Source organism: Anomaloglossus baeobatrachus, chromosome 5 (genome assembly GCF_048569485.1).
Source record: "Anomaloglossus baeobatrachus isolate aAnoBae1 chromosome 5, aAnoBae1.hap1, whole genome shotgun sequence".
NCBI classification, from domain to species: Eukaryota; Metazoa; Chordata; class Amphibia; order Anura; family Aromobatidae; genus Anomaloglossus; species Anomaloglossus baeobatrachus.
The window spans coordinates 120,127,934-120,704,649 of NC_134357.1; the positions used below are offsets into that span (position 1 = coordinate 120,127,934).

Below are 576,716 nucleotides of genomic sequence, written 5' to 3' on the forward strand. Positions count from 1 at the left end.
TCCCTGTCTGTGTCTGCCTCTTTCCCTGGCTGCATTGTGACACGCCAACATTCCATATAAGGGTGTGGCTGCGCATTCTTCTGAAGTTCTGGCTGCACTGTGGCTCCCAGCTCCATTTGCTTTAATGGAGGCAGGTTTTTTGGCGAATAACTGTAAAAAATTAATAATAAATAAATAACTATTAAAATTTCCCCTCGAAACATAGCCTATGACGCTCTCGGGGTCCAGAAGTGTGAGTGTGCAAAAGTTTGTGGCTGTAGCTGCGACGGTGCGGATGCCAATCCCGGACATACACACACACACACACATTCAGCTTTATATATTAGATTTGATAAGGACAGAAAACTAGTATGGGATGAAAGACTAATGACTCGCCCACCCCAGGGCTATGGGACACCCGGTGCCGGGCCGGACTAGTCCGGTGGTAGTCAGTGGTGGCTGGGCCCGGCTCCGTGGCCCTGGTGGGTGTCAGTTGAATATGTGGCTTGCTTGTTAATGGTTGTGTTCGTGACGCCACCTGTGGCATGCGGCTATTAAGCCACCGCTGCTGTGTGAGGCCTCCGGGATGATGATATAGCAGCTATGGTAGTACTGCTCCCCACAGGTGGAGCAATGCCCGGGGCACAGTTGGTGCTTGTGAAAGTCTATGGTGCTGTGTGACTAACACGGTGCAGGGCCGACAGGCGAGGAAAGAACCAGGCACAAACAACAGTCTCTTTACCTTTTCCTCTTTTACTCTGGGAACAGTCCAGTCCTGGGAGACCGTTACAGGTGGTGATGGGGATCCGGTCGGCCTGGAAGTACTTGGGGTGATCTTTCTGGCCAGCTGAGTATGAGGCCTACTCCTGTACCTTTCTTGGTGATGATAGGACCCTGCTTCTCTGAATCCAGCAATGGCCCTCTTCGCTGCTGGGACCAATGGCACGTCCCTTCCCTCTGTAGGTGGCTGCGCAGGCCCACTCTCTGGTGCTTCTCCGCTGGGGTCCACACCGGGCCCTGATGCTGCAGCTGTACCTTGGATGTGTCTGGGCCAGGGGCTTGCAGCTCCCCTGCCCTTCGGATTCGGCTACCAGGGACGGATTTTATACCCTGGCAACCACAGACTCCGATGTCCGAGTCTCTCTGCTGCCTCTCAGCTACTCCTGCTTCTCTGGGCCAAACTGCTCCAGCTCTAGGCCCCAGATTCACAGGACAGCTCACTCTGCGTCTGTTCACTTCTGCTGCTCCCTACAGACTAACTAACTCCTCCCCCAGGTCAGGCTTAAGGAAGCTCCCTGAAACTTCAGGTTCAGAGCTCCCCCTACTGGCCTGAGAGAGAAACTGCGGTGGATGTTAACTTACTGGCCAGTAGATTTCCCCATTACCTCCAGGCTCAGCATTAACCCTCAGGAGGGCAATGCCGTTGTGGCGACCAGGTCCTAGGGCGCCACACTCCCCCTTAGTTAAATTCAGTACTCCCGGACTGTAGAAACAAAACATAACATGTCATACATTTCATCCCAATATGGGAGGCACATTCTCTTTAACGTTACAATCTTAAACATTTCTATAAGAGTCCAGTGTGGCTCCCTGCCGGGTGTCCATTACACTGCTCCATGGGGGACCCGCCGCGATCAAACCCCCAACGTAGGCTCTGGGCGTGCGTCAGAGCATTGATGACCCCACTCTATGCACGCCGGACGGGTTTTTCTTCAGGGGTGTTTGAGCACACTGGTGCTAACTATGAACAATTTAGGTGTTGGCCACCCATAGTCCAGTGGCCCAATTGTCCATTTTCGCAATCAAAGAAAAAGAAAACATTTTGTACACAACATGACAGACATTTTGCATAACTATTTACACTCTAATAAGTACTCTTTACTTTATACAGTAGACTCCCTATACCTTAGAGGGGGTTGTCCCCGAGTGCTGCGCTGGGACCTACGTAGCTCTGGTGTTTGCCCCTGACTACGTGGTGCGTCTTCTATCTCAGCACTACAGGTGGGCCTAACCCCAATAGGTAAGCGTGATGGTTGCCTTTGTGGTCTAGGAGTCGCCAAGGGTATGACAGGTTCACCACTGACAGGGGGTTGATCCTCCTGTTCCACTGCTGGCGTGTCATCTCGTGCTGGAGCGGACGATTCTTTAGGTGGATCCGGAACCTTTTCTGTTTCTGGCTCGACCAACTGCGGAAACGCCAAAACTGGTACCACTATGGCATTGTTGATTCGGGTCCAAGTTTTGGGGAACTTCCCAAGGATGGTTTGAATCATCTCCCCTTCTTTCTCTTGACTTTGGGGACTTCCTTGTACTCCTTCCATTTCTCTTTGGATTCGGCACCGTTCAGGGCACGCTTTCAGGCGGTCTCGGGAAATTGCTTGACAGGTCTTGCCTTCATCTTTGCTTATGAGGCATACCTTACTATTGTCAAAGTTGGAGGGGATAATGGTGTAGGGCTCGTTTTCCCACTGATCATCCAACTTATGCGTCTTCCGCTTCTTCTTGAGGACTTGTTCTCCAGGTGCTAAGGGAGTTGCTGGGGCTGTTTGATTGTAATGCTGTTCTTGTCTCGTTCTTGCTTGAGACAGGCTCCTTTCCACGCACTCCTGGACCTTACGGTACCGCTGCTGCCGTTCTGCATCCCAATCCTCTATTTCTTGAACCGCCTCAGGCGACACAGTCCCCATCTCAAAGTCTACAGGCAACTTGCCTGGTCTGGCTCGCATCAGGTAAGCGGGGCTGCAGTTGGTCGAATTCACTGGGATGTGGTTGTACAAGTCTACCAGATCTGGCAACTTTTCTGGCCATTGGTTCCTCTCTTCCAGCGGTAGGGTCTTCAGCATATCAATAACCACATGGTTCATTTTCTCGCACAGTCCATTGGTCTGGGGGTGGTACGGTGTGGTTCGAATTTTCTTACAACCGTACATGTTACAGAACTCTTGGAACACTTCAGCCTCGAATGCAGGACCCTGATCCGTCAGTACCCTTTCCGGATAGCCGTGCGGTCGACAAAAGGATGCCTGGAACGCTCTAGCTGCCTTCCTGGCTGTCTGGTCCTTCACAGGCACTACTACCAGGAAACGAGAGTAATGGTCCACAATGGTGAGGGCGTACACATAGCCTGACCGGCTTGGTGTTAACTTCACGTGGTCCAGGGCCACCAACTCCAGGGGCTGCTTCGTGACAATTGGCTGTAGGGGAGACCTTTGGCTGGCATCATCCTTCCGCCTCAAGTTACACGGGCCACAGTCTCGGCACCATTTCTCGATCATCTTTCTCATGTGCACCCAGTAGAACCGATCACGGAGTAAGGCCTCCAACTTCTTCCACCCGAAGTGCCCTGCGTTATCATGATACGCTGCTAGGACCATTGGAGCATCCCTCTGCGGAACCACTATCTGCCAGACAAGTTCATTTGTTCGATAGTTGACATATCTCTTGCAGAGCTTGCCCTGGTAGGTGAACAGTCGTCCCCTCTCCTTCCACAGCTGCTGGGCTTCCTCTGGAGCGTCTGGGCCAAGATGGGTCTCAGCTTGCGCTAGCTTCTCTTTGACCAATCGCACGGCCGGGTCACCATTCTGTGTTTCTTCCCAATTATGGTGGAGTAATGGATTGACCGAGACCTCGTGCTGGTTTAAGCGCTTCACTCCCACAGCATGCTCAAACTGTGAAACACCCTGGTGATGGAAAGCCGGTAACTCTATCTCTTCGAGTTCATCCAGGTCTTCTCCAGACTCGGGTAAGTGAGGCATTCTGGACAGCGCATCAGCATTGTTATTCTTCTTGCAAGCCCGATACTTGATGGTAAAGTCAAAGTTAGACAGCCGGGCCATCCATCGCTGTTCCATCGCACCTAACTTGGCTGTTGCCAGGTGTGTCAACGGATTGTTGTCCGTGAAGATGGTAAACTTGGCCGATGCCAGATAGTGCTTGAAGCGTTCAGTCACTGCCCACACAATAGCGAGGAACTCCAGCTTGAAGGAACTGTAGTTTTCTGGATTCCTTTCCGTGGGCCGAAGCTTCCTACTGGCGTACGCTATTACCCTCTCTCTGCCTCCCTGTACCTGGGACAGAACTGCTCCCAGTCCCACGTTGCTGGCGTCTGTGTACAGTATAAACGGTTGGCTGTAGTCAGGGTAGGCCAGAATTTCTTCTCCCGTGAGAGCCCCTTTCAGCCGGACAAAGGATGTTTCCAGTTGGCTGCTCCATTCAAATGGAGGGCTCTGCTTCTTAGCCTGCTTCGGCTGGCCCACCAGGAGATCTTGAAGGGGCGCTGCTATCTTGGTGAACCCATCAATGAACCTTCGGTAGTAGCCCACCAGTCCAAGGAACTGCCGCACCTCCTTCACCGTGGTGGGTCTTGGCCAGTCCTTGATTACCGTGACTTTCTCCGGATCAGGTGCCACGCCTTCTGCGCTGACCACATGACCCAGGTACTGTACCTTTGGCTTCAAGAGGTGACATTTGGACGGCTTGATCTTCAGGCCATATTTCGACAAGGACTCAAACACTTCTGCTAAGTGCTTCAGGTGGTCCTCATAAGTCTTGGAGTAGACTATTACGTCATCCAGGTACAGCAGCACGGTTTCGAAGTTGTGGTGGCCCAAGCAGCACTCCATCAACCTTTGGAATGTCCCTGGGGCGTTGCAGAGCCCGAATGGCATACAATTGAACTCACAGAGACCCATTGGTGTCGTGAATGCAGTCTTCTCCTTGTCCGCCTCTGCCACGGGAACCTGCCAATACCCACTGGTGAGATCCAAGGTGGAGAAATAGTTAGCTGACTTTAAGGCTGTTAGTGACTCCTCTATTCTGGGTAGTGGATAGGCATCTTTATGTGTAATGCGGTTAATTTGCCTGTAATCTACACACATTCTCATTGTACCGTCTTTTTTCTTTACGAGCACTAGTGGAGCTGCCCAGGGGCTACAACTATCTCTGATAACCCCAGCCTCCTTCATTTCCCGTAACATTTCCTTGGCACACTGATACTGTGCGGGGGGTACAGGGCGGTATCTTTCTTTAATGGGATGATGATCACCCGTGGGGATTTGATGTTGAACCCCTTTCACCTGCCCAAAATCTAGGGGGTGTTTGCTGAAGACCCGCTCGTACTCCTGTACCACCCGGTAAACCCCATGCTTTTGGTGTGAGGGGGTGGAGTCGGTGCCCACATGTAATTTTTGGCACCAGTCTTCCGGCTGCCCCTTGGAGCCATTGTCTTCCGCCTGGTCGGACGGGATCAAGGGTTCCACTGCTTTAATGGTATTGTTGCTGACAGTGTACAATTTTGCCACAGTGGCATACCGGGGCAATTTGGCCTCCTCCTCCCCACAATTCAGGACACGGACGGGCACTCTCCCCTTGCGGACGTCCGCTACCCCTCTGGCTATCAGGACTCCAGGCCTACTGTCTGAATACATTGGTTCTACCAAGGCATGGTAATCCTGACCCTTGAGGCCTATTGCTGCCCGACACCATATCAACATTTCACTTCTTGGGGGTATTACAATGGGGAGGGGGTCACTTACCCTCACACTGCCAATTTCTCCTCCGGCCAGCTCTACCTGCTGCCTCCTCATCAGGGCTCTGATCTCCCTCTGTAGGACACGCTGCTGCCCGGAGCTGGCAGTTTCAGACGCCTGTTGTAACAAAATTATCACTTCGGCAATACAATTTTCTATCACATTTGTACCAAGAGTTAGCAGTGGGTCAGATTCTTTGCGATCAATATCTACAATTATCATCCCCTGACATGGCAATTCCACCCGCCCCACTTTAATGGTTACTTCTTTGTACCCAATCTGAGGTAAGGGCTGACCATTACTGGCCACAATTGTTAAATCATCATCTGGGCCATGGTCAATGTCTGAATCGGCCCAATATCTTTTGTACAGTTTGTGGGGGATGGTTGTTACCTGGGACCCCGTATCCAGGAGGGCATTCAAAGGGATCCCATCCAGCACAATAGGAAGGACCGGTCGTCCTCCCACATACTTGCTGCGGCTGGGGGTTGAGCCGGGCTTCCTTACACCTGGGGGTCGGCTCCTGGCCCCAGGCTCGGCCCATTTAAAGGACAGCGTCGTGCAATGTGGCCCGCCTGGTTGCAGTTGCGGCAGATCGGTTGTCCTGTTGAATCGTACCGGTCTGTGTCTCTGCCTCGGGTCGGCGGAATCCTTCTCTGTCGCATCCATGGGACGTCCTCTGGGCTGGAGGCCAACTCGATTTTCGCAGGCGAGGGGGTCATTTGTAGAGACTGCACGGTCTTGGCAAGGGCAGCCACAGTCTTGGTCAGCTCCTGGACCTGTTGTCTGAGCTCCGCAGTGGGATCCTTATCCAGGGACTGCGCCTCAGCCCCTGCAGTGGCTCGTGTTGCAGGCACCACCCCGGGGTACGTGATAGCAGGAGGCCGGAGGGGTACTGGGTCATTCGGCGTAGATTCTCTCAGTACCCTGATGGCCTGGTCCTTAAACTTGGCAAAGTCCAGAGCAGGGTTCTGCAGGACCAGGATACGCAGCTGGGTCCTGTGGGCATCTGACAGGAGCCCCTCTATGAACTGCTCAGTTAGGAGTTTGTCTTCTTCACGTACACCCTCTGGGTCCACCTGTTTAACTGCTTTCAGGGCCTCTTGCAGGTTTAGGGCATAGTCCCTTATGCTGTCTGTGGCCCACTGCTTGCACCCAAAGAATCTCATCTTTATCTCTGCTGCGGTGCGGGTGTCAAACGTACTCTTTAGCTTGGCCAGTATCTGGGCTGCTGTCCCTTTATCTGTATCAGGCCATGACTTCGCTTCACGCTGGGCTGCGCCGGCTAGCTGTCCCATTAATATGCCCACCTTCTGGCTCTCAGTCAGCGGATACACCCGGAATAAGCTGTGCAGGCTTTCTCTGAAGTCACTCAAGGTATGGGACTCCCCGGAGTATTGCGGCAGCCATTCTGCTCCCGGTATGTATGGCATGGTGATCGGCATTACCGGCGCTACAGTGGGGGCCGGGGCGACGGCGACTGGGATTGCTTCTGCTGGTGCTGCGGCGTCTCGGGCTATGGCAGCCACCTGCCCTCCCTCTGAGTCGGACATCTTCCTCCCCCTTAGTGAACCTTACCAGGCTCCGTTCACTTTTCAAATTTTCTTCCGGGTCGCGCGGGGTTAACAGCGCTCTGCTCTGATGGCGCGCTCCCTTCGCGCTCTTTGTCAGGCACGCCCCCCTTCTTCCTGCGCTCGGCGAGGCTAATGGCGGCGGTGGTCTGCAGCCAGTACACAGTCTTTTAAGCACAATTCCGGCAGGCGCACAGTACCCGGTGGGACCGGGCACGAAATCCTGTTCGTGACGCCAAAATTGACTCGCCCACCCCAGGGCTATGGGACACCCGGTGCCGGGCCGGACTAGTCCGGTGGTAGTCAGTGGTGGCTGGGCCCGGCTCCGTGGCCCTGGTGGGTGTCAGTTGAATATGTGGCTTGCTTGTTAATGGTTGTGTTCGTGACGCCACCTGTGGCATGCGGCTATTAAGCCACCGCTGCTGTGTGAGGCCTCCGGGATGATGATATAGCAGCTATGGTAGTACTGCTCCCCACAGGTGGAGCAATGCCCGGGGCACAGTTGGTGCTTGTGAAAGTCTATGGTGCTGTGTGACTAACACGGTGCAGGGCCGACAGGCGAGGAAAGAACCAGGCACAAACAACAGTCTCTTTACCTTTTCCTCTTTTACTCTGGGAACAGTCCAGTCCTGGGAGACCGTTACAGGTGGTGATGGGGATCCGGTCGGCCTGGAAGTACTTGGGGTGATCTTTCTGGCCAGCTGAGTATGAGGCCTACTCCTGTACCTTTCTTGGTGATGATAGGACCCTGCTTCTCTGAATCCAGCAATGGCCCTCTTCGCTGCTGGGACCAATGGCACGTCCCTTCCCTCTGTAGGTGGCTGCGCAGGCCCACTCTCTGGTGCTTCTCCGCTGGGGTCCACACCGGGCCCTGATGCTGCAGCTGTACCTTGGATGTGTCTGGGCCAGGGGCTTGCAGCTCCCCTGCCCTTCGGATTCGGCTACCAGGGACGGATTTTATACCCTGGCAACCACAGACTCCGATGTCCGAGTCTCTCTGCTGCCTCTCAGCTACTCCTGCTTCTCTGGGCCAAACTGCTCCAGCTCTAGGCCCCAGATTCACAGGACAGCTCACTCTGCGTCTGTTCACTTCTGCTGCTCCCTACAGACTAACTAACTCCTCCCCCAGGTCAGGCTTAAGGAAGCTCCCTGAAACTTCAGGTTCAGAGCTCCCCCTACTGGCCTGAGAGAGAAACTGCGGTGGATGTTAACTTACTGGCCAGTAGATTTCCCCATTACCTCCAGGCTCAGCATTAACCCTCAGGAGGGCAATGCCGTTGTGGCGACCAGGTCCTAGGGCGCCACACTAACACACTGTTCCAAAGAAACTCACCACAAGAAAGTCTTCTTATAGCGAAGGGGTGCTAAGAGTGGGTAAACAACTATTGGAAGAGAGAATAAAGTGCCACTGTGCAACTATCCTCAGTATTATCAACATTACATGACCAGTGTCAACCAAAGTTCTCATAAAAATTAAATAAATGCATCAAAAAGTGGCAATCACATCTAAAAATAATAAATCCAATAATCCCAGGAGGTGGGGAGAAGCCTAAAAAATAAACTACCCTAAACCTCCTGGCTAAGTAAGCACTACACAAACGCTTATACAGTACAAGAAATACAAAAAATGCTGGGGTAAGGTTATAAAATGCCATGTGCATATGTTATAATCAAATCTAAAGAAATGAGATGACAATTATCAAATGAAAATATTTGGAATAGAAGGGAGAACACGGGTCATCCCAGAAAAGCATATGGGCACTTACCCTTGCAATTTGTTGGTACAGGCTAACAGCAGAACCTGGTGGCGTGACCTCCGACGTCCATTTCACAAGACAACTGCCTGCTTCTTCAGGGAGGAGTGTATGTAGTACTCCTATCTAACAGGACCTATTTAAGGACCTTACACTGGGTCACATGATCGGGCCATGTGACTGGGAAGCATGCGCACCAGATACTATACAGGTTAGTTCACATGTCCGGAGGTGGCGAAGTGAGGCGCCTGTGTCCCAGCGCCATGGTACTGTTATTTTGTATTTGCTGTTTGTCATACTCAATTTGGGATCACTTTCTACTTCAGCACACCTTCCCTTCTGTGGGTAATTTGACCTCTGCTCTGCCCTCCAGTTTCTTAGGAAGAACATCAAGTGCTCGATGGCCGATCAGGTAGCGTAGGCCCGAGATGCCAATGTTTAGTCTGTGGTCAGGGTTATTCCAACTCCAGCAGGAACCCCTAGCAACTGCAGGGTTGGGATCTCTAATCTGTGCAGAACCCGGCAGAGTCAGTTGCAGTTTTTAGTGTGTTACTTTTACCCCTTTCTTAGTTGTTGTAAAAACATAACACTTCCTCTGGTTACCCCACTGCCTCTTCCTGCCAGTTGCAGTGCTGCTGATACTGCCACACTTCTGTAGACCACATGGTTATCCAGACCAAGTCTTCACAGATCAAGGTCCAGCTTTTGAAGCTGAAATCTTCAAGGAATTTTGTAGCCTGTACGGATGAAAGAAGATACGCACTACACCCTACCATGCGCAAACAAATGGGATGTGTGAGAAGATGAACCATTTAAGGCCGCTTTACACGCTGCGATATCGTGACCGATATCGCTAGTGTGCGTACCCGCCCCCATTGGTTGTGCGTCACGGGCAAATCGCTGCCTGTGGCGCACAACATCACGCGGACCCGTCACACTACTTACCTGCCTAGCAACGTCGCTGTGACCGGTGAACCGCCTTCTTTCTAAGGGGGCGGTTCGTTTAGCGTCACAGCGACGTCACAGCAGCGTCACTGAACCCAATAGAAGCGGAGGGGCGGAGATGAGCGGGATGTAACATCCCGCCCACCTCTTTCCTTCCGCATTGCCGGTGGGCGCAGGTAAGGAGAGGTTCCTCGCTCCTGCGGTGTCACACATAGAGATGTGTGCTGCCACAGGAACGAGGAACTACATCACTAGCTGCAGCAGCGATAATCGAGAATAGGGGGGCATGTCACCGATGAGCAATTTTGAACGTTTTTGCGACAATTCAAATTCGCTCATAGGTGTCACACACAACGACATCGCTAAAGCGGCCGAATATGTGTCACAGATTCCGTGACCCCAACGAGATCGCTTGAGCGATGTCGCAGCGTGTAAAGTGGCCTTTAGTCATCAATCTGTTGAAAAGTCTACCACTCGAAGAGCGGAACCTGTGGGCTGAAAAATTGCCAGATATATATATGTACAATAATATTCCCGTGAGCTCCACCAAATTAATCTGCTTATCTCATGCGAGCCAGACCTGGGAGGTTGCCAGTGGACTTGGAGATGGAAGTCGAAACACCCGAAATGAGCTCACCAGCTACAGATTGGGACTGAAAACACCAAATTCAATACAAGTAAATCCAAGAGTATGTTGCACAGAATCTGAACCAAAGTAGAGAGAAACAAGAAAAGAATTTCAACAGACAAGCGAAAGCTTATACCCCCTTTTCACCAGGTGAAGTAGTATTGAAGAGAAAGAGGAAATTACACAAGTTGGATGACCAATGGGAAAAAGAACCCTATGTAGTACAACTCTCAAACTCAGAAGACTTGTCTTATCAGCAAGGATCAAGGAAAGACTACTACATCTGCAATTCCAGAGATCAATTGAAGAAGTGTCCAAAACTCCTAAGAGTCCAAGATGAAGTTCAACCTCAACCTCAAGTTGTGGAGAGGAAAAAGAAAACCATCCATACCGTCCTAGGTGATTTCCCAGAAGATTGGCCTATGCACAATGGAGCAGTGATTATCCCTGTAATAACATCCCCACAACCTGTGGAGGAACCAGAACAGGAAAGGCTTTCTGACACTGCACCCATTCCCACACCTAGAGTAGCACCCATACCTTTGCCACGAACACGTAGGATCTTGATCTTAGCAGCAACACTCGCCACCAGTAGTGAGGAACTTGTAGCAGACACTGCCACACCGCAGGGGCTAGAAGGGAATCCAGAGTTGAGGAGATCAACCCGTATCAATTTTGGTCAGCCCCCACTTAGATACAGAGAGTGATGGTAGCGGAGCCCGGCTGCCTTAGTAGTTACTGTTGTTTGATATTGTGTTTGTTATTTTTCTTGAAAATCTGCATAGTTGAAAATGTTTGAACAAATGCTAACAATCCGAATAAGTAACCTGATTTGGAAATGCTTTACAATTTTTGCATTCGGTGCATGGACCCTGTTTTACCCCCCCCCCCAAGTATTAAAAATGCACCATGGCTGCAGAACTGGCAGCAGCCAGCACGAACTTGTGCTTATTCTAAATAGTTGCACCTGGTGTGCCTACCAGAGTGGTCCTCTGAACCACCAGGACTTCCATTCCGTCACCATGGACCCATGGACCATGCGACACCATGATTAGCGATGGCAGCAGGAGTTCAGGTGTTTTGGGTGACAAATTGAAGGGAAAGGGACAATGGGAATGGACTGTCGTAGGAAGGGGCTGCAGCAGAGTAGCCTGAGTCCCCGGCTACCGCTACAACCGGTAGCGTTCTCAGGTGTTCCAACATTGGACTCTCATGGTTGTAACGTTTAAGTGTATTGCCTCCCCTGTGTGGGAAGAGTATTTAATATTTTATGTTATTTTTTATTCCAGTTCAATAAAAACTCTGTGTGTCCTGTAGCTCGGGGACGAGCTACATTTAACCAAGGGAGAATGTAGCGCCCCTGGATACATCAGGGGCTACAGGGAACTGCATCCTGTTCCCTCAGGGTGCAGGACCTACATCCCATGGTTCCAACTTCCAAGAAACTGGTGTCACCTCCATCAGCACAACAAATCCCAATCAACACCTCACATCATGACCTGTCAGACACAACAGTAGGTTGGTCCAGCTGGAAAAGGGACACCCAAATATGGGTCAGGCAGACTGGTGGGAGGCAAGTAGAGAGAGTCTAGTGAGAGCCCTCAAAGAGAGAGGATCTGGGGAGTGGGAGCTCCCTGGGAGCTAGAAGGAATGAGGTTGGGTCGCAGACAGTGGTCCGGGACCAGAGGAGTCGGGGAGCGGTGGCAGTGACATTGGAGATGGGTGTGATGGACATAGTCTTGGAGAACTGTCGGCATCAGAAAGCCCAAAAAACCTGTCCGGTACCGAGCACGGCGGGGTACAGGATCCTAGGTCAGTAGCCAATTCAACGTCCTGACAATTGACCTGCAGAGGAAAGGGACCTTCAGGAACCTTCCCAGAGAGCTCAGAGACTTAGACATTAGCACATCGCAGGGGACAGGGTTTTCCACAGAAAGCAACCCATTAAAGTCCCAAGTGCCAGACCTTGGGAGCAAGTTTTCACTTAAAAACTGAAGAACGGGACCTGATAGTTTCAAGCTAGAGGGACCCACATGGACATGAAACTGTGCACAGAGGCAGGCTCCGGATTACTATGTGACACTGGAGAGACCGGGTACTTGGACATGCTTCCCGCAGCGGCACACAGAGAATTTGGTTTACTTGCAGCATGTGTGTCTCCATTATAATCCTAATTCAGCACCACAACTACCCACAGTGAGTACCTTGGTCCCCTGCACCCTGCTCTCTCAAACAACCACCAACACCCTGAGCCTGGGGCCATCCCTACCTGTGGCGGGAGTAACATCAGGCTGCTTAACGCCATCTGCCCTGGTACTCCTTACAGCAGCGGCGGTACCCCATTACCGCAACCCACAGGTGGCGTCACAAACTTATCTCCTGTAAATACCCCCTTTGTACAGAACAAAGTGTCCGCCAAGCCAGGTCCGGATCCCCTCGAGCCACGATCCCGGATCCGAGCAGCCCAACTAACACCGGGGCGGTACAATTGCGCAGGTTATTGTGACGCCCTGGCAAAACCAGGTTGTCACAGAGCCTGCATAAATCCACCAAAGTGCAGGCCATTCTCCTCCTTGGCATCAATTCAGTCCCCACACAGATATACACCAGCCAATCAGGCCATACTCACCCCCTTCCCAGGAAAATGGGAGGGGTCGAGGAGAGCTTGAGAAGTGACAAAGCAGAGTTTAGTTTCAGTTCAGCTGTAGTCAGTGAAGAGCTGACAAGAGGGAGTTGGAGCTCCCTGGAGAGGTTGGTAGTCGGTGTTGGATCCCTAGACTACCGGACTAGGTGGCAGTGAAGGCCACAGGCACGGAGATCCGGTCGCGGGGATCCTGAGGCCCACCGGGACAGGGTTGTAGCCCTCCAGTGCCGAGAGAGGGGATCCGGTCCGGAGGCTGTTCAAGCGGACTAGTCCAGACAAGAAAGAGACAAAGAGTGTGGAAGAAAGGGCCCCTGGCTGTATATCTGGGTGTGGGACCCAAAGACACCCCCCCAAAGGTGACCAGCCATTGGCAATTTGGTTTACAATACAGACTGTGTGTGGTTACTGACCATCCAAATCATCAGCAGCTCATCCAGCACCACGACCACCAAACTGAGTTTCCTGCTCCCTGCAATCCCTCACCATTCTCTGGGCCCCGGGACTACACCTCCCCTATCCATGGAGGGGATCTTGCTGCCCTGCTCCATCAGCCCTGGGCACCCCATCACCAGGCAGCGGCAGTGTCACCATCCCTCACCGCAACCCACAGGTGGCGTCACTGACAAAGACTCTGTCCCCTGTAAATAACCCCTTTTCACTCGTGGGCAACAAACAGCTACACAAGCCCCAGATCCAGCTGCCACTCGGGCCACAGCCACCGCCCGGATCCGAGTAGCCCCCCAGTTGTGATCTGTCCCCTGCCCGCAACAATTATTGTTTGTTTTATTGTTTTTTTCTAGTTCATTGGCTCTATATTCAGTTAGAGTCATGTGTGCCTAGTGCTATTCTGTCTTACACATTATGCATTTGTCATCTATGGTTTGAACCTTACTATAGCACAGTTTGGGTTTTATTTGAGACCTCACTGCTAATTGGGGAGTATGGCATGGTTTACCTGATCCAGCGTAGCGATTTCCAGGGTTTGGTGTGTTCTCATATTATATTTACTGTCACTGTTCTGCATTGTTGGTGTTTTCTATTTTCTATTGTGCATCATGCTGGAAATTTATTAATTTTTCCAACTGTTATTTTGGTGATTTCATTGTCGCATAGATGGATGGATAGATAGATAGATACATAGATGGATCGACAGATACAGATAGATACATGGATAGATAGATGATAGATACATGGATAGATAGAGTCGAACCAGCAACTTTCAAACATGTGTCCAGCACCTTCCTAGCTTTGCTAGCTGCTCTAGCTGTTGAGCCACTAGGAATTGATGATGTAAGACAGAGGATTTTATATGAATAAACCTACAATGAAGCCTCTGATTACACATGACATAGAGCTCCATTGTACAGAGCAGCGTCTCTGTGTCCTGTATTCTAGAGGGAGAGGAAAAGAGGTTTTTTTTTCTTCTAATAAAATTAAAAATAATATTAATGTAGAATCATGTAATTTTATTACATTTTTGTATAAAATAATAAACAACACAAATCCGCAAATAACATGGACATATTTGGTGTCCCTGTAATCATAACGACCCGAACAAGACAGCGATCAGATTAATTATGGGGATCGGTAAATGGCTGAAACAAATGGCGCAATTTATTATTTTTCTTTATTAAAACCCATAAAAAATGTAATAAAAATGTATTGTTGAGACCGTGTTCACATGTAGCGTAAATGCTGCATTTTTTTCTGCAGGTGTCCGCACCACGAGCGCAATAACAATCTCCTCTGATTATTGCGTGTTTGCGGTGTTTTTTATGCATTGTCCCCTTATTTGATGTGAATCCTGAAGCTTATAAAGAAAAAAACACCAAATCTGCACAGTTCAGCGGCATCTTTACACGCACCAGGGCCGTAGATATCATGACGTCTCCTCCACTTTGCTTGGACAATTAGTCCGTGTTCACATGTGGTGTATATGCTGTATTTTTTTCTGCTGTTTTTTTGCACATTTATTCCTCTGTGTTTAATTGTCCAAGCAAAGTGGATGTGATTCCATGACAAGACGTCACTGAATTCTGCGGTTTTGTTTTTTTTTCTCTAGAGGTTTCTATGAGGAGCTTAAAAAAATACAGGAAAAAGCCTCTCTCTACAATAAAAACACTTAAAAACGCAGATTCACATCTGAACCAAAAACACATTAAATAATGGAAAACAGGCAGAAAATGGAACAATCAGAGAAGATTGTTATTGTGTAGTTTGGTGCAGACACCGGCAGAAACAAAAAGAAACAGAATTTATGCAACGTGTGAACACGGCCTTATAGGCACAAATAAGCAACATGTCATATAGTGACACAGAGAAATATAAGAAAATTCTGGCTGCTATGACTATTAACGAACAGTCCAGTGCATCTGCTGAATGACCCTTACTGACAAATGGGTGTGGCTAGGGACGTGGTCAAAATTTGCAGCAGCGCACTTAGCGCGCCGCTTACTTTGTCCCTCTTTCCTTTCTTCAAAAGTTAAAAAGCTGTGGAAGATAAAGCGCAATAGGGTCTTACCCTAATATATATATTGTAGGGGAGGGGGGAGCAATATTACTCACCAAATGTAGTTGTGACAGTCACAACCACTATTATCGCATGTAGAATGGATCAAGGCAGCAGCAACCCAAAATGGCAGATAACAGAGAAAAGTAGAAGACGGGTTTGTAATGCCACGCCAATGATCACCAATCAGAGGATCAGATTCATGTATCTTTATTGTTGCATAGGTCTACGCGTTTCAGGAGCCTGCTCCCTTCCTCAGGACCGTCAGAAATAAGACATCAAAACGATTTGATGTTGTCTTATTTTTGACGGTCCTGAGGAAGGGAGCAGGCTCCTGAAACGCGTAGACCTATGCAACAATAAAGATACATGAATCTGATCCTCTGATTGGTGATCATTGGCGCGGCATTACAAACCCATCTTCTACTTTTCTCTGCTTTCTTCAAAAGTTGGGAGGTATGCATAAACCACAACACGTTTCGATAAAGTCCAATATCTTCAACAGGTGGATAACAAATGAAGATTAGGGAGTGTTATTTAAAGAGGCAGGTATAACATCATTAGCCAACGCCAGTTTCTGTGAGACGTTAACCCTTGATGCGTCCCACCCCTCTATTATATCTATTGCGATGTAGAAACATTTAAAAACTTTATAAAATATTATTTTATAATAAAAAATATACAGTATTGATCTGAACATGCAGTCACCTCTAAAATATGAGCATACCATGAATTATAAAAACAGGGGAAAATAAATAAAAAACCGAAGTGAGAGATAATTCATATAAATATGTGGTTATAAAACCCATGTATAAAATATATATATTATTTAAATAGGGATCAGTCCGGGGTAAAATTAATAAAAGTAAAATTTAAAAAGTAAAATTTAAAATGTATTTGTTCTCTGGTGATGGATTTCGCTATTCACCAATCTGACTGAAGCAACCAGATTCACCGCCCAGCACGATAGGTTCTGTTGCTCTCTTAGTGAAAAATCAGTTCCTAATTATGTTTATTTAGCTACGTTTTCAATTGTTAAATTAAGACTCTAAGGATTTCAAACCGGGGGCCCTACATCCTGAGGGTCTTACTTTAACAATTTTTAGGTGCCCTAGGGGCCCTGCAAATGCGACATGATGCTTAAAATTTATTTCAACTTTTACAAAATTCAAATCATGCTCCTTCTGTTCCGAGCCCTACTGTTTGTCCAAACAGAGGGTTTTTTTTACACATATGGGGTATCACTGCGCTCATAAGAAATTGGATCATAAAATGTGTGGTCCATTTTTTGGCATTTCCTCTTGAAAAAATGAGGAATTTGATGCTAAAGGAACTTTTTCTGAAAAAAATTAAAATTTTCAATAAGACTACCTAAGGTTATCAAATTCTATGACGTACCTGTGGGTTCAAAATGCACACTGTACCTCTAGATAAAATCCTTGAGGGGTCTAGTTTCCAGAATGGGGTCACTTGTGGGGGAGCTCCACTGTTTAGGAACTGCAGGGGGTCTCCAAACGCAACATGGCGTTCGCTAATGATTCCTGCCAATTTTGCAGTCAAATGGCGCTCCTTTCCTTCCGAGCCCTGCCATGCACCCAAACAGTTGATTTGCACCACATATGAGATATGGGCAAACTCAGGAGAAATTGCACAATAAATGTTATGGTGCATTTTTTCCTGTTACCTTTGTGAAAACAAAAGCTATCTGGTTAAAGTAACAATTTTGTGGTAAAAATTTTTTTTATTTTTTTTTATTTTCACTGCTCAACGTTATAAAATTCTGTGAAGCACCTGGGGGTTCAGTGTACTCGCCAAACATCTAGAAAAATTCCTTGAGGGGTCTATTTTCCAAAATGTGGCCACATGTTGGGAGCTTCACTGTATAGGCACCTCAGAGGCTCTCCAAACGCAACATGGCATCCGCTATTGATTCCAGCCAATTTTGCAGTCAAATGGCACTTCTTCCCTTACGAGCCCTGCCGTGTGCCCAAACTGTTGATTTCCACCACATATAAGGTATTGCCAAACTCAGGAGAAATTACACAATAAATTTTATGGTGACTTTTTCCTGTTACCTTTGTGAAAAAAAAGCTACCTGTTTGAAGTAACAATTTTGTGGTAAAATTTTATTTTTTATTTTCATGGCTCAACGTTATAAAATTCTGTGAAGCACCTGGGGGTTCAGGGTACTCACCAAACATCTAGATAAAATTCCTTGAGGGGACTAGTGTCCAAAACGGTCTAACTTGTGGGGGGTTTCTGCTGTTTACATTCCTTAGGGGCCTTATAAATGCGACATGGTGCCCGCATCCAGCCAAATTTCCTTTCCAAAATTCAAATATTGCCCCTTCCATTCCAAGGCCTCCCATTTGTCCAAAGAAAGGTTTCTGGCCACATCTGAGGTATCACCGCGCTCATAAGAAAGTGGGTAACAAATGTTTTGGTCCAATTTTTGGAATTACCTCTTGAAAAAGTGAGAAAATTGATGCTAAATCACCTTTTTGAGAAAAAAATGAAAATTTTCAATATCACAACGTAACGTTATCAAAATCTGTGAAATACCTGTGGGTCCAAAATGCTCACTCTCGATAGAAGCCTTGAGAGGTCTAGTTTCCAAAATGGCATCACTTGTCAGGGGTTTCCGCTGTTTAGGTAACTTAGCGGACATGTAAATGGTGCCTGCAATCTATTTCAGCCAAATTTGAATAAATTTGGTGTAGAGTAACATTTTTAGGTAAAATTTTATGTTTTGCTTTTTTTCCTTCCACATTGCTTTAGTTCCTGTGAAGCACCAGAAGGGTTAATAAACTTCTTGGATGTGGTTTTGAGTACTTTCGGGGGTGCAGTTTTTTAGAATGGTGTCACTTTTGGGTATTTTCTGTCACCTACATCTCTCAAAGTCACTTCAAATGTGAAGTGACCCCTAAAAAAATGGTTTTGTAAATTTTGATGTAAAAATGAGAAATCGCTGATAAACTTTGAACTCCTCTAACTTCCTAACAAAAAAAAAATTGTTTCCAAAATTGTGCTTATGTAAAGTAGACATGTGGGAAATGTTTTTTTTTAACTATTTTGTGTCACAGAACTCTCTGGTTTAACGGTATAAAAATTAAAAAGATGAAAATTGCAAAATTTTCAAAATTTTTGCTAAAATTCATTTTTTTTCATATATAAATGCAAAACATATTGTCCAAAATTTGGTACTAACATGAAGTCCAATATGTGATGAAAAAACAGTCTCAGAATCACCGGGATCCGTTGAAGCGTTCCAGAGTTATAACCTCATAAAGTGCCACTGGTCAGAATTGCAAAATTTGGTCTGGTCATTAAGGTGAAAATTAGCTCCGTCACTAAGGGGATAAATAATATAAATGTTTCAGAGCAGCACCGAGAGATTATAAACGGGTGCAAAAATCCTTCACAAACAGCATACTACCGTCCTTCAATATATTAAAAAAAACAGAAGGTAGCACTCCATTTTTCTTCTGTGTTATTGGCCATTAAAGAAAGACAAGCCCGAAGAAAAATGGAGTGCTGCTCTCTGATTTTTTGAATGTATATATATATATATATATATATATATATATATATATATAGTGTTCAGACCATTAGCAGTCTACACATGTTTTTTTTTAATGTTTTTAAATTGATTCTGGTACAGTTTTTGTATTTTTTGACTGATGTAGTAAAATGCATTATACGCACTACTTATATGGTGAGCCCTCATTTTGGGCACAACCTTTTCCCTGTTCCTGTCTGCCAGCCTATCTACTTTCCCCCTCACCGGCTATAGTTCCTCTTCATCTCCGGTGTCTTCAGCTCACACTGCCTTTAGCACTCACCACCACTGTTGTTTGCCGCCTAGGTGGGCTATGGCGCCGATGAATTACGTCAGCAGTGTGATCAGCTGACCTAATCACATGGTTGATGTTGCTCTGACCCAGAAGTGCGGTTACCGTTTCAATTCTACTGGCGTCTGACAGACATCAGTACAATTAATCACTTTCTCTGAGTGCTGCAGGGCGGGCTGCAGGTCAGGCGGACCCAGCGTCTGTTAAATCTTTTAAATGTTTCATACGGATTATAATGGGGGATATTTACTTTTCGGAGCATGGGCCCCCTGGAGGCTTGGGCCCCGTGCGGTAACCCAGACTGCCCTCACTATAATCCACCTCTGGGTGCGGTGACGTCCTGTAAACCCACCGCTGTAGTGACCCCCTACTGTGATCCGACCCTGGACCAGTCCGCATTGGGGAGGGTAACCCAGTGTTACTGCATGTATGTGTAAGTGGAAACCGGTACTGACCTTCCTTGGACCTAGGATAAGTACTACACCCTAATGGAGGTGCTTGAAGCCTCAGGGACGCCACAATTGCAATCCCTCCTTTCAATTGTTGATAAGTCTTGCATAGGCTTCACCAGTCTAGGGGTCCCACTCAGGGCTGTATTTTGCCTTCGTGCTGCCCTAGGCACTTTAAGTGGTCGCGCCCCTTATTGACAACGTAAAACTGAGTTTTCGCACACGACATCTGTTTAAGGCAGATCTACTCTGTAAAACACTTTAAGGCTATGTGCGCACGTTGCGTACAGTTCACTGCAGAAATTTCTGTAGCGATCTGAAGAGCACATGTGCGCTTTTAATCGCTGCAGAAAATGTCCGTAGTGAGCGCCGATTCCATGCGCTCTGCCTGCAGCTCCTGCCATAGACAGAGCAGGAGCTGCCGGCAAAGCGCAGGAAAGAAGTGACATGTCACTTCTTTTTACGCAGCGCTTCGGCAGTAGCTGAAGCGCTGCGCTCTAAAGCGCCATGTGCGCACGGCCCCTGCACAATCTCCATAGACTGTGCAGGGGACGCAGGACGCATGCAGTTACGCTGCGCTACAAAGCGCAGCGTAACTGCATGTATTTGCGCAACGTGCGCACATAGCCTAAAAAGTATCAATGAGAAACGAAGGGCACTAACCCCCCCCCCCAATGGGGATCACCACGGGCACATCAAAACATAGCATGGGTATAAAATATTTCCACCACACCGTCCCCACTTATATACTGTGACTGTCACACTGCCCCTAATAAACTACACACTGCCCTCCCTTATAAATTATACCCACCACACCTTCCTCAATTATGAAATATGATCTGCACATTGTCCTCACATCATGCTGCCCCCTCCTCACAATGTCCCATGCATGCTGCCCCCTCCTCACAATGTCCCATGCATGCTGCCCCCTCCTCACAATGTCCCATGCATGCTGCCCCCTCCTCACAGTGTCCCATGCATGCTGCCCCCTCCTCCCAGTGTCCCATGCATGCTGCCCCCTCCTCACAATGTCCCATGCATGCTGCCCCCTCCTCACAATGTCCCATGCATGCTGCCCCCTCCTCACAATATCCCATGCATGCTGCCCCCTCCTCACAATGTCCCATGCATGCTGCCCCCTCCTCCCAGTGTCCCATGCATGCTGCCCCCTCCTCACAATGTCCCATGCATGCTGCCCCCTCCTCACAATGTCCCATGCATGCTGCCCCCTCCTCACAGTGTCCCATGCATGCTGCCCCCTCCTCACAGTGTCCCATGCATGCTGCCCCCTCCTCACAGTGTCCCATGCATGCTGCCCCCTCCTCACAGTGTCCCATGCATGCTGCCCCCTCCTCACAGTGTCCCATGCATGCTGCCCCCTCCTCACAGTGTCCCATGCATGCTGCCCCCTCCTCACAGTGTCCCATGCATGCTGCCCCCTCCTCACAGTGTCCCATGCATGCTGCCCTCTCCTCACAGTGTCCCATGCATGCTGCCCCCTCCTCACAGTGTCCCATGCATGCTGCCCCCTCCTCACAATGTCCCATGCATGCTGCCCCCTCCTCACAGTGTCCCATGCATGCTGCCCCCTCCTCACAGTGTCCCATGCATGCTGCCCCCTCCTCACAGTGTCCCGTGCATGCTGCCCCCTCCTCACAGTGTCCCGTGCATGCTGCCCCCTCCTCACAGTGTCCCGTGCATGCTGCCCCCTCCTCACAGTGTCCCGTGCATGCTGCCCCCTCCTCACAGTGTCCCATGCATGCTGCCCCCTCCTCACAATGTCCCGTGCATGCTGCCCCCTCCTCACAGTGTCCCATGCATGCTGCCCCCTCCTCACAGTGTCCCATGCATGCTGCCCCCTCCTAACAGTGTCCCGTGCATGCTGCCCCCTCCTCACAGTGTCCCATGCATGCTGCCCCTCTCCATGAGCTCCTAATGCTGCCTTCCTTTTTTCCATAATGACACCTCCATGCTGCCCCACTCATCATACTAAGACCACCACACTAGCGCTTATGCTGAGACACACACACACACACACACACACACACACACTACCCCACTCTTGATATTGACTCCCCCTACATTGTTCCACTCCATACTGAGCCCACACATGCTGCCCCTTATCCATAATGAGCTCCCAATGCTGCCCCCCTCTTATTCTGAGTCCTTACACTTCCCCCCCGTCGATATTGTCATTGCTCTATCCCTCAACCCTTGTCCTCTGTCTCTAGCATTGGCCCCTCTCTCCCATTCCCCCAGCAGCAGCCTCACTCCCCCCGCCTCCAGCAGCAGCCTCTCCCCCAGCATCAGCCTCTCTCCCCCCAGCCTCCCCCAGCATCAGCCTCTCTCCCCCCAGCCTCCCTCAGCATCAGCCTCCCTGCTCCCAGCTTACCCCAGCATCAGCCTCTCTCCTCCCAGCCTCCCCCAGCATGAGCCTCCTCCAGCATGAGCCTCTCTCCTCCCAGCCTCCCCCAGCATGAGCCTCCTCCAGCATCAGCCTCTCTCCTCCCAGCCTCCCCCAGCATGAGCCTCCTCCAGCATCAGCCTCTCTCCTCCCAGCCTCCCCCAGCATCAGCCTCCCTGCTCCCAGCATCAGCCTCCCTCCTCCCAGCCTCCCCCAGCATCAGCCTCCCTCCTCCCAGCCCCCCTCCTCCAAGCCTCCCCCAGCATCAGCCTCCCAGCCTCCCTGAGCATCAGCCTCCCTCCTCCAAGCCTCCCCCTCCCAGCCTCCCCCAGCATCAGCCTCTCTCCCCCAGCCTCCCACAGCATCAGCCTCCCTTCTCCCAGCCTCCCCCAGCATCAGCCTCCCTCCTCCCAGCCTCCCCCAGCATCAGCCTCCCTCCTCCCAGCCTCCCCCAGCATCAGCCTCCCTCCTCCCAGCCTCCCCCAGCATCAGCCTCCCTTCTCCCAGCCTCCCCCAGCATCAGCCTCCCTTTTCCCAGCCTCCCCCAGCATCAGCCTCCCTCAGCATCAGCCTCCCCCAGCATCAGCCTCCCGCCTCCCAGCCTCCCCCAGCATCAGCCTCCCGCCTCCCCCAGCATCAGCCTCTCTCCTCCCAGCCTCCCCCAGCATCAGCCTCTCGCCTCCCCCAGCATCAGCCTCTCTCCTCCCAGCCTCCCCCAGCATCAGCCTCTCTCCTCCCAGCCTCCCACAGCATCAGCCTTCCTCCTCCCAGCCTCCCCCAGCATCAGCCTCCCTCCTCCCAGCCTCCCCCAGCATCAGCCTCCCTCCTCCCCCAGCATCAGCCTCTCTCCTCCCAGCCTCCCCCAGCATCAGCCTCTCGCCTCCCCCAGCATCAGCCTCTCTCCTCCCAGCCTCCCCCAGCATCAGCCTCTCTCCTCCCAGCCTCCCACAGCATCAGCCTCCCTCCTCCCACAGCATCAGCCTCCCTCCTCCCAGCCTCCCCCAGCATCAGCCTCCCTCCTCCCAGCCTCCCCCAGCATCAGCCTCCCTCCTCCCAGCCTCCCCCAGCATCAGCCTCCCTCCTCCCAGCCTCCCCCAGCATCAGCCTCCCTCCTCCCAGCCTCCCCCAGCATCAGCCTCCCTCCTCTCAGCCTCCCCCAGCATCAGCCTCCCTTCTCCCAGCCTCCCCCAGCATCAGCCTCCCTTCTCCCAGCCTCCCCCAGCATCAGCCTCCCTCAGCATCAGCCTCCCTCAGCATCAGCCTCCCTCAGCATCAGCCTCCCTCAGCATCAGCCTCCCTCCTCATCAGCTTCCATCCTCATCAGCCTCCCTCCTCATCAGCCTCCCCCTCCCAGCCTCCCCAAGCATCAGCCTCCCTCCTCCCAGCCTCCCTCAGCATCAGCCTCCCTCCTCCAAGCCTCACCTTCCCCCTCCCAGCCTCCCCCAGCATCAGCCTCTCTCCTCCCAGCCTCAGCCTCCCTCCTCCCAGCATCCCCCAGCCTCAGCCTCCCTCCTCCCAGCCTCCCCCAGCATCAGCCTCCCTCCTCCCAGCCTCCCCCAGCATCAGCCTTCCTCCTCCCAGCCTCCCCCAGCATCAGCCTTCCTCCTCCCAGCCTCCCCCAGCATCAGCCTCCCTCCTCCCTCAGCATCAGCCTCCCTCCTCCAAGCCTCCCTCAGCATCAGCTTCCCTCCTCCAAGCCTCACCCTCCCAGCTTCCCCCAGCATCAGCCTCTCTCCTCCCAGCCTCCCGCAGCATCAGCCTCCCTCCTCCCTCAGCATTAGCCTCCCTCCTCCAAGCCTCCCTCAGCATCAGCTTCCCTCCTCCAAGCCTCACCCTCCCAGCCTCCCCCAGCATCAGCCTCTCTCCTCCCAGCCTCCCCCAGCATCAGCCTCTCTCCTCCCAGCCTCCCCCAGCATCAGCCTCCCCCCAGCCTCAGCCTCCCTCCTCCCCCAGCCTCAGCCTCCCTCCTCCCCCAGCCTCAGCCTCCCTCCTCCCTCAGCCTCCCTCCTCCAAGTCTCCCTCAGCATCAGCTTCCCTCCTCCAAGCCTCCCCCTCCCAGTCTCCCTCAGCATCAGCCTCCCTCAGCATCAGCCTCCCCCTCCCAGCCTCCCCCAGAATCAGCCTCTCTTCTCCCAGCCTCCCCCCCAGCTTCAGCCTCTCTCTCCCCCCAGCCTTAGCCTCTCTCTCCCCCCAGCCTCCCCCCAGCCTCAGCCTCTCTCCCCCCAGCCTCAGCCTCTCTCTCTTCCCAGACTCCCCCCAGCCTCAGCCTCTTTCTCTTCCCAGCCTCTCTCTCTTCCCAGCCTCCCCCCAGCCTCAGCCTCTCTCTCTTCCCAGCCTCCCCCCAGCCTCTCTTCCCAGCCTCCCCCCAGTCTCAGTCTCTCTCTCTTCCCAGCCTCAGCCTCTCTCTCTTCCCAGCCTCCCCTCAGCCTCTCTCTTCCCAGCCTCTCTTCCCAGTCTCAGCCTCTCTTCCCAGCCTCCCCCCAGCCTCTCTCTCTTCCCAGCCTCCCTCTCTTCCCAGCCTCCCCCCCAGCCTCAGCCTCTCTCCCCCCAGCCTCCCCTTGCATGATTACAGTGGACAAAAAGAGGCATCGCAATTTGCAACGATCATCAACTAACCTGTAAGGAGCCCATACATTCTAGGCTCTGCCTCTGCCTTACCTGCTCCTGTGCTCGCCGCCCTGCTCTGGCTGGCTCCTCTTCTGGCTTGCTCCAGCTGCAGACGCGTCCTCCTCCGCGGCGTGTGTCATCTGCAGGATTGGACGCTGCAGCATGGGGCAGTGAGCTGACTGTCGCGCCCGCGCGCCTCTGACCCCGGAAGTGCAGGCCATGGAACTTCCGGGGTTAGTCAGCTCACTATGCCTGGCGCCCGCCATGTATTTAAATAGACAGCAGAAGTGCGCCTGTCCTCCCTCCCAACCCCCCCGGAACACAGCCGAGTGTAACGGAGGGAGGGACGGGGGGCGGGGATGTAAAAAAAAAAAAAAAAAAAAAATTATATATTTTTTTTTTTTTTTTTTTTTTTTTTGCTGCCAGAAAGTGCCGACCCCCGCAACGTGCCGCCCTAGGCACGGGACCACGGGTGCCTAGTGGCAAATACGGCCCTGGACTCCCACTCCTAAATCTCATGCACGCAATTCCTTTTTTTTCCTGATTGAAATGGAAAACTACTGCATTTTTTGAAAGAAAGAGCATGTCAATGTTTTTCACGTTTTTGCAGTGTTTTTTTTACCATTGAAAGCAATGAGAGTGCAAAAATGTAGCAAAAATGCTTTGTATGAATAACATAGCCTAAGGAGTGGAGGAGGCGGTTTTTCTCTCTTGTTAAATTTGCCTTATGTACAAATCATTATACAGTAAAGAATGTTCCTAAAATTTTTTCCTCTAAAATCCATGTTATCTTTGGTTTGGTATGTTTTATTGTCACTCCAGAAAAGTGGCTTAACATTCTGACAACATTGTTCCCAGCAGTGACCTGGGAGTGTACCAACATTTTCCACATGCTGCTCCCATTCCATTTGAGCACATTTTCCATCCAATTCAATGATTTCACTGCCCCCCAGACCTCCTGGGAGGGTCTTCTCGAAAAATGCTTGAGTGTACCATTGACTTCCAATATACTTGTTATTTGAGACTAGCACCCGAGTATTCCACTAAAGCACTGAGCACCCGAGTGTAGTAGGTAAATAATAACTATGTTTTATATTCTATGTTTATTTTGTAAGGTAATGTTAATTAATATGTAAGTTGTATGTAATAGCTAACCAGGTTTCATTTAAGAGACAGATTGTAAGATATAGCAGAGTTTAGAATGTATTTTATGATAAGAAATGTTGCCATCTAGTGGTTAGATAAGGTACAATGAAGAATACGTTTATATGCAGTTTTAGATATGGTAAGGGTTATTCGTAGTTAGAGGGAGAAGTAAAGGAAGGTAGTGCAGCCATTTTAGGTAGAAAAAGGGAGAAAGCCTCAGGCAAATTACTAGGAGGAAAAAACAAAAAGCCAACACCAAATGTGCACTTCAGCACTAAACCTTCCAAACTGTACTTATTATAAAAATTTTGAGATTTTTGGCAAAAAATTGCAATTTCTTGAGCTGCCTCGCCACGTCACGGCAAATCTCATTTGAGGCAGTCCTACACTAAAATATTTTTATAAAATGTGCCATACGGCCTCACATATGAATAGTAGAACTGCTCTTAGCAGCACTCACCTGGTCTATTTCAATCTCGTACCCATGACTGAGTCATGGCTGTGGGCGGGACAGGTCCAAGCAAATGCTGCATGAAGTAAATAGCCTGGAAGTCTTTGTAAGGCCCCCTTCACACGTCCGTGATACACGTGCGTGTTTGGTCCGTTTCCGTATATACCGGAGACACGGCCAAACGTGCACCAATGTTAATCTATGATTGTGGTCACACGTCCGTTATTTCATTATGTCCGTGTGTGCGTGTCCGTGGTCCGTATGTGTTTGCGTTTGGCACGGATGCATGTCCGTTATCTGCACGGAGCACGCACACGTGGACACAATGAAAGTCTATGGGTATGTGCACACACGTTAGTAAACACGTATGCATCTACCTATAGTCCGTGTCCGTTTGGTGTTTTTATTTCTAGTGATGTCGGCCATTCTTTCTATTTCTGTGTATGTCCGTCAATCTCCCTCAGTCCGTCGGTCAGTCTCTCTGTCGGTCTCTCTGTCTGTCTGTCCCTCTCTCACAGTCTGTCGGTCAGTTTCCCCCCCTCTCTCATACTTACCGTTCCCCGATCTCCGGCGCAGCGCTGCACGGCATTCACACTGCTGCGGCGGCTTTTACTATTTTGAAAAAGCCGGCCGCCCATTAAACAATCTCCTATTCCCTGCTTTCCCCGCCCACCGGTGCCTATGATTGGTTACAGTGAGACACGCCCCCACGCTGAGTGACAGGTGTCACACTGCACCCAATCACAGCAGCCGGTGGGCGTGTCTATACTGTGCAGTAAAATAAATAAATAAATAATTAAAAAAAAACGGCGTGCGGTTCCCCCCAATTTTAATGCCAGCCAGATAAAGCCATACGGCTGAAGGCTGGTATTCTCAGGATGGGGAGCTCCACGTTATGGGGAGCCCCCCACCCTAACAATATCAGTCAGCAGCCGCCCAGAATTGCCGCATACATTATATGCGACAGTTCTGGGGCTGTACCCGGCTCTTCCCGATTTGCCCTGGTGCTTTGGCAAATCGGGGTAATAAGGAGTTATTGGCAGCCCATAGCTGCCAATAAATCCTAGATTAATCATGTCAGGCGTCTATGAGACACCCTCCATGATTAATCTGTAAGTTACAGTAAATAAACACACACACACCAGAAAAAATCCTTTATTAGAAATAAAAACACACACACATTCCCTGGTTCACCACTTTAATCATCCCCGAAAAAGCCCTCCATGTCCGGCGTCATCCAGGATGCTCCAGCGTCGCATCCAGCGCTGCTGCATGGAGGTGACAGGAGCTGCAGAAGACACCGCCGCTCCGGTCACCTCCACGCAGCTAATGAAGACAGCCGTGCGATCAGCTGAGCTGTCACTGAGGTTACCCGCTGTTACTGGATCCAGTGACAGCGGGTAACCTTTGTGACAGCTCAGCTGATCGCACGGCTGCCGTCGCTGTTTCCTGGTAGCAATTTCTTGACTGTGTCGCTCCCAGTAGGGGGCGTCGGTGTCCGGCCTCAGCTCCCTAGCTGGTTCTGGCTTGAATTGGACCAGTGCGGCCCCAACAGCTGTCGGGATGCCGCACGGTAATGGAACCGGAGAACTGGAAGGTTCCACTCCCGCTGCTGGAAGTAGTGGGCCTGACTGCTCCGCAGCCGGAGTTGCAGGGTCCGGGTGCTCTGCCTCTAAGGACGGGCCCGGTGTAGCGGCCGGGTCTGATCTGGCCGGTGTCTGGACGACCGCTGTCATGACTGGGATGATGATGGACCTTGGGGCTGTTGCTGAGCTTCATAAAAACAGACTGCAGGTTCCGCTGCCGGGATGGACAATGGCAGTTCGGCGTCCACCAAGGACAGGGTAGGTGACAGTGGAGTGGTTGCCGCAAGCGGGGGCGGGCCGGATCCCTCAGCTGCCATGGCTGGATTAGGTTAATTAATAGGGACTGGGTAACCGCTTACCCTTTCTTCACGTGGGATTTCAATCTCACGGGCTCGCACCGCCACCGCCAGACTCCTCATCTCTTCCCTCCAGTGGTTTAGTATGAACAGGAACTACGTCTGCATTCTCCTGCACAGCTGCTCGGTTTCTTCTTCAATCCAGGTCGCAGTCCTGGGAACAACACGTTCCGGTGACCAGCTCCACTCCACCATCTTGCCTCTGCATTGTCCAGGAACAGTATGCAGAGTCCTGGCGTCCCTGCTTCTTTTCCGCTTTCACTACATTCGAGCACGCCCCCTCGGTTTTCTCCTAGCACTCTTTCACGCGCTGTGGCCCTCTGGGAACTTCTGGTTCCTGTTTCAGGCTGAAGACAAAGGGTGGGGCTTCAGCTTGGTTCCCTTTTCCAAGAAGATGGCATTTTTGGCGCGAAAACAGCGGAAAAATGGCGGACGTCGCAGAAAACGGGATTTTGGATTGCGATTTTCACTTTTCAAGGCGCATGTCACCCAGGTTAGTGGGTCCTGCTCGCATCCTGTTCGTGATGCCAAGTTTTCCTAAGGTGTGCCACCCTCGTGACAGCCGACGGGCTGCTCGGACCCGCATCCACAGTGGCTCGAGGGGTCACCGAATCCGAGGCGAGGTCGCGCGGCTACCCGGAATAAAAAAAAAGGGGGAATGTTTTGGGTGGTGGATGGGATAATGTTTGTGATGCCACCCATGGTGTGTGGTAACGTGAGGGACCACCGCTGCCATATGGGGGAGAGGAGCCCGGGAACGATGGAGTGAACTGTCCTGTCACCGCTGTCTCACTGCTCTACTACTACTCAACTGACATCTCTGCCCTCCCTCTTCCATCCCTCCATCTGGGTGGCCCTATTCCCCTCAGGTTACCCATTGGGTGTTTGGTGGGTGTGGTGCAGAGTGTTCCTCAGGATTTTGGTATACCTGTTGCTAGCAACACCAAATTGACAGGACTCGTAACCAAGGAGGAGCAGGTACCATGCAGAAGGGCAGATTGCACGGCACCTTTGTGACGACCTGATAGGCCAGGGCGTCACACACTCATAATGGGAGCTCAAAGGAACAAAAGGAAGGCTGTGGCTGCACCCATAGTGGGAGTCTTCAAGGGCAGAGAGTACGCTAGTGAGGAAGAGAGGATGCCATGAAACTGTTGACTACGAGTAAACCATTTTTGGTTAAGAAAACCCTGGTGTTGCGTGATTCCTACACAGTAACGCCTGCCACATGGATGGGAAGATGGACGCCGACTCGGGGGAGCAAGAAAGTGCCTTGCACCCCACTCAGGTTCCCATACACACACAGGGATCCTTTGACGAAGGAGAACGGCACCCATGTGTCTTCGCCCATCACTAGTCATACAGCAGCTGTGAAAATATCTCCCCTCCCCAGGTTGACTTACTTTGAGACTCTCCCTGTAAAGGCTTCCTTAGGTGAACTTAAATCACTACATGCAAGTATGAGATTCATATGGAATGATAAATGCCATGGGATTACGAAGCAAATTCTTACAACTCATAAATCAAAAGGAGGGCTCTTGTTTTCCAGACATCATTAAATATTACTGTGCCCCCCATCTAAAAAGGATCCCATCCTGGAATTCGATGTGGGCCTATAACCAGTGGACTGAGAAGATGTGGTTGGCCAACATCCATCCAAATTCACTTTTGTGGTCTAGTTGTCACATTAAGATTCCATTATCTTTATTAGGCCCCATTGAGTTCACCAGAGATATCTGATGCTCACGTGCAAGTAAGGTTGGTTTGAAGTGTCCAAACTCGCCAATTACATCATTCATTTATCAACCCATGATTCCAAATAGCTTGTAATCTTCAATGTTCTATCCAAGCATTTCTGCGGGGCTGTTTAGGTATGCTCATTTGGTTAATGGGAACTCTTTGATAATTCACACTTCTGATTACCGTATTTTTCGCTTTATAAGACGCACCTGATTATAAGACGCACCCCCAAATTTGGTGAAGGAAAAGAGAATTTTTTTTTTAATGTTAAATGGGGTCCATCTTATAATGCCAGTGTCCGTCTAACAAATCATATAGGGTATATGTCCCTCATAGCCCCCCATCCTAAAATTAGCCCCCTTAATCTGGATATGACCCCCTTATATTGAATATAGCCCCCTTGTGCTGGCACACGTCCCCCAGTGATGCCACATGTCCCCCATTGATGGCACACATCCCCTATTGCTGGCACACATCCCCTATTTATGGCACATGTCCCCCTGTGCTGGCACGCGTCCCCTATTGCTGGTAGCCTAGCACAAGTCTCCTATTGCTGGCACACGCCTTCTATAGCTGGAACATGTCCCCTACAGCTGGCACATGTCCCCTACAGCTGGCACAGGTCTCTTACAGCTGGCACAAGTCTCCTATGGATGGCACACATCTCCTACAGCTGGCACAGGTCTCCTATGGATGGCACGCATCCCCCTGTGCTGCCTATGGCCCTCTATGGATGGCACATGTCCCCTGTGCTGCCCATAGCCCCCTATGGATTGCACACGTTCCTCTGTGCTGCCTATGGCCCCCTATTAATTGCACACGTTCCCCTGTGCTGCCTATGGCCCCCTATGGATTGCACACATTCTCCTGTGCTGCCTATGGCCCCCTATGGATTACACACGTTCCCCTGTGCTGCCCATGGCCCCCAATGGATTGCACACGTTCTCCTGTGCTGCCTATGGCCCCCTATGGATTGCACACGTCCCCCTAAGCTGCCCATGGCCCCTATAGATCGCACAAGTCCCCCTGTGTTAGATTTCGCCCCCATGCTGCTGCCCATACAAAAATAAAACACTCTTTCCTTACCTTCTCAGTGCTGTCCTCCCTCCTGTCTCCCTCCGTGCTTCTGCTCCTCCTCCACTTCCTGGTTCTCGGTGCCGGTCATGTGATCGGCACAGCAGAGTGATATCATCTCTGCGTGCCTGATCACAGTGGAACCAGGGACACCGGGGAGAAACACTGGAGGGGATAAGTAAAGCTTTTTTATTTTAGGATGAGCAGCAGCATGGGGGCCATATCTAACACAGGGGGGAATGTGCCATCACAGGGGGGCGCAGGCACATATAATATGTGTCGCTGCCCCAGCCCATCACTGCGGTGCGGTTTCAGCACCACGGGGGGATGGACAGCGGCTGTGCATATTGGGAGCAGGAAATCTAACGCTGCCGCCCGCAGCTTTCACCTGCCCCCAGCAGCGCTCCAGAGCTGCCCCCACCTCCCCTGGACCCTGCAGTGTATATATATATATATATATATATATATACCCCTTCCATATATTCGGATTATAAGACACACCCCCTACTTTCCCCCAAAATTTGAGGGAACAAAAGTGCGTCTTATAAAGTGAAAAATGCGGTATATTAAATCCAAATTTTCCATTACTAACCGTGAAGTTTTCCAATATATCAGGAGCTGCTGATAAGTCTTTGGCTTTGTGATCTTTTTTGTTTCTATGGTAACGAATGTTACATCACATGAAGGCCTTATGTGTCTAATATATGTTTTCAAAATGTTGTGTTTGTTGCTTGTGGCTACAGTGTTCTACGCACGAGGCAAAACAAAATGGCGGAGTCTAATGGCATATTCCAAGCAAATCAGAGCAGAGGAGTATTACAATTCTTGTTTCTGCAAGGAAAGTCTGCAAAGGATATTCATGGGGATATGTTGCAGACATTGGGGAATCAATGGCTTCATATTCCAAAGTTAAGAACTGGGTTGCCAAATTTAAAATCGGCCACTTCAGCACCACTGATGAGAAACGTCCTGGACGACAAAGAGTGGTTGTTGTTCCAGAGATCGTCGATGCTGTGCACAACCTCATACTGGAGAATCGACGAATTTCAGCTAAAGCAATAGCAGACATGGGGATTTCCCGTGAACATGTTTGTGTCATTATCCATGAACATTTGGACATGGGGAAGCGATCTGCAAAGTGGGTCCCCAAACATTTGACAACAGATCAGAGAAGCATGCGAGTGAAAACTTCCCAGTCCATTTGTCAGCATTTCCGGACTGATAAGAACTTTCTGGATCGACTGGTCACTATGGATGAGACCTGGATTTATTTGTATGACCCTGAAAACAAGGAGCAGTCAAAAGAGTGGAGGTGTGACGCCCTGGACTAGCCAGGTAGTCACAGACAGTCCCTTGCACAAACACCCGTCCCCTAACAAGGTAACAGCAGCCAACCTAAAAACCCTGAGTCACCCCTCTCAGGTCTTGACGTACACACTAGGGGGCGGAGCCAGGTGGTTGGCCACACCCACCGAGGAGTTCGGAGAGCCTGAGGTGGGAAAACACAAGCAGATGCAGTTAGGGAGGTGAAAGAGAGTGGTAGTAAGGAGAAATGTCTGTCAGGGATCTAGGTCATAGCCCGGATACCCTGTGGCCAGGAGGCAGACGGTGGTTGCCGCCTACAGAAGCCGGGAAGATAGCTGGTGGAACTGTAAGGGACCGGGACAGGGTAGTGGCCCGCCGGTACCGAACCGGGGAACCGACTGGAAACCGGAGCACCAGGAGGGGTACTCAGACCCAGAATGAGGCCCAGAAACCACTGGACTGAGTCGAATTCACTGATTGGGGTCTGGACCTTAGGTTCTTTCCCACCCAAGTCCCGACTGAAGACAACAGCCCAATGAGGGGGATAGAAAGCCACCGCTCAGGCAGAGAGATCCCACGGGCCAGCGTCACGGGCAAACGGGCTCTCCCGGCACACACCAAGCCGGGGAGCGGACTACCGTCGCTGAAGCATAGGCAGTCAAAATCTACGAAACGAGGTGCAGGAGAAAGGCGGGAACCACTGAACCGGTTGGGGGACCAGACGCAGCCGGTTGCAGGCACCGACCACCATCCTTTTGGTTTACCAGAGACTCCAGTGTATCTGTCATTGTGAGTACAACAGTGCCCTAGGGCCACGCACCGCACCGCACTAACACGCCCGCACCTCGCAACCACCGGGCCCCGGGACCATCACCCCCTGCCCACGGAGGGGTCAACACCAGGCTGCACAACACCGTCCCCGGGAGCCACACTCACCACAACCCGTGGGTGGCGTCACGAACTTAAATCCCCAAACACCACGGCCCCGGCCATGAACCTCCCCACCGAAACCCCTCACGTAGTGCCAGCCTCCCTTCAGAGCGACGTGACCCCCGTGTCCGGAGGCGCTCGAGCCACCCACCAAACAGACCTAGATCCGAGCGTCTCGGCTGCGGCCGAGCGCAGGGCGGTACAGAGGCACAGTGGTTCTCCTTGATCAAAGACGTTCAGTGTGCAAAAATCAGACAGTAAGGTGATGGCGTCTGTGTTCTGGGATAAAGAGGGTGTGTCATTTAGTGGACTATATTCAAAAGGGTTCCACCATCAATGCAAGATATTACATTGAACTTTTGGACCAATTGAAGGCAGCTCTGAAAGCCAAAAGGCGCGGCAAGCTGTCCAAAAGAATCTTGTTCCTGCAAGACAACGCCTCCGCTCACGGAGAGTATGTGGAAGAAATGTAAAGTTTCATCATCCTATCTCGTTTCTTTCTGGGTAAAGCCAAAGAATTATCAGCAGCCCCTCGTATACAGATTAAACATCTATTGTTCAACAGAAATCTCCCAACCAATGGAGTTTGAGAGACTATGTCGGAGGGATCCTTCTACTAAAGTATTGAGCTCTGATATTAGATTTTGACTGCCTTCCTGGGGACTTCTCAAGCTAAACATTCTTATAAGGTCAAGTGGGAGTCTTTTTTGGGGAGAGAATTGCCTCTGCAGACCTGGTAGATAATCAGGAACAGGGCTGTGAAAACTTCAGTTTGCACATTGTATAAGGAGAACCAGATATTTTACACAATCTCAATCCCCTGTTTCCTGATGTTTGCTGGAGCTGTGGGACCTCATTGGATACGTTAATTCACATCTTATGCTCCTATCCTAGATTCCACGGGTTCTAGGGTGCTATATACTGACGTTTGTCTAGATCCTTTGATTTATATTCTCAATGTCTCTCCCAGAGGGACAGGTAAAAACTGTTCTATATTGTTACTCCATATGTTAACAGCAGCTAGATGCTTGACTGCTCGCCTTTGGAAGAAGAATGGTCTTCCTTCTTTTCAGGGTCTGCTAAGTAGAATTTTTGATGTGGGAAGGATGGTATATTTGACAGCTGTGCTAAATGCAGGGGTTGATTCATTGGAGACAATATGTTCACCGTGGGACTATTTTTGGCCCAAACATAATGGCTAATCCTTCCAAATCCCTAATGAACCCTCACATTCTTTATGTGTCTATATCTAGTGTCTATAGTGTGACTTTAGTTAAGTCATAGACTGAATATGCTGGTGTTAAGTAACTAAACATTAAATAATGCTTCTTAGAGTACATTTCTTGCGTTATTCTCCTATGGAGGTTGTTATGCTAGCAGGTGTGGATCCACTGTACCCTGGACCAGGCTTACTCTGAAGGGGCGTGACTAAGTGCCTACTGGGTTTTCACCAGAGCCTCTGATGGTGAGGGTGGACTGGGCTGCCAGTAGACACCAGGTACCACTCCAGGGCAGTCCCCGATACTGCAGCAGCTTACCCCAAAGGTCAGAAATGCAGGTCCGGAGAACAGGAAGGATGGAGTGGGTAGTAAAGGCTGAGAGGATGAAGTATATACAGAAACAGACTAGTCAGGTTTGGGTACAAAGACAGGCAGGACAGGTTCAGGTTCTAGCTCAGGACGGGTTCAGGTTGGGGAACTGGTTCAGGATGGTTCAGGTTCAGGTACAGGTTCAGACAGGGTGGGTTTAGGTTCAGGCTGGGTGGCCTGGCATAGGATAGAGGCAGGTCTGGTTCAGATACTAACAACTGGCAGGAAACATACTGTGTTCTGACAAGATCAGGCAAACTAGGAATCATATTATCCAGGCACCTTTGAGTTGTCTTAAATACCCAGTGCCGCAAGCCATAGGCTGATGAACATTTTCAAAGTCAACACGCTGGTCCTTCAAGAAGCGGGGAGCACTTGTACTTGTACCTAAGGGCATTGCAAGGATACCTGCAAGACGTGGTCAGACACTGGAGCGTGGAGAGCAGAGCAGGGGAATGAGCGGTGGCGAGTACGTTAGCGTCTCTGCTGGGTAGAGGAAGTGGGACAATGCAGGGCCGCTGACATTACAGAGGTTTTGAATACAGTGCCTAGTTCATTGTTGAATCTTCATTTCACCTGATATACAGTGGGTATGGAAAGTATTCAGACCCCTTTACATTTTTCACTCTTTGTTTCATTGCAGCCATTTGGTAAATTCAAAAAAGTTAAAAAAAATTCTCATTAATGTACACTATGCACCCCATGTTGACAGAAAAAAACGGAAATGTAGAAACTTTTGCAAATTTATTAAACAAGAAAAACTAAAATATCACATGGTCATAAGTATTAAGACCCTTTGCTCAGACACTTTATTTTAGTCCCATGCTGTCCATTTCCTTGTGATCCTTCTTGAGATGGTTCTACTCCTTCATTGGAGTCCAGCTGTGTTTAATTAAACTGATAGGACTTGATTTAGAAAGGCACACACCTGTCTATATAAGACCTCACAGCTCACAGTGCATGTCACACCAAATGAGAATGATGAGGTCAAAGGAACTGCCCAAGGAGCTCAGAGACAGTATTGTGGCAAGGCACAGATCTGGCTAAGGATACAAAAGAATTTCTGCAGTACTCAAGGTTCTTAAGAGCAAAGCACACCATAATCCTTAAATGGAAGATGTTTGGGACCACCAGGACTCTTCCTAGACTCCTAGACCTGGCCATCCAGCCAAACTGAGCAATCGTGGGAGATGAGCCTTGGTGAGAGAGGTTAAGAGGAACATCAAGATCACTGTGACTGAGCTCCAGAGATGCAGTAGGGAGATGGGAGAAAGTTCCATAAAGTCAACTATCACTGCAGCCCTCCACCAGTCGGATCTTTATGGCAGAGTGGCGCAACGGAAGCCTCTCCTCAGTGTAAGACATATGAAAGTCAGCATAGATTTTGCAAAAAAACACATGAAGGACTCCCAGACCATGAGAAATATGATTCTCTGGTCTGATGATACGAAGATAGAACGTTTTGGTGATAATTCTAAGCGGTATGTGTGGAGAAAACCAGGCACTGCTCATCACCTGCTCAATACAATCCCAACAGTGAAACATGGTGGTTGTAGCATCATGCTATGGGGGTGTTTTTCAGCTCCAAGGACAGGATGACTGGTTGCAATTGAAAGAAAGATGAATGCGACCAAGTACAGACATATCTTGGAAGAAAACCTCTTCCAGAGTGCTCTGGACCTCAGACTTGGCTGAAGATTTCCCTTCCAACAAGACAATGACCCTAAGCACACAGCTAAAATAAAAAAGGGTGGCTTCATAACAACTCTGTGACCATTCTTGACTGGCCCAGCCAGAGCCCTGACCTAAACTCAATTGAGCATCTCTGGAGAGACCTGAAAATGGCTACCCACCAACATTCACCATCCAACTTGACGGAAATGGAGAAGATCTGCCAGGAAGAGTGGCAGAGGAAACCCAAATCCAGATGTGAAAAACTTGTTGCATCGTTGCCAAGAAGACTCCTGGCTGTACCAGCTCAAAAGGGTGCTTTTACTCAATACTAAGCAAAGGGTCTGAATACTTATGACCATGTGATATTTCAGTTTTTCTTCTTTAATAAATTTGCAAAAAAATTCTACATTTCTGTTTTTTTATCAAGATGGGGTGCAGAGTGTACAGTAAATGCCACTTTACACTCAGCGACATCACTAAAGCGATGTCGTTGGGGTCACGGAATTCATGACGCACATCCGGCCTCGTTAGCGATGTTGTTGCGTGTGAAACGTATGAGCGTCCGCTAACGAGCAAAAATACTCACCTTATCGTTGCTCGTTGACACGCTCCTCCATTCCCAAATATCGTTGCTGCTGCAGGTACGATGTTGTTTGTCGTTCCTGCGGCAGCACACATCGCTATCTTTTGACATCACAGGAACGAGGAACCTCACCTTACCTGCGGCCGCCCGCAGTGAGGAATGAAGGAGGTGGGCGGGATGTTCGTCCCGCTCATCTCCGCCCCTCCGCTTCTATTAGGCGCTTGCTTAGGGACATCGCTGTGACACCGAATGAACCGCCCCCTTAGAAAGGAGGCGGTTCGCCGGCAACAGCGACGTCGCTAGGCAGGTAAGTACATGTGACGGGTTCAAGCAATGTTGTTCGGCTGTCCGCCACGGGCAGCGATTTGCCCGTGATGCACAACCGATGGGGGCGGGTACGCACGCTAGCAATCTCGCTAGCGAGATCGCAGCATGTAAAGCGGCCTTAATAAGAAAAAATGAACTTTTTAGAATTTACCAAATGGCTTCAATGAAGTAAAGAGTGAAAAATGTAAAGGGGTCTGAATACTTTCCGTACCGACTGTAAATATTAATGTGTATTACCCTGCTTTATAAACGTGGACTACGATGGAAGAGCTTTCTGGCAACATTTTTGATAATAAATTGGTAAAAAAAAGGGATATCTTTATTCACATAAACAATTTTTTCCTGTGTGTGTGTAGTTTTTTTTCATTTTTTGGGTTAGTAATGGGGGTGTCTGATAGGAGACACCTCCATTACTAACCCCTGGGCTTGATGTCATCTGACATTACACAGCTGACATTAACCCCCCAAAATATTACCCCAATTGCCACCAAACAAGTACAATCAGAAATAGCCAGGCAAAGCACCAGAATTGGCTCATCTAATTTGATGTGACAATTCTGGGGCGGGTGCGGGCTCTTATTTTTTAGGCTGCGAAGGGGCCAATATTCAAGGACCTTCCCAGCCTGATAATATCAGCCCCCAGCTGACGGCTTTGTCTTGGCTAGTTATCTAAATATGTTTCAATAGTTTTTATTGAAAGATAGGCCACACAATTTTTAAATTATTTATTACATTAAACAAGGCTAAAAACACCCTTTACTGCCACATGAAAGGCACTAAAAGATACAGTATAAGTATACAATATACAGTGTACTGCAGTAGCAATTAAGCACTGCCTATATGCCTGCCCTAATCTAAGCTCTCCTTCCTAGATCAACTCTCCCTGAACTGCTTTCAGAGGAGAGTGTGCTGAGCATCGTGACGTCTGGTCTCATATAAGACCCAGTGACACGAAGCGGTTTGCCAAACCCTGTAATGGCAGTAGCCAACATGGCTATGGCATTGCCGTTTATGACAGGCAATCCCCGCATGTGTATTGACTGTCTAACAGTTGCAAAATATTTGGGGTGGGGTATCCATTATTGAGCAGTGGCAAGGTATACCCACAGATAAAGACAAACGGGGAAACCAAAAACTCTATCACACAGCTAGCACACACGGAGATATACGACAATATGTGAGAAGGAGGAAATGAAAAGCAGGAAGGAAATAACCAGACGAGGAGAGGATTTTCACAACTCACCAAGCAGCATGCAATAAATCACCAGTAACTGAAACACACTAGCACACGGACCGGTTTAGCAAAAGCTGTAGTTGACATGGGAAGACAGGTTCCACCATCGTAAAAAAGCAGGGAGTAACTGTGATAGGTCTCCCACAACATGTTATCAAAGAGGTAACCAGCAGACTATCAGAGATTAACTCCTGCAAGCCCGATCACTACTGAGCACACAGCTGGTCGACGCCCGGGCTTGTCTGTGCAACTCAGAAGTCCCAGAGAAGGCATAGTGTGGAGTGTCATTTTGGAGTGGGAACAGTGTCAGATGCCACCATGTCACTCAGTGAGTTTTGAGCAAAATACCATATGACAGTACCCCTCCCTCTACGAGGGGCCTCTGGACCCTCAGGACCAGGTCTCTTCAAATGACGGCGATGTAATGCCCTAACCAAACGCTCCACATGGATATCAGAGGCTGGTATCCAAGTCCTCTCCTAAGGACCATAATCCTGCCAGTGAACCAGGTACTGTAAAGAACGACGAATGACCTGACAATCTATAATTCTCGATACCTGAAACTCCAACGATTCATCAACAAGAGTGGTGGTGGAGGGGTGGGAAGAGGGGTTTCCAAACTTACAAATTTCTAGAGATTTTTGGAAAACATTATGGATGTTATATGATGCTGGTAAGGCCAGATGGAAAGCCAATGGGTTGATGACACCAGTAATATTGAACAAACTGACAAAGTGAGGTCCTAACTTGAGTGACGGTACTTTAATCTTAATGTTTTTAGTGAATAACCACACCAGATCACCCACACACAGGTCTGGATCTGGCACACATCTACAATCAGCCACAGGCTTATACCTAGAGCTCATATTATGCAAGTGCTGCTGAGACTTTTTCCATGTAGACAATAGTGCTGAACCCAATTGGTCCTCCTCAGCTACCACGGATGAGTGCCCTTTAAGAAAGGTACAGAACTGGCAATGTTGACCATAGACACAAAAGAAAGGAGATCTAAAAGAGGACTTATGGCAGCAATTATTGATAGCAATCTCTGCAAAAGGAAGGAACGAGGACCACTCATGATTATCTGAGACAAAACAGCTCAAATACTGCTCCGTTCTGATTCATGCACTCTGTTTGCCCTTTATACTGTGGATGGAAGACCGACGAGGGAGACAGTTGAATCCCAAAGCAAGAGCAGAAAGCCCTCCAAAAATTGGCAATAAATTGAGTACCTCTATTGGAAACAATATCTGACAGGACTCGATGGAGTCTGACGATTTCACATAGAAATACCTGTGCTAAAGTTTTCATTGGATAAAGAGATGGTAAATAAAGGCAAATAAAATGTGTCATTTGGAAAACCTATCCACCACAACCAAAATGACTGTATTACCAGCAGGGTAAGGAAGATCCGTAATAAAATCCATGGAAATGTCGCTCCAAGGTTTGCTAAGGACACTCAATGGCCACAGGCAACCTAATGGAGTGCCCAATACCTCTGCATAATAAAGTTCTGCATTTTACTCATGGAGCTGAATTTCTTTTTCTTTTAGGATGTTTCTACACGTCATGCAGGGCCTTATCCAAGCTCCATTTGCAGGACCCTGATTCAGGTGAGCTGGCTATACTTTTTTCACTATTCAGGGGAACAAATGACTTGTTAGCTTGTACCTCATCCTGAGGTGGTACCTCATCCAGAGCCTTCGCAATCTCAAATCAACCTCCGTACTGAGCGCCGACATCACCACTTCCTATTGCAGACTGGACACAGGTTCCTTACAAGGTTCCCCCCTCACCCAGGAAATTCCCGCACAATGCATCAACCTTTGTGTTTTTAGACACTGGACAATAAGTTCTGAAAAAGTTAAACGTATAAAAAATAAAGACCACCAAGCTTATCTCAGTGAAAGATGTTTTGCCGACTCGAGGTAAAAGAGATTTTTCTGTCCATAATTACAGTAACAGGATGAATATTTTCCTCCCTAAAGTGTCGGCACTCCTCAAACGCTAATTTGATAGTGAGTAGTTCCCAATTACCAATATCGTAATTACGTTTGGCCGGAGATAGCTTGGAAAAATAGGCACATGGATGACGTTTACCAACAGATGGACCTTGAGACAATACAGCTTCCGCCAGTGCCTCTGAGGCGTCAACTTCCACTGTGAAGGGAAGAGGCACATCAGGCTGTACTAAAAGAGGTGCAGATGACAAGCATTTTTTAAGACAGTCAAACGCATATAAAGCGTGAGAAGAAAAATTACGGCGCTAGCGCTGAGAGCCAGGGAGCAAGTGGATAGCTTTTGAATTAGAGTGAATGGAGTAAGACATGTAGCAAAACAACAATAAATGTGCACTAATCAGACCTGAATAGACTAGATCATGTATAATAGCCGGAGGAAATAAATGTATATATATAGAGAGGACACCTAAAGAAAGAGCAAGGAAGCTCCTGCAGAGCGTCAGATCAAATAATGTATATTAAAATATAGGATTAGTGTGGATAGAAAAGCGGAGACTAGGAACCAGAAAAACCATATGTCCCAAGTGCAAGACTGCAAACCATCTCCGTTGTTTTCTCTCCTACAATTTTTTGTAGTAGAGGTACATCTCTTTGATCCCCGGCATCACTGGTAGCTCACCACGATGGTTTGCAGTCTTGCACTTGGGACATATGGTTTTTCTGGTTCCTAGTCTCCGCTTTTCTATCCACACTAATCCTATATTTTAATATACATTATTTGATCTGACGCTCTGCAGGAGCTTCCTTGCTCTTTCTTTAGGTGTCCTTTCTATATACGCTATATACATTTATTTCCTCCGGCTATTATACATGATCTAGTCTATTCAGGTCTGATTACTGCACATTTATTGTTGTTTTGCTACATGTCTTACTCCATTCACTTTATTTCAAATGCTATCCACTTGCTCCCTGGCTCTCAGCGCTAGCGCCGTAATTTTTCTTCTCACGGTCCTGAACACATTTCACCTTCTGGTTCTGGCACTTGCTTTTTGCGCATGTGGAAGGTTTTTTTTTTTTTTTTTTCCCCCCACGCTCCTGAACTTTCTTGAACTCACTCACTACATCATGTTCCTAAGCGGTTCCTTGATCCTTGGACTTTTTTCCATCTGGAACCTAGGCTATGGATTTTTTTCTCTTATATATTTTTTTCACGGATTCAGGGCATTTTGACTGTTTCTTTTCTTCCATCAGCTGGAAACAGTAATTGCCTTGTTGGATGCGTGGTCTCATGCTCTCACTGATCTTTCCTACATTCCCAGGTTTTCCAGCACTGACATGTCTAAGTGAGTTCTAGGTTCATTTCATATGTCCTCCCTGCACATACATACATATGTATATTTTTTGAGAGATAATCATGATCACACATAGATCTGTTATTTTTGGTGTTTTTATGTTTTGAGTAATTTATTATTTCACGATCTGAGATATGTGTTATCGCCACTATAATTGATTTTATTTTTCACATCCTTCATGAAGTTACTTGTATTGCATCATGCTTCACTGCAATGCACCCTTTCCCGCCTTTTTTTTTTTTTTTTTGTCAGGGGCAGTCTTGTGATGTCATCAAATGTATTTATACTGTGTTAGTCTCCATTATGGTAGATTTGATGTGTTCTTATGCCTGATGGTCCTGAGGTAGGGAGCTGAGACTCCAGAAACGCGTAGACCTGTGCAAAATAAAGATCCATTAATCTGAATACCTGAGAAGTGATCATTGGCGCGGCTCAAAAAACTCCTATTTTCCTCTATTGTTCTCTGTTATCTGCAGTCTGGGTTGCTGCTGCCTTGATCAAAACTTTCCATGTCTCCATAGTAGTTGTGACTTTCACAACTTCACTTGGTGAGTATTACTGCTCCCTGTCTCTACCCCGTGTGTTATTGGGGTAGAACCCTATTGCGCTTCTTCTCCACAGCTTTTTACTCATCGTCTTGGACACAGAGTGGCAGACACCAGAAAGTGCCTCCCCTGAGGAAAAGCCTATAATCCCATGGGACATCCCTCAAAGCTGCAAAGGCTCAAGTGAATCCTCCAGAGGCAAAGACGATACCGATACTCCCTCCCTGAGTGTCCTGGTATTATGAGATCTTTGCCTGAAACGGCGATCAATCCAGATCAATAGCAACATTGCACACTCAAGGGACAGAGGACTTTCATACATGACCAACGCCTCTTTGATCCTCTCAGATACACCCTGAAAAATTGGCTTTTAAGTGCAGGGTTGTTCCACTGAGTGTCCATGAAACAGTGCCGGAATTCCGCGTAATAATCCTCTACAGGCCGATTCCGCTGTTGCAGTGAACAAATCTTTCACTCGGCTAAAGATATTGTAACCGGCTCATCATAAATGAGACTGAGTGCTGAGAAAAATTCATCCACCCTAAGAAACATACAAACTCCTTGCAGATGTTGTCCTTGGAGGGATTTAATTCCAGGACATAAGTCCTGAAATGATAGAGGAGCCACCATGATACAAGTATTCCAAAGAGAGATGGATGTGAATCTAATGATAATCAACATGGAAGGTTATAACTAATACAGCAATAGGCAAAGTATAATTAATATGAACTTGATAAACTTTTCATTTCCAACCTAAGTAACCTAAGTAACTATACAGCTACATTTGTGCATTACTTAATAGGGACAAAGACCTCCAAACTTCAGCTCAGCTCTAGGTTCCTGCAACACATAACTGAATATATCTAAAAGAATAGATGTGCGCCTCTTGAACACTCAAGTCAACTATTCATACGCATAAGCAGTTGCCATAGTAATCACTATGTAATAATGGCAGCCATAGTTAAACTAAAGAATGCCTCCTTTGGTTGGAACAGCAAGTGTCCTTGACTCCAGGCTCTTTGTCTGTGGGGGCTTATGTTCACACCAACGTGCTAAGTGATGAGTGTCCTCATAAACACTGCACTGAAACGCATGACAGAACTTATTATATGTTGCTGCAGATGGTCAAATTATAGGAAAAATTCCACAGCTTCATAGATCATTTCTCTTAACATATATTATATACATTTTTCTATATCTTGGTAAATATCTTACAAAAAGAGACAGTATCCAGCATATCGTCAAGTGGAATAAACAGAAACAAACAAAACATAAACAGAAAAATATAATTTAATACTTTTAAAAATGGGTAAAACTTTACATCGCAGGAGGCGGCTTATGTATTTCACACCTTTAGTCATAGCATAGTCATTTTTACTGTTTTTAATCCTTTTGATCTCAACACGAAGTCTGTCCTCGTTGTCAACATGGAGTTCACCTGAGCCTTAAAAAATATGATAATGTGCCATGATATTTATTATTACACTTAAAGTGAACCAACCAGCAGGATTTTCATATATAAAGTATAGCCAGTGCTATACTGGCCCTAGGATGCTGAATCTAAGCATTCATTTAGTTCTGAGATTGGATGTTTTATTTCAGAAATATGTGCAAGTAAAATTCCAGCAATGCATTGCTATTTGATTGACAGGTGCAACAGGAAGAGAATATGTGGGTCAGGTTTTGCTATCTATTCCCACCCCTGTCTGCCTGCCTGGTCTTCCTCTATCTGTCGCCATAATAGACGTTAATTCCGGCGCAGACAGCAGGGGCGGAAATAGATAGCAAGACCCGACCCACATATTCTCTTCCTGTTACACCTATCAATTAAATAGCAGTGCATTGCTGGAACTTTACTTGCACATATTTCTGAAATAAAACATCCAATCTCTGAACAAAAGCTATGCTTACATTCAGCATCCTAGCCCTAAATTAGAGAGAGAGGGGAGCCAGCACGATCTGAAATTGGCATGCATCATATAAAAAGTGAAAATTCACAGATTTATTCCAACTGTACTACAATAAAAAAATGAGATTTTTAGCAAATAATTGATCAATTTTTTGAGCCACCCCTGCCAACGTCACGGCAAATCTCAATAGGGGGGTCCTACTCTACATTCTGTATTTCATGTGCCATGCGGCCTCCTAGATAAAGTTAAAAGCAGAACCATAATAGAGCACACATACCTGTAACCTGTATATAACCGCTTCTATGTTGCAAAAATAGTTGTTCAGACTCAGTTACCTCACCCCTTTCCACAGGCAATGCTAATTAAGCACCATTCTTGGATCTGGTCCGCCTTTATCAATGGTTGCTGTTTGACACTGGGAGGATCAGTTCTGATATAGTCCTGGGATGTGTAGGGCTTGCTCCACATGCTGGGACCTGGGCTGGTCTCTATCCACAAGTGCCTTTTTTGCACCATGGAAGCGGCTATATACAGGTTGCAGGTATGTGTGCTCCATTATGGTTCTGCTTTTAACTTTATCTAGGAGGCCGCATGGCACATGAAATACAGAATGTCGAGTAGGACCCCCCTATTGAGATTTGCCGTGACGTTGGCAGGGGTGGCTCAAAAAATTGATCAATTATTTGCTAAAAATCTCATTTTTTTATTATAGTACAGTTGGAATAAATTTGTGAATTTTCACTTTTTATATGATGCATGCCAATTTCAGATCGTGCTGGTTCCCTTTTTTTCTCTGTTTTGACCGTAGTTATGCTACAAATCTGGTGTCTGACCAACACCATACCATGCACGCCTGATTTTGGTTTGCAATATATTCCTCCTGTTGGTAGCTGTTCAGACTCAGTTACCTCACCCCTTTCCACAGGCAATGCTAATTAAGCACCATTCTTGGATCTGGTCCGCCTTTATCAATGGTTGCTGTTTGACACTGGGAGGATCAGTTCTGATATAGTCCTGGGATGTGTAGGGCTTGCTCCACATGCTGGGACCTGGGCTGGTCTCTATCCACAAGTGCCTTTTTTGCAACATGGAAGCGGCTATATACAGGTTGCAGGTATGTGTGCTCCATTATGGTTCTGCTTTTAACTTTATCTAGGAGGCCGCATGGCACATGAAATACAGAATGTAGAGTAGGACCCCCCTATTGAGATTTGCCGTGACGTTGGCAGGGGTGGCTCAAAAAATTGATCAATTATTTGCTAAAAATCTCATTTTTTTATTATAGTACAGTTGGAATAAATTTGTGAATTTTCACTTTTTATATGATGCATGCCAATTTCAGATCGTGCTGGTTCCCTTTTTTTCTCTGTTTTGACCGTAGTTATGCTACAAATCTGGTGTCTGACCAACACCATACCATGCACGCCTGATTTTGGTTTGCAATATATTCCTCCTGTTGGTAGCTGTTCAGACTCAGTTACCTCACCCCTTTCCACAGGCAATGCTAATTAAGCACCATTCTTGGATCTGGTCCGCCTTTATCAATGGTTGCTGTTTGACACTGGGAGGATCAGTTCTGATATAGTCCTGGGATGTGTAGGGCTTGCTCCACATGCTGGGACCTGGGCTGGTCTCTATCCACAAGTGCCTTTTTTGCAACATGGAAGCGGCTATATACAGGTTGCAGGTATGTGTGCTCCATTATGGTTCTGCTTTTAACTTTATCTAGGAGGCCGCATGGCACATGAAATACAGAATGTAGAGTAGGACCCCCCTATTGAGATTTGCCGTGACGTTGGCAGGGGTGGCTCAAAAAATTGATCAATTATTTGCTAAAAATCTCATTTTTTTATTATAGTACAGTTGGAATAAATTTGTGAATTTTCACTTTTTATATGATGCATGCCAATTTCAGATCGTGCTGGTTCCCTTTTTTTCTCTGTTTTGACCGTAGTTATGCTACAAATCTGGTGTCTGACCAACACCATACCATGCACGCCTGATTTTGGTTTGCAATATATTCCTCCTGTTGGTAGCTGTTCAGACTCAGTTACCTCACCCCTTTCCACAGGCAATGCTAATTAAGCACCATTCTTGGACCTGGTCCGCCTTTATCAATGGTTGCTGTTTGACACTGGGAGGATCAGTTCTGATATAGTCCTGGGATGTGTAGGGCTTGCTCCACATGCTGGGACCTGGGCTGGTCTCTATCCACAAGTGCCTTTTTTGCAACATGGAAGCGGCTATATACAGGTTGCAGGTATGTGTGCTCCATTATGGTTCTGCTTTTAACTTTATCTAGGAGGCCGCATGGCACATGAAATACAAAATGTAGAGTAGGACCCCCCTATTGAGATTTGCCGTGACGTTGGCAGGGGTGGCTCAAAAAATTGATCAATTATTTGCTAAAAATCTCATTTTTTTATTATAGTACAGTTGGAATAAATTTGTGAATTTTCACTTTTTATATGATGCATGCCAATTTCAGATCGTGCTGGTTCCCTTTTTTTCTCTGTTTTGACCGTAGTTATGCTACAAATCTGGTGTCTGACCAACACCATACCATGCACGCCTGATTTTGGTTTGCAATATATTCCTCCTGTTGGTAGCTGTTCAGACTCAGTTACCTCACCCCTTTCCACAGGCAATGCTAATTAAGCACCATTCTTGGATCTGGTCCGCCTTTATCAATGGTTGCTGTTTGACACTGGGAGGATCAGTTCTGATATAGTCCTGGGATGTGTAGGGCTTGCTCCACATGCTGGGACCTGGGCTGGTCTCTATCCACAAGTGCCTTTTTTGCAACATGGAAGCGGCTATATACAGGTTGCAGGTATGTGTGCTCCATTATGGTTCTGCTTTTAACTTTATCTAGGAGGCCGCATGGCACATGAAATACAGAATGTAGAGTAGGACCCCCCTATTGAGATTTGCCGTGACGTTGGCAGGGGTGGCTCAAAAAATTGATCAATTATTTGCTAAAAATCTCATTTTTTTATTATAGTACAGTTGGAATAAATTTGTGAATTTTCACTTTTTATATGATGCATGCCAATTTCAGATCGTGCTGGTTCCCTTTTTTTCTAGCCCTAAATTAGCACTGGCTTTACATTATATATGAAAATCTTGCTGGTTGGTTCCTTTTAAAGGAAATTTTTTGTCTAGTCATTAAGGTAAAAATTGGCTTGATCACTAAGGAGTTAAAACATTTAAATCTCTGATCCACTGTTATAACAAAATAATTAGTGCTCTAATTATTTTATTATACCAGTAAAACACATAATTTAATGTTTTAACCCCTTACTGACCGAGCCAATTTTGACCTTAATGACCAGGGAAAAATTGTATGTGGTAATAATTCGGGAACACTTAAACAAATCTCAGTGATTCCAAGACTTTTTTTCTGAAATATTATACTTTATGTTAGTGGTAAGTGCAGTTTTTTTTCCGTTTATTTGTAAAAATGACATATTGGCAAAAATTTGGCAATTTTCAAACTTTCATTTTTTGTATCCTTAAACCAGTTAGTCATGCTGTACAATATAATTAACAAATAATATTTCCCATATGTTTACTTTATACCTGCATCATGTTTGAAATGTCATTTTATTTTGTTAGAATGTTAGAAGGGTTAAAAGTTTAATAGCAATTTGCCATTTTTTTCAAGAAATTTTCAAATCCTGTTTCTGTTCAAATTTAAATTGACCTTGAGGGGCCTATATATTGGAAACGCCCCATAAGTGATACCATTTTAAAAACCCTTCAAATACTTCAAAACTGGATGTTTTTTGACTCTTCAAGTGCTACACAGGAATTTATGCAAAATGGAATGAAAGAAAACAAAAATTATCCTCTAAAATGTTGCTTCATCCCCAATTTTTTCACTTTTACAAGGGATAGAACAAAAAGATGGACCCCGAGCTGTTTTACCCAGTTTGTTCTGAGCACGCTGATACACCACATGTAGTCAGAACTCTCTTTGGACGAACGGCCGGGCTCAGAAGGGAAGGAGCACCATTGGAATTATAAAACGCAAATTTGACTGAAATAAGTTGCAGGCCCCATGTTGCATTTGCAGAGCCTCTAAGGTAGCTAAGTAGCAGAAACCCCCAGAGGCGACCTCATTTTGGAAACTAAACTAAATCAAGAGATTTATCTAAGCCTGTGTTGAACATTTTGAACCACATATGTGCTTAACAGAACTTTTTAAAATGTGGATGTGAAAACGAAAATTGTTTATTTCCCTAAATATTTTTTTAGCCCTAAATTTGTAACATTCACAATGGATAATAGGAGAAAACAGACCCCATAGTTTGTTAGACAATTTCTCCCGAACACAATGATATTACATATGTGGTCAAAAACAGCTGTTTGGCACATGGCAGGGTTCGAAAAGGAAAGAGCGCTATTTGATTTTTGGAGGGTAAATTTCTCTGCAATAGATTGCTGACGCTGTGTCACATTTGCAGAATCCATGACATGGCAAATCAGCCGAAACACTCCACAAGTGACCCCATTTGGGAAACTAGACCCCTCAAAGATTTCCTTTAGGAGTGTACTGAGCATGTTTAACCTGCAGGTGATTCACAAAATATTCTAGCATCAAGATGTGAAAACAAAAAATTACAATTTTCTCTAAAATACTGTTTTAGCACCAAATTTATAATTTACACAAGGGGTAATAGGATAAAATTGACCCCATAATTTGTTATACATTTTCTCCTGAACAGAATGATATCCCATATGTGATTGGGCACATGCAAAACTTGGAAAGCAAAAAACATTATTTAATTTTTGGAATGCAAATTTGGACATTATCTTGCATTTGCAGAGCACCTAAGGTGCCAAAAAGCAGAAAAACCTCAAAAGTGACCTCACTGTACAAATTGCGCTTGTTAGTGAATTCATCTATGGCTGCAATGACTATTTTGGAACATCCATGCCATGCATTTTTTGCTAGACAATATGCCAGTTTAGTGCTCATATACTGTACCGCCATATATTGTAATGTCCCCATACATTGTGCCGAGCTTGTGCTTCTGGGGCTCTGCCCACTACAATAGAGACATGCACATGGTCGCTTTCTGCTTATAGGCACTGTGGGGCTCAGAAACAAGGGGGCATTTGGATTTTTGAGCACAGATTTTACTAGATTTAATTTGAGTGAGTGGGAGACGTCTCTTTTCCAAAGTCTTTGTTCTACGAGTTACGTGTGAACCCCCTATATTTCCATTGACAGATGACAGATCTGAGTAGGGACTGTTTATTTGTGGGATAAATTAAAGTTTTATTGGTAACATTTTGTGGTACATAACTGTCATGAGTTTGATCTTGGGGGATCTGGGATCAGAAGATCACAGCTTATAGTTAATTGCAAACCTCCTTTAGTGCCCACTTGTGACTTACCGTTAGTTGGAGCTTATTTAATTCCATCCATTACTGAAGGGGTTAAGGTTCCTTTCTATCCTGCTGTGATCTAACAGGTAGTTGTAAACTCAGCTGCAACCATTCCCTTTTGCTATAAATATCCACTCGTCACTCCTCCCTATGTCAGCTAGAGTTAATTCTATATTGTCCACTTTGAAAACGCCTGTCACTGGAGAAGCTTAGGTGTTTGCTCCTTTTGCAGCTGAGAAGTTTCCTACTGGACAAGCCGTAGAGTGTTATTTATTGTGTTTTCCCCCAACTGTTTGTCTTACCTTCCTTGTGTTGTCATATTGCAGTATTGAGACTAGCATTTCTAGTGAGGGTGAATTCAGGTCCAGGGAGGGTCTAGGCATGTGACAGCACACGGGGGGAATGACATGTATAGGGACATTAGAGATTGCAGGTATTAGACTCACGTGAGTGTTAGGCGGAGACCCCCCTCTCCCCTTCCTGGTGCCAGTGCCTTTTCCGTTGTATGACTTCCCTGGTTTTCCCTTTTGTCTTGTGCCACTCGCCTGGAGTCCTCTCTCTCCTGGCGTAACAATTAATTTTTTTTAATCGCTCTCAGTATAAGGCTGGGATCATATTCCTGCATTCCACGTTGGGAGGTAAAGAGAAAGCGGTGTATAACTGTGAAGACCTAGGCTATGAATCGTTTGTCCAGTGTAATAAGATAATCTGTCCATTAAATGCTTTATGTATTGCTTCTCCATATATACCTAATTAAAATATTACCGGAATGTATAACCAAAACAAATTATGCTTAGGGCTAAGTAGAATAAGTTTTAGTTCATGAATAAGTTACTGACATTCATGAATAGAAGAGTTACTTATCGGTAGTTTCAAATAGGTAACTAACATTCTTCTATTCATAGAAGAGATACTTATCTATATTTTCAAATAAATAACTGACATTCATGAATAGAAGAGATACTCATCTGAAGTTTCAAATAAGTAACTGACATTATTCCATTCATAGACTCTCATCTATGCCTAGACACACTTGTAATGCTTTACTAAAGAATGTTGTTCAAACAAGGAATCAACTATGCCCAGGCTAGCTGGTTGGTTGATAGATAACGTGGATATACTGAGTAAGCTGTATATATATGCTATGTTTTGAATACAAGGGTCAGAAGAGCACTGTGCTTCTCCCGTATAGAGAGATACATCTTTGTGTGGTAATTTCTCCTGATTCATCTGCACAGTTATGATTTGGATTCCTTCTCTGAGACCGTGAGAGAGACCCCCTGGAGGTCTCCCCCAACATAACAGGGTGCTGCAGACCATAAATGAAGGAATAATAATTTATTTTATTGCACTACGCATTTCAAGGATGGTGCTGTCCTCTTCCTCAGGTGCTCTTACATTGTGGTGAACAAACATAATATATATATATATATATATATATATATATATATATATATATATATATATATACAGTTAGGTCCAGAAATATTTGGACAGTGACACAATTTTCGCGAGTTGGGCTCTGCATGCCACCACATTGGATTTGAAATGAAACCTCTACAACAGAATTCAAGTGCAGATTGTAACGTTTAATTTGAAGGTTTGAACAAAAATATCTGATAGAAATTGTAGGAATTGTACACATTTCTTTACAAACACTCCACATTTTAGGAGGTCAAAAGTAATTGGACAAATAAACCAAACCCAAACAAAATATTTTTATTTTCAATATTTTGTTGCGAATCCTTTGGAGGCAATCACTGCCTTAAGTCTGGAACCCATGGACATCACCAAACGCTGGGTTTCCTCCTTCTTAATGCTTTGCCAGGCCTTTACAGCCGCAGCCTTCAGGTCTTGCTTGTTTGTGGGTCTTTCCGTCTTAAGTCTGGATTTGAGCAAGTGAAATGCATGCTCAATTGGGTTAAGATCTGGTGATTGACTTGGCCATTGCAGAATGTTCCACTTTTTTGCACTCATGAACTCCTGGGTAGCTTTGGCTGTATGCTTGGGGTCATTGTCCATCTGTACTATGAAGCACCGTCCGATCAACTTTGAGGCATTTGGCTGAATCTGGGCTGAAAGTATATCCCGGTACACTTCAGAATTCATCCGGCTACTCTTGTCTGCTGTTATGTCATCAATAAACACAAGTGACCCAGTGCCATTGAAAGCCATGCATGCCCATGCCATCACATTGCCTCCACCATGTTTTACAGAGTATGTGGTGTGCCTTGGATCATGTGCCGTTCCCTTTCTTCTCCAAACTTTTTTCTTCCCATCATTCTGGTACAGGTTGATCTTTGTCTCATCTGTCCATAGAATACTTTTCCAGAACTGAGCTGGCTTCATGAGGTGTTTTTCAGCAAATTGAACTCTGGCCTGTCTATTTTTGGAATTGATGAATGGTTTGCATCTAGATGTGAACCCTTTGTATTTACTTTCATGGAGTCTTCTCTTTACTGTTGACTTAGAGACAGATACACCTACTTCACAGAGAGTGTTCTGGACTTCAGTTGATGTTGTGAACGGGTTCTTCTTCACCAAAGAAAGTATGCGGCGATCATCCACCACTGTTGTCATCCGTGGACGCCCAGGCCTTTTTGAGTTCCCAAGCTCACCAGTCAATTCCTTTTTTCTCAGAATGTACCCGACTGTTGATTTTGCTACTCCAAGCATGTCTGCTATCTCTCTGATGGATTTTTTCTTTTTTTTCAGCCTCAGGATGTTCTGCTTCACCTCAATTGAGAGTTCCTTAGACCGCATGTTGTCTGGTCACAGCAACAGCTTCCAAATGCAAAACCACACACCTGTAATCAACCCCAGACCTTTTAACTACTTCATTGACTACAGGTTAACGAGGGAGACGCCTTCAGAGTTAATTGCAGCCCTTAGAGTCCCTTGTCCAATTACTTTTGGTCCCTTTAAAAAGAGGAGGCTATGCATTACAGAGCTATGATTCCTAAACCCTTTCTCCAATTTGGATGTGAAAACTCTCATATTGTAGCTGGGAGTGTGCACTTTCAGCCCATATTATATATATAATTGTATTTCTGAACATGTTTTTGTAAACAGCTAAAATAACAAAACTTGTGTCACTGTCCAAATATTTCTGGACCTAACTGTATACTGTATATATACAGTATGAAAAAATCAGGACATTCAATCAATTAATCAATTAGTATATATATAAAAAAACAAACATAACCTGATCAACAGTTAGTCCATTTCTTAGATGTAACACACATATAGCAGAATATATAGAGTGGAACTAGATAGCACAATTGTATATTAAAATACTGTAATTAATACTGGATATATATTATATTTAATATATATATATATATATGTATATATATATATATATATATATATATATATATAGTATACATATATATACACAATATACAATTGTGCTATCTAGTTCCACTCTATATATTCTGCTACATGTATACGTTACTGGCAATGTGTAAAAACAGGCATTCTATAGAATACCTAGGCAATGTATACAATGCCGGAAATGGGTTGGTTGTCAAAGTATGAAATACATCGGATGTTCATACATTTACAAGTCATTCTATAGAATACCTCAATGACAAACAGGCGGAGTGTAGAATGCTACAGGAGTGGTCCGTCCAAAAGTAGGTGGACAGAGCAGGCAGCAGCAGATCTGTGAAACTGGCTTAGTTGCCCTTAGCATTAAAATGCCATTCTGGCCTCCCGTGCTGCAACAAATAGTCAGGAATGACACTTCTGATTCCTTTTTTGTTTTTTTTTTCCCAGCAAAGATATCCTGTTGTTCATTTTACATTTCTTCTTTCATGTTTTTGACTGTTTGTTACTAAATACTAATAGTCAGGAATAACACTTCTGTTTCTTTGTGTTTTTCCCAGTAAAGATATCCTGTTGTTCATTTAGGATTTCTTCTTTCATTAGTTTTTTGACTGTTTGTTTTCCAATCTGGGCATTATATCAGACTTTGCCCTGAGCAGTTCTTGTCATTCTTTATAATACCTAGACATTTTATATAATGGCTAACTTTTCCAATCTGGGAACCTAGACATTTAATGTAATGGCTAACTTTTTCCAATCTGGGCACCTAGACATTTTATATAATGGCTAACTTTTCCAATCTGTGCACCTAGACATTTAATGTAATGGCTAACTTTTCCAATCTGGGCATTATATTAGACTTTGCCCTGAGCAGTTCTTGTCATTCTTTATAATACCTAGACATTTTATGTAATGCCTAGGAAAAGTATAGAACAACGTAGATATTTCATACCTTGCCTGAAAACAACAGGGATTGTATACATTGCCTAGGTATTCTATAGAATGCCGGGTTTTCATGCATTGCCTGTAACATATATACTATATGTATATATACATATATATATATATATATATATACATCAGGAGGTAAAAGCGAAAGCGGTGTATAACAGGGCACTGCACATCATAAATGAAGGAATATTAATTTATTTTATTGCACTACGTGTTTCAAGAACTGTGCTGTCTTCTTCCTCAGATGCTCTTACATTGTGGTGAACAGAGATAATAAATATATATATAATAATAATAATTGTATTCATTTATATAGCGCTATTAATTCCACAGCGCTTTACATACATTGGCAACACTGTCCCCATTGGGGCTCACAATCTAGAGTCCCTATCTGTATGTCTTTGAAGTGTGGGAGGAAACCCACGCAAACACGGGGAGAACATACAAACTCCTTGCAGATGGTGTCCTTGGTTGTATTTGAACCCAGGACCCCAGTGCTGCAAGACTGCAGTGTTAACCACTGAGCCACTGCGCCGCCCATATATATATATATACATGTTTCAAGGACTGTGCTGTCCTCTTCGGTACTCTTATATTGTGGTGAACAGAGATAATATATATATATATATATATATATATATATATATATATATATATATATATTATCTCTGTTCACCACAATATAAGAGTACCGAAGAGGACAGCACAGTCCTTGAAACATGTATTGCAATAAAATAAATTATTATTCCTTCATTTATGGTGTGCAGTGCCCTGTTATACACTGCTTTCGCTTTTACCTCCTGATGTTATCTTATTGCATTTTTGCAATTGAGAAGGTGTATGGTAAAGCAGACCAGGAAGGATCTATCCACCTCCATCATAGGAGGGTATTGATTGCAAGTACACCAGCTTCACTGCCCAGCCAGTCTCCTGACCACACCTATTGTTACTCACCCAACTACAGCAGCCTGAGGAGGAACTGATGAACACCTTCCCTGTCACACATAGAGGACTATGCCCCACCAGCAACTGCAGATCTCTCTCCGTGCCAGTGTCTGAGTCCAGGCGATCACTGTAGTTGTGCAGGGGTGCACAACCTTCGCGGTGAGTAGTACCTTATATTTAATTTATGCTCACTATTTTTAGCAGGTTCACACAGGAGCGCACCCTGTTTTTTCTATATTTACATGTATTCCACGTTGAGCATTTACGTCGGGGTTTCCGTGTAAATCTCCCAAAAAATGTGATTCAGATGAAACCCTGAAGGGAAGCACTCACTATAATGAGACTGAGAGGGGAAAGAAATGTGGTTTCTCCCCACTGCTATACATTTCATTTGAAAGAACCAGGACACATGGACCAGAATTTGATGAGGTTTAATCAACGCGATTCTAAGTATTCCAACTTCTTCATCAGGATACAACCAAGTTTGGTAATTCGATTGTATCCTGATGAAGAAGTTGGTATCCTAGTTAGAATCATATTGATTAAACTGCATCAAATTCTAGTGTATGTGTCTGGTGAGCCTTATAAAGGCCCAGGCAGACAATCCCATGGGAGCATACCAAGCTGCCTGCAAAGCCCAACGTTGAGCATAACAAGGTCTAGCAGACTGGGATGAGGGGTGAAAGCCCAGATCCGGGACAGGTGTGTAAAAGTATCCCCCTCTTAGGGCTCCTCTCAGACGAATCCATCAAAGAAAAAAGCAAACAATTAACGTGAAATCTTTTGAGCAAAATTGGAGCATTTAAGTCTTATTTTGGTACCCAAAATCTATCCTCAGGACTGTATTCCTTCCAGTCTATCAAGTATAAGAGATTACTGAGAGACTTCTTACAGTCCAGAATTTGGTTGATCTTATATGCCTTATCGGGATCAGAAACAGGAACAGGGAAAGTTTTAACAATAAGAGATAATCTATTGAAGACCAGAGGACATAGTAAAGAAACATAAAAGGCATTAGGGATTTTCAGAGTAGGAGGTAGTTCAAGATGGAAGGTAACCAGGTTTATTTGCTCAATAATTTGGGCCAATGAACTTGGGTGTCCGTTTTTGCAACGAGTCTTTAAACAAATGTTTTAGTGGAGCGCCATATCCAATCTTCAGGAGCGATGTTGGGAACAGATCGGCGGTGTCTATCAGTACTTCTCTTAGCTCTTGCTGCAGCTGCAGTCAAATTTGTTGTATCACAGTACAGATGTTATGATTGTCCTGATAGACAAAGTTCACAGTAAGAAGTAGGCTCTAATCTATAAGTGGAGAGAGACGAGGTTCTCGACTAAACACTGTAACAAATGGAGATTTCTAGATGCCTCTAAAACAAAATTGCTAAGGGCAAATTTGGCCCAAGGAAGCAGTTATCTTAGTGGGAATTGGAGAATATGCATAAATACTGTTCCATGGACTCATTTATCTTTCAGTCCGTCCATTACTTTGGGGGTGATAGGCTGAGGAAAAGTCTTGGGAATTTTTTAAGTTCTTGCGAGCACCCTCCAGAACTTGGAAACAAATTGCACAGCATGGTCAGAGACTAAACAAGCTTGAAGACCATGGAGTTGGGAAATATCTTTAAAAAAAACACTTGACCTAACTATGGAGTAGATGGGAGATATAGGAGCACAAAACAAGTAATTTTAGAGAATTTGTCCACTACGACCCAGTTGGTAGTGAACCTTTCTACTTCCGGAAGATCAGTAACAAAGTCCATAGAGATCAGAGCCCAATGCCCTTGTGGAATAGGAGGCTGAAGAAGACCAAGAAGTGCTAGACGAGAGGGTTTTATTTGCGCACACTGAGGGTAGGATGCTATGAACTCCTTGATGTCTTGTCTCAATTTGGATCACCAGTAGAAATGGGAGTGAAGCTGGTGATGATTCAGCTTATGAGCAGACTGAAAAAACTCCAGGTGTTTGTGGTCAGTATAGATACTCACTGGGAATGTAGGTTCTTCAAGAAGATGTCACCAGTCCTCTAGAATCAAGGGTAACATCAGCTCAGCAACTCCGGGGATACCATAATTAAAGGCAGTGCACGTAAGTCCAGTCCGACTTAGACCCGTTTCACACATCCAGCATTTCGTCAGATGCCGGATCCGGCACGCATGCAATACAGTGCATTCATTTAGAGTGGAAGCGCAACACCATGCGGTTGTGTGCTTCATGCACAACCGCATTTGTCCGCATGGTGTCACGCTTCCACTGTAAATGAATATACTGTACTACATGTGTGCTGGATCCGGTATCCAGCGAAATGCCAGATGTGTGAAACGGGCCTTACTAGATAATGTCGATAAAGTACAAAAAATTGTAAATATCCAGAACCTGCAATTAGGAAGGTGCTGAGCTGCAAATAACATAAAAGTGACTCTGCTGACTGCATAACTGCAGTTATAAACACCTCTGATACTAAAGAAAATCTATTACCAGGTTTTTGCTACCTTACCTGCGAGCAGCAAAATTTAGGAAAAGAGTCCCTGGGATTTATCACTAAGGCGGGCTTTGCACACTACGACATCGCAGGTGCGATGTCGGTGGGGTCAAATTGAAAATGACTTACTTCCGGCATCACATTCGACATCGTAGTGTGTAAAGGTTCGATGATATGATTAACGAGCGCAAAAGCGTCGTAATCGTATCATCGGTGCAGCGTCGGCGTAATCCATAATTACGCTGACGCGACGGTCCGATGTTGTTCCTCGCTACTGCGGCAGCACACATCGCTGTGTGTGAAGTCGCAGGAGCGAGGAACATCTCCTACCGGCGTCACCGCGGCTTCCGTAGGATATGCGGAAGGAAGGAGGTGGGCGGGATGTTTACATCCCGCTCATCTCCGCCCCTCCGCTCCTATTGGCCGCCTGCCGTGTGACGTCGCTGTGACGCCGCACGACCCGCCCCCTTAATAAGGAGGCGGGTCGCCGGCCAGAGCGACGTCCCAGGACAGGCGAGTCCATGTGAAGCTGCCGTAGCGATAATGTTCGCTATGGCAGCTATCACAAGGATATCGCAGCTGCGACGGGGGCGGACTATCGCGCTCGGCATCGCAGCATCGGCTTGCGATGTCGCAGCGTGCAAAGTACTCCTTAGTTTACTGGGTTCAGTAGTTGTGACACAATCAGAGTTCTTAGATGTAGCTTTTAGCAGAGCTCAGAAAGCTATCTCCGTCCACACCACAGCTCTCTGTGTACATTGTCTAATGACAGTGAGGTGCTTAACAGGGGAGGATGCGTTGTCGGACAACTGCTCACTAAAACTGTATTCCAGGCAGTGATAATCTCCTGGTGACAAAAACATTCCATATGTGGAATCAATAGCAGCCTAATAAGTGATACATCTCTAAATTCTGTGTTTTATGCTATCCTCAGATTACTTAACAAAAAAATCAGTTTACTGATTCTCTTTAAAATCAGTACAAAATCTGAGCCTTGGGAGCTCCATGGCATTAAAAGGGTCAGATTGAAGGGGGTAAAACACAAGCCAATGGATTATGGAGCTGTGAAAATGTTTTCTGTGCAGTAGGAAGAGGGTGCCCTACTGCCCCCTGAAGAATGTTGTGACCGATTATATATGTTGTAGAGTGATGTATTTATGTGTGAACATCTTTTCCTGTGTATTCTGGCTGGCCGCCACTAGGTGTCACTGGGTCCCTGGTCCCTTAGTGTAAGGGGGTATAGGGGGAGTGACAGGCTGGCAGGGTTTAAAAGAGGGATGACAGTCCACAGCACAGGAGGAGATATAGGGAGCCAGGTTCCTGGTACAAGGGAGATAGAGAAAGAGTGAGACAAGTGAAAGGATCAAGAAGGGAAAGGACCTCCAGGGTCAGATGAAGTAGAGTGGAGTTGGGTGGTGTGGAGGTGTCAGGCACAGAAAGGAGGCGGAAGGAAGAAAGAAGCAGAAAAGGAGGATGCAGTGGAGTGTGAGCCCCTCAGCAGTGAAACGTAATCCCTGTATGGAGGTAGTGGAGAAGGCTGGCATCCCTTGTTCTTGAAATGAGAGGATAAATTGCCCCTTGGTGGCCGTAGCTGCAGAGCTGAGTTCAATACGGAAAAGAATGTATGCAAATGATAACGATGAAAAGTATGCCTTTGAGAAATGGAAACTGTCTGCAAAGCAATGGTTCAGTAAAGTTATTGCGGTTTTAACTGGTGGTGGACTTGTTTCTGACATTGCAGTATGCGAGGCCGATTGTATTGAACAGGATCCTGAGAAGCCGGCTGCAGACCCAGACATGCAGCTGCAGAAAGGTACCACCTCCATACTCACTCCATACACCACTCTGCCCAGCATGTCTGTACTGTGCCAGGGTTCATTGAGGACTACAACCCTCACCCATGACTGCCCCTCCCTGTCACTTTACATAGAGAATTATCCCATTTCTCTACCTGGCTGTCTCATGAATGAGTCTGGGTTTGGCGAATGCGAAGAGAACATTACCTGCCTGACTGAATTGTGCCAACTGTAAAGTTTAGTAGAAGGGACAATGATTTGGGGTTGTCTCTGAAGGGATGGCTTTGGCCTCCTACTGTGGGAGAAGACCCTTTTAAGTATCAGCAAAACTATGCCCTAGTGTACAAAGCATGACACATGGTAGTGATGTAATGTGCTGCCTGCCTCATGCCGAACTTAGCTGGCAGCTTCTGTGCTGGCTATGGAAGAGAACGCCGCACCTTGTGGGAGCCGTGGAAGGTGACAAGAATAGTTTATTTTTTAAATTTGTTAGAGAAGAAGGCAGGATGGGGCAGATTTATTACTGGAACGGTCCCAAGATGAAAGACATTATATCAAAACGGGTCCCAGGATGGAGTACATTATACCAGGAAAGGTAGACATTATACCAGAAAGGGGCCCAAGATGGAGGACATTATACCAGGAAAGGTAGACATCATACCAGGAAGGGGCCCACGATGAAGGACATTATACCAGGAAGAGAACCAGGATAGAGACATTATACCAGGATTGGGAAATTATTACTGGAAGGGGCTCAGATTGGGGGATATTATACCAGGAAAACGCCCAGAATAGAGGATATTATACCTGGAAAGGGCACATGATGGTGGACATTACTACACATAGGGGTCAGGATGAAGGACATTATTACAGGAAGGGGCCACAACAGGGTACATTAGTACAGAGATCGGCCAGGATGGAGAACATTATTACAGGAAGGGGCCAGAATGTTGGACATTATTGCAGGAGAGGTACATAGGATGGGGAACATTATTACAGGAAGGATCCAGGATCTACAACATTATTACAGGATGGGGGATATTGTTACTTATGAGAAGGTGAACACATGTATTCACAGGATGTAGAACACTACAAAGGCCCATAAGTCTAAAAAATATGCAGATGGAGGCCCTGGTCCAAATTTTGCACCAGAGTCCATTGGACTAGTTATGCCACAGAAAAAGCTGCTTGAGATTTATTATATGGGGAAAAACAAACAGTATCAGTGTACTAATACTATATGCATAAATAGTATTGCAATGAAGATATCACTAGATCATGTATACTGATTTGGATCTATATAGCATGTACTGATGAAGACATTTCTTTTAGGGAAAATCAGGAATATAATTGACCAGTAATGAACCAGAAAATATTTGCATGGTGCTATAAATAGTAGTTGCAATTAATGGATATTTAGGAGATATAAATCTCCAAAGAGCAGTCTCTTTGATCTATGTGCTGGTGGTGCAGTAATTCATTACTAATCTGACTTGAACATTGAGAAGCCTGCAATTTACAATTCACTACCACGGTCAGAAGAGTAATTGCTGAATATTACGCTCATTCACATTTCTGTGTTTTTCATAGATAGAAGACGTACATATATGATCTATGGGCATGTTCACATTTGGGTGTTTTTGCAACTGATTGCCTACAAAACCAAGCAAAAATGTGCGATTTTGATCCAATGTAAAGCTCTAATTTGCCCATTCAAGTGAATGAGTCAATGAAAAAAATGGATAGCACTAGGATTCTGTGTGTCATCTGAGTGCTAAATATTTTTCACTATGTGATGGGTAAGAGAAAGTTTGATTTTTTTTATATTTCCTATTTTAAAAAAAAGATGCCACACTGATGGTAAAAACTAACTCACTAACCAAATATACAGGGTGGGCCATAAGTATGGATACACCCTGATAAAATGGAAGTGGTTGCTGATATCACCTTACCGTTTGTGGCATATTAGTACATGGGAGGGGCCAAACATTTGAGGGCAGGTGACGCCCATGGCGGCCATCTGCAAAGCCACTATTTTGAATTCAACTTTATTTTTTTCAATGGGAAGCGGGTCATGTGACACCTCAAACACATAGAGATTTGCACAAGAAAAACAATGTTGTGCTCATTTTTAACGTAGCTTTATTCATTATCGAGTTATTGACATGTTTTTGAATTGTCAACATGATTCTCTTCTCCCACTCTTGACACACCAAGAGCAATACCTTAGATCCAGGATGTGGTGCACTTGAAACAACGGATACAGGAGGCCTGTGGTAGCATTTCTTCTGTGGTATTGCTCTCAGTGTGTCAAGAGTGGGAGAAGAGAATCGCGTTGACAATCCAACACAATGGGCAGCACTTTGAGCACATCACAAGGTGATATCAGCAACTACTTCCATTTTATCAGGGTGTAGCCATACTTATGGCCCACCCTGTAGAATAAAATTGGACATCTGCTGGGACATCTGGAGGCTGTGAAATAGTTCTCAGCAATCAGGTGTCCCAACAGCTAAGAATGCCAGGTATCTTAAAGTCTACTTTAAAGTCTCCTTTAAGGTTTCTAGACCTCAAAGCTACCTGACTGTCTTACTGTGCTGCTGCCATGACACACAATCTGACAGTCCAGCACTGAGTTCATCTGAGGTCACTTCTGGTGGTTCTCATGGTACCTCTGTGTGAGCCGCCAGCTGTGATCTCAAGTGAGCTCAGTGCCGGACTGCAATGCCAATGTTACACGAAGTCTGACAGTCCGGCACGGAGTTCATCTAAGGTCATTTCTGCCAACTCTCATGCTACTCTTAGTGTGTCCAGGAGGCCGTGCTGAGCGGTCACGTGTTCTAATGTCACTGCCCATCATGGCTTCCGTATCTAGCAGAGCCGGGATCATCACGAGACATTGTAGGGATTACATCGGACCTGTGGAGGTGTTTTGGGGCTTAATAAATTGGTGTAAAGGGTGTTTTTTTACTATTTAAAATAAAGGATTTTTGTGTGTTTGTGATTTTTTTTTTTTTACCCAGGGCTTGATGGCAGCTGTGATTTTTGACAAATCACAGCTGACATCAACCCCATTTATTACCCCGATTGCCACTGCACCAGGGCAATCGATATGAGGCGGGTAAAGTGCCACAAATGAGCTGTGGAGGGCCGAATAACCATTGACCTTCCCAGCCTGAGAATACCAGTCCCTAGCTGTTTGCTGTATCTGTGCTAGTTATCAAAAATGGGCAGGAGCCCCTATGTCAATTTTTTTATTATTTATTTAAATAATTAACAAAAAAAAAAAGAAAACGTTGCCAGGGAGCCTCTATTTTTACTAAGCAGCCAAGATAAAGCACACAGCTGGAGACTGTAGCCCACAGCTGTCTACTTTACCTGCGCTCGTTATTACAAATAGGCGGGAGACCTCACATCAAAGCGGTGTAATACTCTGACAATAGTGTTCCCAGAAGCGACCTGTGTCTCCGAGATGCATCCAGGCATCTTTCCCATGCTGTTCCCATTCAATTTCAGCATTTTTCCATCCATATCAGCATTTTTACAGCCCCATCACACATTCTGGGAGGGTCCACCGGAAAATTATTCAAGTTTCCCATTGACTTGCATTAGATTTGTTATTTGTGATGAATACACAAATAGTACGAAACATTCAAGACAAATAATCTGAATCCAAACACAAATATTTCACTGTTCGCCCATCACAAGTCCTAGTTCGAATTTAGTAAGCACCTGAGCGCCCCCTAGTGGTTTCTGCAAGTGACAATAAATATCTCACTGATCTCTATTGCTATATGACAGTCAGAAAAGTAATTTCAAGAAGAAATATCAGAATGGAGTTAAAATAACACTGTATTAAATGGTGCCTTTTCACATAAAGCTAAACACCCTATCCCTGTTTATCTGCACATAACTCATAGTTGATCTAATATAGTCATGACCTTTGGACTGAGACATCTTCAAAACAACTTCACTGATAGATGGGAAACCTAGGAGAACTGGAAGCCTTTCTTCTATGCATAACAATATTGAGTTAATAACTTTTTTAGGTTCCATAGTTACTTCATTAAATATAGTTATTAGTAATATGATGAAATCAGGCACAAGTTGGTACATTTGATAAACATTACTCTGTAAGGGCACCCATGGGCATGACTCTGTGAGTCAGCCAGGTTTAAATATAGTAGTAGGGCACACCCCATGTGGAACTAAGTACTTTTTCCCAAGGGCAAACAAACATTACAATTGTGTAGAAATACAGAAATCTGGAATCATCATAAAAGCATCAATTATGAGGTTTTCATACAGTGCCTTGAATAAGTATTCATACCTCGTGAGCTTTTCCACATTTTTTCACGGTACATCCACCAAGTTAAATGTATTTTATTGGGTTTTTATGTGCTATAACAACACAAAGTAGCAAGTATTTCTAAAGTGTAAAGTAAATGATACATAGTTTTTAAAATATTTAAAGTCTTTTAAGGTATGTCTCTACCAACGTTGCACATCTAGAGATTGAAATATTTACCCATCCTTCTTTGCAAAATAGCTCTAGCTCAGTGAGATTGGATAGAGAACAGCAATTTTTCAGCCATTCCATAAATTCTCAATGGGATTTAGATCCGGACTGTGGCCATTCAAACACATGAATATGCTGTGATCTAAATGTAGTGCCCCTGAGTATATCACGGTGCCACAGAGTACTGCAATCCTTACTTAGGGTGCAAGGCCTACCACCCTGGTTCCAGGTTCCTAAGAAATCGGTGCCACTAACATCAGCACAAATCCCAATCACACCTCACATCATGACCTGTCAGACACACCAGTGGGATGGATAAGCGGAATAAGGCCACCCACCTAGGGGTCAGGTAGACTGGTGGGAGGGAAGTAGAGAGAATGGAGTGAGAGTCCTCAGAGAGTGAGAAGCTGGAGTAGTAGCTCCCGGGGAGCTAGACCAAGGTTGGGTCGCAGACGGTGGGCCGGGACCAGAGGAGTCAGGGACCGGTGGCAGAGACATTGGAAAGGGTGTGACGGACATAGTCTAGGAGGACTGTCGGCATCAGAAACCCAAAAGAACTGACCGGTACTGAGCACAATGGGGTACAGGACCCTAGGTCAGGAGCAGGTTCATCCATCCTGATAATTAACCTGAGAGGGAGAGTCTCTTTATGAACTTCCCGAGGAGCTCAGAGATTGAAGGTGACAGCTCACCACGGGGGATAGGGCTGTCCAGTAACGCGGCCTACTAAAATCCCAAGTGCCAGCCATCAAGAGACACAGCTACACTACAAATATAGTGAGTGGGGCCCCAACAGCTTCACACCAAGGGGCCACAACAGAGAACTAACTTGTGCATGGAGGCGGCTCCGGATTACCAAATGACACCGGTGGGAGCGGACACCTAGACGGGCTCCCCATAGTTACTGTGATGCACAGAGACTTTGGTTTCTCTTCCGTGTGAGTGTCTGCTTTATAATCCTCATCCTGCACCACGACAACCCACAGTGAGTACCCTGGTTCCCCTGCACCCTACGCTCCCAAATATCCCATCCAAAAACCCCAGAGGCCGGGGCCTTCACCAACCTGTGGAGGGACTGACACCTTGCTGCTCCACACCATCTTCCCCGGTACTCCTTTCAGCAGTGATGGTACTCCCATTACCGAAATCCGCAGGTGGTGTCACGAACTTCTCCCTTGTAAATAATTCTCTTTCAAGGATCGGAGCGAGTGCCGAGCCTGGGTCCGGAACCTTTGAGCCACGACCACCCCGGATCCGAGCACCCCGGTCTGTGCCAGAGAGGCACTTAAACCATTCCATTGTAGCTCTGGCAGTATGCTCAGGGTTGTTGTCCTGCTGGAAGGTGAACCTACGACCCAGTCTCATGTCTTTTGCAATTGCAAGCTCTAACAGGTTTTCCTCCAGTATTGCCCTGTGTATAGCTCTATCCATCTTCCCATCAACTGACGAGCTTCCCTGTCCCTGCTGAAGAATAGCATCTCCACAGCATGATACTGCAATCACCATGTTTGACGGTGGGGATGGTGTTTTCAGGGTGATGAGCAGTGTTAGTTTTCCACCACACATAGCATTTTGCATTTAGCCCAAAAAGTTCTACTTTGAGCAAAGCACCTTCTTCCACATGCTAACTGTGTTCCCTACATGGCTATTTACAAACTGCAAATGGATCTCCTTATGGCTTGCTTTCAAAAATATCTTTCTTCTTGTCATTGTTCCATGAAAGTCAGATTTAAGTATATGGCTAATAGTTACCTTGTAGACAGATTCTCCCATCCAAGTTGTGAATCTCTGTAGCTCCTCCAGAGTGACCATGGACCTCGATTCTCTAATTAGTGCCCTCCCTGCTTGGGATGTCAGTTTAGGTGGACAGCCATGTCTTGGTAGGTTTGCAGCTGTGCCATACTCCTTCTGTTTTTGGATGATGGATTGAACAGTGCTTCATCAGATGTCTAGAGCTTGAGCAGTTTTTTGGTGTTTTTTATAACTTAACTCTGCTTTACTCTTCTCGACAACTTTATCCCTGACCTGACTGGTGTGTTCGTTGGTTTTCATGATGCTGTTTGATCCCTAGTGTTCTTAAACAAACGTCTGAGGCCTTCAGAGTAGTTATACTGAGAATAAATTACACACAGAAGGACTCAATTTACTAATTAGGTGACTTCTCGAGGCAATTGGTCACTCAGGATTTTATTTAGGAGTATCAAACTATAGGTGTCTGAAAATAAATACAAGTCACAATTGTTAAATTTACATTTTGAAAATATTTTTCATACCATGCATCATTCCCTTTACACGTCACACATACTTGCCACTTTGTGTTGGTATATCATATAAAATTCATATAAAATGCATTTACGTTTGTGGCTGTTACATGTTACATAGTTACATAGTTACTAAGGTTGAAAAAGACCTAGGTCCATCTAGTTCAACCTTCCTCCACCAGTTATACATTTGGTCACAAAGTCATTTATAACCAACAATGTTGTGTGTACTGAGGAAATCATCCATCCCTTTTTTGAAAGCTGTTATAGTATCTGCCATTACTACCTCTTGTGGTAGGGCATTCCACAGTCTGACTGCTCTAACTGTAAAGAACCCTTTCCTATTTAGCTGTCGGAATCGCTTTTCTTCCACTCGCAGTGAGTGCCCCCTGGTCCTTAGTATTGTCTTCGGAAGAAATAAGTCATGTGCCAGTCCTTTATATTGACCACACATGTATTTATACATATAAATGAGATCTCCTCTGAGACGTCTTTTTTCTAAGCTAAACATATCTAACTTTTTCAACCTGTCATCATATGGGAGGCCTTCCATTCCTTGTAATAGTCTAGTTGCCTGCCTTTGAACTGACTCTAACTTCTGAATGTCCTTTTTAAAATGTGGAGCCCAAAACTGAATCCCATATTCCAGATGTGGCCTTATGAAAAACTTCATAAGGTATAAAAAAAATTTCAGGGCACTTTATATCAATATATGTGTTATATAGGTTAAATGGCTGTTGGCTCCACTCATCCCTTGCTGCAAAGGTGATTTGGTAAAGTTTGTTCTCATGTGCCAAGTTTTCACACATAGAAAAGGAAGAGAGAACAGAGAATAGAAGAGGTCAGTGTAAGCACCTGTCTTATTTTGGGGTCACATTGTACAGTAGCTGTTCCTTTCTGATGCTTGCACTTTTTGAACATACTATTTGGAGGCATAGAATCTGCATGGGGACATTTTAGAGGTGGCATTGGCTTAACCCTTTTGTGCCAGAGCCTGTTTTTGCCTTTCTGACTGGGACACTTTTTCCCATTGTGACTAGTGTTGTTTTATGTGGTAATAACTTTAGAACGCTTCAATGGATCCCAGTGATTCCGAGACTTTTTTTCATGACACGTTGTACTTCACGTTAGTGGTAAATTTTGGTCAATATTATTTGGGTTTACTTATGAAAAAATAAAAAATTTGATAAAAAAAATTGAAAATGTTGTAATTTTCAAACTTTGAATTTTTATGCCCTTAAGCCACATAGTTATATCACACAAATTCATTAATAAATAACGTTTGGCACATGTCTACTATACATGAGAATCAATTTTTAAACTTTTTTGTTTGTTTTAAAGTTAGAAGGGTTAAAGTTTGTCAGCCATTTCTCCTTTTCCACAGATCTTTTCCACAGACCTTTTCCACACCACAGGATACGAGGAGACGTGGAGAGGATCTGAGCGACGTACACAGTAAAAAAAACATGTAAAATCAAACAAAGACACACATTGTATTCTGAAAAGTGAAAAGCACTAAACGTTTTGGGGTTTTTTTTTTGTAACCTATGCTGTGCTGCTCCGCTCCTCCCACCTATTTCCTGTTGCAGGGCAGGATGGGAAGGAGGTGACGTCGGGTCATCTTTCCGCGCTTGCGCAGAACGCTGGAGGCAGAAGGGAGATCGCGGTCACGAGAGTATGGGCGGGCACTTGCGATGCAATCACAGCGCCGCCCATAGTCTCGTGGATGCGACCACGTCACCAGCGGTCCTCGTGTGCACGGGACCTCGGGCGCAGTGGGCGGCATCCTGAGATATGAAATGGAGCAATGGGGGACGGCGTCAATCTGCAGGAGGGACAGCAACGGACGCCAGAGAGCCCGCCCCCATGGATAATTTACAAGAATGGCAGACAAAAAGGTACAACTTTATAAAGTGTTTAATTTGGTTTCAAAGGGGGCACAAAAAGTACAGGAACCTTGCTAGAATGCAGCCCAGGAGCTGCAGAGGGGGAAACTTTTAGGTTTAAAGCTAAATTTCTGATTACAGGTTCCCTTTAAATCCAAATCAAAATTGCTGAAAAACCTCTTTTTTCCCCCTAAAAATGGGGACCTTCCTTTTAGTTGCTGAGAGACAGTCATAAAATTATCCTTCTTGTTAAAAAAGTTGTTTAAAGGAAAGGTGATATGATTTTTTAGTTTTGCATTCATAATAATTGTATATATAATCAATTATTTTAATACAAGATTAAATGTGTTGTATAAAGGTTATTTTAATTCATTTTTTCTGCTGCCAATGGGCGCTGCCATTTTATCTTGCTCTGAGTACGACACTTAGGCGGGGTTTGCACGCTGCAACATCGGTAACAATGTATTACCGACGCTGCAGCGATAGTCCCCGCCCCCGTCGCAGGTACGATATCTTGTGATTGCTGCCGTAGCAAAAATTATCGCTACGCCAGCTTCACATGCACTTACCTGCCCTGCGACGTCGCTCTGGCCGGCGAACCGCCTCCTTACTAAGGGGGCGGGTCGTGCGGCGTCATAGCGACGTCACACGGCAGGCAGCTAATAGAAGCGGAGGGGCGGAGATGAGCGGGATGTAAACATCCCGCCCACCTCCTTCCTTCCGCATAGCCGGCCGGGACGCAGGTAGGAGATGTTCCTCGCTCCAGCGGCTTCACACACAGCGATGTGTGCTGCCGCAGGAACGAGGAACAACATCATACCGTCGCAGCAGCGGCATTATGGAAATGTCGGACCCTAAACCGATCATACAATAACGACGCTTTTGCGCTCGTTAATCGTATGTAAAGGGCTTTACACACTACGATGTCGACAGCGACGCTGGATGTGGGTCACTTTCGATTTGACCCCACCAACATCGCACCTGCGATATCGTAGTGTGCAAAGCCCGCCTTAGGGGTACTTTGCACATTGCGGCATCGCTACCATCGGCTAGGGATGCCGAGTGCGATAGCACCCGCCCCCATCGCACATGCGATATCTTGTGATAGCTGCCGTAGCGAACATTATCACTACGGCAGCTTCACACGCACTTACCTGCCCTGCGACGTCGCTCTGGCCGGCGACCTGCCTCCTTCCTAAGGGGGCGGGTCATGCGGCGTCACAGCGATGTCACACGACAGGCGGCCAATAGAAGCGGAGGGGCGGAGATGAGCGGGATGTAAACATCCCGCCCACCTCCTTCCTTCCGCATAGCCGGTAAACGCAGGTAAGGAGATGTTCCTCGTTCCTGCGGCATCACACACAGCGATGAGTGCTGCCGCAGGAACGAGCAACAACATCGTATCTCCTATTGGTGCGACATTATGAAACTGACCGAAGCTACACAGATCACCGTTTTTCGACGCTTTTGCGATCGTTTATAGGCGCATCTAGGCTTTACACGTTGCAATATCGTTACCGGCGCCGGATGTGCGTCACTTTCGATTTGACCCCGACGATATCGCAGTAGCGATGTCGCAACTTGCAAAGTACCCCTTTGGGCGGGGCCACACGGGGACTACTGCGATTCTCGCATGAAACTCGGCTCACACTGGCAGTATAGCAGGAGCCGAGTGTCATGCGAGTGTCATTGCGACTGAGGTCCGATCGTGTGATCAGACCACAGCTGCGGGGGGTGGACCGGCACTGAGGAGGGGTGGGCCAGCGCTGAGGGGAGGACCGGCTATTGCCATTCTCGCTCTGCACTTACGGTACACCGGTGTAATGCGAGTGTAGTGCAATGTTTCTCTCGCCCCATAGACTTGAATGGGTGCGAGAGAAAGAGGATCGCACTGCACCCGCAGCATGCTGCGACTGTTTTATCGGTCCGAGTAGGGCTGAGAAAATAATCGCTCAGTGTAGTGTAATGTGTATCTAATGCTTTTCATGTGATAGCACCAGGAACCATGTAGGTAATGCTGATCATGTGATACCCCCCAGTCTCACATTACACTACTGCTCACATAGAAGTAGATAGATCAGGGGGTCACACATTACAGTACTGCCCCCATAGAAGTAGATGGAGAGGAGTTACATATTACAGTTCTCCCATAGAAGTCGACGGAGCGGGGGGGGGTCACATATTACACTACTGCTCCCATAGAAGTGGACAGAGCAAGGTCACACATTATACTAGTGCTCCTATAAAAATGGATGGAGTGGTGCGACACACTACACTAAAGCTCCCATAGAAGTGGAAGCGGTGGTGTAACACATTACCCTATTGCTCCAATAGAGGCATATAGAGCGTTATCACACTACTTCTCCCATATAAGTGGATGGAGGGGGTTATACATTACACCCATACTCCCATAGAAGTGGATGGAGCAAGGTCACACATTACACTACTGTTCCCAAAGAAGTGTACAAAGTGGTGTCACACATTTCACTACTGCAGTGTGAACTACCAGACACAAGAGGTCACTGTGTATTCCTCTATAAACTCTCTTGAACTTGTTATAAGAGAGAAATACAGAATCTGGACAGAAGCCTGAATCCTGGTACCTGGACTCAGTTCTATTAATTTAGATTGTATTTTCTTAGCACTCAACAGAGCCTGGAAAAGTGGAATTGCGAGTATCAGGAGGAAGTGGCTGACAGGAAGTGAGGGGTTGGCCATCTTTTGTGTGGAGGGAGTGAGGTGCAGAGGAAAGGATGTGAGAGGACTTCATCTGGTGCCATCCGTAGAGGCCGTGTGACTTGGTGCCACAGAAACCGCTTGAGTTACTTGAGGATTTCATCTTGGTCCAGTCCTTCTAGGCAGAGATAGAGTATGGTTAAAAGTAGAGTCATAATCCCTGGGATCCTTCTTCTGTGACGCACCTGAAGGGCCCCGTTGGTCAGCAGTGATTCCACTTATTGTTTAGCAAGAACTCTACCTCTTCCTTATCCACTCAGCTGTCGGCCGCACAAACAGCTCATCTCTCCAGGTAACAGGACTCTGTAGGTAAGTCCTGATCTTAGGCCCTACTAATCAAAGGGATTAAGGTGGGAGCGTGCACATGAGTATAGTGAGTGTGGTGCCAAACATAGGCTTGCAGGTATAGGCATCGTATTACAATAGTGCCGCACAGACTAATTTTGTTGCGCTTACAGGATAAGAAAGTGACTATAGCTGTAAAAAAGTTTGTAAACCTCATATCCTTCTGTTTGGGGTAAGGGAAGGTTAGCGTCATTGTTAAATTTCTAAGCTGCTGTGCTGCGCCACCGATAGGCAATCCTCTACACCCATTTGATTGTTTTTTGCTTTGTTAGATAACATCCTGACTACCGCACAAGGTAAAAATATCATTTCATTACGCAAAGCATAGTAACTTAGTAATTACATTTTGATCTGTTGTGTTGCGCACCACAGTGGTCCATGCCATCTTAAAATGGGGGTATGTAAAATTGTTGGAGTTTCTTCTCTTGCCATTGGAGAATCAGCATATCCAGGCAATTAGTAAAAAGTATCCTTTGCAAGTATCTGGCCATTTTTCTCATTCACGATTTGATTGAATCCTTGGGCACCCACCCCAATACACAGTCTACATCCTCAGGATGCAGGTACTGGTAAAAGTGACACAGCAGTTATTGGGAAGGGGATGGCCACGTAGTGCAGGACGTCACTGCATCCAACCATTTGGCTGTTCCAGTCCATGGAAAGCATCGCAACCGCCAAAGGGCTGCATGTGGCCTGTGGGCTGCATTGTGCCCAGTTCTGGTCCAATGTACAGTATATGGAGGCCTTAAGTTATGCTGTTAAGTGCTGGTGCTATTAGTCCGATTACTGGGAATGTCACCAATATCTAGAATGAAGAGACTGAGGCACTATGAGGATGAGTAATATAAAATTTATAATTGGAAGTCAGACCCTAAAGGATCAAGAAATTATGGTACATCCTAGCCATATACTGTCAATTTCTAAAAGTGAAATACCTCTAACAACCACACAAATAAAAAATATATTGCTTATTTGGTATTTTAGGTATTATAGGTTCCATTTTTTCCATTAATTACTACATTTTCCATATTACTTTTTTAGCAGTAAGAACATATTAGAAACAAAACTACTTTTCACAATAGAATTAGTAAATTTAGCAATAAAACGTCAATAAGATCTTCATATTCTATGTGCATGCATAGTGTAGAAATTCCACATACAAGATATACTTTATGTCCAGCTCTGAAAGGTAAATACCTCGCACTGACCTGTAAAGACGAGCCAATGAAAATTCCTGTAAAAGGGCTGCTTCTCACTTGCGAGTTTCTCGCAGTAGAGCAATGCGAGAAAATCTCGCATTGGAATCGGACACATGTTAGTGAATGATTCAGCTCTCATCTGCGATTTTTTTCTCAGTCCAAATCGGACTGAGAAAAAAATCGCAGCATGCTGCTTTTTTGCGAGTTTCTACTGCGAGTTTCTCCAATGCAAGTCTATGGGAGCGTGTAAATAATCGGATGTCACGGGACGGCACTCACCATCCTAGTGACATCCGATTTTCTAAATACATTTCTCGCATGTTTCCTAAAACACTGGAAACAAGCGATGTCTCCCAATGTCTGTCAATCACTATTCTTTGTCAGTCGGTCTCTCCCTCTCGGTCTCTATTCTCTCTCTGTCGGTCCGTCACTATCTCTGTCCCTCTCTCACAGTCTGTCGGTCAGTTTCCCCCCCTCTCTCATACTTACCGTTCCCCGATCTCCGGCGCGGCGCTGCACGGCTGTCACACTGCTGCAGCGGCTTTTCCTCTTTTGAAAAAGCCGGCCGCTCATTAAACAATCTCGTATTCTCTGCTTTCCCCGCCCACAGGCGCCTATGATTGGTTGCAGTGAGACACGCCCCCACGCTGAGTGACAGCTGTCTCACTGTACCCAATCACAGCAGCCGGTGGGCGTGTCTATACTGTGCAGTGAAATAAATAAATAAATAATTAAAAAAAATGGCGTGCGGTCCCCCCCAATTTTAATACCAGCCAGATAAAGCCATACGGCTGAAGGCTGGTATTCTCAGGATGGGGAGCCCCACGTTATGGGGAGCCCCCCAGCCTAACAATATCAGCCAACAGCCGCCCAGAATTGCCGCATACATTATATGCGACAGTTCTGGGACTGTACCCGGCTCTTCCCGATTTGCCCTGGTGCGTTGGCAAATCGGGGTAATAAGGAGTTAATGGCAGCCCATAGCTGCCAATAAGTCCTAGATTAATCATGTCAGGCGTCTATGAGACACCCTCCATGATTAATCTGTAAGTTACAGTAAATAAACACACACACACATGAAAAAATCCTTTATTAGAAATAAAAAACACAAACACATTCCCTCATTACCAATTTAATAAGCCCCAAAAAGCCCTCCATGTCCGGCGTACTCCACGGACCTCCAGCGTCGCTTCCAGCATGAAGGTGACAGGAGCTGCAGAAGACACCGCCGCTCCGGTCACCTCCAAGCAGCAACTGAGGTGAGTAGCGCGATCTGCTGAGGTGTCACTGAGGTTAATCGCTGTCACCGCTGTATCCAGTGACAGCGGGTAACCTCAGTGACAGCTCAGCTGATCGCGCTACTCACCTCAGTTGCTGCTTGGAGGTGACCGGAGCGGCGGTGTCTTCTGCAGCTCCTGTTACCTTCATGCTGGAAGCGACGCTGGAGGTCCGTGGATTACGCCGGACATGGAGGGCTTTTTGGGGCTTATTAAATTGGTAATGAGGGAATGTGTTTGTGTTTTTTATTTCTAATAAAGGATTTTTTCATGTGTGTGTGTGTTTATTTACTGTAACTTACAGATTAATCATGGAGAGTGTCTCATAGACGCCTGACATGATTAATCTAGGACTTATTGGCAGCTATGGGCTGCCAATAACTCCTTATTACCCCGATTTGCCAACGCACCAGGGCAAATCGGGAAGAGCCGGGTACAGTCCCAGAACTGTCGCATATAATGTATGCGGCAATTCTGGGCGGCTGTTGGCTGATATTGTTAGGCTGGGGGGCTCCCCATAACGTGGAGCTCCCCATCCTGAGAATACCAGCCTTCAGCCGTATGGATTTATCTGGCTGGTATTAAAATTGGGGGGGACCGCACGCCATTTTTTTTAATTATTTATTTATTTATTTCACTGCACAGTATAGACACGCCCACCGGCTGCTGTGATTGGGTGCAGTGTGACACCTGTCACTCAGCGTGGGGGCGTGTCTCACTGCAACCAATCATAGGCGCCTGTGGGCGGGGAAAGCAGGGAGTACGAGATTGTTTAATGAGCGGCCGGCTTTTTCAAAATAGTAAAAGCCGCCGGAGCAGTGTGAATGCCGTGCAGCGCGGCGCCGGGGATCGGTGAGTATGAGAGAGGGCTGCTAACTTCAGTCACTCAGGGGATTAGCGGTCACCGGTGAGTCCTTCACTGGTGACCGCTAATCAGGACGCGGCACAGACAGAGCCGCAGCATGACAATGAAATCGGGTTAAGTTCACCCGAGTTCATTCTGACAGTGCGGCTCTGTCTGTGTCTGCTGTCATCTGCCATTCAGCTCTGCTACATGGTTGTCTGTGTCTGCTGTCAGCGGCCATGTAGCAGCGCTGAATGGCAGATGACATAGTAAAAAATACGCATTACACACGCATTACACACGCATTACACACGCTAGTAAAATCTCAGAAATAGCATCGCACTTGCGTTGCACTCGCACCTAACGTGAACTAAAATCAGCCGAGTTTTTTTCAGCCCAGTCGGACCGATTTTACTCGCATAGATGTGTTTCCACCCAAACACAGAACCTCTTCATTTTTTCACTCACATTCTTGCATTCTCGTTATTTTCATTCGTCTTTCCAATGAATTTTAAAGTTACAGAAAACAGATGACTCATTTGCATTGTCATTGACTCAGTTACATTAAAAATGTACATTTTTTTTATTTGAATCCAATAAATGCAATTTAGCATTTATTATCCAGCAGTTTTGATGTCATAAGACATTATATGAACATAGTCAGTCATATGTTGAATTTTTTTATACAAGGCGTTTTTTTCTCTCTATTTTTTATTAAAAAAGGTAAAGAAGTTAGAAAGGTGAAGGTCTAAAGGCCGCTTTACACGCAACGACATCGCTAACGAGATATCGTTGGGCTCACGGAATTTGTGACGCAAATCCGGCCTCGTTAGCGACGTCGTTGCATGTGACACCTACGAGTGACCGCTAACGATCAAAAATACTAAAATACTCACCTAATCATTGATCGTTGACACGTCATTCATTTCCCCAATATCGTTGCTGGTGCTAGACGCAGGTTGTTCATCGTTCCTGAGGCAACACACATCGCTACGTGTGACACCCCAGGAACGACTAACAACAGCGTTCCTGCGTCCTCCGGCAACAAGGTGGGCGTGTCGTTAATGTGGCTGGTCTCCGCCCCTCCGCTTCTATTGGCGGGCCGCTGTGTGACTTAAAAAAGAGGTTGTTCGTCGGCCACAGCGACGTAGTTAGGCAGGTAAGTACGTGTGATGCACACTGCCGATTTTGTCCGTCACGGGCAGCGATTTACCCGTGACGCACAAACGACGGGGGCGATCGCTAGCGATGTCGCAGTGTGTAAAGTGCCCTTAAATGTTGGGATGATCTCCAGCATGGGGGACTTGACACTTTCTTCTTCCCTTTCAGCAAGACTGAAGACAAGAAGAGCTGAATAGTGTAGCAGGCTGCACATGTCCTGACAAAGTTCATCACAGTAAGGCCCTGTGCGTACTAGAAAAAGGATTTTTCTCAAGAAATTTCTTGAGAGTCTGAGAGATTAGCCCACTTGCGTTCAAAAACCGCACCAAAAACTCACCAAAAACCGCATGCGGTTTCACCACGTTTTTGTGCATTTTTTATGCGTTTTTGATGCGTTTTTGCCGCAGGTTGGTCCCTGCGTTTTTTTACCATTATCTATGGCAAAAAACGCAGGTACCTGCAGAAAAGAAGTGACATGCACATTCTTTTTCTCAAGAAATTCTGCAGAAAGAATGTTCTTGAGAAAAAAACGCAGTGTGCGCACAGCTATTTTTTTTCCATAGGTTTTGCTGGGGAATGTTTGCAGAAAGGATACAACCATTTTCTCAAGAAATTTCTGCAGCAAAAAAGCAGTGTGAGCACAGGGCCTAAAGATACCCAAAGGAAATTAAGTTTATACAAGGTATGAATTGGGACAGCTGCTACATCTACTTTACTATGAGGAACTATGAAAGTGGCTGGTGTTAGTCTGGCAAGTGTGGAAACCCCTCTCATGTCAGGGCTCACCCACTTGTGAGCACGATTCCCACAAACCAAAAACACTCCCTCTGGGAAAATACAAAAGTGAGTTTGAGTTTGAACACAATAAAGCAAATTCAGAAGCCCCTTCATGACTTTATGAGCACACAACGTATTGTTAATTTGTTTTCCGGTCATACCAGAGATACATTTACCCTGCTCCCCCCTTAATGTCCTTCTAGTAAATGTTGATGTACATCCCTCAATACCCTTCTGATATACTGTCTCATTGTCCTTGGTTAAGTCATGTGTATGTATATAGAAACAGTTATTGTCTTTTCCACAATTTCCAACACCATTGTATTGAAGACTGAACCATAATCCATCATAGGGAATGGGGCCCGAATGAGGAATCTTAGTCTTTATTTTGGCAATTATGCCCTTGTCTGGATCGTATTCCATCCACCACGAGTATCCATCGGGTCGTGTGATATTTAGCTGGAACCAGGGTTTAGTGACCCATCCAGCTATTGTCAATGTAGCAGATACATCACGAGGTACATCTTCTCCCATAGTGACCAGTCGATCCAGGAAGTTCTTATCAGTCCGGAAACGCTAACAAATGAACCGGGAAGTTTTCACTCGCATATTTCTCTGATCTGTTGTCAAACATTTGGGGACCCACTTTGCAGATAGCTTCCTCATGTCCAAATGTTCATGGATAATGACACAAACATGTTCACGGGAAACCCCCATGATGTCTGCTATTACTTTAGCTGAAATGCGTCGATTTTCCAGTATGAGATTGTGCACAGCATCGACGATCTCCGGATCAACCACCACTCTCGGTCGACCAGGACATTCCTCATCATTGGTGCTGCAGTGACCGGTTTTAAATTTGGCAACCCAGTTCTTAACTGTGGAGTATGAAGGGCAATGATTCCCCAATGTCTGCGACATATCACCATGAATATACTTCATGGACTTTTCTTGCAGAAACAAGAATTGTATCACTCCTCTGCTCTCAGTTTCTGTAAATATTGCATTAGACTCCGCCATTTTGTTTTCCCGCGTGCATAGAACACTTTTGCCATAAGCAATAAACACAAAATATTGAAAACATATATTAAACACATAAGGCTTTCATGTGATGTAACATTCGTTACCATAGAAACAAAAAAGATCACAAAGCCAAAGACTTATCAGCAGCCCCTTGTATTTGATTAAATCTACTTTCTTTTAGTGCTGCAGGGGTTTAGAACTCTTTCCTATCTGACTGGCCTTGGTAGTCTTAATCTCAGGTGCAGCTGTGACGCCCTGGCAAAACCAGGTAGTCACAAATAGGCCCCCGCATTACACCTTCCCTCACTAGGAAACACACAGCCAACCATTAAACCCTAATCACCCCCCTTAGGGACAGTTAGACACACAAGTGGGTGTGGCCAGGTGGTTGGTGCACGCCCACCCAGGGGTTTAGACAGCCCGGGGGCGGGAAAGTAGTCAGATCTGTCTTAGAGTTCAGTGGTGGAGGTCAGGCCTGAAGCAAACTGACAGGTACCAGGGTAGGAGACCTGGTGCCAATGGCTAGGTGGTCTCCATCGACAGGAGACGGGAAGAAGGCTCGGCGGATCCGAGGTGGACCGGGCCAGGGTTGGAGCCCGCCGGTACCGACACGGGGAACCGACCCGGAAACCGTAGTACAAAGGGGGGTACTCGGACCCTAAAGCCAGGAACCAGAACCTACTGGAACTGGTTAATTAACCGATTGAGGCCAGGACTAGAGGTCCTGTCCCACCCAAAGTCCCTCATAGAAGACAACAGCCCACCGATTAGGCATAAGAGGTCACCTCCAAGGCCCATAGATCCCACGGACCAGCGTCTGCGGGCACAGCTCCTTAGCCACATCCAGCCGGGAGCGGACTCCTACGTTTCACACTAGGAAGTCTTTTCTACTAAAATAGTGCAGGAAAAGGATAGAGACCACCAGCCGGGTGGGGGACCAGAATGCAACCGGCCGCGGCACTTTTATGTGTCAGCAAAAATGTTTCAGCTTTGCTTTAGTTACAAAGTTGATGATTATGCAAAACATAATAAACAATCTATACACACATGGTGAATAAAATAAAGATTAATTATCTGTAAATAGAAAATTATTAGTTTTGGCTGAATAGACTTATTTGTATACCTTCCCCCATATAATCGCTGTTCCCAGCAGACCTCATAAATTGGAGGGTTCTCCTAGAGGGCAATATTTATTAGAATTGAATCTATTGAATCTAATACCATTACCATTTGTCTATGGTAGTTGGTATATAAGTTATGTGCTAAATTGTTTATTGTCTATTAATTTGATGTTTTAAATAAAAAAGACGGATTTAGGAAACAAAATAACTAAAATTTGAGAGAAATAAAATGTCAATGAGAGAAGTGGAGCGTCGGGCTATCACCTTATTTGAACCAAGTCTTGGCTGTGAGAATTGCAGCTATTGAGGTTTTTCCACTGTTCAAACAAATAGCCCTTTGTACTTTTATGGTCCATTACTTGAGCCCGACTGGAAGAAACACAAAATCAAATGCATGTCCTGGATCCCAGCCAGGAGTAGGGTGGGGTATGATGCTTTGCCTATGGGAAGGGGATTATCCTACCTTACATTTGAGTATACCTAATAGGGGAGCTGTAAATCAGTTCAGTACCAAAATGTGACTAAAAAAATAAACTAAAAATGAAAATAAAGTTTTAAAAAAATATATAAAAATCTATAAAAGTTTAAATCACCCCCTTGCCTCCATCAAAAATAAATAAATAAAAATAAACATATTTGGTATCATCATGTCCCAAAAAAAATCCAATTAATCAAAATATTAAATTATTTTGACTGTATTTTAAATGTTAAAAAGAAAAAAAAATTGCAATGTCAGAATTGCCATTTTTAGGCTGAGTTCACATGTCCTGTAACCATCCGTAAGGTCTCAGCTCCACTTACTTGCGTTTTACACGGGTGAGTGCAATCCAATAAAACATCAGACTGCACTTGCTCCTGTGTAAACTGTAAACTGTGTCTCCTTCTTCTTCTCCGCAGCTGTGATCTGATTGCAAGATCGGATCACAGTTGCATGACACTTGACTCATGGTTGCATCAGAGCATGAGCCAAGGGTCATTAGCATATCGCATCTGATGCTTTCGCATCGGAAGTGATATGCAAGTGGAACCGTGGCCTTAGAATGGATTCTGTAGAGATCTGTTCAGAAAAAAGTTCTGCAAACAGAACTTTTTGTTCTTTTTTAAATAACTGATGTCTGCCGGGTCCGTTTTTTAACATTGGAGTCTATGGAGAATGGATGCATTAATAGATTGCTCTTTAGTCAACTATTATTCTAGCATTTATAAAGGATCCCTTTATTTCTGATAAAGGGAAAAATAATTGAGCACAGCAAAAATATTCTTAGAAACATGGAGCATACATATGCACATTTCTTTGCTTGCTGAAGATAATAGGTAAAAAACCAAACCCTTAAAGAGAATCTGTCACCAGATTTTTAAAACCTAATCTGAGATTATCATAAAGTAGGGGCAGAGATTCTGATTCCATCAGTATGTCACTTACTGGACTACTTAGTGTAGTTTTGCTAAAATCACTGATTAATCAGCCGTAGATTATCATTAGATAATAGTCCAGCATATTCATGAGCTCTGTATAACTGCTAGATCTGCAGCAGAGAAAACATTGATTTTATCAAAATGACAGCAAACAACTCAGTGAGTAACACATCGCTGGAATCAGGGTCTCTGTCTCTACATTATGCTGCTCTCAGATGAGATAGCAAAAAGCTAGTGATTGATTCCCTTTAAAGGGAATCTGTCAAAAGGATCAGCCCTCCTAAGATGTCTTTATGGGCAGTTAGGATTTAGAAAGCTGAATAAAATGATACCTTCATTTCTGTGATCTGATGTCTTATTCCAGAGAAATTTACCTTTTTCTTATATGTAAATGACTAGTGATGGACGATTAGTGAAATATTCGGGTTCAGCTTATTCATCTCTAATATTTCGTACTATTCATGTTTTCATCATTAATAATGAATCTAATGCAAGTCAATGGGAAACTCAAATAATTTAGCGCCAGAGCCTACCAGGATATTTGGCGGGTGTGTCAAAATGCTTAAATGGGTGGAAACGTACTGAAATTGAATGAAAACAGTGTATAGTAGATGCCTGCATATATCTCTAAAACACAAGTCACTTCTGCGAACAATGTAGTCAGAGTATTACGCCACTTTGACATGCAGTCCCCCCGCCTATTTGTGGTAACCAGCGCAGGTAAAGTAGACAGCTGTGGGCTTCAGCCCCCAGCTGTGTGCTTTACTTTGCCTGGATCTCAAAAATAGAGACTCCCCAAGATTTTTTTTTAATTATTTAAATAAATAATTTTAAAAAAATGATGTGGGCTCCTGCCCATTTTTGCTGACTAGCACAGGTAAAGAGATAGTTGGGTTCTGGTATTCTCAGGCTAGGAAGGTCCATGGTTATTGGGCCCTTACCAGCCTTAAAATAGCAGCGCGCAGCTGACCCACAATTATGCTTTACCTGACTCATCCCAATTGCCCTGGTGCAGTGGCAGTTGGGGTAATATATGGGGTTGATGTCATCTGTGGGATATCGACGTACTCAGGAGAAATTGTACAACAAATTGTACAGTGCATTTATTCCTGTAACCCTTGTGAAAATGAAAGATTTGGGGGTTAAAGTAACATTTTTGTGGTAAAAATGTATTTTTTTTTTTCATTTTTACGGCTCAACATTATAAAATTCTGTGAACCATCTGGGAGTTCAAAGTGCTCACCAAATATCTAAATAAATTCTTTGAGGGGGTCTAATTTCCAAAATGGGGACATTTTTGGGGGCGCTCCACTGTAACGCGACATGGCATCCGCTTTTCTATTTAAGCCAATTTTGCACGCTACAATTCAAATGGCACTCCTTGCCTTCAGAGCCCTGCCATGCGCCCAAACAGTAGATTTCCACTATAGAAGAGGTATTAGAATACGCAGGAGAAATTGCACAAGACGTTTTACAGGGCATTTTCTCTTGTTAACCTTGTGAAAATGAAAAATTTGGAGCTAAAGTAACATTGTTGTGGGAAAATGTAAAATACAATTTTTTTTCCTTCCACATTTGTTTAGTTCATGTGAAGCACCTAAAGGGTTAATAAACTTCTTGTATGTGGTTTTGAGCACTTTTAGGGGTGCAGTTTTTAGAATGGTGTCACTTTTGGGTATTTTCCGTCACCTAGGTCTCTCAAAGTCACTTCAAATGTGATTTGGTCCCTAAAAAATGGTTTTGTAAATTTTATTGGAAAAATGAGAAATTGCTGCTAAACTTTGAACCCTTTCCTAACAAAAAAATTATGTTTCCAAAAGTGAGCTGATGTAAAGTAGAGATGTGCGAAATGTTATTTCTAAACTATTTTGTGTGACATAGCTCTGGTTCAAGGACATCAAAATCCAAAGTTAGAAAATTGCAAAATTTTCAAAATTGTCTCCACATTTCTGACATTTTCACAAATAAACACAAAAAATATTGCCCTAAATTTACCACTATCATGAAGTTCAATATGTCACAAAAAAACATTCTCAGAATCACCGGGATCCGTTGAAGTTTTCCAAAGTTATTATATCATAAAGTGATATTGATCAGAATTGAAAAAAATTGTCTGGGTCATGAATGTGAAAACAGGCTGGGGGCTGAAGGGGTTAAAATTTGAGAATCCTGTGGTTTAAAAAAAAAAACAAACAATGCTACATTTTTTCAAATTGCTTGTAAATTACTTTTTATTCTTGCCTAGAAAAAAACCCAAATCAAATTTGTAAACAAATGGTTTTCCTAGAAATCATGGGAACCTTAATGGTAATAATTTTTTTTCTATTTTCTCTGATACATTATTATGGGTGATGTAATTTTCACGTGCATGTTACCCAAGATCCCCTGCAAGAAATGTATTGCATTATTAATGTTATGCATCTGTCTCTATTACATAATAATCCCACTGAAATTCACATTTATTAGAAAACATTTGTGTATAAAGTCAGATTTATCTATGAAGCCATCTGACCTTAATGTCTTAGACAATCAATTTTTACAACTGCAGAAATAGGCTGCCTTGGGACAACACATCATCCTGTATCCTGTTGCACCTTCTGGCTATTTCCGAGGAGAGTTGGAATATAAGTAGTATTATTAACATTAATTTGCGTTTTATGATATATAAACCTCAATAAATTAGAGAACCTCATAGCCCCTGTAATTTTGTTGAATCTTTAAAGGGGTATTCCCATCTCCAAGATCCTATCCCAATATGTAGTGGGTGTAGTAGTAATAATAATATTATCAAATACCTCCAATTAAAAATGTAGTACAGTGGTACCTTGCTTAACGAGAACAATCCGTTCTGGGACTGTGCTTGTTAATCAAGGTACTCGTTCAGCAGAGCAAGATTTCCCATAGGAAATCATTGCAATGCTGACGATCCGTTCCACAACTTCTAAAATGTCCCATCCTGGTCCCCTGTTCTATCATTCCACACATGCACAAACACACACAAACACACACAAACACACACAAACTCACACAAACACACACAAACTCACACAAACACACACAAACTCACACAAACACACATGCACGCATGCACACACCCATATTATATGCTCACCTTACCTTCCGTTCCATCGCCGGTCTGCTGGGACTTGCTGTTCTCTGGTACGGGGCCGGGCTGTGTAACGCGTTACCATAACGACGAGGCAGGAAGTTCCCGGCCAGAGCGCTGACGTCAAAGGCAGAGCCGCTTGCCTCTGATTGGCCAGCGCTCTGCCTTTCATTAGCGGTGACAAGAAGTTCCTCCCTCGTCGCTATGGATGCAGAGACACAGCGTGGACTGGAGCGTAGCGGCGCACTACAGCACCCAGGAGGCCGGCGATGAAACGAAAGGTAAACATATTATGTTATATTATATGCTCACCTTACCTTCCGTTCCATCGCAAGCCTCCTGGGTCTTGTAGTTCGCCGCGAGGATGTCGCGATGTACCCGGGAACTACAAAAACCATGAGACCGGCGGTGGAACGGAAGGTAAGGTGAGCATAATACTGTATGTGCATGCGTGCGTGTGTGTTTGTGAGTACATGTGTGTGTTTGTGTGTGTTTGTGTGGACTGCAAGAGCGGGTCAGAGTGTGGTGGATGGACGAAACCGGAAGTGTGTGCAGTGAGAATTTCGCTCGTCCAGCAAAGCTTTCTCGTAAAGCGGGTTACAAATTTCCAGAAAGCTTTGCTTGTTAAGCGAAATTCTCGTTAAGAGGGTTACTCGTTAAGCAAGGTACCACTGTATAGTTCTTCTGATTCACTATGTCACTTATCTCATATTCAGGGCATTGCGGGCCTTAATATCCGTGGTTATGATCAACAGCATGTAACTACAGTTGTGCTCAAAAGTTTACATACCCTGACAGATTTTTTTGCTTTCTTGGCCTTTTTTTTTTTTTAGAGAATATGAATGATAACACAAAATCTTCTTTTCCACTCATAGTTAGTGGTTGGGTGACGCCATTTATTGTCAAACTGCTGTGTTTTTATCTTTTTAAATCATAATGACAACCAACAACATCCAAATGACCGTGATCAAAAGTTCACATACCCCAGTTCTTAATGCCATGTATTGCCCCCTCTAACATCAATGACAGCTTCAAGTCTTTTGTGATAGTTGTGGATGAGGCTCTTTATTTTCTCAGATGGTAAAGCTGCCCCTTCTTCTTGGCAAAAAGCCTCTAGTTCCTGTAAATGCTTGGGCTTTTTTCTATGAACTGCGCGCTTGAGTTCTTCCCAGAGTGACTCAATGATATTGAGGTCAGGAGACTGAGATGGCCACTCCAGAAACTTCACTTTGTTCTGCAGTAGCCAATGACAGGTTGACTTGGCCTTGTGTTTTGGATCATTGTCATGTTGGAATGTCCAAGTAAGTCCCATGCGCAGCTCCGGGCTGATGAGTACAAATTTACCTCCAGTATTTCCTGATAACGTGCTGCATTTATCTTTCCTTCAACTTTGACCAAGTTTTCTGTGCCTCTGTAGCTAACACATGCCCACATCATCAGCGATCTAACTCCATGCTTTACAGTAGCAATGGTGTTCCTTTCATCATAGGCCTTGTTGACACCTCTCCAAATGTAACGTTTATGGTTGTGGCCAAAAAGTTTGATTTTGGTCTCATCACTCCAAATTACCTTGTTCCAGAATTTGGAGGCTTGTCTCTTTGCTGTTTGTATTGAAGGCGAGATACTTTGGGGCATTTGCGCATTAATGGCTTTCTTCTGGTGGCTCGACTATGCAGCCTGATTTTCTTCAAGTGCCTCCTTATTGTGCATCTTGAAACAGCCACACCACTAGTATTCAGTGAGTCAAGTATTTCAGCACTTGTGGGCTTTTCTTTGCATCCCAAACAATTTTCCTGGTAGTTGTGGCCAAAATTTTTGTTGGTCTACCTAATAGTGGTTTAGTTTTTACAGAGCCCCCCGATTTTCCATTTGTTAATCACAGTTTGAACACTGCTGACCGGCATTATCAATTCCTTTGATATCTTTTGTATCTCCTTTCCTATATAGTTCAACTATCTTTTCCCGTAGATCCATTGACAATTCTTTTGCTTTCCCCATGACTAACAATCCAGAAACATCAGTGGCTGGATGAAAGATGCAAGAGTCTGTCTGGATCCCAGAAACTCACTTAGCTTTTATGCACACACTGATTACAAGCAAAGAGGTCACAGGTGAGGATGTTATCTTTATTAGCCATTTAAACCCATTTGTGTCAACGTCTGTGAATGATATCAGGCTGAAAATTAGGTGAAGAAAATTAAACAACCATCTTTGCAAAGGACATATGAATCAAGCCGCATACAAGGTTATCCTAAAAACAGTTGCTTCCTTCTGCTCAGGCAATGTTCCCCAACTCTGAGGACTTTTTTTCCAGCAGGACAATGCACCATGCCACACAGCTAGGTCAATCAATGTGTGGATGAAGGACCACCACATCAAAACCCTGTCATGGCCAGCCCACTCTCCAGACCTGAACCTCATTAAAAACCTCTGGAATGTAATCAAGAGGAAGATGGCTAGTCACAAGCCATCAAACAAAGAAGAACTGCTTACATTTTTGAGCCAGGAGTGGCATAAGGTCACCCAAAAGCAGTGTGAAAGACTGTTGGAAAGCATGCCAAGATGCATAAAAGCTGTGATATAAAATCATGGTTATTCCATAAAATATTGATTTCTGAACTCTTCCTGAGTTAGTATTGTTGTTTTTAAATGATTATGAACTTGTTTTCTATGCATTATTTGAAGTCTGAAAGTAATGCATTTTTTTGATATTTTGACCATTTCTCATTTTCAGAAAATAAATACAATTTTTTTTGCTTGGAAACATGTTGTCAGTTCTTTACAGAATAAAAGAACAAATTACCCTTTACTCAAAAATATACCTATAAAGGGAAAAATCAGAAAAACTGAAAATTTGGAACTGGACCCTTAATTTTTGCCAGAGCTGTATATGTATATATATGTTTGTGTGTGTGTGTGTGTGTGTGTGTGTGTGTGTGTGTGTGTGTGTGTGTGTGTGTGTGTGTGTGTGTGTGTATATATATATATATATATATATATATATATATATATATATATTACAGTACAGACCAAAAGTTTGGACACACCTTCTCATTCAAAGAGTTTTCTTTATTTTCATGATTCGGAAAATTGTAGATTCTCATTGAAGGCATCAAAACTACGAATTAACACATGTGGAATGAAATACTTAACAAAAAGTGTGAAACAACTGAAAATATGTCTTATATTCTAGGTTCTTCGAAGTAGCCACCTTTTGCTTTGATTACTGCTTTGCACACTCTTGGCATTCTCTTGATGAGCTTCAAGAGGTACTCACCAGAAATGGTCTTCGAACAGTCTTGAGGGAGTTCCCAGAGATGCTTAGCACTTGTTGGCCCTTTTGCCTTCACTCTGCGATCCAGCTCACCCCAAACCATCTCGATTGGGTTCAGGTCTGGTGACTGTGGCGGCCAGGTAATCTGGTGTAGCACCCCATCACTCTCCTTCTTAGTCAAATAGCCCTTACACAGCCTGGAGGTGTGTTTGGGGTCATTGTCCTGTTGACAAATAAATGATGGTCCAACTAAACGCAAACCGAATGAAATAGCATGCCGCTGCAAGATGCTGTGGTAGCCATGCTGGTTCAGTATGCCTTCAATTTTGAATGAATCCCCAACAGTGTCACCAGCAAAGCACCCCCACACCATCACACCTCCTCCTCCATGCTTCACGGTGAAAAACAGGCATGTAGAGTCCATTCGTTCACCTTTTCTGCACTGCACAAAGACACGGTGGTTGGATCCAAAGATCTCAAATTTGGACTCATCAGACCACAGCACAGATTTCCACTGGTCTAATGTCCATTCCTTGTGTTCTTTAGCCCAAACAAGTCTCTTCTCCTTGTTGCCTGTCCTTAGCAGTGGTATCCTAGCAGCTATTTTACCATGAAGGCCTGCTGCACAAAGTCTCCTCTTAACAGTTGTTCTAGAGATGTGTCTGTTGCTAGAACTCTGTGTGGCGTTGACCTGGTCTCTAATCTGAGTTGCTGTTAACCTGAGATTTCTGAGGCTGGTGACTCAGATAAACTTATCCTCTGCAGCAGGGGTGACTCTTGGTCTTCCTTTTCTGGGGCGGTCCTCATGCGAGCCAGTTTCTTTGTAGCATTTGATCGTTTTTGCCACTGCACTTGGGGACACTTTCAAAGTTTTCCCAATTTTTCTGACTGACTGACCTTCATTTCTTAAAGTAATGATGGCAACTCATTTTTCTTTACTTAGCTGCTTTTTTCTTGCTATAATACAAATTCTAGCAGTCTATTTAGTAAGACTATCAGCTGTGTATCCACCAGACTTCTGCACAACACAACTCATGGTCCCAACCCCATTTATAAGGCAAGAAATCCCACTTATTAAACCTGACAGGGCACACTTGTGAAGTGAAAACCATTTCCGGCGACTACCTCTTGAAGCTCATCAAGAGAATGCCAAGAGTGTGCAAAGCAGTGATCAAAGCAAAAGGTGGCTACTTTGCAGAACCTATATATAAGACATATTTTCAGTTGTTTCACACTTTTTTGTTAAGTATTTCATTCCACATGTGTTAATTCATAGTTTTGATGCCTTCAATGTGAATCTACAATTTTCAGAGTAATGAAAATAAAGAAAACTCTTTGAATGAGAAGGTGTGTCCAAACTTTTGGTCTGTACTGTATATGTGATGGTGGGATATTGTGGGTCATGTACCATTTTGTGTGGGTTCATGTTTTGGGCATGGTGGTCTGTCTAGTCGATGTATTGTATATCCTGTCTGTATATATGCCGTTCTACAGGTATTTCTTATAGAACAATTTCTTTATAAGTGTCCCTCAGAAATATTGGAATGGGTTAGAGAGCGTACACCATGCACGTTGGATGGAGCTGCAGCCCTGGCTGATGAGGCCCTTACTATCCGACAGCAATAGAGGAGGCTTCTGGACAGTAAGCCATAGCCTGCTCCTCCGCCCCGGCCCTCTCCAGTTATATCTGCCCCTCCAACCAGCCGCAGACCGATGAGAACCACTGCTCACAATCCTGGGCCCCAACAGTTCCGACCACGCCCTGTGGGAATAACAGGGAGGAGATGTTATGGGTGTGGGCAACCTGGGCACCTGCAATCCAGTTGTCCCGCAAGGACTTGGAGGGAGCCCCATGCACCTCCACCTTGTCCAGTGCATTTTGTGCATTCCATCCTGCCTGAGGAAGAGCTACCACCACCTCCACTGGAGTGGACCGCTAATCCCTGAACCATAGATGCCCCTGTTGGAGTGTATGGCCTCTGGTCTTTGTCACCAGATTTTCCTACTGCCTTCTCCAGAATACACATTGGAAGGAGTATGACGCAAAGGAGATGTTATCGATGTGGGCAGCCTGGGCAGCAACACTTGATTTGTTGGTCGATTGATGAATGACCTTGTACCAAATCGACCTGTTCATTCTCTATAGCAATATACAATGGGGGAAAAGTTCTCATCCCTTCAAGTTCACTTGCCTAATGGCTCAGACACTCATGGTCGACCACTAGTGGTTTATGCGGTGCGAGCTACAGCCCCGAGTTCCTCTTACTATCAAAGTAATCACTTACAGGAGGTCATGCTGGATGGACAGAGAGTCATTGGATTTTGTGACCCCGGCGTATTTCTTACAATAGCTGATCCCCGGGTGGTTCGGCCAGAGGCGATACCTCATGGACCAGGGATTGTTATTGCATTGGCTGGAGGACAAAGGAGGAATATCCCAAAGGCGACTGTAGATCTGGACTTTGGTTTTGGGGTCAAGCAATGCATGATTGGGGTGATGAGCAGCCTGCCTGCAGATATTCTCCTAGGAAATGATGTGGGAGATCTACACTGCCAATTTGTGGGTGCAGGAAACACAGTTTGAGTGAAGAAGGACACAAAGGGAAGCTTATCCTTCCAACCCTACCGCTGTACAAGGGACTATCCACAGCTGAGCAACATGGACTTAAGTGAGGTGGCCAGGTTTGTGTAGATCTCATGGTGTACTCACTTATTAAAAAGGAGGGAGAGGTTGTGATTGTGGGATATTGTAAGTCATGTACCATTTTGTGTGGGTTCATGTTTTGGGCATGGTGGTCTGTCTTTTCAATGTATTGTATATCCTATCTGCAGAGTTAAAACTCCTTGAAGTGCTTCTGTCCCTAGGTGTGGGGGAGGGGGCCTGGAATCTACCCAAACTCTCTGTTTACCTGAGAGATTAGTCATTTTGGGTGAGACAAGAGAGAAGAAGCAAAATTGAACCTCTGAGGGAGATGCTGGGGATGAGGCCAGCACCCCAGAGAGACTGGGAGAAACCCCGATTTTCCTGGAGAAGGACTGCTGGAGGAGTGTGTCTGATCCCCAGTACATTTATGCCATGTCTGGACTATTTTTATCCTCCATAAGGTGGATTATTTGATGGTCATTCTGTATTGCATGGAATAAATATGCTTTGGATTGTTCACTCTTCTTTCGCTCTGTTGATTGTGTGATATGGGAGAAGGACGCCGTCACAATATATATACACAGACACAGACACTCAGTCGTGGCCAAAAGCATTAGCACCCTTGAAGTTGTTCCCGGAAATGAAGTATTATATATGATGTAATATATATACCTTTTACACCACCCTTCTCCATAACATCTCTCCCGCACTGCCCCTATGTATAATATTTACTCACACACTGCCCCTAAGTATAATATACACCCACATAATGCCCCTGTGTATAATATCCACACACACTGCCCCGCTATATAATATCTCTCCCACACACACTGCTCCTCTGTATAATATCCTCCCACACACACTGCTCCTCTGTGTAATATCCCTCACACACTGCCCCAAGTATAATATCCCCCCACCCTGTCCTTCTATATAATATCTCTCCCACACACTGCCCAATGTATAATATCCCCCACACACTGCCCCTCGGTATAATATACCCGCACACAATGCCCCTGTGTATTATATGCCCACAAACACTGCTCCTCTGTATAATATCTCTCCAATACATAGTGCCTCTCTGTATAATATCCCCACACACACACTGCTCCTCTGTATAATATCCCCCACACACTGCTCCTCTGTACAATATTCTCCCTCCCCACACACTGCTCCTTTGTATAATATTCCACCACCCACACTGCTCCTCTGTATAATATCCCCAGATGTATACTGCTCCTCTGTATATACCCCAAACACACACATTGCCCCTGTGTACAATATTCCCCCCCACACATTCTGCTCCTTTATAATATCCCCACCACACACTGCCACTCTGTATAATATCCCCACACACTTACTGCCCATCTGTAAAATATCCCTTAAGTATGCTGCCCCTTTGTATACTATCCCCCACATAATGTATCCCTCTTTATATATATATATATATATATATATATATATATATATATATATATATATATATATATACAGTCCCTGACAGAAGTTCTGTCGCTTATCCATGTTATATAAATTAAAGCTAATAACCTGACTTTAAATTTATACACTGGTTTCATAAATTAGTCCTTTGAAAGCTGAAACCCTTCCAAATTTGGTTTAGGTTATGAAAATAAAGTTGCTGCAAAGCTGAAATATTGATCATTTAATGAACACAGAAAGGTCAGATTTTGGAAAGACAAAAGTTTTGTCGCCTTGTCATATAATGCACCCAATCCTAGTTTACATCCTCACCTCTGCTCACTAAATGATCGGTTAATTAGTGGGTGTGTAAAAAAGAAACCCAGCACCCCAGACCTTCAGTTGAACTGCAACTTCCCCTCTGACAACATGCCAAAAATCCACCCTGTGACCAAAGCCTTGGTTATCAAGAGGCTGAAGAACAGATCCACTGCAGAGGTGGCTGACACCTTTAATGTGTCTCAGTGTCAATTACAAAGAATTAAAAAAAGATTTGAAGAGACTGAAAATGTTTTTGACAAGCCAAGGCTCGGCAGACCCCGCAAGACAACTGCTCAGGAGGAACGTTTATTGGTTAGAAAATCCAAAGCCAGCCCCTCTTCCACTGCAGCAGAGCTCCAAAAGGTCTGGTCACCTCAAGTCCCTGTGTCAACTAGAACAGTTTGTAGGATTCTGTCTCGAAATTTCCTCCATGGTCTAATCAGTGCCCAGAAGCCAGCGCTAAACAAAAGGCAATTAAAAAAACGTGTGGCATTTGCCAAGTCCACAGCCTGCTAAACAGATGGACTCTGGAAAAGTGGCAAAAGGTGGATTTCTCTGATGAATCTTCAGTTGAATTACACCACAGTCACCGCAAATACTGCAGGAGACCTACTGGAGCCCGTATGGATCCAAAATACACACAGAAAACAGTTAAGTTTGGTGGTGGAAAGATCATGGTCTAGGGTTACATTCAGTATGGGGGTGTAGGAAACATTTGCAAGGTGGAAGGCAATATCAATAGCCTAAAATATCAAGAAGTATTAGCTACCTCTTACATTCCCAATCATAAAAGGGGTCAAATTCTTCAGCAGCATGGTGCTCCATCTCATACATCCATCTCTACAGCAAAGTTCGTCCTGGCAAAGAAAATCAAGGTGCTCAAGGACTGGCCAGCCCAGTCACCAGACATGAACATCATTGAGCATGGTTGGGGTAGGATGAAAGAGGAAGCTTGGAAAACAAAACCAAAGACTCTAGATGACTTCATCAATAAATTGTATGAATCATTGTTGAACCGCATGGATGCAGTCCTTCAAGCTCATGGAAGTCTCACAAAATATTATATATAGCTCTAATAGCACCACAACTTCATTCACCAATGTTATGCAACACATCTTTGTATTAGAAGTTAATTATTTGTTTGAATGTCGTATTACTTTCTGTGGGCGACAAAACTTTTGTCTTGCCAAAATCTGACCTTTCTGGGTTCATTAAATGACCAATATCTCAGCTTTGCAGCAACTTTATTTTCATAACCTAAACCAAATTTGGGAGGGTTTCAGCTTTCAAAAGAGTAATTTATGACACTAGTGGATGAATTTAAAGTCAGGTTATAAGCTTTTATTTACATAACATGGATAAGCCACAGAACCTCTGTCAGGGACTGCGTGTGTTTGTATATATATATATATATATATATATATATATATATATATATATATATATATATATATAAAATCACACACACACACTGCTCCTCTACAGTGCCTTGTGAAAGTATTCGGCCCCCTTGAATTTGTCAACCTTTACCCACATTTGAGGATTCAAGCATAAAGATAAAAAAAATTTAAATTAATGATGAAGAATCAACAAGTGGGACACAATTGTGAAGTTGAATGAAATTTATTGTTTATTTTAAACCTTTTTAAAAAATAAAAAACTGAAAAGTGGGGCATGCAATATTATTCGTCCCCTTTAAGTTAATACTTTGTAGCACCACCTTTTGCTGCGATTACAGCTGCAAGTCGCTTGGGGTATGTCTCTATCAGTTTTGTACATCAAGAGACTGAAATTCTTGATCATTCTTCCTTTGAAAACAGCTCAAGCTGAGTGAGGTTGGATGGAGAGCGTTTGTGAACAGTAGTTTTAACACCTGGATACGCTTATTTGTGAACCATTCCATTGTAGATTATGCTTTATGTTTGGGATCATTGTCTTGTTGGAAGACAAATCTCCATCCCAGTCTCAGGTCTTTTGCAGACTCCAACAGGTTTTCTTCAATAATGGTCCTGTATTTGGCTCCATCCATCTTCTCATCAATTTTAAACATCTTCACTGTCCCTGCTGAAGAAAAGCAGGCCCAAACCATGATGCTGCCACCACCATGTTTGACAGTGGGGATGGTGTGTTTAGGGTGATGAGCTGTGTTGCTTTTACGTGAAACATATCGTTTGGCATTGTGCCCAAAAAGTTTGATTTTGATTTTATCTGACCAGAGCACCTTCTTCCACATGTTTGGTGTGTCTCCCAGGTGGCTTGTGGCAAACTGTAAACAAAACTTTTTATGGATATCTTTGAGAAATGGCTTTCTTCTTGCCACTCTTCCATAAAGGCCAGTTTTGTGCCATGTATGATTGATTGTTGTCCTATGGACAGACTCTCCCACCTCAGCTGTAGATCTCTGCAGTTCATCCAGAGTGATCATGGGCCTCTTGGCTGTATCTCTGATCAGTCTTCTCCTTGTTTGAGATGAAAGTTTTGAGGGACGGCTGGGTCTTGGCAGATTTGCAGTGGTATGATACTCCTTCCATTTCAATATAATCGCTTGCACAGTGCTCCTTGGGATGTTTAAAGTTTTGGAAATCTTTTTGTAACCAAATCCAGCTTTAAAATCTCCACACCAGTATCACGGACCTGCCCGTTGTGTTCCTTGGTCTTCATGATGCTCTCTGCGCTTTAAACAGAACACTGAGACTATCACAGAGCAGGTGCATTTATACAGAGACTTGATTACACACAGGTGGCTTATATTTATCATCATTAGTCGTTTAGGACAACATTGGATCATTCAGAGATCCTCAATGAACTTCTGGAGTGAGTTTGCTGCACTGAAAGTAAAGGGGCCGGATAATATTGCATGCCCCACTTTTCAGTTTTTTATTTTTAAAAAAAGGTTTAAAATAAGCAAAAAATTGACAATTCAAGGGGGCCGAATACTTTTGCAAGGCACTGTATACAATGCCCCCCACACACTACCCCTCTGTATACTATCCCCCTCCACACACACACACACACACACACACACATTGCCCCTCTGCATAATATCCTCTTAATATACATGTCCACTTCCTGGTATATATTTCCCCATCCTGGTATATACGTGCCTTTCAGGGCCCTTCCTGGTATGTATGTCTCCATCCTGGTTTATTGTCTGTTTTCTAGAATATATGTCCTCCTCCTGGTATATATGTCCCCATCCTGGGAACCGGTATATATGTACCCATCCTGGTTTATTTGTCCCCATCCTGGTATATATATCCCAATCTGGGCACCTTCTGGTATGTATATGCCCCTCCTGGGCACATTCTGGTATATATCCCTCCATCCTGGTTTCTGTCCCCTTCCTGGTATATATGTCATCCTCCTGTATATATTTTCCCATCCTGGTTTATTTGTCCTCTTCCCAGCATATATGTCCCCCTCCTAGGCACATTCTGGTATATATGTCCCCATCCTGGTTTTTCTCCCCTTCCTGGTATATATGCCCTCCTTCTTGTATATATGTCCCCGTCCTAGGCTCGTCTTGGTGTATATATATCCCACTCCTTGGAACATTCTGGTATATATGTCCCCATCCTGGTTTTTGTCCCCTTCCTGGTATATATGTGCTCCTTCTTGTATATATGGCCCCTTTCTGGGCCTCTCCTAGTATATTTGTCTACTACAAAAAGAAAAAAATGAACATTTTACTCACCCTTCCCAGCTCACATCATGCGGCATCCTCTCTGAGCCACAATGCATTTCAGCTGGATGTTTACTTTTCCCTGCCAGATACCATGTCCTCACCACCTCTGCATTGCAATAATAATATAATATATAATAATAATTAATTACACCCCACAGCAGTGCAATAAGGTTGCAGAGTGATGACCTCATCACGCTGGGCCGTGGGATGATGCGCCGCCTCCCAGCTCTGTTCCTCACCTTGCCTCCCACCACATGACTTATTTGCATGCGATGCGCTAGAAGGGCTTTGCATTCACCTTAATCATATGCCCCAGCCCAGGACTTGATAAAACTAAGTAATTACCCCGGATCCGGCAACCCTCTTCACCGGGCCCCATACACCAGTAATGGTTGTAATGCCGTGACGGCGTCCCTGATGGTATGTGAGGTACAATAGGTGTACTGTATACTGATGCCAGTGTAAATCCTATATAAATGAATTGTAATACTGAAAAAAACACGTGTATAAAAAACACATGTATAATACTATGAGGTCTCCGAGGAATGTATTTAATCCATTTTGAGCGCTTTAATTCAAAAACAGCCTTATCAATGTCTAAAGCCTGCTTTACACGTTGCAATTTCGCATACGATATCATATGCGATTTGCAACGCCCCCATCGTATGTGTGGCATGTTCAATTTGTTGAACGTGCCGCACAAACAATTAACCCCCATCACACGTACTTACCCGTCCATACAACCTCGATGTGGGCGGCGAACTTCCACTTCCTGGAGTGGGAGGGACATTCGGCGTCACATCGACGTCACATCAACGTCACGCGGCAGCCGGCCAATAGAAGCGGAGGGGCGGAGATGAGCGGGACGTAAACATCCCGCCCACCTCCTTCCTTCCGCATTGTCAGCGGGAGCCGTGGACGGAGGTAAGCTGTCATTCAATGTTCCCGGGGTGTCGCACACTGCGATGTGTGCTGCCTCGGGAACATTGCACAACCGCACGTTCAATCTTTGAGGAATGAACGACGTGTATGCGATGAACTGATTTTCGTTCAATCGCAATTGCACAGAGGTTTTACACGCTACAATCATACTTACTATGACGGATGTGCGTCACTTACGACGTGACCCCGCCGACACATCGTAAGATTTATTGTAGCATGTAAAGCGGCCTTAAGTGATCTCCACCTGTCTGGTCAGGAGAAAACAGATGGTAACCAAGAGGAACCAGCAGTAGTATTCAGGTGGCATGTACAGGTCTAATTTTGGACTACTACAACAAAGTAGACACGCACACTTTATGAAGTTGACATTTTTCTGGGTAATCGATTTTTATCTTTTGATATGTAAAAAAATATATATCCTTGTCTCATAATGCAGGAAACGCATTTTTTGTGACACACAAGCCTTGGTTTCAGGATTTTTTTTTAGGCTATATGCACACAAAATCTTTTTATTGAGTTCTAGGAGCAGAAACTGAATGGAAACCTAAGATATTTCAGAGGTTTTGATATATGGAGGAGGATTTCTGCTCAGTTACTTCTTTAAAACCTCCTCAAAAAACGCCATGGGTACATAGCCTTAAGCGGGCTTTACATGCTACAATATATCTAACGATGTGTCGGCGGGGTCACGTCGTAAGTGACGCACATCCGGCATCGTTAGTGATATTGTAGTGTGTGAAACCTACGTGCGATTCCGATTGAACGAATAAACGTTGATCACATACACGTCGTTCAAAACCTAAAAATTGAACGTTGGGTTGTTCAATGTTCCCGAAGCAGCACACATCGCAGTGTGTGACACCCCGGGAACGATGAACTGCAGCTTACCTGCGTCCCTCGGCTCCCGCCGGCTATGCGGAAGGAAGGAAGTGGGCGGGATGTTTACGTTCCGCTCATCTCCGCCCCTCCGCTTCTATTGGCCAGCTGCCGTGTGACGTCGCTGTGACGCCGAACGTCCCTCCCACTCCAGGAAGTGGATGTTCGCCGCCCACATCGAGGTCGTATGGTAGGTAAGTACGTGTGACGGCAATTAATCGTTTGTGCGACATGGTCAACAAATTGAACGTGCCGCACATACGATGGGGGTGTGTCACATCGCATACGATATCGTACGCTTAATTGTAAGGTGTAAAGCAGGCTTTAGTAGCAGAATTATTTCTGAGGTTTAATACCTCCTTTATTGGAGTGGGTGAAGAATAAAATATGGTCACTTTTTAGTATATTTCAGACTAATCAATTCACAGTCAAATTGAGTGACTGTACACCTACAGCACTCCCCTCTATATCACTTGAACCTTTGGTTTATTGTTTACAGACTGAGACAATCACTCCCTTTTTAATCTACTTCAGCACTGCAGTGAAAAATGCATAATCACATTAGTCCTTTATCATCGGGTATTCCTTAAACTAACATGTCTTTCTTCTTCAACATGGATTGTGGGAGGAGATTTTAACACTATATTTTCTGACTCCTTAGACAGGTTATTCATCAACAATCAACTGTTGGGTCCGTCTCAGCGTAAATTGACTGCCGCCTTTCGAAGACTAATCCGCAGGTTCGCCTTATTTGACTTGTGGCGTATTAAGCATCCCTCAGAAAAAACCTTTACCTTCTACTCTCCCCCTCATGGTACACACACCAGGATCGATTTTTTCTTTGGCAACATTCCAGCCCTTAGACTGACGAGTAATGTGGATATTGGTGCAATAACGTGGTCAGACCACGCGCCAATGACTCTCACCCTAGATCAGACAACCTCACGTACAAGAGTCTGCCACTGGAGGCTCAATGAGTCCCTCCTCAAGAGAGCACCCTACAGAGATAAATTGGAAGCGGGGTTGATAGAATACTTCGAGAATAACGAGGGGTCAGTGCCTAATTTTTCTACAGTTTGGGAAGCCCATAAGGCCGTCTTTAGAGGGCAATGTATAGCATTAAGCTCCCGCATTAAAAAAGATAGACTTTATCAGAGAGACCAGCTCCTCCGAAGTCTCCGAGAATTAGAAAATAGGATGACCCTTAACCCATCAATACATACCCTCAGAGATATAGTAAAGACGCGTGCCCAACTGAAGGACCTAGCGGTCAATACAACAGAAAAATTACTGCTCTATAGCAAGCATAAATACTATGACAAAGGAAATAAATCTCATTCCCTTTTAGCTCGCCAACTTAGAGAGGATAGAGGGAACTCATCCGTTTATGCCTTAAGAGATGTGTGGGGGGGAATATCCTCTATGACCCTACTAAAGTTGCAAAGATCTTCCAGGATTATCTGTCTAAACTGTATTCCTTGCCTAGCTCTCTTCCTGCAGACGCAGGAAAACAGAGGGAATTGATTCAGTCTTTTCTCGAGCAGTCTAAGCTACCTACTCTTACTAGGAGTGCTATAGTTACACTGAACAAAGAAATCATGGGTGAAGAGGTAGGAGAGGTGCTTAAATTACTTCCTAATGGGAGGTCGCCAGGTCCAGACGGTCTGACGTACTTCTATTACAAGGCTTTTGCGGATCGACTCACCCCCTATTTAGTTAAACTATTTAATGGTTTTCTCACGGGTTCCCCTATACCCACAAGTATGTTGCATTCATATATTAGACTTATACCCAAACCAGGGAAGGATGCTAAGGACTGTGCCAATTACAGGCCTATAGCACTCCTTAATGCTAATTTAAAAAATTTTACTAAATTATTGGCCCTACGCCTTTCGGTTCTACTCCCTCACCTAATACATAAAGACCAGGTGGGTTTTGTCCCATGTAGACAGAGAGGGGACTATACCAGGAAGATTATTGACTTAGTGGAGGTTGTTAATAAGACGGAGAATGAGGCACTCCTCCTCAGTTTGGATGCGGAGAAGGCGTTTGACCGTCTGGGGTGGCCATTCATGTTTGAGACGTTGCGTCATTTTGGAATTTCGGGTGCATTTATTACTGCTCTGAAAAATCTATATTCATGCCCCTCAGCTTCGGTCAAGCTTCCTTATGCCACATCCCAACCGTTTCAGATACACAACGGCACTCGTCAGGGATGTCCGTTGTCCCCCCTTCTCTTTGTTATGTGCATTGAGCCATTGGCTGCTGCTATTCGCATGGACCCTAATATCTGTGGGGTATTGGTGCGAAACAAAGAGTTTAAGTTATCTTTATATGCAGATGATGTTTTATTGATATTGTCTCATCCACATATCACCCTTCCGAATTTGCATACTCTATTATTACAATTTGGATGGTTGTCAGGGTATAAGGTTAACCAGAGCAAAACGGAGGCTCTACCCCTTAATATTCCACAGGCATGGGTGTCCTCCTTGCGAGAAAATTACAACTATAAATGGAAAGATACATCATTGACTTACTTGGGGATACAACTAACATCTAAGTATAAGCTCTTATATTAACATAACTATCCTAGATTATTTACTGAACTAAAAAGACTCCTACTCAATTTGAACAAGCTCCCACTGTCTTTATTTGGAAGAATCTCCGCTGTCAAAATGTCTGTTGTGCCAAAGCTGCTTTATTTATTTGAGACCCTTCCGGTGTGTGTACCATACAAAGAGTTACGCAATATACAGTCCATTATACTTCAATTCATTTGGTCCCATAAAAGACATAGAATTAAAAAAATGACTTTGCTTGACAGTAGACTGAGGGGAGGACTGGGGGTCCCTGATATAACTAAATATTACTGGGCAGTACACTTACGTCACATCCCTGCATGGTCTAATCGCTGTGCCTTCTCTAGATGGATGGAAATAGAGAAGCTATGGCTAGCCCCAACGCATCCCAACTCTTACCTCTGGGGTACCTCATCTAATAAGCCTGACCCACATACCCTGGGCCCTATAGCCTTCACTAAGAAGATCTGGGATTGCTGTGTTAAAAATTTTCCACTTAAATCTGAATGCTCTCCTTTGACTTCTTTTCTTTTTAACCCCAAGATGCCAGATGGTATGCAAGGTGCTGTGACTAAGACATGGTTCGACAGGAAGCTCTTTTGTTTTGCTGACATAGTAGACGCACACTCCAGGGTCCTTCTCCCTTACGCCACCATATCAACTAATTTTAATATCCCTGGCAACTCCCAATATCGGTACCTACAAGTTAGACACCTGATGCGCTCCCTAGAAGTCTCTACCCCTACACTCTTTGAAAGATTATGCAGAGCTGGGGTCTCCACCAAGGGCCTTATTTCGGACATATATCCCATTTTAACTACTCCCTACCCAGAAGACAAGCCAAATCATACATATATGAGTAAGTGGGAGGATTTTCTTGGTAAGACCATCCCTTTACAGTCATATGAAAAAGTTTGGGCACCCCTATTAATGTTAACCTTTTTTCTTTATAACAATTTGGGTTTTTGCAACAGCTATTTCAGTGTCATATATCTAATAACTGATGGACTGAGTAATATTTCTGGATTTAAATGAGGTTTATTGTACTAACAGAAAATGTGCAATCCGCATTTAAACAAAATTTGACCGGTGCAAAAGTTTGGGCACCTCAACATAAAAGTGACATTAATATTTTGTAGTTCCTCCTTTTGCAAAAATCACAGCCTCTAGTCGCTTCCTGTAGCTTTTAATGAGTTCCTGGATCCTGGATGAAGGTATATTTGACCATTCCTGTTTACAAAACAATTCCAGTTCAGTTAAGTTTGATGGTCGCCGAGTTTGATGGTCCTGATTTATAGTTTAAAATTACTGCTCACATGTTTGCGGGCCATATCCAAGTATTTTCTCTTTGTTTGTTTTGAAAAATTCAATAAAATATTCAGTTATAAAAAAAAAAGATTAGTCCTTTATCTCTCCCTAGGTTGGACCCACGGCCGCCTGGCAGATCAGCAACCAGCTCCTTCCTGTGAGAGGAGCTGCGCTGTTCTGCCGCAGACCGCGCGGCGGCCTCTATATGACCCAGTCACCGCTCCTGACATCGGGCCCCCCTGCCTGGTGTCAGCGGTGGCATCACTGCGCTCCCGTCACTCACCGCGCTCCCGTCACTGCGCTCCCGTCACTCACCGCGCTCCCGTAATTCACTGCGCTTCCATCACCGCGCTCCCGTCACCGCGCTCCCCTTTGATTTTGCATAGAGTGGCCGGCGCCGTTCTATGCATCATCAGTCTTCCCCCGTGCCTGCGCGGTGACATCACTCCTGTGCGACTGCTGTGTGGTGAGAGCACAGAGCACAGGAGGACGCCAACCGGAGCCACGGGGGAACGAGGACAGAAGTGAGGACGGGCAAGAAGAGGTGAGGAGGACAGAACTGCGGTGGAAGGAGAAGAGAGGTGAGTACTTGTTTTTTTGTTTTTTTTTTATAAATCAGTGAGTATACGGGGAGGCTGGCTGCAGGACACATGGAGGCCCTGGGGGGGCTGGCTGCAGGACACATGGAGGCCCTGGGGGGGTGGCTGTAGGACACATCGTGTCCTTGGGGGGGCCCTGGCTTCAGGACACATGGAGGCCCTGGGGGGGCTGGCTGCAGGACACATGGAGGCCCTGGGGGGGCTGGCTGCAGGACACATGGAGGCCTTGGGGAGGGGCTGGCTGCAGGACACATGGAGTGCTTAGGGGGGCCTGGCTGCAGGACACATGGTGTCCTTGGGGGGGCCCTGGCTGCAGGACACATGGAGGCCCTGGGGGGGCTGGCTGCAGGACACATGGAGGCCCTGGGGGGGCTGGCTGCAGGACACATGGAGCCCATGGGGGGACCCTGCAGCCCAAGGACTCCATGTGTTCTGCAGCCAGCCCCCCCAGGGCCTCCATGTGTCCTGCAGCCAGAGCCCCCCAAGAACTCCATGTGTCCTGCAGCCAGGCCCCATGGAGGCCCTGGGTGGGGGGCTGGCTGCATGACACATGGAGGCCCTGGAGGGGGCTGGCTGCAGGACACATGGAGTCCTTGGGGGGGAGGCTGGCTGCATGATTCACGGAGGCCTGGAAAGGGGTTGGCTGCATGACACATAGAGACCCTGGGGGGCTTGCTGCATGACACATGGAGGTTCTGGGGGGGCTGGCTGCATGACAAATAGAGGCCCTGGGGGTCTGGCTGCATGAAACATGGAGGTCTATGGGGCTGCATTATACATGGAGGTCTATGGGGCTCCATAATAAACATGAAGGACACCTTATACATGGACTATATGGGTGCATTATACATGGAGGAGTATGGGGCTGCATAATACAATATGAAGGTTTATGGGGCTGCATTGTAATACATATAGGACTATGGGGGCTACATTATAATATATGGAGGACTATGCAGGCTACTTTATACATGGAGGACTATGGGGGTGCGTTATAAAACATGGAGGACTGTGGTGCAGTATAATATGGAGTACCATGGGTGAATTATAATACATGGAGGACTATGGAGGTGCATTCTAATATATGAAAGGTTATGTGGGACCCTTTATACTATTTGGAAGGCTATGTGGGGGCCATTATAGTATTTGGAGAACTATATACGAGGGGGGACAAAGATACAAGCAGAGGATGGGAATGTTTTGTGCTAAGGGAAAAAGGCTCTTTCCCTCAGCACCCGGCTTTCCCATGCTCTGTTGTACATCTCTCAGCACCCAGCTTTCCCATGCTCTGCTATACATCTTCTCTCAGCACCCAGCTTTCCCATGCTCTGATATGGGAAAGCTGGGTGCTGAGGGAATGATGTTTAGCAGAGCATGGGAAAGCTGGGTGCCGAGGACAAGATGGATATCAGAACATGGGAAAGCTGTGTTCTGATAGAGGGATTTCAGATCATGGGAAATCTGGGTGCTGAGGGTAAGAGCCAAGTGTCAGCGTCATTATCCTGTACCCTGAGTGTCAGTGTCATTATCCCGTACCCTAAGTATCGGTGTACGTGGAGGGGGTCCCCGGTCCAAATTTTGCACCAGGGCCCATCAAACTCTAGTTACGCCACTGCTCCTATCCTTACACTGTAAAATGGCACTGCTTGTATTTTTATACTGCCTGGGATAGACCCCCTTATTGGCTGGGCTAGACCATGTGATAGCTGTAGCTCATTGGGAAAGCCCATGCAGCAACTCTTGATGTCATTAGCCTTCAGCAGTATGTGAAATGGAGCCAGGTATTTTCTTATAGTGATTCTTGTGAGTCAAATCGCAGAGAATGCAAACTCGGAATTTGGGAAAAAATGAGTTACTTTGCAAATAAAAATGGCCAAATTTACTTGAGCCCAGTTACCACGCTAAGGTGTAACTCTCAACTGTGTCCTAATCTAATTTATGCCTCTCTTCGTTTCCAAAACTGACCTCTTATGTGGGCTAGAAAAAAATCTGCAAAAGAAAAATTAAATCACCCGAAGTAACTGGGAGGAGTGCACAGACAAAGGACATGACTCCATAATACAAAATAGAAGAATTACTGGCACTTCCTAAACTTAGGCGGGCTTTGCACGTTGCGACATTGCAAGCCAATGCTGCGATGTCGCATGCGATAGTCCCCGCCCCTGTCGCACGTACGATATCTTGTGATAGCTGGCGTAGCAATAATTATCGCTACGCCAGCTTCACATGCACTCACCTGCCCTGCGACCGTCGCTCTGGCCGGCGACCTGCCTCCTTCCTACGGGGGCGGGTCGTGTGGCGTCACAGCGACGTCACACGACAGGCGGCCAATTTCGGCGGAGGGGCGGAGATGAGCAGGATGTAAACATCCCGCCCACCTCCTTCCTTCCGTATAGCCGCCGGCGGCAGGTAAGGAGATGTTCCTCGTTCCTGCGGCTTCACACACTGTGATGTGTGCTGCCGCAGGAACGAGGAACTACATCGTACCTGTTACGGCACCGGCATTATGGAAATGTCGGAGCCTGCACCGATGATATGATAACGACGCTTTTGCGCTCGTTCATCGTGTCATCTATGAATTACACTCTACGACATCACAAGTGACGCCGGATGTGCGTCACTTTCGATTTGACCCCACCGACATCGCACCTGCGATGTCGTAGTGTTCAAAGCCGCCCTTAGAGTCTGAACTGGTGCAAACCTGAACATAACATATATTATCCAAAAACTGGTAACTGGAACTTTAAATTTGGACATTTTTATTTGCAAAGTAACACATTTTTTCCCCCAAAAAGTTCATCTTTTCTGGGCAGTAATGCATATTCACATTTCAATGTTCACTATTCACAGCCTTCGTTTTTTCCCCCTTCCCTTTACTTGAATGCAACTGTTACTTTGGATAATATATGTTATGTTCAGTTTGCAGCAGTTCAGACTATAAGTTTAGGGAGTGCCAGCAATTCTTTTTCTATTTTGTAGCCACTGTTGAACACATGACGCGCCCATGGGGTCTGAGGGGTTACTCGTCATTGGGTCGGTGTAGGAGAGGGATGTCACAGCGGCCAGGCCCAGTTCCGTGACCCCGACGATGTCAATAAAGGGGTTAATTACAGGGGAGAGAGTTTGTATTTGTGATGCCACCTGTGGTTTGTGGCTAACATAGGATGCGCCGCTGTGGGAGGTGTCCCCTGGGGCAGATGGTAACGCAGCTTGGTTGGTGCAGCTCTCCACAGGCAGAGCTCAGGCCCCGGGGAGGTTGGGAGTAGTTGTCCACTTCATTAACCCCTTCACGACCTTGGACGGATCTATCCGTCCAGGATCGTGTCCCGTTAAGCCCCGCCCCCTGCCGCGGGCAGGCGGCGTGGATCGGCACACATATCAGCTGTTTTCAACAGCTGACATGTGTGCCTCCTAGCCGCGGGTGGAATCGCTTCCACCCGCGGCCATTAACCCCTTAAATCTTGCTGCCAAAGTCTGGCAGCAAGATTTAAATGCGCGCGGCCATGTTTGTTACTTACCGCCGCCCCCACCGGAAGTCACGTGTGTTATCACGTGACTATCGGTGGTTGCCATCGTAGCACAGGGTCATGTGATGACGCCTGCTGCTACGATGTTTCACTTTCGTTTTCCCTCGGCCGAGAGCAGAGGGAAAACCAAAGTGACCGAATCTGCTGATTACAGCTGGATTGCTGTGATCAGCAGATAGCGATCAGCGATCGGATTGCTGATTGCTATAGCCCCCTAGGGGGACTAGTAAAATAAAAAAAAAAAGTAAAAAAAAAAGTTTTCAAAAAATAAAAAAAAACAAAAAACCTAAAAGTTCAAATCACCCCCCTTTCCCCCCATTGAAAATGAAAGGGTTAAAAAATAAATAAATATACACATATTTGGTATCGCCGCGTTCAGAAATGCCCGATCTATCAAAATATAAAATCAATTAATCTGATTGGTAAACGGCATAGTGTCAAAAAAATTCCAAACGCCAAAATTACGTTTTTTGGTCGCCGCAAGTTTTACGCAAAATGCAATAACAGGCGATCAAAACGTAGCATCTGCGCAAAAATGGTACCATTATAAACGTCAGCTCGAGACACAAAAAATAAGCCATCACTGAGCCATAGATCCTTAAAAATAAGAACGCTACGTGTTTCGGAAAATGGCGCAAAACGTGCGCCACTTTTATTGGACAAACTTGTGAATTTTTTTAACCCCTTAGATACAAGTAAACCTATACATGTTTGGTGTCTACAAACTCGCACCAACCTGAGGCATCACATAGATACATCAGTTTGATCATATAGTGAACACGGTGAATAAAACATCCCAAAAACTATTGTGCGATGACACTTTTTTTGCAGTTTTTCCACACTTGGAATTTTTTTGCTGTTTTCCAGTACAATATATGGTAAAACATATGGTTTCATTTAAAAGTACAACTCGTCCCGCAAAAAACAAGCCCTCATATGGCAAGATTGACAGAATAATAAAAAAGTTACAGCTCTCGGAAGAATAGGAGCAAAAAACAAAAACGCAAAAACGGAAAGTGCCCGGGGGCTGAAGGGGTTAAAGGAGCGCAGGACGCGGGAAGAATTGGACGACACAGAGGTTGCAGTTAAAGTTATTTACTCACTGAGATGTCACCGCCTCTGGAGTGCTGGACTCCGCTGTCATGGGCTCCAGCCGATCCCGGATAGTTTGGAGGTCAGAACTGGTGTTTCTTTCTGTTCGAGTCCTTCCAGCTTGCGCTGTGTTGTGTGAGTCCCTGCGACTTGAAGCTACGCTGGGACCCGAGACTTTGTGTGGGATCAGTTCCTGTCGCGTAAGTCAGGCAGCGCGAGTCCGTTACTGTTACTAATTTTTTTGTCTCGACTCCTGGCTCTATATGCTGCTGTGCCCCGGCCACTTTGTGTGGGCCAGAAGCCTTGAAATCCTCTGCCCATTGGATTCTGCTGGTGGGACGTGAAATACCTACCAGCCTAGGGCTCTGCACCCTGTTCTGTGTGCTCGGTCCTGAGGGAGCTATGGGGCAGCTCTCCCCTGAGCGACCGTGTTCTCCCCACGTCTCACTTGTTCCCTTGTTGCTGACTAACCGTCACTGACTGAATGTCTGTGTGTGCGTGTCGTCTTACTCCCCGTTGTGTAGCTCCACCCACCGGGTTGCTGAACTAGTGGCCAGTAGGTCCACTACATTAGTGATGGCGACCCCCCAGGTCCCTACCCTTGCACAGTCCCAGTGAGAGGGCAACTAATTGTGTGTTGTGGATTGTGGTGGTTTACCGGCAAAGACCTCCTCTGTACCCGGGATGAATACTGCACCTCTGGTGCGGTGCAGTACCCTGTGGCAACTGAAGCCTCAGGGGTGCCACACTCCCCCACAGTGAATCCCAACACGTCCGCGGGCTGGAAAGAAAACAATACAATGGTTATGACTGCAAAAATTTTGTGATGCTGTAAAACATTAACTTTTCTTCCCTTTATGAAAAGCATGGTTTCTTGAATGTTACAAACTCTTACATTTTCTACATTTAGACATATAAAACTTTTAGTACAATAAAAGACAATAAAACTTTGGCTTTTTGCACCTTGCATTCCTCCAATCAAGTGCCACTAAAGTAGACAACAATATGGGGGACCTGCCTCAAACTCCTAATGTAGGCTCTGGGCGTGCTTCAGAATGTTCCAGACCACTCTTTGTTACTTCTGCACGCGCCGGTTTTTACGGGTCCTGTGGTCATATTAATTCTGGTAGGGAGCACACAAGTGATAATTATTTACAGGGTAGTCCTGGCCACACCTAGTCCAGTGGCCCAGATGTCCATTTCAACACACTTATCATTACTAATATTCGAATCAACTATGTACATTGCTCTGCTATTCTTTTTACTGTGGGTAGGGATACTCCGGGCAGATGGGCTTCCCAAAGTTCTCTCCATAGGTCTGAGTACATTTGTCAACAGCTGGGTCATTACGGACTGGAGGGGGTCCTTGGTGGGGCACTGGGACGGGTCTCCGCATTGGAGCAGCCGCCTCTGGACGACACAGACCCACACCCAGAGCGTACCAACCCTGCTTACCTTTGTGCCGGGTGTAGACGACGCGTCTCCAGGATAGAGGTCGCGGCCCAGATGTCCCTGGTCCAGATGGACCTCAACATCCCACCAAGAGACAAATATTTCCTTGGACCGTCCCGGCTGAGAGATGAAACTCCATCCCTTCTGTAGGTCAAACTGGACGACCACTCCCCGCCTCAGCGGTCCCCGGGCAGATTGAGGGGCCTTCCAGAGCTGCTGTTTTGCAGCCATGTTCCGGGCCTCCATCGCCTCCCAGCGGACCCTGAGCTGTTCTTCCTGTTCAAAAATATTCTTCACAAATTCAAACTCTCTCTCCCCAGTAATTAACCCCTTTATTGACACTACCGGGGTCACGGAACTGGGCCTGGCCGCTGTGAAATCCCTCTCCTATACTGGCCCGGTGACGAGTAACCATCAAGGTCCCCTAGGCGCGTCAACTTGGCGTCATGAATAGGATTTCGTGCCCGCAACTGCGGGCACTGTGCTCCTACAGACTGTGTTGTAACTATAGCACACTGGCGGACATTAAAGAAAAATAGTTGCCATGTGTCATCCACTGGTCTGGGTGTATCCGCCCTTCGTTGGCTCGGTGGCAGTTTGGCGGCAAGTGCTGCACCCGCCTCCTACAGTAAGTGACCAAAAACGAAACTTACCCAATAGCCCGGAGGCCCCGCCTCCTGAACAAACGGAAGAGGATGGGATAATTAGGCAGTTGGCAGGAGGTCACTGGAGAGCGAGTAGCAACCAGAGCTACCTGTGGCGCAGGGTGAAGAAAATGGCGTCCCCTGGCTGTCCTCGAGGCGAAACGCTGCTGCCGACGGTGATGGATGCAGACTACCTACAAAAGGACGTGGAGTGGTTGAGCCAGAGGCTGACGGAGATGCAGACGTCCATGATGGGAGCTGTTGCGGAAATGCGTACCCAACAGCAGAAGGTGACGCCGACCCCGGGGGGAGGCAGAGACTGGTACCGAAGTAACGACAGATCCCGTTACCCCAGCAGCTGGCGACACCTTCGGGGAGACTCCTGCTCGTCCCCCTGCTCCCAACCCTGTCCCAGCAGCTGACGACACTTAACTGCCTTTTGCAGTGGCCCCGACCAGTGAACCGGATCATCCCTTGGCCACAAGTGAAACCCCAGTGGGACCGCTGGTTGAACCTCCAGCCCTGGCCTGTGGTCGAGCTCCGGCATATGTGGCTTTGGGGGACTACTGCCCACCCTTGTTGTCCACTACCATACCCCGGAGTGCGGAGGACATCACCAGCACAGCATCGAGCAGCGACTACGAGCCATGCCAGGAGATGATCACCAAGCTGGCAGCCGAGGAAGAACAGGCAACTGAAGCCTCAGGGGTGCCAAACACATCTCTCGAGCATAAGCAAACAATGGCCTCAGATGTAATGTGTACCTAACCAGTATTTCTAGATCAAACTTTCTGGCAGTGTAAAATAGTAGCCAGGGCATAGTGCTGGATTTTGGAATTTTGGGTACATTTAACATATTTCTTTTGGTTTGGAAGGAACTGATTGAGGATCCAACATAGATTTTTTAACCCTAATGCTTTTTTTTTTTTTTATTGACTTTTGTATCATGGAGAGTGCTGACTTTAATCTTCTCCCAATCCCACCAACTGATAGTAATCTACACCTATTTCTGATTCTGTCATCTTTTCCTACCTCACACCGAGAATCTGATAAGGTTAAGGTGAGATGATATGGGCTGATAATTGGATTTGTTCCTTGTACCCCTGTTTGTAGTAACCTAATATAAGACAGATAATGTAATATATAATTGGATATACCAGATTGTGACTACAGGAGATGAGGTAATGGGCAATGGTCTAGCACAGATTACCACATGTCAGCGCCCAAGGCGAAGCAACTATTTTATCCCTATTTACCAGTAGACCACAAGCACTCTAAAATCCTTATCCCCAAGCACATGCATTGTATGTTAAGAAAATATTGCTGTATTCATACAATGTGATCACAATTATTAGACAATTTGTGTTTTGATTGGTAATTTTATTATTGAACAACGAAGTGCTGTCGGTCAGTCCAAAAGGATAATAAACCTGAATACTTAAAAAAATAAATGTGAAGATTTCTCTTTCTTAAGGCCGCTTTACACGCTACAACATATCTAACGATGTGTCGGTGGGGTCACGTCGTAAGTGACGCACATCCAGCATCATTAGTGGTGGTGTAGCGTGTCACAGCAACGTGCGACTGCGACTGAATGTAAAACCGTTCATCGCATACACATCGTTCATTTCCTAAAAATTGCACGTCGGGTTGTTCAATGTTCCTGAGGCAGCACACATCGCAGTGTGTGACGCCCCGGGAACGATAAACAGATCTTACCTGCATCCTGCAGCTCCCGCCGGCAATGCGGAAGGAAGGTGGTGGGCGGGATGTTTACATCCCGCTCATCTCCGCCCCTCCGCTTCTAGAGGCCGGCTGCAGCGTGACGTTGCTATGACGCTGAACGTACTGGATGTTCGACTCCCACATCGAGGTCGTATGGAAGGGTAAGTACGTGTGACAGCTTTTAATCGATTGTGCGACACAGTCAACAAATTGAACGTGCCGCACATACGATGGGGGCTTGTCACATGGCATATGATATCGTATGCTTAATTGAAAGGTGTAAAGCAGGCTTAAGGCCACGTGCACACATTGAGTATTTCACCTCAGTATTTGTAGCCAAAACCAGGAGAGGAACAACCAGAGGAAAAGTATAATAGAAACACGGGCACCACTTCTCTATTTTAACCCACTCTTGGTTTTGGCTTAAAAATACTGAGGTGAAAAAAACTCACCAAACACTCAATGTGTGCACATGACCTTAGGAGAAAATCTGTGAGTACAGAAAACTGATGAGCGAGTGTGCTCTTTACTGCTCGTTACTCAATTGAGCATTATGGTGCTCAATCGAGTAATGAGCAAGGCCGAGCATGGCGTGGTGCTCGAGTGCTCAGGTTACAGTGAAGTGTGCCGCCACTGCAGCAGTCGAACTGCTCGGGGCCGGGGTTACCATGGCTCGAGGGTCTCCGGACCCGGGGGCTTGCGGCCACTCGAAAAGAAAGGGGAAGTATTTACAGGGGATAAGTGTTCGTGACGCCACCCGTGTCTCGCGGTAAGGGGAGTACTACCGCTGCCGATGGGAGTACCCGGGGGAGATGGAGTGGGGCAGCCAGATGATGATCCCTCCATGGGTAGGGGAGACCCAGAGACTCTAGAGAAATAGGTGGAGGGTAGCGTTGTGCAGGCTGTGCAGGCTGGCAGGACACAGTGGGACCAGTGTACTCACTCAGGCTGTGTGGATGTTGTGCAACCATTAAGCAGACTCTGACATAGAAGTAAACCAAGTCTCTGGGTGCCGCTGCCACTCTGGGGAGCTCGTCCGGGAATCCGTCCCCGCTGGTATTGCTTAGTGGTCCGGAGCCTGCCTCCATGGACATGTAGATAGATATTTCTGAGTGACCCCTCGGCCTGAAGCGGTCAGGCTCCTGCTCCCTATATTTAAATAGGGGAGCTGTGCTCTCGATGGTGCCTTCGATCTCTGAGCTCTTGGGGAAAGTTTATAAAGAGACTATCCTCCACAGGAAAATTACCAGGTTGCTTGAAGCTACTCCCTGATCTAAGGTCCTGTACCCCGCCGTTCTGGATACCGGTCCAGTTACTGGACTTTCTGGTGCCGACCATTCTCCAAAACTAAGTCTGGGCACCCTTCTCCAATATTCTGCGACCGGGTCTCCGACTCCTCCGGTCCCAGACCACCGTCTGCGACCCAACCAAAGTCACCCAGGTAGCTATAACTCCCTCAGCTCCTCACTCTTAGAGTAGCCCTCAAAGACTGACTATGTCCCTCCCACCAGTCTGCCTGACCCCTAGGTGGGTGGCCCTTTTCCAGCTAGACCACCCACTGGTGTGCCTGACAGGGCGTGGTGTGAGGTGTGGTTAGGATTTGAGTGCTGATGGAAGCAATACCAGTAGTTAGGATCCCAGAACCATGGAGATTGAGTTCTGCACTAAGAGAGAGGAAAGTGCAGTTCCCTGTGATACCCTGATAGTCAGGGGCGTCACATTCCCCCTTGGTTAAATGTAGCTCGTCAGGTATCACCCTCACACACCATCGTTCTTGTGCTCCAGGAAGGTTCCGACATTGACGATTTACCTCCTGGCCTGTCCCCTGATATCTTTGGGAGGAAACACGTCGGGACCTTTTTCGTCTGACTTCTTTCAGATACGTTTCTGATGCCTCTATCTTATTTTGATGGGGCTGTGTTTTTTGTTAACTGTATGGTGTTAGTTTTGACCTGTGCAGGGCTTATTAGGGTCAATCAGGGTCTCCCGTCGGTGAATGGGGGCGCCACAACCCTAGGGAGTCATACCCTCCATTGCTAGGTAGGGAGAACCTGATTAGGGCAATTTAGGGATAGTTTATCTTTTCTCCCTCCTAGCATTTATTATAACATACCCTGCATTGTCATGTTTTGTATTTGTTATTGTGGTTTTTGACCCTTTAATGATATTAGATTAAAAGTTATTTTTTAATGGGGATTTATTTCCATTGTTTTTCTGACACCCTGATAGAGTCAGGGCCGTCACAGAAGCATCTTCTTTCAATGATTGGAACCACTGCACTGAAGTTGGGGATTTTCCCAGCTGAGTACAGGGACTCCTCGCTCAGTTGCATTCTTTTAGACCTGAAGAACTCCAAGGGTTAGTTTTCTCTCTACTGTATATATCTCTTTCTCTCTGTTACATCTGATTATCTCTGCTCTGCTACATCTCAGCTGTGATACATCTGAGTGAGATGGTCAGATGTAGCAGATCCAAGACAGATGTAACAGCTCTGACCATCTCTGCTCCATCTGGCAATCTTTGCTACATTACAGCTGACCATCTCAGCACTGCTACATCTGACCATCTCAGCTCTGCTTCATCTGAGTGAGATGGTCAGCTGTTAGAGAACAAAGGTTGATGAAGCATCTACAGTTAGGTCCAGAAATATTTGGACAGTGACACAAGTTTTGTTATTTTAGCTGTTTACAAAAACATGTTCAGAAATACAATTATATATAATATGGGCTGAAAGTGCACACTCCCAGCTGCAATATGAGAGTTTTCACATCCAAATCGGAGAAAGGGTTTAGGAATCATAGCTCTGTAATGCATAGCCTCCTCTTTTTCAAGGGACCAAAAGTAATTGGACAAGGGACTCTAAGGGCTGCAATTAACTCTGAAGGCGTCTCCCTCGTTAACCTGTAATCAATGAAGTAGTTAAAAGGTCTGGGGTTGATTACAGGTGTGTGGTTTTGCATTTGGAAGCTGTTGCTGTGACCAGACAACATGCGGTCTAAGGAACTCTCAATTGAGGTGAAGCAGAACATCCCGAGGCTGAAAAAAAAGAAAAAATCCATCAGAGAGATAGCAGACATGCTTGGAGTAGCAAAATCAACAGTCGGGTACATTCTGAGAAAAAAGGAATTGACTGGTGAGCTTGGGAACTCAAAAAGGCCTGGGCGTCCACGGATGACAACAGTGGTGGATGATCGCCGCATACTTTCTTTGGTGAAGAAGAACCCGTTCACAACATCAACTGAAGTCCAGAACACTCTCAGTGAAGTAGGTGTATCTGTCTCTAAGTCAACAGTAAAGAGAAGACTCCATGAAAGTAAATACAAAGGGTTCACATCTAGATGCAAACCATTCATCAATTCCAAAAATAGACAGGCCAGAGTTAAATTTGCTGAAAAACACCTCATGAAGCCAGCTCAGTTCTGGAAAAGTATTCTATGGACAGATGAGACAAAGATCAACCTGTACCAGAATGATGGGAAGAAAAACGTTTGGAGAAGAAAGGGAACGGCACATGATCCAAGGCACACCACATCCTCTGTAAAACATGGTGGAGGCAACGTGATGGCATGGGCATGCATGGCTTTCAATGGCACTGGGTCACTTGTGTTTATTGATGACATAACAGCAGACAAGAGTAGCCGGATGAATTCTGAAGTGTACCAGGATATACTTTCAGCCCAGATTCAGCCAAATGCCGCAAAGTTGATCGGACGGCGCTTCATAGTACAGATGGACAATGACCCCAAGCATACAGCCAAAGCTACCCAGGAGTTCATGAGTGCAAAAAAGTGGAACATTCTGCAATGGCCAAGTCAATCACCAGATATTAACCCAATTGAGCATGCATTTCACTTGCTCAAATCCAGACTTAAGACGGAAAGACCCACAAACAAGCAAGACCTGAAGGCTGCGGCTGTAAAGGCCTGGCAAAGCATTAAGAAGGAGGAAACCCAGCGTTTGGTGATGTCCATGGGTTCCAGACTTAAGGCAGTGATTGCCTCCAAAGGATTCGCAACAAAATATTGAAAATAAAAATATTTTGTTTGGGTTTGGTTTATTTGTCCAATTACTTTTGACCTCCTAAAATGTGGAGTGTTTGTAAAAAAATGTGTACAATTCCTACAATTTCTATCAGATAGTTTGTTCAAACCTTCAAATTAAACGTTACAATCTGCACTTGAATTCTGTTGTAGAGGTTTCATTTCAAATCCAATGTGGTGGCATGCAGAGCCCAACTCGCGAAAATTGTGTCACTGTCCAAATATTTCTGGACCTAACTGTATGCTTTGCTTCATATTACTGTCTCACTTAGATGTAGCAGAGTTGAGACGGTCAGATGTAGCAGAGCAGAGATGGTCAGAAACCATACATCTCTCTGCTCTGCTACATCTTCCCATCTCATTCAGATGTAGTAGAGCTGAGACAGTCCAATATAGCAGAGCAGAGACAGACGAAGTATCTCTGATCTGCTACATCAGACTATTTTTGCTTTACTACATCTGACTATCTCAGCTCTGCTAGAGCTGAGTGTGATGGTGACTCAGGGTTAGGGTTAGAAGGGTTCAAAGAGTATCAGTAATTTCTCATTTTTCTAATGAAATTTACAAAGCCTCTTTTTTCTTTTTGTGACCACATCTTTCTTTTTGACCACATCATATTTGAAGTGACTTTCTGAGGCCTAGGTGACAGAAAATACCCAAAAGTGACACCATTCTAAACACTGCACCCCTCAAATTGCTTACAACCACATCCAAGAAGTTTATTAACTCTTTTGCTGCTTCACAGTAACTAAAGCAATGTGGAAGGAAAAAAATAAAAATTTTTTTTTTTTCTTCAAAAATGTTAATTTAACCCCAAATTTTGCATTTTCACAAGGGTAACAGGAAAAACTGGCCCCCAAAATTCGTTGCGTAATTTCTCTTGAGTACACAGATACCCCATTTGTCGTGGAAAACTATTGATTGGGCACATGGAAGGGCTGGGAAGGGAAGGAGCGCCATTTGACTTTTCAAGCGCAAAAATGTCTGCAATCGCTAGCGGATGCGATGTTGTGTTTTAAGAACCCCTGATGTGCCTAAACAATGGAAACCTTCATAAGTGACCCCATTTTGCAAACTAGGCCCCTCAAGGAACTTATCTAGATTTGTGATGAGCACCTTTATCACCCATGTGCTTCACAGATTTTTAGAACATTGAGATGAAAAAATAAAAACATTTTCTTCACAAAAATGTTCTTGGAGCTGAAATTTTTCATTTTCACAAGAGTAACATAAAAAATTGCACTATACAATTTGATGTGCAATTTCTGCTGAGTACACCAATATCCCATATGTGGTGGGAAACCACTGTTTAGACACAAAGCAGGGCTTGGAAGGCAAGGCCATTTGACTTTTCAAACACAAAATTGTCTGTAATCGTTAGCAGACATCATGTTGCATATGTAGAGCTTCTGATATTCCTAAACAGTGGCGCTCCTCCACAAATGACCCCATGTTTAAAACTAGACCCCTCAAAGAAATGATCCAGATGTCTAGATATCTAGATGTTCTTCACAGAATTTTATAACGTTGAGCCGTGAAAATAAAAAAATAATTTTGACCACAAAATTGTTACTTCAACCAGATAGCTTTCTTTCACAAGGGTAAAAAGAGAAGATACACCATACAATTTATAGTGCAATTTCTCTTGAGGACGCTGATACCATATTCAGTCATGGCCAAAAGTTTTGCGAATGCTACAAATATTAATTTTTACAAAGTCTACTGCTTAAGTTTTTATAATGGCAATTTGCATATACTCCAGAATGTCATAAAGAGTGATCAGCTTAACACCAATTAGTTGCAAAGTCAATATTGGCTAAGAAAATGAACTTTAACCCCCAAAACACATTTCAATATCATTGCATTCCTGCCTTAAAAGGAGCAGCTAACATTGTTTTAGTGATTGTTCCATTAACACAGGTGTGGGTGTTGATGAGGGCAGGGCTGGCGATCAATCAGTCATGATTAAGTAAGAATGACACCACTGGACACTTTAAAAGGAGGCTGGTGCTTGGTTTCATTGTTTCTCTTCAGTTAACCATGGTTGTCTCTAAAGAAACACGTGCAGCCATCATTGCTCTGCACAAAAATGGCCTAACAGGGAAGAGTATCGCAGCTACAATGATTGCACCTCAGTCAACAATCTATCGCATCATCAAGAACTTCAAGGAAAGAGGTTCCATTGTTGCCAAAAAGGCTCCAGGGCGCCCAAGAAGGACCAGCAAACACCAGGACCGTATCTTAAAACTGTTTCAGCTGCGGGATCGGACTACCAGCAGTGTCGAGCTAGCTCAGCAATGGCAGCAGGCTGGTGTGATTGCTTCTGCACGCACTGTGAGGCGGAGACTGCTTGAGCAAGGCCTTGTTTCAAGGAGGGCAGCAAAGAAGCCACCTCTCTCGAGAAAAATCATCAGGGACCGACTGATATTCTGCAAAAGGTACAGGGAGTGGACTGCTGAGGACTGGGGTAAAGTCATTTTCTCAGATGAATCCCCTTTTCGATTGTTTGGGACATCTGGAAAACAGCTTATTAGGAGAAGAAGAGGTGAGCGCTACCAACAGTCTTGTCTCATGCCAACTGTTAAGCATCCTGAAACGATTCATGTGTGGGGTTGCTTCTCAGCCAAGGGAATCGGCTCACTCACAGTTTTGCCTAAAAACACAGCCATGAATAAAGAATGGTACCAGAATATCCTCCAAGAGCAACTTCTCCCAACTGTCCAAGAGCAGTTTGGCGCCCAACAATGCCTTTTCCAGCATGATGGAGCACCTTGCCATAAATCAAAGGCAATCACTAAATGGCTCATGGAACAAAACATAGAGATTTTGGGTCCATGGCCTGGAAACTCCCCAGATCTTAATCCCATTGAGAACTTGTGGGCAATCATCAAGAAACGGGTGGACAAATAAAAACCAGCAAATTCTGGCAAAATGCAAGCATTGCTTATGCAAGAATGGACAGCTATCAGTCAGGATTTGATCCAGAAGTTGATTGAGAGCATGCCAGGGAGAATTGCAGAGGTCCTGAAGAAGAAGGGTCAACACTGCAAATATTGACTTGCTGCATTAACTCATTCTAACTGTCAATATACCCTTTTGGTACTCATAATATGATTGCAATTATATTTCTGTATGTGATGTAAAATCAGACAAACACAATTAAAAACCAGAGGGCAACAGATCATGTGAAAATATAATTTTGGTGTCATTCTCTAAACATTTGGCCATGACTGTATATAGTGGAAATCAACTGTTTTGTGCATGGCAGACCTCGGAAGGGAAAGAGTGTCATTTGCAGGCTGTGCATTCACTTCCTGTGCCAAACATTAGGTTTATCGCATATGTGGCGCCCTGGACAAGCCAGGGGCCACAGAGAACAACACCAACACACCCCACACTCCCAGCAGGCACACTGAAGTCAAACACAAAACCCTTGTTGCCTTCCTCCAGGGGCTGATGTCCACACCAGGGGGTGGGCCAGGCGGTTGGTCCCGCCCACCGAGGAGTTCACAGTCCTGGAGGCAGGAAACTGTAGTCAGTTTAGCTCAGGCAGAGCTTGAGTGCAGAGCAGTTAGAGTTGGAAGTGAAAGTGAGCAGAAGGAAGTAGTAGTTGAGCAGCCTGAAGTTGGTCCGGGTGTGTGACCCGGACAGATCAGCAAGGTTGGCAGACGGTGGTGACCGTCTGCAGGAGTGGCCGATTGGAGTCTACCGTAAGGATCGTGGACGGGCGGTGGCCCGGCGGTACCGGACCGGTACACAAAGAGAAGCCAGCACCATCTGGCAGGGGCTTTTCGGACCCCGGCAAGGCTAGGAGTCGCCGTGAATTTGCCGAATCCGTTAGTGAAGGGGACCTCCTGGGTTTCCAAACAGTCAAGTCCCGACAGAAGGCAACAGTCCAACCAATAGAGGGAGACAAGGCCACCGCCAAGGCAACCGTTTCCCAGGGCCAGCGCCTGCGGGCAAAAGGGGCTCCTCCGGCCCATACCCAAGCCGGGGAGCGGGTTACCGGTGGGAACCCATTGGAACCGTACAGACATCTTAGGTGCAGGGAAAGGCAGTTGCCACCAACCTGCCGGGAGCAACAACACCGCAGCTGTCTGTGGGACCCGTCCATCCAGCCGTGTGTTTTACCGAGAACTGTGTCTTCATCATTGGGCTGAGTGAGTACCACCGTGCCGTGCGGCACAGCGCTGCCCCCACGACCCTGCACCTCCCCAGGCCCCGTAACCTGCCTGCCATCCATCCCTACCCCATCAACGGGCCCCGGGACAACCAAACCCCCTACCCATGGAGGGGAGAACTAACAACAAAGCTGCTCCCAGTCACCGCTCCCGGGATCCCCGTCTAGAGCAGCGGTGGTGTCACCAAAATCACCACAACCGTGGGTGGCGTCACGGACAATATCCATAATCAAAACCCCCACAACCAATCACCCCCACCTTTTCACTCACGGGCGAGGAGCGCCGCTCGAGTCCCCGGGATCCGGCCCACCGCTCGAGCCACCACCGAGCAGCAGCCGCAGCAGCAGCGTCAGCCGGACCCGAGCAGTGGGAGAGCGCAGCGTCCCCTCCTCCGCCCGCGACAACTTGGTGTCACGAACAGGATCCTACCGTTCTACCGATTGGTGGAAGTGCGCCTTGTGTGACCGCCGGAGGTGTCCGGACGGAAAATTTGAAAAGCCGCCATCTTGGGCGCGAAGAGTTCCCGCTCGAGCGTCTCCTCGAGTAGTGGAGGCGCGAAGGCCTAAACCCCGCCCCGATAGAGGAGCCGGAAAAAGGCTAAGGGGGACGAAATGGCGGCTGGTCGCATGTGAGCGCGGCTATAAAAGCAGGGACGCCAGGACCCTGCGGCCATCTTGTTCCTGGGAGAGGCCGCCAGCAAGATGTACATGCCGTCCCGAAGCACCGTAGCCCCCGCGCCTGGAACAGCGGCGTGGGTGGAGGTCCGGACCGCGCAGCTCTATCAGAGGCTGCAGGTCAAGATGCAGCTCCTCTTGGAGGAGTGGGAGACCGACATGACGGAGGTCATAGCGACCGTGCGGAGACGCGAGGAGGAAGTTGCGGAAGGGAGGGTGAGTGACCCACGCCCCGGTACCCCTAGTGGGTCGGTCATCGTGGCTGCGGGACCCGGTCTGAACCCTCTCGCCCTACTGCCTCCCTCGCCATCCGTCCCAGCTGCCGTGACCCCGCCACTAGGCCTGCTACCACCGCAACCGGTAGCGATACCCAGCATGTCCGCCCCGGCGGACCGACCTGTAGCCGGAGCCCGTAGCCGACCGGAGGTGCTACCTTGGAAAGCCCCGAAACCCGAAACGGAGGCATCCCCCGAGTGATTCCCCGAGCCGGAGCCGACAGACCGCTCCGTGCCGAAGGCCCAGCGGAAGAAAGCCCCTGTGCCCATCCCCTACACCTCGGCTGAGGTTGCGCCGGGTTGCCGCTGCAAGGCGGCGCCCAAGGCCAAGTCACTGCGGGACCTTCCGCCCAGATCACCAGCAGTGGGCAATTTTCAACAGGTCTCGCGGGGCCCGACCCGTGCGCCGGAGCTCGCAGCAGCACCGTACTGGGATAGGGAGCCGGTACCGTTGGGCCCAGAAATCGAGGAGAGGGAAAGGAAAAAGGCGGCGTTGGTGGCCCGTGCAATCCGGGAGAAAGAGAGTCTGAGACAAGCGACCTTCCGTGTCCGGGGCCCGCTGTATGAAGGGCAGGTTAGGTGGTTTGATGTCCGCCGGGGCTATGGTTTCATCTATGAACCGGGCCTGGAGGCCGAAGTCTTTATAGCCCGGCGGGATGTTAATGCCCACCTGCTAGAAGAGCACCCAGGCCGTAACCTGATGCCGGGCGACCTGGTGCAGTACACCCGGCACTGTGGGGAGAGGGGGTGGTTTGCGCTGGATGCCAAGCTGAGGGGCAGTCAGGAAGCCCGGGTGTCTGCCGCACCCTCTCCCCCAGCAGACACCGAAGACTCGGAGTAAGGGCAGCGGAATGCCGTTGTCACCGTCCCCGTAGGGACCACAGTGTGTGTTTTAAAGTGTGAAAGTTTGAAAATGATAAGTGAATGAAACAGAAGAAAGTTACCTGATTGTCAACTGTGATTTAGAACCAGTCGTAGCCGGCAGCTGGTCCCTGTTGGGACCCCCTTCACCACTTTACATAAGAAACTACATATGAACAGGCCTGAGAACTTGCAGGGCAACCACAAACTAGTGGCATGTAAATAAAAATGTTTGTTACAGCTTCTACCGTTACCGCCTCCGGAAAGGCAGATTGGAGGAAGGGCCCGCAGTGGAGCAGGCTGGGGCCCAGCCACCACCGGAACCGGTGGCAATCCTCTGGGGGTTTCAGGGGTTCCCCATGGACGTGGGTCCCCTGAAAAGGACAGAACCCGCTCGGGCAACTTGTGCAGGACTGGGGTCAAGGGGTGCTGCCTGTTTGCTTAGGGGCAGCATCAGGGCCAGGTTGCTTGGGTGGGAGAGAGCGGAAGCCATAACCGTTTGCAACGTTAAGTAAGAGTACCTTCGATGTAGGAAGATGTTATTATAATTGTATGTCTGTTACCGTTTTTTTTTATATTTTTCAGTTGGTGAAAATAAAACCGGTGATGGACGGGTAGCCCGCGGACGGTCTGCATTTAACTAAGGGGGAATGTGACGCCCTGGACAAGCCAGGGGCCACAGAGAACAACACCAACACACCCCACACTCCCAGCAGGCACACCGAAGTCAAACACAAAACCCTTGTTGCCTTCCTCCAGGGGCTGATGTCCACACCAGGGGGTGGGCCAGGCGGTTGGTCCCACCCACCGAGGAGTTCACAGTCCTGGAGGCAGGAAACTGTAGTCAGTTTAGCTCAGGCAGAGCTTGAGTGCAGAGCAGTTAGAGTTACATAGTTACATAGTTACTTAGGTTGAAAAAAGACCTAGGTCCATCTAGTTCAACCTTCCTCCACCAGTTCTACATTTAGTCACTAAGTCATTTATAACCAACAATGTTTTGTGTACTGAGGAAATCATCCAGCCCTTTTTTAAAAGCTGTTATAGTATCAGCCATTACTACCTCTTGTGGTAGGGCATTCCACAGTCTGACTGCTCTAACTGTAAAGAATCCTTTCCTATTTAGCTGTTGGAATCGCTTTTCTTCCACTCGCAGTGAGTGCCCCCTGGTCCTTAGTACTGTCTTTGGAAGAAATAAGTCATGTGCCAGTCCTTTATATTGACCACACATGTATTTATACATATAAATGAGATCTCCTCTGAGACGTCTTTTTTCTAAGCTAAACATATCTAACTTTTTCAACCTGTCATCATATGTGAGGCCTTCCATTCCTTGTAATAGTCTAGTTGCCCGCCTTTGAACTGACTCTAACTTCTGAATGTCCTTTTTAAAATGTGGAGCCCAAAACTGAATCCCATATTCCAGATGTGGCCTTACAAGTGATTTATAGAGGGGTAACAATACGTTGGGATCACGGGATCTAATCTCTCTTTTTATACACCCTAAAATCTTGTTTGCTTTAGCAGCTGCTGCTTGACATTGAGTGCTGCTGCTCAGCTTATTTGTAATGAGAATACCCAAGTCCTTCTCCTGTTCTGTAGTCCCGAGTTTACTTCCATTTAATGTATACGCAGCTATAGGATTACTCCGTCCTAGGTGCATTACTTTACATTTATCAACATTAAATCTCATTTGCCAAGTATCTGCCCATTCTGACATCTTATCCAGATCTTTTTGTAATATTGTACTATCCAGGTCAGTTTTTAATATCCTACATAGTTTGGTGTCTTCGGCAAAGACTGACACTGTACTATCAATCCCATCCACAAGGTCATTAATAAAGAGAGTAAAAAGAATCGGTCCAAGTACAGATCCCTGCGGCACCCCACTGCTGACTATAGCCCATTTAGAGAATGTACCCTTTATGACTACTCTTTGTTTCCTATCTTTTAGCCAATTCCTTACCCAGTTGCATATTGTATCCCCTAGTCCTTGCTTCTGGAGCTTTAGTATAAGGCTATTATGTGGGACAGTATCAAATGCCTTTGCAAAGTCCAAATAAATCACATCAGCTGCATTACCAATATCCAGGTTTGAACTTACCCCCTCATAGAAACCCAACAGGTTGGTTAGACACGACTTATCTTTCATGAATCCATGCTGTTTGTCAGTTATCATATTTTTTTCTGCAATATACTTTTCCATGTCCTCCCTTAAGTTGGAAGTGAAAGTGAGCAGAAGGAAGTAGTAGTTGAGCAGCCTGAAGTTGGTCCGGGTGTGTGGCCCGGACAGATCAGCAAGGTTGGCAGACGGTGGTGACCGTCTGCAGGAGTAGCCGATTGGAGTCTACCGTAAGGACCGTGGACGGGCGGTGGCCCGGCGGTACCGGACCGGTACACAAAGAGAAGCCAGCACCATCTTGCAGGGGCTTTTCGGACCCCGGCAAGGCTAGGAGTCGCCGTGAATTTGCCGAATCCGTTAGTGAAGGGGACCTTCTGGGTTTCCAAACAGTCAAGTCCCGACAGAAGGCAACAGTCCAACCAACAGAGGGAGACACCGCCACCGCCAAGGCAACCGTTTCTCAGGGCCAGCGCCTGCGGGCAAAAGGGGCTCCTCCGGCCCATACCCAAGCCGGGGAGCGGGTTACCGGTGGGAACCCATTGGAACCGTACAGACATCTTAGGTGCAGGGAAAGGCAGTTGCCACCAACCTGCCGGGAGCAACAACACCGCAGCCGTCTGTGGGACCCGTCCATCCAGCCGTGTGTTTTACCGAGAACTGTGTCTTCATCATTGGGCTGAGTGAGTACCACCGTGCCATGCGGCACAGCGCTGCCCCCGCGACCCTGCACCTCCCCAGGCCCCGTAACCTGCCTGCCATCCATCCCTACCCCATCACCGGGCCCCGGGACAACCAAACCCCCTACCCACAGAGGGGAGAACTAACAACAAAGCTGCTCCCAGTCACCGCTCCCGGGATCCCCGTCTAGAGCAGTGGTGGTGTCACCAAAATCACCACAACCGTGGGTGGCGTCACGGACAATATCCATAATCAAAACCCCCACAACCAATCACCCCCCCCTTTTCACTCACGGGCGAGGAGCGCCGCTCGAGTCCCCGGGATCCGGCCCACCGCTCGAGCCACCACCGAGCAGCAGCAGCCGCAGCAGCAGCGTCAGCCGGACCCGAGCAGTGGGAGAGCGCAGCGTCCCCACCTCCGCCCGCGACACATACACATGGCTTTCCCCACCCACCTGTCGTCCTGTCGTCTGTGATTGGTTGCAGTCAGACGCACCCTCAGCCTGTGCAGGCACTGCCACTGCTCTAGAACCATTTTAATTGCCAGCATCCCCAATCGAATAGTTGCGTTCTGGGGCAGAAAAGGTTTTGGAGAAAAAGCCACAAATTACAATTGAATCATAGGAAGACTTTTGCTTGAGAACCGCCCTAGCGCTGAAATATGAAACATCCATCTCCAGAAGAATTGTTTATTGACCATGGTCTATGAAGCATTTGAGCAGAGGAGAAAACTTTTTTTAAGGAGAAAAATGCAGCCTCGTCCTCCATAGTCCAAATATTCGGTTTTGCGCCCATGTAAATCATTATGGAGATCACAGTGGTCAGAGATCAGAAATGAGGAATGAACTGGCGGTAATAGTTTGCGAATCTTAAAAACCATTGAAAAGCTTTAATGCCAGAAGTACGAGGTCATTTGAGAATTGCAGACAATTTTTCTGGATGTATCTTTAGTCTAGTGCAGAGGTCCCCAACCTGTAGCTCAGGAGCCACATATGGCTTGCAGGCCTATAATGGCCTGTGGCTGTCTGCCAGCTTGGTGTATTAGCCCCATGTCTCGCATATGTGTGACGCCCTGGCCGGGCCAGGTAGTCACAGATAGGGCCCCGCATTACACCCTTCCCTCACAAGTGACATGCAGCCAACCTCAAAACCCTAGTCACCCCCCTATGGGCTTGATAGACTCACCAGGGGGCGGAACCAGGCGGTTGGAAGACGCCCACCTAGGAGTTTTAGATAGCCCGGAGCGGGAAAAAGTCAGTTTGTGTTTAGAGTTCAAGTTGGAGAGGAGTGTGGGCTAGAGCTGTGTCCAGCTCCAGCAGAGGCGAATACCCCATATTGGACAGGTACCAGGGTAGGAGCCCTGGTGCCTTTGGCTAGGAGGCAGACGGTGGTCTCCGTCTGCAGGAGCCGGGAAGGCGGCTCGGTGGAACCGAGGTGGACCGGGACAGGGTAGTAGCCCGCCGGTACCAACCCGGGGAACCAACTCGGAAACCGAAGCACACAGGGGGGTACTCAGACCCAGAAATGAATGGAACTAGTTAATTAACTGATTGCGGCCAGGACTAGAGGTCCTGTCCCACCCAAAGTCCCGATTGAAGGCAACAGCCCACCGAGGGGGATAATAGGCCACCGCCAAGGATCAGAGATCCCACGGGCCAGCGTCTGCTGGCAAGGGCTCCTTAGGCTACAACCAGCTGGGGGCGGACTCCTGAAGTTGCAAGAGCAGGCAGTCCACCATTCCAAAACAGGTGCAGGAGAAAGACAGAGACCACCAGCCGGGTGGGTGAACCCGAACGCAGCCGGCTGCGGGCACTGACCACCATCACCTTGGTTTACCAGAGACTCGTGTGCTTTTCTAATAGTGAGTACATCAGCACCCTGCGGTCGCCCATCTCCCTACACCACCAAACCCCAACGGATCCGGAGGGCAACATCCCTGCCCACGGAGGGGTTAACAACTTGCTGCGCAACATCTCCCCCCGGTGCCCCGTAACTGCAGCGGTGGTGACTAATATCACCACATACCGTGGGTGGCGTCATGAACTTCGTACGGCTCAGCCCATATATATACGTCCTACACACACCATCCCATCACTCCCCTTTTCATTTGAAGTGACCGCGAGACCCCCGGATCCCGAGACCCTCGAGCCACCCACAGAAGGACCAGATCCGAGCAGCTCGGCTGCTGAGAGCGGGGCGGTACATATGAGTATGAAGAGCAGGTCTCTATGACGAGCAGGTCTCCAGATGGTGACTTTTGCGAGTAGCTTCACACAGAAGATCAGATCTGGATGTGCATCTCTGCTCCTTGGATGTGGAGCAATAATCAAACTGTAGATAGGATGACCAGCCAGTTAGAGGTGCTTGGAGCTGGATGTGATAGTTTGGTAGGAATCCATGATGTGAGAATACTAAATCTAGGTGAGGTGGGAGCCCCTGGCTGTAAGGGGTACTTTGCACGTTGCGACATCGCTACTGAAATATCGTCGGGGTCACGGTTGTTGTGACGCACATCCGGCGCCGGTAGCGACATTGCAATGTGTAAATCCTAGGAGCGACGATGAATGAGCGTGAAACAGTCAAGAATCACTAATCTGTGTCACGTCGTTCATTTTCATAATGTCGCTCCTGCTGCAGGTACGATGTTGTTTGTCGCTCCAGCGGCGTCACACATCACTGTGTATGAAGCCGTTGGAACGACAAACATCTCCTTACCTGCGTCCCGACGGCAATGCGGAAGGAAAAAGGTGGGCAGGATGTTACGTCCCGCTCATCTCCACCCCTCTGCTTCTATTGGCCGGCCGCTTAGTGGCGTCGCGGTGACGCCGAACGCACCTCCCCCTTGAAGAAGGGATTGTTCGGCGGTCACCGTGACGTCGCCGACCAGGTATGTACGTGTGACGCTGCCGTAGCGATTATGTTTGCTACGGCAGCAATCACAAGATATCTCATGTGCGACGGGGGCGGGTGTTATTGCGCTGGACATCGCTAGCCGATGCTTGCGATATCACAACGTGCAAAGTACCCCTAAGTATCCTGACTCTATTATATATTATATTATCAATAGCTATTGGATTTTTCATGTCAGTATTCACATACAAATAGCCACTGGGAAAATTTAATATAGGATAGAGCGAGAAGCACGGCCGCTCCTGCCACGTGCATGTCATTTAGGTGGTAGGTCCATATCTTGTGGGACCTGAACTGGCTATGCCGCATTTATGACTCTGTGATGAGTCTTTGCCAATTGCATGTTATGCAGTCAATAAGGTTCATGTTTAATGAGACCTGAGAAGGATTTGCCGCATTTATGACTCCCCTGAAGAGTTTTCCTGAACGAAACGCATTGGGAGGTACACCTGGTTCTCTAAGGGGCTCCATTATGAGAATGTTTGGACCCCAATGACTGAAATGTGGCACCTATAAAATTTGGTGAGACAAATCCGATTATTAGCAGTGGACTTCAATGAAAGTGGCACCTATAAATTTGGTGAGATAAGTCCTAATTACTATAGCGGTAGAAGTCCAACTATAGTTTGGTTTGCACATATCCTTGAATAGAAAGGAGGGGCCAAACCTTTTATGTGTTGGTTGTTTTTCATTTGTGAGCATTGACCACAATTTTAGAGGATCCATTAAAAGTTAAATTTTAAATTTTTTCCGCAATAAGAGAATTGTTGCTTTAAAGTTTTGCTATTTTATAAATGTCAGTATTCACACAGCAGTTTCTGCTTTTCATATATTTCCCTTACATAGTTACTGGTGTGCAAACCTTCTCTCCATATAGTGTAGATTTTGTAGGTTATTGCACCCAGTTCAGACTCAGAATTGGTGTTCCAGACGTTATTTCTTAATTGATTTGTAGTCTTTCGTTTGTGAACCCGGCCCCACCACACCTACTGCAGTCCACATTATACGCATATATAGCCTGGGTCTCAGCTTCCCAACACGGTAAGTTTTTTAACTGCATGAGAGGACACACACTAGCTAGGGACCCCAACGTAGAGAAATACTTTGGCGTAGTGTTGGGGCTCTGTTGCATTGATCAATTCAATAGCTAAATTTCTCTTTATTCATATGTTCATGGCAGTAATGCAGGTTCCATTTTCATATTTTCATTCTTACATATAGCTATTGGATTTTTCATGTCAGTATTCACACAGCAGTTTCTGCTTTTCATATATTCCTCTTACATAGTCACTGGTGTGCATACCTTCTCTCCATATACTTAAGAAGGACAGGCAGGCACTCCCAATACTGCGGTGCACATATCGCTGGATGGTCTCCACAATTCAAATAAATAAGGATCGGCACTCGTAAATTTTTCTTTTCATTCTTCTTTTCTTTATTTTAAATCATAGTGCACAAAACACCAATAGTGTGATACGTTTCGGTCAAAGGGACAACATGACCTTTCTCAAACTCAGCGGAGTTTGAGAAAGGTCATGTTGTCCCTTTGACCGAAACCCGTCACACTATTGGTGTCTTGTGCACTATGATTTAAAATAAAGAAAAGAAGTATGATAAGAAAAATCTACGAGTGCCGATCCTTATCATTTATTTTACTTTGAGGGGGCAAGAGCAGGGTGTCACCACTTTGGGCAAAGTTTGGATGTGGCTCAAGACACTCTCAGGGCTGAGTTTAGCTTTCCAAGTAAAAAAAGGTTGGGGACAATTGTTCTAGTGTATGAGATGATATAACCTAGGAAGGGAAGAGAAGGCTTTGAAGACATATTTCTCAATTTTGGCCTATAGTCTCTGCAAGACTAAACGAACATTCTTCCTATGATTGGTCAGGTCTGGAGAGAAAACCAAGATATCATCATCAAGATACACAGCCACGCAAGAGTAGAGGAGATCTCTGAAGGTATCGTTCACAAATTTTGTAAGTGCCGCTAAGATCAAGTTTGGTGAAAATCCCCCTTAGATGGTTAAACAATTTCGGAATTAGTGGCAAAGGATATTTGTTCTTTACCATGATCTGATTGACACCCCTATAATCAATGGAAGGGCGAAGAGTACCATCTTTTTTCTTCACAAAGAAGAAGCCAGCCCCGGCCCCGATTTAATCAGATTTGGCTTTGGACTCTACCAGTGATAGGGGATAGATATGGCTTCAGGAAGGCCAGGATCCCAGAAGTAAGTCAATGGGACAATCTTATGACCTGTGTGGAAGCTACATCTCCTTCTTGTCAAAGACATCAGCGTATGACCAGTAGGCAGGAGGCAAGCCTGGTAGTCTAGATGGTGTCACTGGAAGCGGAACTGACTGTACACAGTTGACAACCCCTGCATGATAAGCTTAATCTCAACGAAGCACCTCCCTGGATCTCCAGTTCAGAATGGGTTTGTGCGTATGGAGCCAAGGCAGTCCCAGGAGGAGAGGGTAATATAGGTTTGGAAACACCAGAAAGGAGATCATCTTTGTATGCAAAATTCCTCACCGTAATTCCACCTGCTCAGTAACAAAAAATACAGATTCGCATAGGGCCCTTCCATTGATGGACAACACCATCAAAGGACTTTGGAGATGTCGGATAGGGATCCAATATCAATGTACCACTGTAACACCTGCCTGGATCCACAGACTCAGACGGGCTGTAATGGACAGGATCGAGGGAAGCCACTCACCAAGCAGGACCACCAGAACCCTGAAACCCTTTAACCCCTATACAGGGATTTGGAATTACACAGGGCCCTGGAGTTCACTACCTGTGGAAGGCAGCAGTCCAAGAGAGTAGTCGACAGGCAGGGTCAAAACAGGAATTGCAGAACAGGGACAGAATCGCTAGGCAAGGACGTAATCAGAAACAAGCAGAGGTCAAAACCGGATTGGGCAGTGATGTACAAAAACAGCAGGCAGGAGAGGTAGTCAGAACACAAACAAAAGTCAGAACACCAGAATCACAAAACAGAACAGGAGCCAGAATATCAGAACTATCTCTGGCAGAGGTCAGCAGACAGGAGGGGAATTAAGTAGGGTGTAGTGTCTTCCCATTGGCTGTAGCTGAATGATGGTAACTTCAGCTGGAAGACACATGCCACCTATAGTCAGCCAGTGGTACTGCAGATCTCAAGATAACCCAGCCCAGTGGATGATCGGAGCCTGCACCCACCGGTGCCGCTGGCATCGACTCCTCTCCCATCAGCAGCACTATCCACGGCAGGAACACGGCGTCGCCTGGCGATCGGAGTAGAAGTCGCTGGAGCGGACTCCGGTGGTGACGTAACAACCACGTCTTGCTGCAGGAAACTTCCTGCCGATCCAAAGTCCAAGAGGGTCATCTCAGAGAATCCACACAACATGGACACAGGCAAAGTCAATGGAGGAGAGGTGTTTTCCTCGTCCAGGGCAGCTTCTCCAACAGACCCTAGGCTTGTTTCTTGGCTTCAAGGGACATGAACAGATGAGATGTTCTGCGCTTCCGCAGTAAAAGCACAGTCCCTTGGCACAATGGTGTTCCTGTTGTTGCTCGGTCAGCTTGACATGGTCGACCTGCATTGTTTCAGGAGCAGAAATGGGCAAGTAAGACTGGGAAGTAAGCGGTCTTAGGAAGGATGGATCGAGGTGCAATGGTCTCTTCTCGCGGATCACCTCTCTTATCCATTTCTGGAACCTGAGATCGATCAGGGTAGCCAAGTAAATGGTATCATATAGGGTAGCGGGGATATCACGACCAGCTAGTTCATCCTTGATCCTTCTGGAAAAACCCTCCCAAAACATGGCTACCAGTGCCTCATTAATCTACCCTAACTCAGAGGAAAGCTTATGGAATTGAACCGCACATTAGCCCACAGTCAGGCTACCCTGACGCAGCCTGAGAAGGGAGGAAACTGCAGACGAGACATGGATTAGCTGATCGAAAACCTTGCGGATGGCCCCCAAGAAGATTTGAATGACTGTCTGAGGTGACAGGGTCTTTTCTCTACCATAAGGAGATGATCCAAGCAAGAGCCTCCCCCCAGGTGGGACATTAAAAAACCCACTTTGGCCCAATTGGAAGTGAACTGTTGAGCCAGTTGTTCATAATGCAGCGTACACTAAATGATGAACTTTCGGCAATGATTGGGGTCGCTGTCAAACTGTGGCAGTTCAGATAGACATGGACAGGATCCAGGAGCGAAGGTTGCAAGATGTGCTGTAGAAGCTGGGGATGCCATGGCGAAGGCTGGTGTCAGTGCATTCTAAAGGACCTTCAATGACTGCAGGAAGGAAAGGATTTGATCATGCTGTTCACATCATCCCTCAAATTAGTTCAGAGACTGGTAGAGGATTGGAATTAGTGGAGTATATAGCTTGAGCAAACTGTCATGTTGGCAGGTGTGGACCTACTGTGCTAAGATCTGATTTACCCTGAAGAGGTGTGACTAAGTGCCTACACTAAAGCCTCTGATGTTGAAGATGCCTGGGTTGCCGGTAGACACCAGGTACCGGTATTACACATAGTGCTCTATTTTGTCAGGTACTCGTATTATATCCACAGCACTGTTGTGTCAGGTACTGGTATTATACACGTTGCTGTGTAGTATCAAGTACTGGTATTACACATGACACAATGATGTGTCAGGTATTGGCATTATACATGGTGCTGTGTTGTGTCAGGTACTGGTATTATACACTGTGTTGTGCTGGATCAGGTACTGGTATTATACATGTTCCTGTTCACTGGCGGGCGCAGAGAAGGGCCCCTGTTAAAGAACAGTATGTGGGACATTTCAAGTCCAATAACTGCTTTGGAGCTAGAAATGGGCCCCCTAACCTTTCGAGCCCCTGCACAGGTTGCATAAATAGTATGTCCACGCCTACTTGTGGTAGTTTCAGGTACTGGTATTACACCTGGTACTGTGTCGTCAGGTACTGGTATTATAAACTGTGTTGTGTCAGGTACTGGTATTATACCTGGTACTGTTACCAATATTTTACAGATCTGTCAGGTTATTGGTGTTGTACATAGTGCTGTGTTTTGTTAGATATTGGCTTCATACACGGTGCTGTGCTGTTTTCGGTACTGTAATCTGGTGCTATAGACAGCGCTGTGCTGTGGTACTACACCTGGCTCTGTGAAGTGTTACTAGCGTTATACAAGGTACTACTGTACGTTATTCGTACTATACAGGGCTCTGCACGTACCCGGCAGTATACACGGTGCTTTGTCCTGGTACTATAGACACGGCTGTGTACAGTAGGACACATGGCTCAGCCCGGCACTACACACGGCGCTGTACAGAGCCGCACTCAGCAGCACGCACGCCCGGCGCTGAGCGGAGAAGTGGAGGGCAGCTCCGGGGGTTAGCGCTGCTTTATAATGAGCTGTGTGCAGGGAGCGGCTGATTGGACGAAGCAGCCAATGAGGAACACCCCGGCCTGGGACTACTAGTGAGCAGGGCGCAGACCACGCCCCCGGCCGAGCAGACCCCGCCCCCTGCCCCCGCCCCCTGCACCCCTTATACGCCGCCTGCAGCCACGATCCCCCACAAGTATCATCTGCCGCTCGGCGCTGTACCGCTGCTGCCCCCCAACACATCAGCCCACCTGCAGCCCCTGCCTCACTCCCCGCACACACAGCAGCCCGGTGTCCTCCCTCCAAACTTGTACTGTGTCTCCAGCAATGACTGGCTGCGGGTCCCATGTGGGGCGGCTGTGCACACTGACATCTGTAGCCCTGACCTTACTGTGGGGCATCCGCCTGGCCATGGGGCAGGATTATCAATTTGGGTTGGAATACTTAATGGAAGATACCACAGAGGAAGCGGAGTACAAGGATCCGTGCAAGGCTGGTAGGTGCATGCCTTTCTTCTTTCCATTCATCTCCACTACATGCCACTGGAGCAGATCTGCATTAAGTTGGCCTCTAATGTAACCATATTCCACAATTCTAAAAATATAAATATTATCTCTAATTGTAGCAATGTAACCAAAATATCCAACATACCCAACTCCCAGATAAATGGGAAAAAACAAAGTTCTCCATAATTTTCCTATCTCAGTCAGTGTGGGGTATGTGATGGTGTGACATCTGTAGGTACAAGGATCATCATGGGTCGTATCCATTGAAAAGTCGCTGTGCCAGTCACATACACAACACTGATGACAGCAGAGGCATCTTTATTAATCTTCGTCCCTGGATATGTCGCTCCGGCAGCGCTTTATGGAGCAGGATAATGGGCTACGTTCACCAATCTGTTCACCTTTTGTGTCTCTGCGGATTGAAGAAAAGCAACTATTCCTGTCGCTCAAATTTTGGGGCAAAATTTTATATGATTTCTATTGTTTCTCTCATTTTTAGGTTAAACATTCCCTTTAAATATTACATTTAGTAATGGGTGAATAGTAACTATTCGTGTTCGGATGATGCTTACCGAATACCGAGTACTTTTCCAGTATTTGTCACATCAAGAGAAATGTTCGGGTTCCCCATTGACTTAACTTGCATTAGGTTCATTATTGATGACGAATACCAGAATAGGACTTTGGGATTTGTTAAGGATAATCCAAACACGAATAGTTACTATTCACGCATCACTAATTATATTACAAGCTAATCTTTTATGTCTTCTATTTTATTAACCTTTTTGTTGTTATAGATTTTAGAGAAACTTAAGTGGTGAATGATATGGGGTTATTACACCCCCATCCAGTGGTCGCCACCCAGCTTTCTAAAAGCACTGAATGGAAAATTGGCTAAGTCAGATTTATTAAGCAGGAGCTTTGGAAAGCGGAAAATATAAGGGCTCATTCAGACATCTGTTTTCTTCACATATGAGAAAAATGATCCATGTCGTTTTGTTGAGAGTTTCATCAGCATCGTTCTAGTTTGATCAGAGTCATTCCAGTTTGATGAGTCTTTCTAGTTTGATCAGAGACATTTTAGTTTGATCAGAGTCTTTCTAGTTTGATCAGAGTCTTTCTAGTTTGATCAGAGTCTTTCTAGTTTGATCAAAATATAATGGTGGACAAAAGAAAAACGGGTATATGCCGCGCTTAAAAACCACTGAGTTGGAAGTGATATAATATTTCTCTTTTATTTACAGCATTCCTACGCGTTTCAGAGACAACAGACCGTCTCCTTCTTCAGGGAAAAAAGAAATCCCTGAAGAAGGAGACGGTCTGTTGTCTCTGAAACGCGTAGGAATGCTGTAAATAAAAGAGAAATATTATATCACTTCCAACTCAGTGGTTTTTAAGCGCGGCATATACCCGTTTTTCTTTTGTCCACCATTATATTTATATCGTGCCCACAGGGCCGCTGCTTGAACCACGCGGACACTCACATGTCTTTGAAGGAGTTGTGACTGGCACAACCCCACCAGGTGAGTGTTACTGTACCTTCTCTAACATCATATGTTATATCGGGTAAGACCCTATTGCGCCCTTTTGTCTCCCCATTTTAGTTCATAGTTTGATCAAAGACATTTTAATTTGATCACAGTCTTTCTAGTTTGATCAGAGACATTTTAGTTTGATCAGAGACATTTTAGTTTGATCAGAGTCATTCTAGTTTGATCAGAGACTTTCTAGTTTGATCAGAGTCTTTCTAGTTTGATCAGAGTCTTTCTAGTTTGATCAGAGTCTTTCTAGTTTGATCAGAGTCTTTCTAGCTTGATCAGAGATATTTTAGTTTGATCAGAGTCTTTCTAGTTTGATCAGAGTCTTTCTAGTTTGATCAGAGTTTTTCTAGTTTGATCAGAGTCTTTCTAGTTTGATCAGAGACTTTCTAGTCTGATCAGAGTCTTTCTAGTTTGATCAGAGTCTTTCTAGTTTGATCAAAGACATTTTAGTTTGATCACAGTCTTTCTAGTTTGATCAGAGACATTTTAGTTTGATCAGAGACATTTTAGTTTGATCAGAGTCATTCTAGTTTGATCAGAGACTTTCTAGTTTGATCAGAGTCTTTCTAGTTTGATCAGAGTCTTTCTAGTTTGATCAGAGTCTTTCTAGTTTGATCAGAGTCTTTCTAGCTTGATCAGAGATATTTTAGTTTGATCAGAGTCTTTCTAGTTTGATCAGAGTCTTTCTAGTTTGATCAGAGTCTTTCTAGTTTGATTAGAGACTTTCTAGTTTGATCAGAGACTTTCTAGTTTGATGAGTCTTTCTAGTTTGATGAGTCCTTCTAGTTTGATCAGAGTCTTTATAGCTTGATGAGTCTTTCTAGTTTGATCAGAGTCTTTCTAGTTTGATCACAGACTTTCTAGTTTGATCAGAGTCTTTCTAGTTTGATCAGAGTCTTTCTAGTTTAATCAGAGTCTTTCTAGTTTGATCAGAGTCTTTCTAGTTTGATCAGAGTCTTTCTAGTTTAATCAGAGTCTTTCTAGTTTGATCAGAGACTTTCTAGTTTGATCAGAGACTTTCTAGTTTGATCAGTCTTTCCAGTTTGATCAGAGTCTTTCTAGTTTGATCAGAGACTTTCTAGTTTGATCAGAGTCTTTCTAGTTTGATCAGAGTCTTTCTAGTTTGATCAGAGTCTTTCTAATTTTATCAGAGACTTTCTAGTTTGATCAGAGACTTTCTAGTTGATCAGAGTCTTTCTAGTTTGATTAGAGTCTTTCTAGTTTAATCAGAGTTTTTCTAGTTTGAGCAGAGACATTTTAGTGTGATCAGAGTCTTTTGTAGTTTGATCAGAGTTTTTCTAGTTTGATCAGAGTCTTTCTAGTTTGATCGGAGTCTTTCTAGTTTGATCAGAGACTTTCTAGTTTGATGAGTCTTTCTAGTTTGATGAGTCCTTCTAGTTTGATCAGAGTCTTTCTAGCTTGATGAGTCTTTCTAGTTTGATCAGAGTCTTTCTAGTTTGATCACAGACTTTCTAGTTTGATCAGAGTCTTTCTAGTTTGATCAGAGTCTTTCTAGTTTGATCAGAGTCTTTCTAGTTTGATCAGAGTCTTTCTAGTTTGATTAGAGAATTTCTAGTTTGATCAGAGACTTTCTAGTTTGATCAGTCTTTCTAGTTTGATCAGAGTCTTTCTAGTTTGATCAGAGTCTTTCTAGTTTGATCAGAGACTTTCTAGTTTGATCAGAGTCTTTCTAGTTTGATCAGAGTCTTTCTAGTTTGATCAGAGTCTTTCTAATTTTATCAGAGACTTTCTAGTTTGATCAGAGACTTTCTAGTTGATCAGAGTCTTTCTAGTTTGATTAGAGTCTTTCTAGTTTAATCAGAGTTTTTCTAGTTGGAGCAGAGACATTTTAGTGTGATCAGAGTCTTTTGTAGTTTGATCAGAGTTTTTCTAGTTTGATCAGAGTCTTTCTAGTTTGATCGGAGTCTTTCTAGTTTGATCAGAGACTTTCTAGTTTGATGAGTCTTTCTAGTTTGATGAGTCCTTCTAGTTTGATCAGAGTCTTTCTAGCTTGATGAGTCTTTCTAATTTGATCAGAGTCTTTCTAGTTTGATCACAGACTTTCTAGTTTGATCAGAGTCTTTCTAGTTTGATCAGAGTCTTTCTAGTTTGATCAGAGTCTTTCTAGTTTGATCAGAGACTTTCTAGTTTGATCAGAGTCTTTCTAGTTTGATCAGAGTCTTTCTAGTTTGATCAGAGTCTTTCTAGTTTGATTAGAGAATTTCTAGTTTGATCAGTTTGATCAGAGACTTTCTAGTTTGATCAGTCTTTCTAGTTTGATCAGAGTCTTTCTAGTTTGATCAGAGTCTTTCTAGTTTGATCAGAGACTTTCTAGTTTGATCAGAGTCTTTCTAGTTTGATCAGAGTCTTTCTAGTTTGATCAGAGTCTTTCTAGTTTTATCAGAGACTTTCTAGTTTGATCAGAGACTTTTTAGTGTGATCAGAGTCTTTTGTAGTTTGATCAGAGTTTTTCTAGTTTGATCAGAGTCTTTCTAGTTTGATCGGAGTCTTTCTAGTTTGATCAGAGACTTTCTAGTTTGATGAGTCTTTCTAGTTTGATGAGTCCTTCTAGTTTGATCAGAGTCTTTCTAGCTTGATGAGTCTTTCTAGTGTGATCAGAGTCTTTCTAGTTTGATCACAGACTTTCTAGTTTGATCAGAGTCTTTCTAGTTTGATCAGAGTCTTTCTAGTTTGATCAGAGTCTTTCTAGTTTGATCAGAGACTTTCTAGTTTGATCAGAGTCTTTCTAGTTTGATCAGAGTCTTTCTAGTTTGATCAGAGTCTTTCTAGTTTGATTAGAGAATTTCTAGTTTGATCAGAGACTTTCTAGTTTGATCAGTCTTTCTAGTTTGATCAGAGTCTTTCTAGTTTGATCAGAGTCTTTCTAGTTTGATCAGAGACTTTCTAGTTTGATCAGAGTCTTTCTAGTTTGATCAGAGTCTTTCTAGTTTAATCAGTTTTTCTAGTTTGATCAGAGACATTTTAGTGTGATCAGAGTCTTTTGTAGTTTGATCAGAGTTTTTCTAGTTTGATCAGAGTCTTTCTAGTTTGATGAGTCTTTCTAGTTTGAAGAGTCTTTCTAGTTTGATCAGAGTCTTTCTAGTTTGATTAGAGTCTTTCTATTGTGATTAGAGTCTTTCTAGTTTGATTAGAGTCTTTCTAGTTTGATCAGAGTCTTTCTAGTTTGATCAGAGTCTTTCTAGTTTGATCAGAGACATTTTAGTGTGATCAGAGTCTTTCTAGTTTGATCAGAGTCTTTCTAGTTTGATCAGAGTCTTTCTAGTTTGATCAGAGTCTTTCTAGTTTGATCAGAGTCTTTCTAGTTTGATCAGAGGCTTTCTAGTTTGATCAGAGTCTTTCTAGTTTGATCAGAGTCTTTCTAGTTTGATCAGAGACATTTTAGTTTGATCAGAGTCTTTCTAGTTTGAACAGAGTCTTTCTAGTTTGATCAGAGTCTTTCTAGTTTGATTAGAGTCTTTCTAGTTTGATCAGAGAGATTTTAGTTTGATTAGAGTCTTTCTAGTTTGAACAGAGTCATTCTAGTTTGATTAGAGTCTTTCTAGTTTGATCAGAGTCTTTCTAGTTTGATCAGAGTCTTTCTAGTTTGATCAGAGACATTTTAGTTTGATCAGAGTCTTTCTAGTTTGATCAGAGTCTTTCTAGTTTGATCAGGATCTTTCTAGTTTGATCAAAGACATTTTAGTTTGATCAGAGTCTTTCTAGTTTGATCAGAGTCTTTCTGTTTTGATCAGAGACATTTTAGTTTGATCAGAGTCTTTCTAGTTTGATCAGAGTCTTTCTAGTTTGAACAGAGTCATTCTAGTTTGATCAGAGTCATTCTAGTTTGATCAGAGTCATTCTAGTTTCATCAGAGTCTTTGTAGTTTGATCAGAGTCTTTCTAGTTTGAAAAAAGTCTTTCTAGTTTGATCAGGATCTTTCTAGTTTGATCAGAGACATTTTAGTTTGATCAGAGTCTTTCTAGTTTGATCAGAGTCTTTCTAGTTTGATCAGAGACTTTCTAGTTTGATCAGAGACTTTCTAGTTTGATCAGAGTCTTTCTAGTTTGATCAGAGTCTTTCTAGTTTGATCAGAGTCTTTCTAGTTTGATTAGAGAATTTCTAGTTTGATCAGAGACTTTCTAGTTTGATCAGTCTTTCTAGTTTGATCAGAGTCTTTCTAGTTTGATCAGAGACTTTCTAGTTTGATCAGAGTCTTTCTAGTTTGATCAGAGTCTTTCTAGTTTAATCAGTTTTTCTAGTTTGATCAGAGACATTTTAGTGTGATCAGAGTCTTTTGTAGTTTGATCAGAGTTTTTCTAGTTTGATCAGAGTCTTTCTAGTTTGATGAGTCTTTCTAGTTTGAAGAGTCTTTCTAGTTTGATCAGAGTCTTTCTAGTTTGATTAGAGTCTTTCTATTGTGATTAGAGTCTTTCTAGTTTGATTAGAGTCTTTCTAGTTTGATCAGAGTCTTTCTAGTTTGATCAGAGTCTTTCTAGTTTGATCAGAGACATTTTAGTGTGATCAGAGTCTTTCTAGTTTGATCAGAGTCTTTCTAGTTTGATCAGAGTCTTTCTAGTTTGATCAGAGTCTTTCTAGTTTGATCAGAGTCTTTCTAGTTTGATCAGAGTCTTTCTAGTTTGATCAGAGTCTTTCTAGTTTGATCAGAGTCTTTCTAGTTTGATCAGAGACATTTTAGTTTGATCAGAGTCTTTCTAGTTTGAACAGAGTCTTTCTAGTTTGATCAGAGTCTTTCTAGTTTGATTAGAGTCTTTCTAGTTTGATCAGAGAGATTTTAGTTTGATTAGAGTCTTTCTAGTTTGAACAGAGTCATTCTAGTTTGATTAGAGTCTTTCTAGTTTGATCAGAGTCTTTCTAGTTTGATCAGAGTCTTTCTAGTTTGATCAGAGACATTTTAGTTTGATCAGAGTCTTTCTAGTTTGATCAGAGTCTTTCTAGTTTGATCAGGATCTTTCTAGTTTGATCAAAGACATTTTAGTTTGATCAGAGTCTTTCTAGTTTGATCAGAGTCTTTCTGTTTTGATCAGAGACATTTTAGTTTGATCAGAGTCTTTCTAGTTTGATCAGAGTCTTTCTAGTTTGAACAGAGTCATTCTAGTTTGATCAGAGTCATTCTAGTTTGATCAGAGTCATTCTAGTTTCATCAGAGTCTTTGTAGTTTGATCAGAGTCTTTCTAGTTTGAAAAAAGTCTTTCTAGTTTGATCAGGATCTTTCTAGTTTGATCAGAGACATTTTAGTTTGATCAGAGTCTTTCTAGTTTGATCAGAGTCTTTCTAGTTTGATCAGAGACTTTCTAGTTTGATCAGAGACTTTCTAGTTGATCAGAGTCTTTCTAGTTTGATCAGTCTTTCTAGTTTGATCAGAGTTTTTCTAGTTTGATCAGAGTCTTTGTAGTTTTACCAGAGTCTTTCTAGTTTGATCAGAGTCATTCTAGTTTGATCAGAGTCATTCTAGTTTGATCAGAGTCTTTCTAGTTTGATCAGAGTTTTTCTAGTTTTATCAGAGTCTTTCTAGTTTGATCAGAGACTTTCTAGTTTGATCAAAGTCTTTCTAGTTTGATCAGAGTCTTTCTAGTTTGATCAGAGTCTTTCTAGTTTGATCAGAGACATTTTAGTTTGATCAGAGTCTTTCTAGTTTGATCAGAGTCTTTCTAGTTTGAACAAAGTCATTCTAGTTTGATTAGAGTCTTTCTAGTTTGATTAGAGCCTTTCTAGTTTGATCAGAGACATTTTAGTTTGATCAGAGTCTTTCTAGTTTGATCAGAGTCTTTCTAGTTTGATCAGCATCTTTCTAGTTTGATCAGAGACATTTTAGTTTGATCAGAGTCTTTCTAGTTTGATCAGAGACTTTCTAGTTTGAGCAGAGACTTTCTAGTTTGATCAGAGACTTTCAAGTTGATCAGAGTCTTTCTAGTTTGATCAGAGTCTTTCTAGTTTGAGCAGAGACATTTTAGTGTGATCAGAGTCTTTGTAGTTTTACCAGAGTCTTTCTAGTTTGATCAGAGTCATTCTAGTTTGATCAGAGTCATTCTAGTTTGATCAGAGTCTTTCTAGTTTGATCGGAGACTTTCCAGTTTGATCAGAGTCTTTCCAGTTTGATCAGAGACTTTCCAGTTTGATCAGAGTCTTTCCAGTTTGATCAGAGTCTTTCTAGTTTGATCAGAGTCTTTCTAGCTTAATCAGAGTCATTTTAGTTTCATCAGAGTCATTTCAGTTTGGTCCTAGTTTCTCTTATCTAGGAGTCTGTGAAAAGCAGACAGCATAAAGTTCTGTCCGTTTTTATTTCATGGACCCATAGAATTGCATTACCGATTTTGATCTCACACTCCACGATTTTACACGGACCGTTTAGTGCACAAAAATAAAAATGGAATTGTGAACTATCCCACAGACTATACTAGGTACGAGCGCTATCCATCGAATACACTGATAGATTTCATATGTGAAAAATCGCCTTCTAAGTGAGCCCTAGAATATTTATCTATGGGACAAAAGAAACCAGCTCAGGAACTAAAGGGTTTGTTTGCCACAATAAAACATTTGAGAATATGGATGCATCTAAAATTAAAAAAAAAAAATATCAGACCCCAAAGATCTAATGCTAGATCTTTGCTTCACATGTTTGTGAGGGGTTTTTGCACAAAAGTGAAAAAAAAATTGTTTTTGATCTGAGACAAACTCACCAAATGCAAGTCTATGGGTCCATGAAAACCTGACAGCAGATGGATGGCGTCCTATAGTGGTTTCCTAGAGCTGTCAGGTTTTCATTGCAAGGACAAGCTTGGGAAACCTCTCACTATGCATTTATTTATTTTTTTGCATATGAGAAAACTGATAAAAATCTCATCCAGCGAGGTCTGAACAGACGTTTGATTAAAACTGATGGGTATGTGCACCGGACGTCTTATTTAGGACAGAGTCGTCAATGTTTTCTTAGGTGAAGTCGCTTCAGGGACAAGTCGGTGGTCTTTTTCCTGAAAAGGCTTCACAGGCGGTGTTGCATTTGCTTTTTGTGGCTGCTCCTCCCTTGTGTCTTTTCCTTATACTTTCAACTACCGTATAAATTATTTTGGAAGCCGCCTGAAGAATGAACGTTACTTCTTTGAATCACTTCATGGTTTCAGCACCCCGAGGTTGTCCACTACTTTTACATTGATGGCCTATCCTTAAACGGGCTTTACACGCTGTGACATCGCTAGCCGATGCCAGCGATGCCGAGCGCGATAGCACCCGTCATACGGCCGATATGTGGTGATCGCTGCCGTAGCGAACATTATCGCTACGGCAGCGTCACACGCACATACCTGCCCAGCGACGTTGCTGTGACTGGCGATCCGCCTCCTTTCTAAGGGGGCGGTTCGTTCAGCGTCACAGCGACGTCACAGCAGCCGCCCACCTCCTTCCTTCCTCCTTTTCCGGTGGAGGCAGGTGAGATGTTTGTCGCTCCTGCGGTGTCACACACAGTGATGTGTTCTGCCTCAGGAACGACAAACAACATCGTACCTGTCGCTGCAGCGATATTAAGGAAATGAGCGACGTGACAACGAGCAACGATTTTTGACGTTTTTGTGCTTGTTGATCGTCGCTTATTTGCGTTACATGCTGCAATGTCGGTAACGGCGCCGGATGTGTGTTACTAACGACGTGACCCCGACGATATCACGTTGCCGATGTCGCAACGTGTAAAGCCTGCTTTAGGCTATGTAATCAATGTCTGATCGGCTGGGGTTCGACACCCAGACCCCACTGATCAGCTGTTCTAGGTGCCGGAGGCAGCAGTAGGAGGTGGAAATGCCCAGTTCTGGAGCTGCTCAGTTTTCTGATAGCGGCTGCAACCTTGTACTGCACATCTGCCTTCTATTGATTTGAATGGAAGGCAGATGTGCAGTACCCGGCTACAGTCGCTACTGGTCGACGGAGCAGCTCCAGAACTTAGCATTTCCAGTCTCCACCGCCGCTGGCACTAAGACTAGCTGATTGGTGGGTCGTGGGTTGTCAGACCCTGGCCGATCAGTCATTGAAAACCTAACCTAATAATAGGCCATCATTTTTATAGTGGCCAACATCCTTAAAAGATGTAGCATGCACACAACAATGTCGTTTTTACATTGATCTATAATACGTTCATTTTTTGTGCGTTTTGTTGTGCTTTATCAGCTGGTTTTCAGGTTGGATCTACCTGAAAATGATGACATACTCCAAAAACACAAAGCTCCTAACCGTCTCAAATTACAAAAGCCATGAACTTTTCATATTCTTTTAATTTCTGCTTTATTTGTTCCCCACCGCTGTAGGAGTTTTAATTTTCTGTGAAATTATGCCTCTTACAAAAACAGTGATACATGATGTGGCCAACAACCACTCCTCAATATAGCCCGCTTTACATGTTGCAATTTCGCATACGATATCATATGCGATTTGCAACGCCCCCATCGTATGTGTGGCACATTCAATTTGTTGAACGTGCCGCACAAACGATTAACCCCCGTCACACATACTTACCTTCCATACGACCTCGATGTGGGCGGCAAACGTCCACTTGCTGGAGTGGGAGGGACGTCACGCGGCAGCCGGCCAATAGAAGCGGAGGAGAGGAGCTGAGCGGGACGTAAAACTCCCGCCCACCTCCTTCCTTCCGCATTACCGGCCGTTTGCCGCAGGACGCAGGTAAGATCTGTTCATCGTTCCCAGGGTGTCACACACTGCGATGTGTGCTACCCCGGGTACGATGAACAATCTGACTTTCAATTCATGAGGAATGAACGATGTGCATGCGATGAACGTTTTACCGTTCAATTGCAATTGCACGTAGCTGTGACACACTACAATGTACCTTACGATGCCGGATGTGCGTCACTTACTACGTGACCCCGCCGACACATTGTAAGATACATTGCAGCGTGTAAAGCGGGCTTTTGACACCACAGAAATCGCTGGTAATTACACAGATAAACCAATGGTGGCAGCCAGACAGTGGTGGCAAGAAAATGGCTTCTGGACAATCTGATCTATAAAGAAGGAGCTACTGCTGCTCAGTTGCCTTAATAGAGCAAAGTCAGTAATTGCTGTGTTATGTTGGGCATTCAACCTTCTTGTAGTTGAAGGTTTCATACACATAAAAGTTATCCAGACCCTGACAATTTTAGCATGACACATATACTGTAATTTATGTGTATGGGGTTCTCCAGGCTCCCCTCCAAGAGATGATGTCTGGAGAGAGAAGGATGGGATATGTTGAATTGTAATACCCAATTCGTTTTGTTCTCCAGGTAAAGCAGCCGCCACTGTTGCCTGACAGCACCTTTCACTCTAGAAAACACAACAGTGAACCGATGACACATCAGATCAGTATTGCACTGGTATTTATTTAGAGTGTATGGTCAATTCTGCTCATTTGTTAAAGCTGAAATCTATTGAGGCTATCAGGTCCAAATACAAACCGTAATGCACTGACCTGCTGTAGGTTTCTTGACCCCGATCCGATAGCCTCATATGAGGGACTGTTTAGTTTGGATCAGGAGATCTATGGCTGGTCCATGCTGCAAGGACCATGTCACACGGATGTATGAATGCAGCCTTAGGCTTGGTTCGTACTTAAACTTGGGCCAGTCTTGTCTGCAATTTGCTGTGTATAGACAGCAAACTAAAGGCCGCTTTACACACTGCGATATCGGTCCCGATATCGCTAGCGTGGGTACCCGCCCCCATCTGTTGTGCGACACGGCCAAATCGCTGTCCGTGGCGCACAACATCGCCCAGACCCGTCACACTACTTACCTGCCCGGCGACGTCGCTGTGACCGGCCAACCGCCTCCTTTCTAAGGGGGCGGTCTGTGCGGCGTCACAGCGACGTCACTGAGCGGCCGCCCAATAGCAGAGGAGGGGCGGAGATGAGCGGGACGTAACATCCCGCCCACCTCCTTCCTTCCGCATAGCGGCCGGGAGGCAGGTAAGGAGAGCTTCCTTGTTCCTGCGGCGTTACACATAGCGATGTGTGCTGCCGCAGCAACGAGGAACAGCATCGTTACTGCAGCAGTAACGATAATTGAGAATGCACCCCCATGTCACCGATGAGCGATTTTGCACGTTTTTGCGACGATGCAAAATCGCTCATCGGTGTCACACGCAACAACATCGCTAATGCGGCCGGATGTGCGTCACAAATTCCGTGACCCCAATGACTCCACATTAGCGATATCATAGCGTGTAAAGCCCCCTTTACTGAAAGCACAGCCTCGTTCAGATGAGCGTATTGTGCCGCCCCCGGTAGGCCTCAGATGTCACGGAGCTGGGTCACGCGATCCGTGTGGTGATGTGGCCTTACTGGGCGTGTACGCCAGGCTTTGTGATGGGGGTTAAAAATAACATAAAAAGGGAAAAGAAAAAATAAATAAACAGTTTGTGAATCCAGTTGGGTTGTTTGGCTTTGGTATGGCCGGGCACTGCTGGAGGTCCCTAGGAGTTAAGTGGTGATGCACAGTCAGAGGGTTGTCCTCGCACCTCCCAACTAGGGCTGGTTCCTGGGGAACTTGAGGTAAGGATGGCGCAGCAGAGAATAATTCAGCCAGACACAGGATAGGGAGCTTTTACTAGAGCTCTGCAGAACAGCCCAGAACAATACTTACACCATTCACTAGGATGTCGGTGTGACCTGCCCGAATGAGAGTTCAGTCTCTCTGATGTGTTGTAGTGTAATCCTCCTGCTGCTACCTCCCTACCTGGGAAACAGTATCTTGAAATCCTGGGATTTTCAAGAGAGACAAATTTTGGATCTGTGATTCCTTCTAGCGAGCAAGCAACTCAAATCCTATAGGAACACTTATTGTTGGTTGTAGAGGTTTCCGGATTCAATGATGTTGCTGAGCTCCTAGGTAATTTATTGCTCCTTATAAAAAGTCTCTAAGTACAGTCTCACAGTTTGCCACTGACCCTGAAAGTCTAGGTGGCCTAAGGACTTATGCCCCACCTTAGCAGCTAGCACCTTCAGAGTACTCAAAAGCCACTTCAGTCCAGGACCGTCTCCATTTTATGCTCTACACACACACACACACACACACACACACACACACACACACTCACACACTTCAATATACATGCAGCCCTTCTTTGTAGTGATTCAGGCATAGGGCACCACATTATTGTAAAGGTGTATGCTACCTGTGTGAAAATTGTACAGCACACTGACCGATGTTATTGAATAGTGTAGGTCACAGGCATTGGCGGACATATCATTGGTGCAGCCTATGCAGCTTCACAGGGGTCCAAGAAGGCAGGGGGCCACAACCTCCTCCAAAGCAGGTGGACTGCATACGGCCTATGTAATCTTCATGCACAGGGACTCCTGTCTGTCTGTGTGCGCTGTGTGTGCTGCAAAAATGGATGCCACACAGATGTAAAAAACAGACACATGGAGGACACCCAGATAACGTGCATATGTAATATGGAAGAGAATCATCTAAACCTTGCCTTAGTCTGTAGCAGTTCCAGAATCTTTTCCATAGACTATGATTAATTGTATGATCACTATATCACTATATGAGAAATATCCATAGTTTGAATCATATGGAGAAGAACTTCTTTATATCAGTATATTGAATATAAAACATATACTGGCCTTGTATGCTATGGGAAAAAAACCAATAGACACTCAGCCCGTTGTGTATACAAGTTTATAATAGATGGTAAACACCACTCCGCACTAATTGACAGATAAATAGCTGTAATCTGTGAATAATTAACCAACTTGCCCTTGTTAGATGTGTCTTGTCCTCCTATGCATAGTTCATAAGCAAAGCTTGGTCATACGTGGGAGACTTGGCTCCCACATCTAGAGCTGTATGCTAAGTGTACCGCCCCATGGGCTCGGCTGTGACCGCCGAGCCGCTCGGATCCGTACTCGTACTGCGGGTGGTGGCTCGAGCCTCTCACGGACCCGGGGGTCACGTCGCTCTGCAAGGGAGTTGGCGCTACGAGCGGGGATTTGGGGTGTTTGGATTTGAAGTGATAGTTCGTGACGCCACCCACGGGTTGTGGTGATTGTAGACACCACCGCTGCGGTGAAGGTGTGGGGGCCGCCGGGATCGATGTAGTAGCGCAGCTAGGTGTTGACCCCTCCGTGGGTAGGGGATGTTGGTCCTGGGGTCCGGCGGGCCTGGGCCCGGGTGCAGGGTGTAGGGTTGTGGTGCAGCGCGGCGCGGTGCCTGATGGCACTGGTGTACTCACTCTGACACAAGACACTGGAGTCACTGGTAAACCAAACGGCGTGATGAACGGGGCCCGCAGCCGGCTGCAGCTTCTCCCAGATTAGGTTGGTAATGTCCGCCTTTCTCCTGCACCTCTGTATGTGAATCTTGACTCCTGTGCCTAGGCACTGGTAGTCCGCTCTCCGGCGTGTATCTGTCGTAGGAGCCCGTTTGCCCACAGACGCTGGCCCTTTGGATCTCTGGCCCTTGGCTGTGGGACTTATCCAGAATGGTTGGGCTGTTGCCTTCAATCGGGACTTAGGTGGGAATGAACCCCTGAGATCCAGACCGCAATCAGTTAATTTGACTATGGTGGTGGCTTCTAGCCTAGTTCGGGGTCTGAGTACCCTGCCTGGTGCTCAGGTATCCAGTTGGCTCCCCGGTTCGGTTCCGGCGGGCCACTATCCTGTCCCTTTCCCTTACGGTTCCACTGGTCGTATTCCCGGTCTCCTGCAGGCGGCCACAACCGTCTGCCTCCTTGCCAATGGTGACTGGGCTCCGACCCAGCCACCAGAGTAGTCTTTGGCAGGCCTGAGCACAGGTCTGCTTCTGGACACAACCTCCCTCCTTCACTGTCACAACCACTCTCTCGACTAACTTGAACTTGACTACTTGGTTCCCGCCTCCAGGCCTGTGAACTCCTCGGTGGGTGGAGCCAACTGCCTGGCTCCACCCCCCCTGGTGTGGCCATCAAACCTGGAGGGTGGTGACAAGGCTTTTAGTTTGACTGCTGTTACCTAACTGGGAAGGGGTGTGTAGTGTTGTTGTGTCTACCTGGGACGACCTGGATAGTCCAGGGCGTCACACTAAGCACCACATAGGGGTTTAAAGGAAAACTTGACACAGCCCCAACGAAACCATTCAGCATTATGAGGCCGACTATTGGGAGTCGCTTTGGTCTCCGCCCTGGTGATGTTCATCTTTTACACACATGCACTAAAGTGTGGTAGATTAAGATTTTCTGCACATCTATAAAAGACAGACTACAATGACTGACACCAGACAAAGTTCAAAAGTGACTCATAATACACTGTTTGCATAACTATTTTTAGCCAAATGAGTATTTTGATCACATGATACTTTTTATACATGTTGTCGTACTCCAATCTGTATAGGCTTGAGAGCCAACTACCAATTAAATAAATCAGGTGATGTGCATCTCTGTAATGAGGAGGGGTGTGGTGTAATGACATCAACACCCTATATAAGGTGTGCTTAATTAGTAGGCAACTTCCTTTCCTTTGGCAAAATGGGTCAGAAGAGAGATTTGACAGGCTCTGAAAAGTCCAAAAGTTTGGCAATTTCAAGACTGCTGCATCCCTCTGCAAGACATCTCACAATTTTGAAGCATGATCACCGAACAATCAAGTGTTTCATGGCAAATAGCCAACAGGGTCGCGTTGGGCAATAAAGGCGCAAAATAACTGCCCATGAATTGAGGAAAATCAAGCAAAGCGCGTTGGGCAATAAAGGTGCAAAATAACTGCCCATGAATTGAGGAAAATCAAGCATGAAGCTGCCAAGATGCCATTTGCCACCAGTTTGGCCATATTTCAGAGCTGCAATGTTACTGGAGTATCAAAAAACAGGGTGTGCCATACTCGGGGACATGGCCAAGGTAAGGAAGGCTGAAAAACGACCAGCTTTGAACAAGAAACATAAGATAAAACGTCAAGACTGGGCCAAGAAATATCTTAAGACTGATTTTTCAAAGGTTTTATGGACTGATGAAATGAGAGTGACTCTTGATTGGGAAGATGGATGGGCCAGAGGCTGGATCAGTAAAGGGCAGAGAGCTCCACTCCGACTCAGACACCAGCAAGGTGGAGGTGGGGTACTGGTATGGGCTGGTATTAGCAAAGATGAACTTGTAGGACCTTTACGGGTTGAGGATGGAGTGAAGCTCAACTCCCAGACCTACTGCCAATTTCTGGAAGCAGTGGTACAGGAAGAAGTCGGTATCATTCAAGAAAAACATTATTTTCATGCAGGACAATGCTCCATCACATGCATCCAACTACTCCACAGCGTGGCTGGCTAGTAAAGGTCTAAAAGATGAAAAAATAATGACATGGCCCCCTTGTTTACCTGATCTGAACCCCATAGAGAACCTGTGGTCCCTCATAAAATGTGAGATCTACAGGGAGGGAAAAAAGTTCACCTCTTGGAACATTGTCTGGGGGCTGTGGTGGCTGCTGCATGCAATGTTGATCGTAAACAGATCAAGCAACTGACAGAATCTATGGATGGTAGGCTGTTGAGTGTCATCAGAAAGAAAGGTGGCTATATTGGTCACAAATTTTTTGGGGTTTTGTTTTTTCATGTCAGAAATGTTTATTTCTAAATTTTGTGCAGTTATATTGGTTTACCTGGTGAAAATAAACAAGTGAGATGGGAATATATTTGGTTTTTATTAAGTTGCCTAATAATTCTGCACAGTAATAGTTACCTGCACAAACAGATATCCTCCTAAGGCCCGTTTCACACGTCAGTGAAAAACACAGACGTTCTTCACTGACGTGTAAAACACGCACATGTCCCTCCGTGTTCCGTGATTCACGGCACACGTGGGTTGTCCATGTGCAATCCATGATCCGTGATCCGTGATTGCATATGGACATTACTCACCTGCCTTCACTGCTGCTGTCCATGGTGCTGATCTCCTCGGGTCTCCAGCGTCCTCCCACCGCTCTCAGCACCTACTTCCTGGTCGGGTTTTCCTGCTCTCATGAATATTCATGAGCCAGGCAGAAGCTGCCGAGAGCGGAGGCTCCAGAGCGAATCGCAGACAAGGTAAGTTGAAAATATTTAATATTTAATATGTCCGTGATTTTCTGGTACGTGTTTCACTGATCACACACGGATCACACCATAGTGTGGTCCGTAGGTCATCAGTGATGCCAGAAAAAAACTGACTTGTCTCTGTGCAGAATCACGGCCATGCTTGCATGCTGCACAGAGACACGTTCAGTGAAAAATCACTGATGTGTGAGCAGACCAATTGATTATAATGGGTCTGCCTATGTCAGTGATTCTGGTACGTTTTAAAAAAAGCACAAACGTACCAGAATCACTGACGTGTGAAACAGGCCTAAGATAGCCAAATCTAAAAAAAAACAAACACTCCAGCCACTCCCTGGAATCGTGTGAGCCTAGCCTTAGCTAACTGTGGGCTGAACATGTGAACCTAGCCTTAGCTATGTCTCCTGACTCCCCCCATGCTCCAGAACGCTCGGCCAAGCATTCCTGTTTTCTGTATGAAAGAGCCACTGCCAGAATTATGTGTGTGGCGGAAGGGGGGGTTGGATTTGCAGAAGTGATAATTTACTGTGAAATCACTAACTAATGTGTTTTGATGATTTCACCCCCAATAATGGTAACAATGACCCACTCCATGGCAATGTTCATACTGCGTTTTGTAGAGAACTTTTTAGAGCGTAGTTTCTCAAAACTGCTTCACAAACTCTTTCAATTCATTTTTATGGCAAATCCACTTTTCGGTTCATATGGGGAATTTTTGGAGCTTTTTCTTTGTCCTAAAGAGAATTTGAAAAACTCTTAGGGAGTGGGAGGAACTCTTCATGGAAAATAAAAACTTTTCCAAAAAACTTCAAAATAGCGTCACGAAACGTTTCTGGAAAATAAATACTCCTTCAAGACCTTCCCAAGAGAGGAAAAAGAAGTTTCTTGAAGCTGTTTCTGCTTGAAAATTCATGGTCTTCAAACTCCTGAAAAAACTCCAAATGATCCCACAGCATTTTATGCTAAAGATTCGTCTTATTGACATATTTTGTATATTTAAGAACTATTTTCAGCATTAAAAACAAGGGCCCAGGAAGTGATGATATGACTCCACAGAGCCCCGATGTCAACATTGACTCTGTGTCGGGATTACATGAAGAGACAGGAGGATTTGCACAAGCTACATCCACAGACCTGTGGTCGGTTCTCCAAGTGGATTAACCTGCCTGTTGAGTTCCTCCAAAATCCATGTGAAAGTGTACCTAGAAGAATCGATGAAGGCACTACCATGCTCGGGTTCTCAGTACTCGTATGGAGCCATTAGATTCCTGGGACAGGCTTGACTCGTGTACTACTGCTGACCATTGGCTGTGGAACCTTGTATTTTTTCCATTCAAAGACTAAAAAAGCATTTCAAATTGCATTTTTAGGTGCGGAATTGTGTCATCTCAGTCTATTCTTCACAAAAAATGCAAGAAAAATAAATCACTAACAGAGCCGATTGCTATTGCTTATTTTATTGCAGATTCTTAATAAAAGCATGCAAAATACAGCATTTTTCGTTATGCGGAACAAACTATTAGAAGGAAAAAGTTGCAGACAGTTAAGAAATTTGCATTTGATCCATGCTGAAATTCTTGCAGTTGTATACATTTTCTCTGAGAAAGATTGAGGTTGTAGGTAGTAATGGCAAAATATAACCATAACTCGTTAGTGACCCAGTCTCTCCATGTATTAGCCTAAATAACCCTTTCCTATCTTTTTACTTTAGTTACACTAGTTTAGGAAAAAATGGGTCAATATGGTAACATAAAGAGTGCCTTGAAAAAGTTTTCATGCTCCATGAACGCTTCCAGATTTTTTTCACATTACACCCACAAACGTATATAGGATTTTTTGTGATATCCCAACACAAAGTAGCAAGTATTAGTGAAGTGTAAAGGAAATGATACATGGTTTTCTAAATATTTAAAAAATATAAATCTGAAAATTGTGGCGTGTGTTGTATTGAGCCCCCTGTAGTCTGACACCCCTAAATAAAATGCTTTGTGACTAATTGCCACCAGAAGTCACATAATTAGTAAAGTAAGTCCACCTGTGTATGATGTGAAGGCCTAAGAGGTATGTTTGAGAATAATAGGGATCAACCAACATAATTAAAACTAAGGAACTTACCAGACCAGTCAGGGATAAAGTTGTGGAGAAAAGTAAAGTATGGTCAGGTTATAAAAAAATAGCTCTGAACATTTCACTGGGCACTGTTCAATTCATCATCCAAAAATGAAAGGAGTATGGCACAACTGTAAACCTACTAAGCCTTGGCCGTCTACCTAAACTGACATCCTAAGCAAGAAGAGTTCCAATAGAAAACAGGCAACAGGCATGGCCATTCTGGAGGAGCTGCGGAGATCTCAGCACAGGTGGGAGAATCTGTCCACACGACCATTATTAGCCATATACTCCATAAATCTGGTCTTTATGGAAGAGTGGCAAGAAGAAAGACATTTTTTAAAGCAACCCATAAGAAGTCCCGTTTTAAGTTTGTAAAAATCCAAGTAGGGGACGCAGCTAGAATGTGGAAGAAGGGACTCTGGTCAGATATGACCAAAGTAAAATGTACCGCTCCCGTGTCAGCGGCCGAGCCGCTCGGATCTGGAACCGCGGTGGCTCGAGGGGTCTCCGGACCCGGGGGTTCGTGCGGACACTCGAGTTTGAAAAAGGGAGTATGTACAGGGGAGTTAGAAGTTCGTGACACCACCTACGGTGCGTGGTAAGATGGAGTACCACTGCTGCTGTTGGGGAGCCCAGTGGCGGTGGTATGGCAGCAAGGTGTTTAACCCCTCCGTGGGTAGGGAGTTTTGTGCCCCGGGTCCCGGTGATGGCAGTGAAGAGGTGCTGTTGGGAAGGGAAAGGGTTTTTGCGTACTCACTCAGTCCAAGAATACTGATACCAACAGCTTGCAAACCAGAATTCTGAGCACCACTGCAGCCAGGAGGGAGCACGCTTGGATCCGTGCCCTTGGTGTTGCTTGTTAGCCTGTGACCTTCTCCATGGCACCTTCTCACTGTTGGACCCTATAGTATGGAACTAATCGGGTCCCGCTCACCCGTATGGCGAACGGAGTGAGCTTGCTCTCAGGGTTCACGCTTGGGATTTGATAGACTGTGTGTTTGGGAAAAGTCCTATCCCATCGGTGTGCTAGTACCCCGATTTTGGAGCGGGTGAGGGATGAATCTTGAAGACTTCACCCCTGTTGGGTAAATTACCAGGATGCTTGAAGCTACTTCCCAGCCTAGGGTCCGCGTACCTCGTCGTGCCCTGGCCCCTGTCCGGAGATGGCTCAAGGCCGCCGGCTGCCCTCCTTGGCAATTCGTGCCCCTTGACACGATCCCCTGCGACCGCGGTTCCAGCTCCTTCCAGGCCCAGACCAACGTCTGCCACCTAGGAGACTTCAGGAGCCCTGTTCCTCACCAGTGACCTCTCCCTCTCAGAGAGTCATGCTCTCCCTCCTACTCCTTCCACTCCTTTCCCACTTCTCTCTTACTTCTTTCACTTTTTCACTCCACCTACCAAGCCCCCAAATGGGCGGCCCTATTCCTTTCAGGCCCCCCAATGGTGTGTCTGGTGGGTATGGTGTAAAGTGTTCCTAGGTTTTGACTGGCTCTGATCTTAGCAACACCAAAGAACAGGGATCCGTAACCAAGGAGGATTGGATACTGTGCTGAAGGGCAGGTTGCACAATACCTTGTGATGACCTGATAGGCCAGGGCGTCACAAAAACTTTTTAGACTAAATATAAAACATTATGTATAGCAGAAAAATAACACTGCACATCACAGCACCCTGAAAACACCATCCCCACTGTCAAACATGGTGGATGCAGCATCATGCTGTGAGGATGCTTTTCTTCAGCAGGGACAGGGAAGTTGGTCAGAGTTAATGGGAAGATAGATTGAGCTAAATACAAGGTAATCCTGGAAAAAAAACTTTTAGAGGCTGTAAAACACTTGAGACTGAGGTGAAGGTTCACCTTCCAGCAGGACAACTCTCAACATACTGCCAGAGCTATAATGGATGGTTTATATTAAAGCATATTTATGTGTGTGAATGACCTAATCACTGTCCAAAACCTAAATCCCATTGAGAATCTGTAGCAAGACTTGAAAATTGCATTTCACAGACGCCTCCTTTCAATCTCACTGAGCTACACCTATTTTGCGAAGAAGAGTGAGCAAATATTTCAGCCTCTAGATGTGCAACACTGGTAGAGACTTATCCCAAAAGGTTCTGCAAATTAATGACTCGGAGGCTGATTACAAATGCAAATCACAACTTTCAGATTTATGTTTTTAAAATATTTAGAAAACCATGTATCATTTCCTTTACACTTCACAAATACTTCATACTTAGTGTTGGTATCTCACAAAAAATCCCCCCCAAAACATTTAAATTTGTGGGTCTAACGTGAACAAATGTGGAAGTGTTCACGGGGTATGATACTTTTTTCAAGACACCGTATATAGTGGCTGTATGTTCTTGCCTACGCTATGACCACAATTCTTGGTCCAGCCACAAGACTCATGACGTTAACTAAAAACATCATAGGTGTATATGGTGCTGTTAGTTTAGGTCATAAGACTTGTAGACACGTCAGGACTTGTGCCAGTAATACGGCCACTATATGATTTTGTGAATTGGCCCGAAGGTCGATTAGCCATATTGTGATATATTCTCCTGGAAGACAACTGTATAGATCTGCAAGGGACTTATACGGTTGTTTTTATTTTTTATATCTTTACAATGCTTATTGGCAAGTTTACCTAGACTCCAGTGTGGCTGCTGTATTATTGCATCAATCTACATATTGGCCCTGGTAGCTAGTCCTCTTTATTTGGATAGTCACCCAAGCAGCATGGTCCCTGGTCGGCTTTTAAATGTGTGTTCTGTGACATTTTGCAGCATTTCTGCGTAAGACCTCCTTCATACATCCATTTCTCCAGTTCTTGTGACGTCCGATTTCACATGTACTGGAGACACAGACACATGTAGACCCATTAAATTCAATGGGTTAGTGCGCATGTTCGTGTTTTCACATTGACCGTGTGTCCGTGTGATTCACACAGTGACATGTCCATTTTCTGATGGCACCACCGATGTCACATGGACCGCACACTGATGTGATCCGTGTGACATGTACCAGAGAAATCACCTGTCCTTTAAAAAAAAAAAAAGTTATACTTACCTGTCTCCACCACTGCTATTACTTCCGGGTCCTGCTTATTAAGCTCATGTATATTCACTACTCTGACCGCAGACCCGGAAGTAACAGCAGCGCTGGAGACAGGTAAGTATACAAGTTCATGTTGTCAAAACCAAATATCAGTAAGCATCAAAAACATCGGTTTTATTTAAAACATGAAATCCACCAAGAGGCAATAACGGCATCAAATACACCATAAAAACAAATGTAAAAAAAATAATGGTACTCAAAGATGCAAAGAAAAAACAAAAAATTTCCTAATAGGTAAAAAGATTATACGCAACATCAAAAACTGTCCAAATGCTCGTTGTGGGAACGTAGCCTTAGAAACCTGAAGGAGAAAATGTACTAAAAAAAATTTCAACATTGGCTCTAAATGAACAATGGACATGAGTTTTCATGAAATCTCATCTACTTTTCTTGAACTGTATAAAAAAAAAAACACCAAAAGACACTGAAGAACTGATGCATACACGTGTATTGGAACATGGCCTCGGGGACTAGAAAACCTGAGTGACAACCCATGTGGTGACTTTCCAGAGATTAGTTTTTCCATAAACTAATGAAATGCAGGACTAATTTAGAAATAACAAATATCTCAACCGCTGTGACAGAAGAGGATAAGTAACAAAATGTACTGCTATTTTTATATTTTGTGTAATTCTGCAAATCTAAATGTAGTTATCCGTTAAGTTCTAAAGATTTTTGTGGGAATATTGGAACAACTCTATATAGATCCCACAGTGCCAGCAAAGTTCTGCACCTTCGTGAGGTTTTTGAGAACATACAGGACGAGCGGCTGCAGCGTTCTCCGCACACGTGAAACCATCCAACATTTTAGCACTTTACAAGTCATCGGAGGACACCTATTATACATAGCTTGTCCTGGTTAACTTCCAGCTGTTATATAGGGGACGGTGAATTTCCTGCATTTAGCTTTCATTGAAGCCTCTGGCAAAGTACTCCCTGTAGAGATAACTTTGCTTTGAAACCTTGCACCATAGAGATCTGTGAAATGTAGAGGATGATTTTTAAAGGAAATCCTTGTGTTTGGTCAAATTAATTTCTAATGCTCAATGACCACTCAATCATTTTCTTGGTTGCAATCTTGTTGGATCACACAGAGATCCTGATTAACTTATTTTTGGAGGATCAACTATACGTGGGTCATCGGAGCGGTTCACTGACTTATTTATTGATGCAATGCATTACTTAGTGCATGATCTATATTTTCTTAAATGAGGTTGCCGGTAAGTGGCTACTGAGCAGGTATAGAAATGGCCATTTTTATATGCAAAACACCTAAAAAATGTTTTTAGAACTTTTTTAGTAGTTTAAAGTTTTGGCATTTCAGTGTGCAGCTGTTCCTTTCTTTTATGTCCTTAAAGCTATATAGAAAAATAGAAAAAAGAAGGTTCCTTGTGCAAAACATGGTCAATTTATGTTTGCCCATCAACCGCGCCAAGGTGACTTTTCTTTGATGGGGCCCTATCCTAGTGTCATGTCTCTCCTGCACTAAAAGTCTACAAATATGTGAGTAGATAAGATCTGGCACTAATTAAAACCACATTGTGGCTGATGGGCGGAGAACACAAATAGAACAGGAGGGTGTCTATACCTCCAATATATATTGCTACAACCAAAAAACTGCATCTCCAAATAAATATAGCAAGTGTAAACAGGTGCCAACTGCTATAACTACACAAAACACAAAGAAAAGAATACAGCAGTACTCTGTAAGCACTGGGACTTAAAGGGATTTTCCACATCTTTTATTTTAGGTATGGCATCAGTGTGGTATCAAAATAACAAATAGCACCTACTCACCTGCCAATTCCCTGCCAATTTTTTCTCTATTTTGCCGGATTGGTACCCCACCAGCTTCCTTTCCTCCTCTCTCGGCATCTTCTGCTGTGGCTAATCAGTGGCCCTCACTAATGGTCCATTATTGGTTGCAGATAAGTGGCGGGGATCGACAGGTGGGGTGCTGTTTATTATTTTGATGCACTTCTCTTTTTTAAAGATGTATAAGGCTGGAACTAAACATGCTATTTTGCATGAAGTTTTTTGAGACAAAGCCAGACGTGTATCCAGCAGTACAGAGAAGTCTATACCTTCTTACGTTATTCTTATTCCCCATTTCTTTTGTAATGACTTCTGGAATTGGTTTAATAAAAAGGAAATCAAAATTTAATTTGCGATTTCAGCATTTGAACTGGAGCACAATATACAATACTACATAAATCCAGAGTAACGACCCACATTGCTGCTCTTCGGGGCATGTTTACACATGGCATTCATGCTATGGATTTTTTCTCCGGATTTGCATGTGGAAAATAGTCTGCATATTTCTGTCTCCTTATGGTAGATTAGATTTGACAATACATTTTTTCTCATTGTCTACATCTCTCACTCCAGAAAATACTATGCAAATTTTAATTATTTTTTTTTTCAATTTTCTATGGATTTTTTTTCAGTGGATCCTTCTCTTTGCAAGGCATGTCTGCAAACGAAATAATATGGTATACTACATAATTGAAGATTTTGTTGTGAATCTGTGACAAAGTTCTCAACTGATTTTTTAGACTTTTTTTTTTGTCTGTAGACGTACCATGACCGTCCCACTCATTTCCAAAAGTCCTGAATAGTTGTCGGTAATTTTTCACTACACAATTAGGCAGATTTATGTTTAGGGGTGTTGGATCCAGTGTTTTGACAGACAATATTTCTAGATCCCTGAATGGCTAATGTTTATAAAGAAAATGTATTCTGTGAAGATTTGGCACAACTGGATGACAATACCTCAAACAAGTGTTATATCAGGTGGTCTGGTCGCCAAGACACTCCTCTTCCTCCTAAAGCTGCTCCTATAGGGCTCAAAAACCAATGGGGCAGATTTGCTAATGCCGTGCTATAGCTAGATTGTTAACATTTAGACTAAACATTGTTAAAATGCTCTATATTTATCACATTTTTGTTTACATTTTTTAACGACCTTGCCTAAATTTTGCCACAATTTCAGTTGACCCTTTTTCATTTTTGCCCAGTATGTGTTGTATCCACATGGTTTTAGATCTAAAACTGTATGTGCTAATTTACGCCAAAATGCACCAAAGTTGAGGATCATTGAAAATAGTGAAACTAGACTGAGAGCCAGAAACACGCCAAAAATCAGTCAGATCTGTATTCTCCATCCTAAAGCTCGGCCTATTTTCTGTTCTCTGTAGCTATAACATCAGAGGAATTTTTTATTTACAACTTCATTACGTTTTTTCACAGATGCTTTCTTTTACAGAGTGTCATTAGTGATCTCATGTCCATGGGAGGACAGATCAAAATGGTGCTGGCAGGTGGAGCACATGGGATAACAGGTGTAATAAGGTGTGGTACAAGGCACTGGAAGAACAGAATGGATAAGGCCATGTACTGGTACAATCAATATCCTCAGGGAAGCAATATAATAATCAAACTAATGTTAGGGGGGCTTTGTGGCAGACTTTAAAAGATGAAAACGCTTTTAGAATTGAAAATGGTGCCTGAAAACCCCCTTTTTAATATATCACTGTTGATATAGTATGATCATATTCCACAGTAATATGTAGTGATTGTCATCAAATGTTAAAACCCTCATGCTACAAAGCCAATTGATGACCAACATTTCTAGAAATTGCCTTTTAAGTGACCCCCAACCCTTGATTCCCGACACATTCTGATATGTTCCTTTGATGGCTGATGGGTCAAAAAATGCAGAGACATCAACTATTGATGTCGACACCCCAGTTGTCCATTTTATTTACAGGATTTACAGAAAGGGTAATCGTGAAACATCAGTTTGTAGACTGTTGTGTTCAGATGATGTACAATTCTATATCCTGAAATTGAGATTTGGCCTTATGCACAAACACATAGAGGTGCATGAGGTCTGCCTTTCACTTCCATACGGCTTTTTGGATCTTTTTTCTACTAGAAGTCTTGTTTTTAGTGGAGAATGAGCATACTTATGGCACCACCGAGAGCCTACGTGGTAGTTTATGGAGGCTTGGGCCATGATTAGCTTAGAAATTAAAAAAATATATCTTTACATTGATTCTTTTGTAATAGATGACTTACTTGATGTAGTGCAATATTATGGTGGGTTGGGCTATGAATGGCGTTCGGGACCCATTTACCCTAGTTGATTGGGGTCGTTAAATGACTAGTGATTGGCTTCGTGCAAGGAAGTAGGCCACAAAATGACTAGCAGACTTCAGAACGTTGGTGTAACGCTAGTTACTACGGGGTCGAAAGGTCAGAAGGGTAGTCAGGAAACAGGAGGTCACGTATAGTAATAAGGGGCAAACAGACGTAGTCAGGGCACAATCTCAGGGTCACAATACCAGGAGAGCACGTAATAGATAAAGGGAGCAAGCAGAAATATGGTCAAAGGCAGAAGAACATGACAGGAACAGGGAGAGGGCAGATAGAAGTCCAACAACAGTCTGGGTCAGAATGCCAAAATCAGAATACCAACAGACACACAAGCAGCAAAACAGAGCCAGAGAATACACCTGGCCGAGTTCTGGAGGAGCATGCTCTGTAAAGAAGCCTGAGCAATTACCGAGAAGATGGAACATCTGAGAAACCAGCACCTCCCAGAACCAACCTGGACTCCTATGTAGTAACCAAGTTGCCAGTTCAGTATCAAGGACAGCATCACAGAGCATCTCAATGGCAAGATGCTCTGCACAAAGGAATAGACACACTGCCAGATCTGAAAGCGCTGCAGAGCATCTCCAAGTCTCTGAGATGCTCCGCATACAGAATCGTGACAGTTGGTTAATATGATCGTTCAGAATACATATAATATCATTGTTCTCGGCAGCACATACCCTGTTTACAAGGGGCGATGTGCTGTCGAGAGCGATTATATTTAAGTAACCTGGAAAATCATTTTATCCAAAAAAGAATCATTTGTGTGATTATCGCCTCTGTCTAAACAGGCCCTTACTCTGCTTTTAAGTGAATAGAATAGAAACTTTAAGGGCACTTTGGAGCAGGAAGGGGACGGTATGTCAGAATATCAAATCTTTTGTCCTTGAGCTGTCACTAATGATGGTATTTTATCACCTGTCCAGCTGTGAAAGGAATTGAGAAGGACAGACTATTCTGTCCTGTTTACAGACGGCTTCTCGAATGCTTGCTACCTTTATGACCACAATGCAGGAATGATGAATTCACCATGACATCACGTGCTTAGGTTGAAAGGAGCTACAAAGACTGTGTATTGATGATGATGGAGGCTGTTAATCAATTATCCTTTAATGGTGCCTTTATGAACATTAGAGTTTTCCTCTCGCTAGTATTTGCTGCAAATTGCAAATAGCAAGTAATTCTATAGGAACGTAAACTGCAAATAATAGAGGGGGATGGGAACTTAGAAAATGATACGTTCTCCTATTAGCAACAATTTGCATATAGCCGTCATTGGAATCAAAAGTTTAGTAAACTTGTAAAATACATTACTTATATTAAATGGGTGTCAATTTGCCGTCTATTTTCTAGTCCAGATCTGCATGCACAATTCACTAGGCTTTAGTCAGCTTTATTAAAGATGGTAAATGTATACAAAAATACACAATATAAAACATTGGCTGTGTTCACATCACATTTTTACCACTTGTCAGTGGCTTTTGTCAAGGGTTACACTCTCAAGCCCTGTAAGCCAGGATTAAGGTGTATCCGCTAATTAGGCCATTGACTAGACATCTCTATTACGAGTTTCCAATGATTCACAGTGCCTACCTACTATTCAATTTTTCCTGGACAAATGGACCAAAATTCACGGACAGTCCAAATTTTTTATGGACATTTGCTATGCCTCTTAAGACTACGCCCCTTAACAATCCACAATCACTGATAAAACTGAAACCCCTGCCCCCCTGAGATGTCCAAAATAATACAGACTAAGAGCACATAGATATATACGTCCACACAGAATAATACAAGCATTGAGAATTGCACCCAGTATACAGGACAGAAGTGTTACTGTGCAGTGCATATATACAGAATAATACAGATACTGAGAATTACACTCATTATACAGGGCAGGAGAAGAGGTACTGTGCAGTGTATATGACACGCCCACCAGGGCCTTGGGGCACTCGGAACTGGGCCGGTTCTGTTGGGAGATCACGGCGATAAGACTCAGCTCCGTGACCCCGGCGGTGTCATTATAGGATGATGGGGGAATATTTACATGGGATATGTCGTGATGCCACCTGTGGTATGCAGCCAGATATGTGCCGCTGCTATTCAGTTCCCTTAGGGTCGGTGGTGGTGCAGCTGAGTTGGTATAGCTCTCCACAGGTAGAGCTGGGCCCCATGGCTGTTGGGACTAGTAGTCTTTACAAATGATGGAGGGACTTAACGTTGGGGTGCAAGAACGAGGATGCCGGTAATAACTGGACAACACGGGGGCCGTAGTTTCCTTTACCTTTTACTTGGCAGAAGATGATATGGGCCCGAGAGACTGGTCCAATTGGTAACGGAGGTCTGACCGGCCTGGAAGCAATTGAGGGGATCCACTTAGCTGGGTGGGTTCAGAGGCCTTACTTCTTGCGCTGTAATATGTGGGTTCCTGCGGCTTGAAGCTATGCTGCAGCCCTCTTTCTTGTGTCGGTACTGGTTCTCACCGGTAAGGCAGGCAGCGCGAGCCTTTTACTGGTGCCGCTCCTTGGTCACGGCTCCTGGCTCTACTATGCTGCTGTGCCCTGGGCACTCTGTTGGCCAGAAGACCTGCAGTCTCCTGCCCTCCGGATTCAGCTGCAGGGACTACAGTACCCATGCAGCTTCGTACTCCGGTGTCCGGTCCTCGGCGCTCGGCCCTGAGGAAGATATGTCGCAGCTCTCTTCTCAGCGACCGTCTTCGGGTACTTTCACACTTGCGTTGAACGGCATCTGTTGCTATCCGTCGCCTTGAGGAATTACGGTAACCGTTGCAGGAAACCGTTTTATTCCTGATAGACTTCTATTAGCTACGGATAGCAACGAATGGCCTTGCGTTGCATCCGGCAGCCGACACTGCGTTGCATCTGCCTGGTGGATGGAACTCTGCATGTAGTGTTTTTCTACGCTTGGCAGAGTGTCAAAAAAACGCAACCTGCAGGATTCCGTCGGCATCCGTTGTTTTTATAATGGACGCCTATGATGGCGGATTCCGTTAGAATTCGTCATTTGACGGATTCCGTTATTGCAACAGTCTTTACACAACTGCACATGCCCAGATGTGTAAAGTCAAGAAAAAAAACTATAACGGATTGCGTTATTTTGTACGATCCATTGCATCCATTGTGCCACTATATGCAACGCATCCATTGCATCCGTCACACAACGCAATGCAAAGAATGCCGTTCAGCGCAAGTGTGAAAGTAGCCTTCTCTCTCCTGCTCCTGCTTGTTCTGCTTTGCTTAGTTTCACTTTTGTGTGTGTGTTACTAACCCCTCCCTCAGGTCAGAATGCACAGGGAAACTCCCCATGAACTGGGTGTTTGAGCTCCCCCTTCTGGTCTGGAGTTAGGAAAGTGTTGACTGCAGATGCTACCTAGCATGGGGACCCCCTCTTGCTTTCAGGCATAGTATCACCCCCTATGAGGAGGGCTATGCTTCTGTGGCAACTGGACCACTAGGGTGCCACGTACTGTATTTTTCGGACTATAAGACACACTTATTTCCCCCAAATTTTGTGGGAAAGTGGGGGGTGCATCTTATAGTCCGATGACTGCGGTGCGATGGTAGTGGAGCGGGTCATCAGAGGCAGGAGCAGGCTGTAGCAGCGCTACCCTGATCACGTGGGCCCGCTCATTTGATATGCACGCACATCATCCCGCCCATCATCTCCCAGCCCTGAAGCCGGCGCTGACAGGTGGGCAAGATGATGGGCGGGGGATGCGCGCATACTAAAGAGCCGGCCCGCGTGATCATGTGCGGTTGTATTCACTGCCCCCCATGCACCATCATCAGTGTGGGGGGCAGTGAATAAGTACAGTATACTCACTGTTCCCCTGCAGCAACGCGGTGTCCTCCTGTCTGCTGGCCAGCTGATCTGTGTGGAGAGCGCTGAGCACAGCGATGACATCATCGCTGTACACACGGCTCCACACAGTTCAGCTGGCACAGACAGGAAGCAAGCGATGCTGCATGGAGTGAGGAGAGGTGAGTATACCACGGGAATCCTCCACCTGTTACCGCAAATCCGGGAGCGGCTAAAGTGACCGCGAGATCCGCGGTGACTTCAGTCAGGTGATGTGTGGTGACAGCTGAAGTCCCCGCTGATCCCGGCGGCTCACTTCACTTGCGGCCTGACCCTCATAGAGAGTGGTCGTGTTCTATGGCCACTCTCTGTGATTGTCAGATGTAGCAGAGCTGGATGTGTGGGACATCGTGTTTATTACATCGGACCTGGGTGTTTTAGGGGTTAATAAATTGGTGAAAGACGGTGTTTTTTTGTCTTTTATTTCAAATAAAGGATTTTTATGTGTTTGTGTTTATTTACTTTCACTTACAGCTTAGTGATGAGGAGGTGTCTCATAGTTGCCTGCTATCACTAAGCTAGGACTTAGTGGCAGCTATGGGTTGCTAACATTAACTCCTTAATACCCCAATTGCCACCGCATCAGGGCAATCGGGATGAGCTGGGAAAAGTCCCAGGACTGTCGAATCTAATGGATGCGGCAATTCTGGGCGGCTGCTGGCTGATATTTTTAGGCTTGGGGGGCTCCCAAGAACGTGAGTCTCCCCAGCCTGAGAATACCAACCCCCAGCTGTGAGACTTTATCTTGGCTGGTTATCAAAATTGGGGGAACCGCACGCAGTTTTTTTTTTTGTTTATTTTTTTTAAATTACCCCCATACAGTGTCCGCAGCAGATCCTCGTCCCATAACAGTGTGTGATGACCACATTTTTTGCTTAACAATTTCATTTTCTTATTTTCCTCCTCTAAAACCGGGGTGCGACTTATAGTCCGGTGCGTCTTATAGTCCGAAAAATACGGTATATGTATAATATATATATATATATATATATATATATATATGTACAGTACAGACCCAAAGTTTGGACACACCTTCTCATCTCTAGAACAACTATTAAGAGGAGACTTTGTGCAGCAGGCCTTCATGGTAAAGGAGCTGCTAGGAAACCACTGCTAAGGACAGGCAACAAGCAGAAGAGACGTTTTTGGGCTAAAGAACACAAGGAGTGGACATTAGACCAGTGGAAATCTGTGCTTTGGTCTGATGAGTCCAAATTTGAGATCTTTGGATCCAACCACTGTGTCTTTGTAGAAAAGGTGAACTGATGGACTCTACATGCCTGGTACCCACCGTGAAGCATGGAGGATGAGGTGTGATGGTGTGGGGGTGCTTTGCTGGTGACACTGTTGGGGATTTATTCAAAATTGAAGGCATACAGAACCAGCATGCCTACCACAGCATCTTGCAGCGGCATGCTATTCCATCCAGTTTCCGTTTAGTTGGACCATCATTTATTTTTCAACAGGACAATGACCCCAAACACACCTCCAGGCTGTGTAAGGGCTATTTGACAAAGAAGGAGAGTGATGGGGTGCTACGCCAGATGACCTGGCCTCCACAGTCACCAGACCTGAACCCAGTCGAGATGGTTTGTGGTGAGCTGGACTGCAGAGTGAAGGCAAAAGGGCCAGCAAGTGCTAAGCATCTCTGGGAACTCCTTCAAGACTGTTGGAAGACCATTTCCGGTGACTACCTCTTGAAGCTCATCAGGAGAATGCCAAGAGTGAGCAAAGTAGTAATCAAAGCAAAAGGTGGCTACTTTGGCTACTTTGAAGAACCTAGAATATAAGACATATTTTCAGTTGTTTCACACTTTTTTAAGTATTTCATTCCACATGTTTTAATTCATAGTTTTGATGCCTTCGATGTGAATCTACAATTTTTAGAGTCATGAAAATTAAAAAAAAAATTCTTTAACCCCTTCACGACCATGGACGGATATATCCGTCATGGAGCGTGTCCCGTTAAGCCCCGCCCCCTGCCGCGGGCAGGCGGCGGTCGGCACACATCAGCTCTTTTCAACAGCTGACATGTGTGCCTGCTAGCAGCGGGTGGAATCGCTTCCACCCGCGGCCATTAACCCCTTAAATCTTGCTGCCAAAGTCTGGCAGCAAGATCTAAATGCGCGCGGCCATAGTTTTTACTTACCGCCGCCCTCACCGGAAGTCACGTGCGTGATCACGTGACTATCGGGGGTTGCCATCGTAGCACAGGGTCATGTGATGATGCCTGCAGCTATGTTGTTTCACTTTCGTTTTCCCTCGGCCGAGAGCAGAGGGAAAAAGAAAGTGACTGTATCTGCTGTTTACAGCTGTATAGCTGTGATCAGCAGATAGATAATAGCGATCGGATTGCTAATCGCTATAGCCCCCTAGGGGGACTAGTAAAATAAAAAAAAGTAAAAAAAAAGTTTTAAAAAATAAAAAAAAACCAAAAACCTAAAAGTTCAAATCACCCCTCTTTCCCCCCATTGAAAATTAAAGGGTTAAAAAATAAATAAATATACACATATTTGGTATCGCCGCGTTCAGAAAAGCACGATCTATCAAAATATAAAATCAATTAATCTGATTGGTAAACGGCGTAGTGGCAAAAAAATTCCAAACGCCAAAATTACGTTTTTTGGTCGCCGCAAGTTTTACACAAAATGCAATAACAGGCGATCAAAATGTAGCATCTGCGCAAAGATGGTACCATTAGAAACGTCAGCTCGAGACGCAAAAAATAAGCTGTCACTGAGCCATAGATCCCAAAAAATAAGAACGCTACGTGTTTCGGAAAATGGCACAAAACGTGCGCCACTTTTATTGGACAAACTTGTGAATTTTTTAACCCCTTAGATACAAGTAAACCTATACATGTTTGGTGTCTACACCGACCTCATGCATCATACGCACACATCAGTTTTACCATATAGTGAACACCGTGAATAAAACATCCCAAAAACTATTGTGCCATCACACTTTTTTTGCAATTTTTCTGCATTTGGAATTTTTTTGCTGTTTTCCAGTACACCATATGGTAAAACTTATGCTTTCATTTAAAAGTACATTTTGTCCCGCAAAAAACAAGCCCTCATATGGCAAGATTGACGGAAAAATAAAAAAGTTACGGCTCTCGGAAGAAGGGGAGCAAAAAACAAAAACGGAAGTGCCCCGGGGCTGAAGGGGTTAAATGGGAAGGTGTGTCCAAACTTTTGGTCTGTACTGTATTTATACAGAAAAATACAAAAAACTAGAAATTACACCCAGTATACAGGAAAGGAGAAGTGGTAATATGCAGTGTAATGTAAATATATAGAGAGTAATACAAATAATGTAAATTAAGCCCAGTGTATAGGACAGGAGAAATCATACTGTGCAGTGTATAATTACACTCACTGTATACAGCTCTCCACTCTATATTGTAATATAGCCAGCACTCTATATACTGCATACATAGCATCATACTATATACTATACTATATAGTGTAGAGCTCTGTATATATTATACAGTATGAAGCTGTACCTATGTATAATTTATGGTGTGGCAACCACACCATGCACTGTATATACAGCTCTACACTTTACTACATTCCAGACCATTGAAACGGCAACACCAAGATTGAAAACTTGTGGATTTATATACATCACAGGATAGAGACATTATTGATCTGCAAAGATGACAATATGGAAACTGAATTTTTTAAACAATTCAATGAAATAAGTATGGAGTCTGAGCCACCTGCAGAAATCCCAGCACTTCCAGCCTCGGATGCCATCATTGAAGTTATTAATGGTAGTCTGGTTCTGCCGCAATTAATGCACTTGGGCAAATCATCAAGATTCACTGCTGGCAGCTCCTGTGTAAGCACTGACCCATGACTTCTTAAATGTGCTTGATGGAGACAAGTCCAGTGACACTGCAGCCACGGGAGCTCATTTAGTTCAAACAGGCTGCTCACAGTAGCTCCTGCAACATGTAGTCTGGCGTTGTCATTTTCAATAATGTTCCCAGTAGGTGCAGTCAGGATTCTCCAGTGCAGGGAGCAGGTGGTTATGTGACCACAAGTATGCAATTTGCATACTTATGCCCATAGTCCGACTAAACATGTCTGGTCTCACTCAATTCTCTTGAATTGAATGACACTGGGCATGTCTAACCGGCATGTAACCTCATACAGTGCCTACAAGTAGTAGTCAACCCCCTGCAGATTTAGCAGGTTTACACATTCGGAATTAACTTGGCATTGTGACATTTGGACTGTAGATCAGCCTGGAAGTGTGAAATGCACTGTAGCAAAAAAGAATGTTATTTCTTTTTTTATTTTTTTTTTAAATTGTGAAAAGTTTATTCAGAGGGTCATTTATTATTCAACCCCTCAAACCACAAGAATTCTGTTTGGTTCCCCTAAAGTATTAAGAAGTATTTCAGGCACAAAGAACAATGAGCTTCACATGTTTGGATTAATTATCTCTTTTTCCAGCCTTTTCTGACTAATTAAGACCCTCCCCAAACTTGTGAACAGCACTCATACTTGGTCAACATGGGAAAGACAAAGGAGCATTCCAAGGCCATCAGAGACAAGATCGTGGAGGGTCACAAGGCTGGCAAGGGGTACAAAATCCTTTCCAAGGAGTTGGGCCTACCTGTCTCCACTGTTGGGAGCATCATCCGGAAGTGGAAGGCTTATGGAACTACTGTTAGCCTTCCACGGCCTGGACAGGCTTTGAAAGTTTCCACCCGTGCCGAGGCCAGGCTTGTCCGAAGAGTCAAGGCTAACCCAAGGACAACAAGGAAGGAGCTCCGGGAAGATCTCATGGCAGTGGGGACATTGGTTTCAGTCAATACCATAAGTAACGTACTCCACCGCAATGGTCTCCGTTCAAGACGAGCCCGTAAGGTACCTTTACTTTCAAAGTGTCATGTCAAGGCTCGTCTACAGTTTGCTCATGATCACTTGGAGGACTCTGAGACAGACTGGTTCAAGGTTCTCTGGTCTGATGAGACCAAGATCGAGATCTTTGGTGCCAACCACACACGTGACGTTTGGAGACTGGATGGCACTGCATACGACCCCAAGAATCCCATCCCTACAGTCAAGCATGGTGGTGGCAGCATCATGCTGTGGGGCTGTTTCTCAGCCAAGGGGCATGGCCATCTGGTCCGCATCCATGGGAAGATGGATAGCACGGCCTACCTAGAGATTTTGGCCAAGAACCTCCGCTCCTCCATCAAGGATCTTAAGATGGGTCGTCATTTCATCTTCCAACAAGACAACGACCCAAAGCACTCAGCCAAGAAAACCAAGGCCTGGTTCAAGAGGGAAAAAATCAAGGTGTTGCAGTGGCCTAGTCAGTCTCCTGACCTTAACCCAATTGAAAACTTGTGGAAGGAGCTCAAGATTAAAGTCCACATGAGACACCCAAAGAACCTAGATAACTTGGAGAAGATCTGCATGGAGGAGTGGGCCAAGATAACTCCAGAGACCTGTGCCGGCCTGATCAGGTCTTATAAAAGACGATTATTAGCTGTAATTGCAAACAAGGGTTATTCCACAAAATATTAAACCTAGGGGTTGAATAATAATTGACCCACACTTTTATGTTGAAAATTTATTAAAATTGAACTGAGCAACATAACTTGTTGGTTTGTAAGATTTATGCATCTGTTAATAAATCCTGCTCTTGTTTGAAGTTTGCAGGCTCTAACTTATTTGCATCTTATCAAACTTGCTAAATCTGCAGGGGGTTGAATACTACTTGTAGGCACTGTATATGCAAATCACATCTTTGCGGTTACAAGCCCGCCTACTTCTGGAGCTTTAAATGAGAATGCTGACAACTCACACACTGTGAGGATTCACAAAGTCTGCAGTCACATAGAGTGATGCCCCCACCACACTGCCCGTCTCCATAATATCCATCCCCCACTGCCCTTCTCAATAATGTCCCTCATGCTGTTCCATAATGTCACCCACACACTTGCCCTCTCTGTAATGTCACCCCCACCACACACGCTGCCCATTTTCATAATATCCCCTACACCCTGTATCATTCCATAATGCCCCCTAAGGTGCCTCTCTTCATAATATCCCCCATGCACTGCTCTGCTCCGCTCCATAATGTCCCCCACACTCTGTGTTGCTCCATAATGATCCATGACATCCTGCACCTCACCAAATTATGTCACACATTGACCCTCGGTATACTGTGCCCCCTTCACAATTCCCTTCCCTCCATTCCACATAATGTGTCCTCTATATATAATCTCCAGCTCCTTCTGGAGTGCTTACTATTTCTGGCTGTATACTCTGCACTGCTGCAGCATCGCAAATAGCAGCAATGTGATCAGGTCACAGTGTGATGACATCATCATACTGCTGCACAACTCTACTCTTCCCCAGTCCTGGCGCTCAAGTATTTAACTATATTTGCGTCTGAAACACACAAAAACAGCAGAATGTAGGAAAATGAGAACCAAAGTCTCCCAGTTCTTCATGGACTGCACAACAACCTCGTATATACAGTCATATGAAAAGGTTTGGGCCCCCCTATTATTGTTAACCTTTTTTCTTTATAAAAATTTGAGTTTTTGTAACAGCTATTTCAGTTTCATATATCTAATATCTGATGGACTTAGTAATATTTCTGGATTGAAATGAGGTTTATTGTACTAACAGAAAATGCGCAATCCGTATTTAAACAAAATTTGATAGGTGCAAAAGTATGGGCATCTCAACATAAAAGTGACTTTTTTTTTTAGATCCTCCTTTTGCAAAAATCACAGCCTCTAGTCGCTTCCTGTAGCTTTTAATGAGTTCCTGGATCCTGATGAAGGTATATTTGACCATTCCTGTTTACAAAACAATTCCAGTTCAGTTAAGTTTGATGGTCGCCGAGCATGGACAGCACACTTCAAATCATCCCACAGATTTTCAATGATATTCAGGTCTGGGGACTGGGATGGCCATTGGCTGTGGAGTCGGTAAACCAAACCTCCGAGTCTGACTCCTCAATTTCCCTTGCACCGACTCTGACTCCACGACTCCGACTCCCACATATATTGCTGATAGTTAAGTGAAAAATGTATTGTAGTGCAATGTGAACATCAGACATTTAATCATTTTTATGATACAATAATCAAGATATTTAGATAGAACATAAAATATATTTATTGGAATACAACTTTAGAACACAAAAAACTAAAATTGTAAATATGTTATACAATATGTAATATACAGTAGATTACATATATATCTTGTGTGTGCATGTATAATATATATATATATATATATATATATATATATACCGTATATATATATATATATATATATATATATATATATATATATATAAAAATTGCATATTGTATTACATATTTACAATTTATTACAGTTTTTTGTGTTCTAAAGTTGTATTCCAATACATTTTTTTTTATGTTCTGTCTAAATATCTTGATTATTGTATGATAAAAATGATTAAATCTCTGATGTTCACATTGTACTACAATAAATTTTTCTCTTAAATATAAGCAATATACTAAATGTTATTATTTAGTATGTTTTTGTTGAAAACTGTTTTTTGCCACTTAGTGTATTACATAGTGTTATATATAACACTATGTAATACACTATGTAAGTAGCAAAAAACAGTTTTCAACAAAAACATACTAAATAACATTTGTGCAGTCTATGAATTTGTTGTAAGAAATAGAATTGCTTCCATCAGATCCGGCTTCATAGATGACCTCAAATCTGACTTAATAATTTTAAGGCTAGAGAACAACCTCTCTACAATAACTTGGGTTGGAGGCAAAGCCGTAACCACATGGGCAACATCTCTAACAATTTCCGGGTATAAAGGAATTGCCTCATTGTCAGTTTTGATGAACGGTTGAATTTTTCTATTTCTTTGAGAGCAAGTGAAAAATGTTACTGAAATCTGGTCAATCTGCTGTTATAGGAGACGGAGTGAAATATTTTTCCTTGCGGCAACACTTTGCTGCTCTATGTCATCCAAATACTTGTCAAAGTTAAACTTCTCATCTGATGAGGATGAAGATATGGCAGCAGTAGCACTGTCAGGCCCCAAGTCCTCTTGCGCCTGGCAGTCTTGTAGCTGCTCATCCTAGCTGCTACCTCACTCAAAGCTTCTTTTCCTTTAAATTGTCTCTCCAGGAAAGGAGACAAACTCTAGCGCAGCGCCACCTATTGGAAGTAGCGATCCTAAAAGTCAAAAGTGGATTTTTAACAATCCTTTGCATATGACTTAGGATTTATGCCAGATCAGAATCCCAATTTGAATCCTTTAGTAAGCTGTTGATCATCAAGCAGTATATGATGACTTGGGTCCACATAAACAGCTGCCAGAAGAATTTTATTTTCCAATAGCTGTGTCTCTCTCCGTTTTATTGAAGCAGAAATGCCATCTGCGATTAAACCTCCTCTTTGGGACAGGCAAAATAGCAAGTTCTTCCACTCCATTATGAAAATGCCAGGAGTTAAATCCTCAGCTTGTAATTTTTCAGTCACGGTAAATGGGTGATTAAGCAATTCCTTCAATTCAGCCGCCTGTGTTCATTGACCTTAATTTAAGGTACTTGAGGGTACACCATATCTATAAGAAACGATTTTAGTTCAAGCAATCGCTCACTCATTAAATAAGTGCTGCCTCACCGAGTGGCTTGATCAACAATTGCCCCCCCAGCACGTATCTTCAAGATGGAATCAATTTTAGGGGTTCTGGCAGCAATAACCAACTTCCTCACTTTTCCAATCAGATTTCCAGCATGTCCGCCCAGTTTCACACATCTGGCTTTTCACCGTTTGGCGGATGTGGCGCATGCCAGTACAGTACGATACAGTACAGTGGCAGCGCCACAACTTACGGGTCAGATGCTCCGGTCACATGAAAGCATGTAACCGTCGTTTTTCGCACTGCCACTGTACTGTATACACTGTACTGGAGTGCGCCGCATCCACAAAACTGGCGAAAAGACGGATGTGTGAAACCGGGGTCCCTCTTGCAGACTATTTCTTATTGCCAGCTGCAGCGTGTGCACAACACAGCGCATGTGATGAATATAAAAGTGTTTTGAAGTAGCTTCAACAAGATAATCTAATCCTAAAGTATCATTTTGCTGTTCTTCTGTTGTAATATCTGTTTGTTCCTCAGTTACATGAACAGCGCTGTGGCTCCATCTCACACATACTAAATCCTACATTTTCTTCTAGCTGTTGTTCATTACTCTCATTCATCAGTTTAATTGTACTTATGTTTGAAGCATTGTTCGTTACAATGGCAAGAACCTGTTCTTTTTTGCGTTTCTAATCTTGCAGAACTTTTTCCACTAAGGCCTGGAGAAACTGGCTGGTGTGATGAGCTTTAGTATCTTTTACTGCCAGTGTCTTACTAATAATTTCTAGCTTGTCACAAACATATCGAACATTGATGGCAAAATAGTTCAGTGAAATGCAGCGACTCTGGCATCCAGCAAAGGTAATGGGTGAAAAGATAGGACATTCAGACAAATCGTTTTGTGAGGATTCTCACAAAGAATGAGCAGTCAGTTTGTGGCATTTTTCTAATCTGCTTTTGCTATTGAAAGCATTATTTATGAGCTCCAAAACCTTTCAGATGATGCGGTTTTATAAAAAGCTGATCTGCTTTTGCAGCTGAAAAACGTATCCTCAAAAAACGCAGCAAAAACGCTGTGTGGTAATGCAGCCTTAGATCAGGAATAGAACAGACATTTATAGGACATTTCATAAGTTTCCGAAATTCCTATGTAAAAATTTTCATCACACTCTGCATTGCACTACTGTCCTAATTTATTATATATTTTAGGAGTCGGTGCATTTTATACCGACTCCGACTCCACCAAAATGAGCTCCGACTCCGACTCCACGACTCCGACTCCACAGCCCTGGTAATTGTTCCTCTGCAGAAATGCCTTAGTAGATTTGGAGCGGTGTTTTGGATCATTGTCTTGCTGAAATATCCATCCCCTGCGTAACTTCAACTTCGTCACTGATTCTTGCACATTATTGTCAAGAATCTGCTGATACTGAGTTGAATCCATGCGACCCTCAACTTTAACAAGATTTCCGGTGCCGGCATTGGCCACACAGCCCCAAAGCATAATGGAACCTCCACCAAATTTTACTGTGGGTAGCAAGTGCTTTTCTTGGCCTGCCACTTCTGGGCTTAACAAGAACTGTACCTGTGTTCTTCCATTTCCTTACTATGTTTCTCACAGTGGAAACTGACAGTTTAAATCTCTGAGACAACTTTTTGTATCCTTCACCTGAACAACTATGTTGAATAATCTTTTTTTTCAGATCATTTTAGAGTTGTTTTGAGGAGCCCATGATGCCACTCTTCATAGGAGATTCAAATAGGAGAACAACTTGCAAGTGGCCACCTTAAATACCTTTTCTCATGATTGGATACACCTGCCTATGAAGTTCAAAGCTCAATGAGGTTGCAAAACCAATTTAGTGCTTTAGTAAGTCAGTAAAAAGTAGTTAGGAGTGTTCAAATCAAGAAATTGATAAGGGTGCCCATACTTTTGCACCAGTCAAATTTTGTTTAAATGCGGATTGCACATTTTCTGTTAGTACCATAAACCTCATTTCAATCCAGAAATATTACTCAGTCCATCATTTATTAGATATATGAAATTGAAGTAGCTGTTGCAAAAACCCAAATTGTTATAAAGAAAAAAGGTTAACATTAATAGGGGGACGCACACTTTTTCATATGACTGTATGATACAGGCTGCTGGCTGCACTGTGTATATACAATATAGAGGATACAGGCTGCTGTCTGTGTATAAATAATATAGAGGAGATGGGCTTTTTGTAAGGCTGGGGTCGCACGACCATATGACTCGTCTGAGAATCACATCGCAATCCTTGAACTGGCCATTGGCTCTTCCAACCCGACTGTCAGTATGTATTTCTATATAGTTGTCACGCTCAGGTCAGGAGAGTGAACGGCCAGTCCAAGCATTACAATATGATCCTCGACGAGTCGTACGGCCGTGTGAACCAGGCATAATATGGAAGATACAAGCTGCTGGCTGCAAATACAGTCATGGCTGAAAGTGTTGGCACCCTTGAAATTGTTCCAGAAAATGAAGTATTTCTCCCAGAAAATTATTGCAATTACACATGTTTTGTTATACACACTTTTTTTACTTTGTGTGTATTGGAACAACACAGTATTGGAACAACACAAAAAAAAACACGGAAAAAATGCTAATTGCCATCATTTCACACAAACCTCCAAAAATGGTCCAGTCAAAATTATTGGCACCCTCAACTTAATATTTGATTGCACACCCTTTGGAATAAATAACTGCAGTCAATTGCTTCCTATAACCATCAACAAGCTTCTTACACCTCTCAACTGGAATTTTGGACTGCTCTTCTTTTGCTATCTGCCCCAGGTATCTCTTATTTGTAGGGTACCTTCTCCCAACAGCAATTTTAAGATCTAAGAACACATAAGGGAGCACGTGACAATACCATTTTTCAGGTGTCCTAAATTCTCATCAATGCTCAATGTTATTGTAGCCTCCAAAGATATACAAATCTTTTGGGGGATTTGTTTTTTCTTTTTTTTTTTTTTTAAATAGTATTTATTTAAATGTTTAGGGCTAAAAATCATTTTAGCAAATGTGTTATATTAAAAATGTTGAGCCATTTGGTTTTTACACTCTGTGTTATACTGTGTATAGCAGACTGTAGAATAAGGTCTTCTGAACTCTAGGTGTGTGCTATGTCCACAAGCCAGAGGCTGATATGGTGGAGGTAGATGCCTAAAATCATGGGTATTAGAAGGAACCAAAATGTTTATGGGAAGTGTCAAGGGAATAATGGCAAGGTATGCAAATGCATTTTTGAGGTGGGTGTCATGTTAGCATATCAAATATTAGTTAATATACCAAAGTTATTTCATTGTTTCCATATCATATGTGTAGATATTGTAAGATGGTCAATGATAAAATCATGGAGGGGAGATATTATTCACTGGGGTTTATTAGCTTCGGTGATGTGAAACCCAGAAAGTAAGCTCCAGCATACTAGGTAATGAGAGGGTTAATCATCCATGAGCAAGGGTCTGATTTTTTTGTGTGAACAGTCAAAGAATTAGGTGGGATGGCTGTTAACATATCACCATGCTGGGGTATGGTCCAGCAGGTAAAAGTAAGCCTCTGGAATCACTTGTTGTTCTGTGTATGGAGGTAACAGATCTCCATAGCTGTGGTCATGGGTAAGGAGTGGAACCATGTATTTGAGCGGGTGAACCCTGCAACTTTATTGACTGTTTGATTGTTTTATTGTGTTTATGTCAGAAAGGCTGGTTTTATTTTCTTTTGTTGCACTGGTGTAACGCCTACCACAGATTCAGACGGGCTGTATTGGACAGGCTGGAGGGAAGTCACTCGCCAAGCAGGACTCCCAGAACCCTGAAACCCTTTAACCCCTATACAGGGATTTGGAATTACACAGGGCCCTGGAGATCACTACCTGTGGAAGGCTGCAGTCTGAGAGAGTAGTCGTCAGGCAGGGTCAAACCAGGAATTGCAGAACAGGGACAGAATCGGCAGTCAAAGACTTAATCAGAAACAAGTAGAGGTCAAAAACGGATTGGGCAGCGAGGTACAAAAACAGCAGGCAGAAGGGTAGTCAGGAAACAAGCGGTAATCAGCACACGAAATCACAGGACGAAACAGGAACCAGAACTATCTCTGGCAGAGGTCAGCAGACAGGAGGGGAATTAAAAAGGGTGTATTGTCTTCCCATAGGCTGTAGCTGAATGATGGTACCTCAGCTGGGAGACAACTGCCACCTACAGTCAGCCAGTGGCACTGCAGATCCCCAGGAAACCCAGACCAGTGGATGAACGGAGCCTGTGCCCACTGGCGCATAAACAGATGCTACTAGTCATAGATGGGGGGAAGTTGGACCTGAGCTCATGTGCTGTTGGGTCCAACTTATGATAAAGCTAGAAAGCTTAAGCTAACATTGCAGGTAAACAAAAACACTCTTTGTAGGAAGAGACGCAGGGCTGAATTGTCTGTTTTAACCCTTACAGCATTTGGTCTTCAGATTACATAGCAAAACCCTGCTAACAAAGTCCTTTTAATGTTCTCACCTCTAAATTTCACTGTTGGTATAGTGTTTTGGGGGGTAATATACAGTGCCTTTTGGCCTCCAGACTTGTCATCCAAAGAGTTAAAGTTTAGTCTCATCTGACCAGACTATATTATCTCAGTATTTCACAGGCTTGTCTAAATGTTGGTGAGCAAACTTTAAATGTGCTTGAACATGCTTTTTGTTCACCAATGGAGTATTGCGTGTGGAGCGTGCATACAGGCCAGGGAGTTGAGTACATACTGATTGTTTTCTTTTAAACAATTGTTTCTGCTGATTCCAGATCTTTCTTTAGCTCTCCAGAGGTGGTCTATGGCCCTTGGACAACTTTGCTGATAATTCTTTTCACTCCTCTCTCTGAAATCTTGCTGAGAGCACCTGGTTGTAGCTGGTTTATGGTTAAATTATGCTCTTTCCACTTTGGAATTATGACCCCAACAGTGCTCACTTACCCTTCAGTAGTTTTGAAATCCTTCTGTAATCAATCCCATCAGTATGTTTTGCAACAATAAGGTTTCAAAAGTCTTGAGACAGCTCACTGGTTTTACCCATCATGATATGTTGCTTGTGTGGCACTTTGCTAAAGTAACATCTTTTTATAGGCCATCAGTTGAATCAGCTGCTATTATTTTTCACTAAGTGGGGGGATTGCATTTAAATTACTGATAGATTTCAGCTGGTGTCATGACTTTCCATTGCTTTTTGCACCTCTCTTTTCATGTGTTCAAAACTTTTTCCCTGTGTCATTTCTTATTGATCCACATAATTTTTGGACATTTATGGTTTGATTTCTTTATCTGTGTTGATTGGACAATTCCTGTCAATAGCACCTGTATAAATACTGTATATTTAATTAGAAAATTGTTGACATGTTAAATACTTATTTCACCTGCTGTATATGAGGATGTTGAGTTTGGTTGAAGAGACTTGCTAATGGTCCAAAAATTGCAGTCCGTAAACATAGACATATGAAAGCAGAAGTTTCTATACCATCTGCACATTAGCTTACAAGTAGATTTTTGGAGCTTGACACACCTGGAAAATCCCAAAAACTTACAGTGCACAATGTTTTAGGTTTTACTTTAAGAACTGAATATAAGGGAGGTAGGGGAACATTAATTTTACCATTGTTAATAATAATAATAATAATAATAATAATAATAATACTTATTTGTTTTAGTGATTAAGGGGTTCTCCCTTTCAACAAACTTTTGCCTGTAGGTTCAGTTATATGTGAAAAAACCCCTGAGCTTTACTTACCTTCCCCGTCTGCTGCAACAGTGATCTTGCATCTGTAGCAATGAAGCCAATCAGTGAGCTCAGTAGTTCATGCCATCGGAAGCGGTGGTTGAGCTCAGTGATTGGCTGCAATGTTGTCAATATGAGGTCACCTTTGCAGCCAATTAATAGACCCTGGGGCATTAGTTGGGGGTCAGCGCTAGGGAGGGAAAGTAAAGTTCAGTTTGTTTGTGGCAGCAAGTAATGACAAATTGTGTTCTATATAGCGAACGTTCTGCATATGTGGACTTTGTTTTTGTTTATTGTGACTTTGTATAGTTTGTAACAATTTCCACATGTGGCTGGTTCTCCATGATGACTCTGGGCCCGACACCGGTCTTGCAGCCAAGGATTGAAGTATGCCACTGAGCCGCCCCCACGTCAGCAGCAGCCGGGCTGCTCGGATCCAGATCCGTATCCGCAGTGGCTCGAGGGGTTTCCGGACACTCGAATAAAAGAGGGCGTATATGTACAGGGATTGCTGGGGATACTTCGTGACGCCACCCATGGTGTACGGTAATATGGAGTACCACCGCTGCTGTTGGAAAGCACCCGGGGGCGATGGAGTGGCAGCTGGTTGTTTAACCCCTCTGTGGGTAGGGGTGGATGCCCAGGGCTCAGTGTCCAGGACACGGGGAGTGATGTAGGCCGGAGGTGGCGCGCTTGGCCGGACTGGGGAATGTTGGTGTACTCACTGTGGAATAATTGCACACGTCTGTTGGTAAACCAAGGTGTCAGTGGCCGGCTGCTGCGTCCGGGTGTATTCGGGTCCCACACCCAGCTGGTGTACCGATGTCCCTTCCTCCGGCACTCTGTAGTTTTCTTCAATTCTGGACAACTCCATATGGAATGGGGAAGTCCGCTCCCGGTATATTCTGTTTGGGAGCCGTGTCCACGAAAACTGACCCTTGGGATCTCAGTGGGTGTTTGCGGATACCCTATCCCCCGCGGTGGGCTGCCGTTTCGCTCTATCTGGGCTAACACTTCTGGAGCAATGCCTGGAACCTTGCTCCCGGCCTGGTTAATTAGAGAAGGGGCTTGCAACCGTCTTCTAACTAGAGTCCAGGTACCCGGCCTGTGCACGTTTTCCGGAACGGATCTCCGCTGTCGGCACCGGCGGGCTCCAACCCTGTCACAGTCCACTTTGGATTTCCCGCAACTGGACTCCCGTCGCCTTTGGACACGGTCCGCTGCTTGCCACATAGCCAGTAGACCAGGGCCACTACCCTGGCTACCCTCCACTAGGCACAGCCTTGACCTCTGTACTGCCCCGCGGGCTCGGCTGCGACCGCCGAGCCGCTCAGATCTGTGCTCGTATGGTGGGTGGTGGTTCGAGCCTCTCACGGACCTGGGGGTCACGTCGCTCTGCAAGGGGGTTGGCGCTACACGGAGGGACTTGACAGGGAGTTCCCTGGCCGGGGCCGCGGTGGTTTGGTTTGGGATGTAAGTTCGAGACGCCACTCACGGGTTGTGGTGAATAGATAGACACCAACGCTGCCGTTAACTAGGCCTCCCGGGGACAGTGTTGCGCAGCTTGGTGTTGACCCCTTCGTGGGTAGGGGGATGATGGTCCCGGGGGAGGTGCTGAAGTGTGGGAGCGGTTGCGGGCATATGCTGGTGCGGTGCAGCGCGGTGCGCAGCATGAAGGCACTGGTGTACTCACTATGACACAATACACTGGAGTCTTTGGTAAACCAAACGGGGTGATGAACGGGGCCCGCAGCCGGCTGCAGCTTCTCCCAGAATAGGTTGGTGGTTTCCGCCTTTCTCCTGCACCTCTTTGTATGAATGTTTGACTCCTATGCCTAAGCAACGGTAGTCTTCTCCCCGACTGGTATATGCCATAGGAGCCCGTTTGCCCGCAGACGCTGGCCCTTTGGGTCTCTATGCCTTGGCGGTGGCTTTACCCTGTATGGTTGGGCTGGTGTCTTCTAACAGGTCTTGTGTGGGATAGGTCCTTAAGTCCAGTCCTCAATTAGTTGATTTGACTTGGCCCTGTCGGTTCAGGGCTTTGTACTGGGTCTGAGTACCCCTCCTGGTGCTCCGGTTTCCAATCGGTTCCCCGGTTCGGTACCGGTGGGCCACCGCCCGACCCTGGTCCCTACGGTTCCACCGGCTGTAATCCCAGCTCCTGCAGGCGGCCACCACCATCTGCCTCCTTGCCAAAGGTGACTGGGCTCCGACCCAGCCACCGGAGTAGTCTGTTGGCAGGCCTGGGCACAGGTCTGCCCTTGAACTTGACTTCTCTCTACCCTGCACTACAACTAGACTCCGTGTGTTTTCCCGCCTCCAGGCCTGTGAACTCCTCGGTGGTTGGAGCCAACCGCCTGGCTCTGCCCCCCTGGTGTAGACATCAAACCTGGAGGTTGGTGACAAGGGTTTCTAGGTTGGCTGCTGTCACCTAGTCGGGAAGGGAGGGCATGTGTGTGTGTGACTACCTGGGACGACCTGACTAGTCCAGGGCGTCACACCTCCACAGTCTGTCACTGTCACTGACTCCTCTCCACTTGACCTCCAACTTCGACTCCAAACTTAAACTAACTTGTTCCCGCCCCCGGATCCTCAAGACCCCTAGGTGGGTGCTCCCAATCTGCCTGGTCCTGCCCACTGGTGTGTCCTTCTTACCCTGAGGGGGGTGGCTAGGATTTTGTGGCAGATTGTACCTGATGTGGGATGGTGTTATGTCGGGTGAATGTCTTTCTGTGACCACCTGGCGGCGCCAGGGCATCACACCACTGCTACAACACTGCACAGTGCAAGTGATTAGTATGGCATTACAACCTGCAAGGTTCCACAACAAGCAAGTCACAAATAGTTGAAACCACTTCCTCTTCGCTCTTCTTCTTCTTCGTCACTCACTCCCTGATGAAGAAGAGCGAAACGTCCGTTAAGGCGAGGGGGACAGATAGAGTACAAGAACTTTGAGAGTGGATGATTTGATATTTACATTCTTAACCTGCTTATATATAGACTGTGGACACTATGTGCCCCCCCCATGTTTTTATATACCACTGGCTATTTTAAGAAAAATGTATTTGAATATCTATATTAATCTCAGATGGTTGTTTTAAACTTTGAATAATAAATAATACTTTTATTGGGCATAATACTCTTATTTGGTTTCTTTATTTGCACAACCAGGTTTCTTGGTTTGTTGTAAATAGTTGTAACCAGTAGGAAATTTTTGCAGCTTGTGGTACCTTTATGGGTTGTAATATAAATCCCATTCACCTGAACTAGGTTGTGATGTAGCAGCGGCATTCAACTTCCTTAGGCCACACGTCTTTTTTCACAGTGAAGGCGCAGTGTAGCCCCAGCCTAACACAATTCTTCCATGGTCCATGCCTTCTTGAATGTTTCTGGGGGCAAACAGAGATATCAACCTATCCATTGAGTTTTTGTATGTTTTACTTTTATTTTCATGGGTTTTCAACACCTCTAAAATATAAGAATGGGTTACTATGAATGTGGCTGAACCTTGTCCTGTTTAAAGATTACATGAAATTGAATGTCTAAATATGGCCACCATACTGTACATAATTTCTTACATAATGATTAAAGGGAGTCTGTCACCAGGTTTTTACCAAAAAATCTAAGAGCAGCATAACATAGAGACAGAGACACTGATTCTAGTGATGTGTCACTAAGTGGGTTGCTTGCTGTAGTTTTGACAAAATCACTTATTATTATAATTATTTATTTATTGAGCACCATTGATTCCATGGTGCTGTACATGAGAAACTTATCAGCAGTAGATTTTTATTAGAGGACTATTAAACCTGCTTCCAGGAAATCAAGCGCATTAATGAGCTCTTTATAATCACGCCTCCCCACTAAGTGACATATTTTTGTGTACCCCCTACAACATGGGCAAAAAAGCTGCCAAAAAGTAGTGTGGGTACAGTTATGCAGAACTCCACATTTAGCTACCTGCTAGATCTGCAGCAAAATAACCAGGAATTTTATAAAGTGACAGCATGAATCTCAGTGAGACATTGCTAGATTCAGTGTCTCTACATTATGCTGCTCTCACATGGGGTATAAAAAACCTGGTGACAAATTCCCTTAAGGCCCGTTTCACACGTCAGTGAAAAACACTGACGTTCTTCACTGACGTGTAAAACACACACATGTCCCTCCGTGTTCCGTGATTCACGGCACACGTGGGTTGTCCATGTGCAATCCGTGATCCGTGATCCCGTGATTGCATATGGACATTACTCACCTGCCTTCACTGCTGCTGTCCATGGTGCTGAAGTTCTCGGCTCTGCAGCGTCCGCCCACCGCTCTCAGCACTTACTTCCTACTTCCTGGTTGGCAATTCCTGCTCTCATGAATATTCATGAGCCAGGCAGGAGCTGCCGAGAGCGGAGCAGGCACAGCGAATCGCAGGCAAGGTAACTTGAAAATTTTGAATATTTAATATGTCCATGATTTTCTTGTACGTGTTTCACTGATCTCACACGGATCACACCATAGTGTGGTCCGTGGGTCATCAGTGATGCCAGACAAAAACTGACATGTCTCCGTGCAGAATCACGGCCACGCGTGCACGCTGCACGGAGAGACGTTCAGTGAAAAATCACTGATGTGTGAGCAGACCCATTGATTAGAATGGGTCTGTGTATGTCAGTGATTCTGGTACGTAGAAAAAAAAGCACAAACCTACCAGAATCACTGACGTGTGAAAGGGGCCTAAGGATGTGTTTTGATAATTCTCATTGACTTCAATATTAGCAAAACGCTGCCAAAATGGCAAAAACAATTGACATGTTGCTTCTTCAAACGCAGAGATTTTGCCAATTTTTTTTACACCAAAAACGCTGCGTTTTTAAAAGCATCGTGCGTACAAGAAAGTCCTATTTCCATAGACTTTGCTTGGAAACAAAACGCATGCAATTTTGCATTAAAACGCTGCAGTTCAAAATGCTGCGGAAACGCATGAAAAAACTCAAAACTCAACGTGCGCACATGGCCTAAATGACACATCACTTGATTCAGGGTCTCTTTTCCTATATTAGGCTGTTCTTAGATTAGGTGGCAAAAACCTGGTGACATATTGCCTTTAAATGACAGCTAGGCTTACAGTATTCTTCAGTTACTGGAGAAGTTATTTTTCTGTTCACAACTGCTCACCTGTGTTGAGTTGAACTCTCACCTGTCCTACTTCTAATATTTACCAGTTCTTTTTTCCCATTTACTTTTCAGCAATTATTAATAGAACATTACTATAGGAGCCAGAGTATGATTGCAAGATTTCGTCTTTATTACACACTTGGCTACTTTTATATAAATGTTTACTTTATTGTAGTGAAGTGTTATTTTAGGCTTAGTATTTGTGGTCAGTGTATGCTGTACAATGCCGTTAGTTAGGGCAGACGTCACACAACCGAAGATGATCTCATCCGAGAGAATCGGGTCGATTATGCTAATGACACTCTCATCAAACTCTGATCACAATTTGATCTGGTGGGATCCTGGTTTCTCAGATAAGGAACATAGGAGCACACTGTGAGGAGAAGATGGAGAACAAAATCTCTCCATCCTCTCCAGTATGTGAATCCACAGAAATTGGACTGCAGTTTTTCCCATGTGCAGTCTGATGTTTCCCACGTAGCTGTAGACTTGAATAGGTGAGCATCCAATTTCAGAGTGAAATCACAGCGTGTTACAATATTTTTCACCGACATTCTGTCAGTGAAAAAAAATATTGTACTATCAAGGTTCGTTTTTAATATATTACATAGTTTGTTGTCATCAGCAAAGACTATAGGGGGCTTTACACGCTACGATATCGTTAATGATTTATCATCGGGGTCACGTCATTAGTGACGCACATCCGGCGTCATTAACGATATCGCAGCGTGTGACACTTTTGTGCGACCTAAAACGATCACAAAAGCGGCCAAAATCGTTTGCCGCGGAGAGGTCGTCCTAAAACAAAAAATCGATCTCTTCTAATTAACAATGTTGTTCCTCGTTCCAGTGGCAGCACACATCGCTGTGTGTGACACCGCAGGAGCGAGGAACATCTCCTTACCTGCCTCCACCGGCAATGCGGAAGGAAGAGGTGGGCGGATGTTTACGTCTCGCTCATCTCCGCCCCTCCGCTTCCATTGGACGCCTGCCGTGTGACGTCGCTGTGACGCCGCACGACCATCCCCCTTAGAAAGGAGGCGGATGGCCGGCCAGAGCGACGTCGCAAAACAGATAAGTCAGTGGTCCCCACTGCTGACTATAGCCCATTTAGAGAATGTACCATTTACAACAACTCTTTATTTTCTTTCTTTTAGCCAATTCCTTACCCAGTTGCATATAGTTTCCCCTAGTATTTGCTTCTGGAGCTTTAGTATGAGGCTATTATGTTGCACAGTATCAAATACCTTTGCAAAGGCGAAATAAATCACATCAGCTGCATTACCAATTTCCAGATTTGCACTTACCTCTTCATAGAACCCCAACATGTTGGTTAGATATGACTTATGTTTTGTGAATCCATGCTGGTTGGCAGTTATTATAATATTCTCATCAATATATTTTTGCATATAATCGCTAAAAAGCCCTCAAAAACGTTGCACACTATGGATGTCAGACGGTCGTTGTCTGGATCCACCTTCTTATCTTTTCCAAATATCGATACTACATCAGCAATCCTCCAATCCTAAGGTACCAACCCTGTTACTAGAGAGTCTAAGAAGATAAGATACAGCGGTCTGTCAATCACTGAGCTCAATTCCCTCAATATCCGTGGATGAATGACTTCTGTCCTGGGGATTTGTCAATATTTAATTGCTCAGACGCAGGCGTACGTCTTGTATTAAATTAGTTATACTTTGATTTTTACCTTGTTGAATGATACCTGGAACAGTCAGTTCCTTGGTGAACATGGATTAAAAGTGCATGTTTAATATATCAGCCTTTTCTTTGTCCTCTATAATTATCCTGTTATTATCTTTTAAAGGAACCATACCATCCTTTGTTTTCTTTTTAACATTGATGTATTTATAAAAATGTTTGGGAGTTATTTTAATACTAGCTGTAGAACCTGGCATTGCCCGGGATAGAACTGAGTGTCTTTGTCTCTCTTCTCACTCCCTCTCTGTCTATCTGTCTCCGTGTCTGACTGTCTCCCTCTCTGTCTGTCTGTCTCCCTCTCTGTCTGTCTTCCTCTCTGTCTGTCTTGCTCCCTCTCTGTATGTGTCCTCTGTGCGTGTCTGTGTGTCCCTGTCTCTGTGTGTCTCCGTGTGTGTCTCTGTGTGTCTCCGTGTGTGTCTCTGTCTGTGTGTGTGTCTCTGTCTGTATCTGTGTGTGTTTCTCTGTCTATGCGTGTCTGTCTCTGTGTGTCTCTCTGTGTGTGTCTGTGTCTCTGTGTGTGTGTGTCTGTCTGTGTGTATCTGTGTCTCTGTGTCTGTGTGTCTCTCTGTATGTCTCTTGTCTCTGTGTCCCTGTGTGTGTCTCTTTTTCTGTGTGTCTGTGTCTCTGTGTGTATCTGTTTGTATGTGTGTCTTTGTCTGTGTCTCTGTGTCTGTCTCTGTGTGTCTCTGTTTCTGTGTCTCTGTTTCTGTGTCAGTCTCTGTTTCTGTGTGTCTATGTGAGTGTGTTTCTGTCTGTGTGTCTCTGTGTCTGTGTGTGTGTCTCTGTCTCTGTTTCTGTGTGTCTCTGTCTCTGTGTGTAATCCAAAAGTAGAAATAGTACCAGCACCAATCCGTAATTATTTTTTTTTCAATTTTATTCAATGCAAAAGGCTTAAAAACAAGAAGGTAGGTGGATTAAAAATAAAAAACTGATACAAGACAGATACAAGTAATGCATTTCTGGCCCAGAGTGGCTCTTCGTCTCAACCAAATTCTTCCAATAATCCAGGAGCAATTTGGTAATGAATAGTGATGAGCAAGCGTGACACTGCTCGATGCTCGAGTACTAGGGTGGTCGAGATGCTCGATACTCGATCGAGTATTGTGTGGGTGCTTGATATGCTCGATTTCCCTGCCAGCTTATTCTTATTTTTCCTGAAGTCGCTAACCGGAGGGCCGAATTGGGGGGACAGAGAGCGAGATCTCGTCCCCAGTAGTGGTGGGCGAACCCCGGTAAAGTTCGGGGTCCGTACTGCACACATAGTGTTCGTGCACACAGTCCGGAACACGAGTTTTCCTATGAAGCTCGTGTCACAGTTTGGGTCCAGTACGGGTCCAGGGGCTGTAAAAAAAAGCACATTAGTAAAAAACATTATGATTATACTTATCGGTTTCGCGACGCGTCCTGCAGATTTGCTCAGCCGCTGTCTCCTGGCCGCTTCTGCTTCTGGGTTCGATCATTAACTTCAAGTGATATTCACTGCACTGCTTGTCACTCAGCAGTTTTCGGCTTTTTTTGGCCTTGTTTGCGGTGACATCAGGGTTTACCAGAGTACTCGATTGAACTTTGACTGTCACTTTGCGAGTCGGATGCATGTATTTCCTTGCAGCTGAGGCGCTCCTGTCAGGAGAGTTTGCGCCGTGCTGGGTGATACCGATGCGAGACTCGCAGGAGTCATGGTCAAGCCTCAGCTGTGCACTTGGGTGAAGGCTCTGACAGCTCTCAGCGGAGTCTGTGTGAGCAGACCTGTGTTTGTCTTCTTGCACATATGTAGCACAGCTGAAGATGCTTGCCCGTCTTTGGACTACGTCGGAGGGTTTTTTGGGGGTGATAAAGATGGAGTCCTAAATGTCTTCTGTTTTATTTCTAATAAAATATTTTTTTCTCTGTGTTGTTGTTTTATTTTATGTTAAAATAACAGACAATCACAGACGCTGCCACAGAGTGGGCATCTGTGATTGGATGCTGGGGTAACCTGAAACCAGCCCATACATTCTAGCAACTAGAATATATGGGCAGATTCCAGTTTATTCCCTCACACATATAGTAGTGTAAAAATAAATAAATAAATTTCTAGTAAACAGTAACAAGAAAAACAACACATATAAAAAATTTTTTTATTAGAAATAAAACAAAAAGAACATTTAGAGACTCCATCTTTATTATAAAAAAATCCTTTGTCCGATGTAGTCCACAGGGAGAGCAATGTCAACTCTGCTTCATCGCTCTGTATAGACAAACGTCTCTACAGAGCGAGAAGCAGGCTGACCCTGAGGGTATGATTCCACTTGCTTATGACTCCTGCGAGTCTCGCATCGCGATCACCCAGCACTGCGCACATTCTCCTGACAGGAGTGCCTCAGCTGCATGGAAATACATGCAGCTAACCCACTCCTGTAAGGAGAGTGTGCGCCTTGCCGGGTGATACCGATGCGAGACTTGCACAGTGACAGTCAAAGTTCAATTGAGTCCATGGCTCATGGACTCAGGTGAAACCTGACGTCACCGCGAACACGGCTGAAAACAGCCAAAGACTGCCGAGTGATGAGCAGTGCAGTGAATACCCACGGAAGTTATTGATTGGACCCAGAAGCAGAAGCGGCCGGGAAACAGCGGCTGAGTGGGTCTGCAGGACGCGTGATGGGAGCGGTAAATATAATGACAATTTTTATTATTAACTATATCCTTTATTTTACAGACCCCCCGGCCCCAGCGCATATCTGTAAAGTCCACGTTCGGGGTTTGGACGCAAGTTCGCGTTATCTCAGAACCCAAACTCGAACTTTACAAAAAGTTCGGGCAAGTCTCCCGAACACAAACATCGGGGGGTTCACCCATCACTAGTCCCCGGCTCTCTTGTTAGGGGGTTCTGGAAAAATGCTTGAGTTTCCCATTGACTTCCATTATGCTCGTTATTCTAATTGATACCATCTAAGCAATCAACCTGCTTGATTGGAGTACTGAGCACTTGAAAATTTTAGTACTCACTCATACCTAGTGACGAACGTTTTTCTAGCATGATGGAGACCATGTTACAAGGATGAAATGATCACTAAGTGCTTTGGTTAACAAAACATTGATATTTTGGGTCCTTTGTCAAGAAACGCCCCGTATTCCAATCCCATTGAAAACCTGTGGTCACTCCTCAAAAAGCGATAAACTCCAAGCACAGATTAGACAAGAATGAGTCATCAGTGAGCATTTGGCCCAAAAGCTAATATCCAGCATACCCAGGTAAATTGCAGAAGTCTTGTTGCATAGACATCATGTTGATGAAACACAGCATTTGTCGATAAAAGTATAAAAACCTATGAAAAGCTTTTAATTGTACTTTAATAACCATAAAAACATGTGACGAAAAGATGTAAAAATAATGAAGCAGAATATTTGGTGAGAACCAAAATTTGTGACCATCTCAAAACTTTTCACCATAACTGTATAACTTGTAGTAGTTGTGTTAGTTACAGCTAGTAAAATAAATATTGAACATTTCACCAGTTTTCTAAGTGAATACATTTCTAAAGGTACTATTGACATGAATTTCTGACCAGATGTCAGTAGCAACCCATCCAATCCATATAGGCAAAGACATCAATCCATATGTGTCCATAAATCTAATTATGTATAATATTGATAAATGGCACAGGGAAAAAATATTGATCACATGTAAAAAGAGGTGCAAAAAGCCAAGGAATGTCATGACACCAGCTGAAATCTAACAATAATTAAAAAGCCATTCTGCCACTTTGTGAAAAATAACTGGTTCAACTGATGGCCTATAAAAAGTGTCTGATTACCAAGGTGCCACACAGAAAACATCTAATGAATGGTAAAACCAGTGAGCTGTTTCAAGACCTTCATAACCTTGTAGTAAAACATACTGATGGCATTGGTTACAGAAGAGTTTCTAAACTACTGAAGGTTCCAGTGAGCACTGTTAGGGTCATATTTTGGAAGTGAAAAGAACATCATTCACCATAAAGAAGCCAAAACCAGGTGCTAGATTTCAGACGGAGGAGTGAAAAGAATTATCAGAAGAGTTGTCCAAGAGCCAAGAACCACCTATGGAGAGTTACAGAAAGATTTTGAATCAGCAGATACAATTGGTTTAACCCCTTAATGTCCACAGGCTGTAAAATTACGTCCTAGCAATCTTAGTGTTAATCCCTCCCGGCTGCCGCGGGCAGTTGGAGGGGATCTGCGCACATGTCAGCTGATTTGTACAGCTGACATGTGTGCCTACCAGTTATGAGCAGACCCGTGATCTGCCCATACCTGTTAACCCCTTAAATGCCACTGTGAAACTGTGACAGCAGCATTATAATAGCGGTGGCAGTTTACGTTTACTCACAACCCGACACCGGAAGTCATGTGATGTGATCAGGTGGATCCGATGGTTGTCATGGTAGCACAGGGTCATGTGATGACTTCTGTAGCTCACATGACTCACTTCCTGTCTCACCCGGCCGAAAGCTGTGTGAGATAGATGAGCATATCTGGTGTTCACAGCTGTGTAGCTGTGATCAGCAGATATGGAAGAGTGATCAGACTGCTGATTTTTACAGTCCTCTAGAGGACCTGGTAAAATAAAAAAAAGTAAAAAAAAGGTTTTGAAAAATAAAAAAAATAAAAAAAAATAAAAGTTCAAATCACCCCCCTTTCGCCCCCATTGAAAACTAAAGGGTTAAAAAAAATGAAAATCACCGCGTTCATAAATGCTGGATTTATCAAAATATAAAATCAATTAATCTTACCGGTAAACTGCGTAGCGGCAAAAAAATTCCATACGACAAAATAGTTTTTTTGGTGCCACAAATTTTGCGCAAAATGCAATAACAGGCAATTAAAACATAGCAGCTACACAAAAATGGTACTGTTAAAAATGTCAGCTCGAGACACAAAAAATAAGTCACGACTGAGCCATAGATCTTGAAAAATTAGAACGCTACGGTTCGCGTAAAATGGCGCAAAACATGCGCCATTTTTTTGGACAAACTTCTGATCTTTTTTTAACCCCGGAGATAAAAGTAAACTTATATATGTTTAGTGTCTACAAACTCACACCGACCTGAGGCATCATACCCACACATCAGTTTTACCATATAGTGAACACAGTGAATAAAATATCTCAAAAACAATTGTGCAATCGCACTTTTTTTGCTATTTTTCCGCATTTGGAATTTTTTGCCCTTTTCCAGTACACCAGTACACTATATGGTAAAACTCATGATTTCATTTAAAAGTACAACTCGTTCCACAAAAAACGAGCCCTCACATGGTTATATTGATGGAAAAAAAACGTTATGGCTCTCGGAAGAAGGGTAGCAAAAAAAAACAAAAACGTAAAGCGCAAAATTGGCCGGTCGTGAAGGGGTTAAAGAAAACATTAAGTAGTGCTCTCAACTTCCAGGGTCTGTGTGCACAATCACCACACAAGACTTCATTGCTGAACAAAGAGCATTGTCAAGCATTTTTAAAGTTTGCTCAACAACATTCAGACAAGCCCATGAAATACTAGGAGAATGTAGTCTGGTCACAGGAGACCAAAATTTAAGTCTTTTTCATTGGCATAAAACATACCATGTTTGGAGGCCAAAAGGCACTGTATATCACCACAAAAACACCATACCAACAGTGAAGTTTGGAGGTGGCATCATCATGGTGTGGAGCTGTTTTTCTTCATATGTCACCGACAACCTTCATGATATTGAAGGAAGGGTGAATGGACAAATGTACTGAGAATTTCTTGATAAAAATCTGCTGCCATCTATCAGGATGATGAAGAGGGTGGACATTTCAGCAAGACAATAACTCCAAACACGCAGCCAAGGAAACTCTCAATTGGCTTCAGAGAAATAAAATAAAGCTGCTAGAATGGCCCAACCAATCATCTGCCCTAAATCCAATATAACATATATGGAAGGAACTAAAGCTAAGAGTTTATAGAAGGAACCCACAGAATCTTCAGGATTAGTGATGGGTGAACCGGAACTGTACAGTTCGGGGTCCGTACCGGATACCTAGTGTCCGTGCATGGACCCTGAACATGGAATTCTCAGGGAACGCTGTGTAACATGTACAGATTTTTTTAAATAAAGGAAAAAGAAAGAAAATAGGGAATAAAGCAGGAGCATTATACTTACCGAGTCTCCCACGTGGCTGTAACATTACTTCCTGAATCCACTCATTAGCCCTCGTACATATTCACTGCTTCCCCCACCCACCGGTTGTTCTGGCATCTGTAATTGGTTGGAATCACACACTGTGTTTGCGTACCTATGGTGTAAAAATAAATAAATTGATGTAGGGTTCCTCAAATTCCTGCACCAATTTGGCATATTTTGGCAAAAAAACACACATCAATATTGCATCGCCTTTAGATGCATTTTTTCCCCAGAAGATGAAGATTTGGTAAAGGAATTTGGTGTATATGCTGTATTTCAGCACCATATTTGCATCTCTTGCAAAAAAAAGTGGTTTTCTGCCAGGAGATGCAGGTTTCATTGAACTGAATGCTGAGGTGAGGTCACTGAGTTCACTGACCTGAGGTCAGTTTACCTGAGGTCACAGGTGGGGTACCACGGGAACCTTTAGCTGTGACCACAGATAAACTGAGTGATGTCATCACTCAGAGCTGCGGCTCAGTCAGTCTCTCCCTGAAGCCACAGCATGCAGTTATGTTTTCTAATGTGCTTGGCACTGTGACTTCAGTATGTAGCAGAGCCGGGATCGTCGTGAGACTTTGTGTGGATTACATCTGAACTTGGTGTTTGGGGTTAATAAATTGGAGACAGAGGATTTTTTGTTTGTATTTTATTTCAAATAAAGGATATCTCCGGGTTCGCCCATCTCTATTCGGGATTTGAAGAGTGTGCGGAAGACGCAAATCCACAGGAACAACCAGATCTTCAATCTGTCAATGATGAAAGATGTCTAGATATCAGCCGTGGACAAAATGATACTGTATGCTGCAATTATAATGCAATATTGTTAGTTATAAAGGAATAAAGTTTTATGTTACTATGTACTTTTTAGAAAATACTTCAATAAAAAATAAGCAAAAGCCTTTTCTTTAATTTTCTAACTTCCTATTCTCTCAACACTTGAATTACACTTGATGTCAGTTCTATTAGGCTTTTTTATGCACATGCTGTTTTTGAACTAATGGATGCTTAATGTGATTTCCAAATCATTGTTACAACATGTTTTACCGGCCTGTAAAATGGAGAATTTTTACTGTTAATCTCCACAGCAGGAGGAGCAGTTGCTGACTCCTACTCTAGGCGATATTTGCTTGTGCTAGGTGCTTAAAATTCTATCCAGTGTAGGACTCGGATTACAATATATAGATTTAGTTTATACCCCTTTTGTACAGAACCAGCAGCTGTGAACAATCTAGTAGCAGCTGCTAACATTCTACTCGGTCGCTTAAAAAGCCTGGAGACCAGAAAACCCTGATTTTCAACCGTGCTGAATACATTCCAGGGGTTTCAATATATAACTCTAGACAACACTGGAAAAAATATTATACCTTTCCTGGACAAGAGGGTCATTTTGTTTCTATAGTGGTTGGTATCTCGGCTGCAATTCAATGGAGATTTGGTGTTACCTTTTTATTAATTTGCTTGTGTTATTATTTTTATTGCAATTATGACTAACAAACATGGGTAATGTGACCAATTGTGAGCAAAAAAAACCAAAGTACATATATAACTGAGAATAAGAGGGCACTACGAAAATGTAAACGGGATCAATCCAAAATTCACACATAAGATATAGACAGCAAAAAAGGAAAAGGTGGTGTGTAACAATGGGATCACCGACAAGATATTATCCAAAACCAATATGTACTATTTTATTGATACAAAAAAACCCCACCAAAGACATATTAATAACATTTAAAAAACACTCAGATTGAACACAAAACATTCAAAAATGCTCAATTTTCCCTGAAGAAGCCTCCACCAGGGTGGCGACTAGAGATGAGCGAACCGGTCGCGGTTCGGCTCGAGGTCGGTTCGCCGAACGGGGGTCCCGTTCGAGTTCGGTTCGTCGAACGTTCGACGAACCGAACTAGAACCAATAGGCTATAATGGGAGGCAATCACAAACACATAAAAATGCATGATAAATGTACACAAACAGTTAATAAACATTGCCATAACACTTACCGGTCCTCGCGATCCCTTCTGCACTCTGTCTCCTGCCGCTATTCCATCCGATGATCGCTGAATCCTCCCGGTGACCAGCACTGCCAGCAGAGAAGCAGGACCTATCGTGACGTCAAAATAGCCATGTGACCAGTCACGTGGCTATTATCTCATTGGCTACAGACTGGTCACATGACTATGACACGTCATGTAGGACCTGCGAGTGCATCTCTCCGGTACACGGTGCACATATGTGTATCGCCGTGTACCGGCGACATGCTCTAGCACACGGTCGACTCCCCGTTCCGTTAGGGACCGGCTGACACAGCCGGTCATTAACGGAGATCACCGTTGCCATAGCAACGCAGTTAGCGGTGACGTCACCGCTAACCGCGGCTCCGGGAGCACCGTTGCTATGGTAACGCGTCTGTCAGCGTTACCGCTAGCAGCCAGCAGTGATCACTCACGGAGTGAAGGCTGCACGCTGCTTCCCGATTGTAGTGAGCATTGTAGTTAGGATGGAGGTTCCCCAGCCCCAAGTGATGCCCCTCACTACAATCGTCACTACTACTACACTAGAAAGAAAGAAGACAGAAGAGCAGGATCGTGGAGGGCTGACAGGGGGTAATAAAGATGGAGTCTCTAATGTGTCTGTGTATTTATTTCTATTAAAGTATTTTTTCTCTGTGTGGTGTCTTTTTTTAACCCTTTATTGGAGATTCTTAATGGCCGGGTCAAACGTGCCTGACATTAAGAATCTCTGGCTTAATACTGGCTAGTAAAACAAAGCCAGTATTAACTCATGATTACCCAACAAGCCACCCGGCTCCAGGGCTGTTGGAAGAGTTGGATACAGCGCCAGATGATGGCGCTTCTATGAGAGCGCCATTTTCTGGGACGGCTGCGGACTGAAATCCGCAGCAGAGGCGCCCACAAACCTCGGGCTAACCTGTGCTGCGGATTCCAATCCCCAGCTGCCTAGTTGTACCCGGCTGGACACAAAAATAGGGCGAAGCCCACGTCATTTGTTTTTTAATTATTTCATGAAATAAGTGAAATAATTAAAAAAAATGGGCTTCCCTATATTTTTGGTTCCCAGCCGGGTACAAATAGGCAACTGGGGGTTGGAGGCAGCCCGTGGCTGCCAGCTGTACCTGGCTAGCATACAAAAATATGGCGAAGCCCACGTCATTTTTTTGGTGGGCAAAAAACTTCTGCATACAGTCCTGGATGGAGTATGCTGAGCCTTGTAGTTCTGCAGCTGCTGTCTGCTCTTCTCCATACAGACAGACAGCAGCTGCAGAACTACAAGGCTCAGCATACTCCATCCAGGACTGTATGCAGAAGTTTTTTGCCCCCTGAAAAAATGATGTGGCTTCGCCATATTTTTGTATGCTAGCCAGGTACAGCAGGCAGGTACGGCTGCCACCAACCCCCAGTTGCCTATTTGTACCCGGCTGGGAACCAAAAATAAAGGGAAGCCCTTTTTTTATTATTTCATGAATTTCATGAAATAATTAGAAAACAAATGACGTAGGCTTTGCCCCATTTTTGTGTCCAGCCAGGTACAACTAGGCAGCTGGGATTGGAATCCGCACCACCGGTTGGCCTGAGCTTTCTGGGCCCCACTGCTGCGAATTGCAGTCTGCAGCCACCTCAGAAAATGGCATTTTCATAGAAGCGCCATCTTCTGGCGCTGTATCCAACTCTTCCAGCACCTGCCTGCTATACCTGGCTAGCATACAAAAATATGGCGAAGCTCACGTCCTTTTTTTGTAGCTTTTTGGCAAAAAAAAAAAAAATGCTTCCCTGGATTTTCCATTGCCAGTGAAGGTAACACCAAGCAGTGGGGGTTAGCAGCCAGTAGCTGCTTGGATTACCCTTAGCTAGCAATACAAAAAATGCAGTGGGAGCTAACATATATTTTTTTTAATTATTTATTTAAATAACTAAAAATAAAATGGGCTTCCCTGTATTTTGATTGCTGGACATCACAGTGCTGTAAAAATAAATCTTTAAAAAAATGACGTAGCGCTCCGCGGTATTTTTGATTCTCAGCGCAGATAAAGCAGACAGCTATGGGTTGCCACCCCCATCTGCCTGCCGTTACCTTGGTTGGCAATCAAAATACAGGGAAGCCCATTAATTTTTTCTATTTAAAAAATAGTTAAAAAAAAAAAATTACGTTGGGTCCCCCCATTTTTGATAGCCAGCTAGGGTAAAGCAGACGGCTGTAGCCTGAAAACCACAGCTGGCAGCTTTACCGTGGTTGGGGATCCAATGTGGAGGTCCCCTCAGGCTCTTTTTTATAATTATTTTATAAATATTAATAATTACACAATAAAAGTAGGGGACCCCCCAAATTGGATCACCAGCCAAGGTAAAGCGGACAGCTGTGGTCTGGTATTCTCAGGGTGGGAAGGTCCATAGTTATTGGGCCTTCACAGCCTAAAAATAGCAGGCCGCAGGCACCCCAGACGTGGCGCATCCACTAGATGCGCCAATCCTGGCGCTTCACCCCAGCTCATCCCGTGCCCTGGTGCAGTGGCAAACGGGGTAATAAATCGGGTTGATACTAGCTGTAAAGTCACTTGAGATCAAGCCCAGCAGTTTGTGATGTCATGGCGTCTATTAGATACCCAACATCATAAACTGTCAGTACTAACAAAAACAAAAAATCGACAAAAGAAATTTATTTGAAAAAACAGTCCCCAAAACATTTCCTCTTTCACCAATTTATTGTAAGAAAAAAAGGGGTCCCACGACGACTCTGGACCGTCTAGAATATGGGGGGGAGACACTCAGGGAACGTATCCCCCATTTTCTAGGAGTGCGGACCCTTCATGTGAGGAGTGTGGGTGCAATGAATCTGCACTCACTCTCCCCGGGTCCACAGCAGCAGAGTCCATGTCGTAATGGTTGCTACCAAAGCTGCAATGCCCTGCTCATGAGGTAAGGGCATGCCTAATCAGGAGAACTACTGTAGAGGAAGCTCTGCTCACTGGTATATAGGTGCTCAGAGGTAATAATAGATAAAATTAGTGAGTAACCTCGGCATTCTAAATCTCCCAGACTAAGTCAGTAAGTCACAACGGATAGTAATGCAAAATCACTCTTTATTGGTCCGTATTAAGAAATTTTTTTTTTCATAAGCATATATGTTTTTGTCCAAAACAAGTTACAAATGACGTTTCGGCCTGAGCCTTCGTCAGATTGGACTTATCTGCATGTAATCATGAAAAATGACAATAATCAGTATCACATAAGAGTGAGAGAACAATAACATAAACTCGAACAATGTAGAGGTACAATTGGGATGCAGCAAAAAAATTGCAACACAGCAAGAAATGAAACACATGATACAAATTTCATAATACAGTACAAGGACAATATAGTAATGACAAATATGGGGTCAGAGTAGACTTAGACAGCTCTGGTACGAAAGAGATGTCAATCATAAAGTAACATGTGCAGTAGGTGTAGAGCTACACTATGCATGGCAGAGCTAATGGGTAGACCGACCATAGAAAAAGTAGAGAAAAAGTGGAGAAAAAGTGGAGAATAAGTGGAACATAAGAGGAGAAAAAGTGGAGAAAAAGTGGAGAAAAAAGTGGAGAAAAAGTGGAGAAAAAGTGGAGAAAAAGTGGAGATTAAGAGGAGAAAAAGTGGAGAAAAAAGTGGAGAAAAAGTGGAGAAAAAGTGGAGCATAAGTGGAGAAAAAGTGGAGAAAAAGTGGAGCATAAGAGGAGAAAAAGTGGAGAAAAAAGTGGAGAAAAAGTGGAGAAAAAGTGGAGCATAAGAGGAGAAAAAGTGGAGAAAAAGTGGAGCATAAGAGGAGAAAAAGTGGAGAAAAAGTGGAGAAAAAGTGGAGCATAAGAGGAGAAAAAGTGGAGATTAAGAGGAGAAAAAGTGGAGAAAAAGTGGAGCATAAGAGGAGAAAAAGTGGAGAAAAAGTGGAGAAAAAGTGGAGAAAAAGTGGAGCATAAGAGGAGAAAAAGTGGAGATTAAGAGGAGAAAAAGTGGAGAAAAAGTGGAGAAAAAGTGGAGCATAAGAGGATAAAAAGTGGAGATTAAGAGGAGAAAAAGTGGAGAAAAAGTGGAGCATAAGAGGAGAAAAAGTGGAGAAAAAGTGGAGAAAAAGTGGAGAAAAAGTGGAGCATAAGAGGAGAAAAAGTGGAGAAAAAAGTGGAGAAAACGTGGAGAAAACGTGGAGAAAAAGTGGAGAAAAAGTGGAGAAAAAGTGGAGAAAAAGTGGAGCATAAGAGGAGAAAAAGTGGAGAAAAAAGTGGAGAAAAAGTGGAGAAAAAGTGGAGAAAAAGTGGAGATTAAGAGGAGAAAAAGTGGAGCATAAGAGGAGAAAAAGTGGAGAAAAAAGTGGAGAAAAAGTGGAGAAAGTGGAGAAAAAAATGGAGAAAAAGTGGAGAAAAAGTGGAGAATAAGAGGAGAAAAAGTGGAGAAAAAGTGGAGAATAAGAGGAGAAAAAGTGGAGAATAAGTGGAGAAAAAAATGGAGAAAAAGTGGAGAAAAAGTGGAGAAAAAGTGGAGCATAAGAGGAGAAAAAGTGGAGAAAAAGTGGAGAAAAAGTGGAGCATAAGAGGAGAAAAAGTGGAGAAAAAGTGGAGAAAAAAGTGGAGAAAAAGTGGAGAAAAAGTGGAGAAAAAGTGGAGATTAAGAGGAGAAAAAGTGGAGAAAAAGTGGAGAAAAAGTGGAGCATAAGAGGAGAAAAAGTGGAGAAAAAAGTGGAGAAAACGTGGAGAAAAAGTGGAGAAAAAGTGGAGAAAAAGTGGAGAAAAAGTGGAGCATAAGAGGAGAAAAAGTGGAGAAAAAAGTGGAGAAAAAGTGGAGAAAAAGTGGAGATTAAGAGGAGAAAAAGTGGAGCATAAGAGGAGAAAAAGTGGAGAAAAAAGTGGAGAAAAAGTGGAGAAAGTGGAGAAAAAAATGGAGAAAAAGTGGAGAAAAAGTGGAGAAAAAGTGGAGAATAAGAGGAGAAAAAGTGGAGAAAAAGTGGAGAAAAAGTGGAGAATAAGAGGAGAAAAAGTGGAGAATAAGTGGAGAAAAAAATGGAGAATAAGTGGAGAAAAAAATGGAGAAAAAGTGGAGAAAAAGTGGAGAAAAAGTGGAGCATAAGAGGAGAAAAAGTGGAGAAAAAGTGGAGAAAAAGTGGAGAAAAAGTGGAGCATAAGAGGAGAAAAAGTGGAGAAAAAAGTGGAGAAAAAGTGGAGAAAAAGTGGAGAAAAAGTGGAGATTAAGAGGAGAAAAAGTGGAGCATAAGAGGAGAAAAAGTGGAGAAAAAAGTGGAGAAAAAGTGGAGAAAGTGGAGAAAAAAATGGAGAAAAAGTGGAGAAAAAGTGGAGAATAAGAGGAGAAAAAGTGGAGAAAAAGTGGAGAATAAGAGGAGAAAAAGTGGAGAATAAGTGGAGAAAAAAATGGAGAAAAAGTGGAGAAAAAGTGGAGAAAAAGTGGAGCATAAGAGGAGAAAAAGTGGAGAAAAAGTGGAGAAAAAGTGGAGCATAAGAGGAGAAAAAGTGGAGAAAAAGTGGAGAAAAAAGTGGAGAAAAAGTGGAGAAAAAGTGGAGAAAAAGTGGAGATTAAGAGGAGAAAAAGTGGAGAAAAAGTGGAGAAAAAGTGGAGCATAAGAGGAGAAAAAGTGGAGAAAAAAGTGGAGAAAACGTGGAGAAAAAGTGGAGAAAAAGTGGAGAAAAAGTGGAGAAAAAGTGGAGCATAAGAGGAGAAAAAGTGGAGAAAAAAGTGGAGAAAAAGTGGAGAAAAAGTGGAGATTAAGAGGAGAAAAAGTGGAGCATAAGAGGAGAAAAAGTGGAGAAAAAAGTGGAGAAAAAGTGGAGAAAGTGGAGAAAAAAATGGAGAAAAAGTGGAGAAAAAGTGGAGAAAAAGTGGAGAATAAGAGGAGAAAAAGTGGAGAAAAAGTGGAGAAAAAGTGGAGAATAAGAGGAGAAAAAGTGGAGAATAAGTGGAGAAAAAAATGGAGAATAAGTGGAGAAAAAAATGGAGAAAAAGTGGAGAAAAAGTGGAGAAAAAGTGGAGCATAAGAGGAGAAAAAGTGGAGAAAAAGTGGAGAAAAAGTGGAGAAAAAGTGGAGCATAAGAGGAGAAAAAGTGGAGAAATAAGTGGAGAAAAAGTGGAGAAAAAGTGGAGCATAAGAGGAGAAAAAGTGGAGAAAAAGTGGAGAAAAAGTGGAGCATAAGAGGAGAAAAAGTGGAGAAAAAGTGGAGAAAAAGTGGAGAAAAAGTGGAGCATAAGAGGAGAAAAAGTGGAGAAAAAAGTGGAGAAAAAGTGGAGAAAAAGTGGAGAAAAAGTGGAGAAAAAGTGGAGAAAAAGTGGAGATTAAGAGGAGAAAAAGTGGAGAAAAAGTGGAGAAAAAGTGGAGCATAAGAGGAGAAAAAGTGGAGAAAAAAGTGGAGAAAACGTGGAGAAAACGTGGAGAAAAAGTGGAGAAAACGTGGAGAAAAAGTGGAGAAAAAGTGGAGAAAAAGTGGAGCATAAGAGGAGAAAAAGTGGAGATTAAGAGGAGAAAAAGTGGAGAAAAAGTGGAGAAAAAGTGGAGAAAAAGTGGAGCATAAGAGGAGAAAAAGTGGAGAAAAAAGTGGAGAAAAAGTGGAGAAAAAGTGGAGATTAAGAGGAGAAAAAGTGGAGCATAAGAGGAGAAAAAGTGGAGAAAAAAGTGGAGAAAAAGTGGAGAAAGTGGAGAAAAAAATGGAGAAAAAGTGGAGAAAAAGTGGAGCATAAGAGGAGAAAAAGTGGAGAAAAAAGTGGAGAAAAAGTGGAGAAAAAGTGGAGATTAAGAGGAGAAAAAGTGGAGCATAAGAGGAGAAAAAGTGGAGAAAAAAGTGGAGAAAAAGTGGAGAAAGTGGAGAAAAAAATGGAGAAAAAGTGGAGAAAAAGTGGAGAAAAAGTGGAGAATAAGAGGAGAAAAAGTGGAGAAAAAGTGGAGAAAAAGTGGAGAATAAGAGGAGAAAAAGTGGAGAATAAGTGGAGAAAAAAATGGAGAAAAAGTGGAGAAAAAGTGGAGAAAAAGTGGAGCATAAGAGGAGAAAAAGTGGAGAAAAAGTGGAGAAAAAGTGGAGAAAAAGTGGAGAAAAAGTGGAGCATAAGAGGAGAAAAAAGTGGAGAAAAAGTGGAGAAAAAGTGGAGCATAAGAGGAGAAAAAGTGGAGAAAAAGTGGAGAAAAAGTGGAGCATAAGAGGAGAAAAAGTGGAGAAAAAGTGGAGAAAAAGTGGAGAAAAAGTGGAGCATAAGAGGAGAAAAAGTGGAGAAAAAGTGGAGAAAAAAGTGGAGAAAAAGTGGAGAAAAAGTGGAGAAAAAGTGGAGAAAAAGTGGAGATTAAGAGGAGAAAAAGTGGAGAAAAAGTGGAGAAAAAGTGGAGAAAAAGTGGAGCATAAGAGGAGAAAAAGTGGAGAAAAAGTGGAGAAAAAGTGGAGAAAAAGTGGAGAAAAAGTGGAGATTAAGAGGAGAAAAAGTGGAGAAAAAGTGGAGAAAAAGTGGAGCATAAGAGGAGAAAAAGTGGAGAAAAAAGTGGAGAAAACGTGGAGAAAACGTGGAGAAAAAGTGGAGAAAAAGTGGAGAAAAAGTGGAGCATAAGAGGAGAAAAAGTGGAGAAAAAAGTGGAGAAAACGTGGAGAAAAAGTGGAGAAAAAGTGGAGCATAAGAGGAGAAAAAGTGGAGATTAAGAGGAGAAAAAGTGGAGAAAAAGTGGAGAAAAAGTGGAGAAAAAGTGGAGAAAAAGTGGAGAAAAAGTGGAGCATAAGAGGAGAAAAAGTGGAGAAAAAAGTGGAGAAAAAGTGGAGAAAAAGTGGAGAAAAAGTGGAGATTAAGAGGAGAAAAAGTGGAGCATAAGAGGAGAAAAAGTGGAGAAAAAAGTGGAGAAAAAGTGGAGAAAGTGGAGAAAAAAATGGAGAAAAAGTGGAGAAAAAGTGGAGAAAAAGTGGAGAATAAGAGGAGAAAAAGTGGAGAAAAAGTGGAGAAAAAGTGGAGAATAAGAGGAGAAAAAGTGGAGAATAAGTGGAGAAAAAAATGGAGAAAAAGTGGAGAAAAAGTGGAGAGAAAGTGGAGAAAAAAATGGAGAAAAAGTGGAACACCCTTTGGTACCTTTCATGTGGCACTAAGGGGTGCTTAGCTTTGTATTTAGCCAAAAAAATGAAAAAAAAATGACATAGGGTTCCCCCTAGTTTTGTAGCCAGCTAGGGTAAAGCAGACGGCTGCAGCCTGCAGACCACAGCTGGCAACCTCACCTTGGCTGGTAATCCAAAACTGAGGGCACCCCACGCTGTTATTTTAAATTAAATAAATAATTAAAAAAAAAAACACGTAGGGGTCCCCCAAAATTGGATCACCAGCCAAGGTAAAGCAGACAGCTGGGGCCTGATATTCTCAGACTAGGGAGGTCCATGGTTATTGGAATCTCCCCAGCCTAAAAATAGCAGGCCGCAGCCGCCCCAGAAGTGGCGCATCCATTAGATGCGCCAATCCTGGTGCTTCGCCCCAGCTCATCCCGCGCCCTGGTGCGGTGGCAAACGGGGTAATATTTGGGGTTAATACCAGATGTGTAATGTCACCTGGCATCAAGCCCTGGGGTTGGTGAGGTCAGGCGTCTATCAGATACCCGACATCACCAACCCAGTCAGTAATAAAAAAAAAATAGACGACAAACACATTTTTATTTGAAAAAACACTCCCCAAAACATTCCCTCTTTAACCAATTTATTAGATTGAAAAACAAATCCAGGTCTGGTGTAATCCAAGGGGTTGCCATGACGATGCACACTGTCCCAGTCAATGAAGAGCAGGATGTTCCCCATTGGCTGGGAGAGCAATGCAGTGACCTGAGCTAACATCAATGGGTCAGCCCAGGTCACTGCAGGGGGGTGACAAGTGCTGCTGTCAGTGAGGTACATTACCTGCGCTGATCTCCAGCACACTGACAGCCCCTGTCACTGAGGTCAATGACCGGCGCCTTCACATCAAGTATCGCGAGAGGTCCGTGACGTCACCGCCAGTGTCAGTCTCGGGTCGGAAGCGAGAGGTGATGTGACAAGCGGCGGCCATGGAGGACAGTGACAGCGCTGAGGTCGGGATGGCGGGACTTCATCACCGCAGGTAAGCCGAGCGAGCGAGCGAGCGGGCGGGCGGGCGGGGGTGGATGTGTGTGTGTGTGTGTTTGTGTATGTGTATGTATGTGTACATGCCGCGGGCAGGAGGGGGTGGAGCGAGCTGAGCGGGAAAGTGTGGGCTTCCTGCACGTAACTAAGATAAACATCGGGTTACTAACCAAAGCGCTTTGCTTGGATACCCGATGTTTATCTTGGTTACCAGCTTGTGGCAGGCTGCCAGCGATGGCTCCTGCACACTGTAGCTGTAAAAAGCCCTGCTTTTTGCTGCTAGAACCGTTCTCGAACGTATCTAGAACTATCGAGCTTTTAGCAAAAAGCTCGAGTTCTAGTTCGATCTCGAACAGCCCCCAAAATCACTCGAGCCGCGAACTGGAGAACCACGAACCACGAACCGCGCTCAAATCTAGTGGCGACACACGTTGGGGGGGGAGTCTTTTCTCCTTCCTCCATTATGATTGTTTGATTTTCATCTTGTGAATCTTGCCTTTGGTTATTATCACTTTATGCAATGCTGATGTGGATGGTATTTATTTAATGCATTTTTTCCATTGTATTATATTTATGCCTTTCTGCATTTGACTTGCTATTCATGGTCTCACTATGCATTTCCTTGTATTACCATTTAGCATTTTTTGCATGTTTTGGTTTACGTTTCATCACAAATATTACATATAATTGGAGGAGGTATGGGGGTATCTTGTCTTATTATATACAACCCCAGCTATTGTGTTCATTCTTGTGAGAGTTTTTAAATGTTTTTCATGTCTTTGGTGTTTTTTTCTATCAATAAGGCCCCCTTCACACGTTCGTGATACACGTGCGTGTTTGGTCCGTTTCCGTATATACCGGAGACACGGCCAAACGTGCACCAATGTTAATCTATGATTGTGGTCACACGTGCGTTATTTCATTATGTCCGTGTGTGCGTGTCCATGATCCGTATGTGTTTGCGTTTGGCACGGATGCATGTCCGTTATCTGCACGGAGCACGCACACGTGGACACAATGAAAGTCTATGGGTATGTGCACACACGTTAGTAAACACGTATGCATCTACCTATAGTCCGTGTCCGTTTGGTGTTTTTATTTCTAGTGATGTCGGCTATTCTTTCTATTTCTGTGTATGTCCGTCAATCTCCCTCAGTCCGTCGGTCAGTCTCTCTGTCGGTCTCTCTGTCTGTCTGTCCCTCTCTCACAGTCTGTCGGTCAGATTCCCCCCCTCTCTCATACTTACCGTTCCCCGATCTCCGGCGCAGCGCTGCACGGCATTCACACTGCTGCGGCGGCTTTTACTATTTTGAAAAAGCCGGCCGCCCATTAAACAATCTCCTATTCCCTGCTTTCCCCGCCCACCGGTGCCTATGATTGGTTACAGTGAGACACGCCCCCACGCTGAGTGACAGGTGTCACACTGCACCCAATCACAGCAGCCGGTGGGCGTGTCTATACTGTGCAGTAAAATAAATAAATAAATAATTAAAAAAAAACGGCGTGCGGTTCCCCCCAATTTTAATGCCAGCCAGATAAAGCCATACGGCTGAAGGCTGGTATTCTCAGGATGGGGAGCTCCACGTTATGGGGAGCCCCCCACCCTAACAATATCAGTCAGCAGCCGCCCAGAATTGCCGCATACATTATATGCGACAGTTCTGGGGCTGTACCCGGCTCTTCCCGATTTGCCCTGGTGCTTTGGCAAATCGGGGTAATAAGGAGTTATTGGCAGCCCATAGCTGCCAATAAGTCCTAGATTAATCATGTCAGGCGTCTATGAGACACCCTCCATGATTAATCTGTAAGTTACAGTAAATAAACACACACACACCCGAAAAATCCTTTATTAGAAATAAAAACACACACATATACCCTGGTTCACCACTTTAATCATCCCCGAAAAAGCCCTCCATGTCCGGCGTCATCCAGGATGCTCCAGCGTCGCATCCAGCGCTGCTGCATGGAGGTGACAGGAGCTGCAGAAGACACCGCCGCTCCGGTCACCTCCACGCAGCTAATGAAGACAGCCGTGCGATCAGCTGAGCTGTCACAGAGGTTACCCGCTGTCACTGGATCCAGCGATTGCTAGCGATGTCGAGCGCGATAGCACCCGCCCCCGTCGTATGTGCGACATTTGGTGATCGCTGCCGTAGCGAACATTATCGCAACGGCAGCTTCACACGCACATACCTTGTCAGCGACGTCGCTGTGACCGCCGAACAATCCCTCCTTCAAGGGGGTGGTGCGTTCAGCATCACAGCGACATCACCGCGATGTTACTAAGCGGCCGTCCAATAGAAGCGGAAGGGCGGAGATGAGCGGGACGTAACATCCCGCCCACCTTCTTCCTTCTGCATTCCCGGTGGACGCAGGTAAGGAGATGTTTGTCGTTCCTGCGGTGTCACACACAACTAACGATGTGTGCTGCTGCAGGAAAGACAAACAACATCGTACCTGCAGCAGCAACGATATTAAGAAAAGGAGCAACGTGTCAACGAACACCGTTTTTGGACGATTTTGCGATCGTTGATTGTCGCTCTTTGGTGTCACATGCTGCAATGTCGCTACCGGCGCCGGATGTGTGTCACTAACAACATGACCCCGACGATATATCGGTAGCGATGTCGCAGCGTGTAAAGCACCCTTTAGGCCCATTTACACACAGCGACATCGCTAGTGATGTCGCTGCCGATCGCACCCACCCCCGTCGTTTGTGCACCACGGGCAAATTGCTGCCCGTGGCGCACAATATCGTTAGTCCCCGTCACACATACTTACCTGCCTTGCGACGTCGCTGTTGCCGGTGAACTGCCTCTTTTCTAAGGGGGCGGTTCGTAAAGCGTCACAGCGACGTCACATGGCAGGCGGCCAATAGAAGCGGAGGGGCGGAGAGCAGCCGAAGGAAAGACACGCTCACGCCGGAGGACGCAGGTAAGGTGTTGTTCGTCGTTCCTGGGGTGTCACACGTAGCGATGTGTGCTGCCTCAGGAACGACGAACAACCTGCGTCCAATGATGCACACAGACCTTCTGTAAATGACATGTACTGTAACATAGGCAACATACATGCAATATTAATATTATTGATCCCCACACAGGGAGCTTAAAAATTAGGATCAAGTTTGTAATATTTCTAGAGTCAATATCTATCAAGCTATGGAAATATAAGAGAGAGAAAAGAAATAGGGGGAAAACAGAAAAACATTAAAACAGCATAGGTGAGGGGATATATAAAGACCATCTGATATCACATTACTATAATAAGTTTTATATACATTCTTGTAAAGATAATTATCCAGAGAGACACATGAGTCGTCGCTTTGACACAAGGACCAAAGCCTCACAATTTTGAGAGGGATACCACTCTAGAGAAATCTGGGTTAGTATTATTTTGGATCCAAGAATCCCAGGTTATTAGAAATTGCTCTAGTTGATCACTTCTAGTAGCTTCTATTTTCTCATATATCATAATAAGATTAATGCAATTTTTAACAAGAACAAAAGATAGGGAGGAGGATCTCCACTGACTCGTGATATGAATTCTTGCAGCCTTTGTAATAAAGCTGATGAGATAGTATGTTTTATTACTGATCCCAGGTGGTTTATCTCCGTGTAGCAATACCGTGGGTGTCTGCGAGAGCCCATGGCCCACTGCCTTCGTTATTAATTTAACCACTTCCTTCCGTAGCGCTTTAACTATTGGGCAGGTTCACCAGATGTGTACTAAACTGCCCAAGGATTCACATCCTCTAAAGCATTTATTAGAGACCCCCTCGTTGATGTTATGTAGAAACGTTGGAACATGGTAAGTTCTGTGAAACAGCTTAAAGTAGGTCTCCATCTCGAAGACTTGGTTGCTTCCTTTCGAAATTTTATCATGACGGTGATGCCAGCGACTCACAGTCCGGGTAATCCCAAGATCAGCTTCTCATTGCTCCATGGTTTTTAGTTTCTGATTATGCAATAGTTGGTTTATTATGGAGAAGATAAGGGAGATCATTCATTTTCCAAGGGGATCATATAGACACCTCAGTACAAATCCTGTGGGCTTTGAGGAGACCATGCTAATTTTAAGGGTTTGTATAAAGTAAAATATTTGTTCTATTCTAAAGAATTCTGAGGACGATGGGTTATAGTGCTTAATAAATTTATGTTTAGTGAAAAGACCCGATATTGAGGATAGCTGTTGAATTCTGTATATGTTTTTCTGTTTTCACCAATCGTGGATTATTGAGCTAACCCCTGGAGGGAACATTGGATTATTAAAAAGATTTAGTAATGGTGATGCGTGCGATTGTAGTATATATTGAAATCTGATCGATCTCCAGATGTGTAAAGAGTGAAAGGAGGAGGGTGAAAATGTGATGGTAGAGGACCGGTGGCCCACATTAAGCCATTCACGGTATAGGGGGAATGGAGTGAATCCTTCAGGTTTACCCTATTCTTGTATTTTTAAAAAACTCAACACTTAACTCCAAAACCAGACCTTTGCCCCCCTCTGTTTTTCTGACATAAGCAACGTCACATGACTGCTGCAGTTAATGAATGGCTGTTGATCATCTGTAGCCTTTGAATTTTTGTGCAGGCATAACAAGCACTGTTCAGCTACAATTTTTGTCCAAGCGGAAGAACAGTGCTTTTTATGCTTAGACAAACATAAAGAGGTTGCAAACAATCCGCATCTAGTGATTGACTGCAGCTGTCACTTAATATTCTTGATGTCAGGAGACCGTGGTGTACACGTGGCTGAGTGCAGAGCTGCAGAGATGTAGGGTTTTTTAACTTGACATAGCACCCTTTGACAATTGATAAGAAGTTGTCCAGTAGTGGACAACTTCTTTAAACGGAACCTATCAGCAGATTTGGGGCCTATAAGCTGTGGCCACCACCACTGGGCTCTTATATACAGCATTCTAGTGTATCGCCCCCGCGTCAGCAGCCGGGCTGCTTGGATCTGGATCCACGGTGGCTCGAGAGGGCTCCGGACCCAGGGGCGTACGGCTCCTCAAACCAAGGGGGGTTATGTAAAAGGGATGGTGTGGAAAGTTTGTGACGCCATCCATGGTGCGTGGTAAGATGGAGTACCACCGCTGCGATTGGGAGTACCCAGTGGCGATGGTGTGGGCAGCTAGGTAATTAATCCCTCCACGGGTAGGGGGATGCCCCGGGACTTGGTGAAGGTGACGGGGATGTGCCGTTGGGACGGTAAGGGTCACTTGCAGACACACTCAGTCCAATAACGCTGACACTGACAACTGTAGTAAACCAAAGTTCTGCACACCGCTGCCGCTGAGAGGGAGCGCGCCTGGGTCCCGTGCCCATTGGTGTTGCCTGTTGGCCTGTGACCTTTATCTGTGGCACCTTGTCTTCTAGTCGGTCCCTTTAGTCTGAAACTAATCGGATCCCGCTCCCCAGTGTGGCTAACTGGGTGAGCTTGCTCTCAGGGTTCACGCTTGGGATTTTCTGGACCGTGTAGTGGAAAGTCCTATCCCCCTCGTTGCACTAGTACCCCGATTTTGGAGCAGATGGAGAACGGATCTTGAAGGCTCCGTCCTCGTCGGGTAAATTGTCAGGACGCTTGAAGCTACTCCCTGACCTAGGGTCCACGTACCCCGTCGTGCCCTGGCCCCTGCCCGGTGATGGCACAAGGCTGCCGGCTGTCCTCCTCCACAGTCCGTGGACCTTGTCACAATCCCTTGCGACCGGGGTCCAGCTCCTACCAGACCCAGACCAACGTCTGCCACCTAGTAGTTCACGGAGCCCAGCTCCTGACCTCTCCTCTTGAGAGTCACTCCTCAACTGAACTGTCTCCTAACACTCCTGACCCCCCTTACCAATCCGCCAAGAGGGCGACCCTATTCCACTCAAGCTGTCCACTGGTGGGTGTGGTGCAGAGAGTTCCTAGTATTTTGATTAGCTTGTTCTTGGCAACACCAAAGGTGAGGGACCCGTAACCGAGGAGGAGGTGGATATTGCACAGAAGGGCAGATTGCCCAATACCCTGTGACGACCTGATAAGCCAGGGCGCCACACTAACATGCTGTATATAAGAGCCCAGGCCGCTGTGTAGAACGTAAAAATCACTTTATAATACTTACATAAACGGTCGCTGCGGTGGAGTTGGGTAATATGGGTGTCTCCGTTCTCCGGTGCCGGCACATCCTCTTTCAGCCATCTTTATCGTCCTTCTTCTGAAGCCGGGGTGCATGACGCATCCTACGTCATGCACGCTCGCCGGCATTGAGGTCCTGCGCAGGCGGACTTTGATCTTCCTTGAGGGTCTGCTCTCCGCCCCTCCGCTTCTATTGGTGGCCCGCTGTGTGACGTTGCTGTGATGCCGCACGAACCTCCCCCTTAAAAAAGAGTTTGTTCGCTGACCACAGTGACGTTGTTAAGAAGGTATGTGCGTGTGACACGTACTAGCGATATTGTTCGCCACGGGCAGCGATTTGCCAGTGACGCACGCACGACGGTGGTGGTTGCGATTGCTAGCGACATTGCTAGCGATGTCGCAGCGTGTAAAGTGGCCTTAAGGCTATGTGCCCACGGGAAATTAAACCTGCGGATTTATCTGCGGAAAATTTTCCAGATAAATCCGCATGTTTCAGCATGTACTGACACTCCCCATGTTATCCTATGGGACATGGAGAGTGCTGTGTCCATGCTACGGATACGTGCGGTTGCGGAACATGCTGCAGATGTCCAGCAGCCGCACGAAATTGCATGTCAATCATTTCTGCGGAATTACCTGAGGAAATCTCGTCCCTCCACTATGGAGATAGAGGCCGAGACTTCCACGGGTAAGTCTCACGAATCCCGCAGGTTTACGGCAGCTATTTCGCTATCCGCAGGTACAAACTCCCGTGGGCACATAGACTTAGTAGTAAGTATTTGTGATGTGAAAAGTATGACATGAATTTGTATTCAGCTCCCGTAACTGAAAACTTTGTAGGACCACCTTTCACTGCAATTACTGCTGCAAGCTATTGGGGTATGTCTTTACACATCTAGAGGCTGAAATTCTTCTCTCTAGCTCAAACATTTTCCAGTCTTGCCACAGATTCTCGATGGGATTTAGGTCTGGACATTGACTGGGCCATTCATATATGAATATGCTTTGTTATAAACCATTCCATGTAGCTCTGACAGTATGCTTAGGGTTGTTGCCTTGCTGGAAGGTGAACCTACACCACTATCGCAAGTATTTTGCAGCCTCTAACAGGTTTTCCTCCAGGATTTCCCTGTATTTAGCTAAATCCATCTTCCTATCAACTCTGACCAGCTTCCCTGTCCCTGCTGAAGAAAAGCCTCCCCACAGCATGATGCTGCCACCACCAAGTATGATGGTGGGGATGGTGTTTTCAGAGTGTTGTTAAGTGTTAGTTTTCCACCACACATAGTGTTTTGCATTTAGCTCAAAAAGTTCTACTTCGGTCTCATCTATCAGGATACCTTCTTCCACCTGCTATGGAGGGGACAAAGCTACCTGTAGTGTCTGGCAATAGAAGGTCACAGCGTTTAGCTGTGCAAAATTCTCCCTGACTCTCTATTATTCCTGCTGTCAGTATTCAGTGTACTAGGTATCTCCTCTGCTGGGTTTTCATCCTTTCCCCTTTAGGACCCAGGGGAGCTCCTCTTCCCTTCATCTGCTAATCATCGGTATTTTCCCTTTGGGTTTAAATACTTTCATTTTCCCTGGACTTGTGCTGGTGATATTCAGTTCCTTCACAAGCTCTGGATGCAAAAAGGCGCTTGCACTCATCTGTAGGGTTGGTGCTGTTTTTTGCTGAACTTCTTACTGAGTCATCTAGAGATAAGTTGTTTGTGGTTTCCCTTGTTTATTATCCCTGTGTGTCCTTTAGTGCCTAGTGGGGTTGATGAAGAGCTCATCACATCCACTCTCTACCTAGGGCCCAGATCAGGGTCATGCTAAGGCCAGGTATCCCGAAAAAAGGGGATGGCACCTCCTGTCCGTGTGACAACAAGATATTGGGGTGCACTTTAGGTTCCAAAGCCATAAAGTGAAAGATAGACAAGGCACTGCCAAAATGCTTTGCATGAAAATTTATTTATGTGCTTTAGAACGTTTTCGGTCCTATTTGGACCTTCATCAGTAGCACATATGTAGTGAACAAGGTGCACATGGGCTGTCAGGCGCGGAATCCACCCCCATGCAGCGGTGGATTCCGCGCCTGACAGCCCATGTGCACCTTGTTCACTACATATGTGCTACTGATGAAGGTCCAAATAGGACCGAAAACGTTCTAAAGCACATAAATAAATTTTCATGCAAAGCATTTTGGGAGTGCCTTGTCTATCTTTCACTTTAAGGCCAGGTATCCGGCTCGATGCATAGGTGCGGAACCTATCTAGGGCAGTGAGGGAACCCAAGGACCAGTGGTAGGTTTGTTCAAGGGTCACCATCTCCCCCTTCCCTAGACACAGGGTTTCCCTTCCCTTTGGCTTGGTACTTCCCCATACCCAGCGTGACATTGGTAATTTAATACAATAGAATATATAAATAACGTAACACTGTTCAGTTGTAAAATCCTTATCTCTCTTTTAGCTTGTTGGTACCAAGCTTAATTACTAATGTAGACATTAGACCTCAGATGAGGAGAAATTCGTCATCCACATTTAAGGGAACCTGTCATGGTTTACATGGCATCTGATTTGTGGACAACCCCATACAGGAGAAGCTGAACAGAATGATATATAAAATTATTGATTGATTGATTTCAGTATTTTACTTATTGACATTGATTGTATTGCATAGGAGTCCAGTTCGCCAGCTATTGCTGCATGCACAGTCACAAAGAAAAAATGGGGATTTACATACTAGGACCACCCTCTGGACTTGTCCATATTAACACTAGAGATTTTAATTAATAAAATATGTTATTTGTTTAATGCATACAAAAATATTGCGATGTAATAATCTTGTTTAGTTGGAGCCCGGGAGTTTTGCCATTTCCTGTGGGGGAATGTGGCGCCCCTGAGGCCTCAGTCACCACAGAGTATTGCACTTTATTTTCGGTGTGATATATTCACCTCGGGTAAGGAGGGGGTTAATCACCGGTGTTCCACATTCACACTTTCCATAAAGCTCAGGAACCTTCTCAGGCTCAGTCAGTCTACCCGGCTCACCAGTTCTGAGATACCATCCTTTCCTTCTTCTCTCTTCTCAGGACCTGGGGCTGGGAGTGTAACGCTCAGCCCAGGTGCCTCCCAGCTAAGAGGGGCAACTCTGAAAAAGGACTTTTTTCTTCTTTCAAACACCGGTGTCTTCTCCTAACTTATCCCGAGGTCGACGGGGCACATCACAGCAGATGACTGGTACTACCCGGGCTAATGTCACCGCACAAAGAGTGAGTAAAGACACCTGGAACTGTAGCCACTGACTCGGACTCTTGATTACCGACACCGCCTCCCCGCGCCTCGGCGCTCGAACACCATCACTACTGCTCTCATCATCCTCCACGGGGCCCGCTCCACCTGTGGGAGCGATACCATCTCTGGCTGCTGCTACCATCCGCCCTGGAGGACAGCGACAGCAGTGGCGGCTAAATCCCTGGCCGCATACCACAGGTGGCGTCACAACATTTCTACTACTACTACTCCCATCATCATCCCTCTTTATTGGTGTACACCTCGGGGCACGCAGTAACGCAGGTACGAGACACCCCGTGCCTGACAACCCCTGCCCCCTGGGTGCTACATATACAAATCTAATCAGCTCTATAGCATCCTGCAAGCAGATCAGATAACATTTCCAACATGACAGGTTCCCTTTAACAAGCTAAGATTTTTTTTTTCAGCTGAAATATTTGCTGAGTGCACAATTCTCGATTATTGAAGAAAATACACAATCTAATGACTTTACACCTATTTTTTTTACACAACACAATGTCATGTCTGAGCATGTGTGGTATTCATGATTTTTAGCACCTGCTGCTGTCAGTTTTACTATTGTCTATTCTGGTTTTAAACCTGTATTTTGCCCAACTTTTATCAATTATATAGACATCATCAATAAGGTCTAATAGGTTATATGTGAATTAACCTATCAGAAATAAATCTTGGTGACAACTCATGACCAGAAATGTCAAGTTTCGAATTCGACAGTTAAGGGAATTTTTATTCATAGCAAAGTTATTCAATGTAAATAGAATGTTATTTATTATAATCTCCAGAACAAAAGAAATGGAGGATGTAAAAAAAATAAATTAATACATCACTACTTTCCTGTCCTGCCACCCCATCAGCTCTCCATCCTTATTTCCCCTTTCCCCATCATGTACATCCAATATGGCTTCTTCACTCCAGGCTGTGGCTTCCTGTTCGGCTACACCTCTGACGTTCCTGTGCGCTGTCCCGTCACTTGGGTAATGCGTACTATGACGTCATGTCATATGCTGCAATGGCACAGCACGCAGTGATGTCAAATGATGTGTGTGACAGAAAAAGGTGGAAAAGAAGAATAGAGGATTGGACAGTGGGTGGCGGGGACTACGAGACAGGTGAGTGGGCTTTTCTTTTTTTTATCCATTTGTCTGGCCTACTATGGTTGCTGAATTCGTGCTTACCAAATTGCAAAGGATTCTGGAGGATACAAATTTTTGTAAAATTTGAGAATAATTAAATTCTACTCTAAGATATACCGTATACTCATCTCTAATCAATTTGGTTCCAAATAGGTATGTCTTCTGCTGGGGTTCCTTGCCATGTCAGAATATAGGCGCACTGGTTGAGGCTTTAGGTGGGATTTGTCTATGTCTGATCTACATATCTGAAACAGCTGTTGGCTTAAAAAAAAAGACTTGTGTTTGACTTTCTATTAGGCCGAAGTCACACTTGTGAGTGCCTTGCGTGTAAGGCCCCTTTCACATTGTGCTTTTACTTACGTTCAGTGGTCCCGTCGGGGCATCCATTTGAACTGCCCCTCCCCCACCCCGCAAAACGTGTTTCGGACGCATGCGTCCACAGGGCAATTGACTATAATGGAGTCGACTATGTTCGGGTGTCCGCCTGCAGAAAACGTATATGTGCAAAAAGGGTGCAAGACAGAGCACACGCTAATGGAGTCTGTTCCATTATAGTCAATGGGCCTGTCGGTGCATGCGTCTGAAACACGTTTTGTGGGGTGGGGGAGGGGTGGTTTGGACAGATGCCCCGACGAGACCACTGAACCTAAGTAAAAGCGCAATGTGAAAGTAGCCTAACTCGCACGAGTTTCTCATTGAATCACCCAGCATGACCGCACACTCTCTGGACAGGAATGTCCGAGCTGTATAGAGATACATGCAACCAAAACACTCCTGTCAGGAGAGTGTGCAGCCGTGTCGGGTGATTCAATGAGAGATTTGCACGAGTTACACGCAAGGCACTCGCAAGTGTGACTCCAGCCTTAAAGAGGTTGGCCACTACTTTAACATTGATGGCCTATCCTTAGCATAAGTCATCAATGTCTAATCGGCTTGGATCAGATACCTCGCACCCCCTACAATTAGCAGCCAGAAATGCTCATTTCTGGAGCCGCCCCATCTTCTGATAGCGGCCGGGTACTCCACATATTCATTTGAATGAGAGACAGATGTGCAGTACCCAGCTGTGGCCGCTGTCAATTGATGGGGCAGTTCTAGAATGGATCATTTCTGGCTGCCTGATGCCGCCACCGGGACCAAGAACAGCAGATCGGCAGGGGTTTTGAGTGTCGGACCCGGCTGATCAGACATTGATGACCTATCCTAAGGGGTACTTTGCACACTACGACATCGCAGGTGCGATGTCGGTGGAGTCAAATCGAAAGTGACGCACCTCCGGCGTCGCTGTTGACATCGGAGTATGTGAATCCTTTTTACTACGATTAACGAGCGCAAAAGCATCGAAATCGTATGATCGGTGTAGAGTTGGTCATTTCCATAATTTCGGAAGGACCAATGTTACGATGTTGTTCCTCGTTCCTGCGGCAGCACACATCGCTGTGTGTGAAGCCGCAGGAGCGAGGAACATCTCATACCTGCATCCCGCCTGCAATGAGGAAGGAAGGAGGTGGGCGGGATGTTTAGGTCCCGCTCATCTCCGCCCCCCTGCTTCTATTGGCCGCCTGCTGTGTGACGTCGCTGTGACGCCACACGACCCGCCCCCTTAGGAAGAAGGCGATTCGCCGGCCAGAGCGACGTCGCAGGGCAGGTAAGTGCATGTGAAGCTGCCGTAGCGATAATTTTTCGCTACGGCAGTTATCACAAGATATTGCAGCTGCGACGGGGGCGGGGACTATCGCGCTCGGCATCGCTACCATCGGCTTGCGATGTCGTAGTGTGCAAAGTACCCCTAAGGATAGGCCATAAATATTAAAGTATTGGACAACCTCTTTAAGGAGATTGTCACACCATGCCAACCTCTACTGATATGCCAATTTGTGCCTCCATCCCATCCCTCCCTGTGCCAGTACAGACACCATTCTGTATGAGCAGCTCCCCGTTCTGGCAAAGCTGACATGATTCTGAAATATAATGCTCGTTTTCTTCTACAATGGCCGCTACAAGGGCTTTCGATGGTGCTAGCAACTGCTTGCTGGGAATGAAAGATGCCAATTTCTTTTTATTAAGAGTTCATGGAAAGTGTACCAACACTTTTTTATATTTGGCAATGATGAAAGATATTGATGGCTATGGTCCATTTGAATGTTAATAATCATCAGCTCATCCTCCTAATCATCTGTCTTAGCTGGAGAAAGAGCTTGATGTAGGGAATTATTTCATCATATGGCCATGGATTTACTATTGCACAAACCTTACCTCTTTTCATCCTGTTTCTATAACACCCATGTGTATGTGATTTTTCTCTTTTATTTGGTGCACAAATGACCAGCTTTGCAAATCTCTGCCTGGCTAAAACCACTGAGCTTTCCTTGACAAACTGCGTGATATGGATTTGCATAGGACTTTGGAAAGGGCTGGCCCTCGGGGTGAATGAGCTTGGCAATGAACTCAATGGATTAGAGTGGAGACAGGAAAATAAAAGAATCCAGCAGGATGGTCGCTAAAGTAATCAAAACAAAGCAGCGTATAGAAGAAAATTAGTAAAACTAGAACATGTTCAACGCAGCAAACAGACCTGGTAGAGGACATATTCATTGCAGCTCTAATCAGTCGCCCTCCTCCACTGTTGTTTGGTTAAGTAATATATTGGCTCTAGATATATCTCATATTATAATTTTTTTTTTTATTACAATCTTTGAACTTTTTGTTCTGAAAATTACATTTGGCAGATGTATAAAAACTAATAAGGAAAAGTTAAATGTTGCCCATAAAAAAATGAAAGCAGCAATTTGATTGATTGCTGTAATATATTCAGTCTCTATGGACATGGTAAATATTTCCAGTAGTTTTTAATATTGAAAATCCATCGCTTTATAAAGTTTCATCAACTCATTCGTTTTATGGACCCATCTGATTCATCTATTGCCACCTGCAGTATCGCACATTGCTACATCATTATATAAAGCTGCCTTATATTGCATCTAATCTTAAAGGGACTGTAGTGCTCATTCAAGACCACTCCACCAATCAAAATAGGGGTAATGTTACCCCTCATACATGATCATGGTTTTATGGGTGGGATACTCTGCCTGTACTGTTGGCGGACACAGATAGAAAAGGGTCTGTCGCGGGCGGAGGAGGGGACGCCGCGCTCTCCCTACCGCTCGGGTCCGGCTGCCGCGGCTGCTGCGGCCTGTTGCTGCTCGGTGGCTCGAGCGATGGGCCGGATCCCGGGGACTCTAGCGGCGCTCCTCGCCCGTGAGTGAAAGGGGATTGGGTTTTGGGATATAGTTTATTGTCCGTGACGCCACCCACGGTTGTGATGATTTGTTGGCACCACCGCTGCTCTGTATGAGGATCCCGGGAATGATGATATGAAGCAGCTAGTTGTTGTGTTGCCCCTCCGTGGGTAGGGGTTGGTGATCCCGGGGCCCAGTGATGAGGTGGGAGATGCAGGGCTTGGTGGGCGCAGGGACTGTGGTACTCACTCAGCCTGAGACGATGACACAGTTCTCGGTAAAACACACGGCTGGAAAGACGGTTCCCACGGACGGCTGCACTTGCTTTCCCCAGTAGGTGACGGTGACGGTCCCTCTGTCCTGCACCTAAAGCCAGCTTTACACCTTACAATTAGGTATGCGATCTCGTATGCGATGTGACACGCCCAGGTCGCATATGCGATCTAATGAGATTGCACGTAGGTCGTTCATTTGCTGTCACACGTGCGTTAGTAGTCTATGTTAAATTGATCAATATTGTGTGCGATCCTTTAGATCATGTGTTCTGTGACGTATGCATTGAGCACCTTTTTTTTTTTTTTTATTTATTGACTTGCCAAGCGTGTGTAATGTGTAGGGATGCGTTTTTACTATGGCATCTGCCATTCAGCTCTGCTACATGGCCGCTGACAGCAGACGCAGACAGCCATGTAGCAGAGCTGAATGGCAGATGACAGCAGACACAGACAGAGCCGCACTGTCAGAATGAACTCGGGTGAACCTCACCCGACTTCATGGTCATGCTGCGGCTCTGTCTGTGTCGTGTCCTGATTAGCTGTCACCAGTGAAGACTCACCGGTGACCGCTAAATTCCTGAGTAAGTGAATTGAGCAGCCCTCTCTCATATACTCACCGATCCCCGATCTCCGGCGCTGCACGGCATTCACACTGCTGCGGCGGCTTTTACTGTTTTGAAAAAGCCGGCCGCCCATTAAACAATCTCCTATTCCCTGCTTTCCCCGCCCACCGGCGCCTATGATTGGTTACAGTGAGACACGCCCCCACGCTGAGTGACAGGTGTCACACTTCACCCAATCACAGCAGCCGGTGGGCGTGTCTATACTGTGCAGTGAAATAAATAATTAAATAATTAAAAAAAACGGCGTGCAGTCCCCCCCAATTTTAAAACCAGCCAGATAAAGCCATACGGCTGAAGGCTGGTATTCTCAGGATGGGGAGCTCCACGTTATGGGGAGCCCCCCACCCTAACAATATCAGCCAACAGCCGCCCAGAATTGCCGCATACATTAGATGCGACAGTTCTGGGACAGTACCCGGCTCTTCCCGATTTGCCCTGGTGCGTTGGCAAATCGGGGTAATAAGGAGTTATTGGCAGCCCATAGCTGCCAATAAGTCCTAGATTAATCATGTCAGGCGTCTATGAGACACCCTCCATGATTAATCTGTAAATTACAGTAAATAAACACACACACATGAAAAAATCATTTATTAGAAATAAAACACACAAACACATTCCCTGGTTCATCACTTTAATCTGCCCCAAAAAGCCCTCCATGTCCGGCGTACTCCACAGTCCTCCAGCGTCGCGTCCAGCGCTGCTGCATGGAGGTGACCGGAGCTGCAGAAGACACCGCCGCTCCGGTCACCTCCACGCAGCTAATGAAGACAGCCGCGCTATCGGCTGAGCTGTCAGTGAGGTTACCCGCTGTCACTGGATCGCAGCGGTGGCCGCGGGTAACCTCAGTGACAGATCAGCTGATCGCGCTACTCACCGCCGCTCCGGTCAGCAACTGAGGTGAGTAGCGCGATCAGCTGAGCTGTCACTGAGGTTACCCGCGGCCACCGCTGCATCCACCGCTGGATCCAGTGACAGCGGGTAACCTCAGTGACAGCAGCTGATCGCGCGGCTGTCTTCATTACCTGCGTGGAGGTGACCTGAGCGGCTGTGTCTGCTGCAGCTCCGGTCACCTCCATGCAGCAGCGCTGGATGCGACGCTGGAGGACTGTGGAGTACGCCGGACATGGAGGGCTTTTTGGGGCAGATTAAAGTGGTGAACCAGGGAATGTGTTTGTGTGTTTTATTTCTAATAAAGGATTTTTTCGGGTGTGTGTGTTTATTTACTGTAATTTACAGATTAATCATGGAAGGTGTCTCATAGACGCCTGACATGATTAATCTAGGACTTATTGGCAGCTATGGGCTGCCAATAACTCCTTATTACCCCAATTTGCCAACGCACCAGGGTAAATCGGGAAGAGCCGGGTACAGTCCCAGCACTGTCGCATATAATGTATGCGGCAATTCTGGGCGGCTGTTGGCTGATATTGTTAGGGTGGGGGGCTCCCCATAACGTGGAGCTCCCCATCCTGAGAATACCAGCCTTCAGCCGTATGGCTTTATCTGGCTGGTTTTAAAATTGGGGGGGACTGCACGCTGTTTTTTTTAATTATTTAATTATTTATTTCACTGCACAGTATAGACACGCCCACCGGCTGCTGTGATTGGGTGCAGTGTGACACCTGTCACTCAGCGTGGGGGCGTGTCTCACTGTAACCAATCATAGGCGCCGGTGGGCGGGGAAAGCAGGGAATAGGAGATTGTTTAATGGGCGGCCGGCTTTTTCAAAACAGTAAAAGCCGCCGGAGCAGTGTGAATGCCGTGCAGCGCCGGGGATCGGTGAGTATATGAGAGAGGGGGATAGACTGACATGGACAGAGAGTGAGGGACAGAGATAGTGACGGACTGACAGAGATTAGTGCATGACAGACATTGTGAGGCGCTTCAGAACGCAGCTTTTCAGCTGCGCTCTGAAGCAGACCTTTGTTAAGCTGCGGTGCAGAGCGCACACCTACGCACATAGCCTCAGACATCACAATCGTATGAGGGATGTCACACGTTACAATTCACTAGTTTCGTACTACCAAACGTCCAATGTATGAGGAATAAACGACGTGTATGCGATCACCGTATTTTCGTTCAATATCGATCGCATGTAGGTTTCACACGCAAATACATCACGAACGATGCCGGATGTGCGTCACTTACAACTTGACCCCGACGACGGATTGAAAGATCTATTGAAGTGTGTAAAGCAGGCTTAAGTTGATACTGGTTGCGATGGGTTCCCACCGATAACCCGCTCCCCGGCTTGGATATGGGCCGGAGGAGCACTACTTTGCCCGCAGGCGCTGGCCCTGAGAAACTGGTGCCCTGGCGGTGGCGGTGTCTCTCCGTTACGGTTGGACTGTTGCCTTCTATCGGGACTTGGTTGTTGGGAGACAGTCGTCCCCTTCACTGACGGATTTGGCAAATTATGGCGACTCCTAGCCTTGCCGGGATCCGAAAGGCCCCTGCCCTGGTGCTGACTGTTCTTCGTATACTGCTCCAGACCGCCGGGCCACTACCCGTCCACGTCCTTCCAGCAACCTCCGAGCAGTCACCCCTGTGGACAATCACCGCCGTCTGCTGACCTTGCTGTCTCTCAGCCCGGGGCATACACCCGGCCTAACTTCAGGCTTTACTACTGTCACTTTTCACCTTAGCTCCACTACTACTTCACTTCTTTCTACTTTCACTTCCTTAACTCGACTCCTTGTTTACTCCTCTCACTTCCTCCTCCAAACTCTATCTGCCTGGTTCTTCCCGCCTTCAGGGCTGTGTACTCCTCGGTGGGCGGAGCCAACCGCCTGGCCCACCCCCTGGTGTGCACACCAGCTCCTGGAGGAAGGCAACAAGGATTTCTGGTTAGCTTTGGTGTTCCTAACTGGGGTGTAGGGTGTGGTGGTGTGATGACCTGTGACCCCTGGCTTGCCCAGGGCGTCACAGGTCCATGTGCGAGAACAAAATATGAGCCCTTTGTAGTTCACTAGCTCATAAAAATGTACAATCCAACCTGCTTTGGAGGTATAAATACATACCTCCCAACCGTCCACGATTCAGTGGGAATGTCCCAATTTGAGGGTTCCCAACCGCACTCCTGCTATTCACAGCTCTTGTCCCAGCTCCTCCCCTCAGTGCAGTGAATAAATTAACTCAGTTGCATAAATTAAATTCTCTTCTGCTCTGGTTTACCCACACAGACAGGACTAGAACTCACTTTCTCATAGGCAGCAGCTCTACCATTGAGCCATTGCCTCTATTGAAAGACATAGGAAGATTTGGTAATCTTGACCTGTATTGCAGACAGAAAAACCTGAAGCAGATTATCAGCTAGATAAATAAATAGATACATGATTGAGAGATAGATAGATAGATACACCATAGATAGACAGATACATGATATACACCTATAGGTAATAGATAGATAATAGATACATGATAGATAGAAATAGATAATAGATAGAGATAGATAAATAATAGATAGATACTAGATAGATAGATAGATAGATAGATACTGCATCTCTATGTAGGTGAAGGAAAGAGTCAGATTCATTTGTTCCCATAAAACTACTATAAAGAAATGAGAAAAAAACCAAAAATATATAAAATTTTCTTCTTTATTTTCACCCCCTTTGATTCAAGTCAGCAACTTTCAAACATGTATCCAGCAGCCCTTAGATGTTGAGCCACAAGGAATTATGATGTCAGAGGGAGAATTTTAAAGTGCTGGCCAAAAGTATTGGCACCCCTGCAATTCTGTCAGATAATATTCAGTTTCTTCTTGAAAATGATTGCAATCACAAATTCTTTGGTATTATCTTCATTTAATTTGTCTTCAATGAAAAAAAGAAAAAAAAATTGTCATAAAGCCAAATTGGATGTAATTCCACACCAAACATAAAAAAGGGGGTGGGGAAAAGTATTGGCACTGTTTGAAAAATCATGTGATGCTTCTCTAATTTGTGTAATTAAATGCACCTGTAACTTACCTGTGGCACCTAACAGGTGTTGGCAATAACTAAATCACACTTGCAGCCAGTTAACATGGATTAAAGTTGACTCAACCTCTGTCCTGTGTCCTTGTGTGTACCACATTGAGCATGGAGAAAAGAAAGAAGACCAAAGAACTGTCTGAGGACTTGAGAATCCAAATTGTGAGGACGCATGAGGAATCTCAAGGCTACAAGTCCATCTCCAAAGATCTGAAAGCTCCTGTGTCTACGGTGCGCAGTGTCATCAAGAAGTTTAATGCCCATGGCACTGTGGCTAACCTCCCTAGATGTGGAAGGAAAAGAAAAATTGACGAGAGATTTCAACGCAAGATTGTGCGGACGGTGGATAAATAAAGAACCTCAACTAACATCCAAACAAGTTCAAGCTGCCCTGCAGTCCGAGGGTACAACAGTGTCAACCCGTACTATCAGTCGGCGTCTGAATGAAAAGGGGCTGTATGGTAGGATACCCAGGAAGACCCCACTTCTTACCCCGAGACATAAAAAAGCCAGGCTGGAGTTTGCCAATACTTACCTGAGAAAGCTTAAACTGTTTTGGAAAAATGTTCTCTGGTCAGATGAGACAAAAGTAGAGCTTTTTGGGAAAAGCCATCAATATAGAGTTTACAGGAAAAAAAAGAGGCATTCAAAGAAAATAACACGGTCCCTACAGTCAAACATGGCGGAGGTTCCTTAATTTTTTGGGGTTGCTTTGCTGCCTCTGGCACTGGACTGCTTGACTGTGTGCATGGCATTATGAAGTCTGAAGACTACCAAGAAATTTTGCAGCATAATGTAGGGCCCAGTGTGAGAAAGCTGGGTCTCCCTCAGAGGTCATGGGTCTTCCAGCAGGACAATGACCCAAAACACACTTCAAAAAGCACTAGAAAATGGTTTGATGGAAAGCACTGGAGACTACTAAAGTGGCCAGCAATGAGTTCAGACCTGAATCCCATAGAACACCTGTGGAGAGATCTCAAAATGGCAGTTTGGAGAAGGCACCCTTCAAATCTCAGGGACCTGGAGCAGTTTGCCAAAGAAGCATTGTAAGAAACTCATTGATGGTTACTGGAAGCGGTTGTTCGCAGTTATTTTGGTTAAAGGTTGTGCAACCAAGTATTAGGCTAAGGGTGCCAATACTTTTGTCTGGCCCATTTTTGGAGTTTTGTGTGAAATGATCAATGATTTGATTTTTGTTTCATTCTCTTTTGTGTTTTTTCATTGCAAGCAAAATAAATGAAGATAATAATACCAAAGAATTTGTAATTGTAATAATTTTCAAGAAGAAACTGAGTATTATCTGACAGAATTGCAGGGGTGCTAATTTTGGCCAGCACTGTATATAGATGTGAGCCGCCCCCACGTCAGTAGCAGCCGGGCTGCTCGGATCCGGATCCGCAGTGTGGCCCAAAGGATTCTCCGGACCCGGGGGTCACGCAGACACTCCAAATAAAAGGGGACGTATTTGTACGGGATTTGCCGTAATCAGCCTGTGACACCACCCACTGTGTGTGGTGAGGTGTAGTGCCACCGCTGCTGCTGTGGGGCACCCGGGGGCGATGGAATGGCAGCTGGTTGTTAACCCCTCCGTAGGTAGGGATGGTTGCCCCAGGGCCGGTGACTTGGTGCAGGGGATGGTGATGGCAGGGGCCGGCGCGCCTGGTCAGACCAGGGAGTTTCAGCCTACTCACGGTTAAAGAAATCAGACAAGTCCAGTGATTAACCAAGGTGCTGGTGGCCAGCCGCCGTGGCCGAGTGTACTCTGGTCCCCCACCCGGGCTGGTGGTCTGTGTCACTTTCCTCTGCACTGTTGTGATGTAGTGGACTTCCCGGTGTGGAATGCGGGAGTCCGCTCCCGGTACTTCTGTTGGGAGCCGTGCCTGCTGACGCTGACCCGTGGGTTCTACAGGGCCCTGGCGGATGCCCTATCCCTCTCTGTGGGTGGTTGTCTGCTTTTGGGACTTTAGTTAGGACAGGACCTATAATCATGCCCTCAATTGGTTAATTAGCCAGGCCGTTGGTTCCGGTCCTGGCTTCAGGGTCCAAGTACTCCCTCTGTGCACGGTTTCCATGTCGGTTCTCCGGTGTCGGTACTGGCAGGCTCCAACCCTGCCCCGATCCACCTTGGATCTCCGGCTGCCGTCTTCCCATCTCCTGTTAGACACGGACCACCATCTGCCACCTAGCCAATGCACCAGGGCTCCAACCCCGGTGCCTCTGCTCTCTGTACTTGAGCTTCACCTACACACTCCTCCTCCACTACTACTCCACTTGAACTACCAACTAGACTGACTATTTTCCCGCCCCAGGCTCTCCAGACCCCTAGGTGGGCGTTCTCCATCCACCTTGTCCTGCCCACTGGTGTGCCTGTCTTACCCTGAGGGGGGTGACTAGGGCTTCAGGTCGGCTATATGTAACCCTGTGAGGGATGGTGTTGTGTGGGGCCTCTACTGTGTGACCACCTGGCGGCGCCAGGGCGTCACAGATGAACCTGCAATGCAGCCTCTTACACAGCAAATTACACAAGACATAGAGCTCCATTGTACAGAACAGTGTCTCTGTGTCCTATATTCTAGAGGGAGAGTAAAATAGATTTTATTTTCTTCTAATAAAATTACTAAAAATAATTAAAAAATTAGAATAATGTCATTTTGATTGCGCTTTTTTTTTTTTTTATATAAATTAATAAATATCACAAATCAGCAAATAACATGGACATATTTGGTGTCCCTGTAATCATAACGACCCGAACAACACAGCGATCAGATTATTTATGGGGATTGTTGAATGGCGTAAAAAAAAATAAATAATATTTTTCTTTATTAAAACCCATGAAAAATGTAATAAAAATGTATCTCTTAAGCCTGCTTTACACACTTCAATAAATCTTTCAATCCGTCGTCGGGGTCAAGTTGTAAGTGACGCACATCCGGCATCGTTCGTGATGTATTTGCGTGTGAAACCTACATGCGATCGATATTGAACGAAAATACGGTGATCGCATACACGTCGTTTATTCCTCATACATTGGACGTTTGGTAGTACGAAACTAGTGAATTGTAACGTGTGACATCCCTCATACGATTGTGGTATCTGAGGCTATGTGCGCAGGTGTGCGCTCTGCACCGCAGCTTAACAAAGGTCTGCTTCAGAGCGCAGCTGAAAAGCTGCGTTCTGAAGCGCCTCACAATGTCTGTCATGCACTAATCTCTGTCAGTCCGTCACTATCTCTGTCCCTCTCTCTCTGTCCATGTCAGTCTATCCCCCTCTCTCATATACTCACCGATCCCCGATCCCCGGCGCTGCACGGCATTCACACTGCTGAGGCGGCTTTTACTGTTTTGAAAAAGCCGGCCGCCCATTAAACAATCTCGTATTCCCTGCTTTCCCCGCCCACCGGCGCCTATGATTGGTTACAGTGAGACACGCCCCCACGCTGAGTGACAGGTGTCACACTGCACCCAATCACAGCAGCCGGTGGGCGTGTCTATACTGTGTAGTGAAATAAATAATTAAATAATTAAAAAAAACGGCGTGCGGTTCCCCCCAATTTTAATACCAGCCAGATAAAGCCATACGGCTGAAGGCTGGTATTCTCAGGATGGGGAGCTCCACGTTATGGGGAGCCCCCCACCCTAACAATATCAGCCAACAGCCGCCCAGAATTGCCGCATACATTATATGCGACAGTTCTGGGACTGTACCCGGCTCTTCCCGATTTGCCCTGGTGCCGTTGGCAAATCGGGGTAATAAGGAGTTAATGGCAGCCCATAGCTGCCAATAAGTCCTAGATTAATCATGTCAGGCGTCTATGAGACACCCTCCATGATTAATCTGTAAATTACAGTAAATAAACACACGCCCGAAAAAATCCTTTATTGGAAATAAAAAACACACACACATTCCCTGGTTCACCACTTTAATCTGCCCCAAAAAGCCCTCCTTGTCCGGCGTAATCCAGGATGCTCCAGCATCGCGTCCAGCGCTGCTGCATGGAGGTGACCGGAGCTGCAGCAGACACAGCCGCTCCGGTCACCTCCACGCAGGTAATGAAGACAGCCGCGCGATCAGCTGCTGTCACTGAGGTTACCCGCTGTCACTGGATCCAGCGGTGGCCGCGGGTAACCTCAGTGACAGCTCAGCTGATCGCGCTACTCACCTCAGTTGCTGACCGGAGCGGCGGTGAGTAGCGCGATCAGCTGATCTGTCACTGAGGTTACCCGCGGCCACCGCTGGATCCAGTGACAGCGGGTAACCTCACTGACAGCTCAGCCGATAGCGCGGCTGTCTTCATTACCTGCGTGGAGGTGACCGGAGCGGCTGTGTGTGCTGCAGCTCCGGTCACCTCCATGCAGCAGCGCTGGATGCGACGCTGGACCATCCTGGATTACGCCGGACATGGAGGGCTTTTTGGGGCTGATTAAAGTGGTGAACCAGGGAATGTGTGTGTGTTTTTTATTTCCAATAAAGGATTTTTTCGGCCGTGTGTGTTTATTTACTGTAATTTACAGATTAATCATGGAGGGTGTCTCATAGACGCCTGACATGATTAATCTAGGATTTAGTGGCAGCTATGTGCTGCCAATAACTCCTTATTACCCCGATTTGCCAACGGCACCAGGGCAAATCGGGAAGAGCCGGGTACAGTCCCAGAACTGCCGCATATAATGTATGCGGCAATTCTGGGCGGCTGTTGGCTGATATTGTTAGGGTGGGGGGCTCCCCATAACGTGGAGCTCCCCATCCTGAGAATACCAGCCTTCAGCCGTATGGCTTTATCTGGCTGGTATTAAAATTGGGGGGGACCGCACGCCGTTTTTTTTAATTATTTAATTATTTATTTCACTACACAGTATAGACACGCCCACTGGCTGCTGTGATTGGGTGCAGTGTGACACCTGTCACTCAGCGTGGGGGGCGTGTCTCACTGTAACCAATCATAGGCGCCGGTGGGCGGGGAAAGCAGGGAATACGAGATTGTTTAATGGGCGGCCGGCTTTTTCAAAACAGTAAAAGCCGCCTCAGCAGTGTGAATGCCGTGCAGCGCCGGGGATCGGTGAGTATGAGAGAGGGCTGCTCAATTCACTTACTCAGGAGATTAGCGGTCACCGGTGAGTCTTCACTGGTGACCGCTAATCGGGACGCGACACAGACAGAGCCGCAGCATGACAATGAAGTCGGGTGAGGTTCACCCGAGTTCATTCTGACAGTGCGGCTCTGTCTGTGTCTGCTGTCAGCGGCCATTCACCGCTGCTACATGGCTGTCTGTGTCTGCTGTCAGCGGCCATGTAGCAGAGCTGAACGGCAGATGACATAGTAAAAACGCATCCCCTACACATTACACACGCTTGGCAAGTCAATAAATTAAAAAAAAAAGGGTGCCCAATGCATACGTCACAGAAGACATGATCTAAAGGATCGCACACAAAATTGATCAATTTAACATAGACTACTAACGCACGTGTGACAGCAAATGAACGACCTACGTGCAATCTCATTAGATCGCATATGCGACCTGGGCGTGTCACATCGCATACAAGATCGCATACCTAATTGTAAGGTGTAAAGCTGGCTTTAGGCTTCTGCCACACTCACGTGAAAATCACGCACGTGCCGAGAGACACGTATTTTCCCTGCGTGTTGCGTGCAGGTAAGTACGTGTCTCTGGTACGTGCGTGACACGTGTGTTCTACGTGTGCTATCCGCGATAGCACACGTAGAATCGGTAATTATTATACTCACCTTGTCCTTCCTGATGTCCGCGCTGCTGTCCGTGGTGCTGATCCTCGGGCTCCAGCCCTCCCGTCTCCCCGCTGCTGCTGCTGCCAGGCAGTGAAGTGAATATTCAATGGGAATAATGAGCGGCGGTCGGCAGCAAGAGGCAGCAGCGGCAGAGACAGGAGGGCTGGAGAAGGTGAGTTAATGTTTTGTTTTTTTTTCACTGACATGTGTGTTTTCTCCGGCGCGTGTCACATGGGACCGCATCCACACTACACCCGTGTGGCACGGGTGCGGGCCGTGTGACACCCGTGCTGCCGGAGAAAATACTGACATGTCAGCGCTTTGAAAATCGCACACACGTACAAACGCACACGGACACACGTTCCGTGTGGTTTTACGTGTGTGTGCCTGCTACCATAGGGTAGCATTGCTGTACATGTCTCCGTGCCGCCGGTACGTGTAAAAAATGCCAAACACGTACCGGAGGCACGGATGTGTGGCGCTAGCCTTAGGCTGTGTTCACACGTAGCGTAAGTGCTGCATTTTTTTTTCTGCAGATGTCTGCAGCACGCAACGCATTAACAATCTTCTCTGATTATTGTGTTTGCAGTATTTTTTATACATTGCCCCCCTTATTTGATACATGTTTGTTGCAGATATGAATCCTGAAGCTTAGGCTACTTTCACACATCCGGTTTTTGCTCTGCGGCACAATACGGCGCTCTGCAGAAAAACCGCAACCGTTTTTTTTGCCGCCGGTTGCGTTTTTTTTTGCATAGACTTACATTAGTGCCGTCTTGTGCCGCAGGGGCTTGCGTTCGGTCCGGTTTTTGCCGCATGCGGCAGATTTAGCCAATGCCGCGGCCGGATGGAACGTTGCCTGCAACATTTTTTGCTCTGGCAAAAAAAACGCATCGCGCCGCATCCGGCCGCTGCGGCGCATTTTTCAATGCACGCCTATGGACGCCGGATGTGGTGCGATGCGGAAAACACCGCATCCGGCCGCCGCATGCGGTTTCTTCCACTGCGCATGCTCAGTAGCATGCCGCAACCGGAAAAAAAACGGACCGGCCGCATGTAAAAACTTATGCAAAGGATGCGGTGTTTTCGCCGCATCCATTGCATAGGTTTCACAGCCGGATTGAGCCACACTGCTCAAACCGGATGTGTGAAAGTAGCCTTAGAAAGAAATAAAAACACCAAAACTGCACAGTTCAGCGGCGTCTTTAGACGCACCAGGGGCGGAGATTTCATGATGGAACATCCACTTTTTGCTTGTACATTTAGTCCATGTTCACATGTAGTGTAAATGCTTCATTTTTTTTCTGCTGTTTTTTTGCACAGAAATTCTGCTGTGTTTAATTGTTCAAGCAAAGTGGAAGTGATTTCATGAAAAGACATCGCTGAACTCTGCGGCTTTGGAGCTTTTTTTCTCTAGAGGTTTCTATGTGGAGCTTAAAAAAATGCATGGAAATTTTTTTTTGTACTATAACCACTCTTAGAAACGCAGATTCACATCTGAACCAAAAACGCATTAAATAATGGAGAAAATACATAAAAAATGCAGCAAAAATGGAATAACCAGAGAAGAATGTTATTGTGTAGTTTGGTGCAGATCCTGCAGAAACAAAAAACACACCAACGTGTGAACATGGCCTTATAGGCACAAATAAGCAACATGTCATATAGTGACACATATAAATATAAGAAAATTGTGGCTGCTATGACTATGAGTGAACCGTCCAGGGTATCTGCTGATGAATGACCCTTACTGCCAAATGGGTGTGGCTAGGGGTGTGGTCAAAATTTGCCATGGTGCGCGCCACAGAGTTTATCCGTCTTTCCTTTCTTCCAAAGTTGGGAGGTATGATAAATGGGCCCCCTTACCTCTTGGGCCTCTGTGCGGCCGCACAGGTTGCACCAGTAATATGTCCGTTCTTGGCCTGCAGTGTGACATCAATGATCTGTTCACCCGTTCTTTCCTTTTTCTCTCTTGACAGAGAACGCAAACCAGGTTTGGGAATTATGAGAGGCTGTCCATTAGTGGTCATTGCCTTATTAATGGGCTCTGGAAAGTGGGGAAAAAATTGAATTTCATGAAATAATTAAAAAAAAAAAAAATGATGTGTGCTTCACCCAATTTTTGTGTCTAGCCAGGTACAACTGGGTAGCTGGGGATTGGAATCTGCAGCGCAGAGTAGCCCAAGATTTCCGGTCTCCCCCTGCTGTGAATTGCAGTCCGCAGCCACCCCAGAAAATGGCGCTTTCATAGAAGCGTCATCTTCTGGCGCTGTATCCAACTCTTCCATCGGCCCTGGTGCCGGGTGACACGCTGGGTAATAAGGAGTTAATACCAGTTTTGTTTTACCAGCTGATATAAAGCCCGAGATTCTTAATGTCAGGCCAAGTTTCACCCAGCCATTAAGAATCTCCAATAAAGGGTTAAAAAAAGACATCACACAGAGAAAAAATATTTTTATTAAAAATAAATACACGGATACTTTATTAGAAATAAATACACAGACTCATTTAGAGAATCCATTTTTATTACTCCCCCTCACCCCTCCACGATCCTGGTCTTCTGTCTTCTTTCTTCTGTCTTCTTTCTTCAACTGATGCAGCTGCACTAGAAAGCACAGGGGAGGAACTGCTTTCTGGGCATGCTCAGTACTGAAAACAGGATCCTGCTTACCAGAATGCGATGATGTCCGGTAGAGCAGGATCCAGCTCATTGAAAAGCATTGCAGGTACCACCGCAATATGAAGGATCCAGTGACATGCAGTATTTTTTCGGAGGTCAAAAACGCTACAAGTAGTGTTTTTGAATAAAGATAAAATACTGCATCTTACTGAATCCAGTGTATGATGCACGCAAACGCAAGTGAACGCATATTGCCGCGATTCCATTGCAAATGCATGGAAATGGCAACGCATTTGTAAAGGATCCGGTCATATGCTTTTGCGTTTTTTTGCCGTCCGGCAAAAAAACGATGATGTTTTTTCATTCACTTTCCTATAGATTATCACTATTATCATTATTAGGAGCGATATTATTGGATATAGCACCACTATCTACTTTAACAGCAAAGTTTGAGGATAGCCATGAATTTCTAACCTTACATATCTGATCCAATAAACATCTGGCCTGTAAAAGACAGCAAGTCTGAACACATTAGGCTTTAGGGCTCATGCGCACGTTGCGTACTTACATGCATTTATGCTGCGTATAGCACTGCAGTGTAAATGAATGCGTCCTGCATCCCCTGCACAATCTATGAAGATTGTGCATGAGACGTGCGCAAGTGGCTTTTATGAACGCAGCGATTTGGGTGCTAAAATTTTGACCCAAATCTGTGCGTTCATAAGATGAGCATGTCAATTATGCCGTGCGCTATGGATGCAGGTCCCACTCTGTCTATGGTGGGGGCAGCATCCCGAGCGCATGAAATCATCGGCTTTTTTTGTACAGAAAAACTGCATCCATTATGCAGTGTTTCTGCACTGATTTGACGTGCACATGTGCTGTCAAATTGCTGCAGAGTATTCAGCAGTTTCGTGCGCATGAGCCCTTAAACATACAGTTGTGTGCATTTCATTATGCAATAGCAAACAGTATTTGGTGGATGCTGTATATGGCTCTATTTCCCCCTAGAAGCACTCAATCACTGCTTTTAGGGTATTATCTAATCTGCTGTACACTTCTTTAGCATATACCATGCTGTGACCGTCATTCTTGGGATGAGATATCAGAGTCCCACCAATTTTATTGTAAGATATTGACTCGCCCACCCAGGGCTATGGGACACCCGGTGCCGGGCCGGACTAGTCCGGGGGTCATCAGTGGTGGCGGGGCCCGACTCCGTGGCCCTGGTGGGTGTCAATTAAATATGACTGGTGAATAAAGTTTATGGTTGTCGTGACGCCACCTGTGGTTTGCGGCTATTAAGCCACCGCTGCTGTAAGAGGCCTCCGGGGCTGATGGACTGGCAGCTATGGTGGTACTGCTCCCCACAGGTGAAGCAGTGCCCCAGGGCAACAGTTGGTGCTCGTGAGAGTCTATGGTGTGATGTTGTGTGAATAATACGGTGCAGGGCCGACAGGCAGTGAAAGAAACAGGCACAAACAGTAGTCTCTTTACCTTCTCCTCTTTTACTTGGCAACAGTTTAGTCCTGGGAGACCGTCACAGGTGGTAGAGGGCTCCGGCCGGCCTGGAAGTAACTGAGGTATCTTTTTGGCCAGATGAGTATGAGGCCTTCTCCTGTTCTTTCTTTACTGTTATAGGACCCTGCTCTCTGGCTTAGCAATGGCCCTCTTGCTGCTGGGACCGGTGGTACGTCCCTCTCCCTGTGTGGTAGGCTGCGCAGGCCCTCTCTAGTGCTTCTCTGCTGGAGTCCACACCGGGCCCTGGTGATGCAGCTGTACCTCCGGGCTGTTTATGGGCCAGGTGCTTGCAGCTCTCCTGCCCTTCGGATTCGGCTACCAGGGATTATTTTAGGCCCTGGTGGCCACAGACTCCGATGTCCGAGTCTCTTCTGTGCCTCTCTGCTCTTCCTGCTTCACTGGGCCAAGCTATTCCAGCTCCAGGCCCCAGTCCGCAGGACAGCACTACTCTGCGTCTGCTTTCTCTGCTTTCTCTCTACAGACTGACCACTAACTCCTCCCTCAGGTCAGACTTAAGGAATGCTCCCTGGAACTCCAGGTTCAGAGCTCCCCCTGCTGGCCTGAGAGAGGATGGTGTTGGATGTTGGTACCTACTGGCCAATAGACCTCCCAATTACCTCCAGGCTCAGCATCACCCTTGGAGGGGCAATGCTGTTGTGGCGACCAGGTCCTGGGGCGCCACAATATCTTAGTGATTTATTAAAATCAAAGTATTAAACAAGGACACTAGGATTTAATTTATTTTTCATTTTGGTGTTTTGTATGAATTTCGGGTAGGTGTCCATCATATTATAGGGAACCTGTCATGTTAAAAATGGTATCTTATCTGCAGTCAGGATGTTACTGAGCAGGAGGAGTTGATCAGATTGATTTATTTTTTTGTGTGAAATGTTTCAGTAAATTTGTATTTTATTCATTGAATTCTCAAGGGTCTGTATGCTGGAGTCCAGTGGGCGGTGCTACTAGTGACTGATTGACTGACTATCTTCTCTGTATGATTGTGCAAACAATCACTGAATTAGACCGCTGAGTTCCCAGAATGCAGATTTTACTCATTAATTGATAGCAAATGATTAGTCTGTCTAGAGCAGGGGTGGACAATTGATTTGCCCTAGAGGCTGCATGAGAAATCGGGATTGTTGTGGATTGCTGAAGTTGACATTAATTTTGTTCAATATTAATATTGACATATTAATTATATTATTATTTAAAGCGCTATGGAATTAATAGCGCTATATAAATAAATACGGTAAATAAATATTATTATTAATATATTATTTTGTATGAATATTTAGTGTAACTTTTAATATTTTTCAGATGTATGCTGACACCCCTCTATATACCATATGAGCCCAAACACAATCCCTATGTACAGCATGAGTCCACACACAGCCTCCTATATACAGCATGAGCCTCCACACAGCCATCCTATATTTAGTATGAACCCACACTCAGCCTTCCTATATACTGCATCAGTCCCCACACAGCCTCCCTATATACAGAATGATCACCCCTATATAGAATATGAGCCCCCACACAGCCCTCTATATACAGTATGAGCCTATACACAGCCCCCTATATACGGTATGAGCCATCACATAGCTCCAATATAAAGCATGAGCCCTCACACAGTTCCATATACACAGTATAGCCCCTGTATTTATAGTATGAGCCTCCACACAGCTTCCCTATGCACAATGCGAGCCCCCACACAATCCTATATACAGTAAGGCGGGCTTTGCACACTACGACATCGCAGCCCGATGCTGCGATGCCGAGTGCGATAGTGCCCGCCCCCATCGCAGCAGCGATATGTGGTGATAGCTGGCGTAGCGAAAGTTATCGCTACGCCAGCTTCACACACACACTCACCTGCCGTGCGACGTCCCTGTGGCCGGCGACCCGCCTCCTTGTTAAGGGGGCGGGTCGTGCGGCGTCACTGCGACGTCACACGGCAGGCAGCCAATCAGAGCGGAGGGGCGGAGATGAGCAGGATGTAAACCTCCTGCCCACCTCCTTCCTTCCGCATATCCTACGGAAGCCGCAGTGAGGCCGGTAGGAGACGTTCCTCGCTCCTGCGACTTCACACACAGCGATGTGTGATGCCGCAGGAGCGAGGAACAACATCGGACCGTCGCGTCAGCGTAATCATGGATTACGCCGACGCTGCACCGATGATACGATTACGACGATTTTGCGCTCATTAATCGTATCATCCAGCCTTTACACACTGCGATGTTGCATGCGATGCCGGAAGTGCGTCATTTTCAATTTGACCCCACCGACATCGCACCTGCGATGTCGCAGTGTGCAAAGTGCCCCTAAGACTCCACACAATCCCCCTATATACAGTATGAGACCACACGATCCCCCTATATTCAGTATGAACCCTTAAATAGTCTGACAACTGACACAGGAAAAAAACAACGCAACACATACTCACTTTGCTTTGGTTCCCCCGAAACTCTGCTCCGGTCTCCAGTACAGTGACTCTCCGCACAGCAGATGCAATGAAGTGAAGTCATCGCATCTGCTGTCTCATTTGCACATGGTCCTTCGTAGAAGAAGGAGCCGGCGGCTCCATCCTCCACCAATGTATTAATCGCTATCTGCATCCCGAGGATGCAGATAGCGGTAACTTTGGGACGTGAGGGCATGGTGCTGCCCACAGACTATTGTTTTCAGCGCTTTGGCAGTCTCGGGGCCGCAATTTGCCCAGGTCTGACCTAGAAGGAAGAACAAAGCATATTTCTTTGATAATATAGGAAACTTTGTATTCTGTCTTCTTTTATACTAATGATTTTTGAAAAAAAAACAACTAAATCAGCTGTTAATCTTTTAGTTTCTTTTTGTGACTGAACCATTACATTTCCTGAAAGTTTTTCTTCTCGACCCATGCAGATAACCAGTAAAGTACTGTCCAAACATTCTGCTTTTATTTCTAGCAGCTAAAGTGTTACACTCTTGTTCCTCTTTATAATAGACAATAGTGGTTAAGGCAGGATGACATCATAGTCCTCACGACAAACTGAGCATCGCTGCTTCCAAATTCCGTACTGCGGCTATTCAGACCCTATGGAGCAGATTATTTATTTTCTCCATTGTTCGGTTACAGCCACAGTAAACCATTACCCCAATTAATTCCACTCTTAAAGAGAGTTTTATGGAAAAGGGGTATGTAAAAAATGTGGTTGCTGAAATCAACAAGTATATATTATTTAACTCTGGCTTAATATATACAATATATGCTACAAATTGCAAAAACGTTGCCTTTCTTTAGTCCTCTAGACTGCTAGCTGTATAAAATGAAATGGAACTTACTTTTTAGGTGTCTCAATTTTCTTCTCTCTCGGCCAGATCCTATAGTTCTTCCCACATATTATATTTGGATTAGTTAGTGTCACCTATTATACGCCCTATATACTGTAATTGACCCATTGACCTTGCTGTGCAGTGCTGACCATGCTAAGGTCTAATCTCACAGGCTGTTATTGTACCCACGCTGATCTCTGTGCTTTAGCTGCCGTTAGTTAATGTTTTTAATTACCATTTTTTCTTACACATTTTTGTTTCTTTACTTTGCATTAAACTGTAACTTTGCAGCTTTGTAACTTATTAGGCCTCCGGTGCAATGTTTCTTTTTCTCCACAAAACCTGATTCAGATGCATCAATTGTGTTCCCCCCTCGGAATTAATGTCTTTTCTGGTACACTGGTGTTCCCATGACTACTAAGTATTAGTCTGTATGCCTCTATACAGAACTGAACCTAATTTTACTATTAGTGGGATTACTGACCTAATACGTCATAAGGAAGTATACAGTACATCTGCACAGGACAACTTGTGCAACGCCATGGCAATAATATATTATACACGGCAGGTGGCGCAGAGTGATTTATCAAAATGGAAAGAATTTTTTTTGCTCCCTTTAAGGGACACCGAACGTAACATGAATGGGTTTTAAAACATAAAGTGCTGGCTTATTGGTCTACAAACCTTGATCTTGTAAGATCTGAATGATCAGTCGTGTACAAGTCAGCCATAGGCCTTCACATCTTTGTCCCTTTAGGCCAGGGGTCCCAAACTTGGCTGGGTAAATGGACCGCACATAGAAAAAAAAAATATTTGGAGGACAAAGTAATATTTTTAGTAATACCATATATTTTTTTCTATACAGCCTTAGATCACTTTTTTTAAATTTTTCACTCTTTTTTTTCTTAAATGACATTCATCGTATGGGTTCTGCTACGAATTTATAGCTTGAATCGTTACGGCTCTTGCGATAATCTGCACTTTTTTTGTTTATTTTAGTTGTTATATAAAAAAGCATTTTTGGTAAAAAAGAAAAAAAAAGTTTTAGATTTATTTATTTTTTACATTTTATCCCCTCCTTATAAGAAATCTTGTTTTACAATTAATACCATAATAATAGTAATTTTGGCCAACATCTTGTAGTAAACTTTCCATGGGTTCCTCATCTTGTAGTAATATCCTCATCCTGTAATAATGTGCACCATCATTGACCCCATCCTGTAGTAATGTTTACATCCATGCCCCCATCCTGCAGTAATAGGCACATCCTGGTCCCCTTCTGTGTAGTAATGTGTCCCATCCTAGTCCCTTTCTTGTAGTCCTGGTCCCCTTCTTGTAGTAATGTGTTCATCCTGGTCCTCTTCTTCTAGTAATGTGTCCAACCTTGTCCCCATTCTGTAGTATTTTTCCCTGATCCCCTTGTAGTAATGTGCCCATCTTTGTCCCCATCTTGTAGTAATGTGCCCATCCTGGTCCCCATCATATAATAATGTGCCGGTTTTGGTCTTCTTGTAGTAATGTGCCCATCCTTGTCCCCATCCTGTAGTAATGTGTCTCATCCTTGTCCCCATCCTGTAGTAACATGCCCCATCCTTGTCCACTTCTTATAGTAATGTGTCCCATCCTGGTCCCTTTCTTCTAGTAATGTGTCCATCCTGGTCTTCTTCTTGTAGTAATTTGCACATCCTTGTCCCCATCCTGTATTAATGTGCCCAATCTGATCTCCTTTTAGTAATGTGCCCATCTTTGTCCCAATGTAGTCTTGTGTCCATCCTTGTCCCCAGACTGAAGTAATGTGCTCATCCTTGTCCCCATCCTGTAGTAATGCGTCCATCCTTGTCCCCATCCTGTAGTAATATGCCCATCCTTGTCCCCATTCTGTAATAATGTGCCCAGCCTGATCTCCTTGTAGTAATGTGCCCATCCTTGTCCCCTGACTGTAGTAATGTACCTATCCTGTAGTAATGTTCCCATCCTTGTCCCCATCCTGTAGTAATGTGCCCATCCTTGTCTCCATCCTGTAGTAATGTGCCCATCCTTGCCCCATCCTGTAGTAATGTGCCCACCTTTTCCCCATCCTATAGTAATGTCCCCATCCTTGTCTCCATCCTACAGTAATGTGCCCTTCCTTGCCCCATCCTGTAGTAATATGCCTTTCTTCATCCCCATCCTGCAGTGATGTCCCTATCCTATAGTAATGTGCCCATCCTTGTTCCCATATAGTAATGTCCCATCTTGTAGTAATTTCCCCTTATATGCCATTCTTCATATACACATAAAAAAAACAAAAGATTCTTCTCACCTGTCCTCCGTTCGATGTCCTCTTTTCTGCTTCTGGAAATAAAAATGTGGATTTGCACAGCAAATGATGGGAAGTAATAATCACAACTGAAACAGGGCTGCTAAATACTGGTCAATCATAATTAACAAGAAAAAGAAAAAGAGATCAGCATACAGAAGCGCTCCACTCATTAATAAAATACAAATAATCCTTATTGGATGTAAAAAGTTATTAAAAACAATTAAAATCAATGTTTGGGACAAGAGCCCATAATAAATTCAAACACCACAACAACCAAATTATATAATCAATAAGCAGGTAGCAAAATGTGCATAGAAATACATGTACAATAGAAAAATCCCCTGAAACAAAAAGATCCAGATGTACAAAAAAACAAAAAACAAAACACATACAAATACTGGAATAGCCAAAACATAAAGCTGTAAAGACAATGGTAACCCTGGTCAGGGATAGCAAGCCTTTGGAAAAAGATGTAAAACAACAATGATCCCTAAGTAAACCGAGTATAGGAGCCAGTGTCGGACTGGCTACCGGAGGAACCTCCAGTAATACCAGACCTGGCTGCGGTTACCTGGATTGAACTCCATAGCTTTCACCTGAGGTCCGGGGTGCAGCCTGGACTGAACTCGGGGTTTGCAGGACTGAACTGCAAGCGCCGACTGATTCCCCGGCGATTGCGGTTCGGTTCATGGCAGCTGCGGACAGACCGAGCTGAACTCCGAAGCTCTCACCTGAGCTCCGGAGTTCAGCCCTGCCTGTCCGCAGCTGCCATAAACTGAACGGCAATCGCCGTCGAATCATTTGGCGCTTGCGGTTCAGTCCTTAAGACCCCAAGTTCAAAACAGGCTGCACTCCAGAGTTCAGGTGAGAGCTCCGGAGTTCAACCCAGGTAACTGGATCCAGGCCTGGTATTGCTGGAGGTTCCTCCGGTAGCCAGTTTGATTCTGATAGCAGCTCTGTAAAGAGAAAGCAGTAACAACCATGGCTGTAGCTAGGGTAACCAGCTAGTTAGAGCTAAATATAATGTCAGCCTAATGGAGGCTAAGGGGATCCTGGTAGATCAACAATAATCCCCAGGCAAACAAAGTGTAACAGCTCAATAATGAAAGGCAGTAACACCCAGGGGTGTCACAAAGGTAGGCAGCTTGTTGGAATAAATACAATACCAGCCTGGTGGAGGCTAGAGAGATCCTGGTGACAGGGGAGCTGTGGTGGGAATGAACCCAGACTCTTCTGCTTCTTGCGGCATGCAGGACCATGGACAATGTGATGATCGCGGCCGGTCATGGGTCACCCAGTAGTCAGCGCTTTATTTCATTTGAATGAACTGCTGTCGCCATGTAGAGCTCTCTTGGCCGCCAGCTGCCTTAGGTATAGTTCTGCAGAGAGCTTCTCAGCAAGCGCCAGCAATTCATTCATATGAAATAAACCGCTGACTACTTTGGGCCCCAATCGTCACAATGGCCACAGGCCTGCGGGCCGAAAGAAGAAGCCTGAGGGGCCGCATGCGGCCTGCTGGCTACGTGTTTGAGACCCTTGCTTTGGGCTATGTGCGCACATTGAGTATTTGGTGCAGAAATTTTCTGCATCTTCTGGGAGAAAAATGCAGTGCATTTTTGCTACGTTTTTGGTGCGTTTTTGTCATACAGTTTTCATAATAGGACATCAACATAACTACAGTGATTGCAGAGATGCATCTGGGGAGTTGTATATAGCCCTTCTGACATGCAAACAGTGCTATACATATATTACATACGTGTGATCGCTGTAGATCTCTACCCTTAGGTTTTCTCATAAGGGCTCATTCCAATGAGTGTACTTTCACCCCACCCCTTCTGGTCACATGGGTATGACCTCACCACAGGTCCTGCTAGTGAAAAAGTAAATTGATTGTATAATACTTATGCTAATTGTAACAAGGGGAGGGGATAACTATGCATACCCCCACCGCTATTATCCAAGCTGACCACTACAGGTATGTGAAGCCCTGGACTAGTCAGGTCGTCACAGGGTTCTGCACAATCTTTCTCTTCCCATGCAGGGCTCAACCCCCCCATGGTTCTGGGTCCCCATCTTGCGGGACTGCCTCCACCAGTATTCACAAATCCTAGTTACACCTCGCACCACACCCTGTCAGGCACAACAATGGGCAGCTAAGCTGGAATAAGGCCGCCCACCTAGGGGTCAGGCAGGGAGGTGACAAGGCAGTTAGCTCCAGGGGAACGAAGAGAGCAGTTGGCTCCAGGGGAGCGAAGTGTGTGGAAGCTGGGAGTTTGAGCTCCCAGGGGAAAAACAGACAAGGTCGCAGACGGTGGTCTGGACCAGGAGGAGTCGGAGACCCAGTCGCGGGAGATTGGGAGTGGGTGCTTGGCTAGTCTTGGAGGATAGCCAGCAGCCGAAGTTCAATAGCCGGGCTGGGACTGAAGGCACGTCGGGGTACATGGACCCTAGGTCGGGGAGAAGCTTCAAGCAACCTGGCAATTAACCTGTGGAGGACAGGGCCTATATGGACTGTTCCCACGAAGCTCAGAGATCTGGGGCACTAGCGCAACGAGGGGGATAGGGCTTTCCAAGCAAGGCAGCTTACTGAAATCCCAAGCGTGAGCTCCTGAGAGCAAGCTCCTCTGCTACTCCGAGCAGGGAGCGGGGCCCGGAAAGCTCCAAGCTGACGGGCCAACTGAACACTCTAAAATACAGTGCCAGGAGGCAGGCCACGGACCACCAACCAGTACAGCAGGTGACGGGACCCGGACGAGCTCCCCAGGAGGGCAGCGGCACCCAGAGACTTGGTTTGCTACGTTGTCAGTATCTGCTTTCTTGCTGATTGAGTGCCTTGTTAACCCCTGCTCCCAACCAGCCCTGCGCTCCCCCTGCACAGTCGCCAACCATCCAGAGTCCCGGGGCCTTTCCCTACCCGTGGAGGGTAACGTCGTCTGGCTGCCCCACTCCATCACCCTGGGTACTCCCAACGGCAGCGGCGGTACTCCCTATTGCCGCACACCATGGGTGGCGTCACAAACAATATCTCTCCTGTAAATACCCCCCTTCTTCATTCGGGTATGAACCTTTAGCCGCCGGGTCCGGAGACCCTCGAGCCACGAGTAGCGACGTCCGGATCCGAGCAGTTCGACCGCTGCTGGGGCATTACAGGTATGTATAGAATCAGCCTGATAGTGCCAGCATAGCACTGGTTTTAGCTTATATACGAAAATCCAGGTGATTGGTTCCCTTTAAATTGTCCAGATCTCGAACCATCCTTTTGCCATCAAACTAGAACTACTTATTTCACCATTAACAACATGCTTTTGTCCTGGAATTCCATAGCTTATGGAACCCATTCACCGTTACAACACTTGAGCAATGTAATGTCTTGATTATATATAATAGTCTTATGAACTCACCATTTCCACTGATTTGCAGCCTTGCCACAAAACGACCTGCTGACAAAATTTCAGTGTTCTTTTCATTACCTCAAGTATATGTATTAAAGGGTATCCCCAAAATCACAATGTAGTCTTTTAATAATGTACACATATTTTTATTAATTTTTGCCACTATAAACCATTTTTAAAAATCTGCCCCATTTGCACATATCACCCGACTAATGATGCCATCCCAGGCTCTATTTGCCCTCCAGTTGTTGTCATTGAGACTGTCTATTTAGCAGTTCCAGCTCATGGCTCATGTCATGTGCAGTTCAGTCTCTCTCAGCTGGCTTTTAGCCAGCAAAGCACTGCTCTGGGTCATGTCTAGAAAGCTTCTTGTATTGTGAGGGTTATTGTCTCAGAAACATTATTGTGCAGTGAGCTCGGGGCCTGTGTTTTGGTAACTAAGAGAAATGATGTACTGCGGGATGGACTGTACTGTATCAATGTGGCTGAGAGGAGGGATACACACTGACGATCAAAAGTGGAAGTGTTTTGAACTTTTGACTTTCAGGCTCCATATCTGACCATCTACTACAACTTCAAATGTGAGATTACCGTACCTTCATTTTATAGGTAATTTTCTTGGCTATCTCATACATAAATTTGACTATTTCAAGTTTCATATTTAGTACTTGATTAGTTATACAGATTTTTGTCACGTCACTGCATTATTACTTTTTTGCTCTTGGTGGTGGAAAAATCTTTTTCTTCCTGTATACTACACATCACAACCTGTTCTCACATTCCCTAGTAGCTCAGTGTGTTATTAGGTTGATTCCCAAGCGAAAGGTCACTGGTTTGAATTGAGGAGCAGACAAGAAGATTTCCCAAGAAAAGATAATCTGCATCATCCAGCTAATCACTAGGGGGCTCTTGGCAAGAAAACATCCAAACTGCATCATGTGAGTGTCATGATAGTTGGAAGAATATGAAATTAAGTCCGTCCATCCATTCAAAGGCTAAGAGGTAGACATCCATACAAAAATATCAGAGTCATCAAGTCCACTCATCACAAGGTCTATCAGTTCTGGAAAGACAAACACTGGTGATTTGGAGCAATGAGACAAAAGTCAATAGGCGCTAGGCTCTGATGCATGCTAATGCGTCTGGAAGAAAAATGGAAAAAAGGGGTTAATGGATGAAGAAATTGACGGAACTGTCAAGTCTGGTGGAGAAAGACTGATGTATGGGGTTATTTCATAGCTAGAGGAGTTAGTACTTGACCAGGATCGATGGTGGACGCCATGCTGAGCTATATGTGAGTATCCTACAAACCCAGTTACTTCATACACTTGAGTACTATAGGGAAAAAAATCCAGCATCCATGTCTGTATGAAGTATAACGTCGTCTTTATTTCATAGATTTGTTCTCAAGAAAAGACACGTTTCGAACGTTTAAGAACACTCCAGCGTTCGAAACGCGTCTTTTCTTGAGCATTGATTTTATGAAATTTTAAAACAAATCTATGAAATAAAGACAAAGTTTTACTTCACACAGACATGAATGCTGGATTTTTTTCCCTATGCTCACCGTCATCCTTATTTCTCCATGTGGTGAGCTGGAATTCTTCCTCATTTTTCACTTGAGTACTATTTATGAAAAGAACGACTTAAGGGTGCTTTACACCAGGCAATCTATCGTGCGATAGATCGTCGGGGTCACGGTTTTTGTGACGCACATCCGGCATCGCTGGCGATGCCGGCCTGTGTGACACCTCCTAGCGACGCAGTATCGCTCACAAATCGTGAGTCGGGTACTGCTCGTTAGGTTCCATAATATCGTTTACTTTAGTTGACCATCGTTTCCGTGGTAGCACACGTCGCTCCGTGTGACACCACGGGAACGATGAGCAGCTCACCTGCCTCCCGCGGCCGCCGCCGTCTCTATGTGGAAGGAAGGAGGTGGGCGGGATGTTTACGTCCCACTCATCTCCGCCCCTCCGCTTCTATTGGCCGGCGGCCGTGTGACGTCGCTGTGACGCCGAACGTCCCTCCCACTCCAGGAAGTGGACGTTCGCCGCCCACAGCGAGGTCGCACGAGAGGTAAGTATGTGTGACGGGGGTTACTAACTTTGTGCGACACGGGCAGCGATTTGCCCGTGACGCAAAAAGGACGGGGGCGGGTACGATCGATTGTGAAATCGCACAATCGGTCGTACCGTGTAAAGCAGGCTTTAGTGTTCCAGCAAGACAATGACCCGAAGTATACGTCGAAATTGGTGAAGAAGTGATTCAATGGCAATGAAGTAGAGGTACTGGATTGCCCCCCCCCCCCAGTTCCAACACCTCAACTCAATTGAACACTTGTGGGTAGAGTTGAAGAAAAAAGTGTATATATACCCAAGTGAGTCAACTAATATGCACCAACTATGAGAATGTGTAAAAGAGATCTGGGATCATTAGTAGGAGTCACATATAGATGATCACAGCTTTGGATGTCCTCCATGTGCTAGGCATTGTCTTTGAGGTAAACATCAATCTGACCCATGTAATTTCAAGAATCCCGCCCTAACAAGGACAGTCCACAGCTGACCCCTTAGTATCTACGACCCTATACATCCCTATCAGCCTCCTTAGTGATTACAGGGCTGTCAATAGAACATTGAAACCTATATTGAGAACCAGTTATTCACTCCTAGAGAAATTAATTAAAAAATCTGCTTTATCTTGGCTGGTTATCAAAACTAGGGTACCGTTATTTTTAAATTACTATTATTTTTTTACTTGCTAGCAGTGACCTAGGAGTCAGAAATGCATCCAGGCATCTTCCCCATGCTACTTTCATTATATAGCGCCCAGGAAAGGGGGTACTCGGTCCCGGGCGGTAACAAATGGGAATGTCACTCTAGTGGCCGTTGCCCGGTCCCATGCCCTGGGCCCCTTTTTGTAAAGGATATTTACAGTGGTAAATACTATGAGTTAATATCATGTGACACCACCAGCAGGTTGTAGTTAAAGATAGAGAACTACCGCTGCTAAATGTGGGTACTCCCAGAGCTCATGGTGATTGCAGCAATGGTGTTAGGCCCTTCGCAGGTAGGGCAGTGCCTAAGAGATGATGAGGGATAATAACGGAGATCACACCAGGCTGTCTTTAACAGTCTCAACTCACTTTGACCCAGGAGTTGCTGGTTCAGGTACCTTGGAGTATCAGTGCCAATCTAGTGACCCAGGTTGCTCTGTCCCCGGCACTCTCTGTTGGTTGGGTCCCCATAGCGTGGAGCGTTTGGGGCCCGACTGTCCCTTTTAGGGTACAGTCTCCTCCGTACGGTGGGCAGTGCGGACCCTGTGGGTAGGTAAGTGTTTGAACCCCGATCCTAGTTTACTGCCGATGCCCCCGGATTATTTGGTTCGGGGAAGTCCGTGAAGGTGTCCTCACCGGGCAGGTATTTATCAAGCCATGTAGAACTGGCACCTGATCTAGGGCCCTGTGCGTGCTCCGGTCCTAGCGGTAGCTCCGTTACCTGACCTGGCGACCTCTCTCCTGTGCCCCCGGGTCACCACTGCACGGACCCAGCTCAGGCACTTCCGCACACCTCTCCTGTGTGCCACACTCTCTAGACTCTCTCCTGACTGCTGACCCCTCCCACTAGGCTGGCTAATCCCAGGGACTTGTTCCTTTCCATGGCGACCATCCCCTTACATGGTTAACCCTCTATGCCCAGTGTGTAGTGAAGAACTAGGATTTTGGTTGTGCTTTGGTAGTATCGGCACTGGTACTTCAGATCCTATGGGGTAGGTCCTGCATCCCCAAGAGGATTCAGTTCCTTGTAGTGCCCTGAGTGGCTACACACAGTGAAAAGCAAAGCCCAAAGTCAACTCTACTTCATCACTGCGCACAGACAGTGTCTATACACAGTGAGAAGAAAAGCGCAAAGTCAAGTCTGCTTCATCACTGTGCACAGACAGTCTATGCATAGTGAGAAGCAAAGAGCAATGCCAAGTCTGCTTCATCACTGTGCACAGACAGTGTCTATACATAGTGAGAAGCACAGAGAGCCATGTCAGGTCTGCTACATCGCTCTGGACAGAGCGATGAAGCAAAGGCTGACAGTGAGGGGATGATTGCACTTGCGTCTCGCATTGCATCACCCCACTCTCAGGACAGGAGCGCCTCAGCTGAATGGAAATACATGCAGCTGATCCGCTGCCGTTGGGAGATTGTGTGCCGTGATGCGATGACACTCGCATCACGGCGCACCAGGACCTTTGATGACATCATACTCACGTGACAAGTCTGTAGCCAATGAGGTAATACAACGTTCACATGTGACTGGTCACATGTGTATGACGTCACAGTCACGGCAGGTCCTTTTATCCAGAGGTGCTTACCGGGGGGAACAGCAATGATCGTACGGACACGGAAGCAGAAGCGCTGGGAGACAGAGTCTGCAGGACGCGTCGTGTTACCTGTAAGTATGATCATAATTTTTTTTAATAACGTGCTTTTTTAACAGCCCCTGGACCCGAACTGTAACACAAACTGTAACACAAATGTCCCAGAAAGCTCGTGTTCGGGGTCGCGTGCAAAAACACCATGTGTTTGGTACGGACCCCGAACTTTACAGTTCGGGTTCGCCTATCCCTAGTTGCAAGTCAAATTTATGTATGAGATAGCTAGGATGATTGTCTATAAAATGAAGGTAGTCTCATATTTGAAGCTCTAGTGGATGGTGAGATATAGAGCCTTAAAGTCAAAAGTTCATAATATTGCTATCCTTTTGCTAGACAGTGTACGATCAAAATAATAAAAATTAAAATTTAGATTTTTAGGAACAAAACAGTAATAATGCAGTGACATGACAAGAATCTGCATAACTAATCATATGCTAAATAGTTGCGAGTCAAGTTTATGTATGAGATTATTATATAATTATGCAAAATATCGTTGTTAAATCATGCAAACAAACCAGTGATCATACAAGACCTTAAAGGGGTTGTCCACTATGTGGACAACCCCTTCTCATTGCCCTTGTTTGCTCCAGAAAAATAAATAAGCCTATACTTATCTCCGGTGTAGCCGCAGTTCCAATGATATCTGAAGTCGCATTCCCGGGGCCCACGTGACATTGTTATGACACACCACTTCAGACATCGCTGGAACCGCGGTTGTAGGCGAACATGGGGAATGAGAAGGGGTTGTCCAAGTAGTGGACATCCCGTTGAAATCAATAGTAAATTAGTGTTGCAATATAGAATATGTCAATATATTTCCACAAAACCCAGAGACAAGTCACACAATCATCCCAACGTGTTTCCATGCAACACCAAAAAAAGATGGGAGCTGAAGAGGGAATCCCCTCAAGTAAGAAAGAGAAAAAATGAAAAACAAAAGGGGTGTGGAGGAAGAAGAAAGGGGAAAGAGGGCGGACAGGGGTAAAATAACCAGAATTTTATATATTCCATCACAACCACATCAGCACCAATCCTGGTCTACCACAACAAGACTCTGGAGTCTCTCAAAATATTCCATGAAAATCCATGGCTTCCTAAACTTGTCTTAGGTACCAGTACTTTCCACAGAGAGTTCCTCTTTCCTGCAAATATTAAGCATCTCAGTGTATCAATCCACTATAGTGGGAGTCTGAGGCGATTTCCAGTATCGAGGAATCTCTGTATGAGCAGCTGTTAAGCAAAAGTGGAAAACGTGTTTCTTTTGATACCCTATTAATGAAAGTAAAATAGAGAGAACAACGATGTGAGGATTCCTCATAATCCTATTTCCAGTAGGAAAGTGATAACTTGTGAATACTTTATAATAGAAGGGCTTGATTCCTAATAACTGATTCCTATAATACTTTTCCTAGAAGGGCCACATTCCCAGCAAATATGAAACATGGAGCCCGTTTTAGTCTCACATCTAATGCGGCTGCAGGCTTGCTATTTTTAGACTGGGGGGAGTGTTGTGAATGTCATCTGAGTGGGTGCTGGTGTGGAGCTCCCTCTGGTGGCCAGGAATGGTAATGAAGCTGAGTCTGAATCTGTGACCCAGACGAGTGTTGGAGTTAGTTGTGAATCCAGGAAATCCTATTGCAAATCAGCCTAGTGTATTTAGGAGAGCATTTTCTGCCTGGCGGCGGACGGTGATAAATGTTTTCTTGCTGCTTGTGAAGATGACTGGGAGTTTTCCCTTCAGTTTCTCCCATTTATTTTGTGCCTGAATCTACTCCAGATAAGTTTGCCAGTTTCTGTGCTTAATTGCTGAAATTGCACTTAAGGTTGTTTCTGCTTATTCCATTTGGTTCTGTGTTTGATTTCTTGTATGTGAGACTCTGTCTTTCTGCTTTTGTGACACTGTGGTGGGGAAAAAAGCGCAAATAGGGTCTTACCCGGTATGGGGGTTGAAATGATATAAAGGAATACAGTCACCTGGTGAGGTTGTGCCAGACACAACCCCTTTCACAAGCTTGCGAGTGTTTAGTGGTTAGCAGCGGCCCCGAGATAACGTTATAAAATATATAAGGAGAAAAGAAACGGGTTTTGCGCCACGCTAAAAACCACAGATGCAGTAGATTAAAAATATTTCCTTTTCATTTGTACAAGTCTACGCGTTTCAGAGACATCTCCGTCTCCTTCATCAAAAATAAATCTTTTTTCCTGATGAAGGAGACGGAGATGTCTCTGAAACGCGTAAACTTGTAAAAATAAAAAGGAAGTCTTTTTAATCTCCTGCATCTGTGGTTTTTAGTGCAGCGCAAAACCCGTTTCCTTTCTCCTTATATATTTCTGCTTTTTGTGAGCAGGGCAGTTCCTCCAGCAAGAAAAGAAGCTTTCTTCCTGTTCATGATTGGATTATTTGCACTTTAGAATATTGTTTGTTCTGTGATTTTGTTTCTTCCCATTATATCTGTAGTTCACTTTAAAGTGTCTGGGCAAAGAGTACCTGATATAGCAGAGGAAGACCCTGTGGTCTTAGTGTTTTTTTGCTATTAGGAGTTTGGTATTTTTTGTAGGGTTTTTTTGCTGGCCGCAATCAGTTATCTGTCCTGTCCTGTCGTGTCTAGTAAGTCGGGCCTCACCTTTGCTAATCTACAATAGAGACCAAAAGTTTGGACACACCTTCTCATCTCTAGAACAACTATTAAAAGGAGACTTTGTACAGCAGGCCTTCATGGTAAAATAGCTGCTAGGAAACCACTGCTAAGGACAGACAACAAGCAGAAGAGACTTATTTGGGCTAAACAACACAAGGAATGTACATAAGACCAGTGGAAATCTGTGCTTTGGTCTGATGAGTTCAAATTTGAGATCTTTGGATCCAACCACCGTGTCTTTGTAGAAAAGGTGAACGAATGGACTCTACATGCCTGGTATCCACAGTGAAGAATGGAGGAGGAGGTGTGATGGTGTGGGGGTGCTTTGCTAGTGACACTGTTCGGGATTTATTCAAAAATTGAAAGCATACTAAACCAGCATGGCTACCACAGCATCTTGCAGCGGCATACTATTCCATCCGGTTTGCGTTTAGTTGGACCATCATTTATTTTTCAACAGGACAATGACCCCAAACACACCTCCAGGCTAAGGGCTATTTGACAAAGAAGGAGAGTGATGGGATGCTACACCAGATGACCTGGCCTCTACAGTCACCAGACCTGAACCCAATCGAGATGGTTTGGGGTGATCTGGACCGCAGAGTGAAGGCAAAAAGGCCAACAAGTGCTAAGCATCTCTGGGAACTCCTTCAAGACTGTTGGAAAACCATTTCCGATGTCTACCTTTTGAAGCTCATCAAGAGAATGCCAAGAGTGTGCAAAGCAGTAATCAAAGCGAAAGGTGGCTACTTTGAACAACCAAGAATATAAGACATATTTTCAGTTGTTTCACAATTTTTTAAGTATTTCATTCCACATGTTTTCATTCATAGTTTTGCTGTCTTCAATGTGAATCTACAATTTTTAGAGTCTTGAAAATAAAGAAAACTCTTTGAATGAGAAGGTGTGTCCAAACTTTTGGTCTGTACTGTATATTTTCTATCTGTGTATTGTGTTTTCTTACATCACCGTTGTTGCATGTTGGGGGCTTAATATTTCTTTGGGGACTGCTCCGCGGCAAGATCGGATTCCTCATTTCCATCTTTGAGGTGTAGCAAGTTTCTCCGGCAGTAAAGAGGTGTCTAGGTGTGTTAGGAACATCCAACTGCTACTTCTAGTGTTGTCTGATAGATAGGGGATTGTGGTCAGCTTAGTTTCCAACTACTCTTGTTGTTTTGTTTTTCCCTGATTAATGGGATTTTTTGTGATCATCCACGGTTACCAGATCATAACAAGGGGAGCCAAAAAGCCTATGTTTCCCTTGCCCGAGAATACCAGCCCCCAGTTGTTGGGCTTTATCATGGCTGGGTTTCAAAATTGGAGAGGACTGCATGCCGGTTTTTAAAATTATTTATTTAAATAGTTAACACAAAACAAAAAGCTGCATGTGGTTACTTATTTTGATACATAGCCAAGATAAGTGCACGGCTGAGGGATGCAGCCTGTAGCCGTATGCTTTATCTGTGCTGGGTATGATAATCTGGGGGGACCCTACGCCAATTTATTTATTTTTACAATACGATAGACAGCGTCTGTGCTTGGATGCAGTCAGACGCTACCACACAGGCTGGGGGCGCATCCGACTGCAACCAATCACAGACGCCAGGACTACCGATGGGCAGGAAAAACAGTGTATATGCATGAGCCTAATGAGTGGCCCTGGAAGTGAATGAGAGGCCACAGGAGCAGTTACAGCCGCATCGGCGCCTCGGTAAGTATGAAGTGCTTGCCTCATTCTTACTTTCTTTATTTTTCCTTTATTTTCTTTTTATTTCCTGAGTTGCTAGATCAGGATCAATAACTGGAATTCCGGGCCCAGGTCTGGTACTCGGGTATCTTTGAAACCACGCGGATTCGGATCCTTTGATAGTCTGGGTCCTTCCATCACTAGTCAAAACTGCAAATATTGAGATGGTCTGTGCTCGTCGGTGGGTGGCTCGAGCTCCTCCCGGATCCGGGGGTCACGTCGCTCTTAAAGGGAGTTGGCACTACGTGTAGGGATTTCGGTGGGGAAGGTTCACAGTCGAGGCCGTGGAGTTTAAGGGTGTAAGTTTGTGACGCCACCCACGGGTTGTGGTGAATGTGGACACCACCGCTGCCTTTAACTAGGCTCCCGGGGACGGTGTTATGCAGCCTGGTGTTGACCCCTCCGTGGGCAGGGTGTGATGGTCCCGGGGCACGGTAGTTGTGAGATGCGGGCAAGATGGTGTGGTGCGGTTCGCGGCCCGAGGGCACTGTTGTACTCACTATGACAGATACACAGGAGTCTCTGGTAAACCAAAAATGATGGTGGTCGGTGCCCGCAGCTGGCTGCGCTTTGCCCCTTTCTCAGGTTGGTGGCTCCCGCCTTTCTCCTGCACCTCTGTGGTAGAACTTGACTGCCTATGCTTCAGCAACGGTAGTCCACTCCCCTGCTTCATGTGTGTCAGGAAACCCGTTTGCCCGCAGGTGCTGGCCCGTAGGATCTCTCTGCCTGTGCGGTGGCTTTCTATCCCCCTCGGTGGGCTGTTGCCGTCTTTCGGGTCTTGGGACGGGAAAGGACCTAAGGTCCAGACCTCAATCAGTGAATTTGACTTGGTCCAGTGGCTTCTGGACCTCGTTCTGGGTCTGAGTACCCCTCCTGGTGCTCTTGCTTCCAGTTGGCTCCCCGGTTCGGTACCGGCGGACCACTACCCTGTCCCGGTCCCTTCCGGGTCCACCAGCCATCTTCCCGGCTCCTGCAGGCGGCAACCACCGTCTGCCTTCTTGCCACGATACCAGGGCTACGACCCCGGCACCGGTCAGTGTTGTTGCTGCAGACCTGACGCCACAGGCCTGCTGCACTTGAACTCCACACCACAGTACTGACTGACAGCACTGACTACTCAACTTGAACTGACTATTTGTTTCCTGTCTCAGGCCCTTCGGACTCCTCGGTGGGCGTGGTCAACTGCCTGCCTCTGCCCCCTGGTGTGACCATTGAACACTGAGAGAGGTGACAAGGGTTTGTAGGTTAGCTGCTGTCACCTTATTAGGGGCTGGTGTTTGTGCAAGGAGTCTACCTGTGACTACCTGGCTAGTCCAGGGCGTCACATATTCGTCAATTAAGGCTTAAAATGTTATAAAATGCTAATTGTTCTTCAGAAACATCTAATAAAAGATCTAACAACACTGATAAAGGAGGTTTTATGAGAGCGAAAAGTTATGGCAGTTACAAAACTTTTGGTCATAACTGTAGAACATTAAATTTAGGGTTGTTAATGTTATTGGTTTTATTTTATTTATAGTTTTTTATTTATTTTAATGTGAAAGGGAGATTACTGAAATGGCTGTTGAATAAAAGCGATTTTTGAATTTTTGTATCTCATTAAATTTATTATTGAAAAGTGTGAAACTGGGCTAAAAATGATGCATGGTCCTTTATTTTGTTCATTTGAAAATCCTGCATCATTTAGCAGCATGTAAAAGAAAAAAAGTGTACCTGTCCACTGGACTGAAAAACGTACTGTGAATATGGCTACCTATTATGATACTAAATTGATTATGTCAGCAGGATTTTGCCATTTAATCTGAGAGCAGCATAGTATAGGACGGTAGAGCCTGATTCCAGGGATGTGTCATTTATTAGTCTGTGTGATAAGCAAGAGATTATCACTTGCTGACTACATCTCACATGCCGTTCAGTCAGGCTAATCTATGTAACCCCACCCTCACTACTGATTAGCAGCTTGCTGGCAATTCACAGGGTACATCGGAAGCTGCCAGTCAGGGGTGTGGATGAGGTTATATACAGGCCAAGTGACACCTCTGCTATATCTACACCAGATAAAACATATTCTATGAAAACTGCACCAAACAAGTGATCTGAGGATCAGGATTTCTTACCCTATATTATGCAGCACTCATATTACATAGCAGAAATTTGCTGACTGATTCCCTTTAATACACAAAGTGATATATTGATTGTCGTTGAACATTGATCATCTATACATAAGTATTATATATTTCAACTCTTGAATATTTATTCTCCAACTTTTCCTCTTTTGCTAGATATGTGTCATAGCATATATATCATTAATATAAAAATATGGTGTGATCCCTATAACACAGGGCTCAGTGCTCCATCAATTTGCACTGACAGTACAGTAATATAGAAATCTACTCCCAGTGAAGTGTTAGTTCTGCTTCTAAAGTCACTAAATTGAATTCATCTCTGCAATGTTTAGTTTGCCAGTGGTTTTTCCATTCACGTTCTTGCCACTAATATATTTGGCCTTGATATGCATCCATTGAGTGTATGTAGTTTAGGTTGTTGGCAGAATTTCAGTTCTTACAGTTCTAGTTTTTTTTTGTTATAAATAGAAATGGTTCCAAAAATGCATGTGTGTTAAAAATCACACCTAATAAATGAAAAATGTGCCCTTGCTATGCCTGTTAGTGTACTGGCATTATACCGAACGTGCACAGATTTTGTAACATGGCAATATCCTTAGACCTCAGTTATAAATCTGTTAATAGGTTGATGAACTGACTGGGACACTTACGGGACCCATCTACGGTAGTGATTTGTTACATGTACACAGTGGAGTGTGAAAAAGAAGTGTTGGAAAAAGTAAACAATATTTCAGAAATTAACCCTTAATGACGGAGCCAATTTTGACCTTAATGACCAGGCCAAATTTTAGAAATCTGACCAGTGTCACTTTGAGGTTATAGCTCCGGAACGCTTCAACAGATTTTGGTGATTCTGATTTAGTTTTGTTTTATGTGAAATATTGTATTTCATGATAGTGGTAAATATAGGACGACATTTTTTGCGTTTATTTGAAAAAAATTGAAAATATGGTGAAGTTTTTAAAATTAATAATTTTAAAATTTTGAATTTTTATAACTTTAAACCAGAGAGTTATTTCACACAAAATGGTTGATAAATAATATTTATCACATATCTATTTTATATTGGCACTATTTCTGAAATATATTTTTTGGGGGGTTAGGAAGTTAGAAGGGTTAAAAGTTTATCAGCACTTTCTCATTTTTTCCGACAAAAAATACAAAACTGTCTTTTAAGGACCACTTCCAATTTGAAGTGACTTTGAGAGGCCTACATGACAGAAAATATCCCAAAGGGACACCATTATAAAAACGTCACCCCTCAAAGTGCTCAAAAACACATTCAAGAAGATTATTATCCCTTCAGGCGCTTCACAGGAATTAATGGAAATTGGAAAGAAAAAAAATGTACATTTTACCTAAAAATATTGCTTTAACCCCAATTTATTTACTTTTACAAGAAATAGTATGACAAAATAGACCTCGAAATTTGTTACCCAGTTTCTTCTAAGTGCGTTGATATGCCTCATGTGGTAGGAAACCTCTTTTTGAACAAATGGGAGGGCTTGAAAAGGAAGGAGCAATATCTGAATTTTGGAACACAAATTTGGCTGAACTAGATTGCGAGCACCATGTTGCATTTGCAGGGCCCCTAAGGTACCAAACAGCAGAAACCCCCCACAAGTAACCACATTTTGGAAACTAGACATCTCCAAAGATTTTATTCTGGTGTGTAGTGAGCATTTTGAAACCACTGGTACTTCACTGAATTTATATTTCATAAGGTCATCATATTGAAAATTTTCATTTTTTTCAAATAAATGTTGCTTTAGCCCCAAATTATTCACTTTTGCAAGCGGTAACATCAAAAAGTGGACACCACAATTTGTTACACACTTTTTTATGAACGCGTTAATACCCCACATGTGGTCAAGAAGTTCTGTTTGGACAAATGGCAGGCCTTGGAAAGCAAGGAGGAAAATATGAATTTTGGAACAAAAATTTGGCTCTATTTACAATAGATTGTCATAGTTGCAGAACTTCTGTGGTTCAAGAAGAACAAAAAGACCCCATAAATGTCTTTTTTTTTGTAAACTGTACTCTCTAATGTATTTATCTAGGAAGGTAGTGAGTACCGTAGTTTGATACCACCATTATATGATGCTGTTGATACAGCACATGCATGTGCCTATAATAGATGGTGCACCATTTGGTCTTCAGGGTAAAATTGCTGGAATTCCAGGAACCATTCAAAGCTTATAGAGACATTGCGCTACAAAACAAGAAAATCCTTCCAGGAATTATTACTCACAAAGGGAGCCATGCCCCTAAAAACACATTTGCTGATTATAAAACTTGGTGTCGCTAACAAAACAGTTGTCCCACAATTGCGTATATTGTACCAGGAAGAATAAACTTTACGGGAGGGAAGGACAAAATGTTCAAAAATATGGAGTAAAATGCAGCCAACTATGTGGCAAACCTGAGTTTATTCCAAAGATGAGAGAGCATCAGCAGGGCTAGAAGGACAGGTTTATTTTTCAGAGACTTGTCGTACAATGTATGCTTAGCCCCATCAATCCCTATATGAGGGATCAATGTGTCAAGTGACGTGGTACACCATAAGAGGTTCCTGCACGCCAAGGTAGCAACCACTATGTGCAGAAATCAACCAATCCTTACAGAATTCTGAAAGTATTGTCCTGTACAGAAGGTTTTGCAAGAACCATGCAGTAAAGTCCATAATGTATGAATACGGAAAAGCCTCATTGTTGGAGATCCTCCAATAAAATTATTGTTCCCATATCACCAGTATAAATATATACAGTGGGTACGGAAAGTATTCAGACCCCTTTAAATTTTTCACTCTTTGTTTCATTGAAGCCTTTTGGTAAATTCAAAGAAGTTAATTTTTTTTTCTCAATAATGTACACTGCCTACCATCTTGACAAAAAAACCCAGAAATGTCAAATTTTTGGCAAATTTATTAAATAAGAAAAACTGAAATATCACATGGTCATAAGTATTCAGACCCTTTGCTTAGTATTGAGTAGAAGCACCCTTTTGAGCTAGTACAACCATGAGTCTTCTTGAGAATGATGCAACAAGTTTTTCCACACCTGGGTTTGGGGATCCTCTGCCATTCTTCCTTGCAGATCCTCTCCAGTTCCATCAGGTTGGATGGTGAATGTTGGTGGACAGCCATTTTCAGGCCTCTCCAGAGATGCTCAATTGGGTTTAGGTCAGGGCTCTGGCTAAGCCAGTCAAGAATTGCCACAGAGTTGTTCTGAAGCCACTCCTTTGTTATTTTAGTTGTGTGTTTAGGATCATTGTCTTGTTGGAAGGTGAACCTTCGGCCAAGTCTGAGGTCCAGAGTACTCTGGAAGAGGTTTTCTTCCAGATATCTGTGTACTTGGCCGCATTCATCTTTCATTCAATTGCAACCAGTTGTCCTGAGAAGAAAAATGAACTGTTTTGAATTTACCAAGTGGCTGCAATAAAACAAAGAGTGAAAAATTTAAAGAGGTCTGAATACTTTCTGTACCCACTGTAAGTAATATAAATGCAAAGAAAAGTTTTGTTTAACAAGACATAGTTGTAATAACAGTCAAACTCAGATAAATGGTGAAAAAACCTTTATGTGACTGATCAAGTCCTGGAAAGTTGTCAAGTGATCAGACTTTTCAAGAATATTTGTGGGGTCCAGTTTCTGGAGTATGCAAACATGGGCATATAGATGAGAATTTGTCTGAATAATTGTCACAAGGACGTTTTTACAAACATCGCAGACTGTCATGGTGGCATCAGGATCTGTGGAGACTACAGATTTGGGCACTTAGCTTGCTAACTTCTCTGAATGTCTGTGATCAGCGCAGGCAAACTCGGTCATTGACTCAGACCTGCAGTTCATAGGCAGGCTAGCAAGAGATAATAGTCAACAAAAAATACCCTTTTGTACCGCCCCGCTCTCAGCAGCCGAGCTGCTCGGATCCGGCCCTTCTGTGGGTAGCTGGATGGTCTCCAGACCCTGGGGCCTCACGGTCACTTCAAATGAAAAGGGGTAGTGATGGGATGGTGGATGTGGAACGTAAATGTACGGGCTGAGCCGTATGGAGTTCGTGACGCCACCCACGGTGTGTGGTGATATTGGATACCACCGCTGCAGTTACGGGGCACCCGGGGGAGATGTTGTGCAGCAAGTTGTTAACCCCTCCGTGGGCAGGGATGGTGGCCCCGGGACCCGTTGGGGGTTTGGCGATGCAGGGAGATGGGCGACCGCAGGGTGTTGGTGTACTCACTATTAGAAAACACATGAGTCTCTGGTAAACCAAGGTGATGGTGGTCGGTGCCCGCAGCCGGCTGCGTTCTGGTTCCCCCACCCGGCTGGTGGTCTCTGTCTTTCTCATGCACCTGTTTAGAATGGTGGACTGCCTGCGCTTGCAACTTCAGGAGTCCGCTCCCGGCTTGTGGTTGCCTAAGGAGCCCTTTGCCCGCAGACGCTGGCCCGTGGGATCTCTGAGCCGTGGCGGTGGCCTTTTATGCCCCTCGGTGGGCTGTTGCCTCCAGTCGGGACTTTGGGTGGGACAGGACCTCTAGTCCTGGCCACAATCAGTTAGTTAGCTAGCCCCCAGTCGCTTCTGGACCTAGCTTCAGGGTCTGAGTAACCCCCCTTGTGCTCCGGTTTCCGAGTCTGTTCCCCGGGTCGGTACCAGCGGGTCACTACCCTGTCCCAGGTCCACCTCGGTTCCACCGAGCCATCTTCCCGGCTCCTGCAGACGGAGACCGCCATCTGCCTCCTAGCCAAAGGCACCAGGGCTCCTACCCCGGCACCGGTTCAATTTGGGTTCTCGGCTCTGCTGGAGCTGCACACAGCTCCAGCCCACACACCTCTCCAACTTGAACTCTAAACCTTATCTTGCTGCTTTCCCGGCCCAGGCTGTCTGAACTCCTTGGTGGGCGTCTTCCAACCGCCTGGTTCCGCCCCCTGGTGTGTCCATCAAGCCCTGAGGGGGGTGACTAGGGTTTTGTGGTTGGCTGTGTGTTACCTGTGGGGGAAGGTGTAATGCGGGGCCCTATTTGTGACTACCTGGCCCGGCCAGGGCATCACACTTTCATATCAATATAAGGGGCCATAAAATAGAATCATATCAAAACAACAGGACAAACAACAGTATAAGGCTTAAAATAATTAATTTTTATTTACACACAATTTAAAAAACAAAAAAAACTAAATAAAATCACATAAAAATTGCTTATGGTGATACAGGTAAAGAGACTGGACAGAATAGATCAATAAATCATTCAGAAAAACACTGCACTGATAGATATAAATAGCAAGCTGAATCGCTGAATAAATAAATACATAGAAATATAAACCAGACAAAATAGTCAAAAAATGTGCAAAAGTTTTCTAAAGTGCCAGTGAATAAATGTTGGGTGAGTGTTTTACTGAGATAGCCCCCGCGTATTCCCCCATTGAAAACATCAATCCCACGGACACGTAAGAGTCTGGGCTCACAGTCATGGTGCAACCGGAAATGTCACGGCAACGTTTTCAAAAGGGGGGTATCATCCACCTTCCTGGCTGCATCAATGTCCCTGACGTGCTCCCTGACGTGAAGCTCACAGGAAGTGAGACACACATAGATCAGGGGGCACAGACAGGTGGCAAAATATACCACGCACAAAGTGCCACAAGACATATGATGTTTAATTTGGTAGGTGTTGTTACCATTAAATGACTGAAAGGTGGCACATCGTAGGATATTGGCACAAGTCAGGCAATGACCGTACAGAAAGCACCCATGACTGGGACCCCTTGATCTAAACGGATTAGGAACCGTAGCAACATAATGGCTTGCGAACAAGGTGGTCACTGAGGTTTTTAAACCTCCTAGCGGTCATGAGGGATGCATTTGGCAGGACCCATGCCAAAACCGGATCCGTAAACAAGATAGGCCTGCTTGGTGAAAATGTCCCTCATCTTGTCCCATGAGTGATAGAATGTCCCAATAAACCAAAAATGGGGATGCTGTTCTGTATGACGCAGGGCATACTTTAATAACTGGTTCCTTGGGGTATTTTATGTTCTGAAATAATCTCTTTTGATAGCTCTGTTACTAAAGCCCTGCACCCTAAACCTGCATCAGAGATCAATAGATTGTTGCTCAACTTTGGCGTCGGATGAGCATATCTGCCTCACCCCCAGAAATTGGCCCGTTGGGATGGCGCAAATGGTAGAAGAATTGTGTGCTGACGACGCGTGCAACAACAAATTGACAGACGTCTCCTTACGGACTACGTCTGTTTCCAAGAAGCCACACGCATCAATGACAATTTTGATGTCCAAAAATTCCATACATGTTTTACTTGGTTTGTATGCAAGTTTGTATGTAAGCTGTGTCCTGCCAGACTATAAAGATGTCATCAAAATAGCAGATCCAGCACTGCACATGGGTTCCAACCCTAACCCTAACTTAAAAAATAAAAAAATAATATATATATATATAAAAATAAAAGATTATTCTAACTAGGGGGATAACACAGAGGGGATGATCAGGGGTTGCTCAGGATATTGGGAAAGGATTTAGGGTTATTGATAATAAATTTGAGTTTTCTTTTCACTACCAGCACTTGTAGTGTCACTCTCTTCTCATTCAGATGAGGACAACGCCGTGGTAACATATAATTCTATTTATTATTAACTAACCTAGTATATGGCTTAATACTAAGAAATCAGTAAGTAATATGCTGGTTAACAAAATAATCAGCTTGCATGTAAAATATACATAAACACTTATTTAAACATTTCTAATACAGCTAACCCAACGTTCCTAATGCACAATTAGTAACCCCTAGCTCCTATGTTTGTCAGTGTCACTATCTAACAAAGTCAGTTACGGATAATCTCATTGAACGATACCCTTATACTTCAAAAATAACAGCAGACGATTTGTAGACAAGCCCACTAGCAATACATTCGAATTTAGTAACTACTTCACATTACTTAGTTCCACACAACTAAGCAGGAAGCAATGGTCAGACCCACTCAGATTGAACACAGAAGTTGGTCTTCTCAGTTTGACCACGCAGTCTGGAGCTGGGGGGTCTTGAAAAGCGTTGTCTGGTCTTCTCTGCACATCTATGCAGTCTGGAACTGGGGGTCATGACAGGCAATGTCTGCAGGGTGTCAGTAGGCACAGTTGCTTTGAGTAGGCTGGGGAGCATTTCGCACTTTTCTTCTGTTTGACGCCAAATACAACCCCTACTTAACATCACAAGCTTTTAGATTTTGCTGCTACGCTACTGTTATCACCTGACTCTGTGTTTCTTTGAATCTTTTCACTAGAGGAAACAGTTATGCTGCTCCAGGTGGTTTCTTTGACCAGCAGAGGGCAAAATTCTCCTATCAGCAGTGTTATTGTAGATCCGATTGAATCAGCAGGCTGTTGTATCCTCTTCCTCACATATTCGGCCCAAAAGTGGTGCATCACATTAGATGCACGAATTCTGGCGCGTCACCTTGGCTCTTCCTGATTGCCCTGGTGCAAATCCGGATAATGGTTTTTGGGGTTGATGTCAGCTGTGCAGTGTCAGCTGGCATAAAGCCCTGGTGTTAGTAATGGAGAGCTGTCTCTCAGACACCCCCATTACTAACCCAGGAAGGAAAAACAAAACAAAACAAACACAAAACTATTTTATTTGAAAAAACACTCCCCAACTTTTTCGCAGGTCCACCAATTAGGCTGGAAACACACTTATGCATGTAAAATCGGTCCGAGTAGCAGGAAAAAAAACTTGGCCGATTTTAGTTCACGTTAGGTCAGTGTGCAATGCAAGTGCGATGCTTTTTTAAAATTATTTAATGACTAGCAGAGCGTGTACAATGTGTTTGATGCGTATGAAATCCTTTTTACTATGTCATCTACCATTCAGCAGAGCTGAATAGTCGCTGACAGATAGAGCCGCACGATCAGAATGAAGTCGGATGAACTTCACCCGACTTCATTGTCATCCTGCGGCTCTGTCTGTGTGTGCAGATTAGCGGTCACCTGTGAAGGACTCACCGGTGACCGCTAATCCCTTGAGTGACTGAAGTGAGCAGCGCGATTAGCGCTGCCGTCACTCAGGCTACCCACGGCTAGCTAGATCCTCCACCCGAGACCGTACCTCACCTGTGACTTCATCGCTGTCATTCGGGCGACTTGCTGTCACAGTTGGAGGATCCAACAGTGGCTGCGAGTTACCTGAGTGACGTCATCGCTGATCGCGCTACTCACCTCAGTTGCTGCGTGGAGCTGTCAGGAGTGGCGGTGTTCTTCTGCAGCTCCTGTCACCTTCATGTAGCAGAGCTGAAAGCGACGCGGGACTTCCGTGGATTACGCCGGACATGGATGGGTTTTTGGGGCTTAATAAAGTGGTGAACGAGGGTATTTATTACTGTTTATTATTGCAAATAATGGATTTTTTCACTGTGTGTGTTTATTAACTTTAAATTACAGGTTAATCATTGGGGATGTCTCATAGACGCCTGCAATGATTAATCTAGGACTTAGTGGCAGCTATCGGCTGCCATTAACTCCTTATTACCCCGATTGCCAACGCACCAGGGCAAATCGGGAGGAGCCGGGTAGAGTCCCAGAACTGTTGCATCTAATGGATGCGGCAATTCTGGACGGCTGCTGGCTGATATTGTTAGGCTGGGGGGCTCCCCATAACGTGAAGCTCCCCATCCTGAGAAAACCAGCCTTCAGCCGTGTGGCTTTAACCTGGCTGGTATTAAAATTGGGGGGAACCGCACGCCGTTTTTTTAAATTATTTATTTATTTATTTTACTGCATGATATAGACCCGCCCACCGGCAGCTGTGATTGGTTGCAGTGAGACAGCTGTCACTCATCGTGGGGGCGGGTCTGAGTGCAACCAATCATAGGCACCGGTGGGCGGGTAAAGCAGGGAATCCGAGATTGAATAATGAGCGGCCGGCATTGTCAAAAGAGGAGAAGCCGCCGGAGCAGTGTGAACGCCGTGCAGTGCAGCGCTGGTGATCGGGGATCGGTGAGTATGAGAGAGGGGGGGGAAGGAATAGACTGACATGGGCAGAGAGAGAGAGAGAGACAGAGAGACAGACCGACTGACAGAGAGAGAATAGAGACCGAGAGGGAGAGACCGACTGACAGAGGTAGAGATTGACCGACATTGTGAGACCTCACTCATTTCCAGTGTTTTGTGAAACATGCGATAAATGTATTTAGAAAATCGAATGTCACTAGGATGGTGTGAGTGCCGTCCATGTGACATCCGATTATTTACCCGCTCCCATAGAGAATCATTGAACAGACTCATGCGAGAAGCTCTCCAAATCGCAGCATGCAGTCCGATTTGGAGTGAGAAAAAAATTGCAGATGAGAGCTGAATCATTGAATAACATGTGTCCAAGTGCAATGCGAGAATTTCTCGCATTGCACTATTGCGAGAAAATCGTAAGTGAGAAGCCGCCCTTAATGAAAAAAACCTCATGCAGGTCCGCTTTAGTCCAGGGATTCCAACGTAGTCCAAGGAAGACATAAAAAAAGGAACAAAAACAAAAGACTGTCCCTCAATCACCAATTTATTAGAAAACAAAATTCCCAGCTACTACTTAGTCCAGCAGTTCCAACGACGTTCCTCGATTACATTGATCAAAGGCTATGGAGCCTCAGAACGAGACTCTATAGAATTTGAGCACCAGCCACTTGTTATGTCCCGGTGGTGGATATTCTGGGCCGTGCACCGGTCTCCTCCAGTGAGGCAACCCGGAGCTACCCCCTTTACAGGCACTGTCCGATCACCCCACCAGAGGGCCTAGATGCACGGCAGCTGGAGCACTAATGGTACAGGAACAGAGTCCTTCAGGAGACTGGAATGACGATGTCTCCGAGTCCACGGAGCTCCTGGAGATAGTCCAGATGACGAGGCTCAGGTCCAGGTGCCGGGTAGAGACGTCAGGCGGGATCCAGGTCCAGCTGAACAAGTGGGCAGGTCCACAGGTGAAGCCGAGGATCGGAGACGGATTCAGGCTGGAGAAGATGGTGGGGTCACAGCCGACAGTCACCGAAGGACTTCCAGGGCGAACCGTGGTCAGGACCGGGTTAGAGTGGCAGGACTGGTTCTGTGAAATACACAAGGTTAATAGGAGACTAGGCAAGAGGGGACCTGAACACAGCCTAATGAAACACGTTGAACAGGCACCGCCCACTTGGAAGGAAGGTCTTAATATAGCCTGTACCTTTGGCAATATCCTGTTTCTGGAACGCTGGCCCTTTAAAAGGAGGTCAGTGACCACGCTCGCGCACTAATGCGCATGCGCGAAGCCAGAGTGCCGGAGGCCAGAGCAGGAAGCGGTGCAGAGGATGCAGGAGAGCCCGACAGTGTGTCCTGGGTGGCACAGGAACGCCTGGAGTGGGGGACAGGGAGCATGGAGGACGCAGAGGAGGAAGAGTGAGCTGTGTGGCCGGGGGCAGGAGGATCGGGTACCGGAGCGGTGAGTGAGGGACGGTGTTGGGACCCGGGGAGCGTGACACTACTGCGCTCCAAAAGACCCAGCAACTCTGATGAGCGCCGGTGACGTTACAGATGTCAAGGCACATCACAATCGTCTTCACTCACGGAGTGCAAAGTGAGGCACTAGTGGCTGCTACTTCTGTGCACTGGGCCTAACGAGTTTTTTACATCACATCAGAGCTTGATTCACATACATACAGCTCAGTACTGTAGTATGAAGTCCTTCATGCTGCTGCTTCTCTCAGTTTGATAAAAAAAATTAAGGGGTAGGAGTCTCTCTCTGTATCGAGCTGTATATTGGAGACATCATAGCAGTTAGGGTCTGTGCACACGATGCATATTTGCCGCAGATTTCTCAGAGGGTTTTTCTGCTCAGATTTGTCACAAATTTCTGATGCTAGTGTGGCGCCCCTGAGGCTCAGGTCACCACAAGGTACTGCACTCCACTAAAAGCCGCTTTACACGCTGCGACATCACTAGCGATGTCGCTAGCGATCGCACCCACCCCCGTCGTGCGTGCGTCAAGGAAAAATCGCTGCCCGTGGCGAACAATATCGCTAGTACGCGTCACACACACATACCTTCATAACGACGTCGCTGTGGCCGGTGAACAAACTCTTTTTTAAGGGTGAGGTTTGTGTGTTGTCACAGCGACGTTACACAGCGGGCCACCAATAGAAGCGGAGGGGCGGAGAGCAGCCACATTAACGTCACTCCCACCTCATTGCCGGAGGACGCAGGAACGCTGTTGTTTGTCGTTCCCTGGGTGTCACATGTAGTGATGTGTGCTGCCTCAGGTACGACAAACAACTTGCCTCCTAAATGAGCAACGATATTTGGGAAAGGAATTTTTGCCGCTTTTAGGATCGTTAGCGGTTGCTCGTAGGTGTCACACGCAATGACGTCGCTAACGACGCCGGATGTGCGTCACGAACTTCGTGACCCCAGCGATATCTCGTTAGTGATGTCGTTGCGTGTAATGGGGCCTTTACGGTGTGGTTCTGATCATGGATCCAAGGGAGGTCGGTGGCGGTTTCACCATACACAACCACATACACACATGGGTTGCCCCTTCCTCACTGGGGACTGGGCTAGGGTCGGGTACCAAAAGGGTTTCCAACAGTGTGGCATTTACAGGATGCCTCACAACTGGGGCCCCAATCCACTAGCATAGGACCTGGGTAGGGGGAGGAGCGGCCACCAGGGGGAGTTAGGAGTCACACACGCAGTTCATTTAGTGTGTTCTGCAGCAGGAGTGACAGTGAGCGGACGTGTTTCCCGGTAGCTCCTGTGGGACATAGGAGTTTAACAGTCGTTGTGGAAGATACCGAGTCAGTTCCCCCAGCACCAGTGCTGTTCAGGGTGCAGCACCATAGGGTGGTGTAATTCCACGTTGTATCACCAGATTCTGCCGGATGGAGAGGTTCTATGCTTCTTCAACCACCCAAGTTTCCAGAGCCAAGTGGCACCTAGGACTCCCGGGGCCTAGATTACAGTCAGACTCAAAGGGATCCACGCTACTGGCATAGGGAACAGTACTCTACCTAGTACGGAAAGGACTCTAAGTGTTTCAAGCCACAGGGACCTGCACTACAAAGCGCAGTGAGGAAGGGCCCACAGAATACCGGACCAGTTCTGACCTCCTGCAGATCAGGGATCTGATCCCATCATGGCAGTGACCAGTGTGGCCGGGCTGGCAGCTGAAGTTGTGAGTAAACTACACCCTGAAGCCACAGAGACTGTGTTGGCTTGAAAGCCTCATCATCCACCCGGGGCCCACTCTGCCTGTGGGGAGCGACACCATCCCAGCTGCCATAACACCTGCCCTGGCGAGGAACCCAGCAGCGGCGGCTACTCCTGGCCGCATACCACAGGTGGCGTCACGACAAACTTTCCCAATACCCTATTTCCCCCACCATTTCCCTCGGGGCAATGGAACCGGGCAAGGCCACCTGTGACATCGCCTGACCTGACCCGAAATGGCCCGGCGATGAGTAGTTTAACCACCTGCCCCCTGGGGCGCTACACTAGCAAAGTGAGTAAAAATCCTGAAGTCTCATGCACACGTTGCTTATCTTCACCCTGCAGTTTTGGTGCAGATTTAAATCTGCACTCTGTCAATTCTTTCAACATTTTTGCTGCAGATTTCACTCATACTAATGAAAGGGAAAAATCTGCACCAAAAACGCATGTAAAAAATGCACCGAAAACGTGTGAGTGGGGAGCCAGCGTGTTTTTGTTGCTGCGGTTTTCTTGCCAAGAGATGCATAAATGGTGCAGAAATTTCTACACTAAATACTTAAAGTGTGCACATACCTTTAGGGGTGCTTTGCACACTACGACATCGCAGGTGCGATGTCGGTGGGGTCAAATCGAAAGTGACGCACTTCCGGCGTCGCTCTCGACATCGTAGTGTGTAAATCGTTTTAACTACGATTACTGAGCGCAAAAGCGTCGGTATCATATGATCGGTGTAGTGTCGGTCATTTTCATTATTTTGGCTGCTGCGACGGTACGATGTTGTTCCTCGTTCCTGCAGCAGCACACATCGCTGTCTATGAAGTCACAGGAGCGAGGAACATCTCCTACCTGCATCCCGTCTGCAATGCGGAAGGAAAGAGGTGGGCGGGATGTTTACGTCCTGCTCATCTCCGCCCCTCCGCTTCTATTGGCCGCCTGCTGTGTGACGTCGCTGTGACGCCACACGACCACCCCCTTAGGAAGGAGGCGGGTCGCCGGCCAGAGCGACGTTGCAGGTCAGGTGAGTGCATGTGAAGCTGCCGTAGCGATAATGTTCGCTACGGCAGCTATCACCATAATATCGCAGCTGCAACGGGGGCGGGGACTATCGCGCTCGGCATCGCAGCATCGGCTTGCGATGTCGTAGTGTGCAAAGGGCCCCTAAGTCTTTTTCTACCATCTGAGTTAATTGCAAATTAAGAAATAGAGCCGGTAGAGAGGAAAACTGGTTAGAATGCAGTATACAAGAGAATTAATGGCCAAAATAGTTATTCCTCGGGTTTACACATAAAGATGCTTTATCCTGAAAAGATACTTGAAAGTATGGTTACCCTTTAATATTTACATATGTACAGAGGTGTCTAAAAGTTTTAACCTGTCATTAAAAAAAATGCCACAAAGTAAGAATGCAGTAAAAAAAAAAAAGGTGTGACTAGTTTATATTTTATCAATGCAATGTAAAGTGAGTGAGCAAAAAAGAAATCAATTTAATATTTGGTGTGACTGTCCATTGCATTAAAAACAGCTTTTAAGCATGGATTTTTGTAGATACACTTGCACAAAGTTTTTGAGGTAGGGAGGTTGTTCCAAAAGTCTTGGAGAACTGATCTTAGATCTTCTGTGGATGTAGGTTTGTGCAGATTTTTCTCTCTTCATGTAATCCCAGATAGACCCAATGATGAGTTCAGGGCTCTGTTCAGTCCATATTGTCACTTCCAGGACTCCTTGTTCTTCTTTGACTAGTCTCCAGCGTGGCTCGATCCCCAGTGGATTCTCTCCGTTTGCTGCACTGGATTCACAGGTCTCTTCATATGTACACATATAAGGAGAGATCAGTCATTGCAACGGGCATTAAGAAGCCGCCGGGGACCCGCCTGTCCAACTAGTCACAGCGCGGCTCAGACCCAGTAGCTATTAAGTATGTTTTTCTGGGCTGAGATCATACAGCCATTACCTGATACATGCTAACCATGGATTGAGCAGCATGTATCACTTGTCAAGTTCACTTTAATGGATATTTAATGGAACTTTGTCATTTATTTTTGCCTACATGATGGTAACTGAAAATTGTATCCAAAATACTGAAGAAATTCGGACATTTTTGCATGCATGAAAAATCACGGCCGTCTAAATGAGGCCTAAAGGGGTATTTCCCTTCTGAAACATCCATGGTATACTGACAGACTTGTAGCAGTTTATTAGCAGACTTCAGTTTATAATTTTACCTACTAGACTACGTTCCCACAATGAGTATCTGTTGAGTTTTTGATGCTGCCAAATTTCTGTACCATCTCCGCGCCTTAGTTTCTTGCATTTTTATTACATTTTTTGTCTTTGGTGTGTCATCCTTTAAAGGGAACCTGTCACTAGATTTGGTAACTGTAAGCTGTGGCCACCACCAATGAGCTCTTATACACTCCCTGACAGAAGTTCTGTCGCTTATCCAGGTTATGTAAATAAAAGCTTATAACCTGACTTTAAATTCATCCATTGGCTTTATAAATTACTAATTTAAACGCTGAAACCCTCTCAAATTTGGTTTAGGTTATGAAAATAAAGTTGCTGCAAAACTGAAATATTGATCAATTAATGAACACAGAAAAGTCAGATTTTGGCAAGACAAAAGTTTTGTCGCCCACAGAAAGTAATGTGAAATTCAAACAAATAATTAACTTCTAATACAAAGATATGTTGCATAACATTGGTGAATGAAATTGTGTTGCTGTTGGAGCCATATTTAAAATTTTGTGTGACTTCCATGAGCTTGAAGGACTGCATCCATGCGGTTCAACAATGATTCATACAATTTATTGATGAAGTCATCAGGAATAGCAAAGAATGCAGTCTTACATGCCTCCCAGAGTTAGTAGATTCTTTGGTTTTGTCTTCCAAGCTTCCTCTTTCATCCTACCCCAACCATGCTCAATGATGTTCATGTCTGGTGACTGGGTTGTCCAGTCCTTGAACACCTTGATCTTCTTTGCCAGGAGGAACTTTGTTGTAGAGATGGATGTATGAGATGGAGCACCATCCTGCTGCAGAATTTGACCCCTTTTATGATTGGGAATGTAAGGGGTAGTTAACACTTCTTGATATTTTAGGCTATTGATATTGCCTTCCACCTTGCAAATGTTTCGCACACCCCCATACTGAATGTAACCCCAGACCATGATCTTTCCACCACCAAACTTAACTGTTTTCTGGGTGTATTTTGGATCCATACGGGCTCCAGTAGGTCTCCTGCAGAATTTGCGGCATCTGTGGTGTAATTCAACTGAATATTCATCAGAGAAATCCACCTACTGCCACTTTTTCAGCATCCATCTATTTAGCAGGCTGTGGGACTTGGCAAATGCCACACGTTTTTTAATTGCCTTTTGTTTAGTGCTGGCTTCTGGGCACTGATTCGACCATGGAGGCCATTTCGAGACAGAATCCTACAAACTGTTCTAGTTGACACAGGGACTTGAGGTGACCAGGCCTGTTGGAGCTCTGCTGCAGTGGAAGAGGGGTTGGCTTTGGATTTTCAACCAACAAACATTCCTCCCGAGGAATTGTCTTGCTGGACCTGGGCTTGTCAAAAACATCTCCAGTCTCTTCAAACCTTTTTTTAATTCTTTGTACTTGACGCTGAGACACATTAAAGGTGCCAGCCGCCTCTGCAGTGGATCTGGTCTTCAGCCTCTTGATAATCAAGGCTTTGGTCGCAGGGTGGATTTTTGGCATGTTGTCAGAGGTCAAGTTGCAGTTCAAGTGAAGGTCTGGGGTGCTTGGTTTATTTTATACACACCCACTAATTAACTGATCATTTAGTGAGCACAAGTGAGGATGGAAACTAGGATTGGGTGTATTATATGACAAGGCGACAAAACTTTTGTCTTGCCAAAATCTGACCTTTCTGTTTTCATGAAATGATCAATATTTCAGCTTTGCAGCAACTTTATTTTCATAACCTAAACTAAATTTGGCAGGGTTTCAGATTTCAAAAGAGTAATTTATAAAACCAATGGATGAATTTAAAGTCGGTTATAAGCTTTTATTTACATAACATGGATAAGTGACAGAACGTCTGTCAGGGAATGTATACAGCATTCCAGAAAACGGTATAGAAGAGCCCAGCCACTCTGTATAATGTAAAAATCACTTTTATAATACTCAGTTAGGGGTCCGGTCCCATGGGTATCGCTGCTTTCTGGTCCGGCACCTCCTCTCTGCAGCGATCTTGGTCCTTTTTCTTCTGAGGACCTTGTGCATGACACGTCCAACCTCATGCACACTAGCCAGCATTGAGGTCCTGCGCAGGTGCATTTTGATCTGCCCTGCTCAATCCAGTTCAAAGTATTCTAGTGTGCATCCATGAGCGGTCTTTAACCTTTGCTCGTGGCTGCACATTACAGTAATTTGACCTGCATTCAGCAGTGCAGATCAAAGTGCGTCTGCACAGAACCATAATGCTGGCTTGTATGGATGACATGACACGTCATGCACACGGACCTCAGAAGAAAGAGGATGGCGATCGCAGCAGAGAGGAGGTGCTGGACCAGAAAGCAGTGATACCAGTCAGACTGGACCTCCCCCTAGATGAGTATTATAAAAATTATTTTTACGTTATACAGCGCAGTCTGGGCTCCTATATACAGTATTCTGGAATGCTGTATATAAGGCTGCGTGCCCACGGTCAGTGTTTGCAGCGTTTTGGATGGCTTCAGCTGTGTCCAAAATGCTGTGTTGTACAGTGCAAGCATAGTGGACGGGATTTCTAAAAATCCCGTGCCCACTGTGCTTGTTTTTTCAAAAGCAAACACTGACCTGCGGTGCATCTTTTAAAGCTGCAGCATGTCAATTGTTTGCTGCGGATTCACATGCGACCTCCGTAGGGAGAACACAAGCGAGAGACTGCAGCGCACTGAACCTCTTGCGTTCTGCGGAGGAGGAGACTTGCGGCCCCGCAGGTCAGGGCCCGCTGCATTCAGGATGCAGTAAGTCCTGATCGTGGGTACTTACCCTAAGAGTTCATTGGTGGTGGCCGCAGCTCATAGACGCCAAATCTGGTGACAGTTTCCCTTTAAATAAAGCTGTTTTTTTTTAAAAAAAAAACCAACTTCCTGGTCTTGACATTGATAGGTGCAGATTACATACATTTTTGCATCAACACCTGGTAAACACACCAAAAATGCATGTGTGTCTAATGCTTGTCTAAATACCACACAGAAAACTCTGTGTTCCCGCAAGAGAAATTGGCATGTTGTGGTTGATAAAGAAGTACCACGTGAGTTTACGCAGTGTAAAAAAGAACCACAATGGCCAGGAGATTTATATTAATCCTATCTACTTTGCTTGAACTTACAGTTCATGCTGCGTTTTTGACAGTGAAAATACGCAGAATCATAAATTTGCATAACTCTCATTGTGGGCACATACCCTTAGAGATTATGAAACATTAAAGTGAATGGAAAGAGCAGTAAAAGTCTTACATGAGAAAAGGTACAAATGAAGATTTGTCTGAAAGTCAAAAAAAGGACACACTGAATTAATTACACACAATTCTATGGTATATGCCTAGTTGGTTGAAGGGGAAAATGTACATCTCTGTTACCAGAGTATAATTTTGCAATGGAGGGGCTGAGAAAAAAAATCAGCCGAGGAAACCTGAGGTTCTGTAGGACAAAGCAAGAAACCACATTTGTTCGTCCCTCCAAAATGTTTTGTTCATAAGCATGTTAGACTCATAGGTACACTGGCCACGGTATCTGTGCTTTTGCAGTTCTCGGCTCCTCTTCACGTCTCCTTGATGGTGGCGCCCCCTGTTGATTGACAGTGAAGATAGAGGATATGCTGCATGACATCACCGCTGCTCTCCACTGTCAGTCACAAAGGGCCCACCCATGTGAAGGGAAGAGGAGTTGAGAACTTCAAGTCTACAGATTTCCACCCAGTGCATCTGCGAGCCTAATTTCCTGATGAATAGTTATGAGCAAGCACTACCATGCTCGGGTTCTTGTCATGAGCAGTTGGATGATGGGAAACTCGAGCATTTTTCCCGAAGATCTTCCAGAAAATGCTCGGGTTTCCTATTGACTTCCGCTATGCTTAGTACTGGAGGCTGGCTGTCCGAGCTTCCGACCTGCTTATTTCAAGTATTGAGCATCCAAGCATGGTAGTGCTCGCTCATCACTACTTATGAACAGAACATTAATTTTGGAGCTCTGGATTTCCCTGCCTCATCTTGCTGTACCTCAGATCTTCTAGGCACATTTTTGACCCCGCCTGCTTTGAAGAGGACCATTCACTGGACTTTTTACTTTAACCTGAGTATCGCTGCTGTTACACTGACTTAGAGATTTTTTTTCTATATTTTTCTTCATATATTACCTTTCCAAAGTTATTTCCCTTGGTAATAAAGATATACATTTTCCCTTCAACCAACTGGGCGTATACCACAGAACTTTTCTGTGGCCGTTTGATTTTTCTCTTCTGTGATAGAATTTTTTTTGGTATAACACAAGATCAGAGGGGCACAAAAAAACTCTAAAAACTTCCTGAATCAGTTGAACATCAGCTATTGGTGGAGGAACACATATTAACTTCCAAAACGTCCAAAGGAGCCCTTAAGAGTGCTTTACACGCTGCGACATTGCTAGCGTTTGCTAGCGATGTCGTGCGCAATAGTACCCGCCCCCATCGCTCGTGCGACATTTGGTGATCGCTGCCGTAGCGACCATTATCGCTTTGGCAGCGTCACACGCACATACCTTGTCAGCGACGTCGCTATGACCGCCGAACGATCCCTCCTTCAAGGGGGAGGTGCGTTCGGCATCATAGCGACGTCACTGCAGCGTCACTAAGCGGCCGGCCAATAGAAGCGGAGGGGCGGAACATAACATGCCACCCACCTCCTTCCTTCTGCATTGCCGGTGGACGCAGGTAAGGAGATGTTCGTCGTTTCTGCGGTGTCACACATAGCGATGTGAGCTACCACAGGAATGACGAACAACATCGTACCGGTGGCAGCAGTGATATTAAGGAAAGTAGCGACGTGTCAACGATCACCGTTTTGGAACGATTTTGCGATTGTTGATCGTAGCTCATTAGTGTTACACGCTACAATGTCACTACCGGCGCCGGATGTGCATCACTAACGATGTGACCTTGACAATATATCGGTAGCGATGTTGCAGCATGTAAAGTACCCCTAAGGCCTCTTTCACATGTCCGTGTTTTCAGGAAACGTATGAGGTCCGTTTTTCCACGTACCGGAGACTCTGGCACACGTAGACCCATTAAAATCAATGGGTTTATGCACATGTGCTTGTTTTCACATGGAAGTATGTCCATGTGGAGCATACATGTATCCATGTGCTCCACATGTAGACATGTCTGTTTTTCTCCGGTAGCACGGATGTCACACGGCCCGCACACTAATTTGCTCTGTGTGACATTTACCGGAGAAAACACGTGTCTGTGAAATAAAACGCTTTTCTATACTCACCTGTCTCCAGTCCTGATGTCACCAGCTCTGCTGTCACTTGCTTCCAACCCCCACTCATTATGCTCATTGCATATTCACTGCACCTCGGACTGGAAGCAGCAGCAGCATCGGACGCTGCAGCACCATGAACAGGTAAGTATAGAAGTTCATGCTGTCAGTGTGCTATGCGGATGTCACACGGATAGCACACTGACAGCACACGCTGAATATACACGGACAACAACAAAGGAGAAGCTCTGCGTCACTGAATAGATAGGTGCTCTGAGGTAAAAACATACAAAAAGAAAGATAACCCCGGCACACTACCACTCCCAAAAAGGCAATAATGCAGTAATTAGTATGCAAATATCTTTTTATTGATCAGGTTTGTTCAGTATTCATTACGTGCATGTGCTTGGTCCAAAAAACAATTGACGTTTCGGCCGGAGGCCTTCGTCAGCATGGACTTTTATCACGTAATTATGTGTCAAAGTGAAAACATTCGGCTCTTAAGCCGCAATAAGACACTGTGGAGAGTCTCTCAAAGGACTTACTCTGTAATTTAATAGGTACTATCAGGTGATAAATGTACACTGCAGCAGGAGAAATGTTGCAAGTACTAGGACTTCATGCAGTAGTGAAAAGCGGAGAGGGGGAGGGGTTCCAAGACCTATGTGTCTAACGTCTTCAATGAGACAGCGTATATTGGATCATATTACTATACATGGCATACCACTTGACTCTGCTGTTGATAGATCAAGATTCTTTAGGAAGGCAGAAAAGACTGTGGACTGTGTCAGCTGTTAATCCCACCAGCATATGTGGGATGGTTGTGGATAATTCTATCTTATCTTTGACATATAATTACGTGATAAAAGTCCATGCTGACGAAGGCCTCCGGCCGAAACGTCAATTGTTTTTTGGACCAAGCACATGCACGTAATGAATACTGAACAAACCTGGTCAATAAAAAGATATTTGCATACTAATTACTGCATTATTGCCTTTTTGAGAGTGGTAGTGTGCCGGGGTTATCTTTCTTTTTGAATATACACGGACACACTTACGCACCAACACTATTGACCATGCAAAACGTATGCAATACGTGTGTGTTTAGCACGGACGTGTGAAAGAGGCCTTAAGGTGTATTCCTGCTTGGCTGTAGAGGTCCATACGTAATCTTAAAGTCTTTCCCACAAGTTGATTGAGAGTCCATCTATCAAGTCAGACTATTAATCATTACTTTTTCCTTGTATGAATCTTTCTTCACTTATGTAATAAATCAAATCAATTTCTTTGTGGTCATATTTACTAACATACTGAATAATAAACTCTTCATTGAAATGTTTTTAACTCCATTTGCTGGAAAAGGGATTTGTTGGCCCATTGCTGGTTAAAATGCAAATGCCAGCTGCAATTCATTTTGATACAGATAATTTGTAATAATCCATTGTGATCTAATGTATGCGGAAACGGACTCAACATGGGTATACAGGAATGCATTCCATCATGAGCCAAATTTGGAGCAATATGGAAGTAACACATTACTGGATTTTTCCCAGCTGACAGTTCAGTTCATGAATGAGTTGGTCATCGGCATTGCAGTGTGCCAAAAAGTAGTCAAAATTAAGATAAAAATAAAAAGGTTGACTGCTGTAATAAGGACAAGTATAATTCTCCATCAATGGCTCCCCCCGTTCCTATTTCATATTCCAGTATGCTCTTAAATTGTTGGATAGTTTTGTAATGTTTTTTTCTTTCAAAGAATAGTGTCCTAGTGTAACAAGGATGCAAGGAATGTGTTATAAGAGATAAAATTAGATGATATTGCACATCTGTCACTGTAATGGCGAAAACAAGAACCCGATCTTGCCAAAGGATATTTGTTTCGCGACCTAGCTTGGCCTGTAGTAACCACAGATGTAACCTTGGAAATATGGAATGGTAGATTTGTTACAAAGTCCTGTCGAGGATAGCAGCCCCAATGAGAGCTGCAATTATCCTCTAATCTCTAAGCGCTAATGGCCATAAGATTGGCCATGATAAATTCCCATTGAAACGTGGAACACGTGCCAATAAGAAATCATTCCAGATATAAAGCAGCTGTGTCTTATATAAGCAGCAATGGAGGAACAAACAGGAAACCGTCATGCCGGGCAATAGAAAGCATTCCGGAAATTTCTACTCGTTATTACAGGGAATATAACACGATAAGTAAACTTTCACACTTAAAACACTATTCTTTTCTTACTTGAGAAGGATTTTTTGTTTTTGGATCTAAGCTATAACAAATTAAATTACTAAAGGACAGTAGGCATGCTCAGGGTTGGGATGAGTAGTCGACAAAAAGGTTTTGGTCACCTTTGTTTCCTGCCTTCAAGGTTCTCGCATGGTTTCCCAGTATAAATAAGAATATTTAGAATTGATGGGAAGAAACAAAGGATATTTATATACAACTTGCCCATTCAACCTTGGACTAAGCCCCCAGTGTTCTCCAACTCCAGTCCTCAAGGCCCACCAACAGTGCATGTTTTCAGGATTTTCTTAGTATTGCACAGATGATAATTTAATCACCTGAACAGATAATGATTCCAGCAACTGTGCAATGCTAAGGAAATGCTGAAAACATGCCCTGTTGGTGGCTTTTGAAGACTGTTTCCCTGTCCAATCACTTAAAGAGTATAACTGGAACTTTTTTTAAAACCAACAAAGTGCCTAAGAACTAACAGGCAATAAGTCACTACCTGCCTGTTGTGCCTGGCACCATTCTTCGCCAGCACAGAGCTGTCACAGACCGCTGCTGCCGGCGGTTCAGCAGCTTCTGCTGATGTTGGACAACAGAGCGGTAGCTTCTCATCCGCTCTGCTTTGTAGACAGAACGGATCCGCTGATGTCATGCTGATTGACAGCCATCTCCTCAGTTAGGCAGCGGGTAGACAGCTGTCAATCAGCATAACGTCAGCAGTCCCGCCCTGTCTACAGAGCCGAGCGGAAAAAAAGCCTCTGTTCTATTGAAGAAGCCACGGTATCGCCAGTAGGAGAGGCCTGTGACTGATCTGTGCTGGTGAAGAATGGCGCCGGGCACAACAGGCAGGTAGGTAGCAACTACCTTTCTGTTAGAACTTAGGCACATTTTTTGTCCTTCCCCTTTAATCTTTCACAGAAAAGTTATCACCTATAAAGCTGCTGGGCTATCAGGTGTGAGTTTTTGATGTTGCAGCATTTCCTATGAATTTATATATATTTAATTTAAGGTTACTTGCGTTTTTTTACATGCGTTTTATCACGTTTTTGACTATGTTTTTTGTCTCTCTTTGGTATGTCATGTTCTAAACAAAATTGCTTTGTTTTTTATACTTCCTGGTGTTTGGCTTTAACAAAGCTTTATTGATATACTTTTGTGTGAATTACCTGCATTTTTGATTCTACAGCGAAAACATAATAAAAACGCAGACCTTTTTTTGACCTGCGTTTTTTCTGCATCTAATGCCAGTCAATGGGGAAAATCTTCAAATAAAACTCAGTGCTCCTGTAAAAGACATTGACATGTTGCAGATCTGAAGCATGCACCGCGGGTCAGATTACACAGCATAAGAAACAAGCACTTTCTTTAAATCCCATCCACTTTGTTGCAACTGTAAGCCTATGTTCAAATGTTTAGCTTTTGCGGCTTTTTTTCTTTTTTTTGCAGTGCTTTGGACACAGCATGCTTCAGCTGCGTTCAAAACGCTGCGTTGTACAGTACAAGCACAGTGGATGGATTTCTAGAAATCCTGTGCCCACTGTACTTGTTTTTTCTCAGCAAACACTGACCTGTGGTGCGGCTTTCCAGACGGCACCATGTCAATTGTTTGCTGCTGAATCGCATGTGACCTCCGTAGGGAGAACACAAGCGAGAGACCGCAGACCACTGAACCCTGATCGTGGGCGCGAGCAGCTGCAGTCTCCCATGTTCTCCTGCAGAGGAGACTCGTGGGCCCCCCTGTCAGGACCCGCTGCGTCCAGGACACAGTGAGTCCTGATCATGGGCACATACCCTTAAAGGGAACCTGTCAGGTCCCATATGCATTCTGAGCTATAAGCAGGGTGTTGTGTGGCCTATTAACCGCTTCCTACACATCCCTGTGTTGTAATATTGTGGAATATGAAAGTAATAAAAATCATTTTATTACTTACATATTCCCTATGTAATTGATCAGGGGCTGTAGCCCCATGGGCGTCATATCTCCCTGTGGGCGTTTGCATGTATTTCGTAGTATCACGCTCCTGTGGGCGTGATACCATGGATTTACAGTACATGTGCGACGTCACCATCAGCGTCTACAGATCCCGTGCGTGCACCCTTACCATTCCTACAGCCGTCATCAAGGTGCTCACCTCTCTGCTTCAGATGCACCCTGCGCATGCTCAGAAGCGCATCTGAAGCAGAGAAGCGAGGACCCTGATGACGGCTGCAGGAATAGTAAGTGCACACGCGTGGGATCTGTAGACGCTGATGGTGACGTCGCACATGTAATTCCATGGTATCACGCCCACAAGGGAGTGATACCACGGAATATATGCAAATGCCCACAGGGAGATGTGACACCCATGGGGCTACAGCCCCTGCTGATTTACATAGGGAATATGTAAGTAATAAAACAATTTTTATTACTTTAATATTCCACAATATTACAACACAGGGATGGGTAGGAAGCAGTTAATAGGCCACACAACACCCTGCTTATAGCATACCTCCCAACCGTCCCGGATACAGCGGGACAGCCCCGATTTTATAGTCTAGTCCCATTCTCACGCCCGGGAGCTCCGTAATCCCGCATTGTAGTGAGAGGCAGCTGCCACGCCCCCACACTCTGCCGACCACGCCCCCTCCGGATGCAGGCCACACTCTCTGGATGCCTTCCATGGCATCTATGCTGCTGGGCACGCAGCTTGCTGTTGTCCACACCCCCTCTGAATGCTGGACACATACACTCCTCGGGATGTCTTCCTTGTCCCCTCCTGCTGCTCGCTCTATGCTGGCCACGCCCCCTTTGCCTGCCTCTTCTGCCCAGGATCCTCACATGTGACCGGCTCTCCACAGCGGCTGCTTCGTTTGTTCTGCAACTGAGGTAAGAGCAGCAGCAGAGAGAGAGCAGAGTCAGTGCAGGAGGACAGAGCAGAGTGAGTGCAGGAGGACAGTGCAGAGTGAGTGCAGGAGGACAGAGCAGAGTGAGTGCAGGAGGACAGAGCAGAGTCAGTGCAGGAGGACAGAGCAGAGTCAGTGCAGGAGGACAGAGCAGAGTGAGTGCAGGAGGACAGTGCAGAGTGAGTGCAGGAGGACAGAGCAGAGTGAGTGCAGGAGGACAGAGCAGAGTGAGTGCAGGAGGACAGAGCAGAGTGAGTGCAGGAGGACAGAGCAGAGTGTGCAGGAGGACAGAGCAGAGTGAGTGCAGGAGGACAGTGCAGAGTGAGTGCAGGAGGACAGAGCAGAGTGAGTGCAGGAGGACAGAGCAGAGTGAGTGCAGGAGGACAGAGCAGAGTGAGTGCAGGAGGACAGAGCAGAGTGAGTGCAGGAGGACAGAGCAGAGTGAGTGCAGGAGGACAGAGCAGAGTGAGTGCAGGAGGACAGTGCAGAGTGAGTGCAGAAGGACAGAGCAGAGTGAGTGCAGGAGGACAGAGCAGAGTGAGTGCAGGAGGACAGAGCAGAGTGAGTGCAGGAGGACAGAGCAGAGTGTGCAGGAGGACAGAGCAGAGTGAGTGCAGGAGGACAGTGCAGAGTGAGTGCAGGAGGACAGAGCAGAGTGAGTGCAGGAGGACAGAGCAGAGTGAGTGCAGGAGGACAGAGCAGAGTGAGTGCAGGAGGACAGAGCAGAGTGAGTGCAGGAGGACAGAGCAGAGTGAGTGCAGGAGGACAGAGCAGAGTGAGTGCAGGAGGACAGAGCAGAGTGAGTGCATACCTCCCAACCGTCCCGGATACAGCGGGACTATCACGCTTTGCATTGTTTGTCCCGTTGCCACAGGCGGGACGGCCGTCTCTCGGGCTCCGCCCACCCACTCTCTCCCCGCCTCCCTGCTTTTCCCTCCTACCATCCTAACAGGTGACGTGGCATAACAGAGAGGAGCGCGCTGCCCGAAACTAGTCTCTGTCTGCTCTGTGCTGCTGCTAAGGTATGTAGAATCTCCCCAGCGCTGATTCCCCTCCCCTCCCCTCCCGGCCGGAGCCTCTCTGTGCGGGCGGCCCGCCGCCTCATTGTGCGGGCGGCCGGCCGCCTCTCTGTGCGGGTGGACGGCCGCCTGTCTCTGCGGTGGACGGCCGCCTCTCTGTGCGGGCGGCCCGCCGCCTCTCTGTGCGGCGGTCCGCCGCCTGTCTGTGCAGGCGCCCCCCGCCGCCTGTCTGTGCGGGCGGCCCGCCGCCTCATTGTGCGGGCGGCCCGCCGCCTCTCTGTGCGGCGGCCCGCCGCCTATCTGTGCGGTGGACGGCCGCCTCTCTGTGCGGGTGGCCCGCCGCCTCTCTGTGCGGGCTGCCCGCCGCCTCTCTGTGCGGGCGGCTGGCCGCCTCTCTGTGTGGCGGCCCGCCACCTGTCTGTGCGGGCGGCCCGCCGCCTCACTGTGGCTGCCTGCGTCTCCGTGCTGGAGGCCCGCCGGCTGCCTGCGTGTCCATGCTGGAGGCCCGCCGGCTGCCTGCGTGTCCATGCTGGAGGCCCGCCGGCTGCCTGCGTGTCCATGCTGGAGGCCCGCCGGCTGCCTGCGTGTCCATGCTGGAGGCCCGCCGGCTGCCTGCGTGTCCATGCTGGAGGCCCGCCGGCTGCCTGCGTGTCCATGCTGAATGGGTGTGGATGGGGAGTGGATATGGGCGTGACTGTGAAATGGGTGTGGTTAGGGGGCGTGGCCTAAAAATTTGCCGCGGCGCGCTTTGTCCCTCTTTTCCTTCTTTAAAAGTTGGGAGGTATGCTTATAGCTCAGATTACATATGGGACCTCACAGGTTCCCTTTAAGGAGCTGCTTAGAAGAAGCAGGTTTTGCTGTGCTTTACTGCTTTTTTTGTTGTATGATTATATATATCATTTGTCTATAGTATATGTTTATAAAGTTAGTTTTATTCACCAAAAAAGCAGCCAAAGCACAACAAAACACCGCAAAAACACGTTTGCTGAGTTTCTGCACTTCCTCATTGGTTTCTGTGGTGAAAAAATGCTGCAAAAACAATGAATGAATTGACATGTTGCAGTTTTCAAAAACGCAGCAGTTTTCTATCATAACAAAAAAGCAAATAATCTGCATGAGATTTCTGAAATCTCATAGCTTTTCTGGGTACTGAAAAAAATAGCTTCTAATTTGCAGAAAAAATGCAGAAAGAAACTCTGCAGAATGCAATGTGTGAACATATCCTATGACTATTTTTGACACTGTGACAATATGCAGCATGGAAAACTCACCAAAAACCCATTGTGGGTACACAGCCTTAGGCCTCCGCCACACATCCGTGATACACGTGCGTGTTTGGTCCGTTTCCGTATATACCAGAGACACAGCCAAACGTGCACCAATGTTAATCTATGATTGTGGTCACACGTGTGTTATTTCATTATGTCCGTGTGTGCGTGTCCGTGATCCGTATGTGTTTGCGTTTTGCACGGATGCATGTCCGTTATCTGCACGGAGCACGCACACGTGGACACAATGAAAGTCTATGGGTATGTGCACACACGTTAGTAAACACGTATGCATCTACCTATAGTCCGTGTCCGTTTGGTGTTTTTATTTCTAGTGATGTCGGCTATTCTTTTTATTTCTGTGTATGTCGGTCAATCTCCCTGAGTCCGTCGGTCGGTCTCTCTGTCGGTCTCTCTGTCCCTCTCTCACAGTCTGTCGGTCAGTTTCCCCCCCTCTCTCATACTTACCGTTCCCCGATCACCGGCGCGGTGCTGCACGGCATTCACACTGCTGCGGCGGCTTTTACTATTTTGAAAAAGCCGGCCGCTCATTAAACAATCTCCTATTCCCTGCTTTCCCCGCCCACCGGCGCCTATGATTGGTTGCAGTGAGACACGCCCCCACACTGAGTGACAGGTGCCTCACTGCACCCAATCACAGCAGCCAGTGGGCGTGTCTATACTGTGCAGTAAAATAAATAAATAAATAATTAAAAAAAAACGGCGTGCGGTCCCCCCCAATTTTAATGCCAGCCAGATAAAGCCATACGGCTGAAGGCTGGTATTCTCAGGATGGGGAGCTCCACGTTATGGGGAGCCCCCCACCCTAACAATATCAGTCAGCAGCCGCCCAGAATTGCCGCATACATTATATGCGACAGTTCTGGGGCTGTACCCGGCTCTTCCCGATTTGCCCTGGTGCTTTGGCAAATCGGGGTAATAAGGAGTTAATGGCAGCCCATAGCTGCCACTAAATCCTAGATTAATCATGTCAGGCGTCTCCCCGAGATTCCTTTCATGATTAATCTGTAAATTACAGTAAATAAACACACACACCAGAAAAAATCCTTTATTAGAAATAAAAAACACACACATATACCCTGGTTCAACAATTTAATCAGCCCGAAAAAGCCCTCCATGTCCGGCGTCATCCAGGATGGTCCAGCGTCGCATCCAGCTCTGCTGCATGGAGGTGACAGGAGCTGCAGAAGACACCGCCGCTCCGGTCACCTCCACGCAGCAACTGAGGTGAGAAGCGCGATCAGCTGAGCTGTCACTGAGGTTACCCGCTGTCACTGGATCCAGTAACAGCGGGTAACCTCAGTGACAGCTCAGCTGATCGCGCGGCTGTCTTCATTTGCCGCGTGGAGCTGTCGGGAGCGGCGGTGTCTTCTGCAGCTCCTGTCACCTCCATGCAGCAGAGCTGGATGCGACGCTGGACCATCCTGGATGACGCCGGACATGGAGGGCTTTTTCGGGCTGATTAAATTGTTGAACCAGGGTATATGTGTGTGTTTTTTATTTCTAATAAAGGATTTTTTCTGGTGTGTGTGTTTATTTACTGTAATTTACAGATTAATCATGAAAGGAATCTCGGGGAGACGCCTGACATGATTAATCTAGGACTTATTGGCAGCTATGGGCTGCCATTAACTCCTTATTACTCCGATTTGCCAAAGCACCAGGGCAAATCGGGAAGAGCCGGGTACAGCCCCAGAACTGTCGCATATAATGTATGCGGCAATTCTGGGCGGCTGCTGACTGATATTGTTAGGGTGGGGGGCTCCCCATAACGTGGAGCTCCCCATCCTGAGAATACCAGCCTTCAGCCGTATGGCTTTATCTGGCTGGCATTAAAATTGGGGGGGACCGCACGCCCTTTTTTTTTAATTATTTATTTATTTATTTTACTGCACAGTATAGACACGCCCACTGGCTGCTGTGATTGGGTGCAGTGAGGCACCTGTCACTCAGTGTGGGGGCGTGTCTCACTGCAACCAATCATAGGCGCCGGTGGGCGGGGAAAGCAGGGAATAGGAGATTGTTTAATGAGCGGCCGGCTTTTTCAAAATAGTAAAAGCCGCTGCAGCAGTGTGAATGCCGTGCAGCGCCGCGCCGGGGATCGAGGAACGGTGAGTATGAGAGAATGGGGGAAACTTCAGTCACTCGGGGGATTAGCGGTCACCGGTGAATCCTTCACAGGTGACCGCTAATCAGTACTCGACACAGACACAGCCGTGGTATGAGGATGAAGTCGGGTGAAGTTCACCCGAGTTCATTCTCATCGCGCAACTCTGTCTGCTGTCAGCCGATATTTATAAACGACATTGTGCATCACACACGGATATTCCACACGGACATTCCACACGGACATTCCACACGGACATTCCACACAGACATTCCACGTACACATACACGTTAATTCCACACGCACACACGGACGTTCTACACACAAACACGGCTAGCATACGCAATTCACACAGGTGCCACACGGACCATAAAAACGGACACAAAAACGGGACACGGACCCGAAAAATGGCCCGTAACACACGTGCGTGTTTTTCACGGACGTGTGAAGGGGGCCTTAGAGGAGGAAATTTGTTTTGCCGATGTAACAGCTTTTCATGCAAGATTAAAGGAAACCTGCCATGTTGATTTTTTTATATTAAACCACCCTCATTGTGTTTTAAATGATGCAAGGTGCATCACTAACATGATGAATACCTTAGGTTTCAGTCATAGGGGCGGCACTTTTGCTGGGATCAGTCACTCACTCAAGTTCAGGCATGATTCTTAGGCTGCTTTCACACATCCGGTTTTTGCTGTGCGGCACAATCCGGCTCTTTGCAGAAAAAACGCAATCGTTTTTTTTTGCCGCCGGTTACATTTTTCCCGCATAGACTTTCATTAGTGCCGGATTGTACCGCATGGCCTTGCGTTCGGTCCGTTTTTGCCGGATGCGGCATATTTATCCCATGCGGTGGCCGGATGGAACGTTGCCTGGCACGTTTTTTGGCCGGCGAAAATAACCGCATTGCGCCGCATCCAGCCGATGCGGCGCTCTTTCCATTGCATGCCTATAGACGCCAGATGCAGCGCATTGCGGCAAAAAACGCATCCGGCCGACGCATGCGTTTTTTTGCACTGCGCATGCTCAGTAGCATGCCGCAACCGGCAAAAAACGGACGGGCCGCATGTAAAAACTTATGCAAAGGATGCTTTTTTTTCGCCGCATCCGTTGCATAGGTTTTAGAGCCGGATTTAGCCGCACTGCTAAAACCGGATGTGTGAAAGCAGCCTAATTTAACTTAGTCACGCCCCCCTGCATTGTAATTGGTTACACCACAGGTCCTTCAACATCACTTTTCTGCTGAGCTCCTCCCATTATGGTCACATGATCATGTGACATCAGCACAGGTCCTGCACAACCACTTTGCAGTCTGCTGAGCTCCCTACATAAAATGTAACTTTTAATCGTATCAGATAAAACTAGAAGTGCAATACATCAAATAAAAACACTGATCAGAGTTGGGATACAGTCCACACAAATCCAGTAGTTTACAGACACCTTTTTGGGCCAAGTGGGCTATTGAAATAAAGAATGTCAAATCAAAACAAGATTAAATACAGGTATTACAGACAGTGGTCAGATTTGTAAGCGATTCTGTCTTATAGATCGACCTACTTACTGAAGAACTGCTTCAAAACTAGCAGAACTCCTTGTCTATCTCATAAATGAATTAAACAAGATAAGAATGGTTTGATCTCACTTAAGTCTGTCTTTCAAGATCCCCATTCCTCCATGGTACACTTTTACATGTTGCCATGGAGGGCCTTTTGCCCTATCCTTGCCCTATCAGGCTATATTGACCATGGTACTTAGAAGTTTCTTCCCTTGCAAGGGCAGTCTACAGCTATCCCTCATGTATGGTCCCTATTAATACCCTAGGTGCCTCTCAAAAATTTATGTGGATGAAATTTGTTTCCTTTAATCTGAATAGGGGTTTTCAAAAAAACATTACGATGTTAATCATGGACAGCTCATGGAATTTTGATACGTGACCACGATCAAAAATGTTCATATCAATATGGTTTTCTTCAATGGACATGTGGGCCTCAATTCATTGACTTGCATGCAGGAATGAGATACAACAAATTCATTAAGAGGTGCATACCACTTAATGAATTCAGCTTATCTTATCAGTGGCATGCACTTCCAAGGGCCTCACTAGAAATGTTACTCAATTCTGCGACTAGTAATATTTCTGGCATAAGAAATGCCACCACTTTGCATGAAATTGATGGGCAGGCATTCACTGTCCTGCCGCCATATCACTATAGCTCCACCCATTTTGGCTTAGGCAGTACTTTTATATATAGAAATTTCAGGGCCCCATAAAGTCCATTCTACATACTGAATTATACAGATAGGCAGGTTAGGTCTCAATTAGAAATACCAAAATGAAAGTCTGCCTACTATGTCTAGTTTGCATTTTCCTATAGGTCAATTTAATAGGGCAGTTCAGGGCCAGCTGTCGAAGAACAGGGGGTGACATTATTGTTTATTAATTACGGTACCAACCTCCACGACTAGACAGTATCAGTGTTTGGGTTCGGTTCCACTCGATAAAACATCGGATTGCTCTCACTCTAGTGCAAAACTATGGGGCAGTGTCCATCTGTGATTGATTTCACATGCCATAGCGCCATGTGGAATGAAGCACAGCATGCTGTGTTTGGCAGCGGGTCTCGGCTCACGCACCCCCATACAAGTCTATGGATGCGTGTGAAACATCGCAATGCACTCGCATGTCATCCAACCTCAGTGCGATGTGCGCAGAGACAAGCAGCGGAGGAGATGGGGAGAAAGTGCTCCTGCCCTCTTCTCCACAGCTGTGATACGATCTCAAGATCAAATCACAATCGCATGACCCTCGGCTGACGTTCGCAGCAAAAGGTCATTAGCATATCGCTTCCCATGCTCTTGAATCGGAAGCTATGAGCAAGTAGAACTGTCTCCTTTGGGCAATATTGCAGGGTGATTTAGTTCCCCCTGGTGTTGCCTGGCATCGAATTAGGGATTGTATTTGTTTTAGGTGCCCTTCTCCTTAACCCTGAATTATTGGGTTCTTTATGGGTGCTTTATTTGTTTTTTTTTAGTTTATTCAGTTTTGGGGTAATTTAATGTATATCTAATAAATACATGGCTCTAAGGGTTTTTTTTAACGTTAGTTGGGTATTTAAAAGAAATCTGTCAGTGAAATCAACCCTCTTAAGCCATCTAAATGGGCATGCAGGTCATAGGAATAAAATGTGCAGGAACAGGAATAAACGCAGGAATAAACGCAGGAATATAACCTTGCTATCCAATATCTGATTCCAGAGAAATCCACATTTTTCTTATAATTAAATCAGCTGTTCCAGGCTGTGAACAGGACACAAATCTTCCTGAGAATCTGAATCCAGAATTTATTTTTAATAAAAGGAGGCGTTACCAGGGTGAGACAAGTAACTAACACTTCACAGTAGAACTGAACTTTGTCTTTTTGCAAATACATTTGCTCCAGAATTTCAACAATATTGCAACCCTGTCTGTCTGTGAGATGGAGAGTGAAGCTGAGAGGAGCCTGCAGATGTCAGTGATAATCACAAACAGCTCTGCAGTGAGATCCAGAGAGCAGAGAGCGTCCATCACACAGGTAAGGAATATGGAAAGGAGTAAATGGCACTTCCTCTGTGCAGATATTAGTGGGCTTCGGGGTGCACTTCAGGTTCCAAAGCTATATGTTACAATAAGTAAACAAGGCACTCTCGAAATTGACTGCAACGTGTATTTTATTCCATGTGCAATAAGAACGTTTTCGGTCCTACCTGGACCTTCCTCAGTAGAACAATAGTGAAGTGAATGTTAGCGTAGGATGACAGGCACGGTATCCACCGCCGTATGGGAGCCGCCATGCGGTGGTGGATACCGCACTTGTCATCCCACACTGACATTCACTTCACTAATGTGCTACTGAGGAAGGTCCAGGTAGGTCCAAAAACGTTCTTTTTGCACATGGAATAAAATACACATTGCAATCAATTTTCGGAGTGCCTTGTTTACTTATTATCACAAAGGTAACAATCCTTTTATTTACTAATAGCCCCTGAAGGCAGATTCTCATGCACATCAATGTCCAGTCCATAGCCTGGAACAGCTCATTTACATATAAGAAAAACTTGGATTTCTGTGTAATAAGATATCGGATCGCAGATATCAAGGTAACATTTTATTCAGCTTCCTATGACCTATAGACTCATGTAGAAATCTTAGAAGGGTTGCCCCACTGACAGGTTCCCTTTAAGGTTTTATGCAAAGTGAATGTGACTTCATGAAAACTCACCCCCATTGTACGTTTACTAATGCTGTGTAGCTGTGCTTTGGTATATACTGGGAGTCTGCGAAAACACATGTAAAATCATAGTGCCATATTTAATAGTTGAATCTTTACATTTTTACATTAAAATAACATCAAATTTTCACCATCAAAACATCAAGAACAGAAAAACATAAAAAAAAACAAGAACAGGTATAAATTGCAATTTGGTGTAATGGTAAGGAAAATTCTGAAGTAAAATGTGTTTAATTTTTTATTTTATTTTTTTTGCATCTCATCCTCTTTGTCCTTAGTATGGGTCGTCAATATCATATCAGTAAGGTTGGGACAATCAGTAACCACGCCAAACAGCTTTTCTAAGTGCTCAGTTGGCGAACAAAACTACCCAGCTTCATCAATTGCATTGTGGTCGCTGCAGGGTACTGTGCACCAATGCCTATTTAGTTGACTGGGTGGATCTTGAGTACCCCGCTGTGACCACTATACAGTTGATAGAGTTGTGCGGCTCCATTCTCTGTCCGGCACTGGGAACAGATAGGTCTGATGTTGATGACCTCTGCTAATTATAGGCCATCCATATAAAGTTCTGGACATCACCTATAACTGATAACTTGCATTTTGACCAACTTAGGCTGCTTTCACACATCCGTTTTTTGCCGTCCGGCACAATCCGACAAAAAAACTAATGCAACGGATCCGGCGAAAAAACAGATCTGTTGCATCAGTTTTTCCCATGCGTTCCTTCCGTTTTTTGATGGATCCATTGTGCTACTGAGCTAGCACGGTTCAAAATACCAGAACCGTTGTTGGATTCCGTCATATGCCGGATGATGATGGATCCGGCGCCCATAGGCTTTCATTGTAACTCACTGCGCCGGATCCGACGCAATACGGTTTTTCACCGGAGACAAAAAACGCTGCAAGCAGTGTTCCATCCTGCCACCGGGTCAGCTATTTACGCCTGATCCATCAAAAGCCGGATGCAACGCTAAGCCATGCGGTACAATCCGGCGCTAATACAAGTCTATGGGGGAAAGAACGGATCCGGCGGCAATAAATGCCGGATCCGTTCTTTCCGTTTTTTACCGGATTGTACCGCATGGTGAAAAACGGATGTGTGAAAGCAGCCTAAGTCTTCTTGAATCCCGGTGCCTGGAATTTCATCATAATTACAGGTGATTTATCTATTAGGTGCTGTGCACTTTGCATCCATCTTTCGGCTGCTGTATCTGAACCATAAGTAGTAATTAAGTAATGTTTCAATGAAACTTTTTACCACTTGTTTACAAGTCTGTTACAATTCAATGCCATTTGTTACATGTTGGATAACTGCTGCCTGTGTAATTCAGCATGAAGGATTCCTCAATCACTGTTATCCATATGCAGCAAGCCGGATATAATGTTGTACTGTTGAAAATTGAACATTTTGCACGGAGATTACAGTGGATGGCAGCGTGACAGCTTTGTGTTTTCCATGAAATCAGTATGAATGTGAAAAATACCACTCTAATTTTAAACGTACGGCATTTCTGGACTTATTTGTGTTTTTTTCCTTCTCTTCTTCCGAGTTGGCAAGCAAACCTGCACATGATAACATCTCATTTTATGCTACTCCAGCAATTAATAAACTGTTTTTAGAATGAGTTCTATGACATTTATATCTGTAAATGCAATATACATGCTAATTTTAAAGGGGTATTCGATTTTGCAACATATATCACTTAGACCCCCACTGTTGACTACAACAGTGGGCTAATGTGCCATGTTCTCCATTGGCTTTAAAGCAGTGACCAAGAGGAGTTCATGTTCCTCGCACTCCATTGAAGCATCGTGGCAATGATGAAGATTTGCAACTAATATCATCCCTCCCATAGACAATCAATTTGGTCCTAAAGGGGTTGTCCAGGTTTGGCATGAAAGTCTGTAGTCACTCTGTGTGACTGTTGACTAGTGAATCCTCGTATCATGCATAATGTTCACTGTCAGGATTCTATGTTGCCGGCTGCGAGACTGGGGGGTCATGTGACCACAAAAATACAATGTGCGTATTTCCGTCGACATTGAGACTAGAGGTGGCATTGTTCAATACAAGTGAATTGAATAAGGCCGCACACATATAGTTAGAATGTGACTGAAAGTATGCATATTGAGTCCTTGCAGTCACATGAATGCCCAGTCTTGAAGCCGACACCAGAGAAACCTTACAGGCTCAATGTACACAATGTGAGGATTCACAAGTCTACAGTTACATAGAGTGACTGCAGACTTTCATGCCAAAGTTGGACAACCCCTTTCATGAAAATGGAGAATGGAGAACACAAGTCTCCCATTCTGCTGATCGGTGATAAAAGCAGTGTGACCCATGCCAATCTACCAAACATCATCTATACAGTAAATAGGTGATGGTAAGTCTTGTAGACTGGATTAATGCTTTAAACATAAGGTATAATTAGAAAAGGGCCTATTGTTTAAATCAGGTTTTTGTGTTACATGTATTTTTAATACATTTTTAGCAATTTTTTTAACAACATTACTATCTTTATTAAAAAAATAACTAAATTAGTAATCTTGTAACTTTCACACTGGTCAATTGAAAAAGTTAAGACTTATTTTTCCTGTCCTTTCAAGGACAGTTTACAGCAGTCTATCAATGGAGGCAGGATTACAAGGATAGGTAAACCCACAGTTTATAACACAGGATCCAGCAGTCACAAAACGTGATGCTACAGCTGACCTCTGATACCCCTTCCTTCACAATGACTTTTGCCCAAGCTCATTAAATGCTTCAGTACAAAGATAGGGTCGGGATCTGACCATTGTGACTATGTGCATGTGTTGTTTCCTGATACAACATGAAGTTAGAGTCTAAAAAAAGCGCAAAATAAAAAAAATATATATTTTTATTTTTCATACAAATGGTTGTAAACCGGGGTGGGGAACATTTTTTTGTGCCTAGGGCAGAAATAAATACCAAAGAGAAGGAGCCAGCACGATTTCTATACTGTATTAGTTGATAAATTAGAGATTTTTGGCAAAACATTGCAATATTTTGAGCCACCCCGCCAAAATATTGCAATGTTTTGCTAAAAATCTCCATTAATCAATACAGTATAGAAATTGTGCTGGCTCCTTCTTTTAGAAATAAATACCATGTGACAAGTGAGCCAAATCATTCTTATACATTTTAGCTGTTTCAGTAGATGAAGTTGAACGCATTTCTGTGATAGACTGTGGATTCTATAAAACTGGAGACGCTTCGATTAAATTCTGTTTAATAATTATTAAATGACAATGAAACATGGTACTTTATTCAGATGGCTAATACACTTGACTTTGGAAGTTAAGACTAAGGCCGGCGTCACACGGTATGATCTATCGTGCGATCACACGAGTGATCGTACCTGCCCCCCGTCGTTTATGCGTCACGGGCAATTAGTTGCCCGTGGCGCACAAAGTCGTTTACCCCGTCACACGCACTTACCTCCCGGACGACGTCGCTGTGGGCGGCGAACATCCTCTTCCTGAAGGGGGAGGGACGTTCGGCGTCACAGCGATGTCACACAGCGGCCGGCCAATAGAAGCGGAGGAGCGGAGATGAGCGGGACCTAACATCAAGCCCACCTCCCTCCTTCCGCATTGCCGGCGGGACGCAGATAAGCTGCAGCTCATCGTTCCCGGGGTGTCACACGGAGCGATGTGTGCTGCCTCGGGAACGATGAACAACCGGAGCACAGGAGGAGGACCGACATTTTGAAAATAAACGACGTGTCAACGAGCAACGATAAGGTGAGTATTTTTGCTCGTTCACAGTCGTTCGTAGCTGTCACATGCTACGATATGTCTAACGATGCCGGATGTGCGTCACGGAATCTGTGACCCCGACGACATATCGCCCGATATATCGTAGCGTGTGACGCCGCCCTTAAAGTAGTGGCGGAGATGCAGTTATTCCAAATATTTGCATGATTTTGAATGAATAAATTGAATTAGGTTTTATGTGAATTTTTTTTTCCAGATACTATTTGGGTCCAGCTGTAGTCTCACCTGAAAAAACCCTGCTCCAATATATTTCATTCAAAATAAAATTTAACATTTGGAATAATTTGTTTTTGTTCCAATGTAAACAAATGTGGAATTAAAGGGTGAAAATGTTAACAAAATTGGTCAAAGTTTTGACATTGTATTATAAAAAATATCAACAAATATACGGTAATTTAAGCAACATTTTTAAAGGCAAATGCTGTACCAGGGAAAATAGAGCAACTTAGTATAAACCATGTCTTTTACTTGCTGCTCTTTTAAAAAATATATAATTAGAATAAAAACAATTCCTAAATAAACAAACTATAATTTCTTATATTTCGAGGAAGCTTTATAAATACTTGCGGATTTATTTATAGTCTAAAAGTAATGTTTCAAGGGCCTGTACAAGCGCCAAAATGAAGAATTTGTTAACATTCACCTTACTGCAACTTTTTATACATAAATTTTATGTATTTATATTTTGCTTTTGTGGCCCAGATTTCCTAAGTGACTAATCCATTAGATCTTCTTATAGTTGTGTTGCGATTGATTGGCTCTATATGCTTCCATGCATTCTGGGAGAGCTCTTCTGTACTATTTCGAGTGTAAAGACTAGCTTCTCAAAATATAAGTCGACCTTTATTAACTTTCTGTAATTAATAATCAAACAGGGGATGCTAGGTAGCCTTATTATTAGGGATTATGAATACAGCTGTAGAAGACTTTGATATAGCACAAACACATGTATTTGCCAAGGTAATCAAGTTTTTATGTCAGAGTTCTCGCAAAAATTACTTTGAAAAGTCATAACATTTTTGCGTTAGAAAATATTGACTTTTAGACTTTTCTGTTTTATTCAGATGTGTAAAAATGGTTGGAGCCGGGGCAGAATGGGGGCTCGATGGGGAGCGTGATGCTGTAGCTCGTCTGAGGCTAGAGTCACACTGCAAGAAAATCATGTAAGGCAATGCTGCTGCTCAGATCTGCAAGTTTTTCCTCAGCCCTAATCGGACTGAGAAAAAAAATTGTAGCATGCTGTGATTGTCTGCGAGTCTCGGATCGTCCGCACCCATATAAGTCTATGGGTGTGAGTAAAACATCGGACTGCATTTGCGATATACACATCAGCTGACAATGGAGGAGATGGAGAGATCATTCTCTCCTTCTCCTCCACAGCTGTGATCCGATCAATCACAGAGTCTGAGTCGGGGGTCATTAGCATATTGCATCTGATGCTCTTGTATCGGATGCCATACGCTTATGTGACTTCAGCGTACTGCATTACAAGCTGTGGTGTTCCTCACACCAAAAATCTTATTTGAATCCTTGACTGGGGTAAAATTTGTTCAGAGGTGCGCGCCACTTCTCAGATGCCCCAGACTCATTAACAGGAAAGTCTGACCTCAACATGCTCCCTCATCAAGACTGGGATTCTTCATGTTGGTCTTGATGAGTGGGCAAGATGGAGTGTGAGGTTGTTTATTCATTAAGAGGCGCATCAAGTGGCGTCTAGTGTCTGACCACTCTATATGCAACTCGACACAAACCTTACTACAATCTAGGACTGGAGTTAGGTTTGTAGTGAAAGAAACGCCTCAGCTTATCATGAATTTAATTAGTGGGTGTCACCACGCCCCGTGCCACCCCAGCTTTGCCCACTTTGTTGGAGCTGGGTCAAAATGGTGTGAAAATGATGAAAGTTGCAACATTTTTGTACACAAAAATGTTGCAACTTTTCAGAACTTTTTAAACGGAACCAATCACCAGGATTTTCAGATATAACCTAAAGCCAGTGCTATACTGGCACTATCAGGCTGATTCTATACATACCTGTAGTGGGCAGCTCGGATGTTTGGGTTTTGAAAAACAAGAAAGTGAAGTTTATAAAATGAGCAACGTCTTGAGTGACAGCAGCAAAGGAGCAGATCATATATGCATAGTTATCTCCTCCCCCTGTTATAATTAGCATAAGTATTATACAAATGACTCACTTTGTCTGTGGAAGGACCTGTGGTGAGGTCATACCCATGTGATCAGAAGGGGATGGGCCTCAGCCACCAAAGCTGGATACCAGGTCACATGGGCCACCTCACCACAGGTCCTGCTACCTCAGTGAGTTATTTGTATAATACTTATGCTAATTCTAACAGAGGGAGGGGACAACTATAAATATATGATCTGCTCCAGTGCAACTGTCACTCAACAAGCTGCTCATTTTACAAACTTCACTTTCTTGGATTTCAAAACCTAAACATCCGATCTGACCACTACAGGTATGTATAGGATCAGCCTGATAGTGCCAGTATAGCCCTGGCTTTAGCTTATATACGAAAATCCTGGTGATTGGTTCCCTTTAAACCAGATACAAAAGCTTTGATTAATTGGGATTAGAATTCAGAAGTACAGTATCTTAACAAATACATATTTTAACTGCTAAAAAGATGGACATTGCTGGAACGGAGGCCAATAGAAAACCAAAATGGCATAACTTGGACTCAACTTTTCTTGGGGCAGGAAAAAAATCTTGTAGGTAAAAATCTATTCTACCTGTGAAGATTGAGAAAGCGATATGATTGACATTGTGGCCCTTCATCTATCTCTATATTTTTCCGGGTAGAGAAACCACACTGATAATGCAAAACCAAAACCAAAAAAACCATATGGATGAACACTTCCTACTGTAAGTATTTGTACAAGTTATTGACTCGCCCACCCCAGGGCTATGGGACACCCGGTGCCGGGCCGGACTAGTCCGGTGGTAGTCAGTGGTGGCTGGGCCCGGCTCCGTGGCCCTGGTGGGTGTCAGTAGAATATGTGGCTGATGACTTTAATGTTTGTGTTCGTGACGCCACCTGTGGTATGCGGCTACTAAGCCGCCGCTGCTGTGTGAGGCCACCGGGATGATGTTATGGCAGCAATGTTGGTACTGCTCCCCACAGGTGGAGCAATGCCCGGGGCACAGTTGGTGCTTGTGGAAGTCTATGGTGCTGCGTGACTAACACGGTGCAGGGCCGACAAGCAATGAAAGAAACAGGCACAAACAGTAGTCTCTTTACCTTCTCCTCTTTTACTCGGCAGAAACTTAGTCCAGGGAGACCGTCACAGATGGTATAGATGATCCGGCCGGCCTGGAAGTGCCTGGGGTGATCTTTGGCCAGTTGAGTATGAGGCCTACTCCTTAATCTTTCTCTGCTGTTTTAGGACACTGCACTTTGGGTTCGCAATTGCCCTCTTGCTGCTGGGACTTGTTGTTCGTCCCCTCTTCTGTGTGGTAGACTGCGCAGGCCCTCTCTGGTGCTTCTCTGCTGGAGCCCACACCAGGCCCTTGGGATGCAGTTGTACCTTCAGATTGCTTCTGGGGCAGGGGGCTTACAGCTCTCCTGCCCTCCGGATTCAGCTACCAGGGATGGATTTTATGCCCTGGCAACTACAGACTCCGATGTCCGAGTCTCTGCTGCGCCTCTCTGCTCCCCTTGCTTCACTGGGCCAAGCTATCCCAGCTCTAGGCCCCAGTTTACAAGGCAGCACTACTCTGCGTCTGCACTCTTTCACTCCTGTCTCCAGACTAACTAACACTTCCTCCTTCCAGCCAGACTTAAGGAATGCTCCCTGAAGTTCCAGGTTCAGAGCTCCCCCTGCTGGCCGGAGGGAGAACTGTGTTGAGTGTTAACTTACTGGCCAATAGATCTCCCAATTACCTCCAGGCTCAGCATTAACCCTTTTGGGAGGGCAATGCTGTTGTGGCGACCAGGTCCTGGGGCGCCACACTCCCCCTTAGTTAAATTCAGTACTCCCGGACTGTAGAGACAAACATGACATGTTAGAACATTTCATCCCATTATGGGAGGCGCAATTACTTTAACGTTACAACCTTAAACATTACTACAAGAGTCCAGTGTGGCTCCCTGCCGGGTGTCCATTACACTGCTCCATGGGAGACCCGCCGCGTTCAAACCCCCAACGTAGGCTCTGGGCGTGCGTCAGAGCATTGATGACCCCACTCTATGCACGCCGGACGGGTTTTTCTTCAGGGGTATTGAGCACACTGGTGCTAACTATGAACAATTTAGGTGTTGGCCACCCATAGTCCAGTGGCCCAATTGTCCATTTTCGCAATCAAAGAAAAAGAAAACATTTTGTACACAACATGACAGACATTTTGCATAACTATTTACATCCTAATAAGTACTCTTTCCCTTATACAGTTGACTCCCTATACCTTAGAGGGGGTTGTCCCCGAGTGCTGCGCTGGGACCTACGTAGCTCTGGTGTTTGCCCCTGACTACGTGGTGCGTCTTCTATCTCAGCACTACAGGTGGGCCTAACCCCCATAGGTAAGCGTGATGGTTGCCTTTGTGATCTAGGAGTCGCCAAGGGTATGACAGGTTCACCACTGACAGGGGGTTGATCCTCCTGCTCCACAGCTGGCGTGTCATCTCGTGCTGGAGCGGACGATTCTTTAGGTGGATCCGGAACCTTTTCTGTTTCTGGCTCGACCAACTGCGGAAACGTCAAAACTGGTACCACTATGGCATTGTTTATTCGGGTCCAAGTTTTGGGGAACTTTCCAAGGATGGTTTGAATCATCTCCCCTTCTTTCTCTTGACTTTGGGGACTTCCTTGTACTCCTTCCATTTCTCTTTGGATTCTGCACCGTTCAGGGCACGCTTTCAGGTGGTCTCGGGAAATTGCTTGATAGGTCTTGCCTTCATCTTTGCTTATGAGGCATACCTTACTATTGTCAAAGTTGGAGGGGATAATGGTGTAGGGCTCGTTTTCCCACTGATCATCCAATTTATGCGTCTTCCGCTTCTTCTTGAGGACTTGTTCTCCAGGTGCTAAGGGAGTTGCTGGGGCTGTTTGATTGTAATGCTGTTCTTGTCTCGTTCTTGCTTGAGACAGGCTCCTCTCTACGCACTCCTGGACCTTACGGTACCGCTGCTGCCGTTCTGTATCCCAATCCTCTATTTCTTGAACCGCCTCAGGCGACACAGTCCCCATCTCAAAGTCTACAGGCAACTTGCCTGGTCTGGCTCGCATCAGGTAAGCGGGGCTGCAGTTGGTCGAATTCACTGGGATGTGGTTGTACAGGTCTACCAGATCTGGCAACTTTTCTGGCCATTGGTTCCTTTCCTCCAGCGGTAGGGTCTTCAGCATATCAATAACCACATGGTTCATTTTCTCGCACAGTCCATTGGTTTGGGGGTGGTACGGTGTGGTTCGGATTTTCTTACAACCGTACATGTTACAGAACTCTTGGAACACTTCAGCCTCGAATGCAGGACCCTGATCAGTCAGTACCCTTTCCGGATAGCCGTGAGGTCGACAAAAGGATGCCTGGAACGCTCTAGCTGCTGTCCTGGCTGTCTGGTCCTTCACAGGCACTACTACCAGGAAACGAGAGTAATGGTCCACAATGGTGAGGGCGTACACATAGCCTGACCGGCTTGGTGTTAACTTCACGTGGTCCAGGGCCACCAACTCCAGGGGCTGCTTTGTGACAATTGGCTGTAGGGGAGACCTTTGGCTGGCATCGTCTTTCCGCCTCAGGTTACACGGGCCACAGTCTCGGCACCACTTCTCGATCATCTTTCTCATGTGCACCCAATAGAACCGATCACGGAGTAGGGCTTCCAACTTCTTCCACCCGAAGTGTCCTGCGTTATCATGATACGCTGCTAGGACCATTGGAGCATCTCTCTGCGGAACCACTATCTGCCAGACAAGTTCATTTGTTCGATAGTTGACATATCTCTTGCAGAGCTTGCCTTGGTAGGTGAACAGTCGTCCCCTCTCCTTCCACAGCTGCTGGGCTTCCTCTGGAGCGTCTGGGCCAAGATGGGTCTCAGCTTGCGCTAGCTTCTCTTTGACCAATCGCACGGCCGGGTCACCGTTCTGTGTTTCTTCCCAATTATGGTGGAGTAAGGGGTTGACCGAGACCCCGTGCTGGCTTGAGCGCTTCACTCCTACAGCATGCTCACACTGGGACACACCTTGGTGATGGAAAGCCGGTAACTCTATCTCTTCGAGTTCATCCATGTCTTCTCCAGACTCAGGCAAGTGAGGCATTCTGGACAGCGCATCAGCATTGTTATTCTTCTTGCCAGCCCGATACTTGATGGTAAAGTCAAAGTTAGACAGCCGGGCCATCCATCGCTGTTCCATCGCACCTAACTTGGCTGTTGCCAGGTGTGTCAGCGGATTGTTGTCCGTGAAGATGGTGAACTTGGCCGATGCCAGATAGTGCTTGAAGCGTTCAGTCACTGCCCAAACAATAGCGAGGAACTCCAGCTTGAAGGAACTGTAGTTTTCTGGATTCCTTTCTGTGGGCCGAAGCTTCCTACTGGCGTACGCTATCACCCTCTCTCTGCCTCCCTGTACCTGGGACAGAACTGCTCCCAGCCCCACGTTGCTGGCGTCTGTATACAGTACAAACGGTTGGCTGTAGTCAGGGTAGGCCAGAATTTCTTCTCCCGTGAGAGCCCCTTTCAGCCGGACAAAGGATGTTTCCAGTTGGCTGCTCCATTCAAATGGAGGGCTCTGCTTCTTAGCCTGCTTTGGCTGGCCCACCAGGAGATCTTGAAGGGGCGCTGCTATCTTGGTGAAACCATCAATGAACCTTCGGTAGTAGCCCACCAGTCCAAGGAACTGCCGCACCTCCTTCACTGTGGTGGGTCTTGGCCAGTCCTTGATTACAGTGACTTTCTCCGGATCAGGTGCCACACCTTCTGCGCTGACCACATGACCCAGGTACTGTACCTTTGGCTTCAAGAGGTGACATTTGGACGGCTTGATCTTCAGGCCATATTTCGACAAGGATTCAAACACTTCTGCTAAGTGCTTCAGGTGGTCCTCATAAGTCTTGGAGTAGACTATTACGTCATCCAGGTACAACAGCACGGTTTCAAAGTTGTGATGGCCCAAGCAGCACTCCATCAACCTTTGGAATGTCCCTGGGGCGTTGCAGAGCCCGAATGGCATACAGTTGAACTCACAGAGACCCATTGGTGTCGTGAATGCAGTCTTCTCTTTGTCCGCCTCTGCCACGGGAACCTGCCAATACCCACTGGTGAGATCCAAGGTGGAGAAATAGTTAGCTGACTTTAAGGCTGTTAGTGACTCCTCTATTCTGGGCAGTGGATAAGCATCTTTATGTGTAATGCGGTTAATTTGCCTGTAATCTACACACATTCTCATTGTACCATCTTTTTTCTTTACGAGCACTAGTGGAGCTGCCCAGGGGCTACAACTATCTCTGATAACCCCAGCCTCCTTCATTTCCCGTAACATTTCCTTGGCACACTGATACTGTGCGGGGGGTACAGGGCGGTATCTCTCTTTAATGGGATGATGATCACCCGTGGGGATTTGATGTTTAACCCCTTTCACCTGCCCAAAATCTAGGGGGTGTTTGCTGAAGACCCGCTCGTACTCCTGTACCACCCGGTAAACCCCATGCTTTTGGTGCGAGGGGGTGGAGTCAGTGCCTACATGTAATTTTTGGCACCAGTCTTCCGGCTGCCCCTTGGAGCCATTGTCTTCCGCCTGGTCGGACGGGATCAAGGGTTCCACTGCTTTAATGGTATTGTTACTGACAGTGTACAGTTTTGCTACAGTGGCGTACCGGGGCAATTTGGCCTCCTCCTCCCCACAATTCAGGACACGGACGGGCACTCTCCCCTTGCGGACGTCCGCTACCCCTCTGGCTATCAGGACTCCAGGCCTACTGTCTGAATACACTGGTTCTACCAAGGCATGGTAATCCTGACCCTTGAGGCCTATTGCTGCCCGACACCATATCAACATTTCACTTCTTGGGGGTATTACAATGGGGAGGGGGTCACTTACCCTCACACTGCCAATTTCTCCTCCGGCTAGCTCTACTTGCTGCCTCCTCATCAGGGCTCTGATCTCCCTCTGTAGGACACGCTGCTGCCCGGAGCTGGCAGTTTCAGACGCCTGTTGCAACAAAATTATCACTTCGGCAAGACAATTTTCTATCACATTTGTACCAAGGGTTAGCAGTGGGTCAGATTCTTTGCGATCAATATCTACAATTATCATCCCCTGACATGGCAATTCCACCCGCCCCACTTTAATGGTTACTTCTTTGTACCCAATTTGAGGTAAGGGCTGACCATTACTGGCCACAATCGTTAAATCATCATCTGGGCCATGGTCAATGTCTGAATCAGCCCAATATCTTTTGTACAGTTTGTGGGGGATGGTTGTTACCTGGGACCCCGTATCCAGGAGGGCATTCAAAGGGATCCCATCCAGCACAATGGGAAGGACCGGTCGTCCTCCCACATACTTGCTGCGGCTGGGGTTTGAGCCGGGCTTCCTCACACCTGGGGGTTGGCTCCTGGCCCCAGGCTCAGCCCGTTTAAAGGACAGCGTCGTGCAATGTGGCCCGCCTGGTTGCAGTGGCGGCAGATCGGTTGTCCTGTTGAATCATACCGGTCTGTGTCTCTGCCTCGGGTCGGCGGAATCCTCCTCTGTCGCATCCATGGGACGTCTTCTGGGCTGGAGGCCAACTCGATTTTTGCAGGCGAGGGGGTCATTTGTAGAGACTGCACGGTCTTGGCAAGGGCAGCCACAGTCTTGGTCAGCTCCTGGAACTGCTGTCTGAGCTCTGCCGTGGGATCCTTATCCAGGGACTGCGCCTCAGCCCCTGCAGTGGCTCGTGTTGCAGGCACCACCCCGGGGTACGTGATAGCAAGAGGCCGGAGGGGTACTGGGTCATTCGGTGTAGATTCTCTCAGTACCCTGATGGCCTGGTCCTTAAACTTTGCAAAGTCCAGAGCAGGGTTCTGCAGGACCATGATACGCAGCTGTGTCCTGTGGGCGTCTGACAGGAGCCCTTCTATGAACTGCTCAGTTAGGAGTTTGTCTTCTTCACGTACACTCTCTGGGTCCACCTGTTTAACTGCTTTCAGGGCCTCCTGCAAGTTTAAGGCATAGTCCCTTATGCTGTCTGTGGCCCGTTGCTTGCACCCAAAGAATCTCATCTTTATCTCTGCTGCGGTGCGGGTGTCAAAAGTGCTCTTTAGTTTGGCCAGTATCTGGGCTGCTGTCCCTTTATCTGTATCAGGCCAGGACTTCGCTTCACGCTGGGCTGCGCCGGCTAGCTGTCCCATTAATATGCCCACCTTCTGGCTCTCAGTCAGAGGATACACCCGGAACAAGCTGTGCAGGCTTTCTCTGAAGTCACTCAAGGTATGGGACTCCCCGGAGTACTGCGGCAGCCATTCTGCTCCTGGTATGTACGGCATGGTGATCGGCATTACCGGCGCTATAGTGGGGGCTGGGGCGACGGCGACTGGGACTACTTCGGCCGGTGCTGCGGCGCCCTGGGCGATGGCAGCCACCTGCTCTCCCTCGGAGTCGGACATCTTCCTCCCCCTTAGTGAACCTTACCAGGCTCCGTTCACTTTTCAAATTTTCTTCCGGGTCGCGCGGGGTTAACAGCGCTCTGCTCTGATGGCGCGCTCCCTTCGCGCTCTTTGTCAGGCACGCCCCCCTTCTTCCTGCGCTCGGCGCGGCTAATGGCGGCGGCAATTTACAACCAGTACACAGTCTTTTACACAGTTCTTCAGGCGCACAGTACCCGGTGTGACCGGGCACGAAATCCTGTTCGTGACGCCAAAAGTTGACTCGCCCACCCCAGGGCTATGGGACACCCGGTGCCGGGCCGGACTAGTCCGGTGGTAGTCAGTGGTGGCTGGGCCCGGCTCCGTGGCCCTGGTGGGTGTCAGTAGAATATGTGGCTGATGACTTTAATGTTTGTGTTCGTGACGCCACCTGTGGTATGCGGCTACTAAGCCGCCGCTGCTGTGTGAGGCCACCGGGATGATGTTATGGCAGCAATGTTGGTACTGCTCCCCACAGGTGGAGCAATGCCCGGGGCACAGTTGGTGCTTGTGGAAGTCTATGGTGCTGCGTGACTAACACGGTGCAGGGCCGACAAGCAATGAAAGAAACAGGCACAAACAGTAGTCTCTTTACCTTCTCCTCTTTTACTCGGCAGAAACTTAGTCCAGGGAGACCGTCACAGATGGTATAGATGATCCGGCCGGCCTGGAAGTGCCTGGGGTGATCTTTGGCCAGTTGAGTATGAGGCCTACTCCTTAATCTTTCTCTGCTGTTTTAGGACACTGCACTTTGGGTTCGCAATTGCCCTCTTGCTGCTGGGACTTGTTGTTCGTCCCCTCTTCTGTGTGGTAGACTGCGCAGGCCCTCTCTGGTGCTTCTCTGCTGGAGCCCACACCAGGCCCTTGGGATGCAGTTGTACCTTCAGATTGCTTCTGGGGCAGGGGGCTTACAGCTCTCCTGCCCTCCGGATTCAGCTACCAGGGATGGATTTTATGCCCTGGCAACTACAGACTCCGATGTCCGAGTCTCTGCTGCGCCTCTCTGCTCCCCTTGCTTCACTGGGCCAAGCTATCCCAGCTCTAGGCCCCAGTTTACAAGGCAGCACTACTCTGCGTCTGCACTCTTTCACTCCTGTCTCCAGACTAACTAACACTTCCTCCTTCCAGCCAGACTTAAGGAATGCTCCCTGAAGTTCCAGGTTCAGAGCTCCCCCTGCTGGCCGGAGGGAGAACTGTGTTGAGTGTTAACTTACTGGCCAATAGATCTCCCAATTACCTCCAGGCTCAGCATTAACCCTTTTGGGAGGGCAATGCTGTTGTGGCGACCAGGTCCTGGGGCGCCACATTATTATCAGAGTGTACATGAACCACTGATGTATATAGAAAACATATCAGCAGGCTATAATGGGCCATGTACTGATGAAAAACGTCACTATTTGTTTTGTTTTTTCTCTTCTGAATTAATGCTTTTGAAAACCAAGCTATCCTGCAGTAGTTTGCTATGAGAAGAAAAAAGTAGAAGACAATCCTTTCACTGTTACAAAAATGATAATTTTATAATACTATGGTTACAATCAATGCAGACATTCACAGTTGCTTACGTGGACGGTACAATTTTGCTGCATTCTGATTCATGTGCCGTTGTAAGATCCATTTTTCGCTCCAGACAAGAAAAGTGCATTAGATGTTTGCCATATGCGCCACTTTTTTGGCCTACTTTTTATGTAGAATTCAGGCACATTGAAATTAGTACGCCTTTATATTCAATATTACTAAGGTAAGGCTGCTTTCACTCATCCGTTTTTTGCTGAGCGGCACAATACGGCGCTTTGCAGAAAAAAAAGCAACCTTTTTTTGCCGCTGGTTGCGTTTTTCCGCATAGACTTGTATTAGCGCCGTATTGTGCCGTATTGCCTTGCGTTGCGTCCGTTTTTTGCCGGATGTGGCATATTTAGCCCATGCGGCGGCCGGATGGAACGTTGCTTGGCACGTTTTTTTGTGCGGCGAAAAAACGCATCGCGCCGGATCCGGCACGATGCGGCGCAATTTACAATGCAAGCCTATGGACGCCGGATGCATTTTTTTGCACTGCGCATGCTCAGTATCAAGCCGCATCCGTCAAAAAACGGACGGGCCGCATGGAAAAACTTATGCAACGTATCCGTTTTTTTCGCCGAATCCGTTGCATAGGTTTTTGAGCCGGATTGACCCACACTGCAAAAAACGGATGTGTGAAAGCAGCCTTATAGGGACGTGAACATGGCACAGTTTCTACTGTGGATTTGTAGACAAAAAAAAATCTACTGTTTCTGACAGGCTGGGTTCACACAATCGTATTTTCTCCATCCGAGAAAAATGATCTGACTATTCAACCTATGATCTGATTATGATCATGGTGGGATCTGTTTTTCTCAAGAAAAAAAAGTGTTCTCCATTCTGTCAGTCTGTGAAAATCAGACAGCACTTGGATTTTATCTGAGTGCGGTCCGATTTTTTCACAGCCTCACAGACTTGAATGGCTGATGGCCATCCGATTCTCAGATGCAATTCGTGCATTTTGCAATTTTTTTTTATTTAATTTTTTTCCCATGGACCACTTGATTTGAGGAAAAGATTTGATGTCTACACTGCCTCATTGAATAACATTGGTCCAGGTGCGATCTGATTTTTTGATGGGTAGCGTATGGATCAAACATACAGTTGTCTGCACAAGTCCTAACTGTGATAAGAATGAGATTTAACGTGAACCTGTCAGGTGTAATATGCACCCAGAACCACGAGCAGTTCTGAGTGTATATTGCTAATCCCTGCCTAACTGTCCCTGTATACACTAGCATAGATAAAGAGATCTTTAGAAAAATTATTTCTAAAGATATTTTATCATATGCTAATGAGCGAGGGGACTAGTCCAATGGGCGTTAGTTGCTGCGCTCATTCAGCCCTCTTAGCATGGTAGCACACCCACAGGGGCATGCTAGCATGCTATTCTATGCCCAATGTCATCAGCATGGACCCGCGTACCTGGGTGTGTTGTCACTGCCTCATATGCCAGGTTTAGGGTCAGTACACATGATCAGAAGTCCCGGCATTTTCAGTCATGTGCACTATGAAGCCAGGTGTATGTGCCCCAGCTTCAGAGAGGTCTAGTGCGCTTGACTGGATGTGCCAGGACTTCTAATAATGCACACTGAGCCTAAACCAAGCATCTGACGCGGTGACAAAGGACACAGTTACACGCTTCTATGCAGTGGGCATTAAATAGCATGCTAGCAAGCCCACAGAGGCGTGCTAACATGCTAAGACGGCCGAATAGTCGGGGGAAAATACCGCACTTACGACTAGTCCCTGTACTCATTAGCATATCTTAAAAGACCTTTAGAAATACTTTTTCTAAAGATTTCTTTATGTGCACTACTAGATGCTGGGACAGTCAAGCAGGGATTCAAAATATACATCCAGAATTACATGTTGGACCTGACAGGTTCATTTTAAAGGAATCTCAATCTTGTGCTGCAGAAAAAACTTGACCAGCAGTACAGATTTGATATCCACAGCATATCAATTTATTCTGCCAACATCACCTATTGAGTGAAATATGTGGGAAACCTGTACATTTGTCTGCAGTGTTTGTGCTGTGGAAAATCTGCAGTTTATGGCTTTTACAGGATACCCTTACTCCTCATTCACTCATCAGTATTTTTGATCACTATATCTATGCTAAAACCATGTGTCTCCAAAACACAGAACAGGGGTCAGTCTTTCAATGATAGTTTTTCTCTGTAGGTTCCACTCCTGACTTTTACATACAAACATTGCTGCACAAATACTGATGTGTGAATGAGGCCGGGTTATCCAGGAATCTAAAAATATTGCTGGTGGGTTTCCCCCCCCCCCCTACCTCTTTCCATGGGTTGTATTTGATTTTGTAGCTCAGCTCTATGACAGCACAATTGATCAACCTGGAATTAATATTTACCATGGTAAATAAATAAAACAGAACGATTTTCTGGCCAAATTACCCTAGATCCACCCTCGAAATCTGAGCTGGTATTTGCATAGTAAACTACTGCTATCATTACACATATAGACCAAAGTGTAGTAACGTAAAAGTGGAAAACCTTATGTCCCATCGCAGCTTGATGTACAGAACTGCAACTGCATGACTTCTTCTTACACCATTAGGTCCTGCAGATCAGGTCCCATTCAATTCAATAGGCGCTAAGTTGCAGCACCCAAGAAAGGCCACTACAGACTATACAGCTGACTACTGGATTTAGTAGTCAGGTTATCCACAGATGCTACCTAAACACCCCCCCCCCCCCCAATTTTTTTTTAAAGAAGCCCAGTAAAGGGATCTGTGGCATGAATGATCCATTTTACTGAAACAGCTCAATCATACCGACATATGACAACACTTTCCCTTTATTATTGTTTACCCATAAATGTTTCTTGATAGATCTCCACTGTTATAAAATGAGCCCATCTTGCGGGTATATTTATGTGTGCGCCTGTTTTATTAAATATTGCTTTGTATTGAACTTATTTAATTTACATATACCATGTGTAAGCTGTGCAGAGAGGGATACGGCATGTGGTTTAGTGGGAAATGTCAGCTTTATTATGTTAATGGAATGTTCTCCAACATGTAACTAAGATAATTATCATTATTTTGTCATTGTCTCCACAGCTGCTTTCTGGGGTGATATTGCCTTGGATGAAGAAGACTTGAAATGGTTTCAAGTAAACAAATCTATTAATTCAGGAGAACCAAGAAATAACTATACGGGAGTTACTGCAGGTTAGTGTTCAGAAAAATGTTTTTTTTTCCAGACCATCAACTTTAATGCCTTTGTATAATAATGTTCATCTGCTTAGTGCAACAGAGTGGCTTATGAGATCTGAAAGGGGGGTTGGCGGTTTATGGGACGTAGGTGTACGGCCGGAGCCGTGGTTAAGTTTGTGACGCCACCCACGGGATGTGGTGAAGGTGTAGACACCACCGCTGCAGTTACGGGGCACCCGGGGGAGATGTTTATGCAGCAAGATGTTAACCCCTCCGTGGGCAGGGATGGTGGCCCCGGGACCTGTTGGGTGTTGTGTGGTTGGGTGGTGCAGGGAGGTGTGCAGCCGGAGGGCACTGTTGTACTCACGATTAGTAACACACACAAGTCTCTGGTAAAACAAGTTGATGGTGGTCGGTGCCCGCAGCCGGCTGAGTCGGGTCCCCCACCAGGTTGGTGGTCTCTGCCTTTTTCCTGCACCGTCTTGTGTATCTGTAGACTGCCTGCGCTTCAGCGACAGGAGTCAGCTCCCTGGCTGTGTGTATGTCGGGAGAGCCCGTTTGCCCGCAGACGCTGGCCCGTGGGATCTCTCTGCCTGTGCGGTGGCTTTCTATCCCCCTCATTGGGCTGTTGTCTTCAGTCGGGACTTTGGGTGGGAAAGGACCTATAGTCCAGACCGCCATCAGTTAATTAACTCGGTCCAGTGGCTTCTGGACCTCGTTTCAGGGTCTGAGTACCCCCCTTTGTGCTCCAGTTTCCGAGTCGGTTCCCCGAGTCGGTACCGGCGGGCCACTACCCTGTCCCGATCCACCACGGTTCCACCGAGCCGTCTTCCCGGCTCCTGCAGGCTGAGGCCACCGCTTGCCTCCTACCCAAAGGTGCCCGGACTCCAACCCCGGCACCTGTCAGTTCTCTGCAGACCTGCCACACAGGCCTGCCTCCTCCACAAACTCCTACTAACAACTCCACTAACAACTGAACTCTCAACTGACTTGTGTTTTCCTGCCTCAGGCCCTCTGAACTCCTCGGTGGGCGTGGCCAACCACCTGGCTCCACCCCCTGGTGTGTCCATCAAGCACTGAGAGAGGTGACTAGGTTTTAATGGTTGGCTGATGACACATTTTTAGGGGACAGGTGTTGTGCAGGGCGCTATCTGTGACTACCTGGCTAGTCCAGGGCGTCACACATTGCTTTCAGACCTCAAATAATGTAAAGAAAACAGGTTCATAATCATTTAGAAGCAACAATACTAATAATTTTTTAACTCAGGAAGAGTTCAGAATCAATATTTTGTGGAATAACCATGATTTTTAATCCCAGCTTTCATGCTTCTTGGCATGCTTTCCACCAGTCTCTCACACTACTTTTAGGTGACCTTATGCCACTCCTGGTGCAAAAATGTAAGCAGTTCTTCTTTGTTTTATGGTTTGTGACTATCCATCTTCCTTTTGATTACATTCCAGAGGTCAATGAGCTTCAGGTCTGGAGATTGGGCTGGCCATGACAGGGTTTTGATGTGGTGGTCCTTCATCCACACATTGATTGACCTAGCTGTGTGGCATGGCACATTGTACTGCTGGAAAAAACAGTCCCCAGAGTTCAGGAACATTACCTGAGCAGAAGGAAGTAACTGTTTGTCCAGGATAACCTTGTATGCGGCTTGTTTCATACGTTCTTCGGAAAGTTTAATGCACCCAATTCCAACCTTGCTAAAGCATCCCCAGATTATCACCGATCGTCCACCAAATTTCAAATTGGGTGCAAGACACTGTGGCTTGTATGCCTCTGCTGGTCTCAGTTTAACCATTAGACAACCAGGTGTTGGGCAAAGCTGAAAATTAGACTCATCAGAGAATATTACCCTACTCTAGAAATTGGGCAGGAAATGGGCAGATTAAAGTTTGTGAAGGATGTATGAATCAAGCCGCATACAAGGTTATCCTGGAAAAACAGTTGCTTCCTTCTGCTCAGGCAATGTTCCCCAACTCTGAGGATTTTTTTCCAGCAGGACAATGCACCATGCCACACAGCTAGGTCAATCAATGTGTGGATGAAGGACCATCACATCAAAACTCTGCAGCTGTATAGGCCCATATATTCCAGGTTAGGGACCAGGATGAGGACATACATAACAGGATGGGACCAGGACAGGCCCAGAATGGGGACATATCCACCAGGATAGGCCCAGAATGGGGACATATATGCCAGGATAGGGACATATATACCAGGATTGGGGACATACATACTAGGATAGTGCCCAAGGTTAGTACTTATATATTATATACATGTATACGATGAGGACATGTATACCAGGATGGGCCCAGGATGAGGATACCAGGATGGGGCCATATATATGCCAGGATGGGGACATGTTTACCAGGAAGTGGCCCAGAATGGGGAATATTAGTACAGTATGGTTGACATTACTACATAAGGCTAGGTTCACACACTGCGTTTTTTTGACGCTGCGTTTTTGTGCAGTTTTTGCGGCAAAAACTGCACAAAAACGCACCCGCGGCAAAAAACGCACGCGTTTTGCCGCGATTTGGTGCGGTTTTTTTTCTGCGTTTTGCTGCGTTTTTGCTCACTGCGTCTTTATGCATTTTTTATCAGTGAACAAAAAAAAAAGGTCTGATGTCATTTCCTTCTTCAATGTGTTCTTCATTCTCCACTAGTGTATGCAGAAGAGCAGACCACTGCAGAACTACAAGGCTCAGCATACTCCATCCAATAGTGTATGCAGGAGAGCAGACAGCAGCTGCAGAACTACAAGGCTCAGCATGCTCCATCCAGAACTGTATGCTTGAGGGAGAGTCAGGGGGAGCAGACCTACAAGGCTCAGCATCCTCCATCAATAGTGTATGCAGGAGAGCAGACAGCAGCTGTCGAACTACAAGGCTCAGCATCCTCCTTCCAGGACTGTATGCAGGATTTCTTTGCCCCCCCCCAATCAAAAAAAATGACGTGGGCTTCGCCATATTTTTGTATGCTAGCCGGGTACAGCAGGCAGGTACGGGCTGCCCCCAACCCCCAGCTGCCTATTTGTACCTGGCTGGGAACCAAAAATATAGGGAAGCCCTTTTTTTTTAAATTATTTCATGAATTTCATGAAATAATTTAAAAAAAAAATGACGTGAGCTTCGCCCAATTTTTGAGTCCAGCCGGGTACAACTAGGCAGCTGGGGATTGGAATCCACAGTGCAGAGTGCCCATGCTTTCTGGGCACCCCCGCTGTGAATTGCAGTCCCGCAGCCACCCCAGAAAATGGCGCTTTCATAGAAGCGCCATCTTCTGGCGCTGTAGCCAACTCTTCCAGCTGCCCTGATGCCAGGTGGCTCGCTGGGTAATAATGGGGTTAGGGCTAGCTGTATAGCTGGCCCTAAGCCCGAAATTCATGGTGTCACGCCAATATTAGACATGGCCACCATGAATTTCTAGTAAAGATAAAAAAAAACACAACACACAGAAAAATATTTTTATTAGAAATAAAACACAACACAATTAGTGACTCCATCTTTATTGAAATAAAGAACCCCCCTCCGCAGTAATCCTGGGTCAGGGTCCCGCGCCGTCCAATCCGGATCCAATATCATCTGATCGGTTTGCTGGAAGGCAAAGCGATCAGATGATGTGTCAGGATCAAGTGCCTGAATCACATCACACATCAGCTGATTGTATAAAAGCCGTTTATACAATCAGCTGATGCATCTGTGCAAAAAAAAAAAAAAAAAAAATAATACTCACTTATGTGCTGATTACCGGCAGCTCCTGGAGCGATGGGGCGGGAGTCTGATCCTGTCCGATCGCTGCAGCAGCTGCCGGTAATCAGGGATGAAGTCTCCTGACGCATCCGCTGATACTGGCCGGGCGCCCGCGTCACCGCGATACTTACGATCACCTGATGCGTCAGGTGACTGCATCAGGTGATCCATCGCCAGGTCCTGCATCCATCGGAGGTTTCCCGGCCGTCTGCACACAGCCGGAGCGGCGATACCGTGAGAGGAGATGGGAGCGGGCATGGCACCGGGAGGCTGCAGACAGGTGAGTATAACTTTTTTTTTTTTCTACTGTTCACTTTTGTTTTCGCAGCCACTTCCACCTCCTGCCCAGACATGGCGCCACACGGCAGCATAGATGCACAGGACGGGAGGTGGAAGCGGCGGTGACGGTACCGGGAGGATTCACGCTTCTGTATGTACTGACAGAAGAAATCCTCTTCTTGTACACGTCACTTTACTACCCACCTCCTGCGTTTATAGCTGCGTTTTTGGTCTTAGAAACGCACCAAAATGCACCAAAACGCAGCTATTTGCGTTTCTCATTGCGTCTTTCAACATCCCATTGAACTCAATGGATGAAAAGCGCAGTTTTTGCCATTTGGGTTTTGCACTGCAAAGCTGAATTTTTGACCAAAGTTCTGCAACAAAAAGGCTGCAGTTTGAACTGCATAGTGTGGACAAGAAACCCAAATTCCCATAGACTTTGCTTGAAAAGCAGAACACAACCATTTTGGCATTAAACGCTGCAGTTGAAAAAGCAGCAAAAAAGCAGGTAAAAAGCAGGTAAAAAGCAACGTGCGGACATAGCCTAATACTGCACTGTAAACTGAGCAAAAATAAAAATAAGAACTGTTCTTAAGGGTGCTGCAACATCGCTTACGATATATCGTCGGGGTCACGGTGTTTGTGACGCACATCCGACGTCATTAGCGACGTCATAGCATGTAACACCTATGAGTGACCTTAAACGATCGCAAAAGAGTTAAAAATCATTGGTCTGTGACACGTCGTTCATTTACCAAAAATCGTTGTCTGGTCAGTAGCGAGGTTGTTCGTCGTTCCTGCGGCACCACACCGCTACGTGTGACGCCGCAGGAATGACGAACATCTCCTTACCTGCCGTCCACCGGCAATGAGGAAGGAAGGAGGTGGGCGGGATGTTCCGGCCACTCATCTCCTCCCCTCCTCTGCTATTGGGCGGCCGCTTGGTGACGCCACAGTAACGTCGCTATGACGCCGAACGCACCTCCCCCTTGAAGGAGGGATTGTTCAGCGGTCATAGCGACGTCGCTGAAAAGATATGTGCGTGTGACGCTGCCGTATCGATAATGTTCGCTACGGCAGCGATCACCAAGTGTCGCACGAACGACGGGGGCGATGTCGCAGCGTGTAAAGCATCCTTTATACTGGTGTGATTGTGCTCCTAAATCCAAATGTTCTCCTCCTTCTGAGGCCCTGTGCCTTACACCATAGTCAGCGGCCACATTTGGCATTATTATAGCAGACAGAGTGCACTTAGGCCATGTGCACACGTTGCATTTTTTCCTGTGTTTCCGCAGCGTTTTGAACTGCAGCATTTTCATGCCAAATTGCATGCTTTTTGATTTCCAGGCATAGTCTATGGAAAATAGGGCTTTCTTGTGCGCACAATGCTTTTAAACACGCAGAGTTTTAGGTGCGTAAAATTTTTCAAAATCTCTGCGTTTGAAGAAGCAACATGTCAATTGTTTTTGCCATTTTGGCAGCGTTCTACACCCATTGAAATCAATGAGTTGTAGAAAAACACTGCCAAAATGTTAAGCAGTGCGTTTGCATTGCATTATTGTTGCGATCCGCATGTTTTTTTAACATAACAAAGGCAGGTCTTTCGTCTTTCTCTCTCTGTCGGTCAGTCTGTTGGTCGGTCTCTCTCTCTATGTCTCTCTCTCTCTGTCCATGTCGGTCTCTCCCTCCCACCCCCTCTCTCATACTCACCGATCCACAATCTCCGGCGTGGCGCTGCACGGTGTTCACACTGTGGCGGCTTCTCTTTTGAAAATGCCAGACGCTCATTAATCCATCACGTATTCCCTGCTTCCCTCGCCCACCGGCGCCTATGATTGGTTGCAGTCAGACACGAACCCACGCTGAATGACAGCTGTCTCACTGCAACCAATTACAGCCGCCGGTGGGCGTGTCTATATAGAGCATTAAAAAAAAAAAATAATTAAAAAAAAGCAGTGCCCCCCAATTTGGATACCAGCCAGGGTAAAACCACATGGCTGAAGGCTGGTATTCTGAAGATGGGGAGCTCCACGTTATGGGGAGCCCCCCAGCCAAACAATATCAGCCAGCAGCCGTCCGGAATTGCCGCATCCATTAGATGCGACAGTCCCGCGACTTTACCCGGCTCATCCCGAATTGCCCTGCTGTGGTGGAAAACGGGGTAATAAGGAGTTAATGGCAGCAGCCCATAGTCCTAGGTTAATCATGGCAGGCATCTCTCCGAGATAACGTCCATGATTAACCTGTAAGTTAAATAAAATAAACACACACATCCAAAAAATTCTTTATTTGTAATGAAAGACAAAAAAAACACCCTCTTTCACCAATTTATTAACCCCTCAAAAACACCTCCAGATCCAACGTAATCCATGCAAGGTCCCACGACGCTTTCAGCTCTGCTACATCAGAAGCTGACAGCAGCGGCAGTAGAACACCGCCGCTCCTGTCAGCTCCATGCAGCAACTCAAGTGAGTCGCGCAATCAGCTGTGCTGTCACAGAGGTTACTCGCGGCCACCGCTCTCAGGTGGAGGACTGCAGCTGTGACCACAAGTAACCTGAGTGAAAGCACAGCTGATCGCGCGAGTCACTGCAGGGGATTTGCAATCACAGGTGAGTCCTTCACGTGTGACAGCAAATCAATCTGCGGCACACGCACAGAGCCGCGCGATCACAATGAAGTCGGGTGAAGTTCATCCGAGTTCATTCTGATCACGCGGCACTATCTCGCAGCCAGCCATGCTCTTTTTGACAGTGCAGTCCCACCCGGCTCTGCTGCAAGTCTATGGGGATCCTGCAGAGCCGAGTGGGACTGCACTGTGAAAAATGTGCATTCTGGATGCTTTTTTTGTCTATGGTAGAGAAAGCATCCAGAACGCATGAATTCTCCAGGAATGTGTGCACGTTGAGTCCTGCCGAATGCGTCTCAGTACGCAGCTTTTTTGGCTGCGTTCTGAGATGCACAGGCAGTGACTTACACGCTGCGGAATAGAATGCAACGTGCGCACACAGCCTTAAAGCACCACTACAGCATTTTCGGGTTTTTTCACCTATGTGTACTGATGCTTTAAATGTAAGCCCTCCACCCCATGTCTTATACTCGACTTCACGCGTTTTCATACATTACCGATGCTGCTCCAATAATGCGGTGCCATCTTTTGCCCAAAGATGTGAGTGGCCAGAAGTCAGAAGCTACTTCACAAGTGCCTAATGCGTCTTTATGAGAGCCATAATGAAGTTGCCTTGGATATGCATTGAAGAGTGACCTCCGGTATACTCCATGAAACACTGGAGCTGCCGGCTAATCACTTTTCATTGCAGACTGACAGGATCGACACTGGAAAAGAATGAAGGTGACGGAAGGTGAGACACAGCTCAGGGGACTTAGATTTTGAGAACCACTGCAGTGGTGCAATAAAAACTAAAGCTGTTAGTGGTGCTTTAACAATTTACAAGGTGCATGTCACCAGAAGCTGAAGCTTGGCACAATGTATGGGCATTAGACTGGCATGTTTGCAATTGTCCAGGAAAAAAAATCACAACGTGGATGTTACAGAATAGTCACTGCAGCTGTAGATGAATTCAGTGAGAGGAGCAATTTCTACAACGGGGTCATTTTGTTTTATTTCTGCTGTTCTGGCACCTTAGGGGCTCCACAAATGTCACCCTCAAACTATTCTAGCAAAATCTGTGCTCCAAAAACCAAATTCCTTTCTGAGCTCTGCCATGTGCCCAAACAGCAATTTTCCACCAGATATGGGGTATATCGTGTTTGGGAGAAATGGCATTGTAACGGGGTGCCAGGGGCGCCTCTGGGCTTGTAGTCGTGGCCCCTTCTGTCAGGCTTACCCCTGGCTCCGCCGTCACTATCGGGACGGGAGATGTCTTGGTGGGGCAGAGTGTGGTGGTGCAGATGTCGTCCGACGTATAAACACTCTCCAGGCATGGTTCAATGCAAATAAAAGACATTCTTTATTTCACAACTCTTTCCAAAAACCGGCAGTTACAGATGACTTCACGTTCTTTTCTTAGCTGGGGAAAGCCTGCCCTGACGTCTCCTCCAGTGGGGATGTGCCCGGCTACTCTACTTCACCTGGCTCCCACTTATGGCTACCCACAGACCGGACCCACACCGGGACTGCTTCGCACTATGAGGTTCCGCCCGCTCCTTTTCACTCCGGCTTCCCTGTTCTTCCAGCTCCCTTCTTTCTTTCTTTCTTTCTGCCCACTCAGCTCCACACTCTGCCCCTGGCTGTTTCTTCTCTCCCGTCCCGGACACAACTGCCTTCAGCACACACTTCCTTTCCCCCTAAGCTGCCGGCTCCTCCTCCCTCCTGTACAGTTTCTATGGGGACAGCATTTACCACTTCAGAGAAAACCTGTGCTTCCTTGTAAGGGGTCTGCCCACCCCTTACATACCTCCCCTCTTTAAGCCTAAGCCTCCCGGCAAGGCACAAATCTAAAATCACATTTTAAAACTAAACAAAGTCATTTTAATGAAACTGCGAACATGTTCACCTGAGGGCACCCGCAAGGGCACACCAGTCCAGCGCCCGGAGTTCCTCCTGGAAGCTCCCGGTCTTAGTCGTGCCCGGAGGCCGTCGGCAGGCACTCCCGGTCTTAGTGGAGTTTCTGCCCGGAGGCTTTTGCAGCACTCCCGGTCTTAGACGTTAGCTGGCAGGAACACAACTCGGCAAAAATCTTCTTAACGACGCGGAGGGAGCCCCTGGCTCAGTCCAGCATCAGGCTCTCTTCCGGGCTCAGCAACTTGAACGGTTACAAACAACACACCTTCTTCCGGCTCAAAACAACGCCGGTGTTGAACAAAAACAGGCCCGCCATCTTCCGGTCTTGAAAAGTCACTCCGGATGATATGCACGTTGCCATTCGGCTCGTTGGGCCTGCACGTACTCCGACAGGGACTGTCCGGGCAACCGGCGCAGCCTCCGGAAGGGCTCGTAGTTGGCGGGTTGCTCCAACGTCTCGGGTGGGAGAGTTCAGCTAGCACCGGTCTTTGCTGCGACCGCCGCCGGTATTGGCATTCCTCCCACTCGATTTCCTGTTGCCACTGTGCGGCCTCTTGTGTAGTGGGCCGCTCCGGTCCTCCTGGCACAGCCGGTAGGTTAAGGGTGGGTCCTTCCACAGCCGCAGTCTGCTTCGGGCGTCCTCTGCCCAGGCTAGTCGCTACTAGTGCGGCTACCGCAGCTTGCTGTCTTCCTGGAGTCTCCATCTTGCTCGGAGTCAGCGTTTCTGGTAATGGCGTCGGGGTCAGTGGAGATGCTGGAGGAAGTGGAGGCAGGCTTACTTTTCCCGCTCTTGGGTATACTCCACCACCAGTCTCACACATCAGGTCGACCCCTACGCGGCGGTTCTTCTTTTTCTCTGGAACACCGCCCACTTCACATATCTTCCTTCGTGCCCTGGGACCGGCACCTCCCCTCTTTGGACGGAGTACTCCGAACTTCTTTTTCGGCACCAGCCAGCCCCAGGCTCTTCTTTTGGCGCCAATTCTGCGCGCGCTTTCTGTGTCTTCACAGACAACGGCCATCTTGCCGCCATCTTGTGCCCGGTCCAACGCCTTAGGCACTTCTTCCTCTTCCCACCATGGGATCGGGACTCTTTTCCAATAATCTGGATCCAGTGTCCTCGGCATCACTTGATCTCCTTCTTCTTGGAGCGGGACCCCTTGCATATGATCCGGATCCTGCCGACTACGCCACATGTAACGGGGTGCCAGGGGCGCCTCTGGGCTTGTAGTCGTGGCCCCTTCTGTCAGGCTTACCCCTGGCTCCGCCGTCACTATCGGGACGGGAGATGTCTTGGTGGGGCAGAGTGTGGTGGTGCAGATGTCGTCCGACGTATAAACACTCTCCAGGCATGGTTCGATGCAAATAAAAGACATTCTTTATTTCACAACTCTTTCCAAAAACCGGCAGTTACAGATGACTTCACGTTCTTTTCTTAGCTGGGGAAAGCCTGCCCTGACGTCTCCTCCAGTGGGGATGTGCCCGGCTACTCTACTTCACCTGGCTCCCACTTATGGCTACCCACAGCCCGGACCCACACCGGACTGCTTCACTATGAGGTTCCGCCCGCTCCTTTTCTCTCCGGCTTCCCTGTTCTTCCAGCTCCCTTCTTTCTTTCTTTCTTTCTGCCCACTCAGCTCCACACTCTGCCCCTGGCTGTTTCTTCTCTCCCGTCCCGGACACAACTGCCTTCAGCACACACTTCCTTTCCCCCTAAGCTGCCGGCTCCTCCTCCCTCCTGTACAGTTTCTATGAGGACAGCATTTACCACTTCAGAGAAAACCTGTGCTTCCTTGTAAGGGGTCTGCCCACCCCTTACAGCATCACAAATTATGGGGTCTGTTTTCTCCTATTATCTATTGTGAAAATTACAAATTTGAGGCTAAACCAACATTTTAGCGAAACAACCCCCCCCTTCCCCGTAATTTTTGTGTTCTAATCTATGGATTCAACATGATCAACACACCTCTAAATGAATTCCTTGATGGGTTTTGTTTGCAAAATGGGGTCATTTGTGGGGGTTTCTGATGTTTTGGCATCTAAGGGGCAAATGAGACCTACTATCTGCAAATAACACTTTTTCCGTTCCAAGCCCTCTTATTTATCCAAACAAAGCTTTTTATATACATGTGGGGTATCGTCACACTGATAAAAAATGTGGGAAATAAACTGTGGGGTCCAGTTTTTGGTGTTACTGTACATCTTGCTAAAGTGAGAAATTTGAACTAAAGCAACATTTGTGAAAAAGATTTAAATTTTCAATATGATGACCCAATAATATCAAGTTCTATGCAGTACGGTGGGTTCAAAATGGTCAGTACATCCCTGGAAAAAAATACTTCAGGGGTGTAGTTCCAAAATTAGGTCACTTGTGGGGTTTCTGCTGTTTAGATACCTTAGGGGCCCTGCAAATGTGACATGATTCCCGCATTCTATGTCAAGAAAATTTGTGTTCCAAAATTAAATATTACTCCTTCCTTTCCGAGACTGACAGTTTGTCCAAACAGAGGTTTCCGACCATGTGGGGTATCCGTGTGCTCAGAAGAAACTGGGTAACAAATATTCGTGTCCATATTGTCATGCTTTTTTTTTTTTAAAAGTGAATAAATTGGGGCTAAAGCAACATTTTATTGGAAATATTTTTTCTTTTTTCATTCCACTTTACATTAACTCCTGTGTAGAACCTGAAGGGTTAAAAATTTCCTGACAGCAGTCTTTAGTATTTGAGGGGTGTGGTTTTTAAAAGGGTATCACTTTTGGGGAGATTCCCATATATAGGTCCCTCAAAGTCCATTTAAATCTGAGTAGATGCCTAAAGAAACTAGATTGTGTAAATGTCTTTTTAAAAATGAAATATTGCTGCTTAACTTTTAACCTAACATTCTAACAAAAAAAAATATGTTTCAAAAATGGTTCTGATGTAAAGTTGACATATGGGAAATGTCACTTATTAACTATTTTGTATGACATAACTCTCTGGTTTAAAAGCATAAACATTCAAAGTTTAAAAATTGCAAAATTTTCCAAATGTTCTCCAAATTTTAAATTTTTTCACAAATAAATGGAAAAAAATATTGTCATAAATATAACACTATCATGAAGTACAATATGTCACCAAAAATTCAGTCTCAGAATCACTGTGATTCGTTGAAGCGTTCCAGAGTTATAATCTCATAAATAGAGGTGGGCAAACCTACAGGAGTTAGGGTTCACTGGGTTTGGCAGGACATGACATAAAAAAAAAAGTGAACGGTTTGAGACCGGACTTCACCTGTACTTGAGCTCATATATGGGGACGCAAACTTATGTGCTATAAAATGATGGTAGTAAGGGCTTCGGGGCTGCAAAAGGAAGCAAAATGGGGATTATACTTATCGAGTTTATCCGCAGATGTAACACTGCTTCCGGGTCCGCTCATTAAAGCTTATGAATATTCACTGCTTCCCCCGCCCACCTTCTGTGGCAGCGTCTGTGATTAGTTGCTGTCAGACTGCGCCCCCATCCTCTGTGCTTGCATCTGTGATTGGTTGTCCTCACACTAGGTGTCTGGGTGTCGTGCAGTGACAACCAGGGTACCGCCAGGTACACAGGAACCCCCAGCGAGTGTCGCAACACACAGAGTACACGTTACAACACGTTTCAACAATGGGCTCTTGTGCTAGGGAAAGGTGAGCAGGGGCACCTCCTAAATTCACCTGAGATTGATCCCTGCACTCCCTAATATCCCCCATCGCCAATCACGTTCCTATCCCTGTCTTTCCTGGACTCAGCCATGTATAGTGCATAGGGCAGCAGAAAAGCTAGTCCTGCTTTAGATTAAAGACACAGAGAGGATTCAGACAGGGGTAAAATAAACAGCAATCATACAAAGCAGTCCAAACAACAAATAGGTAATAATGAATGGACCAGAGGGGAAAAACCAAAGAGAACTAAGGAAGGGAAAACAACACAAATTTCTCACAGCAAATATTTTCTGAATGGCTTCCTGGTTCTCAGCTCACAGGTTCCCTCTAAGGTTAAGTAAAGATGAAACTATCACCAGTGGTTACCTGGACTAGGAGGGAAGTCTTTATAGCAGAGATAATTAACAATAGATAATAGCTGACTATTGCTTACACTCAGAGTTTCAGGAGACCAGAGGATCTACTTAACACTAGCAGGGCTGGATAAAGGAGAATCTGCACAGCCAGCAGTATTAACCTGAGCAAGTGTGTTTGAAGCCCTGCGCGGTGATCTCCTGACACCAAAAATAGGAGGGACCCTGCTGATACTGGTTCCCCGAAGGGGAGTGTAAAAATAAATACATTGGAAAAAATGGCGTAGGGTCCTCTACATTTTGATACACAGCAACGATAAAATAGACAGCTGGAGGCTGCAACCCCCAGCTGTGGACTTTATCTTGGCTGTTTCTGAAAAACCAAGGGACACCACTTGTTTTTGTTTGTTTTTTTTAATTATTTTAATAAATTATTTAAAAAAAGTCATGGGGTCCTCCCCAATGTTCATACCCAGCCATGATAAAGCAGACAGCTGGGAGCTGGTATATTCACAGGCTGGTTATTGGACTCTCCTAGCCTAAAAATAGCAGCCCACAGCTGCCCATAATTGGTGCATCCATTAGATGCGCTAATCCTGGCGCTTACCCAGCTCATCCCAATTGCCCTGGAGTGGTGGCATTCGGGGTAATATAAGGGGTTAATGACAGTTGTGATTTGTCAAAAAATCACAGCTGTCATGAATCCCTGGATTAATAATGAATAGGGGGTCTATGAGAGCCCCCATTACTGATCGTGAAAGTAAAAAGAAATAAACACACAAAATACTTTCTTTCTGCACGCTACGATGTTCCACGACGCTCCCACCTCTGCTGCATCCTGAGGATGTAGTGTGCTGTCACATTAGAAAAACATGACTGATCACTGCAACTGTCCAGCACACACTGACGGAACCACAGCTGTGAGAGTGGTGATGTAAGGAAGTTCACTTTAGGTCACATCTGCCAGTTCCCACGGTACCCCAGGTGTGATCTGAGGTGAACACATCGAACTCAATGACTGATTTCCAGATTAGGCTATGTGCACACGTTGAGTATTTAGTTGAAGTTATTTCTGCATAAAATCTGTATCTTCTGGTAGAAAAATGCATCAAAACCGCAGCAAAAACGCATCACGTTTTTGGTGTGTTTTTGTTCCAGGAGATGCATATTTGGTGCAGAAATGTCTGCAAACAAATTCTCTATTTGCGCACATAGCCTAATTCAATAATACATAATTGAGTTTAGTGACTTCTCCTGAGGTCACAGCTGGGGTACCAAGGGAGCCGCCAGCTGTGACCTCAGGTGAACTCACCTGAGGTCAACTCATTGAATTCCCCTCTGGTGAACTAATTGAACTCAATGCCGAATTATTGGGATAGGCTATGTGCACACGTTGAGTATTTGGTTGCAGACATTTCTGCACCAAATCTGCATCTCTTGGCATAAAGTGTCAAAACCGCATCAAAAATGCATTGCATTTTTGGTGTGTTTTGCTGCAAGAGATGCAGATTTGGTGCAGAAATGTCTGCAACCAAATACTCAATGTGCACACATAGCGTAATTCGGCAATCCGGCATTGAGTCTAATGAGTTTACTTCATTGAGCACCTCAGTGCACATGTTGATTACTTGGTTTCATACATTTCTTCAAGAAATCTCCATATTCTGGCAAAAAAAAAGTCAAAACCATGAACGCATCTTGTTTTAGGTGAGTTTTCTGCCAGGAGATGCAGATTTGGTGCAGAAATGTCTGCAACCAAATACTCAATGTGCACACATAGCGTAATTCGGCAATCCGGCATTGAGTCTAATGAGTTTACTTCATTGAGCACCTCAGTGCACATGTTGATTACTTGGTTTCATACATTTCTTCAAGAAATCTCCATATTCTGGCAAAAAAAAAGTCAAAACCATGTCAAAAACGCATCTTGTTTTAGGTGAGTTTTCTGCCAGGAGATGCAGATTTGGTGCAGAAATGTCTGCAACCAAATACTCAAGGAGCGCACAGAACCTAATCCGGTAATCTTGCATTGTGTTCAATGAGTTCACCTGAGGTGAGTGCACTGAATTCAATGAGTTCCACTGAGGTGAATTCACTGAGTTCATTGAGTTCAACTGAGGTGAGTTCACATGAGTTCACAGCTGGGGTACCATGGGAATCGCCAGCTGTGACCTCAGGCGAACTCACTGATGTCACCACTCTCACAGCTGCGGCTCCATCAGTGTGTCCCACAGGCAGCAGTGATTGGTCACATTTTCTAATGTGACCGCATACTGCGACCTCAGGATGTAACAGAGCTAGGATAGTTGTGGGATGACATATGGATTACATCGGATCTGCAGGGGTGTTTTGGTGGTTAATAAAAGTTAAAAAATAAAAGGTTGAAAATTGCGAAATTTTCACAATTTTTAATCAAATTCCAATATTTTCAAAAATAAAATATTTAGAAAATATTGACCTAAATTTTACCACTATCATAAAGTACAATGTGTTGTGAATGTCATCCAAATGGGTACTGGTTTGGAGCTCCCTCTGGTGGCCAGGAATGGTAATTAAGCTGAGTTTGAATCTGTGATTCAGACCAGTGAATGAATTAATTGGCAATCCAGGAAATCCTATTGCAGATCAGCCTAGTTTATTTAGGAGAGCATTGTGTGCCTGGCGGTCGCTGGTGATAGATGTTCCTGCCTGCTTCTGAAGATGGCTGGGAGTTTTTCCTTCTGTTATTCCCATTTATTTGGTGCATGAATCTACTCCAGATAAGTTTACTGTTTCTGTGCTTAATTGCTGGATTTGCACTTAAGATTGTTTCTGCATACTCCATTTGGTTCTGTGTTTGGTTTCTTGTATGTGAGGATCTGTCTTTCTGCTTTTGTGATCAGGGCAGTCCCTTCAGCAAGAAAGGGAGCTTGTTCCCTGGTCTGTTTTGGATTATTTGCACTTTAGAATATTACTTGTTCTGTGAGTTTGTTTCTTCCCATTATACCTGCAGTTCTGTTTAAAATGTCAAGCACAAGAATATTATATAGTAGTATATAGTATATGGTAGTATATAGTAGATATAGTGGGGGAGAGTCCATGTGGTCTCAGTATTTTTTATTATCAAGAGATTGTTATTTTTTGCAGGTTTTTTTGCTGACTGTCCTGTCCTGTTCTATCTAGTAAGTCGGGCTTCACCTTTGCTGATCTATATTTTCTATCTATCTGTGTATTGTGATTCTTACATCACCGTTTACATGTTGGGGGCTTGCTATTCCTTTGGGGACTGCTCCGAGGCAAGTTAGGATTCCTCATTTCTATCTTTGAGGTGTAGCTAGTTTCTCAGGCAGTGACGAGGTGTCTAGGTGTGTTAGGAACATCCCACTGCTACGTCTAGTGTTGTCTGATAGACAGGGGGTGGCGGTCAGCTCAGTTTCCAACTACTCTTGTGGTTTTGTTTTTTCTTATTAATGGGATTTTTTGTGATCGTCCATGGTTACCAGATCATAACAACAATGTGTCATGAAAAAACAATCTCAGGATCATTGGGAATGGTTTAAGCGTTCTAGTGTTATTACCTCATAAAGTGACACTTGTCAGAATTGTCAAATTTGGCCTGGTCAGGAAGGTGAAAACAGGGTGGGGAGTGTGGGGGCTAATCAACAGGAAGTGAGCGGCCAGCTCTGAACTATTAAATCCAATGCAAAATATCCAGGAGTTTGACAATCATAGATTCCTGACACCAGAGTGTGATCTATCCTTATAATCTGTATGCAGTTAGTGAATTTTGGGCGCTTGCGTGTAAAATCCTGGTTGCTATGTTGATAGCAATGCAGGACTTGGAAAATGTCAAGAGTTTTATGAAATAGTGGTGCTATAGCTAATATAGTGTTACGGGGAGACTGGCAGATTAGGACCAGGGGGTATATATCCCAATCGCCAGTCGGGGCCCACCGTGCCCCAGATGGCAATGGAGCTGCTGGCACCCTGTGGGTTAGGCGGAGACTATAGAGCTGATGGCTCAGAGATAACCCAGGAGACCTGGGAATCGGACACGTGTGTAGGGACACGTCAGACCGGACGACAACCCAGTTAGCGTTTCGGTGCAACGAGCGCTACTCTGACCACATGTGCAAGGAACACGTCAGGCCGGATGGTGACCAGGTAGCGTTGACCGAGAAGACCGCCGCGACAGCGCCCTGTTGGCCACGTGTGTAAGACATGACAGGCCGAGCGGTCCTCCGATTAGCGTTTCTGGCCACCACTCGACTGGCCATGTCACACCAGTAGCATTTGACTGGGAAGCCGAGGAGGGAAATAGGGTACACATACCCAATCCAGGAACACCCTGTTAACTCCACAGGGGTTCTGGGATACGCTGTCCGTGCGCGTAGAGGGCACAACCGGACAGGTGACGCAGCAGGTATGCTGTCCGTGTGCGTAGAGGACACAACTGGACAAGTAACGCAGCAGCCGCAGTCCAGTTAACGCCAATGGACTGCTATAGCACAACTGGAAAGGCAGCAAGGAAGCACGGCGCCTGACCCTAATGTGCTGAGCAACGAATCTTGGCGTGACAGGCACCGTTCGCCTAGCCCTACCTACCGCTTCCAACAAAGCTTATGCCACTATGAACTCTAAGTGAAGACTGCGCCCCTTCATGTTGTATCCAGCCCCTTTTATAGCCTGGGTCCGCCCCAAACCCAAGGTGGAACCACCAACGTCCAATGGTGACCTCATGGCAGCCACGCCCCAAACACTTCACCAGTCATCGTCTGACGACCAATGGTGAGGTGCCAGATCATAGGGGCGGGCCTCTGCGAGCCAGTCCTGAGTGGCCACGTCATCAGGACACCTGACACCCTCAGCCCTATCAGGGCCTGCCACCTCACGGACATGCTCAGTGAGGTCCTTACCGGACCTAGCCTCTGATGCACTAAGTGCCTGAGCATGCTCAAGCCTGAACAGCAGACTCAAAAATCAGACTATCTGCCTGAGCATGCTCAGTAGGCACATCCCAGAACTTAGGCGGGCTTTACACGTTGCAACATCGGTAACGATATATCGTCGGGGTCACGTCGTTAGTGACGCACATCTCGCGCCGTTACTGACATCGCAGCATGTAAACCCTAGGAGCGACGATCACCGATCGCAAAAACATAAATCGTTGATCGGTGACACATCCCTCCTTTTCATAATATCACTGCTGCTGCCGGTACGATGTTGTTTGTCGTTCCTGCAGCAGCACACATCGCTGTGTGTGACACCGCAGGAACGACAAACATCTCCTTACCTTCCTCCACCAACAATGCGGAAGGAAGGAGGTGGGTGGGGTGTTATCTCCCGCTCATCTTCGCCCCTCCGCTTCTATTGGTCGGCCGCTTAGTGACGTCGCGGTGACGTCGCTGTGACGCCAAACGCACCTCCCCCTTGAAGGAGATATTGTTCGGCGGTCACAGCGACGTCGCCGACCAGGTATGTGCGTGTGGCGCTGCCGTAGCGATAATGTTCGCTACGGCAGCAATCACCACATATCGCATGTGTGACGGGGGGCGGGTGCTATCGCGCTCGACATCGCTAGCAATTGCTAGCGATGTTGCAGCGTGTAAAGCCCGCCTTAGACACAGCACGAAGTCCAAGTACCTCTGCAAAGAGGCTGTTAGGATTAATTGTGGGAGCATGCTCAGTAGCCTGAACTGTGGACTTAAGGGGGCTTTACACGCTACGATATCGTTAATGGGGTCACGTTTTTAGTGACGCACATCCGGTGTCATTAACGCTATCGCAGCGTGTGACACGTACCTGCGACCTTAAGCGACCTCAAAAATGGTGAAAATCGTTCACCATGGAGAGGTCGTCCCAAACTCAAAAATCGGTAAGGGTTGTTTTTCGTTGTGGTTCGTCGCTCCTGCGGCAGCACACATCGCTGTGTGTGACACCGCAGGAGCAAGGAACGTCTCCTTACCTGCCGCCGGCCACAATGCGGAAGGAAGAGGTGGGCGGGATGTTTACATCACGCTCAGCTCCGCCCCTCCACTTTGATTGGCCAGCCGCTTAGTGCGGTCGCGGTGATGTCGCTGTAATGCCAAACGTCCCTCCCCCTTGACGACGACCAGGTAAGTGCGTGTGATGCTGCCGTAGCGATAATGTTTGCTGCGGCAGCGATCACACGATTTCGCTTGCACGATGGGGGCGGGTACTTACATGCTCAATATCGCTAGAAATTGCTAGCAATATCGTAGCGTGTAAAGCCACCTTTAGTCTCAGAAATGACACAATCAGGCTGAGCATGCTCACTAGGCAAAACACCAGATTAAAGGCCCTGTCACACGTAGAGATAAATCTTTGGCAGATCTGTGGTTGCAGTGAAATCATGGACGTATTGTTCCATTTGTACACAGCCACAAACCTGGCACTGATTGTCCACAATTTCACTGCAACCACAGATCTACCGCAGATTTATCTCTACGCGTGACAGGGCCTTTAGACTAGAGTCGTCATCAGTTATATTTATTCCAGCATTCAGTAGTGAAAACGGAATCTGCTCAAACCCATTGGCAGAAGACGACAGTAAAATGCGTATGAAATATTGATGTCCCCTACCAGGGGACAAAGAAGCTTAACGGATTATTTTAAATTTATCCCCCGGGGGGACTCAGGATAGGAAAAGGTTAAACCTGCACTAACATCGCATTTAACATGAGGAGGTCTAATTTAGTCTACCCCATCTACCTATCAAACAGCTGTAATCCAAATATCTTAGGTTCCCATTAAATTAAAAATCTATCACCAGGTTCCCCCCATATAAAGTTTGGCCAGCACTTTTAAGCCCTCTTTTACAGTATTCCAGGAACCTCTATGTACGGGGGGCGGCTGATAAGTCTTTGGCTTTGTGATCATTTTTTGCTTCTATGGTAGCAAGTGTTACATGACATGAAAGCCTTGTGTCTAATATATGTTTTCAAAATTTTGTGTTTGTTGCTTATAGCAACAGTGCTCTACGCACGTGAGAAAACAAAATGGTGGAGTCTAATGCGATATTCACAGCAACTGAAAGCAGAGGAGTGATAAAAAAAAATTTCTGCAAGGAAAGTCCGCAAAGGATATTCATGGTGATATGTCGCAGACATTGGGGGATCAATGCCCTTTAAATTCCACTTAAGAACTGGGATGCCAAATTTAAAATGGGCCACTTTAGAACCAATGATGAAGAACGTCCTGGACGACCGAGAGTGGTTGTTGTTCGGGAGATCGTCGATGCTGTACACAACCTCATACTGGAGAATCGACAAATTTCAGCTAAAGCAATAGCAGACATCATGGGGGTTTCCCTTCAACATGTTTGTGTCATTATCCATGAACATTTGGACATGAGGAAGCTATCTGCAAAGTGGGTCCCCAAATGTTTGACAACAGATCAGTGAAGCAGGCGAGTGAAAACTTCTCGGTCCATTTGTCAGCGTTTCCGGACAGATAAGAACTTCCTGGATGGTCACTATGGATGAGACCTGGATTTATTTGTATAACCCTGAAAACAAGGAGACGTCAAAAGAGTGGAGGCACGGTGGTTCTCCTCATCCAAAGAAGTACAGGGTGCAAAAATCAGCCACTAAGGTGATGGTGTCTGTGTTCTGGGATAAGCAAGGCTTGTTGCTAGTGGACTACCTTCAAAAGGGTTCCACCATCAATGCAAGGTATTACATTGAACTTTTGGACCAATTAAAGGCAGCTCTGAAGGCCAAAAGGTGCGGCAAACTGTCCAAAGGAATCTTGTTCCTGCAAGACAACACTTCTGCTCATATTGCACAAGCGACCATGGCAAAACTGGCAGAGCTGGGCTTCCAGCTGGTTGACCACCCACATTATTCACCAGATCTAGTTCCCTCTGACTATCATCTGTTCAAACCTGAAGAAACACCTTGAGGGTACCAAATTTCACTCCATTTCTGACGCCATGGCTGCTATGGATGCGTGGATTGAGGCACAACCGAAATCCTTCTTTTTGCTAGGCTTACAGAACTTGGAATACCGATATAAGAAGTGTGTTGACATCAGTGGAGGGTATGTGGAATAGATGTAAAGTTTCATCATCCTATCTCGTTTCTTTCTGGGTAAAGCCAAAGACTTATTAGCAGCCTCTCGTATGTCCCCATTTCCTTATGCAAAACACAAGAATGACCTTTTACGGTATTATTCTCAAAGATGGTGTGGTCAAGTCGATGGGCGTCTCTGGTCATGATCTAACTTCTCCTCTCTTAGACGTCATTCATACATTCTCCCCCACCGCGTGCCAGATTCTGTCATGACGAAGTCAAGCTATGCACTGTAGTGCGCATACACCGGAAATGGCCAAAGAGCACCGATGGCTCATAGGTAAAGCCGGCGCATATGCATTACGGTGCTTTGCTTTTACCATAGCATGGCAGAGAGAAGTGCACCTGTGCAGGAGTGCGATGTGTAGATGATGTAGGATGCATCATCTACACGAAGCAAGAAAGGAAGACAGAGATAACAAGAAGAGAGGCAGGTCCGGATCAAGACCAGATATGTCTATTGGACCGGAACGCGTTGTGTATGAGTATAATATAATGTCTTTTTTTTGTGGGAAATGGGGACATGTATAGAGCATAATAGAATATTGTGAACAGGAGCGTAAAAGATGCTGTCGTACTTTAACCCCATAGCGACGGCCTAACGTCTCAAGACGTCGGAAAAACAGGGTACTTATTCTGTTCCGACGCTTTGAGACGTCAGGCCGGAAAAACCTTGTAGCGCCCCCCAGTGATGGAAAATCTCGGGGGTTTCAGCTACCAGAGGTAGCTGAGACCCCCAAGATTATGAATCGGGGTGTTTTTTTTGGACCCCGATAATGTGATCGCCGGTATACACCGTATACCGACGTACACATAAAAAAAAAATGGCAAATAATACTGATTTCTTTCTCATCTGACATGATCAAACATGTCAGATGAGAAAGAAATATAAGCCCCTAGTGCCCCAAAGCCCCCGGTACCGGAGAAATCAACCCCCACCACCCCCTCCGGAACATCCAAAATGGCGCTGACGCGCGCCGAAAACTGCCGCCGTCGGCTCTGCATTCATTTCCCTCCGATCTGAAATGATCAAACATTTCAGATCGGAGGGAAATGTCTTACCCCTGAGCCCTCCACCGGGACACCGGAGCTCTCTTGGTCCCCCGGAGCCCTCTCCGGTTCTCCAGAGCATTCAGGATAGCGCCGAAAACTGCCGCCGCCACCGGCTCTGCATTCATTTCCCTCCGATCTGAAATGATCAAACATTTCAGATCGCAGGGAAATGTCCTACCCCTGACCCCTCCTCCGGTACACTGGAGCTGTCTGGTCCCCCAGAGCCCCCTTCGGTTCTCCAGACCCGCCCCCCTTCACCCCTCCGGAGCATGCAAGATGGCGGCGCGCAGCGCACAGTAGCGCGCGGCCGCATTCATCCTGCTCTTTCATGCGACAGAAAAGTTGTCCCCAGGTCCCGCCAGGTCTCCCGCCGTCAGCCCCAGCCCCTGGTCTTACCCGTTACCTGGCTGCTGCTCCGTCCCCGCGATCACTCCGCCTCCTTCTGGAAAGCTGGCGGCGCATGTGCATTGTGCAGACAGCGGCTGTCAGCTGGATCCTTGCAAGCAGGGACGCTGACTTCGCTGCTGCACATGCTGCTGTACTGTGGACCGGGGGAGAGTGAGTGCAGTAATCTGCAGCCACACTCCTCACATGGAGAGCCTACTGTATTAGAAAATGGGGGGTACGTTCTGTGAGCGTGCCCCTCATATTCTCGAATGAGGTTACTGCAGGTCACTCTGCCCTAGGTTGGACCGGGGCAGTGTGAGTGCAGTATTCTCAGATTACTGCACCCACACTGCTCATGGAGAGCTTGCTCTTCCAGAAAATGGGGGATACATTCCCTGAACGTGCCCCCCATATTCTAGAAGGTCCAGAATCGTCGTGGGACCTCCAAAATGGATTACAGCAACCGGAATTTGTTTATTTTCAATAAATTGGTGAAAGAGGGAATGATTCGGGGAGTGTTTTTTCAAATAATTTTTTTTTGTCTTTATTTTTTTCTATTACTGACTGGGTTAGTGATGTCGGGTATCTGTTTAGATGCCGTGACATCACTAACCCCAGGGCTTGATGCCAGGTGACATTACAGCTGGTATCAACCCCATATATTACCCCGTTTGCCACCGCACCAGGGCGCGGGATGAGCTGGAGCGAAGCGCCAGGATTGGCGCATCTAATGGATGCGCCATTTCTGGGGCGGCTGCTGTGACGACATGGACTCTCATGGGTTAAAGTTTCTTAAAATCCAGCCAGACAGCATGATAGATTGTCTATAGATGGGGGAGAAGTCCCTCATTGTTTTTACAAGACTCTTGTTGACTCAATGTAATTGTGTTGGCCACTGAAAGCTAGACGTATTGTTCTCCAGACTTTTCCAGTAATCATTGTATTGTAGTTGTGTATTGCTAATGTGATTACCTTAGTAGCCATTGTTGAGTCGGTGACTTGCGGACTCCATGTAGATATACTGAGTCTTTCTATGCACATCATTTAAATGAACATTATCCATGCAGCTTGAAATTCATCCAATGGGAGAAGCAATCTTGTCCAACCAATCGATGAGGACGCAGTGTATCCTAAGGGAAAGTTATGGCTATAAAAGGGACTTCTTTAAGCCACCAGGGTTGATGAAGGTTGATGGATCCAGTCTAAGCTCTTTGGAGCTGACTAGAGGATCAGGATATCTTATGGCTTCAATCTAGGGACTCCGGACCCGGTTGGAGACCATATCCACAGCCTAGGGATTTCGACTCCGGCTGCCAGGATTGTAACATCAAACCAGGACTACCTAAGGAGGACACGCAGGTTGGGACAGTTCAGTCACCTGTTACAGACTTTGCAGACCTCAGACAGCTTGGAACCTGTGAGGCATGGACATTCTAAATCCCTGGTGAGCCAGCGGAAGGGTGAGACTCTGTTGCCTGTTACATTTTGTGTGTTTTGCTGGTTATGTGTTATGTGCCGTTAATTGTTTGGGGATCCAATAAAGTCTAATTATTGTGGTTCCCTCACCCTGTGTTGTCTGAGTAGTGTTACGCCCACGGTTAGGGAGGCCGGCGTTCAGTTGGGATGAGCCCTGAGCCACGCTGTCTTTCTAAAGGCGGCGGGTTTTAGTGGACGAGAGCGCCCACTGAGCCCCGTGTCTCCACAGCTGCGGCCTGCTATTTTTAGGCTGGGAAGAGTCCAATAACCATGGCTCTTCCAACCCTGAGAATACCAGACCCCAGCTGTCCGCTTCACCTTGGCTGGTGATCTAATTTGGGGGGGAACCCACGTTTGTTTTTGTTTTTTTTAAAAAAACGCCTGGGGGGGACCCCACGTCGTTTATTTTAATTAATAATTTTTTGGGGGGCTAAATACAAGGCTAGGCACCCTTTAGTGCCACCTGAAAGGCACTAAAGGGCGCCAGCTTAGAATATGCAGGGGGTGGGACGTTATATTTGTTTGACATCTATCCATTCATCCATTGTAGCATTTTAGGCTATGTGCCCACAATCGGAGTTTGCAGCATTTTGGGCGCAGTGTTTTCCCTGCGTCCATAAAGCTGTGTTTTGCAGCAGAAGCACAGTGAAAGGATTTTTAGAAATCCCGTGCCCACTGTGCTTCTTTTCTCCGCAGCATAAACCGACCTGTGGTGCAGCTTCCTGAGCCTCAGCATGTCAATTTATGCTGCGGAGACAAGAGTGTTCTCTGCAGGTAGCATAGAGCTCCACAGCAGCCTGAACCCAAATCGTGGGCATGGGCAGCTTCGTTCTCCCGTGGAGAACACTCACATCTCTGCAGGAGGCTGACACTGTGTACTAGACGCCGTGTCGCTGGATCATGGCCACATAGCCTAAAAGTGAGAAATTTGTTGCTACAGCAACATTTTTGTGAAGTACCTGTGGATTCAAAATGCTTACTAAACTCCTGAATAAAATCCAGTTTCCAAAATGGGGTCACTTGTGGGGGGTTTCTGCTGTATAGGTATCCAAGGGACCCTGCAAATGTGACATGGTGCCCGCAATTTATTTCAACTTTTCCAGAATTCAAATGGTGCTCCTTCCATTCCAAGCCCTTCCATTTATCCAAACAGAGGTTTTTGGCCACATGTGGGGTATCCCTGTGCTCATAAGACATTGGATAACAACCTGTTGGGTCCACGGTTTGTTGTTGCCTCTTGAAAAAGTAAGAAATGTGATGCTAAAGCAACATTTTTGTGAAAAAAATGAAAACTTTCAATATGGCAACCTAAGCTTATAAGCTTATCAAATTCTGTGAAGTACTCTTGGATTCAAACTGCTCACTATACACCTAGATAAAAGCCTTGAGGTGTCTTGTTTCCAGAATGGGGTCATTTGTGGGGGACCTCCACTGTTTAGGCACCTTAGGGGCTTTCCAAATGCAACATAGCGTCCGCTAATGATTCCAGCCAATTGTGCAGTCAAATGGCGCTCCTTCCCTTCCGAGCCCTGCTGTGCACCCAAACAGTTGATTTACACCACACATAAGGTATCAACATACTCAGGAGAAATTGCACAATAAATCTTATGCTGAATTTTTTCCTTTTACACTTGAAAAAAAAAAAGCTTCCTGGTTGAAGTAACAATTATGTGGTAAAAATGTATTTTTTTATTTTCACAGCTCAACATTATAAACTTCTGTGAAGCACCTGGGGGTTCAGGGTACTCACCAAACATCTAGATAAATTCCTTGTGGCGTCTATTTTCCAAAATGGGGCCACATGTTGGGGAGCTTCACTGTTTAGGCACCTCAGGGGCTCTCCTAATGCAACATGACGTCCACTATTGATTCCAGACAATTTTGCAGTCAAATGGCACTCCTTCCCTTCCGAGCCCTGTCATGCGCCCAAACAGTTGATTTCCACCACATATAAGGTATCGCCAAACTCCGGAGAAATTGCACAATAAATTTCATGGTGATTTTTTTCCTGTTACCCTTGTGAAAAAAAAGCTACCTGGTTGAAATAACAATCTTGTGGTAAAATTTAATTTTTTTATTTTCATGGCTCAACGTTATAAAATTCTGTGAAGCACCTGGAGGTTCAGGGTACTCACCAAACATCTAGATAAATTCCTTGAGGGGCCTAGTTTCCAATATGGGGTCACTTGTGCGGGGTTTCTGCTGTTTAGGTATCTTAGGGGACCTCCAAATGTGACATGGTGCCCACAATCTTTTTCAGCCAAATTTCCTTTCCAAAATTAAAATATTGTTCCTTCCGTTCCAAGCCCTCCCATTTGTCCAAACACAGGTTTCAGACCACATGTGAGGTATCACCGCGCTCATAAAAAAGTGGGTAACAAACCTTGAGGTCAAATTTTTGGAATTACATCTTGAAAAAGTGAGAAAATTGATGCTAAAGCAACATTTTTGAGAAAATTATTAAAATTTTCAATATGACAACGTAACGTTAACAAAATCTGTGAAGTACCTGTGGGTCCAAAATGCTCACTATACCTCTAGATAGAAGCCTTGAGGGGTCTAGTTTCCAAAATGGTGTCACTTGTGAGGGGTTTCTTCTGTTTAGGTACCTTAGCGGACTTATAAATGCAACATGGTGCCCGCAATCTATTTCACCCAAATTTGCTTTCCAAAATTCAAATATTGCTCCTTCTGTTCCGAGCCCTCCCATTTGTCCAAACAGAGTTTTCTGACCACATTTGGGGTATCGGTGCGTTCATAAGAAAGTGGGGAACAAGTTTTGGGGTCCATTTTGTTGTGTTATTTCTTCTAAAAGTGAATAAATTTGGGTTAGAGCAACATTTTTAGGTAAAATTTAATTTTTGCTTTTTTTCATTCCACATTGCTTTTGTTCATGTGAAGCACCTGAAGGGTTAATAAACTTCTTGAATGTGGTTTTGAGTACTTTGCGTGGTGCAGTTTTTAGAATGGTGTCACTTTTAGGTATTTTCTACAGACAAACGAGAACAAGTCTTGCACTGCCTGCCCTCAAATTACCTTTAGGTTCAGTGGCTCACGTGCTGATGGTTATCATGTAGCGCTGGTTTCAGGCGCAGCGTGCTGGTCGGTAGCAGACAGCTAGGAGATCCAACAGCAGGGAGATGAAAAATCGACCGCAAACAGCTGCTATGCCAAACAATTTCTTTTATTTAGACGATTTTCTCCATAAGTGCAGGTAAAAATGCGGGAGGTGGCTTGGATGCGAGTCCCTCCAAAGGACGACGGCCGTTTCGTCTGTAAGTCAGACTTCTACGGGTCCACCCGTAGAAGTCTGACTTACAGACGAAACGGCCGTCGTCCTTTGGAGGGACTCGCATCCAAGCCACCTCCCGCATTTTTACCTGCACTTATGGAGAAAATCGTCTAAATAAAAGAAATTGTTTGGCATAGCAGCTGTTTGCGGTCGATTTTTCATCTCCCTGCTGTTGGATCTTTTAGGTATTTTCTGTTATCTAGGCCTATCAAAGTCACTTCAAATGTGATGTGGTCCCTAAAAAAATGGTTTTGTAAATTTTGATGTAAAAATGAGAAATCGCTGATAAACTTTAAACTCTTCTAACTTCCTAACAAAAAAAAAAATTTGTTTCCAAAATTGTGCTTATGTAAAGTAGACATGTGGGAAATGTTATTTATTAACTATTTTGTGTCACAGAAATCTCTGATTTAACGGTATAAAAATTCAAAAGTTGAAAATTGCTAAATTTTCTAAATTTTTGCCAAAATTCAATTTTTTTCATAAATAAACGCAAACAATATTGTCCTAAATTTGGTACTAACATGAAGTCCAATATGTGACAAAAAAACAGTCTCATAATCACCGGGATCCGTTGAAGCGTTCCAGAGTTATAACCTCATGAAGTGACACTGGTCAGAATTGCAAAATTTGGTCTGGTCATTAAGGTGAAAATTAGCTCCGTCACTAAGGGGTTAAAAGGGACAAACCTGGTGACTGGTTCCCTTTAAATAAAATAACTACTTTTATCACAGTTCAAATGAGAGGAAAAATATGCCTACGTAATGAATAGCTGCTATTTAAATTATTTGCTCTGTGGGTGTTAGAAGAATGTGTTTGCTTGGACCTAATCCAGCAATAGTAGGCATTCTGTTAGCCAGGAATGTGACCAACTGCCAATATTAGCAAACATGCACTTACACAATGCAAAGATTTTAGGATGTTTTTATTACAATGAATAATTTATTTGAAAGTTTTCTAAAAAAAAAAAAAAAAAAAGCAGTGATAACATCCTTTACACTTAGAGGTTGAGGACGCTAAATAATTAGGACCTGGATTCCTCACTTTAAAAGGAATGTCTGGTGTTAAATATTTATTTCATTATCAGATATTTTCCTCGTAGAATAGAAATAATGTTTTGAAATGTTTAAATGTTCCTTTTTTTATTTTTGAAAACTTCCATCGGGACAGTGCAATGTGGTTCAGAGCAGTAGCCAGGAGCAAGTGCCGCGGAATGATACAGAAAATTGGGGTTGCTGGGTGTGTAATGTTGTTGTAGCCAAGGTCACCTTCACTTTCGGGCCTGAAACACTCTGTCCAGCAGACGACCTTTTTGTCTCCAGGTTGAAGAAATCGGTCAAATTGTTAAAAACAGAGTTTACTTTCCTTGACAATAAACTCCGGTACACAGGGCAGCAGGCACTGTACTTCAAAGACACTTCTGTTTGACACAGAGGCATGTTCATGATGGTCACAGGCGAAGATACTTTATTTGTAAACAGTATATAGTGGAAACAGATAAGGTGAACCTCCATCTTCCCAGTACAGAGCCACATAGGTCAATGTGTTACTCTGTTAACCCTGCACCCAGACTACTGGCTCTAATCCCTGACAAGGGCCACTCCTAGAGCCGATACTCTCTTCACCATCATTTTCCTCTGTAAGGTTTCCCCATGTTTAGCCAACACTGCACTCACTACTCTTCCAAGTCTCTCTTTAGCAGGTTTACCCCATTTTCCTGTGTGCTGGATCTCTGTTTACTCTTGTGGTTTCTTTTTGCTTATCTTGCGCCCTTGTACTTGTCTGCTCTCTAAAGGTCGCCACAGCACACTAACTGGAGAAACAGTCTCTTTCTGTGCACTCTAGCCCCTCCCACTGTGTAATCCCAGCTGTTAACTGGCTCTGACCCTGCAGTCTGTTGCTGGGCAGACTTAACTTTTCACCCAGTCCTATGCAAACATTATGATACCTTACTAACACTTCTATTTTTACACCTTGGCCTAACACACATATATTAGATTTTCAACACTGCTGCATTGTTTACATTACTATACCTTACATTATGCATTCCTATAACACTGCTATACATACAGCATACATTTTACAGAAACACTATATTTCACATGCCAATGCACAACATTATGCAGGCAAACATTAACTCTATCTTAAACTATGTCTAGCAAACTCATTTAAGCTTCATTACACATCACAATTAATATTACATCAATATGATTGGTGTCTTCAGGGGAGAACGTGACAAATAAAAGTCTACATTGTCAATAGAACACAATATGATGCAGTGTGGCTATATCTTCTATAAACTAGGGATGACATGGATCAATAGGTACTATCCAGCTCTCAACTATTGCAGATTGTTTAAATAGAAATGTCTTAGTACAGCTGTAGTATTGTATGATTGATTGGGATTAGTGAGGCTTAACAATTTGTGATGATAATTTTATTTACCATATGCATAGTGTAATTTCCTGATACATTTTTAAACACATCCAAAATCCCCCATTCATCATGCAGTAAGATCCTAATGTTTGCATTTAATGTAAGGATCTGACAGATGCCATAACGTGGTATTCATCATCCATAGGGCTTTGCAGTAAATGAAGATTTAATACTCCTCAACATTAAAATTACAACATCAAGTCATCTCAGATTTGCTCAATGGAAGACCAGTCCAGAGATACCGCAGATCATGGCAGCACTTTTAGGCTATGTAGGCTTCTTACAGTAGCATGAGAAACATGTTGTCTGGTGTCATCATGTTGATTCCATTACGATTCCTTTTTTGGTGTTGCAATTGAAATGTTGATGACTGTATATATACTGTGTATATGGACAGTGGCCTTGAAAAAGTATTCATACCCTGTGAACCTTTCTACATTTTTTAAAGTTACCCTGACAGGAACTAGACCAGCGTTTGAAACAAGCATCACTGATGACCGGAAGGAGCCAAAGCCTGTGGCAGTGACTGCAGCAAGTGCCCCCTGTTGCTGCTTTTTTTGAATATCCCAGAATGCACTGGTATTGCCAAACAAAGAGTCATCAGGAAGGAAGAAGGGAGAAAAAAATAGGCTAGCCATTAATGTAGCTATTGAAGTGTAGGAGTCCAGAGTTTTGAGTCCAGAGTTTTTGTGTGGAGAGAGGGAAGCTGACTGCTTATTGCAGTAGCTAATGGCACAACCTTTTCTGTCACAGAAAATGCATAAACAAAGAATAGGGATGGCTTTTAAAAGGAGTAGGCCCATTCACATAAAACCATTAGTTTTGTGCCAATACAGGACTACACAGTGTCAATGTTACGTTGTCTCCCTGTTTTTACAGACTAGTGACAGCTTTAAGACTGGAGCCTCTCATCTCCATCTGGGACTCTGCATTTAAATGCTGTTTCGTTTCTCTTGGTGCTGAAACAGTTAATGTCAGTTTTGCTGCTAGCAGCTTCTCTGCAGTGCAAGTCAGCTGCAGCTGCTCTGTAGCCACACTTCATTGTAGAGACCTTCTAAGACCCTGTCCCCAGGAAAAGTTCCCACTGTGCAAGCCGACGAACCCATGCAGTTGTGGGGAGCCTCCCTTCAGACTGAATCGCTTGCGGTTCGTCTTGGGTCTGGGTCTTGGGGCCTGTCCTTAAGGCTATGTGCGCACGTTGCGCACTGGCCCTGCAGAAATTTCTGCAGCGATTTAAAGAGCACACGTGCACTTCAAATCGCTGCAGAAACAAAAGCCGATTTCATGCGCTCTGCATGTAGCCCCTCCCAGCCCCTCCCATAGACAGAGCAGGGACTTCATGCAGAGCGCACGAAAGAAGTGACATGTCACTTCTTAGAACAGGCGCTTCTGGCAGCATCCGAATCGCTGCGCTCTAGTACGCCACGTGCGCATGGCTCCTGCACAATCTCCATAGATTGTACAGGGGACGCAGGACGCATGCAGTTACGCTGGGATGCAGATCGCAGCGTAACTGCATGCAATTACGCAACGTGCGCACATAGCCTAAGACCTAAGCAGAGTCTCTCTGGAAATATGCTGCGTTCTCCTTGTTGCATAGAGGGAAGTAACGAGGTAGTATATATATTTCTTCCATCTACACATCCCAGTTCACCATTTCAGCAGAAGTGGTTATTGGTTGCAAGACTGAGACAATTTCTATCATTGTGGACAGCGAAGCGGGTGCTGATCTAGTGAATTCTTGTTTTGCTCAGACTCGGGGTCTGACTGTCTGACTTGCAGTTCATTAACAAGATCCATCTCCATTCAGGCTATTGACTCTGCTCTCCTCTGCCACAGGGAGTTCACCCATACCGTACCTAATATACACCTGCGGGTAGGCCCTTATCATAGTGAACATCTGTCCTATTATGTCTTGGAAGGTCTGCCCACTCCCATCGTGTTGGGCCTTCCCTGGTTGAAGAGCCATAACCCTAGGATTAAGTGACAGTCAGGGGAAGTACTGAAAAAATAGAGCAGCGCATATGAGAAGTACCCGTGGGTTTATGAATAGGTTTAAAAAGTTATGGTTTTGCTCACCTGGTGAGGTTGTGCGCCCTCGCACAACCCCGGTGATGATTAGAAGAATCCTCCGAGTTGGGGGGTTCCTAGTGTCACCGCTGATGATTCGTTGCTGTGTTGGAGGTGTCCGGGTTTGGTACCGCTGCTTGCTCCTAGGATTCACCGGCACTTTGGATCCTGGAGTGTCCGGTGCGATCCACCGTCCTCCAACTGGGGATTTCACGTTAGGATTGAAGATTCCTGTGCCACTCAGCAGCTCTGACCGAGTTCCCTTAGAGGGAGTAGACGTATAATAAAATGAAATTCGGTCTTGATGAGCGCTAGTGATGGATTGACAGGCTCCGTCAGTGAATTAATTTTATTATTAAAAATTTTTTATAATAGAGAGCTCCTGTTGGTTACATACAAAGCGGTTCAGCAAATAGTCCGTTGCTTTCCTCAAGTATACTTGAGGAAAGCAACGGACTATTTGCTGAAACGCGTTGTATGTAACCAACAGGAGCTCTCTATTATAAATTTTTTAATAATAGAATTAATTCACTGACGGAGCCTGTCAATCCATCACTAGCGCTCATCAAGACCGAATTTCATTTTATTATAAGTAAGGGGAAGTAGTCAGTTGGGGCAGTTTTTGCGAAAGCAAGTGCCTGAGTGCTACCATTTCTGCGGTACTTATTAAAAACCCACCACCCAGTCCACTAGTTGTAACTACCGAGGTATCTAAGAAAAGAGATGGTACACTACCCCTACCTGAGGGAAAGGCTAAACCTCAGTGCGACCCCGGTAGAAGTGAGTGTGACGCCCTGGCAAAACCAGGTAGCACAAATAGGCCCCCGCACAACACCGTTCCCTCATTAGGAAACATAGAGCCAACCATTAAACCCTAGTCACCCCCTTAGGGACAGATAGACACACCAGTGGGCGTGGTTAGGGGGTTGGTGCACGCCGACCCAGGGGTTTAGACAGCCCATAGTGGGAGAAACAGGCAGTTGAGTTGTAGAGTTCAAGGAGAGTGGAGGTCAGGCCTGTGTGTCAGGCCTGAAGTAAACTGACAGGTACCAGGGTAGGAGCCCTGGTGCCACTGGCTAGGTGGCAGACGGTGGTCTCCGTCAGCAGGAGACGGGAAGACGGCTCGGTGGAACTGAGGTGGACTGGGACAGGGTTGTAGCCCGCCGGTACCGACACAGGGCACCGACCCGGAAACCATAGCACAAAGGGGGTACTCGGACCCTGAAGCCAGAAACCAGAACCGACTGGAGCTGGTTAATTAACCGATTGAGGCCAGGACTAGAGATTCTGTCCCACCCAAAGTCCCTCATAGAAGACAACAGCCCACCGATTAGGGATAAGAGGTCACCGCCAAGGCCCATAGATCCCAGAGCCCAGCGTCTGCGGGCACGGCTCCTTAGGCCACATCCAGCCGGGAGCGGACTCCTACGTTTCATACTAGGAAGTCATTTCTACTTAATGCAGTGCAGGAAAAGGATAGAGACCACCAGCCGGGTGGGGGACCAGAACGCAACCGGCCGCGCCACCGGCCACCACCACCTTGGTTTACCAGAGACTTGTATGTGTTTCTAACTGAGAGTACACCAGCACCCCTGCGGTCGCCATCCCCTGCACGCACCAACCGGGTCCCGGGGCCACCATCCCTGCCCACGGAGGGGTTAAAAACTCGCTGCACAACATCTCCCCCGGGTGCCTCGTCACAGCAGTGGTGGTGTCCTACTCACCACACACCGTGGGTGGCGTCACAAACTCAATACGGCCGAGTCTGTACATATATGACCCCCCCCATTTATTCGGCGTGTCCGCGAGACCCCTGGGTCTGGAGACCCTCGAGCCACCTCCCCTGAAGGCTCGGACCCGAGCAGCGCCGGCTGCTGGCATGGGGTGGCACATGAGCATGGGAAGGTAGTCGCTCCCTCTAAGTGTGTGGTAGCAGTGTTGAAAGGACAGAGAGACACCTCTGTTGTCGGTTCTGTCAGACGTTTCTCCCCTGCTACAAAGTGCATGCATGGTAATAAATGTTTAGGTCCGGACATAAGTATGAATGATGTTTGTCCACGAAAACATTAGGTGAAAGAGTATAGTTGGGACTCTAGGTTCAAGGTTTGTCCGTCCCTTTAGAGTTACAGAGATTTTTAACCCTATGGCCGTACGGCTGAAGCTACCCTCAGTACTTCATACCCATGACGTTGTCCACATGTCCAAGCTCCGGAGATGTGTTGTGTCTCCAGAGCCTACATCATTACTACCAGCAATACAGGACTACACAGTGTCAATGTCACAGTCGTCTCCTTGTTTTTAGAGACTAGTGACAGCTTTTTTGACTGGAGCCTCTCATCTCCATCTGTGACTCTACATTTAAATGTTGTTTCATTTCTCTTGGGGCTTAAACAGTTAACCTTTTAACGACCGCGGGCAGTAAAATGACGTCCTAACACTTATAGTTGTATTGACCGACGACTGCTGTGGGCAGCTGCCGGTGACCCACGCACATGTCAGCTGATTTGCACAGCTGACATGTGTGCCTCGCAGGCACGAGTGGATCCGCTATACACCCATGCCTGTTAACACCTTAAATTGCTATGGTAAAATCTGACATTGCGATTTAAATCCCCAATGCGGTAAATCATCACTTACCTGGCCCCATAGGCGGCGCTGTGACATGATCACTGTGAGACGATTGTTGTCATAGCACAGGGTGATATGATTATTCCTTTAGCTATCATGAGTCACTTCCTGTTTTACCTGGCCAAGTGCTGCCAGTGACAAGAGTTGAGTATTTCAGATGATCACCGCTGTACAGCGGTGATCAGCAGAAATTTATCAGTGCTCAGACTGCTGATCCTTATAGTCCCCTAGGGGGACTAGTAAAATAAAAAAAAGTAAAAAGAAAAGTTTTAAAAAAAAAATAAACCTAAGAATTTAAATCACCCCCCCATTCGCACCATTGAAAATTGAAGGGTTAAAAAAATAAAAATATACACACATTTGGTATTGTTGCTTTCAGAAATGCCCAATCTATCAAAATATAAAATTAAGTAATCTGATTGGTAAATGCCGTAGCGACAAAATATTTAAAAACGCCAAAATTAATTTTTTTGGTTTGCCCAAATTTTGCGCAAAATGCATTAACAGGCGATCAAAATGTAGCATCTGCGCAAAAATGGTACCCTTAAAAACGTCAGCTTGAGACACAAAAAATAAGCCATCACTGAGCCATAGATCCCAAAAAAGTGAAAACACTACGGGTCGCGGAAAATGGCGCATAAAGTGCACAACTTTTTTTGAACTTTTTTTTAAGCCCTTAGATAAAAGTAAGCCTATACATGTTTGCTATCTACAAACTCATACCGACCTAAGGAATCATATACCAGCACATCAGTTTTACCATATAGTGGTATGGTGAATAAAATATCCCAAAAAACAATAATGCAATCAACTTTTTTTTGCAGTTTTCCAGTAAACTATATGGTAAAACTTATAGTTTCATTTAAAAGTACAACTTGTCCCGCAAAAAAAAAGCCCTTATATGGCAAGATTGACAGAAAAATAAAAAGTTATGGCTCTTGGAAGAAGGGGAGAAAAAAAAAAAAAATCAGAAAATCGGCTGGGGGTGAAGGGGTTAATGTCAGTTTTGCTGCTAGCAGTTTCCCAGCAGTGCAGGTCAGCTGTAGCTGCTCAGTAGTGACACCCCTTTGTGTTTAAGTAGCAGGGATTCCCAGCAATCTTTATTGATTAAACAAAATCATTGTATTCTGGCCTCCTTAAGGGTGCTTTACACGGGACGACGGATCGTGGAATGCATCGTCGGGGTCACGGTTTTCGTGACGCACATCCGGCATCATACATAATGTCGTCTTGTGTGAAACCTCTGAGCGACGCAGTATCGCTCACAAATCGTGAGTCGTGTACTCGTCGCTCTGTTTCATAATATCGTTTATTTTTACTTGTGCCAGTTGTTCATCGTTCCCGTGGCAGCACACGTCGCTCTGTGTGACACCACGGGAGCGATGAACTCTGCTTACCTGCGTCCCACGGCTCCCGCCGGCTATGCGGAAGTAAGGAGGTGGGCGGGATGTTTACATCCCGCTCATCTCCGCCCCTCCGCTTCTATTGGCCGGCGGCTATGTGACGTCGCTTTGACGCCGAACGTCCCTCCCCATTCAGGAAGTGGACGTTCGCCGCCCACAGCGAGGTCGCTCAGCAGGTAAGTACGTGTGACGGGGGTTTCACGACTTTGTGCGACACAGACATCGATTTGCCCGTGACGCACAAACGACGGGGGCGGGTACGATCGATTGTGAAATCGCACAATCGGTCGTCCCATGTAAAGCAGGCTTTAGTAGAAGGAGCTGCTGTGGATTTGTCCTGAAGTCATATATTTTCCATTTTGGTTGTTATTCCCCTGTTTGTCTCACCTAACCTTTTGTTGTATTAGTGCATCGTTTGGCCTAGTGAGCCTTACCTTCCCACTCACTAGCCAGAACTATTGAAAGGTCTTTTCAGGGCTTCAGGTTCCTGTTTGGCGACAGATGCGAAGCCTGTATAGGGTCTGGCTAGGAGTACAGGGTACAGTGGCAGGTAAATGCAGGAGGTGTCCCATCTACCCTCTCCCTAGTGCTAGGGCCCTCTGTTGTTATTGTAGTCCTGATGTCCCTCTTGTTGTGGTGTTGTTATGGGGTGTTTTTGTTGTGCATTCAGACATCTGTTGGTCAGAATGCACCCGTCATGTTTAAAAACATGAAAGTTAAGCACACAAATGAATGATGACCCAGGCACTGATGAAGATACTTGATAATGGGACACCTGGTATAATTGAAGGATATTGTAAATCAATATAACGTTTTGAAGCACATTTATGTAAAGTATGTATTTACAAAGTATGAGCTGTTTGTAGAAACAAACACAAAATATAAAGACTGGCAGGTGACCCAGGAAGTGTGTTTTGGGATTAGTAAGCCTAATACTACGTTTAGTTTAATTATTATTCTAATATTCTGTTAGTAATAATTTTAATAATATTCTTATTTATAAGTGTCCGGATAATCCCTTTAAGGAACCACCCGATTGTATTAAACTATTTGTCCACTACTTGGACAACCCATACTGATTCCCCTTGTTTGCCCCCATAAAAATAAAAAAACTTATGCTTACCTTCAGTGCCGGTGCGGTTCTAGCAATGTCGGAACTCTCGTTCCGGGGGCCCCTGTGACATTGTTGGGACACCTGAGCTCCATGACCAATCACCGTCTGCTTCCTTCTCTCCGCCTTTGGACATATAACTAATTAAGGCTGCTTTCACACATCCGGTTTTAGCAGTGCGGCTAAATCTGGCTCTAAACGCAACGGATGCCGCTAAAATAAGTTTTTACATGCGGCCCGTCCGGTTTTTGCCGGTTGCGGCACGCTACTGAGCATGCGCAGTGCAAAAAAATGCATGCGGCGGCCGGATGCGGTTTTTGCCGCATCGCGCCGCATCCAGCATCCATAGTCATGCATTGGAAAAAGCGGCACATCGGCAGGATGCGGCGCGATGCGGTTTTTTTTGCAGGACAAAAAAACGTGCCAGGCAACGTTCCATCCGGCCGCCGCATGGGCTAAATATGCCGCATCCGGAAAAAAACGGACCGAACACAAGGCCATAAAACGTTTGCGTTTTTTCTGCAAAGAGCCGGATTGTGCCGCACAGCAAAAACCGGATGTGTGAAAGCAGCCTAACAGGAAGTGAGCTCTGCGGCTGGCCCTCACTTACTGTGAATTACTTAACCATGCGAAGTAGGGGAGAAGGAAGCCGCCGCTGATTGGTGGTGGGACTCGTGTGTAATAACAATGCTATGTGGGCCCCAGAAATGCGAGTTCCAGTATTGCTGTAACCTCATCGACAGCGTTGGTGAGTATAAGCTTCTTTTGTTGTATGGGGTGCACGTGGGAAAAAGGATTGTCCAAGTAGTGGAGAACTTTTAAACAGTGACTTTGGATAGTCTCATTCCTTTAATATCCAGTTGGTATTCTGTGATTAAGACTGCAAACACTATTTGAATTCTGCTCAGTTGCTATCAACTGTGACTATAAACAGTCCATTTGATATTGCTATATGGTGAAGTACTTACTTTTTCTTCCCAAACTTTTGCATAATGTCTGCGTTGTATGGCAGCTGTGCTTTACACTTCTTCAATATGCAAATACACAGACTACAGCATGTGATTCTAGTTGCAGATAAATCCATTATACTTACGGTTTGCGCTCCATTATATTTATGGGTTGTGCTCCGAGAGCCAAACTTTTAAAAGTTTTATATCTCTACTTTAAATTGTTCCTGACACAGCGTTAACTGCATCACCATATGATGAATGCCTTTTTGTTTCCAAGTAGTCATTCAATGTTCTTAAGTAGCGGATGGGTATAGCAGGCAGGGCTCATATTGGGGCAGGAATGTTGTCCTAATTAGAGTTTTCCTCTTTTCTTTTCAGCATGGTATAGTTCTTATTTAAGCTGTTTCTGACCTTGAGATTAAACACATCATTGGTATTTTTGGGGCTATTATGAGCCTTCAATGTGCCTCTTGCTACATAACTTGTTTGTGAAGTGCTAAAGTGTGACATGCCCTTCGAACTGTCAAGTTTCTGCACTTTGGCCTTTATGGAAAGTGTACAAAATCTTCCTGTTTAACGTTTTGTGTTTTGAAGAGTTTTTCTTCTTTTTCTCTCTTCTATACCCCCTCTAGATCCTAATGTTTTGTGATCCTAAGGACTTTGTTTGTTTCCCTACTGGGGGTCTTTGCACCTTTGTATCCTTTTATGCTGGAAATGAAGGAAAGCTCTTGTGATTTAGCCCAAAAAAAGAGAAGTTTTGATTCTGAACACATCTCGCTGTTATTAGTAAAGAAAAAAAAACCCTCTTCATCAAATCTGTCAGGAAATGTTTTATATAAAATAAGAATTGGAAATTTCTGACCTGTCTTGTCAAAGCAGGTTTTTATTCTATTTCTGTTCAATTGATGATGTGATTGAAGATACATCAAAGGCAGCAAAGCAGTCAGCAATACTGCAAGGGACATCTAGTATATAAAGCTGAGTGTATGTATGTATGTATGTATGTGTGTATGTGTGTGTTTGTGTGTGTGTGTGTGTATGTCCGTTAAAGAAATCCGCACCGTCGCATGTACAAGCACGAAATTTTGCACAGACACCCCATGTGACTCAGGGAATGTCATAGACTATGTTTTCATGGGAAAATGTAACCCCGCGCTTTACAGTTACTCTCCAAAAAAACTGCCTCCATTAGAGTCATGGGAGCGCCGAGCTATTAGGTTATTAATAGGAGCTGTAATTGGTTGCTATAGGAACAAAATAAGTTGTTAGTATAAGAAGCTTATGTGTGAGATAATAAGATCTCGGTGGGGAGACGAATAGAGAGAGACAGACAGTCTAAGGCCCCTTTCACACGTTAGTGATTCTGGTACGTTTGTGCTTTTTTTTAAACGTACCAGAATCACTGACATACGCAGACCCATTCTAATGAATGGGTCTGCTCACACGTCAGTGATTTGTCACTGCACGTGTCTCCGTGCAGCGTACCCGCGTGTGCGTGATTGCTGCACGGAGACATGTCCATTTTTTTTCTGGCATCACTGATGTTCCACGGACCACGCAGTGGTGTGGTCCGTGAAACACGTGCCAGAAAAAAATGTGCTTTTAAAATAATAAACATTTTAACTCACCCAGCATCCAGCGATGTCCTCTGCAGCCCGTTCTCCCTGCTCCTTCTGTGCCGGCTGATTACTGTCGCGCATATTCATTATGCGCGACACAGCCGACCCGGAAGCAGCTCCTGCAGGGGTCACCGCCGGCCGGATGCTGCGTCGCGGGGAGATTCAGCACCACGGACAGCGGGAGCGGGCGCAGGTGAGTGAATCTCTAAGTGCAATCACGGGCCACGGAGAACGGAGCCCGGATTGCACTTAGACAACCCACGTGTGCCGTGAATTTCGGCACACGCAGGGACATGTGCGTGTTTTACACGCCAGTGAAAAACGTCTGTGTTTTTCACTGACGTGTGAAACGGGCCAAAGAGGCAGACAGACAGAGACAGGGAAAGAGACAGAGACAGACAGGGAAAGAGACAGAGACAAGTAAAGAGACAGAAAAAAGTAAAGAGAGAGGGAAAGAGACAGAGACAAGTAAAGAGACAGAAACAGACGGGAAAAGAGACAGACGGGGAAATAGACAGAGACAAGGGAAGAGACAAGGAAAGAGACAGAGACAAATAAACAAACAAGTAAAGAGACAGGGAAAGAGACAGGGAAAGAGACAGAGACAAGTAAAGAGACGGAAAGAGACAGAGACAAGTAAAGAGACAGACGGGGAAAGAGACAGATGGGGAAAGAGACAGAAACAAGGAAAGAGACAAAGAAAGAGACAGGGAAAGAGACAGAGACACGTAAAGAGACAGGGAAAGAGACAAACAAGTAAAGAGATAGAGAAAGAGACAGACGGGGAACGAGACAGACGGGGAACGAGACAGACGGGGAACGAGACAGACGGGGAAAGAGACAGACGGGGAAAGAGACAGACGGGGAAAGAGACAGACGGGGAAAGAGACAGACGGGATAAAAGACAGAGACAAGAGACAGGGAAAGAGACAGAGACAAATGGGGAAAGAGACAGACGGGGAAAGAGACAGACGGGGAAAGAGACAGAGACAAGTAAAGAGACGGAAAGAGACAGAGACAAGTAAAGAGACAGACGGGGAAAGAGACAGATGGGGAAAGAGACAGAAAAAGGAAAGAGACAAAGAAAGAGACAGGGAAAGAGACAGAGACACGTAAAGAGACAAACAAGTAAAGAGATAGGGAAAGAGACAGAGACAAAACAGAGACGGGGAACGAGACAGACGGGGAACGAGACAGACGGGGAACGAGACAGACGGGGAATGAGACAGATGGGGAAAGAGACAGACGGGGAAAGAGACAGACAGGGAAAGAGATGGGAAAAAAGACAGAGACAAGTAAAGAGACAGGGAAAGAGACAAACAAGTAAAGAGATTGGGAAAGAGACAGACGGGGAACGAGACAGACGGGGAACGAGACAGACGGGGAACGAGACAGACGGGGAACGAGACAGACGGGGAACGAGACAGACGGGGAACGAGACAGACGGGGAAAGAGACAGACGGGGAAAGGGACAGACGGGGAAAGGGACAGACGGGGAAAGGGACAGACGGGGAAAGGGGCAAACGTGGAAAGGGACAGACGGGGAAAGGGACAGACGGGGAAAGGGACAGACGGGGAAAGGGACAGACGGGGAAAGAGGGAAATGGGAAAAAAGACAGACAAGTAAAGAGACAGGGAAAGAGACAGAGACAAATAAAGAGACAAAGACAAATGGGGAAAGAGACAAATGGGGAAAGAGACAGATGGGGAAAGAGACAGACGGGGAAAGAGACAGACGGGGAAAGAGACAGAAGCAAAGAATGAGACAAAGAAAGAGACAGGGAAAGAGACAGAGACATGTAAAGAAACAGGGAAAGAGACAGAGACAAGTAAAGAGACAGGGAAAGAGACAGGGACAGATGGGGAAAGAGATAGGCGTGGAAAGAAACAGACGTGGAAAGAGACAGATGTGGAAAAAGACAGACGTGGAAACAGACAGACATGCAAAGGGACAGACGGGGAACGAGACAGACCTGGAACGAGACAGACGGGGAACAAGACAAACGGGGAACAAGACAGACGGGGAACGAGACAGACGGGGAACGAGACAGACGGGGAACGAGACAGACGGGGAACAAGACAGACGGGGAACGAGACAGACGGGGAACGAGACAGACGGGGAACGAGACAGACGGGGAAAGAGACAGACGGGGAAAGAGACAGACGGGGAAAGAGACAGACGCGGAAAGAGACAGACGGGAAAAGAGGCAGACGGGGAAAGAGGCAGACAGGGAAAGAGACAGACGGGGAAAGAGACAGACGCGGAAAGAGACAGACGGGAAAAAAGACAGAGACAAGTAAAGAGACAGGGAAAGAGACAGAGACAAATAAAGAGAAAGAGACAAATGGGGAAAGAGACAGACGGGGAAAGAGACAGACGAGGAAAGAGACAGACGGGGAAGGGGACAGACGGGGAAGGGGACAGACGGGGAAAGAGACAGACGGGGAAAGGGACAGACGGGGAAAGGGACAGACGGGGAAAGGGACAGACGGGGAAAGGGACAGACGGGGAAAGGGACAGACGGGGAAAGGGACAGAAGGGGAAAGGGACAGACGGGGAAAGAGACAGAGGGGAAAAGAGACAGAGGGGAAAAGAGGCAGACGGGGAAAGAGGCAGACGGGGAAAGAGACAGACGGGAAAAAAGACAGAGACAAGAGACAGGGAAAGAGACAGAGACAAATAAAGAGACAGAGACAAATGGGGAAAGAGACAAATGGGGAAAGAGACAGACGGGGAAAGGGACAGACGGGGAAAGGGACAGACGGGGAAAGGGACAGACGGGGAAAGAGACAGACGGGGAAAGAGACAGACGGGGAAAGAGACAGACGGGGAAAGAGACAGACGTGGAAAGAGGCAGACGGGGAAAGAGGCAGACGGGGAAAGAGGCAGACGGGGAAAGAGGCAGACGGGGAAAGAGGGAGACGGGAAAAAAGACAGAGACAAGTAAAGAGACAGGGAAAGAGACAGAGACAAATAAAGAGAAAGAGACAAATGGGGAAAGAGACAGACGGGGAAAGAGACAGACGAGGAAAGAGACAGACGGGGAAAGAGACAGACGGGGAAGGGGACAGACGGGGAAAGAGACAGACGGGGAAAGAGACAGACGGGGAAAGGGACAGACGGGGAAAGGGACAGACGGGGAAAGGGACAGACGGGGAAAGGGACAAACGGGGAAAGGGACAGACGGGGAAAGGGACAGAAGGGGAAAGGGACAGACGGGGAAAGAGACAGAGGGGAAAAGAGACAGAGGGGAAAAGAGGCAGACGGGGAAAGAGGCAGACGGGGAAAGAGACAGACGGGAAAAAAGACAGAGACAAGAGACAGGGAAAGAGACAGAGACAAATAAAGAGACAGAGACAAATGGGGAAAGAGACAAATGGGGAAAGAGACAGACGGGGAAAGGGACAGACGGGGAAAGGGACAGACGGGGAAAGAGACAGACGGGGAAAGGGACAGACGGGGAAAGAGACAGACGGGGAAAGAGACAGACGGGGAAAGAGACAGACGGGGAAAGAGACAGACGTGGAAAGAGGCAGACGGGGAAAGAGGCAGACGGGGAAAGAGGGAGACGGGAAAAAAGACAGACAAGTAAAGAGACAGGGAAAGAGACAGAGACAAATAAAGAGACAAAGACAAATGGGGAAAGAGACAAATGGGGAAAAAGACAGACGAGGAAAGGGACAGACAAGGAAAGGGACAGACAAGGAAAGGGACAGACGGGGAAAGGGACAGACGGGGAAAAGGACAGACGGGGAAAGGGACAGACGGTTAAAGGGACAGACGGGGAAAGGGACAGACGGGGAAAGGGACAGACGTGGAAAGGGACAGACGGGGAAAGAGACAGACGGGGAAAGAGACAGACGTGGAAAGAGACAGACGTGGAAAGAGACAGACCTGGAACGAGACAGACCTGGAACGAGACAGACCTGGAATGAGACAGACGAGGAAAGAGACTGACAGACAGAGAGAGACAGACAGGCACAGTGATAGAGAGAGACAGACAGACACAGAGATAGAGAGAGACAGATACAGAGATAGAGACAGACAAACTAATACAGAGACAGACAGAGAGACTGATAGAGAAACAGACAGAGTGACTGATACAGACAGAGACAGATAGACAGAGACAGACAGACAGAGACAGATAGATAGAGACTGGGAGAGAGACAAAGAGACAGTTACTATCCCGGGCAGCGCCCGGGTACTACAGCTATTTGAATATATAAAGTGCACATAACGAACAATATCATTAGATGTACCGTACCATATAAAGGCCACATTATAGCCACATGTGTGATCTGTAAATACCATATTAAGGGTATGTATCATCTGGAAATTACTCATTGTATAAATTAGTTTTTTTTGTTTTTTTTTAAGTCTGATAACATTTTTATTTCAGTTTCAATTTTTCCATATCTAAATTAGTAAGAAAAAAAACCAATTCTTGCTATTTTTACACTGGCTACTAAAAGACATCAGTGCACCCAAACAATAAAGTTTGGTGGTAGTTTATTTTTGCAAAAAAAATAAATAAAAAAATAGTAGTTGAGTTTGGAATTCGGGTGCTTTACCTATGCTAACCACTCGAGCGAGCATCACTGTTCTCATGTACGCTTGGTACTTGACCCAGTGCGAGCCACTTGAAATGACTGAATGGCTTGCACTGGGAGTTACAAGAGCGTTATCGGATGTGTATAAAAAAGAAAAAGAAAAAACTCCGTCCTACCTTCCTCGGAAGTACTCTATCGCTGGTTGTATATGAGGGGAGGAGACAAACTGTCCAATCAGTGACTTCCAGTGAGGTTCAGGTCAAGTCTGAGTCCCGAACAGAACTTTATCTAAAGTCCACCTGAACCCGAAGAACCCAAAATTAAACAGCACCGGTCATCTGTAGCTACTAAGCCTAGTACTAGACTAATATAAATGGGTTATGTTCAGAAGAAAACTATATTTAATATGGTAATCTTCACCACAACACCATGCTGACACCTCCGTAGGACTCATCTGTTGTCACACAAGGTACAGGGAAGTACTAAGCAAAACGCGAAAGGGAAGGGAAAACCTGTGTCTAGGGAAAGGGAGGATAGTGACCCCTGACCAAATCTACTGCTGGTCCCTGGAGTCCCTTACCACCCTAGATAGGTTCTGCACCTATGTGCCAAGCCGGATACCCTAGGTTTCCCTAGTGCTGGGCTCTAAATAGGGAACGAATGGGATGAGTTCTTCGTCAACCCTGTAAACACTATAGACGACACTAGGAAGACATGCAGGAGAAAAATTCTTGAATTTCTTATCTACAGATGACACAGGTAGGTGTTCAGCAAAGTTTTCAGCAATGATACCATAGAGGAGTACAAGCCACCTGTTTGCAACCAAGGCTTAAATGAACTGAAAAATATTACCAGCACCAGTCCAAGAAAGGGGTATTAAAGCACCAACAGAATATTGATGATCAGCAGCTGGGTGGTACGCAAGCTCCTACTCTGTCCAAAAGGGGAGAGATGAATGCAGCAGGAAAGCTACCTATACCAATGAATACTGACAGCAGGAACAATGGAAAGTCAGGGAGCAGTTTGAGCAACCAAACTCACTACTCACTTGACCATCTACCGCCAGAAACCACATTCTGTTACCCATGACACGCTCGTGACATACGTGCCCCTACTGCATATCCAGCTACCACAAACCTTTGTATTCTGTAGATCAGCACTCTCCTATATTGAGCCACAGGCTCAGTTATACATATTTGACCTGCTCAGCTACACTGTTATTGTAATACTCATACTAGCAGATGACATGTGAGATTGGCCTCAATAGGTTGAAATGTTGTGCGTGAAATTTTCTGCAAATAATAATAATGCATTTACAGCAAACAATACTTTGTCTCCTATGTAACGTTCTGTCATTTGAGTGCTGAAGATCACCTTATTAAATAGTACATACATCCTGTCCTGTAGAGAGCACTCCAGAAGCTCAACTCCCCATCCCCATCCTCTTCATATTGCTTGATCAAAGCGTGCCTAGAGAGCTCTCCTATATAAGTCAGTGAGTCAGAGCTAACCTATACAGTACAGGAAGTGTAAGTCTAGTATTTGGCCTAGTGGCTCGAGTGAAAAAAAAAAATTATATACAGTATTTATTTTTTCCAAAATATAGACCTTGATATTGGAAATAAATAAAGTAAAAATGTTTAATATAAAATGTTGATTTAAAGTGATAATTATTATTACAGGCTTGTATGCGCTCTTTATTGTATGGTTTATTGCAGCCTTGTATGTTTTAAGCCTGCTTTACACGTTACGATTAAGCATACGATATCGTATGCGATCGTAACCGCCCCCATCGTATGTGCGGCACGTTCAATTTGTTGAACGTGTTGCACAAACAATTATTTGCCGTCACACATACTTACCCTTCCATACTACCTCGATGTGGGCAGCGAACATCCACTTCCTGGAGTGGGAGGGACGTTCGGCGTCACATCGACGTCACGCGGCAGCCGGCCAATAGAAGCGGAGGGGCGGAGATGAGCGAGACGTAAACATCCTGCCCACCTTCTTGCTTCCACATTGGCGGTGGGAGCAGCGGGAAGCAGGTAAGATGTATTCATCGTTCCCGGGGTGTCACACACTGCGATGTGTGCTACCTCGGGAACATTGAACAACCTCACGTTCAGTTTTTAGCAATTGAACGACGTGCAGGCGATGAACGTTTTAACGTTCAATCGCAATCGCACGTAGCTGTCACACGCTACAATCTAACTTACGATGCCGGATGTGCGTCACTTACGACGTGACCCCGCCGACACATCGTAAGTTATATTGTAGCGTGTAAAGCAGGCTTTACTCTAAAACATTTCATATTGAGATGTTGGATGGAAACCATGCTTTTCAGGTGTCTAGTCCAAGAGGCTGGTCTCTGAGGGCTTTGCATCACTCCCCTAAATTGACCTGGAAAATAAGTAGATGGGAAGGTACACTGAATTGTTAGGTCAAGCCAAGGGTACAATGAGCGCCTTTTTATGCCTTTCTCAGGTATTTTATGCTAGTTGTCACCTTTTAAAAACCTGTTATTTTTCAATGATAGATTTCTTCAAAAATGTTGTTTGTTGTGTCCAACCCAATCGCAACAGTCAACTAATTATTCCCCAAAGAGTTAATCTTGACTTGTTTTTTTAAAGGAATGTTCCTTGAAACCAGGAGATTTATAAATGATTCAGCGAATTGAAAGTAATAACATTACTTTTTTAGAAAAAGCAAATTAAAAGTTGATGAAAAGTTTCATTACTTTAATTATGCTGACAACAGTATCTTTTAATCATAACCACTGGGGCTTAACATGGCCTCATATAGAATTTAATTGGGTTGGTTTATTAGAGTGCACAGTAAAACCCCTATAAATCCATGTCATCACCAGCTTTACAAGTTTGGATAACCAGTCTTTATTTGAAGTTAATATGGTGCAGTTAAGGTTACATTGCTGTTCGTAAGATAGTTTAGAATAATTTTATGCCGCACCAAAAATAAAGCTAAATAATGAAGTATTGAAAATGTTTATATTTTTATTGCATGAAGGTAGAACAAAAGTGTTCCTACGTGTGTGTGTGTGTGTGTATACACACACACACACACACACACACATATATTATATATATATATATATATATATATATACATAAACTGTATATAGGAGCACTGTGCAAGCGATCATATTGAAATAGGAGGAATATCATACCACTGCCAATCTACCAAGACCCGTTCATCAATCCAAACTTTCATCTCAAACAAGAAGACTGATCAGAGATGAAGCCAAGAGGCCCATGATCACTCTGGATGAACTGTAGATATCTAAAGCTGAGGTGGGAGAGTCGGTTCATAGGACAACAATCAGTCGTACACTGCACAAATCTGGCCTTTATGGAAGAGTTGCCAGGAGAAAGCCATTTCTCAAAGATATCCATAAAAAGTGTCGTTTAAAGTTTGCCACGAGCCACCTGGGAGACACACCAATCATGTGGAAGAAGGTGCTCTGGTTAGATGAAACCAAAATCGAACTTTTTGGGCACAATGCCAAACGATATGTTTGGCGTAAAAGCAACACAGCTCATCACCCTGAACACACCATCCCCACTGTCAAACATGGTGGTGGCAGCAACATGGTTTGGGCCTGCTTTTCTTCAGCAGGGACAGGGAAGATGGTTAAAATTGATGGGAAGATGGATGGAGCCAAATACAGAACCATTCTTGAAGAAAACCTGTTGGAGTCTGCAAAAGACCTGAGACTGGGAAGGAGATTTGTCTTCCATCAAGACAATGATCATAAAGCAAACTCTACAATGGAATGGTTCACAAATAAACGTATCCAGGTGTTAGAATGGCCAAGTCACAGTCCAGACCTGAATCCAATTGAGAATCTGTGGAAAGAGCTGAAAACTGCTGTTCACAAACGCTCTCCATCCAACCTCACTCAGCTCCAGCTGTTTGCAAAGGAAGAATCAGCAAGAATTTCAGTCTCTCAATGTGCAAAACTGATAGACACATAACCCAAGCAACTTGCAGCTGTAATCTCAGCAATAGCCAAGGAGGGTAACCCCGGCACACTACAACCCCCAAAAAAAGACGTATGATGGTATTATGCTGTATTCTTTATTTAGAAGCAAAAAATGGAAAATATGTACACGCAATTCGTCCACAATAGGTCGACGTTTCGGCAGTAAGCCTTCGTCAGACTGGACTTTTTTTTATCAGGATTGATATGTTAGATACAAAAATCTCCACAATAGGTAGGTAATACCGTTTGGGAAGCCTTCAACTAGGAGTGATGAAGTAAAGGCGAGCGTTGTGTACTGTATCACTTAAGGGTCGTTCTTGTAATAGGGTCACGCCACAGTGGCCTCAGCTATGGGCTGTATGGCAATAATATGCGGCTGAGTTAAATCTCTAAGACACTGGCCAGCAGTGTCCTGCAAGCAGCTTTGGTAGAGGGTGATTGTGTGGTCACATTGGTGTGATTATGCACAGTCTTGTGCCTGCATAACAAGGTAAACGGTCTGTATGTACGATATAACCGGTAGAACCGGAAAAGGAAAAGACCAGAGTCCTGTGCTGCCGCTGGACGTGTGGGCTTGTGTGAGGGTCCTGCAGGCACACTACAAGCCCACACGTCCAGCGGCAGCACAGGACTCTGGTCTTTTCCTTTTCCGGTTCTACCGGTTATATCGTACATACAGACCGTTTACCTTGTTATGCAGGCACAAGACTGTGCATAATCACACCAATGTGACCACACAATCACCCTCTACCAAAGCTGCTTGAAGGACACTGCTGGCCAGTGTCTTAGAGATTTAACTCAGCCGCATATTATTGCCATACAGCCCATAGCTGAGGCCACTGTGGCGTGACCCTATTAAAAGAACGACCCTTAAGTGATACAGTACACAACGCTCGCCTTTACTTCATCACTCCTAGTTGAAGGCTTCCCAAACGGTATTACCTACCTATTGTGGAGATTTTTGTATCTAACATATCAATCCTGATAAAAAAAAGTCCAGTCTGACGAAGGCTTACTGCCGAAACGTCGACCTATTGTGGACGAATTGCGTGTACATATTTTCCATTTTTTGCTTCTAAATAAAGAATACAGCATAATACCATCATACGTCTTTTTTTGGGGGTTGTAGTGTGCCGGGGTTACCCTCCTTGGCTATTGTTTTTTACTTCCGTGCACCTACTCACCGGTGACGCAGGGCTTCCTCTCTATTTGGTAATCTCAGCAATAGGTGGCGCTACAAAGTATTAACTTAAAGGGGACGTATAATATTGCACGCCCCACGTTTCAGTTATTTATTTTTTTATAAAGTTTAAAATAAGCAATACATTTTGTTCAACTTTACAATTGTGTCCCACTTGTTGTTGATTCTTCACCACAACATTAACATTTTTATCTTTATGTTTGAAGCCTGAAATGTGGGAAAAGGTTGAAAAATTCAAGGGGTCCGAACAAATTCTAGAATTGTAATTGTACTTTTTACCCTATAACCATATGCATCTTTTAGCAGTAATAACAGTAGATCCCTGATTGTAAGAGAAGGCCAACCCATGATGGTCATAAGGTGATGATCTGGCCAGCTTCTGTTTGCCATGGGGTTTTCTTCAAATGAGTTGACCATTTTAATGATAACTTTAACAATTGTGTTTGGGACATGATTTTGTGTCACTTAGTAATAATTAAAGGGTCAGCAGGTTTTTGCTATGTAAGCTGAAGACAACATGCTGCAAGGGTTAAAACATAGAATTCAGGGTTGCCTGTCTTGTCAAGGTCCGATGTTGTTTATTTGCTATGTTTGTTTAAACAGCAGGACTTAGACATATCTGTCAGCCCCCTTCAGTTAATAAAAAAAACCCAGAACACTGCACATAAAAAAAATGTTTCAGTGGAGGTGTCCAGGAGTAGATCTGGTCATAAGACCATTTATGAACTGCCATTCATGGAGGGGACATGTAAACTCCTCAATATAAATATAATGGCTTACCCCTTAAAGGGCTTTGGGCAATGTACACACGCACACACACACACACACACACACACACACACACACACACACACTTTCTCAGCTTTTTAAATGCTTTTTTAAAAAAAATGTCATTGATTTTAACAGTTTTTATTCTTCCTGCAGCTCCCCTGGTGTCATCCTCTGGCACTGGCATGCTTGCACCTGACCAGCGTGTATGCGGAGCAGTGCATTATGTCACTGGTATGCGTGCCCACTTGTCAGCTGTGTCAGAATATTCTCTGCTGTCCATACCCAAGATTATGGGCTCGGGGAGCAATGAATATATCATAGCCTTAATTTGCGGCCGGCACATCTCAGTGCAGGGACCCGACAGATCTCTGTTCTGCAATGTATTTCAGCTGGATACACGCCCTCGGATGCACATCCAGCTGAAACAGGTGCTGGAGTCGGCGGGCCCCCTGCACCCCCAGGCCCTGTCGCAATCCCTGCGACCGCAATTGTTTCGCTGATAGAGCTAACAGCAACAAGCACGTTTTAAAAGTTAATACACATACACAGTAATACTCCATCATTAGGTAGAAGGGGAAATCTGCTATGACTTGGTACCAACCCTTTCCCCAAAATACCACTTTTCCATTTTGGGGGTTGGATGATTAGACATCGAAGAATTAAAGGACAGATGAAAGTCAGTGAAAATCCTTGATAAGACTACTTTGTTTTTGTCGTCTGTTGCTGTAGAGACACATAAGCCCACATAGGACCTGCATATCCAAATTGGTAGATTTTTCAATTACAAAGTTATACCAGTGCAGGTGAAAAATAATTGGCTGCAAATGTGTAAATACCATTTAATTTCTAAGAATTTTTCATATCTGTGTATTTAAAAAAGTGGATAAATGGTTAATAAAGGTTTCTGGTAGGATTATTAATCCAGAGAGGTAGGACTAATGTCGTACTACTGTTTAGGCATACAGATTATATTGCCAATAGGCACACCATTTTTTTAAATCTGTTCCCCTCTGCAAAGCACAGCAAACAATGCTTTCCTCTGCAGTTGGATATTCTTGCCAGTGCATACTTGGGACCTTGTTTTTGCATATCAGGTTAATAAACACAAGAAATACCTTTTCTAGAATACAAAAAAAAAATATTAACAAAATGAGTATGTGGGGCACCATATAGGTCTACAGTATTCCATAGTTAAACGTCACATTCAAACTTATTCTGGATGCCCTTGAGCTGGAGTTCTATGGCTGAGGGTAAAAAATATATCTATCTAGACTATTTTGATTGTCTCTCCAGTAAAGGAGACAAACTCTAGCACAGCGCCACCTATTGGAAGTAGCGATCCTAAGGGTCACAAGTGGATTTTCAACAATCCTTTGAAATATGACTCAGGATATATAAGCCAGATCAGAATCCCAATTTGCAGACACGGTGTTTCGGGGTGCTTGCCCCTCGTCAGTGCAAAGTATGGGGGTGTCTGATCTGGCTCATGAGAAAGCTATGTGGGGACCACGGGGGAACACTATTCTCCTTAAGGAGACTTTGCAAGCCAGTCTGGCTGCCAGGTAAGGGGACTTATAGCTGCAATGCCCCTCTGGGAAATATTCAAATTGTCTCTCCAGTAAAGGAGACAAACTCTAGCACAGCGCCACCTATTGGAAGTAGCGATCCTAAAGGTCACAAGTGGATTTTCAACAATCCTTTGAAATATGACTCAGGATATATAAGCCAGATCAGAATCCCAATTTGCAGACACGGTGTTTCGGGGTGCTTGCCCCTCGTCAGTGCAAAGTATGGGGGTGTCTGATCTGGCTCATGAGAAAGCTATGTGGGGACCACGGGGGAACACTATTCTCCTTAAGGAGACTTTGCAAGCCAGTCTGGCTGCCAGGTAAGGGGACTTATAGCTGCAATGCCCCTCTGGGAAATATTCAAATTGTCTCTCCAGTAAAGGAGACAAACTCTAGCACAGCGCCACCTATTGGAAGTAGCGATCCTAAAGGTCACAAGTGGATTTTCAACAATCCTTTGAAATATGACTCAGGATATATAAGCCAGATCAGAATCCCAATTTGCAGACACGGTGTTTCGGGGTGCTTGCCCCTCGTCAGTGCAAAGTATGGGGGTGTCTGATCTGGCTCATGAGAAAGCTATGTGGGGACCACGGGGGAACACTATTCTCCTTAAGGAGACTTTGCAAGCCAGTCTGGCTGCCAGGTAAGGGGACTTATAGCTGCAATGCCCCTCTGGGAAATATTCAAATTGTCTCTCCAGTAAAGGAGACAAACTCTAGCACAGCGCCACCTATTGGAAGTAGCGATCCTAAAGGTCACAAGTGGATTTTCAACAATCCTTTGAAATATGACTCAGGATATATAAGCCAGATCAGAATCCCAATTTGCAGACACGGTGTTTCGGGGTGCTTGCCCCTCGTCAGTGCAAAGTATGGGGGTGTCTGATCTGGCTCATGAGAAAGCTATGTGGGGACCACGGGGGAACACTATTCTCCTTAAGGAGACTTTGCAAGCCAGTCTGGCTGCCAGGTAAGGGGACTTATAGCTGCAATGCCCCTCTGGGAAATATTCAAATTGTCTCTCCAGTAAAGGAGACAAACTCTAGCACAGCGCCACCTATTGGAAGTAGCGATCCTAAAGGTCACAAGTGGATTTTCAACAATCCTTTGAAATATGACTCAGGATATATAAGCCAGATCAGAATCCCAATTTGCAGACACGGTGTTTCGGGGTGCTTGCCCCTCGTCAGTGCAAAGTAAGGGGGTGTCTGATCTGGCTCATGAGAAAGCTATGTGGGGACCACGGGGGAACACTATTCTCCTTAAGGAGACTTTGCAAGCCAGTCTGGCTGCCAGGTAAGGGGACTTATAGCTGCAATGCCCCTCTGGGAAATATTCAAATTGTCTCTCCAGTAAAGGAGACAAACTCTAGCACAGCGCCACCTATTGGAAGTAGCGATCCTAAAGGTCACAAGTGGATTTTCAACAATCCTTTGAAATATGACTCAGGATATATAAGCCAGATCAGAATCCCAATTTGCAGACACGGTGTTTCGGGGTGCTTGCCCCTCGTCAGTGCAAAGTATGGGGGTGTCTGATCTGGCTCATGAGAAAGCTATGTGGGGACCACGGGGGAACACTATTCTCCTTAAGGAGACTTTGCAAGCCAGTCTGGCTGCCAGGTAAGGGGACTTATAGCTGCAATGCCCCTCTGGGAAATATTCAAATTGTCTCTCCAGTAAAGGAGACAAACTCTAGCACAGCGCCACCTATTGGAAGTAGCGATCCTAAAGGTCACAAGTGGATTTTCAACAATCCTTTGAAATATGACTCAGGATATATAAGCCAGATCAGAATCCCAATTTGCAGACACGGTGTTTCGGGGTGCTTGCCCCTCGTCAGTGCAAAGTATGGGGGTGTCTGATCTGGCTCATGAGAAAGCTATGTGGGGACCACGGGGGAACACTATTCTCCTTAAGGAGACTTTGCAAGCCAGTCTGGCTGCCAGGTAAGGGGACTTATAGCTGCAATGCCCCTCTGGGAAATATTCAAATTGTCTCTCCAGTAAAGGAGACAAACTCTAGCACAGCGCCACCTATTGGAAGTAGCGATCCTAAAGGTCACAAGTGGATTTTCAACAATCCTTTGAAATATGACTCAGGATATATAAGCCAGATCAGAATCCCAATTTGCAGACACGGTGTTTCGGGGTGCTTGCCCCTCGTCAGTGCAAAGTATGGGGGTGTCTGATCTGGCTCATGAGAAAGCTATGTGGGGACCACGGGGGAACACTATTCTCCTTAAGGAGACTTTGCAAGCCAGTCTGGCTGCCAGGTAAGGGGACTTATAGCTGCAATGCCCCTCTGGGAAATATTCAAATTGTCTCTCCAGTAAAGGAGACAAACTCTAGCACAGCGCCACCTATTGGAAGTAGCGATCCTAAAGGTCACAAGTGGATTTTCAACAATCCTTTGAAATATGACTCAGGATATATAAGCCAGATCAGAATCCCAATTTGCAGACACGGTGTTTCGGGGTGCTTGCCCCTCGTCAGTGCAAAGTATGGGGGTGTCTGATCTGGCTCATGAGAAAGCTATGTGGGGACCACGGGGGAACACTATTCTCCTTAAGGAGACTTTGCAAGCCAGTCTGGCTGCCAGGTAAGGGGACTTATAGCTGCAATGCCCCTCTGGGAAATATTCAAATTGTCTCTCCAGTAAAGGAGACAAACTCTAGCACAGCGCCACCTATTGGAAGTAGCAATCCTATTTTGGTAACATATGCCAGATCTGGTAGCTTCAAGGACCTTCCCCCAAACTTTGGTTATTTATATTGTTTTGTGAATAAAAATCGATGCAATGTATCCAAAAGTAAGACTAACGTGTTTATTTATATAGTAATGCTATGTGCCCACACTGCAGAAATGTTCTCCAGTGAAAAACGCACCTACCTGCGGAAAAAAATGCACCAAAAACACATGCGGTTTTACCGTGTTTTGGTGAGGTTTTGGTGCAGATTTACCGCGTTTTTGCCTGCAGTATTGTCCCTGCGGGTTTTTAGGGGAAGAAGGCAGAAAAGAAGTGACATGCTACTTCTTTTTGCTGCAGAAATTCTGAAGCAAAACTTGTAAGAAAAAGAACGCATTTTGGATTTCTCATAGACTTTGCTGGGGAAGGAGTGCATGAAGCTTATGAACAAAAACTGTAAAGTCTAGTAACAGGGAATAGTACTTTGCAAATCCACACTCAACAGTGGCTCCAGTTCTGCGCTGCAAATCTGAATACAGGAATCTGCAATCTTCCCTCAACGTTTGAGAATATTCTGAGCTGCGGTTTTTAATTCACACTTTGTAGTTTGAAATGAGAAACATTAGAAAACAAGATTTGGTTACTGTGAACAAGGGGGTGGCCGCAGGCTGTACGAGCGCCCTACACCTTTGCCATGGAGACTTTGTGCGCAGTTTTCACTTCATGTGGGGTGCATGACACTAACTGGTTCCTTCAGGCTGGTGTCCACTATATCGCTGTCATTGACAGTTAGTAATACACGCAACACTGCGGTTCACTTAGCCAACCAGAATCGTTTGTTTTTATTCTACACACAGTTATGAGAGTCATGACCTTCTTTTCCTTTCTTTCTCTTAGTGTGGGGCACTGCTCCTCGACCTGCCCCCCTCCCCCCCACTATCTTGGACCTTGTTCTCAAGCTTCAAGGTTTGGGCCATTCCTTCTTCTCCCTTTACCTCACATCTACCTCTGATGTTAGGCACCGATAGTTCTCTAGCCGGACGACTCTCTAAGCTCGCCGGGGTGAGCCGTAGGTTCTGGACATCCCAAGGTTACATCAGGGTTCCCTCACCGGCCCTAACAACAGACCATGTCTCCTCGCACTTGCACCCTGTTCTTTACTTGTTAACTCTCGAGCCGTCCCTCCTGTCCTCCTTCCCGCATCTGTCACTCCCCCTTAACCCTATTCTTTCCCACTCTGCTTCTATCTCAACCCAACCACTATGTGGCGCGCACTGGTAACAATCTCAGCTCTGCTGCATCTGGAACCTGCACCTAGCTTGCATCATTCACATATTAACATATACAATACACTTGGTATAACACATAGGATACATAGCATAACCAGTACAGGGGCAAGTCCACCTCCTAAAACTGCCTGTACACATGACACAAAATATTAAATAGGAATTGTTCCCCTGCAGCTTGCTGATGGGTGTTTGCCTGATCTTTTGGGGTTGGATCCTGATTAAAAGACACTGGTGTCTGTAGCATTCAGAAACTTTGTCCATCAAAATTAGTGCATTGCCAACCATAAGTGAGAAAAGAAGCTTCTACCCATGTTAATCGAGGTGTGATTCATCAGTATTTGAGTGAAGGGAAATTTTTTAGAAGAAAAAAAAAATGCTGAAAAAGTACACACAGAAATAAATACTGTAAAGATGCAGTGTTAATTAAAAACCCCAAACATTTAATCATTGCATAGTATCTGTCCCTAGCTGTTTGCCAGCCAGAGAGTTTATTCTGGTCCCTGGGAAAGAATGTATCTGCAGGCCTGAAAAGATCTTTTCTGCTTGTTAAGACAATAGCACAAAGGTCAGGCTTGCAATGTGCACTACGGGGTAATTTGCAATTCAATCTCCCGGTTCATTTTATGTCACAATTTGATACATGCAAAACATTTTTAATTGACTGTGTAATTCATCTTACAACAAGTTCAACCTGTTTGATTTATAACGAGAAAAACTAAATAGATTTATCTGCACATGAAGGGATTCAGTGTGATCTTCCTTTATTTGTATTTGTTTGCGCGATATATGCATGTCCAGTTTCCACGTATCCCCCCCAAAAAAACATAAATATCAACCAGAATTAATTTTAAGAGTTCAATAATGTACATGTTTCAGTCCTATCAGGCTCATGACTTCCTTTATATCAGGATCAAGTGACGAGCATCATTATGTCATTCTTGTTTTGATGCAATAGAACTGGCCATACACTTGAGAAAAAGCATTCAAACCAGTCATTTTAGAAATGGACAGAGGTTCTAATGTCAGAAGGGACTTCTAGCCAGCACTACTTTTCCTCCATTGAAGGTACTGGGGGAGAGTAGGATTTTGGATGTTTCATTTAGTAAAACATATTTGTGCTTGGCCATGGTGAAGTTGTAAGAAAGGGTTTATGGTGAACTACATCAAAATACGTTTTGGCAAAATGAGCATTTACTCATCGGCTATTTTGCATGTATAGGCAGCTTTAAAGAGGATATCCACTACTCTTTTTATAGTTACATAGTTACATAGGTTGAAAAAGACTTTGGTCCATCTAGTTCAACCTTCCTCCACCAATTATATATTTTGTCATTTATAACCAACAAAGTTGTGTACATTAATGGCCTATCTGTAGGATAGGTCATCACTGATTGGTTGGGGTCTGACACCTCGCACTCCTGCCGATTAGCTATTCTCAGTGCTGGTGGCGGCAACATGCAGCTGGATATATTCAGCTCCGAAGCTGCACTGTCAACAGATAGCGTCCTTGATCGGTTACTGCAAATCCACCTCCCATTCAAATCAATAGAAGGATGGGCACTACCCAGCTGCCATCTTGTTGAAAAGGCAGGACTGGAACTGAGCATTTCCAGCTGCCTGCTACTGGCACAGACAACAGCTGATCTGCAGGGGTGCCAGATGTTGGACCCCGGCAAATCAGACCTTTATGACCTATTTTAAGGATATGCAATACATGTAAAAGTAGTTGAGTTCTTTGATTTACAATATCAATTGTATATATGATGACAATCCCAAAAAGTTACTTTGCACATGCATTCCGATTTGTGATTTATAGCAGAGGGAGCTAAGTATTTAATTTCTGAAATAAGATTATTGTAATTTGTATTTTATTTACCAAAATCCTAAGTTTAAGCTAGTTTCACACTTGCATTTTTTTCCTTCAGTCGCAATCCGCCGTTTTGGAAAACAGCGGAATCCGTTAACGGATTCCGCTGCTTCCCATAGATTTGTATGGACGACGCATTGCGACTGATGTACCTGCGTTGCATCCGCCGGCCGACGCTGCATTGCATCCGCCGGGCGGAAACAACGCAGCATGTAGCGTTTTTCTGCGCTTCCCTAAGCGTCAAAAAAACACAATATGTTGGATTCTGTCAGCGTCCGTCATTTTTGTAATGGAAGCCTATGGTGGCGGAATCCGTCGGAATCCGTCATTTGACGGATTTCTGTGACGCATCCGTTATTACACAACTGCGCATGCTCAGTTGAGTAATTGTTGAAAAAAATGTATAACGGATTCCGTTGTTTTGCAGCATCCGTCGCATCAGTTGTGCCACTATATGCAACGCATCCGTTACATGCGTCACACAACGCAATGTGACAGATGCCGCACAACGCAAGTGTGAAACTAACCTAAGCCAGCTTTTCGGTTGTAGTCCAGTGGGCGGTCCTAATCAGTGCAATAATTATTAAACATGGACAACCACCCAACCAGTAGAGAATAGTGATGTCATGGAGCCTGCATACATAAAATCCCTAAAACAGTCTTAGGATGGATTCACATGGCTGGACTAAAACTCATCTGTCACTTCGGCAAATTGTGGACCATTATTCAGATGAATTTATTTTTCAAGCATGTGAAAAAAAAATCACCTATTTTCATAAGGCTAGTTTCACACTTGCGTTGTTTTCCTTCAGTTGCAATCCGCCGTTTTGGAAAACAACGGAATTTGTTAACGGATTCCGCTGCTTCCCATAGACTTGTATGGACAACGGATTGCGAGTGATGGACCTGCGTTTCTTCCGCTGGCCGACGCTGCATTGCTTCCGTCAAGCAGAAGGAACGCAGCATGTAACGTTTTTTGAGCAGCGGAATCCTTAGGATTTTGCTGCGCATGCTCTCTCTGGCTCCCTGCACACGTAACCAGGGTACACATCGGGTTACTAAGCAATGCGCTTTGCCTAGTTACCCGATATTTACCCTGGCTACGTGTGCAAGGAGCCAGCGCTAAGCGGTGTACCCTGGTAACCAAGGTAAATATCGGGTAACCAAGCAAAGTGCTTTGTTTAGTTACCCGATATTTACCCTGGCTACGTGTGCAGGGAGCCCGATACTTCCCCGCTCGGCACCACCTCCTCCCGCAGTCCACATGTACACACACACACACACACTCACCTGTCTCCAGCCATGCATCCCCGCGACACTGACGTGCTCAGCGCCACTGTGAGTGATCAGCTGATCACCCGGCGACCGGCTGCTGTGAGCGATCAGCTGATCACCCGCCAACCGGCTACTGTGAGCGATCAGCTGATCACCCGGCAGCCAGGTGATCAGCTGATCGTTCACAATAGTCTGCGGCCGGTAAAACTGTAAAGAAGAAAAAAAAAAAAAGCTGATTCCGTTGTTTTGTACGATCCGTTGCATCCATTGTGCCACTAAATGCAACACATCCATTGCATCCGTCACACAATGCAATGCAACGGATGCCGTTCAACGCAAGTGTGAAACTAGCCTTAGCGTACTGGATCACATTTTCATCCGTGTTTGGTTCATGTCAGTTGTCAGTTGTTAGCATCAGACTTTTATTATTTTTTCGGCTATGCAAACATGCTGCACTTGCATGCAGTGAGAAATAGGCGGCACTAGGATGTTACTAGAATGCCTTCACTGTGCTGAGTTTTTCACTGACCCATAGACTTGCATTGGTGAGATTGATTTGTGACTCATATAAAAAATGGATGTTACATTTTTTTAAAGATGTAATACAAATTTTTCAAAAAAACAGTATACATCTGATGAATTCCTCAACAGATACCACTTGTGAGGTACCTGGCACTCATAAACTCTCTCTCCCCAAAAAATACATGTATAAAGCGGTTTCCATGATTAAAAATTACTCAAAACCTATTGATAAGATTGAAATTGTCTTTATTGCATGGCAGTGATGGATGCTATCTGTCCACCATAGGTTTTATTTTAAAGCATACAAACTGCAGCTATTGATCAGATGCAGCCTTTACATCCTGTCCAAGTCAGCCTTAAGGCCAATGGAGGACGACCGGTACCAGCTTAGGAGGGGAGTATAGGAGATATATACGGTGTGTATATATATATATATATATATATATATATATATATATATATATATATATATATATATATATACATAATGTATGTATGTGTGTGTGTGTGTGTGTGTGTGTGTGTATATATATATATATATATATATATATATATATGTATATAAAATTTATTTTAATTACACTACCCTGGACCCTTTCACAATCATTTTTTAGAGTTGGGGAAAATACAGTTAACGCAACATCTTTGTACTGTTTATTGAGGTACTTGGAACGATAACGTATGCAGAACATCTGTGGTTAGAAATCTATATCCTATGGGTCAGATAATTCAAACATAATGAAATTATGATGCCTCACCTACTGTATAAATTTGAATAATTGTGAAAATGTTTTCTGTACGTTTACTAATGAGAGGTTTGTATACATATAAATCATTGAATTGTTACTAATGAAGCGTTATTTTCTCTTTCAGATGACCCACTTGCCAATTTTTCTTCAAGTTTGAATGCTACAACATCAAATCTAACATCCCAAACAGTTAAAAAGGGTAATGTGGTACCCTGCCCAGACCTTTGGGTATCTTTTTGCTTATTTTTTTTATCAACTGTTTAATTGTATGCTTCATTTTGTTAAAGATATAATTTAGGTATTTAGTAGCAATGTGTCCACTCGCAGATAACCGGGATTGGTGGGTCTAACCGGGGTAAAAAAGTAAGCCCCGGTTCGAGGCCGGAATTGATCCTGGATATTTGACTGGACGTCAGTCCCCATATAAATCTGTGGGGACCAGAATCCGGTCCTTTAAAGTGGTGGTAGAACTTAGGGATTTGGGGATTGTTATACTTAACGAGTCTCCGCACGACTCCAACGCTGCTTTCGGGGCCACTCATTATCTTACATACATATTCACTGCTTCCCCCACCCATCAGCAGTCACTGTGTCTCTGATTGGTTCCAGTCAGGTGAGCCCCCCCCTTTGTGACAACGTCACCCTTTGTGACAGTGTCTGATTGCAAATTAGAGGAGCTGTGTGTGTATCTCTGTTGCTGTAACAATAAATAAATAATTTAAAAAAGTACAGTCCCCCCCATATTATGATACCCAGTTCAGATAAAGCATATGGCTACAGGCTGCAGTCCCAAGCCGTGTACTTATCTTGGCTGTGCATCAAAATAAGAGGAACCGCATGGGGCTTTTTTTTTTTTTAATTATTTAAATAAATAATTTTAAAAAACAGTGTGCAGTCCCACCCAGTTTTGATAACCAGCCATGATAAAGCCGACAGCTGGGAGCTGGTATTCTCAAGCTGGAGAGGCCCATACTTATTGGGCTACCCCCAAGCTAAAAATAGCAGCCTGCAGCCACCAAGGTTTGTCGCATCCATTAGATGCGACAATCCCGGAATTTTACCCGGCTCATCCCGATTGCCCTGGTGCGGTGGCAATTGGGGTATTTTTTTTTTATTGGCCGGACCCGTATCGTTACTCGAATTTCTCTGAGATCTCCGGGGTTCGTTCTCAGGTTCTTTTGAACCCGCACGAACCCAGACTTTTACAATCCGGTCCGCCCATCATTATTATCCAGGCATATCTTCATTTCTGTTAATCTGTTAATAATGTTACAGTATTCATGGTATGACTAGTTTGTTAGTTTATGAAAATGTCTTACTTTATTAAAGGGAATCTGTCTCCAGATTTGGTGACTATAAGCTGCAACCATCACCAGTGGGCTCTTATATATAGCATTCTAACATGCTGTATCTAAGAACCCAGGCCGCTATGTAGAACGTAAAAATCACTTTATTATACTCACCTGAGGGTGATGGGTGTCTCCGTTCTCCGGGTCCGGCGCCTCCTCTTTTGGCCATCTTTGTCCTCCTTCTGAAGCCTGGGTGCATGAGACACCCTACGTCATGCACACAGGCTGGCATTGAAGTCCTGCGCAAGCGGACAAATATGGCTGAAAGAGGAGGCACCGGACCCGGAGAAATGGAGACACCCATCCGACCAGTCTGCACCGCACCACCCCTCAGGTGAGTATTATAAAGTGATTTTTACATTCTACACAGCGGCCTGGGCTCTTATATACAACATGTTAGAATGCTGTATACAAGAGCCCCCTGGTGGTGGCCGCAGCTTATTATCACCAAATCTGGTGGCAGGTTCCCTTTAAGAATGTATTAAAAAAGAGTCCTTTAAAGTATAAATCTACTGTAGTGAAAAGTGTTGCAATTTTTTACTGATCAAAATTTTTTTAGACAATGTAAATAGATCTCCTTATGGTTTATATGACTAATGGTTACAGTTGTGTATCAGGATTGATTGGTTTGTACAGTCCGGTTGGCTAGTTTAGACACTCTTTATCAATAAGTATAAACAGTATACATGCTAATTGTCACGTGGTTTGTCATAGTTTTTCAATTGTTATTGGGGCTTATACGCACCAGCTTGGCACAACCGCTCCTAGTTTACCAGATTCCAGGAGTTGCCCAGGCTTTTACCAGTTAACTCTTGTAGAGTGATCTGGACTTACATAGGGACCCCTGAGTTAGGGCCATAGAGATGGCTGCTGACCGATTTAGCAAGCTGGAAGCAAAAAGGGTTGTCATGCAAGATCGATACCAAGAGGTCACACTGGGGACAAAAACAGAAAGCAAGCAGATGATCAAAACATAGGTCAAGGTCCCAAATAGAATATACAAAGTAGCACAATGGCTCAGAGTGCAGGTTAATAGCGTCTTGGTATACAACAGGTTACTTTTAAACCAGTGTTTGTCAAACCTTTCTTGCTTTTTGTTCACGAAATGGCTACAAACAGCTGTTATATAATTGTCATGATTCCTCTGTGCAGAGCATCTTGCACTAGGAGATGCTCTGCTGTGTTTTCCTGGATTACTGAGATGCCAGGTTGATTGATTGCTCAGGTGTTTTCATTATCCTGGTGGTTGCTCTTCTTCTTTACTGAGCATACTCTTTCTGAACCTTGCCAGTTGTACATTCTGTTTCAGTTGTTGAGCTGTTGGCTTGTCTTTCTGCTAGAATTCTGATCTTTGTTTTCTGAACTTGGACTGTTATTTGACTCCTATCTGGTCGCTCCCTGTTCCTGTCGTGACCTCCTGGCTTTTACATTGGACCATTACCTGACCACGTCTCAGTTTACTCCCTGTATCTTATACGAGCCTTCCTGGAATTTTGACTCTCCAATTGTTACCTGACTATGCCTCTGTTTTCTCCCTGTATCCATATGTGCCCTCCTGTTACCAGACCCCAGCTTTCCTCACTACTCTTCCATCTGTACTACCCCTGGTAGTGACTTGCATTACAATAATACTTTTAAATCACCTTAATAAAAACACATACATTTTATTTGAAAATGGATGTTGGTGGTGGAAGATGAGAAAGAGGAACATATTTGTGGTGTTAAACTGCCTTTGCTCCTTGTTGCTTGAAACTGAAAACTGCTGCAAATTTTCAAATATATGTTCCCCTCTGAATACTAGCATGAGCTACATGTACCCCTAAATACAATTATGCCCCACATTATGGCCCCTGACTTGCTTGGCGCATATACATCACTGTGGAGGCTAGGGGCATACACATCGCAGAAGACACTAAGGGCACATACACCACTGTAGACACTGGAGCATATACATCACTGGGGATGCTGGGACATATACATCACTGTGTAGGCTGGGGCTGCCACTCCTGTCTTTATCTGTTTTCAAGTATATCACATGGTAAAATGGATTTTATCATTTAAAACTGCAATTTTCCCAGCAAAAAAACAAGACTTCATATGCCTATATAGCTGGAGAAATAAAAAGTGTTATGACACTCAGAAAAGGAATAAAAAAAATAGTAAAAAAAAAAATGGTCCTTGGGTGATTCATATCATAATTCCTGGCCTTGCTTAATTATATTTGGTGCTAATAGTTGTGTTTTATTACTATATGGAGTGCATTTACTAGAATGCTTAAACTTTGTTCCGAATTTCTCCACAAGGTAGCTTGGATGCTGTGACTGCAAATCAATCCACAATCGATAGTTCAGACCCGCATGGCGAACGAGTAAGGAGAGCTGCAACTTCAAGGACAGAAAGAATCTGGCCTGGTGGAGTCATCCCTTATATTATTCAAGGCAACTTTACTGGTTTGTGTATTTTGCAACCTTGAAAATCACATGCTATTAGCCCAGTTATGATAATTATTGTATTTCATATTTATTTGGGCATGTACATAAATTGGTATAATTATACTCCAGGAATAGACTTAAAGGGTTATTCGGGACTTCCTTTTTTTTTTGCTTTGGGACTAACCACTTACTGGTAAGTAGTTGCTAACTGCTTACCAGTACTGCCATTCACCAATCTCTCCTAGCTCAGAACGGTAACAGAACTGCCCCTGGCAGTGATCATCTCACTTCCTATGATGTTACGTCGACAGAACACTTCCTTCTCTTCTCTACTACTCTGTCAATGGGGCGTCACAGCCGACATCATGTTTATTGCCGGCCCACTCGCCACTGCCTATCTCAACACAGGCGCTGAGTTAGTGTGATTTTACATTATGACCCTTGTAGCGAGATAAGTTTGCTAGTGACACTGATACTCAATGTAGAGGCTGGAAATCAGAGTCACTTGCAGATTTTGCACTGTTGATGTGCCACCTAGTGTAACATAAATTGCAGTAACTGAGTGCTACTGCACGGAGCTAGGAAGCGGGAAGCCAACTGTCAATCAATATGACATCGACAGTGACCCCCGTCACCAAAGCAGAGCAGAAGAGAAGGAATTGTTCTGTTGACATGACGTCACAGGAAGTGGGAGAATCGCCACCAGGAGTGGTCCATGACTCCTCTAAGCTGGGAGAAATCGGCACATAATACAGGCAGGTAGGTAACAGCTGCCTACAGATAAGTGCTGAGCTCCATAAGAAAAAATAAAGTCCTGGATATCCCATTTAACAAATGAATATTGAGTAATATTATGGTTTTACATTTCCCTTCTTTAATGGTTTTGTGTTACAGGCCATCAGAGAGCAATATTTAAGCAAGCTATGAGACACTGGGAAAGATACACCTGTGTTACATTTATAGAAAGAACAGATGAGGAAAGTTATATTGTCTTCACTTACAGAACATGTGGGTAAGTATAAGGGCTGAAACACACCAAAGATTCTGAAACCTTCTCATTTCCACCTCCCACATTTTTAGATTTTTTTTTTTCACCTATGAAACAAAGGCTGCAAGAATATGCTCATTATTAGTGTGCTACTAAGTCCTAAGGAAACATACAGCTTTATGATAACTGTACAATGTTTTTGACAGCCCCATCAAAAAATGGTATTTTATTTATCTCCAGTGCATACAGTTGGTGTGTGTGCATGTGTAGACTTTCCATTTTCATTCATTTTTATTTTAGAAATCAATATTACACATGAAAATAAGAAACTTTGGACTTTATCTTAGAGAAATATGCTCTTTCTCTTCATGGATTGATCTTTCATTCCCAAGTTATGGGTAAAAACTGTAAATCTGTATTCTGTGACCTCCGATGTTCACAATACGGAGATAGAAGATGGTAGTTGGTGCTCACACACAGAGAGGGGAGGTGGGAGGAGGAGATAGGCGCTAGAGGCAGACACAGACATTCTACTGCAAGTTCTCCTGAAACGACAGGTACACTTCTCTATAGAAATTTATGACCACCAACTTCCAGCATCTTCTAGCTTAATAATGGGAAATTTTGAGAATGAGTGATCAGGTAAGGAGGGGAATGAAGCTGATTTCACAAATAAGATATAGACTGGAACCTCGGTTTACGAGTAACTTGGTGTGAGAATTTCACTATATATGAACAAAGCTTGCTGTAAATTTGTAACTCAGTTTACGAGCAAGCTTTGCTGTATGAGCAAATATTCACCGCACACACTTCCGGTTCCGTACTTTCACCGTGCTCTGACCCGCTCTTGCAGTCCGCACAAACACGCACAAACACACACAAACAAGCACGCACACATACATATTATGCTCACCTTACCTTCCGTTCCATCGCTGGCCTCCCAGTTCTTGTAGTTCGCCGGTACAGGATGTGTATCGGGTAACCATCGCAGCGATGGAGGAACTTCCGCTGTCAGCCACTTCTCAAAGGCAGCAGAAGCTCCGACGATCGTTACCTGATACACATCCTGTACTGGCGAACTACAAGAACCGGGAGGCCGGCGATGGAACGGAAGGGAAGGTGAGCATAATACGTGTCTGCTTGTACATGTTTGTATGTGTTTGTGTTTGTTTGTGTGTGTTTGTGTGTGTTTGTGCGTGTTTGTGCATGTGTGGAATGGCACAATAGGGGATCAGGATGGGACATTGAACAAGTTGTGGAATGAATTGTCTGAGCTTGCATTATTTCCTATGGGAAATTTTGCTTTGCTAGACGAGTAACTTGGTTTACGAGCACACTCCCAGAACGGATTGTTCTCGTAAACCAAGGTTCCACTGTATTACAAAGTTTGTTATTTTCACGTGTAATATTGATTTTTTTTTTAAATTAATAAATAAAACAACGGTTTCAGTGTGCTGCCAACTGAAGTAAAAAAAAAATAAAAAATTCAAAATTAGTTAAAGGGAACCTGTCAGGTGCAATTTACCACGAGCAGTTCTGGGTGCATTTGCTAATCCCTGCCTATGTCCCTGCATCTAGTAACATACTAGACATAGCATATATAGCATAGAGGTCTTTAGAAAAAGTATTTCTAAAGATCCTTTATGATGATATGCTAATAAGCGCAGGGACTAGTCGTAAGGGCGTTAGTTCCTGCGCTTATTCTGCTCTCTTAGCATGTTAGCACGGCCACAGGGGTGTGTTAACATGCTATTCAATGGCCATTGCCCAGCGTCACCTGTGTCCATTGTCACAGCTTCAGAACGCTGGTCTTAAGGGGGCTTAACACGGTAGCGATATCGCTAGCAATTTCTAGCGATATCGAGCGTGTAAGTACCCGCCCCTGTCGCACATGCTATATCATGTGATCGCTGCCGCAGCGTCACACGCACTTACCTGGTCGTCGTCGTCGCTGTGACTGCCGAACAATCCCTCCCTCAAGGGGGAGGGACGTTCGGCGTCACTGCAACGTCACTAAGTGGCCGGCCAATCAAAGCGGAGGGGCGGAGATGAGCGGGACGTAACATCCCGCCCACCTCCTTCCTTCCGCATTGTGGCCGGCGGCAGGTAAGGAGACGTTCCTCGCTCCTGCGGTGTCACACACAGCGATGTGTGCTGCCGCATGAGCGATGAACAACATGGATAAACAACCCTTACCGATTTTTGAGTTTGGGACGACCTCTCCATGGTGAACGATTTTCACCATTTTTGAGGTCGCTTAAGGTCGCTGGTAAGTATCACACGCGGCGATATTGTTAATGACGCCGGATGTGCGTCACTAACAACGTGACCCCGACAATAAAACATTAACGATATCGTAGCGTGTAAAGCCCCCTTTAGGGCCAGTGCACATGATCATAATTCCCAGCACATCCGGTCATGCACACTATGAAGCCGGGTATATGCTTCCTGACTTCAGAGAGGTCTAGTGTACATCACCGGAAGTGCGGGCCATTTTGATCATGCACACTGCACATAAGCCTGGCATTCTGAAGTGGTGACAGCGGACACAGGTACACGCGTCACCGCTGATAATGCTGGGCATTGAATAGCATGTCAGCACGCCCCTATGGGCGTACTACCATACTAAGAGGGCAGAATGACTGCAGGAATTAATGCCCTTGCGACTAGTCCCTGCTCTCATTAGCATATCATAAAGGATCTTTAGAAATACTTTTTCTAAAGATCTCTTTATGTGTGCTACAGGGACAGTTAGGCAGGGATTAAACATATGCACCCAGATCTGTTCATGGTTCTGAGTGCATATTGCACCTGACAAGTTCACTTTAAAATTGAAAGTTAAAGCAATAACTAAGGATTGGTAATTATATTTATGTTTATGGAGATATTTGTTCTTTTGCTATTTCAAAAATGCAATGAAAGGAAATGCAGACATTTTGATTTCCACTGTTGATTTTGCTTCATAGAGGTTAGAGGCTGACTGTGATTGTCTCAACATACTCTTTCAATAATTAAGAAATCATTTTAGTTGCCGAGAAGCTAATGTCAAAAAGATATCAGATATGGCTGCAATTCCTTTTGGTACTTTTTAAAAAATTGCTTAAACAGCAAACAAGTAAATATCTTCATAAGTAAAAGAATATTTGATGCCATAACTTCTTATATACTCTACTTATTTTTTGTTATATAGCAACCACTAAGTTACCGTATAAACACAGCTGGACATAATTGGTGGTACGTTTCTGTTAAATTAAGAAAAATCCACAATGGTCACTGAAAAAACTGACAAAAGTATTTTTCAGTTTAATTTTACTGAATGAAAATCAGACATTGCTTTTGAATTTAATTAAACTACCCCTAGAAAAGACTGAAAATAATTTGACCACAAGGACATGTTAAACAACGGTTTGTCCTGTAGTTAGCATCACAGGTGCCTACAAACTTGTATTGTCATCAGTCTGTTTATCTATAGGGTGAAAAGTAGTCACTGTGCTGTTTGGTATCATGATGTGCAGCACACTGAAAGTGAAGCAAAGAAAGCTAAGGAGAGAGCTGTCTCAGGAGTTTAGAAAAGTAAAATTGTAGATGAACCTGTTAAAGATAAAGGCTATAAGACCATCTCCAAATAGCTTAATGTTTCTCTTGATACAGTTGTGCATATTTGAAGTTTAAGATCTATAGGACTGTAGCTGACCTACATTATTTCTTATGTAAAAAAGGTAGCTCTAGTGCACCAAGGGCTCATTACACTATTCTGCCTTCTTAAATACCATGCTACACACCTCACCTAATACTGACATGGCCGCAAGAGGAAAATTGATGACTAACTGAAGAGACGGATAATACGATTTCTGAACTTTATCAAGGTAGTTCTTTTTCTACTTCGTAAGAGAAACAATTTTTGCGTCAACATCTTTTAGATAAAATATATTTTTTAAATGGTGGGATTTAATCAAATTATGCATTGAGAATATCTTCATAGTGAACATGATTCATTTATTCATTTACCATCATGGGATGAGGTATAGTTTTTTAGGAAAAAAGCCATAGAACTTGCAATTGATGCATTCAAATTTCTGTTCATTCTGACTTTAGAAGTCTTGTAGAAGGTGTTATCAGTGATTCACAGCTTTCAGTGCATATCAAAGGGTTTCTCACTCACTAGATCCATAAGCACACAGTTCTGTTGAATGTTATCCAACAAAATGTCAAGGAAGTCTTTCCCCCGAAATACTCAGTTTAAACAACTTATATAGTCATACAGGTGTTTTAACAGTAGAAAAATCATCCCTGTAGTGTAGTTTTCACTTGCTTAATTTTTTCAGAATATGTTTTATTGCTTATCTAAATTAGAAAGCAGCAAAGGTTCAGTGCACTATTCTGCCTTCGCAATCACCATGCTACGCACCTCCCACTATATTGCCGCAAGAGGAAAATCAATGACAAATTGAAGAGACTAGAAGTTGTTTTGTGCTCTTTGGTTTCCATTCATATTACTAAAGAGATTAAATGTGAACTCTAAGGTCAAGATACATCAGTGTAAGGGGTACTTCTCACATAGCGAGATCGCTGCCGAGTCACGGTTTTTGTGACGCAGCAATGACCTCATTAGCGATCTCGCTGTGTGTGACACTGAGCAGCGATCTGGCCCCTGCTGTGAGATCGCTGCTCGATGCACACACTGCTGGTTCATTTTTTTTATTGTTGCTCTCCCGCTGTTAAGCACACATCGCTGTGTGTGACAGCGAGAGAGCAACAATCTGAATGTGCAGGGAGCAGGGAGCCGGCGTCTGGCAGCCTGCGGTAAGCTGTAACCAAGGTAAACATCGGGTAACCAAGGTGGTTACCCGATATTTACCTTAGTTACTAGCGTCCACCGCTCTCACGCTGCCAGTGCCGGCTCCCTGCTCCCTGCACACGTAGCCGGATTACACATCGAGTAAATAAGCAAAGGTTTGCTTATTAACCCGATGTGTACTGTGGCTACGAGTGCAGGGAGCCAGCACTAAGCGGTGTGCGCTGGTAACCAAGGTAAATATCGGGTAACTATACCCGATGTTTACCGTGGTTACCAGTGTCCGCAGCTTCCAGACGCCGACTTCCTGCACGCGCGGCATCGCTTCCACGTCGCTGCTGGCTGGGGGCTGGTCACTGGTTGCTGGTGAGATCTGCCTGTTTGACAGCTCACCAGCGACCATGTAGCGACGCACCAGCGATCCTGACCAGGTCAGATCGCTGGTGGGATTGCTGGTGCGTCGCTAAAGTGTGACGGTACCCTAAGTTTGCACTATCCGCCTCTATCTTGGACAAAGTAGACTTCATGGAAGATGATTGAAAAGGAAGCTTCTGTTGAAAGCAAATCATGCAAAAACAAGACTGGAATTTGCCAAAATGCATATTGATAAGCCACAAAGCTTCTGGGAGAATGTCTTTTAGATAGATGAGACCAAGCTGGAGCTTCTTGGCAAGTCACATCAGCTTTTATGTTCATAGATGCAAAAATGAAGCAATGAAAAGAACATTGTACCTACTGTGAAACATGGAGGAAGCTCGGTTATGTTTTGGGGCTGCTTTGCTGTATCGGACATAGGGTTTCTAAAATGAGATCTTCAGGCTCAAGTAATTCTGGAGGCAAATGTGCTGTGTCAGAAGAATGGTTTGAGTCTCAGGTCATAGGTCCTCCAGCAAGATAATGATCCAAAACATAGCTAAACACATTTTAAAATGGCTAACCGCAAACCACTGAACTCTTTTGAAGTGGCTTCTATGAGCCCTGATTTAAATGCTATTGAACATCTGTAAAAGTAGCTGAATCTTGAGAAGGCACCTTCACACCTGATACAGCTGGAGCAGTTTGCTCATGAGTGGGCCAAATTACCTGTGGAACGGAGCAGAAGTCTCATTGAGAGTTACAGAAATCATTTATTTGCGGTGATTGCCTCAACAGGTTGTGCAAAAAAATATTAAGTTAAGGGAATCATTATTTTTGTCCACATAATTTTCATTAGTTTTTTTCACGTTTCACCACAATTAAAAAAGCAATGTCTGGTTGATATAAGATGATATTAAGTAAATTTAAATTGAAAATTACTTTTGTCAGTTTCAAGTCATTTTACTGACCATTGTGGATTTTTCTATCTTTAACAGAAAGGTGACAGCAATTTTGTCTATGTGTATATTTTGTACTGGAATGATATGTAAAGATAACATTTCTTTTTTTCAATAGACCCATTATTAGTAATTTCAATAAATTCCAGTGACCAGAAATATTGTATTACTTAAAAAAATATGTTTAATAGTGTAGACAATTTATCAGAAATCTGACGTGTATTAAGGTATTTTTGTTACTGTTTTGTAAGAGAACCAAATTTTGTAGTCAAAATCCTTTATGCAATTTTTTTTATTTTTTAATTGAGGGAGTTAGCCATTTATATATTGGGGATATTGTCATAGGGAACATGATTCATGAATTTACCATCATAGGTTGAATCTAGAAAGTAGTCCATAGAACTTGTAATTGATTTTGTAAAATCTCTGCTCATTCTCGAGTCTTGTAAGAGGTCTTATCATTGATTGCCAGCCTGCCCTGTATATCAGAGGGTTTTCTGCCAAATAGATCCATTAGGTAAGAATTAAAGCGGGCTTTACACGCTGCGACATCGCTAGCCGATGCTAGTGATGGCGAGCGTGATAGCACCCGCCCCTATCGTTATGCCGATATTTGGTGATCGCTGCCGCAGTGAACATTATCGCTACGGCAGCGCCACACGTACTTACCTAGTCGGCGGCGTCGCTGTGACTGCCGAACAATCCCTTTCTCAAGGGGGTGGGACGTTTGGCATCACAGCGACGTCACCGCGACGTCACTAAGTGGCCGGCCAATCAAAGCGGAAGGGCGGAGATGAGCGGGACGAACATCCCGCCCACCTCCATCCTTCCTCATTGCTGGCGTGTGGCAGGTAAGGAGAGGTTCCTCGTTCCTACGGCGTCACACGTAGCGATGTGTGCTGCCGCAGGGACGAGGATCAACTTCGCCCACGCGACAGCAGCGATATTTGAGAATGGCTCATCATGTCAACGAGGAGCGATTTTGGACGTTTTTGCAACGATCCAAAATTGCTCCTAGGAGTCACACACAACGAGATCGCTACAACAGCCGGATGTGCATCACTAAATCCGTGACCCAAACGAGATCGCTGTAGCAATCTCGAAGCGTGTAAAGCCCGCTTTACAGTTCTGCTAAATGTTACCTCACAAAAGTTAAAGAGTTTTTCATCCCCCAAATTTAATTTAAACTACTTATACAGTCATACAGGGAACTTATCCAGTTTAAAAATCATCCACTCCGATGCTTCAATCTGTCTCACTCCGATACTCTGGCGTCTACATTGCAGTTGCCATGAGTTACCCACTACATGCTGCCTTCTTGACCTGTCTGACTTGTATGGCTGTACGAGCCACTAGTAGGGCCCTAGTTCATGTTCTAGAAGGACATCGTAACTCACCCTGGAGTCTAACTCCTCCCATTGTGGGCTAGTCTTAACACTTAACTATTACTTGATCCAAAAAGAAGACAGCCTGGCACTAAAACCACATTCACTGCTCCTCATCCTTTTTTAAGTAACGCAGTGCAACAAACAGGTCACGACAGGGAGTGAAAAAACAATTGTGGTGCAGCACTCTCCATTAAAACAGATGTAATAACTCCGGAATAGAAGAAGAAAGGAGGTGGCACTCACCGAATAAAAATCTTAATTTATTCTTTAAAAATAGATAAAAAAAACATGGAGGGATGAAGGGGGCGTCCGAGACGACGGCAGCCGTTTCGCGCTCACGGGTGATTCGTCGGGTCCTGTTCTCTGATTATACATTATATTACCTTATACCTATAGAAGTGCCATACATTATATCTATCAACATGTTTTACATTATATTATTTCTAGCAACATTACCTTTTTACTAATACTGCTCCACACTATACATGAAACATCACATTCCAGTTTACACAATACAGTATATACAATGCCGCATGTTACGTTACACACTACATTACAACAGAGCAGTTGGTGTCTTCAAGGAGGATCGCAGCTTTCAGTCAACTTCCTTACATGCTCTTGACTAGGGATGGGCGAACCCCCCGATGTTCGTGTTCGGGAGACTCGCCCGAAGGTTTTGTAAAGTTCGAGTTCGGGATCTGAGATAACGCAAACTTCCGAACACTGAACTTGTACTTTACAGTTATGGGATGGGGTGGGGGGAGCTTTAAAATAAAGAATATCGTTAATAATAAACATTGTCATTATACTTACAGGTCCTGCAATGCGTCCTGCAGACTCTGTCTCCTGTCCACTTCTGCTTCCGATCATCGCTGTGCCCTCCTGGTAACCATCGCTGATGATAGCCATGTGACCAGTCATGTGTGAATGTTGTATTACATTGTTGGTTACAGACCGGCCACATGGCTATCAAAATGGGCTTCCCTGGATTTTGATCGCCGGTCATGTAAAGCCAGACAGCCGGGGGCTGGGATTCTCGGGAGCCCACAGCTGCCCCTGGAAATGGAGCATATTCCAGGTGCGTTACCCGACTCATTCAGTGGCACTAGTGCCAGGTGGCACGCTGGGTAATAAAGGGGTTAATACCAGCTTTATATTCTCAGATGGTACTAAGCCCGAAATTCATTGTGTCACGCCAAATTAGACATGGCCACCATAAATTTCTAGGAAACAGTAAAAAAAACAACACATAGAAACATTTTTTTATTAGAAATAAAATAAAAAAACATTTAGAGACTCAATCTTTATTATAAAAAGATCCTTAGTCCAACATAATCCACAGGGAGAGCAATGTCAACTCTGCTTCAGCACTGTGCACAGACAGTGTCTATACACAGTGAGAAGCAAAGAGACCAATGTCAGCTCTGCTACATCGCTCTGTACAGAGCAAGATATAGGCTGACAGTGAGAGGATGATTGCACTTCCGTCTTGCATTGCATCACCCCACTCTCAGGACAGGAGCGACTCAGCTGCATGGAAATAAACGCAGATGACCCGCTGCTGTCGGGAAATTGTGAGCCATGATGCGATGGTTGAGCCTAGAATGTACGAACTGCAGTCATATCATGGGCGTGACCGGCTTGGCTGATGGGCATGACCGTTTGGGTTGGGAGCGTTGTGATGTTTTTTCCTGTCCACTATAATAATGCAAGGGGGGCTTAGCCCCAGACTTCCGCTTCTATTATAATCAACTCTATGCCCACGTGGACTTAGAATAAACATTCTTTTTCTGTCTGGAAAGGTCGGGCTGGAAACATCAGGCTGCACTTTGAACACGCCCCATCACATGACAAGTTACGTCATACCTGTTAGCAGTCCGTACAGCTTAGCATCTACCATGATTTGCGATGCGACACTAGCATTAGGGCGCACCAGGACCTTTGATGACGTCCTACTCACATGACCAGTTTGTAGCCAATTAGGTAATACAACATTCACACGTGACTGGTCGCATGGGTATGACGTTACAGAAGGTCCTTTTAGCCAGAGGTGCTTACCGGGTGGCACAGCAATGATCGGATGGCCACGGAAGCAGAAGCGGTAGGAGACAGAGTCTGCAGGATGCGTCGCGGGACCTGTAAGTATGATCATAATGTTTTTTAATAATGTGGGGTTTTTTTTACAGCTCCTGGACCCGAACTGAACCCGAACTGTTTGGGGTCGTGTGCACGAACACCATGTATTCGGTACGGACCCCGAACTTTATAGTTCGGGTTCGCCCATCCCTACTCTTGACTCCTGCAGCACCAGTGCACATGTGCAGGACTGACAATTTATTTCAGGCAGCTCTTGCACTGGGCAAGCGAGTGTTGTATGTCAGTCAATATAAGAGGAGGTTGGCGGTGGCGTAATTAAGAGGCCAGAAAGGTGCACTGTACTCATGACTAGAATAAAGGCTGCATTGGCGCTCCCTCATTTGCATAACAAATAAAACACTTTATGTAAAAGCTAAACAAGCTAAAACTATACTACATGGTTGATATAGGCGCTAAGTCACCTATGTTGTATAAGTAGTTGAAATCAAGTTTTGGGGGTGACAGATGACTTCCTTTAATTAGCATGTTCAGCTCCTTCCACTCCATAACATGCTGCCTGCCGTACAATATGGCATGTTGCCTTCATCCAGATGCATTAACCATTCATTCTTGATGATGTCATACGGGCACAGTAGTTCTTTATTTGTCATCACCTGCATTCATAAGGCGTTAAATCTCATAGTTTTTTTTTCCTTTTTCAGAAAATCATGAATAACAATATTGTAGTCACTAGTCAATCTTGTGTGAAATTAACATCATATTCAATCAGCAAGGAAAGGAAAAAATACACAATTATAGTTAATAGTAATTGTTGACTTCCTTGAAACCACATGGAACAATTTTATCAATTGTATTTTGATCACTATTTTGTGCAGCTACTGGTTTTCTGTAATATATTGTCATTATAGAGGACAAGACAAATATTTTTCTTCATTTTGTGCTTTAGCTTCATTGTATAATTGTTTTTAAAATTTTTTAAGCTGCTGTTCATATGTAGGTCGTCGAGGAGGAGGTCCTCAGGCTATATCCATAGGAAAGAACTGTGATAAGTTTGGCATTGTGGTCCATGAACTGGGACACGTGATTGGATTTTGGCATGAACATACTCGTCCAGATAGAGATGAACACGTGACTATTGTAAGGGAAAATATACAGCAAGGTGAGAAACATGATTTTTTTGAGCAACATGGTCTGTGTACATATCCTCGCTGCAGAAAATACAAGTTTTGGATTTGAAGTAGAAGCATGAAGGCGCGACAGCAGCCCAGCTGTTAAGTGTTAGGCTGGGCAGTAATGCAAAATTGGATCACCAAGTGCTTGAAGGATGTAAAATTGCCTGTTCTTATTTACAAAGTCATCACCAAAATTGTTCTTTGTATAACTTTATAGGTTCAGTTTTCATGCCTGGGGCAGGCAGCCAGATATAAGCCTGAGACTGTTGAGCAATGTCTTTAGAGGTGGACATTAGTATATAGTGGGGAAAAAAGTATTTAGTCAGCCACCAATTGTATAATTTCTCCCACCTAAAAAGATGATATTTGCTTGTAATTGACATCATAGGTAGATCACAACTATGAGAGACAAAATGAGAAAACAAATCCAGAAAAATCACCTTCTCTCATTTGGCAAGATTTTTATTTTTTTTTAAATTATGGTGGAAAATAAGTATTTAGTCACCTAAAAACATGCAAGATTTCTGACTCTCACAGACCTGTAACTTCTTCTTTAAGAGGCTCCTCTGTCCTCCACTCATTACCTGTAGTAATGGCACCTGTTTGAACATGTTATCATTATAAAAGACACCTGTCCACAACCTGAAACAGTCACAAAGAAACAACAAAGAGCCAGCACCAATGTGCACTAAGGCATCAAATATTCCAAACTGCATTATAAAAATTTTTTTGAGATTTTTGGCAAAAAATTGCAATTTCTTGAGCTGCAGTCACACTCCAAACTCCACTATGGTAAGACCAAAGAGCTGTTGAATGACACCAGAAACAAAATTGTAGCCCTGCACCAGGCTGGGAACACCGAATCTTCAATAGGCAAGCAGCTTTCATTGTAATACTAGTGATAGGAGAAAAAAATATCTTTCAGCTCACCTGATTCAGTGTACTCCAGGGCTTGCAGGGTGCACGCGGTCCACCGGGCAGGCCAGTCCGGGCCAGAAGCAGCAAAAAGGAGGGGGGGAAGTGGATCCAGCATCAATTCCAAAACCATAAAATCAAACAGTAGGACTCTGTTTTTAATATGTAAGGTCCGCATTGCGTCGTTTTTTTCATGCTCATCGTTGTGCGTTATGGAACTTTCCTAATTTTGTAAAGATATGTTTGAATAAACTTTTTTGATTTTATGGTTTTGGAATTGGTGCTGGGTCCACTTCCCCCCCTCATTTTTGCTACATTGTAATACTGCCTGTGATTAAATAAGATGACAACTGACAAATTATTTCTCCAGAGCAAAAAGTGACATCCAAATGTTAATCTCTGTGGCCAGAGTGCATTTTTTTTGTTTGAAATACACTGCACATACAGTCATGGCCATTTCCAGAAAGTTATTGCAATTATTTTCTTTGTATATTGAAACAACACAAAAAAAACAACAAATTAGACATAATTTTACACAAAACCTCCAAAGTGGCTAGACTAAATTGTTGAAAACCTTTTCAAAATTGTGTGTAAACAACTTTGTTTTAAGCAATGCTATGTTTGTTCAAAGTCACCTGTAGCAAGAAACAGGTGTGTGCAATATGAAAATCACACCTGAAACCAGATAATAAGGGGAAAAGTTGTGTGTCTTTGTGTGCCACACTAAGCATGGAGAATAGAAAGAAAGAAGAGAATTGTCCTAGGCCTTGATAATCAAAACAGTTGAAAAATATCAACAATCTTAAGGTTACAAATGCATCTCCATCGATCATGATGTTCCTTTGTCCATGGTGTGCAACATAATCAAAATGTTTACAACCCATGGCTCTGTAGCTAATCTCCCTGGACGTGGCTGGCAGAGAAAAATTGATAAAAGGTTGCAATGCAGGATAGACAGGATGGTGGATAAGCAGCCCCAATCAAAGAAATTCAAGCTGTTCTGCAGGCTCAGGGTACTTTTGTGACAGCGCAAACTATCTGCCGACATTTTAATGAAACTAAATGCTATGCCAATAGACCCAGGAAGACCCCACCGCTGACACAGATACATAAAAATGTTCAGTTTACTGAAATTTGAAATGTGAGTAGTCCAAAATCCTTCTGGGAAAGCGAGTTGTGGACAGATGAGACCAAGATAGAGCTTTTTGGTAAAGCACATAATTTTACTGTTTCCTGAATACAGAATGAGGCCTACAAAGAAAAGAACACATTACCTACAGTCAAATATGGTGGAAGTTGATAGATGTTTTTGATTTTGTTTTGCTGCCTCTTGCACTGGGAGATTTGACTGTGTGTATGGCATCATTTAAATCTGAAGATTATCACAGGATTTTGGGTCTCAATGTAGTGCCCAGGGTAGAAAGCTGGAATTGTGTCCTAGGTCATGGGTCATCCAGCAGGACAATGACCCCAAACATACTTCAATAAGCACCTAGAAATGGATGGAAACAAAGCACTGAAGAGTTTTGAAGTGGCCAGCAATGAGTCCAGATCTAAATCCCATTGATACCTGTGGAGAGATCTTAAAATTGCTCTTGGGAAAAGGTATGCTTCAAATATAAGAGACCTGGAGCAGTTTGCAAAAGAATAGTGGTCCAAAATTCCAGTTGAGAGGTGCAAGAAGCTTGTTGATGGTTATCGGAAGCAATTTGATTGCAGTTATTTATTCCAAAGGGTGTGCAATCAAATATTAAAGTGGTTTTCCACTACTAGGACAACCCCTTCTGATTCCATACGTTTCCCCCAAGTAAAATTATTGCAATTATTTGTTATACACATGTTTATTTCCTTTGTCTGTATTGTAACAACACACCCAAAAAAATAGACAAAAAAGGACAAATTAGACAAAATTTCACAGAAAACTCTAAAAATGAGCTAGACAAAATTGCTGGCACCCTCGTCTTCAAAGAGTTGTCCACTATCTATCTACTTCAGTCCCTCAGCATGCAACAACTCATTATGTATATGTAACAGCCCTCAGAAAAGTGTCTCCTAGTACCATCATTCTGGTTGCCTATAGCAACCAGAGTGCAGCTTTCAGCATTGAAGCTGATGAGGTGAAGTCAAACCTGAGCTCTAATTGGTTGCTATGAACAATTAGACCCTTATCAAACATAACCAATAATCTACTCTTTATATGTCTATTCACTATATAACACTGAATGTGTCCTTCTGTCCAAAGCCAAGCCAGTGCGTGCTCAGTGCTATGTTCACTCAACATAGCACTGCGCATGCGCCAGCTGTCATCTTTGCCCACACTATCATCATGGTGAGGAAGTGGGGAGGCAATGAACTGCCTGCCCACATTACACACATCATAGTGAGAATGGTCAGCAGCGTGTGGACATCACATGACCTGAAGATGGCTACTACTGTACACAGGCCACTGACCAGCGTGCTGTGGTGCAGGGCACAAGCTGTATACTGGGGTTGCGGAATGTAGGGGTTTGGCTTCTGCATCGGGGAGCACGGGGTCTCCATAAAGGCTGCATGGGTCTGTGTGTTTAAAGAGGCCGGCAGTGGTGTCACGGAGCAGGATGTCCGTGCAGCAGGAGGTGGAGATTATGTTGGCTGGGGGGAACCCAATAACCATCGGCCTCTCCAGCCTGAAAAAAACAGACCTCAGCTGTCCGCTTTATTTTGGCTAGGTATCAAAATTGGGGGGGACCGCATGCTGATTTTTAAAATTATTTACTTAAATAAATTAAAAAAAGAGCTGGATGGGGTCCCTTGTATTTTGATACACAGCCAAGATAATTTGAAGAAAGCAAGGGCCAATCACAGATCGCATAATCAATGAAAAGCAACAACTCCTTATAATGAATACATAAGGCAAGAATTGGAGTCTTTGATTTTGCAGGATAACAAAAGCATACCCAAACGAGCAGAAATATCGTGAAATATTTATTGAGGTAAAGTGCTCAAGGATAAATTGTCCATAATATTAATAATATTAAGCAGAAGCTTAAGTGGTTGAAAAATATTCAAAAGCCTGAACATATGGACAGCCAGTCGTTTTTTTGCATACAATTCATATGTTCATTCTTTTGAGTGTGTTCTGATAGATTTTCAGGTAGTTTCCATGGTGGAATCAGCCTGAAAAAGACAACGTGTGAAAATTGCTATAGATTGTATGCAAATTTTTAAGGCGCCAATGGTCCCTCTGAGGTTTCCCTAGGCAAAGCCACTCCAGGAAAGTGCCGGATTCGCTTTTGATTTGCTGTCTTTATGGTGGCGGCTCCACCGCTGACTTTTTTTAGCTTATTAAAGCTAAAACTAGTGAGCGGCTTCTTAGCGTAAGCTACCTAGAGTCTGAACATGCTGCTTCCTTTAACCGCTCCACAGTTAAAAGAAGTGACAAAAGAAGGATTATGTGTGCAACAATGTCTCTTTTACGTTGCTTGCTGTGTAGTATCACAACTTTTTGCTGTGCCTGTGCGGCATTGTGTGCACTTACCCTTAGATCCTTATTATGTTAATTCATATAGTTTCAGAGTTTCACATACCTAAATTGTCATACTATCCCTTGATTTTGTCACAGATTTTAAAAATATTACTGTTTATGAAAATCTTCTGTATCCATTAGACCCAAAGACAGTGGTCTCCAACCTGTGGTTCTCCAAATGTTGAAAACTATAAATCCCAGCATGTCCTTATCACCACAGCCAGTTTGGAGACCACTACATGATGCCGTCGTAATATCTGCTCATCAGGTCACTGAAATCTTGTAGAGAATTAACAAAAAGGGCTGTTTCTCTGTAAAAGAGGTTTATTCTAGAATCTTTACACATGGCTGAGGTCAGGTTCAGTCTCAACCTTTTTTTTCTTTCATTTTTTTAAGGTCAGGAATACAACTTTCTGAAGATGGAGCCAGGAGAAGTAAATTCTCTAGGAGAAACTTATGACTTTGACAGTATCATGCATTATGCCCGGAACACATTCTCAAGGTTGGAATCTAAGGTTATGTCTCTTAAGTTCTTCATAGAATTTGTTATTTTTCTATTTGCCTTATTACTTGTCCAAGATGTTTATTTTTATGCATTGTTTGTGAAAATAATCAAATATTACTTTGGTTATGTCTTATTGGTAGAACTTTTGTAATTTATTACTTTGAGCTTCACATGGTGTCCTTTCCCATAGATGATATTACAAATCAGATATCACTGCAGTAAGTATCACTCTTTTAGGGTTCGCTCACATCTGCATACTTAAAATCGCTCCGATTCTCAGCCAGAAAAGTTGGCGAGTGTCATGCAAGTATTATGCAAGTGCATGTGAGTGTGCGATTTGACATCCATATGACCATATGACGTGCTTATGCAAAGCGATTTTAACATCAACTTTAAAGTGAACCAACAACCTATGCCCTATAAACTAAAGGTAGTGCCATAATGGTGTTAGGAAGCTGATTAAAATGATACCTTTAGCTGATAAATCTGAGTCGGGATTGTAGGTAATTAGTGATGATCGACTATCACAAATATTCGGCAATATTCGGCTTTGCGAATATTCGACAAATAGGTTGCCGCTATGCGAATATTCGATGCGCAATGTAAATCTATGGGAAGCCCAAATAGTTGCTATTCGGCAACTATTCGGGTTTCCCATAGACTTACATTGCGCGTCGAATATTCGCAAATAGTCTAATAGCGGCAAATATTTGTGGAATATGGGCATAGCTGAATATTTGAGGTATTCGATCATCCCTACAGGTAATCTTTGTCCAAACATCAGAAAATGACATCATTGATGCAATGGCTGGAGTATCGGGGCTGGATTTTGTGGGTCGAATCTTCTGTAATTCCTTCCCTGGCTGTCTCCCCTCTGTTTAAATGTATCCCCTCTGCCACCATGGTTAGCGCTATGGCTGGCGCATGCGCAGTATTATATTCAAGTTTTTCTCCAACTCTTCAATAAAATGGTGCTGGAATCAGCACATGTGCGTACCACAATCTCTGGCACCATTTTAATGAGGACACTGTGGAGATGGCTATAAACAGGGGCAGTGCATGCGCGGATAAAAAAAAAAAATTGTGCATGCTCCACCGCTGCTCATATTCATCTTCACAGTGTATCCAGTAAAATACCACCAGAGATCACAGTGTTCACATGCGCTGATTCTGACACCATTTTATTGAAGAGTTGGCGAAAAACTTGAAAATAATCATTGTGGCGGCAGAAGTGAGAAGTTTGAACAGAGGGGAGGCAGCCAGGGGAGGAATCATTACTGACCTCACTCACAAAATCCTGCCCTGACGATGAACCAACTGCACCATTGACGTCATTTTTGGATCTATATACTGTAGTGACGATGCTGTTGGAGGCAGATACTTGTATTTTTAGGCCTAAGCCACACGGCATGAAAATCGGTGCGAGTGGAGTGCGATAAAAAAATTGCATTCCACTCAGACCAATAGTAGCCTGTGTGTCAGCACACATGAGCGATTATTTTCTCAGCCCTAATTGGACCGAGAAAACAATCGCAGCATTGTAATGCGAGACTCTTTCTCTCGCACCCATTCAAGTATATGAGGCGAGAGAAAAATCGCACTGCACTCGCGGTACAACGGTGTACCGCGGGTGCAGTGCGAGAATGGCAATAGCCGGCTACGGAGGAGAGAGGGAGATAAATCCCTCCCTCCCCTCCTCAGTGCCGGCCTGCATCTCGCAGCTAAGGTCCACTTGCACGGTCGGACATCAGTCGCAGTGACACTCGCATGACACTCGGCTCTGTTGTACTGCCAGCGTGAGACGAGTGTCATGCGAGGGGATCGCAGTAATCCCCGTGTGGCCCCAGCCTTAGGTTTTGGGTAGGGATTTCAATTATACTTCAATTGTGTACTGTTAGGTAATATAAATGTCACAATATACTGTACTCTGTTCTCATTACATTTACAAAAATATATTTAGCATCAAGCAGACCCATGTTTTGATATTTGTGTATAGGAGAGGCTTGTACATCTCTAAGCATTCTCTGGTCTGCTAAACAACTTCGGACAAATACATAAGGGCTGTTATAAAATGCAAGGGATATTTGTTCCTCGAAATATAGAAATCTTTTTTCAATTGTCAGGACTAAGGTCAAGTTTACCCAAATTAATGGAATACAAGACAACTGGTCCAGCTCTCCCCTCTTTGCCTTGTTAAAATTTAGCGGATATACTTACAAGGCTTTGGAAACACAGCTGTGTAATTTTCGGTGAGTGTAAACTAACCAGGGCTGGCCTCATACTGGAGTCAATTGTTAAATGGCCACAAATATAGAAGCGGAAACTGTAAACTGATCCCAGGGGGCAGCTGTAGTCAGGCTGAACGTAATTCCGAAAATGAATGCAAGAGCACAAATCTGCCTGGTTAAAAGCCATATTCTTTGTGTCTATCAATTGCAACCAACCAACTTAAGTTGACATAAGGCTGCTATCTGGTAACTGTTTTTACGAAGAATTCCACCCAAAGCTGCATAAGAAATTCTTAATCTCGGATGTTCATATGACCTTTAAAAGATGTTGGTTCATTACTGTTGTTGGCATTGAGTTATTCTGTTTCACACAAGTAAACACAAGACGTCTTGGTACCCATGTTAAATGTGATATGTAACCACCTGGTAGTGTACTTAAGAAATATTTACAAGCCGTATGGTGTAAGAAAAAAGTAACATAACACATAATTCATCCTACTCATTTTCCTGGAGTAATGGCCTGTTAACTACCCGACATACAAAGGGCGCTTGTTAGATATAGAAGCTAACTGCACAGTTGCTTCTTTACAGTCATTTCCGTCTGTTTTATTTCATGCTGGTGCTGGACCACAACCATTTCTGTTCATTCAAACATTGTGGCGGTCGATTACCTAACAACTACCTAAGGTGTGTGACCAACCTAAAGGTGTTTTCCCACAAACTAAGTTAATTTTAAAGTTCATTTTAATAAATAGATCTTGCAATAATAAAGTAATGGCCGTATCTGATCGTACAGCGACATGGTCTGATCATATCACAGCTCTTCGGCAGTAAAATACACAAGACTAGGTGGACACGTATCAGCTGTGGTGCACGAAATCCAGGATGGGCTCCAAATAACAATATTACCAGAAGATTCGGCACTCACAAAAAAAATCTTTATAGTTGCAGAATTTTATTCCATATCTTTCAATCCCTTTTCTTTCAAAAGATAAATGCAAGATGATGTACATTTCGGTCTACAGATGCAGATTTTTCAAATCATATATATTTGTAGTCCGAAACGTGCGTCATCTTGCATTTAATTTTTGAAAGAAAATGGATTGAAAGATATGAAATAAATTCTGCAACTATAGAGAATTTTTTGTGAGTGTCAATACTTCTACTTATATAGCTCTTGGGCAGGGGGGATGCAAAAGAGTATACAGACTTTACAGCACAGGAGCATAGATGATTCTTTTTGTGAGGTAAAACATGTAACTTCCTGTTTTTAAAAAAGTTTTACCTCAGAGAAAGAATTAGTTGCATTCCCATGTTGTAATGCCTGTATACTCTCTTTTGCATTCCCCCTGCCCAGGAGATGTGGTATGATCAGACCCTGTCCCTGTACGATCAGACACCGCCATTACGCAGTACATTGCAGGGATACATAAATAAGATGATCTCAGCACAGGCATTTTTTTTTTTTTAAAGACATCCAGTTGTGGAACTTATTACTATTCCAAGATCTATTGATTAAAATTAACTTTGTTCAGGGGACAACCTTTTTAGTTGACAATGGGAAGGGAGATGTTGCCACTGTTTGTCTTAGTATTCATACAATATTATTTAAAGTGGCTTTCCAAGAATGATCTTATTTTATCACCTAAGGCTTTGTGCCCACCCTGGGTATTTGCTGTGTTTTTCATGCATTTTTTTCTTGCAGATTTTAATTAACACTGCAAGGAAAAATGCATCCCAGCAAAGTCTATGAGAATCCTGGCTTGCTGGGCACATCTTGCAGATTTTTTTCCTTGAAGATTTTGGTGCAGAAAAAATCTGCAACATGTCAATTCTTTCTGTGTTTTTTCCTGCAGACATAATCCACTGCAGTGCTTGTGCTCAATCACTGCAATGGATTATATCTGTCAGTGCTGCACTTGCAGCACTGACACTTCACCTCAGACACCATGCATTCAGCATGGTGTGTGAGGCTCTCCGTAGCTCAGTAACCTGGGTTATCATGGTGAGGACCCAAGGTTGCCATGGCAGTGATCGGGTCCTTGTGATTGCATTACAGGGACCCGATCACAAGGGAGCGGTACCTCTCCCTGTCTTCTGAAATCTGTGGTTGCATTGATCGCAGCATTCAAGGGGTGAAACTGCCAGTCACCACTCCTGGCAGTGAGAGCGCAGTCCCGGCTGTAACATCAGCTGGAGACCCGGTGGCAATCGCAAGGGCACAGCGCTGAAACTAAAAACTCAGGAAAAAATGCATAAAAACCCCCACAAAAATACAATAAAAAAAGTCACAAAACTTCAGCGTGTGCATAGGCCCTTACTGTAACTTATTTTCTCCATAGACAAACCTGTCCATACAATATAAAGTGATTCTGATGGTCAACCTGACAAACTTTATCTGCCCTAGAATATCTTTTATTAGTGACATCTGACAGTCACATCTGACAGGGTGTGATCGGTGTAGCCATTTCATTTTAAGGCCCCTCTCATGTATCTTCATTGCTTGCTAAATGTTTAGATGAGAGTTCACTGCACTGTCAGTAGTCGTCAACATAAGTCAACATTTTTTATGAAGATTCCTTGAGACAATTATTACTTGACACATGCTTTTTTTTTAGCCCAAATACGTCCTATTGGGGCATTTACACAACATATCTTCAAACACTTTCTGAATTCTGGTTATAATGATATACTTGTCTTTTCCTTCACAGAACTTATTTGAGCAAATTTTATAATTTGATTAAGGTTGCGCTTTTTTGGAAAAAGACATGAATTTAATATCCTTTACCACTAAAACCCTCGTCAACAAATCAAATATTGGAAGTTTAGGATTGCAACCACTTAAAAAAATGCATAAACACCATATCGGTGCCTTTGTAGTGCTAATAAGTATTACGATGGAAGATGAGGTCATACTTGTATAAACAGCTTCTAAGTTTTGCTTAGAACGTCCATGATAATCCTATTCCAACCGAGAAGCGATGTGTTCCACATACTGAGAAGAAAGGCACTTTCAAGATAATGGAAATAATTTTCATATCTAACTAGTGTAGAGTTAGCTGGAAATTAATTAGAATTAGGAATCTCTTTTTTCTCTAATAAGAGAGTGCATAATTCGTATTAATCTAATCTTTCTTCAAACAGAAACATTTTTTAAAAAAGTTTTCCTCTTTCGAAAACCCCCATCTACTTGTAGATTAAGAAGAGTTTACCTAGTATTGCAAGTCCTGTGTTGTCTATGTCTTTAGGAATTAGCAATTCATCACCCATCAACTTCTGAGAATTAAAGATATTAATCTTCCTATAACTTGAAAAGAGCCATTGGAGATAAAAGAATCATCTCCCGGAATGACAAGTATGTCAGGGTTGACCATGAATAAGCCATTGTATACAAATCAAGAAGGCCTGCGGAGACACCATCACATGTTTCTCAACGCTGGCAGGAAACTAGCCAGGTCTTTCACCGGGAAGGAACAACCACGGGAAGGGCAGTCTCCAGTCAAGAAGACCACCTATGCCAAACATGGTATCCATCCACAGACAGCCGTTTCGGGGTATTTGCCCCTCATCAGTGTGGAGTAGGAATCTGGCTAGTGGGACATTACCTAGTAAAAGACTATGTGAGCAAGGATGGTTGACCTTAGGGAGATCAACATCCACCACTGCGGAGACACCATCACGTGTTTCTCAACGCCAATCCCAGGGGGCATTGCTCTAGAATCACTGCGTTGAGAAACACGTGATGGTGTCTCCGCAGTGGTGGATGTTGATCTCCCTAAGGTCAACTATCCTTGCTCACATAGTCTTTTACTAGGCAATGTCCCACTAGCCAGATTCCTACTCCACACTGATGAGGGGCAAATACCCCGAAACGGCTGTCTGTGGATGGATACCATGTTTGGCATAGGTGGTCTTCTTGACTGGAGACTGCCCTTCCCGTGGTTGTTCCTTCCCGGTGAAAGACCTGGCTAGTTTCCTGCCAGCGTTGAGAAACATGTGATGGTGTCTCCGCAGGCCTTCTTGATTTGAATATTTCCCAGGGGGCATTGCTCTAGAATCACTGCGTTGAGAAACACGTGATGGTGTCTCCGCAGTGGTGGATGTTGATCTCCCTAAGGTCAACCATCCTTGCTCACATAAGCCATTGTATAGGGGTAGACATGATGTGAAGGAATTAAAGAGCTAAAGGAATGAGGCAAAATTGCAGTCACTTTTGTAGGTGCTGAATGTGGTATTTGTGTGAAAATTATACTAGTTTGTCATTTTGATTATTATTGAGTTTGCAAGAATCAAATAAACTGCACATGTTAAAAGGACTTTATGGGGCTCGAACTATCAGTCTAAAAAACATTGAAAAATATGAATTTTCAAAGTAAATCAGAAAATTAAAACCTCGTCAGGTCTAAGAAATCTGTATATAATGAATCTGTATAACAATGTATGCAGAAATCTGTACACAGATCCCTTTAAATAATAATTAGGCAGCTTTGCAAATAGTCTTGTTGACAAATATTTGTTTTTTTCTTCGAGTTCTATTGAAATCTGTGTCTCCATGGTTGCAGACTACAAACAAGCCCTCTTTGTAGTCTGATACTTCAGTTGTCACCTTTTTTTTGTTGATTTAAGTCTGTATTTGGCAAGCATGGAAAATACACAGGATTTGTATATAACCTATTACCAGTTTATCCACTTTTGGGGACAATTTCTTTTTTGTTACTTAATGGCAATAAAATGGCCCTAAACACTATTAACTAGATATAGGGTTAATTTACTGGTAAAGCTGTGCGGCCACCATACTGAAAGCAGGGCTACCGAAAGTAAATTAACTTTAGTACTCCTGCCAGCCTTTTGCTTTCAGTCATAAAGGTGTGCCATTACAGCTTCAGTCACCACTCAGTACATGATGAATGGTGGCTGAAAGCACACCCCGGCATATTGACTGAAAGCTGTTTCGGCTACTACGAGCATAGTGTATAAAGCTATAGTGCTCTGCTGTGTACCTATGTATTATTAGTGGCTGTAAGACCTGCTAACGGCTCATCCGTGGGGGTATGCCAAGTGTCTGATCCTCATCGATTTGATACACCTGTACTAAGGACAGAAAATCAATATCACAGCCCTGGACAACCAATTTATTTATTTTTTTAAAGAAGAAATTTTAATTGAGGGTTTTAGATACAAAACAAATATTATACATAACAAATAAACATTATCGCAAACACATAAATGAGGCATATGCAGTAGGGCTGAAGAGGTGATGGAGTGGGAAAGGTGTGGAAGAGCAAGGGAGGAAAGGGGACCCGAGAGAGGAAACCTATCTGGACTTTTAATTGATTGTGTTTCATGGAGAATCGGAGGAGGCAACTGCCTTTGAGCTAAGAGGTGGTGTGGTTGATATATTCAGCCAGGGAAGCCAGACCTTCTCAAATAAGGGAATTTTCTTTGCGAATATGGCAGATAGCTTTTCATTAATCATATACCAGAAAAAGCATATTTTTTTATTTCAGCTAGGTCTAAGGGTACCATCACACTAAGCAACGCAACCAGCGATCCCACCAATGGTCTGACCTGGCAGGGATCGTTGGTGTGTCGCTACATGGTCGCTGGTGAGCTGTCAATCAGGCAGATCTCCACAGCGATCAGAGATTAGCCACCAGCGACCTGTGTAACAACGCTGTGCTTTGTAACCATGGTACACATCGTCTTACTAAGCAAAGCACTTTGCTTGGATACCCGATATGTACTTTGGTTACCAGCGTACGCAGCTGCCAGAAGCCGGCTCCCTGCACACATAACCATGGTACACATCGGGTTACTAAGCAAAGCACCTTGCTTTTATACCTGATATGTACGTTGGTTACCAGCTCACCACAGGCTGCCAGAAGCCGGCTCCCTGCTCCCTGCACATTCAGATCGTTGGCTCCCGCTGTCAAACACAGCGATGTGTGCTTCACAGCGGGAGAGCAACGACCAAAGAATGGTCCAGGACATTCAGCAACGACCAGCGACCTCACAGCAGGGGCCAGGTCGTTGCTGGATGTCACACACAGCTATGTCGCTAGCAAGATTGCTATTACGTCTCAAAAACCGTGACTCAGCAGCGATGTCGCTAGCGATGTCGCTTAGTGAGATGTGGCCTTAACCTTGTTTTTTTCCATGAAGATCCTATTGTTTGTCTGGTTGCTAGAAAGATAAAGGAGATTAGGGCTTGTGAGTGTTTAGGGAAGTTGGGAATTTGTTTATTGGACAGAGCTTTCCAGGACAGGAGTCTTTTTAAGGTTAAGGTCAGTAACTGAAAGGATGAGAAAGTAAACACTGACCCAAAGTCTCCAAAATATGGGGCATAACCACCATAGTCTCCCATAGACTTAAAGATCCTGAACCAGTTAGAGTAGTTGGAGACTGCTTTTTCTACTCTAGCCGAAGTCAGGTACCATCTCGTTGAATACCTTGTTTCCAACATCAAAGTACTTCATATTCCACCAGTGAAGAAGGATCAAATCTGGGTCTATTCCAAGTTGGTTAGGATAATTCCAATATCTGATTCCCATCTCAAACTTAAGTTGCGTCTTTGTGTTGTATAATTTAAGCGGATTTAGGCAGCATCTTTGTTCGAATGGTCTGCGCGCATAGGATGGGGTAGGGTTCCTTAATAGCTTGGAAATAAAATGTTTAAGCTGGAAATATCTGAATATTTCCCTAGGAGGGAAGTTATACTTCTCTTAAAGAACCAGAAAAGGAATCATACCATTAATGCTAAAAAGATCATAAAATCGAAAAATTAAGTTTGAGGAGTGTTTTAGAGAGTCCTATATTTAAAATGAGTGTGTCATGACGGGGTTAGAAATATATTTTTGTTGGGCTTAGTCGAGCCATAACAAAATGTCTAGGGTCAGCGGGTGATATTCTGGATTTCCAAAGGAGAGCCAGAGGGTGGTTCAGAGGAAGCATGATACAGAGTTAACTGAGCTGCTTGATAATATTTGGTTAAGTTGGGGACTCCCAAACCCCCTTTAAGATGGTGACAATACAATGTGACCCTATTAATCTTAGGGAGATTGCTCTTACAGACAAAGGTGCTAATTATGCTCTGTGCTATTTTCAGGTAATGTGTGGGGACAAAAACTGAGAGAACATGGAATAAATAAAGTAGCTTAGGAAGTATTGTGATTTTAAGTGCACATATGCGGCCCAACTATGAGTGTTGCATTTTCTTCCATATTTGTAGCACACACATAATTTTCAGAGCATTTGGGGGTAGTTTGTGGGAGAAGGGAAAAGGGAATCTATATCAGCAGTTAATTTCACACCTAGGTAATCAAAGCGATTTAGTGGACCATTGAAAGGGAAAGTCTACCTTAGGCTTGCGACACACATCCGTGACACCGGTACGTGTTTACCATTTTTTTCACGTACCGGCGGCACAAAGACATGTTCAGCAATGCTACTCTATTGTAGCAGGCACACACACGTAAAACCACACGGAACGTGTGTCCGTGTGCGTTTGTACGTGTGTGCGTTTTTCTACACGCTGACATGTCCGTTTTTCTCCGGCAGCACGGGTGTCACATGGCCCGTACCACACGGGTGTAGTGTGGATGCGGTCCCGTGTGACACGCGCCGGAAAAAACACACGTGTCAGAGAAAAAAAAAAAACCTTAACGCACTTTCTCCAGCCCTCCTGTCTCTGCCGCAGCTGCCACTTGCTGCCGACTGCCGCTCATTTTTCTCATTTAATATTCACTTCACTGCGGCCGGCAGCAGCAGCAGCGGGGAGACAGGAGGGCTAGAGACCGTAGATCAGCACCACGGACAGCAGGAAGGACCACGTGAGTATGTAAATAACCTGTTCTCAGTATGTTATCATGGATAGCACACGTAGAACACACGTGGCCCGCATGTACCAGAGACATGTACTTACCTGCACGCAACACGCAGGGGAAATACGTGTCTCTCGGCACGTGCGTGATTTTTACGTGAGTGTGTCGGAGGCCTTAAGCTGTAAAACCGTGTAATCTGGAAGAGAGATATTCATAGCTTGAGATTTTGATTGATTAATCTGCAAACCAGAGACTTGTTCGAAATTTTGCAAAGATTATATCAGGGTGGGAAGGGAGATTTGAGAGGTGGAAAGAAAAAGCAGAATATCGTCTGCAAACATGAAGAGTTTGTGAGGGATTGACACCATTTCTATAACCTAGAAGTGTGAGCCGTGGCATAGACTAATTGCCAAGGGTTCAATTGCAAGTAGAAAAAAGCAGTGGAAAAAAGGACACCCTTGACGTGTGCCTCTTTTGATAGGGAAAGAAGTATAAAAGAAACCATTATAACCAACGTATTCTGAGGGGTGACTATATGAGCCTATGTTAGGAAAAATTGTTCCAGGCTTCTGATGTATTCTCTTTCATTAGCCGGGATTGTGTTAGTTGGGTTCGGAGCTCATCCAGCCACGCGCCCACTGCCCAACCAATTTAACATTTTTTTTTCCCACTCATATGCAAGACTAAAGCAAGTGATTCAGAAAGAGCGTTGCCAACTTTACTTTTTATTTTTTTTTCTGAACAGCTTACCGAAAAAACAGGGACAGGCAATATTTATAACTGATATGTTAGAAAACTATAATTAATCATTATGGTTATAAGATGATATATGATGCACGTTTACAGCCCATGATTCTGATATGAAGACATCAGCTGCATTCACTGACAACTGTAAAATGATGATAATCATAATCAATATAATCGGTATAAGTTTCCTCAAATTCTAAAAATATTTTTACAGACAGGGCAAAAAGTGCCCTATATTTTCAGACTGTCCTGGAATTTCGGGTTTGTTGGCAGCCCTGTTCAGTTGTGCTTATGGATTAGATCTGGCGCACATGAAAAGTGGCAGCGTTGCCCTAGTTATCAAGATTCATCTGATTTATTTGTTGTTTAGCTTCTTTGGAGACTGAATACCTGCCTGATTATTTGTCATTGGCAGCTACATCAGTTTTCACAGTTTTAACATTGTTATTGGTCTATAAAGATTTTTTTATATACATTTTATTTCAGGAAATATTTTTCCATATTGTATTAGAACTCAGAGATGTCTGTAGTGTTTTAATGTTCTGCAAAAGAAAGAAAGAAAACTTCAACAATAAAAACAGTTTTAAGAACATTTACTGCAACATATTCCTTTTTCCTGTCAATAGGGGTCTAAACTATGACACAATACGCCCTCGACAGCCTCTCAGCCATATTCAAACCATTGGACAACGCATGCGACTCAGCCGGGGAGATATAGCGCAAGCAAAGAAACTATATAAATGTCCAGGTAATAAACCACTTTTTACCTTTGTTTTATGAGCTTTTTGGCCCATGCATGGTGGTATTTTGTAGTTTAAGGGGTTTGTGGATATTTTTCTTAATTATTTCTTTGTATATAGCAATATTATCTTGTTACAGTTTTTACAGCATGGCCACAAACATTACATTTAACCCCTTCATCCCCCGGTGATTTTCCGTTTTTCAGTTTCGTTTTTTCCTCCCTGTCTTCTGAGAGCCCTAACTTTTTTATTTTTCTGTCAATTTTGACACATGAGGGCTTGTTTTTTGGAGGATGAGTTGTACTTTTGAAATCATTAGTTTTACCATATAGTGTACTGGAAAACGGGAAACAAATTCCAAGTGTGGTGAAATTGCAAAAAAAAGTGCAATTGCACGGTTGTTTTTGGAATATCTTATTTACCGTGTTCACTATATGGTAAAACTGATGTGTCCATATGATGCCTCGCGTTGATACAAGTTCGTAGATGCCAAACATATATACTTTTATTTTTATCTAAGGAGTTAAATAAATTCAAAAGTTTGTCCAAAAAAAGAGTAGCGCTTTTTGCGCCATTTTCTGAGACCCGCAGCATTCTCATATTTCGGAATCTGGTGCTCAGTGACGGCTTATTTTTTGTGTCTTGAGCTGACGGTTTTGTGCAGATGCTACATTTTGATCGTCCATTTTGTATTATTTTAAAAAATCGCGGCAACCAAAAAACACGGAGAACGGGAACTTTCTGCTCACCTGTCCCTGGCGTTGCTGTTCGTGGTGCCGATCTTCGGTCTCCGGTCTGATGACTCCCCGCTGCTGATGCTTCCAGCCGCAGAGAAGTGAATATTCATTGAGCATAATGAGCGGCGGTCGGCAGCAAGTGACAGCAGCGGCAGAGACTGCAGGGCTGGAGAAGGTGAATAATGTTTTGGTTTTTTTTCTCACAGACACATGTCATTCTCCAGTGCGTGTCACACGGAACACATCCGTGTGGTCCGTGTGTGTTACGTGTGACACGCTTGCGTTCCGCGTGACAGCTGTGATGCCGGAGAAAACGTGGACATGTCAGTGTGAGAAATGTACGGACACACATAAGTACGGAACGGACACACGTTCCGTATGAAAATACTTATGTGTGTCCAAAAACAATAAAAATACATAGGTCACCATGTGTACGTGTCTCCGGTACGTGAGAAAACACGTACCGGAGGCACGTACGTGTGAAAGAGGCCTAATGTAGAGACAGACTCTGATTCCAGCGATGTGTCACTTACTGAGCTGTTTACTGTCATTTTGATAAAGCCAATGTTTTTTCTGCTGCAGATCTAGCAGTTTATATATATACATATCTACTACAGTTCAAAAGTTTGGAGTCACCCAGACAATGTTGTCTTTTCCATGAAAAATCATACTTTTATTTATCAAATGAGTTGCATAATGAATAGAAAATATAGTCCGGACATTGACGAGTTTAGAAATAATGATTTGTACTTGAAATAATAATTTTCTCCTTCAAACTTTGCTTTTGTCACAGAATGCTCCTTTGCAGCAATTCCAGCTTTGCAGACCTTTGTCATTCTAGCTGTTAATTTGCGGAGGTAATCTGGAGATATTTTGCCCCATGCTTCCCCCCCTCCCACAAGTTGGATTGGCTTGATGGGCACTTTTTGCGTACCATACGGTCAAGCTGCTCCCACAACAGCTCAATAGGGTTGAGATCTGGTGACTGGGCTGGCCACTCCATTACAGATAGAATACCAGCTGCCTGCTTCTTCCCTAAATAGCTCATGCATAATTTGGAGGTGTGCTTGGGTCATTGTCCTTTTGTAGGATGAAATTGGATGCAATCAAGCACTGTCCACAGGGTATGGCATGGCGCTGCAAAATGGAGTGATAGCCTTCCTTATTCAAATCCCTTTTACCTTGTACAAATCTTTACTTTACCAGCACCAAAGCAACCCCGGACCATCACATTACTTCCACCATGCTTGACAGATGACGTCAGGAACTCTTCCAGCATCTTCTCAGTTGTTCTGTGTCTCACAAGTGTTCTTCTGTGTGATCCAAACACCTCAAACTTCGATTCATCTATCCATAACACTTTTTTCCAATCTTTGCCTGTCCAATGTCTGTGTTCTTTTGCCCATATTAATCTTTTCCTTTTATTAGCCAGTCTCAGATATGGCTTTTTCTTTGCCACTCTGCCCTGAAGTCCAGCATTCCGAAGTCACCTCTTCACTGTAGACATTGACACTGGCGTTTTGCGGGTACTATTTAATGAAGCTGCCAGTTGAGGACCCGTTAGGCGTCGATTTCTCAAAATAGAGACTCTAATATACTTGTCTTGTTGCTCAGTTGTGCAGCGGGGCCTCCCACTTCTCTGTCTACTCTGGTTAAAGCCTGTTTGTGTTCTCCTCTCAAGAGAGTAGTACACACCGTTACCATAGGAAATCTTCAGTTTCTTGGCAATGTCTCGCATGGAATATCCTTCATTTGTAAGAACAAGAATAGACTATCGAGTTTCACACGAAAGTTTTCTTTTTCTGGCCATTTTGAAAGTTTAATGGAACCAACAAATGTAATGCTCCAGATTCTCAACTAGCTCAAAAGGAAGGTCAGTTTTATAGCTTCTCTAATCAGCAAAACTGTTTTCAGCTGTGCTAATATACTTGCACAAGGGTTTTCATGGGATTTCTAAACATCCATTAGCCTTCTAACACAGGTAGCAAACACAATGTACCATTAGAACACTGGAGTGGTGTTTGTTTGAAATGGGCATCTATACATCTATGTAGATATTGCATTAAAAAACAGACGTTTGCAGCTAGAATAGTCATTTACCACATTAACAATGTATAGAGTGTAATTCTGTTTAATTTAATGGTAGCTTCATTAAAAAAATGTGCTTTTCTTTCAAAAATAAGTAAGTATCTAAGTGACCCTAAACCTTTGAACTGTAGTGTGTGTATATGTATGTCATGATTAATGGCCAGCTTTATGTCAGGCCTGAAACGCGTAGACACTTGTCTTACATACTGAACTTTTATCCACTGTAATGTTTTTAATGGATTTTTTACAATAAAGCTTGAGAGTTTTTCCAAGACGGTTGCTGGCTTTTTCAACTTCTTTTGATCTTCAATGATTTATCAAAACTACACTAAGCCACTGGAATCAGGATCTCTGCCCTTACGTTATGCTGCTCTCAGATTGGGTGTTAAAAATCTGGTGACTGGTTCCCTTTAAGGGTCTATTCCATATTCATGGGATAGGGGATCACTTTTCAATATTTGAGGCTCAGAATCAGGGCTCTAGAGAACTCTGTGTAAATGGAGTGGTTGATGATGCGCCCTGATGTTCCATTCATTCTCAAGAGAATTCCAAAGGCCAGCTGAGCACAGCGCTTGTCAATCTCCAGTGCCCCTGAGGACCTTTCATCAAATTTTTCATGTTAAACTGGGCACAAGCTATAATAGAATATTTTTTTTATTTTTTCTTGCTGCTTAGTTATTAGCAATCAAAGTATTTGGCACTATACATTTATTTTTTTCTTATAAGTCTAGGTTGGCATTCCCTAAGAGCCTTCACTGGGGGTGTTTACTTTTCCCCCTGTATGACTCTGGCCAATCATAAGCAGGCAGCAACACACTAGGGAAAGAAGAATACGTCCCCATGATAGCATTAATAGTCTACTATCCTCTCCGCCGTATGATGACTTGTGCTCTAATTTCTGCCATTCGGTGTGGGAGGAGGGTCAAACACTTCTAGTAGCTCTCTCAAATTCAAATCCATAGGAGCTTTAGTGGCAGGAACAAAAATACATTAGCATTGCCATGTAAAGTACAGAATAGCTAACTCTTCTGTACCGCCCCTCCACCAAACTGACTGCTGGCATCTCATCTACTCACTCTGCAGTGCGGAGAGCTGTGTCATTATGTCTCATCTGAGCCTGTTTTAAGCTGTATTGGAGGGGGAGAGGGGTTCCCCTTGGATTTGGACTGCAAGAGTTGAGAGCTGAAAGCTATCAGTTAAAAAAAGCCCTCTTATGAAGTTTTTTTTTAAACTAAATCTGTGTATATGTTCATGTAGAATAATGTTAATATATTGATGGAAACCAGAAGAAGGAAACAGCGGTACTGTCCACAGCGCAAGCATAAAAGTCCATTTTATTCAGAACGTGTGCATAAAAACGTGGGGAAGAAGCCGGGTGCAACCGCTCTCAGGACTTGAATAAAATGGGCTTTTATGCTTGAGCTGTGGACAATGTTGCTGTTTCCTTCTTTTGGTTTCCATCGTGGTGATTCCTTTTGCATGGAGTGTGCAGCCTGAGCCAGCATTTACTAATATAGGACTTGAGCAGACGTTCTCCTTTGACAGCCGTGATAACAAGGTAACCCCGCAGCAGTGCAGGACTGCTCCCTTCTCTCTGATAAATGTTAATATATTGGCCTACCTCAAGGCATGTACTGTACTTTGAAGTATCTTATTCTGTTGCACTTGTATACTAATTATTCCTGTTTGTATACTATGCTCGGGTCTGTAGATAAATAAAAAAATGTAAAAAATATATACCATATATATTGGCCTACCGCCGCTTTCTCCGGGATCCAGCACTGTTCTCCTATTCTCAGTGAAGTCACCGCTCTTCAGACGTTACAGTTTAGACCTATGGAGTGTCAAAACGAGACTACATAGGTTTACATAGTAAAAGAGACTTCTGGCTCACAAAGTGTGGTGATATCACTGAGAAGAGGAGCAAAATGTTACTGGATACCAAAGAAGGTGGAGGCTGTTGAGTATATAACACATGCACACTACATTACATGAACATATACGCAGATTTATGTAAAAAATAAAATCTTTGTGGAAGTCCTTCTTTAATCACACTCAGCTCTGCTGTGCTCCCGCGCGTCATCACTCTGCAGTATGATGTTTGTCATACGATTGTGGGGGCGTGTTCTTCTTTCCCGAATGTGTTGCTGCCTGCTTATGATTGGTCAGCATCAGGAAGAGGAAGAAGTACACACCCCAGTGAAATCTCTCTGGTAAGGCCCACTTGGACTGAAAATTTTTTTTTTAAAGTATCAAAAACTTTGCTAATATTTTAGCAATGGAGAGGCGAAATTGAAAACAAAATAAAAAAAAACAAAAACACAGTTCAACTTGAAAATTTGGTTAAAGGTTCTTTTTAAATTTGGCATATTTTACTGCAGCAGGCTGGTGGATGAACCCACCTTCATATTAGAAATCCTAAAAAGGAGTATTTCACCCCCCAAACTTTTCATGTATGATTATGTATATATATATATATATATATATATATATATACCATAATATATATATTGTTTTATTTTTTTAAGCATGTGGTGAAACATTAATGGAGTCAAGTGGCAATTTTTCCGCTCCTGGTTATCCAAGTGGTTATCCATCTTACACACATTGCATATGGAGAATATCTGTAACACCTGGAGAAAAGGTATATATAAGCATAACTATGAAGTATGTTGAAGCAATATACGTATGTGTATGTGATAAACTGTAGCAGCAGCTATATCCTATAGTAGATCAAGCCCTGTTGTTCCCATAAAGAGACAGCCACAGCTTTCCAATCTCTAAGAGCATACCCGCTGCCTTTACACTGGTTTCACATTAGTGATATTCTGCCGCACTGCCGGATCCGGCACAAGTGCAGTACAGTTCAATACAGTTCACTGGCAAGCTCCGGTCACATGCAGTCATGTGACCAGAGCATGTGACAGCATGTGACCGGAGCTTGCCGTGACGCCAATATTGAACTATACTGCATTTGTACCGGATCCAGCATTGCAGCAGAAAAACACTGATGTGAAACCAGCTAGTAACTGTTGTAAGGAACAGGATGAGCTTTCTGCGAGTTCTCCCATTGATGGCAGGAAACAATGTAGAGGACAAAAGTATTCAGGTAGAAATACACCTCTTTCCCCTGGTGGTTTTCACCCTCTGAAATTCAAGCTTGGAACGGGTTCCTTGCTGCACAGTACATTTCTGCATGTATAGTACAAATGTTATGGACAGCGCAAAAAACGCCAGACTGTCTATAAGTGTATCAACAGTTTGGAAATGTGCTAAAATAGCTTGCCACATATCCTTCTGTAACGAGACTGAAAAATAAGGAGTACAGTAAAAATTGCTCCCTTCTCTCCACCAATTGCATTCCTCCTGCTGCTCTGCTGGTCCTCTCCAGGGTTGCCAACCATCTGGAAATTCCTGAGCGGACTGAAAAGTGGGCACTTTTTTCTCCTGTGTGTTTAAATAAATTGATGCATCAGTGATTCTTTTTTAAACTGGAGAATCTTGTACAGATGACTAAGATCGGAATCTGTCTTCAGATCAGAATCGCAAGGTGTAAACATTGAGCATATATCTTCTGTTGCACGATGAGAAAGCTCAGGCTCAGAACAAGGATCACATTGGTCAGAAACGCGTTGCCTGGATAGGTTGCCATTACATTCATTTTTTATGATTTGCTTTTTTCAGCCACTTACTGTTTAATAGAACAAATAAAGATTCTAATTTTTATGGAGAACTGTTGTGAATACGTTTTCCAGTTTGGGGCTTCCTCTTGTGGTCATTGCTGGTGGTGCAGTTGATGTGTGGAATGAAAGCGACACACCTGCAGAGGACTGGCAATCAGGGTCAGATTGGGCTATTTAACTTAGTAGTTTTCTCTTGTTACTTGCCGGTGGTCAATTGTTCCTGTGTGTTAAGTACAATCTGTAACCAGCTCTGCTCACTTCCAGAACTACTCTCAGATAAGTGGTCTTTGTACCTCTGCTGTTTGTTTTCCACTTTCTTGTTGCTTTTTCTGCTTTGATACTAATGCATGATTCCTATTTTGTCTGTGTGGTGTTCGTTATGGAATGGGATAATTCCCTGCTGGGAGTGTCTGTATACTTAGCTCCATGATTCTGTAAGGTTTGTGTTTGTCATGGTATTAATTCAGTCCCTCATCTGTATTAGTGTTTTTGGATCCCAGTAACATCTGAGTGCTGGTACAGTGGGGGAGAGGTTGTGTGACCTCAGGATTTTTCCATATCAATAGTGCTAGTATATATTAGTGTTTTTACAGCTGCAGACAGTTGCTCTTTCCTATCCTTTCCTATAAAGATAGTTTGGGCCTCACCTTTGCTGAATCTGTCTTTTCTGACTTTGTATTGTATATTTCACCATAGCCTTTACATGTAGGGGGCTATCTATCTATCTTTGGGGACTACTTCGAGGCAGATTAGCTTGCTTATATTTATATCTATGAGATTATTTAGTTCTCCGGCTTTGTCAAGGCGTCCAGGTCATCGTAGGCACGCCCCACGGCTACTGTTAGTTGTGTGTCAGGATTAGGTCTGCAGTCCATTAAGTTTCCAGGTACTCTGTTACCTTTTTGGGATTCCGCATTTTTTGATCCTCCTCGGTCCCTGAATCATAACAGAGAACTATGAGTGCTGGCTTTCATGTCAATCCTTTAGGCTGGAGACATATATCACTTAGAATCTCGTTGATTTATTATGATTTTCCAATGTGTCCCAAAAAATATTTGGGCTGTCTGTGATTTTGTGATAATCTGTCCAGAAAAAGTAGAAAGTCTAGTTGGCAACCCTGGTCCTCTCAGTGATGAGTTTCCTCAATATTCATTAGTTTTTGTTTATTACTGTTCTCCACCTTTGATTTCCAACATTCTACCAATGCACATTGTAGGAAAGCTGTCAATCAATAGTGCAAGCTGGGATAAAAAGATCTCATCATCAAGAGGACTAGTAGATAAACTGGTAGTATCTTCACAATGACAGTAAGAAGTTTATTCTGCCCTCAGATTGGAAAACATAAACCTGGAGATATATTCATTTTACAAAAAGCCTGCAGTACGGCTAAACATCCCATCATGTAACATAGGGTTAGTTTAATCAAGGAACAGCCATTAAACATCACCTATATCTGAAAGCCGAAGGGACAGTCAATTAAATTCTTACCCTGTTGTCCTGCCATATCTCCAGCAGACGGAGTGCTATGTCTTATAATCCACATGGAACGTTGACAGCAGTGTATCCACCTTCTACCTTTATTTTTTCAGCACTCGTACCGCAGCACTAAAACTCAGTGGGTGGCATAATAGGCTGAGCATGGCTACAATCTACAACTTTGTGGCACTGACGGTGTCTCCTTCTGTAAAATTTGATACTTGACACATATTAATTTAACATAATGCCTGATCTACTAGCCAATAACATAATTCAATAGACCTAGGCTATAGCTCTATCGGGCAGGTATAATAATTAATCTCCTGCTAACTACATGTCAAGACGTATGAGTACAGTATTTTCTGGCGTATAAGTCAACCCCCAACTTTTCTAGTTAATTGTCCCCATTGCTTAGTAATGTCCCCTGCAGTAATACCCCCATTGTTTAGTAATGTCCCCTGCTGTAATGTCCCCTGCTGTAAGGTCCCCATTGTTTAGTAATGTCCCCTGCTGTAATGTCCCCCTTGTTTAGTAATGTCCCCTGCAGTATTGTCCCCATTGTTTAGTAATGTCCTCCTGCTAGTTCCCTTTTTGTTTCCTATTATGCGGTGTGGTGTGGTGTTTACACACCATAAGGCCTCTTTTATACGTCCGTGAAAATCATGCACGTTTTTCACGGACGTGTCAAAGGTGCGTATTGCCCTCGGTGTGCCGTGTGTATGGCACACGTGTGTTATCCGTGATAACACACGGAGAACGGGAACTTTCTACTCACCTGTCCCTGGCGTTGCTGTCCGTGGTGCTGATATTCGGTCTCCGGTCCTGCCGACTCTCTGCTGCTGCTGCTTCCGGACGCAGTGAAGTGAATATTCAATTAGCATAATGAGCGGCGGTCGGCAGCAAGTGACAGCAGCGGCAGAGACAGGAGGGCTGGAGAAGGTAAGTAAAAGGTTTCTTTTTTTCTCGCAGAAACATTCTCTGGCGCGTGTCACACGGAACACATCCGTGTGGTCCGTTTGTGTTACGTGTGACCCGTTTGCGTTACGTGTGACACCCGAGATGCCAGAGAAAACGTGGACATTTCTACGTGTGGAGCACACGGGCACACGTATGCTCCACACGTACACACGGTCCATGGCAGAATACGCACGTGAACGCAGACCCATTGATTTTAATGGGTCTACGTGTGCCCATGTCTCCGGTACGTGAAAAAACTGACCATACACGTACCGGAGGCACGGACGTGTGAAAGAGGCCTAAAAGATATTCTCACCTCTCCTCCATGCCAACGGTGCCTCCTGCTGCTTCTTGCAGTCCACAGATACACAGACCCCTCCGTGATAGTGTCCGGTGTACGGAGCGGCCACTGCAGGATGTTGTCATGGCTTTACTGCAGTTGAATGCTTTACGGCACCAGAAAGCATTCAACTGCAGTAAAACGCTGACAGCAGCAGCGGCTCTGATTGGACGCGATCGTGGAGGGGTCTATGTGCCTGCGGTCCACAAGAAGCATTCCTCCTTGATCGTGTCCAACATATCAGACCGCCGCTAATGCTGTCAGCGCATTACTGCAATTGAATTCTTTGTGGCGCCATAAAGCATTCAACTGCAGTAAAGCCATGAAGATATCCTACAGTGCCTGCTCCGTGCAGCAGCCGCTATAAAAAATAGGGGTCTGTGTGCCTACGGACTGCAAAAAACAGCTGGAGGCACCGTGGGCACGGAGGATAGGTGAGAATATCTTTTATTGTGTGTAAACAATGGCAGTAAAGCCATGATGGCACCGTGCACCACAATATAAGACGACACCCGGCATATAAGACGACCCCTGACTTTTAAGAAGATTTTCAGGGGTTAAAAAGTCGTCTTATACCCCGGAAAATACGGTAGATCACTGCTGTGTAATAACTTGTGATTGGCGAGCGTTAAAATGCTCAAATGCTCAGTACTCGATTCGAGCTTGTCAGATGCCTGGAGGCGCTCGACTTGATTAACGAGCATTATGGAAAGTCAATGATTGGCCTGTTCGGGGCTCCACCCACCAACGGCAGCCATAAACAGAGCATTTCTGGGGCTAGAGAGACCAGGGTTTTCTTTTGTTGGTCACACTACATACAAGCATGTTGTTTTATCCTCTGGGAGAGCAAGAGTCTGCGAATGGTCCTCCCGGGGGCCCCTGCACATATCATTTAGTGAAGCAAGCTTGTGCATTGTGTTTGTTGTTTCACAGAAAAAATATCCGAGTACCCGCGATACTCAGCAGAGCATCGCAAGTACCTGAGCACACTAATGCTCGATCGAGTAGGAAGCAGTGCCGAACACGTTCACCCATCTCTAGTAATAACAAATTCTACTTGGTGCACAACAATGGCCCAGTATATAGTCAATTGCTGAATAGATAGTGCTTCGTTTTCTCAATTTTAACTTAAGCACAACACATTTTAATGTAATCTAATAAAAGCTACATTTTATTCACATACCCATATGCTTTATATCTTTTCTAGTGATGTACACATGGGAATACAATGTACCTATGGAGATTAGGCAATTAGAGTGACTTTTAAAAAATGTAACATTTAAAATGTTTTATTTTTTAATGTGTGTCATTATGTATATGTGGTTTTTAGATAGTCCTAAATTTCACAGAGATGGACCTCTTTAAAAGTCGGTTATGCTGGTATGATTATATTGAAATAAGAGATGGATATTGGAGAAAGGCGCCATTATTAGGTAAGTACTTGTATGGACATCGATTTAAGATAATATGACATATACACAGTAATGCTGTGTGTGCCGTGGTGTCATTACTGCACTGTATATTTTTTAATGCCAACATATTTTTTCATAAAGTTGTAAATTGAATTGATTGCACAAATTACTTAATTAAGGAAGAAAATCGAGTCATTTATGGAACACATTGTAAAGTACAATCCCCCGAAAAAATGTTCAAAACCTAAAGTGATCTCTATGATCTCTTACTGTATGTGTCATAATAAAACCAGAATATTATTTAAAACTCAAAATGCTGCCATCACTAATACTAAAAAATTAAGAAAGGAAGAAAAAGAATAGAGAAGAGAGAAAAGAAAGGAAAGGTAGGGAAAGGGGAATGGGAGTATGGGGGATGAGTGCCAGGAGTTACTATATTGAGAAGTAGTCTCAATTATTAAGTGAATCAATTAAAAAAAACAATGGAAAGTCAGGACCTTTCCTAAATGTAATCCGACTTTGCCAGGTTTGAAAGAAAAGGGTCTTATTATATGTTGAAAGTCTCTCCATTCTGCGCAATAGGTCCATTTCCATTTTCGAAGTCTATTCCTGCATGGAAGGAGCTGTCTTAGGCTGGTGTCACACTTGAGATTAGCTTGCACGAGTGCAATGCGAGAAAATCTCGCATTGCACTCGGACCAATGTTAAGCAATGAGGCAGCTCCTATCTGCTATTTTTTCCTCAGCCCACATCGGACTGAGGAAAAATCGCTGCATGCTGTGATTTCAAGAGTTTCTCGTGCAAGACTCTCCAATGCAAGTCTATGGGTGCGAGAAAAAAAATGGATGTCACACGGACGGCACACACACCATCCTAGTGACATGCGTTTTTCTCAATACAATTCTATCATGTAGCAGAGAACACTGTAAATGCTCCTGTACAGGACTGTAAATGAGTAGCAGCTACTGAAGAAAATGGATTGCACACTGACAGCACACTGATGAAAAGTAAGAAAAAATCGTCCTACTTTCTGGCATGGGAATCGGACCGATTTTTCAATAGCAAGTGTGACGCCGGCCTTAGTAAGCCATTGTTTTGGAGTAATGGGAGGATTAGTCATCAAGCAATGTTTCAGCAATCCTGGGTTTGATAGCTTTGAAAAAACCTGGAATCATAGAAGGAAGGGTGACTGGGCAATTTGTGCAGATCCACTCCAGAAAAGTGTATGCAATTTCAAAAACTTTGTTTCACAATTGTTGGATTGAGGGACATTACCACCAGATATGAAACATAGTACCCTCTGCAGATTCACATCTCCAACAAAGATTAGAAATCAATGAAGCTCAACTGAGCATCTAATCTATACCACCTGGTGATAAGGTTACGTTTTTTTTCAATGTCGACATATTTTAATCAATACACAGCTTGCTACTGAGGTGGGCCATTCAACATTTATAGCACAAGTCGATTTTGAAAACTAATAGGAATGTTAACTGTTTGGTGCTCAGTAAGAGTAAAGAGCATTTTGATGCTTGGGTGCTCGGTACTGATTTAATAATAATAAAATAATATTAATAATAATATTTATTCATTTATATAGCGCTATTAATTCCACAGCTCTTTACATACATCAGGAACACTGTCCCCATTAGGGCTCCCAATCTAATTTCCCAAACTGTATGTCTTTGGAGTATGGGAGAAAACCGGAGAACATGGAGGAAACCCACATAAACATAGGGGGAATATACAAACTCCTTGCAGATGTTGTCCTTGGTGGGATTTGAAAGTGTAAGAAAAAAGGAGTATTTTTACAAATATAAGTGTTAAGTATAGGTTTTTTATCTTAACAAAATGCAAAGTAAATGAACAAAAGAGCAATCTAAATCAAATTAATATTTGGTGTGAGTTTGTTTTGCTTTCAGAGCTGCATCAGTACTTATAGGTACACTTGCACAAAGTTATCAATTTTAAAGGATTAAAGTCACGTGTATGAGTAACCAATTATACCAAACTGATGATTTTCATGTTAGTTTAAAGATATTAATTAACTGAATTAGAAACACCAGTGTACAAGGCTTAAAACTTAGTGATGAACAGCCAAACTCAGCTATGATGTTGAGGTCATAGACAATGGTTTCATTATCACAGGTCATACACTATGAAAAGACTGAACACAACATTGTTGGTTATAGATGATTTAGTGACAAAATATATACAGTTAGGTCCAGAAATATTTGGACAGTGACACAAGTTTTGTTATTTTAGCTGTTTACAAAAACATGTTAAGAAATACAATTATATATATAATATGGGCTGAAAGTGCACACTCCCAGCTGCAATATGAGAGTTTTCACATCCAAATCGGAGAAAGGGTTTAGGAATCATAGCTCTGTAATGCATAGCCTCCTCTTTTTCAAGGGACCAAAAGTAATTGGACAAGGGACTCTAAGGCTGCAATTAACTTTGAAGGCGTCTCCCTCGTTAACCTGTAATTAATGAAGTAGTTAAAAGGTCTGGGGTTGATTACAGGTGTGTGGTTTTGCATTTGGAAGCTGTTGCTGTGACCAGACAACATGCGGTCTAAGGAACTCTCAATTGAGGTGAAGCAGAACATCCTGAGGCTGAAAAAAAGAAAAAATCCATCAGAGAGATAGCAGACATGCTTGGAGTAGCAAAATCAACAGTCGGGTACATTCTGAGAAAAAAGGAATTGACTGGTGAGCTTGGGAACTCAAAAAGGCCTGGGCGTCCACGGATGACAACAGTGGTGGATGTTCGCCGCATACTTTCTTTGGTGAAGAAGAACCCGTTCACAACATCAACTGAAGTCCAGAACACTCTCAGTGAAGTAGGTGTATCTGTCTCTAAGTCAACAGTAAAGAGAAGACTCCATGAAAGTAAATACAAAGGGTTCACATCTAGATGCAAACCATTCATCAATTCCAAAAATAGACAGGCCAGAGTTAAATTTGCTGAAAAACACCTCATAAAGCCAGCTCAGTTCTGGAAAAGTATTCTATGGACAGATGAGACAAAGATCAACCTGTACCAGAATGATGGGAAGAAAAAAGTTTGGAGAATAAAGGGAACGGCACATGATCCAAGGCACACCACATCCTCTGTAAAACATGGTGGAGGCAACGTGATGGCATGGGCATGCATGGCCTTCAAAGGCACTGGGTCTCTTGTGTTTATTGATGACATAACAGCAGACAAGAGTAGCCGGATGAATTCTGAAGTGTACCGGGATATACTTTTAGCCCAGATTCAGCCAAATGCCGCAAAGTTGATCGGACGGCGCTTCATAGTACAGATGGACAATGACCCCAAGCATACAGCCAAAGCTACCCAGGAGTTCATGAGTGCAAAAAAGTGGAACATTCTGCAATGGCCAAGTCAATCACCAGATCTTAACCCAATTGAGCATGCATTTCACTTGCTCAAATCCAGACTTAAGACGGAAAGACCCACAAACAAGCAAGACCTGAAGGCTGCGGCTGTAAAGGCCTGGCAAAGCATTAAGAAGGAGGAAATCCAGCGTTTGGTGATGTCCATGGGTTCCAGACTTAAGGCAGTGATTGCCTCCAAAGGATTCACAACAAAATATTGAAAATAAAAATATTTTGTTTGGGTTTGGTTTATTTGTCCAATTACTTTTGACCTCCTAAAATGTGGAGTGTTTGTAAAGAAATGTGTACAATTCCTACAATTTCTATCAGATATTTTTGTTCAAACCTTCAAATTAAACGTTACAATCTGCACTTGAATTCTGTTGTAGAGGTTTCATTTCAAATCCAATGTGGTGGCATGCAGAGCCCAACTCGCGAAAATTGTGTCACTGTCCAAATATTTCTGGACCTAACTGTAATAGGTGGAGGAAGGTTGAACTAGATGGATTTAGGTCTTTTTTCAACCTATGTAACTACAGTGAAGGAAAATAAATACTTGATCTCTTGCTTATTTTGTAAGTTTGCCTACTGACAAAAACATGAACAATCCATCATTTTAAGGGTAGGTTAATTTTAACCCCTTCACCCCCGGGCGATTTTCCGTTTTATTTTTTTCCTCTCATTCTTCCGAGAGCCGTAACTTTTTTATTTTTCCGTCAATTTTGCCAAATAAGGGCTTATTTTTTGTGGGACAAGTTGTACTTTTGAATGAAAACGGCAAAAAAATTCCAAGTGTGAAAAAATTGCAAAAAAAGTGTGGCTGCCTTATTGTTTTTGAGATTTTATTCACGGTGTTGACTATATGGTAAAACTGATGTTTTGGTGTGGTGTCTCAGGTCGGTAAGAGTTCATAGACACCAAACATGTATAGGTTTACTTTTATCTAAGGGGTTAAAAAAGTTCACAAATTTGTACAAAAAAACACACACTTTTTGTGCCATTTTCCGCGATCTGTAGCGTTCTCATTTTTTGGGATCTATGGCTCAGTGACAGCTTATTTGTTGCGTCTGGAGCTGACGTTTTTAACGGTACAATTTTTGCACAGGTGCTATGTTTTTGATCTTCTGTTATCGCATCTTGCACAAAATATGCGGAGACCACAAATCGTAATTTTGGCGCTTGGAATTTTTTTGCCGCTACACCTTTTACCGATCAGATTAATTGAACTTATATTTTGATAGATCGGGCATTTCTGAATGCGGCAATACCAATTGTGTGTATATTTATAATTTTTCTAACCCATAAATTTTCAATGGGGCGAATGAGGGGGTGATTTGAACTTTTAGGTTTTTTTTATTTTTTTAAAAAAATGTTTTACTTTTTTTTATTTAACTAGTCTCCCTAGGGGACTATAAGAATCAGCAGTCTGATCGCTTGTTCCTTTCTGTAGAACACCGCTGCACAGCTGAGATCTGCAGAAAAGCTACTTTACGCTCACACACGGCGGTCTGCCAGGTGTAAACGACTTATGATAGCTACAGGAGTCATCACATGACCCTGTGCTACAATGACTACCATCGGATCCTAGTGATCACATCACGTGACTTCCGATGGCACCGGGTAAGTGAATGCTTATTGCGGATTGCTGTTCATCTCACTGTCACATTTTGACAGCGAGATGCAAGGGGTTAACAGGCGCAAGTGGAATGCGAATCCACTCGTGCCTGATAGCTACACATGTCTGTTGTCCAAATCTGTTGACATGTACAGGGATCGCTGCCGATTGCCTGTAGCAGCCGGCGGGGATTCACCTGACACAATCCATAACATACTCAATACATCATGTGTCGTGAAGAGATTAAGACTATCAAAAATAAAATCCAGAAAATCACATTGTATAAATTATAAAAATGTATTTGCATTTTGCAGAGAAAAATAAGTATTTGATCCCTTGCCAACCATTAAGTGTTCTGGTTCCTACAGACCAGTTAGCCGCTCCTAATCAACTCATTATCTGTATTAAAGACAGCTATATTAAATTATCACCTGTGTAAAAGACTCCTGTCCACAAACTAAATTAATCAGTCAGACTCTAACCTCGCATTCATTAACATGTTAGTACACCCACGGGGGCGTGTTACATAATAAGGGGGATGACTAGCCAAGGGAAGAAATGCCCTTGTGACTAGTTTCTGGCCTCATTAATATATTATAAAAGATCTTTAGAAATACTTTTTCTAAAGATCTTTTTATCTTTGCTTCTAGATACAGGGACAGTTAGGCACGGATTAGAAATATGCACCAAGAACTGCTCATGGTTCTGTGTGCATATTGCACCTGACAGGTTCACTTTAATTTCTCCTAATATGTAAATTACTGCTTGAGTCACATGTTGCAGGAGACCTATTACAGTTGCCTCCACCCTTTCTAAGATGGTGTAGCATGGTCTCCCATGCCGATGATAGCTTTTGCTTTGCTACCCTATTCCTAGTGTACTTCTGTGGGCTATTCAGTGTGTTGTGGAAATAATCTTATTATTTGATTATTTCCTCCCTTCCTTTAGTTTCCTCCTGATCATGTATTGCCTACACCTCTGTGAGTGATTGCTGTGAGTTTGAATTTTTATTTCTTCCCTCGTCTGTTTATACAGTTAGGTCCAGAAATATTTGGACAGTGACACAATTTTCGCGAGTTGGGCTCTGCATGCCACCACATTGGATTTGAAATTAAACCTCTACAACAGAATTCAAGTGCAGATTGTAACGTTTAATTTGAAGGTTTGAACAAAAAATCTGATAGAAATTGTAGGAATTGTACACATTTCTTTACAAACACTCCACATTTTAGGAGGTCAAAAGTAATTGGACAAATAAACCAAACCCAAACAAAATATTTTTATTTTCAATATTTTGTTGCGAATCCTTTGGAGGCAATCACTGCCTTAAGTCTGGAACCCATGGACATCACCAAACGCTGGGTTTCCTCCTTCTTAATGCTTTTCCAGGCCTTTACAGCCGCAGCCTTCAGGTCTTGCTTGTTTGTGGGTCTTTCTGTCTTAAGTCTGGATTTGAGCAAGTGAAATGCATGCTCAATTGGGTTAAGATCTGGTGATTGACTTGGCCATTGCAGAATGTTCCACTTTTTTGCACTCATGAACTCCTGGGTAGCTTTGGCTGTATGCTTGGGGTCATTGTCCATCTGTACTATGAAGCGCCGTCCGATCAACTTTGCGGCATTTGGCTGAATCTGGGCTGAAAGTATATCCCGGTACACTTCAGAAGTCATCCGGCTACTCTTGTCTGCTGTTATGTCATCAATAAACACAAGTGACCCAGTGCCATTGAAAGCCATGCATGCCCATGCCATCACGTTGCCTCCACCATGTTTTACAGAGGATGTGGTGTGCCTTGGATCATGTGCCGTTCCCTTTCTTCTCCAAACTTTTTTCTTCCCATCATTCTGGTACAGGTTGATCTTTGTCTCATCTGTCCATAGAATACTTTTCCAGAACTGAGCTGGCTTCATGAGGTGTTTTTCAGCAAATTTAACTCTGGCCTGTCTATTTTTGGAATTGATGAATGGTTTGCATCTAGATGTGAACCCTTTGTATTTACTTTCATGGAGTCTTCTCTTTACTGTTGACTTAGAGACAGATACACCTACTTCACTGAGAGTGTTCTGGACTTCAGTTGATGTTGTGAACGGGTTCTTCTTCACCAAAGAAAGTATGCGGCGATCATCCACCACCACCACCACTCATCCGTGGACGCCCAGGCCTTTTTGAGTTCCCAAGCTCACCAGTCAATTCCTTATTTATCAGAATGTACCCGACTGTTGATTTTGCTACTCCAAGCATGTCTGCTATCTCTCTGATGGATTTTTTCTTTTTTTCCAGCCTCAGGATGTTCTGCTTCACCTCAATTGAGAGTTCCTTAGACCGCATGTTGTCTGGTCACAGCAGCAGCTTCCAAATGCAAAACCACGCACCTGTAATCAACCCCAGACCTTTTAACTACTTCATTGATTACAGGTTAATGAGGGAGACGCCTTCAGAGTTAATTGCAGCCCTTAGAGTCCCTTGTCCAATTACTTTTGGTCCCTTGAAAAAGAGGATGCTATGCATTACAGAGCTATGATTCCTAAACCCTTTCTCCAATTTGGATGTGAAAACTCTCATATTGCAGCTGGGAGTGTGCACTTTCAGCCCATATTATATATATAATTGTATTTCTTAACATGTTTTTGTAAACAGCTAAAATAACAAAACTTGTGTCACTGTCCAAATATTTCTGGCCCTGACTGTATGTGTGGCATTAACCACTCCTGTCCCGGCCCTCTTTTGGGTCGAAGGAGAGGGGCCACTAGACCAGGTTTGTTCAGGTGCTAGGTTAAGGAAGGCAGCCCAAACATCGCCACTTTCAGGCATATCTTTGGGATCAGAGTCAGGGAGGGTCAGTTTAGGCTCCCCTGTTTCTAGTGATCCCATCATATCCTGTGACAAACAAGGCACAAGGTATTATAGCACCAACAGTGTTCACTAGAACATTCAGTAGTTGATGATTTTTTGTAAGCAATGCCATCAGTATATTTTGCAGCAATAAGGTCTTGAGACAGCTCACTGGTTTTACTCATCATGAGATGTTTCTTGTGTAGCACCTTGGTAATGAGACCCTTTTGAACCAAATTTGTGTTGCCACATTTACAAAACCAAAACATTTTTTATTTTTCTATCATCAAAGCTATATGAGGATTGGAGGTCACTATGAATGCTGAGATAACAATGTAGTCTAAATTATTACCCATGTCAGTGCAATTTATTATACTTGTATGTCAGTATTCCATTGAAGACAATTTTTGGTCTACATTGCTAGAGTAATCAGTTCGCAACCTTCAATTGCTCTTTGAGGGGGTATCATTATACCGGTGGAGGGAAGCCACTGCCTTTGTGGCTACTGACCACACTATTGCCTTGGATGAGCGCCTTGGTTGTTCCAAAAATATGTCATCTGTATAGTACAGCTGACAACTGCTGCTAAGCAGAGTTTGCACTGAATGCATCATACATGTACGGTGGTTTACATGAAAGACTTCCTGCCCATGCTTAATATATATGGTCCAAAGCAATGAGGGTTTAAAGGACAATAAGGAGAGATCTGGAAATTGTGATGAATTGCTTCAGAAACTATATATGGTAAATACTATATTTGATCACACACAAAAACAGATTAAACAAGAATATCACTTTTGAGATACTATACTTGCTTTCTTCTGATGATATGGTTTTTACCCTGGTATTAAGTTGTAGTAACACTATGACATCCCTAGCACATTGAACATTATAATATGAGTGTCCAATGGCTGAGAAGTCACATATACAAGTCATGGGAGCCACATATCAGGCTCGAGTCATCGGTTGGGGATAATGCTATCCAAAACAAGAGATGTACATTTGTTCCATAACTCTTCATTGTTGCCTAGTTTTATGAATATTGAAACCTCAATATATACTGATTGTATATTATATTTACAAAGAATGGCCTATTTTTCTTTAGGATTTCACAACTAACCAATATTTAGCAAGATGTTTGTGTTCCAAGTCTTCACTATATATAATTTGTAGGTATTATTTTTTTTAATTAGGTAGATTATGTGGAGATCGTATACCAGAGCCAATAGAGTCATCTGATAGCAGACTATGGATTGAATTTAGAAGCAGCAGTAATATCCTGGGTAAAGGATTCCATGCAGTTTTTGAAGGTTTGTAGCCGTTTCATGTGTTTTGGTCTATAGGCGCAGTCACACGGCTGTAAAACCCGTCCAAAGATCGCATCACAATGCTCAGGCTGGATGTTGACTCTCCTAATCCGAGCATGACATCATGTATTTCTAGGCACCTATCATGCTCGGGTCAGGAGAGCCGATGGCCAATGCAAGCTTTGCAATGCGATCCTCAAACGAGTTATATGGCTGTCTGACTGCACACTATTATAAAAATACACAAGTACTTAAAAGTTTTCTTTGGGATAAGAAAAATATAGAAAATGTCATTAATATATTCCTAAATACCTTTAATTGGGAAATCACAATTGTTGTGTCTAGGTATCTAATCTCTATAGAAAATGGCCACCACCTTGTTACATTGACAGAAATCTGTCCTAGAATGTTATTAGGAAAGGTGCCTGTGCGAATGTGAGGTAGGAAGCTCCCACCCTCCAAGTGTATTCAAGGAGATATATAGAAGGGGTTAACGCCGCGCATCAGCCAACATGAAACTGAAGAGAAGTTGATGGAGGATAACTTTCTTTTTATTTCATCGGTTTATTTCATCGCGTTTCGAGGTCAGAGACCTCTTCTTCAGGACCAGGTACATCAACAAAAATCATCTTTTCAGGACCAGGTACATCATCTTTTTTGTTGATGTACCTGGTCCTGAAGAAGAGGTCTCTGACCTCGAAATGCGTAGACCGATGAAATAAAAAGAAAGTTATCCTTCATCAACTTCTCTTCAGTTTCATGTTGGCTGATGCGCGGCGTTAACCCTTTCTATATATCTCCTTGAACACTCTTCCACGAGGGGCTGCAGCAGACGCCATTATCCCATGCGTTATCAGTAGTTGTGACTTTCACAACTATACTAGGTGAGTGTATATCTCGTATATACTACACTTTTCCATCTGGTGTTACACTATCAGCGCTTCGTTTTCTTAGATATACCCTCCAAGTGTAGAAAGATGCGCTACTAGTGGATGTTTTGAACTAAGATTTTAAATGTCAGGAGTGTTGAAGTAAGAAGAGGCTGCTCACACTGCTGTTCCACCCTGTGTGTCTGATCTACACTGTGTGCACAATTATTAGACATGTATTTTGACCATATCATCACTTTTATTCAGCTTTTCCAACTCCAAGCTGTATAAACTCTGGTAAAATAGATCAGGTAATGAATATTTGTATACTGAGGGAGGGTGTCTACTAAGGATATCAATACTCTTTATAACAGTGTCCATAATTATTGGCCAGCTTGTTTTTTGGGTTTTGGGCCAAAACAAAAATTTAGCTGGCTTTAAACGGTCAAAAATTGTTACAAGTCTTACAGAGGGATGCAGCACTCAGATATTGGCGTAACAAAACCATCAAAAGTTTTAATGCAAATAGTGAACAGCGTCACAAATAATGTGTTGAGATAAAAAGATGCACATTAATTGCCAAAGGTTTGAGAAGCATCAAATGTGAAGCTACCTGGAAAACAATCCTAATGCTGTCATATCCCAGAACATCAACCTCCCTGGAGTAGCCAGAAGTACACGTTGTTCAGTGCTCAGAGACCTGGCCAAGGTACGGGAGGCTGAAACCCAACCAGCTTTCAACAAGACAGAGAATAGACACATCAACACTGCGCCAAGAAATATCTGAAGACAGACTTTGCAAAGGTTTTATGGACTGATGAAATAAGAGTAAAGGCCCTGTCACACACAGAGATAAATCTGTGGCAGATCTGTGGTTGCAGTGAAATTGTGGACAATCAGTGCCAGGTTTGTGGCTGTGTACAAATGGAACAATATGTCCATGATTTCACTGCAACCACAGATCTGCCAAAGATTTATCTCTGTGTGTGACGGGGCCTTAACTCTTCACCGACCAGATAGATGAGCCTGTGGCTGAATCACTAACAGGCACAGAGCTCAACTTAAGGCCCCGTCACACACAGAGATAAATCTTTGGCAGATCTGTGGTTGCAGTGAAATCATGGACATATTGTTCCATTTGTACACAGCCACAAACCTGGCACTGATTGTCCACAATTTCACTGCAACCACAGATCTGCCGCAGATTTATCTCTGTGTGTGACAGGGCCTTTAGACTCGGTCGCCAGCAACGTGAAGGTGGAATATTGCTATGAGCTGATCTTATTGTGATCTAGTTGAACATTTTCGGGTTGAAGATGAACTCAACATCAACTTTCAAACCTATTACCAGTTTTTAGAAGATACTTCAAGAATTTTTTAGAGGAAAAAGTCACATGAAAACCATGATTTTATGCAGGACAATGCTCTACCGCATGCATCAAAGTCAAGATTGTTTGGTTATCCAATAAGGGCCTTTAAGATAAACGGATCAAGACACTTCTTCATCTGACCTATACCCCATTGAGAAATTGTGGGCCCTTTTTGAACAATTGATTTACAGTGAAGGAAAACAGTACACCTTTCTGAACAGTGTCTCGTAGGCTGTGGTTGATACTGGCCGACACAGATTAAGAAACTAACAGACTTCATGAGTGAAAGGCCTATGATGACTGTTATTAAAAAGAAGGGGGCTGTATTGGTCACTGATAGAGATGCGCGATCTTGATTGGAAAATTACAAAATTATATAATTCTTGGGGGAATGGAAAACCGAACATTTGACCAAACAGTCGGAAATGTTTGGTTTGGATCGATACAGGTTCGGATTGCAGAAACCATCCTCTCCCAGCCACATCACAGCCATGTCAAGTATCAGCATGGCTGTGATTAGCCAGGGAAATCACTGTAAAAAAAAAAAGAAAGCAAAATGGTTAAAGCAGGACATACTTACCAAGTCTCCCCGCTGCTGCAGTGCTTCTTACGGCGCTGCTAATTATCCCTCATACATATTCACTGATTTCCCCACTCATCGGCGTCTTTTGCTGCAGTCAGACCTCATCCCCACCCTCTCTGAGAGCGTTATATTGGTGTAAAATAAATAAATTGAAAAATGCTGTGCTGTACCCCTATATATTGATACCAGCGCAGAAATGCAGGAGGTAGGTGGAGGGGCGGAGGAGAAAATCCTACCCACAAGTCTCACCCTAATGCACAGAACACATCATTAGATGAAAAGTTACAAGATGATTATTCAAAAAACACAGATGGATTCCTTCCCCGCAGGCTGCAGCCCCCAGCTATGCACGCATCTTGGCTGTGTAAGAAAATAAGAGAAACTGCATGTGGCTTTTTTTTTACTTATTTAAATAATTTAAAAAAATCCACATGTAGTTCCTCTTATTTTGATACACAGCAAAGATAAGCACATGGCTGGAGCTGCAGCCTGTAGCCATAGGCTTTATCTGTGCTGGTATCAATATATAGGGGTACAGCACAGCATTTATTTATTTTACACCAATTTAACGCTGTCAGAGAGGGTGGGGGTGCAGTCTGACTGCAGCCAATCAGAGACGCAGATGGGCGGGGAAAGCAATAAATATGTGTGAGGGATAATTAGCAGCCTTGGCACAAGCGTCACAGCCACAGGGAGATTCGGTAAGTATGTCCTGCTTTATTCCTTTCTTATTTTCTTTCTTTTGCAGCCCTCCTACACCATTTGCAGCGCCCTTACACCATTTTATAACACATAAGTTTTGTCTTCCATTGAATTCAATGTGTTTGGCTAACATCGTCAATCGGATTGGTGATCGGATCGGCGAACTCAACCCGATACTTGGCATATAAAGCGGTTTGCTATATAAAGCGGTTTGCTTATTAACCCGATGTGTACTCTGGCTAGGAGTACAGGGAGCCAGCACTAAGCGGTGTGCGCTGGTAACAAAGGTAAATATCGGGTAACCAAGCGCTTGGTTACTCGATATTTACCTTAGTTACCAAGCGCAGCATCGCTTCCACGCGTCGCTGCTGGCTGGGGGCTGGTCACTGGTCGCTGGTGAGATCTGCCTGTTTGACAGCTCACCAGCGACCATGTAGCGACGCACCAGCGATCCTGACCAGGTCAGATCGCTGGTGGGATCGCTGGAGCGTCGCTAAAGTGTGACGGTACCCTAAGAAAAGGCTGCTCATACTGCTGTTTACTTTGTCTATCTAGACTAATACTGAGAGATACCAGTGAAACTGAGAAAGAAAAGGCTGCTCACACTGATGTCCACCTTGTCTTTCTGACTGACAGTACATAATTTAGGTATCTTTGGGTCACAGCAGAGGATCTTCTGGACTACACATGTCCCAATTACTCGATTGGCCGATTGGCTTCAGGGAGAATATAAATACATTTTCTCCTTTTCCAATTAGAAAGCGACTGATATGTAAAATGGTATTGACCTGCAGATTACCACTAATGGCTGCCGGTAATGTTTTTTTCCATTTTGTTTGCTAAGTTTCCCTCAGCCTACTTTGCATAGATAGTGCGCACATCCACTGTACTTGTACAGGATATCTTTCAAGGGAATAAAGGTGGTGTCTGGGGTAACTGTTGTAAGGTAGTTATGCAGTTTGCTTCTAGTATACCTAGAACTCAGGGGTTGACATGCAATTGATGCAAGGAGACCAAGAGTTAAGGGGGTCACTAAAACCTCCAAACGAGGTGGAATTCGTATTATGATGACCTTCTAGACTGAAAAGGGACCATGTACTGTTTTTTGCACATGGACCCTCTTCTGTCTCTGTTTGATGATGCTAGAACTATAATAAAATGGTTTTCAAATCTTGTTTAGGCCATTAAAGAGGAAAAGTAGTACAACCTCTCGTGGCTTCTCTGAAAACAGTGCATTGTTTCAAGATCTCTAACATTATAACATTGTATCTTCTAGCTAAATGTGGAGGCAATATAAAAAAGGATATTGGTCAGATTCAGTCTCCTAATTACCCAGATGATTATCGACCGGACAGACAATGTGAATGGATAATTACAGTCGCAGAAGGTTTTGTAGTTGGCCTTTCTTTCCAAACTTTTGAGGTAACGCTTTTTTGGATTAATTGTTTGCATGGTGTTTTTTTTTTCATTTTTAAATTCCACGCCTACATTTCTCACTGTAATGAAATTGCATTAAAAATGAATCTTTCAGCAGGTTTCTGCTATTTTCTGAGAGCTGCATGGTGTAGGGCATTGACTCTGATTCTATCAATGTATCAATAACTGTGTTAATAAAATCAATGTTTTATCAGCAGGAGCTTATCACTAGAGGACTAGGTGTCTTAACATGAATCCTCCTGCTCTATGTAACCATCCCTCACCACTGATTAGCAGTTTTCTGCTTATTCCCAGTGTACACAGAAAGCATGTTGTTGTTGACAGAGTCATACAGAGATCTTTATTCAGAGAACTGGTCAATGTTATCAAAATCAAACCAAGCAGCCCAGTAATTGACACAGGAGCTCTCTCTCTACATCATGCTGCTCTCAGATTACATGGAATATTCTGTAGTACTGTAGGGGGTGAGCATACCCCTACAAAAGGAAGTTATTGACCGGCGATGTTATTAATAAAAATGTGTTATATATATATATATGTATGTATCTTGTGTTAGGGCAACCCCTAGTGCCGGGTGGGACGGCTGTCGCCACAGTGGGAGGAGGAGCCGGCAGGAACCAGGGGGGGAAGAGTGTGTGTATGTGAGAAAGAGAGGTTGTTGGATCCGGGACGTGAGAGGGTGAAGATCAAGGGGCAGAGTGTGGGGGCTGTGAAGCGGGGACGCCGGAGAGAACGGGAGCGGACGCAACCTCGGAGAGTGAAGCAGCCGGTGTGGGTCCGGTGTGTGTGTAACCGACAGTGGGAGCCCGGTGAAGCGGAGTAACCAGGGCACATCCCCACGTGAGGGAACGTCAGGGCAGGTTGTCCCCCCAAGCCTTAGGAAGTGTTTTTTTTCTCCTATATGCAACAGCCGGATTGTGACTTCTTGTGTGAATAAAGATGTCGTTTGATTTCATCACATCTTGCCTGGAGATTGTTTGTGCAACGACCGACGACATCACCACACTCTGCCCCATCAAGTCAACCCCTGTCCTTGAGGTAGTGTTGGAGCCAGGGGCAAGCCTGAAAAATCTCGCCACGACTACACAGCCCGAGGCTCCCCTGGCCCATCACTACATGTGGCGTAGTCGGCAGGATCCGATTCCCCTGCCAGGAACCCAAGAAGCCGGAGATCAAGTAGTGCCAAGTGCACCGTATCCGGGCTATGAGAGAAGATTTCCAGTCCCATGGTGGGAGGGAGAAGTGCCCCAGGCGTTGGACCGGGCACGAGATGGCGACAAGATGGCCGCCATCTGTGAAGTTGAGGAGAAAAGGGCGCGAAAAATTGGCGCCAAAAGAAGAGCCTGGGGCTGGCCGGTGCCGAAGAAGAAGCACAGAGTACTCCGCCCAAAGAGGGGAGGCGCCAGTCCCAGGGTACGCCGAAGAACATGTAAAGTGGGTGGTGTGCTGAAGAGAAAGGAGTGCCGCCGCGGAGGGGTTGATTTGTGGCGTGGGACCAAGGGTGGAGCATCTTTAAGAGCGGGAAAAGTGAGCCCGCCTCCACTTCCTGTAGCCTCGCCACTGACCCTGCCGCACGTACTGAAGCCTTGTGCTGCCGAGGAAATGGAGAACCTGGACGAGAACCGTCAGAAGCAGTTGGTGTCCGCGGAGGGATTCCCCGCCTACTTGCCAGCCGTATCTGGAGGACCGGGACGAGCCAGCAGAGTGACCTGGCTCACGACATGGGATGCGGAGACCGGTGCGACCACCACGGAGGTCCGGGCGACCTACACCGCCCAGATACCGTCAGGGAGCCGGATGCTGGGAGCCCCATATCCTCGCCCAGAGGGACCCCCGCCAGCCGCGGTGGAGTCTGAAAAGCCTGCGCCAACTCGAATTCCGGCGGAGGAATATGCCCAGATGCTGGAGCGAGATGACTGGGGTTTCTATTGGGATACGGTGCTGCCGTCTTCCCTACCGACCCGAAGATCCCCGTCCCCTGAGCCGGATCCAGTGCGAGAGCGGCTGCTGGCGGAGACCGTCACTCGAGAGATAATGGCTGGTCCTCATGGCGAAGAACTCGAATACCAGTATACTACTGGGGTAGTCGTTAAGTTTAACCAAAAGGAAGGCTATGGCTTTATCCGGGACGGAGAGACCGGAGATGATTATTTTTATAATCGCGTCCACCTTGAGACCGAGGGCCTTCCCCAGCGGCTGCATACCCTATACCCTGGGGAAAAGGTCCGATTCCTGAGAGAAGTGGGCTGCCGGGGCTTGTTTGCGGTGGGGGTGCATCGTACGCCCACTGAACAGGAGGCCGCCCGTTGGCAACAAGAGGTAGAGTGGGAGGAGCATCAGGCCCGGCGACAAGAACAACGAAGACCGGTGCTGGCTGCGGCCTCCCGACCCCGACATACTGTGGCCGTAGCTCCGGCAGTCCTGCCCGTGTCCAGTACTGACCCGGAGAAGGGAACCTCGCCGGTGCTGGCCATCAACCAGAACATAACGACACATCCAACGATCGTTATGGAAAGCCCGCTTCCGTCTCGTGCAGCGACCCCCTCACCTCCAGCAGAGCCTGAGGAGCCCCAACCGGAGGCCAGAGCTGCAGAACAGCTCACCCGTCCTGAGCCTTTCCGGCGGCTGCGCCGATTACCCGGGCAGCCCCTGTCTGAATACATCCAGGCGCAGAGGGCCGAGTGGCAACGGGCCTACCACCCGGAATAGGCCTCTAGACCGGGAGATGACGGGCCTGTCTGTTTGATGCCGGCATGTTTGAGCCGGAGAAAGTTTTGTTCCAGTTGATAATTCCGGAGAGCCTGCTTGCTGGACTGAGCCAGGGGCGTCTTCGCGTTGTGTGGAAGAGGTTGCTGTGTTCCTGCGCTGACCATCAAAGACCGGGAGCGCTGTTGAGCCTCCGGGCATACACCGAAGACCGGGAGCGCTGTTGAGCCTCCGGGCATACACCGAAGACCGGGAGCGCTGCTATGCCTCCGGGCGCGGGACAGGTTCGCAGTGGATTGTAAATGTTTTATGTAGTTTAAAAGTTGTAATTTTAGGATGAGCCTTGCCGGGAGGCTCGGGTTTTAAGAGGGGAGGTGTGTAGGGGGTGAGCATACCCCTACAAAAGGAAGTTATTGACCGGCGATGTTATTAATAAAAATGTGTTATATATATATGTATGTATCTTGTGTTAGGGCAACCCCTAGTGCCGGGTGGGACGGCTGTCGCCACAGTGGTAGGAGGAGCCGGCAGGAACCAGGGGGGGAAGAGTGTGTGTATGTGAGAAAGAGAGGTTGTTGGATCCGGGACGTGAGAGGGTGAAGATCAAGGGGCAGAGTGTGGGGGCTGTGAAGCGGGGACGCCGGAGAGAACGGGAGCGGACGCAACCTCGGAGAGTGAAGCAGCCGGTGTGGGTCCGGTGTGTGTGTAACCGACAGTGGGAGCCCGGTGAAGCGGAGTAACCAGGGCACATCCCCACGTGAGGGAACGTCAGGGCAGGTTGTCCCCCCAGCCTTAGGAAGTGTTTTTTTTCTCCTATATGCAACAGCCGGATTGTGACTTCGTGTGTGAATAAAGATGTCGTTTGATTTCATCACATCTTGCCTGGAGATTGTTTGTGCAACGACCGACGACATCACCACACTCTGCCCCATCAAGTCAACCCCTGTCCTTGAGGTAGTGTTGGAGCCAGGGGCAAGCCTGAAAAATCTCGCCACGACTACACAGCCCGAGGCTCCCCTGGCCCATCACTACAGTACCCTCAAAAAGGGAATCTGTCAGCAAGTCTTTGCCAAGTTCCCCGTGACAAAGATGAAGTGAAGGAGGCCCAAAGGAAGCTGAAGTGAACCTGTGTCTGGGCCTCTCACACACGCTGGCATTCTGCACTTTAAATGGGTAAGCATTACTACACCTTTATACGCTATTTATGTGAGCCTTCTTCACTTCATCTTTGACACCTGAATGTGGGATATTCGGTAGTACCACATGTATGATCCCTAACCATTGAGATACAGTTTACTTTATAATGCACTTGGGTACCATCTTGTGGCCATACCAGGTATTTATTCCTTTTCAGATACTACGGTATTAATGAAGCTAGGTTATATGGGCATTGACTGTTGATCATTAGCACCTTATGCACATATGTGTCATGCCAGGTATGGGTAAATCAATGTTAAGAAGACTGAAAAGTCAAAAGGCGCTAATAGGGTATTAACGTTACAAACGTTTGAAGGAAAAAAATCAGATGTGCTCACCTGATGGAGTTGTGAAAATAGTCACAACTGCTATTGAAAGCCTGTAGGTTATGGCTGCAGCCGGCACCACAAGGAGTTACCGTCAAAAGATCAAATAGAAGTGGACTCCATCGCTGTCATAAGAGGATGGTCAGCAGTAATGGTTAAATGTGATTTTAATACACGTTACAGAGATCACATCCCCTTCCTCAGATAAATCTGATGTACATGTGTGATTTATCTGAGGAAGGAGATGTGATCTCTCAAACGCTTAATACAATCACGTTTAACCATTACTGCTGACCATCTTCTTACGACAGTGCGAGAGTCCACTTCTATTTGAATTTTTGATGCTAGGTATGGGAAAATACTATGCCTATGGTGACAGGGAAGGGAAACCCTGTGTCAAGGGACGGGGGAGATGGCAACCCCTGACCAAACCTTCTGCTGACCCCTGGCTCCCATGACCACCCTAGATAGGTTCTGCCCCTATGCGCTGAGCAGGATACCTGGCTCTGGCTGACCCTGAACTAGGCCCTAGGTAGGGAATGGATGGGATAAAAGCTTAGTCAACTACACAAAATTCTAAATAACACACGGGGAACACACACAGGGGAAAGTATACAAACAAATTATCTCCAGGATGACTCTAGGAGACGTACAGCAACAAGCAGACTGTTTCCATCTTAGGCCTGTATAGGAATATACAGTTGAAACCAAAAGTTTACATACACTATCTAAAAAGACACATATGCATGTTTTTCTCACTATATGACAGGAAATCAGAATAAACCATTCCCATTTTAGTTCAATTAAGTTTACCAAAATTAATTATATTTTCCAAATGCCACAATAATGAAAGAGAATGTTTTAAGGCATTTTTATTACTTTCTGCAAAGTGAAAGGTTTACATACCCTAAGAGTACTATGTCTTTAAACAATATGGGACAGCCCATATGATGATGTCATGTCTTTGGAACCTATTGGCAACATCTGATTCAATTAGAGACACAACCGTGGATGTATTTTAATGCACACCTGAAACACTGCTTCTTTGTGTAGCATCATGTAAAAGTAAAAAAAAAATTAGCGAAGATCTCTGGAAGAGAATTATGGACTTGTACAAATCTGGTCCATCCTTGGGTGCAATTTCCAGATACCTGAAGGTGCCTCATTCAGCTGTACAAACAATTATGTGCAAGTACAAACAAGATGGGAATGTCCAGCCATCATACCGCTCAGTAAGGAGATGGTTTCTGTATACCAGAAATTAATATGCTTTGGTCAGACATGTGCATATCAACCCAAAAACAAAAGCAAAAGACCTTGGGAAGATGCTGGTGGAAGCTGGTAAGATGTCATTATCCACAGTTACACAAGTACTGTATCAACATGAGCTGAAAGCCTTCTCCAAAAGAAATATAAAAAAGCAAGTTTAATACTTGCAGATGCACACAGGAACAAAAAACTTAATTTTTGGAAACATGTCCTGTGGTCTGACAAAACTAAACTTAAACTGTTTGGCCATATTAACCATCGTTACGTTTGGGTGACAAAAGGAGAAGGTTTGAAGCCTAAGAACACCATCCTATTTGTGAAACATGGGGGTGGCAGCATCATGTTATGGGGTTCTGTTGCCTGGCTAAACGATTTATATGGTTTGAAAAGCTGGCCGAAGACCACAGGGAGACACCTAACTAGTTCCACACCACCCCTAACCAGTTTCTCCATGCACCTCTTTACTTAATAAACAGGTCTCTTTAGTATGTGTACATAAGGGAAAGCCTGTCATTCAACTGGAACAATGCTGGAAGAAGCCATGGAGCCTGTCATCCGGATTTACTCCAATAATGTATTAGGAGCTCTGCATAAACCTCTTAATAATGTTGCTAGTCATCCCCTTATTATAAGTATGTGTTACTACAGTTGATATAAAAATGAATTTTTTGATGATGCACGGTGGCTCAGTGGTTAGCACTACAGTCTTGCAGCGCTGGGGTTCAAAATCCCAGCAAGGACAACACCTGCAAGGAGTTTGTATGTACAACGATGAAGAGATGACCCTCTTCTTCCGGTTTTTCTCTGCTTTCATTTTCTTAAAACATTTTCCCAAGACAGCTCTATGACTGACATTTAACATTATGGTAAGACCATTTGTGTAAATGATTATCCATGTAATGCTTGGACACAGTGAGTTTTCCAGTCCTGAGTAGGACAGCACCGTCTGATAGACCACAACTGATGTTGAACATCATATTTCCATGCAAATATGTGACAATGCAACGATGACAAATTATATGATTTTATGTTGTATTAAAAAATAACATTAAATCCATTTATTATATGTTTGGACAACAAACTCAAAGAAAGAAAGTGCCTTTAAAATATGATTGTTATTTTCTATTATTTCTATCTCGTAGTTTGAAGTGCATGACAACTGCTTGTATGATCACCTGCAAATACGTGACGGTCCATCAGAAGATAGTCCACTTGTTGGGCAGTTTTGTGGCTACGAGAAGCCTGATGATATTAAATCTACCTCTAATATCCTGTGGATAAAGTTTTTCTCTGACTCCTCAGTCAATAAAGCAGGATTTTCTGCAAACTTCTTTAAAGGTAACTACCATCTTGCATGCGGATAATGGCTGCATGTTGCATAGGCTGTAATGGGGCTTGTAAAGTAGGTGTCTTCTGCTAAGATTGGGATAAATCCCCTTGCTACGACGGGCCAATGGAGACTATTCTAATGGGTCAGAAACAGAGACTTTTTATTGTAGATCCACTTTTTCATACATATCTATACTCTTAAAGAGCACCAACCCCCAGGATTCTCTTATATAAACTAATGCCAGTGCTATAGTGGCACTATCATGCTGATTCTAAACATACCGTTAGTTGTGAGATTGAATGTATACTCTCTGAAATACAGGCAAGTAAAGTTTGTGAAATGCACTGTTATTTGATGAGAAGTGCAACGGAATATCTAATGGGTGGGTCGTGTTTTGCTAGTTGTTCCCGCCCTGTTTGCCTGTATTTACTTCCTCCCCCTGTGTCTGTTGTTACAGGGGGAGGAAGGACAGGGGGGAAGGATGGGGGGGGGGCAGGCAGGAAACAGGGGCAGGAATAACTAGCAAATCCCAACCCACCTATTAGATATTCTGCAGCAACTATCAATCAAGTAACTGTATATTTCACAAACTTTACTTGCCTGTATTGTAGGAAGTATAAATCCAATCTCACAACTAAAGGTATGTTTTGAATCACCTTGATAGCACCAGTATACAGTGGGTACGGAAAGTATTCAGACCCCTTTACATTTTTCACTCTTTGTTTCATTGCAGCTATTTGGTAAATTCAAAAAAGTTCATTGTTTCCTCATTAATGTATACTCTGCACCCCATCTTGACAGAAAAGAAACAGAAATGTGGACATTTTTGCAATTTTTTTTAAAAAAGAATAACTGAAATACCACATGGTCATAAGTATTCAGACCCTTTGCTCAGTATTGAGTAGAAGCACCCTCCTTTTGAGCTAGTACAGCCATGAGTCTTCTTGGGAATGATGCAACAAGTTTTTCATACCTGGATTTGGGGATCCTCTGCCATTCTTCCTTGCAGATCCTCTCCAGTTCCGTCAGGTTGGATGGTGAACGTTGGGGGACAGCCATTTTCAGGTCTCTCCAGAGATGCTCAATTGGGTTTAGGTCAGGGCTCTGGCTGAGACAGTCAAGAATGGTGACAGAGTTGTTCTGAAGCCATTCCATTGTTATTTTAGCTGTGTGCTTAGGGTCATTGTCTTGTTGGAAGATGAGTCTTGGGCCACGTCTGAGGTCCAGAGCACTCTGGAACAGGTTTTCTTCCAGGATATCTCAGTACTTGGCCACAGTCGTCTTTCCTTCAATTGCAACCAGTCGTCCTGCCCCTGCAGCTGAAAAACAACCCCATACCATGATGCTGCCACCACCATGTTTCACTGTTGGGATTGTATTGGGCAGGTGATGAACAGTGCCTGGTTTTCTCCACACATACCTCTTAGAATTATCACTAAAAGTTCTATCTCATCAGACCAGAGAATCTTATTTCTCATAGTCTGGGAGTCCTCCATGTGTTTTTTTGCAAACTCTGCGGGCTTTCATATGTCTTGCACTGAGGAGAGACTTCCATCAGGCAATTCTGCCATAAAGGCCCAACTAGTGGAGGGCTACAGTGATAGTTGACTTTGTGCAGCTTTCTCCCATCTCCCTACTGCATCTCTGTAGCTCAGACACAGTAATCTTGGGGTTCTTCTTTACCTCTCCAACCAAGGCTCTTCTCCCACGATTGCGCAGTTTGGCTGGACGGCCAGGTCTAAGAAGAATTCTGGTGGTCCCAAACCTCATCCATTTAAGTATTATAGAGGCCAGTGTGCTCTTAGGAACCTTGAGTGCTGCTGAAATTATTATGTAACCTTGGCCAGATCTGTGCCTTGCCACAATTCTGTCTCTATGCTCATTTGACAGTACCTTTAACCTCATGATTCTCATTTGGTGTGACATGCACTGTGAGCTGTGAGGTCTTATATAGACAGGTGTGTGCCTTTCCAAATCAAGTCCGATCAGTTTAATTAAACACAGCTGGACTCCAATGAAGGAGTAGAACCATCTCAAGGAGGATCACAAGGAAATAGACAGCATGGGACTAAAATATGAGTGTCTGAGCAAAGGGTCTGAATACTTATGACCATGTGATATTTCATTTTTTTCTTGTTTAAAAAAGTTCTACATTTCTGCATTTTTTTTTCTGTCAAGATGGGGTGCAGAATGTACATTGATGAGGAAAAAAATTAACTTTTTTGAATTTACCAAGTGGCTGCAATAAAACAAAAAGTTAAAAATTTAACCCCTTCACGACCATGGACGGATCTTTCCGTCATGGATCGCGTCCCGGTAAGCCCCGCCCCCTGCCGCGGGCAGGTGGCGTGGATCGGCACACATATCAGCTGTTTTCAACAGCTGACATGTGTGCCTACATGTTCCGAGTGGAATCACATTCCACCCGGAACATTAACCCCTTAGATCTCGCTGCCAAAGTCTGGCAGTGAGATCTATATGCGCGCGGCCATGTTTTCTACTTACCGCCGCCCCCATCAGAAGTCACGTGAGTGATCACGTGACGTTCGGTGGTTGCCATCGTAGCACAGGGTCATGTGTTGACGCCTGCTGCTACGAAGTTTCACTTTCCTTTTTCCTCGGCACGGAGCAGAGGAAAAAAGAAAGTGACTATTTCTGCTGTTTACAGCGGTATAGCTGTGATCAGCAGATAGCGATCAGCGATCGGATTGCTGATTGCTATAGCCCCCTAGGAGGACTAGTAAAATAAAATAAAAAAAGTAAAAAAAAGTTTTAAAAAATTAAAAAAAACCCAAAAAAACCTAAAAGTTCAAATCACCCCCCTTTCCCCCCATTGAAAATTAAAGGGTTAAAAAAAAAATAAATATACACATATTTGGTATCGCCGCGTTCAGAAATGCCCGATCTATCAAAATATAAAATCAATTAATCTGATTGTTAAACGGCGTAGTGGCAAAAAAATTCCAAACGCCAAAATTACGTTTTTTGGTCGCCGCAAGTTTTACGCAAAATGCAATAACAGGCGATCAAAATGTAGCATCTGCGAAAAAATGCTACCATTAGAAACATCAGCTCGAGACGCAAAAAATAAGCCATCACTGAGCCATAGATCCCAAAAACTGAGAACTCTACGGGTTTCGGAAAATGGCGCAAAACGTACGCCACTTTTATTGGACAAGCTTGTGAATTTTTTTTAACCCCTTAGATACAAGTAAACCTATAAATGTTTGGTGTCTACAAACTCGCACCGACCTCAGGCATCATACCCACACATCAGTTTTACCATATATTGAACACCGTGAATAAAAGATCCCAAAAACTATTGAGCCATCACACTTTTTTTGCAATTTTTCCACAGTTGGAATTTTTTTGCTGCTTTCCAGTACACCATATGGTAAAACTTATGGTTTCATGTAAAAGTACAACTTGTCCCGCAAAAAACAAGCCCTCATATGGCAAGATTGACAGAAAAATAAAAAAGTTATGGCTCTCGGAAGAAGGGGAGCAAAAAACAAAAATGCAAAAACGGAAAGGGCCCCGGGGCTGAAGGGGTTAAAGGGGTCTGAATACTTTCTGTACCCACTGTAGCACTAGCTTTAGTTTATATAGGAAAATTCTGGTGCTTGATTTTCCTTAATATTTGTTTGCATATTAGCAGAAAAAATAATCTGAATGGCTATATTACGGTAATCACAATAATCAATAAGAAGTATAGACGAGTATAGCGTTATTGAGCTTTGTGTCAAAATGAGAAACAGTCTTTCCAAAGTGGGTAAGTTAGGAAGTTTGACCATCATTTTTGTTTTCTTACTGTTAACCTCTTATTGACACTGCCTATTTTTCACATGTTACTTTGCATGGCAATAACTTTACAATGCTTTAATTATCCTAAGTAATTAGGAAACATTTTTTTAGGGGGAGGGTGACAGATTGTACTTTACATCTATAGTAAATTTAGATAAATATGTTTTGAAATTATTAAAAGAAAAAACAATTCTGGAAAAAAAAACAATTAGTCAAATCAAGTTAAATAATTAACAATTATTATATGTCCACTTTAATTTGGCATAATGTTTTTATAAACATGTGTTTTTATTTTTTGCTGGAGGGGTATTAGACATCTTATTAGTTGAGAAACAATTTTTCAAGAAATAATAAAGATTATACTCACCTCCAATATCGGCACACTTCCAGCGGTGACCGGAATCATGGTGTCGGGGCTCACGTCACATGGGGTTGTCATGTCACGTGAGCCTTGCATCCAATCAGCACCAGTTTCCTTCTCCACCCCCCTTAGGACCAAACGAACCATCAACAGAGAGTAAGTGCAGATGCTGCACTCACTTCCTGTTGATTAACTCGTTTGATTCGATGGCAGGGAGAAGGAAGCCAGCACTGATTGGATGTGGGGCTTAGGTGACCTCAAAATCCCACGTGAGCCCTGGCACCACTATCCCGAATACTGCTGGAACGCCGCAGGTACAGGAGGTAAGTATAGTCTTTCTTATTTTACCTGGGAAAAATGAATTAAAAGTGGTTGTCCTAGTAGTGGACAACCCCTTATGACCTCTAAGCAACCTGTGATGTACATTTTTGTCATAGTGGTCTTAGGTTGGTATGAACTGGTCTCAGGAGCTTAGCCCATGTCATACCCAACAGATGCTAGCTGAGCTACGTAGGCAATTTCTGCCTGTACCAGTAAAAGCCAGAGTTTTCTCTGATCTCTGCTGTTAACCATTTAGATCCCAAGGTCAATCACTGACAGTGTCATTTAAATTTCCTGCTTGCTGGTGCACACATGCACTGGCTTCCAAAAGCCTTCACCACGACATAGTCTTGGAAAACCAATGGGTTTCCAAGGCAGTGAGGGCAGGCTGAAGGCACCTGTGGTTGCCATCTTAGTCTACCGTTGAAGCTCAGCCAGAGCATATACGGTAGCTTTGGGGATCAAAAGACTGCAGGTTCAAGTCCCTTAATAGAATAGGAAAAATAGGTTTAAGAAAAATAAAAAAATATAGGCGTTGAAATCACTTCTCTATTCAAAAGCAAATTACTAATAAAAAACATTTTAGATATCTATTAAAAATAAAATTATTTAAACTTTACATTAAACAATGGAAAGAAAAAAAAATATACTGTGTATTTGCCAGATTTTCTGTTCTTTTGTCACTGCACTTCCCTTAAAAAATACAATGAAAAGGGATCAAAATGTCACGTTCCCCAAAACAGTATCACTAAAAGCTAAAGCTCAGCATGCAAAAAAAGACCATGGACAGAAAAATAATGTTATGGGAAAATGGTGACACAAGCCAAATGTATTTATTCATTTATTTTTTTTACACATTTCTGGTTTTTTTTTAAACTAAATAAAAAAGAAAACTTTACAAGATTGTATTTCTGTAGTTTTATTGACCTGGATAATCATGTTTACAGGTAGTTTTTTTTCTGCACAATGAACAAAATAAAAACAGATCCCATGAAAGAATGGAGGAATTTTTCTTTTCACCCATTCACCACACTTGAATTTTTTTCTCCCACTTTCCAGTCCATTATATTATGGTAAAACTAGAAATTGGCCCGATGCTATCGCATCAGGAGTGTGGTGCAATGAACATCTGTCTATGCTTAGTGGTGCTGACAGGAGCAGTGGACATGTGTCACACTGTTGTGTACTGTATATTGGTATCTGGTGTCGTGTTTCTTGAACTGTGTTGTGTGTACTGTATACAGTATGTGTGTGTATATGGCTGTACACTGTGTGTACGTGTCGTCTGTGTACATGTGTGTGTATATAGCTGTATGCTGTGTGTACGTGTCTGTGTATATGTGTGTGTATATGGCTGTATGCTGTGTGTACATGTCATCTGTGTACATGTGTGTGTATATGACTGTACGCTGTGTGTATGTGTCGTCTGTGTACATGTGTGTATATAGCTGTACGCTGTGTGTACGTGTCGTCTGTGTATATGTGTGTGTATATAGCTGTATGCTGTGTGTACTTGTCGTCTTTGTACATGTGTGTGTATATGGCTGTACGCTGTGTGTACGTGTTGTCTGTGTACATGTGTGTGTATATAGCTGTACGCTGTGTGTACGTGTCGTCTGTGTATATGTGTGTGTATATAGCTGTATGCTGTGTGTCTGTGTCATCTGTGTACATGTGTGTATATAGCTGTACGCTGTGTGTACGTGTCGTCTGTGTACATTTGTGTGTATATGGCTGTACTCTGTGTGTACGTGTCGTCTGTGTACATGTGTGTGTATATGACTGTACGCTGTGTGTACATGTCTGTGTACATGTGTGTATATGGCTGTACGCTGTGTGTACGTGTCGTCTGTGTACATGTGTGTATATAGCTGTACGCTGTGTGTACGTGTCGTCTGTGTATATGTGTGTGTATATGGCTGTACGCTGTGTGTACATGTGTGTATATGGCTATACACTGTGTGTACGTATCATCTGTATATATGTGTGTGTATATGGCTGTACGCTGTGTGTATGTGTCGTCTGTGTATATGTGTATATGGCTGTACGCTGTGTGTACGTGTCGTCTGTGTATATATGTGTGTGTGTGTGTGTGTATTCTCTCTCCGTCTCTCTCGCTTTCTCTTTCCCCCCCTCCCCCGGAGAAAACATGGGTCTTTTAAATAAAAAGATTTTCTATATTTACCTGTATCCAGCGGTGCTGTATTCAGCTCTGCTGCCTCCCGCTCCTGACCGCCGCTCATTATACTCACTGAATATTCACTGCACTGAAGAGCTGAAAGCAGGAGCAGCACTGGGGACTGCATTGCCGGGGACCGCAGTGCTAGGGACAGGTGAGTATCCAGTATCCAGCAGAGAGTGAGTGTGTGTGTGTGTGTGTGTGTGTGTGTGTGTGTGTGTGTGTGTGTGAAGATATACAGTCAGGGCCAGACATATTTGGACAGTGACACAAGTTTTGTTATTTTAGCTGTTTACAAAAACATGTTCAGAAATACAATTATATATATAATATGGGCTGAAAGTGCACACTCCCAGCTGCAATATGAGAGTTTTCACATCCAAATCGGAGAAAGGGTTTAGGAATCATAGCTCTGTAATGCATAGCCTCCTCTTTTTCAAGGGACCAAAAGTAATTGGACAAGGGACTCTAAGGGCTGCAATTAACTCTGAAGGCGTCTCCCTCGTTAACCTGTAATCAATGAAGTAGTTAAAAGGTCTGGGGTTGATTACAGGTGTGTGGTTTTGCATTTGGAAGTTGTTGCTGTGACCAGACAACATGCCGTCTAAGGAACTCTCAATTGAGGTGAAGCAGAACATCCTGAGGCTGAAAAAAAAGAAAAAATCCATCAGAGAGATAGCAGACATGCTTGGAGTAGCAAAATCAACAGTCGGGTACATTCTGAGAAAAAAGGAATTGACTGGTGAGCTTGGGAACTCAAAAAGGCCTGGGCGTCCACGGATGACAACAGTGGTGGATGATCGCCGCATACTTTCTTTGGTGAAGAAGAACCCGTTCACAACATCAACTGAAGTCCAGAACACTCTCAGTGAAGTAGGTGTATCTGTCTCTAAGTCAACAGTAAAGAGAAGACTCCATGAAAGTAAATACAAAGGGTTCACATCTAGATGCAAACCATTCATCAATTCCAAAAATAGACAGACCAGAGTTAAATTTGCTGAAAAACACCTCATGAAGCCAGCTCAGTTCTGGAAAAGTATTCTATGGACAGATGAGACAAAGATCAACCTGTACCAGAATGATGGGAAGAAAAAAGTTTGGAGAAGAAAGGGAACGGCACATGATCCAAGGCACACCACATCCTCTGTAAAACATGGTGGAGGCAACGTGATGGCATGGGCATGCATGGCTTTCAATGGCACTGGGTCACTTGTGTTTATTGATGACATAACAGCAGACAAGAGTAGCCGGATGAATTCTGAAGTGTACCGGGATATACTTTCAGCCCAGATTCAGCCAAATGCCGCAAAGTTGATCGGACGGCGCTTCATAGTACAGATGGACAATGACCCCAAGCATCCAGCCAAAGCTACCCAGGAGTTCATGAGTGCAAAAAAGTGGAACATTCTGCAATGGCCAAGTCAATCACCAGATCTTAACCCAATTGAGCATGCATTTCACTTGCTCAAATCCAGACTTAAGACGGAAAGACCCACAAACAAGCAAGACCTGAAGGCTGCGGCTGTAAAGGCCTGGCAAAGCATTAAGAAGGAGGAAACCCAGCGTTTGGTGATGTCCATGGGTTCCAGACTTAAGGCAGTGATTGCCTCCAAAGGATTCGCAACAAAATATTGAAAATAAAAATATTTTGTTTGGGTTTGGTTTATTTGTCCAATTACTTTTGACCTCCTAAAATGTGGAGTGTTTGTAAAGAAATGTGTACAATTCCTACAATTTCTATCAGATATTTTTGTTCAAACCTTCAAATTAAACGTTACAATCTGCACTTGAATTCTGTTGTAGAGATTTCATTTCAAATCCAATGTGGTGGCATGCAGAGCCCAACTCGCGAAAATTGTGTCACTGTCCAAATATTTCTGGACCTAACTGTATGTGTGTGTCTGTTTTCAGTGTATACATGCATTGCATGTGTGGGAAGAGCGGTAACGTCACCGCTACTTGCGCACGTGCAGTTCGTGCCCATAACGGGGATGTCACTTGCACAGGCACAGTTCGAACTGCGCCTGCGCAACTGACAGTGCCGCGGTGCATGCCGGAATAGGGTTACAGAAACTGGTGATTATATATGTAGATGAATGGTGTCCTTCAAAACCATAACTTATCCTGCAAAAAACAAGCTCTTAGGTTTTTGTGCGTTTTTGGCCGCTAAAACCGCACAAAAACGCATAAAACCACACCCGCGGCAAAAACGCGTACAAAACCGCACGCGTTTTAATGCATTTTTAGCTGCGTTTTGCTGCGTTTTCCAATGCATTGCATGGGGGGAAAACACTAAAAAATGCAGGAAAGAATTGACATGTCCATTTTTTTTTTTAAGCTCAAAAATGCAGCTTAAAAAAAAGTTGTGTGTAGACAGCAAAAATGAAAACTCATAGACTTTGCTGGGGAAGCAATGTCATGCAGTTTTGAGCCCAAAAACGCACCCGAAAAACACGCAAAAACGCACTGTGCGCACATAGCCTTACATGGCAATATAAATAAAAACAAAAGTAAGGTTCTTGGAAAAGGGGTAGAAAAATCAAAACCGCAAAATAACATGTATACGTGACTGCCCCATCTACACATAATGATAGCTAAACAAAACTGGAGTGACAGAGGCTTCAGATCTACAGATAGATCTTCAGTCTTATTTGAAGATCAATTAAAATGTTGATTTCTCAGTAACGGAGCTCTTTAAAGATGAGTGTGATTCTTGATTGCAAGATCCCTACAAAGTTGCTTTTAGGGGGCCAAAGTTGTTTCTTAACCTAGAATGCGCAACCATAGAAATGTACCATAGAAAACAAGTGACCTAGCAGGCCTGCGAGGCACCTGGTATGCGTTCTAGGGTTAAGGTAAATTATATCAGGTTTTAGGTGCTTCAGGAGGGTCAAGTTCTTTCTCCATTTGAAGGGATAGTTAAAGGATATAAACAACTTCAGGAACAATATTTTTAGGTGTGGGGTTTTTTTTGTAAAAATCATTTTTGAGGATGAATTTCACTAAACATGTTGCCTTTTATTGCTTGTGTGTTACACTGACTGCAGAAAGAATTATCTGAGAATCCATCAGTGAGGTTCTTATTGCTGGATCTCCATTTTTATCTGCTGATTTATGACCACATAAATCTTCTATTCAACATTAATGTAGTCTGTGGTCATAAATTAGTACAGAGGACCTTGGATAAAGACAGAAAAAGTAACAAACTCCCCATCAGAGCAGATGTGTTTTGGGGCCTCTTACACAAGCTGGCACTCTGCGCTTTAAATCCGTAAGCACTACTGCAACTCATTGCAAGTCCTCGTTCTGGCTTCATAGAGATGCATTGGGAGCTTGGGACTTGAATTCTGACTTCCAGCCAGTCAGAAGTTACAGTCACAAAATTGCACTGTGTGAGTGGGGTGCTACTGAAGAAGCATGAAAACACCGGAGGGTACGTATGAGAGTAGGATTAGGGGACTTATATTTAAAGCACCACTCCAGCACTGAGAAAAACCCCACTGTAGTGGTGCTTTAAAAGTTCAGCAGGATGTTGAGGTGTTATCGTAAATGAAAAATTCAGGCTCCGAGGAGTGTGGTAGGTCAACGGTGATACATAGTTGAATTAATTTGTATGAAACCACAGTCTCAATAGTAATTGGAAAATAAAAGGAATTGCCTGTGTTATCCACTAGATAGCAGCGTTATCTAAAGTTTGAAATAAGCTCAGTTCAAATAAAAATACCATGCAGAATTAATGAAATTTGAAATCTGGCTCTGAGAAAGTTCAGATTTTCTTAATTCTTTTAAAACATAGTAGACAGAACATACCAATAACCCTGATAGCCACAACAACGCATTTCAGATGTCAAGCATACTTAATCATGTCATACCGTGCGATGTGAGGATTCACACTGTGCATAGTGACATCAGGCTTGTCATTTTAGACCGAACAAATAATTTAAGAGGCATAAGCTGCTTATAATGAATCTGGCCAAGCTCTCTGAGACTGGTAGAAATCACCAACACAACTCAAGATATTCCACCCCAGAAAACTGGAAAATACTTTCAGAAATCGTGGCTTTTTTTGTTTAATAAAAGTAACAAGGCTTTAAAGGGAACCTGTCACCAGGTTATGCCTATATAAAAAGCCACCACCTTTAACTGCTCGATTACCGCCGTCCATACAGATTGATGAACTGGGGTAAGTAGCTGCTTGTGGACAGGCCCTGGGAGGCATTTGTCTCTCTGCCTCTCCCCCGGCCCAGCCCACCTCTGACTGGGGCCCAAGTTTTTAGGCTATGTGCGCACTGGGAAATGGAATTTTCTTGAGAAAATTCCGCATGCTCTTAAAGATTACCGCACCCGCGGTAAAAAACCGCTGCAAACCACACCCGAAAACCGCATGCGGTTTGCTGCGGTTTCACCGCGGTATTGTTCGCGGTATTGCCGCGTGCGGGTTGGGATGTGCTTTATTGCATTCAATGCAATAAAGCACATTGAAAAGAAAAAAAAAAAGTCATTTAATTCTGAGATAGTAGATAGATAGACAGAAGAATAGATAGAGGGATAGATAGATAGACAGACAGATAGAGGGATAGATAGATAGATAGATAGATAGATAGATAGATAGATAGATAGATAGATAGAGGACAGATCGCTGCATTTCCCACGGTCGGCAGTGAGTTCACATTACCGGCCGTGGGAAATGACCGGTAATTACCTCTGCTGTCTGCTGCTTTCATTCAGCGCTGTGTCTGTGACAGTCGCGGCTGGATGTAAGCAGCGCAGGACCTGTGGATTACGCCGGAGTTTTGGTACGGGAGGGGTTAATAAAATGGTGAACGAGGCTTGTTTGTTTTATTTAAAATAAAGGATTTTTCGGTGTCTGTGTTTTATTCACTTTACTTACGGGTTGATCATGTCAGCTGTCACATAGACGCTGCCATGATCAAGCCTGGAGTTAATGGCGGTGATCCACCATCATTAACCCCTTGAAATTACCCTGCTGCCACTGCTACACGGCGGCAGGAAGAGCCGGGGGACACTCCGGTGCTGCCGCATAATGCATGTGACAGTCCCGGGGCAGCTGCGGCTGATATTCTCGGCTGCGGGAGGGGGAGTGAGGCGGGGGACATTAACCCTGCCCCTCTCCCTCCCCAGCCTGAGAATACCGGGCCGCCGCTGTGTGTTTACCTCGGCTGGACGGTAAATAAACAGCGGAGCCCACGTGTTTTTTTTTCTATATTTCCGTTTGCTTTCTATGTGTGTTCTATGTGTCTGTGTCTGTGTTTTGTGTCTGTGATGTGTCTGTGTCTGTGATCTGTGTGTGTTTACTCTCTGCACGGCTTCCTCTTTCTGTAATGACATCACTTCCCTGCAAAACCGCAGACAGGCGATGTACATTACCGGAGGTAAACCGCGAAATACCGCAGGGAATAACGCAGGAAAACGCAGTGAACTGCACAGAATTTGCTGCCTGTTATTCCCTGCGGGATTTCATGATTAACATGAGTGAAATCCTGCAGCGATGTGCGGAAAAGAAGTGACATGCACTTGTTTTTGCTGCGGGATTCCCGCAGCAAAACATGCAGCTGTCAAATTCCGCCTAGTGCGCACAGGATTTCTTTTCTCCATAGGATTTCCTGTTGATTCACTGCAGAGATGTTATGAACATTTTCTGCAGCGAAACATGCAGCAAATCCGCGGAAAATCCGCGGCAAAATCCGGTAAGTGCGCACATAGCCTTAGAGTCACGTATCACTGCCTGATTCACCTCCATACATCTAGTCCAGCTCAAGCCCTAAGAGTGTTCTGAAAGTACAGTTAAGGAGGCAAATAAAGATATGAGAAGTCTATCAGAAATCATTGATATGGAAGCCATTAATAATCTCCCGCTTGTGTAGTGTAACAGTAGGACACATCATTGACTGACAGCCTTGTCTACACATTCACTATGGGGAGATAAGGTATGCACACCAGTGACTATGTAAGGGGAATACATGAAATAGCAGGAACTGCTGTGTGAATACTGACTTGAAAAATCCAATAGCTATATGTAAGAGTGAAAATGTGAAAAATGGAATCTGCATTACTGCCATGAACATATGAATCAAGAGAAATTTAGCTACTGAATTGATCAATGCAATAGAGCCCCAACACTACGCCAAAGTATTTCTCTACGTTGGGGTCCCTAGCTTGTGTGTGTCCTCTCATGCAGTTAAAAAACTTACCGTGTATGGGAAGCTGAGACCCAGACTATTTATGCGTATGATATGGATTGGCAATAGGTGTGGTTGGGGAGGGTTCACAAACGAAAAACTACTAACAAATAAGAAATAACGTTTGGAACACCATTCTAAGTCTAAACTGGGTGCAAAAACCTAAAAAACATCACTATGGGATGCATGACTGCATGAGAGGACACACACAAGCTAGGGACCCCAACGTAGAGAAATACTTTGGCGTAGTGTTGGGGCTCTATTGCATTGATCGATTCAGTAGCTAAATTTCTCTTGATTCATATGTTCATGGCAGTAATGCAGATTCCATTTTTCACATTTTCACTCTTACATATAGCTATTGGATTTTTCAAGTCAGTATTCACACAGCAGTTTCTGCTATTTCATGTATTCCCCTTACATAGTCACTGGTGTGCATACCTTATCTCCCCATAGTGATGTTTTTTAGGTTTTTGCACCCAGTTTAGACTTAGAATAGTGTTCCAAACGTTATTTCTTATTTGTCTACACATTCACTCTGCACACACTGCAGAGCATGATGTCAAACGAAGTGCTGGAGTGTGCTTACAGTCACTGCTCAGAGTATAGTGAATGGGGCCATGAGCGGTGACTGTAGGTGCTCCATGCTCATTCCCATAAATGAAAACTGATGACTGCTGGGAGGATATACTATAGGTTCATTTTCTCACTTTCAGTAAAGCGTCCCGGCAGCATTGTAGCATTATTTACCTGTAGATTATAACTAGACTTGCAAGTAAATAGTCTATTCAGAGGAGAGCTGTTCCCTTTTATGACTATAATGTCTAAAGGTCCAGTCACACATAACAATATCGTTAATGAGATCGATACTACGTCACAGTTTCAGGATTGTTGTTAAATCGTTGGTGAGATGTCACACAGTCTGTTCCCAATGACTTTAGTAACGATGCAGCGACCTGTATAACGATCTTGTTGGTCGTTGGGACCCTGTCACACAGCGGCTATGTAACGTTTCTGACCTCGAATAGGGGCGTGGTGTTTGATGCTGTAAGCCACGTAGGCGTGCATATGCGTCGCCTTTTCCATACCCCTCCGCTCCGATTGGTGGCCAATACTGCGTTCTGATTAGGCGGCCGGCCTAGAAGGCAGCTTTGTATCGCTTCATCCTTTGTCCCTTTTTGAGCCTTGCTTTGAGGATAGAACCTGCGACTCCACCCGGATTCATTCGTACTTTGTTCCCGGTTGCTTGCTTTTCGGATCGAAGCTGCATCTGCACTTTTATTATCTAGCATAATGAATAGTAACATGCTATAATAGCAATATTATAGCAATAGCATATTGCAATTTTAGCATATCAAAAAGGAACAAAGCATGAAGCGATACCCAATCAGAACGCAGTACTGTTCTCAGCGCCAACCAATCGGTGCAGAGGGGGCGTGGAAAAGGTGACGCAACTACATGCCTATGTGTCACAATTTTAAGTTCTCATCTAGGTCGTTAACGAGATCGTTGGTAGGTGTCAAAAATACAGATCCATCTTGCCCAGCAGGACTCCAAGGAGCCAAAAATGGCCCAAGACATTCGGCAACGACCAACGGTCTCAGAGCAGGGGGTGGATCGTTGGTACATGTCAAACATAACGAGATCGTTGGTGAAGTCGTTGTTTCGTCACAGAAACTGTGACGTAGCAACGATGTCGTTAGCGATCTCATTATGTGTGAAGTGGCCTTTAGACACAGTCACTGTCTCTACCCGTCTTGATAACTTTTTCAAAGTTGACCTTGACGAGCCCTCCCTAGCATGCAAAAAGATGGCCTGATAGACACCAAGCCTTTCTTAAAATTCCTTTCCAGAATGTAAAACATTCTTGCATATGACAGTATGTATAAATACTGTAATATATACGGTATATACACATATTTTTACTGCTTGTACCGTTTTATTAATCTGATCACTTGATTAGTTTTCTAATTTTTCATTATCACCGTAGAACAACAATAATCATTCATGGTATAGGTGGCCATAGCTGAGACTACAGGGTTGGGATTTTTGCAGCAACCTGCACATAGGGATGAAAAGGTTCCAACACTACAGAATGCAACACAGTTAAATATACTAGATCTATGTATGTGGCAAGTGTATAAGGCAATGTCCACCATTGGGGGATGTGCACTCAGAGTTGTCACTTCTCTTTCATCCTGCATTTTTCTGGTTAACCAGTGGCACAGAAATGAACTTGGTAATGTCACTGCCTTCTGCACTGGGAACAGTTATCTGGTGATCATCCTGACATATCCGATGGGAACTCTGCACTTCCCGTATATAGTCCACTGTGAAAAAATCACCAGGAATTGACACTGTCCAGTTCAGCACTACTTTCAGAGTCCAACCCAAGCTCCAGGTGGTAAGAGTGTGAAGTGAAGGGTTCTCTCACACTGATGTGCCGCCCCCGTGTCAGCAGCTGGGCTGCTCGGATCCGGATCCGCGGTGGCTCGAGGGATCTCTGGACCCGGGGTCGAGGTTGTGCGGCCACTCGGAATAAAAGGGGGATATTTACACGGGGAAGTATGTGTGAAGCTAGTGACGCCACCCGTGGTGTGTGGAAAGGTGGAGTACCACCGCTGCAGTTGTGAGTACCCAGTGGCGGTGGTGTGGGCAGTCAGGTGTTTAACTCCTCCATGGGTAGGAATCGATGAGGGCGACGGGAGGTGCCATTGCGGCGGTAGGGGGTCGCTTGTGTACTCACTCAGTCCAATAATACTGACACCGACAACTGTAGTAAACCAAAGTTCTGGACACCGCTGCCGCTTGAAGGGAGCACGCCTGGATCTCGTGCCCATTAGTGTTGTTTGTTAGTCTGTGACCTTTGCCTTGGCATCTCTTCCTCTATTTGGTCCATTTAGTGTGAAACTAGTCGGGTCCCGCTCACCAGTGTGGCTAACAGGGTGAGCTTGCTCTCAGGGTTCAACCTTGGGATTTTCTGGACCGTGTGAGTGGACAGTCCTATCCCCCTCGTTGCACTAGTACCCCGATTTTGGAGTGGGTGGAGAACGGATGTTGGAGGCTCCGTCCTCATAGGGTAAATTGCCAGGACGCCTGAAGCTCCTTCCTGACCTAAGGTCCATGTACCCCGTCGGCCCTGGCCCCTGCCCGGTGATGGCATAAGGCCGCCGGCTGTCCTCCTCGACAGTCCGTGCCCCTTGTCATGATCCCCTGCAACCGGGGTCCAGCTCCTACCAGGCCCAGACCAACGTCTGCCACCTAGTAGTCTCAAAGAGCTCAGCTCCTGACCTCCTCTCTCTCTCCTCCAACACTACACTCCTCCTGTGACCTCTCCTCTTGAGAGTCACTGCTCAACTGCCTGCTCCTGACACTCCTGACCCTCCCTTAACCAACCCCCCAAGTGGGCGACTCTATTGCACTCAGGCCAACCACTGATGTGTCTGGTGGGTGTGGGGCAGAGTGTTCCTAGGATTTTGATTAGCTTGTTCTTGGCAACAGCAATGGTTAGGGACCCTTAACTAAGGAGGAGGTGGATACTGTGCAGAAGGGCAGATTGCATAATACCCTGTGACGACCTGATAGGCCAGGGCGTCACACTGACGTATAAAGCGGACGAGTGCAATGTGAGAAATAAAAAATTGCTTTGCACTCGGGCCAATGTTAGTCAATGAGGCAGAGCACATCTTAGTTTTTCCATAGCTCAAATCGGACTGATGAAAAAAATTGCAGCATGCTGTGATTGCACTTGTCTATTTCACACAACTCGTCAATGGGTGCGAAGAAAAAAAACTGAATGCTACACGCATGTCCATGTGACGTTTGTTTTTTAAGGATACATTACCATTCTGTACCATAGAACATTGTAAATGATCCTATAAATGACTGAATAATAGTTGCTGATAAAAAAAAATGCTTTACATACGGATGTCACGTCACTCTCTAGGAACAGCGACGCTGACATAGCTAGAACGGCGCCTCTGTGGGAGGTGAATATGCTTTGTTTTTATTTAATTGGGGTCCTGAATTAATTCAGAAGGGTTTCTTCAGTATTGGACACCAACTTTATTATTGCTATATCTATGCAGTATGGACAAATGGTATTTTAATGTTATAAGACTGTGTTGTGCTTGTTTTTGAAGAGATTGATGAGTGTGCCAGACCAGATAATGGAGGATGTGCCCAGCGCTGTGTTAATACATTGGGAAGTTACAAATGTGTCTGTGACCCTGGTTATGAACTGACTCCAGATAAGAAAAGCTGTGAAGGTAGGTACATTTGCAAAGGTCCTGAAGTGTTACTTACCATAAATATATATATAGAATTGTTACCTGGTGTAAATGCTGCTATTCTCCTGATTCAGACGTTGTTTTGTTCCATTCCTGAGATATAGCCTCCTTTTCACTTTATCTAAAGTCACTTATTTTAGCCATATGGGTGTGATTTCAACTCAATGTGAATGCAGGATAGAGGGGAACAGGGGGTTCTTATACTGTTCCTCACACTACGGGACCCTAGGCTATGGTTACCCCTAATGGTGGAGATGCTTGAGTCCTGTGCCTGGCTATTCTCCTGACCAGGGCTTATCTGTTCCCACCCCTCAGGGTAGGAAGGGGCAGAAGTGTGATGGCAACAGAAATTTAAAAAGACATGGAAAAAACAAAACTCAGACGCACTACAAACTCACAGGAACAAACAGTAAGAAAGTAAGGAATAAAGCAAGAGAAGTAAGGCAGCAACAAAAGGACAACAATTGTTAACGTCACAACCACTCACAGCAATAAAGCACTACAACCACCAGTAAGGCGAGCTTTGCACATTACGACATCGCAAGCTAATGCTGCGATGTCGAGTGCGATAGTCCCTGCCCCCGTCGCAGGTACGATATCTTGTGATAGCTGGCGTAGCGAACATTATCGCTACGCCAGCTTCACATGCACTCACCTGCCCTGCGACCGTTGCTCTGGCCGGCGACCCGCCTCCTTCCTCAGTCGTGCGGCGTCATAGCGACATCACACGGCAGGCGGCCAATAGCGGCGGAGGGACGGAGATGAGCAGGATGTAAACATCCCGCCCACCTCCTTCCTTCTCATTAAGCCGGGAGGCAGGTAGGAGATGTTCCTCGCTCCTGCGGCTTTACCACAGCGATGTGTGCTGCCGCAGGAACGAGGAACTACATCGTACCTGTCTCTGCACCGGCATTATGGAGATGTCGGAGAATACACCGATGATACGATAACAACGCTTTTGCGCTCGTTAATCGTATCATTTAGGATTTACACACTACGATGTCGAAAGTGACGCCGGATGTGCATCACTTTCAATTTGACCCCACCGACATCGCACGTGTGATGTTGCAACGTGCAAAGCCGCCCTAAGTCTAGTTAAAACCACCTCTGCCGACCAGTATAGATAAACTATAGCCGGCACTAATGGAAGTGTCCAGGCAGCATCTATAGGAGGGGAGTGAATGAGACTGGTTTTCTCACAGTGTGTGACCAAAGGAGATTAACAAGCAGCCCAGCAGAGATTAACTCCTGCTAGCCTGCCTATGAACCACAAGCCTGTGGGTTTATGCACGAGTCTCCCTGCGCTGATCACAGACATCAGAAAGGTTAGCAGGCAGCGTGCAAAAATCTGTAGATCCCACAGATCCTGACATCGCCATGACGCTTGCAAAAACCTACTTATGACCTCCTCCTTATAGGAGTCTTCTTGAGTACCTAGCCCAGTTGGCTTTAAAGTCTACTTTTATATACAGAGAAGAGAGGGCCTTATCTCCGGAATGGAGAGACAGAAGAACATCAAGAAAGCAGCCCCAGATTTAGGAGAGCTTGAAGTAAAAAACAAAAAATTCACTTTACTTATTGTAGGTGTAAGGTCCTCTTTAAAAAGATTTTTAAATCATTCTAGTGTGCACATAACCAAGAAGTTTAATTCATGTATTATTATTTTTATTTTATTTAAAATTCTTTTTGCAAATTTCACATTTCCTATAATCCATCTCATTGCCAGGGACTTACACATTTTTCTTTCTCTTATAGTTGCATGTGGAGGTGTTATCGCAAAGCTGGATGGTACGATAACTAGTCCTGGATGGCCTAATGAATATCCCACTAATAAAAACTGTGTGTGGCAAGTGGTGGCTCCGGCACAGTACAGGATATCTCTACAATTTGAATTTTTTGATCTTGAAGGCAATGATGTAAGTTCTGCAGACACAAAATGTAAAAACTCCCAGTCACTGTTCCCTATCAGAGATGAGCAAACCTTAGGCTCGGGCTCGGGAAATGACGCAAAAATCAGCCAGGTGTGTATCACGCTGTGCTTATATCTGCATGATGCCCTGCTTTGTATGCACTGCATGTACTGTTTCTTTGGCTCAAATTAGGGTTACATTCAGCGTACTAAGATGTGTAGTTCACGGAGAATTAAAAAAAAACAATAACACCACCCAAAAACCTCCGGAAGTGTTTTGCGTTTGGCCCATAGCCAAAATATATATATATTTTTTTACTTCTCCGTGAACTACACATCTTAGTATGCCGAATGTACAGTCATATGAAAAAGTTTGGGCACCCCTATTAATGTTAACCTTTTTTCTTTATAACAATTTGGGTTTTTGCAACAGCTATTTCAGTTTCATATATCTAATAACTGAAGGACTGAGTAATATTTCTGGATTGAAATGAGGTTTATTGTACTAATAGAAAATGTGCAATCTGCATTTAAACAAAATTTGACTAGTGCAAAAGTATGGGCACCCTTATCAATTTCTTGATTTGAACACTCCTAACTACTTTTTACTGACTTACTAAAGCACTAAATTGGTTTTGTAACCTCATTGAGCTTTGAACTTCATAGGCAGGTGTATCCAATCATGAGAAAAGGTATTTAAGGTGGCCACTTGCAAGTTGTTCTCCTATTTGAATCTCCTATGAAGAGTGGCATCATGGGCTCCTCAAAACAACTCTCAAATGATATGAAAACAAAGATTATTCAACATAGTTGTTCAGGGGAAGGATACAAAAAGTTGTCTCAGAGATTTAAAATGTCAGTTTCCACTGTGAGGAACATAGTAAGGAAATGGAAGAACACAGGTACAGTTCTTGTTAAGCCCAGAAGTGGCAGGCCAAGAAAAATATCAGAAATGCAGAGAAGAATGGTGAGAACAGTCAAGGACAATCCACAGACCACCTCCAAAGACCTGCAGCTTCATCTTGTTGCAGATGGTGTCAATCTGCATCGGTCAACAATACAGCGCACTTTGCACAAGGAGAAGCTGTATGGGAGAGTGATGCGAAAGAAGCTGTTTCTGCAAGCACGCCACAAACAGAGTCGCCTGAGGTATGCAAAAGCACAATTGGACAAGCCAGTTACATTTTGGAAGAAGCTCCTGTGGACTGATGAAACAAAGATTGAGTTGTTTGGTCATACAAAAAGGCGTTATGCATGGAGGCAAAAAAACACGGCATTCCAAGAAAAGCACTTGCTACCCACAGTAAAATTTGGTGGAGGTTCCATCACGCTTTGGGGCTGTGTGGCCAATGCTGGCACCGGGAATCTTATTAAAGTTGAGAGTCGCATGGATTCAACTCAGTATCAGCAGATTCTTGACAATAATGTGCAAGAATCAGTGACGAAGTTGAAGTTACGCAGGGGATGGATATTTCAGCAAGACAATGATCCAAAACACCGCTCCAAATCTACTCAGGCATTCATGCAGAGGAACAATTACAATGTTCTGGAATGGCCATCCCAGTCCCCAGACCTGAATATCATTGAACATCTGTGGGATGATTTGAAGCGTGCTGTCCATGCTCGACGACTATCAAACTTAACTGAACTGGAATTGTTTTGTAAACAGGAATGGTCAAAAATACCTTCATCCAGGATCCAGGAACTCATTAAAAGCTACAGGAAGCGACTAGAGGCTGTTATTTTTGCAAAAAAAGGATATACAAAATATTAATGTCACTTTTATGTTGAGGTGCCCATACTTTTGCACCGGTCACATTTTGTTTAAATGCGAATTGCACATTTTCTGTTAGTACAATAAACCTCATTTCAATCCAGAAATATTACTCAGTCCATCAGTTATTAGATATATGAAACTGAAATAGCTGTTGCAAAAACACAAATTATTATAAAGAAAAAAGGTTAACATTAATAGGGGTGCCCAAACTTTTTCATATGACTGTAAGGGGCACTTTGCACACTGCGACATCGCAGGTGCGATGTCGGTGGGGTCAAATTGAAAATGACGCACTTCCGGCATCGCATGCGACATCGCAGTGTGTAAAGGCTGGATGATACGATTAACGAGCGCAAAAGCATCGTAATCGTATCATCGGTGCAGCGTCGGCGTAATCCATGATTACGCTGACGCGACGGTCCGATGTTGTTCCTCGCTCCTGCGGCTGCACACATCGCTGTGTGTGAAGTCGCAGGAGCGAGGAACGTCTCCTACCGGCCTCACTGCGGCTTCCGTAGGATATGCGGAAGGAAGGAGGTGGGCAGGATGTTGACATCCTGCTCATCTCCGCCCCTCCGCTCTGATTGGCCGCCTGCCGTGTGACGTCGCAGTGACGCCGCACGACCCGCCCCCTTAACAAGGAGGCGGGTCGCCGGCCACAGGGACGTCGCACGGCAGGTGAGTGTGTGTGTGAAGCTGGCGTAGCGATAACTTTCGCTACGCCAGCTATCACCACATATCGCTGCTGCGACGGGGGCGGGCACTATCGCACTCGGCATCGCAGCATCGGCCTGCGATGTCGCAGTGTGCAAAGTGCCCCTAAGTCTAATTTGAGCTGAAGGAACAGTACCCGTAGCGCACACAATGCAGGGCATCACGCAGTCATTTTCCGAACCCGGGGCCTAAGGTTTGTTCATTAATCCCTATAAGTATCACAGCTGACTGATCATGCAGCTTCCTTAATCCCCCCACTTGGCAGCGATGGCCGGGCAGTGAAGAAAGTGCGTGCCTTTTCTAGTGCATCAGTATGTAAACCTGCTTTTGTCTCACTTACTATAGGTGCTGCTGCAACAGAGGAGGGATGTTTTTCCTATAGAGATAAGCGAACTCGCAGATAACCAGGACCGGCTGATCCCGGTCATACGGTTTCTAAAATCCGGTTCCAGGCCGGATTCCGGTCCCCATACAAGTCTATGGAGACCAGAATCCGGCAAGTAAAAATGGTGATAGATGAGATAGGGGGATGGTAGGAAGCGTGCTATACTTACTGGGGCTCCGGTACGGCTGTACACTGCTTTCAGGCCGAGCATTCACTTCCAATGTTGCACATAAGGCTCATTGAATATGCACTGTTTCCCCGCCCACTGGTGTCTGTGATTGGTTGCAGTTAGATGTGCCTCCACCCTGAGTGACACTGTGTCTGATGCTTCCAATCACAGATGCTGTGTGCATCTTTCGTAGTATAAAAATAAATAAAATATTTGACGTAGGGTCCCCCCGTATTATAATACTAGCACAGATAAAGCATATGATTACAGGCTGCAGCTCCAAGCTATGCTATTATCTTGGCTGTGTATCAAAATAGAAGGAACTGTATACGGCTTTTTTTTTTTTTTTTAAATATTTAAATAAATAATGAAAACGCCGTGCAGTCCTCCCAATTTTGATACTCAGCCAAGATAAAGCCTGACAGCTGGGGGCTGGTATTCTCAGTCTGGGGAGGTTCAGCCTAAATATAGTAGCCTGAAGTCGCCTGGGATTGTCGCAACCATTAGATGTGACAAGCCCGATTCTTTACCCGGCTCAGGGTAATGTAAGAGGTTAATGGCACTCCACAGCTGCCACTAAGCTCTTGATTAGTAATGGCAGGCGTCAATGAGACCCCCCCCAATACTAATCTATTTGTGAAAAGAAATAAACACGAACACCAAAAAAATCCTTTAGTTGAAATAGAAGATAAAAATGCACCCTGTTTCACCCTTTCCAAGCGTTTAAAATGGTCCTTTAGTCTGGTTCAGTAGGCTACACAATCATGGGTAAGACTGCTGACTTGACAGATGTCCAGAAGACAATCGCTGGCACACTCCATAAGGAGGGTAAGCCACAACAGGTCATTGCTAAAGAAGCTGGCTGTTCACAGAGTGCTGTATACAAGCATATTCATGGAAAGTTGAGTGGAAGGAAAAGTGTGGTAGAAAAAGGTGCACAAGCAACTGGGATAACCACATCCTTGATAGGATTGTTAAGAAAATGCCATTCAAAATTTGAAGGAGATTCACAAGGAGTGGACTGCTGCAGGAGTCAGTGCTTCAAGAGCCACCACAGAGACCTATCCAGGACATGGGCTGCAATTGTCGCATTCCCTGCGTCAAGCCACTGATGACCAATAGGCTAGAGTTGAGCGAGTACCTAACTATTCATACTCGCTATACTCATAACAAGTACTGTCTAATACTCGCGTATTCGTTCCAAATAGCATGTGCAAGCCTCCTGCAGTACAATGGCCCACCGAAGTCATTCATGTTCACCCACACCCTACTGTTTACATAGGAGATGTTAATAGCCACCACGAGCTCTGGCAATATGCTAGCAACGATGACAATGGCGAGCATCTGGTAAACTGGTCTGAAGCGCATAATGTATTCCTCGTTTTTGATGCAAAGGACTTTCCAACTTTCCAGTCAGCAGCATGGCAGAGAGGATAGGATCCTGACTTATGTTTTGTCTCACGTAATAGAAACAATCAACCTTTATCTACATCTTGATGTGTTGTCAAACATTTCCCTCATAGCCAACATCTCCCTGTCATCATCAATGGTATCTATTCCTCTTGTAACTTCCGCGTCCTCGATGGAACCTTCCCAAATCCAACTGGAAGAAGTTTGCAGATCACCTTGATAAGTGTATCTGCTGGATACCTCCAATCAGTAAAAACTATGAAACGTTTTGTAAAGCAGTTATTACAGCTGCAAAGAAATCAATACCACATGGCTTTCGCAAAGAATATATCCCAGGATGGTCTGATGAATGTCAACAACTGTACAACCAATTCCTTGAGAGTGGAGATGGTGAAATCGATGAGGAATTGTTGAACAAACTGAATGCAGCATGTATTAAATGGATGGAAACAGTTGAGAATTTGTATTGTAAAAGGTCCAGTAGAAAAGCATGGTCTCTTCTAAGAAAACTAGAAGGAAATCTTAAAGTAAAACAGAAAACGAATGCTATAACTCCAAATCAAATCGCAGCACACATTGTGAACATATCAAGAACCCAAAAGACTGAGCTCATACCATAGAACAGGGGTGGGGAACCTCCGGCCGCGGGCCGTATACGGCCCGCCATGCCCTTTTATGCAGCCCCCAGGCTGCGTACCCGCCCCTCAGCCCTGGGAGCTGCGTGTCCGGTGCCTGCTTTCTTGTTCTGTGAGTCCGGCGCTGCTGTGTGTCCAGTGCCAGCCCTCTGCTGCTGTGTGCCCTGTCCAGTGCTTTGTGGCCCCCCTCCCCTCAGTGTTGTGTGCTCCCGAATGCTGTGTATCACCCCAGGTTTGTGTGTCCCTCCTCCCCCCCACTGATGTCAGGGCTTCGCAAGTAATATCTGTGCCCCCCCAGTGGTGCCTGTGCCCCAGCCCCTCTTGTGTGGTGCCTGCGCCCCAGCCCCTCTTGTGTGGTGCCTGCACCCCAGCCCCTCTTGTGTGGTGCCTGCGCCCCAGCCCCTCTTGTGTGGTGCCTGCGCCCCAGCCCCTCTTGTGTGGTGCCTGCGCCCCAGCCCCTCTTGTGTGGTGCCTGCGCCCCAGCCCCTCTTGTGTGGTGCCTGCGCCCCAGCCCCTCTTGTGTGGTGCCTGCACCCCAGCCCCTCTTGTGGCGTCTGCGCTCCAGCCCCTCTTGTGGCATCTGCGCCCCAGCCCCTCTTGTGATGTGCATGTCCCCAGCCCCTCTTGTGATGTGCATGTCATCAGCGTCTCCTGTAACTTATACATCACAGGAGGGGCGCGGGGCATACACATCATAGGAGGGGCTGGGGGCACATACATCACAGGAGAGGCTGGGGGCACATATATCACAGGAGGGGCTGGGGGCACATACATCACAGGAGTGGCTGGGAGTACATACATCACAGGAGGGGCTGGGGGCACATACATCACAGGAGGGGCTGGGGGCACATACATCACAGGAGGGGCTGGGGGCACATACATCACAGGAGGGGCTGGGGGCACATACATCACAAGAGGAGCTGGGGGCACATACATCACAGGAGGGGCTGGGGCACATACATCACAAGAGGGGCTGGGGGCATATACATCACAAGAGGAGCTGGGGGTATATATATCACAAGAGTAGCTGGGGGCATATACATCACAAGAGGAGCTGGGGGAACATATATCACAGGAAGGCTGGGTGCATATACTTCACAGGAGGTACTGGAGGCATATACATCACAGGAAGGCTGGGGGCATATACATCACAGGAGGGGCTAGGGGCATATACATGTCCCCAGCCCCTTGTGTGATGTATGTGCCCCCAGTGTCTCCTGTGATGTATATACAGCAGTCACAGTGTCTCCTATTTGTTATATGTGCCTCCAGTGTCTCCTGTGATGTATATACAGCGTCTGTTATGTGATGTATATGATTTACCAATCTTATCACAAAGAGTTGACTGTGCTCCAGACCCAGACAAAAATGAAAAAGCAACTGTGAGAAGAGATATGATTAGTATCACCAAACATCACAGCTGCACCAAAGAGAAGCCGCTCTGGCCGCCACAGTAGGGGTAAGTTAATTAATTGTTTGTTAAGGTGTTGTTTTCAGATGAAAGTAAATTTTGCATTTCATTTGGAAATCAAGGTCCCAGAGTCTGGAGAAAGAGTGGAGAGGCCACAATCCAAGCTGCTTGAGGTCTAATGTGAAGTTTCCACAATCAGTGATGGTTTGGGGAGCCATGTCATCTGCTGGTGTAGGTCGATTGTGTTTTATCAAAAGCAAGATCAGCGCAACTGTCTACCAAGAAATTTTAGAGCACTTCATGCTTCCCTCTGCCAGCAAGCTTTTTGGAGATGGAAATTTAATTTTCCAGCAGGACTTGGCACCTGTCAACACCTGGTTTAAGTACCACTACCTGGTTTAATAACCACAGTATCACTGTGGTTGATTGGCCAGCAAACTTGCCTGACCTAAACCCCATAGAGAATCTATAGGGTATTGTCAAGAGGAAGATAAAAGACACCAGCTGAAGGCTGCAATCAAAGCAACCTGGGCTTCCATAACACCTCAGCAGTGCCACAGGCTGATCACCTCCATGCCACGCCGCATTGATGCAGTAATTCATGCGACAGGACCCCCGGCTGTACTGAGTGCATTTACTGTACATACTTTTCAGTAGGCCAACATTTCTGAGTTTAAAATAATTTTTTCAGTTGGTCTTATATAATATTCTAATTTTCTGAGATAATGACTTTCGGGTTTTCAGTAGCTGTAATCCATAATCATCCACATTAACAGAAGTAAACACTTGAAATAGATCACTCTGTGTGTAATGACTCTATATAAGATATGTGTTTCACTTTTTGTATTTAATTGCTGAAATAAATTAACTTTTTGATGATATTCTAATTTATTGAGATGCATCTGTATATGCTGTACATGAGATAGCAGGCGCATACCGTAACTTCCAGCACATTTCGGTTGTACAAAGTGTATTTAGACACACTATCTGTTCCCTTTTGGATTGTTAATTTTCTTTCTGGTCCTGTGAGTCCCAGCACAACCCAGCCTAGCTCTACAGTCCAATTAATGGTAGTCACATTTCCTTTCCACAGCTCCATGTTTATTCTCCTCATAGAGGAGGGGGTGAGTGGGTTTTCCAGAAGGGTCAGAATAGGGCTTTTAGCTTCCAGAATTTAGGGAGATTCCTCTTTGGAAAATCAACTTTGCTCATGCACCAGTACGTCACGAACTGTTATCTGCATGTAACCTGGGGCCTTGCTGCTAGAGTTCCATCCTCAGGACCTTTCTGCCTGGTGGCCACTCTGTAGGAAGGTTTCTAGATTAGACATAGTCCTGCCCTCCCTGTCTCAGTCACCATTTCAGGATCAAGTTGACTCAACGCTAGACTCCTTTCTCCTTCTTTTGCCACATCACCCATGCATGCAGCCTTGATGACCTTCAGCCTCTATGTCTGCTCCTGTCACACATTGGGTCTTCATTCTCTTTCTAGAAGGAAACCATCTCTCTGCATATGAACTAACCCCTCCCATTGTTGGCTAATACCAACACTTAACTACTTCTTACCCTACAGTCCAACAACCACATGTAATACTGCTATGCAATATATATAAAAACATTCTAACATATTACATTACTGCATTACATCACAATTCACATGACAATACAACAATGTGATTGGTGTCTTCAGGGAAAGGAACAAGATAGCAACCAGTCCACTTCTTTACATATGTCCTCCGTGATTTTTAAGAACAGCACCAAGTAATAGTTAAAAATCAATTTAGAAAAATGCATTTTACCTAAAGTGAAATCTGTTGGTGGAAGTGTCCTTCTGTGGTGCTGCTTGTGTTGGGGAATGTACATTTCATTGATGGTGTCATGATGAATTCATAGATATACTGGTCTATATTGAAAGAGAACATGCTACCATCACTCCCTTGATAGATGTGCACTATTCCAACATGACAATGATCCAAAACACACATTTAAGGCATTTTTGAAGAAGCCAGGGTGAAAATGATTCAATGGCCAAGTATGTATCCTGATCTGAACCCAACCAAACACCTATGGGGAATTCTGAAGAGACAAGTTGTGAGTATCATGAGTGGCGGCCACATATTTCTCTTAGGCTATTATGCCTATAGGCCACAATAAAGTCCTCTGAGGAACCCTTGAAGTATTGGTGAAGGGGGAAACGCACCAGAACCAAGGGACCCCATTCATAAGGATGGGAGTCTACTGAAAATGGCCATTAGCTAAGTGACTGACTATTTATGCACGTGCCTAATGCTACACCCCCCTTTTCCCAGATATATATAATGATATATATATATATATATATATATATATATATATACATTTTGCACAGACACCCCATGTGACTCAGGAAACGTCATAGACTATGTTTGGGCGTGAAAATTTAACCCCGCGCTTTACACTTACTCTCCAAAAATCCTGCCTCTATTAAACTGAATGGAGGTGGGAGCTACAGGCTATAAATAGCAACTGTCAGTGGTTTCTATAAAAACAAAATAAACTGTTAGTATAAGAAGCTTATGTGTGAGGTAATATGATGTCGGTGGGGAGACAGATAGAGAGAGAGATAGAAAAAGACAGACAGACAGACACAGACAGAGATAGCCCTGGAAAGAGACAGAGAGATAGACGGCCAAACAGAGACCTTGAAAGAGACAGCCCTGGAAAGAGACAGTCCTGGAAAGAGACAGACCTAGAAAGAGACAGCCGGGGCAAAGAGACAGACTGGGCAAAGAGACAGCCCTAGAAAGAGACAGCACTGGAAAGAGACAGCCGGGCAAAGAGACAGAGGGGCAAAGAGACAGATGGGCAAAGAGACAAACGGGCAAAGAGAGAAACAGACTGACACACACATAGAATACAGAAAAGTCCGGCTGCAACTGCTACAGATAGGTGCTATCGGGTAATAAATTAGTAACAAGTAATGGGGAACCCGAGCACTCAATAAGAGAGGAGAGGAAAATTTGAATGCAAGTGTTTTTATTCACAACCGACAAAAATTGCAAAATGTGAACCCTGACACAAAAGCAAGTTTGTTGCTTTTGTGTCAGGGTTCACATTTTGCAATTTTTGTCGGTTGTGAATAAAAACACTTGCATTCAAATTTTCCTCTCCTCTCTTATTGAGTGCTCGGGTTCCCCATTACTTGACACACACATAGAGACAGACACATAGATAGAGAGAGGCAGACAGACAAGGAAAGAGACAGACAGAGAGACAGTGACACACAGACAAAGACTGGGAGAGAGACAGAGAGACAGTTACTATCCCGGGCAACGCCGGGTACTACAACTAGTGTATATATATATATGTGTGTACTTTTTTTTTAGATACCAATGGAAATGTTTGGGTGATATTGATTATATTGTAGCTTATTTTTTACACTTTTTTGTCTGTTATATGATTTGTGGGGTTTTAGGAATTTCCTAATAAACTGATTGTTTTGGAGGTTAGATTACTTTTGTTAACCTTTAAGAAATTGTTCTGATTTGACCTATTTATTGTTTTTTCTACATATTCTACTAGATTCCCTTTAACGCTTTGTAAGTGGACACTTAGGCCAGGTGCACACATTGAGTATTTAGTGAGTTTTTTACCTCAGTATTTGTAGCCAAAACCATGAGGGGAACAATCAGAGGAAACGTATAATAGAAACACAGACACCACTTCTGTATTTTTTATCCACTCCTGGTTTTGTCTTACAAATACTGAGGTAACAAACTTCACCAAATACTTAATGTGTGCACATGGCCTCAGGTATCACTTTGACCACTATTGATAGCACAAGCATGTAATGCGTCATACCTATGCATTGATCATTCTTCCATGCGATGTTTGTGTGATTACATCTACAAGAACAGTGGGTAATAACTACGTTGGCTTTACAGGTCTGTAAATATGATTATGTTGAAGTTCGCAGTATACTTAAGGCAGATACAAAACCTCATGGAAAATTTTGTGGATCAGAGAGACCAGAGGTGATAACTTCGCAGGGAAATACTATCCGACTGGAATTTAAATCTGACAACACTGTGTCAAAAAGAGGATTTAAGGTCAACTTCTTCTCTGGTAATAAGACTGTTTTCTTCTATATCATGTACTTCCTCACAGGCTGTGGTTTAGAAATTTGTTCCCACTGAGGAGCTTGTAAAATTACTAATGTCAGCTCCAACTCCTTTCCATTACAGATAAAGACGAGTGCTCTAAGGAGAATGGTGGCTGTCAGCATGAATGCGTCAATACTTTAGGAAGCTATGTGTGTCAGTGCAAAAATGGCTACACGCTCCATGAAAACGGACATGACTGTAAAGAAGGTAAGACCGTCCAATTTATATATACAGATGTTATCACTTTTATAATTAGATTGCATTTAAAAAGTGTAATAATTGGAATCAACTAAAGTAACAGAGTCTTCAGATTTCAGCAGTTCCTATATAGCGTACAGTATGGTCCGGATGCAATATATTTTCAAAATTGGCAGAGTCACTTAAGTTGCCTGGTGTTTAAAGGGGTTTTCCACTTTTAATAAAGTAGTCCCCAAATGATAGAGATTGCGCAATCTTCCAAAATCAAATAGAGCTCACCCTCCCGAGATCCAGTGCTGAAATATCACCAGTTCCATTTGCTGAGCTCAGTGCAGTGGTGATGGGAGCTGTCGATGTGCCATTAGAGCTGTAGCCAAAATACTGATATTGGAACAGCGGCAAAGATCCAGTGCTGGATTCAGGGAGGGTGATTATTATCATTTGGAGACCACTTTTTTTAAAAGTGAAAAACCCCTTGAAAAGGAACTTATGTCAAAAAACATTAATAACTTGCAGATATGGGTTAATATGCAGGTTAATAGCGTTCTAAAGCTGTGCGATCGCCGCACTGAAAGCCTGGCTACTGGGAGGAAATAATCGTTATTCCACCCAGCAGCCTCTGGCCGTAACCTGCCCCGACACTGACTGATAGCCATCTCTACAGTGCATCAATGCTGAGTCAGCTGTCAGTTAGTGCAAGGGCAGGTTACAACCACCGTTCTCTTTGTATTGAGCGGTGACTGAAGCCACGTCCATGACAAAGGTGGAGGCAACCGACAGGTAAAAGGTAAATTTCCTCTCTATAGCTGAGCTTTCAGTGTGGCGCCCATGCAGCTTTAGAACACTATTGACCGGCAGATTTACCCAAATCTGAGGTTAATAGCATTTTTTGTCATGACGGGTTCCCTTTAATCATTTGCATTGCTGTTTTCATGGAGTGTTTTGCATACAGCATAGAGTCCTACAGAAAGAAATTGTGGGGAGAATAGGTTTATAGATCTCCTGTTCAAGAGTTATGCGAAGGAGTAATATAAATCCAGCGCACAGCCTTGTTCAGATTAAAATCCACAAAACTTTAGTATTATATACTAGTAAAGCCATTTGTAAGATAAAGTCGTGTTTCAAACTAAGCATCCTTACTCATGGCCAGTTAAACATTGAGCTCACGCTGAATCTGTACTCCAGCAGCATGCAGGAAAAAGCAAGCTACTTTGTGAGGCGGTGTACATTTTAAATATCTATAGGTTTGGCCAAAAGTTTAATGTATATGGGTGCGCCGGCTGACTGATTGTCGTGGAGGATGTCACACATGTCCGATCTTGGACTGCCAGTCGCATTGTTCTCCCGGAGATAAGCTATCGGCAGAGATGTCAGTCAGTTCTAATAATGTTAACATTTGATATCCTCTTAGTAAAGTGCCCAGCAGCGCCTGAATAGTGATCAGAGCAAGATCTCACAAGATCACGCTCTTTCACTACGAGAGCAGCTATGCAGGATTGTACGATTCTGCTCTGCATGCTGCGATCCCACAACCCGATTGTTCAGGGCCTTTCAAATGACATTAGGACACACTTTTTTAATAGATGATACTTTGAAAAATCACCAATCTTAAGGTACCCTCTTTTTTTTTGTAGAATAGGAAAGCCCCAGATTAGTGATATTCTTTCAGTACATTAGATACATTTTTTGACAAATAAGACAGATTTCAATCATATAAATTGGGAATATACACATAAGAACTTTGGTTTGATTGGACAGATATTGGTCAGATATCTGTACATGTAAATGTGTCCTTACTATTTTTGAAAGTAAAACTGGCCATGCACAATTAGATGGCGATCAGCAGAATGATACTTCAGCCAATAGCAATCTGAACGCACTGTCCCATACACAGGAGGCCTCCTGTGTTCTCCATGAACGATGGCAGGTTATCTCCATGAGAGCAATGTGATCGGAAGTCCGAAATCGGACGTGCCTGAGCAATATCTTCTGATGATCAGTCGGCTGGGTCTTCATACACATTAGATTGTCGGCCTGTGACAGTCTGTGAGTGCTGCCGACAATAGTGATGTGTGTGATGGCCTTAACACTCCAATGTCACTGTTGACTTTGCAGGTGAGATCTATTCATTCACATAGTTTATGACCTATTCACATGTAAAAATGAACTTATTTCACAATAGTTGATGCTGTTTATGAAAAACAATGTATACATTACATTGCTTCTTAAAACGCACCAATCACCAGGACTTTCCTATAAAACCTAAAGCCAGTGCTATACTGGCACTATCAGGGCGATTCTATACATACCTTTAGTTGTCAGCTAGGATGTATAGGTTTTGAAATACAAGCAAGTAAAGTTTGTAAAATCAGCAGCTTTTTGAATGACAGCAGCGGAGGAAAAGCTGGGGTGGGGTTTCATAGTTATTCCCACCCCCCTGCCTATCCATCCTTCCTGTTATTTATGCTAATTCTATTATAGAATCGTTTTAATAACTGACTAGAAGGACCTGTGCTGACATCATACCCATGTGACGAGAAGGGGCAGGGCCTATGGCAATAGAAGTATAATGTTGCTTCCTGGTATCAGCTATATTGGCTGAGGCCCCGTCCCTTCTGGTCACATGGGTATAAAATCAGCATAGGTCCTTCTAGTCAGTTATTAAAATGATTCTATAATAGAATTAGCATAAATAAGAGGGAGGATGGACAGGCAGGGGGGCAGGAATAACTATGAAAACCCACCCCGGCTATCAGCTGATCGGCAGCTGCTCTCTTTCAAAAAGCTGCTCATTTTACAAATTTTACTTGCTTGTGTTTCAAAACCTATACATCCATATCCTAGCTGACAACTAAGGGTATGTATAGACTCAGCATGATAGTGCCAGTATAACAGTGGCTTCCGGTGGCTTTCAAAGGCAATTTTCAGATCACAATATAAAAAAAAAACAAAAAACAACACAGTATTGTATGCTTTTTTTTTTTTAAAAAAAAAATTTTTGGCTTGAAATAGGCATGTTGAGATGGAAATATTACTGTTTTCTTTTATGACATAATAAAAGATTCAGATGGTCATCTCTGGTGCTTTAGACTTATTATTTAGATTGGAGAGTTACCTCAATTTCAGAATCGTCCCAAGGAAACACGGAGTAATAGGACGGTGCATGGGAACTCTACAATAGGAATTTCTTTTGTCTATAACTGAACCCAATGGGCCTATTTCCTTACAGCAAGGTCCAGAAAAGTGGGGGATTTTGGGGGTGTTCCATTGTTTCGGCAGGGGGAATAACACTTCTGCTTCTTTTAGAATTTTATATAATAGAGCATTTGGAGAAGAGTTGTCATGGTGGACCAGTTCATTTTAATGTTTTTTTTATAGAGATATTACATTTCTATTTTTACAACTTGTAACTTTTTAACAATTTACATCTAGCTGGCTGTGAAAACAAATTTCTAAGTGTAGAAGGGACAGTTTCAAGCCCCAACTATCCTGATAAGTACCCGAGTCGAAAGGAGTGCACCTGGGAGATCTCCACCACAGACGGCCACAGAGTAAAACTTGTAAGTACAAGTTCTGAGAAGCATTTATTGATGTAGTTTTGTATATTTTCCTATTTAAAAACATATTTTTAAAGCTTATTCTTTGGAAGTTGATGTTTGCCAAGTGTATGGCTACATTGACGTTGCTATACTGTATGTACTGCCCTGCTATTTGGAGTAGAGATCGTTGAAATACGTGAAGTTTATCACAATCTTTGAACACATGATACTATTTCAGGTAACCCATTTTAGGCCTCTGTCACACGCCCGTGAAAATCACGCACGTGTTTCACGGACGTGTCAAAGATGTGTATTGTCTTCGGTGTGCTGTGTGTATGGCACATGTGTGTTCTCCGTATGTTATCCGTGATAACACACGGAGAACGGGAACTTTCTACTCACCTGTCTCTGGCGTCGCTGCCCGTGGTGCTGATCTTCGGTCTCCGGTCCTGCCGACTCTCTGCTGCTGCTGCTTCCGGCCGCAGTGAAGGGAATATTAAATGAGCATAATGAGCAGCGGTCGGCAGCAAGTGACAGCAGTGGCAGAGACAGGAGGGCTGGAGAAGGTGAGTAAAGGTTTTTTTTTCATTAAAAGACACATGTCTTTTCTCCGGTGCGTGTCACATGGAACACATCCGTGTGGTCCATGTGTGTTACGTGTGACACGTTTGCGTTCCGTGTTACACCCGTGATGCCGGAGAAAAACAGACATGTCGGCTTATGGAGCACACGGGCACACGTAAGTACGGAACGGACACACGTTCCGTGCAAAAATGCTTAAGTGTGCCCGAAACTATAGGAAAACATATGTCAGCGTGTGCCCGTGTCTCCGGTACGTGAGGAAACGGACCATACACATACCGGAGGCACGAACATGCGACAGAGGCCTTAAGCAGTTGTTCAGTAGTGTAAACCCCTGTTTAATCAATTCAGGACCCTATATAAAATAAAACTGTGTACACTCACCTCCCACAGTGATGTTGGTGCCGCTGTTCCCCTGATTTGTTGTGTAAGCGCAGGCTGCAGCTAATCAGTATGCACTGTTTTTATTTCAACTGGGGCCTTAACTTGATTAAAATGGCGGTTTTTGTAAATTTCCCTTTTAGTCTGATGTTACAAAATGAGAACCTAAATAAAACAAAAAGTATAAACTTCAGAATTTTTGTTTTCTTACTATTTTCATCAGTTTTTTATTAAGCAGTGTCTTATAAATATTTTGGATGTAGATGAGACAATGTTTGGTGTTCAAAATGTATTTTTTTGTATTTTATAAAGCAATGAACCTATGTGAAATTCTATAGATGTACAGTACATGCAATTGGCACTGTGTATACATATGGTGCTTTACATTTGTCCTTTTAGAAAAAAGAGTGACGTAAGGGAAACATATTTTAATTGTTGTCTAAACCTTAGCAATAAGCCGCAATATATGAGAGAGCAATATATTGTATTCTCATCTCCAATTTGCCTCCTTAAAGGGAGCCTGTCACCAGATTTTGGCCTTCTAAACTAAAACTAGCAGGTTTAGTAGTGCCTGAGCTGCATTCCATAAAGGTGCACGTTATCCTTGATTTCCCATGGACCCCACAAATACCTTTATAAAATCTCCTGTCCTGTATTTAAATTGTCCAGTCCGATGGGCGTTTCCTGTCCCTTCTTTTGCCGTCCTCCTGTACTGATTGACTGGAAAGTTCTCTGTGCAGGTGCGAACTGTTGCCCGGCAATGTGAATGATGTCACCGGTTTCATTCACATCGCCAGGCAAAATCTCGCCCCTGCACAGACAACTTGCTGATTTGCGCAGGCGCACCTGCTTTCCACTCTGCCTGTAATAGGGCAGAGCGAAGTGCGCCTGCGCGAGACGGGAATATGACATCAAACAGCACAGAAGAAGAGCGAAAGGAGGGACAGGAGGCGCAGATTAGGATGTCCATCAGGTCGGACCAGACAGTTTACATACAGGGCTGGAAAGTTTATGAAGCAATTTGTGGGGTCTACAGGGGTGGTCAGGGGGTAACATATGCCTTTATAGAATGCATCACAGGCCCTGCTTAAGGTGCTAGTTTTAGTTTAGAAGGCCAAAATCTGGTGACAGGTTCCCTGTAATGGCGTATAGTCATGATTACTTTAGGATTACTCTTAACCTGGAGTCACATGAGTGTATGAAAAAATGGTCCCATTCTCATCCAGGAGAGTAGGATGATTTTTTCTCACTTGTCACCCATGTGCTGTCAGTGTGCTGTCCGTGTGCAATCCGTTTTTTTTTCTCAGCAGCTTTTACTCATTTACAGTCATTTACAGGACCATTTACAGTGTTCTGTGCTACATGAAAGCTATGTATCCATAAAAACGGACGTCACTAGGATGCTCCATGTCCTGTCCGTATAACATCTGTTTTTATCTCGCACCCATTGACTTGTATTGGCGAGACTCAAACAATTTCGGCAACAAATCGCAGCATATTGCGACTTTTCTCTCATCCAGAATCTGGATGAGAAAAAAGCCGCTGACCATCTGCTCTGCCTCATTATCTAACATTGGTCCGAGAGCAATGTGAGATTTTCTCGCATCGCACTCGCGTGAGTCATATGCTCGTGTGAGCGTAGCCTTATGGTGTAAATTCAGTCCGGCTGATGGACACAGGCAAGCAACTTAAGATGCATGCTGTCCTAGGGTCTTTCTGTATTCCTGAGTAAATATAAATATATAAATATATACCAATGTGCAAATAATTTTATTAATAAATAATAACAAAGAAGTGCTAATCCCAATAGGTTTCATTCATAGAGGTGATCTCAATAGACCTTACACATATAACATAACTCCACATCTGCTCCTGGATACCAGGGGCAGATTGGAGAGAGCAAACTCAGATCTCTATGACCATATATCACACAGGTTACGGTTTGATACAAACAAATATATGCACAGAACTCAAATGTAGCCAATGCTCAACAGTGCTTAGCTAAGGAATGATAGTCCTTCACAGACACATATTCCACTACAGTGAACAGATAAAGAGAGCTGTTGGCAAAGATATAATAGTATAATAGTCCTCTGTATGTTGTATACACCATAGTTTATAGATGGTGAGCCTGGTGATTTTGCCTCGAAGTGTTTCCCCATATACAATGGTTCTTCAGGAGGCTAAGAATACAAACATGATCACCAGGCTCACCATCTATAAACTACGGTGTATACAACAGATCATTTTTGTATTCTAAGGGGGGCTTTGCACACTACGACATCGCAGGTGCGATGTCGGTGGGGTCAAATTGAAAATGACGTACTTCCGTCATCGCATGCGACATCGTAGTGTGTAAAGACTTGATGATACGATTAATGAGCGCAAAAGCGTCGTAATCATATCATCGGTGCAGCGTCGGCGTAATACATGATTACGCTGACGCGACGGCCCGATGTTGTTCCTCGTTCCTGCGGCAGCACACATCGCTGTGTGTGAAGCCGCAGGAGCGAGGAACATCTCCTACCGACATCACTGCGGCTTCCATAGGATATGCGGAAGGAAGGAGGTGGGCGGGATGTTTACATCCCGCTCATCTCCGCCCCTCCGCTCCTATTGGCCGCCTGCCTTGTGACGTCGCAGTGACGCCATACGACCCGCCCCCTTAATAAGGAGGCGGGTCGCCGGCCAGAGCGACGGTCGCAGGACAGGTGAGTTCATGTGAAGCTGCCGTAGCGATAATGTTCGCTACGGCAGTTATCACAAGGATATCGCCGCTGCGACGGGGGCGGGCACTATCGCGCTCGGCATCGCAGCATCGGCCTGCGATGTCGCAGCGTGCAAAGTGCCCCTTAGCCTCCTGAAGAACCATTGTATGTGGGGAAACGCGTTGAGGCAAAATCACCAGGCTCACCATCTATAAACTACGGCGTATACAACATACAGAGGATCATGTTTGAATTCTTAGCCTCCTGAAGAAGCATTGCATGTGGGGAAACGTGTCGAGGCAAAATCACCAGACTCACCATCTATAAACTATGGTGTATACAACATACAGAGGACTATTATATCTTTGCCAACAGCACTCTTTATCTGTCCACTGTAGTGGAATATGTGTCTGTGAAGGACTATCATTCCTTAGCTAAGCACTGTTGAGCATCGGCTACATTTGAGTTCTGTTCATATATTTGTTTGTATCAAACCGTAACCTGTGTGATATATGGTCATATAGATCTGAGTTTGCTCTCTCCATTCTGCCCCTGGTATCCAGGAGCAGATGGGGAGTTATGTTATATGTGCAAGGTCTGTTGAGATCACCTCTATGAATGAAACCTATTGGGATTAGCACTTCTTTGTTATTATTTATTAATAAAATTATTTGCACATTGGGAATATATTTATGAATTACTTACTATGCAAATATTACCCTTGACTATATCTCATACCTAATACCTAATACTGTCTTTCTATATTCCTGCTCTCTATTTATCCATGTGTACATTGGTGTATTCATATAGGAAGTCAAGAAGGTCTGTAGAGTCACCTTCAAAGTAGCAATTATGGTCAATATCAACACTTTAAGGAGCCTTGACACATGCCATTGGGAACAAAGCCAAACCCGAGCCTCTGCTTGTATTCAGCTGTTTCAGTGTTCTTGCTCCTCATCGCTGAAAAGTAGCATACTGGTTGGCTAAGTGAGAAGCCTATGTTGGAGATAATAAGGCGTAAAGTTTCATCTTAAGATGATTACATGCATACCATGATTTATACACTCTGCTATTCTGCCTAGGAAATAAATATGCACATAGACTTTCATAGGAAGATAACACTCTCTAGTGCCACTGATTTAAAGTAGTCAACCTATAAGTTAATGTTGACCCTTTAAACAATTTTGCCGCATGACCTTGAAGCAGCAGTATGCAAACGAAGATTCCTTTCTGACTTTACAGTGAGTACGGAAAGTATTCAGACCCCTTTACATTTTTCACTCTTTGTTTCATTCAAGCCATTTGGTAAATTCAAAATAGTTTATTTTTGTTCTAATTAATGTACACTCTGCACCCCATCTTGACAGAAAAAAACAGAAATGTAGAAATGTTTGCAAATTTATTAAACAAGAAAAACTGAAATATCACATGGTCATAAGTATTCAGATCCTTTGCTCAGTATTGAGTAGAAGCACCCTCCTTTTGAGCTTGTACAGCCATGAGTCTTCTTGGGAATGATGGAACAAGTTTTTCACACCTGGATTTGCGATCCTCTGCCATTCTTCCTTGCAAATCTTCTCCAGTTCCGTCAAGTTGGATGGTAAGCGTTGGTGGACAACCATTTTCAGGTCTCTCCAGAGATGCTCAATTGGGTTTAGATCAGGGCTCTGGCTGGGCCAGTCAAGCATTGTCAGAGAGTTGTTCTGAAGCCTCTCTTTTGTTGTTTTAGCTGTGTGATTAGGGTCATTGTCTTGTTGGAAGGTGAACCTTCAGCCAAGTCTGAGGTCCAAAGCACTCTAGAAGAGGGTTTTCTTCCAGGATATCTCTGTACTTGGCCGCATTCATCTTTCTTTCAATTGCAACCAGTCGTCCTGTCCCTGCAGCTGAAAAACACCCCCATAGCATGATGCTGCCACCACCATGTTTTACTGTTGGGATTGTATTGGGCAGGTGATGAGCAGTGTCTGTTTTTCTCCACACATACCACTTAGAATTATCTCCAGAAAATTCAATCTTCGTCGCATCAGACCAGAGAATCTTATTTTTCATAGTCTGGGAGTCCTTCATGTGTTTTTTTTGCAAACTTTATGCAGACTTTCATATGTCTTGCACTGAGGAGAGGCTTCCATCGGGCAACTGTGCCATAAAGACCCAACTGGTGGAGGGCTGCAGTGATAGTTGACTTTGTGGAACTTTCTCCCATCTCCCTAGTGCATCTTTGGATCTCACCCACGGTGATCTTGGGCTTCTTATTTACCTCTCTCACCAAGGCTCTTCTCCCATGATTGCTCAGTTTGGCTGGATGGACAGGTCTAGGAAGAGTTTTGGTGGTCCCAACGTCTTCCATTTAAGGATTATAGAAGCCACTGTGCTCTTAGGAACCTTGAGTACTGCAGAAATTATTTTGTAACCTTGGCCAGATCTGTGCCTTACCACAACTCTGTCTCTGAGCTCCTTGAGCAGTTCCTTTGACCTCATGATTCTCATTTGGTCTGACATGCACTGTGAGCTGTGAGGTCTTATATAGACAGGTGTGTGCCTTTCCAAATCAAGACCTATCGGTTTAATTAAACACAGCTGGACTCCAATGAAGGAGTAGAACCATCTCAAGGAGGATCACAAGGAAATGGACAGCATGGGACTTAAATATGAGTGTCTGAGCAAAGGGTCTGAATACTTATGACTATAGATATTTCAGTTTTTCTTGTTAAATAAATTTGCAAAAATGTCTACATTTCTGTTCTTTTTTTTCTATCAAGATGGGGTGCAGAGTGTACCTTAATGAGAAAAAAAATGAACTTTTTTTGAATTTACCAAATGGCTGCAATGAAACAAAGAGTGAAAACTGTAAAGGGGTCTGAATAGTTTCCGTACCCATTGTATATCCAAAGTCAGATGGCAAGGCTCTTTAAAGGATAGATATATACTTGCAGGATTGCCACTTTCAGTAGGTGGCACTAAAAACACTTTATGAGGAGGATATTAGCATATTTTATTTCTCAGGCAGCACTGCATGGGGAGGTCTTCCTACGCCAGCTTTAGCGGTCTCCTTGAGTAGAAACTTTGCCACACTGTGCATGGAGAGAGATTGGCAGATCAGGAAAAGGATTTGCTAAAATGGTTTTTCAGAGAGGAATGAATTCTTAATTCATTACTCGAGTCTTGACAGAGCAAGGAATCAACAGACTGTTCTTGTTCTTACAAATTCAACTGTATTTGAGCTTTCATTCTTCATACCCTGGATGTTACATATCTATTTCTCTGTATTAGGACTGACATGACTTTAGTTCCAATTGTCAAGTAGTTTTACTTCCAAATAATTTTTACATTTCTAGGTGTTTAATGACTTTGAAATTGAATTGCACCAGGAGTGTGCCTATGACCACCTTGAGCTGTATGATGGGCCAAACAGCAAGTCCCCAATTCTAGGTCGTTTTTGTGGCAGCAGTAAACCTGAACCTATTATTGCATCCACAAATCATATGTTTCTGCGCTTTTATTCTGATGCTTCAGTTCAGAGGAAAGGGTTTCAAGCCAAGTACAGCACAGGTATGTGGTTACATATAATGGATATGTGATATATTTAAGAACTGTAAAGAATGATTTAACTGTTGGGTCACCGGCATCAGGCCGTATTATTGCATACCAGCACGAATTTGTACAGACTTGTAACATGATGCCAATACTGAAAATTGACATGATCTACATATCTATAGGGAAGGTATTCTATTCTAATAATATTGCTTTTCTGGGACAATATTCCTGTAATATGGTACCCTATGAAATCACCATACAGCTTAGCATGAGCCTACAGCTATGTAGTTTAAGGCCATAGAGACATTTCTGGTCCCAGTCTAATTTTTGCTCTCTACTACCAGTACGGATTATCCAAAACCATATTTTAATACAAGTGTGAATCGTCCAAATTGGTTAACCCTTAAATATTAACTCATAGAGACAATCTGTAACATAAAGAGTTGAAAATGTTACGACTGGAGTTGTGTAGTTCTAAGGGTCTGTTTACACATAGCGACTGATGGAATAATACTATCGCCAATCGGTAAACCTTTTCTGATGACATTTCAATGCCCCTTTACACGGGCAGATGAAAGTAAAAGATGCGCCCTTAGCAATCTGTGTTAGATTGCTCAGTGCACATAGCCTTCCACTGTTCTCGGCAGTGTGCGTCCTGTTTACATAGAGCGATGCTCCGCCAAGAGCAATTATTTACACAAAAGATGATTTCACCCAATGATTAAGCATCTTGCTTCATCATGGGGTAATCAGCAGTCTGTTTACTGCAAGTTAATCGTGAAACATACACACTGCAGGCCTCTATATAGTTGGATCCTGTCTGATGAAGATTTTTTCACCCAAAACGTTACGTAATACAGTACTTACCATACTGTAACTTGTGCATATTAACTACTGTTAATAAATCCTATTTTAAGTATCTCCACGTGCCTTTTTGTATGTAGTTCATTCACTCTGTCTACAATCATGAAATGAACGTCTTTAACCCCTTCCCAACAAGGCCCCATTTTTTAGTTTTTAACTACTTTTCTTCTAAAAGCCAAAACTATTTGATTTTTTTCATCCACAGACATATGAGGGCTTGTTTTTAGTTTATCGTGTGATGTACTGGAAAGCAGGAAAAAATTCTATGTACAACAAGATTGTGAAAAAAGTCCACAATTTTTTTTTATGTTACTATGTTTAGTACATGGCAAAACTGACAAGGCAATTTGATTCTTTAGGTTCTTATGATTATACTGTAGCACCCCACGGGGCAGGCAGTTAACCTACTCATTGCAGGGCCGACTTTCGTTGTCACGGGCGGCCCTGCCCGGCTCCGTTGCACCGAGGCGTACAGAAGATGGCTGGGGGAGAATGATGGGGGTAGTAGTGAGGTGAAGTGACGCCACCTGTGGTATGCAGCCAGGGAATCGTCCGCCACTGCTGTCGCTGTCCTCCGGGGCGGATGGTGGTAGCAGCTATGGATGGTATCGCTCCCCACAGGTGGAGCGGGCCCCAGGGAGGATGATGAGGGGAGTAGTAATGGCAGGCGCCGAGCAGCGGTGCCATTAATAAAGAGGCAGAGTCTATGGCTGCTGTTCCAGGTTGTTTATTCACTTTTTGTGTTGTGCCGCTCACCCGGGTAATACCAGTCACTTGCTGTGATGGGCTCCGTTGAACCCGAATCCTTTTAGAGATCAGTCAGGTGTGGTGTTCGGTGGGTGCCCTCCTTGTAGCGCTTGTCTGTGGATCCCCTGGCTTGAAGCTCCGAGGGGACCCGGATTTTCATGACTAGTACTCTTGTCCCTATATGCAGGTGCCGCGCTTCTGCTGTAGGGTCTGGCGTTATCCTGGGCCCCGGATCCGATATGGCACTGTGCTTTAGGGCGCTGTGTGATCAGCGAAGCTTGATACTTTCCCCGTCCAGGCAGATTCTGGAAAACCAACGTGGAGTAAGATCTTCCCTAGGGTCCTGCCGCCCTGAGTGGCGCCGATGCCGAGGGGAGCAGATGCACTCTCCCCACAGCAATCGTGTGAACGTCTCCTCCTTCCCACCGGAGCACCCGTGACACACTTCTGCTCCCTTGCTCTCCTGCTGGAAAACTCCCTAACTGTTGTGTTGGCTCCTGACTCTCTCTGCTGGCTGCACCTCCCCCCTCCCAGGTCCTAAGCTAGTGGGACTGGGGCCCCTATGTGAGGGCATCCTGTAAATTCCACTCTGCACGCAACCCCTTTACCCTACCCTAGCCCAGTCCCCAGTGGGGACAGGGGCAGCCTGGTGTGTATTTTAGTGTGTAAGTGGTTAAACTGGGACTGACCTCCTCAGGATCTGGGTTTAGCATTACACCCAAATTTTGGTGTAATACTCTGTGGTAACTGAAGCCTCAGGGGCGCCACAATACCAATACCAAACATGCATATTCTTTTTTTTTTTAAGTGGTGAAAAAAAATGTGGAAACTTGAAAAAAAACCAAAACATTCTTTGCTTGTGTCACCATTTTTCATACTGTGCCTTCAGATGTAGCAGAGATGGAATCATTGTGGGACCTCATGTGGATTACGTTGGACCTGGGTGTTTTGGAGTAAATAAATTGGTGAAAGACTGTGTTTGGTTTTTTTTGTATTTTGTTTCAAATAAAGGATTTTTTCAGTGTTTGTGTTTATTTACTTTCACTTAGAGATTAGTAATATCTCATAGACGCCTCCCATTACTATTCTAGGTTTTAGCAGCAGCTGTGAGCTGCCATTAACTCATTATTACCCCGATTGCCACCACACCAGGGCAGTCAGGAAGAGTCGGGTAAAGTGCTGGGACTGTCGCACCTAATGGATGCGACGTTCCTGGGTGGCTGCAGGATACTATTTTTAGGCTGAGGGCCCCATTAAGCATGGTCTCCCCAGTCTGAGAATACCAGCCCCCAGCTTTCAGCTTTATCATGACTGGGTATCAAAAATTGGGGGACAACATGCTGTTTTTTTAAAAAAAAAAAAAAAAGCCGCATGCGGTTCCTCTTATTTTGATACACAGCCAAGATAGGTGCACGGCTGTGGGCTGCAGCCAATAGCCGTATGCCTTATCTGTGCTGGGTATCATAATACAGGGGGACCCTACGCCAATTTATTTATTTTTATACCATGATAGTGACCCGCAAACAGGGTCTGTGATTTCAAGGAGTCAGACGCTGTCACACAAACTGGGGACACATCTGACTGCAACCAATCACAGATGCCAGGACTGTCTGTGGACGGGGAAGCAGTGCATATGGATGAGCAATAATGAGCGGCCCCAGAAGAAGAGTGAATGGCCTGGAAGCAGTTACAGCCGTGTCGGAGACTTGGTAAGTGTAGCCCTCTTGCTTTATTTTTAGTTTTCATTTTTTTTTTTAATTTATTTCCTGAGTTGCCAGACCCTAAACATTAGCCAGAGTTCCCTGAGAACTCCAGGCCCAGGACCGGCACCCAGATACTTTTGAAACCGCGCAGATCCGGACTTTTATAGTCTTGGTCCTCCCATCACTAATCTTCATAGCCACCCATTGGCGACCCACGATCACATCACAGGTGCACAGATGAGCATATAGTATGACACCCCCCCCCCGCTGATGCAACATAAATGCCGCTGTCAGAGATAGACAGTGGCAATTAACAGGTTAAGTGCCACAGGTGGAGCAAACCCTCACCTACATCTGTTATAGACAGATGATGGTTGAATATCACAGCTATCATCTCCCAGGAAAGATGCAGGCTTAATGTGCCAAATCCAGAGAAAAAAAAGCATATGATCATGGCACTACCCTGATTGATAATATGAGTCACTTACCGCTCACTTATCCATCTTGTTCAAGCCTCCGGTGTGTCTGGTGATGCACAGCTTTGACCTCCAGGTGCAGGGATAAAAACTGTCCGTCCAGCAAACAGATCAGCAGCACTCACCAGTGATAAAAACTTTCTTTTATTGCAGAAACTTCATGAAAAACACCAATCATGGTACTGGTAGCATGAATGGGGAAGTGGGTATGACAGGTGTAGTAGACAGGATGGCCATTTCACACCGCTCTGCGCTTCAACGGGTCCTATCCATTCACACTAGCAGTACTGTGACTACTGTTTTTTATTAAGTTTCTGCCATAAAAGATTTTTTTACTGCTGGGGAGTGACGCTGATCTGTTTGCTGAAAAGATGCAGGCTCAGCTTGCAAGCTCACATCAAGTCAGGGAGCTGACATATGACATGAATGTTTAGGGGGGTAAAGCGTACTCCACCCCCCTTTAGAAGTAGCCAACACACCCAGGGTTTATTGTAATGTACTCTAATGTATTATGTATCTAATAAATGACCACCAGGTGGCAGTGTGGGTTTGTGATGGCTCCCCTGGCACTTGGTTAGCTAAACAAAGGGTTAAGAGAAAGGAGGAGGATAGGATAATGTGTATATATATATATATATATATATATATATATAGGACAGGATATAGAAGGAGGGTTGGAGAGTTCCTACAGGAGAAAGGAAGAAGAAGCCATTTATTGTACTGATTAACGATCCTAAGGGTCACCCGTTTCATCCCGGACACGTGGGGTCCTGCTCTTTAGAGGACTGTGCAATTGTGTCCCCAGAAATGGGGTATAGTCCGGTCAGTCGGGGAGGCATCCATTCTTTCCTGGATACGAAAATCCTAAGAAATCCCCTGTGAGACCGAAGGTTAGTGGGCCCCTGTTTGAGAAGGGTAGGTCCTGGGCTATAGTATGAATTGAGGAGTATTGTTGCATGTAGTTTTTCCAAAGTGCAAGCTAATCACTGTGGGTGGGACGGATAGGCAGGCTTAAGGACTATTTGAATCGGCTTGCGCATCGTGATGTCAGACTGGAGAATGAGGGGCTTAGTAATATCTAATGGAGCCCAGGTGCCAGGAAAGCTGTCAGCCGTTAAATTATACGTGGAAGTGAAGTCTGGAGGGAACCCCATTGGGACCAGAAGTGGTGCCAGTGTAGTGCAAGTGAAGGTAGATACTGTAAAGAATAGTAAATTTCCGTTGTTGAAAGAGAATACTCCGGTGTGCACTTTATTGCCTTAGAGAGAGAATGGATTGAAGAATGGACTGTGGCGAAGTCATCCTTTTAGTGGAGCGGCGACTGGGAGGTAAGGGATTACCGAGCAGCTGACCACTGCCTGCCTCATCCCCCCCCCACATATGTACAGTGGGTGTATTGACAGTATTGAACATTTACATGTTTCAAAAGGTGCTATTGACATGAATTTCTCACCAGATGTTTTAAACAACCCATTTAATTCACACAAATAAATAAACCAATCCATCGATGGCCATAAATTTAGTAATGTGTAATAATGAGAAACGACACAGAGTAAAAGTATTGAACATACTCACGGAAATTAATTTAATGCTTCATACAAAAGCCTTTGTTGTTAATGATAGTTTCAAGACACCTTCACCATGGAGAAACTAACCGTCTGCATTGCTTAGGTGTGATTTTGGTCCAGTGTTCCACACAAACATTCTTCACATCCTGAGGGTTCTGTGGGCTTCTTCTCTGAACTCTGAGCTTTAGATCCTTCCTTCCTTTAAATGGTCTATTGGATTCAGGTCAGGTGATTGGCTGGGCCATTGTAGCAGCTTTATTTTCTTTCTCTGCCATCAATTGACAGTTTTCTTGGCTGTGTGTTTGGGATCTTTGTCTTGCTGAAATGTCCATCTTTGTTCCATCTTCATCATCCTGGTAGATGGCAGTATATTTTTTTTTATCAAGAATGTCTCGGTACATTTGTTTATTCATCCTTACTTCAATTATATGAAGTTTGCCAGTGCCATATTATGTAACACATCCCCCCACTGTGATCTCCAAACGTCTCTGTTGGTATGGTGTTTTTGGAGTGATATGCAGTGCCTTTGGCCTTCAAACATGGTGTGTATTATGGCATCCAAACAATTCAATTTTGGTCTCATCAGACCAGACTATATTCTTCCAGTATTTCACAGGCTTGTCTAAATGTTGCTGATCAAGCTTTAAACACGCTTGAACATACTTTTTGTTCAGCAATGGAGTCTTGCGTGGTGAGTGTGCATGCAGACCATGGAGGTTGAGTTACTTATTGTTTTCTTTGAAACAAATGTACCTGCTGCTTAATGGTCTTTCGCTAGCTTTTCTCAGGTGATTTTTGGCTCTTGGACAACTGTTTTGATAATTCTTTTATTCCTCTGTCTGAAATCTTGTTGAGATTACCTACTCGCGTCTAGTTTATGGTGAAATTACGTTCTTTCTATTTTCGGATTATGGCCACAAAAGTGCTCACTGGAACCATCAGCAGTTTAGAAATTCTTCTGTAACCAATGTTATCAGTTATGTTTTGCAACAAGCTCACTGGTTTTACCCATCATGAGATGTTTCTTGTGTCTCATCTTGGTAATGAGACACCTTTTTTATAGGCAATTAGTTGAACCAGTTGATATTACTTTTCACTAAGTGGCAGGATTGCTTTCTAATTACTGATTGATTTCAGCTGGTGTCATGACTTTCCTTGACTTTTTGCACCTATCTTTTTTGTGTGTGCAATAGTTTTTCCCTGTGTAATTTCTCAATTTAACACATAACTAAATTTTTGGATATCTGTGCTTTGATTTCTTTGCATGTGTGGATTGGATGGATTGTTACTGACATTTGGGGAGAATTTCATATCAAATCTGAATCTAAAATAAAAATATATGAGGGTTAAACAAAATATTTACAGAGATCTAAAATATCCTTTTTTAACTTTATAGTCTGTTTTAGTAAATGAAGTGATATGATTTTTAAAATGGAGAACCTCTCTGTGCCACTTCACTACCTCTGAATATGCAGAGGCACTATTGCCCAATGTCTGTAACTATTGCCCAATGTCTCTGCTAAAACATGAGTCTCTTGAAGTGACATCTCTTTCAGCTAAACGAACTCTATCACTGCACAGTTTACTTTTCTCCATTTTTTGAGGATTCCTGTCACTTAATTCTTTTACAGAGGTTGTCCAACATCAAAACAAGTTTTTAAGGCACTGATTGGTTAATAATTATATATCAAGGCATACTCCCCTTCCATGCCCAATCCTCTCGATGGATACAGGGAAGACCACTTGGAAGGTCTATGGTGCCTACCCAATTTGATAATCACAGCAGCACTTCAGTCTGCTTTTGGCTGCAGCAGTCAGGTAACTAGAAGGCCGGGATCAAACAAGCATAGATTCTCTCAAGCAAGAGAATTGGATAAATTATGTAAATGGAACTCGGATCAAACTTTGATCAGAGTTTGATCCAGTTGCCAGCTTAGTATGATCTGATTCATCTGAGAGAATCATAGCACAGTGTTAAAAGGAGATGTGGAACAAAATGTCTCCATCTTCTCCATTGTTTGAGTCCTTGGAAATCAAGCTACAGTCTGATGTCATCCAAGTGCAGTTCGATGATTTCCACCCACCCATAGACTCAAATGGGTGAGAGGCATCTGAGTTGTGCGTCAAATCTCAGGATGCTGAGATATTTTTTTACTGACAGATTTTGTCATTGAAAAAATGTGGCCATCAGCACTATTCCATTGAATAACAATGGAACAAATGCTGACAGATAAAAAAAAGGATAGCATTCGTCCGATATACGCTCGTCTGAGCGAGCCCAAAGAGTGTGTCTTCAGAAACACATCCAATGAATCACTCTGCTGCTCACCTGACATTTGCTCTTTCAATGCTATGAATTTCTTTTAAATGTTTTTAAATGCTGTGAATTTCAAACAGGTCAGACACCGCGTGTGGAGCCAGCACACACCTCCACAGTGGCCTCTGCTGGAAAATGAGTATACTTCCATTTGATTAAAAAACATTTCTCTATGCATAAGAAAAAAACCCTCTGCTTTAAGTTTGAGCCGAGTGTCAGTTTACTGTGATCTGATTCTCACTGATGTGAGAATTTGGGGAGGAGCTGATGGAGAATTTAATTTCTCCATCTTCTCCCTTGTCTGTGTCGGCTTATATCGGACTGCACTTGGATGTCATCAGAGTGCAGTCCGATAAATTCCATGCACCCATAGACTTTAATGGACACGTTCCGTCCAATATATACGCTGACAATCACAGTATGCAGTGCTTTTCTTCTCATGCCAAATCGGCATGAAAATAAATCTGTGGTCAGCACTGCCCCATAAGCATAACATTGGAGAGAGCGCTATCTAATAAAAATATTGGATAGCCCTCATCTGTTTTATACTTCCATGTAAGTGAGCACTAAGGCTATACATAACATAACTTTTGAAATTTAAACAAATAAAAAAAAGACAAAAAAAATTGTTGTAATGTGTTGTGTAATCTATTATGTAATTTTTTAAGTCTGGGACTAATAAAGTACCAGCACATGAAAGGTAGATATTTTGAATGTTGAACAAACCACTCAAAACAAATCAGTAACATTGTGTAAGTAGTAATATTGTCTATAATCATGTAGCGTGGAGTGGGGTGGCAGTCGTAGTCACGGGTGAGGTAGTCGTCTGCTGCACTTCGACATGCTAAGATGGAGCTTCTGGCTGGGTGTGGGGTGTTACAATACAGTGGCGAAACGCCTTTGCAGGCCACACGTTCATTATGGTTTTGGCCAACCTGGGCCAGATGACACACCGTTCATTGAGGGAGACCACAAGTTCATAAAAAATGTAGTTTTACTGAAAATAAACTTGGCAACAACAACAATGTACATTAGAAAGCTGGCACAAATCTTCTCACATGTTTCAGTGTCACAGAGCGTCATTAAGGACACATTCGTCACTTCAGATGTTCCAACCTCAAGAAGTGCTTTTCTGCCCAATACTACCCAGCCTACCAGTGCAACATCAGCCATTGGAAGTCACTTTCCTCATCAAGCGGTTCCACATCTTTTCCCCCTCAGAGGGATATACTAGTATGGCAGACTGAGCTGTAAGCTACTTTAGACACTTAGGGAACACCCGCTCAAGGCACTTCATTCCTCATCTTGCTGTCTGTCTTTCTCCGATTCTTAGCTCCTTGGTCAGTCGTTTGACCAAATTTCCCAAATCTCTCTGCAACTCTTTCCACTCCATGTCTTTCTCAGTTGTTCTCTTTCCTCTTTCATAGATCACGCTATCCTCTGTATGGTCTCCCTCTCTATAGGGACACCAATGTCATGTAATTCTGCACATTGTTTAGAATTGAGATCTGTCTCACAGGCTGTGCCCTATCTGACATTTTAGAAGGAAACAAGATCTTTCCCTGTATACTAGCTCCTCTGCTATGTGCTAGTCCTAACACTTAACCCTTACTGTCCCTACTGTCTGTTGCTGGGCAGATCCCAGCTTCCTCACAGTACAAGGCAACACAGTATATATGTAAACATCACATTACACTTGTCATTATACATCACAAATCATTACAACAATATTGGGGTCCTCATGGGGGAACATGAACACAAGTGCATCTATTTTTCTTATATTGTTGTTTTCTTTATCTTTAGAATGTGGAGGACGATTGAAAGCCGAGGTTCAAACAAAGGATCTCTATTCACATGCCCAGTATGGTGATAATAATTACCCAGTGCAGGCCAATTGTGATTGGGTCATTGTAGCAGAAGATGGCTATGGAGTAGAATTAATTTTTGAAACATTTGAAATGGAAGATGAATCTGACTGTGGCTATGATTACATGGAGATATATGATGGCTATGACAGTACTGCGCCACGGCTAGCTAAATACTGTGGCTCTGGGGTAAGTTGACATCTTTTTTTCCCCCACTTTTTAAAAATTATTTAAAGCATTCTGACCACTCATTTATTTGAAAAGCGTATATGAAGTTGCACAGAGCTAGACTTAAACTGCAGACTGTATAAAATAGAGCCTAGGGTTTTTTTAACCCATGATTAGTGTAAACCAAGGGTTACACATAATGGGGGTACCTGCACTGCCCTTATGCTGTGCTTCTAATAGATGAAAGGTGGAACACAGGGTTTGATCTTTTGGAGTTTTTGATGTAATTTTTATTTTATTTTGCTTAGAAACATTCAGATAGACTTAGGGTTACTTTACACATTGCGACATTGCTAGCATCGGCTAGCGATGTCCAGCGCGATAGTACCAGCCCCCGTCGCACATGCGATATGTAGTGATTGCTGCCGTAGCAAACATTATCGCTACAGCAGCTTCACACGCAGATACCTGCTCGGCGACGTCGCTGTGACTGCCAAACTATCCCTCCTTCAAGGGGGAGGTGCGTTCAGCGTCACAGCGACGTCACCGCAACGTCACTAATCGGCCGGTCAATAGAAGCGGAGGGGCGGAGATGAGCGGGACATAACATCCCGCCCACCTTCTCCCTTCCGCATTACCGTCGGGACGCAGGTAAGGAGGTGTTTGTCGCTCCTGCGGGTTTACACACAGCGATGTATGCTGCCGCAGGAGCGACAAACAACATCGTACCTGCGGTTGACCCGACATTATGAAAATGACCGACACTACACAGATCACAGATTTTCGATGCTTTTGTGATCGTTTATCGGCGCATCTAGGATTTACACATTGCGATGTCGTTACCGGCGCCGGATGTGCGTTACTAACGACGTGACCCCGACGATATTTCGGATGCGATGTCACAACGTGTAAAGTACCCCTAAGGGTATGTGCACGCTTGGCCTTTTATAGAATTTTCAGAGCAGAAACTTGGAGTTTTGAAATTTGGAGGAGGATTTTGAAGTTTTTTTGCTGAGTTTTTACTTCAAAAACTTCTTGAAGAACTCCTGGGGCACATAGACCAAGATAGCCTATACATATTATGCTTGCAACATTTATATTTTTTTAAACATTGCTCAGTACTGAAAATGTGCACCACATATTCTCACCAGCTTACAGACACAGTTCTTTGCCTTCCATAATATGGGCTTTCTAGCAAGTAGTTAAAACAAGTTGTGATTTAAAGTGTACCTGTTCTTTGATACAGAATCTGTAAGAAAAAAAACATGGTTTTGCTGCCTTCATGCAGCAAAATCACCTAAGGCTATGTGCGTACTTTGCTTTTTTACCTGCTTTTCCACTGCTTTTTCAACTGCAGCGTTTTTATGCCAAAATGCTTGCGTTATGCTTTTCAAGCAAAGTCAATGGGACATTGAGCTTTCTTGTGCGCAGTTTGCTGTTCAAAACACTGCGTTTAATTTGCAGAAATTTGGGCAAAAACTCAGCGTTTAAAGAAGCAACATGTCAGTTGTTTTTGCCATTTTGGCTGCGTTTCCCATCCATTCAATTTAATACAAAACTGCAGCATTTCTAAAAGCACCGGAAAAGCACTAAAAACTTACGAAAACCGCAAGGTGCGCATAGGCTACTTTCTTTGCGTTTTACATGCATTTTTAAAGCCAAAAGGATTGTCCTTTCTGCCAGAGGATGCTCTTTGAACTGCAACTACCTGGACGCAAAGTGCGCACATAGCCTAAAGCCCGCTTTACACACTACAATATATCTTACGATGTGTCGGCGGAGTCACATCGTAAGTGACGCACATCCGGCATGGTAAGGTACATTGTAGTGTGTAACAGCTACGTGCGATTGCAAATGAACGGTAAAACGTTCATTGCACGCACGTCATTCATTCCTCATAAATTGAACATCAGGTTGTTCATCGTACCCGGGGTAGCACACATTGCAGTGTGTGACACCACGGGAACGATGAACAGATCTTACCTGCGTCCCGTGGCTCCCGGCCAGCAATGCGGAAGGAAGGAGGTGGGCGGGATGTTTACGTCCCGCTCATCTCCGCCCCTCCGCTTCTATTGGCCGGCTGCCGCGTGACGTCGATGTGACGCCGAACGTCCCTCCCACTCCAGGAAGTGGACGTTCGCCGCCCACATCGAGGTTGTATGGACAGGTAAGTACGTGTGACGGGGTTTAATCGTTTGTGCGGCACATTCAACAAAATTGAACGTGCCACACATTTGATGGGGGCGGTTACGATCGCATACGATATCGTATGCAGAATCGTAACATGTAAAGCAGGCTTAAGAGTGAACTTGGTGCACATCCTAGTCTAGATGTTCAATTTCATTCTTTGCTACCTGTCCTCAACTGTCTCCAGCACTATAGGTTTCGGAAGTTCCTTCTCTGTCATAGCAGAATATATTGCAGTTGTCCAATGGCTTTCCTTCCTTGATATGAATCTGGTGTCTGTTATGTCTGGATATAGTTGTAAAGACAGGAAAGTAGGACCTGTAATCTATCTCAACATCTCTGCTGTTAGAGATGGATTACACTTGACAACAGACAGTGGATAGAAAGCTAGATATAAGGGAGATGCTTGGTGACCAGTACTTTGGAGTGATTTTTCTCAGGTAAGACTGATTCGCAGATTTTTGTATTTAACACATTGTCTGAACATACAGTAACCATTTAAGCTTTATTGCAACTTTAAAGGGAAACTGTCACCAGGATTTTCCCTTACAAACTGCAGCCACCAGGAGTAAGTTCTTACATACAGTAATCTAGAATATATATAATATATATAATATATATCTGTATATAAGTGCCCAGGCCACTCTGTTTAATGTAAAAATCCCTGTTATGATACTCACCTGCGGGCCAGTCGGGTTCAAAGGGCATTGCTGGTCTTGGATCCAGCGCCTCCTCTATCCTATGCAATCTTCCTCTTCTTTCCTAGCTCCAGTTGGATGATGCATCGTATGTCATCCACACAGAGGCCTCCATTGTGCTCCTGCGCAAGCACACTTTGATCTACCCTGCTGAGAGCAGATCAAAGTCTTGAAAAATTGTAGTGCGCATGTATAGGTGATCCTTGAACTTACCCCGCGCCTGCACATTACAGTACTTTGCTCTGGCCTCAGCATGGCAGATCAAAGTGCGCATACGCAACAGAGCAATGGATGCCTATGTGTAGATGACATAGGTAGCGTCATCCACACGGAGCTGGAAAGGAGGACAGCGATGGAAGGAAGAGAGGAAGCGCCGCAGCGAGACTAGCAACCCCCATTAGACCAGACCGCCCCCTAGGTGAGTATAATAAAGGTGTCTTTTTACTTTATACACAGTGGCCTTGGCTCTTATATACAGCATTGTAGAATGCTGTATATAAGAGCTCACTTGTGGTGGCCGCAGCTTATAGGGGAAAAACCTGGTGACAGGTTCCCTTTAAGTTGTACATTCTGACAGCACATTCTTCAGACTAAAAAAGCTTATGTACACTGGTGTACTGTAGTAAAAAGGTTTGCTAGGAAATCTGGTAATCATTGCCAACTGAATACTGCTCCCCTGGGACACCAAAGACCTTTACTCTATTGAAATCTATGGGCCCCCTAAACTTTAAAAACAGTGCCTAGTAGGCATAAAGAACATCTAAGCACAAATCTTTTCTGCCAGTCTTAGTAGGATCAACCAACGGCCTAATGTGTATGGGGCCAACTAATAGCAGATGTTGAGAAAAAGTAGGACTGGGCATGTTTGATTCCACCATTCCCGATGCTTGATCTGAAAAGGGAAGGTCTTTTACCAGAGATGACAGTTAGTGGCTCATTCTGCACTGGCTATTGAATTGAACAGTCCCCTTTTCTAGGAGTCCTAAAGGGAACCAACCAGCAGCATTTTCAGATGTGAAGTAAAGCCAGTGCTATACTGGCACTAGGATGCTGAATGTAACCATACGTTTTGCTCAGAGATTGGATGCTTTCTTTCAGAAATATGTGCAAGTAAAGTTCCAGCAATGCATTGCTTTTTGATTGACAGGTGAAACAGGAAGGGAATATGTGGGTCAGGTGTTGCTATCTATTCCCCCCTTGTCTGCCTACCTTGCCTTCCTCCCACCGTCGTCGTCATAGATGTTAATTCCAGCGCAGTCAGACAAGGGTGGGAATAGATAGCAAGACCCAACCCACATATTCCCTTCCTGTTGCACCTGTCAATCAAATAGCAGTGTATTGCTGAAACTTTACTTACACATACTGTATTTCTGAAATAAAACATCCAATCTCAGAACAAAAGGCATGCTTACATTCAGCATCCTAGCACCAGTATAGCACTGGCTTTACTGTATATATGAAAATCCTGCTGGTTGGTTCTCTTTAACTAAATTTATGCAAGAAAATATGAAGTACCTTGTATGCATGTTGCATAGTGTCTACTTTTACATGTAAGTTTTTTCTTTTACTTTAGCCCACTGAAGAAATATATTCCGCCGGGGACTCTATTATGATTCGCTTTCACACGGACGATACCATCAATAAAAAAGGATTCCATGCAAGATACACCAGTACCAAATTTCAGGATGCACTTCATATGAGAAAATGACTGTAAACCACATAGACGCCAGGCATTTAAATCAATAATGTTATGGAACTCTGAGAGATTAAGCTAAATGCTGTGCAGGTCTCTGTGATCAATGGCTCAATGCAGTCTGTAAGATATATGTACAATTAAGGATCCAAATTTTATCAGCATGCTGTTGTACTGTGCCAGTGTACCAAGGACCAAATATCTGCATATAATTGGCCAGCTTGGTTTACTTTCTTTTAAAGTACAATGGTTAATAAAGGCCTCTCTCATGATATGCTCAACCCAAAAGCCTGTTCTGCACCTGAACTCATACTCCTGCTAGTTGAATGCAAGGTTTTTGTGGCCCAATATAATCACAGTGGAACGTTTTTCAAAATGGCTGACTCTCTGGCTAAATACCATGGCAAATCAAGAAGCCAAAGCATCTAATGTTGAAAACATAACTGCACCTACTATTTAAAGGGCTTTTCTGTAAGGCTGGTTTCACACTACGTCTTTTTAACATCCGTTGAAAACGTTTTTTTAGCGGAAGTACGGATCCTGCTTTTACAGCAAATAACGTATGCAAACGCATATGTTATTTTGCAGGATCCTGCACTGGATGTTTAGGGGCGGGCATTGGAGTCATGTGATCGGGAGTGAGGGGAGCTAGACTGGGAGCCGGCTTCTGACAGCTGCAGACGCTGGTAACCAAGGTAAACATCGGCCTTGGATACCCGATATTTATCTTGGTTACGAGTGTCTGCAGCTGCTAGGAGCAGGGCTGCCTGCACGCGTAACCAACGTAAACATCGGGTAACTAAGAGAAGTGGTTACGCGATATTTACCTTGGTTACGAGTGTCCGCAGCTCTCAGGTGGGGGGAGAGGGAGGGAGGGAGGAAGGGGGAAAGACAGATAGAGAGAGAGAGGGTGAGGGAGGGAGGAGGAGAGAGAGACAGATCACGCGAGACTGGTTCTGGGCATGCTCAGTACTTTCTGGGCATGCTCAGTAGAAAAGCAGGATCCTGTCTATCAGCACGCCAGCGTTCACCTGCGTTCGCGTGCGTTATAGTGCGGATCCGGTGACTTGCAGTATTTTGACGCAGCTCAAAAACGCTACAAGTAGCGTTTTTGAAACATGTTAAAAAACTGCAAGTCACCGGATCCGCACTATAACGCACGCGAATGCAGGTGAACGCAGGTGGACGCGAGTCCATTGCAAATGCATTGAAATGAAAACGCATTTGCACTGGATCCGTACTTCCGCTAAAATAACGTTTTCAACGGATGTTAAAAAGACGTAGTGTGAAACCAGCCTAAGTTACACATATTGAAATGTGTTTTGTAGTTTAAACATATTGCTTGACATATTTCAAATTGGAAATTACACATTCTAATGAACACCTTGTATTTTTTTTTTCATTTCCCACGAAACCGTTCCAGTAATATGAGTGATGGGGAAAAATATGTGTGCATACAAAAATATTTATACATCTGTATATTTATACATACAGTGGATATAAAAAACTCTACACACCAGTTACTGTTGCAGCTGGTAAGTATAGTATTAGGGGCAGGGAACTTATAGTACATTAGTACACCAACCTACATGACCCCATTCCAGCGATAACATAAAATAAAAATTACGCTGGAGTGGTGCTTTAAAATGATACTTTGTTGAAGTAACCTTTGCATTTATGAAAGCAATCAGTCTTTTTGGGTGGAAGTCTATCAGCATCACACATCTAGAATTGGCAACTCTTCATTCCAGAATTGCTCCAAATTTGTCAAATTGCAAGAATATCTTTTATGTACAACAGCCCCTTTCGGTCATATTTTCAACTGGATTCAGGTCTGGGTACTGGCTAGACCATTGCAGAACTTTGATCATCTTACAAAGCCAATCATTTGTTGATTTGAAGGCACTTAGGGTCGTTGTTGTGTTCAAAGGTGAAACTGCTCTTCGCCTTCAACTTTTTAGCAGAAACCTGAAGATTTTGTTGCAGAAGTGACTGATTGTCAGAGCTGTTTATAATTCCCTACACTTTTAATAAAGCCCCAGTTCCAGCTGCCAAAAAAACAGTTCCAAAATATAATGCTGCCTCCATTATGCTTCACTGTGGTTTTGATGTTGTGGTGTTGCACAGTGTTGGCTTTGTTCCAACCATACCTTTTGGAATTATGGCCAAAAAGTTCATCCTTGGTCTCAACAGATCATAACAAGGTTTCCCCCATGCTTTTGCTAGACATGTAAGAAAAGGCTTCTGTCCTGCCTCCCTACCTCACAAGATAGACTTATGAAGAATACGGAAGATTGAGGCAATATGCATGACATAATCAGTACTTGTGCCAAATTTAAACCACTTCTTGATAATATCTTCACAGTGTTCCATGGATATGTAACACCTTGGAAATGCTTTTACCCTTCTTCTGACTGACAACTTTTAACAATGAGATCCCTTTTCTCTGTTGTAAGCTGTTTATGGAGGATGGCTTTTACTTTAAACCACAGTTAAGTAAATGTCAGGAAAATCCTACTAGAACAGCTGAACTTTATATGATGTTAATCAGAATCCTTGTGAATGATGGCAGCTGTGTATGAACTACTATGTAATATGAGTCTAAATGTAATTGGCTAATTCTGAACACAATCACATTCCCAATTATAAGAGGGTGTTCACACTTATGCAGCCACCAGATTATTGTGGTTTTCAATGGATTTGTACTAATTATGGATAACACTTAAGGCGGAAAAAGTTCTGAAATGATTCTTCTCGGTATGATTTTTATATAACATGATAAAAATCTGCCATTTTAACAAAGGTGTGTAAACTTTTAAATCCACTGTATATATATATATATATATATATATATATATATATATATATAAATGTATGTATATGCACACGTACTCTAGTAGATAGCCCGTTCCCCCCTTCCCAGGACTGTTACAATAAGAAAATGCATCCACTTAAGAGCAGATAAGAATTATATACCCACAGAAGGGCAGAACAGAAGAAAACATTGTGTGGGAGTGAGATATATATGTATTTATCTTCCCCTGTTCTTTTTAAGGTGTGTATGCAGGGCCGGATTAAGGTTGGTGCTGGCCCCTGGGCAGAAAATCTGGTGGGGGCCCCATAACGTTAACATTTTTAGCCATAACAGTAGAGCGCGAACCGTAGCATTTAGATATAAATCCAATGAACATTTATCTTCTCCTGTTCTGCCACATTCAGATTTACAGTACTACAATACAGACACAGTCCAGGATCACTCACATCCGTCACTTATACACAGAAAGTAGAGTTAGGCTATGTGCGCACGTTGCGTTTGTCTCTGCAGAAATTTCTGCAGCAATTTGAACAGCACACATGCACTTCAAATCGCTACAGAAAGAGTCCGTAATGAAAAGCCAATTTCATGCACTCTGAGTGCAGCCCCTCCCATAGACAGAGCAGGGGCTGCATCCAAAGCACATGAAAAAAGTGACACGTCACTTCTTAGAGCGCAGCGCTTCAGGCAGCAGCCGAATCGCTACACTCTAATACACCACGTGCACACGGCTGCTGCATAATCTTCATAGATTATGCTGGGGACGCAGGACGCATGCAGTTACGCTGCGGTGCAGATCGCAGCGTAACTGCATGCAAATACGCAAGGTGCGTACAGAGCCTTACTCACATACTTTTTATTGATCCCAATGTTAAGGCAGCCCGGGCCGGCTCCAGGTTTTTGTGGCCTCCGGGTGAAAGAGTCTCAGTGGACCCCATCCACACACAGACACGCACACACACATACAGGCATACGTATATATACATATTTGAAGACAAATTCAGAAAAATACACATAAACAGACAAATATATGCAGTCATATACACTGACATACATGCAGACACAGACGCATTAGGGCTCGTGCACACGTTGCGTAATTCCATGCATTTATGCTGCGTATAGCACTACAGTGTAAATGCATGCGTCCTGCGTCCCCTGCACAATCTATGTAGATTGTGCATGCCACGTGCGCACGTTGCTTTTATGAACGCAGCGATTTGGGTGCTAAAATGTTGACCCAAATCTGTGAGTTCATAAAATGAGCATGTCAATTATTCCGTGTGCTATGGATGCAGCTCCCGCTCTGTCTATGGTGGGGGCAGCAGCCAGAGCGCATGAAATCGGCATTTTTTTGTAAAGAAAAACTGCATCCATTATGCAGTGTTTCTGCAGTGATTTGACGCGCACATGTGCTGTCAAATCGCTGCAGAATATTCAGCAGTTACGTGTGCATGAGCCTTTATAGGTATTAATATGGGGAAATCGCCAGCAGCCTCACTCACCTCTCCCGCTTGTTTCCGTCTAGCTCCTTTAGGACATGTGGCTGTGTTTCACGATGGCTGTCACTAACAGACATGACTGCACACTGACAGCACTGCTGTATATACATCACAGGAGGGGCTGGGGCTACAATATATACATTACAGGAGGGGCAGGGGGCATAGACGTTACTGGAGTGGCAAACAGCTCTGGTGGTGTACTCATTACTGGGATAGGTGACATAGCGCTCTGGGGGACCCATATAGTTCTGGGGTGCTGCACAGACTGATTCTTACACACACAGCTCTGACACACACACACACACAGCTCTGACACACACACACAGCTCTGACACACACACACAGCTCTGACACACACACACAGCTCTGACACACACACACAGCTCTGACACACACACGTCTCTGACACACACACGTCTCTGACACACACACGTCTCTGACACACACACATCTCTGACACACATACATCTCTGACACACATACACACACAGCTCTGACACACACACACAGCTCTGACACACACACACAGCTCTGACACACACACAGCTCTGACACACACACAGCTCTGACACACACACAGCTCTGACACACACAGCTCTGACACACACAGCTCTGACACACATACACAGCTCTGACACACACACACGTCTCTGACACACACACATCTCTGACACACATACACACACACAGCTCTGACACACACACACAGCTCTGACACACACACGTCTCTGACACACACACATCTCTGACACACATACAGCTCTGACACACACACACACACACACACATACATACACACACACACAGCTCTGACACACACACACAGCTCTGACACACACACACAGCTCTGACACACACACACACACAGCTCTGACACACACACACAGCTCTGACACACACACGTCTCTGACACACACATCTCTGACACACACACACAGCTCTGACACACACACACAGCTCTGACACACACACGTCTCTGACACACACACATCTCTGACACACACACATCTCTGACACACAGCTCTGACACACACACACACACACATACACACACACAGCTCTGACACACACACAGCTCTGACACACACAGCTCTGACACACACACACGTCTCTGACACACACACGTCTCTGACACACACACATCTCTGACACACATACATCTCTGACACACATACACACACAGCTCTGACACACACACACAGCTCTGACACACACACACAGCTCTGACACACACACACACACAGCTCTGACACACACACAGCTCTGACACACACACACAGCTCTGACACACATACACAGCTCTGACACACACACGTCTCTGACACACACACATCTCTGACACACACACATCTCTGACACACATACACACACACAGCTCTGACACACACACACAGCTCTGACACACACACGTCTCTGACACACACACATCTCTGACACACATACAGCTCTGACACACACACACACACACATACATACACACACACACAGCTCTGACACACACACAGCTCTGACACACACACACAGCTCTGACACACACACACACAGCTCTGACACACACACACAGCTCTGACACACACACACAGCTCTGACACACACACAGCTCTGACACACACAGCTCTGACACACACACACAGCTCTGACACACACACAGCTCTGACACACACACAGAGCTCTGACACACACACACAGCTCTGACACACACAATGCACCCACCCATCACCCCCCACACACACACACACACAATGCACCCCCCTTTACCGCCTACACACACACACAATGCACCCCCCATCACCCCCTACACACACACAATGCACCCCCCTTTACCCCTACACACACACACACAAAATGCACCCCCCATCACCCCCTACACACACACACAATGCACCCCCCATCACTGCCCCCACACACAATGCACCCATCACCCCCTACAAACACACACACACACAATGCACCCGCCATCACCTCTACACACACACACACACACACACAATGCACCCCCCCATTACCCCTCCCCCCACACACAATACAATGCAACCCTCATCACCCCCTACACACACAAATCACACTGCCCCATCCCTACACACTCCTGCCTCCCCCCTCCCCCCTCGGAATACAGTACTCCTCCTCTGCCTGCCACAAAGCTGTCTTTCACTTCCTTCACAGATGTTCCCCATTCTGTGTCCTCAGCCCCTCCCCACTCATCATCATTAATTAAACCTGTCTCTTCGGCTCCTTCATGGAGCGCTTACCATCTGATGTCCCGTGTGCCGGCGCCCGCAGCACTGTGATGACGTCATCAAGGTGCTGATCTCATCACGTTGCTGCACGTCGGGGGCGGGGCCCAGTCCCGGCGTGCTGTTCAAATGTATTTACGTCTGAAAGACGCAAATACATTTGAATAGGAAGAAGGAGGAAGCTGCGAGCACCGGCTCCGCTGCGCTCCTCTGCATTGTGTGCATGCCGGACACACAGCAGAGCCGGCACAGCACAGCGCTGCCTCCTGCTCCTGCTGCAGCTAGTGTGTCGGGCCTGCAGGTGTCCCCCGCCCCTCGCTGGGTACGCCCATGACGGCCGCAGCACATAGGAAGCTCATTGGCACACCTCTGACCCCGCAAGCACTGGTACTTCCGGGGTCATTCAGCGTCCTGTGCCCGCAGTTTGTTTTTGCGTCTTAAAGACGCAGATACAAATAAATGCCGGTGCACCGCCCTACTCCCCCCCCCCACTCCCCACCCCTCCTACGAAAACACAGCTGATTTATTAGACTGTCTTTACGGAGGGGGAGAGGGTGTGAAGAAAAAAAAAATGCTGACAAGTATGGCCCTGGTGGTGGGGGCCCCCTTAGAAGCTCTTTTGGTGGGGGCCCCTGGGCTGGAGCCCCGCCTGCCCCGCCTATAATCCGGCCCTGTGTGTATGTGTCATATATATATATATATATATATATATATATAAAAACACACACAGTACCAATGTTTTGAACTTTTCACTTTCAGACTCCATATCTCACTTTCCACCACAGCTTTGAGTGTGAGACTACCTTCATTATATAGACAATCATCTTGGCTATCTCATACATAGATTTGATTTGCAACTATTTAGTATAGGATTAGTTATGCAGATTCTTTTCATGTCACTGCATTGTTACTGTTTTGTTTCTTAAAATCTAAATTTTAATTTTTATTATTTTGTTAGTATTTTGTAAATTCACCTTTGTCTTTCAACACCGCCTGAATCCTTTTGGGCATGTTGTCAATCAAACTCAAATTTGGAGAGAGAACTCAGGCATGCTGTATACCCCACAAAAATAGAAACAGGTTGCGTAATCAGGTATTTTTATTGATAAAAAAAATCTTGATAACAGATGACACATGTATTTGTCCAAAAAAGTCGACGTTTCGGCCTTTGGACCTTCGTCAGACTGGACTATTATCTAAACACAAACGATATAAAGATCAATAAGATTTACAAAATACAGGTAATACAATTCATATATATTACATTTATGCATTGTATACATATGTGTAAAAAGTCAGAGGAGGTCCAAGAGTAACCCATCAAGGAGAACTGTATATAAGGTACATCAAATAAAGTTGGTTCAGAGGTGTATCTTATTGAGTGAACTTAAAGGTTAGGATCATCTTGCTGCAGGTCTTTGGAGGTGGTCTGTTGATTGTCCTTGACTGTTCTCATCATTCTTCTTCTCTGCCTTTCTGATATTTTTCTTGGCCTGCCACTTCTGGGCTTAACAAGAACTGTACCTGTGTTCTTCCATTTCCTTACTATGTTCCTCACAGTGGAAACTGACAGTTTAAATCTCTGAGACAATTTTTTGTATCCTTCCCCTGAACAACTGTGTTGAATAAGCTTAATTTTCAGATCATTTGAGAGTTGTTTTGAGGAGCCCATGATGCCACTCTTCATAGGAGATTCAAATAGGAGAACAACTTGCAAGTGGCCACCTTAAATACCTTTTCTCATGATTGGATACACCTGCCTATGAAGTTCAAAGCTCAATGAGGTTACAAAACCAATTTAGTGCTTAAGTAAGTCAGTAAAAAGTAGTTAGGAGTGTTCAAATCAAGAAATTGATAAGGGTGCCCATACTTTTGCGCCGGTCAAATTTTGTTTAAATGCAGATTGCACATTTTCTGTTAGTACAATAAACCTCATTTCAATCCAGAAATATTACTCAGTCCATCAGTTATTAGATATATGAAACTGAAATAGCTGTTGCAAAAACCCAAATTGTTATAAAGAAAAAAGGTTAACATTAATAGGGGTGCCCAAAATTTTTCATAGACAGAATATACGTCGGGAGAGCCCCTAATCCTTAAAAAAGGGATTTCAGGAAGGAATTGAGATTACAGAGACTACCATATAAAAAGGGAGGAGGGGGAGGGGGGGAGGTAGTACCTGCAAATGTGATATCTGTTGTATAGTTCTCTTCAGCAATTGCAATACTTAATTGTAGGCATACAGAGCTTTATTCCACATATGGCCGTGATGTCATGTAGACGGTCAGGAAGGATAAAAAATTCAGTACTATGGTAAAGCACATACAATATGAATGTCATATTACAGGACTGTATAACAGTAACTACAGCAGGGTTATATTAGCTGTCGGTATGTGGGAAAATAAAGGCAATGGTATAGGTAGGTACCTGTTATTAAATTGTAATCAACTCTCCTTATGTATTTAAGTGGATATTGGGATAAGGAACCATGCCTAGGCACACTAAAAGAGAAGAAGGGGAGAAAACATAACAAGCCCATATAGTGCTGAAATAGTTAAATGTTTCTTACTGTGTAGTAAGGCATATCATATTATCAATCAAACTCAAGCATGTCTAGACCCAAATCTGATCCCAGGTCTCTTCTACACGTTCACATTGTTGGTGCTTATTGGTCGTTGTAGTAGTATTCGAGTATATAAAGTATCTCATCTTGTAGAATACTCACATATAGCTCAGCATTGAGAACACCATTGATCTTGGAAAGTATCCAACACATTTGAAGCAAGCACATATCATCCGACTTCCTCCACTGAACTTGACAGTTCCTTCAATTTCTTGATCTTTTTTCCCCTTGTTTTGTCAAGACCTATTTGCCCCCATCAGAGCCTAGTTTATTGACTTTTGTCTCATTGCTTCAAATCACCCATTTCCAATCTTCTACTGTCCACTCTTCGTACTTTTTTGTGAACTTGTGCCGATGCGTCTTATGACAATAGTGAAGTTGAGGCTTCTTCACCTTTTTCGGGCCATCATTGAAGACTTGTGTAACATGTGTCTCATAGTGCTTGCATGGACATTTGAGATCTCACTATTATGAAGCATATGAGCCACCTCCACTGCCGTTATTTGTCACTCCAGAACTGATAGACCTTGTGATGAGCGACTTCTTGACTCCGATATTATGCCTGGATGTCCAACTCTTGGCTTTTGAATGGATGAGCTGACTTCATTTCTTATTCTTCCAACACACATGACACAATGTGTCAATTTTCTTGGTTGAGAGACCGCTATCGATGATCTGGATGATGCGGTTTCTCTTTTCTTCGGAAATATTCATAGCTGCTCCTTGATTTGAACCAGTGATTTTTTTGCTTGGAAATCAGCCTAACACACTAAGCTATTAGAGAATGTGAGAACAGGTTGTAATATACAGTATATAGAAAGAAAAATATTTTTCAAAGATCAGTAACAATGGAGTGACAGGACAAGAATCTGTATAATTAATTAATATGCTAAATCTTTGCAGGTCAAATTTATGTATGAGATAGCCAAGATGATTATAAAATGAAGGTAGTCTCACACTCAAGGATGTAGTGGATGGCGAGATATGGAGCCTGAAATCCTCTGCAGTTGCCATGGAAGTTGTAGGCTCCAGAAGTGTAAGGCTATGTGCACACGCTAGTTTTTTTGACGCTGCGTTTTTGTGCGTTGTTGGCCACTATAAAAGCACAAAAACGCATCCGTGGCAAAAAACGCATGCGTTTTTACCGTGATTTGGTGCGTTTTTGGCTGCGTTTTACTGCGTTTTTGATCTCTGCATTTTTCTGCGTTTTTCCAATGCATTGCATGGGGAGAAAACGCAGAAAAACGCAGGAAAGAATTGACATGTCCATTTTTTTTCTTTAGCTCAAAAACGCAGCTTAAAAAAAAAAAAGTTGTGTGCGGACAGCAAAAATGAAAACTCATAGACTTTGCTGGGGAGGCAAAGTCATGCAGTTTTGAGGCCAAAAATGCACCCGAAAAACGTGCAAAAACGCCGCGGAAAACGCACTGTGTGCACATAGCCTTAGGCTTATTGTGAAGGTTCTTCAGTAATAGTAGCTGCACATTTCACTTTTTCCATTGTACTGACATCTCAGCATAAATTTATATGTTGATGATATCAAACCCACAGATTTTTTGCAGTGTGTGCTCGCACTGTAAAACACAGCAGATTTTCCACAAGCGAATACACAGCAGAGAATCTGCTACATTTTTGCTATGTGGGAGCATAGTCTAAATAGGTCGACTTGTCATTGATATCCTCACACACAGCCTGACAGCATGCACCGTAGAGGTAAAGCAGCCATGCAAATTGTATTATAGTCAACTGAAGCCGCCAATTTTGGCAGGACCGCCTAACCATATAATATTCAGGTTGCAGATTATGGAAGAGCTATCTTTGGGTTTGTTGGATTTTAATGTGTTTGATACTTTCTTCTCAGGGAGTATAAGCCAATCACTATCTAAAGTTTATGGTGCCCTAATGTTGTTTCCATGGCAACTAAAGAGCAAGCAGTACTACAATTTTATTGTCCCAGTTCCTGACGCTCACATTATTGCAGATGTGCGGCAGATGGTGTTCGATGATCTGCATGTTGTGTTGAAATAAACTGCAGATTTACTTATAAGTTGTTAAAAGCAGTTGGTTATACTTTTAGTTGTTTTATTTTTATTAAATGATGATTTTCTAGAGCATGTCATCAGGTTATGAAATTGCATTATATGCAGAATGTTAGCTGATTGACTGAAATCCAGGACTTGTGAACATAGCATTAGGCTATCAGGCGCAGAGAAAACAATATAAGGTGTATATTAGACAGTTTTACTTTATCTATTTCCTTAAAGGGAACCTGTCACCGACAAAAAAACCCCACTAATTACCTGCAGATATTGAATTAATCCACAAGTGAATATGTTTAAATCATGTCCAAATGAATTGTTGGAGCAGCGGCTACAGGGAGAACATGAACTTCTATCCTCCCTACAGCCACTTTCTACTAATCATCAGGGCGGTGTAGGGAGTTGTTACAGTCACTATATATACGATAACCGCGATGTAATCAGTCCCTGGCATACTGATCGACAGACTGCTCTGCACATACGCTGCACACATACACAGCAAAGCAGGCTGTCAATCAAAGAATAATTACAGCACTGTCACTGTATAGTGTTTAATGACTGTAACAACTCCCTTAACTGCACCGATGACTGTAAGTGAGCAGCTTCAGGAAGAATAAAACTTAATTTTCTCCCTGTAGCTGCTGCTCCAGTAAACCAGACAGTCATAATTTAAACACTATTTACCTTCTAATCACCATTATATGTGCAGATATATGTATATTTTTGATGGTGATAGATTCCCTTTAAAGGGGTTGTCTGATATTAGTATGGATTGTACTAATTCCATAGTGGTGCTAAAATAAAATTAAAATTAAAAAAACGTACTCTGGCCTATCAGACTACAACCACGCCTCCAAATTGCTGTTAACTTCCCCCACAGTTTTTTGGTTTCATCTACTAGATGGGATGTCAGCTTAGTGCTGTAGCCAATCAACAGCCACAGTACGGTGAAGCTAAGGCCCGGAAGGTGAGTATGTTTTAATTTTAGCACCATGTGTCTATTAATTCAATTTGTATTAGTATTGGACAAACCTTTTAACTTCAGATCTGGTCCAAAGCTGTGTAATTTATATTTACATGCACGATACAGCTATACTTCAGTGTCTATGGACTAATTGCATATATCTGACCTGTGTTTGCACACAGAGATTATCCACAGTTTGCTGGTTCCACACATCCATGTTTTGTGGTCTGGACACAGACCTTGATACAGGATGGACCACTGATCTCTCAACACAAACTCAGCAACCTATATATGCCTATGAGGCTGAACAATTCGGGCCAGGTGATCCATGTTGAGTCCATGCATCATGCTCCGTATATCGACCATGAAATATGGCTGTCTAAATCCGTCATGAAAAAACTCTTTTTAAAGGAGTTTTTCAGCGGAAGATGACTGGTCAGACCAAGTACAGACGCTCTGTGCAGCCTTCGCATGGCCAAATATTTAAAGGGAATCTGTCAGTAGGATCAACACTCCCAAGCTGTCTATGTGGGCATGTAGGTCATGGAAAGTTAAAAAAAAATTATACCTTGATATATACGATCCGATGAATGGTTCCCAAGAAATCCATTTTCTTCTTATATGAAAATGAGCGGAAAAGATTAAGCTGGCACACAGATCTTTACAGCTCTTTTGCTTATAAGAAAAACATGGATATCATGGGTACAATTCTTTGGATTGCAGATATCAAGATATTATTTGTTTCATCTTTCGATGACCCACATGCCCATACACCCAAAATGCCTAAATAATCTCGGCTGTTAATTCTTCCATGAAGGGATATCATTGGCCCGGCGGATCTCCACGAAATAGCACCCCAGATCATCACAGAACCTCCGCCATGTTTTACGGTTGGGAGAAGGCAGTCTGGATGGAATGCTTCTTTCAGCTGTCTCCAAACATACACTCGGCCGGAGGTCGGAAAAAGGGTAAACGATGATTCGTCTGAAAATATCACGTTTCCACTGCTCGAGGGACCAATTCTGGAGGTTTCTACACGACTCTAAACGCTTGGACACATTTGTCATTGAGAGCAGCGGTTTTATAATTGCAGCTCTTCAATGGAATCCAGATTTGTGCAGCTCCCGATGAACAGTTTTCGTGGAAACTGGGTTCTCTAGGTGCTCATTGAGCTCAGCAGTGATTTTTGGAGCCGTGGTCTTGCGATGCTCCCTCACAGTTCGCTTTAGAGTCCGACGGTCTCTCTCAGTCAACTTCGACTTTCGTCCGGACCTGTGCTTTGCTGTGGACGTTTTTTCTTCTCTTTCAAACCCAGTCATTACTTTGGAGACACTACCTCTTGACACGCCAAGCATTTGGGCACATTCTATTACACTAGGGTCTGCCATACGAGCACCAACAATTTGGCCTTTTTGAAAATCCGAGAGGTCTGCCATTGGTATCAGTTTCTTATCAATGTTTTTACAATTCTGCAAAACAAACAGTTAATTTACATACACATATCACTTAACATAAATAATCAACTACAAAACAGTAACATATGTCACGGTTTGCATGTTTATAACATGTTCGAAGATTATGATGCCAAAACGTTAGGTGTTTCCATTATTTTGTCCAACCCCTATATATGGTTTAGGAGGGTTGATCCTACTGACAGATTCGCTTTAAGTGCACCTCCCCGCCTACATATTTTCCATCTATCTCCTCCCTTCTATGGCTCTATGAAGCCAGAGCTGTCAATCAAAGAAGGGAGGAGAGTGGAGATAAAGGGAAAACAAGCAGGTGGTAGGTGCACGTAAAGGGTGCACTGAGCGCCTGTGCTTGTTTGGACATTCATTCTGCGCTGACAGCCTTCTTTTAACATTAGTAAAATAAATTCTCACTCACTAGTATTATACATATTGTTTGTATAAGTGACACAATGACATATTTGAGTTAAGGCTTCCCTCACTGAAAACCAAATTTATCTATTATCAGGGATGTAAGAAAACTCTTCAAAATGAATTCATGAGGGAAAACCTGGTGATTGGTCACTGTATGTAAATACATTTCAACATGTAAAATCACATTGTCACTGGATGAATCAGAAATTAATCTCTCTAAGGCCGGTGTCACACTTGCGAGTGACTTGCGCGACCATCAAGTCGCATCACCCGGCACGGCCTGCAGCTCTCCGAACAGGAGCGTGCAGCTGCATGTATTTCTATGTGGCTGCACGCTCCTGTCTGGAGAGCGTCAGGCCGTGTCTCGGGAGGCGACACTCGCAAGTGTGACACCGGTCTTACTTGAAGACTTTGCTTACACAATATTGTCAATATTCTTCCAACAGCACCAGTCCTCTATTTTTCTGTACAGTTACATGACCATATATTACCACTTATTGAAATGTGATATAGTTTTTTTTTTTTGGTTTTTTTTTGCTCAAAACATTACGGCCTGTGAATTTAAATTTCTTGATTTTTAGTACCACGGGTACCTAACTGGCAACTGTGTAAATATAGATATTTGTATGTCACCCTCTACTGGTGAGGTATCAGTAGTGCATTGAATTTCCTCACAAAAAATGAAAAAAGTACTGTATAGCTGACTTTTTTGTTTTCATTTTTTCTTGTAATTTTACATGCTTTTATAGTATTGCTTTGTAGTTAAATTATGTAGCTTTTGTCTCCTTCAAATGTAAATATGATATTGTAAATGATCTGATAATAGCCAGTGCAATATCTAAGACTAATAAGCTTCTCATCCCCTGTCCTACATTTATTTCATGACCATCTTGTGTTTTTGGTTTTATTAGTTAATGTAAGATTGGGAAGCAGTGAATCTTTTAGTTAATAAAATCCATTTTAGACTGAAAATTATTACTGGGAAATGCAAATTTGTATTTTTATGGTATTAAATCTTTTCTATGTTGCTAGACCTGGTTGCAACTTTATTTGTCTGGAAGGGAACTGTAATGCGATTTTATTACTGTGTAACTGTCATTTCTTACCATGTCGTTAACCGGTTGATAATAAATTGAACTCCGTGCCAGATTGATTTAATGACCATTAAAGTTGATAACTCCAGTTACGAGAATTGCATATAGAAAACCTCTTTTATATGGTGTCATTATTATAATTAATTTGCCTGGTATCGCTACTATCATAGTGCAAGTATGGTAAATTGGAGACTGAAATATATAGTTTTATAGTATAGTTGAAAAAAAAAAAGATAAATAGCTATCAAGTGCAACTACATGCAGAAGAGAGGACACGCATTAAAGGGAATCTGTCAGCAGGTTTTTGTTACCTCACCTGAGAGCAGCATTATGTTGGCAAACAGGTCCTGAGTTCAATGATGTATCACTTAGATACTTAGATTGGTGGCTGCAGCTATTTTGACACAGTGAAAGATTTTAGGTTTTGCATGTAGCAGAGCTCTGGGAGCTGCCCCCGGCCACACCAGGCTTTCAGTGTATATTTCCATAGACAGAAGCTGCTAATCACAGAAGGGGGCAGAATCGAACTACAACTCACACACAGCTGAGACCCACTAAGGATAAAGAAAGCTGTAGTTTTCACTGGTTCTGATTTTGGATGCATACCACTTAGGCCTCCGACACACATCCCTGCCGCCGGTATGTGTTTGCCATTTTTTGCACGTACCGGTGGCACGGAGACACGTTCAGCAATGCTACCCTATTGTAGCAGGCACACACACGTAAAACCACATGGAACGTGTGTCCGTGTGCGTTTGTACATGTGTGCGTTTTTCTACACGCTGACATGTCCACATTTTCTCCGGCAGCACGGGTGTCACACGGCCCGCACCTGTACCACACGGATGTAGTGTGGATGCGGTCCCGTGTGACACGTGCCGGAGAAAACACACATGTCAGTAAAAAAAAACAACATTTACTCACCTTCTCCAGCCCTGCTGTCTCTGCCGCTGCTGCCACTTGCTGCCGACCGCCGCTCATTATGCTCATTTAATTTTCACTTCACTGCGGCCGGCAGCAGCGGGGAGACGGCAGGGCTGGAGACAGAAGATCAGCACCACGGACAGTAGCACGGACCACGTGAGTATGCAAATTACCGGTTCTACGTGTGCTATCGCGGATATGCGATGTTTTTAATGGAAGTGTGTTTCAGGCCTTAGGGAATGCGCAATGACATTTTTTGGGGGGCAGATGTCACCATGGATACCACTATGAAAAATACAATGAATGACCATATGCCTCTACTTGCTGTGCACAGGTTCAGGCTTTTCAGCATTTTTTTAATCACTTCAGGTGTCTAAAACCACCAAACGGTTAAAAGAAGTGACCGCTCCATTGTTCTGGTGTTTCCAGTCAGAAGACGCTCTGTACTTTACAATGCAGATCAATAGGAAGGCTCGGGAGATGCCCAGACGTCTTTTATTGGGTTAACCATCGCTCTTTCTTAAAAGTGCAGTAGAAAAATATGTGACAAAAACAATGGGAAAATACTAAAAAAAAAGCAAAGATGGTCAAAACCATCGAAAAAATATCCAGGAAACGACCATGGTTTTTAACATCTTCTGATTGAGAAACATGGCGTTTTTGCTTTTGTTTAAAATACCTTGTGTGCACATACCCTTAGGTTTTCCGGTTTTGGAAACACATTCCCTGCAATTTGTTTTATTCACTCTCCCCAGGTCTGCTATTGTCTGCAGCGCTGATGTCACATCACAATGACAGCACTGCAACCAATCAAGGAGCTCAGCAGAGATACAGACAATTATAGACACCAGAAACAACAGCAGTTTGTATTTTTCATAACAAAAAGGACACATCAGACATCAAGAGGATGTGAGCAGTGAGCATCATGGAAGGGGTACTTACATAAATATATCACTAGAGCCAAATATTTGAGGAGGATTTGGAGACATTCTTCTTAAAAAATATATGTAAACATATGCTAATTTACACTTTTTTGGAGCAGAAACTGAGCAGAATCTTGCCAAATTCTCAATCTCAAAACAAAGGTTTTTTTTTTATTATTTTTAAGCTTTAACATAGCCATGAAACTTGTTTTGGATTTTCAAGTTCAGAACCACCATCAGCACATAAATGCGGTACCAGAACCACCATCAGCACATGAATGTAGCTTCAGAACCACCATCAGCACATGAATGTTGCACCAGAACCACCATCAGCACATGAATGTAGCATCAGAACCACCATCATCACATAAATGCAGCGCCAGGGCCACAATCAATATATGAATGCCGCACCAGAACCATCATCAGCACATGAATGCAGCACCAGAACCATCATCAGCACATGAATACAGCGCGAGAATCACCATCAGCACTCCCTACGTTCCTTGTATGTCCCATCCCCCCCTAATCCTTCATTGACCCCTACCGTTTTCCTGTCTCTATCTGCTCTATCTATCCCCTTATTTGCTCCACTACCCTCCCTCCCCCCCGATCCTAGCTTTTAAACTAGGATCGGGGGGGAGGGAGGGTAGTGGAGCAAATAAGGGGATAGATAGAGCAGATAGAGACAGGAAAACGGTAGGGGTCAATGAAGGATTAGGGGGGGATGGGACATACAAGGAACATAGGGAGGCTAGGAGTAATAAAGGTGTTAATAGGATTAAATGTCTACTGGCAAATGCAAGAAGTCTTGCAAACAAAATGAATGAATTGGAGACTCTTATGTCAACCATGGATTATGATGTGGTGGGCATTACGGAAACCTGGCTGGATGAAAGCCATGACTGGGTGACAAACATACAGGGTTATAGTACATTTAGGAAGGACAGGAAAGGCCAAAAAGGTGGTGGGGTGTGTATATTTATCAAATCTAACCTAAAACCTGTGTTGTATGATGACATTGAGGGGAACAGCAACAATGTAGAGTCAGTATGGGTAAATGTACATGGGGAGGGGAATAATGGAAAAATGCTAATTGGAGTTTGCTATAAGCCTCCAAACATACCTGAACAAATGGAGGGTGAAATGCTGGAACAAATTGAAAAGGCAGCTAATAATAATAATCGGGTTCTTATTATGGGGGATTTCAACTATCCAGACATACAGTGGGACATAGAATCTTCTGGTTCTGCTAAAAGCTGTAAGTTCTTATCTACCATTCAAGACCATTTCCTCTCTCAGATGGTAGGTGAACCGACCAGGGGAGATAATTTGCTAGATCTGGTCCTGTCAAATAGACCGGATACAATTTCAGATCTACAGGTCCGGGAGCACTTGGGCACCAGCGATCATAATATGGTAAGCTTCGACGTAATATTCAATAGAACATTTCAAAGGGGGAATGCTAAAACCTGGAATTTTAGGAAAGCTGATTTCAACAAATTAAGGGAAGAGCTTAAATGTGTAGATTGGGACAGAGTCATGGTAACTGGGGATACCGAACATAAATGGGGTAAGTTTAAGGATATACTACTAGAGTCCTGTAAAAAACGTATACCCTCTGGTAATAAAATGTCCAGGAATAAAAAGAAACCACTATGGATAAATAAGACTGTACAAAGTATAATAAAACAAAAACAAAGGGCGTTTAAAATCTTAAAGGCTGAGAATACAGAAATAGCATTGCAGGAGTATAAAGATATCAATAGGCAATGCAAAAAAGAAATCAAACAAGCAAAACTAGCTACTGAAACAAAAATCGCCAATGACATTAAAATAAATCCCAAAATCTTTTATAAATACATTAATGCCAAAAGGAAAACAAAGGATAGTATCGGACCCTTAAAATATAATAACAAGTTAGTTATAGAGGACAAACAAAAGACTGAGATATTAAATAGGCATTTCTCATCTGTATTCACCAAGGAACTGACTGTACCAGGGATCATTCAACAAGTGAAAAATCAAAGTCCACCACCCGATATAATTAATTTAACACAAGATGAAGTACGCCTACGTCTGAGTAAATTAAACATTGACAAATCCCCAGGGCCAGATGGCATTCATCCACGAATATTGAGGGAATTGAGCTCCGTAATCGACAGACCGCTGTATCTCATCTTTTTAGACTCACTTGTAACGGGGTTGGTGCCTCAGGATTGGAGGATTGCTGATGTGGTACCGATATTTAAGAAAGGTAAGAGGGTAGATCCAGGCAACTACCGTCCAGTAAGCCTGACATCAGTAGTATGCAAAGTTTTTGAGGGCATTTTAAGGGATGACATGCAAAAATATATTGCAGAAAATAATATGATAACTGACAAACAGCATGGATTCATGAAAGATAAGTCGTGTCTAACCAACCTGTTGGGGTTCTATGAGGGGGTAAGTTCAAACCTGGATATTGGTAATGCAGCTGATGTGATTTATTTGGACTTGCAAAGGCATTTGATACTGTGCCACATAATAGCCTTATACTAAAGCTCCAGAAGCAAGGACTAGGGGACACAATATGCAACTGGGTAAGGAATTGGCTAAGAGATAGGAAACAAAGAGTAGTCATAAATGGTACATTCTCTAAATGGGCTATAGTCAGCAGTGGGGTGCCGCAGGGATCTGTGCTTGGACCGATTCTTTTTACTCTCTTTATTAATGACCTTGTGGATGGGATTGATAGTACAGTGTCAGTCTTTGCCGATGACACCAAACTATGTAGGATATTAAAAACTGACCTGGATAGTACAATATTACAAAAAGATCTGGATAAGATGTCAGAATGGGCAGATACTTGGCAAATGAGATTTAATGTTGATAAATGTAAAGTAATGCACCTAGGACGGAGTAATCCTATAGCTGCGTATACATTAAATGGAAGTAAACTCGGGACTACAGAACAGGAGAAGGACTTGGGTATTCTCATTACAAATAAGCTGAGCAGCAGCACTCAATGTCAAGCAGCAGCTGCTAAAGCAAACAAGATTTTAGGGTGTATAAAAAGAGAGATTAGATCCCGTGATCCCAACGTATTGTTACCCCTCTATAAATCACTTGTAAAACCACATCTGGAATACGGGATCCAGTTTTGGGCTCCACATTTTAAAAAGGACATTCAGAAGTTAGAGTCAGTTCAAAGGCGGGCAACTAGACTATTACACGGAATGGAAGGCCTCCCATATGATGGCAGGTTGAAAAAGTTAGATATGTTTAGCTTAGAAAAAAGACGTCTCAGAGGAGATCTCATTTATATGTATAAATACATGTGTGGTCAATATAAAGGACTGGCACATGACTTATTTCTTCCAAAAACAATACTAAGGACCAGGGGGCACTCACTGCGAGTGGAAGAAAAGCGATTCCGACACCTAAATAGGAAAGGGTTCTTTACAGTTAGAGCGGTCAGACTGTGGAATACACTACCACAAGAGGTAGTAATGGCAGATACTATAACAGCTTTTAAAAAAGGGCTGGATGATTTCCTCAGTACACAAAACATTGTTGGTTATAAATGACTTAGTGACTAAATGTAGAACTGGTGGAGGAAGGTTGAACTAGATGGACCTAGGTCTTTTTTCAACCTAAGTAACTATGTAACTATGTAACATGAATGCAGCACCAGAACCACCATCAGCATATAAATGCAGCATCAGATCCACTATCAGCACATGAATGCAGCGTCAAAACTAACGTCAGTACATGAATCATGCTTAGCCCCATGTACAATTGGATTGTATGAACCTACAACTCTCAATTTGTCCTTATCAATGGTAAGGAGATGCTGTGAGTTGTTATCAATAATTATCAGACTGCAGACCATACAAGAACCACAGTACTGATAAGACGCAAGCAGTATTACAAATAAACATTTACATCCAAGTACCTTTATAGGTGACATCATCTCTGATCAGAGTCGTTCCCTTCCCTTTTGTCTCCACATAGTACAGATGCCATTATGATATTTCATACCCTCAGATCGTCTATGAAGACATCCCTCTTTGTTTTTCAGCAGCACTTCCTGACACAGTGCCTTTAAATATAAAAGTATCATGATTCTGACCCCTTAATATGAATATTTCCCATGCTGTGCCCCTGAATAACTAATTGCTGTACTTCCTTCACAAAATATCTTCACCCATATACACACTGCTCTTATCCAAACTATCTCCGCACACTGCCCCTCTTCATAATAAACCCTTAACACTGCCCCTCTTCATAATATACCAAGCTGCCGTAAATAGCCTGTGGACAGGGCTTGATGGCTGAATGTGAATGTGAATTTTTTTTCATATGTGAGGCCGTAAGGCACATGTTAAGTAAAAATAATTTAGAGTAGGACTGCCCCAAAGAGATTTGCCATGACGTGGCAATTTTTTTTTTGCCAAAAATCTCAAATTTTAATAATAAGTACAGTTTGGAATTTTTAGTGCACATTTAGTGCTGGCTATCTTGTGTTTTTTGTTTGCTTTTTTCCTCCCAAGTAATGTCTAATAACAGGGAGTAATAGATTGTACTCACCACTCCTACAGTCTCCTCCTCCAGTAATGGCTGATAAGAGGGAGTAATAGATTGTACTCACCTGTCCCACAGTCTCCTCCCAAGTAATCTACATACATAATCGCCAGTTTCTGTAAACCTATTACGGCATGCACCGCGGCACTGTCAGTTGTGCAGGCGCAGTTCGAATTGCGCCTGTGCAAGTGATATCGTCCATTACCGCTCTTCCCACACACGCAATGCATTTATATGTTTCATCCAGGGATATGGGGTACTCAGTTCCGGACAGGGTGCAGTTAGGGAATGTCATTTTGGTGGCCATTGCCCGATTCCGTGCCTTGGGTGCTTTTTGAAAAGAGGAATTATTTACTTGGGATTTTAGGTTATGTTTATACGTGACGCCACTTGCGGTGTTTAGGCTAAATATATGTGGAGCCGCCACTGCAGAATGTTACTACTGGGGCTGGTGTTAATTGCAGCCTGGATGGTAGGCCCTTCACAAGCAGGGCCGGGCCCCAGAGGATGGGTATTATAACGGCCGGAGGAAGAATGTAGTCCACACAGAAGTTTAGTGCAACTGGTTTACTCATTGCTGGTTGGTAGTAGCTGGTTACCCAAGGCCGGCTAGTTTCACCTCCAGATCCCCTTCGTCCCAGTGTTAGTTCAGTACTCTGGCACCTTCTTCCCCTGCACCTGTTCTTTGGTAAGTGGGTCCCCGTGGCATAGAGCAACTGTGGGTCCCCGTCTGGTGGTTTGTCCACTTCTGTCTGCCTAACGGTAGCATGAACCCTGTGGGGTTGGAGTCTCTGGTCCTGTCCCCGGTTCTCCTTTTGTGAGTGTTCAGATTTTTAAGGATCAGCGAGGTCCTTGATGGTCCCCTCGCTGTGCAGGTGTTAACAGGTCGGCGTGGATCTCTTTCCTGTCCTAGGGTCCTGTACCCCGTCTGTGTGTAGTTCTGGGAGTATTCCACTGGCAACTACCAGGTTACCGTCAACCCTGGACAGCTAGTGCCTTCACGTCCACCTTCACTCTCTGTCACACTCTCTACTGTCACTGTCCACACTCCACCCCTCCCACCTGGTCAACTAGTGGACTGGAGTGGCTCCCCTCTAGGCGGCCATCCCTTGGCCCGACCCTAGCCTTAAACCATTGTATGGAGGATTGTTTTGGGGAAAAACTGGGATTACTTGGGTTTTTTATGCTACTGGCACTGGTATTCTGGGGCCTAAGGGGGTAAGTCCTGCATCCTTATGGGGATGCAGAACCTTGTAGCACCCTGATTGTTTTCAGGGGCGCTACATATACACTGAACACACACACCTGGATACTCACCTGCCCTTAGCGATGCGGTCCCCGGCAATGAAGTCCCCAGCGCTGCTCCTGCTTCCAGCTCTTCAATGCAGTGAATATTCAGTGAGTATAATGAGCGGCAGTCAGGAGCGGGAGGCATCAGAGCTGAAGACAGCACCGCTGCATACAGGTAAATATAGAAAATATTTTTATTTGAAAGACCCATGTTTTCTCCGGGGGTGGGCGGAAGAGATAGAGACAGAGTGAGAATACACACACACACACATACACACACACACATACACAGACGACACGTACACACAGCGTACAGTCATACACACACACACACACGTACACAAATGACACTTACACACAGCGTACAGTGTTATGATCCGGACCATGGAAGATCACAATAGATCATTGGCAAAAAATTTGACGAGCATTGGCAACTAATCTGGCCGCCATCCCCTTACTAACCCCTTACTAACCATCAACACTAGAAGTAGCTGAGGGGTGAACTAACATCCTATGCACTGCGAACCCAGCCGGAGAACTAGCTATCCTAAAGGAAGGAAGGATGAATAGCTCTCTGCCTCAGAAATAGACCGCAAACGTATAGCAAGCCCCCCACATTCAAAGACTGCGGTGATATAGGAAAACACAATACACATATGGATGATAGGATTAGCAAAGGTGAGGCCCCATTGACTAAATAGGAAAGGATAGGAAAGGGGCTGATGGTGGCCAGAGAAAAATCCTACAAAAATCCAAATACCTGATAGTACAAAAAGTCCTCAGATCGCACGATCTGAACTCCGTCCTATATCAGGCGCTCTTGTCAAACCAATGAACAGAAAACAGGAACAATTACAAATTCAAGAAGCAACAAACATGTGGACTTATAGGAGCAAAACTCCAAACATAGCTGCAGGGAGCTTCCCAGCTAAGCAACAGAGAGGGAAGATTCCTGAATGCAAATAAACTGACAATAACCACAGTAAATGACAAACCCAGATAAGAACAATAGAACAAAACAACATAAGAAAGAACCAAGCACTTATCTGGGGTAGATGTGGTCTGGAGCAAGATGAGAAGGCTGGTAAACTAAAGAACAAATGAGAACCGGCCCAGACTGCTAGCAGACCAAGGTTTAAATAGGCAGAGAGTTAGCAATGGAAACGCCCATTGCTCCAGCACACCTGGTCTCTGTCCAAACCATTCCTGGCCACAAGAGGGAGCCTCACAGCAGCAAAAGCATAACTGACATATACACATTTACACATACACAGATGACATGTACACACAGCATACAGCCATATATACACACACGTACGCAGATGACACGTACACACAGCGTACAACTATATACACAAACACACGTACACATATGACACGTACACACAGCGTACAGCCATATACACACACACGTACACAGACGACACGTACACACAGCGTACAGCCATACACACACACACGTACACAGACGACACGTACACACAGCGTACAGATATGTACACAGATGACACATACACACAGCGTACAGCCATATATACACACAAGTACACAGACGACACATACAGCGTACAGCCTTATACACACACGCGTACAAAGACGACACGTATACACAGCATACAACCATATACACGCACGTACAGACAACACGTACTCAGTGTATATCCATATACACACACATAGACAGACAACACATACACACAGGATACAGCCATATACATACACATGTACACAAATGACACATACACACAGCATAAAGCCATATACACATACACATTTACACAGACACGTACACACAGTGTACAGCCATATAAACACACACGTACACAAACACGTACACACAGCGTACAGCCATAAAAACACACATGTACACAGACACGTACACACAGCGTACAGCCATACACACACACACATGTACACAGACAACACGTACACACAACAAAGCTCAAGAAACACAACACCAGATACTAATATACAGCAAAGAACAAGGAAGAGACAGTGCACAGGGGTGAAAGGCGTCAAATAACGCAACACATACAATACACTAATACGGAACAATGACATACAACAGATATGTTGAAAAGCGCAACCAGTGTGACACATTTTCACTGCTCCTGTCAGCACCACTAAGCATAGACAGATGTTCATTTCACCACACTCCTGATGCGATAGCATCGGGCCTATTTCTAGTGGCTGATAACAGGGAGTTATAGATTGTACTCACCTGTCTTACACTCTCCTCCCCCAGTAATGGCTGATAACAGGGAGTAATTGTACTCATCTGTCCTACAGTCTCCTCCTCTAGTAATAGCTGATAACAGGGAGTAATAGATTGTAGTCACTTGTCCTACAGTCTCCTCCCAAGTAATGGCTGATAAAAGTGAGCAATAGATTGTACTCACCTGTCCTACAGTCACCCCATTCCAGTAATGGCTGATAACAGGGAGTAATAGATTGTACGCAACTATCCTACAGTCTCAACCTCCAGTAATGGCTGATAACAGGGAGTAATAGATTGTAGTCACTGGTACTGCAGTCTACTTTCCTAGTAATGGATGATAACAGGGAGTAATAGACTGTGTGCAGCATTATTAGGCAAATGAGTATTTTGATCATATGATACTTTTTATACATGTCCTACTCCAAGCTGTATAGGCTGAGAGCCAACTACCAATTAAGTAAATCTGGTGATGAGCATCTCTGTAATGAGGAGGGGTGTGGTGTAATGACATCAACACCCTATATAAGGTGTGCTTAATTATTAGGCAACTTCCTTTCCTATGCAAAATGGGTCAGAAGAGAGATTTGATGAGCTCTGAAAAGACCAAAATTATGAGATGTCTTGCAGAGGGATGCAGCAGTCTTGAAATTGCCAAACTTTTGAAGCGTGGTCACCGAACAATCAAGCGTTTCATAGCAAATAGCCAACAGGGTGGCAAGGAGCATCTTGAGCAAAAAAGGTGCAAAATAACTGCCCATGAAGTGAGGAAAATCAAGCGTGAAGCTGCCAAGATGCCATTTGCCACCAGTTTGGCCATATTTCAAAGCTGCAACGTTACTGGAGTATCAAAAAGCACAAGGTGTGCCATACTCAGGGACATGGCCAGGGTAAGGAAGGCTGAAAAATGAGCACTTCTGAACAAGAAACATAAGATAAAACGTCAAGATTGGGCTAAGAAATATCTTAAGACTGATTTTTCAAAGGTTTTATGGACTGAAAAAATGAGATTGACTCTTGATGGGCCAGAAGGATGGGCCAGAGGCTGGATCAGTAAAGGGCAGAGAGCTCCACTCCAACTCAGACACCAGCAAGGTGGAGGTGGGGTACTGGTATGGGCTGGTATCATCAAAGATGAACTTGTGGGACCTTTTTGGGTTGAGGATGGAGTAAAGCTCAATTCCCAGACCTACTGCCAGTTTCTGGAAGACAACTTCTTCAAGCAATGGTACAGGAAGAAGTCGGTATCGTTCAAGAAAAACATGATTTTCATGCGGGACAATGCTCCATCACATGCATCCAACTACTCCACAGCGTGGCTGGCCAGTAAAGGTCTAAAAGATGAAAAAATAATGACATGGCCCCCTTGTTCACCTGATCTGAACCCCATAGAGAACCTGTGGTCCCTCATAAAATGTGAGATGTACAGGGAGGGAAAACAGTACACCTCTCGGAACAGTGTCTGTGAGGCTGTGGTGGCTGCTGCATGCAATGTTGATTGTAAACAGATCAAGCAACTGACAGAATCTATGGATGGGTAGGCTGTTCAGTGTCATCATGAAGAAAGGTGGTTATATTGGTCACTAATTTTTTGGGGTTTTTTTGCATGTCAGAAATGTTTATTTCTAAATTTTGTGCAGTTATATTGGTTTACCTGATGAAAATAAACAAGTGAGATGGGAATATATTTGGTTTTTATTAAGTTGCCTAATAATTCTGCACAGTAATAGTTACCTGCACAAACAGATATCCTCCTAAGATAGCCAAATCTAAAAAAAAACCCACTCCAGCTGCCAAAAATTTTAAGCTTTGATATTTATCTTTCTTCAGTCTTTTGGGTTGATTGAGAACATAGTTGTTGATCAATAATAAAAAAAATCCTCTAAAATACAACTTGCCTAATAATTCTGCACACAGTGTAGATTGTAGTCACTTTTCCTACAGCCTCCTCCCCCAGTAATGGCTGATAACAGGGAGTAATACATTATACTCACCTGTCCTACAGTCTCCTCCCCCGTAATGGCTGATAACAGGGAGTAATAAATTATACTCACCTGTCCTACAGTCTCCTCCCCCAGTAATGGCTGATAACAGGGAGTAATAAATTATACTCTGTCCTACAGTCTCCTTCCCCCACTATTGGCTGATAACAGGGAGTAATAGATTGTACTCCCCTGCGGGACCCGAGCACACCCCCTCCAGAGGCTACCGGTATCCGGCCGTTGGTTTACTACCTGAACTCTGTGTGATTTATTCAAAAACAGTGAGTACACCGGTATCATCCGGTCAAGCCCTGCAGACTGCGTCCCAGCACTCCACTCCATCTACACCTGAGCCCCGGGACAACACCTCCCCTACCCGAGGAGGGGATACCATCCTGCTGCCCTGCTCCATCAGCCCCGGGCATCCTGTACCAAGGCAACGGCGGTGTCACCAACAATCACCGCAACCCACGAGTGGCGTCACTGACAAACTCTCCCCTGTAAATAACCCCTTTACTCAGTTGTGGGGCGGTGGACTGCTGCACGAACCCGGGTCCGGCTGCCACTCGAGCCACAGCCACGATCCCGGATCCGAGCGCCGGATCTGTCGTGGTCTGTGCCCCCGCCCGCGACAAATAAATAAAAGCAATTTACATTTTACTCAAAAATACAAAGAGAAAAATCAGAAAAACTGAAAATTATGCAGTGGTCTCTTAATTTTTGCCAGAGCAGTGTGAATATATATATAGTACAGATCAAAAGTTTGGACACACCTTCTCATCTCTAGAATAACTATTAAGAGGAGACTTTGTGCAGCAGGCCTTCATGGTAAAATAGCTGCTAGGAAACCACTGCTAAGGACAGGCAACAAGCAGAAGAGACTTATTTGGGCTGAAGAACACAAGGAATGGACATTAGACCAGTGGAAATCTGTGCTTTGGTCTGATGAGTCCAAATTTGAGATCTTTGGATCCAACCACCGTGTCTTTGTAGAAAAGGTGAATGGATGGACTCTACATGCCTGGTTCCCACCGTGATGCATGGAGGAGGCGGTGTGATGGTGTGGGGGTGCTTTGCTGGTGACACTGTTGGGGATTTATTCAAAATTGAAGGCATAGAGAACCAGCATGCCTACCAGAGCATCTTGCAGCGGCATGCTATTCCATCCGGTTTGCGTTTAATTGGATCATCATTTATTTTTCAACCGGACAATGACCCCAAACACACCTCCAGGCTGTGTAAGGGCTATTTTACTAAGAAGGAGAGTGATGGGGTGCTATGCTAGATGTGTGGGCTCTCGCCGTATTTTGATCGCCAGTCAGGAAAAGCCAGGCAGCTGGGGGCTGGGATTCTCTGCAGCCTGCAGCCGCCCCTTGAAATGGAACATTGTTTCTTAGCGCCATTTCCAGGCGCTTTACCATGCTCGTCCAGTGGCCCTGATGGTGGTGGCTCACTGGGTAATAAACTGGTTAATACCAGCTTTGTATTCTCAGATGGTACTAAGCCCGAAATTCATGGTGTCACCCAAATTAGACATGGCCACTATGAATTTCTAGGAAACAGTAAAAAAAAAAAAACAACACAGAGAAATATTTTTTATTAGAAATAAAACAAAAAAAACATTTAGAGACTTCATCTTTATTATATTATACTGTATATTATTTATATTAAACTCCTTAGTCCGATGTAGTTCACAGGTAGAGCAATGTCAGCTTCATCACTCTGTACAGATAGCGTCTATACACCGTGAGAAGCACAGAGCCAAGTCAGCTCTCAGGGCCGGCGTCAGCACGCGGCAAACCCGGGCAAATGTCGGGGCCCTGGACAGCCGGGGGGGCCCACTCGCGAGTGCTGGGGACCGCAGTCCTCCGCAGGACACTAAGGCTGCTGTACCTTTAAGGTGATGTATCCTCCTGGTGTGAACTTCATGTGTGGGCGGAGCTACCACGCAACATCCTGCTCCTGTCCCACAGCTCAGATGAAGGAGGTGCAGTCAGTGCCAGCCAGCGATCCCCAGCACAGCACTGCCCACGGGCGCTGTGTGGCCCCCTCTCCACCAGTAATTTTGAACGGTAAGTTCTACACCCCTCCGCCCCACCCGATCGGTATATGCCCTGAGTCCCCACCCCCCAGAGGTGGGGGCCCCAGAGCTGTGTGGCTGTGTGTTCAGGCCCCCAGAGCCGTGTGTGTGGGGGCCCCAGAGCTGTGTGGCTGTGTGTTCGGGCCCCCCAGAGCCGTGTGTGTGGGGGCCCCAGAGCTGTGTGGCTGTGTGTTCAGGCCCCCCATAGCCGTGTGTGTGGGGGCCCCAGAGCTGTGTGGCTGTGTGTTCAGGCCCCCCAGAGCCACGTGTGTGGGGGCCCCAGAGCTGTGTGGCTGTGTGTTCGGGCCCCCCAGAGCCGCTTGTGCACATTTCTCAGATGTCCCATCATAAGCTACAACCCCCTGCATTGTAAGGAGATAACTACAACTGTGTGTGTGTCTGTCTATGTGGAGCAGAGCCGAGTGCGTGCCTGTGTGGGGCAGAGTCTAGTGCGTGCCTGGGTGGAGCAGAGCCGAGTGCGTGCCTGGGTGGAGCAGAGCAGAGTGCATGCCTGGGTGGAGCAGAGCAGAGTGCGTGCCTGGGTGCAGCAGAGCAGAGTGCGTGCCTGGGTGCAGCAGAGCTTTTTGTGTCTGCAGCACAACTGTGTGTATGTGTGCAGTAGAGATGTGTGATATATACTCTGGACAGCAGAGCTTTGTAAATATGTGATGTTAGGGCAGTGGAGCAGAGATGTGTGTGCAGCAAAGCTATGTGTGTATATAGTCTTTGGACAGCAGAGATGTGCATGTGTGCAGCAGAGATGTGCATGTGTGCAGCAGAGATGTGCATGTGTGCAGCAGAGATGTGCATGTGTGCAGCAGAGATGTGCATGTATGTGTGTGTGTGTATATATATCTATATATATAATTGCCTTATTCTGTCTGTCTGTCTTGCTCCAAAATTGTGTCCTTACGGTGACACAAAGCGGATTGGCCGCTGGCCTCGCCATGGCCCCGCCCCCCGCACGGATTGGTCGCTCGCCCTGGCTCCCTCCCCACATGGATTGGCCGGCCGCTCGCACAGGCTCCGCCCCCCACACGGATTGGCCTCTCGCCCCGGCACCCTGCACGTATTGGCAACTCGGCCACGCCCCGCCCCCCCCACGCAATGCACGCTCGCTCTGGCCCCGCCCCCCGCACGCATCCCCCGAACTGACACGAAGACACGACTCCCAGGTGAGTACTGGCGGATGGAGCATGTTTGGGAGTGCGCAGCATGGCGGATGGAGCACGTTTGGGAGTGCGCAGCATGGCGGATGGAGCACGTTTGGGAGTACGCAGCATGGCGGATGGAGCACGTTTGGGAGTGCGCAGCATGGCGGATGGAGCACGTTTGGGAGTGCGCAGCATGGCGGATGGAGCACGTTTGGGAGTGCGCAGCATGGCGGATGGAGCACGATGGGGGGTGCGCAGCATGGGGGATGGAGCACGATGGGAGGTGCACACCTCCCCCCAACACACACACACACACACACAACACACCACACACACACTGGGAACCACAAACACCGCCCTACACAGACACCGCGGCATACATAAATATACGCACATACCACGCAACACACACACATTGCACAAAACATACCTCCCCCAAAAACACACCACACCCACACAAACCGCGCAACACACACACACACACAACGCTACAGACACACAGTGCTCCACAAACAACGCAACACACGCAACACACAAACAACACCGCTCTCACCCCCGCCACACCCAGACAACACCCAGAACATGTACAGCGCCCTACACAAACACTTGGTAACTACACACAACAACATCTATATCTATATATATACAGTTAGGTCCAGAAATATTTGGACAGTGACACAAGTTTTGTTATTTTAGCTGTTTACAAAAACATGTTCAGAAATACAATTATATATATAATATGGGCTGAAAGTGCACACTCCCAGCTGCAATATGAGAGTTTTCACATCCAAATCGGAGAAAGGGTTTAGGAATCATAGCTCTGTAATGCATAGCCTCCTCTTTTTCAAGGGACCAAAAGTAATTGGACAAGGGACTCTAAGGGCTGCAATTAACTCTGAAGGCGTCTACCTCGTTAACCTGTAATCAATGAAGTAGTTAAAAGGTCTGGGGTTGATTACAGGTGTGAGGTTTTGCATTTGGAAGCTGTTGCTGTGACCAGACAACATGCGGTCTAAGGAAGTCTCAATTGAGGTGAAGCAGAACGTCCTGAGGCTGAAAAAAAAGAAAAAATCCATCAGAGAGATAGCAGACATGCTTGGAGTAGCAAAATCAACAGTCGGGTACATTCTGAGAAAAAAGGAATTGACTGGTGAGCTTGGGAACTCAAAAAGGCCTGGGCGTCTACAGATGACAATAGTGGTGGATGATCGCCGCATACTTTCTTTAGTGAAGAAGAACCCGTTCACAACATCAACTGAAGTCCAGAACACTCTCAGTGAAGTAGGCGTATCTGTCTCTAAGTCAACAGTAAAGAGAAGACTCCATGAAAGTAAATACAAAGGGTTCACATCTAGATGCAAACCATTCATCAATTCCAAAAATAGACAGGCCAGAGTTAAATTTGCTGAAAAACACCTCATGAAGCCAGCTCAGTTCTGGAAAAGTATTCTATGGACAGATGAGACAAAGATCAACCTGTACCAGAATGATGGGAAGAAAAAAGTTTGGAGAAGAAAGGGAACGGCACATGATCCAAGGCACACCACATCCTCTGTAAAACATGGTGGAGGCAACGTGATGGCATGGGCATGCATGGCTTTCAATGGCACTGGATCACTTGTGTTTATTGATGACATAAAAGCAGACAAGAGTAGCCGGATGAATTCTGAAGTGTACCGGGATATACTTTCAGACCAGATTCAGCCAAATGCCGCAAAGTTGATCGGACGGCGCTTCATAGTACAGATGGACAATGACCTCAAGCATACAGCCAAAGCTACCCAGGAGTTCATGAGTGCAAAAAAGTGGAACATTCTGCAATGGCCAAGTCAATCACCAGATCTTAACCCAATTGAGCATGCATTTCACTTGCTCAAATCCAGACCTAAGACGGAAAGACCCACAAACAAGCAAGACCTGAAGGCTGCGGCTGTAAAGGCCTGGCAAAGCATTAAGAAGGAGGAAACCCAGCGTTTGGTGATGTCCATGGGTTCCAGACTTAAGGCAGTGATTGCCTCCAAAGGATTCGCAACAAAATATTGAAAATAAAAATATTTTGTTTGGGTTTGGTTTATTTGTCCAATTACTTTTGACCTCCTAAAATGTGGAGTGTTTGTAAAGAAATGTGTACAATTCCTACAATTTCTATCAGATATTTTTGTTTAAACCTTCAAATTAAACGTTACAATCTGCACTTGAATTCTGTTGTAGAGGTTTCATTTCAAATCCAATGTGGTGGCATGCAGAGCCCAACTCGCAAAATTGTGTCACTGTCCAAATATTTCTGGACCTAACTGTATATAACAAAAATCATACATTAACTACACAATACGTAAATTCTAGAATACCCGATGCGTAGAATCGGGCCACCTTCTAGTATATATATATATATATATATATATGCAGCAGAGCTGTGTGTGTGTTTGTATCTGTACATATGCAGCAGAGATGTGTGCAACAGTGCTATCAAGTTGTGTGTGTGTGTGTGTATGTGTATCTGTGTAGCAGAGCTGTGTGAGTGTATATGAATGGAGCAGAGCTGTGAGTGAGGGCCCCCCATAGCCATCTGTGCGCCCCCCCCAGAGCCCTATGTGCAGCCCCCGAGAGCACTATGCAACCCACCCCAGTAATGTGTAAACCCCCAGAGCTGTTTGCTACTCCAGTAACATCTATGCCCTCCAGTAATATCTATGCCCCCTGCCCCTCCTGTGATGTATATACAGCAGTGTCAGTGTGCACTGTATGCGGCCATATCTGATAGTGACGACCATCATGCAGCACAGCCACATGCCCAGGAGGAGCTGGATGGAGACAATTGGGTATGTCTCTGTATGCATGTATGATGTGTATCTATGTATGTCAGTGTATATAACTCTGTATAGATTTGTCTGTTTATAAGTATTTTTGTGAGTTTGTCTTCAAATATATATATATATGTACATATTTTACAAAACCTCAGGGTAATAGATGGGGTAAATATAAATATTCTAAGGCCACTCCAAAAGTTTATATTAAACGGAAAACAGAGAGGGAGCATTAAAAGGCCATACATCATAATAAATAAATATTGAGACTCCTTGTAATGAAAAATTATTGACAAATTTATTTCCACATTACAATAACAAGGAGACAACATTGCAGTTAGTAAGAAAAGTGCATTAGTGCAGGAAAAATGGTTCCAGAAAAGATTCCCAGCTCATGGGCCCCTGCCATAATGGCTGCAAGTCACTGGGTAGGCAGTACAAAATCAATACATTATAAATAATACATATATTGCCGCTTACCCATCAGGAAAAAAAGTGCACAAGTGCTACGTAAACGCCCAGGCAGGGGTCCAGTACAGGGGAAGGAAGCCCCAACGCGTTTCGCTTGCGTTAGCTTCTTCAGGGGGCAGTGTGTGGCAAGGGTGCCGCATGGTGGGTCTTTATACATCCCCTAAACATAATAGGGATTGTCTTCACCTGCGCCGCGCGCGTCCCGATCCATCCTACCCATCCGCCCACCACTTCCGGGTCTCACCAGCGGAAGTGACTCTAAAAAGACGTCACCCTCCACCGCTGGAGAGATCCTCAGTGTGAGCGGAATGGAGAGAAGCGGGAAGCGCGCGCCGCGGACATCCCAGGTATGGGCAAGGAAGTGGGCGTCCCCAGCTTCACAAGACCATAATAAACATGGCGTGAGCCGCGTCATTACATGGGCCGCACCTAAGCATGTACATACAGATACCGGGGCGGACCAAAACACACCATACAATACAGAGTGTGTGGTCCAAAGCGAACCCCGGACAGTAATCAAAACTATACTTTACTATAGTACGGGCCATAGCGACGCATATATATTCAGGGGGTATATAAATACATCATGGAAATCATAGGAGAAGCGTATACTCCACAGGAGCAGAACATAAACATAGTAAACATAGTACAATCACACATTTAATAGGGGAAACGTGTAGATGCAAGGTATTAATTATAGCACCATCTCCATATATTTTTTCTATCTTTATTTATCCTGTATCCATTACTCCACCCTCACCCATATCATTGTGTAATATATAGATCAGTCCAACATATGTATGTTCCAGTCCTAGTGAACAATAAACATCCCAAAGGGAACAGAATGGTTTCTTCCACAGATGAATTTCATAGCTATTCCATGGTTCGAGGAACATATGCAGAAAAACCACACCATTACAGGCACCTATACAAAGAAAAGCCACAAACACAAAGCAAAAAAAGAAGAAAAAAGAGAGAAAGGGAAAAAAATATTTAAAATCAATTAAAAACAACACATATGTAATGTCCACACATGGGTTGCCCCCAGAGAGACAGAAGGAGTTAGAACCAATTAATCAATTGTGTTCCAAAGAGTATTTTACAAAAATGAAGAGAAGCTCAATTTTTCATTGAGACCGTTCGGTGTCATGGTCCCCAAACGGACTATCCAGCTACATTCCCTCTGAGCAAGGGCCTTGCTGTAATCACCCCCCCTCATCCCAAGGTGTACCACGTCAATGCCCCTCACCCTGAACTGGGTGGGGTCACAGCCATGCCTCACCTTGTGATGACGGGGTAGTGTGGTCAGCCGCGGATCATCCAAATCAAAATCAGGTGCCGCTAAGATGTTCCTCACGTGTTCACGTGTACGCACTCTTAACTCCCGCGTTGTAAGTCCCACATATACAAGATTACACCCACATGTGGCATAATAAACCACATTACTTGTCCGGCAAGTAATGTGGTGACGGATCTGGAATTCTCGACCACCATCAGCCGATAAGAACGAGGTTGCCCTTACCATGTTGCGACAGGCAAGACATGTGCCACAAGGGAAGAACCCCCAATGTGGTTCTCTACTCCCAAATAAGCGTGGCACCCTGGCCACGTAATGACTACGGACCAGGGTATCACGCAAATTGAAGGCCCTCCTCGCTGTCATCGGTGGATAGTCCGGTAAATTAGGTCCGATAGATGGCTCCGTTTTGAGTACCCTCCAATGACGTTTAAGGATAGCTCCCATCTCTCGCCACCTGTCATTATAAGTGGAAATAAAGCGGGCAACTGGAGCAGATGCTTCCTTACGTTTGGGGGCTAATAGTTCATCACGTGATGTCCTCTGAGCCCGGTGGTATCCCCTACGCACACTCCTTCCACTGTAGCCTCTTGATAAAAACCTCTCCCGAAGGTTTTGAGCCTGCTCCTCAAAAGAATTACTGTTCGAGCATACTCTTTTGGCTCTCAAATACTGGCCAATCGGGATTGCAGAGACTGTGGAAGGAGTGTGCGCGGATGATGCATGGAGAAGACTATTTACTGATGTCTCCTTACGATAGATAGTTGTCTGGATAGAGCGGTCGGGATGCACCGAAATATGAATATCCAAAAAATCAATAAGAGTAGCATGACATTTGAAAGTCAACTTAATATTATAATTATTTAAATTCAAATCAGAAATAAACTGAGAAAAATCAGAAAAAGTGCCCTTCCAAAAAATCAAAATGTCATCAATAAAACGGAGCCAGCCCTGCGCCCGGGACGCGGCGGGCACGCCCACGCCAAACACCTCCCTCTCCCAGAAACCTAGGAAGAGGTTAGCGTACGAAGGCGCGCACGCCGCGCCCATCGCAGTGCCACACTCCTGTAGAAAAAAATGATCCTTAAACAAAAAATAATTGTGAGTCAAAATGAAAGAAAGTAATTCCATAATCAATTCAATCATCGGTGCATCCAGACCGCCCATCTCCAGAAAGAACCTCGCTGCTCGGAGACCAAACTCGTGTTTGATCGAGGAATACAATGACTCCACGTCCACCGTGGCTAAAATGACATCAGGGTCCACAAAGATCCCATCTATCTGCCTCAGGACGTCAGTAGTATCTCCGACATAGGAGGGCAAAGTCTGAACCAAGGGATGCAGGTAAAAATCAATAAACCTGCATACCGGTTCAGACAGCCCTCCAATGCCGGAGACTATCGGATGGCCTGGGGGGACAAGGGGATCTTTGTGGACTTTTGGGAGTAGGTAGAAGGTTGGAATTTTAGGGTCTTTTGTTAAAAGGCCCTCCATTACCTTCTTTGGTATCAAACCCTTTTGAAAAGCCAGATCTAATATCTCAAAGAGTGCAGCCGTAAACTTGTTAGTTGGATTAGAGGATAGAGTTGAATATGATGATTTATTCCTCAGCTGCCTGAAGGCCTCCCGTTCATACATTTTAGTTGGCCAGAGGACCACGTTCCCCCCCTTGTCAGCCGGTTTAATAACAATATCGGGCAGTGATCTCAACTCACCCAGAGCAATACGTTGATCATGGGTAAGGTTATCCCTGCCCGATTTGCTGCCCCCCAATTTCTTAAAGTCATTAGATACCAATTTGTGGAAAATCTCCACTGCTGGGCAGAGTGAGAAAGGGGGGAACGTGGTGGACCGTGGAAAAATATTTTTAGGGAATTTACCTCCAGGCGCCGAGGAACAGCCACCATCCAACTCCTCCAGTATCTCCAGAGTCTCGGTCTCAGATATCTCCCGACCAGTATTCGGCAACTCCTTCTGAGTGTGCAGTTTCTGGAGGACCATTTTTCGTGAAAATAAATTTAAATCTTTAAGTGCTGTAAAATAATCAAAACTAGTATTAGGCACGAAAGATAGACCCAATTCCAAAACCTCTTTCTGAGATTTGGAGAGTGTGATATTTGAAAGGTTAATCAACTCTGGAGATACTGGAGGAGTTGGATGGTGGCTGTTCCTCGGCGCCTGGAGGTAAATTCCCTAAAAATATTTTTCCACGGTCCACCACGTTCCCCCCTTTCTCACTCTGCCCAGCAGTGGAGATTTTCCACAAATTGGTATCTAATGACTTTAAGAAATTGGGGGGCAGCAAATCGGGCAGGGATAACCTTACCCATGATCAACGTATTGCTCTGGGTGAGTTGAGATCCCTGCCCGATATTGTTATTAAACCGGCTGACAAGGGGGGGAACGTGGTCCTCTGGCCAACTAAAATGTATGAACGGGAGGCCTTCAGGCAGCTGAGGAATAAATCATCATATTCAACTCTATCCTCTAATCCAACTAACAAGTTTACGGCTGCACTCTTTGAGATATTAGATCTGGCTTTTCAAAAGGGTTTGATACCAAAGAAGGTAATGGAGGGCCTTTTAACAAAAGACCCTAAAATTCCAACCTTCTACCTACTCCCAAAAGTCCACAAAGATCCCCTTGTCCCCCCCAGGCCGTCCGATAGTCTCCGGCATTGGAGGGCTGTCTGAACCGGTATGCAGGTTTATTGATTTTTACCTGCATCCCTTGGTTCAGACTTTGCCCTCCTATGTCGGAGATACTACTGACGTCCTGAGGCAGATAGATGGGATCTTTGTGGACCCTGATGTCATTTTAGCCACGGTGGACGTGGAGTCATTGTATTCCTCGATCAAACACGAGTTTGGTCTCCGAGCAGCGAGGTTCTTTCTGGAGATGGGCGGTCTGGATGCACCGATGATTGAATTGATTATGGAATTACTTTCTTTCATTTTGACTCACAATTATTTTTTGTTTAAGGATCATTTTTTTCTACAGGAGTGCGGCACTGCGATGGGCGCGGCGTGCGCGCCTTCGTACGCTAACCTCTTCCTAGGTTTCTGGGAGAGGGAGGTGTTTGGCGAGGGCGTGCCCGCCGCGTCCCGGGCGCAGGGCTGGCTCCGTTTTATTGATGACATTTTGATTTTTTGGAAGGGCACTTTTTCTGATTTTTCTCAGTTTATTTCTGATTTGAATTTAAATAATTATAATATTAAGTTGACTTTCAAATGTCATGCTACTCTTATTGATTTTTTGGATATTCATATTTCGGTGCATCCCGACCGCTCTATCCAGACAACGATCTATCGTAAGGAGACATCAGTAAATAGTCTTCTCCATGCATCATCCGCGCACACTCCTTCCACAGTCTCTGCAATCCCGATTGGCCAGTATTTGAGAGCCAAAAGAGTATGCTCGAACAGTAATTCTTTTGAGGAGCAGGCTCAAGACCTTCGGGAGAGGTTTTTATCAAGAGGCTACAGTGGAAGGAGTGTGCGTAGGGGATACCACCGGGCTCAGAGGACATCACGTGATGAACTATTAGCCCCCAAACGTAAGGAAGCATCTGCTCCAGTTGCCCGCTTTATTTCCACTTATAATGACAGGTGGCGAGAGATGGGAGCTATCCTTAAACGTCATTGGAGGGTACTCAAAACGGAGCCATCTATCGGACCTAATTTACCGGACTATCCACCGATGACAGCGAGGAGGGCCTTCAATTTGCGTGATACCCTGGTCCGTAGTCATTACGTGGCCAGGGTGCCACGCTTATTTGGGAGTAGAGAACCACATTGGGGGTTCTTCCCTTGTGGCACATGTCTTGCCTGTCGCAACATGGTAAGGGCAACCTCGTTCTTATCGGCTGATGGTGGTCGAGAATTCCAGATCCGTCACCACATTACTTGCCGGACAAGTAATGTGGTTTATTATGCCACATGTGGGTGTAATCTTGTATATGTGGGACTTACAACGCGGGAGTTAAGAGTGCGTACACGTGAACACGTGAGGAACATCTTAGCGGCACCTGATTTTGATTTGGATGATCCGCGGCTGACCACACTACCCCGTCATCACAAGGTGAGGCATGGCTGTGACCCCACCCAGTTCAGGGTGAGGGGCATTGACGTGGTACACCTTGGGATGAGGGGGGGTGATTACAGCAAGGCCCTTGCTCAGAGGGAATGTAGCTGGATAGTCCGTTTGGGGACCATGACACCGAACGGTCTCAATGAAAAATTGAGCTTCTCTTCATTTTTGTAAAATACTCTTTGGAACACAATTGATTAATTGGTTCTAACTCCTTCTGTCTCTCTGGGGGCAACCCATGTGTGGACATTACATATGTGTTGTTTTTAATTGATTTTAAATATTTTTTTCCCTTTCTCTCTTTTTTCTTCTTTTTTTGCTTTGTGTTTGTGGCTTTTCTTTGTATAGGTGCCTGTAATGGTGTGGTTTTTCTGCATATGTTGCTCAAACCATGGAATATCTATGAAATTCATCTGTGGAAGAAACCATTCTGTTCCCTTTGGGATGTTTATTGTTCACTAGGACTGGAACATACATATGTTGGACTGATCTATATATTACACAATGATATGGGTGAGGGTGGAGTAATGGATACAGGATAAATAAAGATAGAAAAAATATATGGAGATGGTGCTATAATTAATACCTTGCATCTACACGTTTCCCCCTATTAAATGTGTGATTGTACTATGTTTACTATGTTTATGTTCTGCTCCTGTGGAGTATACGCTTCTCCTATGATTTCCATGATGTATTTATATACCCCCTGAATATATATGCGTCGCTATGGCCCGTACTATAGTAAAGTATAGTTTTGATTACTGTCCGGGGTTCGCTTTGGACCACACACTCTGTATTGTATGGTGTGTTTTGGTCCGCCCCGGTATCTGTATGTACATGCTTAGGTGCGGCCCATGTAATGACGCGGCTCATGCCATGTTTATTATGGTCTTGTGAAGCTGGGGACTCCCACTTCCTTGCCCATACCTGGGATGTCCGCGGCGCGCGCTTCCCGCTTCTCTCCATTCCGCTCACACTGAGGATCTCTCCAGCGGTGGAGGGTGACGTCACTTTAGAGTCACTTCCGCTGGTGAGACCCGGAAGTGGTGGGCGGATGGGTAGGATGGATCGGGACGCGCGCGGCGCAGGTGAAGACAATCCCTATTATGTTTAGGGGATGTATAAAGACCCACCATGCGGCACCCTTGCCACACACTGCCCCCTGAAGAAGCTAACGCAAGCGAAACGCGTTGGGGCTTCCTTCCCCTGTACTGGACCCCTGCCTGGGCGTTTACGTAGCACTTGTGCACTTTTTTTCCTGATGGGTAAGCGGCAATATATGTATTATTTATAATGTATTGATTTTGTACTGCCTACCCAGTGACTTGCAGCCATTATGGCAGGGGCCCATGAGCTGGGAATCTTTTCTGGAACCATTTTTCCTGCACTCATGCACTTTTCTTACTAACTGCAATGTTGTCTCCTTGTTATTGTAATGTGGAAATAAATTTGTCAATAATTTTTCATTACAAGGAGTCTCAATATTTATTTATTATGATGTATGGCTTTTTAATCCTCCCTCTCTGTTTTCCGTTTAATATATGTACATATGCCTGTATGTGTATGTATCTGTGCATCTGCGTGTCTGTGTGTGGATGGGGCCCACTGAGAATCTTCCGCCCGGGCCCACAAAAATCTGGAGCCGGTCCTGTCAGCTCCGCTACATCGCTCTGTACAGAGCGAGAAGCCGCCTGACAGTATGACTCGTGCAGTCTCGCATTGCATCACCCCGCACCAGACGCTCTCTGGCGCATTAGCTGCATGGAAATAGACGCAGCTGACCCGCTCCTGTGGGGAGATTGTGCGCCGTGATGCGATACTCCTCGCACAGTGACAATGAAAGTTCAGTTACCAGGACCTTCGAAGATGTCATAATCATGTGACCAGTCTGTAAGCCAATCGACATTCACAACAGACTGGTGACATGCCATGATGCCATTGAAGGTCCTTTAAGTCGGCTGGTTACCTACGGCACAGCAATGACTTGGAAGCAGCGGCCGGCAGACAGAGCACCTGTAAGATGATCATAATGTTTTTTTTAATAGTATGCTTATTTTTTTTCTTTTACAGTCCCTGGACCCGATCTGTAATACGAGCTTACCAGGAGAGCTCGTGATCGGGATTGTGTACACGATCACTATGGATCGGTACAATTGCCGATCTTTACAGATCAGGATCGCACATCAATACGCCCACCAGCAGTAAGCCCCGCCCACCGGCAGTAAGCCCCGCCCACCTGCACGAGCTGCTGTGGAGTCTCAGGCCTGTGCAGTGAGTGCTGCAGAAATGAGACTTCCGAGGAGATTGTATCCCTCTCTCCTGCACTGCCATTGCTCTGTAGTCGGCAGTAGTAGGAGGGGAGGCTCCAGAGTAACACAATGCAAGCTGGAGTGAGTACTGGAGCTCCCTGAATGATTACTCTAGCCCCACTACCCTCTTATATCCACCTATTTACCCTCACAGCTGCACTCCCCTGCCCCCTGCTGGGAGAGAGGCGTGAATAATGACTGCTGGGGTAGGAGCAGCTAATGAGGACTGCTGGGGGGAAGGGGGAAAGGAGCTAATGAGGACTGCTGGGGGGAGGGGGAAAGGAGCTAATGAGGACTGCTGGGGGGAAGGGGAAAGGAGCTAATGAGGACTGCAGGGGGGAGAGGGAGAGCACCTAATGATGACTGCCCGGGGGAGGGGGAAAGGAGCTAATGAGGACTGCTGGGGGGAAGGGGGAAAGGAGCTAATGATGACTGCAGGGGGGAGAGGGAGAGCACCTAATGACTGCTAGGGGGAGGGGGAAAGCACCTAATAATGAGTGCTGGAGGGGGAAGAAAAAGGCTAATGACGGGAGAGGAGCTAATGATGACTGTTGGGGGGAGGGGGAGAGGAGCTAATGAGGACTGCTGGGGGGAGGGGGAAAGGATCTAATGATGACTGCTGAGGGGAGGGGGAAAGGAGCTAATGATGACTGCTGGGGGGAGGGGGAAAGAGTACCTAATGATGACTGCTGGGGGTGAGGGGGAGAGGAGCTAATGAGGACTGCTGGGGGGAGGGGGAAAGAGCACCTAATGATGACTGCTGGGGGTGAGGGGGAAAGGAGCTAATGATGACTGCTGGGGGGAGGGGGAAAGGATCTAATGATGACTGCTGGGGGGAGGGGGAAAGAGCACCTAATGATGACTGCTGGGGGTGAGGGGGAAAGGAGCTAATGATGACTGCCCGGGGGAGGGGGAAAGGAGCTAATGACTGCTGGGGGTGAGGCGGAGAGCACCTAATGAGGACTGCTGGGGGGAGGGGGAAAGGAGCCAATGATGACTGCCCGGGGGAGGGGGAAAGGAGCTAATGACTGCTGGGGGTGAGGCGGAGAGCACCTAATGAGGACTGCTGGGGGGAGGGGGAAAGGAGCCAATGATGACTGCCCGGGGGAGGGGGAAAGGAGCTGAGGACTGCTGGAGGGAGGGGGAGAGCACCTAATAATGAGTGCTGGAGGGGGAAGAAAAAAGCTAATGATGGGAGAGGAGCTAATGATGACTGCTGGGGGGGAGGGGGAGAGCACCTAATGATGACTGCTCAGGGGGAATGCAGCTAATGATGACTGTGGGGGGGAGGGGGAGAGCCATACCTCCTAATGTTCTGGACAGCTGTTGTCCCTGCTCCTCCCCTCAGTGCAGTGAATAAATTAAATGCTCATCTGCTCTGGGTTACCCGGATGGCCGGGACTCGAACTCGTGAACTCATTGTCCATAGGCAGCACCTCTACCACTGAGCTACTGCCTCTATTGAAAAACATAGGAATATTTGGTAATCTTGAGCACAGCTGTCATGCAGCATATTCGGACACCGCTACTCCAGGAGTGACAGAAAATGAAAGGGGGGGCAACTTGTATGTCTTTGTAGGATACTGAATGCTACGATGGTCCAGATTGGGGAGGGGAGGGGCAGTCCCGGATTCAACTTTGCACCGGGCTCCATTGGACTGTAGTTACGGCACTATGCAGGAGTACTATCTATATTTATCTCTCTGTATATAACATACGTTCTCTATGAAAGCGCCCAATAGTCAATCTAGTAGTAAAAGCAGCCGTATTCTCGTTAGTGTTGAGCGAGTAGTTGACTATTCGTACTTGCTATGCTGTTAGCGAGTTCTGTCCGCTACTCTTATATTCGTTACGAGTAGCGGGAACAATGTCAGGCAATGGGAAATACTCGCTAAGTAGCGAGTAACCCGAAAGCCGTACTATTCGCTACTTGCAGGAAAAGTATGGCTTTCAGGTTACTAGCTTAGCGAGTATTTCCCACTTACATTGCGCCCGCTACTCGTAATGAATATGCAAGTAGTGGACAGTACTCGCTAACAGCATAGCGAGTACGAATAGTCAACTACTCACTCAATACTAATTCTCGTCCATCAGTCAGTTGTGTATTATCATCATGATTGGTGGGAGCGGAGGGCTTGTTCCTGACAACTTGGAGGCAGCGGTGGAATATCTGTATGATCTCCCCGGATGTCTCCAGACCCCCTTTTTTCTCTTACCCAATGGATTCACATGACTCCCCATTGCTTTTCAATTGAAAAGAAGTTATTCTTATGTGTGCACACAATAAATTATGTATTCACTTAGTTGAAAAATTTTATTTTTAAAAGATGTTGATGTTGTCACGCTTGCCAGATGTTGTTATTACGCTTGCCAGATGTTGATAATTTTACACTTGCCAGATGTTGTTGATGTTATGCTTGCCAGATGATGAGGTTATGCTTGTTAGATGTTTTTGATGTTACGCTTGCCAGATGTTATTACGCTTGCCATATGTTACTCTTGCCAGATGTTGATGTTACACTTGCTAGATGTTATTGATGTTAACTTTCCAGATGTTGTTGTTACGCTTGCCAGATGTTGTTGATGTTACATATGCCAGATGATGTTACGCTTGCCAGATGTTATTGTTGATGTTACGCTTGCCAGATGTTATTGTTGATGTTACGCTTGCCAGATGTTATTGTTGATGTTACGCTTGCCAGATGTTATTGTTGATGTTACGCTTGCCAGATGTTATTGTTGATGTTACGCTTGCCAGATGTTATTGATGTTACGCTTGCCAGATGTTATTGTTGATGTTACGCTTGCCAGATGTTATTGTTGATGTTACGCTTGCCAGATGTTATTGTTGATGTTACGCTTGCCAGATGTTATTGTTGATGTTACGCTTGCCAGATGTTATTGATGTTACGCTTGCCAGATGTTATTGTTGATGTTACTCTTGCCAGATGTTATTGTTGATGTTACGCTTGCCAGATGTTATTGTTGATGTTACGCTTGCCAGATGTTATTGTTGATGTTACTCTTGCCAGATGTTCATGTTACATTTGCCAGATGTTGTTGATGTTACTCTTGCCAGATGTTGATGCTACACTTGCCAGATGTTGATGTTATGCTTGCCAGATGTTATTGTTGGTGTTACGCTTGCCAGATGTTGATGTTATTGTTGATGTTACAATTGCCAGATGTTATTATGCTTGCCAGATGTTATTGTTGATGTTACGCTTGCCAGATGTTATGCTTGCCAGATGTTGATGTTACATTTGCCAGATGTTATTATGCTTGCCAGATGTTATTGTTGATGTTACGCTTGCCAGATGTTATTGTTGATGTTCCGCCTTCCAGATGTTATTGTTGATGTTACGCTTGCCAGATGTTGTTGATGTTACGCTTGCCAGATGTTATTGTTGATGTTACGCTTGCCAGATGTTATTGTTGATGTTACGCTTGCCAGATGTTATTGTTGATGTTACTCTTGCCAGATGTTATTGTTGATGTTACGCTTGCCAGATGTTGTTGATGTTACGCTTGCCAGATGTTATTGTTGATGTTACGCTTGCCAGATGTTATTGTTGATGTTACGCTTGCCAGATGTTATTGTTGATGTTACGCTTGCCAGATGTTATTGTTGATGTTACGCTTGCCAGATGTTATTGTTGATGTTACTCTTGCCAGATGTTCATGTTACATTTGCCAGATGTTGATGCTACACTTGCCAGATGTTGATGTTATGCTTGCCAGATGTTATTGTTGGTGTTACGCTTGCCAGATGTTGATGTTATTGTTGATGTTACAATTGCCAGATGTTATTATGCTTGCCAGATGTTATTGTTGATGTTACGCTTGCCAGATGTTATGCTTGCCAGATGTTGATGTTACATTTGCCAGATGTTATTGTTGATGTTATGCTTGCCAGATGTTGATGTTACATTTGCCAGATGTTGATGTTACATTTGCCAGATGTTGTTGATGTTACTCTTGCCAGATGTTGATGTTATGCTGTTATGGCTATATACGGTGGAGATAACAAATAAACAAATGTTTAAGGACAATCCATTCACAAGATATTGAGGAGCTGTCCTCAGGATCTACCTGTAGCTAGGACCTGATCTACATTTTCTGGTGGTAACCACTATATATTGAACTCATGAATTCAGCTCCATATTGGATCACAGCTGGTGTTTGACCCCCACTTCTGTGATATTGATGACCTATACCAAGTATAGATAATCAGTATCTTGGGATGTGAAAGGACAACCCTTTTAAGAAACAGACAAGCTATATTTTTATGTTTAAAACTGTTTACTACATAATTTGCTAAAGCTACAAGGATGGCTTTTAATGTTATAACCAATCCTACATGCAATGGCTGAATGCTGCACGATTTAAAGGAAATGCCTTTGCAATTATGTGGTCATTGGGATTGTATACACTTTAAAAATATTGTTATGTTTTATAAAACGTTCATTTTAAGGGGTACTTCCAATATCATAATATGGTCTTTTAATTTTGTACATACATATGTATTTGTTTAGACCAATGCAGCTTATATTTAACTCTCGCCCTTTTGGCAAATCCCCTCTTCTTGTTGCCATCACATGTTATAAATGCTATCAGTTAAACATATGCAGCGCTGTCTCATTATTTCCCCATTAACAATAATTATGCAGATTTGTAGCTTTGTCTAAATCATTGCCATTGGGGGAATAATGTTTTTCTATGCCCAAATGCAAACAAAGAACAGCAGACATAGAAAGTAGTTTGAGTCCATATTGACCTCCATGAATTATACTAGTTTGTAATATATTAGTAAAAATTAGTAAAAAAACAACAAAAAACCCCACTCTTAAAGCTAAAGCAGAATATTACAGAATGACGGTAAGACCTGGGGATATACATTGTACAGAGAGAATCTCGTATACTCACGGAGTTAGTTGTTGCTGACGCAACATATCCCAGACACACAGCGTTGTAGTCTAAAAAATATAAACAAGGTAACAAGATATTTCCAGATATTCTGTGATACTGAATACACTCAATACTGTACAAATGTGTGCAGAAGGCAGATGAAATATGGGGATCTCCTGCACTCTCTGTACAGTAGATACGTAGCACGGGTTATAGTCTGTCCTGAGGTCACTGTCTGTATGAATGGAAGTGCCTGGTAATGCAACTACCATCGATTAACCCCTTAGCGATATCCACCATTCATGTATAGTGTAAGTCGGTAGTGGGTGTATTTTTACTATATACAGCTACACTGTGGTATTGCTGTAAAGGAGTGTGTGTAGGAACACAATAATTATATACGAATACTATGGCTTATACAGGTAGATGGAAAGTATGAAAATATGTATATCGTATACATAGGACACAGGTTGTTAGTAGACGGTAAGAACAAAGGAGGAGATACACAGGAAAAAACTGGTGATAAGCAACTTTTTGACCATTTACAGGTAGCTCCACCAATGGACAGGGAAGAATAACCATGTTTTTTTCTAATACTTCCCAAATTCCTTCATATTAAAGTCTTATTGTTATCCCTGTTTAAAATTAATTTCTGAAAAGATCCATTCACTGCAACTTGCTGACAGTTTCCAGGTAGTAATATAGATTCCTATGTGATAAAAAGTCAAATCAAACGAACAATGGGTAAAAATAGGCAATAATGTACAGTGGAACCTTGGTTCACGAGAACAATCCGTTCTGGGAGTGTGCTTGTAAACCAAGTTACTCGTCTAACAAAGCAAAATTTCCTATAGGAAATAATGTAAGCTCAGAAAATTCGTTCCACAACTTGTTCAATGTCCTATCCTGGTCCCCTATTGTGTCATTCCACACATGCACAAACACACACAAACACACACAAGCACGCGCACACACACATATTATGCTCACCTTACCTTCCGTTCCCTCGCCGGCCTCATGGTTCTGGTACTTCGCTGGTACAGGATGTGTATCGGGTAACCATTGCGACAATGGAGGAACTTCCACTGCCAGAGCGCTGACGTCAATAGCAGGTCCGATTGCCTCTTATTGGCCAGCGCGCTGCCTTTGAGAAGCGGCTGACAAGTGGAAGTTCCTCCATTGTCGCGATGGTTACCCGATACACATCCTGTATCGGCGAACTACAAGAACCATGAGGCTGGCGATGGAACGGAAGGTAAGGTGAGCATAATGTGTGTGTGCGCGTGTGTGTGTGTGTTTGTGTGCATTTGTGTGGACTGCAAGAGCAGGTCAGAGCACGGTGAAAGTACGGAACCGGAAGTGTGTGCGGTGAGTATTTGATCGTTCAGCAAAGCTTGCTCGTAAACTGAGTTACAAATTTACAGCAAGCTTTGCTCGTATAGCGAAATACTCGCAAACCAGGTTACTTGTAAACCGCGGTTCCACTGTACTTTATTAAACAATATAGGTTACACTAGTGCACATGGTTGTGCTTCCAGCAGAGAAAACAGGCATGTCACACTAAGGCTATGTGCGCACATGTGCGTAATTCATGCAGTTACGCTGCACTTTGTAGCGCAGCGTAACTGCATGCGTCCTGCGTCCCCTGCACAGTCTATGGAGATTGTGCAGGGGCCGTGCGCACGTGGCGTCTTAGAGTGCAGCGCTTCGGCTGCTGCCCGAAGCGCGCGTTCTAAGAAGTGACATGTCACTTCTTCCATGCGCTTTGCCGGCAGCCCCTGCTCTGTCTATGGCAGGAGCTGCAGGCAGAGCGCACGTTCTCTGCCGGCACCATGCGCTTCAGAACGGAGCTTTTCAGCTGCGCTCTGAAGCGCACCTTTTAGGTGCGGTGCAGAGCGCACACGTGCGCACATAGCCTAAGAGGTAATGGAGGACCATGAGCCCCATGGTAGTGTACTGAAGGGTCCCTGGTAATAGGGAAGTGACAGTGCATTAGATGGAGATCATTAGCCCCATGGTAGTGAACTGACGGTCCCTGGTAGAATTGAGCGAGTACCTAACTATTCGTACTCGCTATACACATAACGAGTACTGTCTACTACTCGCGTATTCATTTGGAATAGCATGTGCAATGCAAGTCAATGTGGAATACTCGCAATCTAATGAGTAACCTGAATGCCGCACTATTCGCTACTCGCATGAAAAGTATGGCATTCTTCGGGTTACTTGTTATATTGAAAGTATTCCCCATTGACTTGCATTGCACATGCTATTCGAAACGAATACGCGAGTATTAGTCAGTATTCGTTATGAGTATAGCGAGTATAAATAGTACTCGCTGAACTCTAGTCCCTAGTAATAGCAAAGTGACAGTGCCTTTAGATTGAGATCATGAGCCCCATGGTAGTGTACTGAAGAGTCCCTGGTAATAGCAAAGTGAAGATTGTAAGCCACATAATAGTTCAGTAATGGGTGTCTGGTGACAGTTAGATCCTGTAGTGTGAAACACCCAACCCCAATGAGCGTTTCGTCTAACCTTCTGGGGATGCTGTCTTTAGGGGTCAGGGGGATCTAAAATGACGAATGTGGTTAATGAGATGAGGGTGCAGCGTGTGGTGACGCATGCTCGGGTGCAGTCTTCCGGGAGAACATGGACATCTGCGTCACATGAATGCAGAGCAGCAACGATTTTACAATGCGGGGGAGCCATGGGAAGACAGAGAGCCGGGAACCAGCCAGACACAACCCGCACATGCATAATGCCAGGCACTCATAAAATGCAGAAGTGTGGCATGAAGAAAAAAAAAATAGAAAGAGTATGAGGAATATAAAGCATTGTGTGTAAGAGGTGAATGTGTGCACAATATAAAAGGATATCCTAATGCTCTCACATGGGGGACTATATGAGTGACACAAAATAACCCCTAACTGGCCGCTCTGTGTAGTCAGATATACACAGTAATAAGGAATCATCTAGGTTTGTCAGTAAATTCAGTAAATCTCTGCTCTTACCTGGTCTTGCAGCCGTTCTTCTCCATTTCATCCTCGGTGGTCTGATCCCTATAGTACATGAAACATATATCATCTCATGTAAATGTACAAGTAATGGAGGAGATTAGGAGTTGTAAAAGGTGGGATTTCAAGAGCACGACAGACATAGAATATTCCTCATTTTCTCAATCCAACCCAAATACCTCCGTGACAAACTTTGGACATTTCCTACATAACAGATAAAGGGGTCTTCCAAGATCAACTATTGATGACCAATTCTGCCCCCAATATTAGGGCAGCAGAAATCAAAATCCCCATGGACACCCCACTAATTAGCCAACACTGACCTTTACTTAGTAGCAACCATGCAAGGGGTTGCAGGGTCCACAATTTATTAGAATACAGTAATGCCTCATTCAGATGTTGGAAATGGTTTTTACAAAGCAAGCCCTTTAATATTAACTCCTGCAATACCATTTATGCCATTATTAAGCTGAACCACTAGAAATAGTCAGCCAGGTGGATCGATGGTGGAGGTGAAACAACTACGGGATAACTAGGGAGTAATAGAAAGCACTGGACCAGCGGGCGTCAGCAATAAAGGTCTGGGTCACTGCAAACTGCTGCACTCCACCACTGAGTCACTGCAAAAAGCTGCGCCCCACCACTGGGTCACTGCAAAATGCTGCGCCCCACCACTGAGTCACTACAAACTGCTGCGCTCCACCACTAGGTCACTGAAAAATGCTGCGCCCCACCACTGGGTCACTGCAAGGTGTTGCGCCCCACCACTGGGTCACTACAAGGTGCTGCGCCCGACCACTGGGTCACTACAAATGCTGCGCCCCACCACTGGGTCACTGAAAACTGCTACGTCCCACTACTGGGTCACTGGAAACTGCTGCACCCCACCACTGGGTCACTACAAGGTGCTGCGCCCCACCACTGGGTCACTACAAATGCTGCGCCCCACCACTGGGTCACTGCAAACTGCTATGTCACACCACTGGGTCACTGAAAGCTGCTGCGCCCCACCACTGGGTCACTGCAAACTGCTACACCCCACCACTGGGTCAGTGCAAACTGCTGCACCCCACCACTGGGTCACTACAAATGCTGTGCCCCATCACTGGGTCACTGCAAACTGCTGCGCCCCACCACTGGGTCACTGCAAGCTGCTGCGCCCCACCACTGGGTCACTGCAAACTGCTGCACCCCACCACTGGGTCACTGCAAACTGCTGCACCGCACCACTGGGTCATTGCAGAATGGTGCGCCTCCACCACTGGGTCACTGCAAAATAGTGTGCCCCACCACTGGGTCACTGCAAGCTGCTGCACCCCACCCCTAGGTCACTGCAAAATGGTGCGCCCCACCACTGGGTCACTGCAAACTGCTGCGCCCACCACTGGGTCACTGCAAACTGCTGCGCTCCACCACTCGGTCACGCGAGAACCTAACCTTGTATAACATACTAGACTTGTCGTATAATATTTTATGACCGGAAATAATATACGTACATTGCCCAGGGATCGCTCGGGATTCTGAGGCTCCATCTGTTCAAGAAGTGGAGAAAAGAAAAGTAATGACAAAGATTTCACAACAGCGAATGTATCATCGTGACCTCTGACCTACAATGATCTGGTGACCTATCAGAGAGATCTCACCATTCAGGGTGCAGTGTGACTGTAGGGGGCGCTATCAGGGTCGGTCTGGGGTGTCTGGGGCCCACAGAAGGCATTGACTCTAGAGGCCCATACTACAACTATATGCAAATACCTGTTATTCGTTATCCCATTTATAATGGAGCGTGGAGAGTAAAATACAGCGGCTCCTGCTCATTACTGTGCGCACACCATAACTGGCATGTACAATGATGGTAATTTGTAATAAAATGATTCCATTGTGAGAGCAAGTTATCACCGATCCACAAGATCCACAAGATCGGTGTAAACTTAGTAATCAGCGGTATCCAAACTTTTCTCCCTGACAAGGCACTTTTATCCCATTATAAAATGCAGAGGCAGCTCGGATGTCTGACCGCAGCTCCATTAATCCTTTTTGGGGCTTCTGGAAAATTCCAAGTGCTGCGCTCACAACCACTGAGGGAATTAATGGATCAGTGGTTGAGTCGATCATAAGCTTCATTCTAAGGGTAGAGTCACACTGGCGTATGACTCGCACGAGTGCAGTACAAGAAAATCTCACATTGCACTCAACCCCATGTAAGGCCGGCTTCTCACTTGCGAGTTTCTTGCATTAGTGCAATGCGAGAAAATCTCACATTGCACACGGACACATGCTCTCATCTGCGATTTTTTTTTCTCACTCCAAATCGGACTGAGAAAAATCGCAGAAAGCTGCTATTTGAAGAGTTTCTCGTGCGAGTCTCTCCAATGCAACTCTATGGGAGCGTGAAAAAAAAGGATGTCACACGGACCGGCACTCACACCATCCTAGTGACATCCGTTTTTCTAAATACATTTATCGCATGTGTCACAAAGCACTGGAAATGAGTGAGGTCTCATAATGTAGGTCAATCTCTATCTCTGTCAGTCGGTCTCTCCCTCTCGGTCTCTATTCTCTCTCTGTCGGTCGGTCTGTCGGTCGGTCTCTCTCTCTATGTCTCTCTCTCTCTCTCTCTCTCTCTCTCTGTCCATGTCGGTCTATTCTTTTCCCCCCCTCTCTCATACTCACCGATCCCCGATCATCAGCGCGGCGCTGCATGGCATTCACACTGCTCCGGCGGCTTCTCCTCTTTTGAAAAAGCCGGCCGCTCATTAATCAATCTCGTATTCCCTGCTTTACCCGCCCACCGGCGCCTATGATTGGTTGCAGTCAGATACGCCCCCAAGATGAGTGACAGCTGTCTCACTAAAACCAATCACAGCTGCCGGTGGGCGGGTCTCTATCATGCAGTAAAATAAATAAATAATTAAAAAAACCGGCGTGCGGCCCACCCCAATTTTAATACCAGCCAGGGTAAAGCCACACGGCTGAAGGCTGGTATTCTCAGGATGGGGAGCCCCACATTATGGGGAGCCCCCCAGCCTAACAATAACATCCAGCAGCCATCCAGAATTGCCGCATCCATTAGATGCGACAGTTCTGGGACTGTACCCGACTCTTCCCGTTTTGCCCTGGTGCGTTGGCAAATGGGGTAATAATGAGTTAATGGCAGCAGCCCATAGCTGCCACTAAGTCCTAGATTAATCATTGCAGGCGTCTATGAGACACCCCCAATGATTAACCGGTAATTTAAAGTTAATAAACAGACACAGTGAAAAAATCCTTTATTTGCAATAATAAACACGAAGAAATACCCTTGTTCACCACTTTATTAAGCCCCAAAAACCCTCCAGCTCCGGTGTAATCCACGGAGGTCCCGCGTCGCTTCCAGCTCTGCTACATGAAGGTGACAGGAGCTGCAGAAGAACACCGCCGCTCCTGACAGCTCCACGCAGCAACTGAGGTGATTAGCGCGATCAGCAATGATGTCACTGAGGTTAGTCGCGGCCACCGGTGGATCCTCCAACAGTGACAGCAAGTCGCCAGAGTGACAGCGATGAAGTCGCAGGTGAGTTGCGGTCTCGGGTGGAGGATCCAGCTGGCCGCGGGTAGCCTGGGTGACGGCAGCGCTAATCGCGCTGCTCACTTCAGTCACTCAGGGGATTAGTGGTCACCGGTGAGTCCTTCACGGGTGACCGCTAATCAGGACGCGACACACAGACAGAGCCGCAGGATGACAATGAAGTCGGGTGAAGTAGATCTGACTTCATTCTGATCGTGCGGCTTTATCTGTGTCTGCTGTCAGCGACTATTCAGCTTTGCTGAATGGCAGATGACAAAGAAAAAAGGGATCCCATACGCATCAAACACGCATTACACACGCTCTGCTAGTCATTAAATAATTAAAAAAAAGGATTGCACTTGCATTGCACACTGACCTAACGTGAACTAAAATCGGCCAAGTTTTTTTCATGCAAGTCGGACCGATTTTACACGCATAAGTGTGTTTCTAGCCGAAGAAAGACAATGCTGCAGCCCAGATCTGTGAGTTTCTCCTCAGCCCTAATTGGACTGAGTAAAAATAATTGCAGCATGCTGCGATAGTCTGCGAGTCTCAGGTCACTCGCGCCCATACAAGTCTATGGGTGCGAGAGACACATCGGACTGCACTCAGATGTCAACCAAGTGCAGTGCGATTTACGGACAGGCTGACAATGGAGAAGATGGAGAGATCAATCTCTTCCTCTCCTCCACAACTGTGATCCGATCACAAGATCGGATAACAGTCGCATGACACTCGGCTCACGCTCGCAGCAGAGCGGGAGCTTAGGGTCATTAGCATATCGCATACGATGCTCTCACATCAGATGCCATATGCTAATGTTAAATTATAGCTCCTGTTGCTCCTGAAGTGTCTTGGAGTGAGATGTGAGACGCAAGTGTCATTCCCTATGTCATGCGACTGCTTTTTTACCCCCTTGCCTAGTCTCAGTGTGTTGTCCATTTTTAACAGGGAGTTTTCCAAACAGTCAAAAGCTAGATAGACGACTGAAAGAGATAGATTAGAGCAGAGGTTCAAACACGCGGCCCCTGAGGCTGCTTCTTGCAGCCCACAGACACCTAGACCCCTTGACAATTGCGGCCCGGTACATACATGCTTTCCGTCAGGTGAATATAATTTGCGACACTGCACAGAGAAACATGTCTCTACACATCTTTACTAATGGCAGCTGCCGCCGGCCAATCAAAGGCTAGCAGCTAATGTGGGTGTATTCTGATTGGCCGCCAACGTCCATGCTTTCCGTCAGGTGAATATAATTTGCGACACTGTACATAGAAATATGTCTCTACACATCTTTATTAATGGCAGCTGCCGCCGGCCAATCAAAGGCCAGCAGCTAATGTGGGTGTATTCTGATTGGCTGGCGGTGGCCATTAGTGAAGATGTGAGGAGAGAAGTGCTGCAAATATTTCCCAGAAGGAAACCACTGATCGCAGAGGCCCTGTGCACCGGACAGCAATCGTCATGGGGTCTAAGTGCCTGCAGGCTGCAAGGTAAGCAGGTAAGAGGACACATGAAAGAATCTTATATTTTTTTTTTTTTGCATGTGAACACTGTCATAATGGGCTATTAGTGCAGGATGGGCACATTACTACAAGGGGACAATATGGGCACATTACTATAAGATGAGGACCAGGATGGAAATACTACAAAATGTTGGCCAAAATTACTATATGGGGTAATTGTATAACAGTATTACTTACAAGAGGATAAAATATATAAAAAAAACCCAAAACATTCAAAATAAAGATTTTTTTTTCTCATTAAAAATTCTTTATATATAAACTGAAATGAAAAAAGTGCACATCTATATATATAATTGCCTTATTCTGTGTCTGTCTGTCTGTCTTGCTCCAAAATTGTGTCCTTACAGTGACACAAAGCTGATTGGCCGCTGGGCTCGCCATGGCCCCGCCTCCCCGCACGGATTGGCCACTCGCCCCGGCTGCGCCCCCACACGGATTGGCCGGCCGCTTGCCCAGGCTCCGCCCCCCCCCACAGATTGGCCTCTCGCCCCGGCACCCTGCAGGCATTGGCAACTCGGCCACGCCCCGCCCCCCTCACGCAATGCACGCTAGCTCTGGCCCCGCCCCCCCACGCATTCCCCGAACCGACACGGTCACGGAGCCACGACTACCAGGTGAGTACTGTACCCCTGGGAGCCCACATCAGCGTACGCCGCCAAACCAGCCGACACATACCCTCGCATTGCTGGGGTTTGCCGCCGTATGCTGGTGTGGGCTCCCGTGCGAGCGGGGGACGAGATACGCTGGTAACCATGGTAGCATAGTTACCAGCGCATCAAGGTCCTGCAGCGGCGGAAAATACACACACGCACACACATAACAATGCACGCACATGACAGCACACACCACACATCAGATCACACTCACTCTCACACACACCTCACACACACATCACATCGCATCCACATACTCACAACATCCTGGGATATCGCTTGCTTCTCGGCGGCGATACTGTGCTGTGAGCTTCCAGGACCTGCCGGAGGATCACATGGCCAGAAGCATGTGGTATCTCCGGATGTTGTGAGTATGAGCGCGTATGTGCAATATCGTCAATGTGTGTGTGCATGAGTGTATGCGATCGGGTGTGTGTGAGTGTATGCGATCGGGTGTGTGTGAGTGTATGCGATCGGGTGTGTGTGAGTGTATGCGATCGGGTGTGTGTGTGTGTGCGTGAGTGTATGCGATCGGGTGTGTGTGAGTGTATGCTATCGGGTGTGTGAGTGTGTGTGTGTGCATGCGATCGGGCACGTTTGGGAGTGCGCAGCATGGCGGATGGAGCACATTTGGGAGTGCGCAGCATGGCGGATGGAGCACGTTTGGGAGTGCGCAGCATGGCGGATGGAGCACGTTTGGGAGTGCGCAGCATGGCGGATGGAGCACGTTTGGGAGTGCGCAGCATGGCGGATGGAGCACGTTTGGGAGTGCGCAGCATGGCGGATGGAGCACGTTTGGGAGTGCGCAGCATGGCGGATGGAGCACGTTTGGGAGTGCGCAGCATGGCGGATGGAGCACGTTTGGGAGTGCGCAGCATGGCGGATGGAGCACGTTTGGGAGTGCGCAGCATTAGGGGATGGAGCACGATGGGGAGTGCGCTGCATGGGGGATGGAGCACGATGGGGAGTGCGCAGCATGGTGGATGGACCACGTTTGGGAGTGCGCAGCATGGTGGATGGAGCACGTTTGGGAGTGCGCAGCATGGCGGATGGAGCATGTTTGGGAGTGCGCAGCATGGGAGATGGAGCACGATGGGGGGTGCGCAGCATAGGGGATGGAGCACGATGGGAAGTGCACACCTCCCCCCAAAACACACACACACACGCGCACGCACTGCACAACACACCACACACACACACTGGGAACCACAAACAACTGCCCTACACAGACACCCACACACACAGACAACGCTGCACACACACAACACCCAACACATAAACACCGCGGCACACACAAATATACACACATACCGCACAACACACACATTGCACAAAACATACCTCCCCCAAAACACACCACACACACAAACCGCGCAACACACACGCACACAACGCTACAGACACACAGCGCTCCACAAACAACGCAACACACGCAACACACATACAACACCGCTCTCACCCCCCGTCACACCCAGACAACACCCAGAACATGTACAGCCCCTACACAAACACTTGGTAACTACACACAACAACATCTATATATATAACAAAAATCATACATGAACTACACAATACGTAAATTCTAGAATACCCGATGCGTAGAATCGGGCCACCTTCTAGTTTGTAATAAACAAGCAAAAAATGTTCAAAATATGTGATCTAAAAGATGGATAGAAAAAGAATATTTGATCACTAAAAATGTCACTGGGTCCAGCAAAGATGCCGTGCCCCCCAAATCATTTTTTCTTCTATGTGCATCCCTTATACTCAGCCAAATTTGAGACCCCTGGATTAGAGAGATGTGCAACACATACAGTCATATGAAAAAGTTTGGGCATCCCTATTAATGTTAACCTTTTTTCTTTATAACAATTAGGGTTTTTGCAACAGCTATTTCAGTTTCATATATCTAATAAATGATGGACTCAGTAATATTTCTGGATTGAAATGAGGTTTATTGTACTAACAGAAAATGTGCAATCTGCATTTAAACTAAATTTGACAGGTGCATAAGTATGGGCACCCTTATCAATTTCTTTTTTTGAACGCTCCTAACTACTTTTTACTGACTTACTAAAGCACTAAATTGATTTTGTAACCTCATTGAGCTTTGAACTTCATAGGCAGGTGAATCCAATCATGAGAAAAGGTATTTAAGGTGGCCACTTGCAAGTTGTTCTCATATTGGAATCTCCTATGAAGAGTGGCATCATGGGCTCCTCAAAACAACTCTCAAATGATCTGAAAACAAAGATTATTCAACATAGTTGTTCAAGGGAAGGCTACAAAAAGTTGTCTCAGTGATTTAAACTGTCAGTTTCCACTGTGAGGACCATAGTAAGGAATGGAAGAACACAGGTACAGTTCTTGTTAAGCCCAGAAGTGGCAGGCCAGAAAAATATCAGAAAGGCAGAGAAGAAGAATGGTGAGAACAGTGAAGGACAATCCACAGACCACCTCCAAAGACCTGCAGCATCACCTTGCTGCAGATGGTGTCAATGTGCATCGGTCAACAATACAGCGAACATTGCATAAGGAGAAGCTGTATGGGAGAGTGATGCGAAAGAAGCCGTTTCTGCAAGCACGCCACAAACAGGGTCGCCTGAGGTATGCAAAAGCACATTTGAACAAGCCAGTTACATTTTGGAAGAAGGTCCTGTGGACTGATGAAACAAAGATTGAGTTGTTTGGTCATACAAAAAGGCGTTAGGCGTGGAGGCAAAAAAACACGGCATTCCAAGAAAAGCACTTGCTACCCACAGTAAAATTTGGTGGAGGTTCCATCATGCTTTGGGGCTGTGTGGCCAATGCCGGCACCGGGAATCTTGTTAAAGTTGAGGGTCGCATGAATTCAACTCAGTATCAGCAGATTCTTGATAATAATGTGCAAGAATCAGTGACGAAGTTGAAGTTACGCAGGGGATGGATATTTCAACAAGACAATGATCCAAAACACCGCTCCAAATCTACTCAGGCATTCATGCAGAGGAACAATTACAATGTTCTGTAATGGCCATCCTAGTCCCCAGACCTGAATATCATTGAACATCTGTGGGATGATTTGAAGCGTGCTGTCCATGCTCGGCGACCATCAAACTTAACTGAACTGGAATTGTTTTGTAAACAGGAATGGTCAAATATACCTTCATCCAGGATCCAGGAACTCATTAAAAGCTACAGGAAGCGACTGCAGGCTGTGATTTTTGCAAAAGGAGGATCTACAAAATATTAATGTCACTTTTATGTTGAGGTGCCCATACTTTTGCAGCGGTCAAATTTTGTTTAAATGCGGATTGCACATTTTCTGTTAGTACAATAAACCTCATTTCAATCCAGAAATAATTACTCAGTCCATCAGTTATTAGATATATGAAACTGAAATAGCTGCTGCAATAACCCAAATTGTTATAAAGAAAAAAGGTTAACATTAATAGGGGTGCCCAAACTTTTTCATATGACTGTATATAATGTCCCGCCCCCTGCATATTATAAGGTGTTTAGCCTTGTTTTTAGCCCCAAATTAAATATTTTCTAAGAAAAATAAATCCCTACGTGGGGTCCCTCCTATTTTTGGTAGCCAGCTAAGGTGAGGCAGACAGCTGCAGATCACAGCTGGCAGCTCTACCTTGGCTGGTAATCCAAAACAGAGGAAACCCCACTCTGTTATTTTAAAATTATTTGGTTGCCCTCATTATAATCAGCCTATGCATACACCACTTCATGGATCAGGAGTGTCTGACACCACCGCGCCCCTCTTCAAGATCGCTGAGAAAATCACCTGTCTTGATGTATCGAGACCTTAATTTTCTTTTCTTAGTATATCACTGACCCAATTTTTTGTTCTATTAAGAAACGTAACTGTTTCTTAACGTTAAACTTAGTCACATCAATAAGGGTTTAAAATGCACCTAATGCAGATTGGTTGTGCACTCAATATTTTTACTTGTTGCATAAATTCAACATTTACAATAAAAAGTGACATTCTGGTTGTTATTATCAACTTTAATATTATAAATGATGATGGCATGAAAATAGTTTTAGGCAATTACTGTCTTTAATTTGCACATTTGAGGTCCACTGCGCTTTTACGATCACATTCCTGCATCATACCTTCCACTTTTGAAAGACAGAAATGAAGGTCATGTGTAGTGAGTGCACTTAGCGTCTATCACAGTAGCATATCCTCTTACATGTAAACGAGGGAGGCTCAGGGCCATAAAGATGCCGCGCTCCTTCATCAATGGTCCCCTGGTTGTGTGCATCTCTGTGTAGGGTGTAAGACAGTCACTTGCTCCTGGGGGACACCGTCCATCTTTCTGTCCACACATGCAGGTGCTTTCGGACAGACTTCACACCACACCAGGGTCTTTTTAACAAAACGTTCTTTACTTTCCGTTATCAGTTGAATATCAGACAAGTTGTTCCTTCGCTTTGACTGGGGTATTGCTTCCCTTTAGGAAAACCATATAAATGCAGTGGCAGCCCTCCTTCCTTCTAAAAGCTCCCACTATGGGTGCAGCAGCAGCTTCATCGTTACCATATTGAGCAGCAGAAACCTCTCCTTTCTCTGTCAATATCCTCAGAGTTCTTCACACTGGTCTTTGGTGCTGCAGGATCGCCCCATTTCCCTTGACCCAACTCCCCATCCAGGTCATACACTGGCAGCTCACAAAGCCCGCCGGGATGAGCTTCAAGCTCCGGACCCTTCAGGAATGGCCTCCGGGTTTTCAGAACCAGCCTTAACACCTAGGCCCCTTTTCTGCTAGGCAGAACCTTAGCTGACTTCTCCCTGAAAATGGCCGCTCTCTCTGTCTTCTTTAACTCCTCAAGGAAGCTAATGGTTATGCCAAAACAGGAGCTGCACTGTAAACCGTATTTTTGCTGTTTTGGAAGTTTTCAACCCTCCAAAAGGTGTTTTCTCTGCCTTCCATTTAACGTTCCATTGAATTCAATGGGGTTCGAAAAGCCTTGAAAAAGTTTGTTTCGGCAACCTAGCGTTTGTTCGGTTAGGCTTGGTGAACTGAACTTTTAAATGTTCACTCACCTCTAGCCACCACCAGTAGGCTCTTATATACTGCATTCTAGAATACTGTATATCACAGCCCAAGCCACTCTGTATACCTTTTATTATACTCACCTAGGGGGCGGTCCGGTCCAATGGGTGTAACTGGTTTACAGTCCAGCGCCTCCTCTTTGCTGCGATCGCTGTCCTTTTATTTCTATCAAGCCCTGTGTGGATGATGTGTCCTACGTCATCCCTATAGGCCGGCATTGCAGTCCTGAACAGGCGCGAGGAAAGGTTAAAGACCACCCATGTGATCATCTCTAGTAGCCACATCATCTTGTCTGCCGCACCAAACCTTAGACGGGGCAAATAGCATAGACTGTGGTGGTGCAGGAAGCTGGCGGCTCCCTACTCCACTATTATGTTCGTCCAAATCTATGAGGACACAGTTTGGGCGTGTGCCGACCTCCTGACACAGCTTCCCACATCCTGCGTCCTAAACATGAGTTATGCTAAAGAAAGTATATTTACTTATGATTATAAGCTGTGTCATTCTAAAGACGCCATATAATAATGATGGGTCATGGGTTCTTTTTCTCAATTTTAAACTGTCAAATAAATATACAGTAATTTATCTAATTCACACAGTATGTCCTAGAAACCTCCCAAAGTGAGAAATAACTGTCAAACACTAAATGACAACTATCAGTGTAGTCAGATATATAGTGTGTGCAGACATGTCTTATATCATCTCTACCTGAGAAAAAAGTGATCAGAAATATGGAAACATGTGACATTGTGTAATGGAAAACTTTCTAAAAGTAAACCTCTGCACTTACAAAGTTTTGTCCACTGAGTTCAGTTCTTGCATCATCTTTTCCCACCGGTTTATTAACTTTTGTTTGGCGTTTTTCCTGTTGTACATGGAACATCTTTCATTAGCTCATATGTAAATGTATCAATATCAGCAATTTGAAAATAATTAGTAATTTCGCCCCTTGACCCTCCATCCCAAATACTTTGCCAGCAGTTTCCATTTACATCACACACATGGTACAATTTTGTCTGCTTTGCGCCTTCACTAGAGGGCGCTCACTGTATAGGGACAGAAGAAGCCTAGAAGGCGGCGGTATAAACTGGCCTCATAGAGCATCTGCCACCATAGAATTTACTTTTCATATATGTCTATCCCAGAATTATTTAATGACTGGGAATTTTTTGTCTTTGAGCTTTTATTTTTTTACTGTCCTTTTTCCAAGAGATAAATCTTTTTACTTTTGGCTGACAAACTCATTTGAGGGCTTGGGGTTTTTTTTGTGTAGTAAGTTGTAGTTTTTAATGACAAAATTCACTTTACCATTTAATATATTGAAAAACCGGATACCAAACAGTTCTTTAGTTGTGAAAACTAATTAAAAACATTTGTGAATAAAGCATTTTCTGGGACTTGTATCTGTAGACCTGAGCTGTCCTGTTTATGGACACCATTTTCACGCACATACAATGTGTCAATCTATTTGTATTGAGGTTCTTGTGCGTAGTGCAGCAACCGACAAAATTATATTCTTAATTTCATTTCTTTTTGTATTTAACGTGGGGGTAAAATATTTTTTTATCTTAATAGATCGGACTGTTACGAACCCCGATGACAAATGTTTGTGACTCCGGGCGGATGTCCATGCAATCTGGGGTCCTCCACACAACAGACTTTTTGTATATGTTTATTATATATATATATAATGTCTGATATATTTCTACAGAAGCCAGTTTAAGATATTGCCTCATTTTTCTTTTCTTCTCACTTCTATGTAATACGTCAGATTACAATTCCTCTAATGTTTGTAACCCATAAAAAACACTTTGGCATTTTTGTAAATAAGATGTGATGCATGAGCGGCACCCAGTAAAGTGCAGCTATCTGTGTAGATATATATCATGTGCGGACAGGCTCTATATTATCTATACCTGAATACAATGCATCACAGATAAGGAAACCTCTATATCATTATGGAATCTATAAGGTTTTCTATATTAGATCAGTAATTTTCTGCACTTACATAGTGGTAATCTCCTTGCATATCAGTTCTGTCTTGTGCAAAAATTCTGTCACAGTGACGTCCTCACTATTGTGCAAGGAAGATACAACGTGTGTTAAATGGTCACAAACGCAATAATACCAGCAAATATTAGAAGTTTTGTTCTAGATTTTATCCACTTATGAGCCACTTCTATTGCTCCCCGCATCCTGAACTAACCATCAACTCTGAAAAAAAAAAAGGTTTAAATCCACCTTAGTCAAATCAAAATGTAGTGCCAGCTCTCTGTGGTGTATGAGTACAGAGCCCATTATAGTCTGTGGAGAGGGAGGAGAAGTGAGAAAACAGGAAGAGACACAGAAATATCGTGCTGCAGTTAGAAAGTAGCGAAACCTATCCACGAGCTGACTTCACAGCTACACTGCTGAGTGCTGCGGTATAATGTCCTTCATGCTGCTGCTGCTTCTAAACATGTGTAAAGCAGAGAAAAAAGATCAGGAATCCCTCTATTTCTGTGTACTGTGCATAGGAGATGCCATAACAGCTAGTCTCTTCCCACTAGACCAGAGACAACTGAAAATTACAGAGGGACTGGAGAAAAATATAGGACACAAGGCATCTAATGGCCAGAAATAGTCCTCATGTGCACACATGACAGATTATTCACTAAATGTCAGAGCCCTGCTCTCTAGATGGCTAGAAGTCCCATCAGTCGGACCCCGACTTTACACTACAACTGTACTTAAAATAAATATGTTACATGTAATATTATTGGCTTCAGCGATCACCTAGTAATTACAGAGGAATCGAGGCACTAAAGGAATATTACATTTATCAATGTGGATATTAGGATTTCTGATGAGCATTGATGTCTGGATCAGAGACAGACAGAAGACGGACCTGTGCCCGAATAATATATGTGCCCTGTGCCATAATAATATATGGGTCCTGTGCCAGAAAAATATATAAGCCCTGTGCCATAATAATATATGGGTCCTGTGCCCGAATAATATATGGGTCCTGTGCCAGAATAATATATGTGCCTTGTGCCAGAATAAAATATGTGCCTGTGCCATGATAATATATGTGCCCTGTGCCAGAATAATATAAGTGCCCTGTGCTAGAATAATATATGTGCCCTGTGCCAGAATAATATATGGGCCCTGTGCCAGAATAATATATGTGTCTGAATAATATATGTGCCTGTGTCAGAATAATATATGTGTCCTGTGTCAGAATAATATATGGGCCCTGTGCCAGAATAATATATGTGCCCTGTGCCAGAATAATATATGGGCCCTGTGCCAGAATAATATATGGGCCCTGTGCCAGAATAATATATGTGCCCTGTGCCAGAATAATATATGTGCCCTGTGCCAGAATAATATATGTGCCCTGTGCCAGAATAATATATGTGCCCTGTGCCAGAATAATATATGTGCCCTGTGCCAGAATAATATATGTGTCCTGTGTCAGAATATATGGGCCCTGTGCCAGAATAATATATGTGCCTGTGCCAGAATAATATATGTGCCCTGTGCCAGAATAATATATGTGCCCTGTGCCAGAATAATATATGTGCCCTGTGCCAGAATAATATATGTGTCCTGTGTCAGAATAATATATGTGCCCTGTGCCAGAATAATATATGGGCCTGTATAGAATAATATATGTGCCCTGTGCCAGAATAATATATGTGCCCTGTGCCAGAATAATATATGTGTCCTGTGTCAGAATAATATATGTGCCCTGTGCCAGAATAATATATGTGCCCTGTGCCAGAATAATATATGTGCCCTGTGCCAGAATAATATATGTGTCCTGTGCCAGAATAATATATGTGTCCTATGTCAGAATAATATATGGGCCCTGTGCCAGAATAATATATGTGTCCTGTGTCAGAATAATATATGTGCCCTATGTCAGAATAATATATGTGCCCTGTGTCAGAATAATATATGTGCCCTGTGCCAGAATAATATATGTGCCCTGTGCCAGAATAATATATGTGCCCTGTGCCAGAATAATATATGTGCCCTGTGCCAGAATAATATATGTGCCTGTGCCAGAATAATATATGGGCTTGTGTCAGAATAATATATGTGCCCTGTGCTAGAATAATATATGTGCCCTGTGCCAGAATAATATATGTGCCCTGTGCCAGAATAATATATGTGCCCTGTCCCAGAATAATATATGTGCCCTGTCCCAGAATAATATATGTGCCCTGTGCCAGAATAATATATGTGCTTGTGTCAGAATAATATATGGGCTTGTGTCAGAATAATATATGTGCCCTGTGCTAGAATAATATATGGGCCCTGTGCCAGAATAATATATGTGCCCTGTGCCAGAATAATATATGTGCCCTGTGCCAGAATAATATATGTGCCCTGTCCCAGAATAATATATGTGCCCTGTGCCAGAATAATATATGGGCTTGTGTCAGAATAATATATGTGCCCTGTGCCAGAATAATATATGTGCTTGTGTCAGAATAATATATGGGCTTGTGTCAGAATAATATATGGGCCCTGTGCCAGAATAATATATGGGCCCTGTGCCAGAATAATATATGGGCCCTGTGCCAGAATAATATATGGGCCCTGTGCCAGAATAATATATGGGCTTGTGTCAGAATAATATATGTGCCCTGTGCCAGAATAATATATGGGCTTGTGTCAGAATAATATATGGGCCCTGTGCCAGAATAATATATGGGCTTGTGTCAGAATAATATATGTGCCCTGTGTCAGAATAATATATGGGCACTGTGCCCGAATAATATATGCGCCATGTGCCAGAATAATATATGCGCCATGTGCCAGAATAATATATGGGCCTGTGCCAGAATAATATATGTGCCCTGTGCCAGAATAATATATGGGCTTGTGTCAGAATAATATATGGGTTCTGTGTCAGAATAATATATGGGCCTGTGCCAGAATAATATATGTGCCCTGTGCCAGAATAATATATGGGCTTGTGTCAGAATAATATATGGGTTCTGTGTCAGAATAATATATGCGCCATGTGCCAGAATAATATATGGGCCTGTGTAGTCTTGTAGCTTATCGTAATGCACAATTCCACCTGATTTGGACATGAAAGTGGCCCCCTTACCTACGTGAGCATCACACAATTTAAAGAGTAACCACCTTTTTTTAATTATTTTTTCTCCTGAATCAATAGTACCTGTGAAAATAAGAAACTTTGCCATATTCCTTATTATAGATATCGCCTTTCTCTTACTTCTTCATTCTCAAAATTCTCAATTCATGGGTAAAATCTTTATTGAGTACAAATGTTCCCATTACTGAGATAGGAGATGACGGTTGGTGCTCAGAAAGTTCTATGGAGAACGGTAACTGTTCTTACATCAGCAACTTTCTACTCTATATTATCAGAGAAATCTGCTTCTTTCTCCTCTCGGACGGATATTTCACTTTCAGTTCAGAATTCTCTGATAATAATTGTTACAGTTGTTTTTTTCACATGTAATATTCATTCTTGGTAAAAGTAAAAGAAATCAACGTTTTCTCTTAATATTCTGTGATGTTACATGTAACATGTTGCTTGGTATTGGAGATGTATGGGGAAGGCAGCGATGCCATCAGCCTAATCCTTCCATTCATACATTTACAATCCTTACACTTTCAGCACACGGCGCAATTTGTCGCTATGTAAATATTAAACTCCTCTTATTTTGATACACAGCCAAGATAAGTGCACGGCCGGGGGCTGCAGCCTGCGGGGAAGGAAGCCATCTGTGTTTTTTTGAATAATCATGCTGTAAGTTTTCATCTAATGATGTGTTCTGTGCATTAGGGTGAGACTGGTGGGTAGAGTCTTCTTCTCCTCTGCCCGTCCACCTGCCTCCTGCATTTCTTCTACTGGTGAATGATTATTTATGGACCTGCCTGCTTTTGAAATTCCACACCACCGCCATCATTAATTCCTTCACCCCTGGCCGATTTTCCGTTTTCCGTGGTTTTTTTTTTTTGCTTCCCTTCTTCCGAGAGCTGTAACTTTTTTATTTTTCTGTCAATCTTGCCATATACGGTCTTGTTTTTTGAGGGATGACTTGTACTTTTAAGTGAATCCATAAATGTTACCACTATAAGGATCAGCAGTCTGATCACTCATTCATTTCTGTTGATCACAGTTACACAGCTGAGATCACAGGTGCGGGTGGATCACTGATTTGTACAGCAGACATGTGCGCAGATCACCGCCGGCTGCCCACAGCAGCCACAGGTGATTACACTATGATTGCTTAGGACGTACCAGTAGGGCCCACGGACGTTAAGGGGTTAAAGTGGGTGGCGCGTACGCAGTCTGATTCTTCGGTGGGTCTGCAAGTCTTAAATTAATTGGTGCGGGAGACAGCGCATGCACAGAATGAGATTTCAACTCAATTACATTTTTAGTAAGCCGAAATCTTGATCTACCTCTGGTGCCATTTTATTGAAAACTGTCTGTGGAATCACAGTGTGCACGCGCCGTCCACCCCAATAATGAATAATCAGTGAACTGGAAAAGAAACAGAGGAAGCAGGTGGAAGGGCAGAAAAGCCAAAGAAGAACCTACCCCTAAGTCATAAGGGTAAGGTAGGAGGCCCTGGATCTCGGTATACTGCCTCAGTGTGATTTCTGTGGAAAATCTTTCTTTATGTTGGTAATGGGGGCTTTGGGTGTCACTACTGTGAACGGGGTGAGTTCTGGATGTGGCTCATGACCTCCCTCATGCCTGAATGTGGCTCTGAACATCACAAGGGTTGGGGTCCTCTGAGCTACGTGGAGCTGTATTGTGGCCCCTCCATTCTCATTGAGTCTTGCTGGTAACTGTTCTTCTATGCAGTCAAATTCTCATTGTTTCCCTGTAACTCAGCCTACGTGTGCTCCTTAGTTACACTTTACACTATGTTCACACAGGACGTTTTTGTAGCATTTTATTTCCTGATCATAACCTGATCTTGTGGCAGGATGTCCCCAGGGAGTCATCTGCGGTTTTGGTGCGATTTTGGTATGATTTTGGTGCGGTTTTTATGGCGTTGTTTGTGGTATTTTTACAGCGTTTTTTCAGTGATGTCAAGACCAGCAAGGGTTCAAGAGTACCCAAGTGCTGAGCCGGGCCAAAATTGACCTCGTTAATAAAAGAAAAAAAAAATAAAGCAAGCGTGCTATACTTTTAAGTCTCCGGTAGATGCTAGAATGTATGGGCTCTTTCCAGGTATGATGTCATTCAACAGGCCCCTATCACATGGGGGCAGGGGGGCGAAGCATGATTGTATTGTAAGGGAGAAAACATCGCCAAACTCACTAACCAAGCCATTCACGCCTTCTTACCCAGCTGGTAACGCCCACTAACCCAGCTGGTCATGCCCACTAACCTGGAAGGAGAACATACATTCTAGGCTCATCCGTGCCTGCTCCCGCGGCCCCTCCTACTTCCGTTGCTGCTCATTAGAAACATGCATATTCACTGCTTCCCCCCTCCCCCACTGGAATCTGTGGGTCTATTGTACAGTAAAAAATAAATAAATACATTTAAAAAAATGACATAGGGTCCCCCATATTATGATACCCAGCACAGATAAAGCCTACAGCTACAGACTGCAGCCCCCAGCTATGTGCTTTATCTTGGCTGGGTAACAAAGTAAGAGGGACCCCTTGCTGTTTTTTAATTATTTAAATAAATAATTTTAGAAAATACAGCGTGCGGTCTCCCCAAATTTGATACCCAGCCACGATAAAGCCCACAGCTGGGGGCTGGTATTCTCAGGGTGGGGAGACCCAGCCTAAAAATATCAGCCTGCAGCCGCCCAGGATTGTCGCATCCATTGGACACGACAATCACAGCACTTTACCCGACTCTGCCACTGCACCAGGGCAATTCAGGAAATCAGGGTAATATCAGGGGTTAATTGCAGGCTCATAGCTGTGACTAAGGGCCACTTCACATGCTGCGACATTGCTAGCATTTGCTGGCGATGTCGAGCATGATAGCACCCGCCCCCGTCGTACGGCCGAAATGTGGTGATCGCTGCCGTAGCGACCATTATCGCTACGGCAGCGTCACATGCACATACCTGTTCAGCGACGTCGCTGTGACTGCCGAAAAATCTCTCCCTCAAGGGGGGTGCATTCGGCGTCACCGCGACATCACCGCGATGTCACTAAGCGGCCAGCCAATAGAAGTGGAGGGGCGGAGATGAGCGGGACGTAACATCCCGCCCACCCCCTTCCTTCCTTATCGCCAGCGGCCGCAGGTAAGGTGAGTTTCCTCGTTCCTTCGGTGTCACACATAGCGATATGTGCTGCCGCAGGAACGACGAACAACATCGTACCTGCAGCTGCAACGATAATTGGGAATGGACCCCCATGTCACGAATTAGCGATTTTGAACGTTTTTGCAACGATTCAAAATCGATCATAGGTGTCACATGCAACGACATCGCTAACGCGGCCGGATGTGTGTCACAAATTCCTTGACCCCAACGACATCGCTTTAGCAATGTTGTAGCGTGTAAAGCGGCCATAAGCCCTAGATTGGTAATGACAGGGCTCTATGAGACCCCCCCCCCATTACCAATTTGTAATAAGTAAAAAGAAATAAACACAAACACTGAAAAAATCCTTTATTTGAAATAAAATGCAAAAAGCTACCTCTTTCACCACTTTATTAACCCCATAATCACACCCCTGCAGGTCCGACGTAATCCACACGAGGTCCAAGGACAATTTAGCTCTGCTACATCTGAAGATCACAACGAGTGGCCATAGAACTGGACTGCCCGCTGTGAGCTCCAGAGAATGAATGAGCCGCGTGATCACTGGTCAGTTCACTCACGTGATTCCCGGTCACAGCTTGCGATACCTGTGACCGTAAATAGCTTAAATGAGGTCACTGCTGAATGAGCGGCTCATTCATTCTCTCTACACTAGACCCCCAGGCCAGGTCTGTGATTGGTTGCAGTCAGATGCTGGGGACGCGTCTGACTGCAACCAATTCACAGATGAAAGCAGTGAATATGTAATGAGCGGGGAAGTGGAGGAGCCGCGGGAGCGTACAGCCACGCCGGTGATTCGGTAAATATAGCGCGCTTGCTCCAATCCCCCTATCCCCACCACCATTTTTAAGTGCCGGCCATATACCCTGGATCAATTCCGGGCCTAACCGGGTTTTTTTTTAACCCAGTTAGACCCGCTGATCCAGGGTATCTCCGCGTCCACCTGTCATTAGGGTGAAAAACCGTGGCAAAAGCGCTGAAATGAATTCACATGATAATTTTTTTCATAACGCAGGAAAACCGGAGGTGGTTCACAAAACCGTCAGGAAAAAATCTGACGTGTTTGTGTGTGTGCACGAGATTTCAGAAATCTCATAGACTTTGCTGGGACTGTAAAAAGCAGCGTTTTATAAGTATGGATTTGCATTAAACCAAGGCAAATCCGTAGCTAAAAAAGCTGCAAAAATGCTGCAAAAACGCCCTGTGTGAACATAGCCTAAAGGCCGCTTTACACGCTGCAATATCGGTACCGATATCGCTAGCGTGCGTTCCCACCCCCATCGGTTGTGCGACACGGGCAAATCGCTGCCCATGGCGCACAACATCGCCCAGACCTGTCACACATACTTACCTGCCTAGCGACGTCGCTGTGACTGGTGAACTGCCTGTTTTCTAAGGGGGCGGTTCGTTCAGCGTCACAGCGACGTCACAGCAGCGTCACTAAACCACCACCCAATAGAGGCGGAGGGGTGGAGATGAGCGGGAGGGGCGGAGATGAGCGGGACGTAACATCCCGCCCACCTTCTTCCTTCCGCATTGTGGCCGGGAGGCAGCTAAGGTGAGGTTCCTCGTTCCTGCGGTGTCACACGGAGCGATGTGTGCTGCCGCAGGAATGAGGAACAACTTCGTTACTGCTGCAGTAACAATATTTGAGAATGGACCCCCATGTCACCGATGAGCGATTTTGCACGTTTTTGCGACGATGCAAAATCGCTCATAGGTGTCACACGCAACGGCATCGCTAAAGCGACCGGATGTGCGTCACAAATTCCGTGACCCCAACGACTTCGCAGTAGCGATGTCGTAGCGTGTAAAGCCCCCTTTAGTCCACAGGAGAATAGAGGAAATCTGTAACAATATATCATTATGCAATAAGTACTTACAGAGTCAGGTCTACTTTCTCTAATTTGATAGTCTCCTTTCGGATATGGTTTGCCAGAATAAATATGTCCTCCTCTCTATTGTACATGGAAAATAAATAAATTATTACGATGTTCATCAGCATTAGTGACCATAACAATATTGGGTAAATTCCTCCCCTTCTCCCTCCATCCCAGGTACTTTATTTGCCAAAATGTTTACATTTTCTATATTCCACTGTTAAAGGGGGTCTATCAGCGGCTTTTTGCTATTTAACCCCTTTACCCCCCGTCGATTTTCTGTTTTTCGGTTTTGTTTTTTGCTCATTTTCTTCAAGAGCCGAACTTTTTTATTTTTCCATTACTCTTGCCATATGAGGGCTTGCTTTTTGCGGGACAAGTAAAAGAAACCATGAGTTTTACCACATAGCCTACTGGAAAACAGCAAACAAATTGTGGAAGAGTTGCAAAAAAGTGTGATTGCACGATTGTTTTTGTGGTATTTTATTCACCATGTTCACTACACGGTATAACTGATGTGTCGGTGTGATGCCTCAGGTCGGTGCGAGTTCGTAGATACCAAACATGTATAGATTTACATTTATCTAAGGGGTTAAAAAAAATTCAGAAGTTTGTCCAAAAAAGTGGAGCACTTTTTGGGCCATTTTCCGTGACCCATAACATTCTCATTTTTTGAGATATGGGGCTCAGTGATGGCTTATTTTTTGTGTATCGCACTAACTTTTTTAATGGTACCATTTTTGCGCACATGCTACATTTTGATCGCCTGTTATTGAATTTTGCGACGACTAAAAAACATAATTTTAGCGCTTGGAATTTTTTTGCCGCTATGCTGTTTACCTATCACAATTATTAATTTTATATTTTGATAGATCGGGCATTTCTGAATGCGGTGATACCAAGTGTGTATATATTTTTTTTAGTTTTTTAACCCTTTAATTTTCAATGGGGCGAATCGTGGGTGATTTGAACTTTTAGTTTTTTTATTCTTTTTACATTTTTTTTTTACTTTATTTTATTTTACTAGTCCCCCTAGACTAACAGTCTGATCGCTTATTCATTTTTGTTGATCAGAGTTGCACAGCTCTGATCAGCAGAAATGCTGCGTTCTTGTTACAGCCACTGCTCTGCCGGCTGTAACAGGAAGTACGTCATGATAGCGACAGGTTACATCACATGACCTTTCGCTACCATAACAACCATCGACTCCCATAATCGCGTCATGGGGCTATTTAAATTGCGCTGTCACATTTTGACTGTTCTATTTAAGGAGCTAACAGGCGCGGGTGGATCACGGATCCACCTATACTTGTTATCCGCATATGTCTGCTGTACAAATCAGTCATCAGGGATAAGGAAACATCTATATTATAATATCATTTATAAGGTTTGTTCAAATTAGATCATTAGATTTCTATACTTACATTAATAGGATGTTCTCTCTATATTTCATACGTTTGTTCTCTAATTTGTTAATCTTGTCAAGCCTATAGTACATGGAAAATAGATCAATATTTGTGTTAAGCAAGGGTTAAACTAGAACATTTTGTAACGCCATTAATTGATTTGAACTATTAAAAGAGACATCCCATAATAGTCATCCCCACTCCACAGTATAGGGAGTGCTCTACTGATTGCTGGGAATCTGTCTGCTGCAACCTCCAGCTCTGAAATGCCTCTATAGGATGGAGCGGAGTACACGTATGCGCTCTATCACTCTATACAGTAACTATGGGACCGGTGGAGATGGCCGAGCGTTATATCAGGCAGGTTATGTACTGACAATAAAGACTTTTACCTGCACTTGACGCCTGCAGCTGAAAAACAAACAACAGTTTACAATTAGATTTCCTGAAGCATTTAATAAATGTCGCTCAGTTTTGTTGTATGACTTATGATTAGACAATATTCACACAACAGTTTTTTTTCTCATCTCCTGGAGTGCAGGGGTGTTCCCTCAGAAGCGGCTGACCACACGACCCATGAGAGGGGGGTTCGGTTCTGTCTTTCCTCATCACCACCCCCCACCCCCCGCCTGGAGTGTAGGGGTGTTCCCTCTGCAGCGGCCGACCACATGACCCATGAGAGGGGGGTTCGGTTCTGTCTTTCCTCATCACCCTCCCCCCGCCTTGAGTGTAGGGGTGTTCCCTCAGAAGCGGCCGACCACACGACCCATGAGAAGGGGGTTCGGTTCTGTCTTTCCTCATCACCCCCCCCCCGCCTGTACTGCAGGGACACTCCCAGCAGGTAAGTGGGGGGATCTGCTCCGTCTTCCCTCATCAGCCCTCGCTAGCTGTGCAGAGCCGCAGTTCCCATGCTGCACAGAGCACGGTGCAGGGGGAGCGCAGCTAGGTGAGAGCACAGATTTGTTTAGACTTTTTCTTTTTGAAGTGTCTGCACTTGTGGGGGCGTTATACTGAGTGAGGGACTGTGGCGCTATCACACGGTTTAGGACCTTTGGGGTCCGATATTCTGAATGAGGGACTGTAGCGCTATCGCACGGTTTAGGACCTGTGGGGGCCGTCATTTTGAGTAAGGGACTGTGGCGCAATCGCACAGTTTAGGACCTGTGGGGGCATCATTCTGAGTGAGGGACTGTGACACTATCACACAGTTTAGGACCTGTGGGGGCCGTCATTCTGAGTAAGGGACTGTGACACTATCACACGGTTTAGGACCTGTGGGGGCCATCATTCTGAGTGAGGGACTGTGACACTATCACACGGTTTAGGACCTTTGGGGGCCGTTATTCTGAATGAGGGACTGTAGCGCTATCGCACGGTTTAGGACCTGTGGGGGCCATCATTCTGAGTGAGGGACTGTGACACTATCACACGGTTTAGGACCTTTGGGGGCCGTTATTCTGAATGAGGGACTGTAGCGCTATCGCACGGTTTAGGACCTGTGGGGGCCATCATTCTGAGTGAGGGACTGTGACGCTATCACATGGTTTAGGACCTGTGAGGGCCGTAATTCTGAGTGAGGGACTGTGGCGCTATCCCACAGTTTAGGACCTGTGGGGATCGTCATTCTGGGTGGGCACCATTGGAACTTTTGCTTTAGGACCCTGTAGTTTCTAGGATACTGAGCACTAGAGGATTTATTGTGAGGACTCGTTGGATCAGTATTTCTACAAGGTATAATGGGATGAATTTGTGTTGTTCAGTCTTTCTACGTATTTTTCACAATATTCTGGTCAGAGAATGAATATATAACTGGGTGTGAGAATGGGAATACTTACATCGGATGGTGCTGACTGCTCTCTGTAATGATAAAACAGAGAAGTGAATAAACTCTATGAAACACTTCATCTTGTTACATTGTACATCACACACTCATAGGCTCTGATTACACTGGACAATGAGGCAGATTATATTATATGTATATACTCTGTATATGTTATACAGTATGGGCAGAGCGCCAGTCTGTGCACCATGACACATTCATATACTTCATAATCAGCGCCTGGCATCTGCGGACAACTCAGGGCGGCATCTGACTTTGTTTTCTATTTCTAGCACATTTGGGGCAGATTGGTCCATTTTTTGGCTGTAAGTTGACATTTGTTTTTGTGTTCTGGTATTTTGGCGACGATCTCCAGAACTGTCGGTCTTAGAGAACTGAACCCGGTGTAAAAGCTTCTGAAGGGCAGGATTTATCTATGTGGCAAATCTGGTGTAAGTTGGTCCAGTAGTTTAGCTGTAACTTAATATTTGCATTTGTGTTCCATATTGTTTGGGGGTTAATATCTTTAACCCTTTAAGGGCTGAGCCACTTTGTACGTTAATGACCGAGCCTCATGTTCCAATTCTGACCACTGCTTAAACGGGTGCCAGTGATTCTGATAATGTTTTTTCATGACATTGTCCTTCATGTTAGGCTACATTCACACATCAGTTTTTTGCAATAAGGCACAATCCGGTTTGTGCCTGATGCAACAGATCCGTCTCAGATTGTGTAAAAACTGATGCGACGGATCTGGTACAAAAACGGATCCGTATTTTTTTTTTAAGCTGAGAGAGAGGGAGAGACCCCATCACCACCGCACAAGCAGGCACTCCCGCAAGCATCATTACCGCACAAGCAGGCACTCCCGCACGCATAATTACCGCACAAGCAGGCACTCTCACACGCATCATCACCGCACACGCAGGCACTCTCACACGCATCATCACCGCACATGCAGACACTCTCACACGCATCATCACCGCACACGCAGGCACTCTCACACGCATCATCACCGCACATGCAGGCACTCTTGCACGCATCATCACCGCACACGCAGGCACTCTCACACGCATCATCACCGCACACGCAGGCACTTTCGCACGCATCATCACCGCACACGCAGGCACTCCCGCACGCATCATCACCGCACAAGCAAGCACTCCCGCAAGCATCATTACCGCACAAGCAGGCACTCCCGCACGCATCATTACCGCACAAGCAGGCACTCTCGCACGCATCATCACCGCACATGCAGGCACTCTTGCACGCATCATCACCGCACACGCAGGCACTCTCACACGCATCATCACCGCACACGCAGGCACCCTGGCACGCATCATCACCGCACAAGCAAGCACTCCCGCAAGCATCATTACCGCACAAGCAGGCACTCCTTCACGCATCATTACCGCACAAGCAGGCACTCCCACACGCATCATTACCGCACAAGCAGGCACTCTCGCACGCATCATCACCGCACAAGCAGGCACTCCCGCACGCATCATCACCGCACATGCAGGCACTTTCACACACATCATCACTGCACAAGCAGGCACTCCCGCACACATCATCACCGCACACGCATCATCACCGCACATGCAGGCACTTTCACACACATCATCACTGCACAAGCAGGCACTCCCGCACACATCATCACCGCACATGCAGGCACTTTCACACACATCATCACTGCACAAGCAGGCACTCCCGCCCGCATCATCACCGCACAAGCAGGCACTCACGCACGCATCATCACCGCACAAGCAGGCACTCCCGCAAGCATCATTACCGCACAAGCAGGCACTCCCGCACGCATAATTACCGCACAAGCAGGCACTCCCGCACGCATCATTACCGCACAAGCAGGCACTCCTGCACGCATCATCACCGCACACGCAGGCACTCTCGCACGCATCATCACCGCACATGCAGGCACTCTTGCACGCATCATCACCGCACACGCAGGCACTCTCACACGCATCATCACCGCACACGCAGGCACCCTGGCACGTATCATCACCGCACAAGCAAGCACTCCCGCAAGCATCATTACCGCACAAGCAGGCACTCCTGCAAGCATCATTACCGCACAAGCAGGCACTCCCACACGCATCATCACCGCACACGCAGGCACTCTCGCACGCATCATCACCGCACATGCAGGCACTCTTGCACGCATCATCACCGCACACGCAGGCACTCTCACACGCATCATCACCGCACACGCAGGCACTCTCGCACGCATTATCACCGCACATGCAGGCACTCTTGCACGCATCATCACCGCACACGCAGGCACTCTCACACGCATCATCACCGCACACGCAGGCACTCTCGCACGCATCATCACCGCACAAGCCCCGCCGCTACCTCAGTGACGTCCCTGCTGACAGTGTGACTCCCTTCAGTTGCTGCATGGAGCTGATAGAGAGCGGTGGTGTTCTACTGCCACTCCTGTTAGCTTCATGTAGCAGAGCTGGATGCGTTGCGGGACCTCTGTGGATTACGTCAGACCTGAAGGGGTGTTTGGGGATTTTAATAAAATGGTGAAAGAGGGTGTTTTTTTGTCTTTTATTCTAAATAAAGTAATTTTTTGGGTGTATGTGTTTATTTATTTTCACTTACAGGTTAATCATTGGGGGTGTCTCATAGACGCCTGCCATGATTAACCGCTTATTACCCCGATTACCACCGCACCAGGGCAATTCAGGATGAGCCGGGTAGGGTCCCGGGACTCTCGCATCTAATGGATGCGGCAATTCCGGGCGGCTGCTGGCTGATATTGTTAGGCTGGGGGGCTCCCCATAACGTGGGGCTCCCCATCCTGAGAATACCAGCCTTCAGCCGTGTGGCTTTATCTTGGCTGGTATCAAAATTGGGGGGGCCCGCAGGCCGTTTTTTTAAAATTATTTATTTATTTATTTTACTGGAAGATATAGACCTGCCCACCGGCGGCTGTGATTGGCTGCAGTGAGACAGCTGTCAGCGTGGGGGGCGTGTCTGACTGCAACCAATCATAGGCGCCGGTAGGCGGGGAAAGCAGTGAATACGAGATTGAATAATGGGCGGCCGGCATTTTTAAATCAGGAGAAGCTGTCAGAGCTTTGTGACAGCTGTGCAGCGCAGCACCCGTGATCAGTGAGTGGGTGAGAGTGAGTGAATGAGTCAGTGAGTTAGTGAGTGAGTGAGTGAGTCAGTGAGTGAGAGAGTTTGAGAGAGAGTGAGCGAGTGATTGATTGATTTTTTGACAAGCAATGAATTTCTATCACTTCGGGGCATGCTCAGAAGTAAAAACCGGAACCGGTACATGCTTCCGGCATTTGATGCATGCCATTGGATTCGGCGTGCATAGACTTTCATTATGCACCATGCCGCACAGCGCCGCACCCGGCGCTATGCAGTTTTTTGCCGCTGGGAAAAAACGTTCCTCTCTGCGTCATGTGCGGCCGCCGGAGTGACGATTTTTTCCGCATCCGGCAAAAACCGGATCAAACGCAAGTACATGCGGCACAATCCGGCGCTAATAAAAGTCAATGAGGAAAAACCGTACCCGGTGGCAAAAAAAACCTGATGTGTTTTTCCCGCAAAGCGCCGGATTGTGCCGCACAGCAAAAACCTGATGTGTGAAAGCAGCCTTAGTGGTAAAATTGTCGATATGATTTGCGTTTATTTATGGAAATATTGAAAATTTGTCAAAAAATTGAAAATGTTGCAATTTTCAAACCTAATTTTTATGGTCTCAAACTAGATAGTTATATCACACAAATAGTTAATAAATAACATTTCCCATATATCTACTTCACATCTGCATCATTTTTCAAAATTCCAAAAATGAATAGTGTAGGGGATGCAGTTTACAAAATGGGGTCAGTTGTGGGGTTTCTGCTGTTTTGGTCAAGAACTCTGCAAATGTGACACGGCCCTCGCCATCTACTTCAGCCAAGTTTGTGTTCCAAGATTGAAATGTGGCTCCTTCCCTTCCAAGCCCAAAATAGACCTTTCTGGCTACATGTGGGAATCGACGCGCTTAGAAGAACGTGGGTAACAAAGTGAGGGGTCAATTTTTTCATGTTACCTCTTGCAAAAGGGAAAAAAATCGGGCCTCAAACTAAAGTTTTGTGAAAAAATTGTAATATTTCTATTTGACAACCTAATAATGATGTTATCAAATTCTGTGCAGTCCCTGTGGGTTACAAATCCTCAGTTTACACCCCTTGATAAAATCTTTGAGGGGGGCAGTTTGTGATTAGCGGTGATGTCAGTAACGTCACCGTTCATTGGACTGTCTGGGTGACGCTGTGTTCTGGGTGATCCGGCAATTCTGATAAACATTGACGTTACTTGGGTCACCGAACATCATAATCGACGGGTCTCACGGAACGAAGCGGGTGTCGGGAGTGGCTGCTGCTCAAAGTCTATGGAGCCTTGTTCTGAGCCTCCATAGTTTTTGATATACGTAATCGAGGAACACTGTGGGAACTGCTGGACTACATCAGACCTGGAAACTTTACTTTCTAATAAAATGGTGAACGTGGGACAGTCACTTGTTTTGATTTCTCCCTTTTTATGTTTTTCAGGTTTCCATTTGTGGACTATATCGGATTCCCTGGACTACATCGGATTCCCTGGACTACATCAAATTTCCTGGACTACTGTGGACATGCATGGGTTATTTTTCTTTGAAGGGAAGGTGTCGTATTTTTCATTTTTGTATTAATGATACTGATTATGGAATCAATAATTTTTAATACAAAATTAAATTAATTGTTTATTTAGTTCTTAATTCTATTTTTACTGAAACACTGGTGGCTGCCATCTTGGATATGCAGTGTGTAACGACAGTTAGGCTATGTGCGCACGTTGCGTACAGTCACTGCAGAAATTTCTGCAGCGATCTGAAGAGCACACGTGCGCTCCCCAATCGCTGCAGAAAATGTCTGTAGTGAAAAAAAAAAAAGCCGATTACATGCGCTCTGACTGCAGCTCCTGCCATAGACAGAGCAGGGGCTGCAGGCAAAGCGCACGGAGCAAGTGACATGTCACTTCTTAGAACGCGCGCTTCGGGCAGCAGCCAACGCGCTGCGCTCTAAAACGCCACGGTCGCACGTCTCCTGCACAATCTCTATAGCTACAAAGCGCAGCGTAACTGCATGTAATTACGCAACGTGCGCACATAGCCTTACTCACATCAAATAAGCCGGCCACTGTGCATAAGGGCTGATAGTCTCGCTCTGAGCCTATTCTCTAGTATTGTATCTGCTCCCTGCTGTGAGCTGGACATGCTCCCTGGGCTGTCCTGATCACAGCTCTGGGAGGAGATCGCCGCCATCTTTGTGGACCCCCAGCGTATGCTGTGTGCTGCACTTCCCCCCTGTCACCCACTCTGTGTCACTGCTCAGCGCTAGTTGCCGAGCGTTGACACTAGGCTGACAGGCAGGGCCAGCATCATCACCCACTCACTGTCGGCAGGGGCGGGTATGTATCCTGCGGCCCCCGGGCCGAGTTGCGGGGACTGCAGTGCTTGGGCTGGAAGCCGCACTTTCCTAGCTGCTGGCAGTTAAATCCATACCTGCACATAGTGTTCCCTGCTGAGCACTGCGTCCAGGGCAAGTTCATCTGAGGGCGGAGCTAGCATGCCGTGTGCTGAGCTCCCGTCCCACAGATGAAGAAAGGATCTGAAGGACCAACATCCCACCGAGCTGTATGTGCCCTCAACCCCAATGCTGCCTTTATGACCCCAGGCCTGTCTGTCCCTAGAACCCCACCGCTGCCTGTATACCCCCCAGAACTCTGTCCTCCAACCCCAGCACTACCTTTATACACCCGAGAACTGTTTATCCCCCAACCCCAGTGCTGCCTGTATACCCCCCAGAACTGTCTGTCCTTCTAACCCCAGTGCTGCCTGTATACCCCCAGAACTTTATCCCCACAACCCCAGCACTGCCTGTATAACCCAAGAACCGTCTGTCCCCCCAACCCCAGTGCTACCTGTTTACCCCCCAGAACTCTGTCCCTCCAATCTCAGCGCTGCCTGCATACCTGTGGCGCCCTGAACTAGCCAGGTAGTCACAGGTAGGCCCTTGCACAAACACCCTACCTCTAAAAAGGTATCAGCAGCCAACCTAAAAACCCTGAGTCACCCCTATCAAGTCTTGACGTTCAAACCCAGGGGTGGAGCCAGGCGGTTGGCCACGCCCTCCAAGGAGTTCGGATAGCCTGAGGAGGGAAAAACACGCAGATGAGTTAGGAGAGGAGATGAGAGTAGTTGGAAAGGAGTAACGTCTGTCAAGGATCTGGGTAGGAGCCCAGATACCCTGTGGCCAGGAGGCAGATGGTGGTGGCCGCCTGCAGGAGCCGGGAAGACAGCCGGTGGAACCGTCAGGGATCGGGACTGGGTAGTAGCCCGCCGGTACCGAACCGGGGAACCGAACGGAAACCAGAGCTCCAGGAGGGGTACTCAGACCCAGTACGAGGCCCAGAAGCCACCGGACCGAGTCGAATTCACTGATCGGGGTCTGGACCTTAGGTTATTTCCCACCCAAGTCCCGACTGAAGGCAACAGCCCAACAAGGGGGATAGAAAGCCACCGCCCAAGCATAGAGATCCCACGGGCCAGCGTTTGCGGGCAAACTGGCTCCCTGACATCCACTAGCTGGGGAGCGGACTCCCATCGTTGAAGCGAAGGAAGTCAGCATTCTACTAAAAAGGTGCAGGAGAAAGGCAGAAACCACCAACCTAACTAAGGGGCAAAGCGCAGCCGGCTGCGGGCACCGACCACCATCCTTTTGGCTTATCAGAGACTCCGGTGTATCTGTCATAGTGAGTACAACAGTGCCCTCGGGCCGCACCGCACCTCACCATCCCGCCCGCACCTCCTTCTCGCCCCAATCGTGCCCCCGGGGCAACCAACCCCTGCCCACGGAGGGGGATCAACACCAAGCTGCATAACACTGTCCCCGGGAACCTAGTCAACGGCAGCGGTGGTGCCCACTCACACACCACAAACCGTGGGTGGCATCACGGACTTAACCCCCAAACAACCGCGGCCCCTGGCTGTGAACCTCCCCATGGAACACCACCCCTCACGTAGCGCCAGCATCCCTTCAGAGCGACGTGACCCACGGGTCCGGGAGGAGCTTGAGCCACCCACTGATGAGCCCGGATCCGAGCGGCTCGGCAGCCGGCCGAGCCCCGGGGCGCTACATACCCACTGAACTCTGTCCCCCCAACCCCAGCACTGCCTTTATACCTCCCAGAACTGTCTGTCCCCTCCAACCACAGCAGTGTCTGTAAACCCCCAGAACTGTCTGCCACCCAACCCTAGTGCTGCCTGTATACCCCAGAACTGTCCATCCCCCAACCCCAGTGCTGCCTGTATACCCGCAGAACTGTCTGTCCCCAAACCCCAGGACTGCCTTTACCCCCCAGAACTGCCTGTCGCTCCAATCCCAGTGCTGCCTATCTGTCCCCCCAATCCCAGTGCTGCCTGTCTGTCACCCCAACCGCAATGCTGCCTGTATACCCCCCAGAACTCTGTCCTTCCAACCCCAGCGCTGCCTGTATACCCCAAGAACTGTCTGTCCACTGACCCCAGTGCTGTATACCCCCCAGAACTGTCTTTCCCCCCAACACCAGCATTGTCTGTATACCCCCACAACTCTGTCCCCCCAACCCCAGCACTGCCTGTATACCCCCCAGAACTCTGTCCCCCTTACCCCAGCTCTGCCTGTACACCCTTCAGAACTGTCTGTCCTCCCCAATCCCAGTGCTGCCTGTATACCCCCCAGAACTGTCTGTCCCCCCCAACCACAACGCTGCCTGTATAAAACCCAGAACTGTCTGTCCCCCCATCCCCAGTGCTGCCTGTATACTCCCCAGAACTCTGTCCCCCCAACCCCAGCACTGCCTGTATACCCCCAGATCTCTGCCCCCCCCTAACCCTAGCTCTGCCTGTATTCCCCCCAGAACTGTCTGTCCCCCCAACCCCAGTGCTGCCTGTATACCCCCCAGAAGTGTCTGTCCCCTGACCCCAGTGCTGTATACCCCCAATAAATGCATATGGCGGCATTACAATATGGCTGCACAGCATTATGGATGCACAGTATATGGCAGCACCGCAATATGGTGGCACAGTATATGAGGCACAGCAATATAGTGGCACAGGAATATGGCTGCACAGCAATAAGGCAGCACAGTATATAGCAGCACAGCGTATGGGTCACAGTATATGAGGCACAGCAATATGGTGGCAGAGGAATATGGCTGCACAGCAATAAGGCAGCACAGTATATAGCAGCACAGCATATGGGTCACAGTATATGAGGCACAGCAATATGGTGGCAGAGGAATATGGCTGCACAGCAATAAGGCAGCACAGTATATAGCAGCACAGCATATGGGTCACAGTATATGGGGACACAACAATATGGTGACACAGTAATATGGGGGCACAGCAATATGGTGGCACAGCAATATGGCAGCACAGTATATGGGGGCACAACAATATGGTGACACAGTAATATGGGGGCACAGCAATATGGTGGCACAGCAATATGGCAGCACAGTATATGGGGGCACAACAATATGGTGGTAGAGGAATATGGCAGCACAGCAATATGGTGGCACAGAAATATGAAAAATCAGACATAGCTCATAGAGTAATTTTATCTAAAGTAGTTTTCACAGCAAAAATACAAAAGAACTCATAAAACATATCTTTATTGAAAAATATATTAAAAATATACACATTTATTGAAGTCACTTAAATATAAAATCCTATTGTAAAAATGTAATATATTGATGTGGTATAACAATTTAATACTTTTCATACAATACAATAAAATACAGTATTCAATATTGAAAAAAATATATTTTCTACGTCTGATCCATGTGATATTGCACTATAGTATATTTGATCCGCTAGGGACTATTTTATATCTTCATTTGTTTTGATAAGATTTTGTATGTTTTTACTGAGATTTCACGGTTTCTCTTCTTTTTTGCTGTGTGAATAATTAGTTGAAAGTGCTCACTTCAATGTCCATTTATCAGTTCCCCGGTGTGTCACTGGAGCTGGGCTGCTTTGTAGTAGCATCATGATTAAGGCTGGAAACACACCAGAAACGCGTTGATGCGTTCCCCATTATAGAGGTTTCCTTCTGGAAGTTTTGATGTCCCGTGTACTTGAAATTCTCAAGAAAAAAAGAAGAAATTGATCATTTGAGCTGGACTTTCCTGTTTTAGCCGCCTGTATACCCCCAAAACTGTCTGTCCCCCAATCGCAGTGCTGCCTGTATACCCCCGAACTGTCTGTCCCCCCAACACCAGTGCCTGTATACCCCCCAGAACTGTCTGTACCCCCAACCATAGTGCTGCCTGTATTCCCCACAGAACTGTCTGTCCCCCAGCCACAGTGCTGTATAGCCCCCAGAACTGTATATGGCAGCACAGCAATATGATGGCACAGAAAAAGGTGGCACAGCAATATGGCGGCACAGTATATGGACCTACAGCAATATGGTGGCATAGAAATATGGCGGCACAGTATATGGGGCACAGCAATATTGAAGCACAGTGATATGGTGGCAAAATATATATTGGCACAGTATATGTCGGCACAGCAATATGATGGTACAAAATAAGGTGGCACAGCAATATGACGGCAATGTATATGGGGCACATGAATATGGCAGCACAACAATATGGCTGCAGAGCAGTATGGCTGCACAGTATATGGCAGAACAGCAATATAGCAGCACAGTATATCAGACACAGCAATATAATGGCACAGGAATATGGCTGTGCAGCAATATAGGAGCACAGCATATAGGGCACAGTATATGGGACACAGCAATATGGTGGCACAGCAATATAGGGGCACAGCAATATGGCAGCATAGTATAAGGGGACACAGCAATATAGTTGCACAGCAATATGGTGTTACAGCAATATAGGGGCACAGCAATATGGCGGAATAGTATATGGAGCCACAGCAATATGGCAGCACAGTATATTGGGCACAGTATATGGGGGACATAGCAATATGTTGGCACAGCAATATGACGGCATAGTACATGGAGCCACAGCAATATGGCGGCACAGTATATGGGGCACAGTGTATTGCGGGCACAGCAATATGTTGGCACAGAAATATGACGGTATAGTACATGGAGCCACAGCAATATGGCAGCACAGTATATGTCATCACACAGGGCCGTATTTGCCACTAGGCACTGGACCAAGACCAAAACTTAAAAAAATACTTTTTTTTTTAAAAAAAAATTTCCCTCATCCAACCTCGTCAATCCGGCGTCTTTTTGGAGGAGGGAGGGGGCGCCGCAGTCATTTATATTGGCAGCTATAAGACACGGGAATATAAATAAAGATTTGAGTGTGCCGACATTTCCGGGGTAAGTGGAGCGCCAATCAGCTCCCTGCGGCGGTGCACTCACTCTGCAGAGGTCACAGCAGTGTGAAGCAGCGCCGCACAGAGGAGCCCGGGAAATTATACCTCCGAGTAGGACGAGAGATGACGCCCCCGCCGCCACTGCAGAGGAGGACGGGAGATGACGCCAGGAGGAGGGAAGCGATTTACAGTGGAAGACAGCGCCAAACAAGCAGCCTGGGGAGGCGCACCATGGAGGATGGGGGAATGGAGCATTATGGGGGTGTGCAGCATGGAGGATTGAGCATGATGGGGGTGCGCATCATGGGGAATGGAGCATGATGGGGGTGCACAGCGTGGAAGGTGGAGCATGATGAGGGTGCGGGGGATGGGGCATAATCGGCATTTGCAGCATGGAGATGTGGCATGATGGGCGTGCGCAGCATGGGGATGGGGACTGATGGGGGTGCGCAGCATGGGGGATGGGGCATGATGGGAATGTGCAGTATGGGCGATGGGGCATGATGGGGGGTGCGTAGCATGGGGCATGGAGCATGATGGGGGTGTGCAGCATGGGGGATATAGCATTATGGAGGAAGGCGCATGATGGGGGTGTGCAGCATGGGGGATGGAGCATGATGGTGTTGAGCAGCATGGTGGATGGAGCATGATGGGGGTGAGCAACATGGAAGATGGAGCATGATGGGCATGCGCAGCATGGAGATGTGGCATGATGGGCGTGCGCAGCATGGGGATGGGGCCTGATGGGAGTGTGCAGCATGGGGGATGGGGCATAAAGGGGATGCACAGTATGGGTGATGGGGCATGATTGGGGTGCGCAGCATGGGGGATGGAGCATGATGTGAGTACGCAGCATGGGGGATGGAGCAAGATGGGGGTGCGCAGCATGCTGGATGGAGCATGATGGGGGTGTGCAGCACAGGGGAGGGAGCATGATAGGGGAGCGCAGCATGGGGGATCGAACATGATGGGGGATGAAGAATGATATTGGTGAGCAGCAAGGGGGATGGAGCATGATAGGGGTGCGCAGCATGGGGGATTGAGCATGATGCTGTTGAGCAGCATGGGGGATGGAGCATGATGGGGGTGAGCAGCATGGAGATGTGGCATGATGGGCGTGCACAGCATGGGGGATGGGGCCTGATGGGGGTGCGCAGCATGGAGGTTGGGGCATGATGGGGGTGTGCAGCATGAGGGGTGCGCAACATGGGGGGGATGAGGCATGATGGGGCTGCGCAGGATGGTGGTGCACGCGATGTGGCATGATGGGGGTTGCGCAGGATGCGGCATGATGGGGGTGCATGGGATTGGGCATAATGGAGGGTGTGCGGGATGGGGCATGATGGAGGGTCCGCGGTATGGGGGGGATAGGGCATGATGGCTTTGCGGGGGATAGGAGGGATGGGGCATGATGGCTGTGCAGGGGATGGGGGTGTGCAGCATGGGGGATGGAAAACGAGGGTGGTGCACAGTATAGCGAATGAGGGTTGGCGAATGGGGTATTATGGAAGGGGCTCGGTATGGAGGGGTTTTAATATGAAGAAGGGGTAGCATGGGGATCGCTCAGTTAGGAGCTTGGGAGGGCTCGGTATGCAGAATGTGAAGTATAAGGCTCATTATAGAGTGGGGACAACATTTGACCGGGTCCTGTGCTTTCCAAGTGCACGGCATGTAACCGCAAATCACCGGACGTTATTTTACTGGAGGAGACAGAGAGGGAGAGGTATCAGTTTTCTGTACTGGCCATGCTCAATGTAGAAAACAGGATCCTGCCTATCACAATGCGGTGGATCCAGCGCTCATTGAACTACATTGCAGCTACCGCCGCAATATCACGGATCCAGTCACATGCAGTATTTTGACCGAGGTCAAAACCGCGTTTTTTAAAAAAGTTAAAATACCGCAAAACAACGGATTCAGATTATGACGCACGCAACCGCATGTGACCGCATCTTGCCGCGATTCCATTGCAAATCAGTTGAAATAACAACGCATTTGTAAAGGATTCGGTTTTGCAGCAAAAAATCCATTCATGCCGCAGTTAGAAAAAACGCTCATATGAAAGGAGCCTTAGGGCGGCGTCACACGCTATGATATATCGGATGATATGTCGTCGGGGTCACAGATTCGGTGACGCACATCCGGCATCATTAGACATATCGTAGCGTGTGACAGCTACGAACGATTGTGAACGAGCAAAAATACTCACCTTATCTTTGCTCGTTGACACATCGTTCATTTTCAAAACATCGTAACTCCTTCTGTGCTCCGGTTGTTCGTCGTTCCTGCGGCAGCACACATCGCTCTGTGTGACTTCCTGGGAACGACAAACACAGCTTACCTGCGTCCCGCCGGCAATGCGGAAGGAAGGAGGTGGGCGGGATGTTACATCTCGCTCATCTCCGCCTCTCCGCTTCTATTGGTCGGCCGCTGTGTGACGTCGCTGTGACGCCGAACGTCCCTCCCCTTCAGGAAGAGGATGTTCGCCGCCCACAGCGACGTCGTCCGGGAAGTAATTGAGTGTGACAGGGAGTTAACGACTTTGTGCGCCACGGGCAACTAATTTGTCTTAGGTTATATGCGCACGCTGCAGTTTTTTCTGCACATAAACTGCAACCAAAACTACACCTTGTCACAGACAAATGTGAGAAAGAAAAAGCTGGTAATGATGGTGCGATTTTGCCATGTTTTTGTTTTTTCATAAAGGAGAAACAAAATAGGATAATTGATAGGCCATCTGTGGATTTTTTTTAATTTTTGAGGAGTAAAAAAAATGCCACGGGGTCCTTTGGATTTCCCTTGGATATTTTTCATATCTAGCAACCCTCAGCTATGTGCTGTACCTTGGCTGGTTATGAAATAAAGACAAAAAAGCCACCTTCTTTCACCACTTTATTAACCCCCCAAACTCCCCTCCAGCTCCGATGTAATCCACACGCGGTCCCACGCGATTCAGCTCTTTTACATCCCTGTCCTGTCACAGCGAGAGCCATAGAACATAACTGCCCGCTGTGAGCTCCAAGCAGCAAGTGAAATGAGCCGTGTGATAAACAGTGATGTCACTCGGGTGATTTGCTCACCGGGAGTCCATGTGTCATGGAGTCTGCGACTGAAATGAGCTGCAACTGTAGGACCCACTGGAGTGACGTCACTGTTGATCGCGCAGCTTACTTCAGTCGCAGCGACCTGATTTGCGGTCAAAGGTCACAGTCCTCCAGCTGTGACCGGAAATTACTTGAGTGACGTCACCGCTTATCGTGCAGCTCACTTCAGTTGTGGCATGGAGCTCACAGCGGGCAGTCATGTTCTATGGCGCTCACTGTGAGCATCAGATGTAGCAGTGCTTGAAGCATTTTAGGACCTCGTGTGGATTACGTCGGACCTGGAGGGGTATTTGTGGGGTTAATAAAGTGGTGAAAGAGGGTGACTTTTCTGTCTTTTATTTCAAATAAAGGATTTTTTAGGTGTTTGCGTTTTATTTACTTTCATTTACTGATTACTGATGAGAGGGTGTCTCATAGACGCCTCTGATGACAAATCTAGGACTTTGTGGCTGCTATGGACTGCTATGACTACTTATTACCCCGATTGCCACCACACCAGGTCAATCGGGAACAGCTGGATAAAGTGCTGGGACTGTCGCATCTAATGGATGTGGCAATTTCCGGAGGCTGCTGACTAATATTTTTAGGCTGGGGAGAGCCTAATAACCAGCTGTGGAGCTTTATCTTGGCTGGGTATCAAAATTGGGGGCGGACTGTAAGACTTTTTTTTAAATTATTTATTTTACTGTACGATATAGACCAACCCACCAGCGGCTGTGATTGGTTGCAGTCAGACAGCTGACCCTCACTGTGGGGGCGCGCCATCTGTTTTTCAACCCCTCATTGATTTCAATGGGTGACAAAAGTTGACAAAAATGCAAGAAGAATGAACATGTTTCTTCTTTTTATGTCACAAAAATTTGTCAAAAAAACTGCTGACAAACTGCAACGTGCGCACAGCAAATCTGACTTCTCATAGACTTTGCTGGGAAGTCAAAAGTGAGAAAGTTCAACAAAACTGCACCAAAAACTGCAGCGTGCACATATAGCCTTAACGGGAATCTGTCACCAGGTTTTTGCCACCTAATCTGAGAGCAGCACAATGTAGAGGCAGAGACCCGGATTCCAGCGATGTGTCATTTACTGGGCTGTTTAGTGTAGTTTTGATAAAATCACTGTTTAATCAGCAGTAGCTTATCATTACAGGACTACTTGGTTTGCTGCAGGTAGTCCAGTATATTCATGAGCTCTGTATAACTGCTAGATCTGCAGCAGCGAAAACAATTATTTTATCATCATGACAGTAAACAGCTCAGTAAGTGACACATCACTGGAATCAGGGTCTTTGTCTCTATATTATGTTGCTCTCAGATGGGGGAGCAAAAACCTGGTGACAGATTCCCTATAAGGGCACTGTTTCGGTATGTGCTGCAGAAGACCAGACAAGAGGGAAGTCTTGGGAGACGCAGGGCAAAGTGTTGCTAAGAATGATGACAATTTAAATGAGTCTTTTACCCCCAAAATGCTAATTAATCTGCATACACATTTATATAGGGGACATCACCCTAGAATATACAGTTTTAACTTAACATTTTATTTTATATATGCAGACGGTGTGATATGGGAGAAGGACCCCGTCACAGGTACAATATGGGCACATTTACTACACAATGAGAGAAATATGGGCACATTACTACAAGATGGGGTCAATATGGGCACATTACTGCAAGAGCAGAATATGGGCACATTACTACAATAGTGCACAATTTGGGTACATTACTACAATAGGGCACAATATGGGCACATTACTACAATATGGGCACATTACTACAAGATGAAGGCAATATGGGCACATTACTACAGTAGGGCACAATATGGACACATTACTACAATAGGGCACAATATGGGCACATTACTACAATAGGGCGCAATATGGGCACATTACTACAAAGTGGGGGCAATATGGGCACATTACTACAAGAGCACAATATGGGCACATTACTACAATATGAGCACAATATGGGCACATTACTACAATAGGGCACAATATGGGTACATCACTACAATAGGGCACAAAATGGGCACATTACTATAATATGGGCACATTACTACAGATGGGGGCAATATGGGCACATTACTACAATTGGGTACAATATGGGTACATTACTACAATAGGGCACAATATGGGCACATTACTACACGATGGAGGAAATATGGGCACATTACTACAATAGGGTACAATATGAGTACATTACTAAAATAGGACACAATATGGGCACACTACTACAAGATGGGGGCACAATGGGCAAATTACTACAAGTTGGGGGCAATATGGGCACATTACTACAAGAGCAGACTATGGGCACATTACTACAAGAGCACAATATGGGCACATTACTACAATAGGCACAATATGAGCACATTGCCACAAGATGGGGCAATATGGGCACATTACTACTATAGGGCACAATATGGGTACATTACTACAATAGGGCACAATATGGGAACATTACTACAATAAGGCACAATATGGGCACATTATTACAAGAGCACAATATGGGCACATTAGTACAAGATGGAGGCAACATGGGCACATTACTACAATAGGGCACAATATGGGCACATTACTACAATAGGGCATAATATGGGGCACATTACTACAAGAGCACAATATGGGCACATTACTATAAGGAGGAAATATGGGCACATTACTATAAGGGGACAATATAGACACATTACTACAAGGGGACAATATGGACACATTACCACACGGGACAATATGGACACATTACTACAAGGGGACAATATGGACACATTACCACACGGGACAATATGGAAACATTACCACAGGAGACAATATGGACACATTACCACCTCTGATATCATGGGAAATCTAGGTGTTGAGGGAAAGATGTAAAGCAAAGCATGGGGAAGATGGGTGCCGAGGACAAGATATCAAAACATAGGAATGCTGGGTGTTGATAGAAAAAGGGATTTCAGACCATGGATAACCTGGGTGCTGAGGGAAAGAGCCCAGTGTCAGTCACACTATCTCGTACCCCGAGTGTCGGTGTACAGTTGGAGGGGGCTTAGGTCCAAACTTTGCACTGGGGGCCCATCAAACTCTAGTTACGCCACTGCTAGTGTCTTAGATCACTGCACTACAGAATGTGTGGGAGAGTGCGGAGACTCCACGTACTATACCTGCCCAGCAGGGCAGCAACATGAAGTGGCTGTGATGCCTGTCAACAAGGTCCTGTGCCTGTTGACATGACGTCACAGGAAGCAGCAAAATCACGGCAGGAGCGGTCACATGACTAGTCTGAGCTGGGGAGAGGAACTGAACGCGGGGCAGGTAGGTGTTTGTGTGGCGCCCCTGACCTGGTCAGGCACCACTGAGTACTGCACCCATGCTGGGGCAGTACTTCCAGGTAATCCTGAAGGCTGGAATAGGGTGTGTACGCACAGACACATAGTGACCAGGTCTCCCACACCTTGAGAGGGGACCCTTGGGCAGACCCAAGAGGGGGCTTGCCTCCACATCTCATCAAGGGGTGTAGTGGAGGGGCTGGGAAGCAAAGTTGCAGAGGCTGTCAGGAAAGTAAGAGGAGACCCAGTCTGGTAACAGTGAGCGTGGTTTCCAGGAGACACAGGCGTGCGCACACTATAGTCAGACCCTGCACGGGAAGTAGCCGTTAGCGGGGGAGAACGGTTACCAGCAAGTCAGTCAGAAAGACGCTGAGGGAGTCAGTCGGTCGAGTACAGGGGCTCCTGGTGACTAGGCACGCACGGGGAACAGGTCCCTAGAGTAGACGTCCATTTATTGATCTGCTAAACCTGCCGGTGAGGGGAACTACAAGTCCCTCACCAACCATCTAGAGTCCGAGCCTCCGCAGCAACGAGGGGGCCCATAAGGAGGATCAAGCCTGGAGCCATCTTCCTTGGTCCATGCTGCCGGCAAACGGGCCAAAAAGTAGAGAAAAGGCAGTAGCAACTTCTCTGGATGAATCCCACGGTACTTCAAGTCAGGGGTTATCCAAAACAAGAAGTGCTAGGAAGGAACGGTTACCCTTAGACCGGCCTAAAGGATACCTGGTTTCTCCTGGTTTAATCTCAGCATCGCCCGGGTACCTCACAAAACCATCCAAAAGTGAGTAAAAGCAAGTTGAAAGACTTTCCGGACTGAGACTGAGTTATTCTGGAACCTGTTGTTCTACACACCCGAGCCCCTGGGGCCAGCCTCACTCACAGGAGGCCACACTATCCGACTGCAGACTCCATCAGCCCCAGACACTCGTTAAACCTGCAGTGGCAGTCACCCATAACCCTGATCGCAAACCGTGAGTGGCATCACGACTTCTATACATACAACAACGACATACCTGTTGCCAGAAATACCCAAGTGAAGACCCTGTGGCATCCCCGAAGGTGGAGTGGTGTCCCTAGGGCGACTGCTGCAGGTGGGCTCCACATTCGCTATCTACTTACCTGCCCCAATGTAGCCCAATAGTGAAATAACAAAAACAAAGCAAAATAAGCCGGATAACCCCTTTAAGGACATACTGAGAGTTGTACGTTAATGCAATACAATTTTATATGGGTCTAACCTGACACTGCACTTGATTTCTGTAATAAGCTTGGCAATGTATTAATTACTGGTGATGTATTATAGTATTTAGGGTGTTTTTGGTGATGTTTTCCAGTACTAATGGTGGTTCTGGTGATGGTCATGTGGATGTTGTAATCTTCACCTTATCAGTCTTGATCCTAAAACATAGGGTCAGTGTGTTGGACTATAAATACAGCTGTCTGCGTGTCTGTCAGCCAAATAAGTAAGAGACTAAAGCCTTCATAAACTGTAGCCTGATCTGTCGCCCGGTAGCTATCTCGCTCGGCTCTCCCATATACAGGAGCAATCATTCTGCCAATTGTACCTGTGTCCTCTATTAGAGCCGCTGCTAGACATCTCTGGCAGCAGGTTATCATTTAGAGTATAATAGGATCTACACTCCGTAATCGGACATGCTGGATCCTTATTCCCCCCGACAATCATGAGTTAGAGCCCCCATACACATTGGACTGTCAGCACAACCTGTCGATATTGGTGAGTTTAAACAACTTTAGGTTAATGTGTATGGAGGTCTTAACTACTATCTGAAGGCTCTGGGCAGTCTCAGGGTATGTGCACACGTCTTGTAGATGTCTGTGAACCCCCCGAGTTATTCAGACAGAAGACGCCTCAGGACACAGTCATCATTTTATCCTGAAGCAATTGTTTTTCTTTTTGTTGCTTCTTGGTCGTTTTTTCCAACTTCTTTTTGCCATTGTTTTTTATTTCATTTTTTTAATAAACTAGTAAGCGGCATCCAAGCAGAAGCCGTCCATATAATGGACCGGTCACTTTCAGCCGCTTCATGCCTGAGGAAACCTGACGCGGTTAAAACAAACTCCAAAGACTGAACATATGAACAGCGAGTCGTTTTCACATTGCAGTGTATGAGTTCATTCCTTTTAGAATTTATTGTTTTTTTGGCGGGTTACAGAGCGGATCTGTCTGGAAAACAAAATGCTGTGCGCACATACCCTTAGTGTAACTGATCAGAAGGGGGCACCACCAATGACAGCGCCTAGGGCAGCATGAAAACTCCAAATACGGCCCTGTAGGCACGGCAATATGAAAACTCAGAAATAGCTCAGTGTGCGGATGCAGAGTAATTTTGTCTAATAGAGTTTTCTCAGCAAAAATACAAAAGAACTCAAATACCTGTATTGAAAAAATATATTAAAAAAGCACTACCAGGGAGCTTACATAACATACACAGGATAAAAATGGCTCTAAATATTGGTACCAAAAAGAATAGAGAGGAGAATAAGGACTACACACAAAGCGGGAAATAGGGGGGAAGGAGGGGGAAAAGCTGATCACCCTCAGAATCTTCCTTTCTATAGTAAGGGACATGAAATTCCCAGATATAGCGTTACAAAAAAACCATATCCCTATGTAGACTCTAAACCGGCTCTCGAGCGTCTATACCATAAGTCCGTATAGTCCAGTCTGTGCCGTCCGTTCTCTCTGGTTTATAAGTCATATAATCATATACCCTATTGATAATCATTTGCATTTATGGAAAATTCAGAGCAAACCTAGAGAACCCCCCTATTGCTGCTGTCCTCTAAGGACAAATTGGGGTGTAATAATACATCAAGGAAGAGAAAACAAAAACAATCCCATCACACAATGTTTACCAAGGAAAATATCATGGGGAATGCATAACCCGACGCGTTTCCCCTGACGGTGGGGGGTTCATCAGGGTCTTATTCATAATTTCTCCACCAAATTATTTAGTTGACTAAAAATTCAGTTTGTCCTGGTCTGGTCACAGAATAGACGTGTCCAGCATTTATATCTCCTGCAGACACGGAGCAGTTCTTCATCAGGAAGACTTAGATAAGCTGATACATAGATATCTCCATATGGGTCCCCCAACAAATAATCAAGCTGTAATATATGACTATTGGGGTCCATCCAGATTGAGGCAGCGGTCAGATACAGGGGTCAGATATCCACATTCATTATTTTACTGCGTGTGGGAAAGTGAAAACCTCTTCCATGCTATAATAGTGGCTGCGATGCAGATCTCATTAATGATTCAATATTTTGCACTCTTATCTGATGCAGGTTTAGGATTCATATGTATAGTTAAATAGTATCCCCATGCTCCTGTGTCACATCACAATGAATGATGTGACACAGGAGCACAGAAATAGCTAGGTACAGCGTCAGAATTAGCGCATATAATGTGATGTGCCACTTCTGGGGAGACTGCGGACTGCTATTTTTAGGCTGGGAAGGCCCGGATAATCATTGGCCTTCCCAGCCTGATAATATAGATAATAGCCATAATATGCAGGCACATTAGATACTTTGTTGGTGGTACAGCAAAATGCCGGATGAAATGCGTGTTGGGGTAGAGGGACCTCCACATCCATTCTCTTTTAACACCGCTGTACCACCAACAAGGTATCTAATGTGCCTGCATATTATGGCTATTCAGTTCATGTATCAGTTGTATGGTGGGACAGCTTAGATCAGTGCCTGTACTTTATATGTACAACTCTTAGTGGTAGTTGAGCACCATCTACTGGTCTTTATTAGGCACTACAGCTGACTATATATATTTATCATAGAACGTAGTACTACCGTGTTTCCCCGAAAGTAAGACAGTGTCTTACATTCTTTTTACCCCCAAAAGTGCCACTATGTCTTACTTTCGGGTAGAGTGTGGACATTGGTAGCTTCATTAGTCTAAGCACTTTGTATTGATTGCACAATATTCACTTTATTCTGTGCGGTTATATAATTGTTTATAATTGCATTTCATGAGTACACATGGGTTTTCACTCACTTTATAGGATTAGTTAATATCTGAGATATTTCATCTCGCACTCGTATAACATCACACCTTCAGTTTCTTGTATACATATATTTTATTCTTGTATTATTTATTATGCACTTTCCATTGAATCTCTGGTACATAGACTTTATGTGGTATTTAGTATAGATACCTTAAGTATATTATATAGGGGCATTTTGTATGCACATATTTTTATTGTGGCCTGGTGTTTTTTCACATATATTTACCATAACTATTAAGGATTATACGGCCGTCCCTCTATTGTTTTTTACTATGGTATTCTTTCTTTTTATTATGTAAATGTTATCAATTTTTTTGTTAATATAATGATATCTTTTATTCCCATGTTTGGCTTCTTTCTGTGGGAATTTACCCTTTCCTACATAATTTATACTTCAGTTGTTGAAGCTTGGTGGGTAGGGAACTTTCCCATTATATGTTGGACTTGTGATATTCATAAAGGTGACCCCTTTCCTTCGTATTTTAGAAAAAAAGTATATTCCTCATTTAAATTCTTTAATTATCAAAAAAGGAAAACGGGGCCAATGCAGAAGTTTGTGCACCCTGCATGGTTAGTGCTGACCGGGGACAATTCTGCCTCACTAGGTAAATCTTCCCCCTTCTCCTCTGGTCTCCAAATATGAGACTGCAGGGATTAGGTAGATTTTATCTATCTACCTATCTATCTATTTATTCTTTTTATATATATCTTTTTTATATAATACAAAGTTGCTAAACCTCTACCTAACACTAATTCCTGTACCCTAGCGCCAGCCCTAGCTAACTTTTTCTAAACTAATTTCCCCCCTAATGCCCTACACATAACTAAAGCTGCCTAATGATGGTTGCACAGGACAAAATTACATTGAAATAAAAGTGAAAAGACATTTATGTACGGTATGTGCCCATATATATATTATAAAGCCGAGTGTATGTGTGTGTGTAAATATATATATAGCACAAATGACAGGAAATGGGAGGAATGAATGAATGAATGGGTGGAATGACCAGTAGACTGGGGTGACGCAGTGATTTAGACTTTATTTCTCTGACAGCAGCACAGTCACTGAGGACAGTCTGAGCCGCGCTGCTGTTTCCCTCATTGGATACATGCTGTGATTGGATAGTTACATTCATTATCCAATCGCAGTGATCGGAGAGCAGGGGGACCGCTGTAATTGGTCCCCGCACCTCTTCCCGTGCAGGTCAGCTGCTGGTGGCTGCTGTCTGCACGGAGCTGTCTGTGTTTTCTCTCAGTGACAGGAGAACCGCCACCTGCCCATGACGTGCATAAAGATTGGACAACAGCAATTCATTTACACATCTGGACAGAAATAACATTGCAATCACTATTCTGAATCACATGACTGTTGTTATTTCGGACTTACATAAAATGCTTTCTGAATTGTTCTCGACATTTTTCTCTTGTTTAACCGCAAAATCCTGAATGGGATAAATAGAGAGAAGTTTCCTTATAATTACCCTAATGCTAATACCAATGACATCAATAGTCAATATTCCATAACTACTGGCTAATTAACAAATATAAGGTTTTCTGATCAAAACATGCATGGGATATGAGAATTGGGGAATAAAGGAAAATTGTCATAAGAAATCAGAAGTGTATATAGAGAGGAAAAGGGAAATAATAATGACAGAACCGGAGTGTAAGATACATGTACTCACTCTCTATACTCCTTCTACAACCCTCAAAGAAAGTCTAGATGAGCGGTTCCTTATATACCCTTCATGATGTCATAATATCCAGGCAGAGGTGACCATGGCGATGAATCTGTGAGGTCATAACATTCTAGAATGCGGAGCACAAGCCCTGCAGCCAATGAGATTCAATAAAATAATGTATAATAAAGTCTATGGGGGTTTATAAATGTATGGGAATAATATGATGAGTACATTATAACAAATAAATGAGTGTTTTTATAAGTATAATAATAATTTTTATTGATATAGTGCCAGACATTTTCCCCAGCACTTTACAATTCAGAGGGGACATGCACAAACAATATGGGACATTACAGAATAACACAATTCAACAGACATCGCAAGCTTACAATCTATGAGGAAATAGAGGAGGCACACTATATATATATACAGTACAGACCAAAAGTTTGGACACACCTTCTCATCTCCAGAACAACTGTTAGGCTATGTGTCCACGGTAGAATGTACCTGCGGATTTTTCTGCATGAAAATCCGCGACTTTCGCGGCAAATCCGCACCTTATTTTTGCCGCGGATTTGTCGCGGATTTACCGCGGATTACCGCTATTTTGCCGCGGATTAGGCTATGCGCCTAAGGCTATGTGCCCACTCTGTGGATTTTGCGAGGATTTTGCCGCGGATTTGCCGCAGATTTACCGCGGATTTCCCGAAAATCTGCAGCAGCGGCACTTCCAAGCCATTTCAATGGCATTTTGGTAATGCTGTGTCCATGCTGCGGATTTTTCCGCGGCGGATTTGCCGCGGATTTTGATCCGGAAAAATCTACAGCATGTCAATTATTCTTGCGGATTTTGGTGCGGATTTTGGGTCTAGAATGGGGAAAAAAAAAAAATCCGCATCAAAATCCGCGGCAAAATAGCGGTAATCCGCGGTAAATCCGCGACAAATCCGCGGCAAAAATAAGGTGCGGATTTGCCGCGAAAGTCGCGGATTTTCATGCAGAAAAATCCGCAGGTACATTCTACCGTGGACACATAGCCTTAAAAGGGAACTTTGTAACTTTGTGCAGCAGGCCTTCATGGTAAAATAGCTGCTAGGAAAACACTGCTAAGGACAGACAACAAGCAGAAGAGACTTGTTTGGGCTAAAGAACACAAGGAATGGACATTACACCAGTGGAAATCTGTGCTTAAGTCTGATGAGTGCAAATTTAAGATATTTGGATCCAACCACCGTGTCTTTGTAGAAAAGGTGAACGGATGGACTCTACATGCCTGGTTCCCACCGTGAAGCATGGAGGATGAGGTGTGATGGTGTGGGGGTGCTTTGCTGGTGACATTGTTGGGGATTTATTCAAAATTGAAGGCATACTGAACCAGCATCCCTACCACAGCATCTTGCAGCGGCGTGCAATTCCATCCGGTTTGCATTTAGTTGGACCATCATTTTTTTTTCAACAGGACAATGACCCCAAACACACCTCCAGGCTGTGTAAGGGCTATTTGACTAAGAAGGAGAGTGATACGGTGCTACGCCAGATGACCTGGTCTCCACAGTCACCAGACCTGAACCCAATTGAGATGGTTAGGGGTGAGCTGGACCGCAGAGTGAAAGCAAAATGGAAAACAAGTGCTAAGCATCTCTGGCAACTCCTTCAAGACTGTTGGAAGACCATTTCCGGTGACTACCTCTTGAAGCTCATCAACAGAATGCCAAGAGTGTGCAAAGTAGTAATGAAAGAACCTAGAATATAAGACATATTTTCAGTTGTTTCACACTGTTTAAGTCTTTTATTCCACATCTTTTAATTCATGGTTTTTATGCCTTCAATGTGAATCTACAATTTTTAGAGTCCTGAAAATAAAGAAAACACTTTGGATGAAAAGCTGTGTCCAAACTTTTGGTCTGTACTGTATATATATATAGAATATATATATATATATATATATATATATATACTATATGGGCATCAGTATGGGGATAGAGAGTTCGATGATATCCCATTCTATATCCATCGCCATTAAACTGGAGTTGGTCCCTCTCTACAAGATTTTGAAGGTGTCTGTGGGGCATTTGTGAAGTCAGACAGTGATGTTGGATGGGTGATCCTGGCTCACAATCTCTATTCTAATTCATCTCAAAAGTGTTGAATGGTGTTGAGATCAGGAACGCAGCAGTAAAACTCACACAACCATGGCTTTGTGGACCTTGCTTTGTGCTTAGGGCACAGTCATGCTGGAAAATAAAATAGGCCTCCCCCCCTCCCCCATCCCATGTGTTACTACAAAGTTGGAGATATACATTTGTCCATAATGTCTTCTGTTCTGATGAATTAAGATTTCCATTCACTGGAACTAAAATACCAAGGCCCAGGGGAGCGAGCAGGGGCCCCTGGGGGGGGTGCAGGGGCCCGGGGTGGAGGGTGCAGGGGCCCAAGGGAGCGAGCAGGGGCCCCTTGGGGGGGTGCAGGGGCCCAGGGGAGCGATCAGGGGCCCCGGGAGGGGGTGAGGGGGTGCGGGGGCCAAGGGCTCTTTAACTTACCAGTCACCTGCCTGGGGCCAGCTCCAGCCGCCTCCACCATCCCATCCAGGGGCGTAACGATCGCGGAGCCCGGTGTCAGCAGGGGGCAGAGGGGCCCCTGACCTGGACTGGAGAGGCCACCAGGCATTTCTGAGCTGCGGCAGAGCAGAATTGCTCTTGCACAGCAGACAGAATCCATCCTTCCAGGACCTGCGATGATGTCATCCCCATGTGACTGTGTGGGAGGAGACACAGGATGCCGGCAGAAAGCAAAGATACTGATTCCTGAAGATTTGGACAGATGGCTGGTAATGAGAAAAGAGGGGACATAAGAGGGAGGGGGGGTGCAGGGTGAGTGGCATATGAGGGCTGCAGACTGTGACAGAAGGATGTGAAGGGGTGCAGAGTGTTTGAGAGAGGGGTAAGTTGGGGTACAGGCAGGGTGAGATATGTGGGGCAGGGTGTGTGACATATGGGGGTGTAGTGTGTGTGACATGGGGGTTGCAGGCTGTATGGGGAGCAGTGTGTGTAATATATGGGGGTGTACTGTGTGTGTGTGTGTGTGTGTGTGATATGTGGGGTGCAGGCTGTATGGGAAGCAGGGTGTGTAATATATGGGGGTGTAGTGTGTGTGACATGGGGGTTGCAGGCTGTATGGGGAGCAGTGTGTGTAATATATGGGGGTGTACTGTCTGTGTGTGTTTGTGTGTG

General features: G+C 44.8%; 1 protein-coding gene across 1 annotated transcript; it reads left to right on the forward strand.

Annotated features, from left to right (window-relative positions):
* Positions 1 to 130,664: 130,664 nt before the first annotated feature.
* LOC142309770 (tolloid-like protein 2) lies at positions 130,665 to 478,248 on the forward strand. The gene is made up of 21 exons (XM_075347217.1): positions 130,665 to 130,892; positions 299,370 to 299,480; positions 359,170 to 359,244; positions 362,698 to 362,844; positions 363,721 to 363,838; positions 374,388 to 374,566; positions 379,396 to 379,501; positions 390,926 to 391,047; positions 396,393 to 396,508; positions 401,651 to 401,753; positions 410,762 to 410,878; positions 415,676 to 415,821; positions 422,477 to 422,672; positions 439,672 to 439,797; positions 441,574 to 441,734; positions 452,151 to 452,331; positions 452,451 to 452,576; positions 456,000 to 456,127; positions 463,113 to 463,326; positions 472,790 to 473,040; positions 477,478 to 478,248. Exons 1-21 carry the CDS (start codon positions 130,724 to 130,726, stop codon positions 477,610 to 477,612), a joined length of 3,027 nt encoding a protein of 1,008 aa, XP_075203332.1. The 5' UTR covers positions 130,665 to 130,723; the 3' UTR covers positions 477,613 to 478,248.
* Positions 478,249 to 576,716: the final 98,468 nt, after the last annotated feature.

Excerpts from the sequence above, each read along its gene's own strand:
- LOC142309770 (XM_075347217.1), top strand. The coding sequence starts at position 130,724 with ATGACTGGCTGCGGGTCCCATGTGGGGCGGCTGTGCACACTGACATCT. Across the intron at positions 441,735-452,150 it reads TTGATCTTGAAGGCAATGAT|GTCTGTAAATATGATTATGT; the intron begins GTAAGTTCTGCA and ends TTGGCTTTACAG. Across the intron at positions 456,128-463,112 it reads ACGGCCACAGAGTAAAACTT|GTGTTTAATGACTTTGAAAT; the intron begins GTAAGTACAAGT and ends TTACATTTCTAG.